At 46.1% G+C, this 443,350-nt stretch overlaps 3 protein-coding genes across 14 annotated transcripts; 1 reads left to right on the forward strand and 2 right to left on the reverse strand.

Moving 5' to 3' along the window:
• Nucleotides 1-1,198: 1,198 nt before the first annotated feature.
• On the reverse strand, nucleotides 1,199-132,173 carry HIPK2 (homeodomain interacting protein kinase 2). Of its 7 annotated transcripts, none has more exons than XM_075428824.1 (16): nucleotides 131,897-132,173; nucleotides 88,742-89,840; nucleotides 34,907-35,030; nucleotides 32,320-32,439; nucleotides 31,510-31,608; nucleotides 30,267-30,451; nucleotides 27,859-27,918; nucleotides 26,333-26,495; nucleotides 23,525-23,651; nucleotides 21,760-21,881; nucleotides 17,077-17,219; nucleotides 16,617-16,796; nucleotides 13,174-13,455; nucleotides 5,417-5,664; nucleotides 4,245-4,405; nucleotides 1,199-2,509 (listed from the first exon to the last, which is right to left on the reverse strand). In XM_075428824.1, the coding sequence occupies exons 1-16, from the start codon at nucleotides 131,913-131,915 to the stop codon at nucleotides 2,042-2,044; spliced, it is 3,600 nt and encodes a 1,199-aa protein (XP_075284939.1). In that variant the 5' UTR covers nucleotides 131,916-132,173; the 3' UTR covers nucleotides 1,199-2,041. The 7 variants fall into 7 exon arrangements, with proteins under 7 accessions (XP_075284939.1, XP_075284935.1, XP_075284940.1 ...); XM_075428820.1 differs by having other exon boundaries at nucleotides 1,204-2,509; nucleotides 23,525-23,744; XM_075428821.1 differs by having other exon boundaries at nucleotides 1,209-2,509; nucleotides 23,525-23,744; nucleotides 31,522-31,608.
• Nucleotides 132,174-153,881: 21,708 nt separating this feature from the next.
• TBXAS1 (thromboxane A synthase 1) lies at nucleotides 153,882-403,838 on the forward strand. Of its 6 annotated transcripts, none has more exons than XM_075428425.1 (15): nucleotides 153,882-153,993; nucleotides 155,169-155,242; nucleotides 167,041-167,239; nucleotides 221,302-221,395; nucleotides 247,744-247,796; nucleotides 271,084-271,180; nucleotides 298,752-298,868; nucleotides 306,174-306,262; nucleotides 308,723-308,871; nucleotides 310,211-310,341; nucleotides 333,554-333,868; nucleotides 393,200-393,288; nucleotides 395,855-395,992; nucleotides 398,864-399,026; nucleotides 399,926-403,838. In XM_075428425.1, exons 3-15 carry the CDS (start codon nucleotides 167,142-167,144, stop codon nucleotides 399,998-400,000), a joined length of 1,608 nt encoding a protein of 535 aa, XP_075284540.1. In that variant the 5' UTR covers nucleotides 153,882-153,993; nucleotides 155,169-155,242; nucleotides 167,041-167,141; the 3' UTR covers nucleotides 400,001-403,838. The 6 variants fall into 6 exon arrangements, with proteins under 6 accessions (XP_075284540.1, XP_075284544.1, XP_075284542.1 ...); XM_075428427.1 differs by lacking the exon at nucleotides 153,882-153,993 and adding an exon at nucleotides 154,021-154,101; XM_075428426.1 differs by lacking the exon at nucleotides 153,882-153,993 and adding an exon at nucleotides 154,888-154,992.
• Nucleotides 403,839-404,816: 978 nt separating this feature from the next.
• On the reverse strand, nucleotides 404,817-422,468 carry LOC104338300 (protein mono-ADP-ribosyltransferase PARP12). The gene is made up of 12 exons (XM_075428587.1): nucleotides 422,140-422,468; nucleotides 421,270-421,405; nucleotides 418,671-418,965; nucleotides 417,601-417,699; nucleotides 416,243-416,366; nucleotides 414,437-414,632; nucleotides 413,736-413,856; nucleotides 412,090-412,186; nucleotides 411,006-411,084; nucleotides 409,561-409,691; nucleotides 408,749-408,900; nucleotides 404,817-407,792 (listed from the first exon to the last, which is right to left on the reverse strand). Exons 1-12 carry the CDS (start codon nucleotides 422,433-422,435, stop codon nucleotides 407,518-407,520), a joined length of 2,001 nt encoding a protein of 666 aa, XP_075284702.1. The 5' UTR covers nucleotides 422,436-422,468; the 3' UTR covers nucleotides 404,817-407,517.
• Nucleotides 422,469-443,350: the final 20,882 nt, after the last annotated feature.

Consider the following 443,350-nt stretch of genomic DNA (forward strand, 5'->3'; position numbering starts at 1 on the left):
GGGTACTCCAGAGACACTTCCAAATACTGATACACCAGCGGAACTGCCATTACCAGCGAAACTCCCCTCCAGACCACACCCAGCAGTGGAAGAGGCTCTCTTTGGAAACCCATCGGCAAACAAGATGACTGCGTAGTACTCCTCGGCATGGAGGGCCTGCTGTACCACCGTGCTCCCCGGCTCCAGGGTCACTCCACTGGTGCAGGCAGTCTTTCGGGGCATAGGTGAGGGGGGAGGAGGGGAAGTGCACGCTGTCACAGCCATGATAGAGTGGGTAAGGCCCGATGTGTTACAACACTCTTTCGGTTTAAGAAACCTGAGTTTGATTCTCTCAACTGGATTTTCTCGCGCTTGCTTTGGGACTCCAGCCCTTCCCCAACCTCCTCCCGCTGACAGACGTAGTGAGAGATGTTGGCAACAACGAGTGTTTCCCCCTTTCACGGGCTAAAGTTTTGTTCCCGTGTCAGACACACAACTGGGACAACCCGATAACGTTGGGAGATGCTGTCCTCCTACTCCACTGAGAATGTTGGCAAACAGCAGAACGAGAATTCAGTTTCCAGGGAGGAAACCTGCTGTTTCAACAGGATAGCAACAGACCAGTTCACACATGAATCCCCAGACCCTCCGGGAGTCACCCTGGGTCTCACCACTGACCTGGTCACTTCCAGCTCATCCAGTGCTTGACAAAACACCCAGCTAGACGCCCTTCCAACCCCGACGAACCTCCCCAACGCCTCTCCAAGTGATCTACGATTGATGACGTGGGAAAAAAACCAACCGACCACCAGCAGAAGAAGAAACTCAGCAATAACAACCCAAAAAAACAGAAGAAGAGCTGAGAGTAAATTCCGACTAGCCTCAGTCAGTTTCTAGGAGTACCAGTGGAAGTAAACCCTTAAACCGCGTCTGTAGTTCGGTAAGGCACTACGAGGGAATGATGTAAAACTAAGACTGTGACAGTTGTAATGGCTGTGCCGAGGAACACACCACAGAGAGAAGGCAGCGTCTGCACGCACACACGCACACACACACCTGGACAATCACATTTGTTACATGCCTATGTTATATCACTTTTCTTTGTGCAATCACATTGAGGAATAGTCTATTGGTATCGTTGAAGTTCAACACAAAATAGTAAAAAGGGCGTACGACCTGTATAGTGCTACATTCTACCGGGGGCGGGGGGGGGGGGGGGGCAGCTAAAATGTCTCCTTCTATACTAAAACGGCTAGGGATTGAAAAGGAAAATTTCCAAATAAAATAAAATGAAATGCAACCGAAACCCAACATACATTATTAGAGATCTCATTTAGGAATAGCATTTCTCAGGGATTTATCCAGTGTGTTCAAGGAAAGGGAGAAACACTCCCATTGCTTCCGCTCTCGACCAGTGCTGCATGGCCTGTTTTGCCCACGTGTATTTAAGCACAGTGGTGCTAGATCTGAATTCAGAGCACTGGGACAACACTTTCTCCTCCTCCCTCAGCCTCCCTTACCCGCTTTCTATTTCCAGAAAAAATCCCCAAAACCTTATGTGTGCTTTGGGATACAGTGACCACTGCAAAGACGGGGCAGAAACCCTTTGAAATGCTGGATAAATCCCTAATCCACACGTCTACTGGATTAAAAACCTAATGGATTTCATTTTAGGTGTTCTGGACAACAAATTTCTAAATGTAGCTCACTATTGGATGAAAATAACCTTTAAAAGTCTATTGGTGAAGTTCTTCGAAAGACAGGACCTGCTGGAGGGTCCTTCTGCTTCTCTCTCTCTAGTTTGGTGCAGAATGGTTGTGTTTTTGTGGTTCATTTTTTTTTTTCTGTTCTTTTTTTCCATTTTCTTTTTTTTTTTTTAAATAAAAAGCGTAGAATCGGTTCTCCCCCTTCTTTCCTCTTATTCATTTCTTCCTGAAAGTCTCCTTCGTTCAAGTTTCACGCGAGCCTCCCATTGCATTGTTAGTTTGTCACCTTCTCCAGTACAAAAGCGGCTGCCTCGCTCCCCCGGGACGGGTGCGTCTCGCACTCCTTGTTCCAGTGTTTAGATGTACGGGTACTGGTTGACCTTGGTGGGGCTCAGCGGGTATCCAGTGTAGACTGTGGAGGCTGGAGAAGCACTGATATAGGTCTGATGGGCAAACTGAGCCTGGTACTGACTCGGGTGGATGGTGGGCGAGGGCAGAACGCGTGGGCCCATGCTGACGGGGACCTGGTGGACGATGCTGGCGGGGTAGGTGGTGTGCTGCACGGCGTGCCGCGCCGACCCTTGGGAGGCCACCAGGTGCGCGACGGTGCCCGTGGAGCCCAGGGCGGCCGGGGCGGTGTAGGTGTAGAGGTGGGGTTGGGTGGGCAGGTGAGCAGCAGCAGCCGCGGCCAAGTGAGGATGAACCGTACCGTGGCTGGGGCTATTGTGCGGGAAAGAGTACGGGGCCTGAGCTATCGTTGGAGTGATGTAGGCTTGCTGTCTCCGGTGACTCCCTGCGCGATCGGTCGTGATGTGCTGCTGGGCCTGGATAAAGACAGCAACAGTGATAAGCGGTTACAAGAGACTGCTCTCCACCTCCACGGCGGTGTCTGGCAGCCTCCCTGCGACACCAGGATGGCCTCAGGAAAGTCCCTCACACTCCTCCTGACACCCCTAGCACCACCACAGTCTTCCCTTGGACATGGGTGATGACAAAGGGTCCCCCCCAAGCCTAGGAAGACCCTGTAGTTTCACACATTCACCAGAATGGCCCCCAAAAGGACAAGGGAGTCCCCTGCTTTGAGCCACGACCTGCTGTCACAGCTAAGGTGAAGGCCCAGCCTTGGATGCCCTGCTCCTAAGAACATCTTCCACAAGACCAGTCGTTTGCGCAACACACGGCTTTTGTTAGTGACAAAACTAACAAACATCATCTCCGCTGATGAAACGTGGTGTGCTGATAGCTCAGGGGAATGAAGTTGCCTAAATATGCCTGGAACAGGCAATTTATTTTTGCTCAGTTTGGGTCTTTGCGGTTATCATTTCCCCGGTTAGTAAAATAACTACTTTATTTTTTACAGATAAAACCCTCAGCTCGATCAGATCCTGCAGGTGCCTGGTACCCTCGTGTAAACAGCTATGATTACTGGAGCACAGGCAATTTCTTGCAGTGGCACCGGAGCAACGTACCTTTTCAGGGATTTTCTAAGAGTTTTTTTGGACTGCACAATAATGCCATGGAGTTTTCCCGGTCATTTGTAGTCAGAGTATTAAATAACCAATAAAGTAGGAATTAGAAGGCAGGAAGGGCAATGCTCCGTGTTATTTCCTTCTATCCTTCCTAGCCTTCTCATCCTCCTCGTAAGCACTCCCTGTGCTGCTGTCATGGTCTAAAACGCAGCAGACGCGCTCCTCCCCAGCTCTTGTGAACAACATCTTGCCCACTTCCTCCATCTTCACTGACTTTCCAAGTTTAATTTTTCAAACATCAACTACATTTTGAGGGGGAGGGGACAGTCTTCTCCCCCATATTATTTTTTTGTAAAACCCAGTTCTGCTTATATCCAGCATTGGATACAAACCAGCGTTGTCCTCTGAGCTCTCCAGACTTTCTCCCCTTGGCACGCTGGTAAGTGTGTTGTAACTTCCCTACTCTCCTCACCTCACCTCGGGGAAGAGAGAGGCCCCAGGGGTGGTAGATACAAAGGCCATTGTTTACTGAAGCTCCCCAGGAGCCCCTGGGCATTTTGATCACAGACTCTGAAACATCTCGAGAAACACCTGCGGCCAAGTAACGGGATTTGCCCACATCTCAGCCCAGGTTTATCACGGGACAGATCAAGCTCATTACATGAGGTCACATCTGCTTTGCCTTGTCACATCTGACAGGGACTCCCCTCCCAATCCCGCAGCCGGGCTGACGCGCTCCCTTCGCTTGGAAGATACTTTCCACACAGTTACCTATGGGTAAGGAAAATTCAGTCCTTCCCCCGTGGTCCTGCTCCACTCCTTTGCGTCTGAGCCACTGCACCTTCTCTCTCACATTACTCCCATGGTCCCACTGCTGGATCATCTGGTTTCAAAACGCATGGTAAGAGTACCGCCAGCCCACTCAGGGGTGGGATCTGCACTACCTCGACTGCCCGAGTTGGAAGATGAAGGTCTGCAGTGAAGCTGAAACAAGTTGATCAAACTCGACACGGGGCCCAACTATCATTAGCTGGAACAGGACAGCCCATGCTGGAGGAGGTGCCACCAAAATTCGTCTCAGTTGACTTACCTGACTTAGATTAAGAGGCTGCTGCTGCTGGAAATGTGCTCCTGGTCGCTGCTGCCTATAGGCAACGGCTCCAGACGAGCTCCCTGAAGAGTGACCGCTGGTGGAGGTCACGGTGCTGGAGGACTTGGACTTGTAGGAGGATGAGTGGTGACTGGTGGTGACTGTGCCAGGAAAGGAAACACATTTGTAGCTTACATCACATTCTTTAATTGCTCACCCTACCTTTTCCTCACCGAATCTCCTCCAGAGTGGCTTTTGGGAGGAGACATACAACAGAAGCAAGGATAAGAAAATAGTTTCTCTTAATTAACAGAATACCTCATCAGTGCTTCACACACAGGGCCAGCCTGCTGTTCTGGAGGCAGACAAGCAGACCCAATACCTGGACCCAAACCGGGCCTGGAGAAGGCTTTATAGATCCTTCAGAAGTGTGAGAAACTGTTCTGCCAGCAGAACTGTATGATGCAGGTACAAACCCCAAGGAGAGGAAGGAAAGTTCAGTGTGCACAGCACAAAAAAGCCCTGGCTTGGCTGACCTCACGGCGAGTAGGAAGCGAGGGAGAAGGAGCTAGTGGGGAGCTCACCTACCGAGCCTTTGTGTTCACCAGCAGTGCGTCAAAAGAGAGGACTGCCAAGGAGCTCAAAGCCAATTGCTTCAGGCCAGACTTCCACCATAAGCCCCTTTTCAAGACATTGTACTACCTAGCATTGCGGAGGCTCTGGATGAGCAAACCTCATCAGTCCATGATGAAGATTCTGGGGAAGTGTTCTTCCCAGAAACGTCAACAAGTTTGGATGAAAATGCACATGTGTTTTCAATCTCTTACCCGTTTCAAAGCAAACCTACGGAAAGGCAAGGCAGCAAAGGTTCACACTTGCATTTGGGAGCCTTTCATGTCAAATGTTGAGCTAAAGGCTGCATTCTGTTCTTGGGTTTGTACAGAAGTAACTGGGACTGAGACTTGCCCCCGTGACTCCTGAGTGTACCAGGGCACGTAAATAATGCAATATGGCTCCCAAGAACAGATGTGTCACTTGAGAGCAGGGCAGGAGCATGGTTTCTTTGGAAAACAAAACAAACAAACAAACAAAATGAAACCGAACAATGAGATTCTTCCAAGATAAATCATTTATTTCTTACTAATTTTCTTGACTGAAGAGGTGCAATTTACCTGGTGCCAGGCTATCGCACTCTACCAACACCTCACTGGCCTGGGTTTTCAGTGGCGGCACGATTATCGTTCGGGGATTCCCACTGCAGTGAGTCTCTGGAACCCCTTTGGTGTCGTAGGTGTTCCCATTATTCTGCGCAGCACGATGCTGCACGGCATAAGGACTGTTGTTGCTGGAGGAATCGGAGTAGGGGGAGTCATGCACAGTGACACAGCTGATGACGTTCTTCCTTTGCTTGGACAAGGTGCTGAAACACAAGCAGACAAGCGGAAAGAGTGAATGGGCAATGATCGACTCAGAAGCCACCAGAAGACTCTGCCCACGGCAGGCTCGCTCCATAAAGGCAACGCACACCCTCCGGTCCTCCGCTACACAGAGCCTGCCGAAGCCAAATCCCCGGCTTCGAAACTCACTCGTTGCTATTCCAGGACAGCCTCCATGGAGGTCAGGGAGTGAGTAAGACACTGTGGATAGGTCTTACATTCACTCTGCTTAGAATAGCACTGAACCAGACTGCCAGATTTATTTTCAGACTGCTTTTTATGTATGTGTGCAGTAGAAGCCCAGCAGTTATACTATGCTTTGTTGCAAGTCTCACCGCCCACACAAAAAAGTGGCGGTTTCTCCCAGCCTCCCAGCAATGATTTAATAATAGAAGCTATGACTTTTCATGATTAAATCCCATGAATCTACAAAATACACTCTGTTCTATTTACTAATATGGTACACTGGGCATATATTCTCAATAAGCATTTGAAACTGAGGAACGAATGAATCAAAAATGAGCAAAGTATGTAAATATTTTGGTTTTCTTTTCTTTCTCTGAATATAAGCACTGGGTCTCCTGACTCTAGCATGGATTATCAAGGTCCTGCTGCAGCTAATCTATCTATGACATCAAAAAAGTGATTAAAAAGGAACATCAACACTTCCAAGATTAGTGCTAGAAGTTCATTAGACTAGACTGCATGAGTACGATTGGGATTTTCTCCGCTGTTGTGTCTAATTATTCCTGATGGTTTCTCCTTCCTGTTATGAGCTTGTTTAGGGAGAAAAAGAGAGCGAGAAAGGAAGGGGGATGGTGAAGATTTGCTTAAATGGCTCACATCCTTGATAGTGCACAGACCTTGACTACAGAAAATCGCTGCTGTGTTTCTCTTGATTGCATTATGTTGTTATGGCAACTGAAGTTTTTAAAATGATGAAAAGAAATGGATATCACATAAAAAGCTAAGTAATTAGGCTTAATGGTGGAACGGCCCCAACAGGAACAGAAACGCCACGGAGAAAAATGAGTCCATCTCTTAACTTCTTGAGTGCACACTCTAAAGAGAGTGAGATCCCTTTGCCGTGGAGTCTCCCCTCCGTTCTCTCACTCTGGCCAGCCCGGTCCAGCCAACAGCTGGTTCATCCGGCCTCAGGCTGCGATGGAGCCATTTGTTCCCTAGTCTCAGCATTGCTTCTCAGCCAGGGAAAGGTGGAACAGATACTGAGAACAGTTTCCTTCCGAAGACATTGTTTGCCTTGTTTATTTTTCCCAGTGCTAAAGGACCACTGGTGGGTTCGCTTCTACTTGTCCGCCTCAAGGCCTCTCCATCAGCACTCACAAGCTGCAGCTCACCACCTCACTCCCAAGACCTGGAACTGAAAAGCTATCATCTGCTCCACTAAAGAACGTCTTGGGGTGCTCCATTCACAGACAAGTTGCCGTCGCACAGCCTTTCCCCGAGCTACCATCACAGGATCCTGGTGTGCCCCGAAGAGGACACAAGACCATGTTGTCCTACGCACAGCGAAAAACAAGTGTCATGAGGCCCCTGCCATCCAAAAGCATTCATCATAGAATCATTAAGGTTGGAAAAGATCTCCAAGATCATCAAGTCCAACCGTCACTGAAACAGGGCAGATGACAGAAGGAGGGGAAGCTATTCGGGAAGCTGAAAGCAATCCCCGCAGGGGCAGGGATCTTTTCGACGGGGACGGTGTACGACAACAAAACCCTCGTATTCTGGCTTTCTACAAGGAGCTGGAGAGCGTTGGATTAGAAACGGAAAGAGCAACAGAGTATCTCAGACGGACAACTACTGTATGTGAAGAAAGGTGTAGCAGTTTGGATATGGTGCTAAGAAAGAAGAATATTAAGCCAATAAAAATGACGAATATTGCACCAATATTCCTCTCCTTCAGTAGAAATGCCTGTAATCGCACATTTATGAGTATCCACACTGCTTGCCCTTTGCAGCTACCCTTGGCTGCCAGTTGGGAAGAGATATATATTCTCTGCCTCTGACAGTTATTACATTTTATGAAGAAAAATCAAGTCACTAAAGAGTTTTCTGACAACTGATAAGGTCTACCTAATCTTTTACAGTCCCTTCCTTACATAAGCGGCTGAGCTGCTGAACTGGAAATACTTGCTCTCGTCTGACACTTGACACGGGAAGGCTGAGCAGTAGAACTGGAAAGGTATTTTTCTGTGTAATCTGTGCTATTTATTGTTTTAGAAAGGGCGTATTTTTCACCAGTTTGATCTAGGGCTTGTCAAAGCAGGGACCACGAGGAGTCTGCTCCTTCAAAGTGTTACAGCTCTTCGGTTACAATAGGAAAATCAAGTAGGTCTGTTTGGTTAAACAAGTGATCCCAAACCCAAACCTTTCCAGGGCAAGGGACCACAGCAGGATATTCAGCTCATTTCACGGATGGGAAACTGAAAAGGACCAGAGCTAGAGTCCTGCCAGGCCTTACACAAGTGCTCAGCCCTACTAATGTGTGTCATCCGCCAAAGTCAGCTGGAGTATTCCAGTACCAGAGCTAAAGCACATGGGTAAACATTTGCAGGATTAGGGCCCAAGCGATTAACCTCTCGATTCAGCAGGCTGCATCGCTTCACCCGCACGAGGAGTCCCATCGAAAGCAGCTGGGTTTTCCTAACGACTGCTGTTAATGTCAGAGCAGGCAGAGAAGTCAGTCGGGACGATTCACACGCCCAGAGCTTGGCACCTGCTGTACCACAGCCTGCCCGAGAGATTAAGGGTGGGAACTTCAAAAGCATCAAAAGCTCAACTCACACTGAAAATCACTTGATTGACAGGCTTACAGACACACGTTCAGCCGAAATGGGGGCTTTTGAAAATTCAACCCAGAAGAGCTGGTGCTCCCCCTTCTCAAAGCCTTCTTGCTCGCCAGCAACTGTCCTCCTCCCAGCTCCCTCCGAGGACTCGGCGGCTCTCACCACCTCGCCGTAACGCGGGAGTCGTCTGTGTGAGGTCCAGGCTGACGTATCGCCTGCCCTGCTCACAAACTATCAAGCCTGAGAGCTTTTACCTGTTGACACAGCACTTGCCTACTCAGCAATCTTACCGTATTCCCATAACTCAGCCACAGCTTTTGAGGATGTTTGTGCTTACACAGAAAAATACTATTAAAAATCTTGCCCCCTTCCTATTAAGCTCACTCCAAGCCTGGCAATTGCTTTCCCTTCTGCAAGCACAACAGCAACAGCATACGTGATTCTGTAGTGTTGAGAGTCGGCATGTGCTCCTGGTCAGCTTGTGTGCCTGCCTGCATTACGTGGGCAGGTGTATTTTAATTCTCCAGAGGAGGGAGGAAGATTACCCAAGTGGCATCAAATCCATCCCCACAGACTGAAAAGCAATAAGCCAGGAAGGCTTTTTAACCCTTACTGGCTGGAGCTGTCTCCTCTCTTTCAACAGAAAAATACACATTGCTTTGTAAGTTCACTATTAGTTTATGAGTGGTAGTCCATCCCCACCTAGTCCTGAAGAGCTTGTTCTCCAACCTGGACAGAAAACCATTCTTGTCCGTCCAATGTGGAGACACAGAGCACGACCGTGCCTTCAAACACGCAGAAGCAGGTCTCAGAGACAGCTTCTGACGCACACCCCCCTCGTGAGTGCACACTGGAGAGATGGACGTGGGTCCCCATTCCCCACAGCAAGGAAAGATTTCAAGGAAGAGTCTGAGGGAGGAAAGAACAGACAGCTTGTGCACAGGCGCTGGCCGAGAAACTAAGGTGGGCATCTGAGATACTGTTAACGGAAAGGTGCCGAAGGCAGATGTTGAGAATGAAAAGTGGGAGGAAATTAAGGAAAATAACGTGCTGAGTTAGACGTTAAAACAATGTTGAAATCACCTAAATAGCCAAGGACAAGGACAGGGACAGCAGCTCTTGTGACAATGCAACCTGAGATGGTTTCTACCTGCCTTCAGCAGGTAGAAACCTACCCAAAGGTCGGTATGTGGTAGCACTGCATGAACAGGATCTCTTTCCCTGAATATCTCGAGTTTCACCAGATTCCCAGCAAGAGCAATTGTGGTCTAGTGAGGGCAGTTCTTCAGCGTACGGTTCACCCAAAGAGACACAAACCTTTCAGTGTGGCTGACACGACTGCAACAGCGGCTTTCGGCTCTCACGGTCACCCAGATGGCCGCCCAGTTTGAGGGAAGGCGGCACCCATCCCACAACTGTGCCTCTGAACTGGGGTGCAAGTACACCACAGCACATTCGCTTTACATCACATGATTTAAAAAATGTGTTCCAGGTCTATGAAAACTTCATAATATGCAACCTTTTCAGTTTGCTGCTTCAGAATAATCCACCTATTCCGGGGAAGTACAGAGCCAGCCAACAAAAACTCAGACTACAACTGCAATCTCTCTCTCCACATTAAAACCTTATGCCATGCATAGCTCAGTGTTGAGAACATGCCCCTCTCTCTTCAGCTCAGCCTCCGTCCCGACCTGTTACTCCACTCTCACCTTCTTTGTGAATTGGTGATGGTAAGAAATATTTAGTAAGGACTACACTGAGGCCATTTTATTAGGCTATGCAGCACGTGCTGCAGTTACTTAAGTCATTTATACCGAATTGCTTAGCAGGTTGTAAAGGTCCTGCTGCTGAAGGTTTGCTGAGAGAGCTACTGTCTGTCTCTTATTTTAAGTATTAGTTGCATGTCGGTGTGTCTTACGGAGATGGAAGGCAGCAATCTTTTTACCAAATGACTGTGGTTAGTCAACACACTGCTATGCTGAGTCCGTGCACTACTATGCACAGCATAACGTAGCCACAACAGGCTAGATGTCAAAAAAGAATCACAAAGGGTATTTTGACCCTCACACACACACACCAGCAAGTTGGCAAAAACACCTGGTTTGTGCTTGACAGCAGCTTCTGTGTGTAAGGGGAATTAAAGTCCTCTGAAGTAGGCTCCACCACCACCGCACTACAATGTGAATAAGGTAACAACTTGCATCAGCTTACGCTCCGTTATAAAGGTGAGACTCACACAGAGACTTCCCTGTGTAGTTCACTATCTTAAAAGCAAGGGAAAAAAGCCCCAAGCCTGCAGGAATTTCGTGCCAGTGAAGGTGGCCAACGAGGCAGCTACTCCGTATGCCCAGGCAACAGCTGCGGTCAGTCTCTCTTGCCCAGGAAGACAGTGATTAGTGTGAGCACCCCATGGAAAAACAAGCTGGAGAGGTGTCACTGAAGACACCAGAGCAGGCAGTGTGGAAGCAAGGGGCTCTCCTGCCTCTCTGGGGTGCAAGCACCCCGCAAACCACCCACCTCCAGGCCATCACTGTATTGTTTCAGGAAAACAGTCACGTTTTCCTTGGCTGTTGCACTTGTTGCTTGGACGGGAAGTCATCCCGGCACCTCGCAACGGCCACCTCCACTGCCTTTCCTTCTACCCCTTCCTCCCACCACGCTCCACGACGCGGCCGCATCACCGGCGTGTCCCTCCCGCAGGGCCACGGGTGCTCCCCCTCCCTCCATCCCTTCTTCCCTCCCTCCCTCGCAGCCACAATGCCAGCGTGCCTCTCTGCTCTGTGTTTAAGTTGTTGCTTTGTTTTTCTCCGCTTCTAAGCTTCAGAAATATTTAATCAAGGGAGGATTTACATTTAAACCACCGCACCATGTGAAGTTGCATACTGGGGAGTACTTAACCCCTACTACTTACTACTTGCTGAATATGCGCTCCGATGACTGCGACTGCAGTTGCGCTGTTGGTCTGTCTGTCTGTCTGTCTGCTCAACTTTATTACTAGAGCAAGTAGAGAAACATAAGAGGAACAAACTTGTAAGAAAAATACCAAGTCTGTGCTCTGTTTTTACTCTCTTCAGTGCTTTACAGGTAATGGTTAGACCTAAATTCTTCTTTACGGAATACGCGTCAGCCTATTATCTCACAGCACAGCAGTAAACGTCTCTTTGCTCTATAGAGTCTCTTTGTAAAGGGTGCTGAACTGAGAGTCTAGAAATTCACTGGTGATAAACAAACAGGATCACAAAATTGTTTCCTGCCCATATAATGCTTTTTATACGCAAATTCTTTTCTACTGTTCTGCAGGACAAAACGTCACGTGCAAAACTTTGTGGGCATCAGAAACCAGGTAAAACCAGTTTCAGTCAGTCAACATGTTCCCTTTTTATTCAGACCATTTCAAAATTTGTTTTCTGTTGTTTCCCTGTGTTTTGGAAGATGAAAAAACCCCTCCATTAAAGCAGAAAAGAGAAGTTTTTCCCTTAAGTAGTTAATCACCTAATGCTTTCTTCCCCTCAAAAAATATTCAGAACCTTTTTGCAGTTTTGAAGCTTCCCCAGATCTCACCGTGTTGGGGATATTACTACAGAAATCTCAGCATAGCCTGCAAAAAGCCTCAGTTTTGACAAAGTGACTTTTCAAATCAGAAATTTGCCCCCTGAAAATCCCTGACCACTCCTCGGAGTACGGTCCCCGCCAAACCGCACCAAAGGTCCCTCCTGCCTGGTTTCGCCCCAGGCACATGGCTGGAGCCCAGCAGATAGCCCCCTCTGACAAAGTCCCACGGAGCAGGTCCCCCTGAGTCCACCTCGCACCACCTCCCCAGCACCTTTACCCAACAGGAGCCCAATGTTCTCAGATGCCAATCGATTTTAAAAAGATTACACCATGCTACGCTCGTCTACAGGGCAAAACACACGCGAGCGAAGAACGAGCAACGTGCTGGCCTGCCTGCCCGGTCAGCCACTATTTCATAAATATCCGACTTGAGCATCTGTGCTTTTCACTGGGAGAAGGAAAATTCTGCCCGTATCACACTGAATTCTTCAGATTTTTCTGTCTCCAATAAAAAAGTTACATCCCCTGTTACTAGGAAAAGCTCTCTCTGCTGCTGTGGTATTACAGAGAGGCTTTTCTGTGGGAGTAAATCCAACCTGTAGGGCCCCCTCACTGCATCAGCAGTGCCGTATTTTATCAGCATTACCAGTCCTTCTTAAACTGAGACTTACGAACCCTTTGCAGATGCCTGGATCGCTTAGAAAGAGAAAAGGCAATTTTAAGCTACCTTCCTTCCAAGCTCTTCTTTTTGTCTTTGTCTTAGACAGCTGTCTGACTTAAACGGGCTTATCACCACAGGATCTCTGAAGTCTCCTTTTCAACAATCCTGTGAGACAAAGAAAACTATTTCCTCCTACGGATGTGAAACTACAGCACCGAGAGACTACTACACTTCTCCAAGGTCACAGAGCAAATGTACAGCACAGTGGGGAACACCACCTAAGTCTGCAGAGTCCTCAGGCAGTATTTCAGCCTCCCTATTGCCCTTCCTCTCAAACGAAAGATGACCTGGGCGCTGAGACCCAACCGTAACTCCTGTGACCCTACAGCAACTCCTGGGATGCTCCAGCACTTCTCTGCCTCCGTGTCTCTCTCTCTCCTGCCCACAGAGAAGAGCAGAGAGCCGCTGCTCACCTGGTGGGCGCATGCTTCTGCTCCTCCTCTTCATCTGTGTCGCTGCTGATAGTGATGACACTCACTGCGGGGCTCGGGGTGTCGGGAATGATTATCGTCTGCCGCTGCCGCTCCCGCGTGGTGCTGGTGGCCACGTCGCCCCAGCCGCAGGTGATGGAGGTGCTGCAGGCAGGGCTGGTGTGCACCATGGCACAGCGGGGCGGCGTGTTCTCCTTCACTCGTTTCGACCGCTGAGGCGAGCTGATGGATTGAGAGGATGAAACTTCATAGGTGGATGCATTCCTGGAAACGGGAAAGGTTGGTTAAAACGCGGTCTGCTTAAGTTGCCTGTCATCATGACTTTTGATTCCTGGTCTCCGATTCAGTGGCACTGATTTCTGACACAGTCACCTCTTCAAAGGTCAGAGGGCCTTACGTGACTTATTCATACGACTGACTGAAAAGCAGTTTCTTTTAGCAAAAACTTCAATTTCGTTTCCCCTAGAAATTCCCAAATGAGAAACGCTGCCTCCCAGGAGTCTGCACTGGTAGGCAGAGGCCAGTCACACAGCCCGGACATACAAAACACAGGCAGGCACCGTACGGCTGTCACAGAAGGAAGAACCACCCAGATGATAACCGCTTTCTCCTGTATCTGCATGGATGCATCATGACCAGATATTTTTTTTGCCAGAAAACGCTAAAGGTAAAATTAGAATTTGTTGTGGAAAACAACGATAATTTATCAGGAAAACTGCTTTTCTTTTCTGAAAATTTAATTTTCTGTTTAAGAATCTTTTAAATGAACGTTTCCTGCCCAAAGCTTCATCCTCTCGGACAGTGGAGTCCCATGGATGAGAGCACGCAGATGGGATATATATACTCAGTTTCACTTCTCTCCCACGTGAGGCAGCAGATACAGCACATATAAACCAGAAGGAAAAGAACAACCTTTTTTACTATACAGCAGAAAAACATTCTGAAGTCCTGTTTTTGGACCCAGTCTTCCTACTTCAGCTTCCCTGCCTGACAGCTGGACCAGTGATCTGAACACAGAACCTATCCATCAAAGAGTGCAGCACAGGCCTGTAGATGGGAAGATGTACCACAGCGCACTGACTAGCACCCATTTCACTTATTTCCCACGTTTTCTTTCTTTGTTTTATTTTTTCCCCTCAATAAACCACTTTTATTCCTTCTGCCTATTGCAGAACACTCACAGATTCAACAAGGAAGAAAAGAAAGTTCTGGTTTTGTTCTACAGTGGGGCCTCGGCTGCGTGTTCAGCCTGGCCCAAAGCTAACAAAAGGAATAGGTGGCATCCATCAAAAGGAAGTCACGACGGACATATCACAGGATACCAACTTCCACAGGGTCTTTTGCATAACAAATGGCTGCACAGTAGCATTTGCCGTGCTTTTTGAATACCAATGAGCGGTGCGGAGTACCCTCCTCTCCAAAGGAGCACGTTCCTCATTTGGCTACAGAAGCCTAACAACTGATGAAGGCGTAGAAAAACCCGTTGCTCTGAAAGCGTGTAATTCCTCCTGGACGTTGGCACCCCGCCCCTGGAGAGGGAAGGCAGAGGGTAGGCCCTGCACAGGCACACGGCTTGCAACAGGCACGCTCTTTCGCCAGCTTGCTGGGGACGTAGCCGCCTCGGCTCTGCGTTACAAATGGACTACGACAGCTGGAGCCCGCCCAAAGTAAATGCAACATTCGGGAGCAGATAAATGGCAAGGGTTTAAACAGCGGCCTCTTCACTGGAGTCAAACTGGTTGTGAACTCAAGAGCTCCTCTGGCCCCAGTCCAGTCACCCAGGAAAATCACACGCTCCTCTGTTTTTGACACTGCACAAGTAGTGACCCATTTTGGTTTTCTCCCCTGCACTGTTTTGTTTTGGGGTTTTTTTTAAAGAAATGTGCTAGTTTCACCGCCCAGAGGACCTTCCCCAGAACAGCTGCACATACATCTTAAACAGCCTTGTCCTCTAGGCAAGATCACAGGGCTGTGACAGGCGCTGCCATCATCCCACCACTGAAGTCGTGCCACATAGGCAGCATGAACAAAAACCCAGTCTTCTCCTTGCTGAGCCAAATGGTCTTACTGGGAGTTGACAGATTTAGGTGTCTAAGGACCGCCCTAGTAGGAGATGCCCTTATAAATGTTCCCCGTTTTATCCTGCCATGATTATAAAAAGGCCAGTGTGGGTATGTGATGCTGGTGTGAACTGTTGAAGGTAGAGGCCAACCACCTACACTAGGAGCCAGAGAGCTTGAAGGTGGCCCAAAGCCACCCCAGTCCTCTGCTCCGCGTGGCATTAGAGCTCAGAAGACAGGTCGTCATCCCATTGCTTTTGGCAGGGCAGATCCTGTACGCACACATCAGGTACGTGCTCCTGAAGACGCGGTCCCCTGGAGGAGCACCGCTCTGTGGAAATGCAGCCAGCCGGACCTCAGGAGCTCTTCCTCGACATGATGTGGGAAGAAAAGGTGCAATGACTGGGCGTTGCGCCACGCTGACCTGAGAATATCGTTACGTTTTTAATTACGGTGATTACAAGGCCTCAGATAATCACACCAGCATACGAATGGGGCTCGAGTCTCCCATCCCGCATCCCCTCCAGCCACTAACGACCACACGCGATGTGCCTGAGTACCCCCCACCCACCACTCTCCCCGCCCAGCTACGGAAGAGGAGAAGCAGCAAAGCGCCTGGTCACAAGCAGCGTGATGGGATCACTTGCAGGCCATGGAACAACCTCCGTTCTGCCCTGCAGAGGCGAGTCACTGCCACCCTTCCCGGCACGGCGGGGTGCCACAATCTGGGGTGCATTAGGAAGAGTGTGGCCAGCAGGTGGAGGGAGGTTCTCCTTCCCCTCTACTCTGCCCTAGTGAGGCCCCATCTGGAGTACTGTGTCCAGTTCTGGGCTCCCCACTTCAAGAAAGATGAGGAGCTGCTGGAGAGAGTCCAGCGGAGGGCTACGAGGATGAGGAGGGGACTGGAGCATCTCTCCTATAAGGAAAGGCTGAGGGAGCTGGGCTTGTTCAGCCTGAAGAAGAGAAGGCTGAGAGGGGACCTAATAAATGCTTACCAATATCTGCAGGGTGGGTGTCAGGAGGATGGGGCCAGACTCTTTTCAGTGGTGCCCAGCGACAGGACAAGGGGCAACGGGCACAAACTGAAGCACAGGAAGTTCCGTCTGAACATGAGGAAGAACTTCTTCCCTCTGAGGGTGATGGAGCCCTGGAACAGGCTGCCCAGGGAGGCTGTGGAGTCTCCTTCTCTGGAGATATTCAAGACCCACCTGGACAAGGTCCTGTGCAGCCTGCTGTAGGTGACCCTGCTTCGGCAGGGGGTTGGACTAGATGACCCACAGAGGTCCCTTCCAAACCCGACCATTCTGTGAGTCTGTGATTATGTGAACCGGAACAGGGTGGGCACGGACCCCCGGCCGCACTCACCGGGGCGCTGGCAGGTGCTGCTTGCTCTTCCTGGTGGTGGCGGCGGCAGCAGGCGGCTGGCGCATGACGTGGGCCACCCCGACGTTGACGGGCTGGGCGGCGGGGAGAGTGACGTGGCTGGCCAGCAGCGCGGGCTGCTGCATGATGGGGTTGTAATGGCTGCCGTGAGCGTGGGTGTTCCTGCAAAGGGGGAGACAGGCACATGGTTAGGATGCTGCCGGTGGCTCATCCGCAGGCTCCTCCACAGGCACCCACCCCCAGGAACTGGCCGACGGCAGCGGGGTGGGCACAGAGCTCCGAGGACAGGGAGCAGAGAAGCCACCCGGAGCTCTCAGACAGGGCGGTTGCAGGCTGCGCCCTCCTGCCTTTCCACCCCCAGTCTGCAGCCTTGCGAGACCCCATCCGTGCTCCTCCAGCGCCGGTGGGTACTTCGGGGAGCCTCCCAGCGCCTCCAGTTTACCTCCAGTCCGCCAGCGGCTGGGTGCCGGCCATGGAGTCCGGGATGACGGTGGCGTGCTGGACAGAAGTGTGGGTGGCCACGCCGGTCAGCTGCTGCCAGGCGGGAGGGAGCAGGATCTGCTGGGTGCCGCTGGGCCACGCTTGCTGCCGGACAGAGGGAAAACGGTCACTTGCCAAGGGGCACCACACACCGAGCATCAGCGGTGGCCCACGCTCAGCTGGGGCTCCTCATAACCATCGCGGTCGTCCTACCTAGCTCTTACCGCTTTTCAGTCACAGCTGACAAATACTTTTAGGAAACCACAGTAAAAGGAGTAAAAGTTGCCCATACAGAGAGCGCAAAGGAGGGGGAAAAAAAAATCCCTGCTGTCCAAAGCAGCAGCTGTGTTAAACTGGGAACGGGAGGGATCGAAACTGGTCAGCATTTTGACCCAAATATCAAACTGTTTAGCACCTTTTAATTTTGACTCTCCAGACCAGCTGGGCACTACGGTCCCATTGTTATTTTCCCCCTCCAAGCGCCAATTTTCCTTCCCGCCCCAACAGAACCTAAAGGACTTCAGGAAACTAACGGAACTAAGGAGAATGAACTCTTCAAGGGTCAGGAATGAGAACAGGGGGCTGCAGGACTTTTGCAAGAAGGAAGGAAAAAAATGCGAATTTGGGGATGCCAAACAGGAATGCACAGCGGTCACCATGTGCTCCCGAGGAGGAGCGTCTCGCTGCACTGGCCAAGGAGCCCTGTTGCCTGCTTCCAGCTCACCGGGAGCCCCCCGGCCGCAGCAAAGCAGAGCCAGTCACGGCTACACATCGCATGCCTGTCCTCCTCATCTGCTCTCTGGCTTTTTCTGAGTAGGTGCCTCCCTTGCAGGGGTGGAAATCTCTGCCTTGTGAGTTGAGCCATCGCTCTGCTACGCAACCATCCCTCCAGCTGCGCTGCCACAGGCATGGCTCAGGTCGTCGTGCTCCGGTGAGCCCACAGGCGAGTCAGACAATGAGTTTTTTGACTTGGGAAACTTTCTTTGCTATGTGCTGCCTGAAGGCTCCAGCAGCTTCTCACTGCCTGGGCTGGGGAGCACAGGGGTACCAGCTACGGCCCTCCTTACCCCCAACTGGCACCTCTATATTGGACCTGTGTTGTGTTACCTCACGGCTCTAAGGAGGATGAATTTTAAAGAGGAGAGCCTTCTTCCAGGCAGGCATTTGTCTCCATCTCCATCCTCACAAGAATTCTATTAACCGTCCCCATAATCCCCTCCTATCCCCAAGTAAACAAAACAAAAAACCACCACCACCACCCCCCAAAAACCACCTTTTCCCTCTTCTGCTCCAAAGTTTGACTGCCTTGTAATTTTCCACGCTGCTGAGTCAGATGAAAAGGCTGCTGCTGTGAGGCCTCTCAGCAACATCTGCTGATGGACAGTCAGCAGGCTCCTGAGAGCTCTTCATCTAAGGAGCCACAGCCACGGACTGACACTGCTTGGAGCAGGTAGGAGGAGGCGGCAAAGATGCAAAAAGATAAGGGCAGGAAAAAGCTTTTTTTCCTCCCCCCCTTTTTTTTTTCCCAGCTTTGATTTAAAAGAGGAGACTAAACTACCACTGCAGTCAGTCCCAGGGGACTACCTGGATTTACTTGCAGAGAAAACTGCTTCCTCCTTTTTCAGGAGGAGAACTGAACAAACCTAAGCTCCTTTCCCAACTGCAGTGCATAAATTTAGACGCAGTGTCAGGGTCCAGGCACAAATTCCTCACTTATTAGGTAAGGACCACTGAATCATTTAATCTGCAGATAAGACTTGTCTAGGCTGATCCAGTAGCACAGCGGGCTGTGCTCACACGCGGGAGGCTCGTGCCGGCAGCCGCAGCCTGTTCTCAGTTATTGCCTTAGTGCGAAATTGTGCCTCCGCAGCGGAGCGCCGGGAGGTGGTGGGTCCCCCGGTGCGACGGAGCTCCCGCTTCAGACGCGGAGCAAGAGCGGCTAATGGAATAAGCGTGTCTGTTCTGAAAGCCGGTGGCAGGACCTCCGTGGGAAGAGATGTTGTTGGGAAGGAGTTAAAAGGAGAGAAAAATCGGGAATTCAGGGCGTTGTTCAAGGACAGGGGACAGTTCTGGGTCACGTCGTGGACGTCTGCCAGAAAACTGTACAGCTTGGTCTCTTTTCAGATCTGAAGCTGCGAAGAGCTATTAGTAAAGACAAGATCGGTCTCCTTTCACCAGTCTCTGCATACAGCATGTGGACACGTGCTTGAGAGGGTGAAAACAGACCCAGAGAACTCACAAAGAAGTTACTTTCACTACCGCCTCTGCATCTTTCAGGCTGCTGGCTTTGTCTGGCTCCACACCACAGGCTGCAGACACGCAGCTCCTGGAGACGATGCTCAAAATCTGTCACTGCCTCTTCCCGGAGTCCCTCCGGCTCCCGGAGCTCCTTGCTCTGTCCCATCCCCGGGACTGCTGGTGTCATACACCACGCACAGGGAGAGCTGGACGCCAGCAGTGCTGGGACGTGGTCAGGCTCCTCCTGATGTGGGCAAGCACAGCGACCCGTGCCTCACGCCGAGAAAGCCTGATGGCACCACACGGTGCTGGGAGCACAAGGAGTGGCATCATGCCTGATCAGGGGAGGCAAATCAGGTGGGTAGAAGGGCAGAAGCGGGCTCTGGAGGCGCTACGCTCTCTGCCAGGGACAGTCCCTCTACTAGTGGGAGCAATCTCATAGTCTGGTCTGAAGAGCATGAGATAAGCAGCTGTGCATGAGAGCAACAGCTCTCTGCTGAAAGGGAGACACACAGCCGCTCGGAGATCAGATGTGACCACAATGCAGTACAAAGAAGCTGTGTTTTTCCATTCAGGAAACTGGAATTGGGCACAGATCTGTTGCTCAGATGAGCTGCTCGGTCCGAACTGAGCGAGGCCGGCGGACACCAGATGCCACCGTCATCAGAGCGCCTCGCCATCAGAGCGGCAGCTCGCTTTTCTCATCGCGTGAGACAGATACATCAACAGGCAGACTGCCTCTCCTTTATTAAATCAAAAATTAAAAATCTATGCAATGAGGAGTGTTTCTCAGAAACAGCTTCAACCCTCTCGTGGAAGTGACAGTGAATAAAACGTCAGTAGAAAGTACGAGAGGCGCAGCCCATAAAATGGGAGTTCACGTAGCAGGGGCAGCACAGAAACTGGTAGCAACGGTTCTCCTGACCACTCCCTCCCTCCCACAGACCACGTGGTGGCCCCAACAAGGCCACCTCAAGAAGAAAGAAGGGACTGGAGGTCTCAAAGTCTTTCAGGATCCTGCTGCCTTTGGGATGCTTCAGACCAGAGCCTCACCCCGTCCAGCCCCAGGTGACAGCCCACCTCAGGAGGCCTGGCAGAACGGCATATGGGTGTGCAAAGCTCCATCACCTTCACCCACTGCCTTGGCTGGCTTCTTGCACAAGCAATGGGTGCTGGCAACCGTGCCTGCACAGCCTGCTTCTGGCTTTGCCACTGCTCCCATTGGCCCTGCCTCTCGGGGTCTCCTTTCCTATCAAACAAGAGAGGTGGCCCAAGACAGGCTGCAGCAGAGAGGTTCGATGTTTCAGAGAGCCCTCTGACAAAGACCCTGCCACTGGGAAGGGGCAGGGCACATTAGCTAATGGAAATCACGCAGGCTGCAAGTTGTGCTTCGATCCGTCTTCTCCAGGTAAGTGTTGCTGGCAGCTGGTAAAGGATGGCACTTGCACCGACAGCCTGACCCCAGCAGTGCACCGCACGGGCTAAACCCTGAAGTCTGCTGGTACCTGACCGCGTACGACTGCGCCGGAATTAATGAAGGCATGGCAGACCAACCGATCCCGAGTCAGAGGCGTGCATCTTCGACCTGTAGGTCATCCTTCCCAGGCTACACAGCCTCATACCAACTACACTAGGTGCTTTTTCTTCTTCTTCTGCCAGTTACATGCCTGATATCTGCTGAGGTACCACGGCACCAGCTGCCAGCCAACCGGGGCAGATGCTCTGAAGCCAGCACAAGAAGGAATGAACTGTTCCCCCTTTTCAAGGAGATGGGGTTCCCCTTGAGAAGGTGCACGTGGGTGGTGGTACCTGTTCCCATTTGGGTATTTTCCTGGGAGGAACCATGCTTTTCCTGTGAGCGCATTTTGGGCAATTGTGCCAACAATTGCTGCTGACAAGGAGAGCTCTTTGCCTGTGGGGCCCTTGCCTCTGCCTCCTAGCATCTCTCTCGTAACTTTAGAGCAGAAGGGCAGCTGGTAAAACAGAAGGGTGCAGACGTGAAGCACGGAAAATGCTTATCAGCAGCATGCAATTCACCAGCACAACTCTTGGCCACAAACTAGCACTGAAACCACGAGTTCAGGAGGATGCAGGAAGGTTATTACTGGCTCTTCCTGAGCAGAGTCTTGACACAGCTTCCCCTGAGGCTTCCCACTGATTCCAGTGGAGAAGCAGAAGGAAAGAAGGCCTTTCCAGAGACTTCTGCAACTCTGACATAGCCTTTGAGCTGAACAATGAACCGGGGGAGGTTTAGACATTTCAGAGAAAGCTGGAGACCCTTGTATGACTGCCCAAGTCCTTGAACTGCACCACAGAAAGCCCTCAAAGAAAGCTACTTTCCTCAGCCCCCAAGAGCTAAACAACACAAAAAATACCTGCTGAGCTCGGTGTCTTCAGAGGTCCTTACCTGTGCGAGGAGTCCTGGCTGGATCTGCAGCGGCTGGGCCCCAGGAGCCTGAGTGACAATGGGAACGGCGTTCTCCATCCGAACTGAATACCCGGCATGCTTCGAAGGGGAGGCTTGTAATCCTGTTCCAGCAGCACAGAAGGCACAGCATTAGCCATCAACAGCATTGCTAGGAATGAGGGTCTGGTTTTCAGAGGTGCCTGAAGGCACTCACTGATGTCCACTTCAATTGCAGTGTTCAGTCACTCTGAAAAAAGTCGGATCTCGGAGCCCCAAATATTCCTCCCCAGCCCAAAGATGTCCACCAAATGTTCACAAACATGACATAAGGGTGCAGAAAAGACATTTTCAAAGACATGAAGAGATTAACTGAGTTCATATTTTTAGGGCACCGCGAATTCGTGAGAAACATCTCAATACAACGCGTACAGAGAGAAAAGGAAGAGAGGAGAGGGAATGGCTTCTCTTACCCCATGTTCTCTGCTTTGACAACAGAAAATGGTCCTTGCCAGCCAAGAAACATTGCTATGTGAGAATGCTCTCTTGTGACCTAAGTGGGATAGTGTGATGGGAATCCAGAAACGTGCACTCACTCAGCCTTGACGGGAATAGGTGATTTTCTCCTGTACCACTTCTCAGGACTCGTATTCAAAAGGCTCTGATCTGACCGTGCAATCTAGCACAGCCCAAACTCCAACGACCGCTGACTCAGCCACGCGTTAGCCTAACTGAGCTGGAGGAAACTTCCTTCTCCACCACCTTTGTGCGTGGCACAGCCTACGCTACCTCCTCTGCCTTGGAGCTTTCTCAAGACAGCAAGCAGACGATGATAGCTTACATATTCTAGCAATACATTTCTGAAGTCAAACCCCTGAGATGCATTTTAACTATGTAGAAGAGGTCTAGCTACACTTCCCTAGTTCAAAAGAGCTTTGATAATCCTGCAGAACATTTAACGAGTGCCTAGAGACTGCCACACAGACAGGCTTGTACAAATGAAGAGCAGAAGTTGCACCAGCTGAACGAAGATCTACTTAGACCACTTCCTACAGATACCTGGCTAGTTTTTCCAAATTGCTACAGTATGTAAAGTCAAGACAAGGACAAGTGGCTAACTCTGACCATCACCCCCGTTGTTTGACAATCATATCCACCACTGGTATACACAGGCAGAGACGCTTGCAGCAGGGCTGGAGCTGAAGGACTTGTACTGCTAAATGGCCACGAGCATCTGTTCTGGGGGCAAACCCTCACCTCCAGCAGCACCACGCTCCATGCTGCATTAACCTCCCGACTCCCCTTTTTAACAAACGAATCACCGGGAAGTGATGAGCCTGTTATTTATGTACTGATTTATCATTGTCGTGGGGGAAAGTTTCCAAGTTTACCAAAGTGAGACAGAAGAGCCTCAAACCCTGTTCACGGCGAAGGACGACAAATATCACATATTGTCCCTCAGCCCCTTCTCAGTGTCGGCCCCATTGTTTCATAGAATGGTAAGGGTTGGAAGGGACCTTAAAGATCATCTGATTCCAACCCTCCTGCCAGGAGCAGGGACATCTTCGTGATGCTGGAGGTGCCTGCAAGGCCCTCTGCTGTTGCAAACGTTTCCACCCGCAACTACCTCGCTGCTCTGATTTACTCGGCCAGCAATTTTTCTACCGTGTGGTCTACACCAAGGAAGCCTGTTTCAAACGAGAGACAGACGAAACAGCAGTGGGAAGGGAGCAGCGACTGGCCAGGACCTGGCGAGGCTGTCACTCACCTTGGAAGCCTGGTGGGCAGACGATGAGAGCTTGCTGGAAGGGGTCGGGCCGGGCACAGATCTGCGCTGTTCCTGTCTGCAGGGGCATGCTCCGCTGGGCCACCGCAGCCATGGACGCCGCTGAAGGCTGGTAGAGTGCAGATTGGTAATTTAGTATGGAGACCTCGGGGTTGGCTAAGGAAATAGTGGCACTGGAGGAGGTGGGAGCCAGGTTGGTGGTCTAAAGGAATGACGGGAATTAAACAAAAACAAACAAAAAATGAGGGAGATGGGTATGCTGGAAGAAGCAAATCCAAAAACAAAAGAGTAAAATAGTGTAAGATAAAGTAAAAAAAAAAAAAAAAAAGAAACCAACCAAAAAAACCCAGCAAACCAAAACCAAACAAGGGGTAGAACAGGACACTGAGGAGCACAGCAGCAAGGGTAGTGATGAGGAAAGGAGCATGATCTGCCTGAGTAACCGCAGCTGTACCATGCTACGGGACCTCCAGCCACGCGGCGCTGCTGTGTACTGCTCGGAGACACAGCACGTTCTCCAGAGCAGAGCTGTAGCCCCGCTTATCACCCAGTTGGCTCTGATCTGCAGCATGGTGAAGATGGGTTCAGTAAATGTTACTGTTCCCCAATCACACAGTTCTCTCATCATGCACAGAGCTCTAGAAACAGCCCGCATTTCTTTGGCAAAAGCACCTCGGCACCTCCGTGCCCTGTGTGAAGCCTCATCCTGAGAAGGTAGACTCCTTCCAGCCTCTCCTCTACCTTCTCTCTAGGACAGCACATGCCCCTTGAATCATGTTTTGAATTCGAAGGAAACAGAGAGCATAACAAGAGGTCATAATAATACTTTCAAAGTCCAAACTTTGCTTGGCTTGATTTTAAAGCCTCTCAGAGGAGAAACTCCAGCAGGGGATGTTGCAAAGCCACAAACATCAGCCCAGTGTTCTGCAAAACACCTAGAAATCTGAGGGTGACTTCTTTCCTCTTTGGACTCAGTCTGTAACAGTTGCAGACAAACAACCTCTACACAGCTCTGCCACTGCTCTATAAACATATGTCCTTAGTGCTCGTGTCTAGGCAGCTAGGCTCTACCAGACCAGAGTCCACCTTTCTCCTCCATCAAAATAGACCAGCATCGCTGCTGGAGATGGGTCAGGCAACACCTTCTCATGGTGAAGGCACAAACACAGGACGGGGCTTTGAGCAAGGCTGCAGGAGGCAGCAGGCCAAGCCTTCTGCACTGCCCTGGTTGCCCCTGGGCCCGGGAAGGGTACCCACGCTGCACTGCCACGGCCACAACCACAGCCACGAGCGATGAGACGACGAAACACCTTCCTCCTCCTCCTCCCCTCTCTGTGAGGAGGCAGAGAAGCGAAATCTGTTTCCCCCATGCAACACACCGAGCGGCAACCATGACAGCTCCCACACTCCTCATCTCTGGAGCCGTAACTGGGAGGAGGCAATCCCCAGGGACTTTGCAGAGACACAGAGCACCAGGGAGACGGGATGAGTGGCATGTTGAAGAGATCAGTGAAAGGTTTAGCTCGTTAAAACACCCTTCCTGGAAGTGTTTCTACTACTTCTACGAACACCAGCAACACTGGTTCTGCTCACAACACGTGCCCCTTATGAAAATTGAGAGACTACCATGATCTCCCCAGCCAACAACCGACCTTAACAGCAAGTGAGTTCGGAGGAAACGAAAGCAAGTCTGCCCTTCCTACTAGCAACAGCGGTACAAATGGTGTCTCTGCCCTGCAGCCGGGGCCTACGGGAGCACGCAGCACGCGCCTCTTTAGTCAGCATCTCAGAAACAGCCAAGAAAGGGAACCACTGTTCATAACTAATGCCCTATCACACCAAGCCATGACCTATCTCTGCATCTGCTTAATGAATTGTTCCAAAAGACCTTCTGTGATCACATGCATCGAGAACAGAGTCATGAAGTCTGCTTTTCTGCGTGACGCAGGAACACTCTGTACGTCCACGCAGACTCCTTTAGCCCCCTGCTTTCCGAGCACCATTTCTGCAACACCACCTGCAATCTCCAGAGTGACTCTTGAGCAGCCTGCTCCCAAAAGGCTTTAAAGACAGTACCTATTTCTTGAGCTTCAGTCTCCTAGAGTGCCGTCCCTGGAGAGTTCCCTTTCTCCGTTGTAATACAGTACCACAGTAAACAACTTAGCCTGCTAGTCACATAAAATTTGTCAGCCCAGCACGCTGCAACAGTGGGGCACGTAAACTAATACAAGAGCCCAAAGCATGATTACCAAGCCAGAGCCCACCAATGTAGAGTGCAATGTGTTTGGAGTGGGGGTACGCGCACAGGGTCCCCACGCCAGCTATGGCATCTGGAGCTAAGAATAAACCTTACCCCTGAACTCTTCTTTCCTGTTGATGGGTTACAGTGCTGTGTCTGTTACAGTAGGGTTTAAATTCTTTTTACTTCAATGCCAATTTGAAAGAGTGCTGTAAGATCACAAACACTTCTGCCTGACCCAGGGAGTGCAGTCCTGCTCACTGCATTAAGGCACTAATGAGCTTTTCCCCATAGCAACTTCCCAAGTAAGCAGGATTTATCACCCCCAACAACAACACGAAAAACGAGGGCAACATTTCACCATCGCACAAAATGTCACAAGATTACTGCTTGCCTGAAGAAAAGAGAATGAAGAAAAGCGCAGGAAGGAGAGTGAAAAAGTACCATCTTTTTGCAGGTATGTTAAATGGGATGCTACGTTGCTTTTCATCTTGTAGACCCTATTGACGTAAACGTTTCAAGCACTGGCTGGTTCTGACCGATGCCCTTACCTGGTTGTGGACTGTGTTCAGCTGGTTGTTAAAAGTCATGGTCAAGTTGGTCGATGTACTTGGGGCTACATGGGTGATGAATGGCGTCTTGCTCTGGTTCACTGTGTCATACATAGTCACCCGCCGCTTGCAAATCTCCATGTTCTGGAAGCAGGACTTGACACTGTGTAATGAGAGGGGGGACAAGGAAGACAGGAAAATCAACCAACTGACCAGTACAGGTTAACAGTGCAATCACCGCGGCCCTGCATTAGGTCTCCATGGCAGGCTTGGCACTTCCTTGGCTTTTAAAGCCCTTGGCTATTTTATGCAGGTCTCTCTTAACCAGCGGGAGTCAGCTTAACCCTGTACTGAAGAGGGCCAAATGGGTGTCAAGATGAGAGCGGCTGCTCTGGGACTCCTGGGTGCCCCCATGGGTCTCAGCACTGCAACGTAAGTCACAAAAAGCTAACAAATTGGCTGCTCTTTAGGTGGCAGGGCAGGAAACACGAAGTGGCTATTTTAAAAGACCAAAAGAGACTGAGAGCAAGGAACAAAGATACTGTTTGTTTTTTTTTTTTTTTTTTTATGATTGAGCCTGAGAGGAAAAGCCAACTCGTGCTTTCTGCCTCAGTGTAAGCCTAAAGGTAACTTTAGAGTGTTTTGTAAGGAAGAATTTTACTGTTCTCGGTCACTAAGACCCCTGAAAAAAAATCTTACTTGTGACTTTTAAAAAGTAGTTCACTGAAACATTGCCCCTGTCTGGCTAAACACTTCCACAGATGCTTATCTTAAAGCACATGAGCTGTCCTCCCGCACTCAGTGGGACGATTCATATGGCAAAAGGTCATGCCAAATCGGGATTCATCAATGTCCTGAGGGAATCAGGTTCTGAGGTTATCTCAGACGGAGAATTGGATCTCTGGGGGGAAAGATTACAGCTTCTTCCTCTACCCAGACTTTCCTTTAACTGTTATTGATATATCAAGGAAAATTTTGAGAAGAATCATATTTTGTATCCCCAGTGAAGGAGATGAAATACTCTCTGCATTGCTAGAGCACCCAAGGTGTCTGGTACACGAAACTGCCAGTATTTCATTTTTATAATTGGGATACCAAAGCATACAGAGGTTTAAGCGATAACAACATATCTGTCTTGTGTAAAACTGTATTTCTAATAAAATCTCATTTTTCCAAGGTCTAAAAACCAATACAGGTTTTCCACAATTCTTCCATAACAATTATTTTTACAAATGCGACCTCAGAGTCTGAAACACAACCCAGAAAAGTATAAAGGCATTTATTGCCATTATCCCAACCCAGAACAACAGAAAATCCAAACAGTGAAAATCAGCTGTAGCTGCAAAAAAATCAGCTGTATGCATAATTTCCTTTGTAACGACCCAAGCTGTTAAAGGTAGGGGAGGTAAACACATCCTCACACAGTTTTTAAGAAACAAAATGTCCCTTCAAAAGGAACAAGCTCATATGATCCTTAGAGTTGGTCAGGAAGAAGGCCTAGATCTTTTTATCCCTGTCTTACTCACATGGTCATCTTCCTTCTCCTACAGGTAATGTCTTGATAACTGGATCTGTGCCATAAACACCTGCAGACAAGACAGGCTCAGGACACTGTGCATAGCTGCGCGTTATGTGCATTTACTTAAAGAACTATGAAATACCTGTAAGTCGCAGAATATTCAGAAAAACCAAACACTTATCAAATAAATATAGAAGACTATTGGATTGCGTTTTTCCAGCCAAGTATGAATACAATTCTCCCTCCATAAAGCAGAAAGCATTGGAAAGAGTACCTGAGTCTGTACATGGTAAAGTCTGTGTAACCAAATGGTTTTACATAACAACGTATAATCTCTACTGATGTAATACTGTGTTCTCTGTCTTTACTTTAAAAAAAAAAGGTAAAAAGAAGGCAGGGACCGAGCAAAACAGACAGAGAGACTGAGGAGTAGCCCGCTCTTTAAGAGCCAGGCAGTTAAATACGTGAAATGGGGAGCTCAACTCTCTTTGCTGCTTGCCTGGAAGCAAGCGGAACAGCCCCTCCCGGGCTCCTCAGACTCGCAGCCTCTCTGAAGCTGCCACAGCAGAGACTCCTTCCAGGAGCTACACCTTCCTTACAGTCTCACTTTCTCTGCTGCCTGATTTACTTTCAAGAGAGATTACAACTCCCTGCATCTCTCAAGGCTTTGAAGTTTCTGTACGCAAAACCACAGGCAATCACAGACAGAATTTCCATCAGCGTGCCCCGCTGGTTACAGCTTATTGCTCTCTCTACCCATCACCGCTTCCAAGGCGGAGGGGCTGCGCGGGGTTACGCGGCCGGCTGGCACCGCATTTACCATTCGGAGACCTGACGCTCCATTTTTCATTCAGGTAAAAATTCTCACTGCTCTTGGCCCCAGTGATATTTTCAACTCCTCGGGGGCTTTGCCTGAGCAGCCACAAGTGAGCACTTAAAAAATTAAGATGCTATTATGGTCTGCTGTGTTAGCGGAAAGATTTCTGATGGCAACGTGTTATGCCACAAATCCCTCCTATCTTATACAATCAGTTGTAGCACAGTAAGGAGGACCGTTGCAAATTAAAAGACTTGTACATGATGCTAACACTGTTAGAAAATACCATCATTTTTAAAGTTTCATATAAAACCATTCTAAATCACTTTCTCTCTGTTTAGCACAACCACCTCCCGTCTCGTTTTCACCACACTTCTCGCTTACTACCTACTTAGAGATAACAATGCTCAAAGATGTCTGCGCAGGGTCAGTCTGGGTCCACACAGATTGTGCACCCACTACCTTATGGTAAGCAGCTGCTTTTATCTTGTGACACATGTGACAAAAAGGCAGCTACAGCTCCTTCACAGTGGGAAAACTACCTTAAATGAACTGGAAATACCGCAGGTGAGAGTACACATATGGGCAGGAGAGGTGACCCACAGCAACCTGTTGCTCTGCAGCACCCACGCAAACATACTCTTCGTCTTTTCAAGCAGTCCCCTTTATTTTCCATCTGAGCTCCTCACAGCCTTTAAACACCAGGCACATGACACCCAAAGTACAGCGCTGTGCCAGTAACTCTGTTCTTCCGACGAGGTGAAGGGACAGCCTGCAAAAGCACCTGGAACTGTCAAGCGTTGCAGGGCAGGATGCTCTAAGCTGGGTGTCCCAAAGGCTTTGGAAGACCCCCACGACGTGTCAGGGCTCTGAGTGAACTCCCCAGGGGACAAGAGCCACGTGCTGCACGCAGGTTCCCTGCCTTCCAAGCTGCTGCGCTCCATGACGCAGCCTTAGGAGAAGGGGGAGTCAAGCCTGAGGGCATGAGACTTCTCCACATCTCCATCGGGCAGTGGAGCCCACCTCCATTCCGCAGATGTGTCGGCCGAGCTCAGAGCGTGGTGTTTAAGGTTACGCAGGCGGGCAACAACAGAGCCGAAACCTGAGCTCCGTGTCCCGTTGCCTGTGCCTGTAAGCTTGCCTGCAGCAGAAAAAGCTCTTCCCTGAAGAAGCAAACAGCCCCAAATGGACCCCTGCAAAATGGGAAGGTTCTGCGAGGAAGGGTCGGCTCCCCACTGCAGATCAGGTTGATTACTGCAGTAACAATCAGGACTATATTACTTTGAGATATACTGATACTTTCAGCACTAATTGCGTAATTTCTTCTGCATTTTAATGCAAACATCTGTAATTATTGAATATTTACATAATGAATGTAGCACACTGCAGCATTTTAAATGCCAAGCACCTACGACACAAACCTTGCAACCTTATGAGTTGGCAATCCTCTTTTCTTTTTTTTTTTAACCAGAAAAAAGATTAAAACTTAAGACTTCAGCATCTGAACAATGCCATTCAGATGCATTTGGTCTCCACCACAACCAGCTCTCCCTCTTCACCCCTCAATTCAAAACCCAAGGGGAAAGAAAGCCACGTACTGTGTGCTGTGAGGGAAATCAAGCAAGTGTGTCATGGTGACAAAAGGGTGGTTCAGAGTCTCAATGGGTGTTATTCTCTTATCTGCATCTATCGTCAACATCTTCTTTAGCAGATCGATAAACTCCCGCCGGTCCGCCTTTTCCACCAACATATCACTTCCTTCCAAATCTGTTGTCATGTTCACCTAAAGGAGAAAGGACAAGGGAAAGAGCAGATGGTCAGCTCTCCAGCAAACCGGGCTCACTCCCCGCTGGAGCACACACCCCACGAGCCTCCCCGTCCAAAGGGGTGCTTGTCGCAGTCAGACGGCAGGGGCTCCGTGGTGGCCAGGTCATCTGGCTTGCGCACGTCAGATCTCCAGACAGACTGGGAAGCGTTCAGCTCGCTTGGGTCAACGGCTAATCAAACACTTAGTCACCCTCCGCTGAAGATGAACAGCTTCCACATGGTAGCAGGCAAGCTCTGATAATCAGTGTATTTATCACATAAAGGACTGTGTTATCAGACATTTAACAATGTGTCCTCTGAGCAAAAAAGCCATATAAAATAAATAAAAATTGTCAGTAGGTTTATGGGAAACATCCCATCCATGTACCAGGGGCCAGGAAAAAAAAACACCCTCATGTTCTTTCATCTCTTTACACAGTCCTCTGTCTCGGCATCTTTGCTTGCGAATGCTACGCTGTCCAGACTTCGCTAGCACAAACTGCGTTTTTGTGCTGGTGTTGTGCCAGTTCTGCACGCTGGTGTGTGCGCTCGCGCAAACTCCAGGCGCAGGAGTGGTTACACAGGAGGGAACTTTCACACCCGCACGGACTCGACACTGAATTAGTACTCCCCGTTCCCCCAGGCAGCCACATTTTACAGGGAGTACGCTCCTCTGCGGCCACGGGGATTATTTCCAGTGTCACCGTTTTACAAACAGAAATATTAAAGCGGAGAGAAGTGACTTGCCAGTGGCTGCACAGAGGAGCACTGGAGAGGCAAGCGAAAACACAGGATTTTGACAGCCAGACAGGTGACTTAGCCATTTTCCAAGACTGCTTTACCACAGCACACTGAGCCCACGCGCCCCTGTGTGCAGTTCTCCCTACAAAGCAGCACACAAAGAGCTGATTTGGTAGGCGTAATCCCGGTGCTCCTCGGGAGCCCGCACAAGAACCGCGTACACAGAACTCACGCAGTCGCCCTCTGTCCGCACTGCCCAAAAGCACACGAAGCAGCCTTGCTCGTTTTACTCACCAGAGCTCTTACCTGTGCCATATCATCCAAACAGTTGAAAATATACTTTCTTGCTTCCTTCGACTTAATCCCCGTCTCTGCCTCATGATCATCAGGTGTCTGCTCAAAACAGGAGACAGGCATTGACCAGAACTGCCCTGCGATCAGCCGCGGGTTACGCGCCACTTGCAGCTTCTGCCTCATCCCACCCTCGTCAGAGACCACTGTCCCTCTCTTCCCTGACCAGATAACGTTTACACTATCTCCGCTATGGCTGTATGACTGCTTTTGTCTCACACGGTGATTTATCTCCTCTTTTTCACTTCAGAGGATCCTCCCAGCTACGGTGGGAGTCCCAAACGTCTCTTACAACCGCCCCAGCGTGAGGCTGTGTCCCACCCTTACAGCCAGAAGCCAACTGGCCTCTCCTTGGGGACTGAGCGCAGCCAAACACGCTGGTACGGGAGACCCAGGGCTCACTTGCATTACTAGCAGTTTTAATTGTCAGAATTAAAATGCTTTCTCCCCCCCTCAGTGCATTAGATGTCAGTGTCAAGTCTGCCCAGGGCACGTTTCATTTAAAAATTCATTGACTGCTTAGAGGGAGATTTCCAGCTCAGTTCTGGACTCAAATTTCCCACAAAGCAGTGCCAAGCAAGTGGACTAAGGGCTGCAGACTTTGGGGATGGCAGTTTTCCCTCGGGCTATACCCACCCCAACGTCTGTGCTGCACCGCAAAAAGCAGAGACCTAGGCTCTGCGGTGACCTGAATGTCTCCTCACTTCCAACCAACAACTGCCAGGCAAAAGAAACAAGGGAACGTCCTCCTACCTTCAGTCTCCACAAAGGATACGGCGAGTCTGTATCCCTGTTGAAAAACCTCGTAGTCTTTGTCCCTGCACTTAACAAATACTCTGCTGGTAAGCCCTGCGTCTGTGAAATATAGCGAATCTGTAAGAGAAGGATGAGAGGTCACTGCGCAGCCTGTGAAGATCTCTGGAGGTCTTCCCTGAAGGAGGGCAGGAAGCATTTAAAACAACAGAACAAAGAAAGAGAAAATGTAGCACGTAGTGAGACTTCACCAAAAAAAACCCCAGCGCAAGGAAGCCTGAAGAAGAGAAGGCTGAGAGGGGACCTTAGAAATGCCTACAAATATCTGAAGGGTGGGTGTCAGGAGGATGGGGCCAAGCTCTTTTCAGTGGTGCCCAGCGACAGGACAAGGGGCAACGGGCACAAACTGAAGCAGAGGAAGTTCCGTCTGAACATGAGGAAGAACTTCTTCCCTCTGAGGGTGACGGAGCTCTGGAACAGGCTGCCCAGGGAGGTTGTGGAGTCTCCTTCTCTGGAGATATTCAAGACCCGCCTGGACAAGGTCCTGTGCAGCCTGCTCTGGGTGACCCTGCTTCGGCAGGGGGGTTGGACTGGATGACCCACAGAGGTCCCTTCCAACCCCAAACATTCTGTGAATGAGAGGGAAGAGAACTCTCGTCCGGCATCCCTCCATCTATCAGGTACGCCACTGGAAACTCATCACCCTTACAGAACGCTTATATGAAGCCTGTGCATGAAGGCAGGGAAGTCCCTAGGTTTTAGAGGTCAAAGAGGAAGACCCACACAGAGGTTTCAACGGGGTGTTTCACCAGTGGCTTTGCACCTTTTTATGTCACGCTCTCCTCTCCAGGAGGTAATTTCAGCAATTTGATATTTGCACTCTAAATTTTGCTGATTTTTCCCCCAGCTGAGCGCACAGCCTTTCCTCGGAGCAGTTTGAAGTTCAAAACGGAGGACTACGAAGTGACTGTCTTTGAACTTAGATGAAACGCACGCTCAAACGAACTGACACCCTCGTGGTATGTAAAGTACTTCATCTATATTGCCTACATGACTTCATTTGTTTTTTAGGTTACTTCCACACGTATGACCTCGTCGGCACCCATACGGCTAAAAGATGCTACACGTGCGTTTCGAGGATCTCAGACTTTTATTTGTTTATTCAAAGGAAAAAGGGTCTGTGATCATACCGTTAGAGACCGATCTCACACACAACCTTAACATCTCCTGACTCCCGGGTGTTTCACTCTGCAAAATGGCTGCAAACTCTGCAAGACTACTAAAAGTAGTCACCTACTCTAGAAATTTCTGGGGAAGAATGGAAAGCATTTTTGAGAGAAGAGTCAAAGAGGGGTAAAAAACATTTAAACAAAAAGGCATCAAAAGCAGCCGTGGTTTCAAAGACTTCCGAGCACTCAGGACCCGGTTCACCGAGCACGGCTCACTCGGTTCTGCAGCTCCTTAGGTCCATTGGAGCTCGTGCACCCAAGAAGCACCAGGATGCTGCCCGCAGCCCAGCGCCCGCGCTGTAGGGCGACTCTGGCCACAGCGAGGGGCCAGGATCAGTCCCTGCCCCCGGCCCAGCTCCCCAGGAGCCCTCACCGCACGTCACCAGAGGAAGCTTTGTGCTGGGCAGTTAAGCTGAGCAGGGAGGTACGTGATTTCTTTTTCAGCTGCGTGTTTTATGGCTTTTGGGGTGCAGCAGGGAGGACAAAGAAATCTACTCTTTGTAGTTGGTATGTGAGTTTCAAATGCTTTTACGTTTTTCAGCTACATCTTATTTCCTTTGGCGTCACTAATGGCCCTGCTCTTCACTGGGGGTTATTTCCCCTGCCAAATTTCACCTTTAAAGCTCTGACCAAAAAAATTCTAGTTACAAAAGAAGAGTCAAGGAAACATTTTCATCTATGAAAAACTTGTTTACTACCCTGCTCTTTTTTTCTTTGTTTTTTTCCACCCTAAAAAAGACCCTTTTCAGGCCACATTTGCAGACAGATAAGACCACCCTGAAGAAGACTATGGGGATGGAAAGTGTTCTGCAGCTCTAGCAGCCGCTGCACTATCAACTTTAGGACTACAAAAGGAGTGTAAAAGCCTATAGGGAGACAAGTACAACAGCTTGTATTAACTGGAAACCTACACCACTGTGAATGTTCCCCTTCTTGTCACTGCTTTTAATACGCACCCTCATAAAAGGGGTTATGAAACGCAGCAGAGTTTGTGCTGTTTATTCTAACAAATAAACCTTTATTCAACGCTTGCTGTTACAGCAGAGAAAGGGTGCTCGCTCTGCTCAGTCAGGAGAGACATGTACAGAGCTCTCCAGTCAACGGCAGCGTTGACAGAGATTTCACTTAGGCAGTCAGGGCTTAAAAGCCAGTGTACCAAACAGCACGCTGGTTACCTGGAATAAATACCCCAGCTGGGTAACGAAAAAGTTGACTCGGGAGGGGTGAAAACCACAAATCCCCTACTAGGAAAAGAGAAAAAGTTGGCATCTGTTCACTCTGACAAAAGAAGGGAAAAAAGCCTCCAACCCATGAACATTCGTGCTCTTACCAGCATCCAGGGCAACGTCGGCACCCACCTGATCGTACTCCGAAGCTCCTGGGTACAACGGCCAGCCCAAGAACAGCTCCGCAATGACACATCCCAACGACCACATATCGATTGCTTCACAAAATGGTAAACCGAGGATGATTTCAGGGGCTCTGCAAAGGAAGAGGGCAGAAAACATCAGCAAGGGGAGCCGATCCCCTGAGCTGGTGTAGCGAGGCCGTGCAGGGCGCGACGCTCACAAAGCTGCTGCTGCCAACAAGCGCCACTGCTCCCACGGGGCCGAGGCCACCGGCAAAGTGTCTGCTCACCAAGCATGAGTCGGTGAGCATTCACCCCTGCAGAAGAGTCCTCCGGCAGCATTTAGCCAAGAGACAGCCCTACGTTGCGCAGCAGTTGGCAAAGGAGAGAACTACCATTATTTTCATTCGGCAGGTGGGAAAATCAGGCACAAAACCAATGCTGTGCGCCCACGGCCACCACATTAAGGCCTCTACTTGAGGCTTGAGTCTCCAGCTCGCTGTCCTGCTCCCTGCGGTGAAGCACCCTCCATTCAGGCAGCTTGTTGGGCTTCAAACAGCCAGACACTAAATAACCATTACAGGACTGGTATAAAAGGGTTACTGACTTTTTAAACAAATGGATGCCACCATAAAACAGAGAAATAACATAATTAGATCTATTAGACCTAAGCCTTTTCCCCAGGAGGAAGCAGCCAAGAAGCCTTCACTTCCCAGTCTGTCCCAGGCGCCTGATTAGATTTCCTCTCCCCTTCCAGCCCCAACGTGGCAGCACTCCCGCTATGCCTTTACTGCTGGCTTCGGGAGATGCCCACGGAGGCACCGCTGCTCAGTGAGTTTTGGTGTTAGCCCTGCTGAGGAAGGAGAAGACAAGGTAAAAGCTTTGCTTCGGCTCTCCAGGAGGATCCCTGGCCGGGACGCAGAGGAGATGCCCAAACAAGCAAGCCCAGCCTCAGCTCAGACTTCCACAGGACCTTCAGGTGAGGGTCACGTCACGTTCCAGCCAGGCAGAAGCTGGTGTCAAGCCTCAGCCAGGTACCGTGCAGTCAACGGAGAGACACCCCCCTCCCCGCCCCCAAGGGGGATTTGTCCACCTGTCTTGGGATGGTTTGAGTCTTTCTTCACTGAGGCTACACAGGTTCGATAAACTCCAGCGGCCAAGGTTAGACAAGATGAATCCTCCCGTTAGCACCCCACACACTTTGTGTTTCAAAAGCAACTTCTGCGTGGAAGAATCAAAAGTATCTTACAAATACTGCAAACCCTATGCAGAACCCACCTCGGCACACCAACACCTTCCTTACTTTCCCCACCTCAGCCCAGACTTCCACTTGCAGCTAAGTGCCATAGCTCCTGTTTTACACAGAGATCACCTAAAGGATCTCTCCTGCTCTTCTTGCAGATCTTGCAATACTTCTAAAGCCCCAGCTTCTGGAGTCAGGTGACGTACAACAGAAAGAAAAACTTATTTTCCCATACTCCTCTAATTATACATACATATAAAAAGGCAGAAGACAGATGAAAAAGAAACACACATCGCTTTCAAGCTTTCATCATTTTAAAAACAGCCTTAAGATTGCTTGGGCCCTGATGCATATTTTGGGAATGCCTGGGGCTGACTATTGAGCAAATCAAGTGCCACCATCCAGAGCTGGAAATAGGACCCATGGTTCCCAGTTTCCTATCTGTCAGCAGGACAAGATCTGACACGAGTGAGGTCATTCTAAGGATTACCAATTGCAGTGGAAAATATTATGTTTTAGTCACGTCATTACATAGTCATGTGAAGACAAGTCCTCAGCCAAGAAACTAAGCAAAATGGGTAATCTTTTCCAAAGAAACAAGCAAAGGCCCTGCAGCAAGAACCCATGCCCCATTTTCAGTCCACAAACTTCCCCAATTTTGGGTTGACTGGTACTGATAAAAGCCTGAAACTATCTGTTCTCAAACCAGCAACGCAGAACATAAAAATTTTGGGAAATTCTTGGATTTTAAGCTTCGGATGCACCATTCCCACAGAAAACATGCCAGAAACTTAAAGAGTGGCTACCTTTAGCCCTTCTAGCTTCATCTGCGCTTGTTGTTCTCATACCCCACTGTTCTTTAGCCCACCATGACAAACTTCTTGCTCTAGCATCAACCCCTCCTTAGGAACAGGGGGTTAATTTTCCTCCTTTCCTCTCCATTTCGTCACCCCTGCACACTACTCGACACCTAGACAAAATGTAGAGAGAAAAAAGACAGCTACGGTGACCTGAATCTCATTACTATGTAAATCCTGCATTCAAAGCCATCTGCCTCTCCCTGTCTGCCTTCCACATCATGAACGCAACGTCCCTGGTCACTAATGAGAGCTCAGCCACGCATCGCCTGAACTTCAAATCCCTCCCACTAACTCAAGTGGAGGGAGCGGAGGGGTGGACTGTCGGTGGGATGTTCCCAAAGCGATTTTGTGTAGAAAACTCCCTGTTTATAAAAATCTCTTGCGCTGCTGTCATATGCAGCACACGTCTCCTCCCGTCTCTCCCCACACTTCTGCTGCCAACACCTCCAGACCCCTGCAAGGAGGAATGACCCAGAATTCCAGGTTCCAAAACTTCTAAATTTTTTTTTCCTTGTGAGTCTTCAGCTGTCCATGGGTTTTCCTTAAAGCTCCAGCTTCTGGAGTGCAGCAACTGGGAGAGAATTTCTCTTCACACACAAAAGAAGTTTTGCACCTCTGCTGCTGGGAAGAAAAGCACAAAACCAGTGTCCATACCACTTAAACACATACAAGGCAACGAAACGGAATGCCGTTCATTATATTAAACCAGACCTATCGTTGTAGGGAGGGAAGGTGGTGAGATAGTTTTAGTTTATTCTACTTTTTTGAAAGCTGGTATTCGCATTACTCAACCTCAAACATTAGTTATAATCTTTGCCCATTCAGCCCCGAACAGATGATGATTTTGGAACAGCAATGAGAACCCCTGCAAGAGGGGGGCCAGATCGAAGTGATATGGTGCCCTACGTACACCACAGCCAGCGTTCGCTGCGGCTTTCTCCCAGCCTTGCCGTCGTGAGGGCAATTTTTGCATAGAGAGGGAGTGGACCCAAGACAAAAAGATCTTGCTAACTTAATTAAGCAGTCATTAAAACACCACAAGAACGACAGGTATCAGACACCACACAGGTTTCCAGATTTTCAGCTAGCAGACACCTCCCGTTTCCCATCTGAGAACGAGCTGGGGTCACCTGGGGAGGAGCAGCAGTCTCTACCTGCTGGCACTCGGCTAAAGGCCAACGCCAAGCGTTTTGGTGGAGGATGCTATAAGTTCTGCTCGAAAACAACTCATCCACTGACAAAACGCCTTCCAAACCTCCATCGGGTGGCAATTGTTCTGTATGCTCAGTTACGGATGCACAGATCCTTCTGCATATAGAGCTAGATCTGACACGTGGAACTCCTCTCTTTCTCAACACAAGCATGTCAATTTTTTAAGACAATGTGAGATCTTGACTTCAATCACATGTTGTGGCACGGAGTTCCACAAGCAACCTTCCGCTATCAGTAGCATCTTAACTCAGTTGTCTAAAGCCTGATTTTCCTTCATCAGGTTTAAATTTGTCACCTCTCACTTCATATTCACATGGATTGGCCTACAGGTGAAGGTGCTTGAATCACCTTTCTTTTAGCACATGCTATATTTATTTCTCTGCCCTGTTTTCCCTCTTTTGCAGCAGCTTCTGGTGTCTCAGTGTTCCCCCCCATGGATGTTTCACTCCACTTCCACCACCTGGCCCTAAAACCTCTCTTCCTGACAGAACTGCTTGGAGACATGCAGAACAGACCTAGGAACAGTTAAACACGAGGATATTCCCCAGACTGATTTTACACTATTTGCAGAATGCTTTCGCGTTCCGGTCTTCCCTGAGCCTAATATTTTGTTTGCTTTCGGAGTGACACGAGGCATTTCAGCAGATGTTTTATCTAGGAGATCCTCTGAGACACACAGTTCTTTCTCCAGAGGAGCTGCAGTTAATTTAGGACATAGAAACATGTAGAAATAGTTCATTTTTCCTCCTCCAATGTTTACTGCCTTTCAGTACTGTACTGATCTGGTATAATGTTGCCTGTAATCTAGATCAAGTCCCTTAAATGTTTCTCGCTCTTTTCTGCAGCCTAACCTAAGCAAGTCTGTGGTATCTGCACACTTAGGCACTTCACTGCTGGTCTGCCACTTTTTACAGATAATTAATACATTAAATAACTCTGGTCCTAAAATATGCACGCAGTCCACTCCACAACTGACCCTTTTATTCCTAAAAGCACTCAGATTTAGCTCAGCTGCTCTAAGAATGGTGTAATTCTCTTTTCCAAAGGGAAAGAGAACGTTCCCATGTCTTAGCCGGTTCTGACGTGGGATTGCTCCATTCTGCAGCTGGTAACACCATGTAACAGGGGAAAATGCCCTATTAAAGCGGCACATCAAAGTATTGCAATCATAAATCAGAAGGACGATTCGCACAGCGGCAGGTCCTCCTGGAACAGCCCCGAGGTCTTCAGCAGATCTCTCCACGGCTGCACAGAGAAGTGTTCTCTGTACTGGTAATACTGCTTGTTTTAACACAGGCTCACCAGACCTTTCGACTGTGGTGGGGATCTTGTCTCAAGCCAGGCAAAGGCAGCCTGCCGCCAGGTACCCCGGGATGTGCAGGGACGTCCCCATTTACCGTGCTCTGCCAGGTTTTTGGCTTTGCATCCGCAGCACCCTCGGCACACTAATTCCAGCCTCCAGTACGAGACACCGGAGGGAAAACAGAAAACTTTGCCCTCCCATTCCTCCTCTCCTGCAAGCTGCCTTCAGTGTCTCCCAACAAAAGGCTCTCCCCTTCTGTTTGTGCAGGCACAACCTGCTCTACAGCTCACACAAATCTCACCAGCACACACCAAAGATCTGGAAACCACTCACCATCAGCCTGGGAGAGACTGAAGAGCCCCACCAAGAGCCTGTATCTCCAGGAGAGAAGCAGCCAGCCCATCCCCACATCTCCTACCCCTTTCCCAGACCAAATTACTCCCCTGGCCAGCAAAGGGTGACCTGCTCCTCAGCTCAGCGCTGGGTCCAGCAAGTCCCCCATCACCTTGGAGCCCAGCTTGAACGTGCCCGTGTATACCAGTCAGCTGCCAGCGCTGGGGACCGGGGAGCCAAGGTGCGAGGGTCCTTGGGCTGCCAGCGCCCACGGGTCCCCAGAGGCAGAAGTGCCATCTCATCATTTGCTTGCACCTCACATATGACCCTGTCGTGCTTTCAGGCCTGCCGCTGGCAGAGTATTTACTTTAGCAACCCTGCTTTGTGGCAGGGTAATTTCATTGTCTGGTGTTTCTGTCAGGAAAATTAATTACCAGTCTAGCTCGCTGGCTTTTTCACCCACACATCATAGGACATTAAAAACAAATGCCAAAAAAATTCATTTCCACAGACTTGGATTCGGAGAGCTGGGCTCTTCCTGAATTTTAAAACTCCCCTGCAAACTGTCCTCCTTGGGGATAATTTAGCCCCTCTGGAAGGGTCCCGTGGCCGAGTGTGACTGCCTCAGCAGAGTCCTTCATGGACAACTGTACACATCAGACAAAAATATAACTCAAAACTCGATACTTGCTGGCACCTTGAGCAGAGCATGCCTGCTTCTCGCCTTTGGGGTGATGTTTCTAGAAGCAGGCTGTGGGCAGTGCAGACAGACCTAGAGTGATGCTGTCTGATGAGCTGATACACACAGCTCCTGTTGTCTTCTGCCAAAGCCTGACCTTCAGGAAGCAGCAGCTTTCACATGTCCATCCAGAAAACCCCAGGCAGAGAGGCAGGAGCCAGACCCCCGGCCCCAGCAGGCAAGCGCTGACCGGCTGCACGCCGAGGGCTTGACCCTTTTCAGCGCTTGTGCTCTCCCACGCACCGAGATCCCTTCTGTGAGGAAGAGGAGGAACTGCATCCTTCATGTGTCTTACAAAGTGGCTTTTATTCAAGTGATGGGGCTCCATCTTCCTCCCAGCTGAACCTTTTCTTTGGCATCTTTATAGACTCTTTTTCATACCTGCTCACTTGACCCTTTTGTATTTTGTAGAGGTATCCACTTTTTATTGCCATATACTGTAGCATGCAGAGTACCCTTAGCTCTCAGTTAGTGGCGATGGACAGCATACAGCACCTTTTTTTGTCCCTCTACACCCCAAATCACATCTTAAGTGCAGGGCTGTAAAAGGAGACGGGCTCATATTCTGGGAGTAAAAGGTCATGGTTGCCATTTCCCTCACCCCTCTACCTCTCCACTCAGACAGACACAGGAGAAGGGATGCAGACATCTAATACGGATGACCCCCAGACTCAAGGCCTTCCTCCACTCTAGGGCTTTGCAGTTCCAGACTTCCCATCTGTGAAAAAGCCAGCCATCATGGCCAGAGCTTAACACCTACAAGCACCGATGGCTCCTGCTCGCTCGCTCACTCCCTGTCCCAGGCAGTGGGCAGAAGAGCAGCTCCAGACCCCACCTGTACCACTCCCAGCCGGGAAGAGCCAGGCTCACCCTCATTGCTGGCCTCGCTGCCTGACCTCTGCGTTTCTTCTGCATCCTCAAGTGCTGGAGTTTGCTCAGACACCCAGCCAAAGCCCACACAGAAGCGGCACAGCTCTGCAGACCTCTCGGTAGGGCCTCAAGGACTGCAATGGTCTCTGGACTGCATTGGGAAGCACCAGTCCATCAGAATCGCAGCAAGGGACAGCCCTAGGAACACAGATTCATCCCAGAACACGCAGGCACACCATGCCTTTCAGATTCCAGTATAAAGTTCAAACCCCAGAGAGTTTAGTCAATGCAGGGATGTTCATGAGGGAGGGAAAGAGCCATTGAAGAACGTCACCCAAATGTCTACCTTCAAAGATGTTTTGGATTGAGTTGTAAGAGGGACAGGGCCTCTGATGGGTGTACTAATACGCTACCTATTTCACAGGTCCAACACAGCTACACCTGGTTTCTGGAAAGGGCCGCGGGTGTAGCAGGAGCCATTTCCATGGCTGTCAGACCACCAGCACAACCACCACTAGAGGGTAGCTCCAACACTGCATTGCTCACATGGCCCTCGCCCATCCCTCAAGCTTAGTTATCAACACATCAGAAAATATCTGTCTCAGCTCAGAGGACTGGAAGCTGGATCCACTCAGCCTTTGGTGATGGTTTATGTTACAGGACATAAATATAAACCGGAGGCTGGTAACAAGTGAGGTACCGCAGGGGTCTATCCCAGGACCAGTCTTGTTTAACAACTTTATCACTGACCTGGGGGAGGATGCAGAGTGCACTCTCATCCAGTTTACGGGTGATGCCAAACTGGTGAGATCTGGCGATGTGCTTGAGGGCAGGGCACCTGCACAGGCAGGAGGCACGGGCCAACAGAGACCTTCTGAAATGCAGCCTGGACAAACGCCGAGTCCTGCCCCTGGGATGGATGAGCCCTAGTGATGACACCTGCAGAACCGCTCAGTGCCACGAGCCCCTTGGCTTGGGAGGCAGTGGGCTGAACCGAGGACCCTGGCAGCAGGTGGACCAGCAGCCTCCCTGAAATAGGGCCAGCAGACCACGGAATGTGATGACCCACCTCCAGCCACACTTGCAAGACCACATGTGAATGCCACGTTCAGTCTGGGGACCTCTGTGCACAGGCAAATTGGAGGAACCTCAGTGAGGGGGGGCAGACAGCCATGGGTGACCTGACAGCAGCCTGCCCCCTTCTCTGCCGCATGGAGAAGATGGTGCCAGGCTCTTTGCTCAGGTGGGCAGCAGGAGGTGGAGATGACAAACTGAAAGGGGGCACAGGGAAAACACCTCCACTGTGCCAATACATGAACCACCAGCACAGGCTGCCCCGAGAGGCTGTGCAGTCACTATCCTTGGAGGCTTTTAAGACCTGGCAAGCTAAAGTCCTGATCTTGACCTCATGGCTGATCCTATCTTGAGCAGCAGGTTGGGCTAAATGAGCTCCCCAGACGCCCTCCCACCTGAACTCCTCCGACTCTATACGGTACAGTAACTGTACATTTGTCAACAGGAAGGTCACCACGATCCTCCTACATGCAGGCAAAACACTACGTAGCTGGGAGTGCTTCAGGGTCCCAGGGTGTTTTTACTAGGAAGTGTACACACAGAGATCTTCTGTCTTTTAGGAACAGAGAGGAAGTCACTCAAGAATTACTTCTGGACTTGATTGACATAATTATCAAACAAGCCTCAGGAGTCTATCATTACTGAGGGTATTTAATAGGAAATAAATCATAGAAGCAGACTAAACTACCCCCTCCGGGCACCGCTCATGTTCCACCAGGGTGCTCAGTGGGAAGGGTGAAAATACTCCAGAGGATGATGTCAGAGGCTGACAGGGCTGCCCGGACCCCGGGAAGTCACCCGCTCCCTGCCTGCCCTGGTACCCGGCCATCCCCGCCTGTGTCACTCCTGGCACGCGTTCAGCCAGCTTGCCTTACGGCCCTCCCACGGGGCAGCGTCCCTCAACTTCGCTGCACCCCAAAGGGCCTCACCCCTTGTAATTTTAAGGAATAATACAGCTGTGCATAGCTGACTTCATGTCATGCTTAATTACAGCTTGTTGCCGATCTGGCGTCCGTATAATAGATATATGGAAAAACATAACTTCGTACATCTCATTTGACTTTGCCTTTACCCAGCCTTCTGCCAGGCTGCACCTCCTCCCTATCTTCACCCTGCCTTGGCCTCAGCACATACTCAGTACCTACAACCTTGTCCCTTCTTCTCTCCTGCTTACCTCTGCCTCCTTTTTCTGTCTCACCTTCTCTGCTCCCTTCCTGCACTTGCTGTGGATGCAGAGAGAGGTGGACACCCTGCAGAGGGGAGCTGAAACCCCCCACCCTCACGGAGGGGGTGCAGACCACGCACCAGGGGGTTTGGACTAGATGACCCACAGAGGTCCCTTCCAACCCCTAATATTCTGTGATCCTGTGAGCTGGGGAAGCGCAGGTCGCGTGCACCCATCTTCAAAAACAGGGTTCCACACAGAAACTCACACGCCAGGCACTAGGACGGGAGCCCGACGCTCGCCCCGACCGTCAGCGTGAGGTGACCCTTTCCACGGGTTAACCCTGCTAGCGTACCCCCCGCACTCGCCATCACCGCGCACCTTTCTTGGGATTAACAGCGCCAGATTGGGCCACGAACACTGCCTGGCTTAAAACGGGGAGCGAGGGCTCCCTGCACCGCTCCGTGCTCCCGTATACGTTGCACACAGAATCACAGAATAGTAGGGGTTGGAAGGGACCTCTGTGGGTCATCTGGTCCAACCCCCCTGCCGAAGCAGGGTCACCCAGAGCAGGCTGCACAGGACCTTGTCCAGGCGGGTCTGGAATATCTCCAGAGAAGGAGACTCCACAACCTCTCTGGGCAGCCTGTTCCAGGGCTCCGTCACCCTCAGAGGGAAGAAGTTCTTCCTCATGTTCAGACGGAACTTCCTGTGCCTCAGTTTGTGCCCATTGCACATACATTCCATTTAGGTTACGGCCTGAAAGAAAACCTCCCGCTCTCTGCGGCGGGAGCTTCTGAGCGACGGACGGAAGCCCGGAGCTGGGGAAGGCAGCGCAGCTGTTTGTGGAAACAAGACAAAAGATTTAGAAACAGTTGCTTCCCCCCCCCCCCCGCCATGTCAGGCTGTTTACAGAAACCAAGGGATGAAATTTTGCAGACAAAAACACTGAGAGCAGCCTGTCAGTCTCGGAGAGAGGGAGAGGGAGGGGAGCGTAGGCTTCTTTCAGGATTATGGATCATTGCTAAATTGCTCTATCAATTATTAAACCCATCACTCAAAGCGCAGTAACCAAAATATAGCAGATAAAGCCTTTCTCATCCACTCTACCAGCTGCTCTCCTCCTCCTGAAGCCAGAGGGGAATGAAAATTCCCGTAGTTTATATTTTATAAACATCACTTTCCCTGTGCCTTGAAAATAAAAGCTTTTTCGGACAAGTTATAGTAGAACCGAGCCCACGGCAGGAAGATATTAAAGGAGGACTCGCCCTTTCAATTAACAGACCCAAGGAATAAAACAAAAATCTCCCCAATTATTATGATTTCTTAGTGCCGACAGGTTAAAACATTTGTCTGTGGATAAATGAAGAGGCAGGCCCCTGCCATCCACAGCCGCTGGCTGCCGTTTGCCTTTGCTGCTGTGTGGACCCGAGACCATCAGCAGGGTGGGTACGGTCCCAGCAAAGGACGGGACACGGCCAAGTGGCGTTTGGTTTGGCCAGTGACCCCACAGAGAGAGAAACCATGGACAGGCATCCACGATGAGAGAGGAGCCCTGGGCATGCAGCGCCGAGAGGGCCCTGTGCAGGGAGGAGGAGGAGAACCGAGCCTACAAGGAAAGGCTGAGGGAGCTGGGCTTGTTTAGCCTGGAGAAGGCTGAGAGGGGACCTGATAAATGCCTACAAATATCTGCAGGGTGGGTGTCAGGAGGATGCGGCCAGACTCTTTTCAGTGGTGCCCAGCGACAGGACAAGGGGCAATGGGCACAAACTGAAGCAGAGATGTTCCAGCTGAACATGAGGAAGAACTTCTTCCCTCTGAGGGTGACGGAGCCCTGGAACAGCCTGCCCAGAGGGGTTGTGGATTCTCCTTCTCTGGAGATATTCAAGACCCGCCTGGACAAAGCCCTGTGCAGCCTGCTCTAGGTGACCCTGCTTTGGCACGGGGGTTTGGACCAGATGACCCACAGAGGTCCCTTACAACCCCTAATATTCTGTGATTCTGTGACCTGACACCGACCCAGCAAGGCTGCCACATGGCTGCCGATGCCCGAGCGGACACGGGTTTCGGGCAGCACTACATGCATGTGCGGGTGGCTGCAGCCCCAGCTCGGCAGAACGCTTTGCCGTATGCATCACCAGAGGCAGAAGCAAGTGCCTGAGTCCCGCTGAGGGCACGGGATGCAGACGAACTTCAATGTTTGCTTAAGTGCTCTGCCGAATCCGAATCTGCTAGTAAGTCCTCACTGCACTTCAGCTGGAAGTCTCAGGAGGCAAGAAAAGCTATTAAGCCCAATAATGGAAAAGGAAGCCAGGTCCTGGGTTAGCCAAGAAACATACGAAGCTTGCCCCAGCCCGACGAGCATCTTCATACATCCCTGGAAGAAGCCCTACTGGACTGATCACAACCATGCTCATCTCTTTGGACTCAGAAACGCAGGACTCCAGAAACTTGAGAGGAGGTGCACGATGCTGAGCATCACGACCACTGCCCTCGGGGGTCATCGCTCCACGCTGACCCACCAGCGCGGAAACATGCACGGGGCAGGTGATGCAACAGCGGCTACATTCAACACAGCGTGACCTCTGGTCTTTCTCCAAAACAAAGGGTAAATGCACGGGGGGGAGGGCTGGGGCTTTCTCGGGTTACAGAAGAAACCAGAGAATAGAAAAATCATAATTTGAAAACAAAAGCGCTACCCATGCCAGGCAGTGAATGGATGAGCCGCAACGTATTGGGTGCAGAGATGCCCCGAAGGAGGCATCTGACCAAGAGGGGAAGAACGCCATTTATGTGCTCCCATTCATGCCACCGCAATGAAAGTGTAATTCTGACTCCGCTTCCCGACCCGCAGTATGCAATTTATGCAAATCCAAGCTGTTCTCGCTTCCCTCGGAGCCAAACGTCCACCAATGCCAGAGCTGGCTCTAACTTTCTGTTTTCCTTTTCAAATCTATTGTTTTCACTGTTGAATATTTAAGACCTTTTGTTGTTGCTGTTGTGTTTCTTTGGAAATGGAATAATAACTTAAAAAATCCCAGAGCGCTCAGAGATAGTGAAGAGTTGACTTTTCTCCGATGGCCTCCCACTCTGCCAGGCTCAGCTTCATCCCAATCCCTTATCGTGCCAGCCCAGAGCCCTGCCACGTATCGGCCAAGCGAAGCTCCTCGTGTCTGATCGGTAACGTTTCCCAAGACTTTTGTTCACAGCAAATACTGAAAGTTGCACCAAGCTGCACCGTAGTTTTATGGGGTTAGCTCGACTACCGAGCCAACTACCAATAAGGCTCCACATGATTTCTACCCCTGGCAAACATGGACATGAATCAGACTCAGGCCACGATCCCAGGACTGGCTTCACAGAGCAAGTAGCAGGTCTAAGGCTAAAAATACCAAATTACTGCTGCCTTCCTTTGTTTTTTTTTTTTAATTTTAATAATGTCCACCGGCCACTTCTTTTCATAATTAGAAAAAGACAAAGACAAAACCAAAGAACTTCTTCTGCCTGCTCCTCAGAGACAGGAGCATTGCCCTTTACTTATCTCTGAAGAGCCACACAGATTTAATATTAATATTAGCAGCAACTATTTGTATTTCTGTAGCATGCAGCAGAAGTCCTGGAGGAGACCGGAGCCTCATAATGCTAGACACTAAAACATGACGTGCTAAGGGACTGCGTCTGGTCCAGAGAATTGATGATCTAAGGCGATGCGTGGTGACAGGGGAACAGATTGGTGGAGCAGTTCGCCCAAGATCATACGGAGAGAGCCTAGCAAAGCCAAGAAAAGAAGCGGGGTCCTTGCAAAGTGTGCTGTCTCCATTAGATCACATCATCTTCTATTCATAACATTTGGGAATCACAGTAACAACACACGAGTTCAAAAGCTCTTTCGGAAGAGATGGGTATTGCTGCGGCGAGGCAGGTTTTGAGGCGAAATGACCTGTAGACATCACCCAGCGAGACAGCCGCCACGTCGGGAACGGCTCACGAAACCCAAGGCCCAGTTTCACGCCCCGCTCGGCGAGTCGCAGCATCCAGCCTACGCCGCCGGGACCTGCCCGGTCTGCACACGAGCTGCAGGGAGAGCTTGGGAACGCCTGCCCACCCAGACGTGCAGGTACGCGTGGCTGGGAGCAGGACGGGCACCCCGGCGCTGCCCCAGCCAGCCATTCCTGCTGCAAATTCCCACCTTTAACTCGAGCCCTCTTCGCATCAAGACACCCTGCAGAGTGATCCGTGGAGCGGGTGACAAGAGCCCCCGGTACAAGCAGCAGGGCATAGTACCACGGAAGAACATTCCTCTTCCACAGAACTGTGGAAACACGAGTCCACTGGGAAATTAACTTATTTTTATTGTATTTATACTAGGGCTAAAATCTAGAAGGTTTAAGCGGGGCCCTACTATACTAGGTACTATAAAAAAGCGTAAGAAAACAGTCCCCGCCCTAAAAGACTCGCAACCTAGTTTGGGATCCCTCATCACCCTGGAAATATAAACTCTGGGACTTGCTACTCAGCATCTGCTAAGCCAGGATCCGCAACCAAGCCTGCAGAAGACACGGCCCCTGACCCACCGGGGTGACCACTGACAGTCTGGATGCTGCAGCCGGTGGGGACAGCAGCGAGCCCACGGACACGAGCAGCCCCGCTGCGAAGCCGCAGCAGCCCAGGCTACCGGTATCCTGCTGGCGGTTACGTAAAGAGCGCAATAAAGTAAGGCTTAAGCAGATCTGCAGGAAGGAGGAAAGGATCAGCACTAAAATCTCAGGCTGCGGATAACACATGGCTGCCCTCACCACGCCAGCACACAAGCAGCCTTCCAGCACTCACCACATCAGTGGGGCCTGCTGCGAGGAGCAGGGAGCTGGACTCGATGATCCTTATGGGTCTCTTCCAACATGAGATACTCCCCCTCCCCCCATACCACACCTCCACACCAGCTCCCCTCGTCCCTGCCCTCCCCGCCAGCCCCTTCTCCACTCCCAGACTCCGCTCAGCTCGCCGGCTTGCTCCCAACACCAGTCTATTTCCTCCTGAGCTCCCCTCCCTCCCCAGCTCTCCTCCAGGTTTCACCCTTCCTGGGCTGAATGCCCGCTGATCCACAGAGCGAAGGGATGGACAGGGCAAGCCCAAAACACCATCTCTGGAACCGTGCTTTCCCCAAATGCCCTCTGCTCCCACTCACACCTTATCTCACACAGGGATGGGAGCTACTACATTTTAGGGCCAAAGACTGCAGTTCCCTGATGGTCCAGATGTGGAAGAGAGTCCCTGCAGCTGTCAGCAGAGGAACAACTCTGACTTTAACCTTTAATACCACGCACCTTACTGAAGCTGGACAGAAAACCAGAATACTCGCAAGAACGCATGTGTGGTGTACAAATAGCCCTGAAGTAACCATGATGCTTGGGGAAGAAAGGCAACACTTCAGAAGACTTTCAAAATACTGTCTTCTGCAAAGTTAAGTTCGTTCTTTATTTAAAGCCATCACTTGGAAAACTCAATTGTTCTCCAACGCATCTCTGTACCGAATCAGGAGATTAAAATCAACCATTAAAGTGTGAAGCTGATGAATTTAAATCCATAGTAAGTGCAAATTTCAACACAATTTTAAGTAAGGAGTCGCTCCCAACACTTTCATAACATGTCAACACATAGTCATATATTTGTTTCTGGGACTCTTCAAATGTCTCCTTTTACAGTTTCATTTTTTTCTTGCCAAGACAAATTCTTAAAGCTATCCCGATGTTCTGAAAAAATATAAACATTTCCCGCATGTTAAAATCTTAGGTGCCCACGACAGAAACTTTGGAGACAAAAACTTGCAGAAAAAAAAATCATACACAAAAGAAACTCTTTGCCATACACAAGGTGAATTTGGACTGATTCCCATCCGATTAATTTTAACTTCTAAATTGTCCTTGGAATGCACTGCAGCATGACTGTTGTTTCTTAATTTGACTGTTTTGCAAGTAGCCTGTACCGTCCTTGTAAAGAGCAAAGAAATCCCCATATATCAGGAACGCTTATGGCTGAGGGGAAGTTTTATAATTGCTTCAGAGAAATGAATACTAGAATCAAAAGTACTTCCCAGGACACGCAGGCAAAGATCCACCCTTTCTTGAAAGCAGGGGCTCTCCTACGTATACATTCATATCTCCAGTTATCACAACTGCCTGTAACCATTTAGCCCTCTAAGCCCACTGCAGAGTTCAAGAACATTTCCTGGCATTCCTCACATTTCTTTTACGTGTTGCAATTTTATCTGGTGTATATCATATGCCTTCTCCCGAAACGCCTGCACCGAACCATCTTCCTCCTGACAGAGGAGCTTGGGCTTCAGAAACTTGACTGTAGCTCTCAGAAACCTCATCACTCGAGGGCTGTGTTAGAAATTACTCAAAAGAGAGCAAGTTTGGCTTTGATAGGTAAAACCACAGTACATTCATGCAGCTGGGGATGCAAATGGACCAACACCTCCCCTCAAAGACACTTTCATTCAGGCTTGTGCCACCAGCTGTAAGCCCAGGAATTTGTTGCCCCAAAATCTTGGAGCTTCCCCATCCCTCCACCAAAAACCTTAGCGCACACCTTTGGTTTTAGCACCTCCTTTACTGTACCCTTCTCCAACTCTGTCCCCGCAGCTCCCCTGATGACACCCATTTCAGTTGTGGACAATGGTCTTTCTGGTTTAACTGGGACCACAACAGAGTAGGCACCACGATGGGCAGGCGGAGGAGGCACAGGTCCCTGCAGAGGTGCACCTCGTTACCCATCATACAATTTGCTACCAACACACAGAAATAATTAGGGTGCAATAATAAGGTGGCACATGAGTGCTTTACCAACAAACAAGACTGAGAAGGGAATAACTGTATTTCCCCTGTTATTCTAAGGGGAGGTTCACCAAAAGGTTAGCGAGAAAACAATGTAGGCCATCGATCACAGGGACAGCTAACCTAGAAAGGTTACCGCATGTTCCTGCCTCATTTTTCACATCTATAATTACCCGCTGCTTCTCCTCACGTCCCACCCATCGCCAAGTGCCAAACACAAACCACTGCTGCTTTATTAATAATGTATTTTGTTTACGCTCGTCACCACCACCCTGCAACATGCCACGGCGGCTGAAGGATTGAGCGGCACAACTTCTGTGGTTCCTGCAGGGCGGCGTGGCCGGGGAAAGGCAGCTTGAGAGCCTCCTGCCCTTCCTTCACCTGATGTGAGAAGCTGCCACCTCCCAGCAGAGGTCGAGGTGGGATGGAGGTAGGAGGGATGCGGGTCTTCACATCTGCCATAGGAGATGGAGAACCAAGGTAGGGGCACTTGAGGGAAGACCGTTTCCATTCATGAAGGGCTCAGATTTGCTTTTGGATCTTCATCCAACTGAAACAAAATGCCACTATTGCTGAACATACTTAGCACCTCCTAAAGCGCAATCCTACTCCGAACGGTGCCTGTCTAAAAATGGCATCGCCAGGCTCCTTGTTTACTGTGTCTCCTTGATGCCTGATCTGAATTTCTCAGTTTAAAAGAATGGCTTTTTTTTTTCCTCCTATCTACCAGTCCAGCAAACCCAACCGAGCCTTTGAGAGCCACTCTGGACTGATTTCTTGCACGTTTACGCACGCAGCCCAATTAGAGTTATGCAGAGGTGGGCAGGGGAAGCACAAGGCAGTGATTTGAAGACAGTGAATTTGCAGGGAAGTCGCTATATGTTTCTACCCAAAGTACAGCATCACGTTTCTGACGCAGGAAAGCCTGAGGGTCTTTTCCATATTATTTATTTTGCTTTAGGGAAACCTAAAATAGTTTCCTTTGAGAACCTGCGCTACCATTTTTTCCTTCTGCAGTACTACTGGATCCAGGCTTTTCAGTTGTAGAATAATAGTAAATATGTATAAAATAAGGAAAACTGCTGCTGCAGCAACAAAAGTGAGCCATACCTTAAGCCTTAGATCTGAGAACTATTTTCTGTTCATGCTTTTTGCTATCCCATCAGAAATTATACTCAATTCATGCTCTAACTATAGTAAAATCATTATTTTCTAATTGTAACCATGTCTGCAATAGAACTCCACACTGATGCAAAGTGGAATAGAAAAAAATTGCTGACAAGAGTGAAAAGCTTGCACGACAGAAGTCACACAACAATACAGAGTCGTATGCATGTCCTGTTTCCCACCCCAGAAAAGTTCACACCCATTGAACGCTAATGAAGAGAGAATCACCCTGGAAAAGCCAGTATAAGGAGTCTCCAGAGGAAATTAAAACACAGAATTTCTCTTGAGAAAGAAACCTAAAAAGGCGAGAGCTTTTGCAGTGCCTTTGAGGCTGCTGAGCTCCGAGATGCTCACCTCGGGATCCTGATAGAAAACTAGCCACAGGTAGGACCCAGAAGAACCAAGGAGGTTCCTTCACACTGGGAAGGAGAAGCAGCAGCCCAGCTGACCTGCTGCCCTCTGAGGCCAACTCACTGTTTCAAACATAACCACGGTTCAACCACACCAAAACACTTGAATACGTTCCCAAATGAATGTAAAGGGCCCAAAAAACTAAACAAAAAAAATCATCACAGAGCATCAGCCCATCCCTAAAGCTTTATTTCTGAGTTGGACCCACAACAGACAGCAGAGAGGATGCTGGAAGAGAGCCCTCAATGGGCACTGGTTCCCATGTCCCTGAGGTGCCACACAAAACCTCTCCTCCTCCAACCGCTGTGAGAGCCAAACCCCCCAATACCCACGAGCACAGACTGCACTCAGATGAGGCTTCCCTCAGCCAAGCCCTCAGGAAAGCAGCACGGGATGGCTGTAACGGCGACCTGCCATCTTCCACGTTGATGTTCCAGCTTTAGGCACCTCCAGTTCAGCTCTCACCCAACCTTTATAGCTCCCCCTTCCACTCAGTGGGGTATCTCATCATTGAACCCTGTGGTCCTCCACACCACAACCCTGTGACTAGAGGGGATCCCGGCACCTCTGCCAGAGCTGGCTGGTGGCTGAAATCAAGGGAAAAGCCACCAGGAGAGCTGGCTTTTGTGCTGATACTCATCCTGCACACAATCAAGGCAGGGGCAGCTCCTGACCAGAAGTCAAGTGCTACCATCGGTACAAAACCTGGATCCAGTTGGGGAAGAGCAGCCAGAGCTCATTTAAAGCCAACAAAGTAAAAGCCAGCCCTACACGGGCTGAGGGCTGTACTCTGCGCCCTCCTCCCACCCACACCCAGCATGCTGACTTCTCCAGGGTCAGGCCTGGCTTATGGCTATCTGCTCCCACCCAACAGAGAGGGCCAGGGCCAGCGCAGCGCTCACCCTCCCCTGAATCCACGGGACCACGTTCACTCATCACATCAGAAGCAGGGCTGACATTGTGCCCAAGTACAGTCTGCTTGACCAAGGAGGAGAAGAACTGGACCAGGAGATGTTTAGAGCTTCTGCTTTTGACAATGCCCACAAGATCCTCGGGGACATCAAGAGAAGAGCAGGAAATGCCCTTCTTGCATTTTCAAGGTAATTTCTGAGAAAATGTGATGAATTTTGATGAGCTAAAACCGAACAATGGGAATTTTCTTCCCCTCCAGGTTAAGCCAATTTACATTTTTTTCAGGCTGATGGTTTACCCAAAAGCTGGGGTAGGTGTTGGGGGACATCTCTTGGTTGTTGCTTTGAATTCCATTGTTTATTTGCTACAGAAACAAAGAACAAACAACAACCTGGTACAGAGCCACATGCTCTGGAGTAGAGCAACAGCCGCAGACCCTCCAGGATTGACATGGGCCCTCTGAGGATCCATCTCACTTGTAGAAAAATCCCTGCTTTTCCACTCTTCCTTAAAGCAGCAAACTCGATGAGGGAAGGATTAATTAGCTGATAAGTCTAAAGCCCTTTGAAGATGAAAAGTGTTATTTTTATTTTCAAGTCTCACCAAAGGAAAAAAAAAGAAAATTAACAGAACAGGCCATAGAAAGACTTCTGCTGTTCCCTGCAGACAGGGTCTCAGGACCGAGCTCCTGTACAGACACTCCCCCAACAGAATCTATCAACTGGCGAGCTGACACTGCAGCCCTTCCCCCGGGGCACGCATTGACAGGGTCTCTGCCCAGCTGCCCGTTTTCACAAAACACGTAGAACTCCGTACCACTGAGACCTCTCCCGCTGCTTCAAATTGGCTTGAATTTGTCCCCTGGATTCAAAAGTTAAGGGGAACACAGCGACAGTGTGATCACACACACGTCATTTCCTCCGAAAAGTAGAATAAAAGCAAATGAGGAAGGCCCTCGAATACAGATGTAGAGCGCTTGGCTACCCAGAACCCAGGCGGGCTATGATTTCCTGAGGTGTAAATTACAAAAGTCATTTACTTTTTTTTTTTTTAAAACCACTTTGCACCTACTGTTGGAATTTCTCCACATCCCTTTTATTTTTTGCAGGTTTTTTGGGGTTTTTGTTTGGGTTTTTTTACTCCCTGTGTCCTTGGCATCACGAGGATGCACTCGAAGCAGACGGATGCTGTGGTGCAGGACAAGGATCCCCCGGCAGCTGGAGAGCAACAAGAAGCTTACAGGTGGGTGCCCTGCCCTAAGAAGACAAAAATAGCAAGACGACAGACAGGATTGCAACGTATTAGCGGAGCTGTGCTTAACACCGAAGACAAGGATGACAACAAGCTGTTACAGGTCAGGCCTGGAGCGAGCTGGCAACCCAGAAGGTAAAGACTACAGCATGCAGCCCATTACAGCTCCTTCAACCCCGTGCTCTCATCAAAGTCTCATGACCACTAAAAATAAACAGGATGCTAGCTCTGAGTTACCCTGTTAGATAACATCTAAATATTCATCCTAACGATGATGCCTAATGTCCAGCTCCAGATATGTTGTTCTCCCGTGACCAGGGCTGGCAGCATCTGTCCTGAGCCTGCTTGCACCCAGGTTCCTTTCCCTGCTCTCAGCTCAGCAAGGCACAATGCACGAGAGCCGCGAGGTCCTGCATGAAAACAGCCATCTGGTGAAGGGGCAGGAAGAACCGGTTAAAAACAGAGTAGCTCCACCATATGGAGAAAACAATTCAGTTGGGCAGTGTAGGAAGAAGCAAACCCTATTATAATAATTGTGTTGCCAAGTGATGTTGCAGACTTGTTTTTTCCCCTCGCAGCTCCTGCACCGGTTAAGAACAGAGCTTCCCCCATAACGTTGCACCATCCCCACAGCAAGATCACGCTGTTCCCCCAGGCGACTCGTGGGATTACCAGGTTACCACCAAAACATCTGCAGCGCGAACCGAGCACAGAGACAGGAGCAGCGCAACCCTCGCCATCACATCGCTTCTTCTTCCATTGCAAGTTGAAACATCAAGACTTTGGGAAAAGGTGACGCAGTGCGGCTGGATGGCACCCCAAGGAAAGCTGAGACCTCCGAATGAGCACAAGAGGTGGTTACGTTATTGTCAAGCCTAGGTTTGAAAGGCTTCTAGTCCACCACTCCCAAGGACAGGCAATGCAAACCTGCTTGGGGCTGAGGCACCTCTTCCTTAACTCAGGAGTTCTGGCCCTCGTGTCCTCCCCCAAATAGCCTGGGCACAGCAACCTTGTAAAACCCAGATTATAAACAGGTCCTTCTAGAACAGCTCCCCTTCTCCTTCAGGTACTTCTAGGTTGTCGATAAAAGGGTTCCAGGTGTGCAAGCTCCAGAAGTGCTCCTCACCCTGCAGAGCAAAGGCAAGCCCTCCCGGGAGGTCACGCTAATCAGCTCCCCCCACAGCGGCCATTACTCCAAGGGTCCTGCCGTCAGATTATCACCACCAAGAGCTAACTACTCACACAATGGCAACTCTCCCAAGGTCCCTCCCCGGCTCTCCTGGCCACAGCGGTGCACCCCTCTTGCCCGCTCCTTGGGAATCCAGCAGGCAAAGGATCCATCTGTCCCCTCACCACACCGGCTAACAGGTAGCCCCCCGGACAGCAGCGTAACACAACGAGCTTCCACCACCACCTCGGCTACCACGTGCTGCTGCTGAGCTCTGGGCTGCGAGGCAGAAGAGATGCCCAGCCCAGGCGAGCACGGATCTGGGCTCTGAGCACAGCCACCACGCTGCAGCACAGCAGGTAGCCCCAGCTCTCCGCCTCTGAGGGACAGACCCTCGCACCAAGCTGCTTGGTGCAGGTGTGCTCTTCCAGGTCACAGCAGCTCAGGTCCAAGTTCAAGGCTGTAGCTTTCTTTCGGCAAAGAACTTGCTCTTTCTCCCTTTTTCCTTCGTTTCCCCCGCCCTTCCCCTCTCTCCCTCTCCTCCACTCCCATGCTGCAGCGTTCCACTGATCTGCCTTTATTTCCAGACGTGCATGGCTGTAACCAGAGAGATGTCCTTGCACGAGCAGCCTTGCAGCTTCCAGCAGAAAGCGGACAAACCCACTGAAGTCTCCAGAGGCGTGGATGGCAGAGCGGGAAGCACAGCCTCTTGCTGCAGACACCGTTCCCAGGCAAGCAAAATCCCAGTCTGAGGCCAGTTAACGTATTAGTCATTAATTCCGGATAAAAGGAAATTTATTTGCATGGCCATGCTTAGACAAGACTGAAATCCTCACTTGCCCCTCCCCCTTCCCCTGCTCCCCTTTAATACCTCATTAATATTGTACGCCAGCACAAGCCAACATGCAAATAGAGCTCTATGCAAATACGGCTCAACGCAAAGACAGCTCACTTAGCTCAGTGCGTTAGCGCAGCTCCAGAGGAATAGCCAGGGGAAAAATAAATCACACCCATGATAGAGAAAGCATGTCTTAACTTCCACATTTCCAGGGAGAAAGGCATGTGTGCGCGTCTGTCAGAGCGGAGTTCACCAAGTTTCATCAAGTAGATAAGGCAGATGTTTTGGTTTCGGCTGCTGCCGGCAACAAAAGAGCCACGCGGCCGCCCCTCCCCCCACCGGGGTGCGGAGGAGAAGGGAAAGAGGCAGAAACTGGTGGGTCGGGGATAAGGGCAGTTTAACAGAACAGCAAACAGAGGGAAACAGGAACAACAACGGTACAGATAAGGAGAAAATACGACACAAACGCGCACAACAGACCCTCTCTCCCGGACAGGACCGGCGCCGCGCGCTCCCCAGCTGTGAGTGAGCTCCCGCCGCCCCCCCCCCCCCCCCCCCCCACCGGAACCCAGCGTGACAGCACATGGTATGGAATACCCGGCTCTGTTTGGCCAGGTGGGGGCTGGGTCAGCCCACCCGGCTGTGCCCCTTCCTGGATTCTGGTGAAAATTAATCCTGTCCTGGTCGAACCCAGGGCAGCAGTTAATACTCTGCTTAATTAGAGGCTGCAATGTTCTTTTGGGGAGCCGAGAAGATTGCCCTCCTCAGTGTCTAAGGTTCTGTCTTGCAAAACCTGCTTCTAAAGTGGACTTAAAGGCCAACTCCGCTCAGTAGAAGCGGTACTGTCAATTCTCCTGTTCATTGTTTCTCTGTAATTCTGCATCAGATACACTCAGTTTCTACACAGAAACGTTTTTCTGGGTCTCCCCTAAGCACACTCCTGCAAACGACAGCTCTGAATTTGAAAGTCAATCACCTCCATTCCTTCCCAAGCACTGCTACCTGCACTGCATTAATTGCTGCCACCATCAACAGGTCCCCAGGTGTAACGCTGGTGAGGGGTGGCAGTGTTTCCACAGAGAACACTGAAGAGATACCTCACAGAGCGAACATGTTACCTCCACGCATACGCTGCCTGGCTCCTTGGAGCGGGGTCTAGACCAAGGATGTGCACAAGAGCTGCTGCTAACTACCACACCTGCCTGGAAGCGGAATGAATCCACTTCCACTCGACTCCAGCTGTGAGAAGTAAACCAGCGGATCAGCCGTTAGGGAATGGGTGGCATCACTTTGTGTTTCCATAAAGACAGCAGCTGGACTTCCAGAAACTTTAATACACCCAGGTAAGAGAAGCGCAGTTTATTAATCCCACTTTATAGCTGGGAAGACCAAGAGATGTAGCGGAAAAACAATTTTGACAAGTTCCCATAAGCAAACAAGAAAATAACTTCCGTTGTCCCAACCTCATATGTTAGCCACAAGACCATCTTTAGATATGAGTGCCAAGTTTATCAGCAATACATATCACTGCAATCGGTGACCTTGCATTCAGAAATATTTCTTGGCTGTAGAGGACAGCTGAGAACGCATTAAGGTCACTCAGAGCACTTCTTGAGAACAAGCAGTCCAAGGAATGTCATTTTTGTTGAAGAACTATTTGGAAATGAGGTTCCCATCTGGAAAGCTCATCTGCTAGAAGTGACAAAGGAACAAGGGCATCTACCTTGCCCAATAAATACAGAAACAATGTGTCCCTGCTCTTAGCACAGTAATCATGAGTCTCCAAGGAGCTGGAGCTCAGGAACAAATAAAAGCCCAAGATGGAGCAGGAGCACCTTGCACCCCTCATCGGCGCCTCTTCCAGCCAACACCGCTTCAACAGCGAGCCTGGGGGAAGGAATGAGGCTTCTTTCTGGATTCAGCAAGGCAAAAGGCAACATCCAGAAGGAATGCAGGCAACCTCTCTTTCTCCCCAAAGCTCCTGGGCCATATTTGCCAAAGTTCTCTCTGCATGCTTCCTCCACGCATTGGGGCTTAGATGTTATGCAAATATCAACTTCAAAAATGAGGGAGAGAAGAAGGCTACAAAACAATGTGACAACTCCAATCTTTACAAAGCAATGTCCTCTCTTCAGTGATCTTTGATTCAAGCCCAAGATGCATTACTTTGCTTTTAACTGTACTCTGTACTATTATCCCATCTACTGCTCTTTATTACAGATAACTCTATAGACCCACAACTGCTGCCTGGCAGTGCTTTTCTTTGTGAATAACCATAGGCGGACTTCTGGCATGTAGCAACACATCAGAAAGGGCCTCAACGATTCTTCCCCCCCCCCCCCGCCCTTTTTTTTTTCTCCAAATTGCAGCACGGTCACTCTGTCAGCGCTCTTCCTTCTTTATGTAACTGGGAAAGGGCTGAGGTGAGAAGGATCCCACACAGAGAGCTGGCTTGCAATGCAGAAGAATGAAAGCACTGCTAGGAAAAGTAGAAGACAGTTGGCTTCCACAAAGAGTGCCAGACCTCGTGTCTAAAATTAAAGAATCTCATGTTCTGAGGAAAGCACCTAGTCTCGCCCTTAAGTAGAAAATTAAAAAGCAAGAACTGGAGCACACCATGTGATTATTAGCGTAAAAACCTTACACAGGCTGGGAGCCAGATTAAATCCTATGCATGTCAGTAGTACCTGATGGGCTTTATTTTTTAGCGGTTTGTTTCAAGGCCTGCAAGAAGCAAGTTCAAAAATGGTTGATCAGCAGCCAGGAGCTGGTTATGCCTTACAAAAATAGTCACTTTTTGTGGCATGGTTATGCAGCCCTGGAGAGGACAAAGACCAGAAGAGTCATGAGGTTGACTTAGCCCTTTACCTAGATACCATCTCTCGGGGCTACGCAAGAGGGAACGGGCATTTCGCTCCTGCTCCAACACTGGTCATGCTACCATGCTGCCCACCTTCCCCGTCTGCTTCCTGAGCACGAGCCTAACCGCTCCTGATCAGAGGGAGACATCCCGATTAACAGAGATGAGTAACAAAGCAGGTACCAACACGGGCAACTCCCGCACAGCTCTAGGCCAACACCAAGAGCGTGTACCATCTGCAGACCTGGAGTCCCACCTCCACAGCGGGCTTGGGAAAGCGCAACCCCAGCTTGTCTTGGCTGTTGTGGAAGCTGAGGTCTCCAGGTCCATCTGCTCCTTGTGGGACTGCTGGTTTAACCAGTCTTGGCCTCCAACCCCAGATCCCACCTCCGTGCTTTCCCCTAGGACAAGCTGGCACAGACGCTGACCGGGTCACGTGGGGATGAACTGGCTCCGACGCACCAGGGCAGTTGGATGGGGAGGAGGCGGCAGCACTGCTTAGGCAGTCGCTGTCACCAAAGGGCATGCCCCGAGAAGACAGCTGATGCCTTGGTGAGCTCAGGACCAAGCTATCACACACCAGTATGTATGAAAATCAAGCCAGAGCAACGAGCAAAGTGATGGAAATCGGAGTGGGGGAATACACTGCTGGCCCACAACTCACTTCTACCCTCCCAGCAGCGCTGTCTTTCAGGTAGTGCTCGGTGGTTTGGACATTAACCACAGATGAAGGGTACTTTCTCTCCCATGCAAGCAGACCCCCCTGCCAAAGGCAGCCTGCCGGTGCGGTCGCTGCAACTCACCAGGCACTGAGGAGGGGCTGGTAGAGGCATGCACCTCCTAAAGGGTCATGGACTTTACACCAGCCCCGCTCCTCGCCCGTGGAGCTGCCAGGGAGACGAGCTTTGCTTTTCCTATTAATGCATAGTAAATTAATCTCTTTCTTTTAAGAAGGAAGGAGGAAATTGCATCACCTCCGCAGTTTCCCAGCCCTTGAATCCTGACCGTGCTCCCCACCACCACCACCAGCAAAGTGTCTCACGCCCAGAAAGTAAAGAACAGCACAGAAAGGGAAATCCAGAATTTACCACTCCCGATTAGGTAAAATGGGGGGAAAACATCCCCAGCAAACAGTCAGAAACTCGGGAGAAAACCTCTTATGCTTTACCAACCTCTTCCCAGCTCACTTCTATTCAGGAAAAATTAAAGTAAAATCCCTTGTAATTCAAGTAATTTTGAAAAATTAATCTCCCTGCACCACTTTTGCGCTGGCTGAAGGGACTGCACACTACCTCAGTCTCTGCAGATTTTCTTTAAAACATATTTTCTTCCTGGCTTTGGGCCAAGCCCTGGTATTCTTTTTTACTTGGGGAAAGTCCTCAGGAAAGTCTGTCACAGATTTGTCTCAAATTATGGGTCTTTGCCTGTGAAGACTCATCTCTTCCCGTCACTAAAACGTGTGAAAACAATTCAGATTTGCTTGTCGGGAATTTGGTAGGATCACAGAAATCATCTAGCTGTGGCAACAACCTTCACACTCCATGGGCTGAACTACGAGAAGCCACCTCAGAATTAATGCATGCTGTTCATATTGATATTAATACAAGAATCAACACTTCTTTCCCCTGCTCCTACTTTCCTGGAAACTAACTATGAAGACGAGGGCCCAGGTAGCTTGACAAGCTCCTTTGGTGGGAAACCAGCAGAAGGTGGGTGCAGACCCTCAACCTCACTCCCCAACCCGCTGTGCCCCTGCCCAGCCACCCTCCAGTTCAAAGGCGCTCGAGGCCTTGGTTCTTATCATGAAATGTTCTGCCAAATCATATGTAAACAAATGACATGCACAGTTGACATGGCAACAAAGCAGCCCTGCACGCAACGGCTGCGGCGGCAGCATTTAACTCTACTGGGCTGGGCACAAATTTGTGGGAAAGACCAGAGCAGCAGGAAACTGCAAAGGTAGAAGGTAGCATCTCCTCTCCTTTCCCCAGGTGCCTGGAGAAATACACTGCTCAGCACCCAGGGGTTTGCCGAGAGAACAGCCGGACCACCTCCTGCAAGATGTCTTCAAATTTCCAGGCAGTTTTGGGTGGCATGAGAAGAGCTCTAGAGCAGTACACCCACTGCTACATCTCAAAGCCCCTCATGAAGCAGTTCGACATCTCAGACTAATCTTTCCCACTGAAGACTGGCAGCGTATCCCTCTTCCCACTGACCCCCCGCCCCTTGTGTACAGGTCATTTGCAGGAGCAGAGCCTGGGCATCCACCACACGCACAAGAATGATAAAAAGCAGAAGAGAGAACGAAAGGGCTCAGGGAAGGGACGCAGCAGCACACTGGTCCTATCACTTGGTATGCAATATTGTGCTGTTTGCCACCTTTGCAAATCTCCCACCAAAATACAGCCCTAGGCATACATCTATTTAATAAAAGAAGTCAGAATAAAAGTCACCGCTGCACTTGGGCTCACCTTGGATTATGCAGTTTCGTCAGCTCCCTTACAGTAATTCAGATTCCACAACAGCTTGGAGCCAAAGGTGGGCATTTAACTGCAAGCACTTTGGGACAGCGACTGCAACTGTGTGATTTGACACCGCTTTTCCCTACGGACCTCAACATCTTCTAATTTCAGATGCCCAGGACAATTTTCACGCTCCGACCCAATAAAAAATTCTGGGTGAATGGCTCTCTGTTGAAGAGCACCTCACTTCTATCGTGGCGGCAGCGTTGTTCCCGGGACGGGGACGCAAATCCCTGCGAAGCCTGCACAGGGTGTAAATGCTCTGGGAGCCTCAGCACCGGGAAGCATCCTTTCTGGAGCAGGCTATTTCGGCTTCCCCTCTCCGAGGAAGGCGTGCGATCTCCGAGCATCCTTTCAGGAGAGCCTAGCAAGGAACGTTAAGTCTGCAAGGCAAAGTCCCTTTAAATAAAAACGGCTACTGATGTTAAGATAAGCATCCAAGCAGTAAAAATAATGAAGCTGGCTCTTAAATAATGAGTGCTGATGGCCCCCTCTGCTTGCATTCCTAGCCTAATTACTTACATGGTTAGCTCAGCCCTATATGCCTTTCAAATCCTGCCATTTAAAAATTAAAGTTAAATCCACTCGGAGTGGACAGGAACTAATGGGAGCTACCGTGCGTGCACGTTGCTGCCAGAGGTGAGGGTCTTGCCACAGAGGCCCTTCCCCGCGGTCTCTATCAACAGAAAACACATGATTTGAAAAGCAAACAACTAGCCAGCTTACAGATGGAAGAACAGCTCTTTAAGATGGAGCAATCAGCAGCTTGTGAGCTTGGGAATTCAAATCGCTGCCTCGCACGAGGCATTTCAGAGGCTCAGGTCATGGTGCTGACGCCAGTGAAGGCAGGAGGAGCAGCTCCTGAGGAAGGAACCACAGGCTCGGGTCACAGCCCCGCTGCTGCCCTTTGCTGGGGCCTCCTTCGGCTCCATCCAGCTCGAGGGGATCACCTGCAGGTGTCCTCACGCCATGTGGCACATGTCCCAGGCCACCCACTGCCTACTGACAAGTGTATGAAGTCCCACCAGCAAATCCATAGGGTTCCTCACACAGCCTCCGAGACCAAATTAGAGGGTTAAGGCTGCCCAAAAAAGAAAGAAAGAAAAAAAAAAAAAAAAAGAAAAAAGGAAAAAAAACCAAAACCTGACGAATGAGCTGGGACCGCACACACTGAGCGGGGTCAGGAAACAGCAGGAAGGAAGAGGGACAGATAATGGTTCTGGTGAAGAGGTCAGGGTCCAGAGCATCGCACCACCCCTCGCCCCGCCACCGCAAGAGGGGTGCCCACCAGAAGAATGGCTGCAACCCCACGGGGTAGCACCCCGACTGGTCTCTCGCATGCACTCTTCCCATTTAGTCTGGCACCAACATTTTGGCTCCAGAAGCTATCCTGGCAACAAACTCTTCCCTGAAAATTTATCACATGCCTTTATACAAAGATGCCAGATTCATTTATAGCCACTTATCTAACAATATCTGCTTTCGCTTCAGTCATTAAGGAAATAAACAGAGGCTGGAAAAAGTCAGTATGGAAAAGGGGCCTCTGCGTTGCAGAAACAACAGCCTCAGACTACCGGAGAGGAGCGAATGCTGTCCTGCCTCAGGAACAGGCTAGCGTGACAACGGTGATGGATTACCGAGAGGGATTGCTTCTCAAAATGACGTCCAATTACTCTTCATGCCCAATCAAATTGGTTTTAAGTTATCCCTCAAGTGAAAAAAGCATTCCTGACCTGGGAGAGAAGGCAAGGGCTTTCTGTGTAAATAAATAATTAGAAATAACCATAAGCGGATGGTGCAGTTGCTGGGGTCTATCAGAGAAGAAATGAGGAAAAGCAGCAGTAGCGGATTGCTTTCTGTATCACATCTGTGAGGATTTTTTTCTTCCCAAGATCTGTAATTTATGACAGATTGTTTTTATGAGCCAGTAAACAATGATTTATAACATTAATAAGCAGCAATAGGTAAGTTCCCCAAATACGATTCCCCGGTGTACATCTCCACGACAGGGATGGAAAAGATTTTCCTTCTGAATACGAAGATCGAACCTCAGGAAAACATCACCCACCTCCAATAACCACAAAAGCAAGTCCTGGGCTTGTCAGGGACAGGAGCCCTGGCTGCAGCCTGCCTTCATCCCCGTCCCTGAGCCAGGAGGAGGGGAACAACTGCTGGGCTCGCTCACACATCCAAGTCCACAAAACTAGGGCTCCTGGTTTGCAAGGTGCTTGGCGATGCGCTATGCCTTTCGTAAATAAAGCACCAGCTATACATCTACGTCCTTGGATAAATAACGTATCCATTGCAAGCGCCCCATATCTCTGATGCCAGTTCTCCTGCATTTAACAACTCCAGAGTGCCCCTGCCCATCTCAGGAAGGGATACCGAGGCAGACCTGACAGCTATTTTTCTTTTACAGCCTAGATTTGGAAAAAATGGCTTGGAGGAATCCAGAATAACTCCCTTCGCCCTGTTCTCACAAATCCTCACAAATTTCATCCCTCAAAAAAGCCCTTGCGACCAGCCGAGAGCTCAGATATAAAATGTGGCTGTTAATGAAGATGTGCCTCTACTTCCAGGACGCAATTCATTACGAGAGGAGTGAAGGGGAGGGCAAAAAGGGGGAAATCAAACGCAGCTCCCATAATGTTCACAATTACTCCATGAACCAGGCGTCCAGTTCTGGGGAATATGAGCAGTAAATTGCTGAGTGGCTTTCTAATCTAATTATTTCACTTGCAATTCAAATTATTTTCCAATTAAAACCAAGCTAATATATTCTGAAATGTAAATCAGACTATTACCTTTTTTAATTGCAATGACTCTACTATTCCCCTTTTCCCTTTAATTGATAAAAGTCAGGGGGAGATTTCCACACGTTCTCCTGCAGTCCTGTAGGGTTATTTCACGCCGGCCTTACCGGGCTCACCATCTTTCACCTCCGCCCTTGTTTCCACCACCACAGAGGCTGATGCTCTCCGCTTAACAAAAGCAGAAAGCTTAGAGAAGGAGGCAGAGGAACAGCTCTTTTCTCTTCACGTGACAGCAAAGCCTTCCCGTGGCAGCAGCGCAAAAGCAGGGACAACAGGCGCCCGTCGGGTCCCAGCTCCTGCCATGGAAGCAGGTTGTTTGTCCCTGGTCAGGGCGGACTACACAGCCCTGGTGCGGTTCTCCTGCACTCGATGGCTGCCTTCTTCCAAAAAAAGAAGAGGAAATCAGTACGGAACATTTTGTCCATCAAGCCAGCCCAGGTCAGATATAAATACATAAAGCACAAGCAAGGAAGCCTCTTCCGCAAAGGGAAGCTCTGTGCAATTTAGGCAGGGCCCTTTCCCGACTGACTGCTGAATAAACTTGCCACGTCTCTATTACTTCCCTTTTCTACCCGACTGACAAAACTCAAGGGCAGAGGTAATCTGCAGGATTAGTTCCTCGCATCCTACGCTCACCTCCTTTTCCCTGAGTTTTATTGCAAGTACCACCACCGATTTTGAGCCCGGCAGCCGCCTGGGAGCCCCTCCTGCGTCCCCAGGCGCTGCCGCTCACAGCGTGCCCACCTCCTGCAGTGCTGGCGGGGGAGCACGGGGCACTTGTTGCCACCTGCTACCTCATCTGCACGGGCGGGGGCTCAACCCACCCATCACCAGTGGGCTCTGCACAGAATCGCAGAATGGTAGGGGTTGGAAGGGACCTCTGTGGGTCATCTAGTCCAACCCCCCTTCCGAAGCAGGGTCACCTACAGCAGGATGCACAGGACCTTGTCCAGGCGGGTCTTGAATATCTCCAGAGAAGGAGACTCCACAACCTCCCTGGGCAGCCTGTGCCAGGGTTCCGTCACCCTCAGAGGGAAGAAGTTCTTCCTCATGTTCAGATGGAACTTCCTGTGCCTCAGTTTGTGCCCATTGCCCCTTGTCCTGTCACTGGGCACCACTGGAAAGAGTCTGGCCCCATCCTCCTGACACCCACCCTGCAGATATTTCTAAGCATTTATAAGGTCCCCTCTCAGCCTTCTCTTCTTCAGGCTGAACAAGCCCAGCTCCCTCAGCCTCTCCTCAGAGGAGAGATGCTCCAGCCCCCTCACCATCCTCGTAGCCCTCCGCTGGACTCTCTCCAGTAGCCCCTCATCTTTCTTGAACTGGGGAGCCCAGAACTGGACACAATACTCCAGATGGGGCCTCACTAGGGCAGAGTAGAGGGGAAGGAGAACCTCCCTTGACCTGCTGGCCACACTCTCAATGCACCCCAGGATCTCTGCAGTCCCGTTCCAGGCTAGCCCCAGCCTTCGCTCCTGACCCCCACCGAGCGTAACGCGATGGATGGAGCTGAGCAAGCCAAGGTGCCATGCAGGGTGCGGACGCGGGGTGGGCACTCATCTCCAACACAAGAGGCAGCTCCTGCTGCTGGCAGGAAAACCAAGTGGAAAACAGGGAAACCAAGTGAGGTTTCATGCCCCATCTGCTCCAGCCATGATGGGCTGTGCTCTAAGTTTTCCCTTTCTTGAGTCAGAAACATGAATTAAAGGGGAAAAAAAAAAAAAGAAAAAAAAAAAGAGAAGAGTAGGAGACATTCAGCCTGGCAGAGGGTAACTGTACTGACAACAGCAGCTTGAATACTCCCCTTTACTCCACTGTTAATGGAATAAATTAATAGCAACTGCAGATTTGGAAAGGCTTGCCCTGAATCCAGAAGGCTCCTAATCCAAATTCCATATGGATTTATACTTCCCACAGTCACACCGCCCTTAACAGGGTAACAGAGCTACAAGTCAAAGGGAACTAACTCCTCTCTGGTGCAAATACGCTCTTTTCTGTTGTTCAGCTTTTCAGCATTACCTCTAAAATGCTCTGGGAGTTTTCAAAATTCATCTTCACTTCATTCTTCATTCGACAAACATCCGTTCTCTACCTGTGCTTTTCCTATAGTTTGATATTGATGTTTGGATTGCTTTGTAGTTTACATCACCCCAACATACAAGAAACCATTCAGAGAATACAAATTACTAATTGATTTCCCCCACACATACACACATAAAATCAGTGGCACATGATTATTTTTTCCAGGTTAGTCCTCAAATGAAGCGTTTAATTTGAAAATAATCAGAATTCTCTAAGTATTTTATATATAAAAATATTTAAACCATATATTACACATTTAGATTCTTATGACAGAGAACTAGCCAGGCAGTTAGCAGGTGGGATGCCCTTTGAGTCTGAACTACCAGCACCCTTTAAAAATTCTATGTGGAGATACCTAAAAAAACCTGGCCATAACATATAGTTTTCTAGAAATCATCTCAGCAGGCGGGTTGATCTTTTATTCCTATAGAAAGCTTTTCAGACTTGTATTTTACTTGATTGTTTAGGCAAAGTACAAAGCAGACCAAAATCTTAGATGTGAAAATCCCCATTTTCAAAGCACTGGGAGAAAAGAAGAAGAAAGAAAAGACAAGCATCCGACTGGAGGAAATTTTCTGCAAGCGTCAAACCTAACATTTTCTTTACATACCGATTCATCTTATTTGAGGCTTCTAATAATCTGCCGTATTTCAGGGACTAGTAGGATTTTTATGTGTTTATTAACTCACTGGTAACCTCTCCATCACCCAGATGATGATAACCCAGCCTCTCCCGGCTTTCCAGGGGCTAGCTGCAGCTCTGCACGCAGCAACAACACTCCCCAAAGCCGCTACGCCCCGTTATGTTTCTCTCGGTTTTAAGCCACGCGTTGCCCGGCACGGCCAGCCCGCAGATGAAACACCACCGCGTTCATCCAAACCCCTCCTTCCCCACCGGATCACCGACCGCGGGGTGGTTTTGCACTTGTTGTCCCCTCCCGGGTACCGATGCGTTCTGCATTTTACTGCTTTGATCTCATCAGCTCCCTCTTACTACAAACATTTCAGAGAGAAGCTGCAAGCGCGGGGGCGAGCATGCGGGGTGGCGGTGGAGGGTTTGGTACTCGGCCTTTGAAAACAAGGAGGTTTGAAGGAAAGATCAGAAGGGGAATGACCCCGTGCTCCCCTCCTGCTCCAGGGTTTCATCTTGCACCAGGCTGCCTATCACGAGGGCTTCCCGGCACAGGCCCATGACCTTCCCCCCTGGTTCTTCCCCATTTCTTCCCCCATGGGATGCTGAGGATTCTAAGGATCTGAAAGGCTCTGGGTAGCTATGCATGGACAGAAGATGTCCACCTGGGCAGCTAGCCGCTCCCCAGGGCTGGGGCGTGCACGTAACATCAACCACTCCACACCCCTTTGCACGGGGGATGCCCCAGGGCCTGCTCAACGCAAGAGGTGTAGAAGGAGCGCTGGCCGCAGACAGGAACATGCAAAAAAATTGAAAAACTAGAAAAGTGTGGAGAAAGAAAACCCAACTAATGAAGTCTAGACTTCCTCGGCAGCTCCTTGTCAGAAGTAAGGGAAATTTTGGAAGCAGATTTTCCTAGAGGTGTCACTGCAGTGAACCTGAACCACAAATAACTCCACAGCTGTTGCACTGGAGATGCAAGGATTTAAATCGAGAGAAAAGCAGTTCCCCTCACTTCAGCATCATGGAGAGTCACGGAGGTATTCTTCTCCCACCCAGGCTGCTCCCGCAGGTTTTCTCCCAGGAAAGAATAACATAAGAAGTCACCTGCCAACCTCCAAAATCACAAGAGGATTTTGGTTTTGTTTTTTAAAGAATGTATTAAATTTCTTTTAAATCTAGCTTGTTTTCAAACTCTTTCTTGCATTAACACTGAGGTCTACAAATGCCTCTCCCCTTCTTTAAAGTTAAAAACCAGATTCTCCCAGGTAGGTAGGATGTCAACAAAAAAGGGGGCATTAGAAGACTTGATGAAAATGCAAGGAACTGAGAACACCGAGTGCATCTACACCTGTGTTTCAGCTGGGCCCTTTCGAGGCAAACCTACCCGCTGCTCTCACTTGTTCTGTGCTCACATTAGAGTGGTCTCAGAGAGCACAAACAGGCATTCAGCCACTGAACAACAGAATGGTTGGGGTTGGAAGGGACCTCTGTGGGTCATCTAGTCCAACCCCCCTGCCGAAGCAGGGTCACCTACAGCAGGCTGCACAGGACCTTGTCCAGGCGAGTCTTGAATATCTCCAGAGAAGGAGACTCCACAACCTCCTTGGGCAGCCTGTGCCAGGACTCCGTCACCCTCAGAGGGAAGAAGTTCTTCCTCATGTTCAGACGGAACTTCCTGTGCCTCAGTTTGTGCCCATTGCCCCTTGTCCTGTCGCTGGGCTCCACTGCAAAGAGTCTGGCCCCATCCTCCTGACACCCACCCTTAAGATATTTATGAGGTCCCCTCTCAGCCTTCTCTTCTTCAGGCTAAACAAGCCCAGCTCCCTCAGCCTTTCCTTGTAGGAGCGAGACCTAGTCCAAAACAGCCACCCCCCAAAACACCCCAAACATGGCATCAGGCCCTTGGCACCAGCTGATTTACTTCACAGACCAGCGCCCACCAGGCCTCACTGCTTGCTAGGGCACACAGAGCCACCATCCCCTGGGCTCCTGCACAGGCAGCTTGTTCTCTGCTGTCACCCATCAAGAGTCATTTTATGGTTCGTGTCTCCATGCCCGTGCTTGGAACGGCACAAGTTTCATCGCCCATCCCTTCACATGCGAGGACAAAAGAACGGGCCTGATTTATCACATGATCCTTCATTAAGCCCATTAAAGCAGTAAGAAAATTAATGGGAAGGGTTAATACACATCTGTAACAGGCTGTCCTGGTTATGACATTTACCTTCCCCGCCACAAGCGGGTTATCTGGTCTCTTCTCTAGAGAAAATATAAATGTCAGCAGAGATCAACAATCATGTATTATAAATACACAACGCGTAACTTTTTTCTCTTGCTGTTTTGAAGCACTGAAACTGCTTTAAATGACAGGCATGAAATATTTAGAAATCGTTGGAATAGGATGTTCCGAATCCTCCTAAACTTTTAATAACTTGTAAATGGCGCTGTCACCCGTAGGGCAGCACCAGGACGGTGCCTGTGCCCAAAACCCAGCTCCACGTTCGCTGCACTGAGCGGGGACCACTGCCCACAGGGCAGGAGTTGTAGCTGCTGGGTGTCACTGTGTTACACCTGGACAGTGGCATATTAAATACAAAAGAAAGTTTATGGATTAAGGATCTGAATTCAGTAAAATATTAAGGAGAGTTCTCAGCTCAAATGATTTTAACTTCTCCCCATCCAGAGGGGCACACGCAGCCTGGTCAGGCAGGCTCTGCTTTACAGCAGGCACACGTGTGCTAGATAGCTGTTGTTTACTAGGTCATGTTGATTTTGCTTTCAGCTATGTTTTCTTAGGCGCCCACGTCTCTTCATGTAGGAGTGTCTCAGAAATTACAAAAATATTACTCCCACTCAACATGCACTCGTGTATGTATACACTGGGCTTGTGTGTACAGAGCCATAGAGATGCCCACCATAAACAAACATTTGCATCCAGGAGCTTTCAGGAAAACAAAGGTTTTTTCCATCCTTTGATGGGAAAGCACTGCACCCGAAGCGAGGAAGAGCCACAGCCTCGCCGCTCTCATCCACCCCCTCATCCCAGCAGCGTTTCGGGATCCCAGCTCCTCTGCATCTCACTCCCGAAGGGACCGTGCTTAGCGCAGCCGTGTCGGCCACCTCTCTCCTGGGGCAGATGGAGGAGCAAAAGGGGGTCCTGTCCCACTGGAAGCCTTTCCCTGCAAGGCAACTGGCTTGCAACTCAGCATTTCCCCACAGAGGGGCCTCCAAATGCACAGATCATTTCACTCTTCTCCCTCCCTGCCTCTGAAGCATCCCTTCTGCTAGCTGTGGAAAAGCCCGGTTTCTTGGAAAGCAGCAGGTTCTTGCTCAAGATAGGAATTCCTGTCAAGGAAGCTGACGCCAGTCAAGCCCTTCCCTTTTGCCCCGACCTCCACCCCAGTTTAGGAAATTCACCTTCCTGGAAATGCTTTGGCTATAAATACAGCCCCAAGAACAGCTTGTGACTTCCCCCCCCCCCCCCACTTTACTACATAAACTTTCCACTTGCCGAAACCACCCCAACGAAAGCCACCACAGAACACCAACCGGGGAAAGCAGCTGGCAATCCGCACGCGGACCATCGGCGCACGCCTCGGCGGGGAGCTACCCCGCGCGTGGATGTGCGAGACCATAACGTAACCCACCTTGAGGATTCACCCCCTTCCCTGCCACCCCTTGTGCTCGGCACCCTTCTCCCCTCCCACCTCGCTGTCACCCCAGGTTTGTTTCATTTTGCACGCAACGGCTTACAGAAGCCGCACGGCGGAAGTTATTAACGCCGCTTTGGTATGGGGAAAATCTCATTAACGTCAGGAAAAGGAGGAAGAGTTCTGAAAAGCTCCCAGCTAATTTGCTTTCTTTTAATTTTCTTGCAATTACAGTAAGCAGCGTAGCGCTCTCCCAATAAATGAGTCTTTAGCATTGTGGCAGCAGCCTTCTCCCCGAATCAATTCCCACTCCAACTTTTAACCCTTCACTAGATCGCCGGGGAGCAGAAATGACTGTGTGGCACACCTTCCCAGAACAAACAGATTTCAGACACTTCCAGTAATTTATCCACATGGTGGAAAATCCCTGTTTTGGCTGCGCTTTCTTTTTTAAAAATTTTTCTGCTTTGCAGTCATCACATCAGTACGAAGCTGGTGCTTCCCACATCCTTTACTTGGTATAAATTCAGTTTCTCTTACAGTAAACACAGCTCCTAAATGCTGCAATCCAGTTCTTTTCTGAAAAGAGGTTCAGTGTAGCATATCCCACACACTGGCTGATTTTTCAAACTTGCTGTGTGATCTATTTTCCCTTACTGCTTTGGAAAACTGAAGAGTAACAATTCTATTTCAGACTGCAGCTTATTATTTTTACTCCACTGTAAAAAAAAAATTAAAAAAAAAAGTGTTGAAGGATGTTTAAGCATGCAATCTAGAGGGTAGCAAGTGGACATGGTTTTGGTTTGTTCATTTAAGAAAAAAACCCTTTTTCCTCTATAAGAAGTAAAATTGGATTGATTTTTCAACCACTAGAAATGTTACAATAAAGCCCAATGCCAAAATTTCATAGTGGCAGATTTTCAATTAGTATGGAAAAAAGGCTGGTTTTTTTTTTTTTTTGCTAAAAAAATTGGGAGAAATGGAATTGTGGAAGGAAAACATGTTCTGATTAGCCCTAAATAACATCACTTACCCACATCAAAACAAGTCAGGGAAGTCCAAATACCATTACTATTTGATGGCTCTTTCAATCAATACTTATTTTTCTTCTTAAATTATCAGCTGTGGATTCATCTAAGAATGTCAGCTTTCTGTTTTAATTAAGTTTCTATTCATCAAGACCCCAACCCAAATCTTTACAGTATCAACCCTAAAATATGAAAAAAAAAAAGCCAACTCAAAGTAGAGAAGAATCTGTTGGGTGTTCCCCCCCGCATCCTGCGGTTTGACCAATGTTTTTCACCCGCTCCGGTGGCAGCGGGCAGGGGAAGCAGGGACAGCAGCAGCCCCAGGGAGGGAGCAGAACTCCTGCTTGGACATTTGGAAGTCTCTGCCAAGGTCCCAGCAAATGCTGTGCAGGTCCAGCCCTCCCAGCAGGGCACACTGCTGACACCGGTGCAGAGCGAAGGGCTAGATCAAAGCGGCATGAGAAGTTTCCTGCCTTCATAGTTAACAGAGGCCTCTCAACAAAAAAAAAAAAAAAAAAAAAAAAAAAAAAAAAAAAAGACCTACCTGTCCTAGGGACTTCAACAAAGGAAGAGGAAAAAGCCTGTCCTGGCACACGCTGGGGTACACCAACTGTTTTTGCAGAGCTCTAATCAGCACACCAGAACACATGAACAAATAAACATTATATTGACTAAAAACCCCATTGCATGTGGAAATTAGGTGGTTAATGAATTGGTGTTTGACTGGACCCTTTGCTGAACACATTTCAGCCAAGGGAAGCTTCTTGCACCGATTGGCAAGTCGTAGAAAACCCCACTGCTGCCAACATTTGAAAATAATTAAGTAGGAACTTTGCTGTCTGTGGAAAAAAAAGCAGCCATTACAGACACATTTTTAGCTTCTTTTAAAGGATCTTTGATGATCGCAAGCTTCTTGCATGGATAAAACTGTCTGCGCAACAAAGGGTGTCCGCCAGTACATACACAAGCGTCCCAAGCCCTGAGCTGAGAAACGATTCCGGCATCGTTTATAGCTGCTCTACGTACTTCGTAACGCAGGTATGGACGCGCTACACCGACCGAATGCAGGACACGAACTGTCACATCTGTCCAGGCCGATCACAATCACATAGTTAAATGATGGCCATAATGAAATCCTTACTCAAACCCGGTAGAGAGGAGAAGGTTCATTTTGTTATTTGTTAGAAACATGCCCACCCCACCTACAAGGGAAATCCAGGGGCAATGGGGATCTTTGGCACTGACAAATCACAAAATCCAAAGCGGGTCAGGAAAAGCAAACTTTGGAGGATTTCACTGGAAAGTCACGCACCAAAACCCAGGGTGGGCACCCCAGCAGGGGCTGCTGTCAGGAACCAAATGCCAGCTCGTGGTTTCCTCTTGGCTATGGAGATTTGCAACCATCATAAACACAGCTCTTCCTTTCCACTCTCCAGTACTCCATCCTCAGAGCTGACAGCATTTCAAAATGAACTCCATTTAGCCATGAAAACACAGGGCACCAAACAAGCATATCTTCTGGTGGTGCAGTCACTGAAGGAAAGGTCTCTTCATGCCACCCCTTCCCTCTCAGGACCTAGAGCCCCTCAGCCAACAGGAGCATTAGAAAACCTCTTCTGTCACACAGCCAGGAATTTCTGCTCTCGCTCAAAACACCAGGCTTGCTGTGCTCCTAACAACGCAGCGTTCTTGGCATGTGCATTTATGTGAAATGACTCAATGGCCCTGGAGGTTGATATAAGGTTCTGGAGTCTTTCACATGCAACTAAAGTCATCGGTTTGAACCCGATCCGTATCGGTGTCTCAAACTGGCTGCAGCTGGAAGACTGCTGGTGTCCTAGCTAACCGAGTTGGCAGTACTGGTAACTGCTGGTAGACAAATAAACAAGCTGCTTGGGGTACTTCACACAGAGAGGTCAAGACTCAGAAAGTAATGAATTTTGGACTTCCTTTTCACGTAGGCTGTTTGTCCCACCAATGCAGCCTGCAGTGGCAGCTGGTAGGCTCTTCAAGCAGATAAAAGGCTTTTCACGGATCATTGATACACCCTGCACAGCTAAGTTTTAATTGAAAATATCCTCCGTGTTACCATTCCATACAGTCCCACAAACCATCCACCACAGCCTTGCGAACTAGGACTTACTGATGACACTGATATCTCCAAGAGAACATGCTGGAAGAGTCCATTCCTCCCACATCACACAATAAAATCCTGCTAATGTTGGAACTGAAGATCATCCCTGAAGTAGTAATAAAAGAAAACCCCCAAACCAAGAACCCAACACCACCCATGTGTAATCTGCCCTTCCCTTCATCTCCCAAGGCCATGACCCATTCTGCCAGTCAAGCTGCCCACAGCAGCTCAACATTAGTAAACTCATTCCCTTACGAAAGATAAACATGGATACGTAAATTCACCGTCCCATTTGTTTGTGTACAAACACTTAGCTTGAACCAAGCAAAACTGCACCCCTGCTGCTATAGCTCCCTCTGAAACTCACTTCTAAGAGCAAAGGTCTCCGACCAGGCCACAGTAGGAAAGCTCTGCAAGAGAACGGCAAACCCAGCTGTAAAGCCGTATCAAACTAAAGCACAGTTCAGATTAAACTTCATTTTACTGGGATCTTCAAACCTCCTACTGGCACTCAGATTGGTTTGGTTTTAGCCCATTTTTACAGCCTCACACTGACCGCCTTAAAAAAACCTCATTAACCTGATGAAAAGCGCTCCCTGGGCCCTACTTCCTAAACACTGCCAGGCTTCTCGTCAGCCCTTACCAAAACGGCAGAGAAATAACGGGTGATCCTCCCCGCGCGAGTTACAGGCTTCGCCTCTGCCTCGCTGAGGCAGCAAACCCCGCTGGCTCGCTCCCGTTCACACAGCCCTGCACATGCTCAATAACACCATTGATTTTGTTTGTGCAGGCAGAGAGAATCCAATTTTTAAAAAGCCACATTGATTCCCACCCATTAAAAGCAGAGCAAGCTGCAGTATTTGCTAAACGGATAGAAAAAGACTGAGGTCAGGGTGGAGAGGTGGGAATAATGTCATTACGCTGAGCTCATTCTGAAGGACGGAGAATTACAAAAACAGACGACAAAGTAGTAACCGTTTGACTTCACATTATTTGTCGTAGTTTCTAAATTACGAAAATAGCAATTCAGCGAGGGAGTGCCTGGGCACAGAGACACGGGATGCACAACGGAAGGCATCCAAGAGCATGTAGCTGTGATTAGCTGCATTTGGAGCATGAAGACACGCACGCAGCGAGAGAGGGCACAGACGCAGGAACCGAGGGAGAAGCCCCGCGAGTATCTGCGAGGGCCCTGTCTGCTTTTCAGTTCTTTGTTTTAGCACATTAAACAAACAGAGTCATCATACAGGTCACCAAGGACCTTCCTTCTGCAACTGTGGCCCCAGCTGCAACTGCACACAAAAACTATTATTATTCTCTAATGGCTGCACCTTTTGGACAATGATTCAGTGTTTTGGATTCCCCCCCCCTCCTTTTGCGTGGTACCACTTAGTCTTCCGCTTCATTTTACTTCGCACACTCTTGAAATCTTCATGTAGTGACTAAAAATTCATGAGGAAGCCTTAAGTAGGAGCCCCCACTCCCCTCCCTTTTTTCCAGCCATAGCGAGCAGCTAAGTAGGTACCGGGCATATATTGGTGCTGCTGCAGCAGCGAGGGGGTGAGAGAAGCCGCAGGGTGGGGAGGGACATGGTGCTGCAGCCCCGGGGGTTGCCTCCTCATCCCACATCTGGGACCACGAGCTACAGACGGCGCCGAGGCAGGGTCAGTATCATCATTAACTACGGGCTGCCACCACCCTGTGTCACACTCCGCAGATAAGAAAGCCTTTCAGCTCTTGGTCAGCCAAGGCCTTGCTGGAAAATCTTGTGCCAGCTTCAAGGAAAGCAAGCTCAGACTGCAGCCACAACAGCCTCCTGCCCTTTCTACCACGCTACGGCTCCTGCAGCCCCTCGGTTCTCTCTCCCCTCCGGGTGCCACCAGGTCCGCTGCCCGGTCTGGCTAGCTGCTGGCCCTCCAGCCACCGCCCTGGCCAGCTCACCAGGGAGTGGTGTGTCCCCATGTGCACACACACAGAACATGGCAGATGTTTCAAAGCATCATGAAGAAGCGTACTCCACTGCCCGGCCACACCGCTGATGAAAACCATGATGGCAGCAAACACGATAGTGTGGCACAGCTTAAAGCACAACCTAAAAGCTAAGCAAGGCAAGGCGGCATCAAGGCAACGCGCTGTTTCTGGCGTGGAAGGGAAACATACAGCAATTTGCATTTTTCTCTGGAGGCAAGAACATTGGGGCTATTTTGCCAGCTGCTTGAGTATACCAATGGCTCTGATGACTTCGCAACCATCCCCACTCCCCCAGCCCTCACTCACCATTCAATCTAACCTGTGCAGTACAGAGTCAGGGGCATTTTCTGCAGAAAAACAGGCAGCATCCCCTTTTTTCTGCCCTGTCACTGAGCTGCTGTAACATCTCCCTTACAGAACTAAGGGCTACAGTTAGATTCTGCACATAGGATTCTTACAGGACTTAAAATGCCATTTTGTGGGCAGTAATCAGATCCTGTAGCCCCAGGCTCAGGTAAAAGCTGTGAGCGTGTCTAGGAGTTAGAGCTCCAGCCTTGCTCAGAAGTACAGACCCTGAACTGGAAATGAGTCTCTTCAAATCCCGCGTTAAGACCACACCACAGAACTGGGCCGAGAGGAGCGGTCCACATGGCTGTATCGGCTGCCTAGAGCAATTCAGGTCTTTGCCATCCACAGCTTTCATCTGAACCAACCTCTTGTGCTCTGGGTTTGCTTGTGCTTCTTCACTCTCCAACTCCAATTTTGGCTGCCTTTAGGGCCCGAAAATGGCTTTAAGGCTGCTAGGAAAATGCCCTGACAACTTAGAGGTGGGACAGACACTGCTGCGCTTCTCGAGCTGCCGGGGAGAAGCAGCTGGCAATTCTCCACCTCTCTCTGATGAGGGCTCTGCTTGTTCTAGGTCCACATAACAGGACACTCCCCACCAAAGCAGGGGGGGCATCAACTGTGTCTTGACACTCAGCTGCCAAATGCTGCAGATTGATCCTTTTTCTGAGATCTGAGCTATCTCCCCGCGCATGCCCAACGCCTCTGACAACCACACAGGAACAGAAAACACACTGCAACACTTCATACCCCTCACCACCACTCCTCAGTTTGGTGTAGCAATTCAACATCTGCTTTGATCTTACCCACGTCTCTGGAAGCCAAGAGGGCCATTCACATAAACTGAAGCTTAGCTGCTTCTGCTACATCATAGGTACTGATGCTGGAAGGTAATTCTCCAAATCCAACGTAAATGTTTAAAGTTTATTCCCAAAGGATTTATGTAGACATAGGCATACAGATTAAAAACAACCAAGACTTTGGGAGCGTTTTATTGCCTTCTAAACTAGCCAGGCACATGGATATTTTAATCTCGCTTTTGTATCGGCTTTCTTCAACTGCATAGTTCAGAGACTTCATACAGATCAGAGGCAAAGTTCAGACTAGCACTGACAATTTCATTAAAAACCAGAAAAATGAGAGAATTGTGTTTTCTTCTGTTCTCTGCTCTTTTATTGCTATTTTCAAAATGAAGAACAGACCCTATCAGAGTGCTAAGGGCTGAAAACATAACTCTAAACGATACAGGAAACCCAACTTTGTGCCAATCCATTTTTATCATCTCTTTGTGGCCATAACAAAGCTGAGAACAAGAGCTAAACAATAGGGAAAAAAGAATAATTTCAACACTTTTTTTTGCTGAAAGTAACATCAGTGACAATAACAAGAATCCATTCAATAGACCAAATGTTATCTTGCAACCCAGTTAACATGCCTTTCTTTCTCTCACTCATTATAAATCTTACACATCACACTATATTTTGACCTCCCTTACAAAGCAGCACGTTTGGAGCCACCTCTGTATACATACTGGCACTGCTAAGTAAAACCCAGCCTGTGCTACTTTTCCCTTCCCTCGTCTGCCATGCACCTGCCAAGAGGAGATACGTTATCAAATGAACCTCCAGAAGAGCATTTCCAGAAACAACAACAACATGGCTGTCTTTTGCTTGTGCTTATGCAACCCTCCAGAATCCCATCCACTAACATGAGTGGCTAACAAGGGCAGGAGCTGTATTTTTGACAACTACAGGGATGAGATCACTTAGGTAAGTTTCTATTTTTGATGCAGGCCTTTACCATTACTTCCTTTTACCTGCTGAAACCAACTGGAAGTATTCAATCATTCAGCTAGCCTCAGCTGAACCTGCTTACCTTTTAGATTTTATCTGTCCCTCTTAATATTGTTGCAAGTATCAAATACATACTCCATTTTCCTCTTGGATGATTACTTGCTGTTTGCAGTCTCCCACTGGCAAGTAAAACACTCTTGGCCAAAATAAACCGAGACTTTTCTTAAGCCATCAGATACACGGCTCTGCATGGAAGCAACTAGTTGAAACACGAATCCTTACCGTGGTGGCTCTGACAAAGGCCATCAGCTTTCCTTCTGTACACCAGCTGTCACATTAACATGCGTGCTAGCCCTCATGGTCACGTGTACCATCATACTCTCTATTACCCTTTTGTTTAAGGGCCTCAGCCACAAAAATCTTTGTGCGTTAGGTGCTGTAAACACAGCCCTGCTTCAGAAAACACATCATCCGAGGAGACCAGCATAAAACAGCGACAGACACCTACAGCTAGACTGGAGAGTACGGGGAGAAAACATGGTGTTGCTCAGCAGTATTTCCACAAGTGATCTAACCATACGATCTGCAGTTAAAACACAACTCATTACAGTACCGCTCTGTTGTGAAGTTCACTGAAACATTGCTCACTTCTCCTTGTCTGCCTCTACACCAGCACAAGCATCAGCTGCTGGAACAGACAGTTCTCCTTGGAACAGACCATTCTCCTTCTCCTCTAAAGGCTTCAGCTAGCGAGCCTCCTGGGCTCGGGAAACATGCAAGTCACCAGAGTTACCTGAAAACTGTCCCAAGCCTCCCAAAAAGGCAGTTCAGTGATGACACTACCAAACTTTTGGCATTTTTCATGTCTCATCAGGCCTGGGGTACTATGCTCGCACTTGAGAGCTTCTACTTCAAACCAGCAAGGAATGGCAGTCGTTGGCAAGAAGAAACATAATGACCAAGACTTAACCCAACTTGATTGATTCAGAGTCACTTCAGTCAGATCCAAGTCAGATCCCACACATTCGCCCTGCCTCCGCCCCTGAGCGGGAGCCTTTGAAGACAGACAGTAGACTTGGCAGAGGGTAGAAGTCCGATGCTCCCTGGCTACTACAAACCATCAGATGCAGGGACAGAGGAGACAGAACCTGAACATGCACCCAAGCACAGATCTCATGCAGTCCCAATAAAATAAAGGCAACAACCTGTCAGCAGAAAATAACTCATGTCCGTGCAAGTAAAACAACGGCTGTGATTACTTCTATCCTTCAATAACTAGAAGACAGAGGTCAAGCTGCCACTCAGGGACTCACACATTACTTTCCAGCCCATCGCAGGAGAAGCACACTGTCCTGGTTGAAAATTGGCTGTCTCTGGTTTTGAAGTCTCTAGACAGTGAGAAGGGTGAAATTTCATCTTCTTTCCTCCCACATCTTTCCTTATATGGGGAACAGCAACATCCATGTAGCCATTATCTGTAAGAGTATTTCTCCTCTGTCCTTTTTCAGTTCCTAGAGCCACTTCCCTTCTACCTGTTCCTCTTAGAACTGAAAACTTTTATTTAATATATATATATACATATACATATCTATCACCATAGCTCTCTTCTGCTTCCCCCCCAGTAAAGCACCACAGAACAACCATTGCATGACCTGGCCTAAAAGGCAAAGGACATTTCCTTGACCCTCCTCCTTAAACAGGTAACAGCTGTGGCTTTAACTCAGCTTAAGTCAGGCCACAAGATTAGTGTTCTTCAAGCAAGATAACCACTCTCAGCTGCCTGAGAGTTGCTCCTTCTCCCCAGCGACCTAGAGAAGGAGGCAGCTGCGGAGCCCCCACTTGAGAATTAGGTGCCTTTACATCAGCTTAAGCTAATTTGAAGCATCAGTGCAGCAAGTGGCTTGAGAAGTTAAGATAGAAACTTCAGAGACCGAAATCACAGTATTCAGGGGTCTGAAGCTGGAGAATGTAGAACCCCATACTAATCGTAGCATCTTTAGGTAATTTCTGTCTTCTGGTAATGACTCATTCATTTATAAACCAACGTCAGTCACTTTTCTAACCTCACTGCCAATAAGCAGCAGAGGAGAAACACTTTCTAATCAGAAAATGCTCTTCAGTGTAATACAGCTTTTCAGTCCCACTGTGCTGGGGCCTAAAACATGTGAACCCAATGAATGCACAGACATACGCAGCAAGCTTCCTTCACATTACACTTAAATCTCTTGCCTGCAGTGACCAAATGTACTGAGGGAGGCAAAAACCTGATAGGATTTAAATACATGGTACTTGAGTACAGCATGCCTGAAATCCTGCACAAACTGTGTTGCTAATGCTGCTTTTTCATATTCAGGAGTGCGGATGATGAATCTCGCTGCTCGGAATTCTTATTTCACACGTGGAGCACTGATCTCATGCCAACAGCCCCTCACCTCACTCTGCTTCTCAGCAGCCACCGCTGCCCTCAGCCAGCTACTGCCCTGACCCAAGCATGCATTGAAATAAGCACAGAAAGACGTAGAAAATCATACTCCAGTGTGTGACCGCGGTGCTTTCTCCTTCATTGGCCACCTATTGCTGGAGTAATGTCTGTGGGTCACCACGCCGCTGTTCCTATGAGCGACTGCTGCTGTTCTGCCATCGGAGCTGAAAAAAAGAGCCCCCTTTCCCACTCTGTTTCCTTTGCACTTGGTGAGGAAGCAACGTGAATGGGAGGAGAGAAAGGAGAGCAAACAGAAAACCACAGAAGTAAGCAACGAGGAGCAGAGAGCAAACTTTATGCCTTTCAGATACAGGCAAACAGCAGACTCCGAGTGCAGCCGGCCCTTGTTCCAGCCTGCTGATGGTACCATCGCTCACGAGCACCGCTGCGGAAGCACCCGCTTGTCACTGCACTGAGGCAGGTTGCTTCCCAGCTCCTGCTCTGAGCACAGGTATCTCCACCAAAAGACAGCACGTCTTTCATGTACTACAGAGACGGAGTCTGAAGCGCTACAGCCAATAGCTGCAGTAGGAGAGTTTTGATTTCTCTTAGGTAAATAGCTCTTTTTAAGTAAAACAAGCTAGCCATTTGTAGCTGTTTCGGACCTGCCCTGGTACAGTAAATACGAGAGTGACCTTGATTTTTCACATCATTTCACCAGGCTGCAGCCTTAAAGGGACTTACTGTGCTTATAAAACTTGAGAGAAGAAAAAGAGACAGCAGGAAATCCTGTGACAGGCTTGTTTTGGTGATTGTGTGAAGACGCAGCAGCAGGAGAAGAAAAAAAAAAACACCAAAAAAACCTTAAACCCAAGAACACCTGTGGCCAACCTGCAAGTGGGGAGACTGGGACTTTGGAGCCGCTCGCTGATCCTCCCAGAGTTACTGAAACGACTCTGGCAGCAAGTGTAGAGAGGGGAGGGATTAGTTTGGGATTCAGCGCTGGGTTTAAAAGAAAAAGGTTCATGGATGTTTATGTCAGAAGTTCCCAGATGACTTCAGGTGGTAGTTTACGGACTGGTAAAGAGTGCATCAGCGCACAGCCTCCTCTCTGCAAGCCCTCTACAAAGCATGTGGAACTCCAGCTCAGCCACATTTGAATCGTATTTGATTCCAAACCAGAAAGTGTTGCTTTCAGGGAGGTCAGCCCCAGGTGTGGGGCTGCGTGGCAACGGGTGGTGTGAATGCCCACAGCGGGAAGGAAGGTGTGGTTATGGAGAAGGGGGGGTGGAGGGGGAAGAGGAGCACTTCCCCAAAATCGTGTCCCTCCGGAGCTGATGTGGAGAAGGGTGAGGTGAGCTGCCCCAGCGTGGGCAGGACACCTGTGTCAGAGCCGGTGGGCGACCCTGGTCAGCAGCCCTGCCATCGCGGCTCTGCTCTGAGGGTGGATGGACCTGCCTTGCCCTCTGTGGGGATCACTGACACGCTTAAAAGCTGCGGCAGCCTTGGGAAAACGCTCTTTTTTTAGAAACACATTTGCATTTACCTGCTTTTCCCTATGTTTTGCTTGATCTTTTGCACAACTGCCATTTTCCTAAAAGAGGGATCTTTGTTATGCCCTTCTCCTGCTCCAAGTGCTCATCCCCTCACCTGAGGCCATCATCCTGCCGCTTGCGTTGATGGCACTGGCAGTCCTATCCACCTTCTGTCCTCTCTAAAGGGACACTGTAACTTCAGGCGGGGAGAGAAACCACTGGGAATCTGCAACTCCTAAAAAACAAACACTCTTTTTCATGCCAGTATCTCTAACAGCGATGAACACCAGAAAAGCAACGCAGGAAGGACAGGGTATGGTTAACGGGTGGCCCAAACCCCACATTTCAGGGTCTCCAGTTGTTCCAGCAATTAATGGCGAGTGTGGCCGCCAAAAATCTTTTTATTTAATTTGTTGTTGTTGTTGTTAATCTGTGCTTAGTGGGACTTTGCCAGCACCCTGTGGTGTTTTACCTTGTCGGACGATAGCAGAGGTTTTGCTACTCCAGCTGACTGGTGAGGACCAGAGCCCCTCACCCGTGGAAATGGAAACCCAACGCCCCTGACCTGATGCCTGCCTCTGTCTGCCTTTCACGTACTTGTCTCTGATCTACAGCATCCCTAACGGATTGAGCCCTGCCTGTGGACACACAGGTTCCTTCCTTTCCAGCCACCAAGCCAACACTGAGATCTGCAGAAGGAACTATTACTGTCAGTCCCCAGCCTTAGCCATATAGGAGCTGTTGTTAGAGAGGGGAGAGGGCACAGAAGGAGCCAGCTCAGCACTCAGTTGAGATAGATACTTGATTTTTCACCACTCAGACACGGATGAGGCAAAAGGAAGCAGCACAAGACTTCTACCCCTTCTCGGGCTATCGACGACTCCTCTCTCCTGCAGAAAGCCTTCCTGTCAGGTTCCTTGCAAACAGCCCTGTGTCACAAATATTCAGGGACCTGGAGGCACATAACTGGGCATATCTGATACACTTGGTTAATAAATACACAAAGCCCTCCCGTGATGGCCTTTATGACTCCGCCGAGGGACGCAGGGCTCCTCCGGGAGCGGGGCCAGCATCACGTGCCGGAGCCGGGCAGGGAGATGCGGCAGCGTCACAGGGAAAGGGGCAGATCGCTAACTTTGACAAGATAAAGGAGGAGCTGACCTGTCTGCTCGGAGTGAAACAAAAAACACCTAGCAAAATGGTAAGAAGGTTTCAACAGAGAAAACCCTAGGGAGACTCTGGCCTGAGGAGATTGTTTAAGCTGAAATACAGGCTTTTCTGTTTTAAATTGGACCCCAGAAAGGGAGTTATTTTGGAATATACAGTGTATGTCTTCTGTTGGATGCACCACGGGCACAATGCTGGTTTACCATCCCTTCTCCGAGGTGGTTTATACTCAAAGGAACTGAGCGAAGAACTATCTCTGCTTCAGTTTTGTAAAACCGAAAACCAACCTGGCCTGACTATCACAGAGATGGGACAAAGCCAAAAGCTTACTTCTGAATGCCTGTTCCCTTCCAAGACTCGGTGGTCTGGGTACGATGAAACTGAGATTCAATTAATCCTGGTGCTGGTTTTGCAGGAAAAAATCTGCTGAATTTGGGTCTGAAAAAAACAACTCCAAATTCCAAGTGTCCTTGGGAAAGAAATGAACAATTGCGTAAAATAGCATAGCCTGAAGTCTGCCTGCCTCCACAGTCTTCTGCAGTGTATTGCCTGTTTTGCAAGCCTGCAGTCCCACCAGGTGTGGTCATCACTAAGTGAAACTGAGCTTAGACTTCAGCGATGAACTTGGTGGTTTCACTCCAGTCCCCAGAAGAAACCGTCCTCCTCAAACCATCCAGCTATCCTGCTCTTTACCTTGGAGAGGCAGAGTCAGTAAAGCAGTGAATATTGCAGGTAGGATGGAGCAGACTGGCAGAGCAATGAGGCTCCCACAGCCGCGAAAGCAGTCAAGGCTGAGATAGAGATGTTTTTGCAAGTCTGGAATGGCACAAGATTTTGCAATGTAAGTGCACTAACACTGTTATACAAGGACACAACAGATGCCAGTTCACTGAGTAAACTACCAAGCGTCGCCTCTCCGTGCTGCCATTCCTACTGTCTCATTTAAAGGGCAGTTCTGGCCAGAATGACACAGACTCTGAGTCACACCATGGCGAAGAGGTTGTGATGCTGCTGGGGAATCCGCATCGCTTTGCTTCCCTCTCAGCACGGCTAGAGGACAGATACCTGTCATGGCACGATGTCCACCTGCGGCAAGACGGATCCCGTTTAGCCCCCGGCATTGCTCAGGACCCCCACTCACCCAGCTAAGGGTACAGCCCGTTAAAAACCACACCTGCCTCACACAGCCTGAAACTAGACCGATAAACACCTCTTCAAACCGATACTCAGCTTCATTCTCTGTTATCCAAACTCTCCATCAAAGGCCACTTACCTACGAAGCAGACATCTCAACCCAAGCCAGACACGCCACGTACCAAAGCCTTTTGAAAATGGGGAGCCAAGGCTACATTTATCTGTTAGTAGCGCAGGGGTGACAGCCATTATTTTACACCTGCAATGTTCTGCAAATTCTTAAAGACTTCAACCTCGTAAGGTGATTACGGCACTAATTAGAGAAACGCTGTCATCCCCGGAGTGCAACACTGCAGCTGTTTCAGCCGAGCGGCAAAGAAAAGCCACAAGGGCAAGGCAGCAGAGTGGTCGTGCCCCCGGGAGAAGCCCTCCTGCTCCGAGCATCCCGGCACTGCCGGCTCACGCGAGGGAACCGCTCCGGTTCCCGCAGGAGAGGACCGCAGCTCTACCCACCACCCCAGCCGCCGCTCTCTCTCCCAGAGGGCAGCACCCCCTCGTCCACCTGGCTGAATGAACGCGGGCTCTGAAGGAGGGGGTGTCTGCTGCGGCCCGAGCCCTGCACTTCTCAGCACGTGGCTTTTCCCGGGAAGCTGTTCGTATATGGATTATGGACCCCGAAGGGATCTCTCTGGTCATCCATCCCGCAAAATGGAGATCACAGAGACCACCTCAATGATCTCCTCTTCAAACTGCAGCATGAAAAAAGGAAAAAACAAAATCCCATGTAGATATCCCGTGATAAGCCACGAGACGAAGGCTTAGGGTGACTGTGGGCAGGCTGGGACCACCACCCCAAGAAAGGGGGAACGCCTGCGTGGCCGCCAGCCAGGTCCCGCATGAGAAACACTCTGCACCACAGGCTGAAGATGGGTGGGAGGAAGGAGGCTGATCCTCTTCACAGCACTCCCCCCGTGAGGAGACAGCTCTGACCACGGCACTGACAAGCTCTCCAACTTGGTGGGAGCCGCAGCGCCAGGAGCGGCCGACGGACGGGGGACGGGGGACGGGGGACAGGGACGGAGAGCCCCCGTGCAGCCCGCCTGCGCCGGCAGGGAGCGGGGGAAGCCATGGGAGATGCTGACATCGGGGCCAGGAGAGGTGTCCACGTGGCAGCGCGGGCCTCATGGTGCAGAGGACCCTACCCTGGTTCCCCCTCTGCTCTGGGGTCACTCCCCTTTAGTCAAGGACTCGGGACCGGGAGCTTTACACCCTCACAACGGCTGGGACGTCCTTCAACAGTCAGGAGCGAGGGAGCAAAACCTCCAGTTATGGCAGCAGGTCTAGCCTGGAGGAGGCTACGCCCCCTGAGAGGGAGGGGAGCTAAGTTTTGCTAGACTGAAGACGTTTTGATGACCATTTCTGATACCTTCTGCCCCACCCTGCCACCTCAACACCATGGCGGTCCTTCCGGAGAGCACCGGCTCAGCCTGACAGAGATAACCCCGGTGGGACAGGAACGTTGCTGCCGTTGGGGCACCCGGCGAGGGCCCCAGCGGCTCAATGCCAACTTGGTCTGCCCACCATGTCTGCCCACCACTCCTCTCACAAGAACCTGGGCCGGGGGATCCGGCTCGCCCTCGGCAGCGACGGCACATTGCTCACACGAAGTTCGCAAGCAGCCGTGGGACTGTCTTAGCTCATGCTGGGCTCTGCAGATTCGGGTCAAGAAAGAGCTTGGAAGTTGTTTAAAGACACTTCTGTCTTCCACCTCCAGGAGAAGAAAACAGGCCTATCATTTATCGGAAGAGGAAAGGCCTTCTGTTGCTCTGAGAATGAGCAGGAGCCCACACAACTTTCCTCACTTGAAAGGATTTGGCCATCACATTCTTCAGAGTAGTGTTAAGCCAAAAAAAAAAAAACCATGAGGAAAAAGAAAAAGCGACCTGCTAATAAAATATGGGGACAATCTGGGAATTTGCTCCCAAAAGCCCATGATAAAAAACCTGGAGCCAAGAGCCAACCCCAGCGCTCTGCCTCGTCTTTCCGCAAGTGCATGCGGCACAGGGCTCCTGTCACTTCTCTGGCATGCCTGCTTACAGCCCGAGAGGTTTTACTCCGAGGAAGCTCTTCCTTCATATTCAGCTTAAAAGTGCCATTTCTTGAAGTCATCCCCTTGTCTTTTATACTTTAGCAAGCACAACAAGTGTAAATTAAATGGAAGACGCATGAAATCTTTATAAAGCCCAGTGTTTCCCCTAGCATGAAACTTCCTTCTCTTTGGAATGGGTCTTTACTCTGTACTGTATTATTCCCCATCAGAAAATGAAGAAGAATGTAAATTTTCCTCATGACTTGAATTTAGCTTCATCAGCAGCCCCCTGCTGATGTAATTCAACCCAATGAGATTTTTCTTTTTTTTTTTTTTCTTCTTCCCCTGTGAGCTGCTGCCCCTTTTGCCCTCCTCCCATCAATTCAGGCATGCAAAACAAGGGAGGAATTAGACAGACAAAACTTATTATCTAACAAGCTGCAACTTCAGACCGGGCAGGAATAGCATTTAAAATATAAAAAGCAAATTTTATCAAGCCTTCTCCTCCCCAGAGACTGCCACAAAAATATTCCTTGTTTGTCACTGAGAATGAACCATTTTTCTCTTTCATTTCTGCTTTCTGTCACATATTTCATTTTGGCTGCCCCTTCTGTCTTTCAGCTAGGGACTTAGGCTGCTAATGCAGAATCACAGATAACAACAAAATGCCTGTATTAGCTTTTTTTTTTTTCGTCTAGTCTGCCAGGTAATTGCAACCCTAAAAGCTTTTGCATATTTACCACAGAAACATGTCTCTCCTGGAGGATGGGACTGTCATCAGGTAGAATATTTCATTTAATAAGCCTCTTCTGAGGTATAAACTAGGCTTGGGGATTTTTTCCTGGCCTCCTTCAGATCAAAGGACAAGCAGATAAAAATCAGTTGCTGTGGTGCTACACTGCCAAAGTTCCTGTTCCTGTGAAAATTAACTCTTCCCAAGCTCAGAGCTCAGGTGGGCTTTGCCACTGTGATGTTTATGAAGTAGGAAAAGGGTTCGTAATCAACTCATGTTGTTTTTTTGTCCCCAGTCCTCCCCATGTATAAGACAGATTTCTTCCCTATCTACAAACAGAGCAACTACCCTGCTTTTCTGTAACCCATCTGATGAGCTGTGGATGCTGCCAGGACTGATTTTCATTAAATCAGTCATCAAGCAGGATCACATTTTCCCTCTTTGCCCCTGCTTCACAGAATTACAACAACAAAAACATGGCCTGAACATTTCTAAACTCAGCTGTCATCTAAAGACAAATTCCCTTTCCCTCCCTGCACCCCCCCCATTTTCCCCCACCCCTGAGGTAGCAATAGAATTGTTTTTCTTGCTCCTCGGGATGTTGAATCAAGCTAACTGGTACCAAAGAGGGTCTGAGGAGAAGATCTACAGAGAGACTTTGTGTCTTGGAGTCAAGACAGAGGGAGAGGATGACCCGCCATGGGTTATGAAGAGAGGCTGCTTTGCTGAAACTGTTCAACAGACTGACGAGGGATGTAGCTGGTTTACACATGTCGCTTCAGGCACACCTACACAGAGCTCTGAACTTCGTTCTAGCACATAACACACCTGTAGTTAAAAGCACCATGAGTAGGAATCGACTGTCCACGACAGGTCCTCAGTCCAACACCAAATTACTGGCAATACTCATCCATCCCTACCAACAGCTTCCCACGTGGAGAAAGGTGTTTCCAGCCCGGCCAGGCCACCTGCTCACCTGGAGCAGAGTCAGCAGGAACCAGCCAGAATAATCCCATTGACACTAGCAAGCTCCACAGCCTGTGCAAAAACTACTCCATGACAAAGCATCTTTCGCATCCATATAGTGTTCCTGTGGGCCAACCTTGTTCTTGTAAAGTCCCTGGTTTCACATAAGAATAAAGACTGGAAGGCACAGCTGAAATATGGATCGATTGTTTAGGTTAAGGTCTTTCTGAAACCAAGAACCTACTTGCATTGATTTGGAAAGGAAATGTGGTCTCTCCAGATCCACTGCCTCTTCTGGAAACAGTCCCAGAGAGAACAACGTACTGGCAGAGGTGAAAGGCTTTCAAAACTGTAACTGGCAAACTGTTTTTACAACATTTTATGGTTATCTACAAATTTACAATGGTTTTCAATGCAAGTAAACTCCATGAGGTTAGGATACCATCATTGTATCACCAATAAACCATTTTAAGCGCCATCCCAGTTTAGGATTAAGGGATGACTCTCATTCATTTACAGGAATGTAGGAAAATTTCCATAGGAAACATACTTCTCCAAGTAACGTTACATGAGCTCAGTCTCTTACCTGTAATATCTGGATTGAAGGTAGGTAGAACACACAGCTTTAGACACATGGCTAGCCGAACCAAAGTCTATGACCTTGACCCTATATGGCTGTCGGGATGGGTCTACCAACATGATGTTCTCTGGTTTGAGATCAGCATGAATCAGTCCCAGGCTTTTCAGCTTCATTAGGGCCGTTGCTACCTGCTGGAGAATTGGTCGAATGTACTTAAGGGGCAAAGGACTGAATTTGTTTTGTTTTAGGAAATCATAGAGGTTCTGCTCCAACATTTCAAACACCAAGCACGTGTGATTCTTGTGCTGGAAGCACTCGTATGCGCGGACAAAGTTGTAGTCATCCGCGCTTTCTGTGCTCAGCCGAGCCAGGATGCTCACTTCAATCTGGCCTTGCCGGGCATAGGAAGGATGGTTCTTTAGGATCTTTATGGCCACAATCTCATTAGTGCCACGTTTCCAGCATTTGACTACTTGTCCGAAGGTTCCACGGCCGAGAAACTCTAACACTTCGTAGGTGTTGGTCATGGAACAGAGCACCTCATGTTGCACCAGCTGGTAATCCCCTTCACTGTTGGAGCCACTGTTTTTGGAGGTGGCCGTGGAGGTGGTGGCAGTGGCTACAGTGGCCCCACTGGCATTGTTCTGAATCATTGGTGGATGCTCTTCGATGATCTGCACGCTGCTTGTGTTCTCGATCTCCTCACTCTTACGCTTAAGTCCACATTTTTGGTAGGTGTCCAGAAGGCTCACAGTGCTGCGACGCATCAGGTTGTGTGGCCCGCCCAGTGTTTGCCCAGACACTGCAACCACACCAGACGTGCTGTTGGCGGACGTCACCACGATGTGCCCCGTGCTTGCTGGGAAGATGATGGTCTGTTCGTAAGGGATGCTCGGATTGGGGATCTGGAGGGAGGCGTTGACGGCTGCTGCGGCGGCTGCTTGGGAGGACTGCACGTTCTTGCTCTGGCTGTAGACTTTGCTGTGTGTGCCGTACCCAGTCATATCCCAGTTTGAACTCGGCTCCACTTTCAGTTTCTTCACGCTACAGAAGGCACTTGACTGAAGGGTGTGAGGAGAGAAAACCTGCACATGCGAGGCCATACCTGCAATACAACATCAGAGTGAAACAAGAGTGTTAACATGCCTTCCCCAGCTTTTGTCATTTGTTCAGCAGCAGGAAGGGAAAGTGGGATACAGACTTCAGACACACCACACGCATGCACACAAAAATCGAGTCCTTCCAGAAAATACGTATTCAACACAACTAAAACACTATGCTTTAAAATAAATCATTATCATAGAATCATAGAATCACAGAATGGTAAGGGTTGAAAGGGACCTCAAAGATCATCTGGTTCCAACCCCCCTGCCATGGGCAGGGACACCTTCCACCAGACCAGGTTTCTCAGAGCTCCATCCAACCTGGCCTTGAGCACTGCCAGGGAGGGGGCAGCCACAGCTTCCCTGGGCAACCTGTGCCAGTGCCTCACCACCCTCATGGTGAAGAATTTCTTCCTAATATCTAAATCTGCCCTCTGTTAGTTTAAAGCCATTCCCCCTTGTCCTATCACTACACACCCTTGTGAAATTAACTGTACTAACAACCAAGATTCCTGCTCTCTTGCTCTCCCTCTTCCCTTTTTTAATACAAGGAATGTAAATGTTATTTTTACTTCCCCTGCCCAAAGAGACTCCTATTCCCACTGTCTCCAGGCTTATATCTAGCTCTCATGAAGAACCCATGTCAAATACTGCAAAGCATTCTGACTGTGGAAGCCAAATCTCAAATCCTTGGGCTCATCCTATTAAACAGTTTTGGGAAATCTGACTTCAGCCCTCCGTTTATTCCCATAAAACCACTGTGTAACTTCTGGCCCGCAGAGAGCCAGGATGGGACCAGGAGATGATGCACTGTGACAAAATGGAGGTGTGCGGACGAAGTTGCGGAGCCAGGACAGCAGCAACAGATGATGTCTCAGGTGGCTTGCCCAGTCTTCGTGTGAGAATGGTGCACAATGCTGGTTTGTGCTCAGGGACACTGGAGATGGGAGTTACACAACATGAGCGTCACTGCGTGCTCTCAGTTCTTCCAGATTTATAATATTGTGTTGATCTATTCTTATTGACAGTGACAATACCATCACTGGAAAGCAGATCCCCTGGTAATGACCAGCATTGTTAATGAAGCAACGTACCCACTAGCATAAGGCAGAACTAGGTCCTAATGTAACTTTGCTTTTTAAGAAGAGACAAAAACCTATTCTACTGCAAACTTCTTTGGTTCTAGAAGAGTTAATGATCTTCTACATCTTTATTGAAAAAAAAACTCACCAAACAAACAAAAATAGAAACCCGCACCCTCACACCCAAAGCGAAAACAAAGTATCACTGAGGCAGACTTACTGAAGGATTCTGAGCAATATTCCACCAAAACAGAAAATGCTCCTATTCAGAAAAAAAGACGTCTGCAGAGAAGAGGATATCTAAGTCCTGACCTGCTGCCAGCTTTCCCTGTCCAGGGTAGGGATGGCACCGCTGGGGCAAAGGTACTGTGAACGGCATGAATCTGGGGGGATCCCCGGGGAAGGAGGCCGTGCCTGGCGGGAGTTAACGCAGAAAGGCACAGCCTCCTTCACCCCTCTGTCTGTCGGCAGTGTTTCTCTTCAATAAAACAGAATGACTAGGGAAGAAAAAGACAATATGCTGAGCTGGCATCGTTGCTGAATTATTAAGCGCAAACATAACCTTGACTTGTTTTCAACTTTAAAAAGTTTGAAGCTGAACAAACGCTTCAGTGACAAAACCACAACAAACTCTGCAGCGCACATGGATGAGTTCTTCATGTGGAGACTGTGAGCAACGCGCGGGTCCCCTTCCTAAAAGAAATCCACTCTCCGCTAGTCCGTCTTGCTCTTCGGAAGATCTTCTGGAGCTCGTATGTGCCCACACACACTGACACGCATGCATGCATAAATATACACACCCACATAGAAAAATACTAATGCTACTCCACACTCCAAAGCTGAGTAGCATGGTCAAGCAAGCACACCTAAACACACCCATTTTCCAGTTAATTCCCAGCAGCCCAAAGCCCAGGAGCTGCTCAGCAGAGGGGCACTGCGGGCAAGCCAAAAACCACCGTGCGCAGCTACACGCACGTAACTGGCAAAGCAACCACACCGGTTTGCTTCAACACCCCCACCTTCATCCCTGCCCCAGTGACGAATTTCTGAAGACAGGGCAGACAGACGCAGAAGAAAACCCCTACCAGGACACGCGGGGAAACCCTCGCGTCTACTGGAACATGCCAAGCAGAACCCCGCTAACCGCACTCTAGCAACGAAGCCCTGCAAACCGCAGCGTGTTCTCCTCTGCAGACGTGACCCCTGGCTTTAATGAGATTTCTGATGCTGTTGGCTGCCATTCGTGTTAACTCCAACCCCCCCAACCTCCTTGGCAGCAAGTTCCGAGGTCCCTGCGACTGGGTCCTCAGCTCCCTGCCCCTCTGAGTGCTTCCTCTCCTCTCTCCTTTCCACGGGGCGATGACGTTGCCACGAGCGCCACAGCACGTGGCACGCGGCGAGCTCGGAGAACCGCAGCGGTATCACTCAGCTTGTCACGCCAGACACAAATATCGTACGCGAGTGAGCCGAAACCGTGTTTGTTTTTCCACTGATGAAGCAGAGTCACGGTGTTCCTTCTAGCACAGCACCGACCTGCCTGAAGAGTGGGGTTGGTTTGATGTATGTTTTCCCCCTGGACGCGAATAATAAAGCAGGTGTAATTGGTAACATATTGTGGGCCTAGCAGAGGTGTAATTTATAGCTTTATGGCTTTCATTCCATGGTGCGCTTGAGCAATATCTCTTCATACAAAATAAAAAGGGAGAAAAAACGACTGACGCAGAGCACAGATAGAAGTTCTTCTCACGCGCTTCTCTAAAGGTAACACCAGCAGACCCAGGCACCCCAAATTAAAGTCAGGGACACGAAGCACAGCAGCTGCAACTTTCTCAGCGCCGCTGTAAAAATCAGGATAATCGCCACCATTACGAGACAGACTTTCAACTGGTGCAAACTGGCAGGGCTCCAGCTTGATATCAGCTGACACTAAAAACAAGGTCGGCAGTCACTCAGCGTTGTCAACGTCAGACGGCTGCCTGTGCCCCTCGGTGAAACGAGTTGTTGTTAGGGACCGGTTTCCACATCAACAACCAGCCCCTTGCTGTCCCTGCAACGCTGCTGGCAGCCTCAGCAGGGGGACAGGAACAGGGGACAAACACTGACCCACCCTGGTAGCCCAAAAACGGAGGGAGTGGAGGAAGCAGGGCTGTCTTGTGGCTAAAGGGAGGACTTTAGACTCCTCTCATGCCACTTCCACCCTCCTCAGAGGTAGCATCTCATCGCAGGAGAAATATTTTTTTTTCCCCTGAAAAAAAGAAGCATGAAATCTTCTTCCTTCCATCCAAAATTATTTTCTCACATTTGAGGTTTTAGGGGCACACATTATAAGGAGAATAACTCAGCCAGCTCTTCAGCATAGTCCAATACCAAGAAATTACAGGCTGATTGACAGCTTGGTGATGGGAAAAGAAGGCTTCTGCAGCAAAGTCATTTTTATTGCAAATTTGCCTGTGCAGCTAATGTGAGAAAAACACAACCCTAAATTTCCCGAGGACACTATCAGACTGTGCTGGTGGCATGTTCTTTTTTGCGAAAAGGATCTTTACTCCATGGCAATGGCAGAAATAGTAATAAATGCGAATAACAGTTGGCCAGTCTGTCACAGGGATCAAATTCCTCATTATGGCCTGTAATATGATTTGCAGCTTCAGCGTTTTGATTACACAGGCCGACAATAGCTTGCCACGATGCCCATGAAGAAGCAAGCCAGCAGTAATGGGGCGATCCATGCCAGCCAAGCCCTGCAACAGCGATGCCCCCTGAGCAACCCCCAGAGCCAGTGGGGATGCTCGCGGGGAGCATCCTCACCCCTGGGGTCTTGGAAAGACGGAGGGGCCATAAGCCACGGAGGGATGGAAAACAGGCTGCTCTGCTTGGGAAAAGTCCTCTTAAACTCCCGCTCACAGGTCTGCCAAGAAACCTCCTGTGTGAGGCTGGGCCTCTCCTGCTGCCCCACTTCGCTAGCAGATCCCAGCAGATGCCACGTTCTGTGCGGCCCAAGGCTGGCACCCTGCTCCCCACCTTTTCACTCCCCGCCGGGAGCGGAGGGGCTGAGGATGCTCAGGATGGGGCTGAGGATGCTCAGGAAGAGCAGCTGTGCCCACCGAGCACTCCTGCTCACCTGAAGCCCAGCTCAGCAGCCCCACCTACACTAAAGCTTTCTCTGGACTAAGGCAAGTGGAAACACCGGCTGAGCTCAAGCTTGGTCCCTGCCTTGGCAGGAGTGCAGGGCAGCCTCCCACAGCCCCAGTCAGCCAGCCAGGCTGCAGCCAGGACCCTGCTACAGCTAAATACAAGCCCTGAAGAGTACAGCTCGGATTTTTATATCACCCCTGCGCACGGCAAGTCTCTGGGCTGGGAGCAGAATCAAGGCTGGGCACCATGCATTAAATAAAATTGATAGTTCCTTTCTTTAATAACGAGTCTTAGTACAGCCATTTAAAGCTCTCACACAACTGACAGTAACTGGATTTAATGGGGCCTCCCCTGTCCTTGATACGACTCGCGTAACTCCCCGCAGCATCCACATGAGCTGAAGTATGTAGCGTGCAGACAGGGGACAATGTTAAAACAGCCTGAATGACTTTTATTAAAAGACTTGAGGGTTTTTTTTTACCCTGAGAACTCCTCCCACGTCAGCTTTCACTTAATAATAATTTAGCAGGTGCTATTTACAATTCAGATGGCCCTCTTTGCACGCACACACAAATCACGCAGCCGCCTCGCTTGTACTTCCAACAGGTTTCAGGAAAGCAAATGAGGCAGAGTTCCCTATCCACCCACCTCAGCCCAAAGGGCAAAAAATACACTTTGGGGACTAAAGCAGGAACAGTTTGAAAGTCACTGATGTTTTCCTCTGCTTTACTTGTAGCACTTACTGCTGATTTATAAACGCGGCCTTTGTGGTGGCAAGAGACCAAGCCCCTGCCCTGTACTCAGCAGGCAGCAAGACCTTTTGCAGTACCTGCAGAGTTGCCAGCGCACTGGAACCAGAGGCTGCTCGCTGGCTGCCGCCAGAACGACACTGCCTGCTTGAAAAATACCGTCGAAAGCGCACGGCATGTGTTCAGCATATAAATGATGCACACAAGACACTCCTGAAATAAATATCTTCCACTTCTCCCCAGAGAGGCACCAGCCTGCAAAGACGTATGCACAGCCAGGTTAAGAAGCCAATGAAAAGGGGGATCTGCCGGGTATGGCTGATGTATTGCACCTCCAAAACAGCCGTGCCTCAGGCACAGCACTCTTCTTCATGGTGGCCTCTGTGTGGCCCCTTTGGAGGCATTGTCCCCGCTACCACTGTGCTCTTGGAACCTCCTTAAGATTTACGTCCCTGGAGGCTACACAAATTCCTTCCCTTGTGCTACCGAATGTTTAGAGACAAGCTCAAAGCGGAGTTCAGACCTCAACAGCCTCAGCTCCTTCCTGTTCCTGGTGAGCAGAAGATGTCGAGGGAGCCTTCGTTCCAGGTGAAAATCTCCCTGCCTTCCTGCTCTGCTTTTCCTGCCCTGCCAGTAAAACTGTCTTGTCCTAATCAGTAGTTTCCTAAACGCTTACGTAGCGCACAGCAGTTCTTAAAGATGTGGCAGAGCCTGTCCCCTGCAGAGCTCCAGTCCTGGCTTCACACGGCTCCAAGCCACCATGTTTGATCCACGTCCCCTGACCAGACGAAAAGCAAGACTTTCCAATGCACTGAGTAGCCATGAACAAAACCAACCTAACAAAGCCAAGCACCCTTCCACTCCCCACACCCCCGAGAAGCCGATCTCCCACTGCAGTCCGACGGCCAGGGAGCTCTGACCACAATCCCCTTCACACCCTGCATCCCCTCGCCACCCAGATGCCCTCCTACACATCCCTCTTCTGCGTTTACAGCATCAGCAACACAACCCTGCTTACTATTTCATACTCCACACCATGACTTTCCTTTATAGACAGGACAAAAGTTAGCAACCAGGACCCCAGTTAGAACTCTTGGGCACACGGTGACATTGGCAGCTTTTCCCTATCATGCCCTGAGCAGGTTATTTTGGCCTGTGCCTCAGGATACTGCTATCATCTCCCACCCCCAAACCATCTTTACTCCCTTCTTCGCTCTCCATTTTAACTCCTTAAATCCAGGGCAACTTGCCTGCTGGGTACTGAAAGCCTTCTCCATTGACCAAGGAGGAGAGGGCACAGCCAGGAAAACACTGGGGAGACCTTGCTCTGAGCCAGCCCAGTCTGTCCTGCCCCATTCCCCAAGCCCCCCGCTCCCCCGCCCCAGCCCGCAGGCATGGGAGGTGCTGGGAGGGCTGCTGAGGGCTGGCCGGGGCCGCCATCCAGCACCGGCCCGGGGAGCAGGGCAGTCGGCAAGCCCGGGCTCAGCGCCTGCGTGCCAACACACACCCACCTTCCGCCCCAGGACATCTCCGCTGTTGGGGGTGGTGGGAGATGGGGGGTCTCTGGTGCACGGTCCCTGCAGGGGCAGCACCTCTTTTCCCAGGGCTACGCATGGAGACTGTGAGACAGGCAGAGCTGCCTGTGTCGGGTCCAGCGCTCCTGGAGGCATTCGTGGCACCCCAGGTGAGAGCTGTCGTGAGTAGCTGGGAGGGAGAACGGCTGCCCAGAGCGCTGGCATGTCCCGCACAGACCGAACGAGGCAGCACCACCCCGGGGCCAGACCCCACACCGGAGCCTGGAAACATCTAGGCTGCTCCAGCCCCATCCACCCACGCTCGCCACGTCTGGCGGGTCACTAGACAATGTCATGTGAGATGGGTTTGGCCCATGGTGAACCACTTAAATCAGCACACTATACATCTGAAACACCAAACTCTCAGGAATTAGCGAATATGAGGCATCACCAACCACGAACCTCCCTTTGAACCATCTGTGCTGTCTTTTATTTTATTTTGTATCTATAGACAAAGGAGTCAAGTCTCCACAATATCAAGCCTTTTCTTCAGTGCTCAGTGACCACAATTTCACATCTCACCACTACAAAACTCCACTCTTCCATACCCACTACAAGCCACAAAGCCCTGCTATTAGGTATCTTCTGTAATCTGGAAACATTGCAATTCTTATTCATCCTTTTGATGTGGGTTCAGGTGCCCACGAGCCTGAGTAACAAGCTCTGGGCTCCTCTGACATATTCCTGGTTTTAGGCACATAAAGCAAAATTTCAGGGACAAATATATGCACTTACATTTAAATCCTTGATTGTGCCTCACTGAAGGATTCTTTCAGGGTCACCTCCATCTCCCACTTCAATGAATTGCAGTAACGACAAGAGATATTACAGATTTCCCTAGCAAATCATGTGACTAGTTTATGCTTCACATTATAGTCAATTAACGATGCAACACCTGAGAACGCAGGTTAAAATATACCTCACCAGAGGCCACCTCATTACTTCCCCACAGATGCTGCAGCCACTGGACCTGACACCAATCTCTAGGTCTTGTTGTGAGAAGGTCCAGCAGACAAGCCCGTGCTCCCCTGAACTGGAGGGTAACCCCTAGACACCTTCCTAGGGGAAAACCCTGGAATACTGCGAAACGTCTTCTCTCCAGGACACCTCAACGTCACTGAGTGGAAAGCAAACCAAGGCAGCAAGCGAATATGTTCAATAGGTTACAGCCTTGACAAAACACAGCCAGACCCCAGTAAGTAAACCTGCTTCGGCATACCTGTCAAAGCAGACAGGAAGACTGTCATCTCTATGGAAATCATGAAATGACACCCCAAATGCTCTACCAAGATGTCACAGTGTTCTCCAGACATAATGTCAGAAACCTGGGAGTCCGCTGTGCCCATGGCGGGTCTTGGCGGCTTGAGAAAGCAGATGGATAGCCAGGCAGGATCAACAGAAACCCTGCTTTGAAGTTTTGTCTTTGGAGGACACAGAAGGATGCCTAAGAAAATGCTTTGCTGAAGAAATCCCTCTCAGTTTTCTCGGAGAGGGGCCCGGCAGAGCTGAGGCACGTGCCGGGTGCCCGGCTGGGGCTCTGCTGCAGGCTGCTGCGGGGCCACGAGCAGCACTGCATCTCCTTAAAGAGCAGGAGACCACGGCAGCATCCGCACCACCACTCAAAATAAGGCATGACACACTGAGGCTCATATAATGCCTTGCTTAAACCAGCTCCTGAAATGCTGGCAATGGCCAGAGGAGACAGGGAGAGTGAGCTACCAAGGAATTTTTTGTGGCTTCCCCATCATGAAGCTGAAATGGTGCCAGATGCGCCTAAAAGCAGTTATTTGGATTGACGTGCCAGGCAATTGGCAACAGCATTATGTGTTCTGGCCACCTACCACCCTCCCATCGTATGTCCTCCGTGGAGGGAAAGTGGAACAAACTTTAACCACAGCATTTCTACGGCACCCAAAGTTCCCTTAGGAGAGCTACACCAGCTAGCCTGAGCAGTAAACGTGAACCTGGCCAGGGTTTCCCTTGTAGTCCAGTTTACCAGGCGTGTGGGTCCATACGTTTAACCTCCAACAAATTTGTAATGCCAGAGCCTCTAGGTTCCCACGAGCTCCATCTCTGATTGCTACTTGCTGACAGAGTTGCCTCCTGAAAGGAGAACTGAAAAAAAAGAAGGATCTCGGCATGGCTCTGCTTTCCAGGCAGCGTGGGTCAAGTTACCCAGCTGGGTCACTCCAGTTCCCATCTTCCGAACAGGGGTTGACCGCAGCATCCCCATCTTACAGGGGAAACAGAGGACTTCCTCAGTTCCTGATGCCAGATCGCCCTATCTGACCCTCTGCAACCTTAGTTCCCTGGAAAGGGTGCCAGGGCCTCCAGAAAAGGGACCAAAATGAACCATCAGTGCTTCCCTCTGCTGCCCTGGCCATGCCCGCCTCATCCACGCAGCACCGGCACCCTCGTGGCTTCCCACAACCGCCTAGTGGAAAGGATATTTTGGCTTTTTCCACCACTGCTGCCTCCCCACCTGGCTGATTTCCCACCTGTAAATATTCACTTTGTAACGCCAATGACGCCGACCAGCCCGCGAGCGTGGTGAAACCACAGGGAATGGCCAGCACCTCGCACGCCTCCCTTGTCAGAGGCAACCCCACTTGTGAAGGCAGGGCACGGGCAAGGCTCGCGGGAGTCTCCGGCTGAGCCTCTCACTCCCACGGGATTTTTTCATGTTTCATTTGCAAAGAGGCCGTCGCATGACATTCAGCCCTCGCTTTGTTTATGAAATCTGAAGCTCAGATCAAGTGCTAGCTGGGCTGAAAAGGTCAGTTTGCCTGTTCGCAAAGTCCCTCCCTTAATTTCATTTCCATCAGGATCCAGACCTGTTGGAGAGAAACCAGCCTCTGGTGAGGTCTGGATGAAAGGCACGGGATTTGGGCTGCAAAGGAAGACGAAGATGCAAGGAGAAAGGTGGGGAAGCTGGGTACAGGACTCTGCCAGAGCAGAAAATTGAGATAGACTGACCTGATGACCTCCCAGCCATCCCAAAGCCAGGGTTAACTACGCCTCCTCACTTCTGTGGCAACATCTCCCCTCCAAATGAGAACAAAATCCAAAGGCAGGATTCACAGCACCCTCACACATCGAGGCCTGTGGGGCATTTTGGGGGAAATTTAGAGCAGGGATGTGCAGGTTAACCACCTGACCTGCGCCTTCCGTAGTTACACCCCTTCCCTAAACAGCCTGTCCTCACCCAGGCACACAAGCACGCACCCGCGAAGGAAATGCAGCTTTGCTTCCTCAAGGAAGCACCTCTCGAGCATGAATTTTCCACCCTCTCTTCCAGACGTTATCCTCTCCATCGCTCGGGGCCAAGAAAACCTCTCCAAAGTGACGGCCAAACAGCCAGAAGTTTTACCTGGGACGTGCGCTCCAAAGTAAAACGGTAAAACTAGAAATACACGGAACGGGCCGGGGCCAGAACGGCTCGAGCCCAGAACAGGCACCGCAAGCCTGAGCCATCCAGCCCGCACCAAACACCCCGGGGAGGCACGGGGCTGAGGGCCGGGACGCGGACTCCCTGCTCCTCCAACCCCCCGCCCAGCCGCCTCTCTCCTCCACAGGCTGCTCCTGCGAGGAGTAACCCTGTAGGAAAGTGCCACTTAGCTGTCTCTCTCTCTCGATCCCTCCTCCTTCGGGAGTGGCGAGCAGGCTCACAGGAGCCACCGCGGCGGGAGGGAGCTGCGGCAGTCGCCAGGAGCGCTGTGGCCGTCGCCACGGCAACCGCGACGCCTCCGACGTCCCAGCGTTCCACTCCACCCTATTGGAGGTCGCGCTGACTTCCGCCCAACGAAACACGCGGTCGCGCTCCGCCCTGCCTCGACCCGCGAGCACTCGCAGGGCCGGAGGACACGAAGGCCACGAACCTCTCCTCCGACAGGCCCCACGGCCCCCCGCAGGGGTGCCCCCGGACGCCTCCCTGCCCGCTGCCGGCCGGCCGCCGGGGCTGGCAGTACACGCGCCGGCTCCCGCTGCCTTTTTAAATTTCCTTTTTCAGGTCTAACAGGACAGAGGCCGGTTCAGCACGCGGAGAAGCAGCCTGTTCGGCCGGGGAAGGACAGCCTAGGTGATGCAGGAAGCTCTTGCTAACGCAGAACGAAAACCTAAGGTAGGCATGGGGATAAACTACACGAAGGATTTCAGAGCCTTGAAGAGTAAACATCCAGGAGCTCAGGAAAGGATATCGACTTGAGGAAGAAGGATACAAGGCCCTTGTGTGCGATGAAGAAGCTCAAAGACACCATTAACTGCCTACTCCCCCTCAAAGCTCTAAAATAAAAGAAATCAGAGCAAGGGAAGTCATTAAGAGAAAGAAAACAATAAAAACCTCCACCTGTATCAGCAGAACTCCATGGCTACGATCAGTCTCTCCCCCAGGTTTCTCTTTTGTGCAGGATACGATTATTTATTGACGTATTTATATACTCAGCTCTACAGTGCTAAACGCCGGGGCTGCTGGGCTTCTTGTGCCGGCAGGACTAGAGCATGAGACAAGAGGAGCAAAGCTGATCCTGGAGAATCAGCACGACACGCGCCGAACGCCTTCCGCAGTGCAGCCCAAGGCACGCTGCCGCTGTGGTGGGCTAGAAAGGGGGACCGAGCCTCAAAAGCAGGCTCTAGCTGGAGACAGCCCCGCAGCCAGACTTGGTGCACACGCTCCTCTTCCACCAAGAAAGAGCAAGCAGGTGACAGCTTCAGCAGGGTGGCCAGTGAAGGACAGCCCTTGGTGTGTAACTTTGCTCCAGACTGCTTGGTGCTTTTGAGACACTCAGCAGCACTTCTGCACCCTGCACGGACCCAGGCACCGGAGCACAACTGCGCTCGCTGTTCGCTGCCGTAACTGCTGTGCGGCACCCCCGGGCACGGCACAACTGCTGAAGCCAAACCTACAGTATCAAAAATCCACGTTAGAAAGGATAGCTGGCTACGGATGACAGACTAGATAAACGGGCTGTCAGGCCTCCTTCTCATCCATGATCCTACGTCTGCCAACTGACATGTCACTGCGCTTACCCCATCTTCTCCATAAGCATCTTTTGGGCACTATTACAGCTGTTTTGCAGCCACGTCCTTTCAATCCAGAATATCAACTCTTTCCTTTTCCCACAGCATGAATTTAGAGGATTCAGCCTGGATGCAGTGGGACAACGAGTTCAGAATCACCAACGTGCCAGTGATACCGCAGCCAAGCTGCCCACAGTCACACCTACGGGTTTCAACTAACGATAAGGAAGTCTGGCCAAAGTGAGTCACGGGGAAAGGAGAGCTTCTGGGAAAACAAGCTCTGTATGAGTTTCTCACATGAAGCAAATACACCACTGTTTCTGCAGGATCCAGAAAAAAACAAATTAGTAACATCTTGTGGTCAATCACAAGAGCTTTCAATAGGTCTAGAAGAACCTCGAGCATCTTAGCTTTGCCTAACACAGGAACAACTGGGGGAAAAAGCAGCCTGGGGTGGGCCTATGGTTATTGGTAGAGTGCTTGTGAGAATCCCAGTAAACGACGAGAGAGGGGAACGGCCAAGAAAACCAAAACCAAAACCAGCCAGGGGAATTTAGTACCAAAAGTCCTGTCAAATTTCACCAGACCTTTTGCACTCAACTAACGGAGAGCTTTCCAATATCCATACGGAAGAAGAGTAAGAAGAGACTGGGAACTAGATTCAGCAGAAGTACAGTAACTGGGAAAGAATTTCAGTGGGAAGGGGCGAGTTTACACTCTGTATACCCAATTCATGTGATGTTTGCATTACTCCTTTGTGGACATACCCCTTGGGTTTGGTCATTTTTCATATCCGAAAATAGCCTCGCTTCCCTCTTTGGTCCTTCCTGGGCTCACGGGAGACTGAAATGAGTCACCAGAGGACCAGCTGAGTCATCCAGCCAAAGCCTGGAAAGCGATGCAAAATTGGTCATCACATCCACGACTAAAACGTGGAGGACAGCAGCCCCCCTAGCAACCAACCATGGATTAGGCGGCAGGGGTTGGAGACCACTGCCACTACGAGCCATTATTTTAAGACAGACAGAAGGAGGCCTTAAATGAAACTGGTACAATGCAAAACAAGTGCTGACTGCTGGCTCTGCATCTGACACAGCATCCTTCCCCATTCAGTTTCCCCATCCCAGCCACATTAAGAAAATGGGAGTTCCTTATCTGAGAAATGGCCATCTCCGTCTTCCAGATCACTGATTGTCCAGCTTCTACAAACCAAAGTCCTAATTCATTCCGTTTCTTCAGAGCATCACCAAATCTTAACAAAACCTGTTCCGATATGCAGTCTCCCTCAGGACCAACTAACTATGACCTTTTAAGAACACAGGTCCATATTTCATTTTTATGTCTATTCTCTTCAGAACAAAAGAAAGTGGGGCAACCACTTTTGGGCACAGAAAATGTATTTACCTAACAGCTTTTTATGGTGATTACAAAAGCTTAGCGAGTGAATTCAGGACAGCGGGGGACTGTTAGACCTGTCCTGAGGAGTTGGGCACGCTGTGAGCAGATGCAGGGCAAGCTTCCTTGCCCCACGCATCGCTTGGACAGCTCACCACAACCTCACATCTGGACACTGCATGAAGGGTGCTCATCCTGACCGGCTGCCCAGCTGCCCCGAACCTGCTGTTGATCAGCACAGACCACCAGGCACATCTCTGACACGCCCAAACGGGCTAAAAGTGCCAAGTGGGACCTCAGTCCTACAACTGCCAGTCACAGGCGTGAAGTTTAAGACAGACATATTTACACCAGCACCTACAAAACCAGCATCCTGCAACACGGAGCTCACCTTCATCTCTGCCTCCCTTTATGGAAATCTGGTAAAAACAGAAAACAAGATGCAGCTGAGTGGTAAAACCACTGAGCGCCACAGAAAGCCATAATTTCAACTAATATGGAAATATTCACAGCTCGCCGTCGCCCTGCGAGCCCCACGCCACGAGCGACCCCCGTGCCCGGCGTGGGGGGCTCCGCGGCAGCCCAGGGACAGCACGTGCGGCAGGCCAACCCTGCAGCCCCTCTGCGGCTCACCCAGGGGACCTGACGGCTCCAGGCTCCCCACCACCCTCTTCTCACCTGCCCCGGGCAGCGGCGAACGGCACTGAGAGACTGCACGTCAGGTGGCACCGAACTGGTTTTCACAAAACTGCTCAAAATTTCCCAACTAATGATGTCACTCCTGTTTTGTCTCAGTCTTCGCCTCCAGCTCAGCCCTGGGTTTCAGCGAGGCTGTGATGCATCTCCCTTGCTGTGCCTCTGCTCCCAGCCCTCTGCACCTTCTCTCCTCTTCACTCTATCACCCAATTCTGTGCCCCCCCCCCCCCCAAAAAAAAAAGAGCTGAGAGGTTCAGATGGGCATCAGTGAATGAAGGACCCAACAAGCTAGTGTAACATCTGAGCCTTAGAGAAGAGGGATGTCAAACAGAAGCAGGTGTAACTGGACATCTAGTCCTTCAAAGGCTAGCTAGTAGAGACTCCGAGCTGTTAAAATGAATCAACTTACTCCATGCTCTGGTAGGGCAGAAAATAAATATGAAACCAGATCCTGACAGCACCAGGAGAACCCAAAATCGACCCTCCTGCTTTCTGCTCTGAGTGCTCCAAGGAACATGCTATTCCTGGAAGAGTTCTAAAAAATAAAGCCCAAGCAAGCATTCTCATGCCCTCTCCACTTCCCAAAGCCAACACAAGCAGCTCACTTGAGTGACCCTGCCACTCCTGGCACCCTCTGGGTCCTGGCACTTGCTAACAACCCTGCACTGGCACCGTGGGCTGCCCTGGTACCAACCCCGAGCAGTGCAGCGACCGCAGCGTGCAGCTCAGCACACGCCAGCTCCAATAAACTTGTCAGACTGTGCAAGATGTGAATCATATGGATTGCCACAACAGCAACACGGCGTGTGCAGCCTTGCTAAAACAAACAAACAAACAAAATTCCTAAGACATCCCAAAACACAGATCCAGGTAAATGGCCGCTCTCCCGAGGCTGCCGGTACAGTTACGCTACAGGGTTTGCCTGAAAAATCTACGCCCTCCTGACCCGCGACACTTCAGAAATGCTTCAGCACGGCTGTAGCAGCGAGCCAGGAGAAAGCTCAGCCTCTTCTCACTGGGAACCCGGACACTGACCAAGCACATGCCTGGGTTGCCTAGGATGAGAAAACACGTGCAGCGAAGGCTGCTCATCGGCCACCGAGGGCTGTGGCTGCAGAGGTTGCTCAGGGTCTTTCGGAAAACACATCTCCAAGTGCACTCAGCCAGCCGGAGGTGCTGTCCTACACTGGCAGGGAAGCTACGTTGGAGAAACAGCAATACCTTTTCCTGCTGGAGGTCCTGCTGGAGTCCTTGGTGCAGCCACAAGACTGAAGCACAGAAATAACGCTCCAACTGCATCTGAGGAGTTTCCATGCCGCCTTTACCCTTTTGGGCAGCCTTCAGAGTGGATGAGACGACTACTCCATCCATGCTTGACTACTCCACCCATGCTTGCAGGCCACCAGGACATACAATTTCAACAACGAACCCGCCACTAGTAACCAGACTTTGGATGTGCATATATTTCTCACTTGTATCACTGCAATAAGATCAATGGGGACATTGACCACTTTACGATTCTGTCTCCCCCCCTGCTCTTCACTGATCTCACTGCGTCACCTCTTCATCCACAGTCCTTCACTCTCAGATGTGCCTCACCTTCAAATCAGCAACTGCAAGCCTGTGACCCAAGAGATGAATCCGGCAGACGGAAGCAAAGGGGAAAGGCATAAGGCCAGTTTGTTTGCTTTTCCTGGAGGATTCAGGCCAGAGCTTCTCCAGGTCAAGACTGTGTCTGCATTAGAAAATATTCTATGAATTCTTTACTCAACTGTTCCCGTAGGGCAGCCGGCTAGACCCTCATGCTCCAGGCACGTGGGCCTGTGTCTGAGTTTAAGCACATGAATTGTCTTAACTGACTTCAGCAGGACAACTCCAGCATTGAAAGCTAACCACGTGTGCAAGCGCCAGCAGGATCAGGGCATTAGTCATCTTCCCTTCTTTTCTACAACGGGGTTTGTGTACCACAAAAAAAAAAAAAGAAAAAAACCCCACAAAACTTGTGGATACAGTTCGGGTATCCGAGTCATACTCGAATCTAAATTAAACCCCTCTCTCCCACTCTCCCTTTCTTCAAAGTAAGTAATTTTTGAACAGTTAAGTATTTGGTCTGCTGCTCACTGATTTCAAAAGAAACCCTGCCGAAGGTAGAGGCTCCAGCGCCCATGCCCACCCCAGAAGCTGCACACTCTCAGCAGACCTACATGGCTATTCTGGACATTTTCTTTTCCTGGATTTCCTTGAGGATTTTTCCTTCCTTTCTTTCTTTATGATTAGCAATGCACAGTCATACACTCCCTGCTCTCAGTAGAGTTTGCTGCTGCTGCTGTTGCTGCTGCTGCTGCTGCTGCTGCTGCTGCTGCTGCTGCTGCACATTCTCCACCTGGAGTGAAAATTCCTCTTTGTGACACCACGTTGTCACTGCAGCCAACGGTGACATCACAGACCGAGTATTGTGACTTCAGCTGGAAAAGGAGCAGCGGGAGAAGACGAGCTCCGAAAACAAAGATATTGTTTTGGTGTAAACAGCCTTCACAGTAAAGAGGGAAAAAAAAAATGTAAAAGAAGTATATAAACACATAATAAAGTTTTCTCACAGAACTGTAAATAAATATATGATAAACAGAGTTTTCTCTAGGCTGAGCTCTCAAAGTCCCAGCTAGGTGCTGAAAAGTTTGTCATTTTGTTTCTGCTCTGTTAAGAAGCAGGGCCCTTACTGGCTTTTGAAATAAACATTTTCTACCCTTCTTTAGTTTTTAATACCTTCATCTCTCATCATTGTCCCAGAACAAGCAAACAACATCGCTGTGTAAAGAAACAGGTCTCAGGAAATCATGCACGGCGTGTTTCCAAACGCTTCATAAATCCGCAGGCAGCTTGCAAATACTGCCTGCAGTCCTGTGTGAGCGTGGCTGATTTTCATAGAAGTCACGTACGAATGCAATCTGAAAAAAAAACTCCACCCCATTCAATCACATCCCCTTCCACCTTTGCACTGAAAGCCAGAGGTTATAATTACACCCATGAGCAGGAATAAATTAGAACAAGTGCTGGTGCTGCCCTGTATTCTTTTTTGGAAAGAAAGGTGATCCCGTCTACCCCGTCCTCTGCGCTGTGTCTAACTCGGGACGGGGCTGGCTGGCAGGCAAAGGGGCAAAGAGTAGGTTTTCACGAGGTCAGCAATGAAAATGAGCTCATTTTCAGAGCTCAGAAACAGAGGAACGCATGCCATGTCCTAACGCGCACCAGATCTTCAGAATGGGACATTATCTCCACTACCTCCTCGTCCGCCACCCGGGACATCTCCAAGCCCTGGCACCCCAGGAGCTCTGCAGAGGGGAGCGGGAGGGAGGGCGCAGGCACTTTATAGGTCACTTCCACCCCTTAGTGAGGGTTATTTCAAGAGTAGCAAACCGTGACAAAGTCAACGCCCGGCAGTTTGGGTGTGAAACAGGGGAGGTCAGGGCAACAGGCTGATGCAGGGCAGCGGGCTCCCAGGAAGGCCGTGTCTGAGCCCGTCGCTTGCACAGCTCAACACCACCTTTCAGAGGAGACGAGCCCCTCTCATGGTGACAGCCCCTTTTTTCCAAAATCCCTGCTCCAGAGCAACTCCGTGTTTCCCTCGCCAGGGTTACAGGAGACGGGACACTGGAGGTGACCCACGCTGAGTGTAGGTACAATCAAAGCTGCCCACGCCAGTGGATGGCCTCGACACGCGAGCACACGGTGCGTGAAGCAAGACCAAGGGTCTACAGCCCCCCCACCTCTCCCTCACAGGGTCCTTGGCTGGAGCAGAACCGCTTGCTCTGCTCCAGCTTCTTCTCCAGGGTTTCGCCAGAGCTGAGAGATCTCAGCGCAGAGTTGTACGCTGAAAGCTGCCAGTTCAAAGGCGTGCCTCCTTTTGGAGGAGTCTGTATCGTGGAATGTGAAAGGCATTTGCTATTAAAAGAAACAAAAAAAAAGGAAAGAAAGAGAAACTATCGTCTTGCTAAAATACAACTGCCTAATGCTTCAATAACTGTAATAACCAGCGAGTTCTCGCAGACCAGTGTCTGTCTTGACAAACCTTTCTGAAAATTCACATGCAGAAGAAGGGGAAATCTTGGTAGGACTTCAGTCACCAGCTTCTCAGGGGACACTACAAATAATAAGCAGTTCCCTCTTCAAAGTAACCTAACAGCATCCGAGCTTTACAAAAAAATTATGCTGGAGTATTTTTTCTGAAAAATAAACTTGCCATGCACAGTCAAAATGAAAAAGAAATATATGGCATTTTCAAGAGAAACTCCATGGGGAAAAGCAACTGTGAAATAGCCAAACATCAATTATGAAAACCACATCAAGAAGAGGCTCTTGTGCACGGGCTTTAGGGTTTAGGGATTTGAAGAAAATGTGCATCCTGGATTGACTCATAATGTAGGCAGAGAATGAGCAAGTTTCCTCAACTCCTGTAGCTCAGTGAGTATGTTCCCGCACTGAACTGTAACCCTTTAAAGTCAGTGTATCTACGTAACTCTCTTGCATCTCCTAGCTCCTGGTTCACAGCAATCTTTCCTCTCCACCCCCACCTCCTCTGCAGCATCCGAGCGACCACCTCACTCCCATACCAAGTCGGTGCAGAAGAAACAGCCGATACGACCATGACACGGGCAAACTTTTGCTGAAGCGTGCATCTCAGCCATCCAGTAGTTTGCTTCTTGGTGGCACGATCACGATTTCTACTCCAAACCCTCAACCAGAGCCTCCTCCTCCCCTGCTGCTGCCCACATACAACTCTGAGCTAGTAATGGGTTGTGGGCAGCCCTACTTCCTTCTACCTGATGAAACGCATAGGGCTAGGAAAGCAAACTATACGAAAGTGAGCAAAAGCAGAGGGATTTGGGGGTGATTCTGTGTGTGAGTCAGGACTGGATCATTTTCCCAAGCCTAAAGATGACGGTCTCATGCATGTACCACTTCGGATTTCCACCACGCTGCAGGAGCCAGGAGAGCGAGCGACCAGAACTGTTGAGTACCGAGGGTAAAACCAGGAAAACGCCTTCCCACAAGACCCACAGCAAAAAGTAATGGGATGTTCCTATCCTTTAAAATAACTTGCAAGTCTGTTGGTTTGTGGCACTGCTGTTTAATGGTGCGCAGCATTATTACAGAAAAACAGCACAAACTGAAGAGTTGTCATAAGTGAAAAAAGACATCTCGATTTGTTTGCTTTTTTCCCTTATCCCTGACTTCTCTCTGGAGGGTCACACATGCTCCTATGCACAATGCCTGGACGCCAGGCTTCACCAAGAATTGTCCTCCCTGATGATCAATGGCACCAGGCATTTCCCTGCCTCTTCTTCCAGGAGCAACGCCTGTTTATCATTCCTCATGCCCACTCTGCACGACAGACAACCACACAGAAAACAGAAAAAGGTGAACGCGAGACTATTTAAAGCTGCAGATCAATAATGCAAGGCTTAGGAAACCTGAGCTTCAGGACTGCCTGTGCAGCCTTCCTTCGGCCCCCTTTCTGGCCCGCGTACGGTGGCAGAGCTGCTAATCACATCATCACAGGGCATTTTTCTGCGGGACCTCGGCCTCGCCCAGTGCAGCAGGACACGCGGTGCTCACTGCGCCAGCACCTAGGCACTACTTCGGCTCCTCCGCGCCGTTCGAGGTGCGGCCCCAAGCCCTGTTTACTAGGTACCAGCCACACTCCGCTCTGCAGACGGAATTAGCAATTTACTCACGGGCTTTCCGACAGTAGGCATCGTTAGAGTAACTGAATATTTCACAAACACAAAGGAATGTGTTTTCACAATGCCCTCGTAAAGTAACACACCGTATTAGCCATATGTCATGGACCGGGAATTGAGGCACAGAGAGATTAACATGAAAAGCTCCCACTAATTTTAACTGCCTAATTGAAACTCTTAGGTCCAAATTCTTCAGAGATTTGTTTTCCCTTCTGAGGATGTGGCAACAACCTTTTTTTTTTAAGGCTTAAAACTTGGCCAGATTTGGGCTGATGTTCTCGAGGACAGCAGAAGTGGTGCCTCTGACATCTACGCCACACAAATTTATTGGGTTGTTAAGGTGGAGGTGTGTGTTTTCTCATTCATTTGTACATTTGTGGTATTTAACATTCATCAGAAAACTTCAACAGAGGCGTAAAAGAGCTGTTTGCTAAACACATACTCTGAGGCAGGTAGCTAGGATGGAAAATTTTAGCCCAGAGAGTTGAAGTTTGGTAAAGCTGTGAACAACCAAAAGAGGGCCCTATAACAGGGAAGCTGCTGGATGGCCTCAACAGCAGACCACTGCCAGGACACTCACTTTTCCTTCTCATGGCTTCGATATCCAGCTGTCGAAGAAACCATACACGCCACATGTTACACTAACAGAATCATGTCAAACTTCAACGCAAACTGTAACTAAAGCTTTATTTCATATCCTGGTTCTGTTCAGATAAACAAGCTTCATTTATTTTTAGTCTTTATGGACAACAAAGTCTTGGTACTTGGTTTCAAACAGAAAGTTTTTTAGGAGGCCCACCTTTCCTCCTGCTCTCTCGGAAAAAGAAATCAAGTAGTGGGTATTGTAAGGCAGCACTGGTCATAAGCTCAATATAGGACAGACAGACAGTACTCAGAGGCAGTGACTCCTACATTGCTATAAACGGATCCTTTCCCTGTTTATATACAGGGAGATTCACAAAATCCTAAAAAAAGACCCATCTGAAAATTCCAGACGGTGATTTATCTGTGTCAACACCAGGAAAGAAAGACAGACAGACAAAAAGACAGACCAGGGGCAGGGCGATGGGGTGCGGGTGGGGATGAAAAAATCAACCCATGCTGCTAGCCTTCTTCAGAGCAGTAAATTATTTTTAGAGACACTTCTGTAGAAGTGTAAAATCCAACCTTGCAACTGTGCACCAAGTGTGCGCCTGACTCGGAGGGAACAGAGACAATATGGGAGCTGGCAGGAGAAGCGGTTCCTCCACCACCTTGCCAGCATGCAAGGACAACCCTGGGGTAACTCCCGATGGTTCCTCTGCCATTGTTGGCGAAAGATGTTATAGACTGGCCCTTCCCTCAACTCACAGCACACGCACACAGGGATGAACACAGACCCAGTTTCTCTGTCCCGCGCTGAAAACTCTTGCCACATATCCCTGCTTTTCAGCTAGCGAAGTCTCCTGACTGCACTAACATTGACTAATTTAGTATTTTTAATTACAGAGGGATTTACAGCACTGCACTACAGCGCTCTCTTTTATTATACCCACTGTTTCCACTGGATCTGGGTACACTCTACGTACAAAGTTGCACATTAGACAAATTACACTGCACATTAAGTAAATCTCTCTCTAGAAACAGGAGTAGATGAAAAAGCAAATCTTCCTCATTCCTAGTGTATAAATTAGTATCTTCAAAATCAATATGAAGTAGGAGCTCCACATCAATTTATGACGGGAAAAAAAAAAGTTTAAACCATCTCCACAGTGAATCAAATACATGTAGGAGATGCATTCTTTTTCTCCTATTTTGCTTAATAAATAAAACAGCTGGTCTGAGGAATCAGGTCAGTCAGGGTCTGGAAAAAGCCCCATTAAAGCTGCTATATAACCTAGTTTCTCAAGCTGCATGAGGCATCCTAATATTGGAGAGGCAGAAGTCCACGCAGAGACAGCCTAGATACCTCAGCTGCTGGCCCTTCAGGGTCATTTATCACAAAAGATAGCAGTAATGGAGGTATCTTGCAAACACTTAAGGAGGTACCCTCTGAAGGAGCACAAGAAAGACAACACGATGCATCCAGACCCATACATTAAATATGGCTGGCGATCTTGGGCAGCTTAAGGTGAGGAAATCCAGCACGAGGAGGTGGGAAAGGACCCAATTTTCGCATATGCTCAAATCCCCTCAAAGCGAGCCCACACCTATCTCTGCTGCCAGGGCGGGTGACAGCAGCTCCTCTCACAGTGTGGACCACTCCACGGCCACCCGGTCCCATCCCTCCCACACCATGTGGGAGGGCAAATCTGGCAGTGCCCACAGCCATGGGCGAGCTGCGTGGGCACAGAGCCTATTCCAGGACAGGCACAAACCCCCCAGCGTCAGCCTTTCTCCTCCTGCACTGCACACGGCTGTCGTCGTGACACCCCAGCCCTGGTCGCCTTGGAAAAAGTCGCCCTTCCTTTCTTCTACAGGTTTGGAAACGCTTTGCAAAGGGTATCACAAACCGCATCCTACAGTGACAAAGATGGAGCCAGAAGAAAGTAAAGTGACTTGCTCAAGCTTAAAGAGTAAGGCAGCATCAGAACTGGGAAATAAAGCCTCCTGACCTACAACCCTAGGTTTTAGCTTCTTAAATAAGGATTCTCTTTCCTCATTAAAAAACTAAAAATTGGAAGAGGGGGAGCAATATTCTGTAGACACAATGAACTTAGCCCTCAGAGGGCTAATGACCTGATATACTTCTTTTTTTTTCCTTCTCACCTCCATTTCCCCTGATAAAGTTGCTGTAACTTCAAGGACGATCCTTCTTTACCGGTCTACTTTAACCTAGCGCGTTGGCTCAACACCCTTTTCCCAACCGCCGGAAGCCAGAGACCGTCCTTCCTGGAGAGGCGATTACCTTCTCGCTTTCAGTCTCTCCAGATGTCCTCACAACGCCCTGGACTGAGCCGACTCCGCTTTCTAGATCGTGCTGAGGGACACCAAAGTCCTACACGCTGGTCGCAGCCTGCAGTACGCGGCAGCCTGAAAGGGTACCCTGGAGGTAAAACCTGGTTGTTCTCTATTAATTTTTCAATTCAAGAATGGCTCCAGGGAAAGAAGGGAGATATAGGTCAGAGACTTTGGGGGCTGATTAGTATCTCTATACATCTTCCTTTCTTTTTTTTTTTCTTTCTCGTTTTTTTTGTCCCTTCCAAATTCAGAAACAGAGGGTTTTCCCTCTGTATTTCTCATTTACTCCTTGAATATCATCGGCATTAGTCAGCAAACTCCTGCTATTTCCTCCCGAGCCCCTGACACTTGCGGAGTGACTAACCCTTCCCTCCACACACTTCGGCTCCAACAGTTGCCTGTTTTTTTTCCCCCCTCCCAAGACAAACGGGTCTCCGCGTTGCCACGTGCGGGACTCCCCGTGGTCACTGCCCCGCACGCTGCCGCGCGGCTGCGAGCACCACCGTTTTCTCTGCACAGAGCTGAAGAGGGGACGGCAGGGCCTGCACCCAGGTCACTTCTTAGCTCGGCATCGCAGCACCAGCGTCCCTCAAACCGGGAAGCGGTCAGCTACTGCCCCAAGCACGGGCTCGTGGGGAACGCAATGGAGGAAGACTTGACCGACCCAGCTTCTCTCCTCTCGGTCTGTCGGGTCACGTTGCCTCCAGGTCCCTACATCAGCCTCTCCTTCCCGGGACCGAGTCCCTGCCCTCGTCGAGGCGCCGGGTGCCCGACACACCATGCAGAAGGTCTCAGCCGGGCTTCTGAGGCACAAACGCGGGGTGAGTAAAAGCACAGCTCCGTGTGACTCAAGGCCGCCTCATCAGAGCACAACAGAAGGCTCCTCCTGGCCAGGCGGGCTGGCGCAAGACGCCCACCCACAGCCCCGCTCGCGGAGGCATACCCACAGACCTGCCCACACTTTGCTCCCGGTGCCGCACTCCAGCAGACGGCAAAGTTGTGGCGTTCGCCTCTCCGGGGCGATGCCAGGAGCACGCAGACCGCTCTGCCCTACGCCCGACAGGCAAAGAGGACGCCTTGCCCCCAGGGCACGGCCGTGCCCTCAGGCCACGGTAGGTGCTACCTCCTGCCACCCCTAACGGAACGACCGGCATCCAGAGCGGAGCACATCGGTAAGGATCCGCGGGAGGGCTCGCCAACTCGGTGCCAGAGAAGTCCGCTCCCCTTTTAACCTCGACACCCTCACCCCGACACTGACCCCGCTCCCCCTGCCGTTACCTCCGTCCCCATTGCCTTCTGCATCGCTCTGTAGGGAGGCATGAAAATAAACCACCGGCTCCCGGTGCCACACTCCCTCCTGGCAGCTCTGTTTCTCTCTTCTTAACTGTTTCCAAGTGCCTGGCTGTTTTATAATCCCCACGGAGCACTCCCTTAACTCCTTCCTCACTGAACCCTTCCACTCTCCCTCTCTTAAAAGGGAGAAAAATCCAAGGCAAGGTAGGGGGTACAGAAAGCGAAGGAGGGGGCCTGAATCAAAGAAGGAACAAGTGAATCAAATTGCACGGGTAACAGAACCAGCAAATTAGTCATTTCTCCAGCCTGCTCTTACGCAGACTACTGACTCTTCTGTTACGGTATTTCTTTTTTTTCCCCGTGGACATTTGTGTACCTTAGAAGCTTACTTCTTTGCTAATCTCCTCCTGCTTTTTCATACGATGAGGTCATACGCTTTTGCTGGTAGCACAGTTTTAAATCACACAGCAGCTTGCCCTTTGAGGTCTGAACCGAAATCGCTTCCTTAGATCACAAGCAAATATGAGTTGATGGCTTCACGCCCAGCGTCACCACCACCCCACTTATGCGTATTGCAAAATCCGAGCAGGACCGAGCGCAGGTATCGCTTCTCAGCAGGAGGGCCCGTGGCAGCCGCCGCGAGGGCTCTGAGAGGGCTGCGCGGAGGAGCTCGGGCAGAGGGACACGGCCTCCCCGGTTCTGAGACGCGGGACTTCGCCACCGCCCCGAAGCGAACTGGCAAGAGCCGCACACGCTGTCAGCGCTGAAGGCTGTGCTGCACGTTTGTGGAAGCGGGAGACACCCGTCCCGAGACACTTCAGGAGACCCACGGGTCAGGGCTACCCACGACCTACCACAGGTACAAGGTGTGCTGGCAGCACCGCGTGGGGCGGGACGAGCACAGTGACCAAGCAGCTTTGGATTTCATAACCGTGGTTATGTGCAAAGCAACGTCACAGAGCGCTCCAGTGCGGACACCGCTTGTGTGCGAGAAGAAATAAAGAACACGGGAGGAAAAAAGCGACGGCTTTCACGCGCCCCTTCTCAGGTGGGAACGCGACGCCGGCAGCCGGCTGCTGCCTTTCCCTCAAAGCCTGCGGCTGCTTCTTCCAGAGTCTTGAGGTTACCCCTGACAGCTCACACTCAAAACTTTGCCAAGGTACCTTTTTCCCTGACAAAACAAGCTATTCTGTCGCACAAGGCTGGGCCACAGGGCTTTTAAAAACGGTTCTGCTGATGTTCAAAGGGAGCAGCTTGCTGTGCAGAGGAGTGGTAGAGTTAATAGTCGTAGGATCAGCACAAGCTCCTACCCTGCCATCTGCCTCCAGCTCAGCCAGGCCTTCTGCTGAACAGCCAACGCGGGCCGGGGCCACTGGAGAGAGCAGCATCTCAATGGCATGAAAGACTGCCTGGGTTAGTTGATTAAGAGTAAGATTAAGAGCGCAGGAATCCTGTATAGCGCTGGTACTGACTCAGTCCGGGGACTTCACGGGGATATTCAAGCCTGGTTTTCCAAAGAAGTCTTTTTATTCTGCGCAGGTGGGTGTTCACGTGCCTGCTTCAACCTGCCCTGATGATCCCAGGAACAGGGGTCACCTCTGAAACTGCTACGCTTTCTTCTTTGGTCACCCCGGTAGAAACTATGGATAAATTGTACTTAGCTACCTCACTCCCCTGCAATGTTTAACTCCTTCACGTTTATAAAGCTCCGCAGGAAACAGAGGAAAGCCCAGCGGAATGGACAGGGATGCCCCCCACAACCACGGGTCGCAGATCCCTCGTTTGCCCTGCGGACTTCTTTTCAGCGCTGGCCACTGCCAGCAGGCCCCAGCAGAGGCTCCTTGGCTCTGCTCCTGCACATCCAGATTGACAGCTGCCTCAAGAGCTTTCCCTCTTCTTCTTTTATTTTTTTTAAATAATAGAAGAGTCACTTATGGGTTGCGGATGACCTCAAAGTACCAAACTGCTGACCCACCATGGAACTCTGAGCTTGCCAGTGCAACCACGAAGAGCAAGGCTCGGTCCCCTTGAGGGATGGTGGGGGCGAAACAGCTTTGTAGACCCGAAACGAGATGCCGAGGTCCCCTCTGACGTGGTATTATTCCATGGTGATCTCCTACAGTAACTTAACGGGCCGCCATGGCTGGTCACCCAGCCCAGGAGGAGGCAGGCGGAGGGAGCAGAGGGAGAGTGCTGGTCTCAAGGGGGACGGGGGAGCTGGGGTGAGCGAGGGCACAACCTGCCTGCTCCGAAAGCGAAAGGAACGGAGAGGCCCCTCCTTCCACAGTCGGAGGCAGGGAAAAAGACAGAGAAGCAAAAAGCCTGGACTTCATCATGAAAAACAATAGCTCATCATTTATTTTCATCTCCCCTCGCTAATGCTGGAATAATGCTAACAGCGGAATTCTTACGGCATGCATGTCATGCCTGCAAATACCAAGTGAATTACTCCTCAGCTAGGCTATGGGCTATGGCACTGAGCAGCACATTCGTTACAAGCGATTGGATGATGAACAACAGTTCCCAAATTCCTCCTTCACAATGCTGCTTGCACTAGTTGTAATTTAATGAGAGAGAGAGAGAGAGAGAGAGAAAGTTTTGGCTCAAACCACCGAAATAATACTGCCTGCCGCTGCTTCCCACTGGGTCTTGTATTAACTCACACCACCACCACCTCCACCTCCTCCTCCTCCCTTTTCACACCTATCCTCAGGTGCTAAAAGTGGTGTCATGAAACCCATCAGCATGGCAAGAGAGAATGGCAGGAGGCCCCCGAACACATGCCTTCCTCCTGGGTGAAAGGCAGGAGAGGACACAACCTCTCCCTCTCCTCCGCCGACAGTAACGGGAGGGCTGGGGAGTTCCTCCAGCAGCCAGTCTCTGCGCGAACAAGCCTCCAACTCCTCTTCATGTTCCTCCTCCTGGAGAGCCGGCGCAGGTGGAAGACACTGAAGGGGCAGCTCTGGAAACAGAGCACCAAGCGCGCGAAGCACGACCGGCGGCGACGTGCAGAGCTCCCACCACGCACCCTTGCCAGCACGTTCCTCCTGCCTCCTCGACCGAGCCACAGAGGAGTAGCCCAGCCCCGTCCCTGTCCCGCTGGCTGTCTTAGCTGGTTTGTCTCTCTGTAAGAATTTTGAGATCTGGTAAGTAGTCAGGAAGCATGAACAAAACCTTTGCTATGGGTAAGGCCTTCAACGGTATAAAGGTCCCATCACTGCTGACCACCAGTGAACCTGGGAATCACCGCCACAGCTGCCTCCTCATGAGCCCTTGGGTAGGTCCGCACCTCCCATGTCTTCAGGGCAGAAACCAAGTCCCTCTGCTCTGCTCCACAGACCCTGCCGCAAAAAGGACGGCCTCTTGGGCGAGGCAGGGGCATTGTGCAGGTTTCTGCCCTGGAAGGAGCCTAACTGGCCAGCATCGCCTCCCACTCCTGCGGCAACCTTGCCACAGAGCCCGTTCGCCTCCGCATGACAGGACATTTATCCAACAGATGACCCTACACGTAAGGTTCACGCCTGAAACACGACCCGGTGTGTGGGGTCTCATATGCTGGGCCAGAAGAAAGCTGAGAGGTCTGATCTGTGCAGCAGAGCTACAAGTAAGAGGCTGAAAATATCATTACTGCTCTCCTGGTGTATCCCATCTCTTCAGTGTTCCCCACTGACAGTGCGTAACTGACAAACATCCACGGATTCCTACCCCCACAGAGCATCCAGAATCCTCCTTACCCCCTCCGTGCCAAATAAATAGAATTTAAAAGCCCCCCACCCCCAGCCACATTTTGTGCTGTTTTGAAGAAACGAATCCAAACTAAATTTACGTGTTTCTGAAATGAAGGTATAGGCAGGGGAAGGCAAAATACCTTTAGGATTGGAATCAAATGTATTTGTGCAAATGAGACTTAGGATTTACAGCCACTTTCCAGCCTCCAGCATGCGCTACAGTCTTAGCTTTGGCTTAAAAACTATCTGTTTTCTTGTAAAGGTTGACAAACACCAGTGATCCTTTCTCCTGCGCAGCGGCTGAGGTCCCACGGACCTGGCTGGAAGAGGAAGGTGGGCAGGACGCACTGGGACGCTCCCGGGGCCATCCGCAGGCACGGGGCCATACGGGCACACAGGCGGCTGCGTGTGCTTCCCAGAGACCCAGCAGGCAGGACGCTGGGAGCCACACTCCGGACCTGTCCGAATCCCCCCCCTCCCAAGCCCAGGCACGGCACGGCACACCCTGTGGCTTCCCAAAATTCAAGCATCCAGTGCAAAGCAAAGGAAGAACTGGCGAGCCTCAGCCTGCTGTGACTGCCTGCGTGCTGGGCAGCTCGCCCGCTCCCGCAGCACAGCGAGCCCGGCATCCCGCCGAGGGCCACCAGACAAACGGGGTCCCTCCGCGGAGAGCAAGCGTGGGGAGGGGGGGACACAGGGAAGCGGGGGGTTCCCCCGACAGCGGCCCACCGCAACGGCTACGTGGCCTCGAAGAGCCTGGCACAGGGGCGGTGTCACCTGCCACCGGCCCCAAGCCGAGCCCGCTGCCCGCGAAGAGCAGCGGTGACCAGGCTGGGGAGATGGAGCGCTGCTATCGGGGGCAGAGCTCCAGGGATGACTGTGTGTCACCAGCGTACGGAGGCCAGCTGGGCTGCAGGCAGAGCGGGCCCATTACTGCAACAACTTCTTTGGGCATCCAGCGAAAACCACAGAGGTCAGAACCGCCAGCCGCAATTAATCACATCTGCAGTTTAAAACCTGACCAAATCCAGTGCTCCTGCTGGGACCAAGAAGTCCAGCTGGAGGTTCCCGGCCCCGCTGGGAAGGCAGAGGCTGTCCTGCCCCTCGGTTCCCCTCCAGGCAGGCTGTCACGGCTCAGGAAGGGTGAAGATCAGCTGCGGCACTCGGTGCCACACTTCATTTCCCTTTAAGCCTTCAAATTAGGGCTGAAGTGCAGCCGGTCCCACCCCAGGGCTGGATCTCACAGCTCTCCATGCCGCGGGGTTGCACCTCCAGCCAAAGAGGGCATGGGCACCCCGCGGGCCGGCCGGCCGGCAGCCCACCCTCCCAGACCCCCGCAGCAGGGACGGGGAGCGTCTGCTCCCCGCAGCCCTCCCCACATCCCTGCCGGAGAGCCGGGATCCTCGGGAGCGGCTCCCACACCCCTCACCTCGTTCCTCCAGACAACTCCCAACGTCTGCCTCCCCAGCAAGCGTTTCGTGGTAACCTCGGAGCGCTCTGCCCACGCAACCGCGCCTGCGGACCCCCGAGGCTCGCCCTGAGCCCAGGGGTGACGGCAGAGCCCCCGTGCCCGCTGCCCAGCCGCTCGGGACGCCTGGCACACAGCGTTCGGCTCCCACGGCACGTCGGCGCGGTCTCCATACGTGGCTCGCTGCGACCTCGGCCAGGAAGAACACCTCAGGTGGGGTGGTCATCTGCGACCAAGCGTGACCGAACGTGGCAGGGCTGTGCGGGGGAGGGGGTGGCAGAGAGGGAGAGGCTGCCGGGGACAGGAGAAAGGACACAAAATACACAAGGAGAGCGAAAGCCCCATCCCCTCCACGAGCCCCGCAATAACAAGAGGGCGAGACAGACAGGAGTACCAACTGCAATGAAACCCAGACGAAAAACTATGATCTGCAACTCGCTCCCGTGACGCCAAGTGCCACAAGCACATTTCCTAGCCCACCCCCAGCCCTGCCACAAGCAGCTGTTTTACTGCGCCTGGTACCACAAGCATCGGGGACCCCCACCTGAAATCCTGCCCTACCCTGCCATTCACTCACATCCCACCTTCTCCTTCCCTCGCACACTATTTTCCACAGGCAGCCGCTTTCTGGCAGGAGACTCGGTGCCTCTTTGCGACAGGGCATGGCAAGCGAAAGCAGACGTCTCCTCGTAAAGCATCCTCTTCCTGAAACCCCTTCAACCCTTCCTGGCTGAGAGGAAATGCAAGGATTGATAATGACTCAAGTGCTCCTCTGGGAAACAGCAACGATTTTGGAGGAACACAAAATAACTTTTAAGCCAAGCCCAGTCCTAAGAAGGGGAACTCCACAGTCTGTAGCTCAAGGTTGCAGCTGAGCAAGAACAAAATCAGGGCTCAAACAGTTGAGCAAGAACAAAACCTGACCCCAGGGATGCTGAAAAAGACACAGCTACTTTACTGAGGTGGTCTCACCTACATTAGATGCATTGCGAGTTATATGGTAAACACATTTAAATGGATCTGGATTCTCCATGGGATATTGCATCTGCATACAGACACCAGCTACATCACAGGACCAGGTGAAGACTGAAATAACTGAGGATACAGGCAGATAGACCTGAGACACATTAGGAGAGCTGCAGAGATACCCAAGGACTGGTCCAGCAGGGCCACCGAAACCTGGCACTGGGAGAGATGTGTAAAAGATGCCACGCCATGCGGCTGTTGCAGGTCAGGATGGAGACGAGCTGGATTACAGACCACCCCCAGTCAAAATGTCTTGGATAATATTTTTCTCAAGCTTGCATTTCGAGTAACCCTTTTGTTCAGCCTGAAAAGAGTCGCATTTTTTCAAAAAAACCTCCCCCTGCCTTTTTCAGGCAGAGTGGCAGTGTCCCCTCCCAAACACACCGTGATTTACAGCCTTCCACGCTCGCACCGGTGACACCACCCCTCGCGCAGACTGCAGCAGCCCTTCTGCCAACTCGTATACGCTGTCACGGCATCGCTCCACATAAACATCCTGCATTCACCTTGTTTATATTTCCTCCTGTGCAGGCTGTGACAGCTCACAAACACACAGAAGGCCTAATTTATACTTAGAATAAATCTCCCTTCTTCGTTCCCCACAGCGGAAGCGAGCCCTGCACAAATGCAATTTGCTGAGAGAATTTCTTTGAAGGAGCATCAGGCCCACGTTGCCTTCGATAGAGAAAGGGGATGCAGCCACACGCAAATACATGTGTGCACCCCTACATACGCCTGCAAACGTGAAAGAGTCCCACACATACCTATACATGCTGCTCCACCTGTATTCTTACACGCACGGCTTCGCGACAGCATCTACCACCCTTTCTGACTCTCACGGGCTTTCAGGCAGCACGGGTGTTTGGACGCTGCACTTTCGTTACCCAGGTGCTCACAGCCTCAGATGAGCGCTGAGAAAACGACGCTGCAAGAGAAGTATTGTCACCGTCAACGGGATATGCTCCTCTCTGGGCTTCACGTGTCCCTGTCCGGTGGTGCAGCTGTTTTAAAATGGGGTTTGCAACGTGTTTCTTCTCCCCACTCGCTAAATACATACATCCTCGGACGCTGAGAGAATGCAGAGGGGGGGTCTGATGGGAAGGCAGGTTTCTGGTGGTGCCAGTGACAGCGCTAGAAGAGACGAAGGAATTTATAACTGTACCGATGACTAAATGTGATCCCCACTTGTTTCATGGGCACATGCCTTGGGGGAGTTACGACATCGTGGGTTTCTCCATGGTGTCCACAAACTGGCTGTAGCCAAGAGTTGTCCTTTTGTATCAATTGGGCGTCAGAGAAAAGGCTGTGATCCTTCTTCCCTCCACAAAGGACCTCATTCCAGCTTCCCTCGCCCCCACCGCCCCGAGGCCTGACTGCAGAAGCACGGTCCTCGCAGGACAACGCCGTCAGCCTGCTCAGAAACTGGGGCCAGCGTGCCGTGCTGGGCATACCCAGCCAGTCCTCTGTGGTCGCTACCAGCTCCCAATAAGCTTCTATGAAGGTGACCTAACTATTAATTCCTGTCAAGGTGTTCCGTGCTCATGTATCTTCTGAGGAACTTTAACCCGTGACGGCATTGCCAAGTTTGAGCGACTCGTGCGATCCCTCCTACTCGCGAATTTCTCTCCATCCTGGTGGCACTAAGTTGGACCAAAAACTCTTGGCTCAACACGGCCACCAAGCCCACCTGCAGCCCACCCAGATGCCAGAACGCTTCTGTGCACTGAGGCCTTGGGAGCTGGAGGCTGGGCATCTCCAAACCCCAGCGCTGCTTCGCTGCCGACGTAGGGCTCATCCCGCGGAACACCGTGGAATTGCCGTGATGGAAAGAGCCCTGTTACGTACTTCCCTGCCCCACGGCATCGCTACAGCTAGCTGACACGTTATGGATTACCGCTCTGCTCAGGTCCCTCCCCTGCGCTCCTCCCTGGGGCACCAGCGTACCTAAGCGTGGGATCAAAAGTGTCTGCCAGCGTTGGGGGGCTCAAGACCATGGCCAGAGACTTGCCATGTTAGAGCTGACCCTACTCCGGGTATTTTGAAGACTAGCAATGGCCATTGAACTCCTCAGAAACTTTTCCACAAGAGGAAGATTAAAGATTGCATACATACAGAGTTACGAGGATATCTGAGAGGGTTTTCCTGGAAATTTCTCTGCAGCTTCTGAAGTCAACCATCCAAATCGGAAAGTAGCAACGATGGCCAGAAATTACCTCTATTTAGAGGCAAAACAGAGACCTGCCGAAAATCCTTGCCAAACTACACAGAATTTGAACACTAAATAAAATGCGATGCATTTTTGCTGGATGTTCTTCACCTCCAGCCTCAGGCTTTAAGCAAACAGATAGCCTTCCTACCAATGTAAGCACAGAGCAACACGGATACTCATCATTCTGCAACCCTGCTGCTGTCAGCTCCTGTCGCAGTGACAGCCTGAAGCCATGGAAGAACCACGCAGATGGTCCCAAACCAGGCCCCCGAACCACCACCAGCACAGCATGTCCAGAAACACCACAGTGAAAGCTAACACTGGGGTGAGGCTCAGACCACCTCTGCCACCACCACTCTGTGGGCCGGCTGGAGCACTGTCTGGAGACCATACTTCTGCTGATAGCCTTCTTCTGGGTACTCCTCCCTCTTCTCCCCATGCCAGAGCTGGCTGATTTGAGTACCTGTCGCATCCTTTCTCAAATACAGGCTGTGACCTCGCTGGGGCAATGCCACGCCATGTTTGTCCATCTTTTGGAAAATTTGCAGCACAGGAGTCCTTGACTTGGGATCCCAGCTGCCAGTGGCTACGAATAATTCCTAATTAAAACAAAAGTGAGGCTGCACCAGGGGATTGTTGTGCCTCTAAGCTTTCTCCAGACTGGATTACTCTCAGGAGACACAGGAGAGCTACCGCTGAGATAAAAAAAATAAATCTCAGCCTACTAGGTTTACACAGAGACCATCAAAAATATGCGTCTGTATTGTTCTGACCTCCAGATCTTTTTTTTTTTCCCTCTCTTTGCTTTTTCCTAACCTTTAAAAGGCATGTAAGATAAATAGAGGAGAAACCAGGCAGACAACATCCTCGGAAGAGATGCAGGAATATAATCAAGCCCTCAGACACACGCACACAAACACCATAATTTATCTCTTCTTCCTCCTGTTTGATATTATCCTCTGTTCTAGTATCATAATCTGTTGCTATGGAAACAGCTATGATGTCACTATGAGAGGTTTATGGATGCCTTGAACAGGAAGGAAAGGTACATGATGATGGGAGAGAAAAAAAACACCTACAAACAGCTGCTGAGCAGGAGGTGTTCCAGGAATGGCAAGTGTTAACAGGGAAAAGATAAATACATCAATGGTGCTGGCGCTGCTGCAGACCAGAGCAGAATATAAACCATGTTTTAAAAATAAAGAACGCTTACAAATTTTGCCTACAAGTAAAAATATTCTGGGAAAGCTAAAGGACCTTCCTGAAAAACCAAACTTTCCCTGAAACGTTCTGCAAGTTTTCTGGGACTGGCTATGTTCTGAGCCTCGCTGCTGGAGTCCACATCTCCAGCAACCCACTCCATCGTCTGCTGTAACATTCCTTCCAGAAGCATTAGCGTTATACCCCACCAATGCAGCTAATAGTTGGGGAGCCTGCTGGCTACTCGCCATTCCATGTGCCTTTACGATCTGTAACTAGAAAAAAAGAGTCATGCCTTCAGGCAAAAATAAACAGAGACACGCCGAATCCACTGGATCGCATCCAGTAGCAAATAAACACCCTGACCCCAAACTATAAGCAAAAAAAGAGCTTTTCTTGCTCTCTCCACCCAAGAGAAAACCCTAATCTCATGGACTCGCTGCCAAACGTACTGACATACCTGACCTGCTGCTAGAGAGAACAGTGCGTTGAGGCTCACGCACTCGGAACGCGCCCAGCCTCCGGGCTGCGCACATCCATGTGCGGCATGACGCACGTGCGGCTCTCGCCCATGAGCTCAGGTGCTGACGACCGTGCCTCCGCGCTCGTACCCGCTGCGGTCACCCGGACTGATGTGAGAGCACGGCAGACATGGGGACAGAGGGTGGGACGGTTACACGTGCCCTTGCAGACATCATGTGCAGGCCACGGGAGGAGGGAGGACGGCCGATCAGATTCATCCTGCGCAGCCGCCTTCCTCGTGGCAACGGCCACGGCAGCGAGGGAGGAAACCAGCAGGATCTCAGATCAACAAAACGTGCTGGTGTTTTGGCTAATCTCTGCCCCATCAGAGTTTCCTGAGCGTGGAGAGCAGGACCAGAGATGCTACAGGAACGCTATAGCATCAGTCCCGCCTCTGGTCTCAGCTCCAGCTGGGGAATCCCTAGGCAGACCCTCCATCCCGCCCATGAGTGTGAGGATACAGGTGGTATCTCCCGTCCGCGCCCACCTTCCCTTCCAAAGATGTTAGAGGCAACCGCTGTGAAAAAAACGAGGAGAGACTGCAGCCAGTAAGGACAGCTGCAAAAACAGCCCGAGCCAGGGTCTGCAGCAACTCACCCAGCTTTCTGTTCCTGCCAGCCTTGGCTGTGGCAGCCTCAGACCCTGTACTTCCCAGGGATCACCTCCCTCTCTGCTGTTACAGTCACTTGCCCTCACCTTCCTTCCCCACCTGTCTCTCTCATCCCCTTCTCTCTTCTTCCTGACCTATTTCCTTACTTCTTATCAACTTCCAGCCTCCTCTTTCCCCAAATTAACCCCTGCCAAAAAGTGTTTAAGGAAATCCACACATCGTGATCTCCTCTCCCCGGGGAGCCCAGCTGGTTTGTATAATCCACCCTCCTGTGTCCTCGTCTACACAAAATGTGAATCCTTTGGGGTGGGAACTCCCCCTTCGTGGCAATGTCATACCTGGCGCAGTAAGGTCCTGCTTTTGTCTGTCCCTGGCGCTACTACACCAAATACAACTGTTCTTAGGAATACTTCAAAAGCACTAAAGGAGACTAAAATAACAGGAGGTGTGAAGACAATGCCAAGTGTTTTATTTTTTTTCAGTTTCTTTCATATTTTGGGGGCAAGCTTCTGTTCCTATTTTTTATGAAACAAGTTCTTCTCTCCTATGCTCTCTATTCGGGACCGTGCAGTGGAAAACAAAGCTGATCTTGGTGAAGAAACAGAGACTGTGGTTTTTTTAAATTGGCAGATGACACCAAGCAGGAAGGGACTGCCAAGTCAGGGGAATTAGATCAGAATTCAAAACAATCCTGACAAATTGAAAGGTACAGGATGAAATTCAAATGGGACAAATACAGCAGTCATACGCTTGGGTAGGAAAGGCTACTTCCACACATACAGGACAGAAAACGGCTCATGAGGCATCAGACCTCTCGGACAGCACTTGGGAGCCACAGCGCATCGCAAGCTACACAGATGAACGATGTCACGGTGCGAAAGTTAAACCAAACACGAGCACTGCCTGGAAGAGATGTGCAGGAATAGTTCTGCTCTATCTGACCCAGGTAGAGCGCTCTGCTCTGGCAGTGCCATTCAAGAGAGAGGTGGATTCGCTGAAAGGAGCACAGAGAAGCAGGAGAATGGTCAGAGCTGCAGAAAACAAGACACAGGAGAAAGCTGGAGGATGTGTCTGAGAAAGGATCTAGCCTAAGAAACGTAAAGCCAAGGAGAGACATGACGAAGAGGAAGGAATAGTTTTTCCACACCCACTGTCGACAGGACAGGGAATCACAGCAAGCATGGCAAAGCGGAGTTGCAGAGGAGGTAAAATCTTTTCAAGGACAAAGACAGCTAAAGGCAGCGATGACAGCCCGGGCAGGCTGTGGACCCTCCACACATGGGGAGTATGCTGGACAAGCGTGTTAGGGAACATGCTGGACAAGCATGCAAGGACATCCTGCTTTGAGAAACTTTTTGAAGTCTTTCCTATGCCCTTTTCCGATGGTTTCAATGATTTTGACGAGAGCTAGGTTTCTTCAGCATTGCAGCACAGCCCGCGGACCCAGACAAACCTGTCAGCGCTCACAATCAGAGCAGACCTCAGCCTGCAGGGTATCGCTGTGTAACACCGTTGTTCCAGGTCTTGCTAATGCCTTTAAGGATTAAAGGTTATAATGAACGGGGAAGACAGCTGCCCTTCTGAGCTTCCCGAGTATCTCTGGCAAATACCACTGCCTTGCAGGGTGACCTTTCCTGCTTTTCAGGGTAGAGGCTGTAAGCGATTGCTCCTACTTCATCCTTCCAGAGACCGATGCCAGCACAGGCCGTGGAAGGTGAGCAGGACAGCGAACGAGGCACGAATCAAGAGTGCGCTTCGGCTTCTCCAAGCAAATGTCCCGTTCAGTGGGAAATGCTGAAGGAAAACAAGGGAGCAAACTACGCCATCCTTCACCCGGCATCAAGCTCCCTCTCCCCCCAGAACGCAACGCAGACTGGCTAAGGCTTGCGGCACGGAGACAGCGCTTCCCCCCGCGTAGCTCCCCGCGTTTCGGCAGTGCTCCTGCTGATCTACACTATGATCACCTAAACCAGAATCGAGCTCAGGAGCAGCTCGAGGGGCTCACATCTCGAGGACACGTGTCTCCCACCGGCTATTCTGTACCCCCCTCCACTAATAAGTAAAAGACTCCGTTCCTTGGCAACATTCTGTCAGTGGCTTGATCAGACAGCCACTCTTTTTATATAGCACCTTGAACATATACAGCACTGGTATAAACACACACTACTACAGCTTATTATTACTTCCATTAAATACATAAATTCTATTTGTATAGCTTTTTAATTCTTTTAGCCCTGACTCCGGACTCCTCAAGGTATTTCGAGACGTGGCAATGCCTCTTCCAGCCTACGGAGACGGGGGCTGCTCCTACGCTCACTTGCATGGGGAAGTCTTGGAAGAACGATTTCCACCATCAAAACTACCCAACTCAGCAGGCTACCTGAATTCAAGCATGGTCCCAAAATACATGCACTTGGGCTTTCCAGAGAAAGGACCTCAGTCGCTGATGTGGCCAAAGGAGGGTGAATTCAGGCACGCTCTGTTCTGCCAATGGGGGGAAGAAGTAACATGCCTCTACTCTTTCCCCACGACAAACAGACAAATTCCTAAGTGCCCTGTCTGGAGTGAAATTATCACCCGGGTTTATTTTCAAAAGAAAAGCTGAACTCTGTACTGCTAGGGGGATAGTTTCAAAAGGGAAGGCCTCCTGATAAACACCTAAGTCCGGACTGGGGTATGTAAATAGCTGAAGAAACAACCTCCTCTCTAAACAGCGTTCAGTTCTCACTTCTTGTTATCCACCAGTCAACCTTCCAACAGGAAGAAAAAGCCCTATAAATAATATTTCACATTCAGAGGGCAGAGATTTCCTAGTAAGGGTGAGGAAACAACCTCGTTTTTATAAATGGACTGATTAAGCTATAGAGGCCATGAGTCAGAAAGGTACTTCAGCATGTGGCCAGCTTTAAAGACATAAACAATTCTAATGAAGTCAGCAGCACTGCCTGTGAGCTTAAATTTAGGCACAGGCCTTAAAATATCTTCTTAAACTGGGACCAGAGAGGAAAAGGGTGGAACTTTCAAAAATATCCAGTCTCAGCCTACCCGTCCTCTATGGGCACAGGGAGAGGGACATCACAACCGCTGTCAGCCCACCGCCGAAAGCCTTCGCAAACTCCCCTTCTCGGGAGCCTCACCCAAAGGTGCACGCTATCCCAGCTGCCTCGGCTCCTGCACTCAAGTGGTCTAATCCACCTCGTACTGGTGCCTCAGCCTAGCTCGAGCAGAAGGTGGCCGAACTCGCCCTTGACCTCACCATCTGGCAGGACTGCTCTAAGACCATCACCTGGGACCCACTTGGGAAGGCCCACAGGGACAGGGACTTACCTCCACGCCCAGGTCACCAATCCTTCCACGATTTCACTTCCCAGAACTTTCCTCCTGGCCAAATATCCACATATTTTTATACACCACTGCTGCGATGTGGCCATAACTGAGGCTTACTCGTTTAGCCACCCAAGTACGTTATCTCCCTCCAAATAAGTGGTCTGACTTTGACCGGAGTTCAAAACCCTTGCAGGCATCAAAGAGGTCTCTGGGCTGTCCCCCATCAGTAGAAGACCTACACTGACCAGGGTGCATAGCCAGCTCTTGCCCAGTCTGGACAAAACCACATTCAGTGGTTTCAAAGCACCACGTGAAAGCGGGTGATAAATAGGAAGCACTGGGTAAACGGGGAAACCGAGGCACGGGAAAATGAAAACGACTTCGTTTTCCAGGCCAGCTGAGGTGTCCAGCCAAAGCCAAGAGGGTTTCCCCCACCTGTTACAGCCATGCAGGGGAAGGCACTGCCGACGACCAAGGGCTGACAACCGTGGCGAGTGACTGTGCTTGCCTCTCTGTCCAAGGGCGCTGCTTGTCTGCTCGCCCCGGCCCCCCGTCCCAGCAGCGCCCTTTCCGCTTCCGAAAATAAACCAGCATTTTTCACCCGTTACATCTCAAATCCACTTAATTGCTAGACGTGGCAGCATGATAAGAACAATAATTAGAACTGGAGGGGGCTTCCTGTTATCCTGGCTATGGCCATATCCTGAGCTAATAAAAACTGACACTTTGGGTCCCAGCACTGACTTAGCTTAAGTTCTGGTTATTAATTCATAAACAGGAAGCACCTCCGAGTTATCATCTCCCTGCACGAACTTTGGGGTAAAGACCTTTACTCCGCCTCACTGGTGCCGCCTCCCCCACGAGCAAATCTTCCGCGCTTTAACGAGGCCTGAGGATGCCTTCAGAACCCAGCAGGGCTGGCCTGTTCCTGGCGTGAAACGGGATTCGAGCCGTGACGCGTCCGGGGTCAGAGTTTCAGGCTTCCCAGCCCCTCGTGCGACAAGGACGGCGTGCAGGCAGCTCCCTGCCTGCGCCGAGCTCCAGCAGCGGCACCGGTGGCGAGGTGCAATTTACAAATATTACCAAGATTAATTCCATAAGCCACCCACATAGAAAACTACCGACAGGGCTGCTAAAAATACACCGCGAGTTGCGACAAAGTTGTCATGAATAAGTAAGAAGCAAAGCAAAGAGGAACAAAACCAAAACAGAGGTAATCGTTGTTTAGAAAATAAAGGTTAAAGCATACAAACACCTCTTTTTACCCAGTTCTGAAGGATGCCAGCTGTGAGGCACCCAGGAAATCACTGGAGACGCTTGCCCAGGGCTCAGAGCCACCCGCAGCCTGGGCACTGCTGATGCCTAGCAGTAAACCCTCCTAAAATGGGGTTTCCCCTGGTCCACAGACCCCGGCTCCATTCTCTGCACAGGCGGCACTGTCACACGAGGAGCGCACCGATGACGACTTCGCACAGCAAGGGCACCACTGCCTAGAGGAGGGTCCAAAGAACCAGATTCTCGGCCGCCTCGAGCCGTTCGCCTCCCCTGAAGCCGGCACAGCGGCCCCTGAGGAAGCCCCATCTCCAGTGCGCAGCGGGACGGGGCCACCGGTCTGCCCCAGCTCCGGAGCAGAGGCCGTACAGCAGCACCCCGCTTTGAAGCCCAGCACGTTCCCCCGCGTGGCTCACAACTGGAACTAAAATCCAGGTCAAACTTTGCACGGCGGCGCTACTTCTGTTTTATTTTCCTCGGTGGGTTTTTACGCCCTTCATTTTACCGCTCAGCTCTGCAGCGCTCCGAAAAAAAACGAACGAGAAAAACCCGGCGGAGGAGAAGGCGACAGCAAAAACTCTGAATTCCTTGAAGCAAACTGGGAAAATTCTCCTTGTGCAGTGGGTGCTGGGGGAGGGCTTCACACCAGAGAGTCGCTCATTGATCACGCCTCGACGATTAATATCGGCTGAGGCGCCGCTCTGCTTCCCAGCAGCGGTACCTGCCCGGCACAGGCGCCCACCGCCCTCACCCCCACGTTGGGAACCACAGGTGACTCGGTGCACGTGCTCCACGGTACCACTCCAGTTTCTACTGGAACCATTCGGTCAGGCCTCCGAGCTGCCACGCTCCTCCCGGGGTGCTTTTTCCGCCCGAGAGCCTACGTCCCGCAGCCCGTACGGTGGCCGCCGCCGCTTCCCCCTGCCCTCGCCCGCCTTGCCGCCGCGTGTGCCCCCCGAGACCACTCCGTCGAGGGCAGCGGCGGGGAAACCACCGCCGTGGCCGTACCTGACGCTCCGGGGGAAGGCTACGGACCGCGGCGGCCGACGTGGGGTGCGTGAGGGGCGGACGGCAGCCCTCGCCTCCTTCCATGGAGGGAATCGCATCCCCTGCGACCGTAAGTTAGTTCTGAATCGATGCACTGCGATGTGGCAGGGAATTCTAAGGACCTCTCACGGCAACCAGGAGGCGAAAAAACACTCGTTTAACCCTTCCTCCGCCTCCCCCGGAGCCGCCCGGCTGCGGCTCAACCCGCACCGCGGCACCGCAGGGATGGAGCACTCCCTCGCAGCCCTGCCGCCCCCCCCGCCCGGGAGACCGGCCTCCTCGCAGGCCCGAGCCCCGCCGCACGGCCCGGCCGCGGGCCCCCCGGCAGCGGGGAGGGCGTTTTCACGGGTTGCCGCCGAAGTTGGGATGCTCCGAGGAACGGCTGAACTTCCACCGCACGCCCCGGTGCGGCACCTCCCCGGGAGGAAGCCGGCGCCCTGCCCGCCCCGGCCCCGGCCGCGGCCTCCTCTCCTCCCCGTCCCTTCCCCTGCCCGGCTCCGGGGAGGCGGCCGAGCCGAGCCCGCTGCGGCGCCGGGGAGGGGGGGGGGGGGGGGGGAGCGCGGCCGGGCTGACCGCAGGCCGCCCCGCACCCGGGGCCGGGAGCGAACTTCGGGGGAATGGCCGCATTGCCCACCCCGCAGCGCGGGAGGGGCCGGGGCAGGCTCGGCGGCGGGCGCTGCGTTGCGGGGCAGGCCTCGCCGGTGGCCCCGGGCCGCACCGGGGAGGGGGAACGGACGGACGGACACAGGCCCGGCCCGGCGGGGGGCCGGGCAGGTACGCGCCGGGGCTGCGAGCCCCCGCCACGCCCGGGGACGGTGCCCAGGCTGCGGCGGCGGCCTCCCCCTGGCCGCGCTGCCGTCAGAGGCGCCGGGGGCGGCCCGGTAGCGGGAGACGGGGGGGGACTGCCCGGGCCCGGGGCCGCTCGGCGGCACGGCGCGGCCAGCAGAGGGCGCCGCCGGCGGGCCCCCCCCCCCCAGCGGCAGCCGGGCCCGCCGCGGCCCCTCCGCCGGCACCGGCCCCTCCGCCGCCTCCCCGCCGCGCCCCCCGGCGGCATCGCCGCCCCCGGCAGCCCCCTGCCCGGCTGCGGCGAGGGCGGGGAGGGACGGCCGTGCTCCCTCGGATGCCGAAAACGCTCCCCTTTGTCTGGCGGCCGGCCGGCCTGCCTGCCTCCGGCGGGGTCCGAACTCCGCGCCGCCGGCCGGCCCGGGGCTGCCCAGGAACAACCCGGCGGGGCCGGTAACTTCACACCGAGCGCCCTCCTCCCGGGCTCGATTTTCTCCTCAGATAAGTTTTACCGGCCTCGCCACGGGGAGGAAAAGTACCGTGTGCGCGTCCCCCCCCCCACCCCCCGACCGACGGACCGACCGACCGACCGACCGACGGACCCCCCCTCCCGCCGGGCGCCCGGCTCTCCGCCACGGAGCGGCCGGTGCCCGGGCAGGACGAACCGCCGGGGGGGGGGGGGGGGGGGTTGTCCCTCCGGTTTATGTAACGCTGCCCGGGAGGGCAAACGCATCGTGAGGGGATTTAAATCACCCTGATCTATTTTCTAATATATATATTTTTTTTTAAACGGCCACCTTGAAACACGCATCGATCTAACACACGCACAGGCACACACCCCCACACCCCCCCCCCCCCAATTTCTTTTTCTCTCAACCCGAAATAAACTCCGCCGGGGCGCCGGGTCTCCCGGCCGCAGCGCGGGCTGGGCGGAGGGAGCAGCCCGGGGCGCTGACAGCCGGCTGCCGGCACCCCGTCCCCGCCGCCTCTCCGCGCCCCGGAGCGCAGCCCCGCCGCGGGGGGGGGGGGGGGGGGGGGCACTCTCGGGAAACCGGGCGAGAGGAGCGGGGTGGCCGGTCCCCGGCGCTGGGAACCGCAGCGAGGGAGCGGGCGGCGGGCTCCGTCCACCTCATTGTTCTGCTCGGCACCGGCACGGACTTCACCCCCCCCCCCCACCCGGCGACCGCGGGGCCGGGGAACCCCGATCCCCCCCCCCCGGCAGGGCGAGGGGTGCCAGCCGCGGCTTACCTTCGTACATGGGGGCCATCGGTGCGAGGACGCCTGTTATTCATGGCACCGCCGCCACGAACGACGCGAGATCGCAGCCCCCCCCCCCCCCCCCCCCAAACTCAGCACACATCTGCCATCTTGAGCGGGTGTCTCTCGGCGGAGGCGAAGCTGCCGCCTGCCTTCTGCATCGCCGCCCGCCTCAGCGCGGGGGGAGACGGGCACATCCAGCCCCGCTGCCGGCCCTCCGGGGCGGGCGGGAGAGCGGGCGGGGGGCGGCGGCGCCGGGCCGGGCCGGGCCGGGGCCGGGGCGAGGCGCGGGGCCGGGCGGGGGCGGCGGGCGGCGGGGCCCCCCCCGGCTCGGGACGGCGGCGCTGGGCAGGGAGGGCCGGAGGGAGGGAAGGAGGGAGGAAAGCAGGGACGGAGGGAGGGAGGGAGGGAGGGAGGGAGGGAAGGAGGGGGGCTGGCGCCGTGCCCCCGCTCTCAGCGCGGCATGGCTGCGTGTGCCGGGCCGCCTGCGAAAGTTGCGCCGGGGGGGTGAGAGAAAGGGAGAGAGGAAGACGGAGGGGGGAGAGAGGGAGACGGAGACCGAGACGGAGAGGAGGAAAGGGGGGAGAAAAAAAAAAAAAAAAAAAAAAAGCTAAAAAAAAAAAAGCGAAGGGAGTTTGCAAATAATCAAGCGCCGATGGCACTGATCGCGGCTTCCCAGAAGGAGAGGGAGCGAGCGAGAGAAACCCTCTGCCGAGATTATGTGGGATCTTGTTTAACAACACATTTCAATCATGAGAAAAAAGGAACAGTCAACAGAAGTTGGTGAAACACTTCTGTCTTCTCCCACCCCCCCCCCCCTTCTTTATAGAAAAGAGAGGAAGGGAAAAAAAAATAAAAAAGGCGGCGGATTGAAGCTTTGCGATTCCCTGGCTGTGGGGATCATAGAATTTGAGCTCACGTTTTACAATAGCGTGGAAAATTCCTACCTCTCCCCCTCTCCCCAAATAAATCTTCTATTCCCTCAAGGCATTTCACAATCTGGTTCACTGACAAAAGTTCCAATTTATCCTTTTTTTTTTTTTCGTTTAGCTCGCAGTGTAAATATTTAGCGGATGCATTTAAAATAAACATACGCTGTTGCTTTTAGGAGTCGGGTTGTGTTTTTGTTTAAAAAAAAAGGAACCACATCAAAGAAGCGTTTACTTACTGAAATTGACAGCCACTACTTCTCTCTCCTCCCCCCCCTCCTCAATTTTTATTTTAAAAGATCCATCTCTCTGCTTGAGCTCTTGCTGTAGGAACACCAACCCGACCAGCACCGTTTCTGGGGGTGCGTACAGCAAAGCTGCGGGTGAAGCCGCGTGACCCGGAGCCCCCTTCTCCTGAGAGGGGCTTTACAAAGGAAGGCCAGCCGCCGAGTGCCCGTCACGCAGGGCAGGGAAGCTGAGACTCACACGGAGCCCCTGGCAAAGCTGGGGACGAAACCCCGGGCTGCGATCCTGCGTTAACTCCTGTCTGGACCTGGCCGCCCGGAGCTCCTGAACGGCGAGGAGCAGTCTGGGACCAGACCGGTGAAGATGTGCTCTCCTCGCACCCGCTGCTGGTCCCCAAAAACGCTGCCTCTCCCTGCTGCTGGTGCCAGCCCAGACCTCTCCCGCCGCAGGATTCGATCGCGGCAGGGCTCGACGCCCGGCCGCTCCCGTTCAGGTGTCTCGAGGACGAGGAGGAGGAGGCAAGAGGTAACTTTTATTCGGGGATTTCGGTGAGAGCCGAGCGCTCCCGGCAGCCTGGCCGCTGTTCTCGGGGTGCTCAGGGGATGCCTGTGCTGGCAGGCGAGGGCGGCCCGGGGAGCAAGCCGTGCTGACCGGCTGGTGGAGCAGCGCTGTCGGCACCGCGGAGGACCCGAACCCCAGGCTGCTGTCGGCCCCCTTGTTCGCAGGGTGTCTTCGGTGTTTTGCGTGATTCTTCTTCCCCCGCTGAAAATTGCCTGAAACACCAGGAGGGCTGTCCCGCGGCCCCTCAGCATGCTGTTTACGCCGTGAAGCTGAGGACAGGTGTCGAGGGCGTCGGGGAGTGGCAGGCAGGGCAGGTGGAGGTGGCTGCGGGCGCGCAGTCGGCTGGGACGGCACCGGAGGGCTGTGCACAGCAGAGGGAGCAAAACCCGCTGCCGCCTCATCCCTGCTTCGCTTCGAGAGCGATCCCAAGACCAACCACCGTTAAATGTCAGAAAGAACTGGAGCTGCCTCCAGCTGGACCACTGGGCAGGTCCAGGCCAGAGCTGGAGGGCAAGCAGCACAGACAGCAGTGGGCATGGTGTTTCAGCTTGTTTCTTGCCCCTCGTTGATTGAGCCACGGCGACCCCTCAGCTCTAGGCACCTCGTCGATAACGTCACGTTTTCCTGAAACACGTTTCTGGTGGTTGCAGTTCTGCGCCGCTCTCTTCTTTTGTGGTGGAGGACATTACCTGCCTTCCGAGGCTGCTGATGCTTCTGGTCCCAGCCTGCCTCCTTGCCCTTGGTCAGAGCGGCAGCTGTGGAGCCCCGTCTCAGAGCCACGGAGGAGACATGGGTGAGTATCAGAGAAGACCAGAGGACAAAACCGGAGAGGAGAGGAGCGGGCTGCTGAAGTAACTGGCCTTGCTTCTTGTCGTTTTGTGTCACTGCAGCGTGGCTCCAGGTTAGCCACATCACCCTTGCTCTCCTCAGCTGTGGCATGGGGACAGGGGTACCAGCCTCTGCTGCGTGGTGACCGCACGGGTGGCTTCTTCTCCCTCTCCGTTTCACCCTGAGCTGTCCCATAGCCATCGGGCCTGCGATAACTCTACGTCCGTCAAAGTCGGCGCGACGCAGGAGCTTGAGGCGTAAACCATACTCACTCCTCACCCCTTTTGCCAGAAGAAGAGAGGAAGGGGTCGGCGGAGGGGTCTGCAGGACCCACCGTGTGTGGCCTGGGCGCAGCGGTGGTGCCTCCTGGCCCTGTGGCTGCCGGGTGGGGCGCAGAGAGGGACGCGGGAGCCGCCGAACCCGAGCGTGACGTACCTACGCAAACGCTCAGGCTGCCTGGCTTCAAAGCACGGGTTATCCTGCCTCTTTTAGGGGAAGGTGCTGAACCTGATGGACTACTTGGCTGGCCCAGGAGGACAATTCCCAATTGCCTTTCAGGCTCAGTAACGCCAAGGACGTTACAGATTCTCATCTGCTGATAACATGTTCAAAGACAGGAGAATTAATGGGGATATTGTCACCAACTGTGACTGCTCGGGTCTTACATATTTTTAAATATTGCTGCCAAGTGAGGTCACAGCATATTTGGTAAACAAAACCCAGCCCCAACAGGTCCTGACCTCGGCCGCGATCGGCTGCCGAGAGCTGGTGCATGGAGGAACCTCACGGCGTGTGGGCACGCAGAGGGAGCAGGCGTTCGCCTTCCTCCTCGGCTCACACAGGGACCTCCCCGTGAGAGGCTCCTTCGGGGGGGGACTTGGGGCGCAGGACTGGAGCCGGGGGGTGCAACCCCCTTGCTACGCTTTCCCACTGCTGTGCACAGACGGGGATCTGCTCCGGTGGTGGCCCAGCTCTGAGCCGACAACCTTCTTTCCGTTCTCCCCAAAACTGAGCATCCGCGCAAGGGTGCTGCACCCTTGGTTATCGAGGTGCCTGGGGCAGGGCCAAAGCCACGGCGTGAAGGCACCTGCAGGGAGCCGGGCACGGGCAGCGTGGCCACAGCAGCCGTGGGGAAGGGGGATCGTGGTCGGCCCCCTGCGTGCCTGAGACCGCAGGACGTGTCGCTAGAATTTTGAATCCAAGAAAGACTTCCCCACTCCAGCAGATTCCTCCTTCTCTTTGGCCCCTTCGCTCGAGAGAGGATGGCAAGCCAGTGCTGCAGAAGCACATCTCAGTGTCTCATCTTAGGATTTTTCATTTCTCCATTTGCATATTTGGGTCTACCGTAAACACACCCGCAGTCTGCCGCACGCTCAGCCTCGTCGGGGAGCGTCGCCTACCACCGAAGGAACAGCGTCCTCAGCGACGTCCACTGCGGCTCCCGGGCGATGGTGGCAGAGCAGACAGTAAGCCGGGGAAAGGAGGGGTGGCCTTCGTCCAGCGCTGGGCTGGCACTCAGCGCGGCTCGCTGCCATTTCTGCCCCGCGTACGCAGATTTGGGTGGTCTTGGGCACGTCGCTGACTTCTCCAGAGAGACACACGGTGTTCGACAGGAGTGTCTCGGGGGCTGTGGGTAACAACCCAAGCCTGGTACCCAACCGCACTGGGAGTGGCAGGAGTTACTGTTTCTTGCTGAAAACGGTGAGAATTTGTGGTTCTTTTTCTTCCATCCAGGAAATTAATACAGATTTTGGAGACTGAGGTGCAAGAAGGAAGGCAAGTGAGTTTTAAAACGGTGGTTGAGCATCATCCCCTTTTTAGGAGGGGAGAGGGTGCGCGAATGGACGCCAGGTGTCTCAGAGCCAGAGATGCTGCGGTGGCATCACCTCTTCTCCTCTGCTGCCTCCGCCGGGGGCAATGCCAGAGGTGCCTGCTGCTGAGGTGCAACGTCTTCCTCTTTCTCCCAAAGAAAGCCGAGGCGGTTTGTGGCTCCCAGCTTTTGCAGCTCGTTGTCCGTCCCCTGCATTTTCTTCTTCAGAAAGAGTAAGCCTAGAAAATGTACTAACAGAAGACTGCAAGGTACAATAAAAATCCAACCAACCAACCAACCAACCTAACAAAAAATCAGAAGAGAAAGGCTGTAAGGATGCAGGGTGAGCACGTCCCCTTGAATGACAACCTTTAATACCTGTTTGCCTTGACGGAGGAGCTGGAAGGCAGCATGTTGTTAACAAGAATTGGGCCCTAAATCTTTTGCATTAAGCAAAGCAAAATATTTTTGTAAACACCAGGGGAAGGTTTCCCAGTGAAATACACACAGATGTTTTCTTTTTAAATGTAAATCAGTGCGGCAACGGACAGTTTAATTAAAAGCAAAATTATTAGGTAAGTGCTGAGGGAATCTACTTTATTCACTGGGTACACTCACATACTTTTTCTGGTGAGTCAATTGCAATTTTTAATTTCTTTCCTCCTAATATGATCAGCTCTGAGACTAGCCGCTGTCATGTGGAATATTTGGGGGAGGATTTTTCCGCGGATAGCAGGAATGTCTGCTCTGTGTGCGAGTTGCGGGTGCCCAGGCAGCCTGCTATGGTATGTCCATTCCCAGCCTTACGTCTCTGCTAATCGTTAGCAAACGCTCAGTATAGGCGGCCTCCATGACATCACCTGGGGAAAACCCTGTCCCTTGTGACTGGGATGCTGGGTCGCTGCTAGCGACTGAAACACTCGGGCTTGCTGCTGGCTGGGATGCTGAGGGAAAGGGGCTACGGCGTTACCTGACTTCATACGCTGCTGCTGCCCTGTCGCTAGACTCCGCTCCCGTCAGTACCACCCGTCCCTCCACACGCGACCCTCTTCACAGGCAGGCGTTTTGCTGAAGCCCCCTCTGCTCCTTCCCTCCAGCTCACGCCTCCCTCGTCAGCGTTGCCAATGATACAGACTGGCTCCTAAGCACATCAGAAAACAGTCAGCGTACCGGCCCGGGACCATGACTGCTGATTTTGTAATGTTCTGAGCAAAGGCCTTTATCTTAGCATGCATATGCAGCAGACGCTGCAGGCTGGAGTGGGGTTGGGGGCCGATGGCCTGATCACAGCTAAAGTTCAAAATAAGACCACAAAAACCTACAGCAAAATTATCCCGTGCACCAGCGAGTGGGACCCTGTCAGAACACGGACATTTTTACTCAGAACATCAGTGGCATCCTCAGTGCGGCTCGCGTGTCGCAAACGCCTCGCTCAGGGGGTAACAATTGGATTTACGGGGCAGACGGAGGGAGGGATGAGACTTCATTCCTGCTGTGAAGCCAGGTGATGCCGATGCATCTTCAGTGGCTTCAGTAGATGTACCCTGACACAGACAGGAGGGTGGCAGTGAGAAACGAGAGAGATGTACGCTTTAGGTACCACGGATGGAAGCAAGGTGCGATGAAAGCGCACGGTCTGATTAGTGCCCTGGGGAAGGCAGAGATCTGGGTCACCTCATCCGTTCCTACCACCACATCTGAGCGCATTTCTGAAACTTGCTTCCCCATCAGGAGTATCGCTGAAAGAAATGCCCTAAAAATGATCTGGCCTCTCCGTTTGAGGGGTTAAACACAATTTCCCGTCATCGAGCTTTTGCAGTTGGCTCAGGTATTGTTGTCAGGGTCTTGGATCCTTTTATTCTTCTTATTAAAAAAGAAACTTTGAAATATAAAAAAGAAAAGTGCTTATCAGATAATGAAATTCTAGCTGTGGTCAAGTCTTTCAAACAACCAGGGCCATGATTTAATTGGAAGTAATTATAGTCTTTTCTGAAGTATAATTTTTAGGGTATTTTTTCCCCTGACATTTGCAGTGTGGAAATTAAAAATAAAACGATGTCAGAATCACGAGATTCCAATCTGTCTTCAAACAATAATGTGGGCTAGTGTCAGAGGTTTGTCCTTGGCTGGAAGGAGGAAGAATTCATCGAAGAAAATCCCCCTGGTGAAAATCGCCAACAGCACCTAGTCGTGCATTCTCTGTGCTTGGAAATTCCTGAGAGAATCCTGCTTCCCTGAGCTCTCTGGAAGCCCTCCTACCTCCGCTGCGGTGGGAAAGGGCACATCGGTACCGAGCTCCTGAGAGCACCGCATTTGTGATGCCGGCTCGGCTAATTATTCCGCCGGTAAGGCCGTATGAAGAGACACACTCAGAGCAAGGGGAAAAAAAATACTCGTTCTACACAACAAAGATTAAATGCAGTCCTTGTGTCCTGGTGAAAATAACCCAGAGTGTAACAAAGTTATTTCGACAATTTCCCCCCCCCCCCAATATTTTCCCAATTTTTAAAGTAGAAATTTGTCAAATGATCCTAACCTAAATTTTGATTGGGTTTCACTTTGTAATTCCTCGTCTTCCTTTGGTGAAACCGCCAGTGTGTCCCCTAACCTCCGGCTCACGCGCTCGCTCTTACCCAAAGTGCCGTTCCCGAGGGAGGGACGGTCTCCGCCAGCACACACCCAACCTTTTTGGCGGCCGGTGGCGTTGGCAGGGCCCCGTGGGCAGAGCCTCGGCTGCTGCCAGCCAGCGCAGCGCTGCTGGTACCGGGGATGCTACGATGCCCGCGGACAGACACGCATCTCCAAACACAGCCACCTGGAAGGACCGTTTGGCCCAGCCTTTGAAGTCAGCTGCTCCAGACTCCAAATGATTTCTGTAGGTGTGCGTGCGTGCGAGGAATTATCTTGCACACCAAACCCCATGCTTCTGGATCTGAAATTTTAGATTTAACGCCCGTTTTAAATCCGTTCCAGAACACCAGTCAAAGGGGAAGGAGGAAACTCTTTCAGATTAAAATGACAACACCTATTAAAAAAATGTCACATATGGGCAGGCTGTGATTATAGCGCTGTATAAAGTGCCTGCAGAGGATTGTCTGAGGGATGCTCTGTTCTGCAAAGCGTGTTGTCCTTTTGATGAGGCATTAGGTGAGGTCCCCTATCATTACAGACTCTGCGGAGTTATTCACCGGCTGAGTTACAAGCCAGACTCCCACTGGGCAGCGCCTGCCTGGCCCACTCACGTACCCCACCTCACCGCTCGGCTTTAGGTATCCCATTCTCCACTCTCGGTCTTAAATAAGACCAATTGCATGGCCTCACCGGCACAGAACAGATGCGTTTGATCTCAGACATGGCTTCAGCAGCAAGGGAAGGGGCTTCCCTCTGGCCTTCAACCTCTGGAACAGCCTATTCAAAGAAAGGAATCAGGAGAGTGATGTTAACTGCTTTGTTACACTGGAAATTGTGATAAGGGGAAAAGATTTATGCAGACTGAAGTGTAATTTTGGTCAGGTCTTCTAAGACAAACTCAGTGACTATTTCACAGAATCACAGAATCACAGAATAGTAGGGGTTGGAAGGGACCTCTGTGGGTCATCTAGTCCAACCCCCCTGCCGAAGCAGGGTCACCTACAGCAGGCTGCACAGGACCTTGTCCAGGCGGGTCTTGAATATCTCCAGAGAAGGAGACTCCACAACCTCCCTGGGCAGCCTGTTCCAGTGCTCCGTCACCCTCAGAGGGAAGAAGTTCTTCCTCATGTTCAGACGGAACTTCCTGTGCTTCAGTTTGTGCCCATTGCCCCTTGTCCTGTCGCTGGGCACCACTGAAAAGAGCTTGGCCCCATCCTCCTGACACCCACCCTTCAGATATTTGTAGGCATTTATAAGGTCCCCTCTCAGCCTTCTCTTCTTCAGGCTGAACAAGCCCAGTTCCCTCAACCTCTCCTCGTAGGGGAGATGCTCCAGTCCCCTCACCATCCTCGTAGCCCTCCGCTGGACTCTCTCCAGTTTAATGGAGGTCATCTCCTTTTCCAGCCCAGATCTCTACAAGAGCCAAACCTGGCCATGATGCCCATCACTCTTAACGCTGTACCAAGAGCGAAGTTGTCAGTGATGGGTTCAGACAGCAGCGTCGTGCCTTGCTGGTTAGCCGCAGCCTGTGACTATGGCTTTAAAAATCGTGCTGATGAGGTCTTGTCTTGAGACCCTGCCGCCCACCCGCTTCCATGCTGAGAGAGCCAAATAAATATTTACTATTTCTCATAATAACACCCAGCCACACTCATCCTTACCACTGCAGAGTAGTTCATCTAATTGAAATAAGAATATAAGTAAAATGTTTGTCAAGGCAGTTTATTAGGAGAAGCATTGCTGTGTCAGGAGCTCCCTCACTGTGAGAGATGCTGTGTTGTCTCTCTTAATATTTAATGCCATTTTAATAATATTTCCCAGTTAGGGGTGCAGACTGATGCTACAGACTAAAGGCCAAGCCTGCCAAAGAGGGGAGGAAGGAAAGCTCACGGACGGAGGTCAGCTCAGCTCCGGTGACTTACGCACTTGGAGGCTGGGCAAAGAGCAATCCTGCTCTTCTTCCCAGGGACTCAGCCACTCCCAGGTCCTCCTCTCAGCAACTTTATCTCAGATTTGTGAATACTGCCTTTCCTCACTGGGAAGGACGCTTCAAAAGTTTGGAGCCACATCCTGAGGTGGTGGTGATGAGAAACCCACAGTTTTCCTTTGGCAAACCCCTTTCTCCTTGCGATGCCGCTCCAGTTGGGCTTATTAATTAGACAGTACCATGAGCTACTGAACTTCTCTCAGGCTTGTGATTGCAGCGGCAGCTGCAGCGCTCTTACCTGTCTTTGGCAACTCTCGTTTTGGAAACCTGTAAACCTCCAGGTTAAAGCCAGAGGTGTTTTTGCTCCAGGAGTGGGGAGCCGCAGCTTAGGTATCAAAGGTCCCTGCTAGTGAAGCGTCCGCCAACGCCGCCTCCACGTCCTCCTCCAGCCCTCGCAGTCCTGCCCTGGCTGCAAAGCTGTCGCTCAGGTGGTGCCCCGGTCCCTGTGCCGTCCCCTGGCACTTCTCCTGGCAGCGATGCCCAGCTCAGACTCTTCCTTGTTCTGAAAGACTCCTGGCTGGAGGACCGCCGACTCAGAGCCTTTTGAAGCTGCTGCGTAATAAGCTGTATTTTCTTTTTTTTTTTCCAAACATCACTAGAGAGTTCAATAATAATTACATGAACTTTGTGATCAGCCAAGCCAGCGCAGGCATCCACCTGGCCTACACATAGCGTTTGTGAGTAATTTTACGTAGAGGGCAGGTACTTTTGAACTTCGTGCGCAGGACTTGTGCACAAACAGCTATAGGAGGAGGGCCCAATTATAAATAAACCATCCTTAGTTGTCACTTGGCTGTCTCTGGCTTCCCACGCATTCAAATGGTGAGACTGATTCATTTAATCTTACTCTAAAGCAGAAAGCCACGGAGGCAGTTTCCTGACAGTTGCTGAAAAAAATGCAGCTGAGCTCTCTTAAATTGTCTTCCCGTGTATTACATTTAGACATTGTGATCAGAGTATCTGCCACGATATGCTTTTAGTTTAAGGCAGAAGTTCAAGCCGCTCTCTGCGAGCGAACAGGGACGCTCCCAGGCACCGAAGGGGCACGAGCGCGGGGCTGGGCATCTCGGAGCAGAGCTCCTCAGCGCAGCCAGCCTTGCGAAACCCGAGTTTTCAAAGAAGTGCAACATTATTTACCATAATGAGACTACTGGGAAGGGCGGAGGCAGCGAAAGACTTAGCGGCTGTTTCCATGCGCTTTGGCAATATCAGCTGAGCAATTCTTACAGTCTTCCCTTCTCCCCCCCCCCTTCCCTCTTCCCTCCTCAAACCTGGCTTTTCTTGGCAACGGCTTGGATGCAAAATCTGGACACTCCTGTCGTATGAACAAGGCTTGTATATGTTTGTGTCACTGCAAAGCAGATTATAATGATTACACTTCATGCATTTTACTCTCATTAAGTCGGGGGAGGTTTCAACACAGATACAAACTCGATGTGCGGCTCTGCCCTTGACAATTGCATCCCGAGGAGAATACCTGAAAGCTCTTGTTTTGCTAAATATGCCATTTAATATTTTGTAACGCTTAGGTAAATACAATCAGTGAACGCGGAGCCTTCCGCGTTTCTGCATTCTTACGGAGGAGGTTATTAGAGTTAGGCTGAAGGAGGTTTCCTCGCTACGTGACTTGCTTTGCCAGAGCACTTGCCAGATACTGAAATGCAGGTTCCAGTCCTGGGGGCCACCAGCTGTGATGAGAAGACCCCCAACCTCCAGCAGACTCTCAGCCACTGGTCTGGCTGCAGGAGCTCTACAGCAGTGTGGCAAACATGACAAAACGCTAGCAAGCAGGACGAGGGGAAAGACCCTCTGGGCTGCAAGGTACACAGGGAGACGGAGAGGGCTCTGTCTAGAAGGAGAAAGTTAGGGAGCAGATGCTGTACCTCCTACACCTTTTGTTGACCTGGAATAAATACTGCATTTAATGCACTGAATTGAAAGGCAAGTTTATGTGCCAATTGCTAGATTTTTAGGTTTGGGTAGGATGCCTGTCTTCCTCCTCTAGCCGGTCTACAGAGATCTGTAAATCTGTTATTGCTTCCAGATACCCTCATAGAAACTTGTGCTCTTAGTTGAGTATGTAGAAAACTTGAGGTCCTACATCCAGATTTTAACGTTCATCCAAATGTGATGGGATTACCATTCTTTTAAGATTTGCAGTATTCTTTTTCTCTCAGATAAAAATGCCATGCTACAAGCTTTCCACCATCCCCATGTCTCCAGAGTGAGTCTTGGAGTCTTGAAGGTGACTTTTCTGTGGAATGGTCTCAATATAATTCCAAAAATACTTCATAATTTGGAGCCTGCTCCTCAACCTCCAGCAGAGATCGAAGGGATCCCAGAAAAAAATAAAGCAACTTGCATTCCTAGGAGCTGAGCCTTTGGCTGTAATGAATCCATCAACTACCCTTTTATCAGCCAGATACAAATTGACTTGGGGCGCTTCGGAGCCTAAGGCTAGTACAAGGCTGCTGGTTTAGGCTTTATTTCCTTTAAAAAGTTCGACTCCAGAGGAAGACCTTTGTTTTTGAATGGTGTTTTTTTCCGTCGTCTTGTTATATTCACATTCAAGCTTGCTTAGCCAGTTGGGTATGAAAAGCTTGTTCTTGCTTCCTAGCGGCAGGATTATCTGTTGATGGTATTTATGGGGTGCTAATTACTATCTGTCATTGGTATTTATGAGGTTCCAACTGCTACCGTACCCAGGCGCCAGGTACAATATTGAGAAAAGCATAAATGTTATTGAACGTGGACCCTGCTCTTCCCGCCCTAGCGCTTGGCCGCTTGGACTGGAATACTCTTCTTTGTCCGCTCCCTCCCGCTCCTTTTCATATCTGTGAGGCATCCGAGAAAAGATGAGTTTTGTGCTCGGCTATGAAACAACCCTGGCTTGTGAGCTTCTCCGGGGGGTACCCGGTGCCCGTGGCTCCATCTCGGAGCATGTCGTGCTTCTGGCCCTCATGCTGGTGGGCGACCCAAGGCACCAGCGCTGTGACCCCCGGCACTGGGAGCAGAGCAGAACCCGCAGCAGCCTCCACCGCCTGGTCTGCTTTGCCTGTAGCCTGCGTGCCAGTTGCTCCTGGATTGTTTTCCAGAACCCAGCAAACTGGGGCAACTGGGAGAGCTGAAATCAAACCAGGTGCTGCTTCCCAGCCTGTGTGCAGTCACAGAAGGTGTCCCAGTCAGAGAGCATGGAAAGTTTTGAGCTCTACGGACCAGGAGCTGCCTAGAAGTGAGCAGAGAGCCACTGGAGCCTGGCTGGCGTGAATGTGAAGAATTTCTTCTGGGTATCGGTACTAAGAGGCAGTTTGCTGCTCGAGCTAGAGCCCTTACCAAACTTGACTGACAGCTGTGGCCAGAAACTGAGTCTCAGCCTGATTCTGAGAAAAACACATGCCTGGGACTCCTTTTCTACCACTACAGAGAAATTAAAATGATCCCACAAGAAAGTGGGGATGACATGAAAAAAATGCAGGTCACAGTAGCAGCTATTTCTGAAGTGGGACAGGCATAAATGTCTTTAATGTGGATATAGAAGGGGGCATATGTTGTTCCTATTGTTACCTGATTATGGGAGAGTAGAGGGAAATTTGCTCACAACCTCAAGAAAGAAGTGTTCGAAACACATTTCTAAAACATCAAATTTAAAAAAAAAAATAGAAAGAAAATTGAAATTAAGTGTCTGTGAAGATTCTTCCCCCCTGCTTTTTTATCAGCTCTGTTGGTTCTAATTGCTGTCCAAGGGGAAAGCTGGAAATGACTTCGAAATACAGAAGAAAGGGATTGCATCCTAAGTAAAGCCTGCCTGTGGGACAGCAACCCTGGGACTCACTGCAAATGCAAAAATAAGGAAGATGCCGCAAACTGAGATTTGTCTCCTGCTTACCTGCACAGCTATTTCCTTACCCTCAAATTTTCTGGAGTGAAAAGCTGTCAGGATCAGTAATTACGCTAGGGCTGTTCCTTTATGTATCACCACTCGCTCAAGACTTTCATCCCATGACACAAATAGCAGCGACGTGCTTGGCAGGAGCCCTTTGAAGCAGGCAGTGCCATTGCTGCCGGCGTGGCTTCCCCAGCAGAAGAGCGGCGGCGGCGGGAGGCGAAGGGACAACGGAGCCTGCGATTCCGGGATGCTCTCACCTTCCTCGCTCTCGCAGGGCGCTCGCGCCTCTCCCGCTTTGCCCTTGGGTGGGTTTCTGTCCTCGCAACCCATCTGAGGGCAGGCTCTGTCAGGATGAACGTGCGTGGCCAGATGCTTTGGTGCACCAGGCAGACAGCGAGCGGGCGCCCAGCGCCCAGCACCCATGGCCAAGCGAGTCGGCCATCCTGCCCCTGCATTGCTGAGGGCTGCTCCACCAGGCCAGAAGGTTTGCAGAGAACAAGCAGGGCTGGAGGTCAGGTTGCGCTGCCTCCCAAGGACTAGGCAGCAGCTTCCCAGGCAAAACACACGCCTGCGTAAAGAAAGAGAGAAATAATTATAAATGACTAATTAACTGAGCAGAAGTAAAAACGGAAAGCAGAAGCAGGACTGAAAGGCAGAAGGAAAAGAAAAGCGCCTGAGATTTTTTGTAGATGAAGAGGTTTGCATTTTGTGTCTAAAGAAATAGGGGAAGAAATTTAAATATGTATTTAGGAAAAAAAAAATCAAATGGCAAATGCAAAAAGAACCATGACCTTTTGTGAGGAAGCCACTGAAGAGACAGAGCTACAAATGCACAAATCCAAATATCAATCTTTGTTTCTTCAACAGCAAAAATACAATAATTCATTTAGTACAGAGTGAAAGTAAACTTTTGGGAAAGCACCCAAGGACAGTGCTGGGAGTTGCTTACCCTGTTATTTTTGCTCCAGTCATTGGGCAGCATAAGTGAGGTAGTTATTAGAAGTATTATTTGTTCCAAGAAACATTGAATTCCGTTCTTCTCACCACTACCTTGCCTATAGTCAGTACCTTTACTGAAACGCACTGAAAGCCCTGAGCTGCACTACCACCAGTCTGCCAGCACCATCTGCTCAGCCAGGCAGCAGAAGGATAGAAGACCCCTATCCGGCGGGATACCCTTCTTACCCATCCATCTCTTCATTCTCCTTGATAAGGAAAAACTGGAAAAAAGGATAGGCCTTACAGCACATTCCAAAAGCCAACAGCTGCCAATGACAAATCTCCCCTGGACTCAGATACAGAAGATGTTTCCTAGTCCCTGCCTAAAGGGATGTCCTACCATCACACAGTGAAGCTGGTGGTGGGTGAAGCTGGGGCAAAGAGGTCAGTAGGAAATGGCTGGTCAGGGAAGCAGGATCTCATTTGCAGGGCTCCTGAACTGAAACCCCAGCCTATAACTTTCTTCCAAAAGGCTAGATGGAAAACAAGTCTAAATATGATTTCTTTGCTCAACATCGCAAAGTACCTTCTGTAGTCTGCTGTCATGTTTCTGGATGAAAGGAAATTCAGCAGGCAATTTATCACCAAATTAAAGTCACCGCTATCAAAATCATTCTGTATCAAAACAAGCCAAGTAAATTTGATCTTACTTGTAGAAATGTATTTTGTGCAATGATAAAGAGCCTGGGCCAGCTGCTTCTCGCTTGGCTCTTATGTAGGCAACACCTGCACAGAATTCAGTCGCGGGCCGGCTGGGTGAGGGCTGGCCGGGGGAACTGCAGTGCCGTGAGCTGAGCTGGAGATGGAGGGGCTGATGCTTGGGATCACGCTACATCCCTCAGCCCAGTACGCTCCAGCACGTGCTGCCTTTTTTCCAGCCCAGTCAGGAGATAACCGGGGTGATGCTGCAGGGAGAAGATTCAGGGAATGTGATTTTAAAAAAAAGAGAATTACAGAAAAATTCCCTCTCTGATTTTGTGGCTCTTTGAGCGTGCTGGGTGATGGGGCTGGAAGTACGGGAACACAGGAATAGACAGAGTTTATTAATTTAATAAACTCGAAAGACTAGTGTATTTTTACACTTGATCAGTCTAGCTAGCCTTCAGTGAGACAGGGTCTTTGGCCAGTGCTGTTTCTAAGGAGGATTTTCTTGTCCTTATGCTTGCCCTGCCTACCAGGCACGTGGGCTCTGTGCTGTTTAACGCTCCTTCCCCTCATTTTTACTCCCCGTTCCCACATAACCCATAGGCAGTGTTGTACAGCATTACTCCCCTCCCCCAAACTTTCCCTCTTTCAACTGGTGTCACCACAAAGGAATAGATTATTACTGACACTGATCCCAATTTAATCCTTCCAATAATCTGATTTTTCCAAGCCTATTTATATCCTTGAAAGGACAGTGGGTTTTAAAGTGATACAAATACCTGAGCCCAAGCACTGGTACTATTCACACTAGTCTACTCCAGTTTTGACCCTCCAGAATAAAGTGTAACCCCAAAGACTGTGATAAATTCCTTCCCAAGTGTTGGCAGTGCTAGGCTGGTCCTCGATTCCTCTTTCTGATGAGTAATACTTTTCATGTTACAGGTTTACAGTGGTAACAAGCTGAGGTCCCAAAATAAGTTTTAAAGCTCATATAAATGTAGAATTTCTTTTCCCTTTGTGGATTTTTAATAACCTTCTGGTGTCTGGAAATAATCAAGAAGTAAAGCTTTCATAGCAATGTAAGAAGTATAAACCCATTCTAGTTTGTTATTTCATCCAGCAACTTGAGAGCTTTTCCTCTTTTCCTGGGCTTTAAGGTGATCAGCCAATGTTTTCTCCCCTCCCCAATCTCCTTAAGAAGCTTATTAATGTTCGACATTCAAAATAAAGACAAACCAATCTGAAAACAAAGCCATCCTTAGGGCTGCATATTCTAAATGTGCTTGCTGGACTATTTCCACTATTTGTAACCAATTCATTTTACTGTTGCTCCCGCTTCTTGCTAGATCTGCAGAACTTCAGCTCACACGTAGCCAAGGAGTAGTTCAACCAGCCGTCAGCAGGTTTTTATTCTCTTTTTTTTCCCCACTTTTATAATTCAACGCAGTGACTTGTTTATGTAACCAAATCCTTTTGTTTCTCCAAAAGGGACTTCGATATTCCACTGAGCGATGACACCCGTGGTAGGTGACGGTCTGGTTTTTCCAAAGCAAAGAACTCAGTTTTCAGCAGAATTTACATTCCAGTAATAAATATTTAAAGGAAATATAACAAAACTAAAACAAAGAATGTCGCTCTGAAACACACACACACGTGTGCATGTACACACACACACACACACACACACACACAGAGTCAATTAGTCTGGGGTCACTCCAATGCAGATGCTGCCTCTGTTCAAACCCTGAAATATTTTACTTTTTCCGTTAGAAAACTTGGCCACTTTGGATTTTTAATACCCCATAAAAAGTTTATAAAATGCTATTCCTCACTGTCTGTGTACCAGATCACTCAAACATCTATGTCAAAGGCATTTTCTGCAGCAGGATCTCTTTCTGCCCCTAAAAAAGTATAAGACAGAATACAAATCGTGCTGATTTCTTGCTGTCCTTTCTCAGGTATGATCTTTAGGATTTCTGATTTTCTACAACAGGCTAAAATAAATGCAACCAGTATTGCAGTTTTGGAACATACCAGGGCTACACAACTACATTTTGGCTTCAAATGTGTGGACTATTATTAAGCAAATGAGGTACTGACGTACTTTCCCACTTACAAAGCTTGTATTTGCCCCTGTGGGCATAACATCAGGTGATGTCTTAATTAATGATGGTGAAGATCATATGTATGACATAAACCAAAGAGCTGCTTTTTAAAAATAAGAAAAAAGAGAATACTCCCACTCCCTTGAGAAAGCAGAATGAACAGATTCTAAAAAGTGGAATAATGAAAACCAAAAGGGAAAACAGGGAAGAATGTGGCATAAATATCAGAGTTACCAGCAAAGAAGACAGTGTTTATTCTGTACAGTATGTTGTACCCTGCACAGCACTTCACATGACTCCTAGGATAACCTGTCCATCTTTACATTTGCATTGGACTGTGCCCACATTAGCAGCACTGCATCTGCATTATCCACTGCCTGACTCTAATGCCCACGGAGTTCTGCCCACCAAGGAGGTACCAGAGCCTGCTGTCCCTTCTCGTGCCCTGGACCTCCTCATTTCACGAGCAGCTTCGCCATGAGGAGTCCTGCTGCCTGGGGAGGAGTTACCTGTGCAGAACTGGCCCGCTGAGACAGCGCAGTGTGCTGGAGTCTGACACGTCCTTCTTCACACTGGCAGACTGAAATGCAGTGGTCAGTACTCTCCTCACCTCCACCCGCTGTGTTACCTGCGTCCGCAGCGATCTTGTGATGGGAACACCGTGCTGGTGGGTGCGTATGAAGGGGAGAGTATTACCTCTGAATTTCAAAGCTTGAAACATGTAGAACGGGTGGGAGCTGTAGGAGGACCTATGTCTCACAGTCTCACCAAAAAAGCAAGTGAAAGGAATGAAGAAATGGGTGCTGAGGGGGAATCAGTCTTGGAGAGGGCCCTAAGGCAAGAGGGTGGGAGGGAGATGGCTACATGTTCTTCCATTCATTCCTATGTCCAGGGCTAAGCAGGCATTTCAACCCCATCTCTGATTTTCCACCTTGGGAATCTGGTCATTCTTAGCTCAGCAGCTTTAATTTGCTGATCTGACATGAACATATCCATCTTTCATGTCGATCCTGGCTTAAACTCAGCAGGAGCAGAAATGAGTGGAAGATAAACTAGCTGGCCACTACAGACAATGACACTGAACCAGTTTAGGAGAAATGGAATGTAAGCACAGGTATGTGGGAGGTCTCTGTCTACTCAAGGTAGCCCACAGCCAACCAGCAAAAGGGTGGGTGTCTGTGGACATGTGAGCATGGACATGCAAGCACCAGTGGGGAAGCAGGGATAAAAGCTTTTACATTTATCAGCCCTCATCGCCTTGTTCACCAGTGCAAGGAGGCAGCCCTGGGAGAAGTTCATCTTCATCGAGAGCTTTGGGATGGAACCTCTGGCCAGGAGAGGGAAGGAGAAAGACCTCCTGCAGGAAAGGTGAGACCCCTCCAGGGCAGGGGCAGAGCAGGCCAGGAGATGGGAGAGGGGCAGGCGTGGATGGAGGCAGGAGGCCCTCCTGCTCCTACAGCTCACTCTTCCCATGCCAGCCCTGCTCCATCTGCTGGCAAGAACAACGCGGAGCCTCCGACGCTTGCCCGCCGGGATCCAGCCCAGATTCCCTCCATGGCTTCCCTTCACCTACCCCAAGGGCCAAGGGTGGGAAGACCCTTTCTCTTGGGTCACCGGACAAGGAACTGCCCTACCATGACCTTCCCTCTACTTTTGCTTCTAACATGTCATCAAAGTCACAAAGGAGCAAATCCAGTACTGTGCACGCTGTGTACTTGCCATCTGATCTGCCGGTTGGGAACCTGATTTCGCTGCGTGCCTGCGGTCGGTCAAGGCCCAGTGGAAATACCCCGCAAATCCCCCGAGGCTGCGTGGCAGAGTGGGATGCTGCTGGGGACGGGGTGAGACGGCAGCGTTGGCTCCCATCCCAGCAAGTGCCCAGGAAACCATGGTGCAGCTGCGAGAGGGATTCGGGGGAAGCAGGAGCACTTTGGCTCTCTGGTTTGCTGCTCAGCACTTTGCAAGGTTATTGTTTCGGCTTTTCCTCCATTTTTCCCTCGCCTGCTAGGTGTTTAAGAGAACACGCTGAGGAAAGCTCTGGTCTTTTCAAAATGTGGAAGAAACACAGAAAGCATTTGCCATGTGTGAATGGCAATGCAAACTTGACTCACTCTTCTCCGAGCCAGGAGACGCAGGCGGGAGCCCCAGTGCTGTGCTGTGCAGGGGGTTGAAGAAAGCTGCCCTGTGAACGGCAGTGGGATTTTTAACTCTGGCACTGTTGGCACCAAATCATTTTTCCTCTTGTCCTTCCTTCTGCCGTTGGGAAATCATCTGCACCTGGATTTTGCTTCTCTTTTCCATATGAGAAAAGCATGGTGTTCGTCCTCCTGCGGTCCTTGCAGGTGGCATCTCTTTCAGCTCCACGCTAGAGGCGGCCAGGTGAATGGGGTGGGCTGAGGTTCCCCACGTCAGCCGTTCCCTCGGGGTGGGAAGAGGGGCAGCCGGTGTCAGACCGATGTTTACAGAAAGTTTAGTCTCCAGTGGATTTCCCTACTCCAACAAAACAATAGGAGGGTCTGGTGCTATATTATCCGTGCTTCCTCTTTATTCAGATTTTATCTGTGAATTCTTGCAAATAATAGATGACTGGGACCATTATTGTTCTGGGAAGTAGGAAGATGAAAACATTAGAGAGACCTTAGCAATTTCAATGGACTTATTCATGGTGTATTTAGTTATGTAAGTCTTTGCACAGTCTGGAACTAACAAAATACCTGTTGGAATAACTAATAATCCTGTGTGTTCACAAAAGCAGCTCTCTTACAGCTCATTTTTAATAACAGATACTGCCTCAGTCAACCAAATGCTACAGAGCTCAGAACAAAAAAAAAAAAAGAAAACAAACATAGCTCCACTCTTAATGCCACAAGATCTTGGGAAGCAATCCATTCCAGCTCTTCTGTGTCTCTGCTTTAATACAGGCATTCTTGGTGTAAATTGCATGCCGGTGATTAATAGATCTTCCATCAACTGAACTTTAACTGAAGTCAAAAGAACATACTTGTTCTTTTTTATTTTTTCTTTTCTAAATCTGCATTTAAAAGATTATTCGGAAATCTTTGTGTGCAAAGTGCTAGGTCAAAACTCACATTTTTCTAGCAAGTCTACAAAAATTTAGTTTTAAAAGTTGCATACTGCAGAATCTCAATTATCCTGGAAGGCTTATCCTGGCTATGGCTTAAGTATGCTATTCATGTGCTGCCAGCTTGCTCTGGAAGTACAAGATGGGCTGCAGTGCCTTGCAAAGCAGCTAAACCCTTCCCTGGGGCAGACGGAGCCCAGAGCACGAATGGTTTGACTGGAGTGAAGAAGCCCTGCAGCCGGCCACTGGTCCCACACGGCGCTGGGCTGCGCCTCAGCACTACAAACCATGGAGCTGGGTGGGTCTTCTGCAGATCTGGCAGGACTCTGTGTCTGCCTCTGCGTCACGTCCCGAGCTCCGGGAAGCCTTCTTCATCCAGGAGCGTTGCCATGCGACTGTGCAGAGCCGGCTGCGGCGTGGGGCTGTGTGGAAGCTAAGAAGTCTTTGTGGGTACCACCTGTCTGTGCACTAAAACCTCCTGCATCACCTATGTATTACTGTTTTCCATTAGCTAGGGCCTTTCCTTCTCCTCCTCTTCAGCTCAGGTGAAGAGGAGCTGTTTGTATATACCGTAATACCTTCCTTAATACCTTACTAAATACCCACTGGTCTTGGAAGAATTTCTCTGGCTGATTGTACGTTAACATTGTTCACATTTTTGACGCATATGCAATTAATAAAATTTGGGCAAAACTTTAAAGCTTTGGCTATACTCTGGGCAGATCATGAAGTTTATGTTCTCCATGAAGTATCATTAAAACTTGCTACCCACAAGGACTAATTACTAAGAGGAGATTTTGCTCTGAAAGGAGAGCTTTCTCTCATCTGCACGGCCTTCCTCCCAGTGTCAGAAAAACAAACTTTCCCAGTCAGGCAAACAGGGCCATGCTCCCAAAGCTTTTATTTGTGGGTCTCATGGCATTTAGTGCTCTTATTGATCTCCCAAATTCCGGACAGCAGCAATCGTGTGAGAAACTTCACTTCTAGTTTCCAGAAGAAACGCCCAGCTTTCAGGAAGAGATGCCCAAGGTAAAAAGGTAAAGGCAAGGTAAAAAAGAGCATGCAGTTTAGGCTCGCCTTGCACAAGTCCATCAAATCAGGCGAAGGTAGGTTGTGAACTGAAAGCCCGAATCACAGAACGTGAGGGGTTGGAAGGGACCTCTGTGGGTCATCCAGTCCAACCCTCCTGCCGAAGCAGGGTCACCTACAGCAGGCTGCACAGGACCTTGTCCAGGCGGGTCTTGAATATCTCCAGAGAAGGAGACTCCACAACCTCCCTAGGCAGCCTGTTCCAGGGCTCTGTCACCCTCAGAGGGAAGAAGTTCTTCCTCATGTTCAGACGGAACTTCCTGTGCTTCAGTTTGTGCCCATTGCCCCTTGTCCTGTCGCTGGGCACCACTGAAAAGAGTCTGGCCCCATCCTCCTGACACCCACCCTTGAGATATTTATAAGCACTTATTAGGTCCCTTCTCAGCCTTCTCTTCTTCAGGCTGAACAAACCCAGCTCCCTCAGCCTCTCCTTGTAGGAGAGAATGATGCAAAATAATTCAGAATAAAGCAGTGTTAGTGTGCAATACGTCTCCAGCACCGGAGAGGGGAGTTACGCAGGTGAAGCTACTCTTCAGCAACTCCCAATGTGGGTAAGCCCTTAATTACTTCTAAAATCTCACCATTACTGAGCCGTGCTTATGATTTCTAGAGGCCTCGAGTTTCGGGAACAACTGGAGTGCGAGATTCGATTGCGTTCACTTCAGTGGAGGAGACGCTGGAGTATGGGCACGTTCGTAGGCTTGAGGCCAGTCGTTAACCGCTCAGCGCATGGCAGCACTGAAGCTTTGCAAAGTCGTTTGGCGGTAGCAAGTATTTTCACTCCCCCCCCTTCCTTCCCAGCAAACTGAACCCCCGTCAGAACCAGAAAGAGCATTGCAAGCGCACCTACTTACCCCGTAAGAGCAAAAATCTTTGCTGAGCTTTGCTTTTATATATATATATATATTTATATATATGGTTTTGGTTGAGTTTCTCCTTTAAAAAGCAGTAGGTTTCAGGGCGTTGGTTCCCTTCGCAGCAAGGGCACCTCAGCGGGAGCGGCCCGCGGGTGTGTGTCGGGGGGGGGGGGGGGGGGGGGGGGGGGGGGGCTGCCCCGGAGAAACTACAACCCCCAGAGGCGCGGCGAGGGGCAGCCGCGGCGGGCGGAGGGCGGCGGGGCGCGGGGCCTTCTGGGAGTTGTAGTCCCGCGGGCCGCGCCTGGCGGCTGGGCCGAGGCCAGCGCTCCGAGCACCTGTCCGGTTGGCGGGAGGCCGCTATGGCTCTTCTCGCCCCTCTCCCTGGCAGCCCGACCGGCAACCGGCGGAGAGGAGGCGCGGGAGATTTGCCGAGGTGAGAGGATCTCCCCGCGCCCGCTGTGGAGTTGAGGGAGGAGGGGGGCGGTCAGTCCCCTCGCCCGCCCTGGTCCTCCTCGCCCCCCCCGGGCCTCCTCGCCCCGAGGTTTGTCTGAGGGGAGGGGGGGGGTTGCCACGCCGTTCCCCTGGCACATCGCTGGGCAGTCAGCAGGGTCTGGGCTGCTGGCTCCTCCGGGTGAGGGGTAGCGGGAATAAATAATCACTCGATTTTAGGAGGTGAGGGAGGGAATCCCACTCCCCACAGGGACTGGAAATCTTTAGTGAATCCGGGTCTTGTGACATCCAGCTTCTACGGAATTTAAGCTTGCTTTTTTGTTGTTCCTTTTAATCTTTTTTCCTTTCGAGCTGACTTTCTAGGTCTTAGCAAAGAGAAATAGCCAAGTGCAATGTTTGCGGGAGTGGCTGCGGCAGCCTTTGCCCGCGTACATTTCCGTCTGTTTCGGCCCTTGGCTGAACTGGAGGCAACCGAAGGTCTCGGGCTGTGCCGAGCGCTGCGGTGAAAATCCCTGCAAAAGCTTCGGTTTCATCCTGCTGCGTAATGAAAGGATAGCGCGGGGAGGAGGAACGGCTTCGTGTGCTTCATGGGCCAGGTGAAACGCTCCTGAACGTTTTGGCTGTGATCCTCTGACGAGCGGGTGCCTGGGAAACTGCTCCAGCCTTGCTGCTGGTCCTTACACCGGAGCGTAAATTTGCCAGAGAGTTTTGGGAAATACTTGGTGTCAGGATGCTCTGTGGGCCTTCCCAGGGCTGGATGTGCTTCAGATGGCGATCCCCAATGCGTAGAGACTGGATTCATTGACACAGTTACACCCTGCTGGTCCTTTCCTGTGAATAGTTTGCTATTTATGCTGAAGACTGCAGATTTGCTGTATGGACTGATTACAGCCGGTGACGCCGGTTCTCAGCTACTGCTCTGGGGTAGGACAGCAAGCAGTGGGCACCCTGAAGACTGTTGTAGTAGAGTGGGAGTTTTGAGGTAAGGCTGCTGATGCAAGACCCTATTTAAATGAAAAAGGTGGAAGCAAAGACAGGAGTTGGTCCTAGCAAAGGTCTTACCCAAGAGAAGATGTGAAAGGCAGTTCTCAGTTCTGCTGGGGATTGTGTTGCCCTTTTTTAATGGTAATAAAGTAGCTTTGCCATTGATCTCCGCAGACGCTGCTGAATGCTGAACAATGAGGCAATTCCCTTCCTGCTCGGAAACGTGGCACCCCTGGGTCACCGTGGAGGTACGGCTTTTGGGTGTGTTGAGTTTGCACACTGTGGGTGCCAGGGCTCCTGTCGTACGGAAAGGTGGAAAGCAGGCAGCTAGCGAGCAGGTCTCCTTCACGCACCAAACGCAGAAACGTTAAACACAGTGCCCTCAAATGGTTACCCACAAGGAGGGGATATACATCTGAAATGAGGATGCTGTAGCTAATGTTAGAGGTGTTGGTAAGAAGCGCTAAACTTTCTGTGAACTAATCCATTACCTTAAAAGAAAACACCAGCTGCTGTAGTGGGGAGGGCCCGTGGGCTGTTTTTCACGTGAAGTTTTTCATAACACCTCACAGACTTCTGGCATATCTGATGTTCTCCCTGTTTACAGTATTAGAGGCACTGCTAATATGTAGGTAATAATAGACAGTAATTTATGGGGACAGTGGCACTGCATCTGATAACATTCCCTACACATTCAAGAAACTTTCCAAAATATGAGCAGCACTAATATCAAAAACGGGGACCCATATCTGCACGCAGCCTTGGTTTGTTCTGGGTATTTCCCTGTATGCTGACACCGCATAGGCCAGCTTAACCCGGGCAATGAGAGCCACTGCAGGACTGGCAGCTCCATCTCCAGAGCAGCGGCATGGCCAGGGAGGCCACCGAAACCCTAGGGCAGGGCAGGTGCCCGAGGAGGAGGATGGTGGTGGTGGGATCTCCTCTCGGACCGAGCCCCGTGTGGGCGGCAGCAGTGGCGGGTGCCTCTCTCCCCTTCCTCCCGGAGGTGAGGGCTGTGCCAGAAAAATGCATGGACCTCCCTACTAAAACCTTTCCCCATCTGCCAGTCAGGCTGCGATGCCTAAAACAGGCATGGATTTTTCTGTTTACCCAGCATCACCTCCCAAAAAGCAATTGCGTCAGTTTTGTTTTCCTCTCTTTGTACGTATCAGAAGTCAAACAGCGTGATGTGGCTAATGGGATTATATTGACCCACCTCTGCCATTGCTATTAATATCTGAATAAATTCCCAAATGCCACAGCCCCGATGATAGTGTGGTTGCCTGCCTGTCTTTCTCTTGCCAACCACATTGGGGTCCTTTTACGTAAATTAGCCAGTCCAGTAATTGCTAGTCCAAATTTTGCTCCTTGGTAGTATTAAGAAGCTAGGGACAAGATTATGTGTAGGAGAGAATATAAAGATAATATCCTTTTCTTTCAGTGGGTAGCAAGTTGATTTGCAATGTAATTTGAACAGTATCCGAATAGCCAAATCTTTTTTTTTTTAAGAAAAGGAAAGAGGCTGAAGGGGTTCGGGGAGGGTAGTTTCTTTTTCTCGCTGATGGTAGAAACCTAACCCACCCTTTTAAAAAAAGTGCATTCAGAATCCAACCCTGGTGCACAGGCTACTAAATTTCAATTGCTGTTTTTATGTCATTATTGCAATTGCAGTAACTCTGTAAAAGACGAGACAGAAGGTTGCTCTTTCCACTTTGAGCTCTTCCCATCCTCTGCTTTTACAGCAAAGGTTACCCTGAACAATGTGTACATCTGTCTGTTCTAAGTGTAGAAATACAGATTATTCATACCTTGTCAATGTATATGCTGGAAAACAGAAGCTGAATTTATAGCTATGTTTCCTTTCTGCCAAGGCTTTTAGAGTTGAGTGTTTCAGTGTTTCCATTATAAACCCCTGTTTTCTGAGGTTTATAACAGTCTTGAAGAGTGTAGCGGTCTTGAACCATAATAGAAAGCACGTAATGTTGCATTTACAATACAGCTGTAACTGCACATTAAGGAGTGTAATCTTCTCAGTGTACCCACAATGCTCCAATAAGGTTAATTGGAGTTACATATACTAAGAGAAAACCAGCATTTTACCCTTGGAGTTGGTGCTCTCCATCCAGAGAACTGAGAGCATCACACAGGGACAGAGTGCGTCTACCTGCACCAGACTTACAGAAACGCCGTTCCTTGTTGCACCATTAAAATACCCGTGTGCATCTGCAAAGGCCCCTCTCGGCACCCACTTCCCTCGTTTGGTGCCTCACTGCTTTACAGACTCAGCCAAGGGAAACCAAGGTAAAGGTGACTGGAAGAAACTATATTTTATCGAATGTATGGCGAGACTTTTGTCCTGTGCGGTGTCTCTGCTGTCTCTGCCGTCGGCTTCTAGTCTTGCATAAATACAGGTCCCATCTGAAACCCATCTTCTCCATTTCCAGTCAGCTTACTCCATCTGGCATCTTGCATTCATGTGTCGCTTTGCTTAGGAATAGAAGGTAAATTAATTGCAGTTCACCATAACATCCCACTGTCCCTGGGCTGTCTGAAGTAGTCGCAGCTCCTTTGCCATGCATCTGGGTAGTTGCAGGCTTCTCTAATTAGCCTGAACTGCCACAAACAGAGGCAGGGGCTCTTAAGGAGAAGGTACGCCATATCCTGGGGTACCTGTCCGACAGGTCTGGCTCTCCAAGCTGCAACTCTCCCGATGCATGAAGTTTAAATTTTTGTTGATGGCTGTAGGACCCTGTGCTGGGCCAGAGATCCCATCATGCCAGTTCAGCTGCTGCATGGGTGTAACCATCAGAGTTGGGTGACAGGGAAGTGTCTGCAGGTAGTGATGTTCAGAGTTAAAATGAATACTTTAAAATGGATGGTGAGGAAGAAGAGCTGAAGTTATAAGCGGACAGTTGCCAGGGCTGCTGGCCATGCTCATACTAGAGCTGATTTATCATTGCAATTGATCACTTGAGCTTGTTGGACTTAATTGACTGAAGGTAAAGAAAGCAGCAGCGTGTTCAGAGTAGAAAGAAACTTCTAAGATTTTTTTTTAAAAAAACCCCAAGACTCTTGGAGCTTGAAGACTTTGTTAGCCTCTATGGTGAGTACAAAACGGTCCTCACAGATTGTCACAGAGCCACGGTTTCCCATGAACCTTAGCTCTGATCAGCAGCCAGTAAAAAAGATAAAGTATGATGGCTAGAAGTTTTGTTCTGTGGATTTTAAAGTTTTTTTTGTATTTCAGTGAAACTGAGAAGGATACATATTTCATTTTTTTGCACTAGCCCAGCCACAGTCTAAGTTTGTGCTTATCTGGCACTTGGTAGAAGGCAGCAGAAGGTAGGAAGAAGGTAGGAGGCTGAACTGACTGCAAACCTTAGGCTCAGATCCCATGTACGCTTCAGTCTGAGAGAGCAAGTTAAAGCGAGTGTCATCAGCGTTGAAATCTTGTTGAGACTTAAGTTCTTCTTGCTGTTTCAACTCATATGTCACATTATTTAGTCTTCCACTTAACCTCTCTTCCCATGGCTAACAGGTCAGCTTATTGGGTTCATGCCCTTCTGCAAGTATTGCTAACCTCAAGCATTTAGAAATCACAAATTTACTCTCAGATTCATGAGACTGCAGGAAAAACATGCATGTTTTTTTAATTGAGCAACTAAAACAGTTCAATTAGTATTTTAGCCCTGATCCTTTGAGTTTCACATCTTTGAGACATTTTTTTCCTTGCTTTGAGGGCTTGACCCTCTTTGCCCCAGTAAAATCTGTGTTTGTCACAATTGCACAAATGAAGAACTAGGGCTTTAGCAAAAACCTCAACTAAGCCAAGACTTGCAGTAAGAACTTGAGATTTGGAAATGCTGGTTTTGTGATTGTGTAAGTTTGGATTTTCACTTTTTCTTTTTTCTGCCCTCTCACCAGGTATGCATGTCCATGTTGCAACATATCTGCTGAGAGAGCTGAAGGGATTTCTGATCCAGTGAATTAGCATGCAAGTGGTCAGCAGAAAGGACTGCAGCAAAAAATCGATGAATAGGAGAGCACAAAAGGCTGGACTAGGGTATCACAGAATCACAGAATCACAGAATAGTAGGGGTTGGAAGGGACCTCTGTGGGTCATCTAGTCCAACCCTCCTGCCGAAGCAGGGTCACCTACAGCAAACTGCACAGGACCTTGTCCAGGCGGGTCTTGAATATCTCCAGAGAAGGAGACTCCACAACCTCCCTGGGCAGCCTGTTCCAGTGCTCCGTCACCCTCAGAGGGAAGAAGTTCTTCCTCCTGTTCAGATGGAACTTCCTGTGCTTCAGTTTGTGCCCATTGCCCCTTGTCCTGTCACTGGGCACCACTGAAAAGAGTCTGGCCCCATCCTCCTGACACCCACCCTTGAGATATTTGTAAGCATTTATAAGGTCCCCTCTCAGCCTTCTCTTCTTCAGGTTGAACAAGCCCAGTTCCCTCAACCTCTCCTTGTATGGGAGATGTTCCAGTCCCCTCATCATCCTCGTAGCCCTCCGCTGGACTCTCTCCAGTAGCTCTTCATCTTTCTTGAACTGGGGAGCCCAGAACTGGACACAGTACTCCAGGTGGGGCCTCACTAGGGCAGTGTAGAGGGGAAGGAGAACCTCCCTCGTCCTGCTGGCCACACTCTTCTTGATGCACCCCAGGATCCCATTGGCTTTCTTGGCAGCCAGGGCACACTGCTGGCTCATGGTTAAAGCCATCCATATCTTACATGTGCTCTTCAGCAGCGTGTAGGGGGATGCAATTTGCATGTTAGTTACCTGTGCTCCCTTTCATATGGGTAAGAAGGCCTTTGGGAATATCGGGCATGATCTACCAAGATTTATTCATCATGTGATGCATAAGTCTAGGCAGTGAATATTCCCTGGATAGGGGCATGCGTGAAGATAAGGCTTTTCCATGTACTTTATCTTGTCCCTGCATTTGCCCTGGAGTGCGAAGGTGTTCTATGTCTTCCTGCCACAGCTCTGTGTGTTCCAGTGCCCCATACATTTTGTGTTCTTACTGCCATCTGAAAACACCTGGCATGATTTGTCACACTGCAGTTGTTGTAATTTGGACATATTTATCGTGGGGAACATCTTCAAAGGCAAGAGAGGCAACGGGGCACCAACCTCTTACCCCCACCCCCCCACCCCCACCCCTGTCTGCAGGAGTCAGGGCAGCGTTACCAGACCTGGCACCTGGTGTTCTCCAGGAGAACTTCCCGTGTCCCATGAAGGGAAGTTTCTGCAGCCTAAAAGAGAGGCTCTGTGGGTGCCACTGGAGAATTGCTGAAGAACTGGGATTGCTCCTCGGTGACTACTTTGAACTGCCAGGTTGAGTCTCTTTGCAATAATATTACCTTCTTGCAAGTGGATGTAGACTAATAGCTTCTGGGCTTCTTGAAGTATGAAAACCATTGCTGTAGCAATAATTAGCCTGACTTATTTGATTTCAACCTTTCTTTTTGCTTTATGCCAGTTTATCATCTCTTCTATGCTGAGACTAGGTGGTGGTAGTACCTGAGTTGCAATGCCAGTCCTGGTTTTGACATGTTTGTGTTGTCTAATACATTGCACATTCTTTTGCTCTTTTTGCTGTTTTATTCCCATCAGAGGGATAATTGCATCTAATCTCTCTGATTTTAAACAATTAGACATAAAGCATAAAGGCAGAGCTGATACTGCCCACATTTCCCAGATGGGACCCAACAGTGGTGGGCCTCAGGTGAAGAAATCTTCTCTACCTCATCTAAGGCTCAAAGTTTTTGAGACTTTTGGTGTCTTCCCCCTTTTGCCATTTTGAGTTTTGACAGGGTATTGATAAATTAGTGAAATTACTCTTTCAAATACCCAACTCCCATGTGTCTGTCATTATCTTTTCAGCTGTTCCAGGCCTTAGTACTGAGCCTGTCAGGTTGCTGAGGACACCAGTAGATCTTAATTATCCTGATTGGTCTCACCTGAGACCCTCCCTATGAAGGTCATATCTGGGGCTTCAGTTGCTGACTTGACCTCCTGAGTGGCCCCCGGTCCTGGCTCACCCCTTGCTGTGCTGATGGACCCTGTTACCTGCCTCCTATGTTCAGCCTGGTGGGCCTGCACCCCTTGGTGAGGGCTGGTCTACACGGGGTTTGCTCTCAGGTCTCATCCCACCCTCTCTCCTGGTGCTGGCAGCCCATCTCCAGGGCACATGTGCAGGCTGCTGGTGCTTTTGAAAGAGGTACTGAGCAGCATGTTCATCCAGCTTTTGGCTTGTCCTTTTCACAAGCAGAAGGATGGCCGCAGCTGTCCTCCCGCACCAGGGTGGTCAGATCTGTCTCTTCTTGGCTGCTATTCTCTCTTTTATCCTTTTTATTTGTTCTTCAACTCCCCTTCTCCCGTTGGGGTAACTCAAAGGATGCAATGGCCAGGGTTTCTCCAGCTGGCAGTCCAGGAGCCATCGCACTGCTCTGTGCAATGCCGATTGCTGTGACTAATTGCCTCTGAGGTGGCTGGCCTGCTTTTAAGGAGGCTGTCTGTAATCTTTCTCTAAAGCAATCTCTTTGCATGGTATTGGAAGGATTCCACAATAAAATCATTGAACTGCAAACTGGAGAGGTAAGGTGGGGAACGTAGTAGCTAGAGATAGCCCATTGAGCTCTCAAAGTATTTCCGTTAATTGGGGAAAACCAGTGTTCTACATCTTCCTATTTGCAAAGTGCAGAAAAGGACTGGGCTTTATATGTTTTGGTGTCAATCCCATGAGCTAATGGATGAAAGAGAAGTTGATAAGCACAGTTAAGTTAATTAAGTTATAGAACAAGGTGCTTCTGTTAAGTTTTTCACAGTTCTTTTTTGACCTGTGGTCCAGCACTGAAACACAGTTTGGAGAATTCAAGCATTGAGTTTGCTATATAGAGTAGCTTTTTAATCAAACAAAGAAGGTTAGATATTTTTCATGGTGTTTAAAAACTGAACTTCACGGAAGAATTTATAATTTACTCATCCTTACCGTGATATTGTTACAAAGGCAAACATTTATCCTGCTCTCTGCAACTGAAGACTAGTCTAGGCAGGGTTCTTTGGCTTTTGCTGTCAATGTGGAGCTATTGATCCATGAACATAAATCCTTACTTATCTCCAGTCAAGTTTATAGGACAATGAAATTATAGGATTGCTTGAATCAATCAATGTTTCTAAAGCAAGATATAGAAATATAAACAAGTTACTGATTATTTAATAAAGTCAATTTGCTTAGAAATGCCTGGCCACGAGCAGCAGATGTTACATTAATTTCTGCGTTCTCTGGAATTTCACTGGGGCTGCAAGATCTTAATGTCACTATTAACGAAGGTAACTTTATTTTAGAAACTCATTCTGAGCTCTCACAGCAAGAGGAAGAAACTGTCATTCCTTTTGACCACAAAATCTGTGCTATTTCTAAGTGGAGTTCTTTGAAATAACTAGGATATCTCACAGCTTGTTGCTTTAGAGGGAACTTAGTACAGTGGCACTACATTTAGTTAGCATAATGAGTTTTTTAGCCCCTGTGATATTGACTAAGTTTGATGTACCATAACTTTTAGTCAGCCAAGTTTAAGTTCGTTAGTCAAGTTCAAGTTTGCATAGTATTTTAGCTTTCCTAGAATTTTAGCTGGGTGCCTGTTTTCTGAGAAGCATTTAGGTTAATATAACCAGGTTCTGACTTGGGGAAACAATTTAAGTATAAAAGTATGTCTCTGTTTCTCAGTAGGAAGTGTCATGAAAGCAGCTTCTTCAGTGTGGTTTCACAGTTACTGTGTTTGCCTTTCGAGATCCAGTTCACTGGAGTGATTTTCTTCAAGGTGCTTCAAGAATCCTCCATGAGCCCACGGTGTCGTTTCGGTGCTTCTGTCCATTTTGAATGCAGAGCAGGATCCTCATAAGTGGACTCCAGTGCCCCGGTGGTCTGTCTGTTGAGTAGTTTGTTATCGTTCATCACGCAGGAGTACAAAATCACCTGATTAATCTGCTTGGTCAATCCTTGAATAGGGATAGTAATAATGAAGTCATAGATGGCTGCTGTAAATCCGCTATTCTGATACATTAACATTCCCAGAACTTTGGCTATTAAGGTTGTTTTAAATATAAAAAATATCTCTGTGACATGTGCCTTTGATCTTTTTGATTGTTCTGCCTTAAAGATGTTAAGAATTCATTTTGGCTTTGGAAAGGTTTTTGTCTTTAAGATAAATTAGTATAATATATGCTTACACAGTTTTGTACCTGGGCTTTATTAAAGCTTATACATAAACTAGTCTCTGATTAATCTCATGGGTTTTTTTGAGCTGTTCAGTGGTATTTCACTTGCAGTATTTTGTGACCGAGATGTCTGTATAACAAAATTTCCTTGATCAGAAGACTATGCTACAGATGTCTATAGAGAAGAACTGCTATAAAATTTAAACTTAACACCTTTCTAGACTTCCTTCATCTGTTGTAAAGTTGGTGTGGCTCAGCCTTAATTAGATTATTATAGACCTAAAACATACAAGATAGAATAGCATGAAAAGAGTTGAATTTGGTCATTAGCAGGAGTTTGTAGTTAGTCTAGCTGGTTAGTCATTAGCTTCTGAAATATATGAGACTACATTTTCCGTCTGATACACTTTGAAGACAGGTCAAAATCCTTAACATGATTTAGGTCCACTGAGAATGTCTATAATCCTGCTTTTTAATAAGCTCTATATTTCATGTCCGAACGATACCTGTGTACGTCAAACATTGCTGAGGTTCACTGCCCCACTTGTATTCATCTTGAAGTTGAAATGCATTGCTTGGGGAGAACGTTTACCGAAAATATTCCTGGAGTTACAGCAGACAGGGCTTTAAGGCGTGAAGGCTTGCTGGAAAACCTGGATTGTCTAGGTGTTGGGGTTTTTTTTCTTTCTCAGTGAAGGACCACTTCAACTTCTCACATTTTTAATGCTATAATGGACTTCCCTTTTTTTAATATTTACTGCTGTGAATGTCTGCACAAGCGGAAGCTCTGGCTGTTCGGGATTGAATGCTTCTGTCTTGTAGGTCTGCCGTTTGCTGAGGAGCTCCAAGGCTGCAGTGACGGCAGTGCTGGGGAAGGAAGGATGAGATGAGTGTCTTGAGTGTAAGTTTGTGTTGAACACGTTTTTTTGTTGTTGTTGAAGTTTGTGGTGATCTGTGGATTTTACTTGCTGTGGAAGAGAAGAGCTGGGATGGCACCGCGTCAAGGAGCTGTGAACCTTGGTAGATGTAATCTTGAGCTAAGCCTTGTGGAGGCAAATGCAGACAGTGCTGCTGACTCATAGCAGTCTCACAGGAAAAGGCTCCCTTCCCACTTCTGCTTGTCTCAGGCTTCCTGCAGCATGTGGTTAGTGAGGACTTTGTATCTGTCACCATAGTTCTTTGATACTGTTATCAGCCTGACTGGTGTGGCTCCACAAAAAGATCTGGGAGGTTGGTGGAAAATACCTGTGCTGTCAACTGGTTAATTAGGATGGTGTTTCTCTTGTAAAGGACCTATAAAGAGAGAGGGAACACTGGATGCCAGAGTGATAAATAGCCTGGTTTCATTGCTATCTGCATCCCTGACTCCTTTCTCCCTGCATCATGTGGGTTTTTGTGACTCTTCATGGAGCTGAGGTCCTTGACTCTGGGATGGTAACTGCAAGCGTGTGGATCTGTGGTGAGCAGTGCTCCAGGTGGGTCTTGGAGTCGATGCTGCCTGCCACCCTTCTTAACGGTTGGAAGTGCCGAGTTAAAACCCTGCAGCAAGAAACAGGTGCTGAGGCTTAAAAAACAAAACAAAAAGTAGACCCCAAGATCAACAACAGAAAAGGATGGTTGTTGTTATTGGGAGCTTGATTATGTGTTCTCTTCCAAATTGGATGCTGATGAGAGAGCCTATTTTCTCTCATAATGTGCGTGTTTAAGAACTATTCATCCCACCTACCTCCCAGTGTGACTGGGAAGTGGCTCTGGTGTGCTTCTTAAAAAAATAAGTGAGGTCTGTACATGACTCTGTGTTTGCTGATAGGAGTTTTGCCATTGGCTTTAACAGGAGGGCATCAGTCCTCTATGTGCAGATAAATACGTCCTTTAATTAAAAAGCCAAGTTAATCAAAGTGCAATGAAATTGGAATATTATTTCTTACCTTCTACACTTGTGGTGATAGGTTTTGGTTTTTTGCAGAGACTTTAATGCACATGGATATTTGATTTTTATTTTTTTTCTTCAAGTCCCACAGGATCAGTTGCTAGTTGGGATTGGCTTGTGCCCACTGATTAATTCCTTGCGTCGCTGATCTTGAATCTTGATGCAATTGTTCTTGGAGAACTTGGCAGTGGCAAACCTGCGGAGCTGTTATTGACTCAGAATAGCAATAGCATTGTTAACACAATAAGCAAGGTTTTCTGCGAACTACCATGCTATTCTGTGGAGCTGATGAGCTGCTTAACACCTTTTGCTTATTCTGCAAAGATCTGAGGCTGGAAGGGAATTAATGCAGTTGTGAAGCACAGAGAACCAAAATAGCAGTGATTCAGTTAGAGTAGAGCCAAATCTTCTTAAAATTAAACAACTCCATTGTGTTAGAGACTTTACTTTTTTGATACCTATATTATTAACTTCTCTGATAAGAGCAGGAAACGTAATACAGTGATATTGGAGAAGCCTTGCACATTAAATCTAAGCTATTATCTTGGGGTTGTATAAGAAGAAACCACTCTTCATCTGGCGTGTTATGGGAATCGGATGTTGCAGAATTTCTGTTTCTCAAGGTTACCATATAATTCACAAACCTAGTTTTTTGGGCAGTTTTGATTTCCTTAACTTTCAAGTAGGTTGTATGGACTAGGTGGGAAGGCTGCCACCTTAGATATATGGGTATTTCTAGTTTCATAAGTAACAAACGATACTGGACAGTTTGGGGAATTTCATCACGGGCAAGAGTGTTTACTTGCAAGCTGCTGCTGCTGCTGTTGTCATCCTGCAGGTATTTTTGATAATGGCATTTGGTAACTTTGTGCGTAACAGGTTGATGGTCTTCTTCCATGGAAGTGCTTCAACGTTTGCTTTCAGTTGACCTTTCTTATTGGACTGGATTAGGTGCTTGAAACAGGGTTGAGGTTTGCAGGCAGGAAAATACAGAAGAAAGCTGAGGAAACTGTATACTACAGATGAACCATTTCCTGAACTGCAGTCAAACCTTGACTGTTCATGTGCAAGTTGTTCCAAGCGAGTGTGACAGCTTGACTGTGTCGCAGTGCAGAGATGGTAGATGTTAACTCTGATACTAGTAGTAGTACAATGGAGAGGTAGCCCAAGTACCTCCAGAGAGGCTGGTTAATAGTGCTTCCAGAGGGGACACTGCATTGAGCTGGGAAAATTTGCTGTAGTACTCATGAACCTGAGATGATACAGCCAAACCGTGCCGTCTGTGTGGACTAACCAGCGTGACAGATGCTGACTTACGACCCTGGTGCTACAGTTGGGTTTTTCTGCTCATTAGTTTTTTACTATATATATGTCTTCCAGCAGTCACATTGGAAGAGTTTTCCCTAATTCATCCATTTAGTTGTGACAATTTAAAGGTTGCTTTGTTCCATTCTTTTTAAGTATAATGAGTTTGGAGAGTAAAGTGCTAATGAAGTTTTATGTTGCAGAAATGCTCTATTTTTGTTGCTTCAGAGAATGCCACTGTTTGTATGCCGGGACACCAACGAAGGGTCTTTATATTCTTCTTCCATGATCTGTACTGTGGTCAGACTCTCTCCCCCTCTTTTCTTCCCCACTGTCCCCAGTTTCCCATACTTGATGTCTGAAAACGTATTTGACAGCATTGATGTCTCAAGTGGTGGGTATGTAAATATTTACTGGCATGACAGTCAACAACAGCGGGAGGGGGGGAAATTGCTACATCCTACTAGTCAGGGAACCTTGAAGTTCTTTCTCACAGTGTGCAATCGATGAGAACAGGAAAGATTTGCAGTTTGTACTTGACTTGATGTGTTTTTTGCTCTCTTGGTTCCTGTTTTGTTGCAGATGTCATTCATATAGCTGTGGAAGGCTTTATCAGCTCTTGTGGAGAATTTCCCCTGCGCACACTCTCACACCACTCAAGGCTGGAGCCGTAGTGGAGGAAAATGGAGCCTGTAGATCTCCTGGCATTTGCCTCCACAGAAATGAGTGGTACAACGGTCACCCTGGCTTTGCTGGTGGTCTTCCTGGTCCTGCTGTACTGGTGAGTGATAACGATGATATGGGCTGCATGTCAGATACAAAGCCTGCTGAAGCTCCCCTGACATCTGTAGCCTTTTATTCGTAAGGGGAAAACAGAAGATAATTGGCTAGAAGGGACATGGACGGGAGTTGGTTTGGATGCAGAGGCTAAAATAAATATTCAAAAAACTCATGCTGCTTTTTAGAGAATTCTCTCCTTGCAGTATTTTCTCATAAGTGCTTTACTAACAAACCTCTAACAAAAATTGTCTTTAAAATGAAGAATTTATTATTGTTGGTTTCTTGGTAAATTCTGTAGGTGGCAGGAACACTGGTGCTGGTCAGAAAGAAACTGAGTGCTTGTTGCAGGGTCTTGTTGGACCTCTGCTTTGTACTGTGCTGCACACTTGTCCGTTGCCCGGTTTCTTGGCTTAAGCGTACAGACAATTTAACTGCTGCTTGAATTTCCTCTCTTGTTCTTTACACACTGAGTAGTGGACACAAATCAGAATAACAGCAGCCCTAATGGTTAGCACAGTAGGCATTGCAGTGAGCTGCACTGAAATGAAAAAAACCCACCCTGTCTGGATAATTTATTTCAGAAATTAAATTAGCTGAACTGGGAGTGCTTTTCTGACTGTTTTTACTCTTCAAATCCTGCCTTCCAGTCCGCCTGTGTTTTTTCTCATTTGTGTGTTGTGTTCAAGAAAAAGTTTCAAAGGCAGTGGTAGAAAAAGAAGCTCTGACAAAAACCCAAAGCTAATCTGGAAGAAAATGTTGATGACACCATGAATTTAGCACAATTGTTGTAGCAGTGTAAATGACAGAATGCTTCTGCACATATTTCTTCGCTCTTTGACCCCGTTGAGCTTTGTTCAACTTCCTTGTGTGTCAAGGGAGGGTCTAGAGAGACTAAAAAATAGTCAAGTCAAGCCCATATTTGATGTGCATTGCCATATCAAGTAGGTGGGTGAGTCTGCTTTCTCAGTGAGACCTGCCCAAATCATCACAAACATCCAAGTCCAACTTCCTTTGAATTTTACTGGGAAAAACAATGGCAGCACTAGATCTTTCGGTAAACCCGTGCTGTTCAGCTGCTGGCCTGTGGATCTCTGTAAGCTTACTGGGATGAGGGGGAGAGCAGGGGCACGCCCACAGTTCGGAAATGCAGCAGGTCGGCTGGTGAGCCCTGGCTGCCTGGGAGACAGCTGGAAGAGCTTGGTGCTTCCACATAGTGCATGTCAAGACATGCTGAGGTCTCTGAAGACACAGAACTGCTCCGTGTAAACGTAGGGTACGTTCTGGTGCGTGCTTCTCCGGTGCCTCGTTTTCTGGTTGCAGTTAAGGAAGGCTGTTCCTCCCCTTGAAGTGAAGACATGGCAGTTTAGTGCAGAATTTGGTCTTGCTATGAACAAATCTAGCTGTAAGTGCAGACTGAAGTCGAAGTTAAACCAGGCTCCTGCCAGTGGACAGGCAGCTGCTGAATCGAATGCCTACCATAGAAGTTTAAGAAAGTCCAATTTAGGAGTGAGGTGAGAAATTGCCTTACAGTAGAGGTACACCATTCAGTGTTTCTCCTTTTCTGGCTGAAGGCGAGTTCTGTGAAGGCAACAGGAAAAGCAAGTTGGACTTTTATATGGGAAAGTGTTTTATACTTTTACCTGCCAATGGTTATTGTTAACCAGCCTTGTTGATCTCCAGATACAGGTTGATTTCAAGTAGCTTCTTTGATACAGGTGCCTATGGGTCACTCTTCCAATGAGAAGCTGGTGTTTCTTGAACTTTCAGTGGAATATGCTGGGCAACATCTGTGGGCTATTGGTAGGTTTGCCAGGTGGCTAAGCTGTTCAGATCCATTTATTTCAGTAAAATGCAGTGAGTGAACTTCTAAGGTTAATGGCTTGAAGCACACCTGCAAATGTGATGGTTGTTGTTTGAACCTGTCAACCTATTCATTTGAAAGTCTATTTTTTATAAAGTTTTTCTAGACTACATGTCTGTGAAAACAAATGAGTAAAACCCAATGCGTGCTCACAGCTTCCTTTATTCACAGCTGAAACCTTGGGTTCAAGGAATTGTTTAAAGAATATGTAAAGGGTTGCTAATAGAAATGCAGGTCCCTAATTCTGGAGAATGTTTTTATTACAATCATGTTACGTACTCAATGGCTCTTCTAGGAGTCGGAAAACACAAGTGTTACGTATGGCAGGAGTAATAATAAAGTAAAAACTCTTGAAGTTCCTTTGACGTTTTCATTCTAAGCCTTTTTCTCATTTTTTAATAACTTTTGACTTCTTTTTCTAGCTTTTTCTGCCAGCATTGTATCTTTGCAGAAGGGCAGTTGTGGGGAAAGGGAGGAATGAATATTTGCTGTTGTAAATTTTGTTGTGGTAGCATCTTATGATTGATCAGTTCGTATTGTGCCAACTGTTGTGTGAGTACAAAGAATAGGCAGTTTGTGCACCTTGTTGGCTGTAAAAGGCTTACAGGCTAAACAGAAGGCAGTTGCAGGTAGAGAAGAGAGTCAATAGATCTAATGCACACTAGAATAGCAACGTGGTGATGGCAACTGTTGTGTTATTGGGCTATTTCCTTAGCATGATTTTTGTGGATGGGTGTATTTAGTGGTTCAAATGACAGCCTTGAGCTGCTGCCTGTCGGCTCAGCCTCAGTCACTGTTAGCGTGCATGTTGGAAGGCCAGCTGTGATTTATCACAGTTCAGCTGGCAGGTGGTATCTTGCTAAGTTGTGATAAGACCAATCTCTTCACATTTTTGGGTAAGGTGAGGTCATATGAAACAGGGAGAGAAGCAAGGGTGGATTGGGAAAGGGAGGAGAGGCTGTAGCTGCATAAAAATAAACTTCTAGAGAAGATACAGGTCTTAGGAGGAAACCTGGATGATTTGATAATTTTTTTTGGACTTATTTGTGGTACAGTGAAGATCATCAATAACTCTTTATAACAAATCCTCTAATAGCACATCTCTGATTTCTCATGCATTGTCATCAGTGTAACGTGAAGGTGATGCTTGTAGTGTATTGTGTCAATTTTAAACCAGTAGAAAATTCAGCAACTATAACGTCTCAGTGTTTGTCTTCTGCATGACCTTAAGTCAGCTGTAAGGAGAGACTTTGGTAGTTGGTTTAATGTTGGGAGAAGGAAGAACAGAGAATCTCTTCAGATTTGAAATGGGAAGAACAAACCTGAAGTTGCTTTTTTGGTAATCTGTTAATTTAATAGGCTGCTTAAGCCTGCTTGCTGTCCCCCATTCCTGAAGAACTTAGTTGTCCGCTACCCTCCCCATCCTTAATACTTGCTCTCAGTAGGTCAAAGTCTTTTCCTGCAGACCACATATCATGGATTCTTCGATGGCTGTTGCTACCTCATTACTATTGTGATGGACAATGAAATTACTGCTTTACCAACCACAAAAAGGCATAATATGGCTTTAATAATATGGCATAATATGTCTACAATATTTATATATAAATATGTAAAGTTCAGTAATACCAGTGGATCTTTTGTCCATGTTCCTCCCACCCTCTGTGATTTCTACTAGCCAAACTGATTATCAGAATAATCTTGTTGAAGAGCACTTTCTTTCACAAATCCAACGACTGCTGTCTCTGTTCACTTAATCTCTGTGAATCTCAGTGTTTTTTCAGGCATGAAATAAAAATAAACACTTAAGGGAGGAATGAGGTTAACATTTACAAATCCCAGTGTTATTCTCTACTGAAAAATACAGTAGTATATCTATGCAGCATATTGTTCATTTTCATGTCAAACATATGCTGAGTTGGGCATCCCATGCTTGGTTGTAGCTGCAAACATTGCTTTGTGTCTTTCTTTTTGCTGTCTGGGAAGAGGTTTGATAAAACGAAAGCAGGAGTTTATCTTGCTTTAAAGTTTAATGTACCATAAGCTTAGCATTATGAAGAAGCTGTCACAGCATTCAGATACCTGTGTTCAAACTGGTTTATCAGCCCCTTGTCTAAACAAACCTGGGTTATTTTAGAAACATGGAGGTTGGATGGGAGGTGTTTGTTGATGTTTGTAAGGTACATGTCTAATTGCATGCTTTCAAACATAGCAAAACATATACTAGCAGTGTTCTTGTCTGTTTCTGAAAAGCTAAATCATTCCAAAAGATTCCATTTTTACTTTGAAGTAATATTAATGATCACTTGTGTTACAGAAATGTGTAGAGATTTGGGTTCCACTGGAACTAGATACTGTCCACCCGTTGCATAACAAGTCAGTCCTGACCCAAGGCATTTGAAGTCTCTGATCAAAAAGAATGAAAACTAAATTTACTTTTTTTCCTCTGGCCTTAAGCTTAGAGTTTTGCATACACTTAGATGGAGGAGACACTTAGGCGTGGGGGTCAACATGTGTTAATCAGTTGGTACCATACCTGTACTAGACGACATCAGAAGTTAATATCAGGAGACGCAGTATTTTGATACAAGTGACTTCAATACTGTTGCTTGTTTGGCATTACTTTACATCTGTGGTTTTGGAAAGGGCTTTGAAAGAGAAAGTTTAGACATAATCTGTCTCCAAATAAAACTTCATTCTGGTTTTGCAGAACCTGGCTATTTGGGCTTGAGTTAGGTGAAACCGAGATCAAATAGATGTCAGGTTGTTTGTTTTTTTTTCCAACTAGATGCCACCTAAAACTAGATCTTGCACCATTTTTTGCTTCTCAAAAAATCAGTATTTATAAAAGATGTTCGACTGCTAGAGTTCTAGTATTGTGGTTTGAGTGCAGGTATAAGGTGAGCAGATTATTCCCCCTAAAGCATCCAGATAATGCTTCCAGACAGATCCAGTATCAGGCAGTACAAAACTTGGATCCTTGCTGAAAGGAGCACCAACTGTGGGTGGGTAGCCCCAAACTTATTCAGCTGTCGCTGCTGCCATCAAAGGCACAGGGCTGCAAGGGCCTCTGTGGCTGGAAACAGGCCTGGAGCGTCGATGTCCAGCTCTGCTCCCGCGTCAGGCTCACTGAGCTGAGAGGTTCAGAGGGGCATCCCAACCCTCGGATGTCAAAGCATGATTGTTTCCCGTGCTGGTGGAAAGCACGGCTCTGGTGGGTTCTGCCTGCAGAACACTCACAGAATCGCAGAATCACAGAATAGTAGGGGTTGGAAGGGACATCTGTGGGTCATCTAGTCCAACCCTCCTGCCGAAGCAGGGTCACCTACAGCAAGCTGCACAGGACCTTGTCCAGGCGGGTCTTGAATATCTCCAGAGAAGGAGACTCCACAACCTCCCTGGGCAGCCTGTTCCAGAGCTCCGTCACCCTCAGAGGGAAGAAGTTCTTCCTCATGTTCAGACGGAACTTCCTGTGCTTCAGTTAGTGCCCATTGCCCCTTGTCCTGTCGCTGGGCACCACTGAAAAGAGCTTGGCCCCATCCTCCTGACACCCACCCTTCAGATATTTGTAAGCACAACTCCTTGGCCTTGCACATCCCTCCCGCAGTGGCAGCTACCTCAGAGCTGGGCTCTAAGGTCACGGTCCCTAATGAGTCTTCCCCTGCTAGAACCTCATAGCTTCTCAGTTTGCAGTGAACCCCGCGTCAGGTTTACAGGGTCGGATGGCAGGGAAGTTTCGGTTTTTCGTATTCTGTTAACCCCAGCCCCGTTTCTCCTGAAATGGCCATGATGTCAGTGGAAGTCATTCAGCTTTGCTCCCCTTCGTTCAAACGGCTTGTGAAAGCAAGAAGGATCTGACTCAACAGGAAATGTCAGCAAACTGCTGTTGATGACAGAAAAAAACCTAACAGATTTGGAATTGTCTTTGTCATGCAGCTTTACACCAAGCAAATCTAGAATTCCCAGTAAAGTGTCAAACATAATTTGATCCCACCGCTGTGCGATACATGGCCTCCTCTTTGAGCTAAATCCAGCACCTCTAGGTGAGCCTGAGAAGGAGCAGAGCAAGCTACTGAATTATCATTTGGAAAAGTGCTACACCACAAATTACTAAATACTTTCTTGGTCTGAAAATAAGGTAGATTTGATCATCCCGAATGAAGTTCACTCAGTGCCCTCATTATGCTGCTTTTAGGTAAACAAAGTTCTCTTACTTTTTTGGGAGAGATAGAACAGTTTTCCATCATTGCTTTTGCAGCTTCAGGGTTAAATTCTCTGGGATGACCTCAGAGGCTGTTACAACACCTTGGTTATCCTGATAAACGTAGCTCAGCTTCTAGTGCTGTGCAACTTGGTTTTGCTTGCTTACACTTCACTGCAAAACTCAGAGGCCTCTTATGTTTAAGTTAGTTTTTTTTAATTTAGAGATTACATGGCCATGTTTATTTGAAGACCCTCAAGTGCTTCCTGTTTGGTGGTTTTTTTTTTGCTTTTGTGAAGGTGCATTTTACTCTAACAACTCAATGTAAAGGAGTAAATCTCCAGCCTATTCATTCCTCGTGGTCTTTTTTTTTCCCTAAATCTTTTCATGCCTCTCTCAAAGCACAATTTGGTTTTAGTGCATGGAGATTATAGTGTTAATAGATTGTTAAGGTATAGGTTAGCTTCCTTTCATGAAACAGGTATGTTTACCTATCGTCTGGCATTGTCTCCAGATCTAGTGTCCAGTGGAGCATGCTGTGAAGCTGGCTAATGCTCACAAATGCTGCCAGGCCAACAGGAGCTGAACGCAGCCCTTGAGCAATTCCATTTCTGCTTTCCCGTTCTGCAGGGCTTAGAACGGACTAGGTCTGGTCTGGTCTGGACTGGGTTGCACAGGCAGGAGAGATTGGCAAAGGGAGGGGATTGCTCTGGCTTCTCCATCAGGCGGTTTTTGCCTGGGAGTCTTCTCTGGAGCTTCACTCAGCTCTTCTGGACTAGCGATTTGGTTTTAACTTCTGATCTGCTGTTTGCCTTGGGGCAAGTTGCTTTGTTTATCTTGGGGGTATTCAGGCACCTCGGAAACTAATTTTGGGTGCTCTGAATTAGCTTGTGGGAGCTCCTGCCTCCATCTACTGACTGTATTAGGAATGTGAAGAACTGAACACACTGCTCTTGGTGCAGTAAATGGAAAGTAGATGATGGAAGAATGCAATGTAAGCAACCTCCTTAAAGAGAAGGCTCTGCCTGGGTGAGCAGCGGGGCACTCCATCCCATTGCGCAGGGGCTGTCTCTTGCTGTGTCTGTGCATTTAATTGCCGGGCTCAGAGGGGCCTCTCAGGACTGCTATAATTCCTCCAAACAGTGCCACAAACTCTGCTGTCCCTGAACGCCAGGGGACCATAGTGACAGTTCCTGTGACCGCCCTGCACTGGTGTGCCGAGTTTTGCATCCTTGTGTGCTCCAAGGGGCATGGGATTGTCAGTCCACATCTTTCAGACAGCGGACCCAGTGTCCTGCCAGTCTGGCTGTGCTCCTTCTTAAATGGAAAGTTAAATCAATGGGCATTTTTGACAGGCTGGACTTCCTCAGAGTGCTGAAAACTACATCTGTATTCTCCCTCCTCTTGTCTCCTTCAACACTGCTGCCATCATTGAAAGAAAGTTGCCTATATTCTTCTTCACTCCCTTTTGGCTTTGCATCAGGCTTGGTCAATAACAATGTTCGGTGTGTTTTGTCCTCATTGCTGGCTCACTGGTAATTAATGCCTTTGGTTGCCAAGCCTTGTTCTTCTGTAGGGAAGTTTTGTACAGTATTTAATGGAGCTGAAGCTGTCTGAAAACTATTTTAAAATAAAATATTGACATATTATTGAGAGATTGTCTTTTATCAGTTCCCCTTGACATACCCGAAACCTTAAATGGATTTTTCTATCTGTTATCTCCCTAGGTTTGCTTTTGGCCTTTTTCCCCATTGAAAACAAAGATTACTGTTCCATGAGCTCAGTGTGTGCTAACTGCTGAGAAACAGCCAGCAGAAAGAGCTCAAAGTATTTTCTGGCTTGGGTCTGGAAATGCATTTATTTCACTTTCACAGGAATAGTGGAGGAGCTTAAGAAAACAATGTTCAAGGTCTGTCTCTTCATTCCCTCACTTTACGTGCCATTGCTTACACTGGTGACAATTTCTTTTAAGTTCTGCTTGTTTATTTTACACGTATTTTCTGTGTCTAGAGTGGCTGTGCAGGTCAATAGGGATACTAGAATTTTAATACAGGGGTCGTATAGCATGTGGTAGATTCCCCACATCCATTCCTCTGGTATTTTCTTCCCAACCAGTCCCTTCTTTCATGGCTCTGAAGAACCTGTGGTGGTGTTGGGAGAGTTTATTAAGGAAGCAATAAACAAGGGAAGGGGCAAAATCTGTTGTATTGATTTGTTTCTCGGATAGGAGAAGCAGCTGGATGCCCAGCAATGGTTGGAGAAGGACTCGGAAGAATGAGAGGGAACAGAAGGATATGACTCCATAGGAATTTGAAGTGGGTCATTATAGATTGAGGCCAAGTGTGTTTGGGAAAGTTGAGGCTGGAGGCAAAAAGCTGAACTGAGCTGTGTATTGGGAGCAGGGCATGGGCAGGGGCTGTATGCTTGTGTTGACAAAGTGAAGTCTACTTCCTTGGAAAGAATAGTTCCTTTCAGGTGGTAGAAACCATGTGCTACTTGTTAGGAGTTGAAGGGTACAGAAAGGATGAAAAGGCAGTGGACTTCAGAGAATATGGATAATTGGTAACTGTATGATCACAAGCTCCTGCTGTATGAATGGTCTTGGATGGGAACTATTTGCAGAGTTTTGAACCTGTAACCCTAAGTATTCTTTTAACCTATTCAGTAGCAATAAATCTGATGTAATCTGTGCATGTATGTTTGTGGTTTCTCATCCAAAAAGCTCTAAAGAGCTTTTATGTAAACACCCTCTCAGTAGAGCTATAACAAGATGAAGAGGTCATCGAGGCACGTGGTTTGAAATGTGGGAAAGAAATGAAATACAGGCACCCTGGGAGAGGAAGGAGCAGCTAAAGGACCTTTGTTGTGTTGCATGCTAGCATGAGGGACAGAGAGTGATGGTCAAGACTGAAAGGGTCATCTTCCAACTCTTAAAATACCAAATATGATCTGTTTGCTCTCCAAAGACTTTAACAAAACTCAGTTTTAAGATTTTCTGAAATATGCGTGGGTTGAGATGCAGCAATCTCTCAGAGAGACCCCAGTATAAGCTTCATGGTAGGAAAACTGAGAAGCTGTACATTATGTTAGGATAGATTTCAGTGAGTATGACACTAATGTTCTGGATTGTTTCCTGTTTCTGAAAGCTTTGACATGCTGTACCCAGAATGGGACTCCAGGTTGCCCAAATATTTTCTCAGTAGCCAGTCAGGTCAGAGCTCTGGCCGAGTGAGAGACAACATGGCTTTAAGAAGAGCAAGAACCCCTTGGTGGTTCCAGAAAGACTTCAGAGCCACTCTGTAGCTAATGAAGTGGGGCTGTTCTGGAGTGACGTTCAGCAGCCTTCACTTCTGCATATGTATCTGGCCTGCTGTCTCTCCTCTTCTCGTAAGAGCTAAGAATAGGTGGTGCAATGCTAAAGTATCCTCGGTTTTGTGATAACTATTCCTAGCTATGGCAACTAACCTTGATCCTTTCAGATCTCAGAATAGTATTTTAAACTTTGATTGTCTACCAGAAAGTTTTAGACTTCAGGTCATTTCTCACAGTTTGGATGCCATCCACAGTAGTTATGTTTTTAAACTTTAAAATGTTAAAATTATTAGCAGTAGTTAACTATTTAGTGGTTTCACAATTTATTTCCTTTCCTGAGATACAACTTTTGGTTAACACAAATGGAATTGTTATCAACTTGGGTGGAAAACCAGCCATTGGGTATTGTTCCAGGACACGGAGACTTGCTGTTAAATGAAAGAGACCATCAGATCTTTGGCGTCGGGCACAGAGAGGTGAGGAGCCTCTGCAGAGCAAGGTTGCAGAGGGAGCTTGGAATATCAAGTGTGGACACAAGACGGTGGAAGGACCGTAAGGATCTGTGCCTTCGCAGGCCACGCATCTTGCAAGGACTGGTGTACTTACAATGTAAGGATGTTCATCCTGCCAGGACTCAGGCTGGGATTTGAGACTTGGGATTTGAGTAGTTGGTCCCTAACCTGCCTTCTCATCTTTAGTGGAAGCAAGCTATTAACAAGCATGTTGAGGACCTCATTTCCATGATAGCTGGTGACTCAGTTCCTCTTTCAAAGGTTGAGTGTATCACTGATGGACATTTTTCTATTTAATTTTTGACATTTCTAGGGATTCTGTGCAGTAAAACCTTTTTTCCCTTCTACCCCCATTTTTATTTACATTCCTGAGTGAGAGCATAGCTAAGCAGTGAGCTCAGTGCCATGGAAGCATTTTAAATTTTGAGCAGAGATAAAAATCTCATTCCTTCTATAAACAAAACAAATCAACAGATGATGCCCAGGAGAACCATTTCTCTATAGCCATTTTCCTCCAGCTGCTTTCTATTCTGTGCAGCTTGCAATGCACCATATGAAATACGTGTGTGCCCTTCTGTGTGTGCAAAACACAGGTTTCCTCCAGACAGTGGCAGCTCCATCATAAAAAAAAAAACCCCACTTTTTTTTTTCTTTTACAATGCTGTAATAATAAGATTACTAATAGAGTTGAGATGTTTGGTTGTTCAGTAGCGTGTAGCTTAGCGATGCTGGAGGAGCTCTGCAGTCACAGTCACTGCGTCTTCACTCTGAATGGGTTCGGACTAGTGTCTGTGGGAGGATGAGGGGCAGAAATAGTCTGAGTGAGTTTGAGTGCATCATAAACGGGGTGTGTGGGTGTGAGGGTACAGCCAAAACGCTTCTTTGCAGTTCTCTGCCCTGCATGTGCTTGTGTGTGTCCCTGTGTGTCGGTGAAGAGCTGCCCTCTGGTGCTGCAGCAGTTTTGTGGCTGGGCACAAGCCTGTTGGAGGAACGAGCCTGGTGGAAGGCAATGAGAAACAGCCCCTCTAGCCCGTTGGAAGCCCCTGGTTGATGGCACCTCTTGCTTTCCTGCTTTTGTTTGGCTGTGGTGAACAGCTGAGAAGCTCAGGTGAATGGCCTGAAGCTCCAGGGAGCTGGGGTGTGAGACCCAGCAGCACCATGGAAGGAGATCATACATGGGAAAGAGCAGAGGGTGCTGGATGAGGAGCTGGCAGAGAAAGTGCACGGTGAGGTCTCACATGCTTGGGAAAAGCTTCAGGTCAGCCTTTGGCAGAGGTGCAGCTGCAGGTGTCTCTTATCTCAGCAGCATCCTTTCTCCTCTGCTCCCCCTCCTGAGACGTGCTTCTGTACAGGAGGAGGGCAGCTAAGCCAGATGTTCCTAAACTGGGGCCTGGGGGAGTGGTATTTATCCTTGCAGGGGCAGGGAAAGGTCAGAAAAGTTTGAGCGTTGCTAGGTTAATGGACTGTCTTTTTGCCGTAAATAGTCAGTAGTCCCTGAGACGTGGAGGAACTTGGAGCTAGCAGAGACAGGAGGGTAGTAAAATTTGGCAACACTTCTTCTGGTCTTCTTGGTAAGGCATGGTTTAGAACTGAGGGAAAACACTGTGGTTTCTCATCCAAAAAGCTCCCGAGAGCTTTTATGTAAACACCCTGTGAGTATACATGTACATATGCACATATGTATGTGTTTATATTTATATGTAAATACATAGCAAGTGACTCAGAACAAACAGCTTCAAAATAAGCAGCAGAACATAACTGGTCTGATCCTTGGAAAGATCGTGCTCAGTGCCCAAAGCACCCCCCTCATCCCATCCCTAGCCAAATATGACTTCTGGCAGCTAAGGAAATAACCTTGGGTAGAGCCAATAGAACTTTGATAACAGGGACGTTAGCTGTTGACCCTGAATGTATTTTATGACACCACCTTGGTTTTGCCTTGTGTATCTTCATTCTGTGGTTGATATGTTGTTCTGCGCTTTTGAAAAACTGCAGCCTCTACCCACAGCTCTGTCACTGTGGTGCTTAGGCTGCAGGTCCACACTCATCAGCACTGGATCATTCTCCAAGGCAGATCTGATCCGGACTGGGGTGGGCACATGAGATAATTTTGATTTAATTAATTGTAGTGCAGTAGAAGTAATTTATACCACTTCTGCTGTGCTACTGGGAGAAGATAGGCTGTTCCTGATCTGGTTCAAAGTTCACTTTTCCATCTTAACAAATTTAAGTTAACAGTTCTTGTTTGTGCCAGATCAGTGCTTTGGGTGGTGTGGCTGGGGTGGTTTTGATCAGAGGCTTCTTGCCCGAAACCTGGATTTGCCGTATCATAAAAACAAGGTCTCAAACTCATTTGAGAACTCAGTTCCATTTACTTTGTGCAGTTGCCCTGGTAAAGTTAAGGAGCAGCGACGGAAGTTGAGTAGAAATTTCACCGACTGCCAGTTGCACATGAATCAGTTTTTTAAAACTTGTATTTGTGCCTGTGTTTCCCGAGGTGATTTGCTTATTTCTGAGCATTGAGGCTTGTAGCACCTATGGAGCTCGAAGTCAGAGCTTTAAGGAAATGCAAGGTAAGCATTGTAACATAGCTGACTTTCTTTTTTTTTTTTCTTCAAAGAAGCAAAATATTTTAGGTGCTCAGTTCTTTCGAAAATTTGGCTTTAAATGGGGGTGGTTAACAGTCAGAAATCTTGTCGCAGTTGTTGGTGGCAATGGCTGGTTGTTTTTCTGGGTGACACTATTTTGTGTCAAGTTATAGAGCTGACTGTAAAATTTCGAAACGTTTTGGTAAAGTTTATGTGGACAGCTTCTCTTATTCATTATCCAAGAAATTCTGAACTCTTAAATAACCACTCTAAGCTGATTTACTAGTGTAAGCCCTTTAAATTCATAGGCTGAATTTGGCTTGCATTGCTTAGACCAGTGATAAAACAGTGTCATTTTTTTCTTTCTTACCTGAGAACAGTTAGAAATAATTCCCTCACCTTTCAACTTTCACATGATCCTTTTCCTGACTGAAAAATGTTGTTAAAGATAATATTGATACAGTAAAGGAGACACCCACACAGAAACCCAGGCTGCACCGTAAATTCTTCTCTGAAGTCGCTCACACTGGTTATGTAAATAAAAGAAAGTTGATGCTGTTTGCAGAATTATTATGATACAGGGGAAATTGCTCTTACGTGGTAGAAATTGTGTGCACCTATGTGTGCCCACCTGCCTGTCCACCCACCCACCCAGCTCTTGGTTGGTTTGTTTAGCTCTGTAGCTGGCATACTTACCACAGAACCACTACCTGAGGCGCAAAGTGTCCCTTCCCAAGGTTTCACAGAGAATCATTACAGTGGCTGTTTTGTCTTTTCATTGCGTGGCAAAGACCTTTTGACTGAAAAATATATTGCTCAATTTGTGAGGAATTACTGTATGTAGTCAGACACTGCTGACTTTCAGTTGAATGTGGTGGGTTTTGGTTCCCGTTCCAAATTGTAGAGATACAGTGCACTACGGGACGTTTCAGCTCTGATGACTGCTGATCTCAAAGGGAGCAGCTGATCCATGTATGGCTTTTTTACTTGCAAATTGCACTGCATTTGTAGATAGCTGGTGGCCAAAATCATTATCAATGTGTTAATTTAAAGATCAGTCCACATTTTCAAAGGCTGGACAGTTTCAAGAGCTTTCTCTGAGCAAGTTGGAGGCTTTGTCTTGTAGACTGTGAGCACATTGTTACAAAACACAAGAGAGTTGGTAGGAGTTTGTGGAATCATAATTAATTGACAATGGTTTTTCAAAAATGACATTTTCCAATTTAAAATAAGCTGTTAAAATAATTTAGAACAGTGCTACGATAGTCCCTTGACACACGTGGGTAGCTTTGGGTTAAACATATAAATAATGCTGAAAGGACTATATTTAGTTCCAGACTGATCCAAGGACAACTGAAAAACTGAAGGTCAAATAACAAAATGAAGAAAAGAAAATTATAGCCCTCCTTGTCCTGTTCTGCAGCATGCTGCTTGGCAGCCGTGAAGGTTCAATACCAGGGAATTTGTCACATACAACTATTTATGCTTTGCACTTTAAGTAAAGCAAGTAAGCATGAAGTGTGTGTACTTATTGACAAAAGCACATCACTGAGTCCTGTCACACTGAATCTATACAGCAGCTCCTGAGTATTGCAGAATTTCTGGGGCCTGGATATTAAAAGATCTGTGAAACACCAATTAATCAATGATGGCTTTCCCCATGCTCTGTCTTGACCTTTGGGCTTTAGCAGCTTCTGCCTGGAACTGAGCTACAGTGTAACCAGGTGCTAAATGGTCAGCTAAGACCATTGCTTGTTTTTTTGTTGTTGTTGTTGTTGTACAAGCTGTTAAAACTGTTGAACAAGAGGAACTTCAGGTTACTACTGACTTGGGAGAACTGGGAATCCGTGCTTGTTTGTTTCAACAGCTCAAGCACAGAGCTCAGTGCTTCTGTTCGCAGAGATAAGGCAATGAGCTTCAACCCATCAAAGTCAACCCTCCGGTGGTGGTGGTTTTCTCCTCCCTGATGGAGGGACCTAGTGCCTGCGCAGTCGATCCAGGAGGGAGCCAAGGTAGGTGCTAGGCTGTATTCGCTTCACCCAGGAAAAGCATTTCGCTTGGGTGGCTGCAGGTAACACAGGCACTGTTAGAGCCACAGGACCAGATCTCGGTGGGTCATGCCCATTTGTTCAGCTGAGGATCTGCACAAGGATGGCAAAACTCTGAACACTCAGGCTGACGATAAATTGATGGAGATTGTCAGTGATGTGGTTTGTGCAATCAAGTTTATGCAATGTTTCACTTGACCTAATCTTGCCAAGCCTGGTCATGCCTGCCTGTCTTCTTGCACAGCTCCCCTGCGTGCCCAAAGCACTTGCCTACTGGCCAGATCCCTTCCCTGGGGTATCCACTGGCCGCTTTGCTCCAGCCAGTTGACGCATTCTGATTGCTATGCTTTTCTTAGGGGATTTTGGTAGTATATGGTGTAATTAATTATTTTCAGAGGCTTTATTCATTTAAACTAGTTTCACGCTGGCCTTCCTCTCCCTGAACTGCTTATAAAACCTTATTCAGTTGAAACTGCAGGGTAGTATCTCATGGAATAGTGGGGTTTTCAAATTGGGTAATACACTTTATATCAAATGTGTGCATTGTACGGACAATGTCTATTCAGACAAAACATTGACTACCAGTTGGGTGAAGATGAAATGCAGCCTTCGCAGTCCTCAAAAATAAATGGGAATACGTGTGGTCCAGCTTGGCTAGCAACTTGTCACAAGATTAATGCATTCAACTCTGAAACTGCAACATTCAGAGAAACTGGCTTATTTCTCTTAGATGGAAACCATGTCTTGCGTAATCTGTGTGTTTGCAATTTCACTCTAAATCTAGGATTTGCATGTCAGAGATAATGGGAAACAATGATTTCCTTCCAATTATTAGCTGTCTGTTGTTTACATTTCCTATGAGCAAATCTCTCTCTTTCTAAAATATTTTTGTGCATGCTGTGTCTAAAAATAAATCAAATTAGAGGCCCAGTAATTAGGGCCATCCCTTCAGCAATGAGTTAATCTCTTTGGAGGAGTGAAGAACAAATTGGGATTGTCCTCAGCCAAAGTCCCAGCTAATGCATCATTGTTGGTCTGGGTGTTTCTTCAGCTCCTGAATATATTACGTGTTTTTAATCTTGAGAGTTTGTCAGAAGAAGGTGTAAACTCAGTTAGGGTTTAGAAGATTGGTTGAAGTCTTACCCTGGTGAAGGCCCATGTAAACGAAAACTTGAAATTTGGCCTTAGAAGGTTGTGTAAAACACTAATTCTTGCAAATGTGTCTCTTAACAGACACGTTTCTAACAACTGGTTGTTTGCCCACTTCTTTTTTTCTTTCAATATTACAAGGAACACTTACATGAATGGCATATCTTCTCTTTAGTTTAGTTGTGCTGTTCAGTTATAGCTTCATTTCCTTTACCTCAGTCTTTTACGGATTATTTACAGACTCATTTTAAGTTCATAAACTTAGATATGCAAACACTTGATTTTTCTTTTAACCACCAGCTATTTGTGATTTGGGTGAGGAATACCTGGGCAGAACAGGGAGTTCAGCAGTGCCACAGGTGAATGTGGGTACAGCTCTGGCTTTGCTTTAGTATATGAAGCATGAGACTTGCATGCGCCTGCACAAGAGGAGGAAGGCGAGATAAATTCCTGAAACCTCCATTTCCCTTACTGTTGACTACTGAAAGGAACTCCCAACCCTCACTATTTATGGTATGTTACCACAGCATATTTTGGAGTTTTTTTTGAAGGGTCATTAACCTCACTATCTAAAAGCGACCAGCATTCTTCTAATTGCCAAATGCACGTTAAATGGATGCTTTTAAATTAGTTTTCATCTATGAAGAACATTTTGTTGTTCGTGTTTAGTCTGTAAGGGTGCTCATATGCCCCAGTTAGTCAGAGACAGCCTCATCGGGAGGAATAATCTTTACACAATGTGCTATCTAACTATGCATGCCTTTGTGATGAGAGGAATACACCTTTCGTAACAAAACCAAGTAAGAAATGTCTTAGGAGCATAGAAGGCTTGATTATGATCTTTATTACCTTGCTGTAAAGCAAGAGCAGCACCACTGAACTCTGTGGAGTTGCTCTAAATTGAAGTGTGAGCTCTGAAATACAAGGCAGAATAAATTCACTTTATATAGTTTAACTTGGAGAAGACAGCTCTCTGAGGCTATCCCAGCAGGATTACCAGCATTCAATCAATTTCGGGGCTTGTATATCCCAGTGTTGTAGGTAGGCTTGGGAAGCTTATTTTGCAGTAGAAATGTCACTGCTCTTCCACAGAATGCTTCGGTAACAGCAAAACCTCCTAAATAATCGTCATCCCTCCCGTTCAGCGTGTGAACCCTGGGAACAGAAGTGTTGGGGGAATCTTTTGCAGTTCTGGCAGAAAACGTGTCTCTTGAAGAACAGGAGACTTTCCACTGGCGCAAGTCCTTACATTTGGAGACCTGTCTTTTTGCTGAGACAACCATCTGGCCATCTCTGAGGGTTTGCGATGCGTTGCTGCTGGGGGTGGGTGTTATCTGTTATCTTTCCAGGTGGCTAGGAAAGCCTCTTATGCTTGCCTGCCATCACCACGGGCAGCATGCACAACTGCAGGATTTTTAATGCTTAAATACTTTATTCAAGCTCCAAAATGTTGCGCAGTTACTTTTTTTTTTTTAGGGGGAACCCTAACCCTGATTACTTTCACTTTGCTGTTTAAGCCATAAACAAGTCTTTACTTGCTCATAGGTTTCAGGACTTTGAGATTGTTTTCAGTTCTACCTAGCAACCGCAAGCCTAGAAGTAGGTTTTAGTTGGAGCCCTTTATCCATGCCCAAACCACACTTCCTTATGCAATTGTGCAGCTTTAATACTCGTGCTTTCAGAAAAATCCAAATAATGAGGCATTCATGATAAATCTGAGAGATTTTCTTGCCAGGTTTATTCTTGCGTAGCAGAACTAATAAAACTTTAAGGAAGAAGCCTTAGCCAAGTTTTTAAAAGTAGGCTATTTTTATTGTGAAAAACAAAATAAAAAAAAAAAAACCCAAAGCTTGGAGATTGAAACTCAAGTTAATTTAATTCATGTGGCCAGTGTAAGCTTTTTTAGTGAGCTGGAACCAGACAAACAGGTGTCAGGTGCATGGAAAACAAAGTAGTATCAGTATGTTGGCTATGGCCTGAGCCCTGCTTCCTCCTCCTTGCATGCATAGTATTACGATGAAAGTTGGTAAAAGTAAATATGATTGCATGTGATTAAATATTGACAACCGAGGAGTTTGGCTTTCTGATTACAGAGGTAAAAATGACAAAAAAGTTGGGGAGTGAAGCTTCCTATGTGTCATGCCAGAGCCCTGGAAAATATGAGCAGAAAAAATGTAAGAAAGCCTGTAATAGCAATCTGATTAAAAAAAAAAAAAAATTCTGCAAAATGTTCTAATGAAAAAATACTCTGATGCCAACTGCAAAGGAAAATCACTGTTTCCCCCCTGGGTGTGTGCTCTATTCCGGAGCAATTGAGAAATGCATGATGACAGGAAAGGGGGGACAAGTTTTCCCCTTTCCTGGACTTTTGATATAATTATTTAGCCAACTCTGAGAGCATATCTGCATACTCTAAAACTTCAGTCATTTCTGAAGTATTGATCTGGGAAGGTCACAAAATTCCAGAGCTGGTGAGGTCAGGGTAATGAGATCGAGTGACAGGCCCAGTGGTACCCACCGATTTAGTTGTTTAGACACTGTAACCAAACCGTGACCTTCTTGTTCTGCAACCTCTTTGATCTAAGTATGTGAAAACACAGCTGCTTGCTGGATATCGCATGTTAGTACGCGTGTAGGCGTTAGGGTAACTTTTCGTGACATTTACTTCAATTATTCTGGTGTCGGATTATAAAAATGGGCATCACCCACCGGCCCAGCCTTATCTGTTACTCAGACCCCTGCTTTGAACTCCGTTGGTGTAGCTAGCGAGAAGACGACCATGCAGGGTCTGTGAGATACTCCTCAAAGAGACTCCCCATCTGAATCAGGGATGAGGGAGGGAGGTGGACGAGATGAATGAGACAGGGAGCAAAACCTAATCGCCGTAGTCTTCCAGAAAGATGTTGGTGAGGCAGGCAAATCACTGCAGTTTTCAATCCCAGCAGCTTTGCCTAAGGACTAGCCCTAGATCAAAATTTATTCTAACAGTGGCTTCAGGTCACGGTGACTTATGGGGTGGGTGCTGGCAGAAGACCCTCTGGCTCACAGTGTTTGCGTCAAGAGGCTCGTCGATGCTTTCCCCCACCCCTCTCCGTGTGATGCAGCTTGGGGTACTGGTGTTCAGCAGGCAGGGCGAAGCCTCCAGTGTAAAACTGCCTGTGCTACGAGTCTCCGTTCAGGGGTGAACCTGTGTTTTACTCTTCTTTGTTGATCTTTGTATTTCTCTGGCTTTCGGATAGCTGTTTGGTTTTCAACATCTCTGCAACACAGTGGTTCCCTCTGGAGGGTTCCCTCTGCCATCAGCTCTCGGCTGCCTGTGCCAGAGTCCACAAGGCATTTCCTTCCCCAGGCAGGAAAACACAGGTACGGAGCAGAAATTAAGCCTGCTAAAAGCTGTACCATGCTCCCATGGAAAGATCTACCCAGATCCATATGAGATCATACACTGGAGCCCAGCTGCTTCCTGCCGCAAGTTTAAACACCGTGAGCACAATAGTAAAGTTTCGTGATGTATGGATGTGACCTGGAATCACTTAGAGCTGAGGAGCGGGATGGAGAATTTATGTCTAGCCCAGAGCAGAGCATGTGGGCTCCTGGCTGTTGTGTACTCTTGCCTTTCCACTTGCACACAAGCTTATCAAAATGTTTGTGCAGGCTTGCTTCAACTTTCCTGCACAGCTTTTAACTCTTCATTCGAGGGCCTTTGTGAGCTAAGCAGTAGCAGCCAGTGCTCGAAGAGGGTGAATGAGGAGAGCTCAGCCGGAGCCAGGCTAAAGAGCCAGGCTGCTGCAGAGCTCGGCAGGAGCTGGGAGCCCACAGCGCTGTCTCTGCAGTCATGCTGGCTGGTCTCCCTTCCCCACAGGCACAAGGGTAGATGGATTTAAAAATAAATAGGAAGGCGGCCTGGAGTGCCACTCTGTGTGTCCCTCTGAGCGTGATTCAAAAGTATGCACGGGGTAAATTTAGAGATGATTAGACATATGGACTGGCATCAGAAACACAAAGTGCATCCAGAGAGGCACCACAAGCAAAAATAATCCTGTGATGATTTTTCTCCCCACACAGCTCCGTGGAGACTGGTGTGGGGTACGGAAACCCAGCCCCACAGTACAAAATGCTGAACAAAAGTTGAAAAGATGGTTGCTGGCCTAATAATCTTGAATACATTGGAGTCCAGTTTAGTTCACAGTCTCTTTCATGTGTACAGTAAGCAACAAGGTTCAGATCCTTAAAGTATGTTTTGTGTTCAGTAGGGACATGGTTGTGAGGAAGACAGGCAGTACTTCAAACTTTCATCCACACTGAAGTAAAGAATTGAAGCACCTTCTTTATATGATTCTTCTGTTTGTTTTAAAAAAAAATGTTGTCTCTCCCCCTTGTGTGTAACATTTGCACAGTGCATGCATAAAAGGTGAGCAGGAGAGCAGTCACTCTAGGCACCGGCAGATTTTTGCAGTTTGCGCAAAGGCCTGGAAGAAGCAGTTTTGGGAACGTCTTCCCTGCTGCCACAAAACGTCCCTTAGCTGCAGAAAAGTAGATAACTTCGAGGGCTTTCTCTTTTTGCACGAGAGTGTAGATGTTTTAGGGTAAAATTAAGTAACTGAAATGCTCTGGTCTTTTTCTTCTTGTGTTTATGTTTGTTCCTTGCTGCCGTTACCCATCAAGCACCAAACAAAATTGCTAAAGGTAGTAACACACCAAAGCAAAACTGCCAAACATGGTCCAAATTCATAACAAGGCAACAAATACTTCTTTTTTTTTTTTTATTGTGGATATCTGAGGAATCAGCTGAGCATTAGTGAAGTACCTGTCTGAGCTTTTATCAGGTTGATTTCTAATGCAGATTTATATCAGAATTTGTATAATGAATGGGTGTGGAAGGAATTGTTTCTGCTGCTTTGCATTATCTGTATGAAATACTCACCTAGAACAGAAGACCTAGCTGAACATTTCAAAGAAAAATAGATTTCAAAGCATGCACTTTCTCTCTGTTCTAGGTTAAAAGTATTATGCAGAGGCTTAAATAGCCAGCTGTATTCTGCTCTTTCATATAATCCAATAGGGAATGATAATTTACTTTTGTGTTAAATTCTGTGCAGCTGTGAGTTGGCTGTGAAGACTGGAAGCACGCTTCCACCCATACGAGAGGCGTGCTCCAATTCCACTGTCTGTTGAAGAGATGGAAGAAATATTGCTAGAAAAGTCCACAGAGTGCTATAAAACTGTGTCAGGAGCGTGTTGCTGCAGGGATCAGATAACTAAACCTGCAAAAAGCTCTTGTCTGTTCTTCTGATATGCTGCGTGTAGATAATAGAGTACTTCTCAAAGAAAATTCTGAAATGGCCAAATTTGAAGGGGACTGGAAAGTCACCTTGCAAATCAATGAGCAGATCACATTTACTTGCCTTGTTACTTGCGTGCAAATTGAAAACATACACACATGCATAGCAGGGAAGGTATGGCCAGAGCATTTTCACATGTGTCTCTTGAGGTGTTAAATCAGCCAGCACCTTGAACTGCTGCAGCGCAGGAAACTGGAGCTGGGTCCTGATGCGGCTTGTGGTGAGGCGGGTCTGCCCAGCAGACCTCTCGCTGGAGTCACCGGGAGCTTTCAGGGAGCGAGGTACCTGCCTGTAACGCGCGGTATCATGGCCCAGTACAACTCAAGGAAATGGATTTGAAGGATGGTGTAGTCAAGGGGAAACTGGGAGAATGAAGGAAGGAAGTCAGTCGATACAGAGGTGCATACGCAAGCCACTGAGAAAACGCTGTTTCCATGGAGGGTGTTAGGTAACTAGGGGGAATGCTGCTAGTATTTTCTACTTCACTAAAGATGGAAACACTTTGTTAAATGTAAACCCTTCTCTAATTTTTAGCTATCCGGTTCTTCTAGCAGCCCTGTGAAGCACGTATGTGATATTGAAATGGATTAGATGGGTTATGAATGGAGACTGTGGGATTAGAGTTCACTTTCCCATGGTGAGCCTCGTGCTGTGGGCTGCGGTTTTGCCCCCTTGCGATGGGCGTGCTCCTGCTCGAACTCTTCCTGGGGTTCAAGATGCCGCAGTCTTGCTGGCGTGGCACTGCCAGCTGTGGGGCCTGTGTCACCCCAGCAGGCTGTCGGTACAGCTTCCCTTCGCCTGGGATCCTGGCATTAAGGCAAAGTGCAAAACAGATGATGGGAGCCGGGCAGCAGAGGGGGGGATGCTCAGGAGGGAAAGGGTGCTGCTGTGGGATGTCACTTTTCTGTAAGCTTTTCAGTAAGCTTTGTTCTTCCCCAGTTTACAAACCGTGCTGGAGAGAAGGGCTGGTGTACGGACATGTCAGACTGCCAGAGCAGAGTTGTGTTCTTACATAGCTCAATATTACGCCGCATCTGGGAAGAAAGCCTGAATTATTCAGTCACTTGCATAACTGTGTGTAAGAGTGTTTATAATCAAGGACTTGGGTTCTGTCCATATTTATGAATGACCAGGGCTGAGTCTGGGCGTAATTCCAGCACTGACACTGTGCGAGAGTTGCACGACTATTGTGGATACATGACATTGCTTCTCCACGCTAGGCCATGGGACGGACGGGACGTCTGGCAGAGTTTGTGCTCCCTGCTTTGAACAGCTCATGCACAGTGGGGACTGCTACTGTGCAAGCACGCAAGCCTGACACACTTAGAAGTCCTTCTAACTGATGTAGCCGCTGTCTCTGTCTAAATCAGAGATCCCTCTCCTTCAGATCAGTCAATTATTTACAAGCCACTCCTTGAATTTACCAGGAGCCTATCTCCAGCAAAAATAATAATAAACCCCCCCACCCCAGCTATTAACTTCCTTGAGTACTAATTGTTGAATATTTTTACCTTTTATTAACGACATATGGATACAGGGTCTTTACTGTACTTGATGAGATGTTGGGCGGAGTGTTACAATTAGTTTTGCAGCTGCTTTGGTCATTGATGTGAAACACCTGTACTTCTCTAGAGGCCACTTTAAATGGGAACCTGATCCAGGCTACTACTTCCAACTGCTTTTGCTTTCACCTTCAGCTGAAGGAGCGGAAGCCTTGACTTTACCTGGGGGAGAAAAGTAGCAAAACTGCTGTGTCTCTGTTCCACTCACACCTCAAGGCTCTGCTCCGTAATGTGCTCTTCCTGCACCACCCAGGGGATCAGTGTATTGCTGTCATCCCCTAGTTACCACTTTGCGGAGACCTAGTCACAGGGGGTCTGTTTGTTGTGTTTTCCTCCTCTTGGAGGTCCCCTGTGTCAGGTGGCTGGGTGAGAGCCCCTGCTGACAGGGCTAGCTACCAGACCTGGTCTTCAGCCCCTCACGGAAGCCATCAAGATCCTCTCGGCTCCCTGTGTCTGATCGTGCAAGGCATGAAGCAGAGAGACCTTCCCGCTCTGCAGATCTTATGGTCTAAAGCAGAGGACTGCTGGTACTGCTGTATTCATTATCAGCTAATAGCTGTTGGCCAGTGTCCTGGATGAAGGCTTTGCCTGCTGTACTGACATCCATCCAATTTGGGTAAATACTGGATTAAGCAAGAGAGAGGCAGCGAGAAAATGTCATGCTGATCTCCCAGAAACGGCCTATGATGTATGACTTCTTTGCCTCATCCTAAGTGAATTAACACTGCTGCAGAAAATGGAAAAAACAAATCTCTCTATGCTTTCTACTTGTACATAAGAAGAGAGGAAATTTTTCTTCCTGACCACACGTTGGCAGGTCAGTAGATCCCATCTGAAATGACACAAAATCAAGGGTGTAGAATAATGTTCCTGTGGTAGCATAAGGTGCTCTAATTTCACTTACTTACCCAAAGTAATCTCTTTTTTCAAGAAATGCAATTCCGTGTTACTGGGAAGTTGCCCTATTTATTTCTAGCAACTGTGAGTAACTACTGACAACATAAGAGGAGTTTGTTTTGAGGGGGAAGCATCATTCCCGATTGTAGCGTGTTGTGGGTCATTTGGTCATAAAAATACTCTGTTATTTCTCTTCTGGAGATACAATGGAGTTCCCTCTACTGAAATTCTAGAAATGTGCATGTACAAAGCACACAGCAGTGGAGCTCTGAAGGAGCTCATCTTTCAAAGTAGGTGCTTATCCAGCTCTTTTTTTGTCCAAAGCCAGGATGCAGCATGTTGGTCATGCACTCTGCTTGAGGAGTTTTAATTCTTCATCATTCTCAGACGGCTGGACCAGGGCGGCACAGCATCCTCCCCATCCAGCGCCAGGAACACAGTCCAGCCTTAAACGGGTAACTTCCTCGTGGTGATGTGCCACCGATTATCAGGAGTGGCACTTCTCTTTGAAGACTAACTCTCTTTGGGAGGAAGATGGTGGCTGCTGTTTTTAGAAAGCAAAGAATGCAATTACCTTTACCAAAGGAAGAGAGCAGCTCTGATAGGAATTTTTTTTTATCAGACTATTTTTTGAGACTATTTGGGTAATTCAGTGATTATAACTGCGCAGCGCTTTTTCCTTAGGGGATGCTAGACTGTTCCAAAAGCGTTTGTTAGTTTACTTTGACATTAAAGGGGTCCTTATGAATTTAGATTATGCTAAAGTACTTCAAAGTGTCCCTAGAGGTCCAAGCTGCTTTGAACTTAACCTTTTCTGCTTGGTCTTGTCATATGTGTGAGCCCAAAGATTGTAAGCAAGAGGTTGGTAATTCGCAGTCTTTTTAATACTTTGACCTGTGTTATAACAGGAAAAAATAAACAAACCAGATTCCCTCTGATCTAGCCAGGAAGAAAGAAAGAGGGTGGTTTCAGTGGGCCTCTTTGTAACCCTCTTCTTAACCTGCTAGCTCTCCTGACCCATTAAATAGGACAAGCAGGAAAAAACCAAACAAAACCCAACTTTAAATACGCATTGCCTTTCTTCTGACTGCTTTCCTTTAGAATGTGTTTAGTCCTCAGGGCACCTTGAGATCTTGATGTTGTTTTTTTTTTTTAATATGAAATTTGAATAATGAAGCATGTGAGGCACTTGCGATTGGAAAAATATGAACTTTAACAAAGCTGGTCACGCTGCTTGTGAGCCGTGTGTATCACACAAAAATGTGTGGCTAGATCCTCCGCTGGGGCTGTTCAAAATAACTGCAGTGACTCCAGAGGCGCTGTGCTGATTTACGTGAGGTGAGAATCTGGCTTGCATCCCGTATTATCTTGCAATGTGACTGTGCGGCTGTAACGCAATCTTATTCAGCTCGTTGGGTTCGGGGGCAAAATAAGTGCCCGTGGTTATTTTTAGAAAAGCACGTCATCGGAGGGGTTCATATGATTCACTCTCTCTCATATATTTATTTTTTATTGCTGTTGACCTACCTGAGCTCTTTTGGTGTTTGGAGACTTTAAAAAGAATAATTCAGTATTTTTCTCCACTGGGGTAGCTGAATGGTTTGTTTCTTCTCCTTTCTATTGCTTCATGGGTTTGGAGGCTGTACAGGCAAGGCATTATTTTGCACGTGATGCAACACAGCTCTTGTTTTTCTTGAAAGGTGGGTCTGACTGCGCCTCTTTTCAGTTTTCAGGTGTCTCTACACAGCTTGCATTCTCCTTCACTCTTAAAAATAGAAATTCGACTGCTTGAGGGTTTTGTGGGTCATGTACTTCTCATTTTCCCATTTGAAATCTGAGCCCTCAGACCTTACAGTCATCTTGGCTACAGAAAATCGTGACGGTTGTTTTTCCCATTTTGACCCTTTGCTTCAGTCCCTGGGCTACAAGGGGAGCACAAGGGCTATTGGTGTCCTTGGGATCAGGGTCTGTTACCGATCAAAAAGCCTCTGGGACACGGGCATTCTGTTTATGTGCCAATATCTCCCCTAATAGCAAGAAAATTTGGAGTGTCAGTTATTTTTGTAAGCAGAAACACTGCCTATTTCCCCGTGAGGCATGAGCAGCTCTTTAAGAACGTTTGGAAGCATGAAGCAACAAGGTACTACTGGGTGTTATCACCAACATTCTTTTTCAAACTATTTTTATTTGCACATACTTTATCTATCTCCAGCATTTCTTCAGTCTGAGAAGATCAAGCAGACGCCACATGTACAGTGTAGCGCAGACAGCCAGATGACACAGTACTGTTTTGACTCGAAAGTCAGACTTCTGCTAAGCATCAAGGGGCAAACCTTTATCTCTGCACGTAGTGCTGAGGGGTGTAGGGAAGAATTCATTCCCTCAGTCAGTGGAGCTGATCGAGATTTTCCATTGCAGTCTTTAACTGCGAGCCTACTAGCTATAAAGTTCATTTCTCCAAAGTAGCTCTGGGGACCCCCCACGAAACTTAGGTCCGCCAGCCTGTACAGGTTCCTCTCCCTCACCTGTTTCTCCTCTGAAATTCCGTTGGTGCAAAGAAAGTGCAGAAGCCTCTGCTTGGTGCTCACATAAGGGCAAATGAAAAGTCTATGCATTCTCTTTCTATCCCACCTCTTAATGAAGTGTAATCGCCACCTTGGTCCTGCTGGGATGAAGGTTGCCACTGCCCCAAAGGAAGTGACTGGCTTGCCCCCAGGAAATAACCATGAGGGTGGTTCTTGAAATGAAGAGCTATGAAATAAGAATTTGTCAGTAGATTGTAATGTATTGAGTCACTTGGATCGACATGGATTCTGGGTTGCAGCTTGCTGTTAAGGGCAAAAATCCTTAAAAACCCTTACAAAAATCCTTAAAAAAAAAAAAAAATTTCTTTTAAAAGCATGAGGTCATCTTGTTCTGTGGAAAGTTTAGTGCATTTGTCTTCCCTGCTGCAAGGTAAGCATAAATCAGACTGTGTTATGATAGAGGTGCTCACTGAAACAAATTCCTAATAAAAGAATAAACATGGAAGCAATCCATCTGTAGCCTCCACATTCCTCAGTGAAGCCTTCCTCGAAGCACAGCTTGGAAGTGAACTGGTGGGGCAGACAGGAGATATCACTTGCTAGTAAGCACTGACAAATGAGGAGAGGTGTGTTAAAGTTAATTCTGTTTCCCAAAAAGTAAATCGGATTCCCACTGTACTTTTTATTTTACCCGCTGAGCTAATCCAACTCCTACAAGCATTCAAAAGCTGGGGCGCTAATGGAATGTGGAAAGCTCCTTCCATCAGCTCAGATATGCGTCATCTGGGCTTGCTGGTTGCAGTATTGTCCTGAATTGAGCTATTGAAGCTGCTAACCCTGTATATTTATAAAAACCTGTATTAACCTCCTTCCCTGCCTACCCTGTCTCCCCTTCCAAGAAAACCCCACCGTCAGAAATAAACCGCCTTATAACAGGTCCAAATTCAACTGCTCTATTCCATCTAGGTTAAATTTTGCATAGGCTTTGCCTGGGTTTAATTCTGTCTTGCAGTCTGTCTTGTCCAACTGGGCGACTACCTTTAAATAACGCTTGATAAATGGATACTTATAACAAATGTTGAGAGCTTAAGATGAGTATCCATGGAGGAAGCATAGAAGGGACAATCAGTGTCACCCACAGTTCCAAGTTATTGATCCTAAAACCTAAATCGACTGCTGAGCAGTGTTTAGATTTGAAGCTGTGGTCATTGAGGAACAAGAGAGAAGTGGCTGTCCTTGGTGGAAGAGGAGTTACGCTAACACAGCTTTAGCACGGAGTTGTACTTATACTGGTTTCTGCAGCACCTTTTGCTTTAAGACTTCAACTGTTCAATAAACAGACCTGGAATTCTTGCAAGAACCTTGTTTTTTCCCACCTAAAGGTGGGAGAGCTTGAACACAGAGAAATGATTTGCCACTGGTGAGCAAGCCCACGTCAGAGCTAAGAGCGGACCTAAAATTTCAGGCTTTCTTGGCAGTGTGCTAGCTCTTAAGCATTATATTGTGCTTGTGTGAAAAATGAGTACCATGAAACTATCTCTCCTCCCCAGTGTAGCTGCAATGTTTCCTGCATATTGATAACAAAGCTAAGCATCTATAATAAATTCCAGGAACCTTATTTCAATTGTTCTGCAGATGGTGATTACAGAACAAGGGGAAAATTGTGGTTGCGACGAATGCCTTGTCACTGTCTGAAAGCTGGCTTGGCTTGTCTGTGCCTTTCCTGCCCTGCATCGTCCTAGCGCGTTTGATGCACGTGTGGTCTCCTGCATAAAATAACTTGGACTGCGAGGAAGAAATGCAGCGTTCATCTCAACTTCATGCCCATCCTGGGCTGTTTTTGAAAAGGCGGTCTGCGGTGTTAGATGGCTGCTGTTGTTCTGTACCGTTAGAGAAAACATAGCTTCTTCTCGTGTTTCATTGCCTGCCTGTCTGCTGCTGCTCCGCGCAGCTTGCTGTACCGTGAGGGCCCCCGTGCTGAATGATCAACTCCGTTATTTGCCCTTGCAGACTGGGGCAGGTCCCCAGAAGAGGAGGTCTGGAACCACGCTGGGAAAAGGGGGAGGCTGCGGCGCGAGGTTTGCAGGTGCACTTTGTGTTTCCTCACCCAGAGGAGCCTCCGCAGCCCCCCCCAAGGTGCCCTTTGCGCCGTGCCCATGTCCCGCCTGGCACCCACAGCTCTGGCACGGCAGCGCCAGGCCCTCGGTGCCGTGGCGTGACTGCCCGCTGGGCACGAATCCCGCTTCCCATGCCCCGTTGTAGGACCTGGGGGTACGCTTCCAGCCGTACCTCGCAGCGCTGAGAGACCTTTCAGACACAGCGTACAGGTCGGGAGAGAGGGGGGAGGGTTGTTTAAACCGTCTCCAAATAAAGATTTGCTCCTGCTGTCTGTGGTTAATATCGATTTAGCATATTTTTGCTACGACTCAATTTAGTCTTTGCTCTCATCCAGCTGTGGGAGCTCTGGTTTGCAGTTGCCCGTGTGATTAATCCTTTTGTGCATTTCTTTCACTGTATGCATAGTGTCAACTCTCACCTAGCACATCACATGCTGAAAGAATCCAGAAACCTGCCTTGTTTTCATTTGCTCTGTTGTATGTACGCATCGGTGTGGGTATTTTTTTTTAAACAAAAATTTCCATTAAAAAAATGCTGTAGTGTTAAAATTATACCCCTCCCTCCTTCCCCTTCTCCCACACCTTTCCATCCTTCCTAAACCCGTTAAGGCCATATATAATCATTTGGCTTTCCTGGCTTAGTGCCATATTTATGACACAAACAGCAATGCACAACAGCACCTGTGAGCTTTATAAAGGTCTTATTCATCTGACGGGCTTGCGCAGCACTCGGCACGGAGGCGAGGGATACGGACGGACGGAGCAGGAGGAAATACTGAGCCCGTGCTTATGGGAGAAACTGCGAGGAGCGCGGGAGGTAGGGTGAGGGGATTTTTGGAGTTGAGACCTCTTTTGTGTACTTTCTGCTGATTGATGGAGGCGAACGCCCAGCCCAGCCACCACCCGCAGCTCGCTCCCACATACGCGCACGTTCTCGCCCATAGATAGTGATGCTTGCTGTGTTTTGCTCTTTCTTTTTTGGCACATATGTAGGGGATCATATAAACAGGGAAAATAGTTCATGGAAGCTTTCTGTTCCTGCATGTATACACGCACACCGGCACAGGTTTATCTGGAAGTTTGACTTTCTGCATACTGAATTAATAAAATAGTTGCAAGTTTTTGTTGGTAATCTTGAGAAATGTTCTTGCAATTTTTCTGTTAATTCTTTTAAAGAATGCCAAAGTGGTATAAATTAGTTTTGAACTGGTATAAAGGTGTCCACACTGTGTTGTCTGCAATGAATTTAATCAGTGGAAGTTTTATATGAAGGACAAGATCTGCTAAAATTAAATTAAATGCTCAACATCCTTTTCCTGTATTCTGCTCTGTTCTCATAGTTTACATGCAGGTATCCCTTATTTGAAGATCAATGAGATTCTCTTGCTTGCAGACTACAGGATTAATTAACTGAGGGGCAGTAGTTCTGTAATCAGTAACCAGTGCTGAGTGTTAGCAGCCCAGATGAGATAGCCTGCTTGTGTATCCTCTGGAGCACTGTCATGGGCATTTCTCATTCCACAAAGAGAGCTTGTGCTGGTGCTGTTGGGCAGCAGAGGCCGTTGCTGGAAGTAGCGGTGAGGGATCGTGGTAGTGAAATCCCCAAGACCCAACATGGAGGCAGACGTTGCCTTCACCGACTGAAAGCCGGGCACGAATCTGAAGCTCTGCAGTGATGTGCCACCCCTCCAGTGTGAGGTCCAGCTTTGATGGAGGAGTACGTTAATTCGAGGTGAAGTTATTAAAAAAGCTGTGGATTTTTCCTCCCCTCTGCCAGAAGAGAAGCACCGTCTGGCCAGGAGAGGATGTGTCCCACCTCTCCACAGCAATGCTCCATCCTTGCTCTCAGAGAAATAAACTGGGCTTAATGTATGATTCTGTACTACAAGATGGCAATGTGCAGGGAGTATGAAGCAGCTTGGTCCTTGATGGAAACAGCTCTGCTGGCAGAGCCTTGAGTGCTCTGATTCCACTGGTAGATCTCCGCTTGGTCCTGGGCACGGTGGCTTTACTACACTGCAGTGGAGCTCGGCGTTGCTAGTGCAGGGTGTGTGGGTGATGCGGTGTAATCCTGGTAATCCTGTAACACATGTCCTACATTTCGTAGTTTTGCCATGGCTGCGTGAAGAACAGGAAAACAGCCTAGGCTCAGTCTTTTGGATGTGGCAGTTTTAAGAGCCCCGTGGTGCTTCCCCTCCTATCCCAGGCTCAGGCCAGTTCTGGGTTAAACCCTCAGCAGCAGAGGAGAGACTGTTCAGGAGAGCGAGTTAGGTAATGTGAGGGTTGTAGAGTTTCTCGAGGAGCAGTTATGGTTTTGTTTTCCCTTAAACACAAATTAGGTTATTTTTTGTCCATAGAAGTCAGTGGAACTATGTTGCTATAAAATCCTGTTAAGAAAGTTCGTATTTGAATACTGGCTTCTGGTTTTAGTGAGGTTTTCTAGGTCTTTCCTAAGATTGTCTTCCTGTTGGTATGTCAGTAACAAAGCCATTGATTTGGAATCTCATGTAGTTTGAGAAGCTTTAAAGGTATTTTCCACTTGATAAGGTCTGTTTTTGAGAACATAATGTGTTTATTACAGGTTATCAGATCACATCACTTACAGTTTTCTCGGAAAAGCGATCTATTTCTTAGAATAAAATGTCATTGAAGAAAAACATTGAAGTGTTTCCTAATATAGTGCCCCTTAGCCTATCTGTTGAAGTTTTTTGTTTTTCCTTGTAATATCTATTTGCGCAGTGCCTAAGTGCTGAAGTGCATTTTCCTAGTGTTACGGTTTGCATGAAATGTAACTCAGAAAAAGTGCAGTACACCCTCTACGAAGGCTTAATATAAGACCTAAGCGCTACTTAGAGTTTAATGTAAGCCCTGTTTTGATGGCCTGAAGTAGGATACCTGCTGACTCTTTGCATGGTGATGAATTTCTCCTCTACAGTTTGATTTGCAATTGATGTTAATAAGGGGGTGGCTTACAGGGAAAGCAGTCAGCGTGAGGACAAGTGTGGAGGCCCTGCCTTTGACTGGAAATGGTAATAAGTGTGGTGCTTTAAATTTGACATGGCTTTTTTATAGGTTGTGAAATACAGGAATGGGTAGGCCTGTCAAAAAATAGATGAAGGCATGCTTTCTGCTTTCCGCTGGTTATAGTGCAGCCCAGCAATAAACAGCAGTAAGCAAGGCAAAGGTGGGTGACAGATTAAGTCTGGGAAGGGGACTCCTGAGATGCTGAGCTCAATCCCCTGTGATTGCAGGCACCTCTGTTATCCCCTAAGCCTTTTCATAAACTGATGAAGCTTTAAAGCTCTATCTTATTAGGTGATTTTGGCTCCCCTATGTGAATAAGCTCAGTAACACGTCCTTGTCTTCATGCCACAGAACTCATTAACTTGAGGAAATTTTTTTAGGAGACCAGTAAGAGATGTTGTTAGGAAAGAGGTAAAGGAGCCAAAAAATTCAGCTTGGTGGCCAGATTTTGGAAGAACTTTTGCAGAGGGACAGAGAGGGGATGGCTTACTTGTATGTGTGAAAACAGGAAGAAGAAAAGATGGGAAGACTGACGTCTTCAGCAGGACAGAAAGGAGAGGATACGCAGTACAGAGTAAGTGGAAGGTGTAGGAAAGCGTTGTGTGATTTTCAATCCATAAAAACAAAGATGAGAAGACTTAAGTTTTTAATTCTGTTTGCAGAATATAAATTCTGTGTTAGAAAGGGAGGGTGTTTTTTAATTCACCGATTGCAACTGGAAATTCAGGGACAGCCTTATAAAAGCTAAGCACTGAGCAGAAGGCAGCATTGCTGAGCAGTTGTGTGATACAGTGACAACCAGAAGATGCAGAAAGCAAACATCTGTTGTGCTGCCCAGCACTCACAGGCCAGTTTCTCGCCTGAAGAACAGGCCAGGGTCTGTGTGTATATGGTTAAGACTTTGAAATGTCATTGGCAACGGGGCAGGGAACATATCTGAGTCCCCTATGGCACCTCCGTACAGTGGTCCTCTACGGCATCAAAGTGGGGCGTGTGCAAGATAATCCATTAGAGTGCAGGAAAAAAGTGGGTTTTGTACTATTAATTTAAAAAAAAGTTTACTACATCTTTATCTCATCCTTTCTTAATTTCTACTTTTGTGTATGCTTCATAATGTACGCAGTTTATTAGTACAGTAGTACATGTATGTACTTTATAAATAAATACACATATATTGGTGGGGTGTGCTCAAAAATGTTTTACTGTTAGCATTGCACAGTCAAAAAGGTTTGGAGTTCACTGCCCTGTGAAGCCCTTAGAAACAGCAAATGTAGCAAATCAATTGATAAAATACAGTACAACAACTTGGACAATGCATTTTTTAATGCAAATCCACAGTATGCTGTGGACATTACTGCTCTGAAAGTCTTGCATAGTGATGTTCATCTGCCAGAGAAGGACAGAGCTGAAAGGGCTTCTGTACATGGATTTGGGATGTGGGTGAGCATGGCAGTGAAGCTGGAGTGTCGGTGTTCCCATTTCTACATGTGGCTAAAGCATTTACAAAGGCAAGGATGTTGGGAACAGGATCAGTGTTGTCACAGTACATTTAAGAAGTGGGTTAAATCACTTATTTGGTAGTTGAGAAGTAACCTTCATGTTGCCCAGATTATTTACCTGCTTCACCCTCGATCACAGTAGTGCCTATACAGCAAGGGCAAAATCCTTATATTGTCTTTATCATGCTCAAGCCTTGCTGCTGCTTTCCATAAGTCAGATTTTGTCAGCCCTTCTCATGCTCTGCAATACTTTTTATTCCAGCAGTACAGCCAATTAACACAACCATATCAAATGAGGTTACTTGCAGAGTGGATCTGATCCAAGACCCACGGAGGTCAGCTGAGGAACTCCCATGGTCTGCAGCACATTTGGGATAAGGCCCACGATAAAGATCTTGTTGAAACAGGGGAGTTGAATGAGTCCCTAGCTCTTTTCAATAGATTTGATTGAGCTGTGCTAGCAATTTTTTCCAACTGGCAAAAAATAGAGAACAGAGTATTTGCGTACGGGCTTGTGCTCCCCTCTGTTCTCTCCCCCTGCTCTCTGCACGCACATGTCTTTAGCACAGAGGCAGACGCGTGGTTGTGTCAACTAACTGACATGAAGCGGCATATCTCTGGTAAAACTGGGACTCTGTTTGATGTAGTTGCAGTCAAATGTGCTTGATTTGAATAAGAGATTTTTTGAAATCTATTTTTATGCAGATTTTAAAGCCTGTAAGGTAGTGAGTCAATAAGACAGCTATTAACACTTCAATCTTTCTGATATGCAGAATAAGAGAAAGGGATGGATGAGATCTGGCTGTTGTAGATTTAACCAGTCTTTTCATGCTTGGTTTAAGTTAACCCTGTTTTGTATGCTGAGTTTTGTGTTTGAGTAGTTCCACGTTTTTGTAAAGATGGGGTTCAACTACATGAAAGACTGTTTAGGTGTGCTGAGATGTGCACAGTGATATTTCTTGACTGCATCCTTTCTCCATTTCCAGATTTGTATTTCTCTGATAATATCCATTTTTCAAGGTAATCACACAATAAATTTCACTGACCTTAAAAATTGTGTTCTAGGACTGCCTGCTCATGGCTGTCCTCGTGTTTTCTCTATATTGATCACAGCAGGACTGAGTAATGAGCTTCAATTTCTGTCATTAGTGCAGGCCATGGAAGCACTGTGCCCAATTATTTAAAAGAAAAAACACAGAAAACACTTGATTATGTATTTTAGAAAGGAATTTTCTGTTTTGGTGTCGGATTCTGGGATAAATGACATAGACACTGAATCTTTTGTTTATTTTGCTTGCCCCTTTCAGGGTATGATCTTCGCTATACTTATTGAGAGTCGCCTGTGAACAAACACAGGATGCTATTGAGTGTATGAAGTGTGCCTAACATTCACATATTTACGATTACTACATGTTCAGACTGAGTAATTATACATGACAGTGCAGATAATTAGGGGTTCATGTAGGCACTCACTTGGTAAAATTGTACAGACAGTTGTGTGCCTCAGCTGTGTGAAAATTGTGTCTCTACTCTTCAAATTACAGCTTTTGAGGGCTAAAGACATTTTATACACAGAACAGGTAGGGCAAACCCAACAGTTTAGCTGCTGCCTTGCGAGACAGACAGCAGACGTGTGGCAGCCCGCTTCGTGCCGGCTCGGCGTTTCTCGGGGCTGACCTGCGGGTCTGTGTGTCGGTGAGATGGGGCACCCTGTTCCCTGGGCTCTCTCGAAGCCCTGGCCCCCTTTCTAAGGCGTACACTTAGCAAATCTGTCACTGTTTGTCTCATCCTTCCCCTCTTCTGTTTTCCACTCCTCCTATATACTGTTAGTTCTTCCTTGCGTTACTAGTACAGCTGCAAACAGTTTCAGCTGGGCATCTCTGTCATCTTAACTCGTCTGATCTTTGTGGTCAAAACTTCTTTCCTCTGCTATCCTCAGATGTCTGTATTTGGACACTTCCATGTGCAAAATGGGATGATTTAGTTTTTTATTTAGAAAAAGTTGGGTGCCTGCAACTTCCCTTTGTTTCTGCAGAATTTCTGTGCAATGTCTGGTTAAGATAGAGCCCCTTTATTGGAGTGGCTAAATGTAGATTTAGGAGCTTTGTCTTTTGACACCCAAGTTTGAAAAATGGGGCTGTAGTCAGTGATGCAAGCTATGTAATCTTTCTCCTTTATAATGAGAGAAACACTGAAATACGTTTCTAGGAAATGAGGATAATGTGATGTGGAACATGCAGCCTTTGGGTCACTTGTTGTTTTTCAGTTAAATCCAGGAAAGTTTGTTTTGTGTAAGAGCTCTGTAAGCTGAGCGTTGTGGGGTACCGGCTGTGTGCAGAACTGCTGTTTTGCTGCTAGAACAGAAGCGAGACCACGGCCAATCCACCGGCCGGGTGGAGAAGCCGGAGCGGCTGACAAGGATGCTGTGATTGCTGCATCCTTGGGGTGCCTCGGCTGCCCGAGCTCGCAGGCCGTCTTTCATAAGCACTGAATTACCTTTAAAAACAAGCGAAAACTACTGCGTGCTTGCACTGTTTTAGAGGTGCTCAAGCTATTTTATCACCAGCCACAACTTGCTAATGGCAGAAGGGGAACCCCCGTAGCCTCGGATGACTGGTCCGAGGGTGTTTCGTAAGGGCCTCTGAGTCACCTCCTGTCTACTCATTTCAGTGTTCCACCAGCCAGGTGCAGGCAAGGAAGAGACTCATCTGCCCTTTACGCCAACATGCCAGCAGCTGTAACTAGAAAAACCTTTTTGTCTAAGCTCACTCACAAGCACTTCAGATAACCCAGTCCCTAAATTTTGTCCCATCACCACGTACTGCCATCAAACTCTTATTTTCCTTTTTCTTTTCCTTCTCCTTTTTCTCTTTCCTTCTCAAATGCTGGTTTCTCACATCGCTGGTCAGTCTTTCCCTGCTTTGCTCCGTAGGAAGGAAAGCTGTGATAGGGTGCATGTGAAAGACTGTGCCAGCGGTCAAGCAACAGGAGGCAAATTGTGCACTTGCTAAAAAGGGCTATGCTCTGCTGTAAAAGACAACTCTCTTCCAATGGGCTTGTTTCAGAATCAAAAAAGAAACTGCTGTTCTGGCCCTATCTGTCAGGAGAGAAGAGTAATAACACAGCTTTAATTTTCAGGAGGTTTAGGCCCACAGGTGGCCTGGCTGTAGTAACAAGTCTCAGGTGCATGATATGTTACTGATGGAATAATTAATCCTACCTGTCTGCATCTCATAGAGTGGTAAACCAGTTCAGGCATGGCTGCTGAAGGATATGTGGTCTCCTCTGGATGATCAAGTTTTGAAGTTGAGAATATACTTTATGAGGAAAAGTATCTAGGAGCAGGTTAGAAGAATGAGTTGTTTCTCAGTTTATGTTGAAGACAAGACTTGGTTAGTGGTTCAATATATCAGTATGTCTTGTAGAAAGTGCTCTACTTATTGGAGAACATGTTTGGGTGCACTGACTTTGAAATGGTAGGTTTTTACAACTTTTTTTTGTCATTCCTTAAAAGATGCTTTAGATTACTGGTAGTTACTTTAAGTTGGAAATGATTCTTTACAGCTGTTTATACATCCACACGTGCTCATCCGTCTGTACTTCCAGAAGGTCGCACAAAATCCTCTTACAATGTTGTGCTGTAGTTGTAAGGTTCAAGATGGTGGCTATGTTGTGGTCTTGCATCTCTGTCTGTGATTGTGTGCTTAGTAATAGACGTTCCCCTATGCACATGCAGAAGAGTTTTCTTTCTTGTTTTCCCCCTTTCCTTCAAAGAATCGCTGTTCTTAATAGTTACCTATTAATAGTTTTTTAATTATGATGATTTTTTTTTTTTTAAGTGGAAGACTTGTGGGATGATTGATTTCCCAAATAGGCTTTATTTGGTATGAGGAAGAGAGGCTTGTCTTTCCTCACAGAGGTCTTTGTGCTGTCTTTAGATTAAAGGCTCTATGCTATAAAATATGTTTAACGGAACTGCATGATGGGATAGGTGGTAAAAGAAAAGCCAAATGGTGGATTCTAATAAACCTTTGAGTACAGAAAAGCCTAAACATGTCTGGGACTGCTTGGCTAATTGTTTGCTGGCTTCGTATCTTTGCTTAGGCTCCCATTTGAAGAGGCAAAGTATTTGTGTTTGCAGATAAGCTGTAGATAATTTATAGCCAAAGCGGTTTTGTTGCTGACTTTAGCTGTGTGACTGTATTGGTGTGGAGGGGGCTGGTTCCCTGACTTTGTCACTGGTTTGTATGGGTAGCACGAATCCCTCCTTGATGGAGGAGTTGGAAAATAGTCCCCCTTCCATCGACAGCAAACAACAATTAGAGCAATAGTGAATCAGTTGTTTATTTATAGACCAGAATGAGCTATGCTTCCATCTAGTTTGACTTCCTGTGTATTCAGGCTCTGTGTTTCCCTTTAGACTTTGTAGGTGGAAGTGCTTTGTGGTGTGGGTTTGTGTTTGATTGTCCTCCCCACCCTGCTCCTTTTGGAAAAAAGACAAGGGAGTCTTCTAAAAGCTGAAAGCTACAGTGAGTCCACTAGCTTCCCTGGTAAGCTGTTTCAATCTTTACATGCCCTCCGTCCCAGGAAATGGCATCTGAATTCAGGGTTACATTTCTGTAATGTCTGTACCCAGCTCTGTGAGTGTTTTGGCTTTGTTGGGGAGGATGGAAAGCTGCTTGCTGTCAGATCTTGTTGCTGTGTAAGTATTTGTAGGCAGCAGACAAGGCACCTCTCAACTTGTTTTTCAATATGCTGCACTAACTGAGCTCCTTAGGCTTCCCACTTAAAAGTTTGTTTGTTTTTTTTTTTTCTTTCTCCTTCCCCATCCCTAGATCTCTTTCTACAAGCCTCCTTTGAGCTCCACCTAGTACTCCCATGCCTTTCCTGAGCAGGACTGTGTGTAACAGTTGTGTGGTTGTCTTACCCATGCTCTGCACATTGCTTCCTCGCTTCTGCCTGGTAGCCCTTTTTAAAGCCCTGGGGATTATGCTGGTGCTTCTAGCCCCACTAGCAATGTTTTCACCTCTAATCGAAGCAGTGACCAAGGACATGTCTGTGACCTTTCCAAGCAGAGCCTTCCATCCTGGAGGTATGATCTGTGTTTCTGCTTCCTCAATGTATCATCGTGCTGCCAGATGACTCCACCTTCGTGTTCCGTAGCTGCAGCCTGTCCTTTTTGCTCTGCGCTATCCTATGCATCTTCATGCTGGTGGTTAACTTTGCCAGGAAGGAGCTTTAGAGCCACTGTGTCTAAGGTGGTGACTGAGCTGACCTCATACCTGCCAAAAGGGATGTTCCCCTTGCCATCGCCCACTTGCTGGTGCTGACTCTGGCACTTATGCGGCCCCTTGATGGACCTATCTGGCTCACTACGTGGGCACCCTTCCCTCTTCCTTCTAGGTACAAAACTACCAGCGAAAGAAGTTAATTTCTGCTGTGCTAGCTTGCAGGTCTAGTGGCTGCATCAGCTCGGGCAGGGATCGGATAAACACAGGGAAAGCAGCAAGATGGAATATGTGGAGGTGGGTGCTGGAGGGAACAACTTTATTCGGTAACAGTGAGCTCTCGGATTGTCTCAGCTGCCTCCTGCAGCTCTCATAGGTGACCGGCTGGCTGGATTGTGCCTTTATAAATGCCATGGCCAGGATGGGTTTGTCATAGTTCAGGTGAGCGGGACCATTGCTGGTGGTGTGTGATGCCCAACAGCTACCAAACAGCTGCCAGGACAGGTTTTCAACTATCAATGGAAAATACTACCATTTCCTTTTCCTACTATTTCCTATATCACTCCAACGGCTCTGTGGCAGCAGGATGCTAGAGAGAGACCTGTGGACACATTGCTTAGCACAGAAAATCTGTGGTCAGATTTGAATGGCTGTAACTCATGATTCCTTTTATTAGTGAATAAGAAACTATCCCTGTAAATCCTCCTAGTAAGAGTCCTGCTGACTAATACCTCAGTGGTTATCGGCCATGTTCTGTGGCCAAGTATTGAGCCAAGTTTTGGCTTGTCTAGTTTGGTGTCACATTAGTTCTCCATGTAGTGTGAGGTCTTTTAGGCAAGATGTTACACGGTCTAGTGATTCTAGCGTGGTGGACTAGCCCAAGTAGATGCTATTGGAAGAGCTGTATATATCAACCATCCTATGCCTCTGTGCAAAAAAATCCCACCCCAGCCCAAAATGGAAGGCTTGTTTGACAATACTGAAAGGCTTTAGTTACTTTTTTTAGCCTCTCAATAAGGAATTTGAGGATGGCATCCAAAACTGATATTTCCATTATTTTATGTAAGGACGATGTCAGGGTAATTGACTTGTTACCTGTGCTTTCCTCTTATCCCTTTGCATTTTGGGATCATGCTGGCAGTTCTTCAAATGCCCTGAGTTGTGCTAGTGTTCCAGGATTTGCTAAGGATCAGAATTACTAGTACAGAGCATCTTAGCCATTTTATTAGGCGTGTGTTATGTGATGCTACTTAATTGTGAAAACATTCAACCTTCAGCAGTGTGCTGCCTTATTTTTTTTCCTCAGTTGCAAATAGTACCTTTTCTGTTGCATAAGTTTAAGAAGTGTCTTTTTGAAAGTGTTTTGGTTTGGCCTGGATAAATGCCAGGTGCCCACCAAAACTGCTCTATCACTCCCCCTTCTCAGCTGGACAGGGGAGAGGAAATGTGATGAAAGGCTCGAGGGTCGAGACAAGGACAGGGAGAGATCACTCACCAATTACCGTCACGGACAACACAGACTGAACCTGGGGAGAAAAGGGAGTTTAATGCATCACCAATCAAATCAGAGGAGGATAATGAGAAATAAACCCAGATCTTAAAACACCTTCCCCCCACTCCTCCCTTCTTCCTGGGCTCAGCTTCACTCCCATTTCTCTCTCTCTTTGCTTGAGCAGTGCAGGGGACAGGGAATGGGGGTTACAGTCAGTTCATCACACGTTGTCTCTGCCGCTCCTTCCTCCTCAGGGGGAGGACTCCTCACACTCTTCCCTTGCTCCAGCGTGAAGGTACCTCTCACAGGAGACAGTTCTCCACAAACTTCTCCAACGTGAGTCCTTCCCACGGGCTGCAGCTCTTCATGAACCGCCCCAGCGTGGGTCATTCCCATGGGGTGCAGTCCTTCAGGAACCCTGCCCCAGCGTGGGTCCCCACAGGGTCACAAGCCCTGTCAGCAAACCTGCTCCGGTGTGGGCTTCTCTCTCCACGGGTCCGCAGGTCCTGTCAGGAGCCTGCTCCAGCACGGGCTCCCCACGGGGTCACAGCTTCCTGCAGGCATCCACCTCCTGTGGCGTGGGGTCCCTTCCATGGGCTACAGGTGGAGATCTGCTCCACTGTGGACCTCCATGGACTGCAGGGAGAGAGCCTGCCTCACCATGGTCTTCATCAGGAGCTGCAAGGGAAGGCTCTCTGCTCCGGCATCTCGAGCACCTCCTCCCCCTCCTTCTTCACTGACCTTGGTGTCTGCAGGGTTGTTTCTCCCACATAGTCTCACTCCTCTCTCTCAACTGCCGTTTCACCTCATTTTTATATTCCTCTGCTTAAATCTGTTATCCCAGAGGCGCTACCACCGTCGCTGATGGGCTCGGCCTTGGCCAGCGGTGGGTCCATCTTAGAGCCGGCTGGCACTGGCTCTGTCAGACATGGGGGAAGCTTCTCGCAGCTTCTCACAGAAGCCACCCCTATAGCCCCCTGGCTACCAAAACCTTGCCACGCAAACCCACAGCAGAAAGTACTGTTTGTCAAAATACTGATACCTGTGGATGTAAAAGTGAAACCAATCAATCTTCTAAACCACTTCAAGTAGGCAGCCACCCGATTCCTTCCTCTTTCCATTTTCCTCTTCCAAGAATCCGTAAGGTTTGTTATCTTTTTTTCTGCTTTCTCTTGAGGACAGGGAAACTGTCACAGCGGAGAGCCTCTGCATCAGCTCGCAGGTCCCTAGGCTAATGTGGTAGCCATGGGTGGCACCTAGCCCTTTGCATGGATTGAAGTAAAAGGAGTTGAGGAGGGCTAGGTTCTCCTGCGGGCAGCCCAAACAGCAGCAGAGAACAAAACCAGCTGTAACTGGTGGGACTGTAGCATAGATCTTCAGCCTTGCATGCTAGGCTTTCCTGGAGTGTTGCTCAGAAGGGGAGCTTCCCAAAGAGGAGGAAAATAGCCCTTTCTGAAGGGGGCCAGTGTGAATGCTCTATAGCAGAGTGTCATCCTAACGTGCCTCTGCTGCAGATGCATCTTCAAGGGATAAATGTATGTTAAAGATGGATGCTCAGTGTTGAATAAAAGCATGAATGATGTACAGAGCCCCTTGTGGAAAATGAAAAGTATCCAAAACATACAAAGTTGTTAGGTTTTGATCTTGTCTTGTGGGGAAATGAATAGATTTAGCGTGTGTGTGTATGCATGCACGTGAATGTACATATATGGATGTATACATAAATATAGAAGTAAGGTTTCCTGAAGGATTTGAAAGTACCCTAGCCTGTAGCTAGCTACACTAGCTATTCCTAGTGTAGTGATGGAGTAAGTAAATTAAGCAGCCACTACACAGCGTGGTATGCCAGTACGGGAATGCATTGCCTTACCGGGGCCTTTGCATGGCAACCACTGTTTCACTTGCCACCTGGGGGAGAAGTTAAAATTAAAGCTTATCTTCAGAGCTCTGGTAGTGGCCAGTGAGGGTCGCCTTTTTCCAAGTTGCCACATTTGGCACATGGTGTATTAGATTTGCGCACTACTACACTTTACTTGGTTTGAGTGGGTTGTGCTAATGCTTTCCTGTGTGTCTCTTTCATATTCCTCCAATTCAGAGATTTCTATCCATTGCTTTTTTGCCATGATTGGATCTTTCAGTCTGGCTTCTCTTAGGACAGGCTCTAAACTCAAACTCCCCAGCACTTGTCTTCAGACATCCAGCTTCATGTCTTATAGTTAGTTCCTTGGAGAAAAACTAAAGCTGGAAATAAAGATGCAGATCTGTGATGAGCCTTAAAAAAAATTATCGTTGTTTTAGTTAGCACAAGAAATCCACAAATCCAACTGTAATAGTTAATGAACCTATTCCATGGCATCAAAGCCTCTTCTTTATATGTGCCTCAAGGTAGTGTTGAGATCCTGCATCCCCTCGCCAGTCCGTGACTTCTCTGAGACGTCGACTAAGCGGCCCTTTCCTTTCTCTCAACAAGCCTCTTTCTTCCTGCCAGGATTTCTGTAATTTGTATCATGCCTTGCTCTGATTCTCTTCTGCTCTCGATCCCAGTTCTGTTGTCAGGCCTTTTATTTTTATCAGCTTCTTAATCTCTTTTAAAGCCTCTGTGTGTCAGCGTCTAGTTTCTTTGTTCTGCCTCTGGAAAATATCACCGATGTGCACCCAGGCGCTTGCAGGGAGGGTGAAGAAAACTGGCTTCTCTGGGCTTCAGCTCTCCTCTTGCCTCTCTTTGAAGGTGAATCGTTCGTGGTAATGACTTGCTATCATTACCTCCCCGTGGAATTTTAGTTCATTGTGGCAGTTAAAAAGTAATCAAATGACAGTGCGCAGGCTTCCCTCCGCTGCAGTCTTCATTTCAGCGGGAGGTGCGAGCCCCTGTCAAAGACCAGGGCTCTGCTGCGCACGTGAAGGCTGCGCGACGTAATGGAAAGACGGTCGCTGTCTCGGTGAATTGGCAGTTGAGGTGCTGAAATGTTTTGCTTTCATGTGCCAGGAGCTTTCGAGACTGTTTAACCGAAGGAGGGAGCTGGGACAGGGGTGCAGTAGCAGGTCCTTTGAGAGATGCTGCGAGGGGGGGTCCTTAACGGATTTCTACGGTACATTACTCGTACGATGGGTATTCAAAACCCAGCAGTCGAAGGAACAGGCAGCCGTAATGGGCTTTGCTCTCTGCTCACAAAGGAATGATTACAAATTGCATCCAGGAGCCTGCCAGATAAACGGGTTGAGAGAGAACATGACCGATGCGAGAGCAAAGACGCGTCATTAAAATGAGCTCTTCCTGTCGTGTGCACAACTGCTTCGTGGAGAGGACGACCACGGCTCTCTGGATTAGAGAAGATCCAGACAAGTGGGCTGCAGAGTAAGCTGTCATGTGCTATGACACCAAGTAATGCAAGTCAACTCCATTCCAGGAAAGCCGTTTCCACGTCAGCCTCTACATGAAAATTATCTGACTCGAACAAGTGTTTCTTTATAAAGTTAAGAGAATTATTCTTAAGGGTTGGAATTTGTCTATGTCGTGGAGAAATGGCCAGAATGGACTTCAAAGGGCAGTCTGAAGATGAGACAATGTGCAAAAAGCGCTTTTTTTTTTTTATAACCAGCACCCCAGAGAGGAACATGTCAGCTTAAAAAGTGTATTTCTGTCTGAACAGTCCAAGCTGCTGTTTTACAAGTAACGCATGGTGTTACTGCATTATTCAGTGATTAGAGACGAGAAACACCCCTTGGTCCATTCTGCTCTGGGTTTGACACTCCCACTGCTGCTACTCGTGTGTGTAGTTGGTTGTGCAGTCTCCTTGCGGCCTGAGTGGCTGATTCGGTGCTCCAGGAAAGCCCAATGGCTTTTGTTTTGTTTTTAATCTTGATGGCACTTGGAAGCAACACCTAAGCCTGCTTTTTTGAGTTCGGAGGCTCTCCTTGAAGCTTGCTTCCTGTGATCCTTTCATCCAGCCTGTTCGAAATTCTGCTTTTCCTTTGGCTTTGTTTGGTGCCTGTTCAGCTACCTTCTGTTTTGTAGTAGGTATCAGGCTTCGTTAGCAGCCCAGGATAGCTTATTCGGGCTGGTGATGGTGATTGACTGCTCAGGCGCACTGAAGGGCGATTGAAATCATTTCACTGCTCTTCCTGTCTCCTGCCTATGGTTGCTAAAGGGTATTCTGCTATTGCTGGGGTAGGGAATAAAAGTTATGCATATTCCTTGCTCTGTCTACTTTGTTTATTACAAGATGAATTCACATTATGAAAAGGGCTAAGTTACTCCTCTTTCCTGTGGGCTCAACTCGTGGCAGTTCACAGGTACTCAAAAAGTCATGAATAAGGTGCAAAGGAAAAGAGGAGGCTGAGTTTGTTTTTCGTATTTCCCCAAGCCTTTGAACCCCACTTTGGTACTTGCACTTGCTGTTCCTGTGTGCGGGAGCCTTGAGGTTGGAAGGATTGTTTCTTCCTCCCTTCAGAAATTCATGGTGGTGTTCCTTGGTGGCCACAGCGCTTTGCTGCTTTTCATGAAGGGAGCTCCAGACATGCTTTACTTTAATTCTAGTGGTATTAAATCAGTGCAGCAATACACAAAGCTCTGGACTTGCACTATTTAGATGCATGTATGGTAGCTTCTCTTGCTTAATTCTGGGGCTTTGCAGCCGGCGCCGGTGCTGTTTCGTGATGGAGCAGATTGTCATCAGTTCCCTGAAGCATTCTCACTTCCAGTGGGTCCTTCTATGCTGCTTCATGTGGCTGGTTCAGTCACCTGCCAGGGCACGGGACCACTCCTCCAAAGGTGTTTCTGCCTCCTCTAGAAATGAAATGAGTGTCTATGAAGTATAATTTAATAATTTGTGGTGGGTTTTATTTGTTATTGGGAACAATGGAAAACGAAAGAAACAGAGGAATGAAAATCTGAGCGAGAAGAGAAGAATAGAGGCATCCTTATGGCATCAAGTCATGGGCAGCAGGCAGAGTCTCCAGTATTAATTTCAAGTTTATCATAGTCTAGCTGGTATGTACAGTATTATAGCATCTTTCCTGTAATTAAGGGTCAGACAACATTGTCATTGTCACCCTCCTTCTGTAATGGATTAGAGCTTGCATAAAATAACTAGCTATGAGCTGAGATTTTATGTGTGCTCTCAGACTGAGAGCCAGCACTTCCTTTAATTTTAATCTGGCATACTTAATTACAGGCAGGTCTGAGAGCACCACAAATTAAGGTTGTGTGATGTTCCCATTATACAACTGTATTTTCAATTGCCTATCACTTTATCAAACTCTAAGCTGCTGGGCTTGAAGTGTCTGGTGTCTCTCTTAGGTGGAACTATTGAAAAAGCTGAGTTAAAACGAGCTCCTTAATTTCTGAGGAAAAGGCTAAAGAAAAATGTTGGTTTGTTTTATTTTTGGGATCTTTCTGTTTTTTTGGTGTTTTTATTAATCTTTAGAGATGGTGTTTGAATTTTATATTAGCTTTGACGCAGGGATTCAATATTTGGTGAGAGGAGGTGTTTTTTGTCAGTGGATTTACTTTTTGCCTTTCTCATGCAAATTCTGGCAAATTGTAAGTCTTTGAAAAATCACAGTTAGCGCACGTTCACTGGAATCTCTTATGTTTCTATATAATTTGAAGCTAATATTTCTGATTCTGCCTTTGCTAAGCATATTCCCGCCTTTTGTCTGTGCTGAGGGTTGACTGGGCAGCGAGTCCCTGAGAGCGGGTCAGCTTGCTCTGATTCCAGGGACTGAGAAAAGCATTTCTGTAACGGATCCCCCACGCGATAGCATCGATGAGGCTCGGGCACAAGACTTGCCAGCTGTGTGTAGTGCTGCTGGGCAGGAGGGAAAGGTGGTGTAACGCGGGCATTGAAGTGAGAAGAAAGGAGGGACTTGTGCAAGCGGTCTGGCGAGAATGGAGTTGGGGGAAGAGAAACTGGGACCGATCGCTGGGTGGAGGAGGTGAACGGCTGATGCAGACCAGTGTGGAATGGTGTGGGGAAGGGATCGGTTGTGGACCTCACGGCGGGGGGTGAGGGGAGCAGTGCAGGTCTGCTCAAGTGAGAAGCGGAGATTGGGGCTGGAGGTGGCAGGGGGACCGTGGGTGAGAGGACGTGGTGGTGCTGCCAGAGGAGCAGATGAGGGCTCACTGGTGAGGTGTCAGCAACCAGCAAGGACCTTAGCATTCTGGTTTAGGAACTCTTAAGTTTTGCTGGTTTTTTTCTCTCTGAAGAAGTATTAGAGACCCCCTCTGGCAGGCTGTGCCTCGCAGCTCCCTGGCGTAAAAGACAACCTCCTGCTTCTGTCAGCTCCGCCATTAGCTCACTTGGCAAAGGTCTCTGCCGTAGTTGTAGGGTCTTCTGATGACTCTTGGGGATGCAAAATGATGCTGTGTGATGGATTTCTAATGAGCTTTTAAAAAACCTGAGAACTTGTACAGAAAATTGCATTAAAGGCACGTTATAAAGTCAAGCACACACAAGTTAGGAAATGCCAGAGCAAAGTTGTGCTGTGGACCATTACTTCATGCTCTCTGTACACTATGAAATGATCTCTGGCACTCTGATCACATCTATTTCTGGTCAGTAGGACCTCTGGCATGTTCGCTGCTCTGGATGGATGGTGGCCCCTTGATGTTAACTTAAAAATAAATAAATAAAATAATAATTTAGTGTGCTGTGTAATCATGAGGCCTGTTTGCATTTAACCAGAACTGTCTGAAGGGAGGTGAATTGTCCCTGCAGTCTGTCAGGGCTGCTCATTTGAGACTGCAAGCGGGGAGGATGCCTGCAGGTTTGTTCCAGTAACTCTGCTTTGGTGCCTGCCATCCTGCCACATGTGTGCTGACAGGCTGGTCTCAAAAGGGAGGAAGGACTGTGTTCCCCACCTTCCCTTCAGTCACAGAATCACAGAATGGGAGGGGTTGGAATGGACCTCTGTGGTCATCTAGTCCAACCCTCCTGTCGAAGGAAGATGTCACGGGCCCAAAAGCCCTGGGAGGCATTGAGCCTCTTGAAGCAATTTAAGCTTTCCCTGGCAGGGCGCGACTCCACACAGCCCTTGTGCCAGCTGGTTCTTAATAGCACAGAGTGGCTCTGTACATGCTGTTGCCATTGAGGAATGCGGTGCAAGACCTGAACTCTCAAACCAGTTCCCTGACAGCAACAGACATCAAGCAAGTTGTCTGATGGACCAGAACTGCATGGATTAAAAAATGAGAGGCAGCTGAGGTACGTATGCGCTAGTGGGAATACAGCTTGGCTTTGCCTGCACAGCGCATCACTACTTGACGTGTACGCTAGATAAAATTTCAGGAATGCAGACGCCATCGCACTGCAACCCCTTTTGACCCTATGAAATAGTGGACCAGTGGCCTAGTGAGTACCTCCTTTATGGCAATGAAAAGCCAGGATCATCAGGCTCCTGAGCAGACGTTTCTCCCTCAGTTTAAAGATGAGACCGCATCCCTCACCCCTGCCATTATTCCTGGTATGTAGGAACGATCGAGATGCACACAGAAACAGGTGCCACATTTTCTGCAAACGGGGCTGTGTCACTAGGATATGAACTTGCATAACAATTAAGACTAATTAAACTGTAACTTCATGTCCTTTTAATTATGCAGTTAAGATGTCCAATTATAAAATTAATATGTAATTACATGAGGAGGAAGGAAAAACTTTATGAAAATTTACTAAGGTTTCTGAAAACTGTGTTTCTAGCAATGCACCTGTTTATGCAAACTTCAGTCTTCCTGGCTGAAGCAAGAACATTTATGGCCTTGAGGTGGTACTTTTTTCTTCTGTGTGCCTCACAGTATTGGGGGGTGGGGGGGTGCGGTGGGAAGAAGGGAAGAGAAAATTGGTCCTTAGGAAAGGTATGGTACCAGTGGTCCTGGGGAGCAAAAGGAAGGCTTGGCCTGTGGTTCAAGGCAGCAGGGTTGTGACATGAGAGCTGAGCTTAGCTATCAGCTCTGACCCAGGCTTCCTGTGGACATTGTGTATGGCCTCACATATGCACCAGACCTCAGATCTGTGGTGGACACTCGTCCTGATGAGGAGACCACCCTTTGCATCCACATGGGGTGGAGGTCCCACCTCCTTCCCCAAGGATGTGTGTGGCTATAAGGACACAATAGCCTCTGCTTCTGTTGACCTCTGTAATTTTCTGTAAAAATGTTGAGCCAACAATGAAGAGCTGAAGCTGTGGATTTATGACTCTTGTTCGTTTGCTCTTTATTTGGAAAAGTCACTGCCCAGTGTGAAGGGGCTGCACTCTGGGAGAGGTGATGAAATATTGTCATTGGCCTGCTGTACGGACCATCTGTCTCTCCCAGGGCTACGCTGGAGCATGGTGAAGCATGTTGCTTTTCTGTATGGGCTTTTTCATTTAATTGGCCTTGATTCACTCCTAATTTTGGTTTTTCTTTTTTTAAATCAAAGCAAGCCCCCAAACTTAAAACACACTGTGACAGCCTGCAGCCTTACTACAACCAGTCCCTTGGGCCTGTCGGCCCTTTTAAGAGACACTAAAAAAACTGTTCAGCAGACCAGAACAGTATGGATTAAGAAATGATTGGTAGCAGATATATGAAGTATAAATTTAATATTGGGCATCTAATTTGGCCTTTCCTGCAAGTTTTTCCTGGTGCATTAGCAAATGTTTCAATGAAATAATAATCCTGTGGTCATTTAGGCTTTGCAGCTGGAAAACATCTGCCCCTGTGGAGGCAGATGGTGCAAGTGTGTGTAATGTCTGTCTCTTTCTTGTGCAGTTATGTCAAAATGAAAACACTGGGAGTGCATGCGAGTGATTAAGAGGAGCAAGTGTTACAAGGAAGTTATTGTTACCTCTGAAACTGGTATTACAGCCCTACAAATTCACAGTTAAAAAGTACAGATTTGTTGAGTTTGAAAATGAAATTGCATTACTCAAATAGCCTTATCCCAAAGTGGCTAAAGTCTCTTTTGAAGCTTACCTCTAGAACGTACTGAAATTATACATATAGATATTCTGTGCCCATTTTTTGAGGAATAGTAATAATTCTTTTCTCTGAGCCCAGTATTCTACACAACCAAGTGCATTTCCTTTCAGCAAAACCCTCCATTTTCACCAGGGCTACTGGTAGGTAACAGTAAAGGGCAATTTGGTAACCTTTGTTGACCAAGGTTAGAACAGATTATAAGAGGGATTTACTTTTCCCATTTTTCTCTCTTCTGCTTTGTGAGAGAGTGCTTCAGGACCTACCTGTCTTTTGGGGATGGACAGCTGGTTTGATTTTGTGTTTTGTTTTTCTTTTAGTGACTTCACTTTCTGGAGGTAATAACCAGAGGTGTTTCTATCCATCTGGGGTGGTGTCTGCTTTGGCTGCGATACTCACCCACTTGCAAGACCGTGGTTCTGCGTGTTCCTCTGTCAGGACGGGACCAGATAATGATTTTCTGTGATCTTAAGTATCATGAGCATCAGACTAGAGGAAAGACTTTTGTGATGGTGGCTCTCCTGTGGCCTGTGGCAGTATTTGTAATGCAAAATTTCCCAGAGAAGGCTAAGAGCAGAAAGTCTGTCTCTGTAGCCAGCCCAGGGGTGATACCAATGTTTTGGTGAGACTGTGCTGTCTAGGCAGAGCTCCCAGGAATGCTTGTATATTTTTATATCAGCCATCCTTGTAATGTTGGGGAGGCTACTGTTATTTTGTATATTATCATTACTTTGTGAGCAAAACATATACCAGTGTTAACTGGGATCTGCTATGGGTATATGTAAATACAGGCAAATAGGTGAAAATACATGATGATTATCTCTTGTTTGGCAAGAATTATTTCCATTATCTTAGCAAAATACTTTGTTTTCCCACTCAGTCTTCCAAAATAACACACCTCCCAGCTCCCAACAATGAGATTAAATAACATCACTTTTTTTGTTGCTGAGTGTCCTAGTTTATAGCTTTCAGGTATTATTAGGTTGTGCATTACTTAGATGTAGAAGGAATGACGCACTTTCTCTACTGAGAGAAATTTGGGGTAATTTCAGTGGTAGGTTGAACTCTACAGAGTTGCCTATTCTGCATCACAATGTTATCTGCCACACAAATTCATTGCGCTTAATGGTAGGCTGTAGAATACTTTTTCTTGCTGTACTGATCAGTACTGACTTGGCTGGGCAGATGGCTAGTTCTGTTGATTATATATCCATCGCAACTTATGTTAATTATCTGTTGATTTTAACTCTTTCTCCTTATTTTTTGCATGATGTTTTGTGGAGAGAAGTTCATATTTCAGAGAGCTTAAATTGGCCGTGCTGGCCTACAGGAATGTATTTGGCTTGTTAACTTGCCTCTAACAGTCGTTTTTAATATATACAGAGAGCATCTAGCTCTGAGAGGCCATCTGAATGTCTTCGAAGAGTTATTGAATTGTTTATTGATCTACTTCATTACTGCTGTTCCTCTGGTTCCTTTTGATGTCTTGTCACTTTGTTCAAAATATAATGCCATGGTTTTAAATTAATAGTTGTGCAGGAAGCCCTACATGTGTAAATATTAGGATATGTTTCTCCTTTGAGTAAGAATGTGCTGGGTTGTCCAGTAAATACTGCTGCCATCAGACTTCTGTCCTTTTTCATGTGCCTCCCTTTGCACAAAGACTCCTTCCTCTCTTCCTCTTAAGAAATCTGTAGCGTCTGAGGTTTTATCATTCAGGTTTTATAACAGTCTAATCTCTTACTCTGCCATTGGAAGCTTACAGACTAGTTCCCTGCTTAGGAAAATAAATTTGATTAATTTTCCCTGCTTCCCTTTAATCTTTTCCATGTGTGTCTCTTACATTTGCTAAATTCACGAATTAAAAGTGCCTGCTGTCTTTTCCTTTCATTAATTTATTTAATCACTTTTTGAAGCGCTTTAAGCTTCTAGAATAGACAGCATCCCATGGCAAGGAGTTCCATAGTTTATATTGATTACTTGGAAAAGTGCTTCATTTTTAATCCTGCCACCTGAATATTGTGAATTTTTTTTCCTTTTAAATAGTGGGTAATAATTCTTTATTTATTTTCAAAGCTATGCAGGACCTTAAATACATTTGTCATATCCTGCATCAGTTGCTTCTTTTTCCAGGATTAAGATTATAGCCTGTTCGCCTATTCCTTGTACAGAAGTTGCTCCGTATCTTTGGTCATCTTGGTCACCTCTCAGTATCTCTTCTGTTTCTAGATTTTGCATCTGATTTAGCCCTCCTAGTCCATTGGCTGGTCTTCTGCCCTCAGTATGCACCCACAGCAACAGCGGGAGCTTGCCTGAGGTCAGATTAATTTTTGTGGCAAATTAACACTGAAGTGTGTTAAATTGCAGAGTGAGAAATAAGACTTCCCGCTGGTGATAAGGCAGGCTCAGAACTGGTTGAATTACATGTACGGCTTCTCCAGACGAGGCAACTCTGCCTCTTCTGTACTCTTTCAGCTTCCAGCCCACCTCCCCTCCGCAGCAGCAAAACCCGGCCACCGTTTTGCCGCTGCGCTTCGCACGCAGCTCGGTGAGTTACTGGCCAAGGGTGTGCTGAGTAGGCGAATAGCATGAATTAGCCTGTTTGAGTTATTGGTTGCTTCTGGCTGAAAAGGCAAAGGTTTGGGCCACGAAGCCACCAGATGCATGTGTTGCTGATCTTCGTTATGTGTTACACAGGATGATTTTTATATTCTTTTAAAAAAGAAGCCCCCAAGTCACTCCTTCCTCTCTCTCCCCCACCCAAAATGGTGGGAATGAGCTGAAATATTACAGAGGTAGGAAAATAAGTTCTTAAAATGATATTTAAGGTTGCAGAATGTAAGTTATTGCATTAGAAATGGTCAAAGTCAAGGTTACCAGTGCAATGTTAGATCTTCCTTCTTTTGTGCATGCAGCACCATAAGTCTTTAAGCACTTGCATATTGTTTTATTTTCTGCGAAACTGCAGATATTTCAACTATACTAGAAATACTGTAAAATCGTAGGGTAAAGCTAGATATGTTTATTGATGAGACTTTTTTTTTTTTCTCCCGCTGGCCCTACCCTTTTGTTGTTGCATTTCAGTGTGTAGCTTGACTACAGCGCTTCTGTTTCCCATCTCATTGTAGATTGTGTTTCCTTACCTTTTGAAAACCTACTTCAAATGTAACTGAATAAAAAGCATCAGAGAAAACCACGTTGGGAGGGGGAAAAGGAAAGCAAATCCTTGGCTGTATGGAGCTGCCAGTAATGTTGAGAAGCTGACAAAGATGAACTGCTGATCTAAGCGTAAATAGTCTTCAGAATCTGGGTGTTTCTTGTCTTGTGATTCTGGGTGCACTGCACTTATTAGTTCTGGTCCTTTCTAAATATTTGGTGATCACATTGTTTAGTGTAGCGTAAGGCTCTGTTACAGTCACGTTTCACTTCTGCAGTACGTGAAGATGAGGTGTTTGTAGAGTGTCCAGTCTACAGTGAAATTGGCAGTTAACTGTAGCCTAGTCCGGTATTTTGTGATCTGCCATGTATTTTACAGCGAAAACATCACGGATAAGATGCTACAAAATTGATGGGTTTCCATTGAGAGAGATTTTCATCTTTTCCACTGTTTACATACAGAAGATGAGGATTTTGCTGTGACACACGGACACTTCAGGAAGATTTCAAACAGCAAAAAATCCTCACTTTTGGGAAGAAAATGTATCACGTAGGCTGTTTGTCATTTTGAAGTTAAAACACTTTTTTCCCCAAAAAGCACTGGCTTTTTCAATACGTAAAAACTCTTACAATTTTTTTAAAGTGCTTAAGTAGCCACGAAGTCAATAATATGTATAAAATATGTAATAAATGTCAACTTCTGTAGCTTTGTTCCCTGTTACCTTGTCATACTGAAATAGTGCCCTTGCATAGACTGAGGACACATCATTGCTATTGAGGGGGGTTGTGTTTGTGAAGGTTTGCATTGCCCCATAAAAAGAACACTGTTGCTATTTAAAAATGATCAAATCTGTCTTCTGATTATGATTTTTGTAAAATATCTTCACACAATAAAACCCATGAAGAGAATAGATACTGTGCTGCAGGAAACCTTCTCAGAAAATGGAAGTACAAAAAGCTGCTAACTCAGTACTTAAGTCCCATTCTGCTTTGCTGGTCATGTGAAATTCAAAAATCTAAATTTTATATATTTCATTTCGTCGTGTCATATTTTCTTTCTCTCCATCTGGAGGAAAGGCCCATTTTCTGACACCAACTTTTTTTTTTTTTTTTTTTTTCTCTGACCCCTAGGAATTTTGCACTTCTTGCCTGTCAGGTTAAACCGGAATATTCCTGCCTGCATCACGTAGCTCATACTGAATGAGGCATAAGTCGATCGCTGGACCTGAAAGAGGAGAGGTCCTAGTCAGAGCAGTGGGTTAGCCTAGTCTTCAGAGTCAACAAGGCTGTACACTGGGATTAAGAGGGGGTCAGCCTGTCGCGGTCTGAGGGCACTGCTTCTGCTGGCTCTCGGTTATGTCATTCGGATGACTTGCAGGCTCAATGGGCTATAAAGTGTTGATTTTGTGACCCCTACGCTATATGCACTTCACAGTTTTTATTTTGGGCTAGATTTGATTTGGTCCCCAGGACTAATCAGTCTCACTGTCCTTGGGGTTCAAAGCTGAAGGACTGCTTATTAGTTCAGACTTGCCCTGGTAAGAGGTGAAGGATTGGAGCAGAGCTTTAAGTTCAGTTTCTTCTCAAAAAAGTGTGGTTGTCTGTGCCAAAACTGCCCTGGACACAGAACTGTCATGCAGGGCGAGAGCTCTAAAATTATGCTATTGCTCTGAGTTAGGGTGCTCTAGATACAGCCTTTATTAATCTTAAGGATCTTATGCCCTGGTCCTCTTGGTGACAGCATTCAGGGTGATAGTATTCAGTGTTATCGTGTCTTTGGCTAATCAAAGCTGCTGCTGCTAGCTCGGGCTCTTTCGGGTTTTGCTAATTGAACTTGACTGACTTAAATCCATTGTTTGTATTAAGAAAGGGGGAGGGGAGGGGGAAAAAAAAGACTTTGGGGCTGGGTGGTTGTTTTTTCTATTTTTTTCCAGTATTGTCCCTGTCAACATGCCACAGTTTCATCTGAAGCAACGGATGGGTGAAGCTTTTCAGTCTGGAGTTTGTTTCCCTGTGTTTTTTATATTTGTTTAATTTGCTGACTGGCAGCTTTAAAATCACTTAATCAGCATATCCGGCCCAAATACTGGGCTTGACTTGAACATACTGACAGTGTCTTGGCTCATGCACAACTGATACTAGTTTGAATTCTTGTTCTGTGATCTGTATAGGTAGCGGTGATGGAAGAAGAAGAAAATAATAATCTGAAGATCTGTCTTGTTCCTTTCCCAGCTGTGCCACAGTAGTCAAACCCTGAATGCCTGTTTTATCTTGTCTGTAACCTCACGTAGCTTTGGAGAGTCACTTCTGATTTGCCCTCTGTGGGAAGAGGAGCAGCTCTCTGTTTCCACTGCTCAGTTTGCAGTGTTTGAGTCCCTTCGTTCTGTTGCCCTCTGTGAAGCACCAGTGTATTGCGATTTACTGCTGTGACCTGAGGAGCTGCTGAGCAATGTCACCACATTGGCAGTTCTTTTGGGCCAACATAGAAAGTATCTTCTCCCTCTCTGAATCCAGGGAGGCCATCTGAACTAATTGCTATGGTAAGTCCTATCATGATAAGATCCAGAATTAACTTACTATCTTCTTTTTTCCAGGTACTCCACAGCGGCATTCTCCAAACTAAGCAAAGTAGGGATCCGACACCCTCCACCTCTTCCTTTCATTGGAAACCTGCTCTTTTTCCGTGAGGTAAGATAGGGTTTTCTTTGTATCTATCCAAAGGGATGGGAAGAGTGGACAGGAGATAGGAGGAATTGAAGGGAATCCTACGCTTCAGTGGTACCATCTCTTCAAGCATCTACCTCTGGAAAGAACAAGCAAAACTCTTTTTTTTGAGTGAATTGGTAGAAGCAGTTGTGTGCAAGCAGCTTTAATTTCAGGGTAAAGTAAACTTGAGGGAAAGAAAATGTCTAAGCTCCTGCAGTTAATTACTTGAGCTTTTCCAAGAAAGTTCATGCCCTCAGTGAAACAAACTTAGTTATGTGAAGAGAGCAGATTATGTTAACTAGCCCGAACTGGTTTGTTCTGAGTGGTTTTGGCTCCCATGACCTTTCTGTTTGTTTGTGCTTTTGCTGATTGTACGCATTTATTTTAAAACTTGTAAAGTTGCTTGCTCCTAAGCAGTAACTGGAATTAGGTACCACTGAACGCAGTTGCTCTGTGCCCCCAGTATTGCCATCCTGGACTGGGAGGAGGCGGGGAGGGAGGGGAAATATTGGGATTCTGCCTCCAGATTTCATTCCCTTATTTTTCTCACCCATCTCCTTAGTCTGCTAACTCTGTTCTTTTTTTTGTTCCTTGCTCGATTTCAGTAATGCTTCTGAGGGTCCAAGGTCTCTTAATAATGAGGAGCTGCCGTTTCTCTGGTTGGATCTTACAGTAAAATCTCTGTAGTGCATCTCTATTGCAGTCCAACAACTTTTCAGGAAATCTGGGCTAACTCCAGCTGCTGCCCAATTTCCCCTTTTAAGTGCACGGTCATCAATATCCATGCTGAGATTTGAATTATTAATGAGAATATAGTGCCTCTTACCTTGGTCTTCATGGTGATTGTTCTGTCAATATCTGACTCATTATTAGATAAAACCTATTTAAATACTAGTTTTACATGTACATCTGATTTCATTAGAAAATAGCATAAAAGGCAGACTTGATCCGCTCTTGATTAATTTGAACTGGAATTGACAGGGTGACTTTAACATAGAGGGGATGCTGGTGGTGTGGAATACAGGCCAGTTCATCCTCACTTCTCTGGTTTAAATTCAGCTGGATGAAGCTACTTGTTCTGTAACTGCTTGGTGACAAAATCCAGTTATCATGAGCCACCTGCTAACACTTGCTGTAGGAAAAGGTGCCCGGAGAGTAACTTATTCTGAGATGTTGTAGATAGTCTTGCCCTGTACCAGTGGAAAGTTTTTGTGAACTGTTATCTATGATCTGTTAGGCAAATTTCATTGCCAGAGTTACATTCATTAAATTCACTTAAAGCAGGCTAATGAAGAAAAGATAAACTTGATTTTACTGACTTCTAGGGAAAAAAAAAAAAAAAAGAAAAGGTAGTTGTGAAATTGTATCTTGGAGTACCAAAAAATAATAATTCCGGGCAGGGTTTTTAATCAGGATTCAGTGATGCAAAACCACAAGCCCCACCAGCCTATACGCCCAGCACTACAACATTTCGCCGTCCTATCACTGCCGGTAGGAACAGGCAGGGAGAAGTCCAGGCTCTTTGTCATTTTTCTTTCTTCCCTCATATATTTTGCAGTGTTTTCTGGATCTGCTCCTGTGGCTGCTTTCTTAGAAACAGTGCCCATAACACGCCGGTAATAGAAGGGCTGCTTTTATGCTGCAGGCTGTTCTCCACGAGAACGTTTTCAGGGACGCAAGCGCCCTCGCTCCGGTCAGTAGAGGACAGCTTCCACTTTCGCTTTCCCAGCCGGGGAGAACCAGAGGCTGCCTGTCGCCTTCCTAGGGATGGGGATGGTTTTCGGCGCTTAGCTGCGAGGGGCACAGCTGTGCACGAGGAGCATCTTGTTGGGGGCTGGGGTTACTCTTTTTTTTTCTTTTCTTTTTTTTTTTTTGAGGAAGTAGCAAAAGGCTGATCTGTCACTACATCTATAATGTTAAGAAGTTCTTGCACTTGCATATTTATGCAACCATGTCTTTTCACTGCACTGGCTTTTTCGACAGTCTCCCTTTTAAATAGGCCAGCTCTGTCTTGGTATTGCCAACGCTGTGCAGGGAAAATGCACAAGCCATGCTCCCGCTAAATCATCGGAGTACTGGTTGTCAGCCCATGAACCACTTATTTCGGAGGTGTTCGTGAATGATGGCCAAGAGGAAAGAGTTGTTGTGCACCATACAGGAATCTGCATGTGTGTAATTTATACACTGCCAGTGTCAAATTTGGTCTGCAAATCAACACAGGATGAAAAGCCCTGTACAACAACGAGATCTAGAAGAGAAAGAAAAATCAAAACCCTTCAACATATGCAGCCTTCCAGTCCAAAGAGTGTCCTCATCTCATTGTTTCAGGCTTTCCTCTTGGAATATGATTGCTAAAAACTTAAGGTAAAAATAGAGGAGGAGAGGGAGTCCCTTTGACATAATCGAGTAAATCTAGGACCTGGGGATTTAAGAAAAAACATCAAATATCAAAAGTTCTGAACAAAATTGCAGGAGTAAGCAGTTTTTTCAATTTGCAATGGCATAAATTCAGGGATTTGCTTGTATTCTCCCTTACTTGGCTGTAAATGAGTCCTGCTGAAGCGAATGGAAGTTCCTGTTTTGCCCTGCTGTATCAGCATTAGGCCTTTTAATTATGATTATTATTCTGTCAGAGTGCCTGAAAACAAATAAACAATGCAAGCAGGATTTGACCAGTAGTGCTGGGTTGTGGAGTTTATTAAAAACTTTCAAATGTATTTTAAAGAAGAAAATGTTTTCTTCCTGAGATTTTTCTGGAAAGAGTAGTTTCGGGGATTTCTTGGACGTACGTTTTCTTTGAGGAAAATAAGAGTTGCTGTAAGATAGCGTCTTTGAGAGAGGAGGAGGAAGTAGGGAAAGGTAAGAGGCTAAGGGAAGCGCAACAGGAAAGACCTGTCTCCATCACAGAGAAGCAGACTCAAGAGCTGACCTGGGGAAAACAAAGTTATTCTACTGTAAGTCACCCCTTCTTTCTCAAGCACAATAAAGGGAAGTAATCGCACCCTGAAACGAAAACGTATCCAAGTGAATCTGCTTATCTCAAAAATGAGAAGATAGAAAATTGTTGCAGTTCTGCAGCTCGGAAATTATCCGAGTCCAAGATATTAGATTAAAAATTCTTCCCTTGCATGAGAACAATTTGTGGTGGGTGAGTCTGATGTAATAGCAAATATGATTAGGCTATTTAAAAAAAAAAATAACCGAGCAGACTTGCAGCAGACAGACTGCTGTTTTGCTAGTAGTTCCTGACTTCTCCCCCACCTCTCCACATACTGCATTTTTTCCTACCAGTCTATAGAAAAACACGAGGTTTGTTTGCGATCACCACGTTAACGGGGAATATAAGGGTATACATGGCATGGACTTTCACACATGGATCTGCGTAGGCTTCGGAGCAGCACGTTGCAGGAAAAAATTAAACAAATATCACCTATTAATTCCCAGGCTAATGATTTTATTATGTGGCAAATGCTCTGAAAAACCAAGGCGGCACACGCGCCGCATTACCCTTCCTCCCGAAGAACTGCGGCAAACACTTGACCTGTTGCTATGGCCGTGCTGTGCTTTTCTACCCCTTTCCCATCCCTTTTCTAAAAAGGCAGCTGCGCTGTTTTTAAATGTCATTGGCTCTGACATTTGCACTGCTCTGGTCGCCTGGTACGGTACCTGCGTGCACTGCTCCCCGCTCAGCCTTCCGGAGAGCAGCGCTGTGCTGCTGCAGCCTGGGGGCCGGCGTCCCTGGGGTTTTGGGGTGGTGGCTGGGGGGTGTCGCTGGCTGCCTTGGTGTGGCACTCGGAAGGCGGGATGCGCAGCTGGGTGATGTGCTTTGGGTTCTAACAGTGGCGTGATGATGTGCTGCTTTCCTCCTGTTCCTCCTGGCAAGCTCCAGTGATGCTTTTGACTGGCTGTGTGCTTCCATCCCTGCCTTGCATTTTAATGAAAGACATCACTCTCTGTAGCCCCTCTCTGCCTGGACAGGATACTCTTTGTTTACTCTGGTTATTTCTGTCTGGCCTACTTGTAGATCCCGGGCTACCCTGGAGCGGCCCGTTTCTGCTGAATGGCCGTGGGGCTGTGTGGGTGCTTTGTCTTGCTTTCAGTGTGGGATCTGGCTGGGCTTTGCTGTTTTATGGCTGATGGGTCTGAGTGGAGAAGGGGGGAGTGCAGGGAGGAAGCAGAAAGCAAACATGATCTTTCTCCACTGCACATCTGCCAAAAGCATCCTTTGAGTTGGAGGTAAAGAAAAATAAAAGGCAGAGTCCTTGTAGGAATGAGATTAACCCCATGTCTAATTTTCAGCCTAGAAAGCAGCGTGTCAGTGCTTAGAGAGAGAAGCTGCAGTGTTTACTGTTCTGGAATTTAATGACACAGCATGTAAACCCAAACAAGGCTGGAGAGAGGCAAAGGGTGAGGGAACTAAGCTGGGGGGGAAGAGGGAAGGGAAGAAGAGGAGCTCTCAGACAGGCTGTGGACCTGGATTTAATTACAAGAATAATATGGCTTACACTGACAGCGAAAGCCTGCATATGGTTTTATGTCACTTCGTGCAGATAAACAAGAGAGGAATGGGATAGGGAGCGTGTGTTTTGCTGCTTGATAGCTATCTGTGGAACCAGAAAGGGTGGCCGTGGGCTTTATCTCCCACAGCTGGCTGTGTGCGTTCACCGTGGGCTGCTGACGGCCCGGACGGACCTCGTGGGGTGCCTCGGGTCTTCTCCTACATACTGGGAAACCTGCCTCGACTCGGAGGCCTGCGCGTGTGTTCATTTCATGTGACACGAATACATGTAGTGAGGATCTAAACCCAGCTGTGTCACAGCCTGCAACATGACAAAACCTGGGGTTAGAAGTGTTTTTATGCGTATATTCATACGTCTGTAAAGCCAGTCTCTCCCCTTCAAATACGTGATTTTCCTAGTTTCAGCTGAAGCTCTGTGCTACCGCCTTTGATCAGACGTTAGCGCTGTCAGATACCCTGACAAAGTCGGTGCAGCGTCGGTTTGTGGGAACCTAGCGCTGGAAATCAAGGCACCGCGGTTAGCTGTCTCCTACTTGACTAAATGCTGTTTGGACCCTTCAGCGAGACCTGAACCTCCGGTTTCTCAGAAGGGCGTTGGGCAGAGCTGTGCTGCGGCTCAGCCTGGCTGCTCCCTGAGCTTGTGGGATCTCAGCGGGGTGAGCCCGCTTTTGGGGGTGCAGTGCGTACGCCTCAGAAACCCCGCCATAGAGGCACAGCGCCCTCGGCGCTTTTGCACTCGACGTTTGCGAGGTACCCCTGAATGTGATGTCAGCTTTAAATAGTGTTTATGGAAGCATGATACAGTAGCAGGACACGCAAAGCAACTGGCAGGTTTTACGTGACAGGAAAAGGGGGACGAATCATTGCTGCTTTGCTGGTGAGTAATGGTGACCCGAGTGATGAAGGTGGTAGTGGTCATGGCAGATGCTTTTGCTCTTTTGGACAGTACTGTTTTTCCTTTGAAGGAAAACACAGGTCCCTTCTGTGTTCCAGGGAATGGCGTGTTGACTGCGTGGCTTCTGCCTAGAGCAGCCCTCACATCGATTTCCTGTGCAGGGCTGGGTAAGTGTTTCTTGTAGACCTTGGCAGTTGCCCCTAGAAGGAGATTCAGACTTTGTTGATGAGCAACGTCATGGTTTTGGTATTCTTTATGCCATTTCTTGGTGGTTCGTTTTGGCATACTTTCTTTATTAAACACTGCACGAAGTGAAGACAGATGGCTGAGGCAAATGCTAGATGTGTGTGAAAGGTGTTATCTGTTGAGTGGAAAGGGGATGATGTTCTCCATGACAGCACACCAAGTGAGAAGAGACACTGTTTGAACACGCTTCTGGCTTTCCCCAGACTCTCAATCTGATTTTGGGCAAGTCTGACTGGGGCAAAGCTTTCTTATTTTCTGGGTAAGCAAATCTTTCTTTTGCTTCACCTTGGGCCTCTCTTTACCCACCTGCAAAATGGCATAGATGGTGTTCTGGAATAGGTCTGCTTTTTCATCAGATTATGGTCAAACACTTGAAGCAACTTCTCTAGGGACTTTCTCTGGTAGGTTTGGGGAGGCTGGTATCGCTGCTGTCTTTGATGGTCTGGGCTGCTTGAAGGCTGGAAGGAAATTAAATGATTTGGCAATAGTCACAGAGCAAGGGGGGCTGTGAATCACTGCCAGACCTGAGTTCTGGTTTATAAACGCAGGTGTCCGAGTAAGGTGGGTCCCCAAGATAACAGTGCTGAAGGACACTTCTGTGCTGTACCAGTCCATCCTTGACCAAAACCGTTGCTTTTTGATGGCTTTTTGGGGTCAGCTGAGAAATGGCAACCCAAAATCCATCAGAGCAGAACTCTACATTATAAATGACACCTGGCCTCTGAGAGTGGTGTAGGGGAAGTTTGCTGTGTGTTGTGCCTTTTGGAGACTATATTTGTGTGCTCAGAACATAACCCTCTGGAAGTTGCTATGTGGCCCGCTCTTTAAGCAGCATGTATGCTAAATTAAAGCCATCTCTGTTATGACATGTAGCAACAGTGAACACAAAACAGCTATGCTACGCAGCAGCTGGGTTAAGAGAGTAAAGATAATGAATAGTTACAATGGTTGTAGCATACAGATAGATTCAGTGTAATCACTTAAACTGGAATTACCTTGGACTCCAGGATCCATGTCATTGTGCAGAAGGAGTAGGATTCCCACAAGAAGTAGGGACCTTCACCTTGAATAGCAGCACAGAAGTGAGATGGCAGAGTAGGAGGACTCCTGTAGCTGTTGTAGTAAACATGGGCTTCTACACATACAGCAGAAGTATTTCTCAGGTGTGATTGTCATCTGTTCAATTTTGGCTGTAGTCTCATCAGTGTGGGACTGGTCTGGAGAGAATGAGATTGGACTAAATAAAATCTTTTATTCCTTGAAATCAAAAAAGAAAATATAGACTCAGGGCTACAATGAATAAGACCAATCTCTGTTGTTTTAAATTAAGTTGTAATTTGCTCACGTTACCTGTAGGTCTGAAGTTCAGTGGCATCATATGCCGCTCACCACCTTATTGCAATGTGCAGAAATCCATATTCAGAAAACCAGTTCTTCTGTGTCAGCAGGATCAGTATGTATAATAATGGCCAGGTATCAGTTGTAATGCTAAAATTATAGCAGGCTCAGATTGGTTGTTGAGAACAGTTGTTATCCATGAGCCAACACATTTAGCTGAGTCTTAACTTCATTAGCAGTGTCTAAATGCATTAGCCATATGTTCCTCAGCATATGGGTAAATACATAACAATTTATTTTCATTAGGGTTTTCTTACAAGTGCTGCTAACCCAAGCTCCACTAGAAATGTTTACAGCATGACATATCTCTTCAAACAAGAAGCTGGCCTTCTGTACGGCAAGTCATCCTGAAAGGGTGGCAGACAAGATGCTTCCCCCGCCCCTTCTGAGAGCGGGAAGGTTCAGCTGCTGCGGATCTGATCCGCTGCAGCTAGCCGGGCTCGGTTTCTGCAAGGCTTTATATTAAAATGAGTAATAGAAGGCTTTGGAGAACTGCCTGTTCAAACGCGTGCCATTAAATCCCTGGTATTCATTGTGTGCCGTCTTCTGGCTGTCTATGGTGCCCCTTTTTGTGGCATCACCTCCTGGCAGCTTTATGTGGGTGTAAGGCTTGTGACCACTGGGTTCTCCCCCCTTCCTCTCCTTCCCGGGCAGGACGTAGAGATGAAATATAACGTTTTCCTAAGAGGGGGCGAGTGTGAAATTGGGTCTTGGTCAGGGCCCGTAGTCAAGTGGATGCAGTGCTGGGAAGGGCAGGGTGGGTTTGTGGAATGGGCACTGGGTCAGGGCTCCAAGGGCTTTGGTAGCTGCGGACGTGGGACAGGCGTGAAGCAGCTGTTGCACACGCGGGTTTCTCTTAATTTGTAAGAAATAAATGAAAAGTTATTTTCTTGAGTGCTCTTTTTTGAAGAAGTATGTGTGCAATTTGATCCAGAAATGCAAGTTGCCTAGAAAGACATGGCAGTGTAAGGAAGGACCAGTGTTGTCGGAGAGGTGTAAAGTTCAAAAGTTAATCTAATTCTCCACATCCTTAGAGGCCTCAGCACATGTCTAAGTGTAGGCAATAATGTGAAACCAGAAACAACCAGAGTTGGATTCAAATCGGGTTTGTTTCACTGGCTTGCTTTTTTTTTCCTTTGGTTTGGGGGTGTGTGTGTGTGTGTGTTTTTAAAAAGAAAAGAAAAAAAATTCAACACGAAGTCTAAACAAACCTCTGTGCTTTAAAAACATGTATTTCAAATTACTGGTTTTTGTTTTTGTTTTCACCATGCAATGAAGTGGATGATACAGTCTTGGGTTGTCCTTGTAATCTAACTTTTCATTTTGTTTCTTTGCTATTAACCTTTTTTCCTGGTTCCGTTTTGCAATTTTTAAATATTCTGTGAATTTTAGATAATTTCTAATAAGGCAGAGGGAAGAGTGAAATGTCCTTTGGACAGTTGCACTGGGGCACTTTTAAATATTCAGGTAGAAAAAACAACTTGCTGCATATTGGTGATTTTTATTTTATTGTGTGACAAGAAAAATGAAAATTATAAACAAGAGAAAAAGAAATTGAAACCTAGATATATGTTTAAAAATTCTCAGATAAGTATTTGCATAATAAACTATGCAAGAAACAAACATGAAAATAATTGCAGGTTAGTCTTTATTTATTAACTACCTTTTGTAGCTTTTGTGCATTATATCTGATGGCTTTTTTTCAATTCTTGGAGTATACGAAGCTGCTAACTTTTCATAGGTAACATGATCCTAGGGGTGATTCAGGTAGGATTAGTGAACGCTGGGCTGCAGGAGCCATAAGCAGTCACATGTGATGAAGAATTTAAGTATTCTCTGGGAAGTTGAGTGGGACTTTGAACACGGTGGTTATGTTCCACTCAAGAAAAGGCAAAAAGATACATGGCAAGAGCAGGGGCTAGAGGGAAGTCTCCCTTTGGAGATGCAGAAAAAGGGGATAGAGAACCCCAAAGTCTTCACTGATTTGCCTCTATTTGCTTTTGTGTCTATCTATTGAGAGGAGACAGCAGTGATAAGCCCTGGATAGGATGAGGCACCTCGTGGCTCTAGAAAGTAGTCTAGGAGAGAAGTACAGAGAGATATGAATAAGAAATTGCTGATTGATACATGATTTTTGCAAAGGTTATGGCTTGCAAAGGGGTAAACAAATCTACCTTGATCTGTTAATACTCTGCAACATATAATGTGTTGTGAAAAGAGCGTGGCAAGGCAGATGGAGGAAGGGTGGCCATTGAGTTATCGTTGTTTGTGTTCCCGGTCTGAGGAGAGTCTTGGACAGAAGCACCTTGCAGCCAAGGTGGAGCGGAGAAGGCGCTTTATCACATGCCGAGAGGGAGATGGGAGAGCTTTGGGGAAAAAAGCTACAGCTGGTGACCTTATACCAGAGGTCTCTATTTTAATAAAGAGTCTCATATAGTTCATGACAGATAGAATTAGGGACCATGCAAGTATCTTGTAGTTATATTTGTGTTTATATTTTTCACTACCTTTTTTGTTTTCCCCCCCCAATCCCCCTGGGAGCCATCTCGAAGACCTCATAAACATGAGATTTCATTTTCTAATGCTATTTCATTTCCTGGATGGAGGACCTGCCACGAGAAGACCAGACCTCAAATTATAATAGCCCTATAAATAACTCCCTAAGGCAAAAGGAAAAAAGAAAGCCTTTGAAAGACAACCGCAAATGCAAAAATGGCGGTGTCTGGGCGCTCGCAGAACCAGACTAAGCAGCTCTAGTTAGGGCATTGTGAATTTACTGTGAAGTTTTTTTAGGGGTTTCCCTGTGTATCTCGGCACACTGTTTACGTACAAACCTGTATCTCAAAAGTCCTCTGAGGTCTTTTGCTTGAGTTTAATTTTCTAGTGTTTTGGTGCCTTTTGGCCTGTCTTTAGAGCCTGCTAGCAAACAGAGTTTCCAGGTAGAATTAAAAACAATCCAACAAACGGACTAATCCAAATGCAATCATGAATTGAGCAAAAATAGTCTGAAAATGCAACTTTTTCTTCGGAGTGAAGTAGTTTTATTTCATCAGACCCAGACTGTCTGCCTCTTTCCACTGGAAATCTGTGCAGAATTGGCACATCGACTAGAATAAAAACATTCCCGAGGAATCGGCATGTTCTGTCAAAACATTTGAACAGCTCCCGTCTCCCGGAGCACAGCGCTGCTGCGCAGCCGGCACAGGGAGCTCTGCAGCGTGCAGTGCCGGCTTACCCTCCAGTCTCCCGTCTTGAATTCACCTTTTCACAGAATCATGGACAAACTGCTTCTGGTTAAATTATATTTGGGAGAGAGAGGAGGTTTGTGAGAGGCATTTGCACCTATGGCAGTGTTGTCTTTTCTCTGTTCCCACCCGAGCTATGTTGTGTATGTGAGGAAAAATCAGAAATGTGAGGCTGTAGGACCCCAGTATCTTCCTGTAGCAGTCTGGGTCAATGTACTGGCCAGGGACAGCCGGGCTGGCAAAGCTGAGCTCCAGGAGAAGTCCTGCTGTGCAGATGCAGGATTCCCCCTTTTCAGATGCCTCTCTGCCATGCCTCTTGCCGCTGCACAGCTCTCTACTACGTGTGAGCTCGACCTTCAGCAGCAAAGTTCAGTCCCTGCATTGTGGAGTAATGATAATTTTTTTTTTTTCAGGTACCTTTGAGGCTTGATTAATTTAAAAACAAAAAAATTGTAATCTTTGGCTAGAAGAAGATACACAGCAATTACAGAATGTAACTAAGCAAAGTGTGATTAGCCTCAACCTTTGCAGCAGGACTCTGATTACTTTACTTTTGCGAAGTAGTATCTTAGTCCTCTAGCACTGAAATGGAGGAGGTCTTGCTGGCAGGCAAGGTATGAATGAGAGTGGTAAATTCAAGCCTGTAGCCAATTTACCGGAGGTGCTGTCTGTCTGTTATTGAAACCAATTGCTTTGGAATGTAATTATATCATTCTTGTTACCAAAATTGATATCTACTGACTGACTGCAGCTAAATGGGTTTTTATTTTTACAGAATTTCTGGGCTGTCGCATGATAAGGTATTGTGGTGGACAGCGTGCAGTCAGTGGTTTGAAACAAATGAAGTTTTTCTTCATATTTGAAACAGTGGTGTGCATTAAGCAATGCTTTACTGTGCTGATGAACTAGCAGATGGTGTCCTTTAAGGCAGCACATGTGACAGTAGCCTGTTGGAATAAGTGTCGTACCTACTTGTCTAAGCCCTGTTCAGGACAAAAATGTTTATAAAATAACATAAAAGCAAACAAGGTGGGAAGGCAAGCAACCCTATGTACATGGCTGTATTATATATACACTGTGGCACAGGCCCAGATAGCAGTTCAGAGCCATTTTGGTAAAAGTGGCCTCGCCGAGAAATGTGATGGAAGAGAACGATCCGTGCCATGCAGAGCAAGGAGGACGGAGGCGGGTTATAAACCAGCCCTAGCTCAGCTTGGGTTAGTGGCAGCGCAGCGGTCTCACAGGGGGTGGGCTGTGAATGTGCATTCCTAACGCTATTACTTATCCCCTGGGCCAGAAGGGCCAGATGTGTTGCATAGGCAGCGTATTCAATCTGTGAATGATCAGTCATGATGGATCCCCTCCAGCCAGTCCAAAAGTTACCTTACTGGGCCCCAGCCCGCTTCACGTAGAAAGACAAGACCACCCAATCTGGTGCCTTTGGGGAAGGGAGAAGGTGGAATTGCTCTGATAATGTGGAATTATTAATCACCATATTGTTGCAAGCAGTTGTACACTCTGTGGCCAAAATTGTATACTGGTGTCTAACCCAAGGCAGCTAAAGCCACACTGTGGCACCTAAAAGCATAATCAGGAGTTAGCAGTAAAAGCGTACTTCTCACAGGAGTTAGCAGGCGCTGCTCCTTTCAAACGTTGCTATAACTCCTTTTATTTAGTTATGCAAAGTCTAGCATGCTGCACTTACAAATTTTGGCCTGAACATAAACCACGCTGACAAAGTATGGTCACCTCTGGGACTGAAATGAAGGCAGTTTACCGCAGTATGGCCGTATGGGAGAGGAAAACCTTATATGGACACTTACAGCAAATATATGTTAAAAGGCTTTGAGACCTTGCATAATGATAAGCCCATCTCTTCCTAGGAGAGGTAACAGGCTGAAACGACAGTGTCAGAATTGAAGCCTCTTAATATATGGTATTACCGTGTTGCAAAGATCTGAGACTCAGGCTTGCGCCGACTTACCACTGTCCTAACACAGGAGCAGTCACTTCATTTGCCAAAAGCTTGTCATCTGCAGAGACAGACCTGGAAGAAAGGAAGTGTTCTCACAGTGTTGTGGGCAGGGAAACCAAGGGCTGTGGCTGTAACAGTTTTGTTTCTCCCCCACGGAGATGAAGTGCCCGCTGTCTTTGCTGGGCAGGGGAGCAGCTACCGAGGGACCCCTCTGAGCTTGCGCAGAAGGAGGTGGTGGCAAGGCTGCGAACTGCATTCGCATCCGGTGGGCTCTAGCTCAGCGCCGCAGTCGCTGCCGCCTTCTCGGAGCCTCCCGTTGCTGAAGGAGAAGTTTATATTACATGGAGGAGGAGGATGATGCCTCAACACATCCCCACTGGAATAAATAAGCACCATAAGTCAAGAGGTCAAACAGAACTTGCTTTTCTACTACTTTTGTAGTCAGTCTGGTAATTTTTGTTTGGCTTAGGGAAAAATAGGAGTAAGTGTTAAATTCTTGCTTAAAAGATTGCCTCTCTTCAGAGAAATTTGTTACCCTTTTTCTCATTTTCAGCATGGAGAACTTGCTTTTGCAGCAGAGATTTTGACATAAAGTGTCTTGATAGAATAATAGGCATGAGATGGATTGCAATCTATTGCCTCAAGACTTTGCCAATCATAAACTAAAATCAGTTAATGCCTTGAGTTAAATCTTGCTATATTGTGCAATGTGCTAGTAGTATTAAAAAAATCAATCCAGAAAATATATTGATTATATTATCTCCATAGCAACAAACAATAACGGGATAATGTTAGCTTAATAATTGTGCTTTGTGAAAACCTTTCAGAATAATTACTGCATTGTGGTCTTTTCACAATGTGGAATGCAATAACGCTTCTTCCTTGACTGCAGTCACCATCAGCACTGCGTCAAGAGATGCTGTTTTTGTGTGCATGCATATGTATTCATGGGTAATTTTGCTCTGGGTGAAACAATTTAGCAGACTATTTTGGGATCCATTTTTAAATGGTCAAGACCACAAATTGACAATTGTTTTCTATGTGGTTTGTTTTCTCCCACCTCCTCTGACAACTGCCTACTGTAAAAAGAGGCAGGTTCTTTATCCTGCGCCTTGCTTTACAAGGCACAAAGATTTTGACATGTAACAAAACTGTATGTCCAGCTACTGTATTAAGAATCTGGAGGAGAGAGGAACTCTGCTCTAAAGACAGTGCTTCAAAGCTGTTCCTTTAATTGAATTCCATCTGTCATCCTCTAGAAATGACCTGTTATACAGGAGCTGAGATACCGGCCTGTATTTTGGAGGACCTGATTTTCTTGTGCATCCTGCATTGTCATATGAAAAAAACTGAGGTTGTCGTGAATAAATGTGTATATATGCTTACCTCTAAGTAGAGGTGTATGTGTATAACATTTTTAGCTTGAAATTTTATCTGGAGAGTCAGAGGAATAGACGTATACACTCTTCATCTGGGTCTTGCTTTTATTTTTGCTTCCAGGTCAACCTCATTAATTTGATCTTGAGTTAAAAAGAAGTGTAGACCTAAGTCTGTGATGGAGAGGCCAAGGTTTTAGAGTGGTCAAAAATCGCCAGTTTAATCCCTGAGGTTTAAGCAGCCCCTGAACTCTCCTGTCTCTGTGAAAGCCCTTGGGGACCGCAGATCGAGAGTCCATTCACCTTCTGGTTGTGCTACTGTTTCCTGATGTACCTGTTGTGCAGGGGCTGGGTTTAAGGGATCAGGCAGCAGAGTAGGCTGCTGCCAGATCCAGCACCAGCAGGAGATGCTCCATGGCTTTCGCAGGGTGCCCCGCTACCCCCAGTGGCGTGGTGGGATGCCGCTTTACTTCCCAGGGCATGAGGGGTTGCCGTGTTCTCCAGCTCTTGTCCTGGGGGACAAACCAGGGACAAATGCTGGTGTCAGGTTAAATTGTCAGCACCACTTCTTAACAATGCATCATATTATTTTGGTTCTTTTTTTCCAGATGGAATTTGTCCTTCGAATGGCCCATAGTTTGATTTCTTACTGTTTGCCAGACAGGAGGCCCCTTTTCTTTGAGGACTCTCAGGAGAAAGCCCCTGCTTTGGTAATACTGTTTACAGTATGTGACCGTCTTGGAGCCAGGAATGTGCAGACCTTCAGCTCTGTAGGTGGTGGCACTTTGGTGCCATGCGCATAAGAAATGCAGTGCAGTGCAAGCACTCACAGTTTTCCATTTGAGATGTTTTCATAAGAAACTTAATTGTGCTGTTGTCCCCTGCCATTTTTTTAGCTCTGCAGTCCCTGCAGGTTGTTACTTTCTGGGGAGGGTGTGATGGATCAGTTGTTTTCTGTCCCAGGCAGTGGTTACTTTCTGCCAGTGGCCCAATCCTTGAGGAATGTGGTTAATTCACAGGGAGAGGGAGCAGCAGTGGTTGCTCTCAACTCCGTGCCTTGTGCCAAAGCATCTAGTTTTGTGTAGCTGTTGTACTGCGTAAGGGTGCCAAGCCTCTCTCCTTTTCTGGGTGCAGATGAATGCAGTTATGAAAGGGCAGCTAAACACGTCAGTTCATCTGTAAGATATCTGGTATTTGCAGGTGTGTAGCATCGTTCATTTAAAAACAAACAAAAAAAGCCCAGATGGATTGACAAGGTGCTGCTTCTGAATCCAGCCCTGAGTGATGATCTAGAAACAGAAATGAATGGCTGACACGAGCCAATTCAGTCCCCACCTCCAAAACCAAGCTCTTCTGGCCATGAAATTGTCACCATTGAAGCTGTGACTGTGCTTCTGCTTGGCACCCCCTGTACTCGCCCTCGGTGCTGGCCAGGGGCCTCGCTGATGCCTAGAGCTGTCCCAAATTGTCACTCCACGGCAGCCTCCTGTTTAGTTTCTCTGCGCTGTCTCAGTGCCTACTGCTCTCCGTGATCCGCTCTGCAGCCCGCGCAGGGGCTGGCACTGCTTGTTTCTGTCTGTCTCTTCCTAATCCCTTGTTCCAGGGAGGCCTGATACGACTTTCCAGTGTGTCTACCTTCCTATGTTTGGATCGTACCAGCTACCACACGGGTGGCTTGGGAGCGTTTGCCTTCAGGACAGAACGTGAAGAGTAACTTACCTTATGAAAACAAGGCGATTTTGTTGGAGTAACTATTTCACAATAGGTGAAGAGTCAGCTGCTTGGTGTGATGTGGCTGTTGGGGCTGCAGCTTGTCTTATTCCCAAAGGGATAAAACTGCTCTGTCCTGCACAGAATCTGGGAGCAGGATGAAGCACATAGAGTGTTTGCTCACATGGCTAGGGTGAGGATGCTCGTAGCTCAGCAGCCACTTGCTTGCTCGCGCCCTGCTGAATGTGTGGGCTCACCTCAAGGCTTGCGTGTGTCAAGGTGACTTGTGTGCCCTTAGCCTTGTGGGTTTTACAGAGGTGCCATGTGATAGATGGTAGTGAAAAAGGACCTGTCATGCCTGTGCCTGGCCTGTCCATGCTGCAGATAGCAGCGTGCTCTGTTCTACATCAGAGGCCAGTACAATCTATAAGGGCATTTTTCTCCTTTCATGCTTGAGAGCCTGCATCCATACAAGGTGGGAATTGGACAAGAGGAAGCTGGGTTTGTCCAGCTATGTTAAAATACAGGAATAGTCCTAGTATCTTTCAGTAATGCATTAAGTGGCATGATTAATGTCTGTGACATGTAATGCTCTTTCCAGGTCTGTTCCCTTGATGGAGTATTCTGCGTGCAGCCTAGTGCTTTGGTTTCAGTACTGTTTTGTGTCTCGGTGTCATCACGATAAAACATCAAAATTTGGGAGCTGAACACAGGTGGAGTTTGTGATGATCTTGAGTTCTTTGAAGTATGTTTCATAGTTTCAAACTTGATGGTCGCAGATAATTAAGCGGCAATGATTTTATAATCAGTTCCTAAACAATGGTAGAGACGCCTAGCACTAAACAAGGGAAATGTCTCTGAGGAAGTCAAGATGTTATCACCCACTGGATGAGTAGTGTTGCTTCCTAAAGCTGAGGTTTTCTTGAAACCCACCTGTCTAAATAGTATCCACTTGGGCACTAGCGAGTTAAAGCAGTATGAGATAGCCCAGAATCTGCATCATCTGTCATCCTAATTCTGCAGGTGAAGATGCAAGATTTGCACATGGATGTGTATTTTTTCCGGTACTTATTTCAAAGTCTGTTTGCACTCTGTGGCACCTAAGAGAGACTATAGCACAGTGGGGTTGGTTGATATCTTTTATCCTTAGAAATGATGTTTTCATAATCTGAAGGAATCTGCTGTTGATGGATCTGAGAAGGAGGGGGACACTCTTCAGAAGTGGAGAAACTCTTTGGAGGGGAAAAAAAGTCCCTGTCTCCCTTTCTTGGGAAAGAAGTCAACTTTCATTTCTCCAAATGGCAATTTGTTGCCCCCTAAAACAGCACTGTTGTCAGAGTACTCCCAAAACGTTTGCTTTCCTTAGAGTTAGCTAGCATGTCTGTCTGTCCTACAAGAAGTTGTTTCAATTTCTTTAAATTGCGCAATTACTGCTTTTCTTCCCTTAAGGATGGCCAGCAATGAAAACTAGTGAAATTCATTCACCATTAGTAATATGTGCTGAATGCTGAACGCTAATCCGTCTGAGACATTGAGCTCACAGTGAAAATACACACTGCAGTGGTCTTCTCTTGCACAATGAAGTCCCTCCTATAGAGAGCACTGTAATTCTCTGTTTTCCTGTTGTAATGTGAGGATGGAGTAGTATCAAAATGGCAACAAAGATGGTTAGCAATCCAGTGGAATTATATACAAGAAGAGATTGTGTAGGAGAGAATTACACTTGGCTTGGAAAGGAGACAGCTTAGAAGGGATTTAGTGGAAATTACATACTCTAGTAAAACAAAATAATCCATTATTCCTTTTTCTCTTTTTTTGGTTTCTTGACTTATTATAAATATATGTTTATCATGGGATCAGAAATGGCAGTGAGTCTGTAAGACCTCATATGGAGCCTTTCATGAACACACATTGCACAAATTGTATTTTTCTTTGTGCATGTCTTCATAATGACATGTTTTCTCTTTTTGATAAAGGTTCCTAGAAGCGTGAATAGGTGTCTTTTGTGACATTTACTATTAAGTAAAATAAGGGCCTAGCAGGTTTAAGTGTTATCTAGACAATAGTCCTAATAAAAATAGTAAGGTTGCAATTATAGCTCTACAGCAGATATAAACAAGGTCTAAGCTAATGGCAGGCAACTTCCAAATAGATAAAAAGAAATATTATTTTAGCCAGTGTAATCAGTCTGGAGAATTCATCATTGCAAGAATTGGGGAGTCAAATAGAGCAGCTGGAATAATTTAAGGGTCTGGATAATTTTATGACTAATTACATTTGTAGCTATGCGTATTATGATATAAATAATTGAATCTAAGCTGACAGTTGGGTGAGGAAGAAACCTCCCTCTTTTTAAAGCTTTTTAGAGTTAACTGTGTATGTAGGGTTGTTTTCATCAGGCGTGTGATATGTCTGAAAGCTCAGAAATAGACTGAATTTTTTGAAATTCCAATTTCATATGCTGTCTGTGTTTTTGTGGCAGAGAAGGAACGGTTTTGTGTGATACCAAGAAGGAAGACTGAGAAACCTGCAATTTGTCTCTGGCTCTGCCATTGACTTCTTGTGTAGCGTTTGGCAAATTGCTTAGTCTTGTGTACTTCCAACTCTCCACCTGGGGAAAATGGGCCCTTACCATCCCAGAGATGTTGTGGAAATGAAGTTTGTAAAGTGAAATGAGAATGAAAATAGAAAGACAAAAAGAAAGCGAGAATCTCATTGCACTATGCCAAATTAATGTCTGTATCTATGTGGGAATGCTTTGGAAAGTTAAGGTGAATCAACTAGAGGTGTGAAAGCAGCGTGCACGTGTGAGAGCACAGTAAATCTTTTCCACTGGAGAAGAGTCTCTCTTATTCTGGAAATGGCTATGTATCATTTTCAGGGGCTGGCATAGATAGGCTTGGTTATTCATCTTGCACTCCATTTTTTCTGAGTAGCCACATCTTGTCATCTCCTGTGCCTCAAAACCCTTCTTGAGGTTCTTGCCCCTGCTATTCTGACTGGAAGGCTGTTCTAAAATCTTACTGCTTTGATAGTCAATTACTTTCATCTAATTTCTAGCAACATTTATCCATGGCCAGTTTATAGTCATTTGATCTTTTAGTAATGTGGGACTTTATATTAAATAGATATTTTTCCCTCCCTGGTGATTACTCCCAGTACATTTATAGACAGCAAGCATGTCTCCTCCCTTTGGTCTGCTAAAATGAACCTTTGGTTTGCTAAAACGAACTCTCCTAATTACTACTTGTAAGACAGGCCTTCCGTTCCCTGAGGATCCTTGTAACCTTTTTCTCTAGTCGTTCCATTTTTAATTCATTCCTTTTGAATGTGGCTCATCAGATGTGCATGCAGCATTCCAGAGAAGGCATTTCCTAGATATTCTACATTTGTAGTTTCCATCATACTTGTTGTTCATCGTTATCCTGTGGTTGATGTGTCCATCCAGTTTTTTCCCTTCTCTGTCATTTTCAAACAATAATCTACTGCTGCAGAAATTCTTGGGGTTAACATAGTCCCTCTAAGGGCATGAAGCTTTGCTTTCAACTAAAGACTCTCCTATGTTGCAGTTGTTCAAGTTCTTTAGGTCATCCAATTCTTCTGATACGACAATCTCAATCTCTCTGCCTGCCGAGGAAAGCATCTGTCTTTCAACGCAGAATGTGAATGTACTTCACTGAAGTCTGTCTGCTCTTTGTGCCAAAGTCAGTCCTCAAAACGCTGAACAAGCTTTGTCCCAGGACTGCCCCTTGAGAAGTCTGTGGGTTTCCTCCTTTCATGCCTGTACTTCTTTCAGCTCAGTCCATGCTCATTTCCCTACAGCTTGCATGTTTACTCTGTCTCAATTTTTTTTATCCCCATCTTCATCCTTTTGGATCTGATGACTGTGCCTGCCACGAGACCAAGTGCCTTCCTGCAGTCTGTGTACGCCTGCCACTGTTCCCTCACCTGGAAGATGTCTTATCTTCCCAAAGAAAGACCACACATGGTGTATCCCGTTTCCCATTCATCTCTCTGACCCTCTACCCTTTAGGTATTGGCTGTGAAGCAGGCTGTTGCCAGGTTGTTGCTGGTGGGCCAGAAGCGGTGCGTGAGGGAGCATTAACCGGCTGCAGCTGCTCTGCCCGGCCATGCCACTCGCACAGTGCTAGTGCTTACGACTCAGATGTTAAAAACATATGGTGGCATTGGTGAGAAAATCTGAGGACTGCGTGTGTTCCATGCATTGGGAAATCTTGCATGCTATCGAGGTCAGGCTCGCAATGGTGTATTTACTTGCTTGGCTTCCCCTCCCTCCCGCCGACTCTTCAGTTACCAGCCTATTAGGATCAGCCATTAACCTGGTTAATGGGGGGAGACGGCAAATACCAGAAAGGATGATGTGCTTTTCTTAATACCCTCTTGGAAACCTGTTTTAAGCTGTAAATGTCTCAAGCAAAGGCTGAAAAGGGTCCAAAACATGTCTTGCTTTTGTAATGCAGGCACACCCAGGCAGAGGAGAATGAGGTGAGGCTGTTTTTGCCTTAGGACTTCACTGGAAAGTGGTCTTTGGGGGTGGAAGGGTAGTGACCCCCAAAACTGCCCAGGTATCTTCGAGCTGGCTGCTTGCAGGCTTTGAGGTGGTGAATTGGCATGACTGAATAGTGTTGTGTCATCTGATCCTTTTGGGTGACATCATCCACTGAGGTGGTATCTCGATGCCACCTGATCCTTTGGGTGATATGACTCAATCCCAAGAGCCTCTGCCCTCTCTGACTAGGGCAAGTGACGGACAGCAGAAGGAGAAGCAGGCAATGAAAGGCATGGGGTGAGTGCAGAGCAAAAGGGAGAGCTCATCACAGGGCGAGAACAATCGTCTTTCAGGGAAGGACCAGTTTCTCCAAACGCTGATACGACAGCTCCTTGTTCCAGACGACAAGGGCTAATAGAGCATACGAATAAACCTGCCCGTTTAGTTTTTATTAAAGACCAGAAAAGGTAGAAGGCAAAAATGTACAATTTGTTTGGTATTTAGTTCAGGTAATTTTTTTAATTGTGTAATGAGAACACATTGTCCAAATTTTCATATGCAGATTCAATTAGTGTTCAGTTAATTAGCCTTTACAAATGAGCATTAACTTAATTACATAACACTAACCTCTCTTAATAACTATTAAGGATAGGAAGGCTGCTTTTAATAAATTTGGAAGGGCTATATGTGTTTTTTAAAATCTGAAATGGCATACACATAAATTAAACCAAATTACACACAGAGGACAGCCATTAAGGGTAACGATCAAAGGAAACAAACTATGTACATGCCTCGGAATCAGGCTGGTTAGAAGTTCATGCTGTGTTCCTCCTCTCATCTGCTGGCATCCTAGTGTTTTCACTAGGATTATTACTGGAGATGCTGTACAGTCTGGGGTCATTCCTTCAAAGTGGCCTGCAGTCTGATACAAGCCTGCTTTAATTAAATGTTAGCTTGTATTAAAAAAAAGAAAAAAATAAATTTGGGTACTAGGTTATTAGCAGTTGATTTTTTTCCAGATGGTCTAAGGAAAAAAGACATGTGAAGCCCACTGAATACTAAAAATCTGATCCATAAATGTCATTCATTGTCATTATGTACCATAAATAACTCTATAGATTTTTGTGTCTCTTGATACGAGTTGTGCAGTCAAACAATGATGCTATGGTTATTAATATCATAGTGAAACAGAACATCATGTCTGACTACAGGGTGGCGAGGGTGGGCGGGGACGTGGTGTCTTTGGCTTCCAAGTCACAGGTTTGAACCCAGGCTGTCTTGGTAAGTGACTGCCATCAGGTAATGTGTGATGCTTTTCAGAAAGGGGCAACAAAAGATGCCTTTTTTTCCCTTGGCTGTTCTTGCAAGGGTAACATTTCCTACTTGCAGTGGATTTTTATGAGCGTACCACGTTGCTCTCCACACCGCTCAGTAGATTGTGTAGCATTCGCTACACTACAAAATTCAAAGGCTACCCTCATGCATTCTGGAAGTCACTTTTCTGGAGTCCAAATTCTGAGCTACTGTCAGGAGCATGCGTCTGCTGGATCCCAGCTATATGGCCCTCTTCAAACCGCTTTATCTGGTGACCCTTAAGGACTATAGCTAAGTTCATAAATCATGTGATTTGTTTTCCAGCTGCAGCAAGCTGAAATGTTACGAAGCATCCTCCATGCAGTCTGGGTCACTTCAAGCTTGAGCTTAAGCTTTAAGTCCCTCAAGTTCCCATTTGCAGCCGTGAGATCTGCAGGCATTGAGCAACTAAGAAGAATCAGTTGAATATGCCTCCTGTTAGACACCCCAAAAATCGAAATGCATGGTACTACTGCCTCTTTCTGAAAACTTTGGCTTCGTGCCTACACCCATTTTCAGCAAGGAGGGAAGATGACATTGCTGCAGATTTTTACTTGCTGTGAGGAACTAGCCAGGTGAATATGCAGCAAGGAGGAAATTGCTGAAGGATCTGTCTTGCAGTGGCAGAACCTGTTGAAAAAAGAGAAAGGGGATGAGTCCTTTCTGAAGCCCTTTCATGTGTGTGCTGCACAGGCTGAAATCTCAATGCTGGATATCTCTAGATAGATGGTTGACAGTGGCCGGGCTTGGCTCTGACTGATGCAGACCCAAAGCTGTTTCTCTTCTGTAGGGGTTGCACCTGTATCCCCGAGAGACAGGTTTGGCCTTGTGAGTGGTCCTACCCACAGGTGCAGCTGATGATACATGCTCAGAGGAAGGGGAGAACACAGGTTCCCTGTAGAGGCAACCACCAGCCATACAAACAAAGAAGCCTTCTGGGTGTGCAGCAGTCAGCCCACTTGAGCTGCTGTTTCCATGGTGTACCAGATGCTGTGAAATATGCTTTTTTTCAGGGAAAGAAGCTTTTCATACTCCTACATTATCTTGCTTGATAAGGGGCTGTCATGAGGCTAGTACCTCAATGTAGAGGTGGTACATGCAGCATGTCCCCCCTGCCCCAAACCTTTTCTGAGTCATTGATGACAATTCGTATTCTGCAGCTTCCCAACAAAGAAGAAGCTAAGTGATTTTTCTGACTTGGAACAGCATTACTGGCTATGCATCTCCACCTCATTCTTACGAGTGACTGTTTAAAGTGCTACGTGCTACATGCTACAGTTCCTCCTCATGCACATGGTGTCATCTTGTAATACCGTGCATTGCTTTGCTTTTCAGTTTCCTTCTGTTTTCCTAAAAAATCACAATACCTATGTTTTCGGTTTTCCCTGTTACCCGCTTCCTAACCCCCACATTGCTTTATAGCTCCTGTCTTATGGCTGTTTAGCCAGTGGGTATGTGTCAGCAGGCACCACTTCTGAGTTTGCTTCCTTCTCCTCGTGTTTACCCTTTGGGTGATCTTGAGTCAAGCAGAGTTCTTTACCTCAATTTTCTTGTAAAACAGTTGCTGCTGGTGCACAGACGCTTAGTTATCCTGTAGGTACCAAGTACAATTGCACTTATCACACAGAATGTTAGGGGTTGGAAGGGACCTCTGTGGGTCATCTAGTCCAACCCCCCTGCCGAAGCAGGGTCACCTACAGCAGGCTGCACAGGACCACGTTCAGGCGGGTCTTGAATATCTCCAGAGAAGGAGACTCCCCAACCTCCCTGGGCAGCCTGTGCCAGGGCTCTGTCACCCTCAGAGGGAAGAAGTTCTTCCTCATGTTCAGCTGGAACATCCTCTGCTTCAGTTTGTGCCCCTTGTCCTGTCGCTGGCCACCGCTGAAAAGAGTCTGGCCCCATCCTCCTTATAGCCACCCTGAAGATATTTATACACATTTATGAGGTCCCTTCTCAGCTTTCTCCTCTTCAGGCTGAACAAGCCCAGCTTCGTCAGCCTTTCCTCATAGGACAAATGCTCCAGACCCATCATCATCCTTGTAGCCTTCTGCTGGACTCTCTCCAGTAGCTCCTCATCTTTCTTGAAGTGGGGAGCCCAGAACTGGACACCGTACTCCAGATGGGGCCTCATTATAAACCTCGACAAACCTGCAGTAATAAGCCTTGGAGAAAATCAACCTCAGCTAGTGTAAATAAAACACTGACAAGGCTTGATGTTCTTCAGACATGACTCAGTGTCTGAAGGAGGAGGATGTTTTCAAGGTACCTGTGTACTGGAAGCAGTGTTCAGGGATGATGCTGCAAAACTGGCAGAGCTATGTGGACGTGGCATATCCCCCCTCGTTGTGTACTGAGACCATCACAGGTTTGTTCACCTTCCTCCTGGCTATTGAGGAGAAACACAAGTGCCTTCATGTGACTCCAGCTAACGGCGTGCCTTGGCTTGTAGGGGATGCACACACACATTCGCTCTGCCTTGCCTGCGCTCCAGCCTCGCAGGGCTCCGCGTGTGCTGTTCGCTTGTGTTTCCCAGGCAGCCCAACATGACCTGCTCCAAGGCGCTCACCGTGGCTGTGGAGGGGGCCAGGATCGCGGTGGGTCCTGGGGGTGGATGCCAGAGGCAGGTGGTGGGGTGTATGTGTGTGTAACGGTGCAGGACATGAGACAGTGTCCTGGAGCATAGAGAACAAGCACTTGTTTAGCTCCTAAGGATGCTGCCTCACAATGTCTCCCAGATACTTTTCAACTTCAATTCCTTCCTTCCTTCCCCCCATCTTGCAGGCTTGTACTTCTCATTTTGGGGAAGGAAAACCAATTGTGGTTAATTTTAAGCCAGTGCAATCATTTAGGAGACCTGGAGGTGGAAAAGTGGTGATTGGTTAACAGGCCTGATTTGAAATGCGTTCTGCCTGACCCCTCTGCTGTAGTGAGCCAGGAGCAGCGCTTCCAAGAAGCCGGCTTTCTGGAAGGCTTTTTCACTGAATCATTTAAAGCCTGGGTTTGTTGTAAATGCTAGTATCCTGCTGGCTCGCTGGAATGCGGCTGCTGGATACAGCAAGCCCAGCACCGCTGTGCGTGCTCGCAGTCCAAAGCAGAACTTGGCGGGCAGGGTTCAGGCTGTAGTTTGGGACGTCCTCGCTGAAGGCGCGGGCGGGAGGGCAGACCTTGTTCGGCACGGTCTGACGAGGCTGCAGGTCCCAGCGCAGCCGATGCCGTTGCGATACGGCGGCGCTTCGCAGCCCGCGCTGGGCTGTGCCCGGTGACCTCGAGCAAGGCCCGGTGCCGCGGCACGGCTGTCGATCTCTCGGCTGCGTTTGCGCGGGTCGGAGCCCCTCTCCCAGGCGCAGCGGTCGACGCGCGCCGATGAGCTGAGCCTGCTTTACGCAGCCTTGGATGGCTGCTTGGAGAGCAGCGCTGGGGGGAATTCGGCCCCAGGATTTCCCCTTGCATCAACGGGGGAAGGCAGCAGGCAGCCTTTGCGATGCTGAAATCGTAACAGTCGCAGGCTGCAGCCCTGCTGCTGCTGGAGTATTGCTGGAGCAGTGCTCGCGTCGGTGTGAATGCCTGGGTGCCTCTTCCCCTCCCTCGGTGTCTGCAGGTAAAAGGCCTTTTTGAGTTAGCTGTACGTATCTGTGGTATCACAAAAGCTTTGCCCACCTTAGTTTTTGTATGCTAATGGATGAGGCTTTTCTGCTTACCTTAGCAGTATTTTTGAGGTGAAAACAGGTATTTTTTCAGGCAATCACCTAAACCATCTCTTTTATAATTTGATCTTTAGTGTGTTTTCTTACACGCCATCTAGTTCAGTCCTTTAGCTTTTTGTAGCTTAAGGAAAACCTAAAGTTCTTGCCTTAACCTAGACACGTACTGTCCTGTAGAATACACATATTGCAAGTCCAAGATTCAAAAAAATAAAAAAACACAGCTGTATTAGGAATAAGAAACAACTGAAGGGCTCTAGAAGAGGAAGACTGTAGCTGGTGGCAGGTGCTTTGCTAATTTGTGTGACAAGTTAACACCCAAGGGTGATAAGTAAGATAACTACTTTTGCTTATCATATTTTCTTTTGGTTAGTGTGGTAAAATGCTCCCAAAGCATACACATGGTATTGTTTAATTATGTCTGTAGCTAATGTATTTACAGTTGTTCATATTGTTCATATTGTTCTTGTGTCATAAAAATATATAAAAGATTCAGTGTGAGGAATAAGTATTCTACTTTGTTCATGAATTTTCTCTAAAGAATGAAGATAGATCATGATAGTCATTCTTGAATTAATATAAATGCAGATTAATGCAGTCAGATGTGTTATTTTTCCATAGACAAGTTATAAACACAATGCAGTATGATTCTCAAATATCGCAGTTAAAACAGATTTTTTTTTTTTTTTTATATTCACTTTTGGGGATACATTTTGCACACCTTCTTTGAAATTCATCAATTTGAATTCATTTAGTACACTAACAATTTAGTAGAGTGGCAGGTTTATTTATATAAATGGATACCAATTTTCACCAATTATGAAAATGAAACAGAGTAAAAATTCTAAAAGTTTGTTAAAATAAATCTGTTTACTATTCTGCAGACTATCCTAGGTGACTGCCTCCTGCTAAAATGCAACTTTGCAGGTTTGGGGTTTTTTTAGTTGTATAACTAAAACCAAAACAAGTCAACCTTTCCATGTTCCTTGTATTTCTCTTTTGTGTAGGAAGTCATATACTTATTATGTTATTAATTTCTCTGTCAGTTTTTCCATCCACATGTATATCAGGAAAAAATTATATGTCAGGACCCCAATCATGAAATTAGTTTAAAAAACACCCCATGAAATGGTAAAGTATTTTTGAGTGTGAAACCCTGATGAAAACATGTTTCAAGGCTTTCCAGGTGATTTTTGGGGTTGGGATTTTTTTTTTTTATTCAGTCATCACTTCTAGATTCTAGTGTCACAGATGGACAACGAGAGAAAGGTGAAGTTAAGAGCTAATACTGTGGTTCTCGTAGTTGAGGTTTGAAGCTTTGGCGTGAGTGTTAGCAACGCTGTGTAATAGAGTTTCTGTTAAGTACTGTTCTAAAATACTTTGTTATTTTTCTTTTATTCAGGGCTTTTGGGAAAACCACACAAAACTCATAACGGAGTATGGACCTGTTTGTGGGTAAGCTTAGCAGTGCCACCACCTTTATTCTTTTCTGGCTTTTGCTGTTTGGGTTTGTTGGGCAGGAGAGGAGAAAATGCCAAGATAAGATGTTCATCGAAATGCGGAGTGAAGTGTTTCAGTCTGGGGGGCAGAGGTGGAGGTTGATTACGTGCAGAAAGTAACCTTGGATTATTTTAGTTCAGTATTTGGTGTTGGACTTCATTCTTGTTGTTTTAATTTTAGTTATGCACGTAAAGTTTAGTCTTTTTCAGAACTGTACAAAGCCAGCAGCCTTCAATATTCTCTTTTCATCTGCATATTCTTTGTACTTATGGTGAACAGTGGAAATAATAATTTAATTTAAAACACCTAGTTTATGAAATAGCATGAACTTGGTTCAGCTGTTGCTATATGATACAAAATTCCTAAACCTAAAAGACAATGAAGCACAGAATAGAAATGAGGCATTCCTCTCTCTGTAGCTCAGCTGTGCTACCTTAGCAGTTTATTAGGAGTAAAGAGGGTTTAAGCAGTAAAACCCTTCGTACAAGCCCTGCCCCATTTCTGTGAATGTCATTTCTGTTCCAAGAACTACTTTCCAGTTGTCGTCATTTGAAATGGAAATGCAGTTATTTCGTGGTAGCTTCTATTGTTGGGGTCAGTTGGTGTTTCTAGCATGACTGTTATTTCAATATGTAAGGATCAAGCAATAGCCACGCAGTACAGATAATGTCAAAAATTTTTTTCTGTGTTCTGCGAGGGGTTTATGACACTTGTAAGAGAGGACATATGAGTGTGTGTGTGTTTTTGATCACAAATGATATAAATATGCTTTGCATGATCTTCCAGGAAAAAGCTCTATCAGAAAGCAGTCAGACTCAGGCATACAAAGCATTTGATGCTTCAGTCACAGCTGCCTTGGGGCATTTATGCTCAGCCCTAAGGACAAAGTGCTGCAAGAAGTGATGCAAATAATGAATTCCAAGAGTTAGGTACTTGTCTAAGAGGAAATAATACAGTGTCTTGGATGGCCAGGAATGGAGAAAGATATTCATTAACACTGTGGCAATTTGTATGTTGTGTAACAAATGGAAAATGACTGAGGCTTATTATCTGTGACCTTTGGTGGGATGGCCTTAAATGACAATAATGTAAAAACACTGGCATTCATTCTTCAGTGTATTTCCCTCCTTATTAATATCATGCCTATTTTTTTCTAAGCTGAATTCGAGACAAATTGCTATTTAGTTGTCTGTCTACTCAGTCGGCCAGGCAGAGGCTATGTCATTGGAGAAAGAGGTGTGTAATTACAGCGTGTGAGCGGATAGATAGAAAGTTTCATTTTCCAATCTACTCACAGCTGTTAGGGCATGGAACCTCTGTGAGACATGCATGGGCTGCAAAGCTGGATGGTGGAGATAGTGGTCAGCCAGGACAGTTCTGCCTCCTTGAGATCCCCTAGGGAGGAGCAATGTGCAGGTTGAGCGTAACTCACATATAGCCATTTATTTTGTGCATGAAAAACTTAATTTGTGAGGGATCTAGGAGGCTGACAGAATAAATGCTGCTTTTGGGTATCTCTCAGGGAAAAAAAAGCTAGGCTCAAACATTGCTGTGCTCGAGGTAAGCTTTATTTGTAGTTGAAGCAGGATGTTTTACAACCTGGCTTGCGAGCTACTGTTCAATAGGTGTGGTATCTGTCTGGGCATATTTATCATGGTACTGCCAATTAAAGAAATTCCTTCTCCTTCCGTATATGTCTTCCGTGTGATTCTTTCTGTGGTCCTTTGAAATAGGCAATAAATGGTAGGTGTCTTTATGTGTATGGTCCCAGCAAAGTATTTGATCTGGCAGTTGGAAGATGATGTGGCATTTTGCTCTTTCCAGATCGAAAACTGCTTTCCAATAAGCATAAAGAGCAATGATCTTTATTTCTACAGTGGTGAAGTGAGTTGAATACAAATCTTTGGAACTGAAGCCTTTTTTTCATTCTAAGGTCACTTGAATAGTCTGAATGATACCATCACAACTGTTTTCTTTTGTGTGTGAATTGGTTTCCTTGACAACAGGATGTCAAATCAACTTTTCAGCTTTAATCAAGTCAAAACAATATATCCCTTCCATTCCAAAAGGCCTCAAGTCGTAGAGAATTATTTCAAGTAAGGCTTTTGTAGGTCACAACAGCATTTTTTTTTTCTTCACTCCCATGTGCGGATCCAAAGGAGAGGTGACGGTATTACTCTTTTATGGAGAGAGACAATGCATATAGTCTTTGCTTCTGAGTGTGTGCTGTGAAAACTGTCTATTTTCATATAGAGATGGCCCAAGATGGAGGCCAAGGCAGAAACAAAGAGCTCTGGTTTGGTGCAAAAACAGAGTTGGAGAATTTCTGTTCAATAGGGGAATCCAAGCCACTGATGTGACTTTTGAGGAGATCCTGCAACAGAGTGGTAGTTCTTAGTTCAGCTATAGTTTGATGTATCTTCTATAAAAATACCTCCTCTAAAGTATGTGTGCTTGTTCTTAATACCAAAAATAAAACCTGAAAAATACCCTATTTGGAAAGCAATGTATTGATAGATGTTAAGATTTGTGTTGAATATTCTCCTTTTTATGGTAAGAGTCTTTCAGGGAAGTAGTCTTAGTTTCTGTGGAAAATAGTGACTTATGTCACTTATTTTTTTAGATAAACTTTGATGTTTTGACACTTTACTTTCACTTGTACTATATCCAATTGTTCCATTTCAATTTTTGGTTATGGCTACTGTTCGGAAGTAGATGGTAGTAGCAGACAGAGAAACAGAGAGCTTCTGGGTGAAGAAGAAGAGGAGAAATAAAAGGGGAGAGTACTTTATGGAATCGGAAAAGCAACTGCTACAACATAAGCAGAGCTGTAGAGGCAGTGAGTTAATTCTACTTTATATATACACTTCGTATTCATTTGACCACTCTACTGTGATTGCATCATTATGACTCTACAGCACTGTACGCATGTATGGCTGATTTGGAGAACAGTGCCAAAATAAATAATATATTCTTGGCCCAAGAACACACCACCACAATGTAGCCCCAGGCGGGCAGGTGATTGCTTCTGGGATGAATGGACCTATTCTGCCTTCGGCTGTAGCAGTGCATTTGGATGTGAGGAAGAGTGTAAGAGTTCATAATATAGACCTCAGTGGGTATAATCAAAGAGTAAGAACAGAAGATTAAAATTCAATGCAATTTGGAGAATGACACTCTTTCTTCGCATCCTTTTGCATCTGAAACAGCTTGAAGCAGGTCAAACCCTATTCTAACTCTTGACTTCAGCCTGCCGTGAGAAGTCTGACCAACTAAGTACTAGAGTAAGTGCTAAGGAGGACAAGCACAAAATAAGGTAGAGATTGAGAGATGGGTGTAAGAGTAGCAAGAGGATGGATTTCGATTAAGCAATCTCTAAAAAGCAGAAGACCATCGGGGTGTCTGAGCACAGGGTTGCCAGGTTGTGAACTGGCAAAGAGAGTCAATGAGCTCAAAATCTGCATTTTCAAGTGGCAGGAGGAACTAATGAGAACGTTTGTGATGAGATCCAGTTGTAAGCCATTCTCAGTCCCTAATAAAACCACCAGCAGCAAACTGCATCCATCTGAATTGAGCCTCTGCTGGGCTCCAGCATAAGCATCCCAGGATCAGCACAGTACCACAGAAGGCATGTCAAGGTGCAGGCACAGAAATGGATGTGTACATGCGCTGCTGAAGCATCTTGTGAAAACACAGATGTGAATCGAGCTGCATTTCCATATAAAGAGCAGCTTGTTTTGCAGTGGGTTACTTCACCACGTTTTGAAGTAATACACAGAAACCAACTTAAAATGGGACAGGCAATTTTTCTTAAGGTGTCTGTGGAATTACTCGATGTCTGATCTGTAGGTGGTGGTTTTTATTTTTTTTTCCTTAAAAGTTTCCTAATACTCTGTAAATGAGTTTCTAATAAGTCATGATTAGAACCAAGATCAAGCCTGGTTATTTAAATGGTTGAGTGGTTTAAAGGATTAGGCTAGATCATGGAGCCAGTCACTAACTTGAAATGTATCCAGGGGTGAGTTGTGACTGTAAGCCACGCAGGCAGCTGAGAGCTTTTCAGAAGTCTGTGCAGCCGGAGTTGGTTCTGTCTTAACGCTTGACTTCTCCTCTCCCCCAAAAATGTCACTGCAGGTGGCACTAGCTAGCATTTCTGCAGGTGGGTCCATAATCAAACAGTTGTGGACAAGAAACGGGCTTCGTCGGGGCTGAGGGACACTGGTTAGTCACTGTGGAGGTTTGAGGTTTTCCCATTTTGTGGACAGAAGAGGGACATGTGTTTCTGGGATTTTGGCATCTGGAACTTTTCTCCAAGCTTTATCCTTCCTTCTGCCTTCCTCAAGCACCTCGGGGCAAACCTGTGGGTGATATGGGCAGGACCTCCTCCTGCAGGGAACAGCTGATGTCTTCATCATACCTGAAGAAGCAATGTCTTTATTGCCATTTTAATTTCAGAAACTTTTTTTAAACCTTTCTAGCCTTAGTCTGCTTTATGTGGAAAGAGTAATCCCAGGATGGGTATTCTCATCTTTGTCTCTGAAGGTTTATGTAAGGAAATAATTTAGTTTTATGAAACAATCTTATCCTGTTTGATTTCCTCTTTTACACTGGGGTTCTAAAGGACTTATTACCTCTCCTGTGGTCCTTCCTTTATTTTGATATTTTAAACAATTTACTTTCCATATTTCAGCTAGAGAAAATAATGCCTGGGTGAGGATAGGGGAGAGGGAGATAAAACAGGATTACTATTTCTTATCCATAGGTCTTCATAATCTCTGTTTCACATTTAAGCTGATAAAGATTTTTGGTAGCCTCACTTACCTGGATATTTATTTTCTTAGAGTGATACATTTTTATGGCCAGAGTCAAGTCTTTCATAGTGTCAAGACTTTTTTTTTTTTCCCCTCACTGTGTTTCTTCAGTTATGTGTTGTGATAAAGTCCTTTGACTCTGTAGTATTCTTGATCAGCCTCAGAACTGCTGTTGTTAGTTATCTCTTTTTCCTTCAAATACCTGCAAACTGTGGATACAGTACAGAAGAACAATTAAACATGTGCCTTACTTTGAGCATGTGAGTAATCCCATTAAAGTCAATGGTGTTACTCAACAGGCTTCAAGTTAGGCAGAAGTTTATCTACCTTGCTGAATCAGAGCCATAAAAGAAACAATTGCATTTGTGCCTGAAAAATATTTAACTGCTGTTGGTACACATAAACACCTAGGTTTATTGTAGCTGAAAGAAGTTAATGGGGGGAAAAGTATTTCTTCCCCCTCCCCACCCTCTCTTTTGACAGCACTTTGCATGTAGACGATTTTATTGCTCCTCTGTGTAATGTGCTAGCCATTCTCTTTGAAATGGAAAAGATTATCTCAAAACTTGACTGAACAATAGGAGAATCATAATATTCTTCAGTTAAACTTTCAGAGCCTTTCTTTTTTTTTAATTAACGCTTTCAGGATTTGTTAATAGTAACCTATTTTTAAAAATTTGTCTTTTAAAACAGAACCCCAACCCAATAGTATTCCTGGCTAAAATGTAATGTCACAATAAAATGCTACACCTTCATCTGACCCCCACACTTAAGCATTATTAGGAATTGGTTCTAGTTAGTTCCAAGAGTTAAATCAAGGTGCTGGAACAAATTCTGTGAATTACTCATGGGTTTATTATCACCAGTTTCTCCTCTTCTCTCTAGAGCTAATTGGTCTTAAAAACATAGCCTGTTATGGGACTGATGCCTAAAGATTTACCCAAAAAGTGGCACGCTGTTTTGAGAATTGGAGTCTAGTGTTATTGTTACAGTTGTAGTAGTTTTTTGTGGGCTGCCTGATCATTATGGAGCATTTTACATTCTGCATATGGAGACCCGGGGGATGCAGTTTATAGGCAGAATTTATGGTAAATCAGTTGACTAGTTTAACTCTGTGTTTCAAATGTCCTTAGGTCTCTGCAACTTTGCGAATTGATGATTAGTGTGCTAGTAAGGTTAAAGGCATTTATTAATGAGATTTTCTTAGCCATGGACAAAATCTTACGTGTTTACTATGACCTCCCATTAAGAGCTTTGCAACTTGAGCTTGTCTACTCTGTGATGGCTGTTGATTTGTTACTGTAGTCTCTTGCTGTCCCGTCAGGTCCAGGGGCACTTATGTTCTAGGTATTCACAAACAGACTCAAAGGCCCACTGAAATGTCGGAGTCCCAGCCTCCAGCACAGGCAAAGCCATTTGGATGGAAAAGTTTGATACAAGTGGTGAACTCTTCTGTGTGCAAAGCTCTCCTTCTCTTCTCTGAGACTCCAGTTGTTGCCCTGGGTTGGCTGAGGTGCATGCCTCGGCTCCCTGCTGAAATTTTTCCAAGTTTCTTTCCTCCATCCATGACTGCTCCATGACTCTGCTGCAGCTGTTCTAGCCAATGTGAGTCAAAGACCTGATGTAATCTTTTACACCTCTGGAAAGAGTGGGAAATCCGACCAAACGAGACAGACATTTAATATGCACTTGGCAAGGCCGCAAAGGACAGTGCCTGTTGCTTGCACCACGTTCCTGATGCTCATTTCTGAATTCAGAGCAGTTGGCATAGAGGGAGATGCCCTGGTCAGTACGGCTCTGCTGGGATGGTGTTGGATGGATGCAGTAAGGCTCTGTGACATGGGCTGGGGCTGCGTCAGTTCCGAAGACTGACGAGGGAAGCAGCAGAGCAGGCCCTTGTACTGTATCTTAGCATTTGAGGAACCTGATTGAATCTCAGTCTGCTTCTGTGTGTGCAGGTGTCAGCTTTGACTGGTTTCACCTCCATTTGCTCCTGGGAAGGTGTTTCTTAGTTCCACTGTTTCCCTGAACATTGGTAGTGCAGCACGTAGCTATTAAATCATAGTCCTTGTGAGCTCCAGGTTAAGATTATTTGAACACTGAAGTTTTGTTTGAAAACATGCTGCCTGGGGAGCATTTTACACCTAAGATAAAACACGAGTGATCTTTAATCTGTACTGTCTGCTTCTTAGATAGTTAATGCTTAAAATCATCATTTTAAGGGGCTTGGGATGGGACTGCTAAACAGGTTGCCACCTCTTATCATGTAACATGGTTGTGATCAGCACCTGCATATCAGACTGTGTCATTCCAATTGTAGGCAGGGGAAAGGAATATTCTGAGTGAACCCCACAGTTATAAAAACTAGTTTCCTACAGTTAATTTCACCTTGATCTACCCTCTTCACCTTCTACCAAAGCCTGTATTTGTTAATCTTCTTAACAGGCTGTAAAGTCCACATTGTATTTTTTTCCCCTTTTCCACCATTTGGGAAGAAGGAGGCTGAGGGCTTTTAAAAGGCTAAAAAATCTGGGCATTATTTTAGTATACCAATTCTATTTGAAAGATTTGGCTGTGCATATTAAATGCTTTCATTAGAATTTCCTACAGCACCCAGAAGTATTGATGCCAGCCTGAAGAGGACACGTGCAATATGTAACATCCAGGAGCTATTAATGGTCTCCGACTTCACCAGCTGTGTATCTGATTATGAACTGGTGTTCCCAGTGCCATGCGTGGCAATTTTGAAATGAAATTCCTAAATCATTTCCCCCTGCTCTACGCAGAGGGAGGAAAATGCATCATCTCTGAATGTCTCTTGCCCACACCTCTTCTCTTTCTTGGCAGCCTTTGAAGGTCACCTTGAAACTAATGCTGCAACTCGGGAGCTCCTCCTGCCCTCCTTGGTTGCCCAGCTCTTCGCAGGAGAGCCACGTTACTGCCTCGCCAGGTGACTCCCCACTGGTGGTTTACCCTTCTTTGCAGCAGCCCAAAGAAATCCAAAACCAGCTCGTGACTGCCTTCTCGTGTGCCATGAGAAGCATCAAGCAAAAGGGATTTCCCCTCCCCACTTATCCCCCACCAGGGGCTGGAGAAGAAGGAGGCAGAGAAGAAACTGCAAATCTACAGCCTGTTGCATGTCCCCATTCTCTGGGGACCCCACCACAGGCTGGAGCACCCACGGCTCTGTCCTCTCCTCATGCCCACCTTGATAGGAGCTCCAGGAGGGAGACACAGATGCTGGCTAGACCCTCTCTCGCCGTGCTGGGGAGTCCTTAGAAAGAACCTTGGGGGTCCTCTTCCCCTTAGGATGCCCGAGCATTGCAGAAGAGTGGATTGGGGATGTCTCTTACTTAGTTTCTTTGAAATAGTCATATTTGCCTCTTCGCCTGATTTGTACAGAGGTACTTCCCATTCCATTGCTGCCTGTTGTCCCTCAGTGGTGCCACCACTTTGTTGGCTCTGGGGTTTGTTTGTTTTTTTTCATTTTACTTTGACAACTTTGTCTTGTGGGCTTTGTATAGATGCTTTGTGCTGTAATCCCGCCCTCCTTCCCCTCCCCACCCCCCCGCCAATATTTTTGCTCTGGTTTTGTGTTCTTTCTCTTCCTTCTCTCCATCCCCTTCAGCCCTATGCTATCTTTCCTCCATGCTCTAATTTTTATTCCTCCTTGTTTGTCTTATCCACGTTGAGCTGAAAACAGTAACATGACCTGACAATTTTTACGTCATTCCAAGGTTTTTATGTACTTACATAAATCTCTTCATTACTTTTTTATTGTTTTGTCATATATAGGTTTTAGTTTTTCGTCTACCCTATTAGTCTGGGGATCAGTTTTAGTCTACTATGTTTTATTAGTAGTAAGGGGAACAAAATATCTCCTTTTTCTTTGTTGGTTTGGCACCATCTTCAAATTACCCTTTTTTTCTCTGTTCCACTACCTCTCTTCTTTCCCTGGAGAGTCTGCTTTATGTCAGACCTTCTGCTGGTAGTGAACTGGGTATGATTTCATCAGGCAGTAGGCAAAAGTGTGCCCCACTGCAGAGGAAGAAGTTGTTTTCCGTTGTTATTCTATTTGGTTTTTTTCTAGCTTGGGGAGCGTGGAATGAGCTGAGCCACCATTACCCTAGGGACTGTGAATCTGTCTTTCCTTCCGTTAAATTTGGTGGCTACACCTGAAGGTTCATCTTGAAGGAGGATTTGTTGTAGTCATGTTGATAAAATTGTACTGGTGTAGTTAAACAGCTATAGTAATGTATAGTAAATGTAAATAAAATGTAATGCACAGGCACAGCAGCTTTGGAATAACACAAACTACATCAGGGAAAAAGCTGACCATCTACCCAGCAATTATTGTATCGATAGGGGTGTGCTCCCAGAGGAGTTTTTTTCTAGTTTAACTTTATTAAGTTTCAAACCACATCTTGTCCCAGAATCTCCTCTCTCCCCCATGTAAACAAGCCTGAAAATAGTGGTCTGGGCCTTCAAGCTGTTGTTTACTTCAGTGTATCTCTGTTAGAGGCATAGAACCATGACTATTTCAGGATCATGACCCAATGTTTTTAGGTGTCTCTCATGTTATATAACTTCGATTTTTGGATGATGGTGCCTATTGAATAAAATCAGGTTTTGTACAGCAAATGTTAAGACGTATCCAGACGTCTTGAAGTAGTTTACAGAAAAAGGAGTGAGTTGGGAGCAATGTCCTGACTCTGTAAGGGCTAGCAATAGACATTTTATCACTTAGCAATAATCCAAGCTTTTCCGACAATGTTGGAATCTATTTTATTGAAAAAGGATCTTGGCAAGGACACTGGGAATTGCTGCAGAGTCTGTCAAAGTGACATTATGAGAGGATCTTGGTTCTTTGGGACCCTTTATTGCATGGAACATCTTATGAAATACTCTGTGTGAAGGGCCAAAGTGAAATGTTATCAAAGCAGCCTAACAATTTTATATGTCCACTGGCTGTCCATTTGGCCCAGTAGGAAATAAGCTGTGCACGGGGCAGGGGAAAGGGAAAGTAGGTCTACAAGTGCAGCACAGAGACAAATGTTAAAATAGGTCAGATTATCATGTAATGTCACATGGAAAGGCGTTAGCTGTTAAATATTAAATTACTTACAATTAAAATAATTCAAATTTTGATTTCTGAGGCAGAGAAGTAAATTGCAAAACTGGAAGGTTAGTGCTTGAAGTACCTCAACTTATTCTTGCTACAGATCCAACTTTTCTCCTGCGTCAGTGGCATTTTATTTGCTTTTGCCGAATAACTAATGCAATTGGATCTGCATCAGTAGTGAAGAACAGAATCAAGTTTGTGAAACGACCGTAATTTTCCTCATGTTCATGCCTTAGCAAAATGTTTACACAAATACACTGTTTGGAAGCCCTCAGGTAGCCCCTGATACCCCTTTGATACACCACTATGTTTATGTGTGGTCAGAGGACCACTCTGGGCGTTGCATTTGGCGTGTTTCCCCATCCCGTGCCTGTTTTGAACTTGCCATTTTGAATACTGGGTTTCCGCAGGCAGCTGTTTGCGCGATTCGCTGTGGCTGGCACCCCCAAAATCCACCGAAAGGCCGCCCCTGCCTGCCGGCTGCTGCCGGAGGGGTCGGAGCAGCAGATCGCGCCGAGGCCAGGGGACAGGCGAGTGTTGCTGGCATTTCACTGTAAGGTCTCTGCTGGATTAAAAAGGCTTCAGGTGAGGAGAGCGTGATCAAGAATTAGAAATATTAAAAGTGGTGCCTCCCCTTGCTTTTCCTACCTTTTTGCCCTTCCTGCTTTGCCTACAGGACACGAAGCATTTGAATCCCACAGATGATTGCTCATGTATTTGCATTTTCATTTGCTTGGTTTATAGCAAGGTTGTTCCAGCTTTTGGGAGGGGCAGCTAGCAGAGACGTACAGGCACTGCCATTGTGTTTTATTGTTCCAGTCCATTTTTCCCTGTGAATGCAGGTGGGAGTTTTTCTGTGGGTTGCTTTTGTGGTTTTGCTTTCTCTTTCTCCTAAGCATTTATAACCCTTTTATTGTCAGTCTTCAATCATTTTTGATAGATCAATATATTTACTTCAGTGATGGCTCATCCTACAGTTAAGCTTGTATTTTTTTCCCCTTTGTTTATAGGGGTTATGAATAGATTCAGTGGGTTGTATCTCTTCTGTGCCTCTGTTGTTGCGTGAGGATCAAGTCACTTGATCTTGCCCCAATGCCTATATATTTAGAAGGAATATGAAGTGTTTAGATTGGTCTGCTTTTCAATCTACTTATTTTACCTTTTTTTCTAGATAGACTTTGAGCAATTAAATTTTTTGTTCAGAAATTGTCTCCTCAGAAATTCTAAGTATGACTGCTGGTGTTTCATGTACACTGGAACGTTTGGAGGGAAGGGCTCTAGGGAACCGCTCCAGCAGACTCCAGAGATCCAGAGGGCTTGGGGAATAACATAGCACGGTGGTGCTGGATGAGAGCATTTACTCACACAACTCAGAAATGAGGCAGGTTTGTGGGGTCCTGAGGTCTTTAACCAAGCAGCTACGACCAAGACAAACAGGAGATGTTCTTGGGCCTACATCTCGCTCATGTCCCTGGACAGCCAGATGCGGGCCTGGGACAGCTGTTCAATGCAGCTGTGAAAAGAGCTCAAAAGTGTGCAGCATGCACGTGGGAGCTGGGTCCTGGCGTCGGTGTGATACGCTGTGCCCTGGCTGCCTTCAGGAGGAGGAGGTGGGTGAACAGGACCTGCTGCTCGATAGTGAAAGAAAGAGTACGTCCATGTGAGAAGAGAGAGCTACATGTACCTCTGTCCTCAGGGATTTGGGTTGTTGCAGGATACGGTGACATATATGCCATTTGTTATACAATTGCCCCCTTCTCCCCCCGCGGCTGCAAAAAAGGGAGCAGCAGAAGAAGCATGTTTGTTACAACTGATAATATGTACAGTGTGGTAAATGGAAAATAGGTCAGCTAGGCAGTGCTCTTAGTGATATTACTGCTTGGAACATGATCTGTGACTTATGACTGCGCATTAAATATTGGAGAAAAATCCCTGAACGTGCGTGGACTTCAACGAGGTTTAATAATTTAAACCAGGTGAGCATATTAGCTGTTTGTAGGATGTTATCCACATAGTTGCCTTACCAGAGCCATATACGTCCTGTTTTTCAGTACGTCCAGTTTAGGCTGAAATAATTTGCCATGTTATGAAAGTCGTGACTCAACTACTTCTCAGGAGCGTGTTGTCCATTTGTAACAGCAAATTTTCCTGGAAGTCATTACTTTGGAGTGCCATTGTCAGCTGTACACATCACTCCTGCTCCTCTCGTCCTTTGTGGCGCGGATTTGCCTGTTGTTGTTAGTGAGGATGTTACCGCTGACACACAAGCTATCAGGTTTTTCCATTCGTTTCTTTCTTTTCTATCTCTGTTGAATTGCAGTTTCCTTTGTCTTCTGCGTGGTGCACTGAAAGAGGTTAGGAAATTTATCATGGTTATTTTTAATGGGTTTTTAAAGTCTGGCACGACACAGATTGAATTGATTCAGGAAAATTTCCTGGAGCTGCAGCATTTTTTTACTATTAAAAATATTTTTATCATTGCAGTTTTTCTGTAAGAAAATACATCTATTTTTTTCCTTCTAGTCCTATAACAAAGCCCTGCTTTCTAATGTTTCCACATGGTCAGATATTAGCCATTTCCCTAGATAATTTAGTTTGGTCATGTGTACGGCTAGCGTTTTTATTGTAAAGAGTTCTGCTAGTGCTTTCTTGATAAATGCATAAAGCGTTGGGAAATGGCTTTTATTGGGCTTAGTGTGCATTTAGTAATGCATTAACAAAATTAAATGATTTGTGCATATAGGTGTAGATCTTGGGAATGTACAGAAAAAGTACACGCTACTGTAGGTATGCAGGGATTTTAAAAAATTAATCTTTCCCGTGTGCGTTTTGTATGCTGTAGCATAAAAAAGTACGTTCCCAGGAGCTCAGTAGGTGGTTACTATCCTTTTTTTCCTTTGTTTCAACATGTTTTTTTTTTTTTTTAAGGCAGATTGGGAAAGAAAAGCGAGTCCCAGCGACTGTCCCTCTCGTGGCCAGTCTGGCGAAGCTTTGCTTGCTGGCTAAGGCTGTCCAGTGTTGGCTGGGATCTGCGTCTTTGTTGCACGCAGACCACCTGAATGGGTTGCCCATTGCTTCCCGCTTACGAAACCCTGCTTTCATTTGCTTAAACTTCAGGTACCCTCAGGCTGGTAGCCATGACGAAGTTGAAGTGTCTTGTTTCTTGCTCAACAAAACAGTATGTGCATGTGTAGTTATGCAAAACTCATTTTGGCTTACTGGTTTCACCATGTTATGTTTATGATGCAAAAAGTCAGTACATCGAGTCCTATACTTTATTAAGGAATTAATATTAAGACAGTATTATTTCAGAAATGCATGCGTCTGCGTTAACATAAACAGACAAAAAGGAATTAAAAGGGAGGGTGTGCAATATATTGTAACTCTTATTGATTTAAGATCAAAATGCCAGTAAGAAGGAGTAGACTGAAAGAAAATTATGTATACTTTTATTTCAAACACATGCAAAAATAAACTATTGTATCGTCCACCACTGCTGATTGTTTTTACAGGAGGCAGATGAGCTGTCCTGCCTATGAAGAAATCAAAGATGAAGTGCAGAATTAAAACAAACAGAAGCTGCCTACTGATTTTGAATACCTTTTTTGAAGATATGTATGAGGACATGACTTTTCAGCAGATAGAGATACTCAGTGTTTTCTGAAAGCCTTTTCTTTCCTTCAGGGCTAAAATGGCTAACCAAAACCGGAGATGTGAAAAACTCTAGTCACACCTGAGTCCTGGCCATGATAAGTAAAGTAGATATGAGATGAAGGTTGCAGAAATAGAGGCTTTTCTTTGTATCCTGATGTCAGGTCTTAGGGAGGAAAAATAATACAAATCTCAATTTTTCCTGTGGTCAGAAATGCTTTATGAGGGGCAGAATTCAGATCACACGGGTTTTGTTTTAGTCATCTTGAAGCGCATTTGCTTATATGAAGTTTAGTGATGGGCGTGTAACTAGCAACTTTATTACCCTTGTGGTTTTATTATAGTCAAGCTGTTTTATAGCTTGCTGTATCTTGCAATGTTGTAGTGTCACAAATTATATCTAAATCCTTTGACCTCCTTCCTGTTTCATTTTCTCCGTATGGTCGCACATATGCTCTCCTCTTTTTGTCCCCTGTCCCCATATTTTCCTTGGAGCCTGCAACATGACACGTGGATGCTCTCCTGCTTTCTGGGACATGGAGGACCCTCCCTGGCTTCGTGGCCACCCATTTGGATAGGTCCCCCCCTGCTTTACTAGAAAGCAGCCCTGCACTGCACGCCGCTGTCCTGCGTGTTCTCTCAGCCGTATTATTCAATGTAGCATCGCAGTCATATCCCTCATCTTCTTCAAGTGCGCTGCTCTGTCTCCATTTATCTTGTAGGAAATGGCTGTAGCCCTGCCAGGGTAATACTGCCTGTTGTTTCCCAGAAATTGCTTACCTGTCTGTCGAGAGAGGCTGCTTAGAGCTGCTGACTAGAAATCAGGATAAGCACGGAGAAGATCCCTCTCCCTCACTTACGTGGCGGGGGGGGGGGGGGGAAATGATGGAGAAAAGGCTGCCCTTGTTCAGCCTGAGTAACGTTGTCTGCTTATCCTTCTCAGCCATCTTGTAGCCTCTTTTTTTTTTTTCTTTCACTGCACTGATAAAAATAGGTAGCACTGTTGAGTATAAATAAGATACTCATACAAATCCATACAAATGAACACTGTGTAGATGGTTACAAGTAAAGTTTGGAGACACAGAAAGTTTGCTGTCTCCCAGAGGTAGCCTTCGCTAGAAATAGTGATCCAGTGTTCTGGAAATAGTAACCTGATGGTTTTTCTCTCAGGGTATGGCTAAAGAGTACTTTGGTATTGAATTAGGTGCAAAGAGCCCGAGATGAGACTGCTCTCACGCCATGTCTCACAAACCCACGGAAAGGCTGGGCACAGAAAAACGCTGAATCCCACGGGAAACATCTGCTGCACCATCGCGTGAGGTCAGTCAGGCATACCGTGCTTTAACGAGCACAGGCAAAACAAGCTTTGGTGAAAATGTCGCAGTCTAAACACGGGTAACAAAACACAGACTGATACGCTCCCAAGCTTGGTGGGAAACACCATGGGAAAAGATTTAGAAACCTGGCTGTGGCGATCTTGCTGAGGCGAAGAGTTATGAGTGCTTTCAGCATCGTCCAGTAGCAACAGCACCGTGCGCCCAAGTGGGAGGAGGGACCGGTTTCTTATTGATATCACAGTACTTCTCCTTTCCAGAAGCATCCTATGAAAACAGTTACCCTATTTACAGCTTTCAGTTCGCGTTAATGAAGTGGAATACTGATGTAGCTAATCAGCGCTAGCGGTATGATGCAAGCGGAGCGGTGGTGGCAATCATCGTAGCCCAGTTGCTGGGATAAAAATAACCCCCGCCAGCCCTGGGAAGTGGCAGCTCCCCAGCTGTAGAGGGGCACAGCCCGGGACCCCGCAGCTCCACACTGCCTTGGCACCCGGCTTCTCCTGCAGCCCGCGTGGAGCAAGAAGAGAAACGATTCCGTTATCCCTGTCCATCCCCTTTGCTGCTTCTCTTCCCAGCCCCTGAACCTGGGCATGAGTTTTTGTACTTGCACTTGGATCTGGACTCAGAAAACCAAATGGATGTAGATGGCTGAATATGTTTGTATAATTCAGAGGTGGTGGGTCTTTTTCCCTCTTTGTGGCACTTTGTGAGCTTAATTTAATCCCTGTCATTCCTTATATGTGTCTAAATGTCATCTACTTCGTTTCATGAATGAATTAACACAGCCATGCAGAGTCTGTGTCTCCCACTCTGCTCGCTTGGAAGGGGGAAGGGATTAGTGAATGTGTGTGACACCCTCAAGTTGCTAAACCCCAGTCGGGGTTAGAGATGCCCAGAAATACATCTCGTTTGCACCCTGGTGTAAGGTACTTGGAAGACTCTACCAGCTCTGTAGCTTGTAATGGGCCCAGTCAGCCCTCCTTCTCCTTACTGTCAATCCTAAACATATTACTTTTGTACCACGAGTCTCTTGCTGCACCTGACAAGCGAGGAGCTCCTTTAAAAATAGCTGTGCTGTTAGTGGTGGGAAAAAATAAATAATCCCACAATTTTCTTTCTTTTTTGATACTTTCTTAAGCACATCGGAAAGCAGAGGTCTTTTGGCAAGGTGCAAGTCTGAGATAGCGCGGAGGTTCTTGGTATGTAGAAGATGGCATTTTTAATCCCGGCTATGTGGACAAAGAGGTGGATGCATAGCAATACAGAGCAGCACGGAAAGTGTGCAGGAGTGTCTGGGCATCCTGGTTACATGATATTTTTAATACAGTCAGGAATTAAATTAATAGTTCTATGTGCTTATTTTAAAGCTTTTGCGACACGAAAACGAGCATAGTTCATCAAAAAAGGAAACGAGGGACAATTTATTCTTAAATAGAAATCACTGTGGCCATATCTTCTTTTTCATGACTTTATACAAGGGGTTGGATTAGTCTCTGGTGAGGGGGGGGGGGTCGTGTGTGTGTGTGTGTTGTCAGAGCTGTGCTTTGAAACTTTTCTCTGTGCCTGAGACTGCTCAGTGCTACCAGGGCTTCATTTTCACGTGCACTAGGTTCACCTGGTTCTAGGGTACCTGTTTCTAGGCTGTTGCGTGTTTTTGTTGTTGGTTTTTTGTTGTTGTTTTTTTTTTCTTAAGTGGTAATGTGTGCATTTCTTGGTTCTCTAATCCGGAGATACTCAGCTTGTCAGTGCTTTATAAAAATAGTCTGGGAAGGTCCCCTGCCAGCTAGAGTCCCAGCCCAGGACGCAGCAGAAGTGGCACAGGAGTTATTTCCCGACTTTCCAACAGACTTCCTCCTGCCTGGAGAAAGCTGGCGTGGGATTTCCAGGTGTACATGGCAGCTGAGGAGCTCTGTTTTCACAGGGTGTCAGCATTAAAAAATAGAAAAAAAAAAAAAAAAATAGGTGCCTGCTGGCAATTCCTGGCTCCTCTGTACCTGCCTGTGCCCCAGTCCCTCAGTTGGAAAATGGAGGATGTTTGTTCTCCCCACTGTTTGTTGCTCCAGGTTATTTAAATTGTAGGCTACGCAGGCCTAGAATAAGCCTTCTACTTATGTGTAACTCCTGCCAAATTAGTGCCCAGGGCGCTTGGAGGCCTCTAGCTGCTAATACAGCACAAACAATAACGGGACTCGTGGTACCTGACAATTTTTTGTCCCCTCCTTTCCTTTCCTCTCAGCCCAAAGGCCGTGTTTCGGCTTTGCAGCTGTTCGTTACGTGTCGCTTGGTCCTACAGAGGCTGAGTTGCCTGCAAGAGGTGGAAGGGGAGAGTGCTCGTGACAAATCAATTTGCTGACCTCTGAAGTAATTAAGCAAGTAACGCCAGTCTTGAGTCTGATTTTAAACAAGCAGTGTGCTGTTCTTTGTTCACGTTTCTCTGCCTGCAGTGAATGGGTGTCTCTAAACAAAAGAGAAACAAAAGAGGCAGAGTGATCGAGGACTTTTTTTTTTTTTTTTTAAGGAGAAGTCTCCTAAGAAAATTAGCCTTTTTCCTTGAATCTCTGTGTCTTTGCATACCTCTCCTCCCCCCCCCCCTTTTTTTTTGGTTCTTTGTTCTTTGCTCTTCCCTGAGGAAGACAGAGATAATAAAATTTTCTAGTTTTATGTAGCTTTCCAGATGATCTTTGTGTATTTTACCAGACTGCAGCATAGAAAACAAATCCTTGTTTATTGTCCAACAGCATGTATGTGTTTTATGATTAGTGTGACGTGTTTGTAATACCCGGGACTGATAAGAGATAGGGAGATCAAAGTCTTCTGTGAATTGACAGCAGCACTATAAACAAGGTGAAAGGGTTGCAGGTGTTTCCCACATGGGTGTTACGCAAAAACATATGGCCCTTTGCCATGATGTACTGCGTCCTGCACAGCAAGGCAACGTTGCTGTGAGCTTTGCTCAGAGAGCGTGTCTGTGGCTCGGGACCTGGGGGATGCTGTCAGCAGCAGATGACCATGCAGCGTGACCAGAGCAAACTTGGGGCCACAGAAATGCTAATGCTAAATTGGTCCTTCAAATTAAAAGTAGGCAGTTGATCTGCTACATTACCTAAGAACAGAAATCTGCATTCCCAGGGGGTCCCTGGCAAACATTGGAAAGGGAGATGGTGTGCTTGGGTGTTGCAGGAGGGACTGAGCAGTCCAAGGTTCCTCTCGTCTTGCCACTCCTGCCACACCTCATGGTTGGACTCAGCAGCTCATCTCGGGCATCTCCTACCTCGTGGGGTAACTTCTGTGGCTGTGGCAGGCACTAGGTCTAGGCTGAGACACCTGGGCCATATCTCAGCAGAAAGCAATGGTGGGGCATGCGCAAAACAGCAGAAATTGTTGCTGGATTGGCGCTTCTTCTCCTTCGGATAAAAGAAAAGACACGTTTACTAAATGTCTAAATCATTTCAAGCAGGACCACCACATCCTGGGTGAAACCTGAACACGAGGCAGAAGTCTCTGTCCTTTTCATTAATTGCTGTAAGAGTGGTGCTTCTCTGCTCTTACAAACTAAACCGCTGCAGCTGAGTGTGTTGGATGTTTGTCACCTCTTCAGTTATTACAACACTCTGAATGCAGATTAACTTTCTTTGCTCAATATACTAGAACATAACTACCCCCTTTGGAAAACCTGCTGAAGGGTGGCCTACCTTTTCCATAACTTGTGGGAGTAAATCCGTGCCCTTTGAACCCTTCTGAGAAACCTTCTGCGTGGCCCTCGTGGGGACGGTGCAGCACAGGGCTGCCTGCTTCCGCCCGCTGGGGCGACGGCTCGTCGTCCGCCTTTCCATCTGCGTGGAGGAAGCTAACGATGTCCTCGTGCACGTGATAGACTGGTACCAGGTCTTCCCAGTCTCACCTTCCAACGGAGGTGAAGCTGCTGGTCTAAAACCATGGATTTTTTTTCTCTATTTTAGAGGGATGCAGTTTAAACTGAAATTTAATAGAAATTGCCTCAACAGCGTAACTTAAATAACTGAGGCCTCACCTACACATGAAAATTACACCCATGCATGGGTCATGAAATTTATTTTTACCTGTATGGCAGTGTTACAGCAGATTCCCATGTGGACAGAGGTGCATCGCTCTGAGGATGCCGTACTGCATTCATGAATGTCATCTTCTGTCTCTACAGGGTTGAGCTAGATAGTCCTGAGCGTTTGCGTTGCACCCTGAATGCTCTACATGAAAATATTACAAAGGGTTGGTTGAAGCAGTGTAATGGTACTGTATCACTGTAGTTAAAGTCCGGACTTTTGTGTGTGGACGAGGCCTGTGAAAAGATAACCTAGAGAAAGTTAATAAAAAGTGCTGTCCTCAATTATTCATTAATCCATTTGTAATGCACTTGCCGGTAGGCTTTTGTTTTTTTTCAAACTCATATTTATTAAAATCTGACAAGAATATCGGGTTTTGTTCAATAATAAATCTGAGTCTGTGTGAGGCTGGTGATATCCTCATGTAGTAATACAGAATCAAAATGAAGTTACGTGGCAGGGGTGAATACGTTATTTACTTGGGAAGAATAGATTATTGTTCAGGAGGATTTTATCTTTTACTTGCCATTTTGGAACAAGAAAAAAAAAATCTAGTTGGGAGATACCTTCTTGGTTTGTGACTGAAGCCTTGATCCTGCAAAAGATTTTAAGTATGTTAAAACTCAGGCATATTTCTGTTGCTTTTGCAGGTTCTAAACCTATGTTTTCTAAATGAAATAGCTGAAATGATCTTGTGTCATACTTAGCTGTTCTTGTACTTCTTCCTTAACTTTGGGGGAAGATTATGAAAGTCATGCTCCTAACTTACGGATTTTGACTTCCGAAGCACGTCAATACACACCCTCCTCTTCTTGTATCTTAGAAAAATCTGGAAAGATTATATACAAAAAGTAGGACAAAGTAAAATCTCTCTCCCTGGCTTTTTTCCAATTTGGGATACAATAAAAGATGGTAGAGTGTGTGTGCTTTACAGCAGTCATTCCTTAAAAGCAGGTACCATTTTGCTTAAAAAGCAATTTAAGATATTTTTTCATTATTTTCAGTTTGTCACAAGCTTGAGAAGTGGGCCTGTGTGAACCTGAGGAGGTTCAACAAGGCCAGTTGCAGGGTCCTGCACCTGGGCTGGGGTAACCCCCTGTATCAATACAGGCTGGGGAATGAGGGGATGGAGAGCAGCCCTGCCGAGAAAGGTTTAGGGGTACTGGTGGATGCAAAGCTGGACACGAACCAGCCATGCGCGCTTGCAGCCCAGTAGGTCAACCGTATCCTGGGCTGCATAAAAAGAAATGTGGCCAGCAGGTCGAGGGAAGGGGTTCTGCCCCTCTGCTCCACTCTGGTGAGGCCTCAGCTGATTTCCTGCGTCCAGCTCTGGAGCCCTCAGCACAGGAAGGACATGGACCTGCTGGAGCGGGTCCAGAGGAGGCCATGAAAATGATCGGAGGGCTGGAGCACCTCACCTATGAGGAAAGGCTGAGAGAGTTGGGGCTGTTCAGCCTGGAGAAGAGAAAACTCTGAGGAGACCTCACTGTGGCCTTCCAGTACCCGAAGGGGGCCTATAAGAAAGATGGTGACAAACTTTTCAGCAGGGCTGCTTGTGACAGGACAAGGGCTAGTGGTTTTAAAGTAGGAGAGGGTAGATTTAGACTGGGTATAAGGAAGAAATTTTTTACACTGAGGGCGGTGAAACACTGGACCAGGTTGCGCGGGGAGGTGGTAGGTGACCTGCCCCTGGCAACACTCAAGGTCAGGTTGGACAGGGCTCTGAGCAGCCTGATGTAGTTGAAGTTGTCCCTTCTCACTGCAGGGGGGTTGGACTGGATGACCTTTAAAGGTCCCTTCCAACCCAAACTATTCTAGGATTCTGTGATTAATTTTAGGAGATCTTTTTTTTTTCCCCTCCTCTTCTTCCTCCTTCTCTGCCCTCATTTATAACTGGATAAGGAAAGGAAAAACAGATGCCTATAGATAGAAAGTTAGAGAAGAGTAAATAGAAAGAGCTTAGCTGTGGAAGTAGAACTGGGAGTTCAGGTGACTGGTCTGAGTTGGAGGATGATGAATAGACTTGTTTGCGTAAGCTTGGCTTGTGAGTCACTTTCTCATAAAAGCAGCTTGAGTAGAAGATGCTCCTGTCCCAAATTTTAGTCCTGAATGCTTTCAGGCAAAGTGCACTGTGACATAAGGGGCTCTGACTGTGAGCACTGTCCTGTTATTCCAGTGGACCAGAGCTGGAGCTCTGCAACTTCCCAAGTTTGAAATAACCTGTCTCTCACACACCTACACCCACGTGCTTTGCAGGAGGTGTTGTGTGGTGCCTCTTGGTGGTCAGGGTTAAGCTGTCTTTGTAGATGTAATCAGCTTCTGATTCATATTTGGAGTTTGATGCTAGGAATCTGGTCCCTTTGAAAAGCTGTGTGTTGGAGGACTATCAGTCACTAACCATTGAATGAGTCAAGGAACTTGATAAACTTGGAGAGGGGAAGGTAAAGCCAGGTGTGAACATGAGAGGTTGGTATTCATGGCTGATCATCCCAGGTAGGTTTGGAGCAGCACACGTCTTCATATTGGGAGCTCGCTTTGCCTCTGTAATGCTAGAGAAATTGTACAAAGTAGATGAGAAAGGGGCATGCAGAGCATTATCATCTTTTGCCAGACTGTGATCAAAGCAATCTTTAAAATGAGGCCTTGTCTCTGTCTCATGCACCTATTAGGATTCTGAAGGAAAGTTTGACCATTAGCAGACAGCTGCTTTGCTGAGGTTTAGCAAACTTGGAAAGGTGAAAAAGTAAACCTCTCTTTTAATACAGCCTGTATCTAAGTTTCGAGTGGAGCCCATGGGTTGGATTTGGGAAATAACAGCTCCTTCTTGAAACCCACCAGAGAAGAAAAGAAGATCTCTTCCTTACTGAAGAAAATTATTTTCTTGTTCTTCTCTGCCATTTGTTTGTTATGAGTTTTGGTGGTACGGGGGTCAAGGTGGACTGTGAAACCCTGCTTTGGAATCAAGATATTTGTCTGGCTTGTTTGCCCCTGGTGAAATCAGTGCTGCAGCAGCTTCATTGCCATGGGAACCTCCAGTTACTAAATTTAATTCAGCCCAGGGTTTGCTTGTCTGTTCTGTTGCTGCAGTGTAGACAGGTGATAAGCAATATATTGATATTAAGCTATATCACACCAGAATGGTTAGGCATTGATATTACCACGGTATTGCAGCATCTGTGGTAGGACTCTTGTGTCCTGCGCTGAGCTGCCCGGCCCTCATGTACCTCCTTCTAGCCTCCTCTTCCTCTCTCCTGCCAAAGCAGCGGTAGCACCTCCTGCATAGTCTTTCTGGTCCAGCAGTCAGCAAAGGTAGGGTCTGCAGGCAACCCCTGCTTGCTGGTGGAACTCTGTCCTTGCTCTACAGAGCAGCTGGGCTGGGGGGAATGCTGCTGGAGAAGGGAGCTCTCCATCCCTAGGAGTTGTGGGGTTGGGGTTGGTCCCAGTACGTCTGCGGCATCCACAATGGTGTGAAGTCCCCTGAGGACAGACTCTGGCTCCAAAGATCAGGTTAAACTGGAAACGAGCAGAGAGTGAGAGGGTCCTATCACCCAGTCGTCTTCTAAAGTTTTATTAATTTCTTTATACTTGATGAACCTTTTTTTCTTTTGTTTTCCCCCCCCGTTCTTGTTTCTCCTTTTTTTTTTTTTTTTAAATCTCATTGGTATGACGTTAGGTTCAGATGGTGTCTGTTAGTTGGTGATGTTTGTGGTAATGCAGAGCCTGGGGTCTGATGTGCGCTCGGTTCCAGTGCTGGCAGAAGTGGTGGAAGTGTGCTGTTGCTGCAGCCGCCCTGGGGGTGCTTCTGGAAGGGCTCACTGCAGACAGGGCTTTGGCGTGGGAAGACATTTCATGTGGCTAACTGTAGGATAATCGATTTTGTAGGTCTTTCGTGATTGTTTGGGTTGTTGGTTACTAATGTTTTGCCCCTCTAGTTTGGTTTAGTGATACTACATCACTTTCTACAGAATTCGGAGAGAGCATGGTGTGTAAACCTGGGTGTTAAAATGTTGGCGGAGTATCGCTTAATCAGTAAAGGGTTTTAAGCTGTTTCCTTTAAATTCCAGGACCATGCATCTTCATTTAATAGTTGAGAGAGAAGGGAAAAGATAGTGATTTGCCTAAGGAATATATTTTCTGTGATGTTTGTTCATGGCAAGTGTTTTCAAGCCAACAGAAGTATTTTGGGGAGGTGACGGTTCTCTGGTTGATGTTATCTGCTAAAACGACTCTCTCTCTTTGTAGGTACTACATCGGTCGCCAGATGTTTGTGGTGGTCTCCACACCTGAGATGATCAGGCAAATCTTAGTGACAGACTTCAGTAACTTCACCAACAGAACTGTAAGTAGATAGCAAGGTTGGCTTTGTGGACAGAGGTGGTAATACCGTTAATTTGAGCTCACACCAAAAGTGACCGCAAGGGAGCTGAAAATAGAGAGGGGGAAAACATACAACATGGTTCAATGAAACTTGAAGGTATATAAACTCACTAGATGCATTTCAGTCAAAGACTCCCCTTAGCAGGACACTCTGAGGATGAAAGAGAATGTCTTAAAAGAGGTGCAATGCCCTTGTGACTGAGGCACCAGATGGAAGCTGAAGAGAGAGGCTTTCAATATCCAGTTTTGCCACTGACCTCCTGTGAAAATCACTTACTAGCTCTCTTCCTTGTTCTCAAGCTGTAACATGGGGACAGTGTTATTTGCTTTCTCCCAGCCACGGGCTGTTTTGAGTTTTTAGACTTTCTAAGGCAGGAGCAGGCTGCTTGGGGCAGGGACATGCCTCCTGCAGCTAATGCGTGTTGCTTTGTCATACTTACCACTGAAAACAGCAAACAGCAGAGAATGAATTTGGGGTTAGGAAGGACTTCTACATATGCTGTTGGTTATTTTACTTATATATGTACACATATGTATTAAAGGCTTATTTTTCAAGTACTGGTTAGAACAAATAATGAAGGGGGAATGGCCAGAGGGAAAATAAAGATTTCCAGCAGTTCCTCAGCTTTTTACAAGGAAACACTGTCACTGTGACCTCACGCTGCCTCAGAGCCATCCCTTCCCTGCTTCTTCCTGGCCCCTTTGTATGCTGAAACCTGGTCAGATAAACTCACGTGTGTTCAGGAGGGTTGTTGGTGCCCTCAGGGAAAATTTCATCTCTGATCATCTGTCTGTCTCCTCTGCCCCTCTGATCCTCTCTGCAACCAGACAGTCTGTTTGCAGACTGCTTGTCTGCTTTGCTTGCCTCTCTTGGTACATGAGGTTCATCTTGTGACTATCTGTATCTTATTTAATAACAAGTTGTATCCGGTCGCACTCTGTTCTGCCTGTAGCTTACCTCTGAATGGAAGAAGCCCAGTGCGCAAGCCTCTTAGGCTGAAGTTGTTGTGTGTGGCAAGGGTCTTTTCCCCATTTTCTCTATATTTGAAGGAATTTCCCACCTCTTCCTGCTTCCACCCCCAAGCAGGAGCCCTATTCCTTCCTGTCTATAACTTTCCCATGCTTTTCTCCTGTGTATTGGATAGAAATAGACTGTACTCACTATTCACAGCAGTAGCTGGTGCCCAGATAACATCTTCCTGAAGTTAGAGAACGTTCTTTCAAGGGTACGTTCAGATACTCGTTCTGCTCTTAATTTTAGTCAGCCTTGTCGTGTGAATATATCTGTCTGTGCGTTGTCACCCTTCTTATTTGGCAAATTTTTTCTTTCTCTCCAGGAGTTTATGGTCAGAGGTTTATCTCTCTTTCTTGTTGCTGTGCATCCATCTGTCATTGTTATCACGTCTGTAACATTTGTGTTCCTCTCTAAAATTCAGGTAGGTCAGGTCACTATATCCAGTCTCTCTCTCTCCCCTTTTTAGTTCATCAGGGATCTGTTAAGTATAGCTGTCTGTGTAGGTTCATGTTTTGCCTGTATCGCTTGACTGTCCCCTGAACCACTTGTGGCTTTTCTGCACAACACCCTGCTCTACGGCTGAGGAACTGAGGCACAGACTAAGTGACATCCCCACCACTAACCAGAAAGTCTGTGACAGATGAGAAAATTTTACCCCACTAAGAAAATGAACCGTTTCTCCCCTGTGCACTGTTGCCATTTCTGGCTTGCTTAATGCCCATGAGTCGAATTCAAATGAACTTGCTTCATTTTATATGCTTTTATCTTCTTATTCTGTGGTCTTCTCACACAGCTGCAATCTTTGAGTGTTGTTATTTCTCACTTTCCACTTTGTTCCCCCTGTTCCAGCCACTGCTTTTCACTTACTGAAGATAAGCAGCCTTCTTTTTCTGCGTCCTTCCATGTCTAACCTGGGGATCTTTTTCCCCTCTTCTTCCCCTCTTGAATTTTCACACTGCAAAATCCTCTCCTCTTTTCAATTCACAGTCAGCTCTCTCGGTGAAGTGTTTGGCTATCCTGTGCACTAGCTATTCTATATGAAAATAAATAATGCTGGATGGTAGGTAATGAAGGCCAGTGGAATTTATTCCGACATGATTTTGGTTGTATGTGAATAATGGTTGAAAGGTGAGAGTGAGAAAAGCACTTTTCAAGTAATAGAATTCTGTCTCATACTGGCTGGATAAATGTCGTTTTAAGACTTTTAATAGGGTTGTTTCTGTTTGTATATTTTAAAATTACTCAAAGCAATCTCCGTTACTTTAAGTGAGGGTTTCTATCTGCCAGTGGAGAAGTCAAAATGCAAAATACGTCCCCTTACCTGATTTTACCCATTCTTTCCCCAAATGGTCTGCTGATGAGTGGTTGTAGAATTGACTTTGGAGTCTGTGCTGTTCACAAAGCTAGGCTAACATCTTTCACTTCAGACATGGCACACACTTAGTGTTTCAACCCAAAGCCCTTTTTTAGCTTCAGAATGTCTTTAAGGGCGAGAAGGATGGGAAAGGGGGTGAGACCATTGGGTTTGAGCGGGCCTTGGGAAAACCCACTGTGCTTTTCTTTTCTTCCCCGCCTCCCCAAATGCTTTTCTGTGCTGGTTTTGGCTGGGGTAGAGTTAATTTTCTTGATAGTAGCTAGTATGGGGTGATGTTTTGGGGTTGTGCTGGAAACGTTGATAACACAGAGATGTTTTCCTTATTGCTGAGCAGTGCTTACACAGAGTCAAGGCCTTTTCTGCTCCTCATCCCACCCCACCAGCGAGGGGGCTGGGGGTGCACAGAAAGGTGGGAGGGGGCACAGCCAGGACAGCTGACCCCGACTGACCACAGGGATATCCCGTACCATACAACATCATGCTCGGCATGTAAAGTGGGGGGAAGGGTGGCGGGGGGGCCACTGCTCGGGGACTGGCTGGGCATCAGTCAGTTGGTGGGGAGCAGCTGTTTTTGTTTGCATCACTTGTCTGTCTTGGGTTTTATTTCTCTCTCTTTCATGTTTTCCTTTTCATTACATTTATTATTAGCATTATAATTTTTTCACTTTTAAAATTTTATTTAATTTCTTAAACTGTTCTTATCTCAACCCATGAGTTTTCTCACTTTTACCCTTCCGGTTCCCTTCCCTGCTGCTGGGGGGGAGTGGGCGAGCAGCTCTGTGGTGCTTGGTTGTTGGCAATGATTTCCATAATTGACATTTGTACCTCACCTACCAGAGGTGAAATCTGAGTTACCTGACCTGGAATGCCACTGGAAGGTGATTCACCACACTGCAGCTGTTGTAGCAATCATTTGTTGACAAAGTATCACTTATTTGTGGGCTGTGGAGGACTAATTCTGAAAGCTAAGTGTATTAGGGATAGAAAAAGTCTATATTCCATGTTTATTTTGCTGTTCTTTCAATTAATCTTTATATGTGTATATATTAGAGTAAGAGATAATGGGAAATAGAACTTGTAAAGGGCTGCAAACGGTGGGTGATGTGCTTGATAGACAGAGTGGGTAAGATGATGATTCAGTCAACTCCGAGCTTTCATTAAAGCTGTCTATGATGTTAGATCATGCCTTGGAGTGCTTGTAGAAAGAATGGCCTTAATCTGGGATTGCGCACTTGCTGGCTGCTTGCTGGGAAGTCATCAGAAGAGCTTTATGGAATCAGAGTCGTTTTAATCTGCTAAGAGGACTCTTTTGGAAGCATCCTGTGTCCTGTCTCCACGTTCACAGAGACGTGGACCACTTGTACACTTCTCTCGCTTTGAACCTATCTGCTCACTCATTATGTGGACAAAGTAGATTTTTGCATGTGAACAGAAGCCAAACTCCTGTTCATTTTATGCGGTTCTGTTTCCCTTTGACATTATGCATTTCTCACCTTTACTGTGAATATCTTTTGAATATTGCTGTATAAAGCCTTTTAGGCTCCCTTGCCCTCTTCTGTTGTGTCCGAGTTACTGATTAGTAATCCTTGCTACAGAGGTGCATGGTGACTGCAGATCAAATCTGTGTTAAGGTTCACTTCCTTTTAGAACAAGCAACCAAGTCTAGCATGCAGGGTGTAATTCCCCTGTAGGCACGGAGTGTATTTATTGTTAACTGTATAATCACAAGAAGGCAATAATGACATTCTACTTTCCCACTTAATTTTGACTTGATTAAGGTGAGCGTTGTAGCCATTTAAAAAGAAAAATGTCTAATGTACCTCCATACTTGAGGCATATGAAGCCTTTTTCCTATGTTTTTAATTATAGTTGGAGAAGAAAAGATGAAAATTAGCTTACAGACCTTCTGCCAAAAAATATGGAATTGATTTTAATTTAGGTTAACCATGGAAACCTCAGCCATGCTAGGCAGGGCTGTGCTGCAGTAAATGATACCTTTTTCTCACAACGATGGTAAGTCATCTCTTGAATAGAAGTTTTCTTTTAAGAGCACTAAGACCGTTTTTAGCTGCTATACTGTGTTGTGAGTGAGATAGGTTTACGATGTTTGTTGCATTCTGCCAGGCGGGATAATTATAAGTGTAATCTGTTTTCAGATTGTTTTTAATTTCTGCATTGAAAATTTGTTTTTGAAATAGTGCTTGAGGATCATTAAACCATACTTTTAAAAATGTAGGAGCAGAATGTTAAGATGGAGCTGTGTGAAGAGACATATTAACTGGTATGTAATTTAAATGATTCGGAAGTTGTAGGCCAAAGTATTTTCTAAAAATGTGGATCAGTGAGCCCAAAGGCAAGGGTAAGTACTGACTACTCAAAGTTTGTCAGGCTGCTGGAGTCAGTGCTCTGCCAGGATCCATGTGGCTGTCACAAGTGGAAACTAGGAGTTGATCCAGACCAAATCCTTAAATCTGTATGCCAACCAGCTGAAGGAGGGTGACATTTTAAAATACAAAAAGGTGCACCCATTCCGATAGCTGTAAGAAAACATCACTGTTTTCTCATCAGGAGCTTTGCTGCGATGGTGGAAAAAGTAACCATGGATTAACAACGAATAATAATAAAGTGGTAAAAGAAAGAACAAAATAGTAACATCGAAGTTTATATAACGTGGCAGTACAAATTCCATGTATTCCTCTTGAAAGAAAAGACAGTAGCCCAAGCTGCTTTTCTTTTTGCTTCTGTCTGTCCTTCCCCGTCTGCTCCTCTTAGTTCATCTGTGTGGGACACAATTATTCTTTTTACGTGTAGAATTTGCCTGTTAAGCTAAGCTGTTGGCCTCATCTTTATTTTGCTAAATCTGTAAAGCTTCAGACCTACCTGTGGCATGAAACAAATAAAATCCAGCCACCAAATAGGAAGGAGCCTGTTTTCTGCCTATTGTTCAGCTGTGGTCCAGGACAGTATATATATCTGTGTATATTGCTCTATCAAAAGGTCTATCCAAATTTGATACAAGATGCGCTCCAGAGGTCCCTTCCAACCTCAACCATCCTGTAATTCTGTGAATTTTGGGTCAGGCCCTTAGCCAGCATAGATCAGCATACTTCCATTAACTTCAGATGACCCTACATGGACTGATAGCTATTATGCATCTCCCGAGCGGGGCTGGGATGCACAACTGGCTTCAGACAGCTCGTGTGGTGCCTCAGGAACTGACTCGGGGTGGGAGAGGGAGGGTATGTGTGTGTGTTGTTTGGCCTTTTACAAGTAAAGAGTCACTTGTGTGTCTTCTGCAAGATCTTACTCGATGACTTCTGCCTTGATTTTTAGAGTACAGACACTGCCTGTACGCAGCAGCCCTGCTGATGTGCCGTCATTCAATAAGCAGTGGTAATTTGGTTGTGTATCTGACCCATAGTCTGATCTGGCTTATGGGCTGGGCTGTTTCTCAGTCCGTCTCTCATAAATATGGTTTATTGTTTTGAAAAATAAACCCACTAACATATTCATTTGGAGACATGTGATGTGAAAATAACTAAGGAATGAGAAGTTGTGTACTGTTGCCAAAAGATGCGTACACATGCTGTCTTGACCGTGCACCTGTGGTTGGTTGGTTTAGAAATGTTTCTTTTCTTCAGATTAAACATCCTAGGATTAACTCCAGTTGTATCAATGCCTTCCTCATCATCCCTTCATGTGAATTTCCTAGTTTATTTCCAAATTGTTGTAAAGTGTGGTGAACTCAGTTTGTAAACAGATGAGGAGTGTGCTTTTTTAGCAGCTCACCTTCACATGGGCGTGTAGTTTGGAGCAGTAGTGACGCTCAGTATGGTGTCGGGTAAATCAATATTTGGAAAATTATTCAAATAAATGAGGAAAAAAAGGTGAACTATATATAATGAGAACTTAATTTTTTCCGCCCTTGAAAATGATTGCTCAGTGGGATGGTTTGGTACACAAGTGATGTTCCAGTGTGTGCTAATAATTTGACTGTGATATTTACTTTTACAAACAAGCTGTTTTTTTGTGGCAGCAGAGGGAAGGAATGTGCTTTGAGTTTGTTCACTGCCTCAGTCTTTTTAGATACGTTTTTTCATTTTCCTGATCCTTCAACATCTTTCATCTTGGTTTTTGTTGGGTTCACATAGGACGGGGAAGGTGACCAGCATGTCCCAGGATTAGTTGTTACTCTGCCTACGTGCATGCATGCATATTTGTGTGTATATATATATATATATATATATATATATATATATGCCTACAGATGCACACATATTGACTTGGGGTGTCTCTGTGAATTGAGGAGATGCTGAATCTCTAGTCCCCGCTAGAGCCTTGCAGACATCAATTGTGCCATATCTTATAAGAGAAACTTCACAAAACGTGCCTCTTTCTACGTGCCATGGTGACATTTCAGTTCCCGATGCAGCAAAGCCATCACACCTTGTGGCAGGCTGTGCCTTGAACTTCCAGTTCTTTGCGGTACAGGGCTGCGATGTTCTCTCCTCCCTCCCTTCGTAGGACAAATTCAAGCAAGTGTCAATCCTGCCACATGTACAATAAGGCTCAGTCTCACTGAGCTGAGAATATTCAGTGCTTCCAAATACCATTCTCTGCTTTATGAGGATAAGTGAAAAGGTGTCCAAGCAGTGAATTTATTAAGGTTTACTTTTTTGCCTAGCGGTTTTCTACAGCTGCTAGATCATAGTTTGAAATCTTGGCTGGTACAGCATCATTATAGAAAGAGAATTATGCTAGCAGGGAATGCGTTTGGCTGTATAGCACTGAACTGGTTGATATTAATTTGTTTGACCATGTATTTGTGGGTGCTGTTGCACAGCCGCGTAAGCCCAGATGCCCGAGTGATTTTTCCAGTGCCAGTCCCTGCCAGGGAGCTGAGCAAGGGCTCTTAGCCCTGTTGTGACCTGATGGTTCTCACTGGGCTGTGCTGGAGTGGGAGCTCCTAAGCCCTACAACCATAGTGATGTATCTGCTATCTTTCCCCAGTGTGCCTTCATGGCCATCTCCTGGATATATTAGGATACCTTGCTAGCTTGGTCAATGTATATGTAACTATTTTGCCACCTTCTTTACTTGGTAAAATAGCTTTTAATTTTGGATTTCTTTTTTCTTTCCTCTTTTTGCTTTCAGAGCTTGCTGGTTAATTTTTCTGAGCAATTAAATCCAGTTTTGTTTAAACGTTTTAAAGTAGCAGTGCATATGCTTGCAAGCAGACAATTTAAAATTAAAATAATAAATATTGAGAGGGTCATTTCTTTCGGGTTGTGTATGTCTCTTTATACATGCACAACAAATTGCCCTTATTCCCCATATGCTGAAGCTAATAGCACAAAACTAATGTCAAATGATTGCTGCTATTGACTGTAAAATTAATCAGACTTTGGCTTCAGTTAGCCTTGAAGAAAGAGCTGACATGTTGGTAGACCGTGTTCTGGGAATCACCTGATCCTGTGAATCCCAGTCAGATGAAGTCTGGTTTTGTGATCAGGCTCTAGGCTGGGATTTAGGAGCTCTGAGCTCAGTTTTTGGCTTTGCTATAAAATTCCTGTGTTCACAAGGGCAAATAATTTAGGAAGTGCTTTGTCACCTTAACAAATGTAAAAGAGTACATTGGGAATTTCCAGCTGAACATTAGCATTAGTGAATGTTAGTACTTCAGAACTGATGTCAAAGGGTTGGGATATGGTTTATCTGCTAATTCAAATAGTTGTGGTGGGAGGTTTTTTTTGTTTGTTCTCAAAAGAAGTTTCAGAAATGTGGAGAGAAAAGTTTTATTGAAAAGCTCTTTTTTTTTTTCCTTGTAAGTAACTTTCTATTTTGAATTATTTAAGACACCTTAAGCTAGTAAAGTTAATATTAATGAACTCGGTTGAATGTATTTTGAGGACTGTCTTCTCTGAAGTTTGTAATTTTTATTTGTAATTCTGATTCAGAACAGGAAAGTTCTGGAAGGAAGTGAAATCTCTGTCCTGCAAAGTGGGAAAGCTCATTTGTACTTACCTTGAACACCTGACATGTGCCTCTGTTGACCACTATTCATAAAATGATGTTAGGATTTACTTACTTCTATGCGCATTCTTATGTCTCAGTTAATTCCGTGGGCCATGGGTGTGTCTTTACCGAAGTATGTTTATTCCTAGTCTGTCCAGAATGGGGACATTCCCTTAAATAGCAACCTTTGTTTTTCTGTGCCTCGCATAGTAAAGAGGGTGAACACAATCTCTTCTCACACATTTAAGAATTTGATAAAGATTTCTGAAAGTTTAGGAAGGTATTGATAACAATAGTTTGGAGTGCCACAGGGTGGGTCACAAGCAATCAATCTATAAACGCTGACTACAGTTAAGTCCAAGTAGTTCGAGGGTGGTCTGGTTGACTGACTTGGAAAGACCCTCTGTTAAAGAGGAGAACCTCTAACTGACATTTTATTTCATTTGAGCGGTTGCTTAGATGGTTTGCTGTTTGAGGAAGGTTTTCTGTGTTGTTGTGGCTGGAGGGAGCTCTCCTGGAAGAGGTTATCATGTCCCCAGCAGTGGTGGTCAGACCGTAGCTGTGCTTGGAGAAAGCCACGCTTTTGTAAGGGTGCTATTTTAACTGGCTAACACATTGTTAACCAGGTAGGTCATGTGAATTTGTTTGCTGGAGATTTATGAATCTCTGATTGAGTAAGCAAACACTAGTATTTGTCACATGTCCAGGTAAGACAGCAAATAAAACAGGGTGATCCCTCCTGTTGAAGGGCTAGCAGTGATGGTGGAAACAGATGGGTTACACACAGATGGAATACAAAACAAAAACTTTCCACTTTTGCTCTTTTCCAGACATGGGTTGTCTGTTTTCAGATGCTATGGGCCATAAACCTTGGCAATATAAAAGCAATGCAATTGACTGTAAGGAGGCTAGAAGGCTTAAAAGCAAGTTTCCTCTTCCCTTGCCCCCCATCAAGACATGATGAATCAGTAGGTTGAGACCACGGCTGATGTTGAGATGTGCAGTCATCTTATCTTTCACAGGATTTATTATGAAATGAGTTATTTTTCAGCATGGGTCTAAGTATTTGAATCTGTCCCCGAGTCTTTCTCTAGTTTATTAATGGGCTGCAGTGCTGCCATCACCATGGTATCCTGCTACCTCTTCCCCTGCGAAGACTGCAAAACCGCATGTTGATGAAATTTACATTTTTAATTCTCCACTCGCCACGCGTATACGTGTAAAAATGGTTTGCAAAACCATGGGGGAACACAAACACAAGAACAATCTGGTATTGAGAAATGACTAGGGTTGCTGTGTTGTGTTGTTTGGTTTTAATGCTCTTTCTTCGTGCTATTATACTGCAGCCATCGTTGGTTCAATACCTGCTCCTAGGTAGACAGCAGAACACCAGATGGATTAGGTACATTACAGCACTAATGACAGCGGCTGATAATGTGTGCAAGTCTCCCTTTCACTGATTGTTCAAGGCAGTTAAGAAATACTGAATACAGCTGTACATAATTACGCTTCTTTTGAAACTAAACCAGCCTGTGAAATTTCTGTTCCTGGAAAATGGTCAAAATTAGTCAATAATAAAAACAAAACAAACAAACAACAAAAACCCAAACCCTTTGCATGTATTTAGTTAATGGTATATTGTGACATTCTGTTTCTTAGATGCAAGGCTTCCCTGCCAACTCTATTGAGACTTAACAGGGGGGAAGAAAGATGCTGCATAATGAAACTACAAAAAGGTGGTTGTGCTGCAGGTGTAGGAAGATGCTGACTTGACAGTAATCTGTACGTATGCACTTGTTTATGTCAGAAGGAGTTTGTGTAGGACTAAGTATCTGTGTGTCTTAGTGTGCTGCAGGTACGTGAAGGGACAGTCCCTCTTTCTACCCACTGCCTGTTTCTTTGAGTTACTGTAAGGTCAGCTTTTGAAATTGTCTTTCTTGGCTTGTTTATCCTCAACTTTTTTGTCTTTCTTCTATCATACTGCAAAATTTCCTTTTGTAAATGACTGAAGAAAACAAGATCAGACTTTTATTAGGTTTTGCTTTCCCTTCCCCCAGTTTTTCTCCTGTTGAAACTTGCCAATCACTTTTTAAAGCCTAAATTGGGCTTTTCTGCAGCATGGGAGATATCATTAAGGCTTTAAACCCACTAATGAGGGAAATGTGCGCTGCTTGAAGGCTCCTGCAATATTAACCACATCCAATTATGTTAGGTAAACGTATGAGTATAGTCAAAACAGGATGAAAGCATATCTTTCTATTCAGGCCAAAAGCGGTCTTCTGAGCCAGTCTTTCATCAAACTTACATTGGCTATTTATTTACTGGGTTTGCAGCACATTTTTTTTTTTTTATATTGCAACACTGAAGATGAACAACACTTACAGACAGGAAAGGACTATCTATTCCCAGGGCTCTGCTCCTTATTTAAAGAACATGTTTTGTTGCTGGATAAAATATGTGAAATCTTAAGGCTGATAAATAGTTTTTCCTGTTTAAATACAGTATTGCTTCCTTATCTAATCCTGTCCTTAGCTGACTGTGTTAGGAGTAGGTGTGATACATGAGGAGTGGAGATGTGGTTCATGCTGGTCTTTGCTGGTTCTGACCTTTGATTACTGTTGATTTGTTGTTTTCTAAAGGGAAGATCAACTTATCCTACTCCTTTGGGCATATGCTGTAGGGATATTTTTTCTGAAGCTTATTCAGTCTTATAGCAAAGGTTTTCAACAGTCCCCTGTTTCTGATTTCTGAAACTATTACTTGTCGGTGACAGATCGGTTGTTCTGTTTACAGTTTTCTCCCTTTTCCCTACTCTTGACATATGGTAGAGTGTCGTGTCCTTTGATTCCTGCCTCTCCCAGTCTGCTTTTGTTAGGAGAAGAGTAATTAATTTGTCACTTGATCCAGAATTGATAAGGCTCAGATCAGTTCAAGTTGGCCTTTTTACGTACTTGAGCACTCAGAGTTCAGACCCAGTCCTTTGCTTTGTTCTCCTGTGTTTATCCACATTTGGAGATAACTCACCTGCTCATGAACAAGAAGCCCTTTTGAAGCATCTGATGGTAGAGGAACCCATTCAGGTCTATGCAAGTGATGTTTCGCAGCACAGAGAAGTGATTTGCATGTACCTACCCAGAAGCCTAGAAATTCAGTACTGAGCATTGGAGCAGAAGTGACACGGCAGCATATAACAGTTTGAATGATTGTCCTGTACTGTGCCCGAGATCTGTGTAGCCTAGCTGAGTGTCCTCTCTCAAAGGTGGCCAGCAGCAGAAGTCAAAAGACTGGCATAGTAGCAAGACAGTCAGTGACAGTAATCTTCCTTCTGGCTTCTCTGCCCAGCCTCCACTGACCAGTGCTGTGGTGACTCCCGGTGCCAGAGGCTGCATCTGGCCATCATTTCTCCTAATGCCTCTGTTGGCTACAAATCAGTTTCCCCTTTTGATTCCTTTCTATTAACTATTATGCGAGCAGGTGACTTTTTTTCATGGATGAGCTTTTTGTTTCGCATGTGACAGGAGTTATATTGGGGGACTTGTGTGCGTGCAAGTGAAGTTCGTTTGTCTTCAGTGACAGTTAATGCGACACACGTGGGCATTATTGTAGTATTCCTTGCAAGCCCCTCCTCTTCATTTTAAGTCTTCTAAAAGTAGTATTGTCATCTCAAAAATAGTGGGAATACATCTCCCTTTAGTCATTCATTCAGATAGCTTAATCCATTTACCTGCCTTTATATTTATATTTAAACTTAAAAATATGAGAGGTTTTTTCCTTTCCTTTTTTTTGGATATAATGATAATACTCTTATTTAGCACAATGCTAACAACCTTTTGTTAAGATGTCTTAGCTGGACTTACCATTCCACAGTAAGGCCTACAGAATGGATCATGTGAGCATTCCTCATCTGGTTCAGCTCAGAAGCTAATTCATTGCAGTTTATGTATCAGTGCGGACTTTTTCAAAACTATGCAGGCTGACTTGGCACTGAATCACAGAATCACAGAATAGTAGGGGTTGGAAGGGACCTCTGTGGGTCATCTAGTCCAACCCTCCTGCCAAAGCAGGGTCACCTACAGCAGGCTGCACAGGACCTTGTCCAGGTGGGTCTGGAATATCTCCAGAGAAGGAGACTCCCCAACCTCCCTGGGCAGCCTGTTCCAGTGCTCCGTCACCCTCACAGTGAAGAAGTTCTTCCTCATGTTCAGACGGAACTTCCTGTGCCTCAGTTTGTGCCCATTGCCCCTTGTCCTGTCACTGGGCACCACTGAAAAGAGCTTGGCCCCATCCTCCTGACACCCACCCTTCAGATATTTCTAAGCATTTATTAGGTCCCCTCTCAGCCTTCTCTTCTTCAGGCTGAACAAGCCCAGCTCCCTCAGCCTCTCCTCGTAGGGGAGATGTTCCAGTCCCCTCACCATCCTTGTAGCCCTCCGCTGGACTCTCTCCAGTAGCTTTTCATCTTTCTTGAACTGGGGAGCCCAGAACTGGACACAGTACTCCAGATGGGGCCTCACTAGGGCAGTGTAGAGGGGAAGGAGAACCTCCTTCGTCCTGCTGGCCATCTGAAGCAGATGATGCGTGCTTGCACCAGCTCCATTGCAATGGTGGTGATCTGCAATCGATAGGGCATGGCGAACAGCTGATGGGGTAGTCTCATCTTAAATTGATGCAGCTGTTTTTGTAGCGGTTCCCTGACCAGAGCCTGGAAAATTGTTGTCTTGTCTTTACGAAGTTACCTAGAACTCCAGTAGATTTGTTCTAAGCAAAGACTTTTGCCATCCTGGTTTTTTGCCTTGTGATCGTACGCTATGTGATGTTCATTCTGCGAGAGCAGAGCCTCCACGGGAAAGGAATGTCTAGAGACGACGCGCTCCTTACCTCTGACAGTGTGTTGCAGCTATAAATCTTGCCGATCGCAAGTGAAAAATGGGTCGGGAGGTCTTATTTTAGTCTCCAGTGAGAATCCTCCTTTGTTTAGTAGCAACCGCATATCTTGGCGCCGTTTGTTGTCAATGGTCGATAGCAAAGAGTTGGCTGGTCTGAGCCTCGGGAAGGGAACGCGCTGCAGCGTGTTACGCAGGTGCTGGGGAAGCGCCGCGCTGTGCACGCGATGCTCCCGACCGCGACCGGGGAAAGTTGCGCCGTGCTTGCCAGTGCTGCTGACTTTTCATCACCATTAAATTCCCCACACTTAAAAGAAAAAGGAAAGAGGAGGAGAGGTGTAAAATTCAAGTCTTCGTGGTGCGTGGCTTGCTCCCAGCTCTCCAGCGTAACGAGCGCTCCCTGCTTTGAGCACACCTGGCCACTGCTCATCTTCACCTTGATTCACCTGTTTCTGAAGGCTTGGTGACGGCTAGAGGAGGCTCCATGTAGCCCCACAGACACATAAGCAGCAATAGATATATACAGGGATCAGGAAACAGCTATCCTGCAGCAAAAGAAAAGGATTGTTGGTCGTTGTTAATTATTTACTCCTGCCAGTCTTCTCTCACTGGTGTTAAGCAATAGAAACTAAAATAACAACATTCTTTACTGAAATAATGCCCCATTCTTCTTTTCCTTTCACGCTTGCTCTTGCAGGAAAGGGTTTGGGGAAAGAAGTAGTAAAACCAAGAACTATCTTGCACTGTTCTCCTCTGCTAGATTAATTGTGAGTTGAAGGTATACAAGATATTATTTTTTCCCTTTTCAATTCAATGTGAAGGACAGTTTCCTTATTTCCTTTTCCATTTTCAGTATGCGCATTTAGATGAAGCTAAAACTGCACTCTTGCACTTCTTATGCAGCTTTCCTAAAATAATTCTGAATAATTTAAGTGGCTTAGAAACATTCCAGTTTAACCAGTCGTTGACCTTTAGTCACGTTTTAATGCCGTCAGGACTATACTGGTATTTCATCAGTTCCAAAGAAGCTGCATTGTAGCAGAGGCAATGGTGATATCCTTAATTAAAGAGTTGCCCAATGTGTTCCATTACAATGTTTACCTTTCAGTAATTTATCAAACTTTAACTGCTTCAATTAATATTTTCCATTTAGAATTTTTCAGGCAAAATGGTCTTGCTATTTTGGAGAGGAAGCCTAGGGAAAAGATAGAGTTATTTATCTATTGTGGGGAAAAATAAACCCAAAGTCCTCTTTTTTTGGCTTTGATCCCTCTAGTGCAAGAGCTGGATAGAAAAACTACATTGAAAATCTGACCAAACTGCGTAAGTTTATGAGCCCCCAGAGAATCTCAGTAAACACAGACTCATCAAAGATTATTAAAGACCAAGGAAACTCACTTGCTCGTATCACTTTCTGGTGACAGGGCTCTACAGATCACTAACTCCTTCTACAAGTTGTGATGTGAGCCTTATGTCTGAAGGTTGAGAATCCCGACTGATTTATTTCACATGAAGGATTTTTTTTTTTTAGTATGTAATTTTAGAACTTTTCAGGACATTATTTTCTTTTTAAATGTTACATTTGCAAAATCAAATAGAGATCCCGTGGGGAAAAACAGTATAGGATAATGTAGCTAAAGACTTGGACCCATTTTTGCGTATGCTTTAGGATACAAAGACTGCACTCAGTCTAAGATTTTGAACCTTTTAGCACTTTGTTTTGCTCTCTTAATTTCCTCCTAATATAATCTTAATTGACTGCAGTAGGAATATATGCCATGCTATATTGCCAATATCAAGACTTGGGAAAAAAAAACCCAAACCAAAACAACCTTACACATGGCCCTTAATGTTTTCTGAGATGTGATTGGGAAATGTGTGGAAGACAGCAGTTTCATGTTGTGGCTGATTTTGGAGAGTCAAAAACTGAAATAAAAATAAAAAGCTGATTAGAATGTAAATGTAAAGTCAAAGTCATTTTAATGTAAAGTCAAAGTTGTTCCCATTTACAAAGTAAAGTTATTTTGTTCCAAAAACATATATAACAAGATATTTTGTTGGAATGTTTCTCCATTTTGTTTTTTCTTCCAGAAAGCCTGGAAAAACAAATTGATTTTGCAGTGTTTCCAGTTTCCCTCGACTTCGGAGCTTTATTTAAGGTTCTATAACCAGCTCTGGTTTTATTTTGTTTAATGTTTCATTTGAGTTTTTAGAGGGGACGTCCCCTCCCTACTTGGCGTTTGACCATGTCAGATTAGACATTCTCTGGATGCCCAGGCTGCTGGATGGCACAGCCTTGTTTTTTCCCTCCTCGGTGGTCAAGTGGGGCAGCTCTCATTTCCTCACTTCTTTCAGCTGTTCCCTTGGCACTCATGGTAGCTTTTATATTATATTGGCAGCGCACAGTCAGTTTTGGCTGTAAGAACTTAGCCTGGTCCCAGGGTTAAGATTTATTCTAAGTAAAAATTTCAGCAGGGTTTTAGACATGTTGCAGAGGGTTATTTGTTCGATTCCAAGATCCCTTTTGTTTATCAGGCTGTTGGATGCTGCGGGGATTCGGCATCGACCTCAGATGTGGGAGAAGCAGCTGTGCAGATGCAGAATGGGCTCTTCTGATGTGGGAGCACGTGCTGCCCTGGCAAGAGCTGGTGGGTTGGAAATGACAACCCCTGCCTTTCCCCTTCTCCCACCCGCCAGTAAAGCTGGGCTTGGAAGTACGAAATACCAATAACTTGCAAAAATGCTAGGTGCACGTGATCAAGCGTGGTGTGCACGCAGGGTGTGGGTGCAGCCTGGCAATGTCACTGGCGCGCGGTCTTCTAGAGAGCGAAGCCTCTTTTCTCGTTCGCGTGGAAAGTCCCGGCAGGCAGGTCTGTGGCAGCTTCCCCTCGAGTTCCCCGTGGTCTTTCCATGTGCACCTGGCTGTTGTGGGGTTAATTAATGCTCAGTGAAAGGTTGCGGGTGTTTCATTCTGGCGGCTGGCATGCGGTCCTTTCCTGGGCACGCGATAAAAGGGAATCTAAATCCCAAACACTGCTCTGTCCTATTGTGCGTGTGCTGAGCTTCCAGCTCATCTACGCCTGAAATGCCAGCGCTGGCTTTTTGGGCAACACGAGCCGGTGGGAGAATTTGGGACCTGACCCATCCCGCTAGTTCCATGCGCGGAGACAGCACGGTAAAACGGAAGCGGTGGGGTGGCGAAACAGGCCCTCCAAACGCGGTGTCACCTGAAGGAGGCCTGTTTCGCAGGAAAGGGATCGGTGAGCTGGGCGGGGGCTCCAATTTGTGGGGGTTTTGGCGCTTTTAAAATTTTATCTTCTCCTAGAACTCTTAAAACGACAAGATACAGCGATGTGCTCCACGCTTCGTGATCCGCGCTGCTTGCTGTTACAAGCCTAATATGTTTGAGAATGCAGAAGTAGCTGATACTGTTAATTTATTTTGAACAAGGTACTTGCTGATACTCAGAGGAGCGTTTTAGCTGCTCTCCTGGAAGAAATCAAATAAGAGCGATGTGAGGAACAGTCTGGTTACAGGTTGTTTGGGAAGTGAGGCTGTTTTACTGAAATTGCGAGCTCCAGGGAACTCGTGATAAGTCCTGTAATATTATCTGTACCCAATAGGACTTTATTATTGTTGAAATTATCTTTTGACAAACACTTAATTCTCGATGTGCTCAAATTAATTTGTGAGAGTCAAATGAACAAACACTCTTTCATGTAAGCATTATAAGCTTGTTTTGACATGCTTTGATAAATTAGGGTTTTGGTTTTTTTTTTACTTGATTGAAACCAGACAAATAACCACAAATATGAAATCTTGGAAGACAAAATCCTGAAAGTGTGCTGTGCAACTGCTTACAAAGTTTTATAGCCTAGCTCTTCTTGAGGGACAAATAAATGAGGAACGAAAGCAGCTACTGCTATCAGGAAAATGCATTAGTGTTTTGACAAATAGATGTGGAGATCTTAATGCAAGAAGTTTGTTTTTTTCCCTGATGTGTAAATATGCACTTAATGTAATTAGAAACAATTGCGAAGTAGCAGGCAGGGAATTCAAATTCTTCAGTTAAGCAGATATTGCGAAAGTGATTTGTTGACAGCTTGTCGTGCTGCCATGACAGCTGACCTGAAGTTTTCTTTCTGAACGAATGTTCAATGGAAAGCTAACAGAAAGAGAGACCTGTTTGGCCAGAGAGTGCTCTGTCACTGACTCATGGCAGGTGCTTAGAGAGAGAGCAGAACAGGGCAGGCGCAGAGTGAGATTTCCTACAGAATAGCCCCCAAACGTCTGCCTGTCCGTGGCTTTTGGACTTCCTGTGCTGGAGGTTGCATCTGTGGTTTTAATTTTTAATAGCCCTTTTCTTCTAGTAATTTGATTTAAATAGCATCTGGAACCTATTTGTATTTTTTAAAACTATGAGGAGTCTTCACAAGAAAATTTTTATTTTCCTTGTTTGATGTGATTTTCATATTTCCATTTGGACACTGGGGTGGTGGGGAGTGAAGGTGAAATACTTTTTCCTTGAGTTGTTTCGCACATCCTGGAGATCATTGGTCTGAAGCACTGATTCCAAATGTTCTGTTTCAAATTGAGTAAATGATAGTTTGAAACATGTTTTGAGTATCAGGATGCTGTCACACAGTAAATGGGATATTAGGCAACAACTTTCAGGTGCTGCATGGGAACTTGGTAGACTGATAGCAACCCTTTGAAAAGACTCAGCTTTTGGTCATAGTTTACTACTTACACATTTATTTTTAGTGTTTCTCAGTGCTTTGAGATTTTAAGCTAGACTGGCCTGTTTATAATTTCTATATTACAACATCTGAGTGAAAGAAGTTAAACCAAAATTGTCAATAAGATATGAAATATATGAAAAAGGGAAATTTTTTATGTATACTCTGCTCTGAAGAAAAGTTTTGCATATAAGTAGTATTTTTAAACTAAGCCATGGGTAAATCTCCTCTTCACCTGTCTAGTTTGCCTCTGCTGGTGATCAGAAAGTCTTAAGCATTTAACCCCTATTTGAGGAACTTAATTTGAAAGTACAGAGTAAAAACCCTTGCTCGGCCGTACCTAGTGCTGGGAAGTGTCTTGAGTCCCTTGGAGTTGGTGATTTCAACACCAATGTTTCTCAGGCACCCGCATTTCTTTTTCTAAGCATCGTCAAAAGCACTTTGGTGCCGAAGTGCTTAGCAGTTTTGAGACCTACCTTGTGTTCAGCCTCTGAGACCTATGCATATGGTGTTTCACGAGGGGATGCACCTAACGTGTACCTTCAAAACTGGCTGGTGATTCAGGCTCTAAAGAAAAAGCAGCAGCAACAAACATGTTCCTTCAGGTCACAAGGGCAGGTGATGGAACTGAGCCACTTCAATACAGTCTCCAGTGACAAGGGGAGCTACCCAGAGTGCACAAAAAAGTTTTTCGTGCTTTTTTTTTTTTTTCTCCTGGAAATTGTGCCAAGGTGCTCATCTCATCTCTCTGGGAAGTGGGCTACCTAACAACCTGTAGATGATTCTTGGGGAAGAAGTGCTTGCAGCCTTCTGTGTTGAAGCTACTCCACATTCCATGCAGTCCTTGGCATTCATGGTTGAGAATCTCTGCAGCCTGGTAGAGTAGTCATCTGGATCAGGAAGGCCAAGGTTTTAGATACTGCTACAAAATACTGCTGATCACAGAGGCCAAGGTTTCAGATACTACTGCGAAATATTACTCATGTATCTTTATCTAATGATAGCTTTATATAAACAGACCTTGAAGGGGGAGTGGGACTGCAACCCAACTTTCAAGGGGAATGAAAGCTCTAAGTCCAGTCTCAGCTCACTCCTAAGTATTCCCTAGCAAGGACAGGAGGGTTTGGGACGATCCCTCCCTGCACCTTCCCCTAGCCTGTACCTCTGCTGTGATAGTTCTTTCCTTCTTCATTATGCTTATTTCCTTACGGTTCTTCCTGTCCTTCTCTCCAGGAAGGAATTACAACTTTCTCTCCCAAGTGTGAGTTTGATTCCCGCAGTGACATTATGAAAGGGAGTCAGCAGCATGAGCTCCTTCACTTTTCAGTTGAAATAAAGGGAGTAATCCCTGATCGTAGCTGTAGCGGCCTCTCTTCTGGAGCACACTGTGTTATGGTGTCTGTGACAAGGGAGTTGGTGGGGCCCTAGGGAAGCGTGGGACTCTTTCTGCATTGCTGTCGTGGCAGCTTGGACAACTCCTTTCTCAGCTTTGGTGAATCCTCTTCTAGGTATCTAACTGCAGACCCAAGGCATTTGGGTCAGGATTAGGACAGGTGTCAGCAGCCTAGAGGACAGGCTGGGTAGCACTTACAATTGCTCTTGGTATTCTCCAGACTCTCCAAGGATGCTGCAGCAATGTCTGTGAATGAGCAGACTGTGGAATTTGATGTTCCTGTGTAACAGAAAGATCTAGCCCAGGTTCTTATGGGCATTGTCTGCCATTCCTATGTATGTCAATGATTGAAAGCATGGGAATATACCTGTAGCAAAAGTTGCTGGGAACTGTTTATCTCCAAATTCTTCTTACAATCTGTAAAAGGAACCTTCTAGTCCTCAACCTTTCCTCTAGGAAAAGTGTGCATAAACAGAGAGGCTTTTAATAGTCTTATGACTTTATCCAACATTAGAAAGACTAGTTACGTCAGCTGGAAAATAGATTTAAACATTGTGTTTAAGAACTGCTTCTCAGCACAGCAGAAACTGCGTATAGAGCACAGTTTCTCTACTACGACGTAAATTTGTTTGTAATACCAAAGCTCCCAGTTCATTAACAGTAAATACTTTTTTCTTTGGTTTAATTGTTTTGACCCCAAATATGCAAACTGACCAACATATGCAAACTGATGAAGGCGTGGACTTAATTTTGATCTTGCTTACACCAACAAATGGAATGATGTGTGACTTGCATCGGTCTGGGTCAGACTGCAGGAGGCCATATGTGTTTATTTTAGCATTTATGAATGGTTATATTTACCTCATTGCAATGACTCGCTTCGGTTTCTATTGACAAAACCATGACTTAAGAGAATATTTGTGAAGACAAGAACAGATGTTTCCACACCGCTTGCCGCACAGGAAAAAAGCCAGTATTTACGTGTAGGCTGATGTTGGCTGTGCCATTTTTCCAATGAGTAATGATTAACAGTAGCCATTAGTCAGTTGCTGAAGATCCTGACGTGACAACAAAGGAATGGTGCTTAGAGGTGCCTTTTTGTATAGTCTGGTCTATACCGTAGAGGACAATTGCTGTAATCATGGAAATCAGTTCTACCTTGCAACACATTTTTTAAGTATCTGAATGACCAAGGAGAACCTAAAAGCTAAGTGAAATAGATAGTGCATGGATATTTTGTCCCCTTCTCCACAAGCATGTTGGTTTCAAATGAAGCTAGAAACATTTACTAGACACTTTTATAAAATTGGAGATCGACATAAGCTTTTGAGAGTTAGTTTGGTGATTTTCCCTCTGCAGCTGTAAGAACACCTCCTAAATCATAGATTTAATTGCTTTACATTTGATTTCTAAAATCAAACTTGTTTTAAATGGCCTTTTATAGAGGGGGGGGGGAAAGTGTAATAGACTATCAGCAGGGTTTAATGATGATCTGGAAGGGATTTTGGGAAATTGTTTGTGAAGAAATGCACGTGCACAGTTTTAATAGTCAAGGAAGGACTGACTTCAGTGAGCCGGGAGCAGCAGTGTGGGATGTGTGGCGTCTGAGGGTTTGGATATGGAGTTTTGGCAAGGCAAATGTAGAGTGAGCCTGGTCTGGGAGAGGCAACACATGTGCGTAGTGATGGCCTTTGGTGTTACACGGGTGGGAGGTCCCTGGCAGGCGGAGCGGGGTGGCGGGGACAGACCCAGCGGTCCCTGACGCTGGGGCATGGTGTTCAATGGGCAATGCCCAGCCTTGGTCCTCCATGAAGGCTGTGATCATTTGAGTAAGGAGTTGGGCCTTGCTCCAATATAATGATGATTTCTGAAGAGAAAAGTGATACACGTTTTGAAGAGAGGTGTTTATAACATCAGTGTAAGCAGGAACCTGCTAGATGGAAATGATGATGAAAGGTATATGACATAAACCAGCTCTGTTTTGTTTTCAATAACATGCAGCAGAGTGCTTCCTGGTTCAACCAGAAGCCACCACACAGTGTGCCTTTGAATGTCATGAATACAGGAAGGGCTGAGCATGACTTTTCCTCTTACAAAACAGCGGACAAGTTTGAAGGAATATCCCGTATCAGTTTACCAACAGGGGATTTTTGAAACTAGTATATGGAGGCATCTTCTGCCTTCCCACTTTCATGATCCACTTACTGCAGGCATGGTAAGATGTCTTCCTGGAGATATCTCAAGGGTTTTTTCTGTTACCTTTTTTAATGGGAAGTGTTATGTTGATCTGTTCTGCCACTGCCACTGCCGCTGCCTGGATGAAATACCATCTGAGTGGTTCATGGGTATACTGGTTCCACCTGCTGGCTGAACTGGTGGTGATGACCTGTCAGTAAGTGGTACAAGCATGGTTCAACAAGTAATCTTATGAAAAGATTTATGAATCAGTTCTGTCCGAGGGATGGGGATAGAGTCTTGTCTTCATGCTACAAACTTCCTCTGGTTTTTCATTAAATTAAATTTAATTTCACTAAATTAAAAAATGCAATTTCTTAAGCAGGATGGCAATACCTAATCACAAGTGCACTTTTAGCAAGAGGAGGACAGCAACCCTCTGACAATCAGAAGATGAACAAATTAACCCACTGATGCACTGGCACGGCTGCCTGCTCACCAATTCTGGAGCTCACCTAGGGAGAGAAAGCCCAGACCCATTCCCCCTAGAGCTATCACAGATACTGCGTGGCAGGCCCGAGAGCTGGGACAACGATGACCCCTTGCATTGGGAACATACCACAAAAGTTTCCCCAGCAAGGGAAAGCAGTGGGAGGAACCCAGGGCTGGACTGCAATGTCCATGGTTATAGAAGAAAGGCTGGAGGTGAGAGGAGTGAATGGCTCTCGTTAGCAAGGGCTGTAGGGTTGAGACTAGGGCTAGAGTTCAGGGGAGCATGGGCATGGGATTCTGGTTGGAGCTGGATCCTGCAAAGCCTACGGGGCTAGAAGAAAGCTAAGGACTTACATGAAGGCAAATGGGGTTAGCTAGGTATGACTGTTGCCAGAATTAGTGTTGGAATTCCTGTTAAGTTTTGGGATTTTGGGGGCTCTAGAGCTTAGTTCCTTGTTTGAATCGCACCAGGCTTTCAGTGCTGAGGGTTGGCACCAGCAGAAGGAAATCTTTTTTGTTTGGTTTTGTTAGTTATGGTTAAGTCTAAGTTTAAGGTAAAGTTTCTGAGATCCTGTTTTATAGTTTCATTTCTGTCTGTGTTGTCAAAGCATGTGGAGCAGATTAGCAGCTTAGCAGCTGGTTCTAAGGTGAATAGTTTATATTGTAGGTTTTGGAGCTAGCAGGTTTTTAAAGGTCTTTAGAGGTGCCCTTTAGATTCTTCAAAGATTCATCTATTCTGAATATTTTAAGTATGTCTGCATTAACTTTCTTCTGCTGGTTGCGAATCTTCATCCCTCATTTTTCTACTGAAGAAAGATGACAAAGTTTCTGAGGGAACATCGTGGTGCCGCTACCCTTGCATCTGCTCCAGGCAGTCATTGCTAGCTGCCAGAGGTTCAGCCCAGCCTGCTAGTAGCAAACTTCGAAAAGGAGCAAATGATTTATGAATCGCACAAGGCTACAGCTTTGCTCCAGAACAGAACAGGGACAGGATTTTAGTGCGTGAGTAGGTCCTACAGATATCCATATTGACATGCTTCTTAGCATGGTTTTGTCCTGTATTGATTAGCTGTCCCCCAGGCACGGTCTGGGCACAGTTCAGGAGGTGAACATGCACCATGACCATAAGCAGTTTGGGTATCGCCATTCCCTTTGGGAAAGTGATTTGACCTCGGGGACAGGAGGTGTTCTGTACCACTTGGCCTCAAAGCCAGAGAGGAGTCGTTTGCCTGAATTATTTAGTAATACACAGCCAGCCAAATTGACTCAAGGACAAACAAGCCAATAACTGGGTCTGAAGGGTCAGCCTGAGGAGCGGCTTAATGGGGAAGGAATTCTTGCATCAGTTGCTAAGATGCTGCTCATCTGCAAACTTTTTTTTTTTTTTTTCTGTTTTAAAAGCACTGGTGTTTTAAAGGCTTTGTTTGGAAGCAAATCCCTCCGATTTTCCTTGTTGTTTCTGACGGCGTGTCTGTGGCTGTGGGAACTGGGTAGCACTGTGCAGGTACGCTGCAACACATTGCCGTGCTGCCAGTAGTTTTCATGCAGCATTACTGTACCGCGGCCAGAAATGGTTGATTACACAGGAGAAGGAAGCGCAGAGCTGTTGTTGAGTACTTAGATAATGCTAGATCTAATGTGAGTCTGATTGCATGTGACTTAAAACAGCCTCCTTCCCCGCCTGAGAACCAAAATCCCACCCCTGAAAATATTACACCTTCTTCCCGTGGTAATTTTTTTAGTGATTTTTATAGGCTCAAGAATTCTCAGACACAGCTGGTACTTTGTCCATTCGGAGAGAGGTGACACTTCATCTTTCACTAAGATACTTCAGGCTCATTCTCATACCAAATCCATTTTCATTCCTGCTATATGAACCTGTAACATAGGTTGTGCAATTAGGAGGAAAGTGTTTGCAGAAACGCTGAGGAAAACCTGATAAATGAAATCCGCTATACACTGTCAGTCACGCTGATGCTATTCCAATAAACACAAACGTGGTTTTGTGTACCTGTTTAAAGAGACAGAGTAAAGTAATTTATGGCCAAAGTTGTCTGTCTTTCCTTTCGGCGTTTATATGTATATAATACTATACACACCAAAAATATGTTAAGGGAGCGTTACTGACATAAAGTGGAGTGCTAAAAAGGCAATGCTATGGTTAGTGTCATAGTTATAGCATTATAGTTAACAGGCTTTTTGTTCAATAACTGGGCTTCTCTCTGTGAATGCACTATATACAGTCTTCATGCAATTAGGAGCATTTTTTAGGGTGAATGTTTGGGTTTAGGAAGGCTTTTGCTTTCAAGGCAAATGCAGTCAGATTTATATTGCATCTGTTATTATCTAAGTGGAGCCTTGTCTTCCAGAGGAGATTTGTCTTACAGAGTGCACAGACTGGGCAGCCTTCAATTTAGGAGTGGATGCAAAATACTTTTCCGAGTGTGCCCTATAATTTTTTTGCTTTTTTTTTTTTTTCCTGTACACTATTCAAGCCTTGCTTGGAAGACAAAATCAGTCATTTCCTGGTGGGAATTGTTATTCTGCTCTTTCACTGTAGTTTCCAAGTGCCTCAGAAATGTGAGTGTATCGTTAACAGTCCTGAGGAGGAGATGTGATGTCTCCACTTTATAGATCAGGAATGAAGGCTGGTGGTTGCAGCATAGGACTGAGAGTGTTTGCTAATTTGAGGGCCCCATTCAGTGACCTGATTTCTTGGACTAATGCATTTTGTGTGATCGAGGCACATTCTCTGTTGATTTCAGTGGCATTAGTGAGCACTCAGGAGCTCCGCAGTCGGCTTCTGCGTTTGAAACTGAAGACCAAAGATACAAGGAATACTTATTTGGTGACCAGCTGAGTCAAGATTTAATGTAAAGGGCTTCCCTAGCAGCACATAAAACTGTGGAGCAGAGGCTAGCATATGGTGCTTTCTCCAAGGATGTTGCTCATTTCCAGTTGTCCGGAACCTCTTTCTTCTGATTCTACTATGCCTTTGAATATCTGTAACAAATGAGGCAGCACTCCATTGAGTGATGGCCTCTCTAGCTGCACTTCTGATCCTCGGAACAGATACCTACTGACAAGTTAGAAAACGGATCATTTATTTAAAGAGGATACTCAGAGAAAACAGTCCAAACCATTTCAGCTTTGACAGCCTGTCCCAGATTTTCCCTGTTATAGCATGAAATAGGATATTCTATGTATACATTAAAATGTGCCCATATTTTATCTTACAGTAGTCATCTGGTGAGAGTACCTGAGTCGGTCGTTCCCTTCAGCTTAATATCCTGTTATGTACTCTTCTACTTGAAAGCGGGTCATCTTTGCTCGAAACTGGTCTGCAGTGTCAGCTCAGTGACATTAGTTTACTACACTGGGTGGTGTTGCCGAGAATGTAAAACTGTCCCATTAGCCTGTTTGCAATATAAAATAGGCTTCTGCATTTCACAGGCTTATGCAGTGTAGCAAGATTCTGGCAAGTGTAAAGGAAAAAGGTGTTAAGGAGAGCTGGCAGCTCCTTAAAGAGAAGATATTAAGTGCAAACTCTTCCAATAAGGAAGAGAGTTTAGGAAGTGCAGTAGAAGACCAATGTAGCTAAATTGTCAGCTCTTCATGGCCCCTGAAGAGAAGAAGTTTCTTTACAGAGTGAGAAGTAGGTCAGATTTCCAAGAACAAGGATAAAAAAATAGCATGTAGGGACAGTAAAACCAGAAATCTCGAAGCACAAAATGACATGAAAGTATCCAGGTGTGTAACAGGTGGTAAGAACTCATTTTTCATGTACATTAGTAATAAAAGGAGGACTGAAAGAAAATGTTAGAGGGTGAAAGGGATCAACAGATGGCACTGGGAAGGCCAAAGTGTCTTTGGTTTGTTTGGGTCCTTCCCAGTAAAACAGATGCTGCTGCTACTGACAACACGAGGGACTGTACTGCCACTGCTGCCCTGGGCAGGTAAGCAGGGGCCTGGGTGCCAGAAGATCTCGCATGTATAAATGAGTGTCTCTGTGCAGCCTGATATCTATGGAGGTGTGTACCTTCCACCCCACCCGCCAATTTTAGGATGGTTTGTCTGGAGGACATTGCTATACAATACCTGAAATACTAATTGAAGATGACTTGGAAAGCATTTAGGAACAATCCACTGTCAGAAGGGAAGCGTGTATGTAGTATTCCAGGGTGAATAGGGAGGAATATAGCCTGCAGAACATACGAAAAAGCATCCTTCCTCGTCTGGAGCACTGTGTCAAGTCGGTGGTTATACCTTGAGGAAGATGTAAATCAACAAGACTATGCAGAGGGACAAGATCAAGACTGAACAAATGGTCCCAGAAAACATGGCTGATAACATCAGTTCGCTCAATACATAGTTATTTGGGGTAAACGGCAGAAATATGATTAGTGGTTATTATAGCCTTCTGTATATATGGGCTGCTGCGAAGAGGGAGAGAATAACCTGTTTTCTATGCCTGTCATAGCACAAAGACTAAAGGCTGCAAGTTCCAGCGAGACAGATGGTGCTACCATGGTGAGAGTAGTCCAGCACTGGAAGAGTTTGCGTGGGGAGCTTATTGAATCTCTGTTGTTTGAGGCCTTCAAGAACAGTTAGAAAACATCCTCTGGCAATAATATAAGTTGTAGCAGATTCTGCTATGGGGCTAGACATCTCCTGATGCCTCTTCCAGGGTTAGTTGTGTTGTTTTCTGACATGCTTCCTCTTTCATCTTTTTTATCCTTTTACTCCTTGGTGAATATCACTATTCTCTGGATGGGCATTTCTTAGTTGGGAGGTGGGGGATTAAAATTTGCAAATCCATAGCAATTATCTTGGTACGGAACTTCAAGGGGCAGTGCTTTAAACTACTATGTTTGACCAACTGCTGAAGCTGTAAGAGTCCCACAACTTCTTGCTGAGAGTGTTCCTTATAGACAAAGTAAGGACTGGGACTTGCTTTCTAATCAACATATTTTCTGAAGACTTTTAAAATGCAAGTAACAGTCTGACATACCAGCTGTCACCAGAAATCGTGTCCCCCACCGACACCCACGTGTGGTGCGTTGGCACTCATGTCACCTGGAGAGGGAGTGTTGACAGGTCCTCTTGCTAGTCACCTTACAATGGGAGGAAAGAAGCCAGGGTTCAGCAAAGGAGAACTGGTAATCGCAGGAGGACACCAGGAACGACAGAACCAGAACAATCTTGAGCAAGGAGTTACAGGACTGGCCTGGGACTTTTACAAGCCCAAGAGGAAATGCTCACAGCAAAAGAGAAATTTTCTGTAGCCTCATTCATGTTTAGCTTGGTGTTTGGAACTGATTCGAACCTCTCTATTTATGGGACAGCAATGCAACCCCATTCGAGGCCAATCTTTCCAGATGCCAGAGTCTTGAGTAGCTCTAGTTGCATTTGTGTTAAAACTGAATCATGTTTTCTTTTGACTTAGAAGCCGAACTTGATTTCCAAGCCAATGCTTGACAGCATCCTTTGTCTTCGTGATGATAGATGGAAGTACGTCCGGAGCCTCCTGACCCCAGCCTTCAGTGATACCAAACTGAAAGAGGTAAGGTGTAGACAGTGCTACATTCATAATTTAGGAGACATAACCATGTTTTTTTTGTGCAGGCATCTTCTTCATATAGGTCCATATTAAGGATAGGTAAAACCTGCTACTTTGTGCCAGTTTATTTAGACCTGAAGAGCACACGCAGTAGAGCGTACGTACGGTGTGGTCCAGGTCATAGACTGGTGAAAATCAGAATAGCTCGTGTGAGGATATGATGCTCTGTCTTTCTCTATGTAAGCCAGTTTGTCCATAAAAGTGCAGCAAACTCAGAAAGGACCCTTACACCTTCCTCCCTGCCACCTTGTTAGGAGTAAGCTAAAGTGCAGGAAAGGTTATTGCTCTCAGTTGGAACATAGCTTTTCGTGATTTGCAGAGTCAGCAGCTCGCATGTTAACACGGGAACTGCTGTCAGTCTATTTTCATTTCTCCATCTCCTTCCCCCCTTCCTCCTTTTATTCTTTAATCCTTTCATATAATAAAATAAGTCACTGGAACAGAATGTCATTGCCAGATAAATACCTCTGACTGAAAATAAATGTCTCTGTGCTGACCTGCTGCTAATTTCCTATAAATGTCTCAGCATTTACTTAGCCATGGGAACCCATTACCCGGTAACAAAGTCCTATTCCAGTGACACGATATCTCTTAATTAAATGCAGATAAATGATTGACTGGTTAAAGTCTTCTTTCAAGGGGGAAAAAAAAACAACCCACAACAAAAAAACACCTCTTCCTTTATGTATTTTATTCTGAAAGGGAACCATGCCTCACTCCGGTGCCCAGTTCTGGGTTGTAAAATTTTCCACTGGGCAGACGCTTGTGTTGTTTTGACATGCCGCTGTCGAAATCCACAGTAACATCTAAATGTGTCTGGCTCTCCCAGCTCTATAGACAGCGGTCGCTTAGCAACGCCGGCTGTCACCTCCTTATTATGGTAAATTCTAATTGGCCACCAGCCTGGTGGAGATGCTGATTAATCACGACTGACAATGCCATTGGTTATGCACCCCGACATTTGCTCTGTCACTGGCTCCATCGTGAAATTTTAGCGAGGCGAGGATGTTTAAATATGCAAGCGATTAGTTGCTCACGGCGTGGTGGAGAGAGGAGAGTTTTGCATTTTCCTAGAGGAAATTAATCTGCCTTACTGCAGGTCATTGGCTCTTTGCTGGCGGACTAACAAAAGATAAAGCCGCGCTCCCCTCAATTTGCGGAGAGCAACCTCTGCCGGCACCAGCGGGCAGGCTTGGCTGAGGAGAGCGGTGAGGGCGAGCAGGAGGGGGCCCTGGCCATCGTGCTATGGGGCCAGGCATGCACAGGTTTGACTGGTGAAACCGGGATGGGAGGAGAAGTCCCGGTGCTCACTTTGTGCTGCTTGCTGGTGGAGCTGCAATGCAGGAGTAGTGGTAGGAAGCAAAATGGAGGGCTGGGTACTGCCTGGTAGCCATCTCACATGCAAAAATTGAGATCTTTGTTTTTGTGCTGATAATCGGTTTTCCCTGTGCTGCCTCTTCCAGACTCTGTGGAAGGGGTGTGCTTGTGCATGGCCTCAGGGTGACCTGGAAATGGTCAATTTATCCTTGAAGTCTGCAGAAAGAGGGAAAACAAGGAGTGGGGAAGGTCTCTCTGAAAGGCCCAGTTTTGTTCCTCTGTCTCATGTCTTCACCAGAAGACCGTCCATCCCTACACAGAGAGACGCTTGCAGTAAGTCCATGTGAGATTAAGAACCTCTTTTGAATAGATGTGCTCCTAAGCCCTACATTTCATTTTCTACCCAAATACATGAACAGTCCTGGGATTTGAAGTTAATGCAACCTAAGTCCTCGCCCATGTGCTTCTCATGCTGTTTCTTAATTTAGAAGCCATACCAACACTTCTCAAAGGAAATCAATGCTCATTAATTATGATATCACTTTTTAACTCTGCCATATTTATTACTCTCTCTCAGAACCTCTACAGCAGCATGGAAATAAAAATACCGTGTTCTAGTATTGGCCATACTACAGCGTATTCAGAGTTATGTAGAAGACATCCTGTTTGTAATAAACTCTTCCTCTCTACCTCAGAGGAGTTACAAATAAGCTAGTTTTGGTATTACTTTATTGCATAAAAACCTAGATATATTGTTTTATACACATTTCTACATACTGCTAGACACATGCCTCATTTCTTCTCCCAAGACGTTGATTGATTCCTTTGCCACAGAGGTCTGAGCTCTGACAAAACCCCACACCAAAGTCTTCCCCTCTGTTTGCTCTGGATGCCTGCCTTGCCTTCGTTCCCCTCTGCAAACTCCCCAGTGATGCTCCCGGGTGGCTTTAGAGAGTGGTTCCCCTTGGGTGCTGCGGCCCCTAGTGCCGCTCCAAACATAGGCTTGTCTGTCTGGATGCTCTGAGAGAACTGGGAGCTATTAGCCTGTGACAGCCGTAAATGTTAACAACGCCGTGTGCTCCCCATAGCAATCACTGCAGACAGAAGATGCACAGAGGGCCAGAGCGCTGAGTGTAGGTTCCCGATGTCTCTGTTTCAGAAACACTAGAATCTGCTACTAGGCTAAGGAAACAACTTCAGCACTATCAAGAACAAGAAGCTGGTCATCCACTCTTCGGTCTGGCTGCTGGGGGACAAAACCCAAGATAGAGCTGGTGTGTGTTGCCAAGGTTTGACCCGTAATGCCCTGCAGAGGCATCTAGCTGCTGTGGCGGGGGACAGGGGTGTCCTTTGCTCTTGTCTCTCCACAGAAGCAGTGTATTGTCACTGAGAAGTTCACTAAACTGGAGGAATTTCCCCTTAGTTTGGAAAAAACCAACCCTCCAACAGCCAGTCACCAAATGTGGAAAAGTTGATCCCAGAAATATTGAAGTTTGCAAAGCCAAGAGCAATTAACTGAAATGAGACATTATGGAGCTGTTGGGTAGCCAGCGTAGCAATTGCTGCATGTACGCAGAGAGTTGTTTTCCTAGCATTTTCAGGTTTTTGTGGCATCTTCTTCAGCTTTTTCTCCTCTGTCTCCTCAATATTTCTTAAAAGCCGTGCACTGTTTCGCTGTTGCTTTTATGGTTCTCCCTTTCCAATTTTCTTTTTCTAATGAGTATGTAAAGATTAGTAAAGCAGTCTACTCCAACTGAAGGAAGGTTTGGCTCCAGATAACACTAAATCCGAATACTATAGTGGTGAGCATAGCATAAACTATAGTGGTGAGCATAGCATAAATCAGTAGACTTCTAAGCTTCATCCTGCAGTAAGATTTGGTAGCATCCCATGTGAGATACCACTGGAGCTAGTAACAGATCTGACAATAAGCTCTTTCCAGTGGAACCATAGATGGACCTCATAGTGCCATTGCTCTGGGAGCACTAAGAACCAGAAATGAGAGATAGGAGGCAGGAGACCCAAGAAGTTTCACTTCCAGCTCTGCCATTGACTGCAGATCACTGTGGTGATCTGGCAGAAGCTATTTAAATTCTCTGGATGTGAAACAACTTTCATCTGTTAAAGGAGAATACAGACCACTGAAAGCTGATCCAAGATTTAATTCATGGGGAATGGGTGAAGTAAAATACCTGGTGGCCCTTAAAGAAAAGATGCATTTCCCGGTGTTCCTGTCATGCTCTCCTCAGCTGTTATGTACTGAAACAAGCTGATATGTTAGTGATCTTGCTATACCGATCTTGATTTGCTATTTAGTAATTCTTAATTTGTTCCTCCTCTTTTTGCTGTGGTGCCTGTGATGATCCTGCAGTTCTGGACCCCTTGTCAGACTTGATAAATAGCTTTGCTCCCTTTTACAGCCAACACCAGCAGAAAACCTATTGATTTTTATTTATTCTGATGGTGCTGCAGTAGTCTTGTCATCTCCTATCAGTATGTTGGGAATCCTCTCCTCCATTAACCAACCATTAAAACAAAACAGTACACAAAAATTAAAGAAGAGAGCACAGCATAATGTAGCATTGTCCTAAATAACCTGCAAAATGGAGTTTGTGTTGAGGCATTTTCTTTCAAACGAAGGGAGACACAAAGCAGAACTTGTGATAACATGGCAGAACAGTGCAGGGAAATCCTCTAATGTCACTCTCAGGTGTGTAGGTCTCCCAGGTCCCACTAGGACGTAAGATTTGACAGTCCAACCACTGAGGTTTCCTGGATTTGCTCTTACTCTGCTTGTGCACGTTGGTGAGAGGCATTTTGGAAGGGTCTCTGTAAATTGCTGTTGTTACTCAGCAAAGCAAGTGTGCTCACCTGAGACAGAGCAAATCACTAACGTAAAAGCTGATATGTGAAATGTGCATGTCCTTGAGCCACGAGACAGTGTCTGGTTGACTTGCTCACTTGGTAAGTTGTGCCCATGAATAGCAGGGCCCTACTGTGAGATGATGGAAACAAATCCTCGCTCAAACATCTTCCTGACCCTCTGCTCTTTGCCTAAAGACTGAATCTGGTACAAAAGCAATTCTTATGTTAGGGGTCTATTCTTCTTCCTTTTCCTTCCTTTGTATTTATTCGCATTTGTGGGACAAGAGGCCCAACGTGACTTCTGCATACTGTGCGTGAACAGTAATGTCTCCTGTGTGTCTGTCTACAGTGAATATGATCCAGCCTTCTACTTTATAGTTTGGGGGCTAATAATAAGGGGAATAATAATAATGAATACTGAGGACTACATCTAGCTAGAGGAACGTGACTTTGATGCCTTTGAATGGTGCAAACATCTCTATGCACCGTGCGTATGCAGAATCAGAAACTAATTGTTGTTATGTGCCAAATAGCATATTGGCAGGATTTATACAGCGAAGCCCCTGGCATCATGAAAACCCTAACCCCAAATGCTGCTCTTTGGCAGAAAGAAAGAAATTTGGACTCTGGGCTACTCTTGCTATTAGATAACTGGCAGATCAAATATTTACAGGGACCATATTGTTTAGATTTTTATTCATCCTGTTACTCTCAGCCAATCTGAACACAGAGCAGCTGGGGTTTGTTTACCCACCAAGATCTGAATCTCAGGCAGGTTATGCAGCTTTTATGTTCTGGCTGGCAAATGATAATGTATAGGAAGTTAGTGGTACCCAGGACGGTGCAGATCAACATGTCTGGTTTTGTGCCGGTTTTCAAAGTTTGGTAGAGTTCACCTCCCCCAGCACTGCTTTATTTTTCTTGACAATTGAACAAAGAGTTTAAAATGTTAAGGGACTTGAGAATGTTTCAGTCTGTGGTCTTTGTAGTTAACAATCTTGGACTAATTTATGTACCTCAGGGGAATAAAAACGCAAACCCAACCCAGGATTCCTGAGTAGATATCCCCCATAGCTTTCATATGCAAATAATTGTCTCATTGATATGACTCTGTCCTATCATGCTAACAATAAATCAAATCCATGTGCCCCCTCCCCATTTTCCTGGTTAGGTTTGCTAATAAAAATAACTTATGGCTAGAAATGAATTGCAATGGTATTTTGAAAGGCTGGTGGAATGTGAAAAGTGCGGAGGTGCTGTGAGATGACCTGGCCAGGCGTACATGCCCCTGCCATCTCTGCCAGCTGTTGGAAAGCAACAGCAACCAGCTGGGTGGTTGCAGGTCTGGTGATGTGATGAAGAATAAAAGAGAAAATAAGGCAATAAAAGGAGAATCTGAAATGATCACCATCTGTTTAGGAAACATCATACCTGTTAAAATGTGGATTTTCATTTTGTTCTCCTTGACTGGTTCAGTTCATTGGAGGGGCTGGACCCGGAGATTGTAAAGCGTTTCACCCTGTTTCAATCTGTTGAACAGAACTGTGGTAATTTTGTTGAACCATTTGAGAAGAAACTCATTGCAGGGGACCTTCTTTAGAAAGCCAGAAGGGGAAAACAACTGCCACGTAAAGTGATGTGCACCTCCCAAACATGTACCAGCTACTTTTACCAAGTACTAATCTGGCTTTAGAATTGTCTTGTGAGATTGTGGCAAAGCTCAAATCAATCCGGCTTTGAACTGAAATAGCGACAACCTGCTCCGTCCCATATAGGTATGGGACCTCGAAAGCAGCTAGACACATTCTTGACTCAGACTTTTGCCTTTGGAAAACATGTTGGATGCTCCCGCGTTGGCCTTTTGACTGCGTATAGTCTTGCCCATGTGTTAGGATGGCAGTGTGCCTGTGCGCAAAGTGTTATGCCAGTTTCACAGAGGTAGAAGTGCCAAGCAAAATGGACTTGGCTGGGCAGGCTGCACAGCTCTTGGAGTGTGCTGAGAGGCTGCAGTAAGTCTCTTTTTTGGTAACAGGAAAGTTAGAGGCATAGGACAAGTCTGTTCTCATCTTTGTTGTCATCCGTATGCTGAAGGAGGTTGCTCAGGAAGGAAAGGCAGGTTTCTGCGCGTATGTCTGCTGATGCTTGGCATAGTTATTGAGGCAAGACTGTGGTATTAGATTGCAGGCTACAAGGATCTCCCGGCAGTCTGTATGGAGAAAGGTCCATAGCAGATCATGCCTTTAGGGTCATGACTGGATTGTTGCTACACTCTTCCTCTACCCCCCTAGTAGGTGTAGTCAAGGCCAAGTGTCTGATGCCTTTCATATGTAAAAAGTTAAGGAGAGAGAGAGTTTAATGAGGTCTTGATGGTTGCCGATGTCATGGTGTCCGTGAAGAGCTAGAGAGGAGACTATTGCACTGTTAGCTACAACCAGGCTGTGGGTAAGTCCACCTGACCATCATGTGTCAGTGGCTGAAAAGAACCATTAGCTGAATAAATTCACCTGAATGTCCATTTAACGGCATCACCACTCCAGAAAACCTTTTCCTCAGGTAGCAATGGCAGTTTGCCCTCAGCAACTTGTCATAGTATACGTGGTGCTTTTCTAATGTAATCCCTTAAATTAAGGATTTACAGGACATTTGGACTATGGAAAACATTATTCCTTCTCCTCTGGAGCATACATAGCCTAAATGTAATGTACTATAAATATGGGTCATGATAAATCATCAGTTGGAATAGGGAATGATTAAAAAGAGAGGGGGATGTCTTTGCTTGATAGCTCCCTGTGTATATAGCGATGGGTGGGCAAGAATCAAGGTCAAGTAAGCGACAGGGCCTCTTGTGTTTCGGCCCAGAGCTGGAGAAGGGCATCCCTGTAACGGGTAGGTTTATTTTTAGCAGACAGTCCCAACATTTCATCTCATCTGTGCAGAAGTGCCTGACCATACCTGCAGAGGATCCCGAGAGCTCTGTCCCATCTACTGGATAAAACTATATTTAGAATAATTGATTTTTTTAAGAACATTTTAATGTTTTTCACAATACAATGTGTTCCTTTCTAGATGACACTGCTAATAAACCAGGCCTGTGACGTCCTGCTGTGTAACTTGAAAGTCTATGCAGATTCTGGTAAAGCTTTTGATATCCAGAGGTATGTTCAACATGCCAGAAATTAGTAGCAGATTCACGGAAAAAAAATGTCAATAGCAGCAGCTATTCTAAATATGCGCTTACTGTATAAAAGAAGATTTTTTTTTTTTTTTTTCTCTTCCCTTGCTTTTATAAGTGGAGATCATAGTTTAAAAGAGGATGTGTCTGATAGATGCCTTTTCTTCCTGGGGGTAGCCACTGCATGCTTGAAAAGTAATTTTGGAAAAGCGTCTAATGTACTTCTAGCTGTTGTTTAATGAAGTTTTAACAGCTGGAAGCAGAAAGGAAAGCTGCATCAGTCCCTGTCCAGTCTGCTCTCTACAGGCTGCCAATAATGTACAAATACAGGAATTGGTCTAGTGTCAAATCCCTCTAGTCCATCACCCTCTTGCTTTTTTTATATGAGGTTTTTTGAGCACTTAATCATTCTTACCACATTCCTCCTAACCCCCTCTAATGGCACGCTAGCCTTTTGTGAAACAACGGGACCAGCACTCCAGATGAGAATGCACCATTGATTTATAAAATGACACTAATATTTTCCATACTGTGCTTTCTCCAATTTGTTATGTATTAAATATGCTATTATCTTTTTTGTTGCCCTTTCATCAGGTCTTCACTGAACTGTTCTCGACACTGTCTAGCTCTTTTTCTCTGAGCAGATGCCTTTCTTCTAGGACCCTGTATGGCATATCAGTAGTTCAAATGCATTCTTAGTAATAGGCACTATTTTGCATACACTTAATTTGCTAGGTTGGCCAGTGCCCTCTGAAGTTCTTTGTGATTTCCCCCAATCTAGAGCAGTGCAAATAATTTTGTTTCATCTAAAGAAATAGATATTTAGCCACAAGTCATCCATCTCTTTTCAAGTAGCTACACAAGTGTACATGTGTGCACAGAGATCTCTTTATTAAACATCTGAAGAGATGCTATGACACCTTGAGATATGTTATGCTTAGCCTAGTGCTTTGATGAAAATTGACCTTTTGAATCCTTCCAGGTTTTTCCCTTTTTCCATTTGTCCTTTTTCTTTGCCTGGTCTTTTAGCTATTGATCCATGCTAGGGTTTCACCTCTCAAGAGGCGCTTTGGAAAAGACCTTCTGAAAGTATAAATGAATGATGGTGACCATCTCGGAATATGATCTTCCAGTTGTTTTATCATACTACCATTTCAGCAGGTTTGACATGTATTAATCTGATCCTCATTGCACTGCAGTTTCCCAGAATTGCCTTGGGAGCTATTTTTTTGAATGTAAATACCCTACTGCAGTCTCCTGTCATCTTGTACGTTAGATGTCTTTAGCCATTTTGGGTTTTGCCAGCAACGCAAAATTTTGTGTTTAAGCTTTTTCAGTACCTTGGAGAGGTAGATGATCGAGTGCTTCTGAAATTGTTGTTTTATTGCAGTGGACCCTCTTCTAACGTTTCAACTTTTAATAATGCTTTTTTTGTGTGTGTGTAAGAGTTGAAAACCAAAGAAGTTACTTAGCTTTGCAGTACCATTGTCATCTTTCAAATCTGCTCTGGTGTCATCAGAATGATGGTGCCCGAAGATCATAGTTTAGAAATGCTGCTTCACAATATATGTACAGGATATACTGGGCCCGAGTCCTGTCCTCCTCTTAATGTGTGCTCACTCAGGCTAAAGCACCCGAGAATTTGATATCAGCCTTTTGTAAGGGAACATAGAAAAACAGTCATTGCAAACTTGACCACTTGATCCCAAGAATCAAATTTTGAGGATATTTTACATTCTCAGTCCATTTATCTCAAAACTAACTATAGCTGCTAATGCCCCATAGGAATAAAGATGGTGAGACAACTGGATAGATGGTCAGATATGCAGGGAGAGATTCAGCAAGTTCTGAAGTTTCTAGATCATTGTCCGTAGATCATTTGTTCTCAAAGCATTTGCTGCTCCTCTGCAGAGATACAGATTTCACATGGTGTCAGTTCCTCTTGTTTTTGACCCTGATTTTATATTACAAAGGAACTATCAAGAAGATGAGGGAAATCTTTAACAGGAAATTTTTCTTAAGCACCTCTTGTCCCTGAGAGTTTAGACTGGACTGTGAGTAGGTGTGGTTTCTGCAGTTCAGAATGAGAAAGGAATGATCTCTCATATTAGGATGCATACTAACAAAGTGCTTATGAATCTGTGACCTGTTGCATTTGATTTCTAGGTAATAACAAATGAAATTGTGTATTTTTTGTAAATTTTTAGTGGAATTATTGAGCTCTATGAAAATATGTTCGCTTTGTAGACAAAGAGAAGGTGATTGTTACTAAGCACCAGCGTTTATCAGAACGATGGAAACATCTCTTGTTGGCAAAGCTCAAATCTAAAAGCAGAAAGAAAATCAGAGGCAAAAATTAATCTTATGTGATGTTTGTAGAAGCAAGGTAGTAATGGATATTTAATTTGTAGCTAATAATTTATTATTCTTCAACTCAATGCAGGTGTTACAACTGCTTTACCTTGGATGTCGTTGGTAGCGTAGCTTTTGGTACTGAGGTGGATTCTTGGAAGAATCCCAGCGACCCCTTTGTTAAGAATTGCAGAACATTCTTTGAAATGTCTTTGTTTAAGCCTCTTCTCATTCTAATCCGTGAGTATAGTCTATCTTTTTGTACTATGTTATGGTAGTTTTCTAAAAGTTGTGCTCAAATTACAAAACATGCCAAAGCAGGAGCAGGATAATGTATAGCAGACATTATTATTTCAGAGCTGTTCAGAATGCAACCTACAGGCCAAGTATACCCTCAAGATTTCCATCATATGCTCTACAGCTCTTGTCACCGTTAATGCAGCTTCCTTCAGAAACTGAAAGTCTGGGAAGGCAATGCTCCTGGTTGATTTGTGTGGAAGGTTTCTGGAACCTGTAGTTTCTACGGTATCTCTTTTAATACACTTCTGCATTAAAATAGAGTAAATGTCCTTCAGAACTTGTGCATTAGGTTTGCTTGGTAGAAATTGAAATCCAAACCGTAAACAACAGTGAGCTGATAACCCACTAAAGAAAAGAGTTGGAGAAGCATAAGCAGATAGTTTAAGTCCTACAATTTCTTATCTGAATAGCAGCAGCAGCCTGGTTGATGGCTATAAAGCATAAAGCTCATGAGTGCCAGCACAGGCTGTCATTACGAGAATGCATTTATTTTCAGGTGAATGGATAGGGAATGCAGTAATGGAGTATAAAGTCAGTTAGTTCTAGGGCATGAAAGCTAAGGCTTCACGGTGTTGCTGTCATTGGTAATGCAAGGGCAGTAAGAATCGTAGCTGAGGAAGCCACAGCATTATCAAGGTGATTAAGGTTTTACCATCTTGCTATCTAGATCTGCTCACAGTAGTGTCAGGTGGCAGAGTGGCAAAGTTTCCTGTGCCCATCTGATCCTGCTGGCATTACAGATTGCACCTGTACTAGCAGCACACGAGCTGTTGCCTTCTGGAGTTGTGTATCCAATATGTCCTGGGGTTAATGTTTAACCTGATTGCAGAGTGGGATTTGTGACTAATTTCTGAAGGGACAGAAATGTGCCCCGGTATGTATAAGACCACATCCTTCATTAAAGAAAGTTTCTGTAGGGTTTGGCATTGGGTTCCTTGGTTGATCTGTTTCTGCTGGTACATTAAGTGGTCTGAATTTCCACACTGTTGCCCTGTTGACAGCACAGGGGTTTTCAGATGACCGATTTGCTAGTGTTAAGATGTCCATAAATTAATCAGGAGTTCATTAAGATGCAAGACCACTCAGGTTTCTAGTTCCTGACTATAAAGGACATGGGGGTGGAAGAAAAAGAGGGAGGGGGAAAGAGAAAGAGGAATAAACAGGTTTCACGAAAGTAACACATCCCACTTCATGAGTTTTGTAATATTAATGAAAGGAGGGGGCTATTATATGCTTTTACAGTCTGATTCTGTGTTTTCTTTTTTAAAATCTCTTACAGTTTCTTTCCCATGCATAATGATCCCATTGCTCCGGATTTTGCCAAACAAGAAACAAAAGGAACTGAATGGATTTTTTATCCAAACCATAAAAAATGCAATTGTCTTCAGAGACCAGCAAGATGCAGCTGAGGTAAGGCCATTTCTGTGATAAATATATGTATAAGCAAATGTTTTGAGCAAAAACTGGAAGTGGCATAAGCCTCACTTGAAAAAGCAGACTCAGTCTGCTTGAACATTCAGAGCAATTTAGTGAAGATTTTATTTGGTTTTAGTTTTATGTACCATCAACCAGGCTTGGTGTTGGTGCAGAATTGTTAGCACGTTGCAAGAAAGAATGCTTCTCTTAGTTTTTCTGTTCAAATAAGGATGCAGAAAATGTTACATCTGGGATGACTTTCCAACCCAGTTTCTAGGCCGAGAAGGAAGTATTCACACTGTAGAATTTTTTCTCATCTTAGTCAGGTGTTTTTTCTGTGCTACTTTTCCTTAACAACCAGGAAAGGGGAGCCCCCACTGAGTGTTTGAACCCAGTCATTACCTAGGAACTGAGGTAGATTTGATATAGTCCTGTGACAGGTCCTACTGCTGTTGAAAATGGAGAGAACCTGAACGCCTGGGGTTAACAGCAGACACTTGATATTGAGATAGCTGATGAGAAAGGTGGTAAATTCTACCTGAAGTATGCAAAGTAATGGGTATGCCTTATTAGCAAATCGTTTGTTACCCATGTACTTCTCTGTCATCTGGACATAAGGCATTTCTGTGTTTTTTTTGTTTTGTTTTAATCACTTTTGTTCTATGAAGTACCTGAAGGCACATGCATTTTTATGAAAGTCTCTCTTTTCTTGATATAGGGAGCATTTGGAACATAGCCGTGTGCTTCAGGTCTGTGATACGAAAGTTCTTCAGATCTGCTTATCCTTTTGGACCATTCTTTACTGCAGACTGCACATAATATCCCTAAAAATAAGCTAACCACTTAATTATGGATGTGTAGTGAGAAACAAAGAATATCAATGAGAATTCCATTTTAGAGGTAACTGAGACAAGTTTGCATATCAATTGACATGAAACACACTGCAACATACACATTAAGAAGCTGTTAATATTGAAATGTAAGAGATGTTTCTTACCACTGTGAGATGAAGAGCAATTCTGATGGGGTAACAGCACAGCTGAGAATGGATCCTCCCAGATTTTTCTCACAGCTTAGACCCACAGCTGTCACTTTTCAGGACAAAATGTATTTCAGTTTACCCTATGTTACATCCAGGACACATTTAAAAATCAAATTAATTTTCAAAGACATCGCTGCTCTTTGCTGTGTTGCGTGTTCTACTCTTTGACTTTTTCTGCAGTGATGTCTCACTTCTGTATCTGTTGTGCTGTACCACCATATGCTTCTTGTCTTTCCTCCAGCCCACCTTTATGAGTCTTTGCCCCCACTAGCTTTTTGGTCTTTATCTCCGTCCTGCTTTACATCAAAAAGGTGGTAAGCACCACTGACCGGCCACAAACAATTCATGGTTCATAAACATGGTTCCTGGCCCTGGCTGAGTGCTGGAGGAATGTTTTCTAACAGGGATGGTGTATCTAAGCTGCTTGCAGACACTTCACAGATGCAGCATGAGCTTTTAATGGCATAGTGGAGTGGCTGTATATATAGAGAGTTTTGAATCAAAGACTTATGCCGAAGGGATCTGCATGAAAAGTCTATTCTGTGTATCAGTTTTAAAAGGGACAATGAAACAGTCTAATGTGGATTAAAAGTAGTTAATGTATTAACTACTATTAATAAAATTGCAACGTATTTCTGTGACGGTAGCACTGAGGGCATCAATCATGGGCTAAATCCTTCACTGTACTAGAGATGGTCACTCCCTCCAACTGCAGACTAAGGTAAAGGACAGCAGATGGGTGTGGTTAGGGAAAAAAAACACAAAGAAAAGCAAGATGGTAGTGACAAGAGCAGGAGGCAGAATTCTCTGCATATGCAGCCTGTTTGCCGGTTTCAGTGGTTGATGGAGCAGAGGTTTAAGGTTATACTGGAAGGGATGTTAGGAGATGCTGTAAGAGATAACACATGGCAGTAGCTGCCCCGTGTCAGGGCAGCGTGGAGGAAAGCACAAGGTCCATGTTTGCCTTAGCAGTGCATGCATGAGTCCATGACTAGCTGTGGTCCTGCCTGCTCCTGGAGTTTTGCCCAGTTTGCAAAATTGGTGTATGGGAACTATTTCAAACACTGGGAGTTAGACACTTATGACCAGACCTCTGAGAGCGCATGAAGTCCACTTTGCAGTTAAGGATCATTAGCACAGCTTTCAGAAGCAACGGCAAAGTTTGGAGCTTCCTGTATTTTCCCTTTTCGCTGCCTGTCTCCTTACGTGCTCTTAGAATTTGGGCTATTTTAGGTTGGTGGCACATGAGTCTTGTTACAAGTATAGGCAACTTAATAATTTGCCAGGAACATAAAAATGGCGTGTGAAACAGATCAAAATGCAGCTGTGTCCAATTTAATGCAGAAATGTAATCTGTAGAGATTAGGTGTCCCAGATAGCCCTGCACTGAAGGAGAATTATGTCCTGTGTCCTAGGTCTCAAATGATGAAATGTACCCACTGCAGTCAGTCGGAATTTTGGCACTGAATTTTAATGAGGCTGGGATATAACCGGTAGCTACTGGTTCTTTGTGCTAATAATGGGAGCTACAAGCAAAGTCTTATGGTCTCCCTGTGCTGCATTAGGCCAGTGGGTATTCCTTAGTTGCCACATTCCTGGATGTTACATTCTGTGCATCTTTTACTCCTCATTGATTTTTATTACAATTAAAAATGCTTTGTTTTGTTTGTTTTTTTTTCTTTGAGGGGGAGCAAAAAAATAAACAGCCTGTAAAACAACTGTAAAATAATGAAAAGCTCTGTGAAAATGATTCAGCTGAAGCGTGTCTTCCTCTCATCTGCAGCTAATGTGAGCGAAGAATAAAGAAAGGCCAAAAAACAATGTGACAAGCGAAGTCAGCCTGTTATCATTGCTGTTCTATCAGTAAATGAAACAATGGTTCTGAATGCCTAAAGATAATCCCACGGGCAGATAGTAATTTTACAGCCAGGTTTAGATCTAATAATACGCTTCCAGCTTATAGGAGATCTGTGATGTCACTTTCTCTCAGCCCATTGGTTAGTGCTGCAGATGTCATTTTAATTATATATTATCTTTCTTTGGTCAGTCAAGTCATTTCAGTCCTGGATATACCACTCATTTGGCTTATGTACAAAAACATTTAGTGGTCATACTTTAGATATTTTAATATATTGCAGTTATTCATGGATTCAAATTATTGTAAAATGCTTTTCCCACTATTTACAGAAGAGCAAATTCACCCTGCTTAGACAAAACAGCACAAATTTAATGCACCACTTAACACCTACTTTGAAGACTCCAGCAGGATTTGAGTGTTCAAATACCTTATCCTGATTATCTGCCCAGGTTTAAATTTTTCCCTTAGGCAAAATGTTTCCAGAAACAGGGCAGCTAGACTGTTTGTTTACTTCAATAAATGATAGTTTGATCGATTTTCATTTAATAATCTTGTATGCAAATCATTGTTCATTAAGACTTGTTTTCCTATCATGTTATAGCTCAGTTCTTAACCTACCAGTCTGTTTTAAATTATGATATCTAGATGGAGGAGTCTTTCATGGCTCAAAACTGAGACTCCTTTCTAAAACTGTGGGTTGAAACTAAGCCCCCTCAGCAGATGAAAGGCTAGAATTTCATTTGTAATCCACAGTAATAACAACAATGGGAATGTAACAATTTAAGGATATTACAAAACATTATTTTTGGAAAATCACAACAGGTCTGTGGGAAAATCCAGTTTTCAAAATATGCACCCTTTAACAAGGAGAATGGGAGAGTACATAGAGGGTGGAACACATTCTTCTGGCATCTCCCAATTTTTTCAGTCATACTGTCTGCTATGCATGCATAATTCCATGCAAGGCAGGTAGTGACCTGAGGATGTTTCTGATGATATTTAGCGGTTTCTTGGTGGTCTCAAGTCGATTTGAAATGAGAGGGTGACAAACCACAGAGAAGTATCACCAGAACTGTGTTCATTGGCATCTTGGTTGGCAGTTTAGCCAGTCCAGCTGGAGACCTACGGACTACCTGGATGCTTTTAGTGTAAGTGCAGAGCAGACAGAAGAAACAATGGGAGAATGGTGTGAAGGCTGTGCTGCTGTGAACCACGCTGCTCGTGAGCCACGTAGTGTAAAGGTACAAAGAAGATGCATGGTACTGTCAGCCCTGGTGATGATCTGGCCTCCCGTGAACTGGTATGGCCCTGGGATGCTCTGTACTCTACTGTGCTAGGTCTAGATCAAAAAAGGTTGTCCTCTGGTCAGCAACTTCCAGTGAACAAGTGCAACCTCCTCCAGTTTTCCTCACTTCCCATCCTCATTCCTGGCCAACCCCTTCCCTGATCCCAGGTAGGTACAGTCAGTGGCTCTGCTGCCTGCAGATCTGCTCATACGCCTGGGCAGGTACAAGTGATTCCTGGTGTGTAGAGGTCCTTTGGTTTTTCAGCATCAGTCATGGGAGCCGAAGAAGGTCGGGAAACTGACTTTTGAGGAAGTCTGAAACAGCTCTTTAAATGCTTGCAGAGGAGAGAGAGCTGCCCTTTCACTGCTGGGTAGCAATAGTGATGTATGATAAGGAAGTGGTAACTGTTAATATCTTTCTGGGAAATGATGGCCTGGTTACAACTTTAATCTCTGGAACACTGATTCCCTGGGAAAAACATACAATGAGCTCCCCTAAATGCTTTACCTAAGGGGGAGAGGGACATATGTGTGTGTGTACCTGCATTCTGGAGGATAAGGAACAATCTGAAAACCTAATTACTGTGGCATTCTGTCCTTTTCTCTTCCTTCCCCAGCAGTTCCCTAGAGTTTTTCCTTTTCATGAACTAATGAACTATTTTATTCAAGCTGCTTGAAATGAGTTGAGCAGAGATAATCCTCCTGAAAACGTCTGATCCTCTCCTTGTCAAGGGAAAACTATACAATTACTAAGAAAACTTAGTTAAAAATTTGCTAAATACTGTGTACATTCCAGGACCTATGTGTGTGTTTGAACTGTGGAAATGCAGTACAGATGTTAAAAAGTAAATATTTTTCTAAGGAAACAGCAGATGGGTGGATTAGACACCTTTTAATAGTGTGCAGTTTTCCTGCCTTTGTGGAAAACTAAGCCAAACTTGTTTATATTTGAAAGAAGGAGGTGTCCATTTAAGGATACAGACTATATAGCGATGGTAAATAATCAATTTTTATTGATTTATCAAGCTAGTAAAACAAAGGATCAGTCTGGTCCTTTTGTTTTTCTGAGCCTGGAGGAGGAATGCTGCAATTCTGTTCCGCTGGGCTGTTCTTACGGTTTGATGTCGTTATCCGATGCCTTTGCGGAGGGGAAATGTGAAGTGGGCTTTCCAGAAAGGTGAATGTGTGTCTTAAAGGTATAGAGAGAATTTGTGCGAAATATGGGGTTTGAACCCAAATCTCAAACCTTGTGTCTCTGCTGTTTTAAGCAGAAGGATATCATTCCTCTAGAAGATGTTGAAAACCTTTTGAACGTTAAATCTGGTGTTTGTGCTTGGGCAGCATACAGTGATTCTAAGAGAGAAAATAAGTGGCAGTATGTTAAAAGCTGTTTTATTTATTCACCTTCTTTTGCAAATCAAACCATTACTGCTTCCTTTTAAAATTGTGTTCGTTCCTTCCCACATTTGAAGAAAAATCCTTTTTTTTTTTTCTTAAAGATGTAATAAATTTTATAACTTCCTCAGGGTTTCTTCAGTGGGCATTTAAACATAGCAAGGCCTCAAAACCCTGAATGGAGATGAACTTGAAATCCCTGTTACTTTTGGTCATCAGTTGAAATTTCTTGGTCAGTCTGCTGTTCTCTTTCCAGCGATGAATTGCAGGCCTTCGAAGTATGATCTTTTGGTTTCAGGCCTGGGCTGAAGGGTCTGGCTGAGGTGCTTTCATCATGAAATGCAGTTCTGCAGTCTCTCTGCTCAAAAGAGATCAAGGACAGAACAAGTAACGAGAGCGCTGACTTTCTCATCTCCGTGGCGCGTTGGTGAGCAAGCAGGAAGATTTTTGCATTACTGCTGCATCTGTCCCAGTTCTGCAGCCAGGCACACCTGCGAGCCCAGCGCTTTATGAGCACTGCAGTCACCAGAAGAGAGCAAATGTCTGCTTGGTTACCTGCTGCCAGCAGCAAGTACCAGATCTGCTTGCTATCGCTTACCTTTGCTCTTAGCGCACCATTTCTACTGCCTCCTCGGTTATGGATCAGAGTACTTTATGGATCCTAGACAAGGAATAGGCAGATGGTATAATGTATATGTTATCTGTCCCACTCCAGCAAACCCTGCAGCAACCGTAACAAAATAATCTTGGCATCTGGGACTCTTTCTCCAATATGCCCATCTCTCCCCACTCCCTTTTAGTCTTTTTCAGCCACTGCTGTGTATATTCATTTCTTCTTCAGAGGGTGACAGGAGTGGTGTCCCTATCTCATATTTCGCATGTCCCACCTCGGCTAACATCTGCGGTACAAAGTGCTGTCATGCACGCAAGCCACCTTGTTGACTTCTCGGAGCACCACTCACATGCTTAGTTTACAAGAACATATACTTGCACCAAAGGACAGAAATGAAAGTGAGGCCCCATCTGGAGTACTGTGTCCAGTTCTGGGCTCCCCAGTGCAAGAAAGATGAGGAGCTACTGGAGAGAGTCCAGCAGAGGGCTATGAGGATGGTGAGGGGACTGGAGCATCTCTCCTGCGAGGAGAGGCTGAGGGAACTGGGCTTGTTCAGTCTGAAGAAGAGAAGGCTGAGAGGGGACCTAATAAATTCTTGTAAATATCTCAAGGGTGGGTGTCAGGAGGATGGGGCCAGACTCTTTCCAGTGGTGCCCAGCAACAGGACAAGGGGCAATGGGCACAAACTGAAGCATAGGAAGTTCTGTCTGAACACGAGGAAGAACTTCTTCCCTCTGAGGGTGACGGAGCCCTGGAACAGGCTGGCCAGGGACGTTGTGGAGTCTCCTTCTCTGGAGATATTCAAGCCCCACCTGGACAAGGTCCTGTGCAGCCTGCTCTGGGTGACCCTGCTTCTGCAGGGGGGTTGGACTAGATAACCCACAGAGATTCCTTCCAGCCCCTCACATTCTGTGATTCTGTGAAAACAAAGAACCAGAGTGTTCATGCGGACTAGGCTGGTGAAGTTTTGGGGTGTACAGAGTTGCCAAGAATGATCTTGCAGACAGTACTGGGAAAATGTGAGTACCTATGCAGGAAAAGCTAACCTCACTTTCTAAGAGATGTGTGGTAGAGCTTCTTCAGAGGACCTTCAAAAAAATTGTATCTTTGCCTCTTTCTAGGGAGAACAGGGGAGGTTCACATACTCCCTATAGCAGCATTAATCCACAGGAAGTCAATAGGCCTACAAGATGTCTTCAGAATTATACGAGAAAGGACTTAAATGCTTCTGTCAATAAGATTTGCGTGCATTTTCCTCCTGTTTTCACTAACTGGTGCAGGAAGTGAAGATGGACATTTGGCTTTTCTGATCTACAGTATTTGAGAAACATTATTTAAATGAGAAGGGTGGGATTTTTAGTGTTGAAGAAAGGCTTTTTCATCCAGAGTAAAAAATAAATAAACCCACATACTCAGTTGTTGGTAATGTCAAGGGTTTTAGTGACTTTTTAAAAATTGTGTTTATATGGTAACATCAGTCACTTAAAATATTGTTATCAAAAATCCAGGTCAAAAGATAGCTTAAGGACTCTCTTAAATAATGTTTGCAGTAAAATTTCTCTGAAAAACTGGAGGAGGAAAGAATTAAAAGGCAAACCTGTGTTTTTCAAAGAAACCACCCCATCGTTGAAGGGGAGATCAAAAGTCCTTTTTCTTTTATTGTTTTGGCCAGCCCTACTTACACCTCCTCCTAGGTGCTGATTGTTGTGCCTATACCCTGTTTTTCGTGTTCTTCATACTGAAAGGGAGGGAGTGGTCACCGCTTTGTTTTAAAAAGGGTAGAAATGAGGACCCTGGGAACTACCGACCTGTCAGCCTCACCTCTGTGTGTGGAACAGATCCCTCTAGAAGCTATGCTAGGGCACATGGAGGACAGGGAGGTGATCTGGGACAGCCAGCATGGCTTCACGAAGGGCAAGTCCTGCCTGACCAACCTAGTGGCCTTCTATGATGGAGTGACTACATCAGCGGACAAGGGTGGAGGTAAGGATGTTGTCTATCAGGACTTCTGTAAGGCCTTTGACACGGTCCCCCACAACATCCTGCTCTCTAAATTGGGGAGACTGCGATCTCTCCATGGGATCCACCCATGGATTGAATGGGTGGACTGTTTGGTGGATGAGGAATTGGTTGGATGGTCACATCCAGAGGGTGGTGATCAACAGCTCGATGTCCAGATGCAGATCAGTGACAAGTGGTGTCCCTCGGGGGTCTGTATTGGGACCAGTACTGTTTAATATCTTCATCAGTAGCATAGCAGGATGGAGTGCACTCTCAGCAAGTCTGCAGATGACACCAAGCTGAGTGCTGTGTTGAGAGATGGAATGCTATCCAGAGGGACCTGGACAAGCTTGAGAAGTGAGCCCATATGAACCTCTTGAGGTTCAACAAGGCCGACTGGAGGGTCCAGCATCTGGGTTGGGGCAACTCCTGCTATCAATATAGGCTGTGGGATGAAGGAATTGAGAGCAGCCCTGCCGAGAAGGACTTGGGGGTACTAGTGGATGAAAAGCTGGACTTCAGCTGACAACGTGTGATCACAGCCCAGAAAGCTGACTGTACCCTGGGCTGTATCAAGAGAAGAGTGGCCAGCAGGTTGAGGGAGGGGATTCTGCCCCTCTGCTCTGCTCTGGTGAGACCCCACCTGGAATCCTGTGTCCAGCTCTGCAGCCCTCAGCACAGGAAAGACATGGACCTGTTGGAGCGGATCCAGAGGAGGGCCACAAAAGCGATCCGAGGGCTGGAGCACCTCTCCTATGAAGAAAGGCTGAGAGAGTTGGGGCTGTTCAGCCTGGAGAAGAGAAGGCTGCGGGGAGACCTTAGTGAAGCCTTTCAGTACTTAATGGGGGCTTATAAAAAAGATCATCTTAGCAGGGCCTGTTGTGATAGGAGAAGGGATAATGGTTTTAGACTAAAGGAGGGTAGATTTAGACTAGATATACGGAAGAAATTTTTTACAAGGAGGGTGGTGAAACACTGCAACAGGTTGCTCAGAGAGGCGGTGGATGCCCCATCCCTGGCAACATTGAAGGTCAGGTTGGACGGGGCTCTGAGCAGCCTGATGTAGTTGAAGATGTCCCTGCTCACTGCAGGGGGTTTGAACCGGATGACCTTGAAAGGTCCCTTCCAACCCAAGCTATTCTATGATTCATTGTGTCCAGAAAAGTAAGAAGAGCAGGAGCTCATTGTGCTTTGAAGATGGATCCGACAAGCGCTAGTCTATGTCACAGAACACAGTGGTAGCTTGACCAGCACAGGTGAAAAATGGAGGATGAGGTAGCAAAAAAAAAAAAAAGGTGGTTGTTCCTTATGAGGGCCTGGGTCTCTTGCTTCTCCTCTGCACCCTAGACCTTGCTCACCTCATTATGATTTTTTTTGCTTTACTCTCACTTTTGATGGCGAAGAGACCATGGGCTTGTTACCCAGAGAGAAGTTCAAACGTTGAAAATCCTGTTTATGCCTGTGGTAGTTCCCTGTAGGCAATAACGTCAGTGCTGGCCACTTGTCCCAGCCTGATCCTGTGCTAGTAATGAGTATTCGCAGCATGCATTTCAATGTCTGATTAAATCTTTCTGAAAGGCCATCTGTTGGAGGAGGATGTGGCATAGGTTTTAATACTTTTTATACCTGGTACTCAATACTGCTGTTTCTGACCTTAGACATAAAGTTTGTCCCTTGGTTAGTTAGCGTCTCCCCTGGTACTCTGATCAGGGAAAGTAATTGGATCAAGGCTGTTGCAACCTGTTGGGTCTCTGTGTATCTGGGGAAATGTTCCTGGGTGTTGGGTCACAGAAGCTACACCAACCCAATGAGACTTTACTGTGTCCAGAGCTGAGAAAAAAGTATCTGTTTTCTGGGAAGGGAGTAAGGCATCTCCATCTGCCTTTCTTTTATAGCGCTTCGGGCAGAATCTGATGCAATCTGTTGATACATGCCAAATCAGTAAGTAATCTAACCTTTCTGCTGCATGTTCTCATCTGTGCAAAATATCCAGCCTAAGCAGTGTTACATCTGTCTTCAAAGGTCGTTTTCCTATAGGCTTGGAAGCACAGTTTCCCTTTGCAATTCCCTCAGCATAAAGTACATCTTCTCCAACCTGTTTTTCCCCGCTTTCTGTCATTTGCTTTCCTTCATGGTATGGTCTTGGTGTTCATCCCTTTGGCTGAAAGGGAAAGGTCTCACTCTGAAGTTGTGTGCGTTCCCTTTCTTTTGCAACTTCTGTCTCTTACAGTTCCTCATCTCTTCTGTATGATACACTTGTGGTCTGTCCCTCCCAAGTTTCTCAGAAGATCCTACTTTAGGTCACAGAAAGCCCTTCTTTTTTTCCTGCTTAATCTGTGATCTGGTCTACATCCAGGGTGTGGGGTTCTTCTAACAACAAAAAAGGGAATCTTGCCATAAAATGAAATCATGTGGAGATTAATCTCCAGCATAACAGGGTGGTGGCCTTTAATGCCAAGGATTTACATAGCTGGTTCTTTTTTTTCTTTTTTACTTGATCTAAATCTGCAAGGGATCTGTTGACTGAAAGTTTTATGTATTTATTTAACTTGTTCAGAGCAATAGCATGTTTGGGTACCTTCCCTCTTACAAACAGGCTTTCTTCTGGCATATGTAACTAGAGCATAGCATCTAAATTCTTAATTTAGAAAAAAAATCAGATTTACTGACCTAATTGCAGTAACAGAGTTTTCCCTTTCTCTGTCAGTTTTAACATTTTCAGTTTTGTATTTCATATTTCACCCCCTTTTTTTTTTTTCTTTTATCTGTTATTGGTTCACCATCCTTCCTCCCTGAGTCACTCCCAGAACTAGAAGGGGAGTTGCAGCCCTCGTAGTGTTAGTGGGTGATCTTCGAATTTTTCTCTGTTAGTGTCTCTGTGTCTCTATTTGCCTACAGTGACCTCTCTCAGCCCCACACACTGCCTTCTTTTTGCAATACAGTATGACCTTTTCCAGAGCAGTTATGAAAAAGCTGTTCCATGATATTTCATTCTGGTTTAACCGTCTTGTCCATCTGTTGGCATGTTTTGATCCCTGGAGGTTTTTCCCTTGATCTGTCTCAACTGTTGGTATCTACTTTGCACTGCTTTGATATTTCTCCCTTTTCTCTTGTGTCTACTTACCTTAGCAGATCCATATTCCTACTCATAAGAGACACTGACAGCCCATCTTGCCTACAAGGGAGCCAGTTATGTGGCCAGCATTTGGATGCCAAGTGCATGAAGTTGCTTTTCTTTTGAACCTGGTGGCAAGTCAGTCTGACCATCTTGGTGCACAAATGTGACCAACTTTGTTTGCCGGGGCAATTCTCTCCTTGTCACTGTGCCCAGGTTGCCCCGGGGGGCTACCTCTCCCCCAAGCCTGCTGGAGCCAGCGGAACCGGAGGCCTTAGCTAGACCCCATCCACTCATGACTGTATCTGGATTTTGAGGATAATTTAACGTTAGAGTTACTTATTATGGAAAAACAACAGATTGTCTGTCACTGGAAACCTCGAGGAGAAGCTTTCTAAAACGTGCCCTCGATGTCAGCTGGCTGCGAGGCAGGAATCCCTGCGTGGCGTTCCCCGGTCTGCTTTTTGCTAAGGAGCGACCTGAACGGTTGCGACGATTCCTCTCCCTCGCCAGAGATCTGCCTAGGAAATCCTGCATCCATGGCAGTCAGTGGCAGCCTTGCCCTGGCTTCATAGCCTGTGACTGCACTGGGCTTCTCCGCTTTCTTCGCAGCGGCTGCCCTTCGTTTTTCCCTCCCACTGGGATAAGCAAGCTATATCTAAGAGAGACAGAGACTGGAGGGGAGCCGAGCACCTCCCTTCTCTCTCCAACAGAAATGTACACTTTTTAATAATGCCATCTCAATTAAAAACATACCAATTAAAATGGGCTTTTTAGTAGGTCTCTGGGGAGAGGGAGCCATAATTCACATTAAAATGTAAAGCTTCAGAAGCAGGGAGGGCTAGGTGCATTGCAAGTGCCCAAATATTCAGTGATTTTAATTACAAAGGAAACTTGATAAATTGCTTTGTGCCACAATCCATTATTAACAGCTTAATGAATATCACTGCTGCCTGTTTTAAACTGCTCCATGGTGAAAACTGTTGTGAGTATTTCAGATGCGATCTCTGATTTTTAGCGTGTTTGTAACTTGGCCCCTTAAAAAGGGGAGGAGGGTGACAGTCTGCAGGCTTGGCTTTGGGTCTGCGTAGGTTCTGCTGGCTGCAACATCCCGAGAGAAAGGAGGAGAGATGGAGCTTTTGTGTTTCACCAGTGTTGGGACTGGCCAGGAGATAAATCTGCTCGTTGTACAGTTTAAGAGAAACGTCACGGCTGTTCTTTTGGGCATGTGGAGGGCCCTGAATGCCAGCTGAGGGGTCACCGGAGCACCAGGTTACCTTTGCATGTGCTGGTTCTCTGCACAGTACCCTTCAGGCTGGAGGACTCTTCGGGGTGTCTGCTCAGGAGTAAAGGGAAGCAGCAGTGGGACATCGCACGAGCAAGCGTGCTGATGAGCTTATCTTGGAGTGAGCAAAGGGCAAGCTGGTCCACATTTTCCAACTTTTAGCTAGCAAAAAGCTGATCTGAGGTATGGAATTGGGCAAGTTCTTTTCGAGCACTGAAATGTAAACGGTGATTGTGCTCAGCTTTGAGCAGGGATGAAGCATTTATTTTTCCTCGACAGTTATTACGGCTGTAATTGTGCTAATGTTAAGAAGCTGTATATTTATATGTATATATGTAGTAAACTGGTACCTTTCCCCTCCTTTTCAAGGCAACTTAGTATTTCAAGGACAAAGGTTATTATTAGGAATGTTGTTATTTTAGACACTAACAGCGGGTATAGTGGTCTTATAGTTGTGTCCCCTTGAAGTGTTAAGCCGTAGGGATTTTAATAGCCGTGGTCTGGCTTCTGTGAGATTCATTATTTATTGTGGGTGTTCTGTTTTCACTTTTAACTTGATAGTGCGGTCTGACCAGAGGGTCACAATCCCCAAAGTAGGGTAATTGTGAGGTGTTTGACAAGAGCTTGACAAGATCTGGGTGAGATGCAAGGTAGATCTCAGGACAGGAATGACGGGGAACTGCTTTTCTGATTCAAAGTCACAAGCGTGTATATGGGATAAGCAGCATGATTTGTCTGAATGTAATTAAGGTCTTGGGTTTTGCTATTATTATTCTGATTATGTTTTTCTGGAAAAGAAAAAAAAAATGTATTCACTTTCCCCATTGCAGAAATCACAGCATTACTCATAATGATGGTAACTTGCTCCCTGCCAATTACACAGAGTTCTCCTGGTTTATCATATCAATAATTACACATAGGATTTTTTTTTTTTTTTCAAAAAATCTTTCATGGGCAGAGGAGTAATGATGCCTGTAAGTTGCTTAAGTATTGCTCAGTCAGGGATATTTAAGATGTGGGAGATTTCCTCATATTTTTGGGGAGAAAGACAGCTGGTATTCTGGCATGCTGTTAATATTCATGTGTTTCTGAAGTTGTTTTTTTTTTCTTAGTTTGACTTTAGGAAGCGTTCCAGACCACAGGGCTGCCTGACTGTCATTTTTCATGCATCCCTGTGCTGGCAGCGGACAAAGTGTCATGAAATACATAAAACGCCATCTAATTTTTCTTTTGTTCTTTAATTCATGCACACGTGCTTCTTTTGTGTGTTTATCAGTGTGCACAAAATGCCTATATTTGCAAGATAATAGCTGTGTAAATATTAGTAGTCGCATTGAAACTCTGTGAAGGAAAGGAGAGCGGGGGAGAATCCTTCCTGCTACCAAGGAGCCATCTATTGGATAAAACCCATAACTGAACCGAGCGTCTGTGCGACTGCGGAGGAGAACGCAATTTGTTAGTGGTAGCTGAAAATAATCCTTTCCTTCCCAGTGCTGCTTTCACCCACTGCTTTACAAACCTGTACCCCTTCATGCACACAAGTGGAGAGTCAGATGTAGAAGCGATTTATGTACTACAGGTAAAAGCCAGTTGAATATAGCTGAAGATCCAGGATAAATCCTAATGTAGGGTGCAGGTGTGATCATGAATGGAGAAGCCAGCAGTGGGATTGCCCGCCAGCAGCAGAGAGTAGTTCCTCAGAAAAGAGATAGAAAAGGCAAGTGTTTTTTTCCATATTGTTAATAAATATAATAAATAACATTAACTGTACTTTTTTGTAACAGTATCATTCATGGTCTCACAGCCATAATTAGTTTAGTTAAAGATATTTTTTTTTTTAGTTACCCAGAATTACTTAAGGCCATCACAAAAAAAAATAATGAGGTTTTCCTTCCCTGAAAATGTATGCAATCTATATGTAATGTCATGCAGAAGGAGAGGATCTTGAACAAACCATGGGAGAGATGAGGGAGGGCAGGATGTGAACAGTAAATTCCCAGGATGGCCCCGAAACGATCTGCTAGCTCTTCGGAGTGAGTGCTGGGGCTTTGCAAACATGTTAAGGAGAGCACATGGGGCAGGAAGAACAGAGGTTAAAGAAGGAATAATGAGATTCTGGTGCGTTTTCTTGAATGTCAGGCAACTGCTAAAACCAGAACTGATTATCAATCAGGAATTAAATTTAAGCAAATACAATTATAATCTGTGGGAAATTGAAAAGGAACAGAGGGCTGCCTGCAACAGCAGCCTTTAGTCAGCAGTTAAAGTCAGCAGAGGGTCAAGCTTCTGGGTGTCAGACACTTATCCTAAAGCACTCCCTTCCTGCGTCCTCCCTTCCTCCGGCAAACAGCGGAGGGGAGGAGTGTCCGATGGTTTACTGGGAGGCCAGATAAGCTCCGGGAGAGGGTGCGTGCGTACGGTCTGCAGCAGCAGGGCGGTCAGCTCGCTGCAGACTTGGGAGTCGGCGCCCGTTCCACACGCTGGCGTGCATGGGGGGGCCGGCCCGAGCTGTTCTCCTTCCACAGCGCCCAGTTATTTCTTCGCTTGCTATATTTACTCGCTGTGTGTTCTGATAACCTCACTCCTCCACCTCTAAGCAGCAAAAAATGCGTGGGGCGGGAGAAGCTCAGCTACCGCACAAACAAATCCAATATTTCTTGTTTGTACTCTGATAATGCCAGGAGTCATTATCAGAGTAGTGTTGTCCTAAATGTTTTGCAAATACAGAGTAAGGAGGTTGCCATCCACTGTTATGTGCTACCAGTGTCTTTTGCTTGCCGAGCTGTAGGCATTGGGAAAGCTGGAGAGACTCTCTGGCCATTGCATTTTGGACTGTTTTCTGAGCCTTCCTCACGTGTGTGTGTGCGATGGAGGGAGCCGTGGTGGGGATACTGATGTGCTGTGCTCTGGGCTGAGGCTGCCAACCCAACGTGGCAGAGGTGCCAACCAGCTGCCACAAGGGCATGATGCTTGCTTGCCGTTGGACTGAATGTCATGGAGGAACTTAGTGCTTCTCTTGGACACGCAGCTTGTTCTGCTCAGCCTGGTGTTGGAATGAAAACCCCCAGAGCCAGAGAAGATGGTCAGTTCATTAGAGGTGTAAATGGACCAGGCTGCAGGCAATCCCTGCATTTTACACTGAAGAACTACTGGAAGGGTTTTCAGCTCACTGGGCGAGCCATAGGTTTCTCTGTGGGCCCACATAATTAATTAACAATCAAATAGGTGTGTGCCTTATTTTCTTTCTTCTGTAATTGTGGTTTCTCTTCATCCTACATACCACTTCAACCAAGTTCAGCCTCTGCCTAGGATATTTTGAGATCACAGCCAACAGGTCCACATGCTTAATGTTAAAACCAGCCTCCTTCTACAAGAGCCATAAAGAGCTGTGTTAAGCTTGTCTCAACTAGAAACAGTTCTTTGCTCTCTCTCCATTCACTATCAATTAGATCTGAAGTGGACTATGGACCTATGACTAACTACTGGATCTGAAGTGGTTCCAGGGGCCTGTTGGAGGTGGTCCAGAGGAGGGCCACAAAATTGATCAGAGGGCTGGAACACCTTTCCTGTGAGGGGAGGCTGAGAGAGTTGGGGCTGTTCAGCCTGCAAAAGGGAAGGTTTTGGGGAGACCTTATTGCAGCCTTCCAGTACCTGAAGTGGCCCTACGAGAAGGCTGGAGAGGGGATTTTTACAAGGGCATGTAGTGATAGGACAAGGGGAAGTTCTTTAAGGACGAAGTTCTTTATGATGAGGCTTATGAGGCACTGGAACAGGTTGCCCAGGGAAGCTCTGGATACCCCCTCCCTGGAAGTGTTCGAGGCCAGGCTGGCTGGAGCTCTGAGCAACTTGCTCTAGTGGAAGGTGTCTCTGCCCAAGGCAAGGGGGTTGGAACTAGATGATCTATAAGGTCCATTCCAACCCAAACCATTTTGTGATTCTGTGGTTCTGTGAAATTGAAATTTAGTTTCATCCCTGCACTGTGTGGAAACATCTCAAGAAGGAGGCTGTTGTCTTTCAAGATGTGAGACCTCTAGTGCTGCTTGCAGCAGTTTAAGCTGAAGGGAGATGGGTCCTTAACAAAATCTTGTTTTAAGAATTCCCCATATCTTTATTTTCAGATCGAATTAGGCTTGCCCATGCCTCTGTAGATTACTAACGCTCTTTAACTTTGCATTTTGAAGGTCAGAGAAGTCCAAAATTTTTGAGGAAGAAGCCAGCAGTAGCTGAACACTCTTCTCCCTCACCTCATGAGTGGAGGCACTAACATGTGAAAATAGTTTTGTATTTTTCAGCAGCATGATTTTTCTGTTATCAGCATGCTTTGTTAAAGACCTGCTGAAGTAATGCATATATATATATACAGACACGTATACAAGTACAGATTGTGGAGCCACAGACGTTACGGGTGTAGCTGGATGAAATGTAATGATTGGCAATATCTGCAGTGACTCACTGGAGGCGGGGAAACCTCTCCAGTGATGAAAGTGGTTCAGTGCTGGGGTGGACTGCTCAGGGAGGCTGTGGGAAGATGGATTTTGGCTGGATCTTTCAGACCAGGTTAGACAAACAGCTGTCAGTGTTGGTTTGGCTGATGCCGCCTCGTGGCACGGGGATGGAGTAGATAACTTGCCGAGTTCCTTCCAGGCTTCTTTCCCCCATGTGATGGTACTTTTGCCTTAAACTCTTTGAGTCTGTGTAAATCTGTTTTCATCCTAGGTCATAAAGGGTTTTCTGAGATCATCATTAGCTTTTCCTCATGGGGTTCTGTGAGATTTGATGCGTGTTGTGCCAATTTTACAGATGGAGAAGCTGCACCAGTTATAACTGCGTTTTAGAGGCAAAAAAGGGAGTGCAGCTTTAAGCATCCAGCTTCCGTGGAGGTCAGTGCTTTCACCAGTAGTTCATATCGGCCACTCTGCAGATTTAGTGTCAAACTCAGCCAATAAAATCCGTGTTCTACTTGACTTTACACTTACTCTTGTTCTTTTATTTTTATTTTTTAAAAGAATATTGGTCACATATAGAAAAGATGTTGTGTTACTGTGTTTAACCCTTCCCATGCTCAGGTGCTGTCATCAGTTTGCTGACCTACCTGCCCTTTCTGGGCCTGCTCACCATTTTGTGTAGATTTTTGCAACGTTCTTGCAGGGATCCTTTTTTCTTTCAAGTAGAAAGCAAAGGCATTATTGCGGCTTCTGACATCAAATGCAGAATCAGTGAATGCTCACAGTGCTCCCTCATTGCTGTGAACTACTGCCAGAAACTCACATAGGAGTTTAGTGATGATAATATATGAAAATATCAGAACAAATCCAAAGTTATACAAAAATCGTCTCTAGGCTGGGGTTTCACTATGAATGTTAAGAACAGCCCAGGCTGACAAAAGGCTGCCACTTTCCACTCTTCACTTAGTGAACATTTTTTTTTTTTTGGCTTTAAATTTACTCAGATTTTTTAATGCAAGTTATATTGCTTTGTAAGACGTGCCTGCCCTCAGATGTTCAGCCCATTTACAATAAAAACGTTACAGTGGTTTCACCAGCTGATGTTAACAAATGAAAACAAAGGAGGGGTTTTTTTGCCAGACTGAAAACCTCCCAGCTACTCTCAAACCACGGCCATACCCTGTGGAGTTCCACAGACTCCAGGTCCTTCCAGAGCTGAGCATCAACCGTGAGAGCAGCGTGCCTTATCCTTCAGATGCACAAATTTGAGGGCTCCCAGTTAATTCCAGCTTCTGGGTTCAAGCGGAAAGCAAACGGACAATCTCTCTGAAATGTTTTGGGACTGGATGTGTTGGCAGAGAAACCGTCTGTTTTGTGATTTCACTGAGAAACCAGATGAAACCTTCAAGTGTTAGGGAGAAGTTGAATCTGATCCTTTCAAAGCAGTTTGGCAAAATGATAGTTTTAGTGGGACTGCATTTGATGCTTCTTTTTCAAAAGGATCTGGGTAGCTACTGCAGTGCTTTTCGGATAACTTCAGGGTGACACAGGTTTGTCTCACCTAAAAAGATGGTTGCTAAATCAAACTTACAAAAAGTGACCTGGATATAAACTAATATAGCAGTGTTTGTACAAGTTTGTAGGAAACTGAAATAACGTGAGATGTGAGCTTTCTACCTGTTGGATAAGGATTCTGAAGCTTAGCTTCTGCTTTTTTGAGTTGCCATCAGAACATTTCGGGAAGGCTAGGAGGGTCTGCACAGCTTATTGTGATAATACAATAGTATTATATTAGCAGCATCACATTTGTATGACTTTTGCACAACAGCAAGTGTTTTACAGAGTACCAATCGATTCTGTTGTCTAGTTTGATTCCTTGGTTCATCTTTAAGTTGCTTTTTGTAGTTCTGGGCTCTTTTGAACTCAGAATGGGAAGCCGAACTGTCAGAGTGGTGCAAAATTTGAATATAGGTTGCAGAAAACACAACTAAGATCACAGCATTAAGAACAAAAATTGTGATGTATATTTGGTAGTTTTCCTTAAGTAATTTTTGACCTCACCTTGCAGAGGAGTTGAGTGGCTGAATCTCTCTGCCAGAAGCATAACCCGTGGGTTCCCTGGATCCCCAAAGCAGCGGTGAAGTTGCCAAAAGGCCAGCCAGTATGTCAGTCTTAGGTATGAACACGCTGTTCCCTGCTTAGGGTGGAAAGAGCTGGAGACAACCCCTGCCACCTCATGACCCTTGCCTCTTGTGAGAAAAGTCATGATTCATCACGCGTGTGAGCGATGTATCTCTCTTCTTCTGACAGCTGCAGAACTTGAAAGCAGTGATTTGAGGAGCAGTGATAGATACCGCCGGATTGGCCTTCCCCAGCATAGCACACGTCTATTCTTCCAGTGCGTAGCACATAGCTCGTTACGGTTCTGTGGGGAATGATTTCTCTGCATGGCCAGGTGATGTTTAAGGAGACTAATGAGAGAAATGATACGGCCCAGAACACCGGTGTCAGGAAATATATTGCGAGGTGTCTATCTTGGGGAAGCTGAGAGCGGGGCTTGTCTTATTATATATTTCAAAGGGGATGTCTGTGTCACCACCAAGTTAGACGTGCACTCTGTCCCATACTGCATTGAAATTAGATTTTTTTCAAATAGTAGCTTTCCAGTCCATTTTCGTCGGCTTAATGATAGACTCTGTGTCGTACGGGGGCAAAACAAGAGTCCGTCGCGTTGGCAAGCCATTCTTTTGAAGGGGGAACTTGTTTCTGAGGCCATTGTAACATAACTATGCAAGTGTCAGAGGACAGGAGAGAGGATATTATGGGCTTCTGCTTTTTGTGAGGAAAATCAAACAAATGTGCCCAATGGAAAAAGGAAACCAGCAGCTCTATGTGATGACCAGAGAATGTTTTTGTGCAGTGATGCTGTCAGTACCTGATCTGTTGTCAAGCTGAAACAACAGCCTTTTTTTTTTTTTCCTGCTGTCAACCGAAGTGGAGAAAACCCCCTTCAGTTTTCATGAGATACCTTTTCCTCATTTCCAGCACTTAACAATCCAATTATATTTAGTTTTATGCTAGTGTTTGCCTCTATTGCCATTGTTAGGGTTTTGAGTCAGAGTAATTTTTCCATCCTGATGGTGCGGAAGAAAAATATGTTTCATTATGACTGGTTATAACCCTGGAAATCTTTTCTCTCACTTGCCTTGATGACGATTTTTTATGTAGCATTCTGTACTGATGCCTAAAGTGAAGTAGAATGAGCCATAAGGAAGAGAAGCTTTGCTAAAATATAGCCTCTTCCACTGCGTAGAATTATCTTGAAAAAAGCTTGCATCTTTCTAATTTTATGCTTTTTTCCCCCAACTATTATTCAAATAGTTTTTACAAATGAATGTTGTTTTTGTAAGGATTGTTTATGAAGCCACTGCTCTTAGCAACCCCTGCTCACCTGTGAACAAATTACACGGCGCAGATAAGGTATCCAGTTGTTTCTCGATAGGGTGACCTTATAAACAGATTCTACAACAAGACAAGCTTTTAAATTCCTAACCAAATGTATTATGTGAGTAATAAAAAGAGCTCCTCAAAATGGCCACAGAGGCATTTCAGAGCACATTCTTGGGAGTATTCACTTGTGCTAGCATTCATTAAGTTTGCTTTCAGCAAAAATTCTCATGAATGAAATTTTATTCACTAGTCATTATGATTATTACTTTACTGGCATAGCAATAACCAGATGCTTTGTATGAGGCCGGGACCTGATTTTGTCGAAGGCTAGAGAAACATCTTATAGGGTCTCCAGAGACGGCATTGTCTAAATATAAGACCAGACTCAGCTAACAGCTCATGACTGGGAACTGCAAACCCTCAGAGAGCAATGGGTTTGTTTACAAGAAAATTCACAGCCAAAGGACGAATACAGAACCATACCAAATGTTATACCATTTAAACGATAGTATGTTGCAGTGTTACAACTCCACTGAATATGAATGCAATTATACATTCTTATGTTATCAAGGTAGTTTTGGTGGTGATGACTAGTCTTACCGATAAAAGAGAATATCTCTACAGATGCAGTTCATTACTGAATTAGTTTATCCACACACTAATGAACACACTGGAACTGGACTGTTTGGGGTTTTTTTTGTTTTGTTTTAAAAATTGCTTAACCCAAATATATGTACCATGAAAATCCCTGAAGCATAGGATATGCTAGAGAGTTGGACTCTGAGTTGTGCAATACATGGACTTATTGGAAAAGTTAAACGAGATTTTTAGCTATGCATAACTGCAGTATGTGTGAAATCTTGTTTCCTCCAGTCTAGAGGAACATGAAAGAGCAGAGGCATCCTATCATGCTGCAGGAGGATGACTGTGGCAGGGCAGTTGCCACTTTTGGCTTGCTGTGTTAGAAATGGGAGACCAAGGAAGCATGGCCAATTTAAATATGGAAATTGTACCTATGGCTAAGCACAAGGAAGTATTTTCAGAGCTGAAACTCACTCGCTGAGTGCACTGTGTATAATGTTATTTTGTGTGCCTTCACTTACTTGGGGGAAAAGCATTTATCCTGTGTCTTGGTGGTGATGCAGTTTGACCGGCCAATCTGTAGAGTCCTTCAGCAGGCAGTGACTGGCACTGGCTACTGTCTGGAGCGTTGATTCTTGGGTGTACCAGGGTGCAAGACACACTGTGGTCATGGATACAAGATGCATAATTTGTACGTGCAAAATGAAAAGATTCTGTGGGATGGAGGGAAGAAGCCATTAAAGAGGCAGTGTGCCAATCCCTTGTATTACTCAGACCTCAAAATAACCGTTTCTCTCTGCCTGTAATTGGTCAGAACCATTTGTTGGCAGCAGAGCTAAGCACAGGACATGAAGTATTTCTCGTCTTTTGTTGTCTCACTGCTCCCTTTTCCCATGTTGTGTGAAAAAAAAAAATTATCTGATTAAGTCTTTTGACATTTATAATTAATTAGTCTTTCCTTACTCTTATCTTGTTTGCCTGTCCTTTTCTCTGGCTTTTCCCTTTTCTACTCTATCTCTCAATCATCAGATCCGAGAAATCATTCAAATGATTTCTTTTTAGCAGATAAATGCAGCTTTACAGCGTTTTTTTTCTTTGGAAGAAAGACTTGGTCTCTTTTTTTTTGTCCATCCCACTGCACATGTTGTCATGTTCTGGCACTGCAGTCACTTCTAAGCCCTTGAGCTATCATGTATTCTGTTGGTATTTGAGGAATTGAAAATCAATCACATAGCCTTATGGCTTAGGTTCAGCACAATTCTATTATGCCACTCCTGAAAGTCAATTCAAACCTGTTGGGTTATATTTCAAAGCCTAATCAAGCTTGCTGTCCAGACTGGTTTGGAGTCAACTCACTCTTGTCCATAGGTCTGTTTATTAGAGTTTTTCTGTCAGAAACTAGCATGAAAGAAACCAGCTTTCATAACAGTAGAATCATTCAGTGGGCATTTTGCAAAGACAAGCCACCGAACAGGTTGTATAGTAGAGGGATGCTTACTGTTCTAATGTGTTTCTGAAAATATGTTCAAAAAAAATTCCAGGTCGGTACAAGTGTTCATAACTGTACTCATAAAAAGATGCACCAGTTTCTTGAGAACGGTTTCTAGTCCTGTCTTGTTAAACTGGCACAGAAATTATTGTAGAGGCAACCCTAAGCCTAGATGGTGGCTGTCATGCTTTGGACCATGTGAACAAATGAGGATGGTTCCTCGAAGCAGATGGGCCAATTCCTCGAAGGATCAATTGTGCCACCTTCACTTGGCAGGTGCATATGGGACTGTGCATTGACTGTGTCAATCCCCTTACTTCCAGCAAGTGCCAAGAACTCACCCTGAGGGTGAAAGAAACTTTGTATGGAGCCAGCCATTAGCAATCCTCCATGAAAATATGTACCTGTTACGTACCAGGAGCAGATCAGTCTCATCCCACTGGGAAGAAAACAGTGACTGGCTCTTAGTGATGGCGTTTCCAGCTGATTTATAGAAGTCTTCTTGTTTGATGAAAGGCTGGTGAATAGTTTGTGGAGCCAAGTGGGCAGTATAAATAAGAAACAGCTCTCTCCTTCTATCCCCCTTGGGTAAAGGCATTGCTCTATGACCCATTCTTTGTGCTTCTTCTCATCCTGTATTCTGCAGAGGCGCAGAGATTTTCTGCAGTGGATGCTTGACTCACGCGACTCAGCTGACTCCCTGGCAGCCGGGTGTTTTGATGTGATCAGTCCATCTGCTGCTTCCAGACAGAACGAGGCACCTCTTGCTAACAGGGCACCATCTGAAAAGGTTCAGAAGGCATTAACGGAGGATGAAATAGCAGGCCAAGCTTTCCTGTTCCTGATCGCTGGGTACGAGACCACCACTAGCACGCTGTCCTTTGCCACCTACTTGCTAGCCACCAACCCAGAGTGCCAGGAGAAGGTGCTGCAGGAGGTTGATGAGTTCTCAGCAAAACACGTGAGTACGATGTACTAGCATAGAGCTTCATGCAGGGAGCAAGGCAACGTGAATGTCGTCATGCCACTGTGGCACCTGCATGACCCCTACTTGTCTCAGTTATGTATGCATATGTTAACATTTTATGAATATTTTCAGCCAAAAATTCAAAATTAATCTATATTTTGTAGGGTTTTTTGGAAACTGTTAAATAATGTCACTTCACAGTAACTGAAGAGATGGCCAAGAAACTTCATGTTATAGTGAAAGCTTAACCTTTACGAAATATTTTACATTATTGAAATACAGCAGCTGTGCGAGACTCTAAAACTGCATATTTCTATTTTTTCCTCTTGTCCAGATACTTTTATTAGTTTTGTCATCAATTTTATTTTCCGATCTTTGTAAGGACTTAAACAGTGTTCTTAGAAACCATAAACTGCACAGATTTGCTTGAAATGTTCATACTTCATTTATTTTTTCAGCTGCAGAATATATGTGTATGCTTCAAAAAAAAATCACAATATCTAATTCTCTAATACTATGTCCGAATTACTTCTCCTTCACTATCTGTGTTTACCAAAGGCATTTATGTCTCCTGGATAACCCTTGACAATATTTTGTATATCTAGCAGACCATGCAGCAGCCATTCTTTCACTCTACACTCTCTGCACAAGTTGTTAGTTACAAGAATTCACATTGGGGGTCTTTTCATGAATGCTTTTGTAATGGATCAAGAGGCTGACAGGAATAAAATGACACCATGTCTGTCTTGCAGGATTTTAGCTGCTGGATTTGCATACTGAAAGCCTTAACTATACAGTTTTAGGAGTTTCACACTTTTTTATGCATTCCATCCTCTGTGTTGTACTTACAGAACAAGAAAAGAGTTGTATAGTTTTCTGCTTTGCTGGTAATAGAGAATTCTTGACTATGCAAACTGTGCCCATTCAAAAGCTACCGTTTCCCTCCTTTTGCTTGTGCAAACGTTAAAGCCAAGATTTGCGTATACACAAACTATCTTGTTTTGTCTTGCATGATGAGGTTCTGAGCATGGTGATTCTCGTGTAAGATTGCTTTTGCTTTGAGGGTGCAGGTGGATGATGGCAATGGAGGTTAGGGCTCCATGACATGATCCACAGAGCTTTTTCTCAGTGCATGCTTCATGCTTCTGGTGCGAGTTAACTCCATACAATGAAAGCGCTGATGTGCGATGTCCTAACCTATAGAGTTTGGGTTATATTCTCAGGTTATTAGCTCTACCACACTCGAGCTGGAGCGTTTTTACTTCTTTCATTCAAATACCACAGACCTAATTAAGGCCTTGTGTCTGGTTAGTTCGACTGACTTCCTTAAGGCCTGCAAAGATGTGCAACTTGGCCTGGCATATGTGCAGTTTACCGGTTAATACTGGTGGCAGAGTTACACAGAGAAACCCCTATTATGCAGCCCCAAAGGAAATATGGTTCATCTCTGTGCCAGTACCTGAGAACCAACAGTCGAAGAAATGAAAGTGAAATTGCTGGGAGGGCTATCCAATACAATAGGTGCGTGATGACCTTCTTACCTGTCTGTAGAGATAGATATGAATTAGTAAACTTTTCCATGCAGGTACGTAGAAAGTTGACTGCAAGCAGTCATTAACTGGGCGATTGCTTACAGACGTTTCACCTAGGGACACCATGTATATGGCTATTTCTACATTAACAAGTAGCGTGCTCCCGCAGACACAGATTTGTCATCTAGCGTAGTTGGTAGTGAGGACTGTTGGGTGCACGGTGTACACACCTCAGGAGTTTATTTTGGGTTAGTTTGAGTCTGGCCCTGTGTACCATATTCCCCTTAGCAGTTGGACCGATCATCTGTTTTAGTTCCAGTTAAAGGAGCCCTTGCTGTGCACTTGGAGACCACAGCGTGAAACAGTGCAAGAGACTTGCATGTGAGCGTGCTCCTGATCCGTACTAGAGAACTAAATGAACCCTATGTTGTATATGGTCTGTCTGAGCCCTCACGCACTATCAGTAGTATTTCAGTAATAATCGAATTCAAACACGTAGTGTTTGACTGTCTTGGTTCTCTAACAGGAATATTTTACTAATAATTTCAGCTTTTGCACTATCTAGGAGAGGTTGTAGAGCTAGGGACTTTCATGGCAGAGAAGTTAAAACTTGGTGTAGAGAGATGGAACTCAAATTAAACATGTGATTTTTGCAGTTCAGCACTGTACACAGTCTGTGTGGTGCCTCAACCAAAACTGGTGGCCTCATCCCAAACCATGCTGTCCCATGTCACATATTGATTGGAAGTACTTCCCCATACTTTACTACTTACTAGGTTTTGACTTTAGATGATGCATGTATGGCTGTATGGCTAAGGACAAGAGGGAGAGAAGGATGACTATTTATCTGCTGTCCTCGACACCAGGAAAATCATAGATTTAATCTTTGCAGCCCCATCCTCCAAGAGATTTCAAGTTATAAGCAGTTCATGACTTGAGGTGGGGGAATGCACTGCTCAAGGAGCCCATCCCAGAACAAGGAAAAGGATGCAGCAGTTCAGTCCCCTTAGTGACTGTAATTAACTACTTTTAGCCTAGAAAATAAGATCTATGCGAATGGTTTGCAAGTTACAGGAGCAGGAGCTATTTTAAAACTGGGAATATATAGATGCTATGTTCAGTTGTCATGCAAGGGAGAGGAAGGGAGGGGACATAGCAGCTACAGGCTCACAGTTAGATATCTAAGAGATTTGATTAGGTTATTCCTAATCAAGCAGATCAGCTTTGCTCTTACCAAGGTGCTGTGCAATTTTCAGAAAGGAAGGGCTTTAGAAGGCCAAAACATGGAGAATGGTACAGTCAGGTTGTTTTGACAGGTGGTGGAAGACTGCTTTGATTTGCAGATATGCAAGTGTTAAACACAGTACCCTCTTCAGCCAAATCTATACTCCAGCAGTTATGACTGCGAAAGGCTCTCCCCCATCTCCCCCTTCCTTCCTCCAAGCTTTTCAGTTGCCTCGTGCAGCGTGTTTTATTGCCCTAATCTGTGGTGTAGAGCTGCAGTCTGATTTTACAGCAGCTGCTGTGCATCATCCCAGAGATGGCTGTACTTGGGTGGTGGACAGAGTGATTTATGTGTAGATAGATCTAGTTTATACACTCATTTACTAAAGTTTATAAAGACATGAGAGCCATCTGAGAAAAAGTGCTGTAAATGACAGGCGCAGTTACAGTTTTTTTGGCACACCAGTGAAAAACTCCAAGCACAGTGACCTTGTGATAGCCAGTAAAGAGAACAAGGTCCATCCATCTGTGCACGTAGCAGTATTTTGGGTGCTGTACTTGAGGATACCCCTGAGTTTGCTCTGGTCTTCATCAGTCTTGCTTGCACAGTGGTTACCTTAGCAGAATGGGACAGCATGAAGGGAATCATAGGCTGGAAAAGACCTCTAAGATCATCAAGTCCAACCATCACCCCAACACTACTATGCCTACTAAACCATGTCCTGAAGTGCCACATCTACACTTATTTTGAACACCTCTAGGGATGGTGACTCAACCACTGCCCTGGGCAGCCTGTTCCAATGCCTGACCGCTCTTTCATTAAAGAAATTTTTCCTAATATCCAATCTAAACCTCCCCTGACACAACTTGAGGCCATTTCCTCTCATCCTATCTCTAGTTACTTGGGAGAAGAGACCAATGCCTGCCTCACTACAACCTCCTTTTATGTAGTTGTAGGTTCCCCCTCAGCCTCATCTTCTCCAGACTAAACAGCCCCAGTTCCCTCAGACGCTCCTCATAAGACTTGTTCTCCAGACCCTTCACCAGCCTCGTTGCTCATCTCTGGACACACTCCAGCAACTCAATGTCCTTCGTGCAGTGAGGGGCCCAAAATGAACACAATACTCCAGGTGCGGTCTCACCAATGCCGAGTACAGGGGCACGATCCAACCTCCCTACTCCTGCTGGCCACACTATTCCTGACACAAGCCAGGATGCTGTTGGCCTTCTTGGCCACCTGAGCACACTGCTGGCTCATGTTCAGCCGGCTGTCAACCAACACTCCGAAGTCCTTTTCCACCAGGCAGCTTTCCAGCCACTCCTCCCCAAGCCTGCAGTGTTGCATGGAGTTGTTGTGACCCAAGTGCAGGACCTGGCATTTGGCCTTGTTGAACCACATACAGCTGGCCTCGGCCCATCAATCCAGCCTGTCCAGATCCCTCTGCAGAGCCTTCCTACCCTCAAGCAGATCGACACTCCCACCCAGCTTGATGTCATCTGCAAGCTTACTGAGGAGGAGCCCTCAATCCCCTCATCTAGATCATGGATAAAGATGTTAAACAAGACCAGACCCAAAATTGAGCCCTGGGAAACACCACTTGTGACCAGCTGCCAGCTGGAGTTAACTCATTCACCACCACAGGAGAAAGCCTGCTATGTCAGATCCCTCTGCTAGCTTGGTGCGAGATGCTGCAGTGTGGTGCAGAAATACGAGGTTAGGTGCTGGAAGTGGTCTAGCTGGGAGTTGTGAGCTCAGAGGAGATGCAGGTCCAGCTTGACTGTGTTGTACTGCTGTGTTGTGCCCAGCCAGTTTGTGTCAGAGCTTTCCTGGTAGACATCTCTGCCTTTCTCCACCACGCTGCCTGAATACACCGTAGAGATGGCACTTCCAGGCAAGTGTTCCCAGAAGATAGCATCTGGAGCGAGTCATGGGTTGTCACCTGTTTTTTTGCCTCCAAGACCTTATTAATCTCTTCGCTAAATGGCGTATTAGGTCTTCTCTTGGCTGATAACTTAGTGTGGAGGCTGGATGAGGTGCCTTTCCCTGAAAGTGAGAAGAGGCATCTGGCTCATTTATGAGTCTGTGGACCAGGCAAGCAGGAGAAACCTATATCCTTGGTTATTGTAGAGGGCAGGACACATAGGTTATCACCCTCCACACTTCTGGAGGTGTAGGGAAAGGGAGCGCACAGCTTTTCATCATCTCTGCGGAAGCACAGAGACAGGATACGGAGTGGTGACTACTGTCACCACACACTGCATCTTCCCATTCTACCTGTGAATCCCTGTGTCTGCTCCAGCTGCACTGGGAAAGACAAGTTTGAGCATAATTGCTCTAACAGACAGGCTGAAATTAAAATTGTAGAGACTCTGACCTGGTCGACTTCGTGAATCACTTGGGGGTGTAGTATGTGCCCTGTGAAGGGATATGCATGGAAAATAAGGTGCACCTATTTGCTGCAAGCTTGTTGCTGGGCATGCAGCTTGCTTTGATACCATGAAGACAAAATAAACAAGATGAAAAGAGAGTTAAATATGAGCTAGTGGGGGCAGGATGCCTACATCTATGTGTGTACAAAAGAATATTGCTTTCTGCAGAGACCACAGATCTGTTTCCAGGACAGCAGAGAAGGGTCAGATCTTCAGAGCAGTGTGAACTGGCACAACATGTTTGGTATTAGTACAGATAAGATCGTATGCATCAGTTGTGAAGCTAGCCTGGCGTATAAAAAGTGGACAGGCAGGGAAAAAAAAACAAACGGTTGCTATTTCAAGACCAGATTATTTTTATAGGGTTTGTGGCTAACCGTCCCTAAACTGTTAGAGGCCATACAGTTGTGAAAGAGATGGTTTTATCTACATTAAGCCGGTGAGAAGGAATACACCTGTGGTTTTCACCCTGACCATTTCAGTCAACAAGGATCCCTGTGTGGAGCTCTTAGCCCTTTAGAAGGCATGCACTTTATGAACGGTTTTTGCACTAGTGACTGAATATTGTAAAAACAAGCTGCTTTTTATTTAATTTTGTGTTTGTGCTTAGTAAAAACATAGCAAGCCTGCAGTGCACATTTGTTCTGAGCAGATGGACACTTGCTTCTGATCCCCACTGCACTCTCAGCTGCTTTGTGTGGTTTGTCCTAAGCTATAGTGCTTAGGGCATGACAAATTGCTGCATCTTCCATGCTGGGGATTCCCTTAATATGAGGTCTCTCCTTCTTACCTCTCTTCCCATTTTAGCATTTAAATGTCTGTCTCCCTCCCTCTCTTTTCCCTTCTCTCAAGCCTGAGTCATTCACAATTATAAATAATATTTTTTGTTGTTTTACTGAACTGCACAATTTTAGACAGGAAGAGTAGTGGCATAAAATAGATTGCAAAAATATAGGTGATAAAGTTAACTTCTCAGAAGAAGTATTTCTTGCCCTGAGGTGAAATGTGGTAAGTGGCTATGTATGTGCTCCTGACCTGTTGCAAAGTAAACAGATCAGGTTAAACCGCTGAAATGAGGTCATTTTCCTGAGGGAGGGAAAGCAAGTATGCTTTGGGGCAGCTAGGGAGGGCAAAAGAAGTCTAGGAACAAACTGCTCTGACTCCATGTAATAAAGAAGAGCATAGCTGGAGGTGCCAAGCGGAGAGAAATCTGGAGCAAGGAGCACCCAGAGTTCTGTTCTCAGCTTCAGGAAGAATTTACTGCACATTCTCAGAAATAAACAATTGTGTCTTGCGTTAGTAAATGGGAAGACCTGGTGCTTAACAAGTTTTGGGTTTTAGTTCATAGCTACAGTAACCTCTTATTACATAAAGCACCACGTGAAAATGTTGCGCTAAAGGCCTGGCGCTGGTGACTGAAACTTGCTCAAATACCTGAGCAATATACCGCTGCACTGACATGCAGGACCAGCTGGGATTTCCATTCTATTTTTAAAATGCCGTGGACAGCTCATAATTATCATTGGTTGATATGAGACTTGTAAACATCAGCGTATAGAGGAATGAAGAGCAGGATAAGCCCCAACATGTCTCTGCTCCATCCAATTTCCTATCCACATAAAGCACTAGCATAACTATTCAGTGCTGGTGTGACTTACCAACATTTTCACCACTGGTTAGAGCCCATAAAGTTTAAAAAAAAATTCGAAGTTCTGTGATACTCTCTCACTATTTAAATGGAGGTTTTTCTTCAATGGAAAGAAATCTTCCTGTTCCCATAAATATTTGCTTTTTTTCTATTGCTCTGGAGCCCAGAAATATTTTCAATATGTCTAATTGAGTGTTGACTGGACTGCTTCAGTTGTATTCGCGTATGTCAACAATATTGAATAATGCCATCCCAAAGTCATTACAATCCATAGTTTTGTTTATGAAAAGGTACAATTTATTTCTGTTGTAACTGCAGTGTGTGGTCAGTTGTGAATGGGCCAGGTTGAACTGTATTGATATATATGCCCCTCCTTTATGATTTGTGTTTTTTGGTGCTTTTATCAAACATTCTGGGAGTGGCAGTTGCTCATTTGGGGTGACTTGGCATGTCATCATTGACTTGAGTGGAGTCATGTGATCTTACACTGCCTTATGATTCTATTCTTCACATTGAAAAGCTCCTTCACTAATATTTCTGCAGTCTAATGGAGATGTCTTATTGTAAAGGAGATTTTGCCTTTTCAAAATTTTCCCTTCCCATAAAATTCCCAGAGAGCAGCGAGAGATAGGACCATTTTTATGGTGTCTCTGTGCCTGATTGAGTACTTTAGATTTTTAAGCTGTTTATACAGAGAATCTCCTTGGTAGCACAGGCTGCTTTCTGTGAGCATTAGTGAAAATGAGAGGTGAAAGTCAGAAAGATGGCACTGTCAGGGAATTACCACAACAATTTGCATGAGTTCTGTGCCTTTCATGCAGTATCTCAAGGCACTATGCTCTCAGAAGCTTGCAGCTACAGAGACTAAGGTTCACTAAGCAAATACTGCTGACAGTGGAGGCTTGCATTTATCAAGGGAGCCTGAATTGTAAATAGTTTTCAGAAAAAAGTCCCCAGAAGAGAGTTGCTGTTACACATGCATACACATACACGCACAAAACATACAAAAGCAGTAAGCACGAGCAACGTTGTATGGTGTTGCTGTTGATTCTGTTGAATGAAATGACTCTCTGATTTCTTTGAGTAAAATGTTGCAGAGCCTCACATCATTCACAAGTGTCAGCTGTCAGTAACCACTTTGGTTGTTAACAGATAAAAAGATGCTTTTAAACATGTAGAGACTGAATGGTCTTGGGTTATGTTTCTGCAGTTCTTCATAGAATTGCTCAGTGTCTGAAATCCGTTCATTCTCTTTGTTTTATGGTGCTTCTGTACATACAGGTTGAAGATTGCTAAGTTAGGAGAAGACAATAAGCCCTTCCCTGCGTTTCTCCCCTTCTCTTAGTGTCTGGAATCTACTGATCTGAATGCAGGCTTTGGACTCAGGAGACCCAAAATCACTTTTCTTGGGCAGAGGTTATTTTGGTTCCTAATTCTTTCTAGCTTTCAACCACTTAAGGACCTCTAAGACTTGGGGCTTTGGTCTCTTATACAGTAGAGACACCAGTCAGTAAAGTAGAGGTAACCTGAACAAGCTTTTGAGCCCAAGCATGCCTTGTGTTTGCTCACTTCATCACAAGCCTGTTCCTAGACTCCCAACACCGAGGAGAAGCACCTAGGGGCTAAGGCTTGGGCTCAATTCACTCACTGTGCAAGCCTTAGCAGGTATCTCTTTGCGTGGGTTGCCTTCTGTCTCAGGCACCCTCACAGGACAAACCAGAAAAGTTGTCCTGGAGGCCCTCTGGAAGATCCCCATTGCTTGCTTCTGCTTTCGAGAAGCTGTGGTTTGTAGGCAGCCACAGTCATCCTCCAGCAGAAGTATGACCAAGCAAGAAGAGTGTGGCCAGCCAGCAGCTGCGTGAGGGCGATTCTTTTTGCGTACCATGCGTTTGTAGTTCTTACACTGCATCTGCAGGTGTCTGCTCTCCACAGATACCTCTTAAAAAGATAAGCACTTCCTGGAGAGTCAGGTTATTTATAATATGGAAAGAGTCGAGCTGATCAGCTGGTAAGTCCAGGGTGTCTTTTAGAAATGTTTTTGCTTTGCTTTTTTGGAAAAGTCTGCTATTAGCTTATAGGAACGAAGTCAGTGTTTTGAACCTCAGTGATATCTTCAAAGAAGGGGTGTTGTCCCCTTTCCTGGACTTTTCCAAGGACCCTACCAAAAAGACAACCTGGGTATGAAAAAAGCTGATTTCCTTCCTGGGAACATCCTTTTGACAGCTGAGATTTGGTGATTCTATGTGGCCTTGAATGAGGTGTTGTTGAGATGATTAATGTGCCCATATTTCAAGAACTTGTTGACATTGCAGGGTTCATTTACACACCTTCACCAAAGAAAAAAAAAAGCAAAAACTTTTTTTTCCTGTTTGTTTAGTTCAAGCTTATCAGTCTCTTGCCCATGAAGACTAATCTGTCTTTTGCTTGCAGTGTCACTGGTTGCTCAATGAATCTGCTTTGTTGCTATTCTTGAGCAAAACTGAGTCTCAGGTCAGGTATGCTAGCTAGATACTCATTTTCACCCCTGGATTTTCTTGCTATTTTGCCATTTTCATAATAATTGACCCACTATCATTGCTAAGGGGTACGTGTTAAACAATACATTTTTCTGGTGACGTGGAACATATGATGTGAAGATCTTAATAATACAGTACTTTAAATGCGATTAGATAGTTTTGTTTAAAGAGGAAGTAAAGGGAAGTATGCATCTTCCCTGTCTTTCTATTCCTTCCCACTCCCCCTCATCTGAGGCTTTTCTGGAGGATAAAGCATATTTGCCTTTAATCTAAGGAAAAATATCGTTGCTGAGTAAGAAACTGGTTACAGTTTTCATCAGGATCCGTATCCCAACTGCATCTGTGTACCACTCTGGACATTATATGGCAACTTCATGCTTCCCCCAGGGACAGAAAAAAACAGACTCATACCAATGTTAATGTTTAATCAGTGCTAACTACCAGTATCAGTGTTAACTTTTTAGCTACAGTTAGGTAACATTATTTGCAGGGTAGAGCACAGTTCCAGGTAGAGTCGGTAGATCAGATTTTGCTAGTGGACAGTTGAGCCTTGCAGAAGGGAATAAAGAGGTAAGCTCAAACCACAGTAAGCAGCACCCCTCCCCTCCGTGACTTGGGGAAGGATAGGCTCTCACCAGTCTTGCCAGAGGAGTTCTGCATGGCAGGAAGAGGGGTGCACATGGCATGACTTCTCAAGAATGGGGATGCCCTTCAGGGCTACAAGTGCCTGATCTTTGAGTAGCAGTCTGACTAGCACTCCAGAGTGTTTTGTGTATGAGGTAGGGGTCAAGTCCAGAAAGGTATTATACTAATATACATGTTGATTTTTTACACAGGAGTTAGGCATCAAAAGGTTTTCCATAATCTATGTGTGGCTGAATTGTAAATACCTAGCAATGAAAGGGAGGACAGCCAGCATGGGCACAACCTCAGATGCAAGAAATCAGAGAAACCAAACCGTCTGGCCCCAAGAGAACTTACAAATGAGAGAGGGTGGCCTCGGACATCTATGTCAGGACCCCACACTGTATCTCGGCGTTAGCAGCCAATCGCATTCATCAGGCAGGAATTTGTCTCCTGGGGAATATTAAACACTAAACTAAACAAAGAAACATTTTCAAGCTCCATTTTAGTTAGTACCCATTTGGAATGAGATCCCTCCATGTCCCCAGACTGACAGGCAGATTATTCAGGGGATGAAGATGTTGGTTAGCCCTGACATCCTTGTCTGCTGTGGAGATCTCCACTGAACTGTCTACTTCTGAGATGCCTTCAAGACTCAGGGGTAAAATCTTGACATAATAGCACTTTCCCTGGTCGGGACAATAGTGACTCTTGAGATTTGTGAAAACCAGTATCACTTTCTTGGTAAGGACTTTTCATGGGGAGAGGAGGAGAGGCGTTGGGGAACAACTCATAAACCAAAAACTACTAACAAGGCGTGTGTGTATGTGCGCGCGTGCCTACGTATGAGAGAGAGGAAGAAGGAGAGAATGAATCATGGCTGAAGAAAAGGAGGTCTTTCATCTGAAAGTTCAGCACAGATTCCCGAATTGTACATATTAAATGCATAAGGTGCGAAAGCTCAGCTGAGGAGAACACATGCCTAATTTGTTAAGAAACGGCAAATCCCCAGCAGCAACCAAGATGAAATTAAACTTGTATTCAACATATTCATAGCTTAAAAATGATCTTATCTTGTATGAATGTGAGGTCAAAATGGAATTTTTCCTCCAGGTATGTACATAAATTAGGTAGCATTAATAGGAAGTAACCAGTCCATTTATTTGTCAATAAGCATTCAAAGTGAAGGCTGAATGAGCCTGTGCCAGAAGGAATGGAAACTAGTTTGCATTTCATGATTATGTAAAGCAGTTCTTGGTAGAATGAACTTCTTGTGACCTCCCCTCCACCCCCTTTTTTTTTTCCTCCTTCCCTGCCACCCTGGCAGCACGTATGTATTTAAATAATTTCCATTTCTAATAATGTATTTGTGTGTTACTTTTAATCAGCGTGAGATGGCTTTTGTATTGTTTGTCTTGCTTCGTCTTATGCTTCCTTTTTAGTTTGGGAAGAAAGAAAAAGTGGTGTTTCTGGGTGTGCCCTTGCTCTAGAAATATAGTGGTCTTCCAGTGATATGAGTGAGCATTTCCTTATTTAACCAGATAGCAAGTGTTGTGCAGAGGGAGTAGTCAGGAAAACATAAAGAAGAGTAGGAAATTCATGCTATTTAAGGACTCTTCCATTTCACACCAGTTAGTAGATCTTACTGTCTCAGAGAACTGGACGATACCAGTTTTTCCCTAGTATTGCTACCTAGTTTGATGCCTGGTTTTAAAAAGACAGGTCACAAGTCTTCTCCAAAATCAGATCCTTTAAAGCAACAAAACCACTTGTACCTTGGTATGACTAGTCATGTTGTGAATGTTTTGGTCAGTGCCCCAGAACGCTTTCCATGGAAATGGGCTGGTCAGAAGTGGAATTTCACTGCTGTAGCAGCTGCTGAGATAGGCGTTTGGGGCCTCGATTAGGGAGACTGAGAACTTTATAATTATACACTAGAAACACCAATAGCTTGTACGGACTGGACTGTTGGTTTCTAGCCAGCACTGCACGGATAAATAGGTGCTTGAATGAAGACTCATTTAATAACTGGTACCAAATTCTGTGGTTTACTTAGTCAGGTCTCAGATGTAAAGGGACTGAAAACTCCAGTTACTTTCTCAGTCCTAGGGATTATTCTTCCTGCCCGACACTGAAGCACAGTGTGTTAGGGCACGTTGTGCATGCCAAAGGATTCATTCTTTAGTACTGTTGACTCAATACTTTCCACCTGTAGGAAATTTGTGCTTTTAGAATTTGACAAAATACTCATATTTTTCTATATGTAAAGCACTTTTTTACATGCATCTTAACAAAAATCGAATTTCAGAAAAGTTTCAGTTAGTAAGGGGAAGAAAAAAATACATGGTGCTTTTTATTATTTATTTCTTTATTTGTTTATGCTTAACACACCCTCAGGTCAAAAGAAGGAATGCATTAAAATTATTTTGAACTACAGGTGCAATAGAAATCTTCAAAAAGCTGTAATATCTTTCTCAATACTCCTAATTAAACTTCAGATTTGAAGGAGAAAATTGAGAAGAACTGGAAAAGTTCTGAACACTGGACAATTATCCACAGCCCCTTGCTGCTGTTGTTGATCTAAATGAAGGAACAAGGAAATAACAAGATGTCAGAAAGTCATTGTATTGTGAGCTGGAACAACACACCTCTAAGAGCTCTTGCTTTTTGGAATTTGTTTTCAAGATGCGTCAAGTTCATATGCACTCAGAATACGATCCGAAGAAGATTTTGTGCAGTCGGGAGTGAAGATTTAATAGCCTGATAAGTAGAGAACCTTACAGGTAATTTCAAGGTGTTAATCTAACCTTGCCGTGCCTTTAATCTTTTGGCGTTCTGGAGAATGTAAAAAACAAAAGCTGACTGTTAGTATCGTAGAGTAGTCATGGAGAAAAAATCTCTTCCAGCAGAACAGCTTTTAAATAAATTATTAATTTATTTTTTTCCTGTGATGGGGAAAAATAACTGTAAGATGGATTTAAAGGGAAGTGAATTTACTGAGTGTCCTGCATCTTTCTCTCTCACTAATTAGTAACAGTCAAACGCTCTTGTACTGCAGACAGTGACTACAAAGAAAAGGATAAAGAACTTGGGAAAGACTCTAGAGCTGAAATAATTAGGCAATTTATCATTTAGGGTAATTGGACTTGTGCAAAGCAGCATATTTACCACAGGTTTCCATTTCTTCCAACCGGGTGTGAAAAATATAGCTACATTGATTGGGAAACGCTCTCAGTGCTTTTCCCAATATGCAGTGTGCCAGGGACGTTCAGTTCAAAGTGTGGTGTTCCTCCCAGTGATTTATTTTCCCTCGGTGATCTTCAGAAGCAGCCTTCAGCTTCTAAAACCTCAAACCAAAATTAGATTAAAGTGCCCAATATGGGGTCAGGAATGGAAGGGAATGAGAGAGGGATTTCCACCAGGGAATTTTCACTTAACAAATGAAAGCCTTTGCTTTGTTTCAAAGGGAAAAATTGCCAAGTGGAGGCACATCTTAATCACATCGGTAGCCAGCTGAGATGTTTATGCTAATTTTCAAAGGTATGTGAGTATAGGAATCAGGGGGTCCAAAACTCCTGCCTCTGTGATGTGAAAAACACAAGCATTTAAGCACCACCAGCAGATAGTTCTGATGTTGTCTCAGTGTAAGGGGAGATAGCAGGGAGTAGTCATGAGGGGTTTCCTTGAATTTCACGGCACAATTTGCTGGCAGTATGAATGCCCCTTCACCCAAAGGTGAGTTGTTCCACCACTTTTTTCAAGAGAGAGGGCCCAGCGGCCCTTTGCGGTTTGTCAAATTACGACACTCTCCCAGCTTCATGCCGTCGCCCTCCGCTCTTGAAGGTTCTGTCTTCACAAGCAGCTGTGCTTGCAACGGATGCTCCAGAAACCTTCAGACTCCCTGGATTTCACCGTCCGAGTCTCTGGTGCGTGGTGGCCCCAGGGCTGGCGTTCTGCCAGACCCTGGGGGTGGCCCGGGGTGTCACATCCCGCTCCAGCATACCGGGCTTTGCCCTGCAAGGACTTCGTGGTGCTGGCACCCCAGGGCTCAGATACACGTCCTCGAGCTTTGGGGAACTGAAATCGAGTAGTGGAAGAAATTGTTATTTAAAAGTGATCTCGCTCTGCCTGCCTGGTAGAAACCAGCCAGCAGAGATCCCTGCTGGGAGGAGAAGTGGGGGGAAGAATGTGATGTTTAAAAGCATTTTGCTCCCTGCCTGTGAGAAATTCTCAGGTACGCGCTGCCGGGCTGCCATAGGTGGGTGCCGCAGAAGTGCTTTTAAGTGGCACAGCTTGACACCGGTTGCGCGCGTGACTTCAGATAGTGTCACAGGTTGTGGGTTTTTCCCCCAACAGCCTGTTATTTTAAAACATTTGTGTGTGTTTGATACCTTCTTTAATGAGAAAGTCATGACTACCAGCAATTTCCTATGGAGATATGAGGAGCAAGAAGTAGTAGGTTGTTACCTAAAATACTGCCTGTCACCTGAGCAAGCTCGATGTGAGATAAAATCCACAAACTGGATGCAAACTTGGAGTGCTTCATCCCTCACCAGAGTGAGCGAGCTCAGGTACTGAAAGGCATACCTCTGCGGATGTGGCCACATTGTCAGCCGAGAGAGATTCCAACATTTTTCAGGTTTTGTGCCATATCATAATTTCTTGACTGTTTACATTGATTATCTGTGTTGACCAGAGCAGCCAGCTGAAATTTCAGAGCCTTTGGGTTGTTTGCCTTAGAGCTAGGATCCAAATATCTTTGAAGTGACCCTACTGATTTACGAGGAATGTGCAAACTGTCTTTTTGCCCAGCCTTGCAGGAGTGGAGGAGCAGGACATGGCTCCTGCGCTCACAGCTCCGTGGAGCAGCGTGGACGGTGGCAGTCCCTCGCCAAGCCAGGTTTGCTGTACTTCTAAGAGCGCGCCTGGTGCTTCCTCGCCTCCTTCTTTGTTCTCCTTTTCTCATCCTTGTCCTTCTTTCCTGAACACACAGGTCTATGTGGAGAACTACCCAGAGAAACCTCTCTGCCCACAGGTGCCTTGCACGTAACCTTGCTTGTCATTTTGCGCCGTGACAGTCGCCGGTGCGACTTTGCGCAGGGGCTGTAATCCTCCTTACCTGATTCTCTGATGGAGCTTATCTGTTTCTTATCTTTACTGGGAGAGGAGAATGGTTGCTCTACCTGCAGGTCTGAGCAATGTTTAACCTAAACTGTAGCTGTCAGGCGAACAACTTTCTTTTCTTTAGGTTTGGTACTCTGCCACTTGGCACTTCAGACTTCTGCCGGTGGGAGCAAGATACTGTATCTTTTCTAAATATTTTAGGTCCTTTTAGCACTTTTCGTATGATCTGATACATAAATACTAACTCTAAGTGTATCTACAAGGCTTGTAATATTAATGGCCCTGCTTTTTCAGGGCGAGGCACAGAAAATTCAAAAGTTTTGGCATGGGAAGTAAAAAACTCATCAAGCAATACTTGCATGTTCTAATTTACTTATATCCCACAGGAAATCCTTTGTAAAGTCATCTGGTGTTTCCCCCCTGGGTTTAAGTGAAAATAAGTGATTTTCATCAGAGATCCGAGTCACTGAAGTCAACAGGTCTACTGGTGTGCACAAATTAAAGGATGTGTATGCATCACCTTATGCAAGGACAGAGATGCAAATTGTGTTTTTGCCAGTGTTTTGAGTAGTCCCGACAAGCACACTCCTTCCCATTCTGCATGGGCAAAAAAAGAGGTATTGTGAATGAAATTCATTAAACCGTAGATTTTAAGTTTAGGAGTTTGTTACTATGCTGTCTAATCTTGCGTACTACCAAGGGCACAGGACTTCACTGAATTAATTCTGTTTAGATTAGCGTATCTGTTTAAAAAAAAACCTCCCCGTTGTTTTATTTAGATGGTATAAAATGTCTTCCTTGACTTTGAAAATGAAGGATCTCAAGAAGAACTAGTGAAACAAAATAGCAATCTTTTTAATTATCCTTGTTCCACTGTTGCAAGTTTTGCTGTTCTAAAAATGTTTGGGCAGAACTGTGTTTAACATGTTGTCTTTATTGGATTGTGGAACTTTCCACATTTTGCGTTAATTAAACATATAAATCCTACAAGCTGTATCCAGGGTAACTGCAAACCAAGAGCTTGGTTCTCAGTTTGCATTTGTGCCCTCTTTCACCACTCCTGTAATGGGAATGGACTGTCAAGGTGTGTGTACCTCATCCTCACCCTTGATCTGCAGCGGTATTATCGTCACCATGTTCCTGCGTGATGCTATCTTGTTAACATATAAACAAGCGCTTGCAGCTAAGGTAAGGCCTGTTTATGCTGCCATAGTAGGACCTTAGTGCAGCTGAGAATTCGGCTCCAAAGACACATCTCTTGTTTTTACAATCCAGTTATTTAAAGGAAAGGAGCAACACTCCTCTTGCTAGCAAGGAGCACAAAGCAAACCAGTACTTCAGACAATGATAAGAGAAAGAAAAGAAAAAACAGGACGCACTCCATTAGTTTTCCTTCTTTATGAGTGGGATAACATGGGTGTTTTTGTCATGCTGTGTACTGACTTTGATATAAGAAGTGTAGCTCATGCAAAATAATAATTTTCTTATAAAAGTTAAAGATGGAGTGGAAACAATTTTTTAATTCTGTTTTGTTCACACTACTTTCTTTTATATAATCTGTTGGACTGAAGTAGGAACCTTGATGTAGGAATGCAGATAATTTGATTACATTTTGGATCTTACCAGAGGTTGAGTTCTGCTTGTAGAGTAGCGATATAGAGATGCCTGTCACTTAGGAAACCAGCAAAGACTTGACCCAAAGCCTCGGGAGAGTGTTGCTTTGGTTCAGATCCGAAGTGAGATCAGTGCTGTGCTTTTACAGTCAAGAGGCTGCTGTTGCTGGGCCCAGGGTTGCAGTTGTACGCTCAGCCCCAAAGGACCAGCTGCTCTGCTGTAAATTGGGCTGGTACTGAGGCGGAGTGAGAGCCACAGTAAACACGCAGAGCAGCAGTAAATGACAAAAGGGTATGATATGTAACATTACCCAGGCTCAGTGTTTGCTTAGGTTGTAGAATCGTCTTTTAAATCAATCTTTTATTATCAGTGGAGCCTTAGCAGTGCACTTAAATAGAGAACAATGCAAGGGCGCAAAGACTTGGTGCAAAGTGAACATCCTCCTTTCTCTGCTAGCTCTGATTTTACAAGAAAAAACATAGATAGATCCTGGTCATAACATTCAGATGTGAACTTTTTCCATGTTTGGCAACGTTTGGAACTGGGCTCTGATTTCATCCTCATTCGTGCTGTAGGGACTCATCTCGCCACCAGTCCTGACATCATGCAGAAATAGGGCTGGGAATGACCTGTCAGGAGCCCTCCTGCTTCTACCCTAACTTTTCTGGCAATAGTAAATTTACCATGATTTTGTTTAGTCTCTTCCAATAGTTAATTACCCTTCTCCTAAATAAAGATTAAGTTTGTTTCAATTTTTAATTTATTGCCCTGAGATTCCCCTGAACTTCCCTCACTCTTTGACTGCTGTACAAAAGACCTTTTGCATAGGAAAGATATTTTCTCCTCATTGTGCGGCTGTAATTGTAAACTGCAGTGACATCGCCTGTTAGTGTTCTCTTGTGTTAAAACTGTAAGTTCCTAAAAATATTTCTTTTCTTTTTTTGAGGAGGGTGGACAGTATGCGTGGCTGTTTTCAGAGGTTCTCCTGTGTTTTTTAACATCCTTTAGAAAATGTGAATGTTAGAATTGGGTAGAGTGTTCTAAAAGCAATCTCCACCAGCGTGAAATGTTACCAAGCTTCTCTCGCAGACCTGGTTTTGCTCAGTGCACTCTTGTTTTGAGTGTTGTAGTTGTTGAAGTGTTTCCAAGTGTTGCAAGATCTTTTTGTCAGTGTATTATTTTCCTGTTTCTACACTTCTATAAATAGAGAAAGAGAAATTAGATGGAAAGTGTTGTCACAAGACAGAGGTTTAGGTTTCTGTTTCGTAGGCAAACAATGTTACCAGATCTCTGAACTCCCACCAAGTCAAGACTAATTCCTGGACCGACTGCTTGAAGCTGAATTGATATCTGAATACTCTCTTTTATATTTTTACCATTTCAGATTAAGGAAGTAATGATTTTAATCCCACTAACGCTGAGACTTCCCAGAGAAATGTGGTAGCTATGAGACACTTGCTGTGCATAGGCAGATACGCAAATTCTAAGCAGTGCCTTGGCGAACACTGCCAAGCCCTCATGTGTATTGATATGCATCTGAATATATGTACACTCATATCCTTCAATGCTGGACTATGCTGTGGGATGGTAATTATAGACCAGGACATTCTTGGTAGTAGATGGTTTTTGAAAAGCTCTTGGGAGAACTTTCTTTTCCAAGTCAGCGATGGGGAGAAAGGGTTTAATTTCAGTAAGTTATCCAAAGAGTACAGCTCTTCGGTGGCACAGTAGGCCTGTCTCCTGGTCCACTTTGATTACTGACGCAGTAATCAAACCAAGCCATGGGATTTTAACCTCTTCATTTCTGGACTGGAAGAGGCAAGCAGAGAATCAAGCGAGCCCACATTACCAGCTGGAGCCAGGAGGTTTCCCCACTGTGTTAGGAGATGCTAGACTGAATGCTGGTCCATCCAGTGAACACAAGAGATGTTAACTGAAGCTGCCTGGGTTAGCTGCAGAAGGGGAAGCTGCAGGAAATGGATTTACATTGCTCTTAGAGTGAGGTAGGAAACAGATCTCGAAGTTAAAAATCCAGCAGGGCTTGTGAATGTATTCTGTCTGGATTCAGGGCGGGGAGAAGCAGAGCTGCCAAAGGAACACTCGGAGATATAATGTGCAGTTAAATCCGCCGCACTGGTAGGACTGGACAATCACTAGTTAAAGCTAGTTAATTATTTAAGAAAAAAAATTATGAAGTATAAAATATTCAAACTGCCTGTGCCTGATGCATGCCATTGCCACAAAGGCACGCACACTCGGGTTTTAAATTCTTGCCTGTTTATTACACTTTTTCAAAGTAAAGATATTTTAATACTAATGATAGATAATATTATTTGTGAAACGTAAATAATAAACAAAATGCGGGGAAGAAACTTTGCTATGTGTTTCTTCCAGAGGGGGATACGCCTGATCTACTTAAAATGAAAATCATTTACAATGTTTCTTAGCTTTCTTGGAAATGAATAACTTACTAAGTGTTGTGATAATTGTGCAGAGAACGCATTACGGTAACATAGTGTAGCTACAAACTGACTGGGAAATTGGTGCCTTGAGTCTGAAATTACATGTTGCAGTTACCAGGCGTCGTTTCAGATTAGCAGTACCTGTCTCGTGGGCAGCTCCTCGGGAGCCGCACTGGTGAGTCAGAGAGACGTACCATTTTCCTCACTGAGGAGTTGGCCTGGTGCAGAGGGCTTCACTTAGAAACAAAGGCACAATAAAAACCAGGCTGTCCTGAGGTGTTGAGCCCAGACACAGGATCTGCTAGGGAAGCAGTTCATTGGAAACCTCGGCACAAAAAACCCGCCTCCTGCGAAAGCTTGGAGATGGTGTTAAGGAGCTTACATACCCAGTGACAACTCTCGAGTACCTGGCACTCGCCTGAACTCGCTGTCGACATCTGTACACCTGCTCTTAGCAGGCAGAAGGCAACATTTCTCTGAATGTATCTAAAAATGGCATTTCTCACCAAAAAAAAAAAAAAAAAAAGGCTGTTAGTGGCGGTATCCTTGCCAAACTCCATTTACATGTTGGCTGCTTAAAGACCCATCTGCAGCGTCGATCGCCTGATACCGGTTCACCTCCTGTCCCAAACCGCTGAAAAACCCCGGCACGTAAGATGCTGGCACCACAGCTCTTCGTCGAATCTGTGACCTTTTCCCTCCCCGCGTCTGCTCTGCTTGCTCTGGGCTCACCTTCCCGCGGCCCGCCCTTCTGGGTCTCCATGATCAAGCTGGGGTGGGCGAGACCTCTGGACCTGGCCCCACAGACGTCAAAGCTGGCACTCACCAGCCTCTCTGCTTGCAGTGCCTTGTATACTTGTATTTCCACAGTGGTGGTCTGAAGTGCCGACCCCTGATCTGGGGACCATCGCTGGGCGTGCACGAGCAGGTCGAGTCACCTTGGGGAGCAGGACTATCTGTGTGTGGCAGCACACGTTTCGAAAGTGGCCGAGATCCTTCGGGATATAAGTTTTATAAATGACAGATGTTATAAATCCTGACTGCCTGATGGCAGGCAGTAGAGTGGAACATTTCGTCATCACTGCTTATTATCTCAAGATTCTTAATTAGTTTCATTGATAATTTTGTCGCACTTGACTGTTTCAAATGATTAAATATTTCAGTGCTTGTTTGGTGGAAAGTCTCTCCATTGTGTATAGCAGGACATGATACCGACTCCAGACGGTCGGTGAAGAAGCGGTGTTCACTGTCCCTTTTGCAGCCCCTCGTGGGAGCTGCTCTCCGAGTGCTGAGGTTGGGTCGCATTACGGCCAGCTGCAGAACACGGAGGTGGCTGATTTAGGAGTACCAGAAGGGAAAATGGTGAAAAAGCCTAGTTTTTCCTCTCAGCTTTGAACGCAGTATTTTTCCTCCACTGTCTAGTCCACCGTTCGGGTGCCCCAGCTGAACACACAGGAGTCATTTGCCTAGTTCCTGCAGAGAAAGATATTTCAGCTAGATGACTTTTCCAGATTTAAAGAATTATACCTGGAGGAGGCAACCTGTGGTTTTCTTTCCGTCTCCTTCACGCTTGTGCTGAGGGCAGTGGGTTCCCGTGTCACAGCTGCAGATCAGTGAGTCTCCCTGTTGTGTTTACTGGGCATGTCTTCAGCTCCTGGCCGGGGTGAGGTGGGTGAGATGTGCCTCCAGCATCTGCTGCGACCTGCGCACACGCACCCCAGCCAGCAGAGCACAGGGTCCGGTTTAATCCCTCGAAACGCTAACGATGGTAGATGTCCAAGCTAAAACCTGCCCTGAATCATAAGGATTTTCGGCACAGCACGTGGCGTGTCTAGTTTGTATAAAAGAAAAAAATCAAATCGAAGCACCAAAACGCTTTAAGATGCTACTTGTCGTAACTATTGACTTAGCCATCGGCCTGAATGCTGAATGTCTGGTGTAAATTCCTTATTTGCTTCAGCAGAGAATTTGGCTCTTTGCCTTGAGACTTGTAAGAAGAGAATGTTTTATACCAATGGCTAGGAGACGCAGCACATTCATAGCATTGCTTTAATCAGATTACTTTTTTACTTTTTTTTTTTTAGACCAAAAACCCTAAGTTGTGGGGTTTTTTTCAGGGCCCCGTTCCTTGAATGTTCCCCATAGGTGGAATGTAATTAAACTCCACTGGCATCTCCCCCTGCTGGGATTTAGACTAGGGACAGATCTTTAGGAAGCATGAAGCAAATACTGTGAAAAAAAGAAACCTCGTTAGAAGAATCAGCTCTGCTCCATTTACAAGCCGATGGTTTTGAAAATCTGCCCTTTCTCCTTTTGTGAATTGGTTTCTAGAAATTGTTAATTAATCATTTAAACACCAGGGGCAGGGGGGAGCCCACGAATCTTTCACAGCTCTCGCTCTGCTCACGGGCTCAGAGTTCATGTGTTGAGAAACACTTTCGGCCTCAAACGCTCCCTTTTGCTTAAAATAATTCTTCAGGAAAGGCATTGCCCTGGCAGCACTGAGGAGGGATGCAGCTCTGACAGCAATGGCAAGCGTGATGGATGCTCCAGCCCTCAGCGTGCTGGCATGACGGTGACCTGTCCTGTGGGAAGTCCCCGTCGCTGGGGGTGGCTAGGACAGGGTTGATTCCCATCTGTGTGGCCCTGTGAGCATGGGGGGCCTTGTGCTACCCCTGTGCATGGGGGGCTGCTCCCTCGCAGCTCCCGCAGGGCCATTCCCACCCTTCACCTCAGCTACCCCTTGGCAGCAAGCAAATAAAATATGAGACCTGCCTCTTGGTTCTGGGGGTAGAAGTGCGGAATAACCTCGTCAGCTCAGGGGGTTGCTGTGCTGTAACCGGGAGGAGAATCTGTCCCCAGATATTGTTTGACTAATGGCTATCAAAGGCAAAAGTGAAGTCATAATAGTTGGGGATCAGCTTCTAATGAGCTTGTGTCTATACTGCAAAACAAACTGTACCATAACAGGGACTGCCTTTGATGGTCCTCCTGCCTTGGGATTTAAGAGGTTCTCTTTGGAATCTGGAAAAGGCATAATGCTGGCAATGGCATCTTTCTCACCTGCCTGGTATGAGACTGCAATAAGGAAATGAGAGTCCTTATTTCTTGGTCAGTGAAGTCTGTGGCTGCGGATGGTGGAGCAGAGCTCTCGGCCCGCTAGCGAAGGGTGTTGTGCTGCTCTCCTCACAGGGCGGCCATTGCAGTTGCAGAGACCCAGGTGGGTGCAACCCTGTCTCAGTTGGAAGGTAAGTTGTCTTGTCGTAGTCCTTTGCTAGGCGGTGCTGGGACAAGTGGCATTAAGAGATTTGTTTAAAAATCAGTTGGGGAAAAGCATGCAGTGCAGTGGCTAAGAACATTTATAGCTTGTAGCCGAGTCAAAAGTAGTTTTTAGTGGTTTATGTATTAACTCTTTTAATTTGCTTTTTATCTATGCTAATCGCTTTAGCACCTGGATGCCGGATGCACCGGTGATTACCACGCTGCTGTAGTGGAGTACAGGTCACCACAAAGTCGTTGCTCCCCTCTTCTCCCCTCCGTTATCTGTTCCCTCTTCCACTCTCCCTACATCCATCTTTCTCTCATTTGTGGTGTTGGTGTCACCACCACCCCTCGTGCATGAGAGTTCGGGGCTCTGCGGTGCTCCCTGTTTGGTGAAGTAATTTTCTTCGTGCCAGTCGCGTGTGGCATCGGGGTGACGATGTGGAAACAGGGTGTTCCCATAAGCGCTGTGATCTGAAATCAACGCTTGCTCCAGAGGCCACACATCATTTACAAAAAATAAGCACCCAAGTTCACTGTGGAAAAAACAATCCAGTCTGTACATCTGTTCGCTGCTGTTAGGAGTATTAGTTTTCAAGAGCAATCCATTATTCTGTGAAGTACCTCACTTTGTTAGACAAACAAGAAAACTCACACTTTTAATCTCCTGAAGCTTTTAATGGCATCACAGGATGCAGGTACTTGAGACACTGATACCTACAGCAGAGGGATGAAATGGCCTTAGCTTCTCCATACCATTGGCCTGAAACCAGCAGAAAACAGAGCTGTGCCATTTTGAGAGGATTTTGCCAGCAAGGGCGTTTTTTGTAAGCACATCAGGTGCACGCACTTGGGCAATAAAGGCTATAGATGAAAGAGAGGTCTGTGATTTGAGCACTCTGAATTTTCTATAGCTGTATATTAAATTCAAAATAGCAGTCTAAAAGCATACCTGCATCGGCAGAGACTGCTGACAAGGGGAATAACGGTGGGATGGGAATTAGCTGGGGCCCTGTCACCTCATAGACGCAGTGTTTTGAGGGCCACGGAGGCTTCAGCATCGGCTGCTGAAGTACAGCAGGAAAAAGAGCAGCAGAAAGCTGGGGAGCAGGCTGCTCACCTCTCTGTGTAGCCAGAGATAAATTGCTGCAGCAAAATTGTGAACAGTGTCTTGTAAAGAAAATGGAGAAGCTGCACTGGGGGTTGGGGGAGATGAGCTGTTTTTTGAGGCTGTCTGGAGCTGAGAGTGAGTTCAGGGTGTTCTGACAGGTTCCAGCTTCAGCAAAAATATGAAATAGGGGGAAGGAGGCTCGTCCTCAGCCAGGCGTATTATTGTATTATAATTGTATTATAATTGGCTGTACTTTATGAATTGTCTCTTCGTGGTTGTGTGCATACTGTTTGCGTGGCATGTGCACGGTGTGGGGATGTTTCTGTGCGCACAAAGTGGTGAAGCCAGTGTTTGCTGCCATGGTTCTGCATCTTCTCTAATGATCGTTGTAAATTTGCCTCTTCCCTTTTTGAACTACGCAGCCAGCACTGTAATAAAATGCTCTTTGTGAAGAGAATATTGAAGAGAAGCAGGGGGGGAAAAAAGAGGGCATGGGAGTGCTTAATAAGAAAAGATTCTCTGCACTATCACAGGTGCGGTTGATGCTGTTTAGAGCAGTCACTCAGCTCGCTCCAAATAAATAGTAATGACTGTTTCCTGTGACTGTGCTGTGAATCATATTCAATCCATGCAGGGGAGTAGAAAATAAAGCTGCATGCAATCCACATGAGATGATGGCTCTTGTAATATTCAGCAGTTGGGCCTGGTTAGAAGCGTTTCATTATCTCAGAATTAAGAGAGAGCTTCCTGCTGTCGCAAAAGCTTGTTTATTCTTCTGCCTTCCCTCCCCTTCCCTCCATTCTTTCTTTAACATATATTCCCTCTCCCTTTCTCCTGTCTCCGAAATGTTGGCTTAATGTTTCTGAGCAGAACTGCAAGGTCAAATTAGGGACAGTGGCCCTGGAAGTACATTAATAGTTTATTGCATGGGTTTTGGCTTAATAGTGGGGCACCTGAATTTTCTTTTATCTTTTGCCCTCTGCGTCTTGTCTTAGCTTATACTCAAAATTTATCGGGGAGAAGCAGAAGCAGCTGAACTTTTTTCCCATTTCTCAGTGAACTTCAGAGCTTTCCTCCTTATCCTTCGTTTCATCCAAATTTAATCAGTGGGAGTCTTTTGGTGAACTCCAGTTGCCGTTGCCACCTCAAGTCCCAACACAGTCGCCACTAGCAAACGGCTGCTCTGTGGGTGTGGATCAGTTTGTGCATCAGCTGGATGTTAGAGGTCAGCTAGCGAATGGACAGTAAAACCAGTCAGATTCCCTCCTTGACTGGAGGGCCGAGCCAGAGCTTCTTGCCCAGAGCCTGAAGGAGGAGGCCAAGAGGCAGAGCCTGCTTTTCAGGCTCCCCCATGTCTGCAGAGTGAGGTGAGTAAACCCGTGTGAGGCTTGCGTGAACCCACATCACGGGGTCCCTTTGTAGTTGGTGGGGAAGGACACACGCAGAGGGAAATGTGTCCTGTCCTAAGGTCTGAATGATCCCCCATGGACTTTTCTTTCCCTGTGGGCTAGGGAAAAAGGGAGCCGGAGGCAGCTGTGTTTCTCACATAGGTGCCAGAATAAGACGTGGTAAAGCTGCGTGTGCCTTGTTGCTTCAGACGCTGTGGAGGATGAGACACAAAGTTCCCAAACTCATTGTGTCTCTTATTTAGAAGAAGCATAGGTAATGTGTCCCCATGTGCTGTGCCTTGCTAGAGTCAGAATTGCTGGGGTGTCCCACTTGCGTATCAGTCACAGCAGAAGCGCACAGCTGGAAAGCTGAAGGACCGCCCCGGGCCAGATGTGATTCAGGAAGCATCTCATCTCAGGAAGAGCTCTGATGCAGGTTTCCACAACTGCGTGATCTCTCAGATTCCTTCTGCGTGAAGGAGGACCGGCTGGGCTGTGCATCCCTTCAGCATGGCCCTGCTGTGTTTAGTGGCCAGGACATTCAACACTGCACGGGTGCAGCCGGGGCCTTTGCAGGGTATCCAGTTTCAGTTCATAGCCGCAGCGAGGCAGGGACCTGTGTGGTCCTTCCCGGCTCCTCTCCAGCAAGTTCTGAAACTAGAGGAAGAAGTATGCTGTCCTAAGGATACTGGCTTACATGGATGGTGCCCTCCTGGAGGGTGAATCCGTGAATAGTAATGAATTCATTAAACCTCCTAAAGCATCTCTCTTCCAGTAGTGTTTGCCTCAGCAGCAGTCAAGATGGTTAAAAGGCAATCGCAGCCACTGAAATATGTAGCAAAACTATTATCAGAAGATGTCATTTTTCGTAAATGTCAGTACGTAGATTTTTTATGGGGATATGGTGACAGGTAGTGAATAATTTAACATAAATTTACATAATATAGTGCAGCTGTTAATTTATGGCCATATTAGACTACAAGGTTATGTATCTAATGGCTTTTGGTCTTTCCCTTTCTTTTTTTTTTTTAAAGTTAAAACTTTCCCTAAATTGTCCCACTTTACTCATAATTCATGAGACACCTGTCTTCCCTGTGCTGTACCGAAGGCTGTGCATGTCAGACCCTTTTGTAGCCATATGATTCACAGGGAACTCATTCCCATCTCCAACCTCGATCATTTCAGTTCAGTGCATCCCTGTTTTTATTCAAAGCAGGCTTGTGGGGGGCAAGAAGTGCTGTTACTGCTCGTTGACTGGTATTCCTCAAGGCTGAGCTCTTGGACATAGCTAGAGACATGCATTACTTCTGCCTTGTTTGAAAAGCTGGAGATGTGCAGCTGAAGCTAACTGCTCAGTAATTCAAGATCTCCACCTGTCTACCCTTTCCAAAATAGTCAGTGGAGGTGGCTTCAACTCAGTGCTTGGCATCTGCAATTGAGGATAGGTTTTTTCCAGACATTTGTTTGGTGACTTTCCATGGTACAAATACTTGCCTAAATGTTAGAGAGGTGTCCGTGAATCGATCCTTGCAGGACACTAGCATAGAGGTGAGACTTGAATCTAGAGGGACTCGTTGGGGCACAGGCAGTGGCAGGGCCTCTCAGAGTACTTGCTCTCTGGAGTAGACATTATGAACCACGCTGCTGCTTCCAGGCTGGCCTGAAGCTCCGTCCTGCTGCCATTTTACCCAGACGATGTCCAGCTTGTGACGCAGAGTAAGGTGTGTGCCTAACTGCACGTGGTGCCTCTGAAAGTTTTGCCCATTTAGGCTCTTCAGTAAGACTCGGGCTTTCAGATGGCTGCGTGCATCTAGCACACAGTAATACCAGTATGATACTGGTATGCCCAGCTGTTTGAATCTCAGATGTTTGGCTGCCACTTAGGTGGGAGGTGAGCTCTCCTTGGAAACCAACTGCAGAAATCAAACCCTCTGAGCATCCAAGCCACATTGTACAACTTGAAGCTCGATAGGGAAGAATTACGAAATTACGATTAGAAGTCAGTGTTCCCTACCAGAGCAGAGGCATTTCTTGCCAGGCAGGTAAGTTTACTTCCAGTTTGTTGGGGATATTATTTGAAATATTTTTAAAATGTCCAGCTATAGCTTTTCTTCCCGTGGTGCGTCTGTGGGCAGACATGAGAAAGCATGATTCCTGTCCAGCAGGTAAGTTTGCACCAACGTGTATTTGAATAAACTATGCGGTTTTGCATGTAGGCTTTGGTAAAAGGTAGTTGGAGCAAAAGGTGGGTATTTGTCCTTTCGCCCAGGGTGATGGAGTGAGGGGTTTTGTCTTCTGCAGAGAGCAGTAATCATTAGCAGTTTTTTCAGATAGTTTACAATGTGTGCAGCTTCACCACCACAACCACCACCCCCACCCCCCCCGCTGGAGAGTGGCATACGCTCTTTCATATTTGCAAGCCTCTATAATCCTGGGGGTGGGGAAAGACAGTGAGTGTTCCATCTCACCCTCGTCCCTGCCTTCATCATTGTGTCCTTCTTAAGGCTTTTGGGAAATGAGAAAATCCTATGTGTCTTTGACCTCAAGGACTACATCCGTTCTGCGTGGAGTCACGAAAGACGTTGTCTCCTCTGGCAAAGCAGGTAAAGGCCTGTTTGTTTTTCTGTACAGCACTGTGGAAAACGAGGGGTGTTTTAAAGTGCAAGTAAGAGAAGTGTAATTAAGCTTTACTGTCTCACACCAGAGGGGAGAGCGAAGGAAGCATTTGGTTACATACAACAGGGTAGTTCACATTCCCTAAATTGAAATATCGTTCCTTCAGTTCCAGAGTCTCCAGCAGACACTGACTTCTTGTCTCTCCTCTTCCAAACAAGAAGCAAGTTGCCTCTTTTTCCCAAGATGCTTCTCCGTATGCTTTGTTTCCTCACGAAACATGAAGCATCATGTGCTCTCTTACCCCTCTGAGGCCAAAATCTTACACCCGTGGGTGTACCCCAGGCTCAGTGCAGAGTTAAATCAGCACAATGGAGCCCTGAAGACCTCCTCTTGGAGCTCACCGCAGCGTAACGATGGCAAGCGAATGCCTGTTTGCCTCTCGAGGGAAGGATCTCTATTAAATACTCAGTATGTTCTTAATTTTTCCATCTTGCTTTCCCACCTCCGGTTAAAGCTCCTCATCATAGCCAGATAGCAGGGAGAGCTGTGGTTAAACAAGATCTCCCTCCCCCCCATGCCAGTTCTGTTTCCAAAACTCCCAATTCAATAATATATTAGCTTGATTCATAGAAAAACAGTGGACCAAATGCCTACCTCTCTTCTCATGTTTCTACAGGGCTTACAGGAATGAAAAGAATTAGCACGCAGACAGCCAATTTCTGTAGCATACCACAGAGCTGTATTTAGTGTGGCCTGAAACCTAGACTGGATTCCCACTGGACATGATACAAATGTTTAATAATTGATGTCTCTTTTTAAAAAATCAAAGGGGGTGGAAAGAGGTTGATCTATCCCAGCAGTTCCTAACTGAGAGATGGTAATGGGTTTAAGAAGCTGAAATTCTTCCTACCCTCTAATATTTCTTGTCAGCAACAGTAAACAAGCTCTGCATTTTTGGGACAGTGGTGCTCGGTGTTCCTGGAGCTCTAATTGGAATATTAAGTATAAGACAGCTATGAGTCACTGGGGTTCTTATTCAAGTCAAAAGCATAAATAGCACTTCTTATATATCCATGCTGTGTCAGTCAAAGATACTGCATTTCCTTTCCCCTCTGCCTCTAATAAACATCCGCCGACCTTAAGCTGCTATATACAGGAAACAGCCTGTTGGTTATTGTGTAAAACTGATAAGGTCCCCTGGGATGCTTTATCTGTCTCTGTTGTGGGTATAAATTTAGCTTCAGTCATTGTAGGTTTTGTTCTTTTACCCTTTTTCCTCTCCTCCTTTTTTAATGCCTGCTAAGTAAACATGGCATTGTGGAAAAGGGGATAAAGTAATTTTTTAGCGTAAGAAGATCAACCTCCAGAGAGTTAAGAATCATGCAATACATTTTTCCTTTCTGTTCTTCTGCCTGCTTCTTTCTTACAAATAATGGGTTTCTCTGTTTTGAAATCTATACGTGTGATTTGTGACTGTACCCTACCCACACCTCTATTTCATGCAATTGTAAACTGCAGCAGACCAGAGTGCTGTCACTATGATTCTGCTCTGAGACATGATGGTATTTACAGCAATACTGTATTCCTGTCTGCGTTTATGGCAGGTTATGGAGCTTTCCTGCTTGGCACAGTGCTGCGAGATGGCAGCCAGAATTATCTTTTAATGCGGCGCTCTCAGGAGGTTGAGTTCTTGAAGCTGTAGAGCAATTAACACTCTTAATACTTCCAGTATTGCTTAAGGGTTTGGTGTTGGGAGGGTGGAGCTGGGTTTGGGGTTTGTTGTTTTGTGTTGAAGAGAGTCCTGTCTCATGCTTAATTATTGGTGCATGGGCCAAAAATACGGCCAGCAGTGTCTCAAAGGTGGCTCCAGCTCCTGGGTGGGACGCATGTGGTGCAATACCATTGTTCCTCACTTTTGCCTGTGGTATGCTCTATACTGGAAGCGTGTTGGAGAGCTGAAGGATGTGCCTGGACGTAGCAGTCCATCCTTACTCTGCAGCCTCTCAGGGGCCATTTGAATTGGTTTGTCCTGAGGTGACTCAAGCTCTTTTAAAGGTTCACTTGCAGCCTTCTTCGCCTTCCATTCAGGACCTGGTGAGCCTGATTCCCTGTGGTCTGTCTTTTGTGTAATTCCTTCTTACGCAGCTCCGAGGTAAGCACCTCGAGGTGCGTTTAATGCTCAGTTTGTCAAAGCATGACTAATTTGGTAGGGTGCTGGACAGAGAAGATTTACGCCAGACATTTTAGCAGCTACTTCTCAAAGGCTGAAGTGATAGTTGGGCAAGCTAGCTGCCATTCGTGCTTTGGAAAATCCCCTGCAATGTTCCATCTAGCCTCTCACTGTCCCTCGGTGGAAACTGGGCACCTGCATATTGGTTTTGGCTTTCAAAATGTCCTCTTTGATCTCTCTTTCTGAAAATGGCTGAGTGACTCTGTTGCTGAAGAAGCCAGTGGGGTCTTGCTGCTGGTCCTCCAAATACTCTGATGGCTATGTATGGGCTGAGCTGAGGGCCAGCAATGTACATTACTCTTGGTTTCATGGCAGAACATCTGATCTTTGCTTTACCAACCCCAGGCACAAAAAAGATGGTGGATTGGGTATGCTGTGTGTATGCTCCATGCTTGATAGTGTGGCTGCTGCATAACCAAGATAATGGGTTTGCTTAGGTTTTGGTTAGCTAAGTAACCTTGGCCCAGACAACAGAGAAGTTAGTTATTTGAGCATTAACCTAGTTACTCAGGTGAGTTTCAGCTCTCACTGACCTTTCTGCTTCTGGTCTGGTTTCCATTACTCTTGCCTCGCTCAGAAGTAGCTCAGCAGTTACATCCACATTAGTGGCCTTAACTGCACTACAGACTTACTCTTAAGAATCTCAGTGTGGTTTTCAGGACAAAGGAGACAGGATCAAAAAGTCTTAAAAAATTAGAAGGTAAAAAAGGTGGAAAACGGCCTTTTGACACCTTGTCCTTGTGTCAGTTTCCCTGGGGCAAGGGCTACACCTCCTTTAATATTGAGAGCCTTGGGAAATGTGAGTGAAAGCAGGATCTTCGGGAAAAGGCCAGATAAAGTCCTCACAGCACCGATGCTTCCCAAATTTCCCCAGCCCGAGGCAGTCCTTACATTTAGTTGTTGAAGATCTCCCATGGTGTTTAGACAAGGAATTTGTCCAAGCCAGCCAGGGGTGAGGATCTCACTCTGCTTTCTTCAAAGGTGATTTTGTCATGAGTGGTGTATAAAAATGCATTAGCACTTTTTGTCAGTAATGAACTTCTTTGTTCATTAGGTTAACATTGGCTGCTGTCACTAGTAAGTACATTTTAATGAGGAAGAGAGCATTCTGAAGTTGTGGAAACCTGGCACTCGCGGGTCTAATTCACAGCTTATTGAAGTCGGTGAACAGATACACTCCCACTGAATTCAGGTCCCGTCCAGACCTAGGGCTATTTACCCTGGTTGAGGACCTGCCCCTGGTTTCCCCATGCGGCTACTCAAGTGTAAAGTGCAGCTGCTGCTGGCAGGTTTTTTTCTTCCATTTAGAGTTCTGAATCCGTCCGGTATGATTTTCAAGGCAACAGCACAGCAATTAAAGTTTTGTTCTACCTCCCCAAATTAAACATGATTCTCTTACATCATTTACTTCCACTTGCTGGTTTGCTTTCATTTGACCTGCTAACCATGTCACACAGCATTAGCTTTGTAAATGCTGTCACGAACTTGGTTTGGAGGTTTGTGCCAGGTCAGTTGTAATTCCCTGTTTTTCTCTTGCATGCCAGATCAAGCAGAGAAATGTATATCATGGGTGTGAGCCCAAGCTTCCAAAGCTTTGGTTGCAAGTAAAATGAACTTTTAAAATTCAGATTTTTCTACTAGTAAAATAATTGAACAGGTTCTCAGTTACTGTCATGTTTTAAAGCTGCTGTTTCACTTGTGAGTCCCTCAGACTTGCTTTGTATCCCTATTTCTGGTGTTTCTGATTAAGAAGATATATTTTTTTAAAAAAACAGACAAACCAGACTTTCCCAGTAAATAGTTCTGTGTACAAATTCCACTTGTTGCTTTGTGGAAAAATTACGGATGTGTTTTAAAAAGCTCCTTCTTCATTATTTCCTTCTCTTCTTAAATAACAATTGTACTTATTTTCATACAAGCTCTCTTTTCCTGCATGGTACATTTGAATAATTTACACATCCCTGCTTCATGGGAACCAGAGAGCAGAGCAGACTTCCTGAGGGAATTTCGCTGCAATCCTTATTCCTGTGATTATTGCCACAGGACCACTGGGAATTTCCACCCTAGATCTGGGTTTTATTGGAGCATATGGTGTTGAAAAATAACTAATAGGACATAGATTCTTAAAAGGTTGTGGTGTGTACTTAAACTGACAAAACAATGGGGATTTAAGGTTGTGTATCGCTGTTAGAGATATTAACTCCTTTCCCGCAGACTGGTATACCACTGGTCTTCAGTGAAGCACCACTGAACTGATTAGGACCTCGAATAAGTACTCGGGTTCCCAGCATTCCCTCTGTGGTACTAGAGCCTGGATGTGTCCTAAGGTCACCATCAAGGCTTCTGGCTATGATCACGTAGTCTTCTAGATGCACTCAAGGTGGATGCAGGACAGCAACAGCTGGTCAACCAACCTTTTTGCCAGCACCACAGCTTAAATTCCCTTCAAATCTGCAAGCCTGAGTAGTTTCCTCCCACACCTGCCTCAGTCAAAATGACCCTATTCAGCATGAAGAAATTTTAGTTCAGTGTGGGACTTCATCATAAAGTAATAGGGATTTTGGACTGAATGAGTGGAGAACAATTACCTGAGCAGATCTGCTGTCAAGATGTGACGGGCTGGTATCTTGCAGCTGAGGGTGGTGATAAGCAACAGAAGCAGTAACTGCTGAGCTCAGATGACTGCACAAGGCGTAGTATGCCTACGACACAGCCATATGCTGGCCTGCCCAACTTTGTACCACAGGGCAGCACTGTCTCTCAAAGCCGCTTTCGGCAGCTTTTGTGGTGCGCTCATGTAAGCGTGAACTGCCCATTCTGAGTAAAATTCAGAAAGTTAAAGAAAAAAGCATGAGGAGAAAATGCAATCTTAGATTTTTGTCCTCCTTTCATAAGAAACCAGGGAGACCTCACGGGTCATCACAGTACATGCCTTCATGGAGAAGCAGATGCTCAGAGTCTCATTTGAAAGGGCCCACAAAGCTCCTTCTCCACATACTACCAACACATCGTGGATCATGAAATGTGTCCCAGGCCTTCGTAGCTGACTGGAAACCTCTATTAAAGCATCACTAGCTGCAATTATAATGTACCACGGGAAGAAAGAAAGAGAGATCAAGATCTTAAGTCCTGGCAGTAACGGGGCATTTGTTAAATAAAACTCATCTTTAATGATCAAAGCTGTTATTAGTACTTGGGTGAGCACGGATATCTTTTTAATGGTTTTCATTTTCACATTAACCTTTTAATAGTGAGTGAAATCTTTCTAAACTATAGAAAGAAATCATATTTTCACAGCTTACCATGTCAGAGGAAGCCATAAAAAGGGAGCCTTTTCCAAGTGCTAATTTGTCTGAAAATTGAATTTCTCAGGACGCTCCCATTAGGCCATGGTTGAATCTGCCATCACAAAATCCAGGGTCACTTCCCCAAAGCCATCAGTTTACACAAGGTTTCCCCTGAATTCCCATAGACAGCTGCTGCAAAGGATTCTTGCTCAACTTTTCAGGCTCACGCGTTGTTTGGTTGCTCTTTTAGTACAGCCTTGACCTCCAAGGTCTTCAGATAGGAACAGTGCACATCACAGTTGGGGTATGTTTTCCTTAAGGGTATTGTATTGTGGCCCTTTCATATGAGCGGATTGAACTTGATTTAGGGGGAGCAGGAGTAGAATGAAAGGGATGTTTCAGTTTCCTAAGGGAAAATGAAGTGAGCTGTGTAATCTTAACTGTTTGTTTTAACTCTTGCCGCAGTCTCTGGCTTTCCCTAAAGAAAGTCCTTTGTCTGTTGGCAGTGACTGCAGAGTGGTTTATAGCTTCCCATGCTTTAGCTTTGCGTCACAAGAGCAGTGGTACATATAGGCAGGGCTGTAGGCAAAACCTTTTATGTTTTAGTGGGGAGTGTTTTCTCCTTTAAAAATGTCAAGCATAATACTGCGATGCAAAGGAGCAGGGCCTCCATTAACCCTCCCCAACAAGGAATGATCCCAAGATCCTACTAGTGCTTTATTAGAGCAGTGGGGTTTCCCCATAAGGCATCATTTGTTATGTTACTTCCACCTTGTAAATTACATTTTATTTTTTTCTCCCCCCCCCCCTTTTTTTTTTTTAAATTATGCTCTGGGGAGGAGAGGGGACATAAAAGGGAAGGGCCTCTGAATTAGGGTTTAGGGGGTGGGGGGAAGAAAGGAGAAGAAGAAGAAGGGTAATGAAATCCTTTCCATCCAAATGTAGGGAACAGCGCAGGCTCCATAAGGAGAAAGTGTCCTGCAGAGACCTGCAGAACAACAGAATTTTAGGAGAGGTCTTGGATCGACTGCATCGGAATTATTTTTGTCGGCCAGGTTAAGTGCTTTTCAAAACCTATAGTGTTTGCACCTTTTTTTTCAGTCTAGTTGATACTTTCTTATATTCTTGGTAGGGATCCCATCTCCCGTTGCATTCTTGAATATAGCCAGAAAACCAGTGATGTTTTGTGCCAAGATGATTCGGTCCACCTTGGAACTGCTTTGCTGTCAGTGGTGAAATCTGTGTGGTGATGAATCTGTCGTTCCTCCTCCCCTCTCATGAAAACATGATGAGGTCTTTGAGCTTGTCAAGTACTGCTAAGACTGGGGACATTGATTATCAAGCCAAAATGAAGGAATGAACGCCTTGAGAAAGAAAGTGTATGTAGCATCTGTAAGCCTGAAAACCTGTCTCAACAGCTTCCTTAGCCAGTATTGGAGCCCCTCCATACTCCCTTTTGCAAGCAGGAATGAAAGCAACGTGGCTAAAACCTGGTCAGTGTTTTAGCAACATCTGTCTTCATAAGATGTTGACTTGCATAAACGTGGTTGCTTCCTTATGCCCTTCCGGGATACTGTTAACATAGCTGTGATACTGTGATGTGATGTCATATAAATCAGTCTTTATGCATCCCTCATTGATCGATTATGTGACGACTATTAAATATTTATCTGTTTTTTTTCAATCGATTCCACAATTTCAGCATCCAGGTTCCTCACAAAATGTAAATAATCTTGGTGACCTATACAAATACCCAACTAAATAGAATTTTTTATTATTTGTGTCACTGGCTTCAAAGGAGCTATGCTGATTTGCACCGGTTGACACTCCAGCCCAAAGCCTCAGGCTCAGATCCAGAGGGTTCACAATGGAGAGGGACGTGTAGCCCAGAGGCAGAGGGCGACCATCTCTGCTGAGCCAGGGTTTGGTTTTTTTCTATTGGGAAGGATTTTCAGATCTTTTAACTACTTTTAATAATCATAGTGTTGAAATCTTGACATTTAACAGTTGCAACTTTACCTTATCTATTTCTTCATTGTCTTTGAAAATAATGACTACTGGGTCTTTAAAATCCTGCTAGGGCAGGTAAATTGTAATTAATCATGAGCCCTTCATCAATAACTAATTATTCAATTACATTAAAGATAATCTTGTTTTCAGTGACTATCAATCCTTAAATGAACTATTGTTTATTTCTAATTCCTAACATCAACACTATTAATTCTGTAATTGCAAGTGTCATGAAATGGCCAGAGCATAATAAAACATACATGCTCTATAACCTCCATATTAAATCAGAATGTCATTCTGACAGATACTGTAGCGTTACAGATAAGTCACCCTCTTTGCAGCCACCTTTTTCAAATTGAAATAGCTGGGATTAAATGATGAATAAATACTGCCTGTGTCATGGTTAAGCCCGTTTGGAAAGGTCTAAAGAAACAAACTAATAGTTAGCAGACTGATAATTACATACATTTAAAAATAGATACGTAGCTATTTATGCTGTCTGGAGTATTAATAACTTTATTTACAACTGGAATGAAGCTCAGCTGGGAAAGCCAACCCCTATAGGACATTTCCCTGTTCCGTGTGGGAGCAGAGGTGGCTCTAATAACTAGTGGAGATTTCACCAGAAAATTTTTGTAGCAGATTTTGTGTCTGTATGCATGCGATGGAGGTTTGAGAGAGCGTTATTGTACAAAACAAAAATGGTATAGGTTATTCATTATCCAAACAACGCAAACAAGATGAGAATATTTTGTTGTAATACACTGGCAAACAGAGGGGAAAAAAGCCCCAATGCCTTGTAAAGGACCTTGTAACTTTTTGCAATGTGCCATGTTCACACTCAGCCCATGCTGCCGTATGCTTGTCTTTACGAGCTTGGAAATGGCAGGGGAAATCCCCGCTGCGGGCTTCTGCGCAGGTCCTGCGTCCTTCCTGCCCCAGCGTGTCGTGGTGCCAGGATCGGCGCTACCGGGGTCACCATCCTCTCTCGGCAAAAGGGGGAAAATGGGGCTTACAGGGGTTTTACTGAAGGTTGTAAAGTTCTGGTGAGGCTGGAGGTAAGAGCCGCTCCAGGGTGGGAGCATGAAAAAGGATGCATTCACACAGGATTGTCAGCATTTAATAATCCGGGGGCTCAGGGGGTGATGTGGGCTTGCAGGTCGAGCTGTGGTTGCCCGGGTCTGAGCCCCCAGAGCTCGGTGCCAGCTGCTCGGTGCCCACAGTACCAGCCCCAGCAGCACAGACGAGGAGGTGGTCGTCTGTTCAAAGTCTGGTGCCAGTGATCTTTTCATTCCTCTGAGAAATGGAAGTAGGCATTCCTGTCGATGCCTGGCTTTGCTGCTTCAGCAAGGCAAGCTGTTTATATTATTAAAAGACGGGTTTTTGAATTTGCAAAAGCAGTTTTTCCCTGTCTCGTTTAATCTTTCTGCTGCGGGCAGTTTTGGTCACCGAGAAGGGTATGTGCGTGTTGTTAATAGGCAGTCGCGGAGAAGGCTGGAGGAGTGGAAAGGAGAGGAGGGAAAAGGATGGGCTAACCCTTTTCCATCCGCAATCCCCATCACCCCAACCTGCCTTGCTTCAAAGGCAAGCTGATGGATGCCGCGCGGAGCAGCCCTGTGCTCGCCAAGAGCCATCCGGGGCTGGTGTCCAGCCCGCTCCCCATGCTGCTCGAGGGCACCTGCAGGGCTTGTGCAGTTCAAACCCTCCATTTCCATCGGAGACAGTGGGCCTGCTCAGCAGCCACATGACTACATGGCTGGGTGCGATGGGGGAAGGCTGCCTGGCGGGGCTACGGCTGTCCCCAGGTTGACCTAGGGACAGTCCCAGAGACCTCAGGCCGGAGCCCCATCGCACCCGGCCCTTCCTCCTGGCACAGGGACTGTGCCAGCAATGACCTTGAGCAGGAGCCTGTATGCAGCTTTGGCTCTTGGCTGCGGGCAGTCAAACTCCAGTCGTACAGCTCCAAGGGGAAGAGGGGAAGATTTCGAGGCGTGTAAACCTCTGCATCTCAGGTTTCTGGAGTCTGTAAGAACTTGTGTAGCTGTAAAGTTAACAATTGCTGAGAGATCCCTTTGCTCTTTTCTCTACCTGATGTCTGCCACTTTGGTGTCATTGGTGTATCAACAAACAACAAGGGCTTCGTTTGTTAGATTGATATAGCAGTATGTAGTTTATCTGCTTAATCAACAGTATTGCTAATGAGGCTGTAACAAGCTTGTCCTAATAGCTGCACCCTGCTAGAAGCGAAACGGTTAATCCCGAGGAAGAGAGATGGCTGCACGGCAGAGTGACAAGTCAAAAAGCAGACCCACCGTGCCACGGCTTAGTTGTAGGACGTGAGAGCTGGAATGGGTGACAGAGATAACAGCCATCTTCAGAGTCAGAAGATGTGGGCCAGCCTTTTTGTGCATGACTGCCCCTCTTACCCTGTGCCAGCTGGCACTCGGATCATCGGCAGAAGCATATGTCTGACCAGCCCTCCTGCCAGGGGAAGGTGATAGCTTGGGCTGATTTAAGCAGAATAAATCAGTAAAGAGCACAGTGAGCAATGCAATTGTTTCCTTCATCAGTATGGGTTTTTTTAGTACACTCCAAGCTGAAAATATTGTTCCCTTTTGATTCAACTTTGGCGTGCACTCAGATGTGACCTACGGCATAGCGGTCAACATCAATGGTGTCGGGCTTCTCGTAAGGACCATGGCCAACACGCTTAGAGAGGTGCTGTTTGTCCGCCTCTGAACAGAGAGGGGAAGGCTGGTTTCTTCTTTGGGGAGTGGATGATGGCTAACATTACTTGAACTCCTTGTTTCTGACTTTTCTTAACTTCTGACTTGCTTCAACACCACAGCCTGTTCATGTGGTAAATGGAGCATGCTTGTATTTCTCTGAATGGATGTTTGAGATTCTGGGCTGAAGGGCGTTAGGGAAGAGAACATATTATTACAATTGTATTATATCTCCTACTTTTTCATGACATTATGGAAAGTTCATGGTAGTATTTCAGCATCAGCCTACACAAATAGTGTTTAGCGGTGGTATTTTCAGTCAGGAGTGCCTAAAGTTAGGCCCCTTACTGTATTTGAGCACCTAAATATATGCCTGAGTTCGTTAGAAAGACTAACTGCCAGCGATCTCCGCCAACGTGAATGAGAGCTTTAGATGTTCAGTGCCCTTTAACACCAAAACATTTATTTACGAGGGTTGTCCTAATCTGGCATCTCATTTTAAGCATCAGGGTTCGAATATGGTATGTCATGGATGATTTTGTCATCCTGATTTTGCAATCAGCATCTAACTGCACAGAAGGAATAACAAGTGTCAATGCCGTTTGTGCAGTTATCAAAGACCGCTGGTGTCTCTTTGGGGCTTCTGCTTAAATCATCCACTCCAGGAAACACAATTCACATGTTTAGCAGTGCTAATGTGAAAAATGCTGTGTATTTTTGAATTAAACCAGGCCCTGAAGTGTTTTCTGGCTGTAGAATCACTTATCTTCCCCATCAAGGTGCACAACAGCGCGCGCGGCCAGGCTGTTATTGCTTTTACTGTATTCTAAACACGCACAGGCATACACACACATCTGTATCATCAAAATCTGGCAAAAGTGTTTGTTGTTGTCTCTAAAGAAGGAGTAATGCTCTCCTACAATGTGCAATTTATAGGCACTAGTTTTTGCTGCCTCTTATTATAAAAACAATTCATCTCATTGCAGAAAGTGTGCTTAATTATAATTTGCTAATGCCCTTGAGTTTTTTAAACTCTAATTTATTGCTGAAGTGTGCTGTAGCCAATATTATCTGGTGACAAAGCAAGGGAATTAGCTTAAGGAACTGATTTTTCTAGCACTGAATTTGTGATCTGTGACCTTACGCAAAACACTTTACATTTTTCATGAGTCAGCTTCACCATCTGTTTTTTAAAAAATGGCTGGAGATTACCAGGTGAAAGATGCTGTATTTTTATTTTTTTAAGCGTCAGAGCAATGGATACATTCAGCACATTATTTATGATGTACAGCTCTGCTTTTGAAACACCTCATCCTATTAATACTTTTAATTCGGCTTTACTTTTGCTGTCGTTGCTGAACATAAACCACCCACAGATTAAGGACATTGATGTCCATAGTCATCTAAGTCATATCAGTGATCCAACCTAAACTTAGTGGTGTAACCAGTCCGTACTGCCAGTGGTCTGCGGGCACGATCACAACAAAGCGGCGTGGGCAGTGAAACCCATCTTTCTCTTGGCATCTGGTTCAGACCAAACCGACATTGGCCTACTTGTGCGGTGGCCGAGGCACATGGGCTGCATCCACGTGGCGCCAGGATCTCGCCTGTGCTCTTCATCGGCTCCAAAGACGCTGTATCTGCTATGCTGAGGGGGAAGAAAAGATGAGGATGTTGTATGTGATGGGAAGGAGAGAGAGGACAGCTTTTTTCTCCAAAGGCGTGCGCTTTCTCTGGTTTGTGGCAACTTCAAGTAGCCCGCTTAGAAATCTGTGCTGCTGCTGTTGCGGAAGGCGGTGGATGTCATGTCAGTGACTGCTTTCAGAGCAACCCCGGGGGCATTGGAGCGAATGTTTCCTCCAACTGTTGACATCTTGGTGGCCTCAGAAAGCTGGCCCCCCGTGGCTTATAATGGGATGTTGGCTGGATGAGATGAAACAGGGCGTTTAAACAAACCACTGTTGTTTTTCAGTTCTTGCTTGCATTCCTGCTTAGCTGTGTATATATCATATCGCATAATGCATCTACATCCTGTGAGGCATGCGTAGTTGATAGAAAAATATATTTGACAGGCGTATGCAAAGAAATTCCACTATTTTTTAAGCAAAACTGCCCCAGAATCTTTGCCGTGCTGCTGAGAGATGCTTTGTTTTACAGCTACAATGTCAGTACCACTGGGGGAACGCTGTGTGCCCCGGGGGTACACATAAACTCCTGACCCTGTTTAAAACTGCGCGGCACGTGACACCGGGCACATGTCAGCAACGTTTGTGTGTCCGGCACCCCCGTACCAAACCATGTGTTGTAACACATCATTCATATCCAGCCGACCGTGGGTCCAGCAATGATCTTGCAATCACTGGTCCTGATCGCTTCCTGCCAACCAACAAACGCAGCCTGTCCTCCCTAAAAATAGAGATCTTCCTTACTGCGCGGCAGTCCCAGTGCCAGCACCAGAACCGTACCTCTCCACAGTCTGCTTCCAGGCTTAAAATATTTTTCTCCTGCTTTCTTTCTGGCATAAAGCACAGTTTGGGAAATCTATTAGAGCTGTTCGTTTTGTTTCGGGGAGCGCAGGGGTGCTGGTGTTTTATTAGCACGGTAGCTCTGCTCAATGGCAACATCTGGTTTTCAGTGAGGTTTTGGGGGTATTTTTTTTTACTCCACTTTCCAGCTGTGTTGACTCAAGTCAGAAGGCAGTCAGCCACTTGTGAGAGTGAAGTCTCCAAACGCTTAAAGAGCTGAGATATTCTTTGAAACTCCCAAATCTTGGAAAATTAGGGCAGCATCTGACAATACCAATTTTTCCTCCGGAGGCTTCCAGCACTCACAGTTCTGGTTCCAGCCAGGACCAGGAAATTAAAAATCGCGTGGAAACTTTTGCAGCGCTGTCAGGATCGCTGTAGGTTAGATCTGCACAGGGGCAGAAAGTGCAGGAGGGAGACTTAGTTTTCCCAGGTCGTTGTGTTGTTCATGTGTCCTGAAATACGACTTACCCTGCTCGAGAAAACGTGCAAGTCAAAAGAACAGAACCGAGGTTGTCTGGAGCAGGGAATGAAAATGCAGCTTTGGTGTCAGGACATTAACAATTCATTAGGCTTACCTGTGTCCCAGCGCGGGGGCCAGCCGAGAGGCAGATACTCTTACAGCGAACACCGGCTGTGTGTCTGATGTGCGTTATAAATCCCATCCCTTTGGGACTTCCGTTAGCCAGGTGTGGGTACGCGCCTGTGGCTTCAGCTCCAGCAGAGCAGGGAATGAGTGGCGAGAAGGATGCGTAAAACGTGCTCCTCTGCACCGCTCGCCGGCTCTCCGGCTCCCTGGCGCAGCCTGGCCACCAGGCTTCCCCGGCCAGCCCTGCGGCACCCTGCGGAATCCCAGGGAAAGGCCGAGGTGCCTGGAAAAGCTGTGACTGCTGGTGGGGTGGCTCCCCTGCCACCTTGTCCACCATTGCTTCTGTCCTTGCTTCCTTCTCTCCATCCTGCAGCACAGGCTTTTAATTCAGCTCTCCTGTTCCCTCTCTTTTCACCGCTCCTGCATTACTCAGCTTTCCTTCTCTGGAGGTGTTTTGGCCTCCTCTTCTTCACCTCTCGCCTCACCACGCTCCTCGTAGAGGACGAAAACAGCAAGCCGTGTGGTATGGCCGTGTGAGCCACAGCTAACGGCAGAATGAAAGGGGAGGGAAGGCAGCTTTAACAGCTAGCGTCTGAAAATCAAATCAGTTTGGTTAGAGGAGCTCTGGGGTTCCTTGTTCCTGTCCCAGTTGCCTGACTGAAGCAGGGGGCTGTGCCAGCTTGGGAAGTGGACTTCGAGTCCAGACTCTACCTCTGCGGCACTGCCCAAGCCCAGAGGAACTCCACTGATGCAGCAGAACCTTGCCCAGAGTGAAGCTGGTGTAGGTGGCGTCCACTGGCCGTCACGCCTCATGTTCTCAGTTTGAAGTATGTTGCCCCAACTTCTGCCCTATTCTCAACCCTCATTTTTTCTGGAAAATACCTAGCCGAACACTGGAAAATCAGTCTGCGGGACAGGAACTGCTGAGTTGGTTTAGGGTTAAATTACAAGTGCGCTGGTTTTTTTCCACGCATGGTTTTTCTTTTTTTTTTCTTTTCCCAGACTGTTCGAGTCCTAAATTCCCCCCGTAAATCTGCTTGCTGTACCATCAGTTCTCAGAACAATGAACCACTTGATATACCTGATAAGAGTTAACATGAAAAATGAATAAATCATTTGCTACTCCCTTTTCTTCTTTGCTGTAACTGGGTGTTGGTCTATAAAACGAAGGAAGTTACATTGAGCAGGAAGTTTGAAAATGATCTTAGGCAGATGTCATTAAAAAGAAAAAAAAAATCAAAATTGGCTTCCTGCCAAGTGACTGTAATTAAAATTATTCTTCTTAGTGAGAAAAAAGCGGATGCAAAGGGAGCTTTCCTGTCTCTCAAAGTAGGAAATATTATAAATACCAGTCTCTCCTTTGTGTGTGCATGTGTGCACGCATGTGTGCTTGTGTGAGTGTGCGTCTTAACGTAGGGCTCTGTTGCTTATTTCTGAAGCGGCTTGTGATTGAAAACTGTAGTCAATACCGTGTGGATGGGTGCTTTATTAATCTGTCCTTTTTTGGTCTTGTTTTTAAATTAGATCTTTGTTGAAAAATAATGTATATGAATTGCAGTGTATAAATTGCCCTTTCTGTATTACAGATTACTGAAATGGCTGCTCGTACAGAAAAGAGCAGTAAATTTCTGTGTACAGTGTTGAAGAGCGAGCAGGATGTGGGTGGGTGTACACATGTGTATATAGCTATACACTTCTACACACATCATATAGCTATAGCTGATAGATACATTAATTTAGAAACCAAAGCAGTTAATGCCATGCAACTTCCTAGCATACATGGAAGTATAGAAGTATAAAACTGCTGCTAACAGCATAACTTCTTTTTTCCTGTATGAGCATCTTTAGTTTGATATAATGCCTTTACATTATACTTTAATTTCATTTTAATTACAAACGTTTCTCATCTGATGTAATTATACAAATTCTGAAACAATCTATTAGCCAAATTAGGCAAGTCTATCATCAGGGGATGTGCTCTGTGGCTCCGTTCTGTCACCACTGTTTGAAAGGGGGCCGATTCCTTTTCTCTCCTATGCATAGATAGGCTAATGACTTATGTAGGTTGAAGAAATTCTATCAATCCATTTACTGTGGGTTTTTTTCAGATGTTGCACTGAAGTCTCTAGTTTTGTTTTTTTTTAACAAGAAATGCCTTTTGAGGAATTGTGAACAAGGCATGGGCATGTGTCTCAGTGTTGATACATGAGAACTGGTAGACAGTGGTGGAGCAATACCCCTTGTCAGGCTCCTGCCAAGTGCATTAGTTTCTGTAAACTGTGTTTTATAGACATCTCTGGATGGGACATCGTTTGCTGTTTCTAGCAGCCTCACGTTTGTACAGGTCAGGCGTGCCGTGTGCTGCTTCCACCAACGCTCGTATGTGAGCTTTAGTTATTGCATATCTGCATTGAGATGTATTATAGCAAAGATACAGTTCCCTGGCAAAAGTGTCCTGGTAATACTGTTTTTTCTCCTCACTGTATTGTGATAAATGGGTCCAGTGAACAGAGTCAGTAAAAGTGCGCTTGTACTGGCATGGGTTTCCCTGAATTATTATGCCATCTAATGTTTTCAAGTAGGTTATGCTTGACTTTACCTCCACTTGTGAAAGTAAGGTTAAGCCCTAGCACCATTCTACCGATCAGTACATATCACTTTAACATATATCAAATAGCATATCAATAGAAATAGGCTATATGTTATACAAATAGCATAGAGTATAGGTGTGTGGGTGCAGGGCCTTGGTTTGATATTAAGCGCATGAAATGAGCGATAGGAGACAGCAGAGGAGCCTCACAGTGTGCTTTGGGGGTGATGACAGGCACACCTCTGCTATTCCGTGGGTGCGATACAATACAGAGGAACAGCTTAACTTTATTGCTGTTTTTTCTTCAGGAGTCCACAACCGCTCAGCTTCTGTCTGTGGGCTGATGGGTCTCAACGCAATAAGGTATCTGTGACAAGAACCACTGTTTATCTTGATAAACCCCGGCTGACCTGAAAATCAGAAGCTGGATGGCACGCTGATACAGTGTGTACTGACCTTTGTAAACAATTCTTCCATGATTTTGGCATCTTTGAGTGGTCCTGGAAAAACTTTCTTCGGAACAGATAGCAGAACTCGCTTCTGTTTTTTGAGTTGCCAGATTATCTGGCAAGAGAGCTGCTAAAAAGAGGGTACGAGCACAGCTGAAAAAGAGCAAGTACATGTCTGGTGCAGTCAACAGAGCAATCGGCAGCCACTGAGCAGGAGTAGCGGTGATCTGAAAACGTGCAAGAGGAATACGGACATGTACATCCTATGGGTGTTGCAGTGCCTTGAGAGCCGAAGAGAGTTCTGAATTGCTCAGGGAAATACAGAGGGACTGGTCCGAAAGGAAGAGTGATGTAGGTTTGGAGATGAGATCAGGTTACAGAATCTATCCCCAAGAACGCTGTTGGAAACTTGAGCAACAGCTAAGATTATAGCTCTTTCGGAAAATGAAACAGAATCATTTTAAACTCACAATCCACTTTACAGCACAGCCCAAGGCCATAGGTAATCCCTCTCTGTCAATCCTAGGATGTCCCCAGTAAGCACGTGACTAAAAAGTGCATTGCAACAAACCTCCTCGTGTCCTGAAAAGAGATTCCCGTCTCTGTTGAAATCCAGAGGCCCCGTGGAAAGGTAGGGAAGGTCAAACGCACAGCACAAACCAAGAGAAATCCCTTGTTGCTCCTCCAGCCCTGACTCTGTGCTCTGCTGGAGGGCGATTTGCCTAAATCCAGTCCAGCTGGGTCTGCAGTTACGTCTGCTGCTGCTGGGAGAGGTCTACCAAATGCGCCTTTCCGAGAGGTCCCAGGCAATCTGCTAGAGAGGTTCTATTGCTCCTTCGCAAGTGGGAAGGGGAATGGCGGTGGGATTAAATGGCCACTTCTGTGGCAGCACCCGCAACTCCCAAATTCTCGTCTGATGCCCTCGGCTCCGAATCGGCAAACGCTTAAACTCTTGCCTTACTTCAAACTGCTGAGCCGTTACGTGGGAAAGACAAGGCAGTCCCTGCTGTCGGCAGCGATGCCTTCCTTGCGTGGTGTGTCTGCCTTTGGGGAGACGTGCGGAGAGGAAGGGACTGGGGCAGTTCTGTCTGGGGCGGGTAGAGGGAGGACTAATCCTTCTTCTGCTGTGAGCGTCAGAAAATCCACCGGTGTTTTTCACTCCTGTGCTGCTCTGGTGCAGACATTTTGCAAGCAGGAAGGGCAAACTATAGGGTTTTTTGTTGGCATTTTGGCAAAGCGTTTTCGCAAGTGCGGCTGCCCGTTGAAGACATCTGTTGAAGTTCCCAACCCAGGATAACAAGCAGATCTGGGCAAACGTTTGGGGCTGCGTTTTTCCAGCAGGTTCGCTTACGTTTCATACACGTGAATCCAGGGATGAGTAACAGATGCCCTGAGCAGGCCCGGCCACTGCATTCAGCTGAAGCACGTGTTTTGTGTCCGGCGCATGGGAAGGAGATTGCATTCCCAAGGAGCTCTTTTGAGGAGTGATAAGTAAACAATAAATCTCTCCACAATGGGATTTATTCTGAGTGAATTATCAGGGTTAAAAAAATCCCCCGTTGCTTTCAGCTCTTATCTTTGTTTACCATATCGCCAAGGACAGTGACCTGCCTTTGTGCCCGAATACTGAACTGTCAGCAAGAGGGACAGGAAATGCTGCCTTCTCTGTGGGCTTCATGAGCAGAAGGACGTCTTAGCAGCGGCTGTTGGTTTTGCTCAGTTTGGTTTATTCTCTTTTGTTGTCTTACTTCAATAAAGCTAGATAATCTTAGAGAAAAGCCTTTGTGCCAAATTTCTGCACTCTGTAATTTAGTGACCTTCAGATATTTAAACGCTATTAAGACCAAGTGAGGCTGACAAAAGAGCCTATACCGTTTTCGTTTCCCACTGAGCCGAGCACGCTGCGTCCTGCCTGGAGCCCGGCCGCGCGCAGCGCTCTCTGAACACGAGCCATCTTTCAGCTTGAGCAAGGGGGGAGCGCGCCCACACCGAGCTGTGCACCGGCTCCGTCCCTTGCTGTGGGGACGCCGGGTTCGCGGGAAGCCCCATCACTCCTGGGTTGCCTGAATGAATAACTGCCCTTAATGAAATAAGAAATGCATGACAGAAAGTACAGTCAAACAGGGAAGCACCGGCGCAGCTGGAGCAGAGATGTGCTGGTAGTGCCGCGGGCAGCGGAGCGACGTTGCCTTGTCCTGACAGCCCCACCTCTGGATTTTGGGGAGTGTGGGACGTGGTAGCAGAGCAAGCTCGGCTCCTGTGAGGGCTTCTGCACCCTGAGACTGGCTGCAGGAGCCCGTCCTGGTGTCTGCTCGGGGACCACTTTTGGTGCGGCTCCCCTTCCAGAGGTCCCACAGCAGCAGCAGTTTCCCTGCATGGTTCCCTCTTCCCCATTTGAGAGGGCAGAGGAGCAGGGAGGATCCCCATGGGTCCCAACCTGTGTTTGGGACCCAGAGGCATCATAGATAAATAAATCTTGGAAGCAGATCCTTTAAGCCTCAAATTACAACTGTTTTTTCCATGCGAAGGTAGGAAAGCAGTGGGTTTCTTTGCCTGTTTGTTGCTGGTGTCTGGGTGAGTGTGTAACACGCATTGGAACTTTTTTCACCCAGCAACTGCACATCGTAAAGCAAAGCTTTAATGGCAGGTTAAGTTCACTTCTTTATTTAGACAGAAAGAATGTGCAAAATTTCTGTTCTGGTAGTCTGTCCACAATTTTGTTGTCCATTCAAGATTTACCTTTATTTCATATAATGTGAGTGCTAACTGACAAGATAAACCTTACCGATGGCTTTAATTTTTTTTTTTTTTTTAAATGCAGTGGAATTACTGTTAGTACTGTGCAATGATCAGGCTTTGAACAGGAGCATCATATGTTGCCTGCCTCTGAGCATGCCAGCAGTATCCACACAATCTCATGATTCAGGTTTACTGGTCTTATTAAAAGTGCTGGAGGAGGGGAAGAGACTTTCCCAAATTTGCTTGGAAAGCTGCGTCAGGACCTGACCTCCTGACTGTGAGCCCGGTGGCTTCGCCGCACAGCAGCTACTCCCCGCGCCCCTGCTGCCCTCGCAATAATGTGCCTGGAATCTGACCCCGCATTTCCCGCTGTCACGTTGGTATCAGCTGGAGATAAATGAAGCCTTTTGTTAACTTGTTCCTTGCTTTGCAGGCTGCTTTTCTCTTCTGGTTTAAAGAGAAGGCAGTGGTGATGAGGCACTGAGGCAGAGCTACGTGCACGCGCTGTGTCGGCACGGTATTTGTAGTATACTGGCCAAAGCGTCTCTTGTGGTAGAGAGGAGACAAGACTCCATTATAAGGAACACAAAAGGGATTTTTCTATCAAGTCCACTGGAAGCAGGGAGCAAGCCGTTGTCTTCCCTGTCTCTTCAGCTCCCAGCCTGTGTAGTACCAAGGAGCAAAAGTGGTGACGTGCATATGCAGAACACAAAAAAAAGTCTTCCCACATCCTGACCTAGATAAATAGGACTTGGAATGAATTTTCTGACTTTGCAGCACTGACACTCTGAATCTTCTGAAATTTAAAGATCTTTTTTTTTTTTGCAGTCATTTTTATGCCATTTCAAATTGATGGATGTGTTACAGAAAATACACATGCATACATGTGTGCGCACATGAAGAGAGGCCAAAAGTACTAATACCAACCTCTCTTACTGTGCCATAATGTGAAATGGGAAGCGAATGTGTTAGGAAAAGCAGTGGGTATGGACAGAAGTGCAAGATGCTCTGGCTCTTCTGAGCAGTATCGCAAATGCCTTGGGAGCTAAGGCAGGGAAAACGCGAGGTTGCTCAAAGTTACGCTGGCAGAAGGCAGGTCTAAGTATGCAATAGGTGCAAAAGGGAATCACATCTACTTGCAGTTTTTCCCAACGTGTTTCTTGCAAGAGGTGTAACTCGGGCAGAATATGACCCCAAGTAACCTGCTTTCCAAAATCTTCCCCTTCATAATTGATCCAAACCCCATTTTTTTTCAGTGTGTCATAGGTATGATATGGCTGGGACTACCAAGATGTCGCATGATGTAATTTAAACTACAGCAACAAAGTTGGAATAGCAGCAATGTGCCATTGGCTTTGTGATTATTCTGCTTGTTCACTAGAAAGAATTGTAGGTTTCTTTATACACATGGAAGTCAAAGAAATAATAAGCACCCTTCATCAGTCAGATAGTCTCTATTTATACACCATGGTAGGTGTGGGAAGCATGAGGTCCTGTTTCTTCTCTGTTTTTTTCTTGCTGATTTTCATTTTTTACTTTTTAATTAAATTTCTGCATTTAGAGTCACACAGCTGTCTGGGCTTCAGCCATAGATAAGTGGATCTGCGTATGACAGCAGCAACCAAACTTTATCTTTCTTTTCCCTCTCTCCCCCTTCCTTCCTCCCTTCCCCACCCCCCTCTAGTACCCAGCAAAAACAAAACACTATATGTAGACTCAGCACAGTTCCCCCCCCCCCCCCAATTACTTTGTCTGCATGTTTCCATTTTGTTCTGTGTCAAGCTTTGTCAAGGTACCAAGTCTGACATTTTCAAGAGGAGGTTGGATGCTGAATCCCCATGGCCCTTCTTGCAGGAACACCACCACCACCCCAAACCGTACGGTACAAAGCCGTGGGCACTCTGAGGGGCAGCTCATGCTTGTGTGATGTTTATTCACATTCAGTTCCCGGTTTTGTAGACTTTTTCTCTTTTTTTTTTTTTTTTTTAAGAGGTCTGTGTGATTCTAGCCGAGTGCTAGCAGCAGATGGCCAAAGGGCAGGCAAGGATGGCCCGTGGTGCCCTGTAAGTGGTGTATTACCAGCATCCTGCCATCGCACTGCAAGTCTCTGGGTATTTGTTTTGTATTCTCTCAAATCACTCGACACTATGTCAGGTGTATAACCAGAATCTCAGCTTTCATTATTAAAACAAAAAACAGCCAATAAAAAAAAGAAGGAAGAAGGTTTCTAGTTGAAAAGCTAAGACTGAAAACATGAATCGTGGTTCAGAAGCCAGAAGGCAAATGAAGTTCAAAATATTATTATTATTATTTGTTATAAATCTCTTGTGTTTTCCAGCCAATTTCTGAGTATGTTGGGGCCTCACTCATAACATTTGAGCAGTCAGGTTTGGTAATAGGCTGAGTATGCCTAGCTGCTCTTGTGTGTGTGACAGGGCCTCTGCAGGAAAAGCCTACAGCTGTGCTCCATCTTTGTTCTCTCAGAAAATCCCTCCCCACAAATTAGCCCATCTATAGGTACGTATAGATCTTTGTGCCACAACTCATGATAAAAAGGGCAGAGGATACCATCTTTTATTAGGTATTTTATATGGGTGAAGTTGCTAGTGAACCCCCTGCAGGACTGTATGGCTTTTGCACTTTTCTGGCTTAAAAGGGCTCTTTCACGCTGAATGATTCAGCAAGCGTGTCACTTTGTGCGTGCCACCTTAGTGTCTCGGCGGCATCTGGATCGAGCGACCTCCATGTCAGGGCTGGCTCAAATCCAGTTAGGTACCTCCGTGTTGGCCAGGTTTCCCTGCACCCCAGAGCTTTTGAGACTCGGTGCAGGATAGAGCTCTGAAAAAGGAGAAAGGATAAAATACTGGGTATTAAAGTAGAGTGGCTGTAAGGGAGATGACAGCACAGAGGTGAGGTGTGGGGTATTGTAAAAATAAGAGTATCCTTGGAAAGACAAAGACGTGAATGAGCAAGGTGGCCAGACAATGGAGACAGGAAAGAGTCGGGTTCAAGAAGCAAAAATATCTTTGAGAAGCAATAGAGAAAGAACAGCAAATTGGTCTTCACACCAGGATGGTTGTGGGACTGTGGGGTAATAAATAAATAAAGGCCAAATCAGCTTACTCATAAAGCAGAAGAAATCGTGAGCAATACTTTCCATTTGCCTTCCCTATTAAGTCTTATATCATCCCAAAACATGCTAGAAATGACCTTGCTCAGATTACAAACAAATTCTGCATTTTCTCACTGCTGACCCTCTGACTTCACCCTGCAGCTTTTTGCGTTGTGGGTTTTTTCCCCCTTCATCCCGTGTGCTGACGAGGGCCGGTGGTTCGGAACGTGCAGAGGGGCTTCCGACCCGTGGCAGTACGCGGTGCCCCATGAACGGCTGCGCTTCCCGGGTCCATCCTCGGCTGGTGTGCATCAGCATAGCTCCTCTGGTTCGGTGGTTCAGGTCTGTGCTAAAGGAGACCACGAAAGATGTGGCCTCCTGAATTGCATGCTGTTGTTTATAATCTCTTCTCTGATATGCATCTTTAAATGTCAGAAAGGTGTTTCGGTTTCTTTTCATGTCTTCTGTGCAGTTTTTGTGGATCACTTGGATGCCGATAATTGCAGAAGAAATCCAGCTAAAAAATTAAGTTTTTGTTTTTCCTTCTTGCGATTAAGACAGGAAGGCTCTCCTGGGGGAGGACCCAGTAAGAGTTTTTCCACTGGCCTTTTTTGATTGGAAACTTTCCCACGATCTGGGTACAGTTTGGGTGTCGTTACAGAGATACAGTTGGCCCTCAAACAACCTACTGTGCCTATCAGTGTAATCAGGACCAAGTCATTGTGTGAAGTAAATCATAAACAGATGGACAGCCGTGCCATGCTGCTCTACAAAGGGTAGAGGAAAGCAAAGACACAAACCACCGCCAGAACATGACACCATGATGGCTTCACTAAATCTAAGTGTGAGCAGGCTTAGGCAAATTTCTGTGTTCCCAGATGGAGAAGAGATAGAGTAAGGGAAGAAAGGGAAAGAAATCCTTGAATAGGCATCTGCCAGGATGCGTTGCAGACAGCTTTATCTGAATATCTAGAGAGGTTTGTCATAGGATAGTGTCACGGTAGCAGACACCCCTGCTCATAGCCAGCTCCCCACTGAGCTTGGAGTAGTGGGTTTTGGACTGCATCTAGTTTTTTTGAAAGAGCTTCTGCATCTATTAGAGGGAGAAAACACAACAGCTGTTTTAAGTGCTATCAAGTTTTTTCACATACCAATTGTAAATTGCTTTGTTGTGCTCAAGGCTTGAGTAGCTTTGGTCAGAAAAGAAGTTTTTCCCTTTCCTTTCTCAATTTTTCATATTCTCAGCTAAAATGTGAGAAGTTTCAACAGGAACACGCTTTTCCCTTGTGCTCTGTAGAAAGGACGTATGCTAAAATTTGGAGCTGGGACTGGACACAGCATAAGCCACATCGCCAATCAAGAAATGAGGCAGCAAGTGGGAGTGACACAGAACAGGTCCCACCTGAGGGATTTTGCCAGTGCTGTCTGGATAGGGAGAAAAGGGAGCTGGAGGTCAAGAGTTGCCATGCAGATGGGACGTACCAGCGCTCCTCTGCTCCAAGGCTTCACACAGCTCATCAGTTTTAAACCATATATTAGAAAATTATTTCTCTCTTTGGCTCTGATCCTTCGCTATGGGAAAGTAAGGAGAGAAGGGTGAAGATTTTACCTGTTTTAGGCAGGAAATGCCGTAGTCTACAGCAAGGAACTGTAGCTATGACACCAGAAAAGCTTCTTTTCTTTCTGTACTTTTATTACCACCAGTTTCTCAAGGACAGGCTGAGCCCTGAATTATGATCTTGGCAGCTAAAACCAAACAAAGCTCCTTTTTGTTTAAGACTTATTTAAATGCCTTACAATGGATTTCTTTCTTTTTTGGTCATTTTAAGTCTATGCATTCAGAGCAGTATTTGTCTGTTTACTCACAGGAGTACAGTGCCGCTGAAAAAAATTTCAGGCTCCTTATGAAGGCTTGAGTTGGTGGGTGCTCGACTCAAGGTTGTAAATTGTTGGCCTCGGTCTTCAGCACCTCTGCTGGTCCCTTGTGTACAGGGAGGGAGCATTTACCAGGAGCACCGCACACATGCGTTTGGAAGATGACCAACTAATTAATGTTTGCTAAATGCTTTGCGAGCCTCAGGGGAAAAGAAACTATGGAAAGGCAAAGTTTTATTATTGCTGTACTGCACCTAATGTACATAAAATGTTTTCAAGGCATCAGGCACTACATAAATGTTGTATGGTATTAAAACTGACCTGCCCTTGTCGGAGCAAATAATAATTATGCTGAGTGATGGGAGAATCTTGCAGTTTCTTTGCTGTGAATGTTTGCCTGTTTACTAATTCAGAAAAGGTCTCATCCAGCAACCGCTGAAGCCAATGACTTCAGCAGCCACTGGCTCAAGCCAATATTTAAGTATCTGCAGAAGGGGGAATTACTGAAGTAATTTATCTGGTGTAAAGCTCTGCCCTCCTCGTAGGCTGGACCATGGTCTCTAGGGCTTATTTCCCTAAACTGCATGCCTGGAGCTGAGTCACCTCTCGGTGCGTAAGGCTGCCAAGCCTATGAGGCCGTAGAGATGAAGAACAACCAAAGAGGACCTCACTACACAGCCCATATGATAGCCTTTATTTGCAGCATGAAAATTCATGCTGATGCCATTTAATATAACATAGCATGAGGAAAGAACGTTTGATTAAACTAAACACATGGGCCTTTTATATGCAAGGCCCTAATTTAAAGCACCGTCACCTCCATACAGAAAATACCAGCTGGAGCAGGAATGATTAAATTAAATCATCTGGCTCTTATGTGATACCATGAATGTCTGCTGAGAGGGGGGAAAAAAATCCCTCCTCTTTATTCCTGTAGATCTGCAGCAACTACCAAGGGACACTTCTATAGCAGGAAGGATTAAGTCTTGCACGAACTTCAGTGCTTAATGTGCTTTGGACTGGTGACATGCCCTTCGGACAGACCTACCCCAGTTTTATAATTCTCTTTCTCAGCCTGTTGGGCCTCTGGCAGTGCTTTCTCCTGTTTAATTTCCTCCTTGCCTCCCTCCCACTGGGATCCTTCCCCATTCAGCATTTCTGCCACCCAAGTAGAAATTTTGATTGTGTCAGACAAGTTTAGGAGGAAAGACTTTCGGGCCTCGGTGGGCTGATGAGAGAACCAGGGGAGATTTCCTGGGGGCTGAGTGGTTTTCAAGGAGGCGAGAAACGGGCAGCCTCTGTGCCTCTGATGGGCTTTGCCCTCTGCAGTGCACGGCTGGGGATTATATCCCGTCCACGAAGAGGCAGAGCGAGGCAAGCCTTGCATACAGGTCGGGAGCCGCTTCTGGAGAGCAGCTACTCTTCCCCACCAAGCCTAAGTTAAAAAAAAAGAATAACGAGGGTGCTTGTGTCTTAAAAGATGCCTGGCCCGGCACTATGAGCATGCCTTTGTGACAGCAGAGGGCCCCAGGCCCCCCGTCTCACTCCCAGTTATTTATTCGCTTTTCGTTCAAGGGCACCCAGTTCTCTTGGCACAGGAGTCTGGGACTAAGCGGAGCTGACAAATTTATGAAACTGAGATTGAAACAGATTTTCTCCTTTCTTTTCGTTGGTAGCTTGCCTCATAAGTGATTTCCTTCGTGATTTTCTTCTCTTTTCCTGTCTTTTTTTTTTCAGAGCTTCTACCTGATGGCACTCATTCTGTTCTTGCTGATCACCATGTGTCAGCAGTAATGTAGGTGGAAGAGAATTTCTGACTGTTTTGGTCGCAGCTCTTGTGTTTATCTGTTTGGTTTTGGGACACTGTTCAGTTTCAGGAAGTATTTTTATCTCACAGAAGTTTCCTTGTGAACAGTGATGCTACGAAGACCTTGTTTTGGCACCACGAAAGCTACTGGAGGTAGTGCAGGTCTGTCTTCTGTCAGGAGCTGAAGTCTTTGATTCAGAAAGCAAAGTAACATTAAAGAGAGTCGACACTGCTGTAACCTTACACTTTCTGGCTCTTTCCCCAGCTCTGCTGGGTGCATACTCGGAGCCACATTTTCCTCTCCCTTGCACTGATACAACCCCAGGGAGCTGCGTGGATTTACACCAAAGTAACAGAGGGAATTTGGCTACAAGATCTGCCATGTAATGTGGTTATCAGTGCGTTACTGGTGCGCCGGCCTTTCCCACCGCCTCTGAACTTGGCGTGCGTATCGGCCCCTGCCTCTGCCTGTGCTCACCCGACTTGCGTGGCGATGGACCCGGCGAGTGGGGGAACGTGAAGGGCGGGGTAGGAGGAGGTGTGGGGGTGAGGGGCAGGTGTTTTAAACAAAATACTGTAATACTAAATTTTTTTGGCACGCACGGTCTTTAGGAGGAGCCGGGAGGAGTTTATTTGAGACATCTAAAGGAGTGGGTGCTGCTGCAGCTTGGGCAGTGCCTCAATGAGCAAGGCAACCCTCCCAAACCCGGTGAGCTTCCACCAAGGGTAGGGGCGAGAGCCTGCGGGCTGCATTTCCATTTGAGTGACAACCCCAGCAGATGAGAGAGGTGGCAGGTAACCCATATGGAACAAAGAAATAAAGAGAAAGCATGGGAGTGCATGTTTTGGATAGCCTTTGCCTGCTGCCAGGGAAAGAGGTATGAGGGGATTGAGCTGAGGACTTGCTTGAACGTTCATTTCTGAGAGCATGTGAGAAGGCACAATGCTGCTGATGAGGCTTTAGTGCTACCAAGGCGTGCTGTAAGGATTCAAGAGGAGAGGTGCTGGGCAGCTCAGGAAGGCCCTTGCTGTTGCACCTCAATTTGGAATTCAGGCTTGTTATCCTGTTTTTCATTCCTGTACCTTGTTCTCAATTCTGTAGTCAAGAACTGAATATTTTGCTAGAAGGCTAGGCTAAGAGTGGCACACAGGCTCTAGTTCTGTTAGGGGACGAGCAGCTCCTAGAGGTGACCAAAGAGTGGTCAAAACCCCAAGCAGATTCTTTGATCTATCGGCAGCTTTTGATCCATTTGATCAAGAAACATTATTGACCTGTTTGTGAATCCTGGCTGTGGTGATGGTCTGAACAGCTCTTCTGGCATATTGGCAGGGGGGGTGGGTGAAAGTGACTGGGGATGAGGCTGGCAGGTTTTCGACTCACTGCCTCCTATCCTATTGCTATCCAAAGTCTACATTTTGGGGGAGAGCCGGTGTGGGCTGTGTAGCTATGCGTACACAGATAACTCAGAGATCTGCATCTGCACTTCAGCAGATCTGCACGTCATCTCTCTGGCATGGACGTTGTCACAGTCACACCTGCCCATGAGGCATTTGATATGGATTGCAATTTCTCAGAAACCGCAGCCGGTTCAGTCTCAGGCCATGACTCAGCAGCGCTAGTTATGAGGAATGTGGTCTCTGCAGCCTTCGCTGCTTCCAAATCAATTTCAGGTGCATGTCACACTCTGTCAGCTTCATAAAATTTTCTCTGATTTTATTCATTTCTGGCTGCTGAGTCCCACCAGACCATGACCAATAGGATAAGTGGAAATCTTTTAGTCACTGTTGTGTACTTGGATTGCCATTCCCAAAACAGAGGTGGCAGAGGAGGATCTGTGCCTCGCTCAGCAGCTACTTTGGGGAAAAGTTAGTATTTTGTCTTAAACTGTTGCTGAAGATGGGCTCATGCTGGACGTCGTATGGAAGCGACTGAGGTGCAGGCATATGTTGCCTTCTGCTGACTTGGCTGTGGTGATGCTAAGCACAGCCAGCAAAGAGGAGCGAGCAACTGGGAACAGTAACATCTCAAACTGCAGCAGAAAGATTGGCGAGACCTCGCCTGTCAGCACTTGGGTTCCCTTGGTGTTCATTGAGGAATGAAAAGTTAACTGAGGGTGGTGGCAAAAAATAGGCTTGCCTGCCTAGAAAACGTTAAAGCCAATACTGAAAAGCAGAGGTGGATCTGAAGGCAGTTATCTCTCTGGGAATTTATATGGGGATTAAAACATGTATCATCCTTGTAGCACATCATAGACAATTTTATAATCACTGCTGGTGTTTCACCTCAGGGTACTCTGTGGGATGAAGAATTGATTTCCCACCTTTTTCTAAGGAATAGAGGCCTGGGATCTTTTGTTACTCATAAAGGGGAGTTTGTGGCCAAACTAGACGCTTTCTGGACCTCAGAAGTGATCGAACGGTCTGGGATGGGTCAGGGTGTACCACCGCACCTCCAGAAATCAAACCGGGGAAATACGCACACAGAGAAACGCCACAAGACTTTACATGGCCATTTCACTTCCACGTCAACAGGAAAAGATACTACAAGGCTGTGCAAAGCAGAAGACAAACTGCTGTGCAAAGCAGTGGCTGCAAAATTAAAATATGGGATGTTTTATTACATGAAATGTAGTGCCTCCTTTCTCCCCCCCCATCTCTACTTGTTACAGAAAGGAATCTCTTTCTTAATGAAAAAAACACCCATTCTTGAGTAAGAGGCAGTGGAGACATTTTTTTTGCAGGGGGTTAAAGTGGCATTTTGCACAACACCACCCCCCACCCCAGCAAACCTGCCAGCAGTTGAAAGATATAAATAGGGACGTTTAGGGAGAAAAGCGTATTTAAGTTCCTTTGAAAAGTGCTTGGCTAAAGGAATATTTTGAAGAGAGGGAGTGGAAAAACAAATGGAAAATATTTTCTTTGAAAGGGAAAAAAAATCAGTGAACTGTCCTTCCTAAACAGAGATACTTGGCTGGTGTGTACTTTACACAGCCCTGGGTCAGCCCTTGCAAACAACTGCTAAATTAGGTCCAGCTACTTTGATGCTAAAAGCATGGAAGTGCCAATAATTAAGTTGCATCAGATGTAGGAAATGACTGATGTGTCTGCCATGCTTACGATAGCAGAGTTCACCGTGCTGCCATTTGACTGACCCCTTTTTCTTTATGTAAGCAAAAGGAATTTTCTTCTAAGGAAAATCAGCTATTTTTGCACCTTTGTTTTGTTTTCTGAACTGCTAATCCCCTGAAGGTACAGAAGCTATTTGAAAGAGCAAATCAAAGCTCCCATAATTCAGTGTTATATTATTTGTTGATGTATGGCTTGATTTAGTGGCTACTTATGATATCAGGTTACCGTATAATTATCTTAATTATTGACTGCAGAAGTAGAGGGATTATGAGAGAGACAGGAAGGCCCAGTGGAAAGAGCATGGCTCAGAGAATTGAACACATCACAGTGTGCTCTTGGCTCCACCACTCATTTACTCTGAGCCTGAACTTTTCCCTCAGCCAGCCTGGCCATGGAATCGGGAGGAACTTCAGGGACACGACTCAGATGCTGACCCGGGATTCAGAGAGGTGCAGGAGAACGGTATAAAAAGGACAGAGGAAAGTTCTGAAAGAGAGATATATAATTAGCAGGGAAAAGAATGAATACAGACCACAGCATGCACTTGCTTCAAAGCGTGGAGCACCTGTGTGGTGATGGAGAAGCGTGGTTTTGCCACAAAGGGCTGAGGTTTCAGTCTGATCAAGTTCATTTCCAGCCTCTGCTACTGATTTCCTGTGCGAAATCAGGTAGCCCTCAGGTCCCTTTCTGCAAAACGAGGATGAGAAAAATCATCCTCCTGTCTTCTGTTTTAGCTATTCAGATCATTGGAGCATAGCTCCCTGCACAGCCTTCGGCCGTGGTTCTCATGATGTTGCTGCCGTTTGTGGCTTTTAGTCACTTAGTCCTTTGTCTGACAACCAAAGCCAAAGGTTTGAGTTACTGGGCACTACTGCAATGTAAAAGCAGCGTTGAAAGGCTGTCCTGTCAGTGCAGTCTATACTTCCTGCATCGATAATACTTGACATACACTGGCAAAACAGTTCATGTATTGACAAGCTGAGTTGCATCTTTTTCCCTAAGAGAGGAGCAGGCACACTGGTTCTGCTCAGCCTGTGCAAATTACTTTCTCTCGTTCTGCTTTTCTTTCCTGAGCCAAAAAAGATGGGGATAATAGAATGTATCTATTTCCTTCCTAGAAAAGATCAGTTAATGTGAAATGGTGCATGGTGACTTAGTGCTGAATAAGTGGGATACCCTAATCCGGCAAGGTATCCTCGTTCTATTGTGCGCCTTTTCTGCGTACCATCTGGAGTTGTTCTCTGCTTAGTATTTTCAGTATGTACCATATGTTTTTGCATGAAAATTCAATAAAATATGCATTATACATGAAAAGTGCTGTAGTAAATAAAGGGAGGATGGAATCCAGTCCCCTTTGTGAACGGCAGGGGCCCCAAATCTTCATAAAAGGTTTAGTCTAGTCTGACGTCTGTGCTTTTCTCCAATTTACTCCGTGTCACTCTTTAGGAGATGCTCTAATTTAAAGCAAAACTCTGCTTTCCTGACGACGTTATTAGGTGTACTTTGGCCGCCCTCTGCTGAGAGCATTGAAATAAGGCAGGGAAAATGTCCTTTTTCCAAGGAAGTAACAGTGGGAGAAAAATCTCCGTGCGTCCATGCGTCGTGTCACCGCTGCTGGTGGTCGTCCGCGGTTTGGTGTCTCTCGCTGTCTGTTTGCTGCCTGTCAGAGGGCAAAGTCTGCTGAGCTACAGCCCTGTTTGGCCTTTAGTGCCCACCACTCGTTGTCAAGGGTGGGGTGGTTTTGTAGCCCTATGAAAATGCAGGCTCAGGCGTTGCCTGTCATGCAAAATTAAGTAGCATTACTCAAGGGGTGGCCACGGGAGGAAACAGGCTTCTCTGCCCAGGCACTACTGCAGTCCTGCTGGGTGGGATCTGAGCTGTGCCTCAGCCCCCTCCACTCGGCAGAGCGATTTGCCACTGCGCGCCATTCCTCATCGGGGTGCCGGAAGAGGGCAGATTTAGATTAGATATTAGGAAAAAATTCTTCACCATGAGGGTGGTGAAACACTGGCACAGGCTGCCCAGAGAAGCTGTGGCTGCCCCCTCCCTGGAAGTGTTCAAGGCCAGGTTGGATGGAGCTCTGAGCAACCTGGGCTGGTGGAAGGTGTCCCTGCTCATGGCAGGAGGGTTAGAACCAGATGATCTTTAAGGTCCCTTCCAACCCAAACCATTCTATGATTCTGTGATTCTATCTCCCACCCCTCCGCAGGCAGTGCAGCACTAGCACTTTGCTTTATTTCTGTGACTGGGAAAGGGTGAAGGGTTTGCTCCAGCGTCAACAGAATAACTGAAGGACTTGCTGTTTCTTATGAACAAAGTGCTCCTGGTCTGCTGCTCTCTCGTCTTTGGGAAGAAACAAGGGTCCTGTGCAGATTTTAGTGCATGTATGAAACAACAGCTCTGTTGTAGCTGTTAATGCTCTCTGTAATGCCCTGTTTTCCATACTTCCTAGCAAGCTGATTTATTATTATATCTTCAGCTGGGCTATGCACCAAAGTGTTTTGATGATAAAAGGAATGTTATACACACATTTAATTACTGCCCACATTTCTGTATAATTTTATCATTTACTGTTTTAGATGAGACATCAAGTTCTTCTACAGGAAAAATGCCCAGTGAAAAATAGATGATTTAAAAGCTAATCTGAGATGAGTTTGGCACTTAGATGTGAGAAAATGTAATTGTTCCTTTCTTCCTGCCTTTTCAGATGGTGCCTGATTACCAAAATGTACAAGAACTCCCCTATCTGGACATGGTGGTTGCAGAGACATTGCGCATGTACCCACCTGCATTCAGGTATATCTTTTTTTTACCCACCTGCATTCAGGTATCTTTTTACCCACCTGCATTCAGGTATCTTCTTTTTTACCCACCTGCATTCAGGTATATCTTTTTTTTACCCGCCTGCATTCAGATATCTTTTTTTTTTCCCCTTCTGATTCTACAGTGTAGATCCCTAGCTCCGTAAAATGGAAATCTGCTCCTGGAAGACCAATGTGCCCTTGGTCTCCGTGCCAACATCAATGCTGCTTGTGTGTTTGAAAGATATAATGTGGCCTGTTGAAGGAAAACTAGCTAATACTGGTATTTCTAAAGCAGTTTTTTACAACACATTGGCCAAGATTTCTTCCTTACCGTTCTTCACATCCTCTAAGATTAGAGGACGGAGCCATTTTGCAGCAGGACTGGCCTTAGAAAGCCAGATACTGCTGCTTCCGTATGCCTTGGGCCTCGGGGATATGGAGCAAAGACCTACCCTAGCCTGCTGGCTGGGGGGTGAGTTACCCTGCCAGTCGTTAAGGCCCCGATCTGTGGAAGGGTTGCACATTCGCACGTCGTGTGACTGAGTTGGACCCCTACCGCTTCGCGCTTAAAACTGTGTTACACTAATATAGCTAAGCTAAGGGCTACATCCATTAAATTTTGAAAGTTTTACTCCAATTCACACAAGACTAATTTTACTAAGTTGTGTGGATGAACTGAAAATAAGGGGAAAAGAAATTAGAAAACTGTTTGATTGCCAAATTTCCACATTATCACAAGCATAAATGCAAATGTTAAGAACGGAACTTTGCAAAGTGGTCAGCCAGTTGCACTGCTTCTCACGAAGGCAGGGGAAAAATTCAGATGACTGGAAAGGAGTCAAAGCTGAGTTTGCTGTGAGAGTCTTTGAAAAATTTACCCCATGATTGCAAGCACCTTAAAATAAAAAAGCTTAAAATCATATTCTCTTTTGCATGTTCACAAAGATCGGAAGTCAGGAGTTTTCCATGGACATCTACAGGATTGTTCAGAGACTAAATGTCACAGATACTCGCTCCTGGATGAGATGCGTGGGGTTTACCATGTTATACACGGTATACGAGTGGAAATTGTTTTGCCAGTGAAAGTGTCAGGGATCTTTGAGTTTCAGCTGAAACACTGGGAAAAAAATCAATGTTTGTCAGATGGGAAACAGAAGGAGAACGGAGCAAAGTTGTTCCGAAGTTTCGGTTGGCATTGTCGGTGGTGTTTATTGATCTGGCTTTTACTCTGATGGATGTGGAATGGATAGGACAGCCCAGTGCCTCAGAAAGACGCTAATTGCCTATGACAAGGATAATGGTGAGTTAGGGGAAAAATCAGTAGCAGCCAAGCTATGAAATATTATAAAATGAGTTGGTTTTTTAAATAAACGAACTTACTAGCCAGAGAACTTTCTTCCCCAGAACTCATGTTTCCACTGTCACCAAATTCATGTAGGGATGAGAAGGATGGCTTGTCAACGTGTTTTTCAGCATGCCAGTGTTTTGTTCCAGGTTTGGAGCCTCTGTGATTTATTTGTCTATGAGAAAGAGGGAGATGGGTGACAGCGAGGAAAGAACGTCATCCTGTAATGATACCAGGCTGACGGCCCCGAAACTGAAATCTTTGTTCAACTTTGTAGGCCGAGGGCAGGGAGCAGCAAAGGGAGCTCCTGCACGTTGTCTCGCCCCTGCGCTCCCAGCTGGTGCCGGGGAATTGCTCCTAGGCTGAGATTGCAGGGTACCCACCTGGGGCTGGGCTGGGGTCCGCAGCGACCACCCAAGCACCAAAAGAGCTATATCAGGATCTGCTGCCGCACACGCACACCCACACACTGTTTTTTACAAGGTTTGCAGACCCAAGCTCGGCTTTGGCAGGTGGCTTTTTTCAGTCGTCTTGTCACGATGAGGTTCCTGAGGACAGTCCTGCTCTGTCACCTGTCACCACAGGGTGGGAGGAAACCGGAGAGTTTTGTTGCTAACGTCATGCCTAGCTTTGTTGAGTGTATGTGAAACGCATGTCTCCAAGGCTTGTGAATTGATTGCATTTTTGTAGCAGCAGCAGCAGAACACTTAGCCCTAATATTAAAATCATCCCTTGCTGAGTTTCAGGTGCTGTCCCAACGTGGGGGAGCTTCTCAAATAAACGAACTCAGAACTATATTTGATGTATGTTTTTTCCTGAAAGCAAACCAGCACACTCTTTCTGCCTGTTATTAGAGATGACTGACACATTTCAACTGCAGTTTCCATAAAAAAATGAGTCTAAAGCAAACATCGGAATCAAAATTGCAGTTGAACAGTTAGCGTTTTGAAAAGCCGTAAGGAGCCAGAAATGCTTCACTGTGAAAAGGGCAAAAGCTAGCCAGCTGGATTGGAGCTGTGTGCTTCTAGGTGGAGATGATTGTAACCTGAGAAGACACCAGCATCAGCAACGGTTGCTGTATTTATCTACTGGGAAGGTGTTACTCCCAAAATTGCAGGGTCAGTCCAGCTGAAGAGATTGACTTTTATGGATCCCTCCTGCTGCATTTTTACCTTTATTAATCATTTGGGATACATGACCCTTACTTTTGCAGGTTCACTCGGGAAGCAGCTAAAGACTGCGTAGTGCTGGGGCAGCGTATTCCAGCTGGGGCTGTCATTGAAACAGCAGTTGGACATCTCCACCATAACCCTGAGTTCTGGCCGGAGCCTGAGAAGTTCATTCCTGAGAGGTACGTGGAGTAATGCTTTCCATTCTTAGGCTGAAGTCCTTATTTGGGCCTGTGTAGATCAAAGACCTGCCTTAAACGCTGTTTCATGTGTTAAGGTGGGCACAGGACTCCAGCCTGTCCAATGCAGACACCAGATCCTGCTGCTCCTTCACAGCCACGGTCACCCACTATTCACCCGAAGCAGTATTTGCACTGGAGGAGCACAATTTAATTTAGATCATAGAAATATGTTATTTCTGCCAAATTCGACAAGTGGTGGCAGTGGCGCATCCCACAAAGGGTGCAAGGTGTGGCCAAGGTTGCGACGTGGCGCAGGCTTTCAGACCTGTTTCCAAATCCGATGCTGCACGTCGCGTCGCTTCTGGATGCAGAAATTCTGCGATGAGATATTCACCAGCATGGAGGTACCCGGCAAACCCGTGCAGCTCCTGGCTGGTTTAGAGCAGCCTTTTCACCTGAGAGCTTGTAACGGTGTGGGCACACTGTGAGTGGGGAACCAGTCCCATCTCCCCCTGGGAATTTGCTCTCTGTCCCTGAGTTAGGCTCCTGGGTCCTTAGCTCTGCTTGGCAAGGCACACTTTCACATGGAGCATTTAGTCTCTTCAGCTGCAGGCGGGAGAGGGGGGGAGCACTCTCAAGCTGGGGCACTGTCAAGTTGTGGGTTTGTACCCTGCCCTGTCTTACAGATGCAGACTTGAGCTTACAGGGAGGGTTTCAGCTGATGTGGTGCTGTGTGGAAGCACGATTTAGTTTTGTGGGCAGCTATATTTTAAGCTCTTTTGTGGGCAGCTGCATTTTAAGCTTTTCTTAGTCTACTAAGAACAAAAGTGCATGATCCACAAACAACTGAGTGTGAGGCAGGCAGCCCAGAACTGCCTTTGCCAGTAAGAAAACGCATCTGTGGTGTAGGTGGGTTTGCCCAGTGCGCCTTCTGGAGCAAATCTTGGCACATGCGGTGCCAGGCACCTTAGGCCATGAAGAAGAGCAATGCCAGGGTTAGAGAAGCCCAGAGCTTTTGCTGGGGAGGAATCTTAGCAATAACTGGAAGTCTGGGGTATATTTTTAGCAACGCTTATCTAGAAATGCTGTCTGAATTGTTTATTCACCACTCTAACACTAGTATGAAAGCGCATTACAGGGTAAAATGGATAGTGGGGGCTGCAGTCCCCTTGACTCATAAGGCACTGTTTGTCATGAATCTGTGAGCCCTTTTGAAATTTCCTGGAGGAACGAACCATAATTACTACCACTCTCCCCAGCTTGTATCAGCTGGTAATGTTAGTAAGAATTATAAAATGAGAGCTTAATAAAAAAATGAATTAATCCAACTACAGCCTTTTTCTCCCTAATATTTTGGTTTGAAATCTGCCTCAGGAATAATAGAAGAGAGACTTTAAATTTACCAGAATAATATACAGGGGTGAGCAAGGCAAGAATTGCATTAACCTGTTTGCCTGGGATATGCAACAGTGCTCAGTACATGAGTCAATGGTCATTCAATCTCAAATTACGGGCTTCTAATGAGTTAATGGCTGTTCAGTCTCAAATTACAGGCTTCTATAGTACTTTCTGCAGTAGTATCCCAATTTTATTTAGGATATCTAAGCGTGGGGATGGGGTTAGCAGAAATATGCAATATTATTTTTTTTCCAAACCTCAAAATAGCCTGTATTACCTCTCATCTCTTTCTACCCTGCGTGAGTTCTCTGAGCCTTAGCAGTCTAAAGTTATTGCAAATTGTAACCAAACAGATCAGAGATTTTCAGGGATAACCCTATACATGAAGGACAGAACCTTTATCCACGTACAGAACTGGAAAAGTAGCTCTGTACTACCAGAACAGCTCCAAATACGTGATGACATGGGAGGACGGGGTGGATTTCCAGGGTAATGCCATCGCTGTAAAGGTTTGCGTGTTTTAAGGAACAACTCTGGTCAGTGACTCAGCACAGGCCAGGATGAGCCTCACCTTGTTGATTATGCATGGACACTAATAACTTGTGCTGACTGACTCTGTACTCTTGTCTGTACTTATTCTGTCCAGTATATAGATGCTGGCAAACAGATTTTACTTTTTTTCCTTTGGACTGCTGTTCAGATAGGAATTTTGTTTCCTTCGTTGTGGAAAAAAAAAAATAGAAAAAAAGAGGCTCATTTATAATGGGTTGATCAAATATTTTAAAGCTCGCTAGTTGTTGCAGATCTGCATACAGACTGTCACATTAATCAGTTTTGCCAACTGGACTCTGAGGTACTTCAGCTCTAAGAACAGAACTCTCTGCAATTGCAGTGTTTCCCAACTGGGAACCTGGTCTCTCTGGGCCAAGAGCAGAAAGAAGGGCTGCACTAAATTGTCATAACTGTCTTCTATGGCCTGTCCAATCCTGTGAGATTTCGTCTCCCCTTGCAAGCTTCAGAGAGAAATTCCCGTTGATCTGCATCTGCAGCGCTCGGCAGGGAAGCGCTGTTGCTAATTCTAGTTAGTTCACGTTGCAGCCCATTCGTTTGCTCTTAGCTGTCATCTCTCCCTCATACATGCAAAGGTCTACACAGCTAGCATGTCTGCACCTGAAGTTATCATTCTTCTCCGTGGGGTTATCAAATGAAGGCAATTCATTGTAGATTGGAGGTAATTCTAATGTCTATCTGTCCTCTCCTGGAATCACCAGCTGACAAAGGCTGATGGCTGTAAGTCAATTACCAGTTTACTTAAGGGCATCAGCCCCATCAGGACAGCATCTGTCAATGGTTCCCTTGGCCTGTACATTGAGACAAATTGAAATATAACCACCTTTTGAGATGTAAATGAAAAACATGGAATCAGGAGCAAAAAGCATTTCTCGAACCGGTTTCCATCTCTGCACCTTCTAGGTTTACAGAGGACGCCAAGAAGGAACGACATCCGTTTGCATACCTGCCCTTTGGGGCAGGACCCCGTGGCTGCATGGGCATGAAAATGGGTTTGCTGGAGACAAAAATGACTCTGCTGAGGATTTTGCAGAAGTTTCAATTTAAGACTTGCCCAGAGACTGAGGTTTGTACATACAGAGGCTTAAAGGCCACACTTGTCAACGTCAGGGAATTGACAGTGTGTCGCAGACAGGGCAGCTGGCTTGCCTTTGTGATTCCTCTTCATTCAAGAAAACTGCTAGAACCACTGCTATAATAAGGAGAGACAAGAGGCCTGGACTGCATGTTTTACTCAAAATGTGATTTAACCTTTATGATTTTTCAAAAAAAACAAACAGTTACACAGCCCTGCCTTAGCGCAGAGCAGTGTAGCAATGCTGCAGTCAAAATCATAGAATCATAGAATGGTTTGGGTGGGAAGGGACCTTAAAGATCACCTGGTTGCAACCCCCCTGCCATGAGCAGGGACATCTTCCACCACACCAGGTTGCTCAGAGCTCCGTCCAACCTGGCCTTGAACACTGCCAGGGAGGGGGCAGCCACCGCTTCGCTGGGCAACCTGTGCCAGTGTTTCACCAGCCTCATGGTGAAGAATTTCTTCCTAATATCTAATCTAAATCTGCCCTCTTTTAGTTTACAGCCATTCCCCCTTGTCCTATCAAATACCTTGATTTATACAGGGTGAGAACGGGTGTACATCTTGCGTGGGATCTCAGCACTTTAGTATATGCCTGTTGCTATATACATTGCACCTGGCACTTACTCAGCAGCTCTAGAGTTTATAGAGTTAATTTCTTTCTGTTCAGATCTACAGTATACCTGGGCAACCATTGCCTCAGCCTCTGGCTGTAAATTCTGTTTAGTATTATACTACCACAGCTGACTGTAAAACAAGTACTTTACAGCTTCCACAATAATCCTGGTAGGAATTGGTCCCCCAGCAAAAAAGTCTGTTTGTGGGGGTGTTATACACACATGAACAAATACATACAGCTATATATAAGATGCTCTTTTTTCTTTCAGATTCCTTTGCAGCTGAAATCAAAAGCTACACTTGGACCAAAAAATGGAGTCTACATTATGCTAGAATCTCGCTAAAAGAAAATGTACATCCTGAAACCTCCTGGCATGGGACCCCTTGTTCAGTGACTCACTGGGTATAATTATTTTTCAAAACCCGAAAGACAGGTAGGACCCTAAGTCACACTGATGGTCAGTAGGTGCTGCCTCACTTCCCTCCTGTGGGAGTGCCTCCAGTCACTTTTTAAAATGAGATGTGGGCTCCACCATCTTTTTGGTGGTTTTCAAATTGCTTTGAATAGTATCTTTAATGAAGTATTCCACTTTCACTTGCTTTTCTACATTACACTTCTTTTCACTCATCTTTGAGAATGCTTTCTTCATGCTCAAGTTCATTAAATGGAGCAGGTGTGAAGTGTACACGTGATTTACAATAGATTTTAATTACAAATCATTATTTCACGCATCCTTCTCATGCACTTATAAGTCCCTACTCTAGAAAAGCCCAAGGGGCACCACATTTTTAGCAGAAGACCTGGGATCCAGTGCATTGGATTTTACCATAAGCTGTGCTAAAAAATCAAAGTTGAGTCTCCGGCACAATGCTTACTCTCTCCCTGTGTCTGTAAAGTGGAAGGAGTTGTACCTTCTTCATCCTTTTGCAGTGATTTGAAATACACTTAGATTAACGATATGGACTTGGCACACTGCATCAACATGGCTGAAGAGGAATGAAGAGTTCCCCTGCTTACCAGTGAAGTTCCAGTAGCTAAGGCCCAGGAAATGAGGTGACAGCCATTTTGCTGACTACCGAACTGCTGTTGGAAAGGTGGAGAAAAAGAATATATGAATTTAAAGAAAGCAGGAGGACTGGAGGAAATTTAAGGGTAAATCAGAACATGTTGATATAGCATGTGCTTCATGTTGAGGCCTTTCCTTTCCAAGCATTGCAATTGGCACCATCCTTGTCTAGCTCATTGACTTCATGAAATGAAGAGTGCTGCATGCACTAAAGCCAATGGCAAAGAGTGGGACCCAGGATCATCAGTCCCAGCAGCTCTTTTGATTCCTTATGTGACCCTGGAGCAGGTCACGTCCCAAGTGCCTCACTCCACTCAGGAGGGAACTTGTCTGCCAACGGCAGCAGCACCACGGATCCATTCAAGATCTATGACTCTGCACATGGATCTTCACAGCCAAAGCAGCAGTACTCTTCCACTCCTCACATTCCCTCCATGCTCTTTCCTGTTCCTCTACAAAGCCCTTCAATCACCACACAGCTAGTGGAGCATCACACAGCAGTGATAAATTGACCAGAAAAAGACCCAAAATATTTCCTTCAGTGGGCACCACAAACTGGTTGTCTGTACAACAAAACCATGAGAGGAGATGGTCTCAGTCTCAGGGTCCTTTTTTCTTTTTTTTTTTTTTTTTTTTTTTTAAGTTTTTATAAATAGCAAAAATTGTTAGGGCACCATAAAAAACAAGGAAGCACCTTTTGGTTCTGTGCAAGTGTTGACCTTCTGCCTGCTGACATACTTTGCTTGAGGTTTCCTTATGTACAGCATCTCTCTTGGTGGTGTGTGCAGAGAAGTGTCATGGCAGCAGGATGAAGAGGCTGACTGCTCAGCTTCACTGCAGGGATTGCCTGAAGGAGCCATCTGCTCACTGATCCCTAGCTAGTTCCCTAGTTTCTCTCCAGCAAGCACCTTTTGCTGCCTGCTTCCCACATGCTGCCTTAAGACCGATCAAATTACTGTGTCTTGCTCCTGGAAGAGTTTATCTTTCTTTTTCATGTTTGTTGTTTGTTGGGTTTTTTTTTTAAACCAGAACTGTACAGGTAATAGTGGTGAAATACTGACCTGGCAGTCTTGGAATTGTTTCTGTTTGCATGGAGCATCTCTAGCATGCTAAACAGAAGTGCCCTGTTACAGACACACCAATTATATGACTTACTGATGGAGTGATTGTTATTTATTTGAAAAGCAACAGGCTGTATATACCCTATTTTCTGCACGTTATTCATCATTTTTCCCTTTAGAAAATAGTGTGCTGGCAGCTGATTTACAGTACAGCTTATACATATGTCGTGGTTTAACCCCAGCTGGCAGCTAAGCACCATGCAGCTGCTTGCTCACCCCTCCCTGCTGGTGGGATGGGGAGGAGAATCGGGGAAAAAAACCAAGTAAAGTTCATGGGGTCAGATAAAGATAGTTAAATAGGACAGTGAAAGAAGAAATAATAATAATACTAATAGTAGTAGAATATACAAAATAAGTGATGCACAGTGCAATTGTTCACCCCTCGCTGGGCGATGCCCAGCCTGATTCCAAGCAGCAATCGCAGCACCTGGCCAACTTCCTTCCCAGTTTATATGCTGACCATGACATCATACAGTATGGAATATCCCTTTGGCCAGTTTGGGTCAGCTGCCCTGGCTGTGCTCCCTCCCACCTTCTTGTGCACCTTCCCAGTCAGCAGAGCGTGGGAAGCTGCAAAAGTCCTTGACTTAGTATAAGCACTATCTAGCGACAACTAAAAACATCAGTGCGTTATCAACATTTTTCTCATATTAAGTCCCAAACACAGCACTCTACCAGCTACTAGGAAGAAAATTAACTCTATCCCAGCTGAAGCCAGGACAACATGCAACTGGCAGAAAAGTTGGATGGACCTGGCCTAAAAACTTCTCACCTGCCTGAGTGACAAGGAAGCTCATTCCAGTCTGAAATAGGCTGCCAAAGGCTTGTTTGTCCCTTCAAAGTTTTTTTACTGTTTCTTTCCTGAAGTGAATTAGCAGGTCGTTGTGTGCTTCATTTTTGACCAGATACTCCAAGCCTAGATCAAGCTTGTGCCTTTCTTCCATATGCTTTTGTATGGACAGGTAGAGAAGCAAGACAGCGAAAAGGCTGACAGCTTTCCAGTAATATAGAAAGCGCCCCAACCCATTTCTTCCTTTCAAACAACATCTGCTGAGAGTCACCAGACACTGCACAGATGTTTTACCCGGATAGTTAATGATGCTGGCCCTCACCCTGGCTGCGTGGGCTCAGCAGCACAGCTAAGGCGCGAGCTGTGCTGAGGGACCACCGCTGCTCTAGCCCCCTGGAAGCACGCATTTGCAAAAACCAGGACACAAGCCTGATAGCAGCTCTCCAAAACGGAAACTAGGAACCTCATGTTAATCAGAGTGTGTTTGTGCACCCATATAACATGGTCCCAAACTGATCCTGAGCAGAGCCGACTTTGGGATTCATTAAAAAAACCAAACCCTAATAAAAAAAAAAAAGTTTATAGTTACAACATCAAAACATAACTTTATATCCTTAAGTTACGGTGAGTATTAGCATTTGTGGTACAGCAGGCTTCAGTCAACAGCAGTTGAGTCTAGGGAGGAACAAGGAAGCCTATTTAAAATAATTTCTCTCCTGAGAAACAGTGTGTTGTCTTGCATTGCTGAGCTGTGGGTTTGTTTAAAATCAGGCATGTCTGTTTTACAAAAGGGTCTTAGTCATTCTCTGACAGCTGATGGAAAGCAAAGGCTGCTTGGTAAAGCTTCGATTAAAAACATCTTCTGAGACTCTGCAATGATTACAGAAAGCTGTCAGTATAAAATGGTATTTTTAATGAGATTGCTGATACAGAAAACCTTTACAGTTTTGTACTTTATAAATAGTATTCCTAGAAAAACAGAGCTGGGTGTTAGAAATTATTATGCTTCATGGATTGCAAATTTGAACTATCTCTTCTTACCTGGCATTAAACTGCAGAACTTCGTCTCTGTGTGTGGTGGTTTCTGGAATGACCACCTTCTCATTTCCCTTTGTTAAATGTTGTTTCCATCTCGGACACAGCTTCACTCAATATGAGACTCTTTTGCACCTTTACAGTAGTAAACATGCTAGAAAAATTTAAAGTTGACTTTTGAACTGTTTATTTCATTGCTTGGCTCATACTGGCCCCACTCTCTTTCTTCAGACTGAAAAGCCTCATCGGTCCCCGAGATGTTTGCTCCCTGCACTGCTGGGTGCTAGGGCTGCTTTCAAGGGGGATTCCCTCAGGTAGCATTTTTGAAAATAGAGATGAATTCATGACCAGGCCTGAGAGCAAGGGAGTTATTCAGGCCTGTGAAGCCTTTTCCCTGGTAAAACAGGCGAGCACCGGTAACCCTGGCCATGTAGCAGCCAGGGATTTGAGCTGGAAGCCCTGCAGCATTTCCACAGCTCCCAGCTGCCCTTTGGCTCAAAGGCAGCTCTGCGCAGTGGTTTCCAAGAAGCAAAGCACAAGTCTCCTCCAAGCCAAGCAACACTGAGCACGCTACGGTAGCTGGACTGTGCCATCCACCCAAGTTCCTCTCACCCACCGCCCCTGCTTTGCCAGGCTGCAGGTATCAGAACTGGGGAGCTACTGCCACCCCTTCGCTGCCGCTGCTTACAGACAGCGCATTGACACCCACATCTTACAGAATCCAGGCAGTGTCATGACAAACCTGATTACAGGTAAAACTCCTTCAACGGCATGGTGGGTTGACCTTGGCTGGCTGCCAGACCCCTGCCCAGCCCGGTGGGGTGGGGGGATCAGAGGTTCAGAAACTACCCTGCTCCACACCACGCAGCCGGCACAGCAGAGCTGTTACTTGCCCTCTGCCTTGCCAGGATGGACCTGTTATCAAAACCCTCCTCACGCAGGAGAGAGGTTCAATACAAATTTTTGTGCAAAGTTTACATTTAATACAAATAACTCTTTAATCTGTTCATTTCCAAATGCGATCCAAACAGCTGTAGAGGGACTCCATGACTTAACAGCAGCATCTTTAAGAAAGTTTCCAAGAACACAGAAACAGTGAAACACGGTGCTTTTAGTATTGAGAGAGAGAGAAAACAATTCAAAAGAATTTAGGGGCATGAATACCTGTTTATTTACTACACACAAGAAAGTTACTACTGCGGTTTCAAAAGTGAAAAACATGGAAACTTTGCTTTTTTTGTGTGTTAACGGAGGAATAACAGCTGACAAAGTAACACAACCAGCCAGTTTATTGCAGTTCTTTTACATACATACGTACGTACACAGGCACACACACTTACACAGCCCCTCCAAGAATTAAGGTAAAGGTTTTAAAAAGATCACTATGCATCAAAAATGTTATTAAAAAAATATCTCAACTTTGTGCATAAAAAAAATTATCTTTGTTTCAATTTTTCTGGCAAAAGATTAACATGACTTCAGCTATTCCAGGTCTCAGCTGTGTCATGGTTTACCCCAGCCAGCAACTAAGCACCACCCAGCCACTCGCTCACTTCCCCTCCGGGTGGGATGGGGGAGAAAACTGGAAGGGTCAAAGTGAGAAAACGCATGGGTTGAGGTAAAGACAGTTTAGTAGGTAACGCAAAACAAGGCATTCATTTCACTACTTCCCTTCGTCAGGCAGTTGTTCAGCCATCTCCAGGAAAGCAGGGCTCTGTCACACCTAATTGTTACTTGGGAAGACGAACACCAGCACTCCCAATGTCCCCTCCTTCCTTCTTCTTCCCCCCGCTTTACATGCCGAGCATGATGTCGTATGGTACGGGATATCCCTGTGGTCAGTCGGGGTCAGCTGTCCCGGCTGTGCCCCCTCCCACCTTTCTGTGCACCCCCAGCCCCCTCGCTGGTGGGGTGGGATGAGGAGCAAGAAAAGGCCTTGACGCTGTGTAAGCACTGCTCAGCAATAAGGAAAACATCTCTGCGTTATCAACGCTGTTTTCAGCAAAATCCAAAACATCGCCCCATACTAGCTACTATGAAGAAAACTAACTCTATCCCAGCCAGAACCAGCCCAAGCTGAAAAGCTCATTAAGTTTAGAAGAAGAGAGGCATACTGTCAGTATTCCTATTTGCCAAGAAGGTGTAGAGGAACACGTTTTTTGTCTTACTCTACACAGGTATGCTCTCTACCTAATGTTACCCTGCTCAATGAATGTAGTATTTGGTGACACGCTCATTTGCTGACATGAGATTTATCATGTGTGTTCTACTACAAATCTTCCAAAAGAAAGAATACAGCCAACTTGCTTTTCCACATCCTGTGTTTTACTGGGTTTAAACACGAAGAGGAGTATGTTCCTTTAGAAATCACGCTGCTAGTTTTACAGTTCGTATAAAAAGGAGTTCTGCACAGCCTTAGTCCAGCTGATCAGGCCTAAGCTCCTGGTTCACAGTGCTGAAGTAATAAAGAGTTACCCAGTGTACACCTGTCACTCATCATCCAGATGAATTAAAAATAAATGCTTCTACAATGCAGAGAATGAGCTTTTTTTGGTTCTATATAAAGTATATCTTAAGGCTTTTGCAGTACACTATAGCTAAAAAGTACTCACTTATGAGCACTAAAGCTGTGATAAAGTATCTGTCTACGCATCAGCAACTTTAATCTTAAGAAATACTTGACAGTTCAAGGGTTTTGACTATCTGCACACATGGATGCTGACTGCTGAACACCAATAACATCTTTTGCTTGGAACAATTAAATATTCAACTTGATCTTCAGATTTTTAAAGGTTTCAGCTCTGTGGCTGAAGACCACTCCCCAGGTAAGCACATTTTTCCTGCAAGAAAAGCCAAAGACGCCCTGATTACACGGGTAGCCAGTGTGTCTCCTGCACCCAAAGGGACAGCACACCCAATGAGACAATCACTCACTGTCCTTCCCAACAGCTGTAAGAGAACCATAAAGCTGCTCCACACAAACAGTGTATTGCTAATCAAGCAGCATGTTTCACTCCCAAGTATGACATTCTTAAATGACAGCGTGAGTTGCCTCTTCTTCTCCCCTGGCACCTGCCAGCACTCTCTCAGCTGCAGGCACAGTGAAAGTCGTGAAAAACTTGTGTTCTCACAGACCTAAAATACAGCATTTATTTGACAGAGTAAGTCAACTGAGTAGCACAGCACCAAGCAACCTTTGATATGCTTCATGCTTTCAGTACTTGTTTTAAATGAGAAAATTAACTAGTGAAAGTAAGTCTCTGTTCTTTTTCAACAAACAAGTTTAATTTTTGAGGCTTTGTTGGTGAAGATTAGGTAGGGACAAAAAACAGTGCTGCTAAGAATTTATGCAGTGAGTTGAGCGCAGAGACAGAGATTGCCTCATTTGCAAACAGTTGAATGTCTGCTGTTACAGGAGACAGATTATTAAAAAAAGCACGTTTTATCAATTTTTGAGTTAAAAGATAAACAAGTAGAAGGAGAAAGCCTCTGAACAACGAGCAAGTGTAAAGACCTATCCTGAAACAATCATAACTATTGTTTAAACTTGGCGGTCATCGCCAATCCTCATGTTACAACCATCATTGAATTCACGTAATAAAAACCTCTAGCAATGCAGGGAAACATCATACCTGCTAAAGAACAGGAGACAGTCATGGGATTTTTAGAATTCTAAAACATCCCTTGTGTCTTTTTACCCCTCATTTTCTGCACAAAAAGGATAGAGTATAAGTGTTGCTGAACACTCACCTACCCAATTACACAATTTCTAAAAATCACTTTTTCTCTCTTAAGCCAACACTAAAAAAATATTTATACCAGCTAAAGAATGATGACAGGTTTTACTGCTATAGCATTTTTGCCAATGCCTGGTCAACGTATTCTATGAGATACTCTGGATATACCTGCTGCTTCTCAAAGATGACAAAGATAGAAGGGTTTGAAGAGCTATTCACACAACTGTCATAGAAGTTTTGGTTGTCCTTCAAGGGAGGCCGAACATAAGAAGAACAACCAAGAGTGAACTCCCCCACCAGCACCCGTGCCAGAAACATGGTCTTGGTGTTTGAGTCGTCCCAGCAGTAGTTGTGAGAGTAAGATGCATCCCTTGCAAAATAGCTTCCTGCAGAAAAAGACACCAAGACAGAGTGGGTAAGACACCAAAACTGCAGGGAAAGAAGTGATGCAGTGTGACAGTGAATTCATAAGCAAATCCATTAACCAGTTCAAGAACTGCCTTTCCAAAGCCTTCACTTGTCCTGTATGTCTTTCTTAGTGAAAATGACCATTATGTATTACTTGCACTTTCATTTTTCACGGCACACATACTAAAAAGCCACAGAAGTAATCACAGAATCACTTCAGGTGGAAGGGACCCATAAGGATCATTGAGTCCAACTCCCTGCTCCTTGCAGGACTACCTAAAACTAAACCATATGACTAAAAGCATCGTCCAGACGCTCCGTAATGTTTCAAATGTTATCGTATTTCTCAAAAAGATTTCCTCCTGACCCCAGACGTCCACCTTCCCCAGTCTCACCCAACTTCCTCCCCTCAGAGAGGCTACTAATTTTCATTAGAACATTTCCGAGGGTTATGAAGTATTCAATTGGATGGGTGGGGAGTCAGTCAGTCGGCCTGTCTCTCAGCTATTCCACTTGGTATGGGGATCCTTTCCTGTACACAGGACAATGTAAAGGAATGTAATTTGCTAACAAGGATAGCATTTACATTCCTGGAAAAAAAAAACAACAAACAAACCACAGATAATGCCACGCTGCCCTCCTGTAGGACCTTGGAGAAACTGGAACAGAAGTAAGCCTGGACTCCCAGAGAAACCATTCCTAGAACTGGCCTCTCCTAAGCTTGTCTTTTCTTGCAAGGATAGAGTGGAGCATGGAGGCCAAGGCCTTTCAGTATGCCTTAGCTCCAAATAATCACTGCCAGTCAGTTATGCTGTCCATACCATCACAGAGATAAACCGTGGATTGGCCGAGTGCTCTCTAACTTTACACCTCTGCAGTAACTACTGAGAATTTTTTAGCAAGTCTAGCGTTAATGAAAGAGCTGAAAACCAACCTTTGCCATAGACCGTCCCATGAAGGCCACAGATCCTCCAGTCAAAGTTTTGCTGACAGATGGCATCAATGTATTTTTTACTGGTCCCATGAAATAAAAATCGTTCATCCGCAGCCCTTCCACCATGGCTCTTCTGCATTTGCTCCTTCTGCCTGCAATAAGCAGCAGTATCTTTGGAGTCCCACTGTGGCTGTACCCAGACGTTTTACACAGAGAGTACATTCTGAAAATCCTTACATTAAGGCCTGAACTTTGGGCATACAGGGTATCTTGCTGTCTAGCTGCATGCAAACATGCTTGCATTATACACAAATGCCTCCAGGTATTTCATAATAAAAATGTTTTGTTTCATTCACTGCCTATCGGGAGAGGGGGAGTAATCTTAGATTTATTTTTTTACTAAACACAGAAGTTTATGTTAAGGCTTTCCCTCAGTGAGTTTTGCATTTAATTTCAAATGCTGTTTCAGTTTTGCCCAGCTACAAACCAGTGTTTGTGCCAGATGCGATCGATTACCAGCTTCAGGCTTTCAGTGGAAGGCAGCTGTCCTGGACACAGAAGTCAGAACCACTTACTCAGGAGCAAGGACTCTTCTGAGTCAGCTCATCTGACTTTTCTAAGCTCTGTCTTGACCAAGTTTTGGTTTTGGCGGTACTCCTATTTACATGTTGATCCTGACTAGGTATTTCAGTGGGGGAGTCGAAGCAGATTTTTAAATGCATTTCAGAAACGTGTGTCTATCTTGAGCATAAAGCTAACTGCAGAAACAACAAACTTCATGCACACGTAGCAGAGCAGTATTTTATACATACCACTGATACAGTTCCCAGAGAGATGGGTTCTGAACTCTACAAATCCTTTTAATAACTGTTTTGGGCATTGTGCGTTGAAAGTCCGTCTTGACTTTCTTGTATTCTTCAGAAGAACTGTCAAGCTCAATCAGCTGTAAGGAAAAGATTAAAAAGCTACTCTCATCTCCTACTAAATCATAACAGAGCCACCCTACCTAGTGCACTACTCAGATCTTTTCTGTGAAGCAGAGGTACAAGCAGCAAAAATACTCTTGGAAAAAAGGCAGATGAGAGATCCCTGCTCTGTAAAAGTGAGCTCTTACCAAGGCAACATTAACACCTGCGGTTTAAGACACCCAGGTTGCTCTCTCACAGGACATTGAAGGAGCTGCATGCTTATGTGCAGCCCCCAGCCCCTTTTAATATTTGGGCCGAGATACATTTGCATGCATACATCAAACAGTACCTAAATACATAGAAGAAATGAACACATAAATTAAAAAAGAACAGAGAGTTTATGTTGCAGCAAATCAAAGGGTACCTCTACACCCATGCTTTTTAAAACTTCATCGTTTATACTCCCTCCAGCCAGTGAACACAAACTGCACTGCCTGTTCAGTTTTCAAATAAATTGAAAAGGCTTTATTCGATTAATCATTTTAGGGAAGAGCAGAGACACGCTGTCAAAAATCAGTTCCTTCCATGACAGTCCTGTAAGCAAGCAAAGTTTTCTACTAGCATGTTTTCCCTAGGAACATCAAGAATGTCAGCGCTAGCCTTCCCTATTTTTTGTTGATAATTTCTTGAGTATTTGCATTTTACGAGTCAGTAATTTTCAAGCTCCTTCTAAGATCTTTACTGTAGCTATAGTTATTAGAGTTGGCAGAGGCGGTGATGGAAGCAGGCAGGAAGTCAGCAAAGGTAAACCATGCAGATATTACCTGTTTTACAAAGGTAAATAAGTTCACTACACTGGAGTTATGGTACATTTTAACGGATGATCCCAGTTTGAACTCTGCTGATTTCATCAACTCTCCATAGACGTAAAACAGTCTACTTATACACAGCTCAGGGAATGGCTACCCTGAAGTTTAGAGGCATGATTTATCTCTGATACTTCAGCATATATTGGCCTTCAAAGCTATGCATCTTGGGCACCAGTAACAGTCTTGCTAATACAGCATAAGCTTCAGGCAAATGGCAAATGTGCCAAGGAAAGAGATAAATAGTAGTAGTGAAAGTCAATGTTGCCATGGTCATACTGCCACCACTTGTTAGTTTATAAATTTGGGTCTAGCTTCACAGCTAGGTCTGCCCAGTGCGGTATCAAACTCAAATTTACCAACATCTCTGCATTATGTTACACAAGAAACAGTCATCTACAAAGGCCCAAGAAACACTGGACTTGTGACATAACAAACCTGTGTGCAACAAAACGGATGGAGAGAAAAAACAAAGTTCCAAACCTTGAATCCCACTTCAGGCAGGGCAGATTTGTCCCAGTGAGGTGGAATGCCCTTAAAATCTTCTATATGGTTAAAGCCCCTGTACGTTACAAGACATTATAAATAGATAATTAAAACAAACCAAATCCCTACATTTTATGTACATATAATACTAAACATCTTTGTCAAGTCTAGGGAGAATACAGGCAACTGAACTGAAAAGACTTCAAAATTGTCTTTTCAGTTCAGTACGTGAAAATATTGTTTCTAAAGCGTCATGCCAAGACTTACGGCACGAAGAAAGATGCCAAATGAGAAAAAGAAACCTAGATACACACTGAACTAAACATGAAAGTAGTTCTCTTAGTTGCAAAGAGTTGAAGTATACATAAAAGCTCTGCTACACTGGGGCAGATAAACAAAAACGTATCCAGTATCGTATCAGTACGACAGAAACAGGACAGATACAGCCCTCCCCTCTACTTCCACCCCAATTTTAATTAGTGTGTTTAGCTGCTCTTTTCTGTCATGTTTAAGCAAGCACTGTGTGCTGCAAGTGAACGTGTAATAAAAGTTGGCTGTTACACACAATTATATAAAACTCCTCCCCTTGCTGTCTCCCACCTTTTGCTCCACCTCTAACAACTAGTACTTTCCTCTTATGTTGTCTGGCTGCCCTCGAAAGAATTGTTTCTAAACTTGTACTCAGCTTTAAAAATTACTGATCTCAGATGTCAGAAAGGGCTAGTATGCATAAACGTTATTGCTTCCATATGTATCAGCTGCTCTAATAAGATAGCTCCCTCTAACCCGCAGCTTCCTACAACATTGCTACACGCTGAATTATTTTCTACACTTCCACACTTTCTGTGGCGAAGCCCAAACTTCCCTCACCCCCTAGGCTCCCACATTGCTTGAAAACTGTTGGCCAGGTTGCAATACTGGCCTGGGTAGACATTGTTGCAGGAAAGGTATGTTCTTCCCCCTCTCAGTTTCTTTTATAATTGCCTTAACAGCTACTCCTTCACCTTATTTACACACTTGGAAGACACTGCCTTCACAATCCACTAAGTCCATCACCTCAGAACGAGCAGCTGCAGTTTACCTTTTTCTTGTCTCTTCTACCACTGTCTGAGAGACAAATTTAGGTCTTCTGCAAATCTCTCTCTCTGTTGTGTAGCGAAGGTTTTTCTGAATCATGGCTGCGGAGGGGAAAAGAAAACAAAAAAAGCAGAATCCTGAACAATGAGAAGGATGTTTCAGAAAGCCTTCACGCTGCAGCAAAACTTGCCACTAAGTTGTTTTGTCAAAAACGTTGACAAAAAGGCACCAAGCTTTTTTTCTTGCTACACAAAAGGAAGTCAGAGCAGGATGTGGAACCCACAGTCTATCTGTATAAATCACCGAGAACTGATTTAACTTTCAGTTTTACTTTCCAACTGTAGAAGGAATGATAGACAACAGTAACAATATTCCCTTCGTTGTTCCATCAGCCACACATAACTGAAAAGGATCACTGTAAACTAAGTATGTACTTTTGCTCCACGGATTGCATACCCTCCTTCTCGATTTGCAATCAAGATACTGTTTTTCTACACGTAGTCGTAGATTTCAGACGCTATAAACACAACCTAACAGTTATCGCAAGCCACGCATTTTTATCAACCACCAACAGAAACAAGTCACCACAACCTGAATTTTATAGACATTTTTTCTGAATCTTGGAGCCTTTGTAGCTACTGCCACATCATACTAATCAACTAAGAGTCAGCTGCAGCCATGAGAACGAGGCCTCATCTTCAGAGAGAGATACACAGGAAGAAAGCAAACAAACAAAAAAATCTCTTGGCACCACCAAGCTGAGAAACTAAGTTTTGGAAGACGTCTACATTGTGTCTGTTTGCCTAAGTTACTCAAAAAGGTCAAACTTTAGAAAAGCAGTCGATTTACTATGCAATTTTCCCTTCTGAGTCAGACAAGTTCCCCCAGCCTATCGAGAAGATTACAGCATTGCTTTCAATTGAATCACAACCAACAGATCACATGCCCATTCTGCTTGGGCTTTTTTTTTTCACACAGAATGAGGTAGTAATGGAGACCTGGATCAAAGGCAACTACACCAAAATGACAGTCTAGGCAGGCTGATTCCCACCACCGCTGTTCCCCATGATTTTTGAAAAGAATGCTTGGAGAGGCAACAGCTCAGAGAGGACAGTGCCATCACAAGTGCCTTAAATTTCCTGAACTCCTGTGAAATGCATCTTCCTACTTTGACATAGCCAAGTTACTTCTTCTGCCTTTCCAGACAGACAGAGCTATGAAAAGAATATAACTACATAAATCTTGCAACGCTAAGGATTGTCTGGACCCTACACCTTGCCCAAGTATTTGTTTTTCTGCAAGTCGGTGATTAAAGCAGACCAGAACCTGCCTTGTCAAGTCTTCCAGAAGTTTCTCACCATTTGTGTTGGTGCTAGCACCAATGGCAATGTCACACTTGGACTTGCTGGCAGACATTCTGAAACCCAGCACAAGAACTTCTCAGAAGCAAGGAGGAATAGGAATAGGAATGCCACTTTGCTTACATGAACAGCTCTTATCCTGAGAACTTTGATAGAAGCTCTGTCTCTGTAAGCATTTCAGTTCAGAAGTTCACATTTCTCTTTCCTATCTCCTGTAGTAACGTAGTTTAAAACCACAAAAGAGCAGGGAGGGAACAAAAAAAAAAACCACAAAGCAAATGGAACTCACCTCCAAAATTGAGTTCATATTCATGTACTCCAGCTCTGAAGTTCAGCTTTGGAGAACCTTTTGCTATATAAGCTTTCTCCAGATCATAACTGGAAACAGTGGCAGCTGCATGATGATCATCCTGTCAGAACAAAACCAGAGAAACAAAGATTCTCCTGGTCTAGTATATACAAGCAAGTTTAAAAACCAACAACTGTCATATGGTATCGTGGCTGCAGTATGTATCAGCCTTTGTGCATGATAGTGGCTTTCAGGCAAAAGCCATGTATTAAGCAGTTGAAACTGCCCTAAAGCAAACCAAGCAGTGTTAGGAAGCCTAAACCTACATGGCAAAGTGCACGCAGTGAACACTACTACTGAGGCTTCATATTCAGCACCTAGACCTTAGCAAAGACAGAGCACTACTGGAACCTCAGAGAAGGAAGTTTTACTGAGGAGCAATGAAATGAATGTATTCATGTGATCCTATTGACATGACTCACTGAAGAATTATCTGTCAATATTTGTGACTCACCAGTGAGCGCTCCACTACCTGAACCAATCAAACTCACAGGGAAAAGATCCCATTAGGCCTCTAAAGTCCACCTGTACAATATGAGTGGGAGGGAGAGAGGGACAAGAGAGGGGAAGTACTGTGTACTTTTCAGTAGTTAGGCACTTCTAACACAGAGCTGAGAGTCTCCCCGTTTCTCCACACTTACTTTTTTTCCATATTCCTGCCACAGGCCATATTCATCTTTCCAGTACCAGATCCATTCTGTTGTAAGAATGAAGTGAGGGGGTTTGGTCACAGACGAGACTGTAGAAAGACGTCTAACCTTTGCAAGCCCACAGCACATATTCAGAAAACAGATACATGACAAGACAGAGCCACTTTCAGTAACACCATTACTAAATCTATAAAAAAAAAAAGGAGAGAAAAACAGAGAACTGTTTTGTGAAGCTTTACACATCAGTTCAGAAGCCCACCATGAATTTGCAAATTAAGTCAACATCACTCAAAAGCAGAACACAAACCTGCAGCTTCCACAACAACCCCAGCTCTGTCTGGTGTTTGTACGTATTTCGCAGTACAGCATTACATCTCACACTGGTTCCCTGGGCAGTAACCATTACCAACTGGTAAATTCGTGAGTTACATAAGCTGAACAGAAACAATGGAAAATGTACATTGCCCCCTTCTTGCTAACCAACGATATTCTGAACAGAACGCTGTCGTAACTTCGGCTTCAAAGAGCCTCTAACATAACACAAGAGGGCTAGGTAAATTCCCCAGCATGGGACACAGCATACTGGTATGAGCCCCTCCCAATACCCTCTTTGTGCTACATAACCAGTTCCAAACTCTTACAAGATATTTCCATATTCTTAATGGTTCTCTGTACCCAAGAGTATCTCTCTCTCCAGACACACACGGTATTCTGCCAGTTCCACAATACGGTCTGGAGGAAAAGGGGGCAAGAGGGGCAAATCTCATGCTACGTTTCCATCCTCCATCTTAACAGGTGAAAGAGAAGGTTACTTCTAATCATGGGGTCAAACTGAGCATTGGCAAGCTCTAAACAAAGACAGATTCCCACAGGGACTTGTGATAAAATCACCATTCTCTGCAGTATTCCAGCCATTTTTAGTGAGGATTAAGACTTCCTATGGTAGCAGCAGTAGGAAGTATTCATACTTTTTTTTCACAGTACTAGAGTTTATGGGTCAGTCACACAAAATAACTGTGGTGGATTGATCCTGGCCAGCAACCAAGTACCCACACAGCTGCTCGCTCACTCCCCCTCCCCTGCACAACAGAGGGTAAAAAATAGGAAGGGCAAAAGCAAGAAAGGTTATGGGTCAATATAAAGGCAGTTCAATAGGTGAAGAATGGGAGTGGTGGCACAAACAAACAAATAAAGCAAAGCAAATCAAATCACTCACCACCTCCCACAGGCAGTGTAATGCCCAGCCAGCCTCCAAACCTCAGCCACCTTGGAAACCGAAAACCCAACCCTCTTCTTCTGCCCCAGGCTTCACTGCTGGTCATGACGTTATACGGTATGGGAGACCCTCTGGTCAGTGCAAGTCAGCTGTCCCGGCTGATCCCCTCCCAGCCTCTTGCCCACCCCCAGCCTACCCACTGTGGAGTGGGAAAAAGAAACACCCTTGACTCCGGGCAAGCACTGCTCAGCAACACCTGAAACATCAGTGCATTATCAGCACTGTCTTAGTCACAAATCCAGAACACAGCACTATACAGGCTGCTACAAAGAAAACTAACTCCACCCCAGCCAAATCCAGTACGGTAACCCAGAGGGCCATCTACAGACTCCCGGCAGAAGTAAGTCACAATGGATCAGATCTCCAGTAGCAGTAGATCAGCAGTGTGATGTTAGCAGAAGAATACCAAATGAAGCTATTTCTGTAACAACTGCAAAATAATCGTAGCAATTTATAGCCACTAAGGGCCTAGTGCAATATAGCAAACTCCAAACATTATTAAATTTTGTAAGGGTTTATACCTGGCATTATTGGGGTCACAATATGCTCTTTCTATTTCTTCCATATTCTTCAAGTCCTTCCAGGCATTACCATCAGAGATCTGCCATCTATATGGCAAGTGAAAATGACTTCTGATACATTTTTCTATAAAAGTTCAAAAAAAAAAAAAAAAGGCAAGAGATGCATTATTTTTACAGGCTATGAGAAAAACTCCAACATTTCAGGGCTGTACACCTAGCTGGTGAAAGTATCAAATGTATAGCTCTGGAAAGGGTTCACCTATGGAATCCTTACAAGCAATAGTTCAGAATTTTTCAGTGTGAGCAACCAAAACTTAATTTTTGAGTTTAGGCAGAAGTTCAGTTTCTGTACCTACTAGAGTCTCTTTGTGTATCAAAACAGCTAGCAGGACCTCCGTGGTGAAGGATGGTTCTGTCTTCTCAGTTTTGGAGACAAAAATTTACAATGAATCGAGATCACAAGCCTCACACGAGGCTATTATTTCATACACAGAATATCAGTGTAGACTCAAATAGCTATGCCTAACCACTTAGCCACAAAGTGGTATTACTGAGTTAAAATCAAAACAAATAAACAGACCAGTGCTTAGTCTTAGGATAGGAGGTAACTCATTTAGAGATTTTGAGAAGTTTCTAAGGGGCCAGGCCTCACCAGGAACATGAGTAGTGGTAGCAGTGGCCCAGGTATCACAAGCGTTACTCAGAAATCATTTGAAGAGTCCGTATGCCGTCACTCCTCGATAGGAGTGAAGATCACATCACCAGTACACTATGCATAAACTTGAGGCTAGCTTTCACAGTCGAACGACAAGCAGCTTAACTACAGGGAAAGTCACGGAGACTGCTCCACCCAGTTCATATGAGGAGGTGTGCAGTACATCAGGGTGCTGCCACAGGTCCAGAACACCAAGCAGGAAAAGGATGACAAAAGGACAACAAGAAAGCTGGCACAGCAGCCTTTATCCTGGACAAGTTGGAACATTTTGAAAGGGAGACACCTCAGACAGATGGAACAGCAGAGTGCTAGAAGAAACAAGGAAGAACGTAGAACGCAGAGTATCTTTTGTAGTTGTTTGGAACTAGGACTCCTGCCATTCAGCAGTCCCTTAGGTGAACACAGGTGGAGTAGCCAGCCTCCAACACAGGCTGACATTGTACATTCAGAGTAAAACAAAACAGCTCCTCTGTTTGGGATACCAGGCACGTCAAACACTTTCCTATCAGCACTCAAGATTACAACGAGATTTAGCTAAAGATAAGCATAAGCTTTGAAGTTTCCCCTTTCTGTGAAAGCTGTCTTTTACTTTCTGTTTATGAGCAAAGGAAGACAGACTGGAAGTGCTACAGTGACAACCTACCTTTAAAGCCACAACTTCCGTTCAGGTGATAGACACAGATCTGTTCCAATTCATCATCATTTGTCGCCGAGGACTCTCGGCTAGAGCTCTGTTTTCTCTCTAGAGGGGGGAATTACAAGCCTTTTTAATACATTTTGTTTCAACAAGTCCTGTTAGAAGTGCACCTTTGGGCAGGGAAGATGCCTAAAACCAGCGTTTATAGCTACATAACTGCATTCAGCTCCAGAAAGACACTGAAGTCTTCGGTATCTTTGTACACTCAAAAGTACTATCCCTTTATCCATCCTTTCTAAACTTGACTCTCCTGTAACTGCTGAATTCCTCAGATGCAGTTTTTAGCTGTCACTGCAAAGTAAGAATAGAATCCAATGCCTTTGCATTTCTAGATGGACTTGAATTAAGCACACATTCCACATAGCTGTTCACATTGGCAGCTATAAAATCTGAAGTCTCCAAACTTGATACTGCCATAAATTAAAGCACACCTAAGGAAACAAGGGAAAAAGGAGCTGCAGAGAAAATAGCAACACGCACACACATGGATTTTCCATTCTGTTATCCTGTTCTTCCCTGCTAAATTAACTTACAGTTCTAAGGAACTTCAAAAGAACAAACAAAAAATTACACCTCTGAGAAGTAACTAGGATACCGTTGACTGTGAACTCTTATGCTAGACAATCACTACATGAAAGAAAAAAGGGATAAATAATTTGTAATCACACAAGCAGATGCCACACCTATTCTTAAACAGTTCTTTACCCTTGCTTATGTTTTTTACCAAGAAAAAAATTGTAAATCTCCTTTTTTTCCAGTTCCTGTTACGCTTTTCTAATCCCAAATTTAAGATTTTTATAAACATCAAGCACTTCATTTCTCAGGAACCCATAATGCCTTGAAATCCACTTCACTTGTCAAGACACGAATCTCTGTTAATGAGATAGGAGCAAGGTCCCTCCTAAAAGGCACATCGAGACACAAATTCAGCTTTCTTTTTCTTAACGACATCTGGAAATGTTACATTCACTATAATGACTCTTCTTCTGATGTTTGCAAAAGATGGTATCATTTACCTTTGCACAGTGAAGACTTGGCATCTTCTGTGTCATACATGCTCTGGTTGCCATTCTTTATATCATACATATTCCTATAAATGGAGGGTAGTTTCTCAATAATGTCTGAGCTCATTCCCTGTCTCTCCAGTTTCTCGTAACATTCTGAATTGAATAAGTCATGGGATCGCTTGCAGCTGCTGCCAAATCTGCACTGTCCCTGCAAAAAGTACTGGCAGATATGCAGTTTGGTGCAGATCTTTTTAAAGGTACAAGATCCATAAGGTCCATCACCCTTGTTATAATGCAAGCAGACCTTGGGTAGAGAGAAAAAAAAAAAAAAAAGAATTTAAATATGCTCATATAGACTGTTTGAATTCACGATTTTTTAGATTTTTTACAGCTACGTGGTCCACATTTTCCAAACCGTTACTTGGTAGATTTTCCTTTTCCCTGCTAATGTCTAGAAAGATCTTTCAACACACAACAACTACCTTACAGACACTCTCAAGCAGATCAGATTTTATTCTAAGTCACACAAATGTAGGGTAGCGGATTTTATGGTGTCACCATCCAAACTCTTTGGTTTTCTAGTTCTGGCACAGTGAACTTTTTTGACGTGAATTTGATGGTAAGAGGTACTGGATCTGGCTGGGGTGGAGTTCACTTTCTTCATAGCAGACCACAGGGAGCTATGTTTTGGATTTCTGACCAAAACAGCATTGATGACACATCCATGTCTCAGCTACTGCTGAGCAGTGCTTGCACAGTGCCCACAGCTTTCTCTTTTTCTCCACCTGCCCTCCCCCTGCCTCCCTGGGTAGGCTGGGGGTGGGCAAGAAGCTGAGAGAGGACACAGCTGGGACAGTTGGCCCAAACTGGCCAAAGGGATTTTCCACATCATGTAACACCACGCTCAGAAATAAAAAAAAAAAATAAAAAATCAGGGAGTGGGGAAGGTGGGTCCTTCCTACAAGGCAGCCCTTGCTCAGAGACTTGCTAGGCATCAGTCTGCTCGTGGGAGGTGGTGATTAACTTAGAATCATAGAATGGTTTGGGTTGGAAGGGACCTTAAAGATCATCTGGTTGCAACCCCCCTGCCATCAGCAGGGACATCTTCCACCAGACCAGGGTGCTCAGAGCTCCATCCAACCTGGCTTGGAACGCTTCCAGAGAGGGGGCAGCCACAGCTTCTCTGGGCAGCCTGTGCCAGTGCCTCACCACCCTCATGGTGAAGAATTTCTTCCTAATATCTAATCTAAATCTGCCTTCTTTTAGTTTACAGCCATTCTCCCTTGTCCTATCACTACACCCCCTTGTGAAAAGTCCCTCTCCATCCTTCCTGTAGGCCCCTTCAGGTACTGGAAGGCTGCTATAAGGTCACCCCAGAGCCTTCTCTTCTCCAGGCTGAACAGCCCCAACTCCCTCTGCCTGTCCTCATAGGGGAGGTGCTCCAGCCCATCTTCATGGCCCTCCTCTGGACCCGCTCCAACACATCCATGTCTTTTTTATGTTGGGGGCCCCAACTTCCTTTGCAACACTTGTTTTCCACCCCTCTTTACTCCAGTTGCTAAACTGTCTTTATCTCCATCCACAAGTTTAATCACAGAATCATAGAATGTTTGGGGTTGGAAGGGACCTCTGTGGGTCATCTAGTCCAGCCCCCCGGCCGAAGCAGGGTCACCTACAGCAGGCTGCACAGGACCACGTCCAGGCAGGTCTGGAATATCTCCAGAGAAGGAGACTCCACGACCTCCCTGGGCAGCCTGTTCCAGGGCTCCGTCACCCTCAGAGTGAAGAAGTTGTTCCTCATGTTCAGACGGAACTTCCTATGCTTCAATTTGTGCCCATTGCCCCTTGTCCTGTCACTGGGCACCACTGAAAAGAGTCTGGCCCCATCCTCCTGACACCCACCCTGCAGATATTTATAAGCATTTATAAGGTCCCCTTGCAGCCTTCTCTTCTTCAGGCTGAACAAGCCCAGCTCCCTCAGCCTTTCCTCGTAGGAGAGATGCTCCAGTCCCCTCACCATCCTCGTAGCCCTCTGCTAGACTCTCTCCAGTAGCTCCTCATCTTTCTTGAAGTGGGGAGCCCAGAACTGGACACAGTACTCCAGGTGGGGCCTCACTAGGGCAGAGTAGAGGGGAAGGAGAACCTCCCTCGACCTGCTGGCCACGCTCCTCCTAATGCATCCCAGGATCCATTAGCTTTCTTGGCAGCCAGGGCACACTGCTGGCTCATGGTCAACCTGTCGTCCACCAGCACACCCAGGTCCCTCTCCGCAGAGCTGCTTCCCAGCAGGTCCACCCCAAGCCTGTACTGGTGCATGGGGCTGTTCCTCCCCAGGTGCAGGACCCTGCTATCAGTCTGGTTCTTCTTGTTTTCTCTCACCCGTCCTGCTGGGGCCAGGGGAGCGAGCAAGGGGCTGCGCAAATGCTCAGCTTCCAGCTGGGGTCAGCCCACCACAGCTGAGAACTGGGGATGCAGATTTCAAGTTTTCGATTCGCATGACGCTAACGAAGCTGACACCTAACATCTCCAGCCAGCGTGAAGCCCGTTCCGCTTTGGTGATGCTCACCAAAACACGGGGGCTGAAAGAAACTGCCGCAGTACCACTGACCTCTGGTAAGAGGGAAGGGTCGTTCTGAAGCAAGAGCTGCCGAAGCTCACCGTCGTTTAAATCCGCCAGCCCGTGCTGCGTTAGAACGCCAAGGTTGTGCTCCGAGCGGAAGTTGTGAATGAACTTGCATTCCTTCCTACAAGTTAAGGAACCCAGACGTAAAATGAGTGTTAACAGACGAGCACTGTTTTGCTACTGAACAAACTCAAAAAGCCCACCAAATCAGCCAGTTCCAGCGCAGCCCGCAGCATCCCTTAGCAAAGCAATTACGCGACCTGCTGAGCAGATGACACCATGGCTCCCAGGATTATCACCACGCCGGCTTCGATTCGCAGCCGTTACAGCACCAGCGTAGCCCGACCCTGTCGGGATTTCTGCCCCGCAGCTCACAACCACGCGTGAGGAAACACCCAAACGCGTGGGTAACGCCCCCCCCCCCCCATCCCCCCGCGAACCGGCTGCCCCCGCCTCACGCAGCACGGGGAGGGGGGGCCCAGCCTTCCCCCTCGGACGGGCCCTCGGGGGGAAGCGCCGGCAGCGGGGCGGCGAGCCGGGGGAAGGGGGAAGCGGTGTGTAACCCAAACAACCGCCTGTGCCCCGCTCCTTCGCCGGGGGGAAGTGAACAGGAAGCGTTTCCGCCAGGGACAGCGGCGGCGGGGCCTTTCGGGAACGCGGAAGGGGCTGCGCCGAGCGCCAGGCCGAGACCCCCGCCCCCCCCCCCCCCCCCCCCCCAACGCGGGACCCGCCGAGGCCCTGCGGGGAAAGGCGGCTCCGCGGCCGCGGGCACGGAGCAGCACACGGAGCCGGCGGGTTCCCCCCCCTCACCCCGGGCGGGGAGGCGGCGATGGCGGCCCCCCCCCGGCCCCTCACCTGGCCTGCTGGTTGCGGCAGAGCCCCCTGAGGCGGTACTTGCAGAAGTGCAGCCGCCCGCACAGCCCCGGGCAGCCGGCGCCGTGCTCCTGGCACAGCCGGACGGGGCTGGTGGCCACCACCGCCACCCCCGCCCCGCCGGGCCGCCGCACCAGCGTGAAGCGCTGCGCGTCCCGCAGCGCCAGCGCCAGCTGCTCCGCCGTCACCCGCCCCGACAGCCGCCGCCGCAGCTCGTCCTGCTCCAGGCAGCCGCCGCCGGCGCACAGCACCTGCAGGGCCCGGGAGGAGACCGCCATGGCCGCCGGCCTGGCCTCACCCCGGGACGCTCCGCCCGCCGGGCCCAGGGAGGGAAACAGAAACCGGAGGCGGAGGGACGGGACGGGGCGGGGCGGGTGCGCTGCCCCAAGGTGTGTTTTGTTTTGCTTTCTGCTGCTTGCCTGGTTTTGCCGATTGCTTCTGAGGCCGTGTCTGTCATCTAGAGATCTCAAATTTACAGGGCAACGTACTCTCTGAACTTTATTATTCTATGAGCTCGCTAGGGAAAAAGACGAACGAGCACGTCTAACGAGGGCTCAGTCCCCTCTTGTACAGGCTTGTCTAAGACGTGAGTTCACCAACTCATCGCTTCATGAATTCGTGAGGTTCCTGGCTCCCGGGTTCTCTGATTCGTGGCTCGTAACTCCCGCACCCCTGAGCAGAGGTCACACAGCCGAGGGTGAGAGTGCTCGTCCTCCCTCCGCCATCGCGGTCCGGGCGTCCGCTGTGTCGCCCCAGGAAGCACAAATGCCTCAGCGGTCCGGCTGCCGTTAGCTTGGCTTCTAGAGCTCTGCAGGTAAGCTGACGGCGTTTATACCTCCCAGCTTGGAAGCTCGATACGTGCCATCTCCGTACGTTGGTAGATTCCGAAGAAACTTCCAGGCGATTAATATGCAAGAATGCTTGAGGTGATGGCCGCAGGAGACGGCGACGAGCTGCAGGTGGTAATGGGTGCAGAGTGGCCTTGATCCCTTCCCGTCCATCCTGTCCTGCCCAGCATTGCTCTGGCTTTGACCTAACGGCGCTGCTCCCAGCACATGAGTGAACAGTCCCGTTGGAGCTGGTGTCTTCATAAAATTACCCCATTTTCCCTAGATCTCACTCCTGACTGGTGATAGTTCAGAAGTCATCACTATCCACATGAAAATAGGGTAGTTTTTGCCTTCTTGTCTAAACCTACACTGAATTTCAGCTGCGGTTCTATAATCCGATGTACTATAGGGTCTTCCAGCAAGTCTTTATTGTTTACCTTAATAACTATTTTCCTGAAAAATACTGTGTTCTCAGCAAACCCTACTGCCTGATCCTCTTCTCCTGATGGTTTATGGGTATGTCGAATAGCGCAGGGCTGAGCAGGCCTCCTCTGGGGGACTGCCCTCTGCTGGGAAGAACGTTTGGAAATCTAAAAGTCAACTGTATGAACTCTGCTGACCCTTGCCTACATACTTATTAATGCCCTCAAGTAGTTCCAGTGTGTTTCTGAGGCGTAAATTTAAAAAGACTTTCTGGCTTTTCCTTAGTATTTTCTATTTCCAACACCTTCTGTTCCACATTGTAGGTTTCGGTGACTTGGCTTCCTTTTCTGCAATTCTCTGGATCCCCCCTGTGAGCCAGGTGCCGCATTTGGCTGGGCACTGCTAAGTGAGAGATCACACACCACAGATAAGAACTGACAGAATCACAGAACAGTTGAGATTGGAGAGGACCACAGGAGGCCATCTGGTCCTAACCCAAATTCACCTATTTCGTCCCTCAGTTTTTCAGAACAGTGGTGGAAGCCGCCTGATTTTGGCATGTTGTCAAATGTTTTCAAATTGTTGGGTAACTGTATGTACTGCCACATCAGTAGGAGATATCTGGACTGAACCAACACTTAGGGTGCCCTCCCACATTCATAAACGGCGTTGAAGCCAGCATGGTTCCAGCCAGCTCCCATTCTCCCCAGTAGGCTTCCATTTACTTTTTCTGTCCAGCGCCCTGAGTCCATCCTATCTAACTGTCTCCCAAGCTCTTACATCTTAACTGTGCGGTCCAGGTAACTCTTTGAACTGCATCTCCCCTCCGCAGTTTTTCTCTTCATGCTACTGAAAAACAACACTCATTTGGCAGAAGTATGGCATTTTTTCATCGTAACATTTGTATGAATGCCAATGCAGAGGTTAACCTCACAGAGGGAGAAGTACAAAGGACAGCAGTGTAAGGTCAGCATTGGAGGGGTGTTTGCAAGTACCTTTACACCACTGCAATTCATTCCAATGTGCTGGTGCATATATCACAAGGAATTTTACATTGCTGTTCCTGCTTTGCAGCTAGAATGAGTTTTTCGAGGCTCTGGAGCAGAGCTATCATTCTATCTCTTTTCATGAGAACAAAAGTAAAACTAGGAAAACAGCCAATGGTTGATGCAGAGAGATGATCTGCAGAGCTGCCTTTGAATTTAAGTACTTTTCCATCCCCATGTGCATACCCAAAGTAAATCATAGCTTATTCTTTCTCACACAAGTTTCATGTAGTTTGTTATGTGGCATGTTCCTCAGGAAGAAAAAAAGTACCTCTTTGATTTGATAGAACTTCCCCACCTATGAATTATATATAAGCAAAGCTGTACTTTTTCCTTCTTCAGAATAATTTTCTGCTCATGGAAAAGTCAGTTTTCATTTGTAAAATTAAATACCTCCAGTGTAAGAAAGGGTTACATTAGACCTCAAGGGCACATAAGGCAAGTGGCTCCTCTTCACCTCTCAAATACTCTAATTAAAGGTAAGGCTGAAACTGTTTTCTTAAATGCCGTTGTAGCATAATTGCATATGAGCTATTCTGCCTATAGTTTATGACTGCTGTGCGCACTGGCCCTGTTATAAGCTCCCTTTAAGCAGTTCCTATGGTTTCTGAACAGCTTCTGAATTCAGAGCACACGAATTTTTAATAATGGTGGGACTTCAGGTACTGCAGTTTCAGTGAGCCACCTTTGCTAACATCTGATGTATTGTGCTATGAAAACTTTGGAAATTTCCAAGTGTCGGTCATTAGACTAGTATCTTTAGGTACAGTTGATGGATAATTGTGTTAATTTGAATTGCGACATCATCTCATAATCTTGCATGCATTGATCTTCAAAATGTAGTAATTTAGTGGTTTTTCCTGTGAATTTTTGTAGGCATCTTTAAAACATCCATTGTCGTAGTAGTGCACGGTGCCCCCACTTCCCACCCCATCCACCTGTTTTAGCCCTTCTCCTAGCTCCTAGCATGGTGATCTTCCTGGCTTTGTGTTGTCTGTTCTGCAAGCTGGCATAAGGAAAATGGGCAGAACAAGACAGATTTTAGACACAGTTGTGAGTTAGAATGTTCTCTGGAGAAACATCACCTTCTGGTTGATACAGCTGCATCGCTGACTCTCAGGGGTTCAGAAGCTTAGAAGTGTGATATGTTTGCTTGAGAATCTTTTTGATCGCCTCTGCACCTACATTTAAACACGTGTTCCTCCAGAGGGCTCATCATTTTCGCAGTGATGATCTGACAGCACAGTTACTTTTAGACACGTGGCTAAGCCTTCAGTAACTTTGTCTGCAACTGGTCCGTTTATAATGGCTTGTGTTTGCGATATACTATTTCCATGTACTACTCTAATTTCTTCACTTCTGGCTTGTATTTCTGAAATCTGGAATAATTGCCAACGTCTCTGCGTGCCAAGCTTACAGCTACAATCTGAAAAGTTTTCCAGTGGCAGACAAAACTGAAGATCAACCAGCCAACAGATGACACCTGCACCCACAGCTCGAAAGCAAGAAACTGGAAACTCGGTTCTGGTGCAGTACAGGAGTAGCACCAGACTGTGGGGCTGTTGGCTGTCCCACAGATCTTGCAGCCTCTGCAAAGAGCAGGATAAATCCTCGTTTTCTACTTTTACCTCAGGACTGAGCTTGTTTTCAGATACTAACAGTAAAGTCTGGACAGGATATCAGAATAGGGCAGCCTAATGGTAGATGCAAGTATTTGTATTGTGCACAGTTTACTTTGTTGCATAAATAGGTTTCTAGTGGCCTTGCTTCTGAAAATACAAATGATTTTGGGCTGAAAATTCACAGTATAGTTAGTGATGCTGTTCTTTGTCATTGGCATACCTGTAGTTTCATTCTGTTGAAGTTTTAGTTACTTGGGGCTGGTGCAAATGTCCGTTCATTGTGCGAGCCACAGGCTTTTGTTCTTCTCAGCTTCATACCCTCAGAAAGATACTGTATTCACACAGACCCATTGCCTTGTATGCTGCCTTCCTCCATCTTTCAGAAACCTCCTAAGAACCTCTCTTGTAGACTCTTCTTTTCTCTACAGATCATGTGTCTCTCCTACTTTATTCTTGTAAGAACCGAGTCTTGCACTCCAAGGTCTGGTCCTAAACTCATGGGAGTTAATGTGGGAGGGGATCTTTCCATTACTTTTGAGGCCACAGGTCTCATTCCTGATGGCTGTTTCCCTCATCCAGTATTTCAAGAGGCTCATCTCTTGCTAGAAGAGCGATGCAGAGCCCTGTCAGCTCACATGCAGACGTGCCACTACAACTTCTGTGTTTGCCGGAGCTAAGCCTCTGAAGCACATCTCTTTTCCAGGCCTTCTTAAGAGGGTCAGTGACTCTTCTAACACTACAACGATCTTCATACAAGCAGTAAGTGACCCATATCCTGAGCAGCAGTAATTTGATATACCGACGGAGAAGCTGTGTGAATGGTAGTGTCTATGCTGGCTACAGCTGTACAGAATGCCCTTAACAAATGGCTCTGCATGGTTTTGTCCAAATTTCTTGCCATGACCATTTTTATATCTGTGAGAATATCTGAGCCCACAAAGTCACTCCTTTAAAGAACAGGGAAGTTGTCACAATTATGATGGGGGAAACAAACCAAATCCACTGATTTCAGCTAAGTTTTTATGTTCTTGTTTCTCTTCATTTAGAATAGAAATTCAAGATGAAGTTTGTGCAAGGCGGAGGGGGAAAGCATGGGAACCAACTGAAACAAAAGAAGTTTATTGAAACATGCAAATAGAGAGGGCCAGAATCTGGAAGCCTTTTGTTGTCTCACAGCAGCTTTGCCTGCATTTGTCACCACATTATCCACTGCCTACACTACCTACTGTCCCAATATACTGAAGCTGAATATGTCTGTTAATTCCTCCTTTAAGCCTTCCACTTTCTGATGGGAGTGACCTCCCTGTTGACAGCTAGTGAATAGCAATTCTGTTTTCTTAAAGGTACGAGTTGTCACCAAACCATTTATCTACGTATCACGAATATTTGCTCAACATGTATGCATTTAAGTTAGCAATTCCAACAGTTCAAACCGATATTCTAAAAACTCAGTACTTTTTCAGAGTTTCTTATGATTAAAAAATGTAATTTTTCAGGAATCAGAACAGTTGTTCAACCCTATGTCACATTTCAAGCAGCAACAACACAGAATTGGCCTCACAGTATGGTGTTTCATCTGGTGTTAGACAAAATATGAAATTCCATTGATAAGGACTTATCTCTGGTCAGCCTCCACCAGCAGTATGAAAAGATATGTTTATGACTGCGTGTAATAGCTGTGAATGAAAAATTCTATGTCTGCCCATGCTAGTTCAAAAAAACCTTGTTATTTTGTGGCTGGGTTACTGTTGTTATTGTAACATCAAGCTGATTTGGAACATGGGACAAGAAGGGGTCAGTTAGATCATCAGCTCTAGTCCCTTACAATCACAAGCAACTCATTTTTCAGATATTCGATTCAGAAAAGTCCACAGCATAATCAACAGACACCCTGAGCCCCAGAAAGCTCTTCAGCACTTTGCAGCAAATTTGAGACCTGTAGCCTCTGAACATACCAAGGAAAAACAGGATCACTGTAGCCGTAGGACGGGGATGATAGATTTCAAAAGGAGTTTATATATTTCTCAGGCATTCTGCCCAAAGCCATTGAAGACAGCAGTCCACTGCATATGGGAAACAGCCCAAGCAAATATTAAAAACCCCTAAAACAACCTTTGCAAGACATCAGAAACTTTTATTTCCCAGCTGCTAGGCTCTACATTCCATTGAAGGTTTCTAGTTTCAGTGAAGTCTCTTGTGACTTTTTCTTCTCTGAGTTCATTTACTGCTCTGTGTGTTCATCAGCTAAATACACAGTTGTTCACGTGGCGGGTCACACATCACCTGGAATGTCACAGGGAAATGATTCGGAGATCAGTAGCAGCTACTTATGGTGATGGGATAAACAGAAAGAGCAAAGGATCTCACTAAAAGAAGAAACATTCTGTGCTTTCAAAAGCTTTTTGCAATAGTATACTAAGGTATATAACTAACATATTCATACTATCTTAAATAGCTGTCTAGAATCCCAGCTAAAACAGATGTTTGATAAAGGAAGACCTAAATTACACATAATATTTAAGTGTGTATAATTTAACTGGAGCTGAAGCAGTGAAATGGAAATGTATTCAGAGATATTCACCATATACAGGACATTCTGCAGCAGAGTATTTCCACTAAGACCACAGACAATATGTTGTATAGTACAGTTTACTACTGGTGCAGAAAAAAAATAATTTCAGAGAAGTCTGCTGCATCTTCTGCTCTTTACTCAGATGAGCCACGAGAGAGGTTTTTTTGCCAGATACCCATTCCAACTGGCAAGATAGGTTGGCTAATCCGGATTATCTGTCATTGATCTGTGCAAGGCAAATGTTCTGCATTGACACAGAACAAGCACGTTTATCTGTTGAACTGCTCTTCCCCTTGTATTCCCTCTTGCCACACACCTCTATCTGTATCAAACTGTTTATTGGGCTATCTAACTGTGTAGTACCTTATCATTTCTCTATGAAAATACATTCCGTGTATTTTTTGTGTAATGATTGCTTTTAGTTCTTCTTCAAAGGAGTCTTAGAATAAAGCTAGTATGTCTGCTGAAATGTAGGATGTGGAAATATTGGTTTTGTTCTGCAAGAATGGTGCTACTATATGTTAGCAAGTTTCAAGTTCTATTAAAAAAGAGGAACTTATCTGTAATAAACATTATGCTGAGTCATATGTCTTCTAAAAGTAGATTTACAATTGTTTCCTAGCATTCTCGTGGGAATTCCATACTTGCAACAGAGATTATTTTAATCAGAGCTGATAACAGTTTTTTTGGCTTCTTTTCCTTTCATTTGGTACCTTTCAGTTCCCAGGTTATTATTGGTCTATGTCATTTTCACAAGTAAATGTTTTTTCATCAGTATTTGTACTTTGAAATAGCAAAGAAAGAGCTCTAAAAAGCCACTTGTGGGATTTATTATCACTGATGCTTAATATTTAACTGTAGGCAAATAATACCGAGTAAGAGACAATCTGATTACTTTGAAATGATGTGCAAAGGAAAATATAGCCATGTTCTTTTTCTTTTTAACGTTGCTTTTTAAAAAAAGACTTCATGTCTCTCCTCTTCGGTATAGAAATGGAATATTTTTGCACTACATTTATCAAGATCTTCATGTCATGTTTACGTTAGAAGACCATGGACAGCTAGAAAACGAATGAAACCATGAAGTGAGGAGAGCAGATGTGTCAAAACTGTGGCTTCTTAGCCACAGGCACGTCTCAGGCTCTCACTGCATCTCATAACTAGCTGAAGACAGAGGCCTTTTAGTAATCCTGATTCCTCGCATGGGGGTGCTGAGGCTGATGTTGCTTGGTGCCCTGGTTTCAGAAGTTTATTTGCAGGCTCAGCCCAGGAACTTTCCCAAATGGAGCACTAGCAATATCGTTGTCGTCTCTGACCTGTAAACACTCCCGGAGATGCCCCTTCCCACAACTTTCTCAAGTAGGTTGTAGGTGCTTTGTGCCCATAATCCATCTGAGATTTTGTTATTTTGGTATTTTTTAAAATAGAAATGAACAGTGAGAATCTGAGAATTGAGGGGAAGGAATTTTTGTTACTGCTCTTTTATATGAATACCTCTATCTGAGTCAAAAGTCTTCAAAACATTTTGGAAAAAATTTGTTATTGCTGTTAAAGACTTACATACTTGCATCTTCTGGTAAGGATCAAGAAGTCACTTTAGAAGTCCATCATTTTTTTGAAAAAGGAAGATGAGACTATATTCTAAAGTAAGAAACTAGTAGAAACTTAACCCCCTTGTCTGTGCACACAGTGAAAACTCCTTTAAAAGTATGTTAAGATTACAAATTAAGTAACCAAAAGTTAGTTACAACATAGCAAAATTAAACTGATTCGTACAACTTTAATTTGCCCTCACTCTGTACATGTGTTATCGTGCTATTATGACATGATCACCAGCTGTTTCTGCTACAAGATCTTTCCGTCATTCAGGGCATGTATGGGGTAGTGCTCTTTTAGGGACTAATTAGCCAGTGGGATTTCATTACTGGTTGCATCCCTGAGCCTTATTTACTACACAGTCAGATGTTGCTTTCAAGAGAGAATTGCTAAGCTCTTCATAGACTTTTTATGCTTCCCGCCTTGCAGCATATGAATAAGCATTAAGACACTTTTATTCATAAGAGCATTGTGATGTGAAGATAATTTTTTTATCCCTGCTCTACAGATGAAGGCACAAAGAGATTAAATTAGCGAATACCCACTAATTTTATGTATTTAATAAAAGATACCTAAGAACTCATGTTTTAGAGAGTTCAGCATTTGTGGGCAGTTTGTGGGCTCAGGCCAGTGCTCGGTGACTACACTTCCAGCTGGTACTGCTCAGCATTTCTGCAAATCTGATAGCAGGGTCTCGAGTCAGAAATCCCAAAAATGAGGAACAGACAGTAAGTGACCACCTGTGAAAGTCTGTTCAAAGGGACTTGCCTAGCATCATTTGGGAACTCTGTGGTAGAGACAGGGTCAGAACCCACTTCTCCAGGGTAGCATTCAGCTGCTTTAATTCTGAGAGCATCCTCTCTCTTCCTTATTCACTAGACAATTTCGAACTTCTGCAACAGATGCAGCAGGGTTTCTGCAAAGGACAGTCTCATTGACTGAACGGTCCCAGTTCACTGTCAGAGCAAGATTTATTCTATGCACAGAAAAAAGTAGGGTCCTTCAGAGGAAAATGTTAAAATATACACCCAAGGAGGAGGGAAGGGAGATGATCATGTTTCAGTTTGGTATCCTCCATCTTTGGAGTTCTTCCACATTCTACTGGAAGAATCCTGTTTTCCTGGAAGAATCCTGGAAGATTTCTGCGTTCTCCATGCTGCACTTTCAGATTCCTCAATCAACAAAAATAACATTTGAAAAAAGCCTGGCATAAAAACATCCCTTCAGTCTACCACCTGCATCTCCACCGTTTGAGTTCAGTGCTTAGCCGATGGCAATAGCAGGTTGCTATCTCCCTGCTTCACCAGAAAATTTCCCAGATATTTGTTGCAGTAGGGAAGCACTAAGTGTCCGGGTGATATCTTGGGCTCCACTGCAGTCTTGGGAGTTTGGGAGTGGGAAGAGGACATTGGTCCTTCCCTCTCCGTTCCTCAAGTTTTCTCCCTCCTTCCCTTATCTTTCAACAGCCAGTCTTCCCTCTCCACTGTGTTTGGCTTCTGTTCTTCTTGCCCCCATCAATCCAACTTCATCCAAGACAGGTTGGCCCAGGATTCTCATCCCCAATCCTACTCATCATCCAGGTCCCACAAAATTAGCCCAGATTCTCTTATGAATCTTATCCTTCCTTTTATCTTGTTGCCAAATAGGTTCCAATTCTCTTTTCTGAAATCCTAGTCAAATCTCTTTCTGGCATCTCTCCCCACCACTCCACTGAGCACACTGGAGTTCAGAGCCAGTGTCTGTGCAACCACCTTCCGTGTCTGATCACCTCCAGCTTCCAGCCTTACTTCCCAGCATCTTCTGCTCTTCTAATTATCAATCACAGTCTCCTTCTTACACCTCCCCTGGAGTTCTGCGTAGCAGCCTCTGGTACCGCTTCCTCCCAGATTCAGCCCTTCTTGTGCCTGTATTCCAGTCCAGCAGCTAGTTGTCCCGTGAAGCTTCAGTGCTGTCCGGGTGGTGGGAGAAGAAAAAATCGCTCCGAAAGAGCAGGGAAAATACAGTTCTCACACTGCTAGTGCTCAGCCGTGTCCTGGTACAAAGCTTCAGTTACAGGGCAAGTCCTGATTTGCCCCTGCAGCATTTGTTCACAGGATGTGCTGGTGGAAGAATCCGTGCACAGTCCCGTCCCTGGGAAGAAGCTGGGAAGCAACAAAGCACACTCCAATACCCAGGGCCCTCTGGCTTCAGATGCTGAAGTATAAAAATTCAGTGAGCATGGATGAAGAATTGCAGTGGCTTGCAATGTAATCTAGATTCAGATATGTTTTTGTGGAACAGAAAAAAACATGTCCCCAACACAAACCATACCACGCCTGTGAGATTTTCTTTATCTGATCAATGCCATCATTAAACAGTCCTGAAGATGTTTTCTAAGGACAATGCAGTTCTGCTTGCTGTACATTTCAGCTAACACTGTTGAACAAATGTTCAGCATGAGGCACACAGTGGCATAAAAATGTAACATCTACTCAGTTATTTCTGACATGATTTGCCTTTACAGACCTTTCTCAACAACTATTTAGAATCGACCTGGAAAGCAGGCAAGAATTACAGCTCGTCCCTGACATTGTTAAAACTCCTTGATATGGGATAGAATAAAGCTTGGTCTCTTAGGCTGTGTATATGAAATATGTAATGTTTCTGTTCTGCTTAATTAAACTGAATAGGCTCTATATTTGCTGAATCTAAAAGTTCAAGCTTCCAACGTATATTTTGCACAGATAATGTGAAGATCTTGGCTTAAAATGAGAAAAGTATGGCAGACACAGGTCGGAAATACTATTCAATTTGAAGACTGATGTAGGATGTTTCTCATTTTCCCTTGCTGCATCATGTTAATGATGTAGCTTGCAAGCTGCCTTCTCTAGAATCCTATTTATATTTGTTTCTGTAAGGTGTCTGACATCTTTTGGGGAGCTATTAAAATACAAGGCATTACCTCTTACCAGGCGGTAATCAGGAGCTCAGCTTGTCCAGGCATGTTAAGCACATACTTAGTTTTAAGTTAAAATGTGCACCTGATTAGGCATGAGTTTAAGACCACATCTGAATGTTTTCTAGAACTGAGTCCCTAGCTCCGAATATGTTTGAACTGATCTTTAAAGAAGTCATTTTAAATTAAACCTCTCATATCTTTATTCTAGACTCTTGTATGTGATTGAATTAAGCAGTTAGCTGGCCAACAACTTAATAACAATTTCATAAAAAAGGCAAGCAGAAGCCCTAGCTTATAAACCAATGATTCCACTTCTCCATTACCTTCATGTTTTTTCATGCTTCTTTTGTACCTACCTTTATCAAGCAGATCCTAGAAAACTTGAGTGAGCTAGACTCACTGAGATCATGTTGTAGGGGTGGGCTGGGGGAATTCCATGGAAGGTATTTATAGGACATATGTGAGGCGAAGGTGTGGCACAACTGTCAGGTCTCTTGCTTCTTTGCTGTATTCAATGAGAATTCAAAATGCAGGCATCTATCCTTCTTCTGTTGTAGGTCTCTTTTAAAGTAATTAGATATTAAAGTGTTTATTTGATTCTGTGGGCTTCTGTGCCTGAGGAGTGGACATGGGAATGGCAACAGGGACAAAAAACATTCCTAATTTTTTGTCTTAACTGATAACTTTTCCCCTTCTATTTACCTTTTCCCCTTATATTTAATTTTTCAAGCCATTTACCCAATAAAATGTAGGGAAAAAACCCTCATAGACAAGGTAGTTGTTAGATATTACCATTTCTTTTACCTCAAAAAGAAACTGAAAATAGTGTGGCCAAATAGAAGCCATTGCAAAAAGACAGTTTTATTTGAAATTTAAAAAAAAAACCCCTCAGCCTTAAAAAATTCTATCTCAAAAAAGATTCCAAGCCAGGAAACAATATTACTGACATGTCTTCTACCCTCCCATCAAGATACAGTATTTCTTTAACACCAGTTTGTAAAAATCCCCAAAGCCTAAATGCTTCTTCAGCACTTCCCTGATAATATAGGAAGCATTTATTTGCTAGTTATAGCACTTTATGCCCACATAACTGTTTGTCTCATCAAAGCATAAAACCCCATTATTTGGGACAGCTGTTTTTTTAGTCACCTTCAGAGTATAGTAGCGAGAGGAATTCTATTTTTAAAGAACTTCCTTTACCACTCTGCAGCTCCTTAAAGTGTATTTCTTTTACCTAGAATTCTGGCAGAAACCTGACCTCATTCTACTCCTTCAATAAAGACAGAATGTGCTGGCTTTTTCTGTAATACGGCAATTAGAACACCAAGAATGCCTTTAAATAGTTTTTGTATTTTAACTACTGTTATTGAGAGCATTTGACTGTAAGGTGAGACACATTTTCATGTCTCCAACTCAACTAGATCATCTGGTTACCTCTCACAAACATTTATTACTATCTTCCTCCCAACCATACAGCTTCCTTCTTTCAGATGACCTGTTTTCAAGCTTTCACTACTGTACTTTTTCTATCTCAGCCCTGTGTAAGAAATTTCTGTCCAGCTCCCTGGTGGGACTTAATGTGGATGTCTGTCCCTGAAAATGGACATTTTTGTCAGAGGCTCGAACTGCTGTGCTTTTGGTGGTCGCACGCTTAAACATTTTCTTAACTTTGTGGGACCAGTCATGCAGTACGGTAATAACTTGCGTGGGAATGATGTCAAAATGTGATCACACATTTTGCCTTCACGGAAAAAGTAGGAGCATATTCACTTTGCAATGCACCTGCCTGGGAAGGGCAGTTAGCTTTCCTGTTGCACATTGTGGAATTTGGACCAGCCTGTCACGATACCCTATTTATAATTATTTAAAACAAAAGTACCTGCAGCAGATATAGCTGGAGGAAAATCCCTATGGAACATTCATCTTTTGATTGAAATCCCAAACTGTTTTCTCTTTTGAGTTTTCAGGAGGTTAATGCCAACATATAGTTTGCTTTTCTAGTTCTTGGTCTTCTGAGGAAATCGCACATTTCCCGTGAAAGGTGATGCAGAAAACTCATATTGTGTTAGAAAATTTTTCCTCTGATTTTAAGTGGAAATCCATTTCTTTTATAGTGTCTCATACTATTTCTGCCTATTTTGAAGTCATAAATGAAATACATGCATTTCATAGGCCTTATACTAGCCTCCTGTAGAGTGTTATATTTCGTTTAAGGTAAAGGTCAGCTTGTATTTTTATCATTAAAAAAGCACCTTGTATTCTTATAATGTACAAGTTTGGTGTTTTCATCAATACTGCACTCGTTATTTCTATTCTCTAGCTCAACAGACTTAGGAAACCCAGGCCGGCCCCATGATTTTCTTCCACCGCTTTTTGTTACAGGCATGTATTTCCATTGCTGGTAATTCACAGAGGATTTAAAGATAATTTAGGGCCTACTTAATAATAGATGTCGATATTTCTTCTTGTTCAACAGCTTCAGACGTGGTCCTTCAAGAAATGGTCTGTCTGCCTGAACCTGGTATGTATCTTGTCTTAAAAATGTTAGGATTTATACTGTTTGCCTCTATATGTCGGCTATGGGTCTTTTAATTTTTTTTTTTAATCTGCTACAGAGTTTCTAAGATCTTCTTTTCCTTCTTCTTTAAATCTCTGTCGATTTTTTTTTCAATTACATCTATTTTATGATACCTATCATCGTTGTACCCAAAACGTTGGTGCAGGTCCTTTAAAGTCACCCTATTCTGAGAGTCGATAATAGCTATCAGTGATTATTCTTCTTTTTTTCATATAAATGTTAGAATAAGAAGTTCATGGAAGCAAATATGTTAGCCAAAAGGAGGTATGTGTACAACTGATCGCTGGAAACTAGGTCTCCATGCTTCTGCTGTTCTTAAGTGCTTCCTTAGGCGGCTGGTATGAGCAACAATCAGAGACGAGATACTGAGCTGGATGGGCTTTTGGTCAGAGTCATCATCTCAGCCATTCTTGTCTTCTTAAACCTTGTTCTTCAATGCTGCCTTCCCACAGCTCACAGCTAAAGTGGAAAGCATTTTGCATTTCTTACATACTTTGTTTTCTGAAATGCAAAATTAGTCCCACCGGCAATTCCAAAATCTAGCACTGCAGCCAGCAGCCATACTATTACATGCTTTTATCATTTTCCGTAGAAGGCATATGTATATATTCTGAGAATATTTGCTTTTCTCAAGTAGTCACCCCCTCAGGTGTTTTTCTAGACTGTACCTGGAAGTGCTATCATCAGGAAATGGTTTTGCACTCATACACAAACTGAGCTAGAAAGCACAGTTCTGCAGTTGACTAACTCTGTAAGCATTTAATTTCATCAACACCTCTTCAGTTACCTTTTAAGTTTTCTAGATGATTAGAGATCCGAACATAACACAAAAACACCTAAAGGATCACCATGTGCAGACATCCTGGCTTTCCCCAAAGATTTGTAGCTTAAGAAATTCAAGAATATCTCCATATTTAGTAGCCCCGAGTAGATTTTCCTCCAATTTCTTTTTGAGAAGGTATTATCTCTTGGTTTCTGCAACATGTTGTAGAGAACTGACATCTTCTGTAAATCACAGAATCACAGAATATTAGGGGTTGGAAGGGATCTTTGTGGGTCATCTAGTCCAACCCCCCTGCTGAAGCTGGGTCACCTACAGCAGGCTGCACAGGACCTTGTCCAGGTGGGTCTTGAATATCTCCAGAGAAGGAGACTCCACAACCTCCCTGGGCAACCTGTTCCAGTGCTCCATCACCCTCAGAGTGAAGAAGTTCTTCCTCCTGTTCAGATGGAACTTCCTGTGCTTCAGTTTGTGCCCATTGCCCTTTGTCCTGTCGCTGGGCACCACTGAAAAGAGTCTGGCCCCATCCTCCTGACACCCACCCTTGAGATATTTATAAGCATTTACAAGGTCCCCTCTCAGCCTTCTCTTCTTCAGGTTAAAATTCACAATCTGTTGTGTGAAGTACTTTGCTGGTTGTGTGCTTACCTCCTGTGGTGTCCTTTACTGTCCCTTCCAATACAAGGACTGTATTAGAACTGTGATAGATCTTTATTCTTATTCTCTTAGTTAATACTGATTTTACAGATTTCTGCCATCGCCTCTCTATTTTTTTCCAGGATGAAGAATCAATGATGCTTTTACACGGATCTAGAAATGGCCCAGTCTGACTGATGCTGCCCAGGATCCAGATGCTCCGCATATTTTCCTGTCTGGGGTCCTCTGCATTGTCCGAGCTGGCATCTGTTTCTCGATCATTCACAACATTAACAAACAGAACTTTCACCTAATGTCATTTCAGACGCTGTGTTTTAAAATGTGGGTAAGAGCCGCCTCTTTCTAGTGTTGCGGTTCAGTGGCATGAACACTCGCTATGGAAATCAGAGATTTGGAAACAGCTTTTTCAGTGATTAACAGAGATTCAAATGTAGACATCCTACTGAGGCACAGCTTCAAGGTGAAGAAGTGCCATAGCCTGCATTTAACAAACAGGTCTGCTGTTCAGGTCCTTCTCCTGAATGGTGGGGAATGTGAGGTTACAGTCCTGAAACCAAGGAGGCAGCTTAAACCACATCACTGCCATCCGGGGCAGCGCGGCGATCATTCAGGTAGCATGCACACCACTGCCCGACTCCCCAGGGGGGCTTTAAAAGAAAAGAAGGAACTGGGACTGCAGACACCTTGTTTCTTACTAGGTAGATAAAGTGCTTTTACTTCCTGCATGGTGCTGCGGCTGCCGATGAATTTTGAGACACAAAACTGCCTCCAAGAGCTTCAGAGGAGAGTAATATATTGCATTCTGGAGACACCTAAAGCATAGGTATTTCAGTACCTAAATTGTAAAGTCTGCTTTTCATTGACCTGGCTATAAGTCTATGCAGTGGAAAGGCCCGGTTTCTAAGTTGTAATATGGTTGCAGATGCTAGAGTAGCTATTGCGTGCCTCTCTTCAGCTTTTCCAAAATAGACACAATGGCTTCCTTCCATTCTTTGGAGTTCAAAAGGCTTTGTCACCTGGTCTTAAGATCTGTCAAATCTCAGCTTTATTATTTAGGGGAAATGGGATTGAAATGGGGTATTGAATTAATCCCAAATGATCTAAGTGCCCCTTGAATCTGAGGGCATGTTTCTTCCACGAATAGCTCAGTTACTCGGAAAATGATTAGTTCTTATCTGGCTTCCGCAGTTTCACCATTAAGGGCTATTAAAATACTGTGTTCTTCTTTCTAGATGCTTTCTCTTTAAGTAAAAGACTTCCATTTTTACCCTTTATCAGGCTCGCCTCGTAATGACAGTCTTTCCTTTATCCATTGCTATTTTTATTAAATACTCTCATATTATTATTTCTATCTTGCTCTGACAGTTTTCCCCTGAAGTATTATTGACTTGTAATCAGGGAGTAGTTAAGGGAGTACTCAGTATACCTGGATGTTAATCAAAGTAGTTATTTCATATTTCACTTTAAAATCTTCTTCTAGTTAGGGTTCGGGTTTTTTTCCCAATGCACTTTTTGTTATTAGTTCCCTGTGCTTCTGTTGTGGTTTCTGTTTTTTTATCTTCATGGGGCTTCCCAGCAGAAAGTCACTTCCTTTGGTTATATGGAGCCAAAGAAGAAGCTTCCTGAGAAGCCCTGCTGACACGGACAACTGGACCAATATATTGGGTCGAGTTGTGAAGTGGGGGCTTTAGATGTGGGTTTTCCATTGAAGAGCTGATCTGCCCACTCATGCAGCTTCAGCCTTCGTGCTGCAGCTGGTTTTAGGCCCCAGAAGATGTAATTAAATATTTAGACCAAACCCCTCCAATGATTTATCCAAATACCTAATTTTACGACTGTAATTGTTTGATGGTTCTAAGTGGAATATGTTACGGATGTAAAATTAGCCAAGTTTTAAGATTGGATCATAAGTTCTTAAAGCAGAAAAACATTAAGATTAAAACATATCAGTGGTTCCATTTATACCCTTTAAGGTAATCATATGTAATTCTGAAATAGTCTAAAAGTAGAGAGCTTCTTCTTAACAAATAGCAAGGCATTTTTTCTTTGAACCTATAAAGTCCAGAAAATTATTTACTCTAAAAGGATTAAAGCATTTTAAAAGCAAAATATTTTGAAGCAACATTAAAACTAAAAACATTATTCTGAGATGGGAATCCCAATGTGATATGCAAAGCTTTCATATTCAAAGGTAAGGAGATTAGTGTGATTGAGGTAATCGCTCATTTTAGGCTTAAAATTCAATTCGTAAAATATTTTCAATACCTTTTTTCTTCCTTAGGAAAAGAAAAAGCTTCATACATAAGATGTACTTGGAGATAATGGATGGACAAAGCTCTTTAAAAAAGAATCTTGCCCTGTAAGTAACTATGAAGAGCTCTTGCAAGGATTAAAATGCAAACATTCCACTCTTTCTGTTTAACCAACTGTAATGCTTTATAAGGTAGCCAAAGTATTAAAACAAATCAGGAAGTCAGGGAAGAATATGCAGCACTAGTGCTGGCACAGCAAGTTTCCCGTTACTGTACTGAAAATAATACTTGTGTCAACTATGAGCCAGAACCTCTCTTTGTACGAATCATCCGTGATCCTTTGGCTTTGGTGGCTCTATACCAATTTCTGCCAGCTAAGAAAATGATACTATAACTCCACCAATTAAAATAAAAGTCTATATTTTTCATTGCAGAGAGTTTACCATTTGTAGAATGATTGTAAGGCAAGTGAAGAGTCTGAACTTATGATATATCCTCATCTTCTGGTATCTGGATAAACAATCGCGTTTGGTGAAATGCATAGACTAAAGTCTCCCAGCCCAAATGGTATTGTTAGGCCCAGTTTCATCATCTGATTTGCTTATATGATATGAAGCCATATTTGTGGTTTTGGTTTATATGTTCCCTTTCAGTTTTCTTTCTGTATGTATTCTACACTAAATTATCTGACCAAAATCATGGTAAACAATAGTACTTAGTCTGGTACTAAGCAGCATTTATTTCCTTTTTGTGTTTGTTTGGTGTTTTGGGTTTTTTTAAGGAGAGTTTTCATTGTATTTCAGGGCTGGGAATGTGAATTCAGGCGTTTTCTGAGCCCAGTAATTTAACGTTCAGATTGCAGACTGATTCACTGCGAAACACTCACGCCTGCATTATCACTGCATTCTACATGTAAAAGAAGAGAGCTCTCCATATATTGATCCCCGTTCTTGCGGTGTAGAGAAGAGGCTGCATATCTGCTGCCAGAAACTTCTCGGTTTCTTTTGGACCTTGGATGGAGTGGACCAGAAGCAGCAAAATGGCAGAGATTTGCAAGTTTGCTGGTTAGACTCAGGAGGTGAGCCCAGGCATGTAATCTCTCAACCCTTCCACTTTCAGGGAGACAGCATCTGTGGTTGTGTAATTATTGTGAACTTACAGTCATGAGGATTCGTGACAGAGATTATTACAGAGCTGCGTGGCCAGAAGAGGGGTGGCAAAGGGGTCTGCCAAGGGCCAGAACAAGTATCTAAGCACAGAAGCTGTCTGTGGCTGTCAAGTCCACCAGTTTCTAGAGACTGCTGGGTTGGTAGTCAGTCTGTTCTGTATGAGCAAATGCCTCCCTGGAACAGAGTCCTTTCTACAGCCAGTTTTTTTTCTTTTTGTCTGTGAAGTGCCTTCTATTGTGAGTGGTCTAGCTGTGTTGTCTGGGCAGTTACAAATTGCCTGGCATTCAAAAAAAATCTGAGAAAGCTACAAATACCTGGTAAGAAAACTTGCCATTTCAAGTTTTACATTCCATTAGGAAGGGAGAGACTTTTTCATTCTAAACAATGCCTCATGCGAGAGTCTTTATGCTTTCTGGAGCCCTCTGACAAGGGCTGTAATACATTATTTAGTTCTGTCTTTTATTCAAAGACAGGTGAAAATGCTTCTTCTCTATCATTGCTATGAACTAGATTTGAGTGCAAAGCAAGGATGAAAGAAAGTTCTGAAACTTAAACAATCATTCTGTTGTTGGAAGTTTATTTTTAAAACATGCAGGAAGGAGAAGAGCTTGATGCTGTGGTTTCTAACTGATATTCAAATTTTGATATCAGGTACCTCAATTGTTTGAGGCATTAAAGTGTGAATAGTAGGTTCTCTTTGTCAGGCTTGTATCTGGAATCCATCTTGTCATGCAATGTAAAAATCAAGGCAGGCTTTCTTCTGTAATAGCATTCCTTGGTGGAGGCCAACATGCTGCTTGTGATTTGTTGAGGAGTGAGCAGTCAGTGTCAACTGATACTCAGTCCTGAGCTGTACCTTTGCCGCTTCCAAATTCTTACAGACTCCCAGGGAGGCACTGAGCCCTCGCTCTGAGCTTGTGATGGGCCAAAGATGCAATGTACCAATGAGTAACAGAATTTAAACCTACCATGTGAGACAGCGTTTACACTTGTTTCTATGTTGTGCATTTGTGCTACATATGGCACCTTCCCATTTCCCCTGAAAACAAACCTCTTGCTGACGTGCCTTATGGTGTAGCCTCTTCTTTGAAATGAGAATATTCTCATCGAGCAGTTTGATTTAGGAAGACTGATCATTTTAATGGTGTTAAAACCATTACCTTTAATCTCTCAACCTTCACTCTTTTTTACTACTGGGGTGTGTTGGCCCAGGCCAGTAGCCACACACCCACACAGCTGCTCACGTACTTTGGGAATTTAACTTAATTTATTGCCATAATATATCTAGTTGCTGATTTGGGTATTGGAAAGTGAAGAAGACAAACATTAGAATGTCTTTCCTTCCCCTTTCCCAGGCTTAGCTGCACTTCAGACACATCTCCTCCCCTCTTATCTCCCCAGGTTACACTCAGTCCGTTCAGCGAGGCGATGGGTGGCACAGGGGACTGGGGTCAGGGCGTAGCGGTTTCTCCCTGCCTCCCTTTGTTTCTCACCTTTTTCTTCCACTGCTGCTTCCTTCTTACCCATTTCCTCTGCTCCAGCCTGGGCCCTCTGTAGGCCATGGTCCCTTTGGGGGTGTGCCTGCTCAGTCATGGAACATCTCCAACTCCTCTCACCTTGTTGTCCCTTCATTCCCTTGTTTCTCTCCTTGTCCCTTCATTGCCGTGTTCCTTCTTGTCCCCTCCCAGGTTTGTCTCCTCACCTTTGGCATTTTCTGCCCTTTCCTCAGTATGTTTTCACCTAGGCACCGCACGTGTGGCTGATGGGCTCTGCTTTGGCACGTGGTGGGTCTGTTGCAGAGCCAACTGGAATTGGCTGTGACCAGCACGGGACAGCCCTAACCTCCTCCTCAGGGGCCACCCCTGTGGTTTCATGGCCAGGATAAGTGGGGAGCACAGGAGGGCAGAACAGTAACGGCCCAGCTTCAGGTACAGATGTAAGAGTGGACAGGTCAGATTGCATCAGCAGATGGCTTATTAGCACAGAGTCTATTGGGAAGGAACCCAGGAGGGATCTTGAAGCTCATTCTTAATTTTAAATCTGATACATCCTTCTACTTCAGGAAAGAACTGAACCATGAAATCTATGCTTTTCCGTGTTGCAAAGTAAAGTCAACTGTATGTGAAAGGAATTGAACTGTGTAGTCTTACTTTGGCCTGAAATCCACTGCCGAATCACATTTTTATGTTTTAAGAGCACAGTTGCTGGTTAATCTGCCTTTACAAGCCCAAGTCACACCAGAGAAGTGCTACCAAATGGAACTTGTAGTTCAGAAAACCACATACATGTATTAATGTATTTCACAAAAAAAGAGAGGTATTCTGAGACGCTGTGGTGCAAATTTTGAAAAGGCAGCTTGCATCTGAACCCAGCAGATGATCATTGATGCTAACATCGGCTTCAAATTGCTTCCACTCAGCATTCATAGCCAGGCTGATTCTTGACTATTGTTATCAGTTGAGGGTGTGTAGATAAATATTGTAGGAGTTAATTGCTAGTTTACAACAGTTTCGTGGCATATGCTGGGGAAATTTTGTAAAATGTGCCTCAGAAAGACTTGGCTGCAAAGAGCTACAGCACAGGATAGATTGTGTAAATTTTGTGCTGAAAAACATGGAGTTCTCATCCTGTAGGTCACAACATCATGGCTTTTAGCTACTCAGAAGGCATGTGGCAAATCAGCAACTACAGCTTGTCTGAATCTGTACTGAATGCTTGAGTAAAACCTT

This window comes from Opisthocomus hoazin, chromosome 8 (genome assembly GCF_030867145.1).
Source record: "Opisthocomus hoazin isolate bOpiHoa1 chromosome 8, bOpiHoa1.hap1, whole genome shotgun sequence".
NCBI lineage: Eukaryota > Metazoa > Chordata > Aves > Opisthocomiformes > Opisthocomidae > Opisthocomus > Opisthocomus hoazin.

Coding starts and splice junctions, on each gene's coding strand:
- HIPK2 (XM_075428820.1), bottom strand. Junction 35,031..88,741: donor CTTCAATCCAGATATTACAG/GTAAGAGACTGA, acceptor CTTCCTTTGCAG/AGCCCCTGAAATCATCCTCG. Junction 13,456..16,616: donor CAGCACCTGCCAGCGCCCCG/GTGAGTGCGGCC, acceptor TCCCGTTTCCAG/GAATGCATCCACCTATGAAG.
- TBXAS1 (XM_075428425.1), top strand. CDS start 167,142: ATGGAGCCTGTAGATCTCCTGGCATTTGCCTCCACAGAAATGAGTGGT. Junction 221,396..247,743: donor ACCTGCTCTTTTTCCGTGAG/GTAAGATAGGGT, acceptor TCTTTTATTCAG/GGCTTTTGGGAAAACCACAC. Junction 298,869..306,173: donor GTGATACCAAACTGAAAGAG/GTAAGGTGTAGA, acceptor GTTCCTTTCTAG/ATGACACTGCTAATAAACCA.
- LOC104338300 (XM_075428587.1), bottom strand. CDS start 422,435: ATGGCGGTCTCCTCCCGGGCCCTGCAGGTGCTGTGCGCCGGCGGCGGC. Junction 408,901..409,560: donor CTCTGGGAACTGTATCAGTG/GTATGTATAAAA, acceptor TGCTTATTGCAG/GCAGAAGGAGCAAATGCAGA. Junction 407,793..408,748: donor TGGGACGGTCTATGGCAAAG/GTTGGTTTTCAG, acceptor CTTTTTCTGCAG/GAAGCTATTTTGCAAGGGAT.